Source organism: Orcinus orca, chromosome 10 (assembly GCF_937001465.1).
Source record: "Orcinus orca chromosome 10, mOrcOrc1.1, whole genome shotgun sequence".
Classification (NCBI taxonomy): Eukaryota; Metazoa; Chordata; class Mammalia; order Artiodactyla; family Delphinidae; genus Orcinus; species Orcinus orca.
Window position 1 is genome coordinate 67,758,314 of NC_064568.1, and position 576,716 is coordinate 68,335,029.

At 43.8% G+C, this 576,716-nt stretch overlaps 15 protein-coding genes, 1 long non-coding RNA gene and 2 pseudogenes across 56 annotated transcripts; 9 read left to right on the forward strand and 9 right to left on the reverse strand.

Annotated features, from left to right (window-relative positions):
* The first annotated feature begins 14,695 nt into the window (after positions 1–14,695).
* On the forward strand, positions 14,696–29,140 carry ARMC12 (armadillo repeat containing 12). 3 transcript variants are annotated; one of them, XM_049715995.1, is made up of 7 exons: positions 14,696–19,797; positions 20,203–20,455; positions 21,160–21,305; positions 21,522–21,656; positions 26,664–26,837; positions 26,972–27,043; positions 28,476–29,140. In XM_049715995.1, the coding sequence occupies exons 2-7, from the start codon at positions 20,326–20,328 to the stop codon at positions 28,803–28,805; spliced, it is 987 nt and encodes a 328-aa protein (XP_049571952.1). In that variant the 5' UTR covers positions 14,696–19,797; positions 20,203–20,325; the 3' UTR covers positions 28,806–29,140. The 3 variants fall into 3 exon arrangements, with proteins under 3 accessions (XP_049571952.1, XP_049571954.1, XP_049571953.1); XM_049715996.1 differs by lacking the exon at positions 14,696–19,797 and having other exon boundaries at positions 20,246–20,455; positions 21,125–21,305; XM_049715997.1 differs by lacking the exon at positions 26,664–26,837 and having other exon boundaries at positions 14,696–20,455.
* Positions 29,141–45,383: 16,243 nt separating this feature from the next.
* On the forward strand, positions 45,384–47,431 carry CLPSL2 (colipase like 2). The gene is given in 4 exon segments (XM_004286752.1): positions 45,384–45,467; positions 46,065–46,134; positions 46,137–46,186; positions 47,336–47,431. Coding segments are annotated over 4 exon segments (300 nt in total).
* A 10,692-nt stretch (positions 47,432–58,123) lies between these two features.
* CLPS (colipase) lies at positions 58,124–60,343 on the reverse strand. 2 transcript variants are annotated; one of them, XM_004267679.2, is made up of 3 exons: positions 60,205–60,343; positions 58,834–58,956; positions 58,124–58,387 (listed from the first exon to the last, which is right to left on the reverse strand). In XM_004267679.2, the coding sequence occupies exons 1-3, from the start codon at positions 60,286–60,288 to the stop codon at positions 58,256–58,258; spliced, it is 339 nt and encodes a 112-aa protein (XP_004267727.1). In that variant the 5' UTR covers positions 60,289–60,343; the 3' UTR covers positions 58,124–58,255. The 2 variants fall into 2 exon arrangements, with proteins under 2 accessions (XP_004267727.1, XP_004267728.1); XM_004267680.3 differs by lacking the exon at positions 58,834–58,956 and having other exon boundaries at positions 58,244–58,387; positions 60,205–60,288.
* A 9,060-nt stretch (positions 60,344–69,403) lies between these two features.
* Positions 69,404–86,913, forward strand: LHFPL5 (LHFPL tetraspan subfamily member 5). Of its 2 annotated transcripts, XM_033424164.2 has the most exons (4): positions 69,404–70,447; positions 75,110–75,346; positions 78,992–79,018; positions 80,472–86,913. In XM_033424164.2, the coding sequence occupies exons 1-3, from the start codon at positions 70,036–70,038 to the stop codon at positions 79,000–79,002; spliced, it is 660 nt and encodes a 219-aa protein (XP_033280055.1). In that variant the 5' UTR covers positions 69,404–70,035; the 3' UTR covers positions 79,003–79,018; positions 80,472–86,913. The 2 variants fall into 2 exon arrangements, with proteins under 2 accessions (XP_033280055.1, XP_033280054.1); XM_033424163.2 differs by lacking the exon at positions 78,992–79,018.
* Positions 85,726–167,714, reverse strand: SRPK1 (SRSF protein kinase 1). Its single transcript, XM_004267677.3, is given in 16 exon segments — positions 85,726–88,207; positions 89,709–89,801; positions 94,344–94,413; positions 98,934–99,041; positions 106,457–106,557; positions 107,523–107,942; positions 108,331–108,544; positions 108,972–108,997; positions 110,342–110,507; positions 111,485–111,591; positions 121,533–121,620; positions 122,687–122,774; positions 123,693–123,801; positions 124,840–124,958; positions 167,135–167,585; positions 167,588–167,714. Coding segments are annotated over 16 exon segments (2,472 nt in total). The 3' UTR covers positions 85,726–88,022.
* On the forward strand, positions 156,844–330,962 carry MAPK14 (mitogen-activated protein kinase 14). Of its 8 annotated transcripts, XM_033424157.2 has the most exons (13): positions 255,393–255,528; positions 257,170–257,338; positions 279,524–279,653; positions 286,784–286,842; positions 300,435–300,546; positions 301,268–301,297; positions 301,951–301,998; positions 303,161–303,275; positions 304,072–304,143; positions 315,471–315,550; positions 322,207–322,285; positions 327,162–327,335; positions 328,143–330,503. In XM_033424157.2, exons 2-13 carry the CDS (start codon positions 257,295–257,297, stop codon positions 328,208–328,210), a joined length of 1,011 nt encoding a protein of 336 aa, XP_033280048.1. In that variant the 5' UTR covers positions 255,393–255,528; positions 257,170–257,294; the 3' UTR covers positions 328,211–330,503. The 8 variants fall into 8 exon arrangements, with proteins under 8 accessions (XP_049571950.1, XP_033280048.1, XP_049571951.1 ...); XM_049715994.1 differs by lacking the exon at positions 257,170–257,338 and having other exon boundaries at positions 255,415–255,528; XM_004267675.3 differs by lacking the exons at positions 255,393–255,528; positions 257,170–257,338; positions 315,471–315,550 and adding exons at positions 258,021–258,612; positions 319,391–319,470 and having other exon boundaries at positions 328,143–330,962.
* On the forward strand, positions 175,783–177,620 carry LOC101270026 (suppressor of cytokine signaling 5-like; annotated as a pseudogene).
* On the reverse strand, positions 182,976–255,360 carry SLC26A8 (solute carrier family 26 member 8). 7 transcript variants are annotated; one of them, XM_004267806.3, is made up of 20 exons: positions 255,229–255,360; positions 249,681–249,867; positions 244,068–244,207; positions 232,880–232,996; positions 230,862–231,043; positions 221,602–221,766; positions 220,761–220,910; positions 211,862–211,944; positions 207,586–207,733; positions 205,937–206,050; positions 200,549–200,626; positions 194,296–194,391; positions 192,793–192,899; positions 192,642–192,711; positions 192,163–192,255; positions 191,922–192,053; positions 188,266–188,634; positions 184,923–184,977; positions 184,638–184,822; positions 182,976–183,776 (listed from the first exon to the last, which is right to left on the reverse strand). In XM_004267806.3, exons 2-20 carry the CDS (start codon positions 249,863–249,865, stop codon positions 183,492–183,494), a joined length of 2,754 nt encoding a protein of 917 aa, XP_004267854.2. In that variant the 5' UTR covers positions 249,866–249,867; positions 255,229–255,360; the 3' UTR covers positions 182,976–183,491. The 7 variants fall into 7 exon arrangements, with proteins under 7 accessions (XP_004267854.2, XP_033280040.1, XP_033280041.1 ...); XM_033424149.2 differs by lacking the exon at positions 232,880–232,996; XM_033424150.2 differs by lacking the exon at positions 221,602–221,766.
* On the reverse strand, positions 194,391–197,088 carry LOC105747884 (Holliday junction recognition protein-like). Its single transcript, XM_012532193.3, has one exon. It carries the CDS (start codon positions 197,086–197,088, stop codon positions 194,905–194,907), a length of 2,184 nt encoding a protein of 727 aa, XP_012387647.2. The 3' UTR covers positions 194,391–194,904.
* Positions 330,397–344,824, reverse strand: LOC125965620 (caskin-1-like). 4 transcript variants are annotated; one of them, XR_007479715.1, is made up of 2 exons: positions 344,569–344,683; positions 330,397–331,637 (listed from the first exon to the last, which is right to left on the reverse strand). XR_007479715.1 is itself a non-coding variant. In XM_049716000.1 (2 exons), exons 1-2 carry the CDS (start codon positions 344,822–344,824, stop codon positions 331,391–331,393), a joined length of 450 nt encoding a protein of 149 aa, XP_049571957.1. In that variant the 3' UTR covers positions 330,397–331,390. The 4 variants fall into 4 exon arrangements, 2 of the variants coding, with proteins under 2 accessions (XP_049571957.1, XP_049571958.1); XM_049716000.1 differs by having other exon boundaries at positions 330,397–331,584; positions 344,569–344,824; XR_007479716.1 differs by lacking the exon at positions 330,397–331,637 and adding an exon at positions 334,490–337,517 and having other exon boundaries at positions 344,569–344,669.
* Positions 344,825–344,834: 10 nt separating this feature from the next.
* Positions 344,835–356,204, forward strand: MAPK13 (mitogen-activated protein kinase 13). 10 transcript variants are annotated; one of them, XM_049715988.1, is made up of 14 exons: positions 344,835–344,975; positions 345,819–345,948; positions 347,243–347,301; positions 347,555–347,632; positions 350,511–350,619; positions 350,810–350,839; positions 351,243–351,290; positions 351,416–351,530; positions 351,685–351,756; positions 352,343–352,422; positions 352,647–352,743; positions 352,821–352,997; positions 353,268–353,394; positions 355,059–356,204. In XM_049715988.1, exons 1-13 carry the CDS (start codon positions 344,857–344,859, stop codon positions 353,348–353,350), a joined length of 1,197 nt encoding a protein of 398 aa, XP_049571945.1. In that variant the 5' UTR covers positions 344,835–344,856; the 3' UTR covers positions 353,351–353,394; positions 355,059–356,204. The 10 variants fall into 10 exon arrangements, 9 of the variants coding, with proteins under 9 accessions (XP_049571945.1, XP_049571944.1, XP_049571940.1 ...); XR_007479714.1 differs by having other exon boundaries at positions 352,821–353,394; XM_049715987.1 differs by lacking the exon at positions 355,059–356,204 and having other exon boundaries at positions 353,268–353,604.
* Positions 354,772–396,365, reverse strand: LOC117200620 (translation initiation factor IF-2-like). 4 transcript variants are annotated; one of them, XR_004482236.2, is made up of 4 exons: positions 395,168–395,709; positions 362,480–362,588; positions 359,041–359,207; positions 354,772–357,468 (listed from the first exon to the last, which is right to left on the reverse strand). XR_004482236.2 is itself a non-coding variant. In XM_033424159.2 (2 exons), the coding sequence occupies exon 1, from the start codon at positions 396,322–396,324 to the stop codon at positions 395,503–395,505; it is 822 nt and encodes a 273-aa protein (XP_033280050.1). In that variant the 5' UTR covers positions 396,325–396,365; the 3' UTR covers positions 354,772–359,207; positions 395,168–395,502. The 4 variants fall into 4 exon arrangements, 2 of the variants coding, with proteins under 2 accessions (XP_033280050.1, XP_033280051.1); XR_004482235.2 differs by having other exon boundaries at positions 354,772–359,207; XM_033424159.2 differs by lacking the exon at positions 362,480–362,588 and having other exon boundaries at positions 354,772–359,207; positions 395,168–396,365.
* BRPF3 (bromodomain and PHD finger containing 3) lies at positions 395,979–432,723 on the forward strand. 8 transcript variants are annotated; one of them, XR_004482233.2, is made up of 14 exons: positions 395,979–396,105; positions 399,113–400,589; positions 403,939–404,095; positions 406,449–406,580; positions 408,918–409,046; positions 409,340–409,652; positions 410,393–410,695; positions 412,521–413,030; positions 415,901–415,994; positions 419,531–419,628; positions 422,456–422,553; positions 426,632–426,786; positions 427,628–427,923; positions 428,107–428,217. XR_004482233.2 is itself a non-coding variant. In XM_033424142.2 (13 exons), the coding sequence occupies exons 2-13, from the start codon at positions 399,139–399,141 to the stop codon at positions 432,223–432,225; spliced, it is 3,513 nt and encodes a 1,170-aa protein (XP_033280033.1). In that variant the 5' UTR covers positions 395,979–396,105; positions 399,113–399,138; the 3' UTR covers positions 432,226–432,723. The 8 variants fall into 8 exon arrangements, 6 of the variants coding, with proteins under 6 accessions (XP_033280033.1, XP_004267720.1, XP_033280034.1 ...); XM_033424142.2 differs by lacking the exons at positions 427,628–427,923; positions 428,107–428,217 and adding an exon at positions 432,153–432,723; XM_004267672.4 differs by lacking the exon at positions 427,628–427,923 and having other exon boundaries at positions 428,107–430,444.
* On the reverse strand, positions 417,473–456,509 carry LOC125965622 (uncharacterized). Its single transcript, XR_007479718.1, has 3 exons — positions 456,436–456,509; positions 436,986–437,107; positions 417,473–417,754 (listed from the first exon to the last, which is right to left on the reverse strand). It is a non-coding gene; the product is annotated as an uncharacterized LOC125965622 (long non-coding RNA).
* A 2,143-nt stretch (positions 456,510–458,652) lies between these two features.
* PNPLA1 (patatin like phospholipase domain containing 1) lies at positions 458,653–502,778 on the forward strand. 2 transcript variants are annotated; one of them, XM_033424141.2, is made up of 7 exons: positions 458,653–459,308; positions 483,680–483,912; positions 485,425–485,490; positions 486,436–486,645; positions 487,509–487,569; positions 494,060–494,629; positions 497,170–501,515. In XM_033424141.2, the coding sequence occupies exons 1-7, from the start codon at positions 458,966–458,968 to the stop codon at positions 497,367–497,369; spliced, it is 1,683 nt and encodes a 560-aa protein (XP_033280032.2). In that variant the 5' UTR covers positions 458,653–458,965; the 3' UTR covers positions 497,370–501,515. The 2 variants fall into 2 exon arrangements, with proteins under 2 accessions (XP_033280032.2, XP_033280031.1); XM_033424140.2 differs by lacking the exon at positions 497,170–501,515 and adding an exon at positions 501,678–502,778 and having other exon boundaries at positions 458,668–459,308.
* A 5,512-nt stretch (positions 502,779–508,290) lies between these two features.
* Positions 508,291–528,740, reverse strand: BNIP5 (BCL2 interacting protein 5). The gene is made up of 12 exons (XM_049716151.1): positions 528,009–528,740; positions 519,546–520,174; positions 518,054–518,192; positions 516,288–516,370; positions 515,622–516,194; positions 514,471–514,602; positions 513,889–513,891; positions 513,228–513,286; positions 512,662–512,902; positions 511,662–511,793; positions 510,698–510,762; positions 508,291–509,296 (listed from the first exon to the last, which is right to left on the reverse strand). The coding sequence occupies exons 1-12, from the start codon at positions 528,077–528,079 to the stop codon at positions 509,030–509,032; spliced, it is 2,394 nt and encodes a 797-aa protein (XP_049572108.1). The 5' UTR covers positions 528,080–528,740; the 3' UTR covers positions 508,291–509,029.
* Positions 528,741–532,339: 3,599 nt separating this feature from the next.
* Positions 532,340–532,981, forward strand: LOC101290029 (60S ribosomal protein L9-like; annotated as a pseudogene).
* A 27,357-nt stretch (positions 532,982–560,338) lies between these two features.
* On the reverse strand, positions 560,339–568,140 carry ETV7 (ETS variant transcription factor 7). Its single transcript, XM_033424350.2, is given in 8 exon segments — positions 560,339–560,472; positions 560,585–560,685; positions 563,290–563,432; positions 565,210–565,413; positions 566,849–566,974; positions 567,176–567,332; positions 567,422–567,610; positions 567,970–568,140. Coding segments are annotated over 8 exon segments (1,209 nt in total). The 3' UTR covers positions 560,339–560,354.
* Between the last annotated feature and the right edge of the window lie 8,576 nt (positions 568,141–576,716).

Genomic DNA, 576,716 nt, shown 5'->3' on the forward strand with positions numbered 1-576,716 from the left:
CACAGGATGGGGGGCAGATTGGATACGGTAAGAGAGGGAAGATCTGGAGCAGCTCCCAGGTGTTGCCCTGGGCCACCATGTGGCCTTAGTAAATCAAAATAGGAAATATAGCAGGAGGATCAGGCAGATGTTGTGTTTGTGATGCTCTGGGGAGGGGCGGGCAGAGGTGATGGCTTCAGTGTGGAGCACATTGTGTTTAAGTTCCCCTCCCAGGGGTTGTTCTGCCTGTGTGGTGTTTCCTGGGCCCCCACCCAACACACATACACACACACACACACACACTCTCTCTCTCTCTCTCTCTAAGAAGACAGTTACTGTGTCTTACTCATTTCTGTATCCACCCCCTATCCTCCCCACCCACCCCAACACCACGCCTAGCACACACTGTGTGCTCTGTGACTGCAGCTAAATTGGGTTTAATGGAATCCAAGCTTGCTCCCTACCCAACACTCTAGATTGGATAATGATGTTACAAACACAACCATTCCACCTCCCATTCTCTGGATTACTGCTGTGCTGCCCTGGAGGAGTCCAAGAGAAGCTCCCTTCCATTTGAGGGGGCAGCCTGCCTGGGACACTGCTGTCAGCCTCAGAGCTGCCACATCAACCTTGCGACTGGACCCTCTTCAAAGCCTTCCCCCCACTCCCCCACAGGAAGAGAACAAGGACCTGAGGCCTATGAATGGATGGAATGGAGTGAAGAGAGTGACAGTGAAAGCAAAGAGATCAGCCTCACAAAACGACAATGACGGCTCCTTGGAGACATTGCTCCCAGGAGTGACAGAATCCTCCCCCCACCCCTGCCCTGGTCCCCCATGTAAGGTGAGGCCCTGGAGTGAGCCCACAGCTCTTGGGGCTTTCCCTGCTTCCCATAGGGCCATCAGTAAGGAAAATGAAGACAAAAGACCCTAGTTTGATACAAATCCAAAGACAGCCAGACCCCAACTATGGAGCACTCTCCTCATTCCAAGTATGAGCTGGGCCCCCTCATCTGAGAGCTGAGGGTGGAGAGGAGAGTGTGTGTATATGTGTACCCTTGTGTGCAAACATGTATGCCTGTGTGCCCACGTGTGCACGCATGTGAGAGTGTGTGCCCCCAAGGTGCACGTGGGCATGACTGTTGCCCATGATGCACCCATGCATATGCACTTGTGTCCGTTTGTATGTTGCCCATGTGTGTGTCTGTGTGTGCCCGTGTGTATATGTGTGATGATTGCATATGTGTGTGTAATGCCTGTCTGGGGGAGGGGCGGGGGGAGCAGTGGGGTATTTGTTTACAAAGTTACTGGTCTGTTTGTGGGCAGGTAAGTAGGCGTGGGTGTGTTTATGGGAGTAGGAGCCGTATGTTTATTGTAAGGGAAGATTTCTGCCCAGGTGTTTGTGAATAAGGAGGGACAGGTGAGGCGGGGCAGCCATCCTTCTGCCTGAGACTCTGCCTGTCCTTCTACCCTTCCAGGGCTCACCTCCTAGGGCAGCCACCTTTGCCAAAACGGCCCCAGTTTGATGCCCCAGTTTCAGCTGGCCTGCCCAGCAGAAAGGTGCAATATCTTGCAGGCCCTGAGGAAGGATGAGCTCATTCTCTGCAAGTTGAAAGGGGCACACAGAAGTGTGGGATGAGAGCAAAAATTCATTTCAACTCCTCCAGGGTGGCTGACAAAACAAATACCTTTCCCACGGGAGGACCTGCCCCGGGATGGGAGGGGTACAAAATGAGGGAGGCTCTGTCGGTTCTGGCGGTGGAGACCTAGGGGACACCCCTCAACAGATCCCCCAGACTGTGGGGGCCTCGGGGGGTAGCACTGGAATTAGATAGCAGATGATTGGGAGGCTGTCAGAGGAAGGAAATGGGAGGGAAAGGGGCTTTCAGTAAGAGAAAAACCTGAGCAAAGGCCCTGAGGCAGGAAAATGCCCAGTACGCTTGAAAGCGTTAGAGCGAAGGGAACCTTAAAGCCCCTCTGGAGGCGGCCTCCTTCACGTACATGGGAGAAAACCTGGGAGGAAACTGAAGCCCAGAGAGAGGATGTTTTTCTGATACCCAGCAGCAAAAGCGAGGGCTCCTGCCCTCCAGGTCAGGGCTCTTTCTGCTGCTGGGGTATCAGACTGTTTGGTTTTGCCTCCTTTGCTTTCTTATCCCCAGCTAGGCAGGCTGCGTCAAGGTCCCCGTTCTCGGCCTCCCTCTGCCAGCAGCCAGCTGTGTGATACTGACCAAGTCACTTTACCTCTCTGAGCCCCTCATCTCCATTATGAAGGTAGCATAAGGCCTTGCCTCACCTGGGAATGCTACCTTTGACTCCCTAGGGAGCTAAAATTTCTCTTAGTCGTCCTATCCCCAGCACTAGCAGAAGCTACAGCACAATGTAGGTGCTCAAGTAAGTGTTTTTATTTTTATTGATTAAAATACATGTTTTAAAAATCTTTTGGCCATGCCACATGGGACCTTAGTTCCCCGAACAGGTATAGAACCCATGCCCCCTGCAATGGCAGCACAGAGTCTTAACCACTGGACCACCAGGGAAGTCCCTTAAGTGTTTTTAAATGAGGGAAAGAAGGAATGATGAGCTCCTTGACTCTTCCTCTACCACCCTCCTTTGAGAGCCTCAGCCTCTCCCCCACCCCCCACCCCACCCCCCGAGGCGGGACATAGGGTGAAGGAGGCCCAGAATCAAAAAGACCTTGAAAGGGAAGGCAGGAAAGATAAATAACCTAACCGCACAGAGGCCCTGACTTCTCCCTGTCTCTGGGCAGATGCCCTTGAGAGCGCCCTTCCTGGCAGCCTTGGCCTTGCTGAAAACTGCTTTGGTGAGGGGGCTGGAGGAAGGGCCTAGATCTCTAGCAGAACATGGGGGCAACTGGACCTAGGAGGAGCCCTGGCAGGCCTCTCCTCACTCACTGCCACTCGGCTCAGAGAAGTATCCCAAGCGTCCTGTCCCAGTCCTGAGGGGTTGGCTCTGGAATCTTCCGTTTCCCATTGCAATGATTCCTTAGCTTTATCAAACTCCAATTACCCTCCTTTTTTGAGGCCCCCTTCTCACGTTAAATTTTTTATTGCCTATTTCATTCTTCATGATAGCAGCTGTATTTCTTTTAACCTTGTAACACACACACACACAGGAAACTAATCTATGGTGAGAGAAATCAGATCTTGGTTACCTCTGGGGTGGGGACTGACTGGGAGGGGGCACGAGGGAACTTAGGCATGCTGAAGATGTTCCGAGTCTCTATCTAGGTGATAGTCACATGTGTATACATATTTGTCAAAATTCATTGAGCTGTGCCGTTAAGGTTTATGTATTTTACTGTATGTAGAGTATACCTCAATAAAGTACTGCTAGCATAAGAGACACACATACAGAGAAATACATAGAACAGACACGATCAGTTTAATGAATTATAAAGCAAGTACCTGCATAAACACCACCCAGAATGCCTGATGCCCCCATGCGGTCCACAGTGCTGGCTCCCCTTGGACCCCAACACCCACACACTGGGCATCACAGGCCCCAGGCACCTCCTGTTCCCCAGATTTACAAGGACTCGGAGACCAGGGATGAGGGCAGCACACTGGCTTTGGAACCTCACATTTCCCATCAGTGTAACCCCAGGCTTGACTGCAACTCCTGTTCTGATGAGTTGAAGGAACAGAAAACACACGCGTTTCCCCTTTCTGAGACGGGGGTTTCCGTACCAGACTCCCCCGGCCGAGTCTTGGCTGGGGGGTGAGGGGTGTCCCCAGCGAACGTCCAGGAGAAATGTGCCTTCCCTGCATCCCTGCTAAAAATAACCTCAAGCAGCACTGCTGCCACTGAGCAGCAGGAAGGACGGAATCGTGTTTTGCTTTAAACCTCGAAGCAGCTCAGCAGTTGGGGGCGAGGGAGGGGTGGGAGAGAGAGGCTAGGGATCTGAGAGCCCTGGCAGCACTCTCCCCACCCCCACCCTCAGCTGCAACTGGTCCTCTCAGGGGTGCCTGGGAGGAGTGTTGGTCGGGGGGAGGGATGACAGCGCTTCCCAGCAGAGCAGAAAGCCCGGGAACGTTGGGGATGGGTGGGGAGGGTCTCTGTCCTGCTAACTGGAGCGTGCAGGCTGGAGGGGCAGGAGTCACGTACTCCACGGGGTCCCCACCTCCTCTGAGAAGGACTCTGTCCCAGCAGCCCACGCCAGGCTCCCTCTGCCGCCCCTGCCCTCCTGCAACGTGGCCGCCTGCCCCCGGGGGCTCGTGGCACACACAGGGCTGAGGACTGTCATTTCACGTTCCCGGCTCTGCCTGGCTTCCGCTCTGCCCAAAGAGATCGGGAGGTCCTCAAGGGCGGGTGCGGTCCAGCGCGAGGAATTTCCCTGGAAACGGGAAGTACAAGATGTGTCAGTGTGGGATCCCAGCGCGAGGAGCTGAGGAGTGGCTGAGTAAAGGGAAGGGGCCCTCCTGGCCTCTCGCTCCTGCTCTCTCCTCCCGCAGCTACCCTGCCCGGCTCACGCATCAGAGGCGTCACGTGGTGGCAGGACCGTTCTGCAGTCGACCCCAGTTTTAAGAACTACCATGGGTTGAATGTGTGCCACGTTCCAGGCACTGTACTGACCTTACATGGATTACCTCATTTAATCCTCTCTGCAAACCTATGACACTGGAATTCTTACTCTCCCTATTTACAGATGATGAAACTGAGGCTTAGGGTGATGAAATACTCATCCTAGGCTGCCGCTAGTAGAATGTGACAGAGACAGGGCTTGAAGTCATGATTTGGGACACAGAGAACCTCCAGGATGAATCTCCAGAGAACAGTGAGACAGAATTTTGGAAACTGGACCTTCCTAAATAATTTAGGACACTGGTTGCTGTGCATGATACTCTGGTAGAAAAAGAGCTGTGGATTTAGGCCAAAATTTGTACTACCAGTTAGGATATTGGCCAAGGAACTTAACCATTCTGAGCCTCAGTTTCCATCTCTACAAAAGGGATACAATAATCCTTACGTAGAGTCGCTGGGGAGTAATGAATTTGAACCCAACATTTTTTCTAAACCTGAAAAACACCAAGCTCCATCCTGCCTCAGGGCCTTTGCATGTGATTTTTCCTTGGCCTAGAACCCTAAGTCCCCAGATGTTCACGTACTGGTTTGTTCTTGTCATCTAGGTCTCAGCTCATACATAACTGTCCTTAGAGCAGTCCACCCCATTACTTGCGACTGCATCTCTGTGTTTTATTTTCCTTTGAGCTTAGCATGATCTGAAATTATCTTTTTGATTTATTTATTTTGTTTTGTTTGTTTGTTTATGGCCTATCCTCCCTCCGCAACTGCCAAGGAGGTAAAGTTTCTTGAGAGCTGGGACCTCCATGGGGTTCAATGACCCATTCCCAATGCTCAGAGCAGCACCTGGCAAACATCAGAGCTTGCTAAACATTTATGAATGAATGAATGATTATGTTTTAGAAACAGCATTACATTGAAGTGTCTGACTCTCCCTCTGGCCTTGCTGAGCCAAAGGACAGTAAATGTGGGTTAATGGGGACTCGAGAGAGTGTTTCAGTCCTGGCCCAGGCCCAGCCCTGGGGCTCCTAGGCTGTAGGGAGCCATAAGGCTGCTTGGGTTTCTGGCTGCTCCAGGACAAAGGTCAACTCTTTTGCTGGAACAGGAGGTTCTGTACCATCTGGGGCTGCCTGCCTCTGGCCACATCTGCCCAGGTTCCCCAACCTGCACTCCAGGTCCAGGCCAGACCAAACAACTCAAAGTGCCCGCCAGAGAACCCAGGGCTGCTTCGTGCCTGTGTGCCTTTATACACACTGTTCCTTTTACCTGGCACGCCCTGCACCCTTGCTCTGCTTGGCTAGCTCCTCTCAGACTTGAAGACTGGCCTCCTCAGAGGAACCCTCCCGGAGCCCTCTGGCCACACCAAGTCCCTGACTTCCCAGGGCATTATAGTGATCTGTTTTTGTGAGTCTTCCCAAGTAGCCGGGAGGTCTCTCTTTTTTCTTTAATTAAAAAAAAAATTTTGTTTATTTTTTGGCCACGCTGCGTGGCTCGTGGGATGTTAGTTCCCCGACCAGGGGTCGAACCCAGGCCCTCGGCAGTGTAAACCTGGAGTCCTAACCACTGGACCACCAGGGAATTCCCAGCCCAGAGACCTCTTGAGGACAATGACTAGCTTTTGCGCCCCCAAGTTGAAGCACAATGCCTGGTGCACACAGTAGGTACTTAATAGATGCTCCAGCACAGCTTTTGGACTTTGGATTCCCCAGGCATTAACACAGTTTCTGAGGCACACGGTAGGCACTCATGAAGAGCACACTGAACGCATGAACCAGAGCAATCTGACCTGTCTTCTAAAGTTGGAGGTGAGGTAAGGAGTGGGGGTGGGGGTAGGAGTGGAAGATGCTTCCTGGCAAACAAGATGGTGTCAGAGGGCAGAAGGCAGAGGGGACCTTAGGAAACTTCCCAGGAGAAGGGGCATACAAACAGCAAAGGTGAAAAGCAAACACAGATGGATGGAGGCATATAAACAGGGCTCTCAGTGAGCAAGGAGAGAAAAAGAGAGAAGGAAGGATAAAAGAGGAAGAAAGAACTGGGCTCAGAGGGGACAAAATGTGCCTGTGAGAGCCACAAAGGAAAGGAAGCCAGAGACTTGGCCAGGCCAACTAACTACAGGATGTCTGGTGCCCTTGCTTCAGCCCTGGGAGTAGATAAGGGTGGCATGGGCAGTGTGGTGCTGCGGTCCCTTCCTAGGGTGATAGGGCTGGATGAAAGGTCACGTCACCATGTTTGGGGACATCTTGGGAAACTCTTCCTCTCTTAGCTCAGGAGAGGCCCTATGTTATGAAACAAAGCACCTCAGATATCACAGTCACAAATTTAGTTTCTTGCCCTTGGGTGAGCAACTTAGCTTCTCTTGCCTCAGTTTGCCCAACAAGAAAGTGGGTACTGTTCTCCTTACTTTAGATCTCCTTACATTAAGATTGTACTGAGTTAGGACATATAAGTGAAATGTATACGCCCTGATATGGCCAGGGGTTGACATAATGGTGGTGATTTCTGCCAAAACCCTGCTGTGAATGGGTCCTAAGAGAGGCCATGCCACCGTGTCACTGGGTGCCACAGACAGTCCTGAGTTTAGAGACCTGGAACCCAGGTTCAGCCCCTGGTTTTTAGTTCCCAGTGCTGGAGCAGTACAGTGAGGCAAAGTTTACTCCCAGGTGAGGGGCTGAGTGGCGGCAGGCATGCCAGTCGGCCGAGAGACGACTGAGGCCACACACAGCCAGCAGGCCTGACCACCCACCGCCCTCACTGAGTGTCCTCTGGGGCCTCTGCATTTCAGCCTGTCAAATGGGCTGAAAATGGTTTTCTGGCTGTCATATCATACCTCAAGGCATGCATGGGCTCTAAGGAGGCAGAGTTCCTGGAATCATTTGAAGAGAGGAGGGAATAAGACGCTGAGGCTTGAGAAATGGAAGGTTTGTGATTTAGGTACTTGATCTAAGCCATCTAGCAGGACACTGCGAAGTGCTGGCTTTGCTGCCAGACAGACCTAAATGTGAATCCCAGCTCTGTCACTTCTCTGAGCCTCAGTTACCTTAACTGTCAAAGGGGGCTCACAGTAGCATCCGCCTCCTAGAGTCACTGTGAAGAGTAAATGAGCTTGTGTATATCAAGCCCTGAGCCCAATGCCTGGTCCCTAGGAGGCAACTGATATGAGCTATTATTGTGAATAATAATATCACATGCTCCTGGGGGAGGAAAGCCAGATCACAAACTTATCGATCTCTGGATATCAAAGCCACTTTGAGGAGATGAAAGTGGTCACCACTCAAAAATCATTATGTCACCAAGTGTCAAATTCCATTTTGCAGCTTCTGTTAGTAATGTGTGACTCCTGGGGTGGCGGGTGGTAGGATACCCCTCCCCCACCTCCCACCTCCTCCGTGTTCTCTGTGACCAGTGGGGGAGGATCAAGGATTAACAGGTCTGCCAAGCTTTTGGGGTGGGTGTGGGGGGCAACTTCAAAAGAGCCTTCAGCTCACTTCTCTAGCTGGGCTCAGGTATAACTGCTGAAGTGCTCGGGAAAACAGGGTGGCAAGGAGCCTCAGAGGCCCAGAGGATCTTCGGACCCAACTTGGAGTGTCCATGGCCTTGGAGGCTGTTTCGGGCTGGCTGATGGGAGAGAGAGAAGGGGACTGGAGGCTTCAACCTTCCCGAGTCCAACTTCTCTCCTCCAGGGCTCATTCTGCCCCCCACCCTCACCTCCCAGAAGACTATAGATCCCAAGGTCTGACCCATGGTGGGTGCGGGAGCCCAGGTGGGAGGTAGGCAGATGAGAGCAGGGGTGACAGGCAGCAGGATGCCACGGCTGAAGAAGGAAGTATAAATATAAAGCAGCCAGTGTAGGACTGGACAGAGGCCATATGAAACACACGGTACATTCCGGCCCCAGCGTAACAAACTGTACCAGCCTTTTTCAGAGCTGGGAGCACTGAGGGGAGGGAAGAGAGCAGAGGTTCCTTCGAGGTTGGCCCTGCCTCCTCCTCCCCCACTTCTCCCACAGCAGGGAAAGTCCCGATGTTCCTTTTGCAACCACAGGAAACCTACTATCCCTGCTCACACTCTGTACCCAGTGTTCCTCTCAGCAGCTCCAGACTGGGAGGGAGCAAGGGGGTGGGGAGGGGGGAGGGGAGGTGTCGGGGAGGGGAGAGGCACAGCAGCCCAGGTCACATCAGGGAAGGTGGCAAGCATCACTTGGACACTGACTTAGAATCACAGGCTGTAAGTGCTGTAACGGAGGTACAGATGACAGGGAGGTGTAGGAAAGGAAGTGCCTTGCCCAAGGTCACACAGCCAGTTGTTCACCAGGGTGGGACCAGAGTGCATCCAGAGCTGGGCAGTGCTGGGCAGCTGTCTTGGGTGTAGTAGGTAGGAGTGGCAGGCCAGGGAACAGGCAGTGCCCGGGGAGTGAGGGTGGGGTGCTGCCAGACCCAAGGCTGCCTCTACACTCTGACTGGCTCTGGGCAGGTCTGGCTCGGGTACTGTCCCCTCCACTCTTCCCAAACCTACCCCCCTCCCTTAAATATTAGAGACAATGTATGTGAAGTGCCTGACATGGAGGCTGGTTTGTGGTGACGTCAACCAGACTGAGTCACCTCCACGCCTTTTCTCTCCTCCTCCACACACAGAGCTCAAGGCCTAGAACCTCCTGGGATCTTTCTCCCATATCACCACCTCCTTCCTATTGAGTCCCTATAGCTCTTAACACATTTGGTACTCACCACCTGCTGGCTTGGGTTATTATTTAACCTCACATGCCATGTGTTTGTCTCTTCAACTGGTCTGCAAACTGCCCAAGGGCAGGAAATCATTTCAATACACCCAACATTTATTGAACATCAACTCCAGTGCCAAGCTTGGCCTGTGGGGGATGAGCTCAAGCCATGGGGGGAGGCCTCAAAGAAGCAGACTTTGTTTCTACCTCAAGGACTTTCTAATCTGGTTAAAAGAACAGTATTAGTAAACAGATCACTAGAATATGAGACAGGCCACATGCTGTGTCCTGAGAAAGGTACAGACTGAGTGTGCTGGGCTTTCAGAGCAGAGAGGAATCAGATTTGGCTGGCGCTGTTCCAAGCAGGCTTTATGAGCTAGAGCTTGAGAGATGGGTAGACATGGAGGACAGGCCCTCCTGGCATGGGAAGTGGCACAGGAAACTGGAGTTTGGAAGGAGGGAGAAGAAACGACTTTAGGAACTGTGTCATAAACTTCTTGATAACATCCTTAGCATGACCTAACAGAGCCTTCCCTATGGTAGGGGCTCAGTATGTAAGTCCTTTGTCCCCTCCTTGGTTCAGAGATGGTGGAACCTTCAGGACCAGCGTTCAGGGACGTCTTTCTGCAGAAGGATGGGTAAGGAGAAGACGTGGCCCTGAATAAATCCGGGTTTGGGCTGGACAAAGGGAGGGGTCTGGCTCGGGTTTGGGGTCGTCTTCCTCCACCCTGCCGCCCCCTCCCACTCGCTAGTGTCCAGGCTCTTCCTACCCCTGGCATCCTGCCAGGGGGTTCCCAAGCTATCCAAAAGAGCTGGGCTTCGTTTGCCAGCCCCTGGGGATCCCTGGAGTCTCCAGGCTTGTGTGAAGAAAGGATCAATCAGGGAAGGGGTCGGAGGAACAGGGAGGCTCCTCGGGGATATGGCTTGAATCGGCCCCCTCTAGCGGGCTTCCGTTGTCACGTGACTGCATCCCAGGTCTCCCAAGTCTGGGGCTGACGCACTCCCTGCTATCCTCCTCCAGACTCCTGGACTGAGCGCTGGTGGGGCTTGGGCGGCAGTCTGGGCGGCTCCTTCTCTTGCATGGAGCTACCAACCAACACCTGCCCCCACCCCTTCCCGACTGTGCTGCCCCGGGCCCCCCACACGCCTGGGGATCCAAGTCGGGGCTCAGGTGGGAGATGGAGTGGTCTGGTTGCGCCAAGGCCGGTGACCGGTCAGGGCCGCGCGTCCGAGGCGCGTCCGAGGGGGTGCGCACCAGCCCCTGGCCGTCCCGGGTGCTCGCGCCTGGCCCGGCCCCAGCGCGCGCTCGCAGGGCTGCGGCGGCGGCGGCGGGGAAGCTGCGCGCCGAGCGCAAGCCGCGAGCACAAACAGGGCGAGGAGGCTGGTGTGAACGCCTGGGCCCGGTGCCAGCGCGCCGGGGCTGGAACACAATGTCCCGAGCGGGCGGGCGAGCGAGCGGGGAGCGAGAACAGCCTGACTCAGCAGCTGGGTAAGTGGGTGTGCTCGCTCACCAGATCAACCGCTCTTGCAGCCTGCGGTCAGCGACGACCCGACTCTCGGAGGCTCCCTCGAGCGGGAGGGGCGAGCGCACCGCCCGCTTCCCGGCTCCCGCCCTGCCTGTCGCTCGGGACCTCCACGTGGCTGGTTTGCGCATCCCTCTGCCTTCTCGCCCCTCCATTAAAGCTTTTCGCCGCCCCTAGCCCGAGCAGAGCGGGCTCCGCCCACTTGGGAGGGGCACTCTCCTCACCCCACCCGGCAGGTGTGACCCACCAGACAGCTGCTGGGTACGCGTTGTCGCATTCCCCCACCACTCTGGGATGCTTCTCTAGGTCTTGGCGTGGGGGATGTAACCCTTAGTTGCAGATGGAGGTAGAAATTTGGTCTAGGGTGGTGGGGAGCAGAGGAAGAGGATGCTGGGAGAAATAGGATTATAGGGCAAGAAGATCTTCCCCATCTCCGTGCTCAGTTGACCCAGAGTTCAGAGTCTCTTCCTGTCCCCTCCCCTCAAAACCGCTAGGCCCCTGAAGATTTCCTCAGAGGGAAGGAGAAGCAGGTGGGGAGGTGCTTTGAAGCCTGAGACCCTGCTTTTCTGCCTTACCCACCCTCCCACCCAAAGCCACAACAAAGACCCACGAAGCCTGCCACCCAGCCCCAAAGCTTCTCCTTCCTTCTCTGCGCCGTATGTCTCCTGCCCTCTGGTGGGGCCATTGTGAGGATGACAGCCCCAGGGCGGGGAGCTCGGATGTCAGCCCAGAGCAGGACTCTTCCTGCGAGGGTGGGGACCTGTCCCATGCCCCAGTCTCCTGGGGTGTCTGCAAGGTGCCCCTGGGGACACCGTGTGCCTGGAGTGTGCCAGAGCAGGCAGGGAGGGGCTCCCTCGTCTGCCAAGTTCCAGGAAAGGCCTGGCAGGCAGCACAGTCCTGGGCTCCAGGGCCTCCCAAGGTGGAGCTGGGGGAGGGATCCCAGGCTGCTGAAGTGCCTCACCTGGGCCTCAGCCCCCGTTTCCCAGGCATCACTGGCCCCTTCTTTAGCCAAAATCGAGGAGACAGTTGCCAACCTTCTTCCCACACATCCAGGCATACTTCCCACACATGTGCTCACCCAGCCAACGCTCATCAAATCCCTCAGGCAGAAGGCACTTTCACTGTTGTTGACTCCAACTTTCTACCTGATGTATGAAATCTGTCCACAATATCCCAGGCCAGTGTTCTGAAGCTGTTTGCATACCCATAGTGACAGGGACACTTTTATACAAGGCGGCCACTACCCTTCAGGTCTTCCCTGTCTCCAAGTCCAGTCACCTACAGGATACCTGCCCTCACATGGCCTAGGAGTGACTGATCTCACCCTCAGGTCCCTCATACCAGCTCCACCCCCTTTCCCACGGTGACCCTCCCACCCCTCAAACCCACCATGAAGGAGGATTAATTCTTAACTATTTTCCCTCCTTCACCATCCTATATCTGATCTATTACCAAATTCTTCTCTTTCTTGCTTTTATTACAACATGTATTATTTGTTACTTTCTTCACTTACCCTTCCTTTCCAACCCCGTAGATTCCACCTTTGGCCCAAATTCCCACAGTCACTGCCACACTGTCCTTTCTGACCCAGGTTTTTCCTTCCTCCTACACACCCTGCTGGAATTATCTTTCTCAAACACTGTTTATTGTGTGTGTTATCAACTTCAGACTCCTCAACCAAGCACACTGGGTACACCAGCTGCTAACCTGTGTGTTCCATATGAAGGGGCCCACACTCATTCATGGTGTACCCAGACCCCAGAGTCCAGCACGGGCCTGATGCATAGCAGGAGGGGAGCCAATGTTCATCAAGTGTCCGATCCATTTGGTTGTGCTCCTTGCTCTCCGCCCAGTTCTCTTTCCTGGCTTGGTGTCCCCATTCTCATGAAGCCTATTGGCTTCCTGATACTTACGCAGGCCCTTTTGTTTTGAACAGCCCCAGTTTTTGTTTTTGGCCACACCGCGCAGCATGCGGGATCTTAGTTTCCCGACCGGGATCGGATGGAACTTGCGCCCCCTGCAGTGGAAGCACTGAGTCTTAACCACTGGACCACCAGGGAAGTCCCAGCTCTGGTTTTAAAATTTCCCATAATCTTCAGAGAGGGGTGGGGAAGAGAGAAGCTGACGTCCAAATTAACATCGGGGTTTGTGCCAAACACTAACTGCAAAGACCTTGCGTGTCAAGTGGAATGAGGGTAGCTGCCTGCTGGGAACCAGCAAGAAACAGAACACCACCGAGGAGGGTGGAGGGCAGAGAAGAGTGGGTGCAACCAGTGGCTTTGGGGTTTACAGAGGGATCTTGTTACTGGAGATTCCAGCCTGCCTAGCTCTGGGTCGCTACTCTGATGCCCTTAGGTTGTTCTTTTTTGGCACCACATCTCACACACTCACACACTCTCACACACACACACACACACACACACACGCCCAGTGATCCTGGCCCCATCACACCTCATAACCCAGCTCAAAGTCTGATAATCTCCACCCCACTTGGATCGTGTTGTCATCAACTTCCCTCTGAGCCTCATGAGCTGCCTTCATTCTTTCCTATATTTTATTGCTTCATTATGTCCTGTAGTATTTTCATCCCCAAAGATTATAAGCTCCTTCATGGCAGGGACAGTGTTATTTATTTACTTACTTAATATCATCTGTTTTGAGAAGGAAGAATAAGATAGGGCACTTGGATTTTGGAAGCCACATAGACTTGGGTCTGGATCCTGGTTCCAGCACTTAGCTGTTTGGTCTTGGGCAAGTCTCAACTTTTTGGAGCCAGTTTCTCCACCTGTAAGAGGTGCTAGAGATACTTACCTTGCGGAATGAGAGGCAAAGATTACAGAGACTACAAAAGTGCCCGTTGCAAAGTGAGCAGACAATAGCTTGTCTTCCTTACCTGCGCCGTGGGAGCTTTCCTTGAATTGGGGGACAGGGTTCCTTAACTACCCCCCCCACCACTAAGACATTTCTAAGCGAGTAAAAGGACACTATTAACACTTACACCAGTTCCACGGACGTAACCCGGAATGCATGGCCACCCTACACTAACTCACAATAACCGGTGAGTGCAGGGTTCGGATCCAGCGCCGCCAGAACCCAGTGCCTAAGCATGGCGCCAAGCATAGTTCAAGCTGAATGAACGTCTGTCGAATGAACGAGTGAACGGAACCTGTCCTGCCCTTAGCTTCTTGGTGCATCAGCGAGTGAAGAAGCACAGATTGACAAGGCCGCCCACGCCGCCTCCCCACCCGCACCCCTGTCACAAAGTCTCTAGCAGCCTCCTTTCGCTAAGGTCTCGCCTTCTCCAGCCCGCGTTCCCGCCCCTGGTTGCCTTGGAAACAGTGACGTATACGTGAGGGGCGTGACCTCTCGCCATCCTCTCGCGGAGACCCGGGCCCCTTCTTACCCCAACCCGGGGGGAGGATGAGGTTGGGGTCCTCGACCCTGCTGATCCACTCCGGGCCTGGAACTAACCCTGTCCATCTGGTCCCCATCTCGGGCGCGGGACTCGCCGGATTGCGGGCACCCAATCCCCAGCCCACCCGGCACCGGTGAGCTGGCGGGGTCCGGAGAACGCCGGCTTCAGTTCCTGGGATCACTCTTCACCCCTTCACCCCCGACAGGCCAGTGGATCCGGAGAACCGAGGCCCAGCGCTCAGCCTAGGCCCGCTTCTTCCCAGGCAGCCCTCGGGCGTGCTGCGTGTCCTGGGGGTGGGCGGGAAGGGTGGGACCCCAGGGCGCGCCGAGCCCCGCGGAGCGCGGGAGAGAAGGAGTTAAACAAGGTGCAGGCGCCGGGCGCGGCGGGAGTGGGGGATGGGAGCGAAGGGAAAGTGAGAGCGGGGGCGGGGGCGGGGGGGACCGGAGCGAAAGAACATCCTGTGCCCGCCGCCGGATGCGCCGGGGGGGGAGGGGCGGGGGGCGGGGAGTAGTCCGGGGAGGGAAGGCAAGATGGGGGGAGGCTCGGGGCGGGGAAAGGCGCGGCCTCCGCCCCACACTCGGAAATCCTTCTGTGAGGGCGCCGCCCCCTCCGCTCCCCGGGTTTGCCGCGTTTCTTCCAGTCCCCACTCTTTCGCTGGAGTCACGAGCTACCGAGAGGCCCCCCAGTCTGGTCCTGGGCAAGCACGAGTTGGGGAGGGCACGGTCCCGGAGAGCGTGGGATCCCTGTCAGGGCACGGGCTGTCCTCCAGACTTTCATCTCTCGGCTTTCTGGCTTTCTGCTGGGGCAGCTCGCACGTGCTGCGCTTCCGCTGTTCACCGAGAGTCACAACGTACATTCTCTCATTCAGTTCTGACAGCGCACTTCCGTGTAGTAGGCAGGTTTTCCGGAGGAGTAAACTGAGACTCAGATCATGGAACTTGCCCAAACCCAAGCTCGTCGGACTCCAACGGGCTTTTCATTCGAGAGTAGGCTAATTTACCCTTAGCTTCTCCTGTGCATGCAAGCGCCGGGCCCCTCCGGGGTCCCCCTCCTTAACGGCCTGCTTGCACACTAGGTCCCCAATAGCGTGTTAGGCTCCTCTAATTAACTAGGCTGAAACACCCATCACCAGAGTCCTGATAGAATAAGCAGGTAGTCTGAGGGTTTTACAGGTGGGAGGATGGTTTGTAGGAACAAAGTAGCTCAGGGGAACGGGCTGGATCCCCGTAGCGCTCCTGGTTTAGGAATTTGGTGGGGGAGGGGGGTTCAAAGAGGGCTCCAGAGTTGTTCAAGGCAAGTAAATGGGTTACAGGAGTTGAGATTGATTAGCTTGAAGACGACCAGAGTGGGAGGGGTAGAGGGTGAATGGAAGGGGCTGAATAATGTGCCTTTCAGGCCTCACAGAGGCCCACCATCTGTGTGCTCACTGCCTTGCCATGCCCAACATTTTTGTCCAGGTGAAACCTGCTTATAATAGTAATTATTGTCGCGTTTGGTGAGCTCTGTGTGCTGGGCACTGTTTCAAGTACTTAATCCTCTCAAACCCAAGAAGTAGGTATTATTATTCCCATTTTACAGGTGGGGAAAATGAGGCACAAAAAGATTACAAAGCTAGGTCAGTAGCTGAGCTGGTTTTGAACCCTGGCAGTCTGGGTTGAGCCCACACTCTCACTCACTAAATAAACTGCACCTAACATGATGGCAACATTAGCCTTAAAGGTAGAAAAGCTGGTGCGGATGGCAGAGAGGTGTGTACTAGGGCAGCCCGTGTCCTTTTGCCTTGGTGAGGGCGGGTAAGAAACTTAGGGTTGGCTGTGTGTATATGGAATCTGACTTCTCTTGAGCCAATATTCCAAATTTTTGAATATGACAAAAAAACAAGAAAAACAAAATCCAAGTTCTCACAAAGAGCTGCAGCCTTCATTTATGCTCCCTAAGAACATTCACTATCATCTGTTGTCACCATCATTTCACAAAAGCAAGTACATTTTAATTCTCCTCAAAAGAAAACAGACATCATCTGAATCAAAAGCGGATACTCCTGGGAGCTTCCCTGGTGGTGCAGTGGTTAAGAATCTGCCTGCCATTGCAGGGGACACGGGTTCGAGCCCTGGGCCGGGAAGATCCCATATGCCGCGGAGCAACTAAGCCCGTGGGCATGATTACTGAGCCTGCGCTCTAGAGCCTGCGAGCCACAACTACTGAAGCCTGCGTGCCTAGAGCCTGTGCTCTGCAATAAGAAGCAATAAGAAGCCACCGCAATGGGAAGCCCGCGCACCACAATGAAGAGTAGCCCCCAGTCACCTCAACTAGAGAAGCCCGCACCCGCACAGCCAAAAATAAGTTTAAAACAAAAACCAAAAGCAGTTACTCCCAAGAAAGGACAGTCCTTGACTTTCCACCAATGAATACACATTCCTCTTTTTTTAAAATCGTGCTGTGGACTAGCAGAAATGTCACACTGGGGATGCCTCTGCTTCTAATGCATCCAAAACATTTGAAGGCAGAACCCAAAGGAATGGGCTTAGGTGTATATAGCAGGAGGGAGTTAGGTTAGAGCCAAGAAAGAACTCTCCTTCTTTGGAGATCTTTAAAGAGCAGGTGAGTACTGCATTTGCTTAGAATGTGAGGGTTGCAGGATCAGCTACATGGACTGGGGAGGCCAGTAGCTCTGGGTTCCACCTCAGAAAAGGACCAATCCTCAGATCTACCAGGGGAGCTGGAACCTAAAACAGTCCCTTCAGGCAGCCATTTCCTGCCTGGAGTTCATGGAGCTTGATAGGTGGTCCCATGGTAGTGGGGGGGGGGGGCTCCAGGGGCCTCTGTCACCCTTCACTACAGGGAGTCCGTGTAGTCACCCACTGTTGGGCTGCACCCTGCAGGCCTGTAAGCCTTATAGTTGCCCAGCCTTAGACTGAAGAAAGAGCCCGGAACAGCAACAGAGACATTCATGGTGCCGAATTCATGCCAGCGAGGCGGTATAAGAACAGCCCACAGGGTTAATATAATGGTGCCTTTCTCCAGTGGGAGCCTGGATTAATTACCTTAGTAGTCTTAGGTGGAGCCGGGTATAAACCAGGTGAAATCTGTAAATCCCTTTCCAATCCTATTCCCCATGGGACAGCAAACGCAAACCACCAGAGACTTACCTGCCAGTCCCAGGACCATTTGAGAGTGTGTTCCTCTGGGGTAGATCCTGTAGCGAAGGTAGCGAAGGCAAGAGTGAGTTACTGTCCTGAGAGATAGTTGGCAGCGGTCTTTCGGTGGTCAACAGTTGAATTTGGATTGTATTGACTAGTTGCCTCTGGGTTAACATGGCCCTGGGATGATTGCTCCTGGGGTGTTCAGCTACAGTTCATAGAGCTTGAGTGAACCTCTGGTCCACCTGTTGAGAGAGCGGGTTTTCGTCTCAATTGTTAAGTAATCCTTTCATCCTTTCCATTAGCCCGGCAGCAGTGGGGTCGTAAGGCAGGTGGAAGTGCCAGTGTGTGTCATTTTTAGCCGCCCATTCCTAAACTTCATGACTGGTACAGTGGATTCCTTTGTCACTATTGATGTCCGTGGGGTCCTGTATATCACACACAGCTGTACTAGACCCCAGATAGTGGTTTTTTGCATTGCTAGATGACTCGGGTGGGCCTTTTGTAATGTCTTCCACCTGTTGTCAGCTGCATATCGCTGTTGTTCCATCATGCTGTATATCATTGCTCTGCCCGCTTCCATAGCAGGGGTCAGAAGCCCAAGGGTACTCTTATTTTGTTGTAGCACAGGCCCCAACCAAACTTTTCCAGGTAACTGGCCATGTCCAATTCACAAGACTGTCCCTGAATTAATATCCTCAAAAGCCTGTGTCTAATTGTTTAGGGGTAAGAGGCTGGGGGTACGCTTGTCTTTTGTAGATAATCCAGGTCCTTGCGTTTGGTCTGTATTCACCAGCCATCCCCGTGCAGTCAGATGAACCACCAGCATAGGGCTGCTACTTTTAAACTGCAAAGAGGCTCTGAAGTTAACAGAGTAGAAGAGAATCAATATAATGGAAGAGAAAGACACCTCTCATGGTAGTCAGCTGCCACAGGGCCCCACAGGCTAGTGGACGGCCACCTCAGGATGACCCCTGCAACCTTCCATTCCCTGTCCTTACTTCGCGACATCTCGGTAGCTTCTTCGGCCTCCTGGCTGGCTCCCCAGTCGTTGGGCTGCACTGTGCGGTCCTGAAAGCCTTGTAGTTGCCCAGCCTCAAGATTGAAGAGTCTGGAGACAGCAACAAAGACATCAGTGGTTTATTGGACAGGGGTGTCTTAAGCAAAAGGTTAAGACCCACCAATCATGGCAACACCCCACCGATTATGGCAGGCAGGCAGACCATGGCAGCAATCTTTGCTACTCGGGGAGAGGAGACTACTATTTATAGGGAGAATTGACGTCAGGTTGACTTATCAGTTACCAGGGAAACCAGCTGGGGCACATCCGTCACAGCCCCTCAGATTAATGACTATCACGAGGGCAGATGTTTCCCTTTAATAAATTAGCAGGTAGAGCAGGGATTAGATCAGTCACTAGCTGGGGCGGGGGGCAAACATGTTCACGTGAGTAGGGCACAGGTGGAACGGACTGGTCGAGCAGAGGATGTACAAAGAGCAAGAGAACAGCCATCTTGAATGGCCTGACCATACATCCACCTTAGGACTGTGTAGAGTGCCAGGAATGACCCTTGAGGGGGGCCGGGGATGGGAGGGAAGAAAGGAAGAGAATGGCCCCCTGGGAGTGTTGCCTGCAGCCTAGGGTGACACGGACGAAGGCTCTGAGTGGACAGACCTGGCTGGCTGCAGCATCCTTGGGGATGCCGTTTCCCTATTTCCCCACCTCCTGCAAACCCAGGTGCAGTCCAGGGCCCAGAGCCATCCAACAGGAGCTCAAGACCAGGCAGCTGAAGCCCTGTTCTGGTACATCTCTGCTCAGTGCTGGCTCTAGGTCTGAGCCTGGCTTGGGTTCCTCCCTGTTCTGTACCGGAAGGTGAGACCAGAGGGTGTGGGGACACTGGGGGTGGGGGAAGGAGAAGAAGGGAAGGGTCTGGTCTCACCTGCCCCATCCTGGTGGTGGAGGTGGTGGAGACTGAGGCCTCCAAAGTTGGGTTCTTATCCTCCAAGGTGGTGGCATTTTCTGACTCCAGAGGAGGCCTCAAAGCCCATCCCACCCTGTGTGTATGTTGTGGGGCATAGGGTGTGATACTCCCAGATTTAGGCCTCCATGGTTTAATGGCACAGACCTACCCCAGGTTTAACCCTGGAGATTTAGAATGCTAAACCTGGATCCCCTCAGGTTACAAATACAGAAACTGAGGCCAAGGCAAGGGCAGTCCCCTTCTCCTCCAGAGTCACACTGGTTAAATGGGCCTGGAGCCCCCGTATCCAGATTCTCTGACGTGTTCTCTCCTCAAGTCCTCAAACAATGACAGAAGTCATAACTTGAGCATCTACTAAGTGCAGGACTCTGCTGGATGTTGGAGACGCAGAGACAACTGCCCTCAGGAGCTTTTGGTCCACAGGTAAATATACACAGAGAGGAACAAGCAGATGCTGGAAAATGATGGATTGGCCTCGAGACTCTGCAGAACTTTGTAAGGTACTTGCCTCCTCTTCGTCCTGTGATGGAAGTGGGGGGCCCTGCCTGCAGAAACGCCCCAAGGCTCAGAAGTGGATCTGTGGTGAAGAGATCAAAGATGGGGGGACCAGGGAAGTGAGGGAACAGGGCTGCCAGTGGGCACACCCCAACGCCCCCCAAAAAACTTCTAAAGGCCCCCGTCCATAAATTGGGCCTCTGCTGCCATCTAATGGAAGAAAGGTAGCCTCTGGAGCTGCCTGCTGGGGCCCCACCAACCTGGCTCCCCTAAAAAAGAGGGATGTGAAGGACCTTCCTGCCCACAGACCTTTTATTCCTCTGGGGTCTTAAGCTTTGTTTCCTGCAGCCTCTGAAGCTCCCTGGCTGCCCCGTTTCCGACCACCACCCTCCATCCCACTGTTTCCCCAGTTTCCTTTGTTGCCCAGGTTCTGATTCTGGTGCCCTGGTTCCTGGCCCTGCTAGAGTTCTGGTTCCAGAAGGCCTTTGCTAGGTGCCTCGGGCATGTGCTGCATCCCCCAGTGCCGGGGGTAAATGGACATCTGGAAAGGTGTAGTGAGCCTGGCCACAGCCGCTGGGGCCATCTGCCTGCTCTACAAGGCCATCAGGGCGGGCATAAAATGTCAACCACCGCGCTGCTCTGCCTCACCCATCTGCGTCGCCCGTGAGTGTCCCCACCCTGAGGAGAGGGCTCGGCCCCAGGGGGTACCTACTCCCCAGGTCTCCCGTGTGGGAGGGCCCCAAGGGGGCTCCTCCACGTTCCTTTCTCCTTCCCCTTTCTCACCTCCATCTCCCTCAGAGCCACCCTAGAGATGCTAGCGCAGGCTCCCCAGGTAGTGGGTGGCACTCAAGTGCCTCCTCGGGAGTCATCTGGCAGGTTTCTAAATTCTACATTCACTCTGGCATCCAGGAGCCACTGCTTGGAAACTTTGCATCAGCAGTTCTCCCCAAGGGAAGATTGGGGGACCTACATTCTCAGAGCCTCCACTAGTCCCTATGACAACTTTGTGCAAAGTAGAGAAAGGAACCCCTTCTGCAAGACTTTGTATTGCCATCTGCTGGAATATCATTGCCATATACCAATTATGATGAAATACTACATATTACTGCCATATGCCAGAAAGTTGTTATAGTAAACATACAAAATTTTTTTGTTTACGATATGAACAATACAGCCTTAGATGTGGTGCCCTTGTGCAATACACACCCTGTTCAACTGTACATGGTGGTCCTGCATATAGCAAGAAATCTTTTCTTCAGAAAAGGCAAGGCAGCCTTGTCCCCAGGTCTCTCTCCCATGGCTTCCCAAACCCCGTCTTTCCTCCCTTCTGAGTCCACAGCCTGAACTGGGCTGGGGTGGCTGTCTAGGCCTGGCAGTTGAGCGAGAGCAGCACGGGCGGGACTCAGGTGAGCTCCGGAGGCTCCTCAACTCTTTGGAGTGCAAACAGGATGAGTACGCCAAGAGCATGATCCTGCACAGTATCACGCGCTGTGTGTACTTGCTGGAGTCCGAGGTGAGGGAAGGGAAGCAGGAGGTCCTTCCCAGCCAGCCTGGCCCCTGGGGGCTACATCTGTCCTCCTTCCCCCTTGAGTAGCCAGACTGTGTCCTGGGACCTCTCTCTGGCTGATGGCGGGAGGGGTTGTGTTGAGGGGTTTTGGTGACATGGGGGGGTAGGGGGACCAGGACACCCGCTTCTCCCGCCTCTTCTGCCTCTCCTGGCACACTCTAGGCCTCTGCATGTACTAATGATGACATCACGTTGGTGGGCTCCATGCTGGATGACAAGGACAACAGTGTCAAAATCCAAGCTCTGAACACACTTAAAGCTTTCTCTGGCATCAGAAAATTCAGGCTGAAAATCCAGGTGAGCCCAGCGACAAGTATGGGGCAGAGCACATAGATGTCCATAAGCCATGGGCCGTTTAGTGGGCATAGGATGAATGGTCATGTTCCAGAAGTTTGTTTGGGTCTGAATTTGTAACCCAGAAATATGTTTTTCCTTGGAAGTAGGTGGGAAAATGGTGATCAGATTCCCAGTAGGGTCATAAATGTCTGGATCTCGGGATAAAACTGTGCTAGGTCCCTAGGAGTATCTCTGAACCCCAAACAGCAGAAATTCCCCAAGTTCTTTCTGACAACAGCCAACTCTCTTGACGGCAACTGGGTGTCCTACAATTCAATTCTGACACTATCTGCCTGGAGTTAGTACAGACCCCACAGCTTAGGGCTGAGTCCTGTAAGACTGCCCCCCACTTCTGATTGACCAGCTGTAGATTTGGAGGTTCCCATGCCCCCTCTCCTCAGGCTTGATAATTCACTAGAGCGAGTCACAGAACTCGGGAAAATGCTTTACTTACACTTACCAGTTTATTATAAAAGATATAACTGAGGAGCAGCCAAATGGAAGAGGTGCATAGGGCAGAGTATGGGGGAAGGGCTTCCATGACTTCTCCAGGTGTGTCACCCTCCTAGCACCTCGATGTGTTCACCAACCCGGAAGTTCTCCAAACCCTGTCCTGTAGGGGTATTTATGGAGGTTTCATTATGTAGGCGTAATTGATTAATCATTGGCCATTGGTGATTGAACTCAATCTCTGGTTCCACTCTTCTCCGCAGAGGTCAGGTATGGGGCTGAAAGTTGCCTTGAGTTGCCTCATTTGCATAAACTCAGGGATCATGGAAAGGGGCTCATTATGAATAACAAAAACCACTCCTATCAGGAAATTGCAAGGATTTTAGGAACCCTGTGCGTGGAATCAGGGACAAAGACCAGATATATTATCATACCACACCACCACGCTGTGTTGGTCTGAGGCTGGTGGCTGGGCCACTGATGTCTTCACTACCACCACGCAGAGAAAATATAAGCCACCAAATGTCAGTTCCCCCAGCTTCCTGCTACTAGGCCTCCAGGCTTACCTGTTACTCATCCATTCCTGCTTTCCTGCTGGTGCCATGAAAAAATGGCTTTCTTCCTGTCTGTGTTCAATGTTAGTCTCAGTCCTGGATCCCATCCGCTTCCCTGAGGGCCTCTCTCCTTGATTAAACTCTGTCTGATATGGCCTCCCCCCCGCTCCTTCCCAGTAGTGTTCAACAAGCTCTATTCTTTCCCATCTTAAAAGGCAAAACCAAAAAAACATCTTCCTTGACCTCCAAGTCTCTCTCTAGCAAATGATCTCTCTCCCAAAATATTTTACTTAAAAATAAGTGGTGCACACTGGTGGCGCAGTGGTTGAGAGTCCACCTGCTGATGCAGGGGACACGGGTTCGTGCCCCGGTCCGGGAAGATCCCACATGCCGCGGAGCGGTTAGGCCCGTGAGCCACGGCCGCTGAGCCTGTGCGTCCGGAGCCTGTGCTCCGCAACGGGAGAGGCCACAACAGTGACAGGCCCACGTACCGCAAAAAAAAAAAAAAAAAAAAAAAAATTAAAATATTCAGAACTTGCAAACATTTTATGCATGTATGGTAGAAGAATAAGAATAAAACAAAACACACGTAACCAGAACCCAGGCTAAGAAATAGAACATGACCAGTTGGTTAGATGCCCCAGATGCCCCTCCTTAATCCCCGCCTCCTCCCCCACCAGAGGCAATCATTCCTATGTATTTTGTTCATCAATTTCTTGATTTTCTTTGTAGTTTTACCATATACACATGTGTCATCATTTTCTAGCAGGGCACGGCAGACAAAAATAGGTAACATAGTTAGAATGTTTTTAAGCTTCATGGATCTGGAAGTATGCAGTTTTGTATTCTGCGGTTTGCCTTTTCCCTCCAACATGGAAAGATTCGTCCTTATTGATGTGAACTGGTCTGTTTCCTTCTTTTGCACTGCTCTGTAGTGTTCTAGTTCATGAATACCCTGCAGTCTTATTCATCCAGCTGCCCATGAGTAGGCATTTGAGTTGTTTGCACATTGTGCCATGAGCATTCTTTACACATCTCCCTCGTGGACATGTATGCAGGAGTGGGATGGTCGGGTGAAAGGTATGCCCAGCTTTTCAAGAAGGGCTGTATCACTTTACACCCTCCACCAGCCCCGCATGAGTGTTTCTGGTGCATCATTTCTTCCCTGACACTTGGTATTTTCGCACTTTAAATTTTTTGCATCAAACTTTTTTGGGGAAAAAAAAGGTCTCTAGGTCTCCACTTGCTGGCTGCCTCTACTTTATCCCTCGACCCTCTCAGTTGCCCTAAGGCTGTGATTCTCAAGCATATCAGAATTGCCTGGAAAGCTGGTTAACAAATGAAGATTTCAGGGCATTACATCCAGAGGGTCCAGTTCAACAGGGAAGCTGTGTTTTTCACAAGCCCCCAGAAGATTCTGATGCACGTGGCCTGGGCACCACTGTTCCTTCTTTCCCAGGGTCTGTATCCTGAGGACCTGACCCCTGTTCTCCTCTCTCTGGGTGAATGCAGCCACTCCCTACTGAGGGGTGGGGGCAGGGAGGAGCAGGGTACTAATGGGAATGCTGTGCTCCCCACTCCAGGCTTCTGGCATCCTTCTTACGTGGCTCACAAAGGTACAGCTTGTAAGAGTATCTGCCTTTGGTAATAAGGCCCAAGCATCTTGCAGCTCAGAAGCCAAAATTCCTTTTTTCTTTCAACAAATGTATATTGAGCACGTACTTTGTGTCCAAGCACTATGCTAGGCACTGGAGACACAGCAGTGAACAGAGTGGGAAAGATCTCTGCCCAGTGGAACTTATATTGCCTGCAAGGCAGGCAATACACAAATAAGTGTAATATATGGTGTTTCACGGGGCAAGTGCTATGGAGAAAAATCAAGAAGGGTGGTAAGGAAGGCTGGCAAGGGGGTGCTGTTGCAAGGGGGTGCTGTTGCAAGGGGGTGCTGTTGCAAGGGGGTGCTGTTGCAAGGGGGTGCTGTTGCAAGGGGGTGCTGTTGCAATTTCAAAGGAGAGAATCTTTGGGACCTAGGGCTTGATAAAGAGGTCATAGAAATGACACCAAAAGCACAATCTATAAAAGAAAAAAATTGATAAACTGGACTTTATCAAAATTAAAAAAAAACATTTGCTTTGTGAAAGACCCTGTTAAGAAGATGAAAAGACAAACTGCAGATTGGAAGAAAATATTTGCAAACCACATTATCTGACAAAGGACTCATATCTAGATTATATAAAGAACTCCCCAAACTCAACGTCAAAAACAATAATAATCCAGGCTTCCCTGGTGGCGCAGTGGTTGAAAGTCCGCCTGCCGATGCAGGGGACGCGGGTTCGTGCCCCAGTCTGGGAAGATCCCACGTGCTGCGGAGTGGCTGTGCCCGTGAGCCGTGGCCGCTGAGCCTGCACGTCCGGAGCCTGTGCTCCGCAACGGGAGAGGCCACAACAGTGAGAGGCCCGCGTACCGCAAAAAAAAAAAAAAAAAAAAAAAGGACAAAATTAGAGAGATGGAAAACAGATTAGTGGTTGCCGCTGGTTAGGGCTGGTTTTGATGGGCGGGGCTAACTGTGACTAATAAGGGACCCACAAGGGAGATCTATGGTGATTCTGATGGAATAATCTATTAATTGCAGTGGTGGTTACATGAAGCTACATATGTGATAAAATGACATGGAACTATACATACACATGGTGCTAATACCATTTTCCTGGTTTTGAAAATATACTGTAATTAAGATGTAGCTATTGAGGGAAAACTGGGTGGAGGGCACATGGGACCTCTCTGTACTGTTCTTGCAACTTCCCATGAATTTATAATTATTTGAAAATAGAAAGTTTAAAAACAAAAAGTGTGTGCATATTGACAGTGCTATGGGGGAAAATAAAGGTGGGGATAAGGGAGGCAGGGATGGGAGTGGTGCTGCCGTCTTAAAGGAGCGGGTGGTTAGGGAAGACCTCCCTGAGAAGGTGACATTAAAGCAAAGTCTTGAAGGAAGTAAGAGTGAGCTGTGAATAGCTGAGGAGGGAGAGAATTCTAAGCAGAGGGAACACCATGTGCAAAGACCTAAGATAGGTGTGTACCTGGCATGTTCAGGGAATAGCTAAGGCCATTGTGATGGAAACCATGGGAGCAAAGGAGAGAATAGGAGATGAGGCCAAAGAAATAATGGGGGGGAGAGGGACAGATCATGTCAGACCTTGTAAGCCACTGTAAGGACTTTAGCTCCTACCCTGAATGAACTAGGGACTCGAGCAGTCCAGCCTGCTGTTCTGAGAATAGATGCAGGGGACAAGGATGGAAGCAGGGAGAAGGAGGCTATCGCAGAAACCCGGGGGAGAGGTGATGGTGGCTTGGAACAGGGTGGTAGAGGGGGGTGGTGAGAAGTGTCTTGATTGTTGGTAGATTTTGAAGGTAGAGCCAACAGGATTTTCTGAAAGATTGGAAAAGGGTGTGAGGGAAAGAAGAGTCAAGGAAGAACATAGATTTTTGGTCTGAGTAATTGGAAGGCAGGTGTAACGAACAGCTGAGATAGGAAGGGTAGTGGAAGGAGCAGGTTTGGGAGTGGGAATGTGTTGACTCAGAGGTTTAGTGAGATTCTCGGAAGTGGAACTGGCACTTGCATATATGAGTCTGGAGTTTAGGGAGAGGTCTGGGCTGGAGATAGCAACTTGAAAGTCATCAGCACTGAGTCTGTATCACTAAGGGAGCGATGAAGACAGAGGAGGCGGTTGGGCAGAAGAACTGGGAAAGAAACGTGACAGAGAAGCCAAGTGAAGAAAGAGTTTCAAGGGGGTGAGAGGGGTCAACTAGGTCAAATAATGTTGAGAGTTAAAGTGGGGAACTGTGTGTGGGGTTGGCTCAGTTTTTGTGGGCAGGGGCAGTGAAGAGTGAAGGCAGAGGCAGGGCTAATGTTGAGGATTATCATATAAAAGTAGAAAACCCTTCTCCTCTCCCCCCTCCCTAGGAACACTCCATCAAGGTGCTGGAACTGATCTCCACCATCTGGGACTCGCAGCTGCACATTGCGGGCCTCAGACTCCTCAACAACCTCCCACTGCCTGACTTTGCACATCCACAGCTGCGAAGGGTGATGCCTGCCTTGATGGAGATCCTGCAGTCAGACTACATCCTGGCACAGGTGCCTAGGACCAGAGCCCAGGCCCTGCCCTCCTGACCAGCCCTGGCACAGCACCTAGAGGGAGGAGCCGAGATTTGTGTCTTCCCTGCTCAGGCCCACCTGTCTTCTCATTCTTTACCCTTTCCTTTATTCAGGTGCAAGCCGCGCGATTGCTGAGCAACCTGGCGCAGAAGAACGACCTTCTCTATGATATTCTCAACTGCCAGGTGAGAAAAGAACTGAAAGACGGGCTAATGGATGTGAACTCAGATATTGTGAAAGGAAGAATCGTGGATTCTTCAGACAGACTTAGCCCTCACAAAATCATCTTGTTCCTCTTTCTGCCTCTGCACTAGATACATTGCAAAGCACCCCCTCTTTTGTCTTCCCAATACAATCAGATTTTCCTTTGCGGGACTTTCTACACTCTGAGAGTCAGGAACACAGGTGACAGAAGTTAATGTAGGTATTTTAACATTAGGGGAAAATTACTTATAACAAAAATAATTATTAGGAATAGACAGGGTCACTACATAATAATTGTTCAGAAGGATAAAGCAACTCTAAACTTATATGAACTTAGTAACAATCTCAAAATATGTATATGGCAAAACTTGATAGAATTATAAGGAAATCGTTTTTTCAGTTTTATTGAGGTATAATTGACAGATAAATTTGTAAGATATTTAAAGCATATGTAGTAAATCAACTATACCCCAATAAAAACTAAATATATATATATATATATATAAAACTTAATTATACTAAAAAAAAGTGTATGTTATGGTGACTTGGTATACGTTGTGAAAAGATTCCCACCATCTAGTTAATTAACACATCCGTCACCTCACATTTTGTTTGTTTTTGGTGAGAACATTTAAATTCTACTCTCGTAGCAAATTTCAATTATATAATAGTGTTATCAACAGTACTCACCATGTTTGCATTAGACCCTTGGATCTTATTCATCTTTTAGCTGAAAGCATGTACCCTTTTACCAACCTCTCCCTATTTCCCCCACACCCCACCCCAACCCCTGGCAACCACTTTTCTACTGTTTCTGTGAGTTTGACTTAAAAAAACTTCCACATTTAAGTGATACCATGCAGTATTTGTATTTCTCTTTCTGGCTTATCTCACTTAGCATAATGTCCTCTGGGTCCATCCATATTGTCACAAATGGCAGGATTTCATTCCTACAGCTGACTAATTGGAAAGAAAAATGGACATACCTATCACCACAGTGGAAGATTTGGAAGATTTTAACTATTCTTTCAGAAATTAATACATAAATACCTAAACCTAGTAAGGTTCTACTTGCTGCAAATAACACAAATAAGCTTGAGCCATTAGACATATCCAGAACACTCTACAATTAGTAAATGCACATTCCGCTCAAGTACACAAAATATTTACAAAAATTAACCACATGCTAAGCTTTATAAGTTTATCTCAACAAATTTCCCTGAATCAATATTATCGTATCACTCATGTTTTATGACCACAATGAAATTATGTTAAAGAATGATAATGAAAACTAAAAAATTCCTATACAGTTGGATCTGAAACTTAGGTATATTGGGGAGTTGAGGCAATAGGAGGATGGAGGAACTTTAGAATTTACCTTGGACTTCATTCCTCTCTCCATCCCACTCACAGGTACACTCCAACTTCCTGAACCTGTTCCAGTCCACACAGCCCGGGAGTCTGCTGCTTGAAGTACTGGTGTTTGCAGAGCGGCTGAGTGAGGGCCGGAGTTCACCCCACTACCGTGCTGTGAAGTGGCATTACAATGAACAGTCTGTGCACGAAGCTGTCTTTGGGGATGACTCACGACTGGCAGACCGGCTGCTTGCCCTGGTCATCCACCCCGAGGAGGATGTTCAGATCCAGGCCTGCAAAGTCATAGTCAGCCTGCAGTGCCCCCAGGATGTGGAAGTCTGGCCCTCCTGCCTGTCCAGTCATTCCTGCTTTAATAATGCGGAATAAAATTATGGAGAGCCAATAAATGAGTATGGGAGAGAAGCTTGAGGGGCAGTGTCTGTCCAGGGCCTTCCAGGGTGGGTGTAGATTTCAGCCAGCGTAACTTCCTGTCAAAGTGTGGGCCTGTCTCCCCAAACGCATTCCCTGTTTAGAGGACAGACTCCCTTCTCTTGCTGCTTTTATTTATTTTGTTGAGTGATAATTTTTATTGGAGCATAGCTGATTTATAATTTTGTGTTAGTTTCTGCTGTACAGCAAAGTGAATCAGTTATACATATACCTACTCTTTTTTAGATTCTATTTCCATATAGGTCATTACAGAATACTATGCTATACAGTGCTATACAGTAGGTTCTTTTAATTATCTATTTTATATATACTAGTGTGTATATATATGTCAATCCCAATCCCAATCCAATTTATCCCTCCCCCTCTCTTGCTGCTTTTAAATTTGAATGGGGAGCCAGTGCTTTCAGGGAGTTTCAGGGAGAAGGCAGGTTTGGGGACTAAGGCCAAAGATAATCAACAGGGGACAGTATATAGCACTGGATTACTCAAGATGGGCTGGGCTATGCCACAGTAACAATAACCTCCAAATCTTAGTAGATGACCAGGGTTATTTTTTTTTCACACTACATGCTCCTGGCAGGTCAGTTGGGGGTAGAGGGGCAGGAAAAGTGACTTGCCTAAGGTCACATGACTGGTCTGGGGCAGAAGTAGGATGAGAACCTCCTAATTTTTACTGGGCTTTTTACTTTCATAGTCCTTGGCTCAAGCCCTTTGGGAGTGGACCATAGATTCTAAGCCAGAATCTGTGACAGTTGAGAAAGACCTCAGTGCTTCCAGATTTTAGGGGCCAGTTTAGGACTGAACTACGAGGAAATCTGTCCCTACTGTATCCCTGACCCAGGACCCCATCACTTGAGTGGGTGGGTGGTGGGTGGGGGGGTGTTGTTAGAATGTGCTGATCAGAGAGCCAGTTCTTACTAAGGGATCCTTATCACTATTTCCCAGAGTTTGATTTGTCACCTCTGAGTGGACAGTCACTACTAGATCTGAATCATCAGCTCTCAGCTTTCTCCTGAGCTCAGGACTGGGGCTACTCCTTCCTGCTACTTGGATACAATGCAGTCAACCCAATGGAACTTGTCAAAAGCCAACATCATCCTACCCACCCCTCCACAAGCTATCCATGTTCCCATGTCACCAGCAAGGTATGGGGAGTCACCTTAACTTCTCCTCCCCACATCCACCCAGTCCTCCGATTCCCACGGCTACACTATCCCCCATGGCAGGACTTCTGGGAAGTCATTCTCCTACTTATGATCTCCATCCTCTCCAGCCCTACACGCTGCAAACTAATCTTAGAACCCCACACTGGGACTTCCCTGGCCGTCCACTGGTTAAGACTCCGCACTTTGGGACTTCCCTGTTGGCGCAGTGGTTAATAATCCACCTGCCAATGCAGGGGGCACAGGTGTGAGCCCTGGTCTGGTAAGATCCCACATGCCACGGAGCAACTAAGCCCATGCGCCACAACTACTGAGCCTGCACTCGTGGAGCCCACGAGCCACAACTACTGAGCCCACATACCACAACTACTGAAGCCCACGCACCTAGAGCCCGTGCTCCACGATAAGAGAAGCCACCTCAATGAGAAGCCCGTGCACTGCAAAGAAGAGTAGCCCCCCACTCGCCACAGCTAGAGAAAGCCTGCGCACAGCAAAGACCCAACGCAGCCATAAATAAATAAATAAAAATTTATTAAAAAAAAAAGACTCAGCACTTCCACTGCAGGGGTCGCGGGTTCGATCCCTGGTCAGGAAACTAAGATCCTGCATGCCTCACGGCGCAGCCAAAAAATTAAAAAAAAAAAAAGAACCCCACATTGCACCATCCTCAAAAATCTTCATAGTTTCCCCACTGTCAAAGTGAACTTTTCTCAGCCCCAAATCTAGGTCACATGATCTGACAAGTATAAGAGTAACTACATCAGGGCTTCCCTGGTGGCGCAGTGGTTGAGAGTCCGCCTGCCGATGCAGGGGACACGGGTTCGTGCCCCAGTCCGGGAAGATCCCACATGCCGCGGAGCGGCTGGGCCCATGAGCCATGGCCGCTGGGCCTGCGCATCCGGAGCCTGTGCTCTGCAACGGGAGAGGCCACAACAGTGAGAGGCCCGCGTACCGCAAAAAAAAAAAAAGAGTAACTACATCAAAAGCAAATAGGATTTTGTCCTGGAAGGTATGGTCACTGGAGCCCTTTTTTCACATAATAGCACCAAATGAATTCACTTTGCATTTAAGACCCTTCACCATCTGTTCATCTTGCCGGCCACTAACCTAGCAGTTCAACACTCTTCTCCAACCAAACTAGAGCAAACAAGTCACGGCTCTCCTAATCCTACCATGTTTGGTCTTGCCCCCAAGGTTTTGATACAAACTTCTCCCTGCCTACAGGGCCCTTCTTTCTCTTTTCCCGTGGGCTGTGCCCCCGTGCCCTGCTGTGGTCTAGAGTTTTCTTCACCTATACCAGCTTTGGCACTTCTGGCAGCACTTCTCATCTGAGCCTCTCATTTGGCATTTAGCAAATTAAAGCTTGGGTTTTATAAACTTTGTTCTTTTTGCAGCAGGTCCTATCTGACTGCTAATAAAAGCCTTGAAGGAAGAGCCTGCTCTGGACAGGCACGTGATAACAATTGGCTGATGATAATGAAAGGAGAGCCGGCAGTGGACAATGAGATGGGGAGGGGTATATTGGTTATTGGTGGCTGTGTAACAAATTCTGACAAAACTTAGTTTATCAGTCTGGGTCCAATCAAGAGAGAGAAACCACACAGTCATTTGAAGAGGGAGATTTAAAAATAATTTTTACTCCAATCCCCTGTTGTAAATAATAAAGAATTGGTTAGTAAGGAGTAAAGGGAACTCCAGCAGTTGAATAGCAGACATAGAAGCAGCCCTTCCTTACCCCCAGGACTGAGGCTGAAACAGAGCTCCCAGGGAAGAGATATCCACCCCCTACCTCAAGGCTGAAATCCAGACTTTGTTGAGGAGAACACAGCCTGTGGCTCGCTGTATGGCAGAAAAGTCACTGCAGCGTCATACCAGTGGAACGTGCAGAAATCTGCCTTCTTAGATGCCAGGGGAAGTTCTTCATGGGGAGGTGTCGAGCCAAAGGCACTCCACGACAAAACCACCTGAGCAGGGTACAGGAGCTTCCACGTACTGCAGGATCCTGGGGCTGGAGAAACCGTGAGTGCCGCAGGGGCATCCTTGCCGGAGAAGCCACATGCACAGCAGGTGCTGGCTGCTGGAGAAGCTGCAGGAGGTGGGGGCACTCTGCTGACACTGCTGCCCAAGGGGTAGCGCCAGGAGGATCTGCTGGCTGCTGGATGTTGCTGGCCACTCCAGGAGCTGGGCACTGGTGAAGCTGTTTGCACTGCAGAAGCCTGCCAGTCAAGCACACTAGAACAGGGAAGCAGAAAACTTTTCCTCCTGCCATGTCTCTCCAGCTCCTTTCCTCTTAACAGTTTAAAACATCAATGAGCCCTTGCTCTCTCTCATAGGAATTCGGGAGCGTCTTGGCATGGTGGTTCTGATTCAGTCAAGTTGTGCTTGCAATCTAGCTATACTGGCCAGGATTGCAGTCATCTGGAGCCTCGACTGGGGCTGGAGGATCACTTCCAAGATGGCACACTCATGTGGCCAGCAAGTTGGTGCTGGCAGCTGGCAGGAAGCCTCAGGCTTTCTACATATAGGCATCTTCACAGGGATAGTTGAGCGTACTTGTGACACAGTAGCTGGCTTCTCCTAGAGTGGATCATCCCAGAGAGAGCAGGGCAAAAGCTGCTGTACCTTTTCTGACCTAACTTCAGAAGTCATACATTATCACTTGCCCCGCATTCTATCTGTTAGACGTGAGTCACTAGGTCCAGTCCACCTTCAAGACAAGGGGAATTAGGCTCTACCTTTCCAAGAGGAGAGTGTCAATTTGTGACCATTTAAAAACCACCACAGGTGGCATCAAGCAACAAGCACTACGGAATTCCCTGGCGGTCCAGTGGTTAGGACGTGACGCTTTCACTGCCATGGCCCGGGTTCAGTCCCTGGTCGGGGAACTAAGATCCCGCAAGCTGCACAGCGTGGCCGAAGAAAGCAAAACAAACAAAAAATCAACAAGGACTAATGTGTACTCAGCAGCTAGATGCATCTGTCTCCCGCCTGGGAGGTTCTCTGCTAAGGAGAAGAGAAAGTTCATAACCAATAGTTGCCACCCTATCTATCCCACCCCTCGGTCTGCCCTCCAGCTGGTTAGCTTGTTTTCTTTCCTGCAGACTTCTTTTACCTTCAGGCAATTATATTTCCAAAGAAACATCTCTTTCCATCTTTTCAGTTGATTCTAAGAAGGCTTCATAGAAGAGATGGGCTTGAATTGGATCTTGAGAGAGGGAAGAGCTTTCCAGGGTGGGAAACTACTTTACAAAAAGGGAAATAAGAGTTTCCCTCTGATGGGATTACGAGAGGGGCTGGGGTGCTGGTAGATGGTATTTGGCCAGGGAGACTGCCAGTTACTCCTGTAACTGATTTCCTGAAGGAGACGTGTGAGGGACAGAGGTGAGGGAACACCACTGGACGGTTCCAGCAGGACCTCAACACAGGGTCTCAAGCAGACGGGGCTGGAGTCCCCAGCTTCGTCTTAAGACTTAAAGCAGGGTCTCTCCTCTCTAAACGCACATGTTACCACTTCTCCTGTGTAATATGCCCCCCTTGAATGTGAGCTGGGCCTAGTGACTTGCTTCTTACCAATAGAATATGGCTGTTGGGCTACACCTCTCAGGCCTGAAAGCCTTGTAACTGCCCAGCCTCAAGACTGAAGAAAGAGCTCGGAGTCAGCAATAGAGAGATAGGGGATCTTACATGTCTGAAACAAAAGGTCCTGGAGTGACATCCTACCATATTCCGCAGACGGCAGGAAGGACATGACAGCAATCTTCGCTACTTGGGGGAGAAAGAGGCTACCATTTATAGGGGGAATTGACGTCAGGTTGGCTCATCAGTTACCCGGGAAACCAGCTGGAGTACGACCCTCACAGCCCCTCAGATTAATGACCATCACGAGGGCAGATGTTTCCTTTTAACAACTGGCAGGTAGAGCAGGGATTAGATCAGTCACTAGCTGGAGCAGGGGACAAACACGTTCACGTGAATAGGTGCAGGTGAATCAGGGACCTGTTGAGCAGCGGATATACAAAGAGCAAGAGAACAGCCATCTTGAGTGGCCTGACCATGCAATGGCCAAGCAAGGGAATGTTACCTTAAAGATTAGATTACAAAACACTGTGACTTCCATCTTGCTTCCATTCTCCCTTGTCCTTCACTGTCTTGTGCTGATGAAGCCAATGCCACGTTGGGAGCTGTCCTATGGAGAGGGCTCAGCCAACAGCCTGTGAAGAACTGAAGCTGTTGGTCCAACAGCCTGTAACGAGCTGAAGTCTGCCTACCACCACCTGAGTAAACTTGGAAGCAGATCCACCCCCAGTCAAGCCTGAAGGTGACTGCAGCCCCAGCCGACACCTTGACTGCAGCCCGTGAGAGACCCAGAGCCAGAGGACCCAACCAAGTTGTGACTGCACTCCTGACACACAGAAACTATGAAGTAATAAATGATGAGTTAAGACACTGAGCTTTGGGGTAATTCATTATGTAACGAATGTAACACGTGACTCTTTCAAGGGTCTAGTCACTGGGTCAGTTCTTCCACTCAAGGACGAGAACAGAAATCACCAATACTGGGACTTCCCTGGTGGTGCAGTGGTTAAGAATCCGCCTGCCAATGCAGGGGACACGGGTTTGATCCCTGGTCCGGGAAGATCCCACAAGCCGCGAAGCAACTAAGCCTGTGTGCCACAACTACTGAGCCTGCCTTCTAGAGCCCACAAGCCACAACTACTGAGCCCACGTGCCACAGCTACTGAAGCCCGTGCTCCTAGAGCCCGTGCTCCACAACAAGAAAAGCGACCACAATGAGAAGCCCGCACACTGCAACAAAGAGTAGCCCCCGCTTGCCACAACTAGAGAAAGCCCGCAGGCAGCAAGAAGACCCAACGGAGCCAAAAAATAAATGACTAAATAAAATTTTTAAAAAAATCACCAGTGCCACACTCAAGTGTGGGACCTTTAATGCCCATGACCCCTGCCCATAAGTAACTATGGCCATTCGAATGTCCGGGAACACAACGTGGATTTCTTTGAGACAAACAAGAAGTGGGTGGAGAGAGCCTTTTCCCTCCAGGACACCTGCTTCCACAGAGCCAAACGATGAACCAAAACCCCACCCTGGAAGATCCTCTCGTTCCTCTCAACTGTCTTCCCTTCCTCCAAACCAGCTCCTTACCCCAGAGATTCTCAGTCACTGCCACCTTAGAACACCTCTTTTCCTTGAGCTGGACAGAGGACTACCATAGTCAAAACTAAGTAAGGCTTGTCTTTCTTTAAGTGGTAGGGAGAAATGAATAAGTATTTTTTGCCTAAACGTTTGGCACCTGCTACAGCTTATCTGCTGATGAGTAACATTTCAAAATGAATGAGCAAGGAGCAAACAAATAATAATAGAAAAACATAGAAATGTGATTTCTTAAAATAGTTTATGGGTTATTGTTCGAGATGCTGTGACCTAGATACATACAATAGAGTAAAAAGAGGGAAGGAAAGCAGAGAAAGAGAGCTGAGTTCATGAGCTTGGATTCCATCTCTGGCCATTTCCTGGTGTTCTACAGAGAGCACCGGAGGGTCCAGGCTGCCAGAGCAAGTGTGAGAACCTCAGCTACTTCCTAGGCAGTGAGCTGGTTCCCAAGATTTGACCTCTAGATGGAACCTCAGGGAAAATACCCCGAGGCTGGAGGTACCATCAATGGAAAAGGGGCAGGAGGTGCTATGTAACAGATCCTGTCTCCTACACTGGAAACCATCAAGGTTAACTGCCCAGCTCAGTGTCATACTCTGGGCACACGGTTGGCAATTTTTTTTTTTATTTCCAAGGAATGTATGTAAATTGTGGGCTACTGTGGCCCAGTCTGGACTGAGAGAGAATGACAAAGGGAAATGAATCCTTACTGTAAGGCCTCTCCATTCTCATATCACCCTGGATACTTGTATTCGGGGGTGGGGGGGATGCTGGAGTCAAATATCAGAGACAGAACATGGACTGGCAATTGCACGGTTAAGGAGATTAGAGACGGGACTCTTGGGCATGTGTGTGAGTATAACTTGTGGAATTAGAAAGCATACAACCTGGCAAATACACACACACACACACACACACACACACACACACACACACATACCTTAGACTGCTAGATCATCTGGGCACATGGCTGCCTAAAATAGACCCTGTATTTCCCAGTTTTTCTTGCAGCTAGGGTTAGTCATGTGACTATGACTGACCGACGGAGTGGAGAATATTAAAGCAAGCAGTCAGGCCCTCCCCTCCCTCATCCCCATCCTTCATTCCACAACCTGAAATATGAAAAGGTTATAAGACAATCTTTGACCAGGCTGATGAAGGCAATACCTATAGATGCCAGAGCAATGAAACTCCAGCAGCCTGGACCGCTGAGACTGTGGAGATCCCATATCAGCCCTGGACTGCATATCCTTGGAATGCTATGTGAAAGAGAAACAAACTTCTATCTTACATTAATCCATTTGTTCTGTGATTTTTTTTTACTGCAGCCAAACCTGTTTGTATAATCTACAGCCCTGTCTTGGTCAATGAAATTCTACTATTAGTGATTTACTTGTTTCATAATTTACTTGTTAGACAAATATTTATCAAGCTTTGAGTGCTCTTTTTTTATCCTCTTAAATAGGAGCTGGCAGGTGAGCACAGAGCTGGGTACCAGAGAAGGGAGTGACTTGAGTCCATCAAAGGACTCAGAAAGGGGAGGTGAGCTCATCTATCTGCCCATCTTTCCCAGGACCATCTTTTGCCTTGGCTTCCACAAATGGCAGTTATCATCTTCTGTCTGTGAAGCAACTGTTTTTAGAGAGGGGAACTATGACTGCCATGAAAATCTAGAAGGGGGTGAGGGACTTCCCTGGCAGTCCAATAGTTAGGACTCTGTGCTTCCACTGCAGGGGGCACGGGTTCGATCTCTGCTCGGGGAACTAAGATCCCACATGCCTCGCAGCATGGCCAAAAAAAAATTTTTTAATAAAATAAAATAATTAATTAAAAGTTAGACGGGGATGAACAAGTTCAAGTTACCAATGACTGAAAGAGGACAGGGCTCTGTATCAGCAGCTCCTGGACCCTGGGCATTTGTCCAGCAAAGATTGACGATGGCACAGAGCCGAGGGAGCATTCTCTCTGGATTGTTGCTAGAAGGAAGTGACAAGGGAATAGTTGCGTGGAAACTCACCTTCCAGAGAGTGGACCAGGGTGGGTGTGTAAGTGCAGTGCAGTTGGAAGGGGAAGGTTGCAGAGGATGGGACTTCCCCACCAAATTCCCAGGGGAGGACAAAAGCCTGACGATTGGAAATGTGATTTTTAAAAAACCAACATGTTAAATATATATGAAAGAGAAGCATAGAAATAAAAAGCATAGGTTGACAGTCAAAGTGATCTAGCTGTAAACACTGAAAAGTTTTCAGGTACGAGAGAGGAACCTACCTCCAACCCATTCAAGGAACCCGTGCCACTTCCAGACGTTTTGTCCCTGAGGTGTCTCCTATAGATTGGCCTTTGCTCCACCTCCTCCCGGTGTGCCTTCCTGGACCTTAGGGCTGGAAATGTGGAAGACGTTCTTTTTCTTTTTCTGGCCACAGCAGACAGAGCAGACAAAGGCCGTACTTTTTGATGGCAGCTTCCTGATTCTGAGACCACAGCTAAGGCGTGTGTTTCCTGGGGCCAACAGCTGCAGTGATGGCCTCCTGACTGTCATCCTCCTAATGGTGGCAGGGTTGGTAGCTTCCTTGGCAGCTCAGTTCTACAGTGGGTGTTTTGAAAAATTTTATTCCTGGAGGTTCAGTCTCTATGCTACCCCTCAAGCCCTTTCAAAGACTTTGTAAGCCCTCAATTACTATGTTACATCTCTTTCTGCTTAAAATAGGTACAGTGGTATCTGTTATCTGCAACTGAACCCTGATGATAAAAATGCCTGACATAGGGACTTCCCTGGTGGTACAGTGGTTGAGAGTCCACCTGCCAATGCAGCGGACATGGGTTTGAGCCCTGGTCCGGGAAGATCCCACATGCCACGGAGCAGCTGAGCCCCTGCACCACAACTGCTGAGCCTGAGCTCTAGAGCCCATGAGCTACAACTGCTGAGCCCACGTGCCGCAACTGCTGAAGCCCACGTGCCTGGAGCCCATGATCTGCGGCGAGAGAGACCATTGTGGTGAGGGGCCTGTGCACCGCGTTGAGGAGTGGTCCCCACTCGCCATGGCTGGAGGGGTCTGCGTGCAGCTCAAAATAAATAAATAAATAAATTTATTTTATAAAAATGCCTGACATAGAGTAGGTGGTGCCAAATGTTTGTTGAATAAATGAATGAATGGGCAAATGGAGACTGCCAAGATGTCTACAGTCGGTTGGGCAAACTAGTTGGACTCAAGAGAGTGCTCAGAGCAATCAATGGACATAAGTGGACAGTGAAATCAATTTGGGATTCTAACCGACATTTTAAAAAAGATGAAATAGAATAGAAAATTGCAGAGCAGATCACATATAGTAAATGTAAGTATTGTTTTGTGAAACTTTAGCTTCATCCACACATACACATTTTATGTATATGTGTGTACATACACACACATTTGCAGCGATAATAATGCAAATATTCAACAACCAGCATGACAGACATAAGTCAATTGGAATGGATGCCAACAGTATCTACTGGTTGTCTGAATACCAGTATAAAAAAAATCTTTGTAGTAAAAAAAAAACAAGTGATTGAAACCCATTGGTCTACGGAATGTAGTTTAAGGCTTTTGGGGAGGAGGGATGGGAGGTAGTGGGCACATGTTTCTGAGGACCTTTCCTTAGGCATTGTCCCTGGCTAGAGGAACATAACCTTGACACGTTCCTGCCTTTGGGGGAGGAGCAATCCCCCTGTGTTGCAGAAACTTGTGTTTCTGCCCACCGGCATTCATTCCCATCCCAACCCCCATCTCCCTGCCTTTGGAAACCTGCCCTGCCCAGGCTTCATGAGGTTCTGCCAGTAACAGTCCCTGGCCCCCACTGGCCAGACCGATTGGCCCAACTTAGGCCAGTCAATTCTTCTAGGGTTTTGTATAATGGGTGCTGAAGGGAGGGGCTTGGGGCTTTATACAGATTTGCCCACTCCCTCCCACTGTCCAGAGGGGCAGCCTCCCTCCCAGAGACAGAGAGACTGAAGTCCCCACAAAGGTTGAAGCTGAGTAGGAGACACCTAACACCAGCAACTGTGTCCCTGGACCCCTGAGGCCAGCCTCACACAGCTATTGGCCCAACGCTGTTCCTTTGGTTTTTATTTTTAAAACAAGTTAGTTAGTCTTGGGTTTCTTTCAGTTGCAGCTAAAGGAGTTGTGATTACTTCATAGCTCCTCGAAGTGGTCAGGGGCCCTCATTGCCCAAGTGACTGAGTACTGATGTGGCTCAGAGACTCCCTGAGCCGGGAAGAACAAAACTCCCGTCTACACAGGCACCCTACGCGTAGGCAGTGTGGGCAGGGCACCAGGTCAGGCCATCCCTCTGTTACCCGAAGATGCATGGAGACCTCTGGGGACCTTCTTCATTTCACCTGAATGCAGAGGTTGTGGGGAGCACTTTATGGCCCCTCTGAGGAAGCCCCGTCATAGGCTAACCTGTCTGGAGATGCTCAATCCACTCCCGTGGGTGGAGGGCAATGGAGTAGCACACTGGCCACCAGGTGTGACTACCCACTTCTGTCCTCCAGGTAGAAGCCCCGGGTCTAAGGCCTGGCTACGTCTGGGGGAGGCTGCGGTCAGCTCTGTCCTCTTCCTCCAGGCCTGTCTTCCTCCCCGGCTGAGCTGACAGCCCCTCCCCAGGACCAGCCTGTCCTGGGAAGAAATAAGATGGGAGCTGTGTGTTCTGAGCCCTGCCCATGTGTGTGTGTGTGTGTGTGTGTGTGTGTGTGTGTCTGTGTGTGAAATGACCTGAGGTTGGGCATGAGGTGACCTCCCTCAAGACATGCTGGGCCGGGACAAAGTGAGAGAGTGGCATGGACATATATACACTACCAAATGTAAAATAGATAGCTAGTGGGAAGCAGCTGCATAGCACAGGGAGACCAGCTCGGTGCTTTGTGACCACCTGGAGGGGTGGGATAGGGAGGGTGGGAGGGAGACACAAGAGGGAGGAGATACAGGGATATATGTATACATATAGCTGATTCACTTTGTTCTAAGCAGAAACTAACACACCATTGTAAAGCACTTAAAGATGTTAAAAAAAAAAAAAAAAGACATGGTGGGCCTCTTCCTTGCTCAGGAGACCCTACCCATCCTCACAGAGCAGGGAACCCCCCTACCCCACCAAACCCCCGGAACCCAGGCTAAGTCTGGGACCCACCCTGACTCCAGCACGGCCACCAACAGCCCAACTTTCCACTGAGGAACCACTTCAACTGGGGTTACTCCCATGGTCCCCCAAGGTCCCTGGAGTACTGACCACTCCAACTTCATCTGCATCCTCCACAAGCAGAGAGCCTGTCCTCTACTCATTCTCACCTCCAAACCTTTGTTCCTCTGGACCTCTGCTTGGAAGGCCTTTACTCTCGGCTTGCCTAAATCCTAGTCCCCCTTCAAGGCTTCACAAAAGAGCACCACCCCCTCCTGTGGGCATCCAGGCCTGTCCTGGGCATCCTATGTAGGCCTCGGTTCTCCCCCTCTGTACCTGCAAACACTTCTCACTGCCTGTCCTCTTCTTGAGGAAGCTTTTGCTGCCCTCTCTCCACATCTCAGACTCTTTCGGGCAACTGTTCATCATTCTCCCCAGACTACCTTGAGAGTTCCTTCAGGAATGAGTTGAGTGATGGGTGATTTTCACAAGGGCAGTTTTCTCCAGAATTCTATTTTGGATTTTCCAGACTGATTAAAAATTCCAAAAAATTTGAGGAACTGACAGAATTTGTGTGTATATATCTAATATATTGGCAAAGAAACAACATGGAAAACTGAACAAAACTACTACTGTCTTATTTTCCATTGTTTCATAAAAACACATTTGAAGGCCAAAAAAGTAGGAAGGATGTAATTTCAGAGTAGAGAATTGTTCTTCAGGACTTCCCTGGTGGTCCGGTGGTTAAGACTCCGTGCTTCCACTGCAGGGGGTATGGGTTGGATCCCTGTTCGGGGAAGTTCTGCATGCCCCACGGTGCAGCCAAAAAGAAAAACTGGTTCTTTAAATACGTTTATCTTTATTTATTTTTTAAAATAAATTTATTTAGGCTGCTTTGGGTCTTCGTTGCTGCACATGGGCTTTCTCTAGTTGTCGCGAGCGGGGGCTACTCTTCGTTGCAGTGTGCGGGCTTTTCATTGCGGTGGCTTCTCTTGTTGCGGAGCACGGGCTCTAGGTGCGCAGGCTTCAGTAGTTGTGGCTCACGGGCTCTACAGCTCAGGCTCAGTAGTTGTGGCGCATGGGCTTAGTTGCTCTGCAGCATGCGGGATCTTCCCGGACCAGGACTCGAACCCGTGTCCCCTGCATTAGCAGGCGGCTTCTTAACCACTGTGTCACCAGGGAAGTCCCCTAAACGATAAACTCTTTAACAAAAAAAGCTCTTATTTTTTTCATTTTGCTGTAGACCAGTGAGAATATTGTCATGGAAACCAGCAGATGGATGCAGGAAAGAAGGCACTGGAGGATGTCCGCCCAGCCAGGCGCTTCCTGCCCCTTTCTCCTCAGACGAGACTGGGCTGGCCACGTTTGGGTCCCAGCCAAAGGGCAGAGCCAGGGCCGCGCTCACAGGTCAGGTGGGTCAGTGACCACCCACCCACAGGCCCTGGGGACCCTAGTGATCTGGCTCCCACCCCCTCACACAGCACAGGTGTCCTGGATTTGTGCTTGTGACCAGCGCCAGCTGGATTTGGGGAACTGGTACAGGAAGAAGAGGACTTGGAGTCAGGAGCCTGGGGTCCAGACCTGGCTCTGTTCAGTCACCTGGGGAAGTCCCTTCCTTCTCTGGGCTTCAGTTTCCTGACCTTAAAATGAAGGCTCTATCAACTAGACTTCAACAAGATTTTTTTAAAAAGGAAAAAAAATGAAGGTTTTGAACTAGTCTCTGAGGCTAATGTAGCCCTCTGTCCTCAAAAAAAAAAGAAAAAGGGTATTTTGCATAGAATTTAGAATTTCAGGGGCCCACCACCCACTCAGGGCCTTCAACAAACCTCCCTGGGGCCCCTGGTCCTCAAATCAAGAATCTCAACCTGCCAATCTTGACACACAGCCATTGGCCTCTTGCCCCACACCTGCCCCTTTCCTGAGCAGTCTTAGACACTATTTACCAATTATCTACCCCTCACAAATACCTCAGGGAAGTACATTACTCTGCACAAAGAATTATTATCCCCTGGGGTTCCTGTCCAGTTCACAATGAGCTTTGCGGATGGGAAACTAATGACTATAGAAATCCCTTTAGGGGACAAAGCCTTCTGGCCACCCACAGCAGTGCGGGGCAGGGGCAGTGGAAGAGCTTGGGCTCAGGAGCTAGAATGCCCTGGGTTTATATCTGGCTCTGCGACTTACTTGTGTTATTTGGGCAAGTTATTTTACCTTGAGTCTTCAGGTTCCTCAGCTGTAACATGGGCAGCAGAAACGATAGTATGCACTAAATATTCCTGGACTTGAATCTCCCAGCTTCCCTTGCAGAAGGTTGAGGTCACATGATTAGTTGCAGCCAATGGTCTCTGAGTGGAAGAGGCATGTGTCAGGCCTGGCTGAGGCATTTAGGGATCCATGTGCTTCCTTCATCTCTCTCTCCCATCTTCCACAAGGACCTTGGAGGCCACTCTTCCAGATGGTGAGGCTATGAGATGGGAGAAGGGTCTCCTGCCCTGCATCAAAATTTACATGACTGGTAAATAAAGCACTATGGTACCAAGCCACTGAAATTTCAAGAGTTCTCTGTTGTGACAGCCTTTGTTAATTACCCTAACACAGGGAGGGCTAACAGAGCTCATGGACACAAAACCCTCTGAGCTCAGTGGGAGCTGTTATCTTAGAGAAAAGACCTAAGCCCCCTATATCAGTCAGCTCATGCTGCCATAAGAAAACACCATAGGCTGGGTGGCCTAAACGACACAAATTTACCTCTCACACCTCTGGAGGCTGGAAATCCAAGATAAGGGTGCCAGCATGGTCTGGTTCTGGTGAGAACCCTTTTTCTGGCTTGCAGACAGCTGCCGTCTCTCTGTGTCCTTACACAGCAGAGAGGAAGAGACAGCAAGCTCTCTGGTGTCCCTTCTTATGATGGTGCTAATCCCATCATGAGGGGACCCTCAGGACTTCATCTAAACCTAATTACCTCCCAAAGGCCCCATCTCCAAATCTCATCTCACTGGGGGATCTGGCATCAACATATGAATTTGGGGAAGGGGGGAAACAATTCAGTCTATAGCACCCCCTTCAAGTCAGGGCCCCTCAGATATTTTCTTATGAGCAATTTTTTTTTTTAATTATTGGAGTATAGTTGCTTTACAATGTTGTGTTAGTTTCTGCTCTACAGCAAAGTGAATCAGTTATACGTATACATATATCCCCTCCTTTTTGGATTTCTTTCCCATTTAGGTCATCACAGAGCATTGAGTAGAGTTCCCTGTGCTATACAGTAGGTTCTCATTAGTTATCTATTTTATATATAGTAGTGTATATACGTCAATCCCAATCTCCCAAGTCACCCCCCCCCGTTTCCCCCCTTGGTGTCCATATGTTTGTTCTCTACATCTGTGTCTCTGCTTGGCAAATAGGTTCATCTGTACTATTTTTCTAGATTCCAAATATATGCATTAATATACGATATTTGTTTTTCTCTTTCTGACTTACTTCACTCTGCATGACAGTCTCTCAACAATAAATGCTGGAGAGGGTATGGAAAAAAAGGAACCCTCCTACACTGTTGGTGGAAATGTAAATTGATACAGCCACTGTGGAAAACAGTATGGAGGTTCCTTAAAAAACTAAAAACAGAACAACCATATGACCCAGCACTCCTGGGTCATATACCTGGAGAAAACCATAATTCAAAAAGACACGCCAATGTTCATAGCAGCACTATTTACCATGGCCAGGACATGGAAGCAACCTAAATGTCCATCAACAGAGGAATGGATAAAGAAGATGTGGTCCACATATACAATGGCATATTAGCCATAAGAAGGAACGAAATTGTGTCATTTGCAGAGACGTGGATGGACCTAGAGACTGTCATACAGAGTGATCTCACTAGCAAAATTTTAAAAGCAGAAGCATCCAAGGGTGGGGTGAGGTGCGAGTTTCATCCAGAGGGAAATGGTGCGGAAGGCCTGCCTCCCCCAGTTCCACTGAGGGCTACCTGCAGCTCTCCCTGAACCCTCTTCCTTCCCAGTCTTCCTCTCCTCGCCCCCTCCATCTCGCCCCCATTCTAAGGTGGGTGAATTATATACAATTTACAAATTCTTTGACAGTTAATTGACTCCTTAAACCTGGAAGACGTCTAGGTCTTAGAGGTCATCTGGCCTTACCTCCTGGCTGTTTTATTTTGTGGTACGCGGGCCTCTCACTGTTGTGGCCTCTCCCGTTGCGGAGCACAGGCTCTGGACGCGCAGCCTCAGCGGCCATGGCTCACGGGCCCAGCCGCTCCGCGGCACGTGGGATCCTCCCGGACCGGGGCACGAACCCGCGTCCCCCGCACCGGCAGGCGGACTCCCAACCACTGCGCCACCAGGGAAGCCCTGGTTTTTTTTTCTTTTTTTTTTGGCCGCAGCCCAAGGCTTGTGGGATCTCAGTTCTCCCACCGGAGATTGAACCCAGCGGCCCCGAGTTTTAATCACTGGACCGCCAGGGAATTCCCATTGCCTCCTGATTCTTACAGAGGACGTGTCTGGGCCTGTGAGGGTATGAAAAACACCAGAGGGCGGGGCTGGCTTGTCCAAAAGGTCAGGGTGGGTGGGGTGGTGGGCAATTTGGTGCAGCGAAGGGCAGAGAGAGTCAGAACATCAAGAAGCAAGATGTTTCATTTCAGCATATAAATTTTGCATAATTTTTGAAAATAAAGTTTTAGTTTACAGTTTTAAGTTTTAATTTGCAAGTAATACATACTTATGGCCCTAGGGCCCCTAAAATCGATCATCTGGCCGGTCCACGCCTGAGTCAGGGTCTCATAGGAGCGCCTTTCCTAATTCCATCCTTTTGCCGGGGCCTGGGAGCCTCCTGGGCGCTAGAAAGGGCTTCTGCTGGTTTGGGCCTCCGCTCTGGAGTGGCCTGTGACCATTAACTCCCTCACCCTCCGCCCCCAGCCCAGGGCGGGCGCTGGGGGCGCCGGGTCACGTGGCAGCGGGAAGGTTTATCCCCGCAGCCTCTGGGAGCCCGACGGGACTTCTGCTTCCCAAGCGCATGGCCTCGGCTCTCGCGATACTCGCGGCGATGCTGCTCCCCTGCTGGGACGCGTTCCCGCAATTTAAAAAGGGGTCTACAAAGGTGAGCCAGGAGAGCTTTTGGAACCTTCCACTCTAGCAGAGGGCGGTGGTCGAGGTATCATCGTCTAGCCAGAAGGTGCCAGTTGGGTTTTGAGAGAGAAGAGGGGGATGGGGGGAACCACCCCATATTGGCGATTTCTTCTCAGGCTGGAAGCTTGATAGGTTCCCAAAGGACTTCAAAGCCCTGCTTCACCTCCCCGGTGGCTCTGGAGGGGAAAGAAAGTGGTCTTATAACCAGCACCATCCCCTCCCTCCCAACACCCGCTCCCGGACACTCGGTCCTGCCCGCCCCACTAAAGTGTGATCTGGGAGTATTTTCTCCCCCCAACAAAGGTCACCCTTTGGGACCCACAGAGCTGAAGGAGGCCCCCAGGAGAGGAGAAGCAGAGGGAAAAGTACTAAACTGCCACCCTTCCTCTCCCCCTGCTCCTCTGAGTACTGCTGGAGGGGTGCCGGGGGTGGGTGGGAGGTGGGGTGACCATCTCAGGGCTACTCTTTCTGGACTCCTGGGGCTTTGGCAATGTCAGGGACCCCCCCCCCCCGACCCCTACACACAAACGCTGCCAGAGAGCTGGTGACTTAGGGCGGGTCCCCACAGACGAACGGGGCTAGGTGTTCCCACCACTCGGAGTGCTACAGCGACTGCTGTCTCATCAACTTGGACCACGGTGTGCCTTCTGTGTCCCTAGGGCCAGAATAACCATGATGTGCTTGCCCCAGGTGAGACTCGGGTGGGGCAGCCCCTTCTGGTATGTAGGGTGGGGATGGGTTAAAAAACCCATGTGGCTGCACCTGCTTTTTTTACCCTTTCCTTGGAGCAGCCTTTCCCCCTTCTCCACCTGGCAAACTCCTAATCGTCCTGCAATAACAACTCCAGCCACCTCCTCTGAGAAGACTTCCCTCCTTGGAGCTCTGACACCCTTGGGACCCAGACCCTCAGCAGAGCATGTATCTTCCTGACTTCCCTGCCTTCCATCTGCCTCCGCCACTGGGCAGAGCTCTGCAAGGGAAGGATTAAGGCATATTCACTTTTGAACCCCTACCCACCCAGCTTAATGCCTGCACACAGTAGTACTCAACAAATGTTTGTTGCATGAATGAATATCTCTACCCTAACATCACTGCAGCAAAGCGGGTGGGAAAAGACCTCCCAACCCATCCCTACCTCCCTGCTGCTATGACCTAATTTCTTGAGCGGAGCTGCCGTGGCAGGCTCACAGTTTTGGGATTGGACCTGAGTTTAAACCCTGGCTTTTCCAGCCCCTGTCTTTGTGACCTCAGACAGATCACTTCTGCTCTCTGAGCTTAGTTTCCTCATCTGAAAAATGGGGTTAAAGTACCCACCCCACCATGTCGTTGGGAAGAGTATATGGTCATGGCAGTGACAGTGCTCAATGGAGCATGGTTGTTATTAGCTGGTGGAAATGCAGGGAGCAGAATGCATTGTACATCTTGTTCTTGCTTGCCTTTTCTCTGGCCCTGGGCCCAAATCTTTCTACGGAGGATGGGCTCAGCCTCCCTCTCCCTGTCTGGGGAGCTGCCATTGCCCAGGGAGCCAGTCAGGCCGCTCCTGTGGCCTAAGTCTACAGCTGAAGTGGCCAGAGGATCTTTTCATCATGGGCACTTGATCTACTTTATTTTGTCTATTTTCTCAAAATAACAAATGGGGTTACTATTATTATCCCCATTTGACGGATGCAGAAACTAAGACAAAGAAGCCTAAGGTCACAAAGTTATCAGCTGTAGAGCTGACAGCTCACGTCTGTCTCACTCCATCACTTATGATCTTGCTTCTGCTCCCTAAGGAGTTTAAACCCCCTTCTTTCCTGCACCTTGGTAACTCTCAACTCTCTTACCTGTTTTCCGCAGACCAAGGGCGCCATGAACATCATATGCCCCGGCCAAGTAGGCTTAAGTTGCATACACAAGGACCCAGTCTGTACCCGCCGGTGCCATTTGATTTAGAGGATGCAGGCTGGTCACTGCCACCCCTCCCTCCCTCTCCTCCTTGCGGCGGGGGGGGGGCCCATCTTGCTCAAAAGACATTAAAGTCACTTCCTGGCTCTGGCTTCTGTCTGCACTTCCTGGGAGAGGGGACTGGATAGGGATTGCTCCAGTCTGGGGGTAGCTGAAAGGGGAGACAGGAGGCATGATAGAGCTTCCCATGGGGTTTGGCCCTGTCTGGAGGCCTGGTGGCCTCAGGGCGGATCTGCAGGAGGGAACTGGGGTGTAGGGGTGAGAAGAGGCTGCATCCAGGAAGGGCCAAGCCTTGGGAAGGAGGGCTATGTGGGAGGGGCACGGTTGAGGAATGTGCCTCGAGGGAGTATGTTGAGGTGCTCATGGATGGGTATGTGGTAGGGGGGACTGAGAGGGGGATCTGAATGCTTTTCAAGGGGAACACGAGGGTGGAGATCATTGAGAGAGTGTTTATGAGAATGCGTGTGAAGCATAAATGCAAAAATGTCCATGCCTGTGGTGAGAAAGTGACCTGGTGCATTGATCTCTCCACGTTCTCTAATATCATCAGTTCCATTTTATGGATAAAGAAACTAGCTCACACAACTCAATAACAAAAAAGCAAACAACCCAATCGAAAAATGGGCAGAAGACCTAAATAGGCATTTCTCCAAAGAAGACATACGGATGGCCAACAGGCACATGAAAAGATGCTCAGCATCACTAATTATTAGAGAAATGCAAATCAAAACTACAGTGAGGTACCACCTCACACGGGTCAGAATGGCCATCATTAAAAAGTCCACAAATAACAAATGCTGCAGAGGGTGTGGAGAAAATGGAACCCTCCTACACTGTTGGTGGGGATGTAAATTGGTGCAGCCACTATGGAAAACAGTATGGAGGTTCCTCAAAAAACTAAAAGTAGAGTTGCCATATGATCCTGCAATCCCACTCCTGGGCATTTATCTAGAGAAAACTATAATTTGAAAAGATACATGCTGTTCACTGCAGCACTATTTACAATAGCCAAGACATGGAAAAAACCTAAATGTCCATGGACAAATGAATGGATAAAGAAGATGTAGTACATATATACAATGGAATACTACTCAGCCATAAAAAGAATGAAGTAATGCCATTTGCAGCAACATGGATAGACCTAGAGATTATCATACTAAGCAAAGTAAGTCAGAAAGAGAAAGACAAATACCATATGATATCACTTATATGTGAAATATAAAATATGACACAAATGAACTTATCTATGAAACAGAAACAGATTCATAGACATAGAGAACAGACTTGTGGTTGCCAAGGGGGGACAGTGGGTAGGGGATGGATTGGGATTTGGGGATAAACAGATGCAAACTGTTATATATAGAATGGATAAACAACAAGGTCGTACTGTATAGCACAAGGAACTATAATCAATATCCTGTGATAAAACATAATGGAAAAGAATATGAAAAAAGAATGTATATATATGTATAACTGCATCACTTTGCTGTATGGTAGAAATTAACATTGTAAATCAACTATACTAAAATGAAATACATTTTTTTTTTTTGCACGGGCCTCTCACTGTTGTGGCCCCTCCCGTTGCGGAGCACAGGCTCCGGATGCGCAGGCTCAGCGGCCATGGCTCACGGGCCCAGCCGCTCCGCGGCCTGTGGGATCTTCCCGGACTGGGGCACGAACCCGTGTCCCCCTGCATCAGCAGGCGGACTCTCAACCACTGTGCCACCAGGGAAGCCCTGAAATACATTTTAAAAAAATAAAATAAAGATAAAGAAACTGAGGCTCAGAGAGCTACATGACTTGCCCAAGGTCTCACCATGGATTATCACCATGGGGTATTTTCTGCTGCGGTTATCCAAAAAACCAACCCAAACTGGTCTAGATGCTGAGGGAATTCACTGGGGGTCGGAACTAGAAGTACAGTAGCAGCCTGTCCTCAGGTCTGGCTGAATCCAGTAGCTCCATGGCCCTCAGGCTGGATTCCTTCCCGGTAGCTGCAAAAGTTCCAGGTGTCACATAATAATAACAGCTAAGATTTATTGAGCACTTATTATGTTCCAGACACTGAGCAAAGTGCTTTTTTATCTGTATCAACTCCTCTTATTCTCACAACAGTTATAGTAGGTACTATAAATATCCCTATTTTACAAATATGGTATTGAGGCTCAAAGTACCCTTCTCAAAGGTTCAGAGTAGGGGTGAGGCTGGGATTTGAATCCAGGCTGTCTTGTTCCACAGGGCAGGCTCTTAACCACAAATCCACCTCACATATGCCAATCATGCCTCCCAGAGAAAGGAAACATCTGTCTCAAAATTCTCAGCAAACGTGCTAAGATCGATTCTGATTGGATTTGCTTAGTCGGCATGCTCAACCCTGAACCAATCATTGCGGTGGAATTAGCCGATTGACTTAGCCTGGCTTATGTGGGAGGGTGCAAAGGTGGAGTCAGCCTCTCTGGGACTATTCCGATGGGGGTGGGTGCAGGTTTTACCTGGTGTCTCCCCAGCCAAGAGGTCACCAACACAGTCAGGACTCAGAATACCATCGCCTTTCCTGGCCAGATCCTGAGGAAGATGCGTGGCCTCAGCTCTGATGTCTGGACCCACTCTCCTGGGTCAGACTGGAACACTGAGACTCTGCACTGAGACTGGAACACCGAGACTCTACCCCCAGTCCAGTCTGTCCTGGGGGTTACCTTGCCCTGGACCCACCCACCACTCCTCATTTGACATAACCACAGTGTAACTCAGAGATCCTTTGCCTCACGCAGAAATCAGAAATTGCTTTTTCTCCTGTCTCATTAGATATCAATCATTTCCCTCATGTCACCAAAGTACTTTTTCAAACAGTAATGACTGCCTAATTTTATTATATATGTGGACCCATATTTACTTAACTATTTCCCTATGAGTAGACAGTAAGATCATTTCCAAGTCCAAACCATCTATGTTCTTTAGGATACAACTTTACAGTTGCAGAAGCAAAAACCTATCCTAATGATGGCTTAAGCAAGGTAGATGCTTTCTCTCTCATCTGGTAGTTGGGGGAGGCTGGCTGGAGGCTCATGCTGGGTGAGATTGTCCACGCCTCCACCTCCTTCCACCCTCTTGCTCAGCCATCTGCTGCACTGTTTCCTTTTCTTTTTTTTTTTCCCTTAATTTTTTACAACGCGGCACACACAGAAACATCATATGGGTATAGTACCTTGGGGTAAGAGTAGAAGGGCCTTGGGGCCTTAAAGAGGCTCTCCTGAGGGCAGAAGGCATCCACATTTCCAAACACACTAGTCAAGAAGCTCTGCCCCAGGATGTCAAAGACGATGCATCACCATAACTGCTGTGTCCACATTCCAGTTAGAAGAAAGCGGGTAGAGGGACAGCAAGTACCTCAGTCTTCCTAAAAGGGCATGACCAAGAGGCCACAGGAATTGTTTTCACTTACATCTGATTGGGCAAAACTTAGTCACATGGCTGCAGATAGCTGCAAGGGAGACTGGGAAGTGTAGTTTTCATGTGGGCATCTGTGTGCCCAGCTAAAGCTTGGGGGGTTCTATTATTAAAGGACAAAAGGAGAATGTACCGGGCTTCCCTGGTGGCGCAGTGGTTGAGAGTCCGCCTGCCAATGCAGGGGACACGGGTTCGTGCCCCGGTCTGGGAGGATCCCACATGCCGCATAGCGGCTGGGCCCATGAGCCTGGCCATTGAGCCTGCACATCCAGAGCCTGGGCTCCACAGCGGGAGAGGCCACAACAGTGAGAGGCCCACGTACCGCAAAAAAAATAAAAAACATAACAACAACAAAAAAAAGGAGAATGTACTGTGGGAGCAATTCACTGCCACAAAACCTTTTATTATTATTTTAACAAGCCAGGGGAACTTGGCTCCCAGGACCTAGAGCTATCGATGTACTGGTAGGCAGCTCGAATCGGGTAGTTTGTTTTGTTGTTGTTGATTTGTATGAGTTTTTTTTTTTTTTTAATTTTTACTGGAGTATAGTTGATTTAAAATGTTGTGTTAGTTTCAGGTGTACAGCAAAGTGAATCAGTTATACATATACATATATCCACTCTATTTTAGATTCTTTTCCCATGCAGGCTATTACAGAGTATTGAGTAGAGTTCCCTGTGCTGTACGGTAGGTCCTTATTAGTTTATATGAGTTCTTTATATATCTTGGGCATTAACACCTTATTGGATATATCATTTGCAATATCTTCTCCCATTTGTTTATTTTTGCTTTTGTTTCCCTTTGCCTGAGGAATCACATTTAGAAATATACAGCTAAGACCGATGCAAAGACTTGCCTACGCTTAGGTAGGAAGACTCCCTTTTTTTTTTCTTTTTTTTTTGGCGATGCCAGGCAGCTTGCAGGATCTTAGTTCCCCAACCAGGGATGGAACCCGTGCCCCCTGCAGTGGAAGCTCAGAGCCCTAACCGTTGCACCGCCAGGGAATTCCCAAGGAAGTCTCCATTTTTGATGATTGGCCAATGACAGCTTTCAAGCTCTCACTCCCTTTTTGCCCCACATCTAGGCCAGCTGCTAAAAGCACTTGCTTCCTCCCTTGGTGCTGGTGGGAGGTGCAAACCACACAAATCCCAGCCTGCTCAGGGAACCCTCACCCTGGCCCCAACTCCCAGCCGCAGTAAAAGTCAAAGCCACCCACCCCTTCATCCTTGCCACTCACACCTCCTTGCACCTGCGCTGCTGTCCCCAGAAAGTTCCATTATTCTAGTAATAAACATTTCCATATTGTCTGGGTATGTGTGGCATCATCCATTCCAACATCCAAACCAATTTTGGGTAAGGGGGTGATTTCACCCTCTGTGAGGCACCCAGAAAACCTGTGAGTTCTCCAATTCTCTTTCCCTGCAATGGCTGGGTGACAAGGTGAGGATCTATTGCTGGGAGATGCCTGGATTGCTAAGTCACCACAGGGAGGACAGTGGCCCCGGAGAGCGTCCTGACTCACAGCAAGAAATCCACTTGTGTTGTGTTAAGCCTCTGTGATTCCTGGACAGTTTGTTCCCACAGCATTTCCGTACCTACTGTGACTAATATGTGTAAAAATGTCTCTTGCTGCTCTGCCCGCAGCATTATCACCCGCTCCCACTCCCAAGACCTAGGCACTTTGTTCTGATCATCCGCTGCCAAAACCCACTCACCATTTGTGTTTTGTACGTCCTGGGCTTGTAACTCTTGTGCTCGCCAAGAAGGCCTACAGAAATGAGTTTTGGCGCACTGCATTTTCTCAAAAGAGGGAGTTACTGAAATTCTAATTGAAAGCCTCTGGAGAAAGGGAGTGGAAAGATGAAAACCAGAGTCTAATCTTCCGTTACTTGATAGCTTTGTGACTTTGGGGAGGTTTGGCAGCTTCTCTGGGCCTTAGTCACCTCATCTGCAAAACAAATATTCACAGTGCTGTTTGTTACTAATAATACACAATTGGATTGGATGAGAGAGTCTTTTGAGATCCTTCTAACTGTAAAGCTAATAACAGCTTCTATTTATTGGGTGCCTACTCCATGCAGAGCAAAATATCTACTATTTAATTTAAGCATTGCATCATCCCTGTGATGTACTCTTATTAGGCCCCATCTTGCAGAAGGGAAAACCGAGGCTCAAAGAGGTTAAGAAGGCTGCCCAAGATCACACAGCCAGTAGGTAGCAGAGCTGGGATTGAACCCAGATCTTGCCGGTGCCAGAGTCCAATCACACAGACTAGATACTCTGCCGGCAGCAAGATGAGCACAGCAAACGGTCCAGGAAGCAGCAGTGGTTCTTGGGAAACATCAGCTTTATCCCCATTGCTTGCTCCTCTGTCCCTTTGGTCTGGGAACTGGCACTGCGGGCATCTCCCTGTCGACCCCAGGACTGGGCAATCACACGTCATTACCCACCCTCCAATCCTCAGTCACATGGCACTCACATTGCAGATGCAGGGTATGTAGCTGGACCTTAGAGGCACGGCCACCACCTCTGGTCCCTGACATGGCGGTAGTGCTCCTGGTCATCTTCTTCCTCCTCTCTTTTTTCTTGCTCCTCACTGGGGGCTCATTTTTCCAGGGAGAAGTCAAAAGTTTGGTAAGGAATGTAGAGGGCACACCATCTGCCACCATCCTAAGACTTTGTTTGGGGAGGGTTGTTTGGGGAGGGTGGGTGGGCACAGAGCCTCATGTGGGTGAAAACTGGAAGTGGGGGACAGCAGGGAGTGCTGGGTGGAGGATGTCTGGGGGGACAAAGAAAGCGCACCGGAGTCATGGGAGCTGTGCCGGGGTGCTGCCGGGTGCTGTCACTGCAGAGATGAACACAACACAGCACTCCCATCCCAGGCTCGCTCACATCTGGTAAGAGAGACAGACATTCATTCCTCCACACGTTTTATTGAGCACCTACTATATGTAAGTGATTTTTCTAGGTGCTAGTGATGGGGCTGTGAACAAGACACAAAAATCCTTGCCCTGGGAGAGCTGAGATTCTATTGTAGGAGGCAAATAAGTAAAATATTAATGTAATTCCAGGTGATCAACACCTGAGGACAAAGAAAATAAGGAAGGAGCTTCAGGAGTTGTGGTGTGAGGAGAGGGTGCTCAGGGAAGACCTTACTGACAATGGGAATTTAAGCAAAGACCTAAAGGGTGTGAGGTCTTTCCTAAAGGGAACCAGGCAGGCAGTGGAAAGAGCAGTCCAGGTGGAGTAACAGTCAGGGCAAAGGTCTAGAGGAGGGACCTTGCCTGGCATATTCAAGGAATAGAAAATAGGAGTGAGAGAGAATGGAAATAATAGGAGATGAGGTCAGAGAGATCAAAGGAACATTACAATATTCTCCTTTGTTCAGCAGTTTTGCATTCAGCACCCACTGTGTGTGAGGACTTTAGTCCTAGCATCTAAGAAATACAGCAGTGAACAAGAGAGCAAAACTCCCTGCCCTCCTGGAGTTGAGGGAGAGATAGAAAAATTTTAAAACAAGATAAAGAAGATAATTTCAGAGAGTCAGATGTGTTGTGAACATGGTAAACCCAGGTGATGGGACTGCTCTGGCTAGGTGTCCAGGAAGGCCGCAGCCGGGACGGGAGAGGGAAGCAGGCAGGTGGAGCTAACGGGGCCTGGCGTGCTGAGCAGGGCAGGCATTTGTTGGTTTTGTTCCCAGCTGTATCTCCAGGGCCTGGACACAGTAGGTGCTCAGTATTTGCTTGTTGAAAGACTATTGAAAATGTCTGATGGAGGGATGATGGGTGGCGTCATAAGCCCCAGCATTAGGGGCCGTTGATGTGTGTGAGTGTGTGTGTGTTTAGGGGGGTGTAGGTGACAATCAAACTCAGCTGAAAGGGTAAGTCAGAGTTTGCAGGAGAGCAGCTTGTGCAGTGGCAGACAGGAAGGTCTGGCTCACCCAGAGGAGACGTAACCTATTCTGGGGACACTAAGGGCAAACCTTCCAAAACTGTTTAGTTCCCTCCAGGCACAAGTCAGGTCCTGCGGGTGCCTTCTGTCCGCCCACCACCGCCCCCCCCCCAGCTGCAGAGATGCCCCGGGGCCCCGTCCAGAGACTGCCCAGCCCGGCGGGTGGAGGGGAAGTGAGGGTGCCATGTGGGAGGAGGCAGGCGGGGGCCCGCGGTGGAGCCGTCTCCCCGCAGGACACTGGGGAGATTTGCCTTCCCGGGCAAGTGCACGAGTGGATGCTGCCGCTGGGTGGCAGAGAACTGCCAGTCGCATAGCTCCTTAAAAGGGCCTGAGGGCGGCACGTGTCACACGGAGGTGGGTGTCGGTGCCTGGTGGAGCTGAGGGGGAGGAACCCACGGAAGGTGGAGCCTGGGCACACCCAGAGGCCAGGGAAGGCCGGGGGGCTGGGGGGGGCGGCAGAAATGACCCGGGAATTCTCTGCTGGGGAAGCCTTTGGACAGACCCAATGTGGGTCCCCACTCCAGGGGCTTGGAATCCTGGATGGGGGGCCATGGGGCATGGCGATGCTTCTTTCTCTAATATGGGTTCCCTTTCTTCAGGGGTCATCTTAGCAAACCCTGAAAGTAGCACTGTAAATGGGCACAGTTAGGTCTGGCCCTCACCCTTTCTACCTCTGCCTTAACCACCGTCCTTCCAAGCCCCAGGAGTTCTGCCGTGGCCTCCTGGGGGGAGGTGGGCTGAGGCAGCCTCTGAACTGAGTGTGCAGGAGAGGGGAGTTGACTTACCTATGAAAGGATTTAAGGAGCTGAGATGGGGCTCCCTCTCAGTGTTCATCCACTTAGGACTGGCAGATGGGTTAACAAGGGAAAGGTGATGCCGGGGATGGAGTGAAGAGAACACTTAGCAACCCTAGGGGTCAGCCTGGAGGAGGTGACCAGAGACTCTGAGCAGCTGGGTGTGGAGGTCTTTATGCCCAGCCTCCTCTGTTGTGCACAAGCAGATGGGCCCCAGAGCTGGGCTGTGGTGAAAGTGGGGGCTGGCCCTCGGGGCTGAGGGCAGAGCAACCCCCAAGATCGAGGTCAAAGTCTCGCCTTTCCCAGACATTCCTCGGCCTGTATAACGAATGTCCCTGCCAGCAGGGCCTGACTCGTATATTTCCAAAGAATGAGAAATCCTTTAAAATCATCTACGGCCATTGTAAGAAAATTGAAAAAAAAAGAAGCCAGTTAAGGAAACTTTCTTTTAATGATCTTTCTTCCTTGCCTCCCCCCACTTCTCCTCCACCCACTCCTGTGCCTACCCAGAACTGTGTGTTCCTGTCCCTGGTCCCCAGAGCCTCCCCCAACAGGGGAGGAACAAGGAGGGAGGGGTGATGCACAGTCATTGCAATAAAGAACTTTCAATGTTTGCTGGCAGCCATTGCCCCGCTTCCTTGCTGAACCCCAATATTGTTTGGGCAGTAATGTGCCCAGCCCTGGAGAGGGATCATAATTAGTATAAGCCAGTCAAGGCAATCCCATTCCCTTTGCTTTCCCAGACTCCCTTGCAGCTAGAGGTGGTCAGGTGACCCAGTTGTAGCCATGGAGATGTGGAGACGTCAGCCCAGAGGCATTAGGGCAAGATAAGAAGGTACCCCAGGAGAAGCACTCTGCCCTCACCCCTCCCCAACCCAGCCTCTACCCAAGGCTTCCTAGCACATGGTGAGAGGATCTGACGTTGGGAGCTGCTGTGAAGGCATTTGCTGAGAGGAGGTGAAGAGACCTGCAGGTCTGCCAGTACCCAAACAAATGCCGGCACGTCCATCTCTAGGCTTCTTCATGCCTGAGAAATATTGGGCTGGCCAAAAAGTTTGTTCGTATTTTTTCTGTAAGATGTTATGGAAAACCCCGAATGAATTTTTGGCCAACCCAACATATGCCCCCTTTGTTTAAATCGTAATTACTTGGGTTTTTGTTGTTGTTGTTGTTACTTACAGCTGAATCCAGTCTTAACTCATAAACCTAATGGTTACTCTAAGGATTCATTATCCCAGAACTACAGAATCCTGGGGCTGGGAGAGCATCTCAATTTCATTATCACTCTCCCTCATTTATGTGAATCTCCTCTCCAGCATCCCCACCGAGGGGTCAGTGACCCTCCACTTGCACATCTCAGTGACCGGCACCTCAGGACTGCCTAAGGAAACCCAGGTTTGATGGCTCCAGGGGGTATAAAATTTTTGTATTAAGTCAAAACTAAATTCCTTACAATGCCACCCATCTGTCTTAGTATGTATAATTAGGAAAGAACAGGGAATTGTAGAAAGCGTAGGAGGTGGAGTTGGATGGGTTTAGTGGCAACTTTTTCTAATTACATGACATTGGGCAAGTTACTTAACCTCTCTGATCCTTAGTTTCTTTTATCTATAAAGTGGAGACAATGAATTCTCCTTCCCAAGGTCATTGTGAGAATTTGCTAGCACAGAGTAAGCCTATAGCAATTGTTTGTGGTCTGACCCCTTAACACACAGATTGTGTCAGCTAGCTGTCACATCTGAAAGTCTGGCCCAGAAAAGAGGTGAGAGCCCAGGAGAGGGGACTGGTAAGTTTTGATGCAGGGCAAAGAAGATGGGCCATTATAACTCCCCACCAGAGATGTGTGTGTGTGTGTGCCTGTCTGCTTGAGAACTTGAGGGGCAATGAGGGCCTCCCAGGGAGGTGTGATTGTTCCTCAGAAATGGAAACATAGGTCTTCCCTGGTGGTGCAGTGGTTAAGAATCCACCTGCCAATGCAGGGGACACGGGTTCGAGCCCTGGTCCGGGAAGATCCCACATGCCACGGAGCAACTGAGCCCTTGCACCACAACTACTGAGCCTGTGCTCTGGAGCCCACGAGGCACAACTATTGAGCCTGTGTGCCACAACTACTGAAGCCCATGCACCTAGAGCCCGTGCTCCGCAACAAGAGAAGTCACCGCAGTGAGAAGCCCGCGCACCACAACGGAGAGTAGCCCCCCCACTCACCGCAACTAGAGAAAGCCCTCATGCAGCAACAGACCCAATGCAGCCGAAACTAAAATAAATTAAATAAATTTAAAAAAAAAAAAAGAAGACGACGAAGAAATGGAAACATTCCCAGCCTGGCTGGGCCTGTTGCACAACTTTGTCTCCAGTCTGTCAGCCTCATCCTGCCTGGCCCCAGACCCATTCCTCCTTCTCGGAGGACACTTGCCCTGATGGGGCGAAAAGCTTGACGTAACATCAAGGAAGGCACTGATTCAGCAAGAACATCCAGGAGCCTGGGGAAGGTTTGCAAGAGGGGCTTTAATTACCAAGAATCCAATTAGAAGACGGAGGTGTCGGTCTAGGGGCGGCCAGCCAGGGAAAGGTGGTGGAGGACGAGCGCCCTGTGGCGTGCCAGCCTGGGTGAGTGTCCTCACTTTCTGGAGTGGCCAGCATCGAGGCAGACGCCAAAGTTGGTGTTGGTGATGGAGCCCACGATGGTCTTGTCCACCTCACAGGTCAGACCGCGCTCACAGGGACACTTGTAGTAAACCCCATAGAGGGTCTGCAGAGATACGGAGCCAGTGGAGTCACAGGCTGTGGGAGCCACTTTGGGCATCGCCTGCCCTGCCTCTTTCAGATGGTGCTTTTCCTGACTGCCTCCCCAGGGGCCGCTGTGGGCCTGGAGGACTTGGGTTCTGGTCTCTGCTGTGTGGCTCGCTTGCTCTTACTAACTTGCTCTCTCTGGGAAGCCTCTAGCTACCCATCCATGAAACAGGGATAACAGATGGCTGCCCCACCCATCTCACTGGTCCGCGGTGAGGGTCAAGAGAGGGGATGGGATGGGAAAGGGCTTTGAAGCCTGCTGACCTCCGTCTCATCTCAACGTTCCGTGTCCAGACGGAGCCCCCTCCCTGATTCCCCCCCCCCCCCCGCCCCCCAAGCCTCGAGGGCCCTCCGCCTCGGAGCTGTCCTTCCTGCCGCCACCCCGCCCCGGCACTCGGCACTCACAAAGGCGGAGCACTCGCTGCTCTCTCTGGCCTTGGGTGCGCAGCGGGCCAGGCTCAGGCCGGTATCGCGGTGGCAGCACTTGCTCCGGCACTGGGCACTGTTCAGGCAGAGTTCGCCCTCTTCCTGCCAGGGGAAACCCATCAGCCCAAACCCACCTCCATTTGATCCCTTCTCCACCCAGAGCCCCACCTCGCCACACACTACCCGGTTGGGGGAGGCATGTGTGAAGGAATCCAACCCCTGGGGCTGGCGGCCTCTCCTCCCACTCCGACCGCCCATCCACCCACGTGAGAAGCGGGCAGTGTGGTGCCAGAGAAGCAGCCCCGGGCCGGGGACAGGACACCTGGCTTCCAGGACTGGCTGTGCTACCAACTCCCTGGGTGACCCTGGGCAAGTCACTGGCCCACCCTATGCCTCAGAGTTCCCATCTGGAATGGCCACTTGTGGCCCGCAAACAGGGTCTCCAAACCTCTGTGTCCCCCAATCCCTCGAGGAGCCTGTGAAGGTTGAGGACCCTCTCTCCCTGGAAAACTCCTCCCTCCCTCCCCCCACAGACTCTTACAAATAAATCTCAGGGGCATCCCGGACCCTCCGAGTCCATGCATGGCCCTGAGTTAAGAACCTGTGAACTGAGTTCTTAACCCAAAGGGCTTTTGCAATTGTGCCCTTGGTGGAGAGGCAGCATGGGCAGTGGTGAGAGCCTGGCTCTGGAGCCTGCCAGCCCGGGCGCCAACCCCTGCTCAAGACTTTCCAGCTGTGTGACCTCAGGCAGGTGACTGAATCTTCCCCTGTGTCAGCTTTCCATCTGGAAATGGGGTTGATCAGAATAGTACCTATCTCACGTGGCTCTTATGAGGACTAAATACGGAAGTATTCCTGAGGCATTTGGAGCTGGTCTGGTCAGGCTAGGTCAGAAGCCAGAATCACTGGGGAAGCTTTTTAAACTACTGAACCTTCTGAGCCAGAGTTTCTGGGGCAGGAGCCCAGGGCTCTGGATTTTTTTTTTTTTTTTTTGGCCGCGCCACGGCTTGCAGGATCTTAGTTCCCTAACCCGGGATGGAACCGTGGCAGTGAAAGCGCTGAGTCCTAACCACTGGACTGCAAGGGAATTCCGCTCTGGAATTTTATAAAGTGCTCTCAGCCAGGTTGAACCGCTGCTCTGAGCATGCTCCATGCCGATCAACCTTCTCTGGGGCCCCTGGGGAAGGGGCGTGGGACAGGAATGGGCAGTAAAGGAAGAGACGCCTTACCTCCCAGCCCTTGGGTAGCCCCACGTGGGGACAACTTGACCCACCCAGAGGTCAAGATCCAAGCTTAAAAAGAATTCCCACCTCGGGGTTCAGATGACTCCTGCCCTGAAGACCCTCTTACCAGGTTGATAATGATTCCCCGGGGGTCGGGGACCGCATAGGCTACCGCGAGGGCAAGGAGTAGGAGGACGAGGACCTTCTCCATGATGAGTGGGCACAGCTGGCGTAGGTAGTGGCCGGCAGGTCAGGTGGCAAAAGACAGAGCGAGAGGGGGTGGTGGGGCTATAAAAGGGGCCTCACCCACACGTGACCCACCTTCCCAGTCCCACAGGGCCTGCCGTGGGCAGAGACCCAGCTGTGGCCAATCTGCTGGAGTGGGTCCTGATAAGGTAGCTGGGCACCACCTGGCACCTGGTGCCGTGTGTGTGTGTGTGTGTGTGTGTGTGTGTGTGTGTGTGTGTGTGTGTGTGTGTGTGTGTTGGGCGGGGGGTGCTGATACGGCAGCATTGTTAAGAGTGGGAACTCTGGGACACTTTTACCTGTACGAGTTATTAGCTGGGCAAGTTATCTGTTCTGAATCTGTCCCCTTATCTGTCAACTGATAAGAGGTGCGAGAGTTGAGTGAATTAACATATGTTGTATACATAAGACACATAGCCTGGGACAGGGCTCGGCACGTGAGCAGTACACGTTAGCTGCCATCACTGCTGTATTCACCTCTGGCGCCCTGAGCTCTGTGGCAGGGCTGGGACTAGGGTGAGGCAACTGAGACACCTAGAGTGTGAGCATGTCCTTAAATTTTGCATCCTAGACACCTCTCTTGCCTCACCCCAGTCTGGGCCCTGCTTTTGACCTCACCCAAACCCAGGTATGTGGCAGTATCAGGCTCGCGTGAGGAGGGGGCCCAGTTTCCCCACCCTCAACCTTCCCAGGCCCCCTCGGGGATTTTCAGGTGGGGCCGGGGCCCTGGGCCTGCGACCAGCCCTGCGACCCCTGGCCGAGGGGTGTGTGTTCTCCCTCCAGGTGTACCGCCCTCCCACCCTCCCACCGGGGGTGACTGCAGGAGTGATTTAGGGGCGCTTAGGAAGTCCTTCTCCAGCGACTCTCTCCCGTTCCTTTCCACTTCATTTAACATGTGCAATTCCAGCATTAAAGACTCACCACTTTAGTTAATGCTCCACTCACCCCGTCCCCCACCCCAGGCCACGTGTGGGCGCGAGCCGTCGTTAGTCCTGGCTGAGGTTGAGGGTCTCGTGAGCCTCTGATGGCCTGGGCTGAAGGCTGGGAAGGGCACAGCTGCCTGAGTGTGCTCAGCTGTGGGACCAGAGCAGCTTTCCCTGAAGGACTGTTCATTGTAGCAAAGCACCCCTTCCCCAACCCAGAGGTGGAAGACGGCCCCGCTGGGGAGGCCCCAGACTGGGTTGCCTTTATCCTGGCTTCAAAACTCACCATAACTAGCTACATGACCTTGGACAAGTTATTTGAATTTGTAATCTCTGTGAGCCTAAGTTTTTTTATCGAGGCAAAGAGGTTGATAGCTCTTAGTAAAATGAGGATTGAATAAGACAGTGTATGTGAAACCCCATAGAAGTGCCTGGCACACAGTAGGTGCTCAGCCTGTGTAGCCACCCCCTGTCACTCCCCCTTATAGCACTGAGGGTGGCGTAGAGAGAAGCAGCTGGAGGAACCAGCCAGGAGACCCTCAAAATGAGAGAAACCCACCCAATTCCAGAGACATGGAAATGCCATTGATTAAAGGAGCGCTATCTTCTCTTATTTTTAGGGAACTCAGTGTTTAAAACCACTTTCCCCCATGAGCTCATCCTGACCCCTCCTTCTCTCCCCACCCTTCTGTTCCCTTCTCACAAGTCAAGACTAGGGGGCCTGGGAAGAAACTGGAACCGAGGAGCTGTTTCTATCTGTGATTGAAGCTATGAAACTGCATCAGTCCTAGTATTGCCAGCAGCTCATGGCCACCTTCCCAGAGGACAAAGAATGGAGATTTTTCCATTACAAATGAAGAATATAGCAAAGAGAACTTTGGCAACGTTTGTGCTTCCAAAATGTAAGCAAGATGTAATTAAGGACTTTTTGGACCAAAACCTCATATGGTCTAACCACCCTTTCTCCAATGTAAAGAGTGTTTTGCTTTGGGTTTTTCACCCTCAAAAAAGAACCAGTTTTACTGTATGTAATGTAGATACTGCATCTCAATTAAAAAACAAACAGGGACTTCCCTGGCGGTCCGGTGGTTAAGGCTCCACGCTTCCACAGCAGGGGGGATGGGTTCCATCCCTGGTCTGGGTACTAAGATCCGGCAAGCCACGTGGCACGGCCAAAACCAACAAACAAACAAATAAAAGGGGACAAAATTCTCCCTGGTCAAGTCCTACCACCTGGGATGGTGGGAGATGGGTGTTGTCATGCCTCCTGGTCAGTGGGGTTGGGCCACAGTGGCTGTAGACCCAGAGATGTGGCAAACTCCTCTCGGGTGTCACCCAGTCTTCGTTCGCCAAGATCCACCCCAGACACACAAGGACGGGCCTCTGGCAGCCACGTTAGTAAATGAGACTGTCTTTGCACCCCACCACTGGACAGACTAGACAGGGAATGGACATCTGACCCAAGGCCCTCTCCTGGGATGTAGGCCTGTGCCCACCAGCTCGCCTTCAAGCTGATCTGAAACATGGAACTAGGGAAGCCCAGGAAGGCAGTTTTCTGACATGCTGATGAAGACGTGGAGAAAGCTGGACTGCAGAGGGGAGGAAGAATGGATTCACCATTTGGGAAGAAGCAGCGTCAGCCGTGCCCTGACTTGCTGATGGATTTCCAGGTCCTGGTTACACATACTTGCACACACACACACACACACCCTTCCCATGGCTGCTGCATTCCTGCCCCTATGGGACCTGAAACTCCCCTATAACACATTCCCTTTACATAAGCCACAAACACAGGCAACGCAGTTCTGGGAAGGGGCTCACAGCTCTGGATCAAGGTCAGATGTGCGACAGCCCTGGAGTCAGCTTGTGGAGCAGACAGGGAATCCACTCAAGATTCAAATTCCCAATCAAGAGACTCAGGTTGACTTAGTTTGGGTCCTCCAGACCCCTACTCATGATCTGCACTGGGCAGAGTCCTGAGGGGGATGGAAAGGGGAGGAGCAGTTCTCCAAATAGAGAGTGAGTTTTTGTTACCAAAGAAAGGGGAAAGGGGCTTCCCTGGTGGCGCAGTGATTGAGAGTCCGCCTGCCGATGCAGGGGACACAGGTTCGTGCCCCGGTCCGGGAAGATCCCACATGCCGCGGAGCGGCTGGGCCTGTGAGCCATGGCCACTGAGCCTGCGCGTCCGGATCCTGTGCTCCGCAACGGGAGAGGCCGCAACAGTGAGAGGCCCGTGTACTGCAAAAAAAAAAAAAAAAAAAAAAGAAAGGGGAAGGATTATTTCTGGGATGTGCAATAATTTTAGCTTTTAAATTTACATTGACCATCCAGTCTCCATTTTGTTTAGGTGAGGGTAGGAAATGAGACATTCAGTGACTTTCAGGTTACCAGTCTTTAATTCAATACTCAGCCTTTAGGGTTCCCCTCACCACCCCATTCTCCTGGCCAAGATCGGATTGAGTGTGGAGTGAAGCTTATGTGGCTTCAGGAATTAGGGGAAGGGGTCCTTTTGATCCTCTGGGCCCTCAATGGCTGCTGTGAAGATGTCCCTTGTCCCACCTCAGCCTTCTGGTCCTGCTGAAATCTGTGCTCTGTTCTCTTAGCACGGCCCCTCCCTTCGCTGGTCAACAAACACATGAACTCTTTTTTTCCCATAATTTATAATGCTCACTCCTTGCTAGTGTTCCCTTCAAACACATCACAACCATCCTCTGAAGAAAGCTAGGGAGACGGCCCAAAGTGTCATCAGTCATTACTCCAGCGCTAGGTCCAGGACGTCTGTGTTATGTCACCCCTCTTTTAGTTTGGTCACAATCACATCTCAGTATTCTACAGCTCAGGGACTAAATATTAAAGTTAGCCATCATCAAAGAAGAGAGAGTTAGTAGGGTATATAAATATACACATGACACATCAAGAATGAAAATCTGGGTAGACAGTAGAGTCCTCTTTTTTTTTTTAATTGTTGGCTGCGCCGCACAGCATGCGGTATCTTAGTTCCCCAACCAGGGATGGAACCCATGCCCCCTGCAGTGGAAGCATGGAGTCTCAACCACTGGACCACAGGGAAGTCTCTAGAGTCCTCCTTTCTTCAGGCACCATGTGTCTGTAGACAGTGCTTGTGACTTTCATCCTCCATCTCCCATCCTGTTCCTTTTGCTCTCAGCCAGCATCTCTGCTGATCAGGGTTCTTTATGCTGTACAGTGACCCAGACCTTCTAGCCCTGAGATATCTGGGCCCTTGATGGGCCTGACCCTGTGTTGGGTTACTGAAGCCTTCGTTAATTTGTTTCTTCCTTCCATTCATTTTTTTATACTGGACACGGTAATAATAGGAGGCAGCCCATGCATATGTTCCACACATACCTCTCTGTTCCCTTTGTGTAACAGCACACTCTCTCCCCTGGACAGTCAGGATTTGGTACCCTACCAACATGAGTAACCCCCCCTTTTAAAAAATTAAAGTATAATTGACACAGAAAATCCACCCTTTATAATATACAGTTCCATGAGTTTTGACAAACGCATACATCATGGAACCAACACCCCAATCAAGATACAGAACACTTCCATCACCTAAAACAAAATTCCCTTGTATGATTCCTTTATAATCAACCCCACCACCAGATCCTGGCAACCACAAATCTGTTTTATTTCCCTATAGTTTTGCCTTTTCTGTATGTAATATAGATGAAATCACACAGTTCGTATATATTTCTCTTGGGGGGTGGTGTCTCGCTTCTTTTACTTGACACCTTTGAGATTCAGGCATGCTGTTGCAGGTTGCAGTAGCTACTTACTTTTTATTGCTGAGTAGTAGTCCATTGTCTGGGTGGAAGTCCATTGTCTGGAAGTAGTCCATTGTCATTTCCCATCTGAAAGACATTTGGTTTATTTCTGAAAAGTTTTGGGCAATTATGGATAAAGCTGCTACACATATTCATGTTTTTGTGTGTGTGTGAACACAAGTTTTCATTTCTCTGAGAAAAACACCCAGGACTGAGATGGCTGAGTCTCACGGCAAATGTTTGTTTCCATTTCTGAGAGACGTCAAACTGTTTTCCAAAGTGGCTGAACAAATATGCATTCCCACCAGCAACATACAAAAGTTCCAGTTGCTCCACATCCTTGCCAGTACTTGACATTGTCAGTTTTGGGGGGTTTTGTTTTTAATTGAGCCTTTCTCACTGGTGTATAATGGTATGTGCGGTTTAATTTGCGTTCGCCTACTGACTAATGATGTTGAGTGCTTTTTCATGTGCTTAATTGCCATCCATATATCTTCTTTGAAAGAAGTATTTGTGTGAATCTTTTGCCATCCAATCTTTAAATGGGTTGCTTGTTTTCTTATTACTGAGTTTTGAGAGTTATAGATGTCATACCAGGAGCTCAAAGTTTGTTGATATTGTTGGGGGCCAGTAGTGACTGGCTGTATTGGCTTTGATGGAAGATTCATCCACAGTTTCCATCTGTCCCACCGTGGACACATTGCTAGGGGTCTTTGAGCCAGTGCACGGTGGGATTGGAATGGGGGTGCTGAGGAAGGAGGCTGGCTAGCATTCACAGAGTGAATCATTCTGTCCAACCGATGTTAAAAGACTCTGTAGTAGCAGGCCTCTGGAGTACATTCCCATTGAACCCAAATACTCTCTAGTTTGTGCCCCTATTCTGAAGGCTCCCTTTCCCCAAACTTTTACTTAACTCTCCAAACTTACTCTAAGATAATGACCATATGACCGGTCCATTATCTGCTGCCCACAAAGTGGTGTTCATCTGTACCTTAGGCCCTCTCCCCTTACAGGAGAGTTGGTACATTTCCTGAGGTGCCGTAACAAATTACTACAAACTAGGTGGCTTAAAACAACACATGTGTTCACTTATAATTCTGGAGGCCAGAAGTGGAAATCAAGGAGTCAGCAGGGCTGCACTCCCTGCAGAGGCTCTAGGGAAGGATCCACTCCCCACCCCTTCTAGCTTCTGGTGGTTGCCAGCTTCCCTGGCTGTGGCTGCATCGTTCCAGTCCCTGCCTCCATAGGCATGTCGCCTTTTCTTCTTTGTCTTCTTGTCTGTGTCTCTTAGAAGGACACTTGTCATTGGATTTAGGACCCCCCCCTCGAGATAATCTGATAGGATCTCCTTATCTCAAAATCCTCCATTTAATTATATCTGCAAAGAACCCTCTTCCAAATAATGTAACCTTCATAGGTTCTGGGGATTAGGATGTATTGATAGATCTTTTGGGGATAGATAGTTACAGCACTTGAAGTTCTACCTTCCATGAATATTTCCCTTCCCTGCTGTCCTCAGGACCTTCCCATGGAGGGTGGGATGTCATGCCACAGCAATCCATGGTTACCTGGTGCCAGCATGCTCTCTCTAGAGCAGGCCGAGGAAGGGGCTTCAATTCCACAGTGAGAGAAGAGGCTCAACATCCCCCCGCAGGACACACACAGCAGGGTATCACCCGCACATAGGAAGGAGGTTAGGAGGCTGGTCAGCCAAAACCAAAAACAATATGACAAAAGTCCACTAGAGACAGGAGCCACCACCCCTGCACCTTTCCAGGCATTGATAGTGACTGATTTCTACAGCTCCCACGGGCACATAATACTGTTTTTGATTTATTATTTGGAGAATGAGAGGGAGCACCAGGGGCATTGGTTTAGCTCTTCCTAGTATATTACCCTTTAGCTCAAGGGTCAGGGGGCCAAGGTGAGGATTCTACCAGTTCCTGAGGTGATCTGGTCTAACCATGCAGGAGCATGGGGTGGGTTAAAGGCCTTGCAGTTCAGTCCTTTCATACACCTGAATCTTATTTTAAGGGTCCTATGCCCTCTAGCAACAAGACTTAATGAATTCTTTGAGCACATAAAGGTCTTGCAATTCATTTTATTCCTTGAATCAATAATCTAGACAACTGGGCTTGTCTCGCTTGACATTATTCATTGCCTTTATAAGCAGTCACCCTACTCTGTGTTCCTGATTTCTTCATTACCTTTCAATCTGTCTGTGGCCAAAGCTACTCAGTTCCCCAGAACTTGACCCCCAGAGGGCACATGATCCCTATTTTTTGCAGCTGATAATTTGATTAGCTGCTTCTCCTCTCCGTATCATGGGCTGCGGTTTTCCCAACTCCAGACATAAACAGGAATATCAGAGTCTTTTGTCTGAAGCCTGGGCCTGAAACTCCCTTTCTGGTGCTAATATTTGGATCAGGTTAGGGTTCTTTTTTTATTCGGCCTCACAGCTTGCAGGATCTTAGTTCCCTGACCAGAGATTGAACCCGTGCCCTTGCAGTGAAAGTGCTGAGTCCTAACCACTGGACTGCCAGGGAATTTCCCAGATTAGGGCTCTTTGATGCCAATAGCGAAAACCTACTCTAGCTAATGAAAGCAAAAAAGAAGGAAATGGAAAGATAGTGGGTGAGTCACAGAGCTGAAGATGGAACAGAGCCACCTGTCTTGGGTGGGGCAGGAATCAAGGTGGCTCTAAAGCTCCTAGTAGCAGGAGTTTATGGATTATCTCTTGAGGATGTTGCCAAGCCCTGACTAAACAATACCTTTTTTTCCTCATGTCAATCCACCACCAATTCAGATTCCCTAGAGAGAGACTGATGGCCTAGCTTGGGTCACACACCCAGACCTGTCTCTAGGGTCTGTGTGCCCTGTGATTGGCTATCCCACCAGAACCTCAGAAAGCAAGAGAGCCTTCTCTCAGAGGCAGGGGAAGTTCTGCTGGTCAGGCCAAACAAAGAATGTCCATCAGCTCCTAAGAGCTTGGCCCCAGGTTAGGGCCTTTTCTGAATGGGGGAACATACAGCCCCTGCTCTGGGGAAGCTCCCAGTCTGATGGTGGAGACACAGGCCATGCCTTGATGAACTTCCAGTCTGATGGCAAAGACTGGTCACAAAACCAGAGATTTAAGAGGAAGAGGAAACATAGGTAACAGCACAAATATGTTTAATGCAAGGTTCTTTTTAATAGTGAAAAATTGGAAACTGTCAAAATACCCCCAAAGGGGAGAATAATTAAACAATTATTACATAAAGACTAAAATCATGTTTTTGAAAAACTAGTAATGTGAGAAAAAAATCGGATGCTAAATACGTGTACATTATTATCCAACTGTGTAAAGCAGTATGTCCAGGAGGAGGGAAATACACCAATATGTTAACAGAGGTAATAATAATAACAATAGTAATAGTAATAGTAATAATACTAAAAAACATTTCTGAGCACTTTTATATGTGAGGCCCTGGGCTAAACATTTTACATATGTTATTTTACCTAACCGTTATGTGACAGATACTATTATCATCCCCATCTTATAGATGAATAAACTGAGGCTTGGGAAAGTTACATCCTTAGCTAACAAGTGGCTGACTCAAATCCAGACCTGCCTAAAGCTCCCAGTTTGGGGTTATGAGTGATTTTTATTCTCTTATGTAACTTTCTTGAATTTTTCTATATACTAATCATGTATTTACCTATAAATTCAGGAAAAATATAGATATTTTGAAAAAGAGGGGAAAAAAGGAAATATGCAGGGGGGTGAGGGAGGGATGGACTGGGAGTTTGGGGTTAGTAGATGCAAACTATTACATATAGAATGGATCAGCAACAAGGTCCTACTGTATAGCACAGGGAACTATATTCAATGTCCTGGGATAAAACATAATGGAAAAGAATTAAAAAAGAATGTGTATATGTGTATAACCGGGTCACTTTTGCTGTACAGCAGAAATTAACACAACATTGTAAATCAACTATACTTCAATAAAAAATAAATTTAAAAAAAGAAATAGGTAACAAAAATATAAACAAGAGGAGAAAGACATTGTATTGAACAAAAAGCATATGTTAAGGTCTGAGAAGGCTCATAAGAACTGTTCTTTACTTTGTAGCTTCTATTATCACCCTATCGGTCTGCATTGCAAATACACATATATTTACATATATGTAAATACCTCACGGTCCTTGAGAGCAGGGGCTCTGTCCTTTTTATTCTATGGTTCTTGCTGAGGGAAGACATCCTCCAACATAGGGCGTAGTACACAATAGGCTCTTAGTAATTGTCGATTGAGTGATAGGGACGAGAAACCAGTGACCCGGAAGGCGTTGCTGGCCTCCGGGGTATTGGAGGTTCCGGGAGGATGACTAGGGAGCCAGGGAGCGGTGGGATGGGATACGGACTGCGCTCAAGAATCGCTTTTGCGGCTGGAAACCAAGCGAGAGGAATGTGGCAACCGCAGCCTCACGCCTTCAATTCTTGCCTTCCCTGCTCAGGAGGGTGAAGGGGGGCCTTGATTCCCAGTGGCGGGGGTGTGCAGTGAGTAGGTCGGCCGCTCTGCACCTATCTCTGCCCGGAGTCCCGAGGCGCTGGCCACGGTGCTGAAAGCAGTGCTCTCGGAGGAGGGAGGGAGGAGGAGCCGGGCCGCGCGAAGGGGGCGGAGCTCTCTGGTGCTCTCAGCTGGCATTGGGGGCGGGGCAGGGCGGCGCCAGCAGGCCCGAGACCACGGCGGGTTTGAGAGGAGGTAGGAGACAGGAGACAGCCCGGCTAGAGCAAGAGGGGACACAGGCACCTGGACAAGCTTCCCCTGAAGAGGCCAAGGTCATCTCCCCTGTCCTATTAGTCCTCTTTTTTCTACCTTGGAGGGAGCCTTACCTTGTGCCCTGACCTCCGCCTTCTCTCCAAACCTGGCTGAGGGGTGACCCACTTCCGGGCCTCCATCCATCCGCAAAGCCACTTCCAGCCCACAAGTCCCCAGCCCAGGACCCAGTGCCCTCACCATGGTGAAGTTGCTGCCTGCCCAGGAGGCAGCCAGGATCTACCATACCAACTATGTGCGGAACTCGAGGGCCGTAGGTGTGATGTGGGGCACACTCACCATCTGCTTCTCCGTGCTGGTCATGGCGCTCTTCATCCAGCCCTACTGGATAGGTGACAGCGTCAGCACACCCCAGGCAGGCTACTTTGGCCTTTTCTCCTACTGCGTGGGCAACGTGCTGTCGTCTGAGCTTATCTGCAAGGGTGGCCCGCTGGACTTCTCCTCCATCCCCTCTAGAGCCTTCAAGACTGCCATGTTCTTTGTGGCCTTGGCCATGTTCCTCATCATCGGCTCCATCATCTGCTTCAGCCTGTTCTTTGTCTGCAACACGGCCACTGTCTACAAGATCTGCGCATGGATGCAGCTGGCTGCGGGTGAGCAGGAATAGCAGGAGGGATAGCGGGAGGGCAGGCAGGGGCCCACCTTCTGTGGAGTCTCTGAGCCTCCTATTCAGCTGTCCTCCTTTATAGCGCAGCCATACTCAGTGCCCTGCAGATACCTTGGAAGAGTAATTAGAGAGTCTTAGGATGGCTGAGACCAGAAAGGCCTTAGAGATCAAATTGTTCAACCTCCTCTTCCTGTAGATGAGGAACTGAGGTCAAGAGAGGGGAAATGATTTTCCCAGGAGCAAGTCACTTATGGTAGAGTGAAGGTCTTTGTTCCCTAATTATAGGATTCCATACTTGATGCAGCAATTGTGAGCATTTGAGGCAGCAAGTGGAAGTGATATTTTGTGATGGGGGAGGGGAATAGGGTCTTTTAGAACTATGTGGGGTAGGTGGCTACTGGTGGTGTTCAGAGGCAAGGCCTTCCCTGTCCTCCTTTTCCTGCTTCTGGCCCCAGGCAGGCCACTGGGTCCTTGGGCCAGCTGGTCCTGCTCTCCTCTAGAGCCCAGAAAGGGATGCCTAAGACCTTGTCCTGCAGCCCTTGGTCCCTCCAAGGACCACACGCAGACTGTCCATACTAGGGAAACGTCCAGGAGCCTTGTTAGGGACTGAAGACTAGAGTGAAATCATCTTGACATCATTGGTTAGAATGAGAAGCAGTGTTAACAGGGAGAATGGAATAGGGATCAGAATCCCATACAACCAAACATGTAGACTCAAGACTGTCAGAGTTGGAGGGGACCCTAGAGAGCTATAGCATCCTCCCCCCAACTATAGATGAGGAATCTGGGACTGAGAGAGAAGATAAGACTTAGCCAAGGCTACAGCAGATCATCTGGCAACAAAGGCAATAGAATAAAGGCAGTGAGTCCCAAGAACTAGCTGTATTCCAAAGACATTTTTTATTGAGGCACACATTTACATAAGTGTAATGATTTGTAAAGTACTTTCACATGTATCATCTGGAGGAGCCTCATCATGACACAGTGAGGTGGGTTTTCCTCCTGTTTTACAGAAGAGGCTCTTAGCCGGTAACTTGTCTTTTAGCACACAGGTAGTGAGGGACAGAACCTTCGACTCTGAATCGTGTACTCAGGCTACTTACCTGGTTCCAGAGCTGCCTCCCCAATCCCCCTGCCATCTCTCTCTCTCTGTACTCCGTCTATATGATGAGGGAGAGGCTGGGGCAGGGATGAGGCAAGTCTCAGTGGACAGTGGGGAGGAAGAAGGGAGAATGAAGGTTTAGCAGTTCTGTGACAAAGAGGAGTAGAATGGACCCTGGCACGCTTGCCAGCTGGTCCTCCATATCAGAGCTATGGGATGCTGGAAACACAACCCTCCCTCTCCCATTCTCTCCACTGTCCCACTCCCCCAACCTCCTGCAACAGGTGCCATTTGCTGAACAGGCAGTGCTGGGAGGGCCTGGGTAGGGGAGGGGTCACCAGGCCATTTGAGTCAGACCCTGACTGGGTCATGCAGCTGAAGACACCGATAGCAGAGTGGCCAGGTGCCATCCCATGAAACATTTAAGCTGGGGGAGAGCAAAGGTGGTGTCATGTTCCATTCTTCCGTGCTGGGGAAGGGAAGATGAGCCAAAGGGAGGGGTGAGGAGGAGGTATGCCCCACAGCCAGCAGCTGGGAGATTCCTCCATTTGAAGAGACCTAAACCAGTTGGCTTAACCTTGCCAAGAAGCCTGGGGCCAGGGAAGGGAGCAGCAGAAGGGATGGAGAACTGATGAACGGGGCAGGGTGGGGCTGTAACTTGACAAAGGGAAGGAGGACTGATGAACGGGGCAGGGTGGGGCTGTAGCTTAACAAAGCTAATTGAGCTTCTGGATGCCAGGTGTAGGCAGAATGTGGTCCCAGATCCTGAAAACACAGGTAGGGCAATTTGCTTGTCTGAGTTCTGTCAAACTCATCTGTAGAAGGTAGCAACAGTACCCCCATCACAGGGTTCTTGCGAGGATGGGATGTTGTAATGCATGGAAAACACCTTGCACGGTGCCTAACACATGGGAGGTGCTCAGTAAACATGAAAAACACAAAACAACTTTATCAGTCAGGATGGATGGGGTGATGCCACAGTAACAGACAACTCCCAAATCTTAGTGGCTTATGACAAAGGTTTATTTCTTGATAATGGTACATGCTCACTGAGGATCAGTGGAGGGCTCTGCTCTCACTGGGCTCTTCCAGAGCCCAGGCTGATGGAGCATCAGCTGTCATCTGGCTGTCATCATTGCGAAGGGAAAGGGAGCTCTGGAAAGTCTCCATCAGCAGTTAAATGCTCTGGCCTGGAAAAGCACACGGCATTTCTGCTCACGTTTTATTGGCTGAAGGAATTTTTATGAACTTGCCTAACTTCAAGGGAGAGAGGCGAGGAAGTATAATCCTACTATGTACCTGAAATACTTGTAAATAGCTCTAATGACAGCCACATCCATCGAGGTTGCTTCCATCTGACTTCAGTGCCAATAATAATAGCAACAACTAACATTAATTGGCCACTTACCATGTACCAGACACTGCAGTAAGCACTTTCTATACATGGTCACGCGTAACCCTCATAACCCTGTTCCGAGTCAGGTATTATTATCCTTATTTTACAGATGAGAGACTGGAAGTCAGAGAGGGTAAGTAAACTTGCCTGAGAATACCCTGCTGGCCTCTATTTAGAGCCCTGAGACACCACGACGGGATGGACCCCCGCTGTGCCCAGGTAGATGGGTGGGGTGCTCCTAGAGGGCTGTGGCACCCATAGTAACAACCATTTTCCAAGTCGGAGGCCCTGGGATCTTTTCTGAACCCCTGTAGGGAGGTGCTATAGAAGGAGAAGGGGGCCATGCCAGGTACCAGAGGACTTGTCACACACCACGTGGGGAAGAGCACAGGTTTTACCAAAGAGCTCTGGGAGGGTCCCCCTCCTCCATCCTAAGGATCTTCCTGTTTGTCACTAAGTCTAAAATGTCACCACTAAATACATTCGGCTCTTTGGAGAGATGTCAGTCTGGGAGGCTGGGGGAATTAACTTTGAAGTAAAGAAAGTCAGGAGCCATGATAGCAGGTCTTGGCTCTGCCCTCGCTAAATGACTGGGCAACTAACTTAGTTTCTGAGACCTCAGTCTTTTAATCTGAAGATGGGATATTAATACATGGCCTACTTCACAGAACTGTGGTAAGGGTCGAGAGAAAAATGGTACATGAAGTATTTTGTAATCTATAAGAGAAGTATGTAAATGAGCTCCTCCTAGAAAAAAACAAGGACGGTTGATACATTTAGGTGGGGAGGTGGGATCCTTGATCTTTACACTTTGTTGTACTTTTGTTTGATCTGCTAACCTTCCTTGCAAGAGCAAGCAGAGCCCCAGGTTGGTGACTTTGGGTCCTGCGAGGTGCTTCTCCATGGGGCTCCCAGGTAGGGCACAGCTTTGGCACTAAAGAGCCTCCAGGCCTGTGAAAGGAGGGCCAGGGGTGGGAAAGTGGCACAGACAAGGGAAGGAAGGCACCCCCTGCCTGCCTGGCGGTTGTCCTTGGGTTGCCACAGTCACATCCCAGGAATATGTACCTGTCTGGGCAGCTAAGTTGGGGTGGAAATTTGGTGGGCGGGTGTGGGAGTAGTGGAGGGAAGGCGGGGAAGATGAAAATTTTGGCTGTCAATGCTAAATCAATGAAAGCACAGTGTGGCATACTAGCTAACACTCAGGAAATGCCAACTATGTGTCAGGCAAGCTTCTGAGCACTTTTCCAATATTAACTCATTGTAACCTCGCTGCAATCCAAACAGCTAGATACTATTATTATTCGCATTTTACAGATGAGGAAACTGAGGCAAGAAAACTTAAGTAGCTTGCTCTGAGTCACACAGCTAGTTAGTAAAGAGCTGGGCTTGAGATCCAGGCAGCCTTCCCTAGTGTTTCCCAGCTTTTCCTGTTGAGAGAATCACCCAGAAGAGTGCTTTTAAAGACAGGGATTCCTGAACCCAACCCTGACCTGGGAATCAGCATTTTAAACACATTCAGGGAAGTGTGGACAACTGCACTGTTCCGTAGTGGGTAATAGTGTGGAGACCTGTTTGAATGGAAGGTTCATGAAGGAAGCAGCCAGAGATGGGGCTGGAAAACTTCCTGTATTCATTCAATCTAAGATACCTGAGTTGTAGGACACACCATTATTCTATGTGCTGTAAAAAGGAAAAATACTTCTAATCAAATTGTAGCCTAAAGCTTTATTACACTTATTTCAGAGATGTTGGAGTATGAACAAATGTACGTCTGAGGAGTGATGAGTTCTCTGGGCTGGGACCAGATTTTGGGAGGACTTTGAAGCCAGGTGCCTCGTCAAGTCCAAAGTGAGGGGTACAGCTGAGGGCCTGGTAGAACCACCTGGTGCTGTGGCAGAACCTCCCAGGGCTGCGGAGCTCTGCTCTCAGCCTCTACCCCTGACCACTGGCCCCCAGGGGCAAGTAGCTTTAGCTCTTGGAGCCTCAGTTTTCTCCCCCGTGTTCTACAAGAAGGATGGCAGGAGCTGCCCCTTGTGCCTCTCAAGGCTGTTAATAAGAAGGGAGGTGACACGATGACAGCAGTGCAAGGTGGGAGGCAGCAGACGAGCACACCCAGCTTGACACCATCTGTACCCCTCCTGCCCCCTCAGCCACAGGCCTGATGATTGGCTGCCTGGTCTACCCAGATGGTTGGGACTCAAGTGAGGTACGGCGCATGTGCGGGGAGCAGACCGGCAAATACACACTGGGCCACTGCACCATCCGCTGGGCCTTCATGCTGGCCATCCTCAGCATTGGAGACGCCCTCATCCTCTCCTTCCTGGCCTTTGTGCTGGGCTACCGCCAGGACAAGCTGCTCCCTGACGACTATAAGGCCGATGGACAAGGTAATTCTCTCTACCCCAGGGAGGTGAGGCTTCCTCTCTGCCAGGTGCCTGAGGTTTGGCCACTGGCCAAGGGTGAGGACACCAAGACTGATCAAACACAGCCCTTGTCGCAGACGCCAAGGGCCAGTGGAGGGTTGCAGGCTGGCATGCGATAAGGCATTGACAGACCTATGTGGCAGAGGCTGTCTGTGATAAAAGCGTGTCCCCCTGTCCCCCTGTACTCGCAGGGCCTACAGGGCAGAGAGCCCTGGTCCAGCTTGGGGAGCTAGGTGTGGCCTCCCATAGGTGGCACTGAGGCTGGGTCTTGAAGTAACAGGGGAGTTTGCTAGATGGAGAGAGGAACAACAGGGGAGCAAAGGGGATGATGATTTTTTGGGGAAGGAGGAAAGGCAGGTTAGGGCAGAGATGTGACAGCTCCTGGACTGCAGATGGTGGGAGCCTAGCCCCCTTGGGTTAGAGTAGCTTGGGGGTTCTCCGCATATCCATTTTCTGATCTGAGCCTCATTTCCCCTCATTAGAGGGTAGGAGGCAGGTTTTTCCTCATTTTTAAAAAATACCTACTTCACAAGATTGTACTCAGGAACAAGATAAGGATGTCTGCTCTTGTCGCTTCTATTGAAGATTGTATTGGAGGTTACAGCCAGGAAACTTAGTTAAGAAAAAGAAATAAAAGACATCTACTTTGGAGAAGAAGAAGAAAAACTATCTCTATTAGCAGATGACATGATTTTGTATATGGAAAGTCCTAAATAAGCCACTAAAAAACTATTAAAGCTAACATACAACTTCAGCAAGGCTGCAGAATATAAGAACAATATACAAAAATGTATTTGTATACACTAACAATGAACAATCTGAAAATGACATTAAAAAGTTTCTTTTGCAATAGCAACAAAAAGAATAAAATACTTAGGAATAAATTTAACAAAAAAGTAAATGAAAGGTACATGAAAATTAAAAAACATTGTTTAAAGAAAAGGCCTAAGTAAATGGAAACATCCCTGTTCATGGATCAGGAGACTTAATATTGCTGACATGTCAATACTCCCCAAACTGATCTACAGATTTAATGCAATTTCTATCAAAATCCCAGCTGGCTTTTTGATTTTAGGATCGGCTTGTCAATTGGAAATGCAAGAGACCCAGAATAGCCAAAACAATCTTGAAGAAGAACAAAGTTGGAGGACACACATGTCCTGATTTCAAAACTTACTAGAGGGGCTTCCCTGGTGGCGCAGTGGTTGAGAGTCTGCCTGTCGATGCAGGGGACACGGGTTTGTGCCCCGGTCCGGGAGGACCCCACATGCCACGGAGTGGCTATGCCCGTGAGCCATGGCCGCTGAGCCTGCGCGTCTGGAGCCTGTGCTCCGCAACGGGAGAGGCCACAACAGTGAGAGGCCCGCGTACCGCAAAAACAAAAACAAAAACAAAAAAAACACAAAAAACTTACTAGAAAGATACAATAATCAAGACGGTGTGGTACTGACATACGGATAGACATACAGATCAATGGAATAAAATAGAAATAAAACCAAACATCTACGACCGACTGATTTCAGCAAGGGTGCCCAAGACCATTCAATGGGGAAAAGAATAGTCTTTTCAATAAATGGTGCTGGGACAACCAGATATCTATATGCAAAAGAATGAAGTTGGGCCACCTACCACACATCATATACAAAAATTAACTCAAAATGGATCAAAGACCTAAATGTAAGATATAAAATTATAAAACTCTTAGATCTTGGATTAGGCAATGGTTTCCTAGATTTGACACCTAATACACAAGTACCAAAGAAAAAAATAAACTAGATTTCATCAAAATTGAAAACTTTTTTTTTTTTTCCCCCCGTACGCGGGCCTCTCACTGTTGTGGCCTCTCCAATTGCGGAGCACAGGCTCTGGACACGCAGGCTCAGCGGCCATGGCTCACGGGCCTAGCTGCTCCGTGGCACATGGGATCTTCCCAGACCGGGGCACGAACCCGTGTCCCTTGCATCGGCAGGCGGACTCTCGACCACTGCGCCACCAGGGAAGCCCAAAACTGAAAACTTTGTGCTTCGAAGTACACCATCATGAAAGTGATGACAACCCATAGATTGGGAGAAAATATTTGCAAATCATAATCATAATGCTAGTATCCAGAGTATATTAAGAACTCCTACAACTCAACAATAATAAAAAATAACCCAATTTTTTAAATGGGCAAAGGATTTTTTTTTTTAAGTATACAGTTTTAATTTATTTATTTGGCTGCGCCGGGTCTTCGTTGCAGCACGCGGGATCTTCGTTGCCGTGTGCAGGATTTTAGTTGTGGCATGCAGGCTCTTAGTTGCAGCATGTGGGATCTAGTTCCCTGACCAGGGATCCAACCTGGGCCCCCTGCATTGGGAGCATGGAGTATTAACCACTGCACCACTGGGGAAGTCCCAAATGGGCAAAGGATTTGAATAGACTTTTCTTCAAAGAAGATATACAAATGGCCAAAAAGCACATGAGAAGATACTCAACATCATTAGTCATTATGAAAATGCAAATCAAAACCACAATGAGATATCACTTCACACCCACTAGGATGGCTGTAACAAAAAAGATGAACAATAACGAGTACTGATGAGCATGTGGAGAAATTGGAATCCTCGTACGTTGCTATAGAAAATGTAAAATTGTGCAGTTGCTGTAGAAAACAGAATGGCAGTTCTTCAAATGATTAAACAGAGTTACCACGTGACCCAGCAATTCCACTCCTAGGTATATACACAAGAAAATTGAAAACATATGTTCACACAAAAACTTGTACACATGTTCATAGTAGCATAACAGTCATGCATCTGATGACTGAATGAACATAATGTGTATATCCATACAATGAGTTATTATTCAGCCATAAAAAGGAATGAAGTACTGGTAATTGCTATAGTGTGGAAGAAAACATTGAAGCCAGATACAAAAGACCAGATACTGTATGACCCCATTTATATGAAATGTTCAGAACTGGCAAATCCACAGAGACAGGAAGTAAATTTTAGTATTTCCCCGGGGCTGGGAAGAGGGGGGAATTGGGAGTGATTGCTAAAGTTCACAGGGTTTTTTGGGGGTGATGAAAATGTTCTAGAAGCAGATAGTAGTGATGTACATTGCACAATGTAGTGAATACACTAAAAACCACTGAGTTGTATACTTTAAAGGAGTAAATTTTATGTTAGTAAATTATACTTCAATAAAAAAATAAAAGATTGTGCTGAGGATTAGTGTATATAAAGCACCAACAATACCTGCATATTTTAGGTGATGAATAAATGTTAGTTCTCTCCACCTTCTGTCTTTCCAGTACCTCCACTCTTTATATCATCCATCTGCCCAGCCAATAATAGGACCTGTGCTCCAGGTGCCCACTGACACCTTTAGGTCCAGGGGGGACAGTGAGGGAGGAAGTCTACATTTGGACCTTAAGTCTAGTAAGGGAGACAATCATGCAAGATGGAATCACAAGCTGATAAACATTATGAACAAAAAGTGCACGCTTTCTTGAGAGTGAATAAGAGGAATTTGAACTAGTTTGGAGAGGGAATAGTGTGCAGGGAATTATCCTGAAAACAAGGCTTGGTTGTAAACACATACTGTTCTCTTTTTTTTTTATCGCAGAGGAAGCCTGAAGCAACAGGAGTGTTGGTGCGTAATTTGATTGGAGAGTGGTCTGTGTTCCTTTGGAAGTGCTGTGGCCTCGCAGAATGACTCAGGAAGCTGGGCTGTAGAGCCTAGGGGGAGAGGGGGTAGGGGGGTGGCTGTGGGGTGGGAGGGGGCAGGAGCTGGCTGGCATCTGAGACCTTCACTGAGGGGCAAACAGGAACCCTTTAACTTTACTTGTGTCTTGAGAAGTGGTAAAAGCACAGGGAGAGAAGAAATAATTTAAAACAGGCAGGTGGTTTCATAAACTCATCTTTTTGTGGAGCCTGGCAAACAAGAACAGACTGTTTTTAGAAGTCATTATTGTCATTTGGACCCTTATTTTCAGAAAGAAGTTTACGTGATTTTAAGAGACATAGTGGAAAACCTAATAAAATAGAAAATAAAAGTCATAGAGAAGAAAACAAATATTACAGAAAGCTAGGCTAACAGAATTAGTGTATTGAGTATTAAATTTAGCTCCCTGCTCCCTGATAGCTGAAGCAAAAAGCAAAACACGAATTTAACCAATTTTTATGTCTGGTTGAAAACGAAACACATGTTAATTTCCTTATTGTCATTTCAGTTTCTAAAATGTGATTTAACAAGGACATGAAGGAACACCTTTAAAAAGAAAGAAAGGGTGGAGGAGGAGGGAGGGATGGAGGAAGGAAGAGAAGGAATAGCCCACAACAGTATCACCTCCCTGATAGCTGTCATTTATTGAGGACTTACAGCAGGCCAGGTACTGTGTGTGGGTCGCAGGGATTATCTCCATTTGAACTATTTTATTGATCATTTTTGCTAAGCACCTTCCCATCCTTGACCACAAAGACATACTTTTTTGAATAATGATAAATTAGCATCGTCCCCCCCCCCACACTTATGATTCTTAAACATTAATGTGCATAGCTCACCTGGGGATCTTGTTAAAATTCAGACTGATTCAGTTGGAGTGGTGCCAAGCACTGCATTTCTAACCAGCTCCCCAGCTCCACTGCTGGGTAGGGGTCACACTTCGAGTAGTAAACAGAGTATAAACGTTTTCTCATGTTTTTGCCATGTTCCTTACTGAAGTTTTTAAAAGCCACAAACTCCACAGCACTGGTGTACCATTTCATTGCTAAACGAGACCTTAGTTAGGCATCTAGCACTGCTATCATAGATAACTTTTTGCTCCTGTTGATAAATTCTGGAGTGGAATTACTGAATCAAAGCTAACTACAGCTGTCTGCTTTTTTTTCTTGCACTACATTTATTTACATCTTAAAAGACATTTATGAGTTTTTACTTGAGGGACACTAATACTATCTTATATACTAGTGAGGAAGTTTGCATGTCTGGAGTAGAACTGAATCAAAATGTGAGCATACGTGGGGAAGTTTTGTGTTTTTATTGGCTTAAAAAATGTCAAATTCTATAATCTTGCAATCTTTTTTTTTTTTTTTTAATACCACAGGTCATCTATTTCCCTGACAATGGAAAATGAGGGAATCAAATTCTTCAGAAACAGAAACTTGTTCCTTCCATGCTTCCCTGTATCTGCTGCTCTAGGCCTGAAATCCTGAAGCCTTTCATTATAGGATGCCAATCTCCTGAGACAAGACCTCTTACTGTATCGGGAAAACTCCAGCAAGGAAGAACTACAGTGACCACATACAAGATATTCAGAGACACGTGTTTAACTCTCCTGACTGGGGACCCACTTTCTCTTCCTATCCTTTCACACCAGCAAATTGCTTTACCCTCTTGAGGCCTCTCCGTAAAATGAGAGCAGGATGAGTCTATGTCTAGGGGCCTCCCAGGTGAGTCCCTAACAGTCTAATTCACTGAGGATACTTGTTTGAAAGCACCCAGAAATTAACACCCAGCTCTGAGAGGGCGATGAAGAAGAGGTGGCTGTAAGCATGCTGGATCATTTCAGGTTGAGGTTTAGGGAGTCCTTTGCTTTTTTCTTTTCAGGTTGTTTTCTTATTGATGCTCAGAGATGGGTAAGGAACAGAAAGGTCACCGGAACCTGAGTCCATCAGGATTGGGTGACTTTAGGATCTAAAAACTTTCGAGACTAAATTCTTTTTTCCCTTTGGAACCCAAAATCACATTTTTTCAGTGTCCACACTGACCCAATCAGAATGGGTTACCAGTTTTGGAAAGTTGTTACTTGTGGCCAGGTAATTTGTTAGAGTAATAGATGAACTCTCCTGTAAAAAAAACAACTTTGGACTTGGTACATTAAATGGGGAATCTTTTACCAGTCTCTAGAGGGGAACTCAGTTTAGGTAATACCTCACTGTAGCAAATGCCAAGACAAAGATTAGATTCTTTAGGCGGTTCCCTGCCCTAAGGATGGTATGTATTGCAATAGAAACAGGGTTTTGTTGATTATCTGCAGTGAATGATCCAGGAAGAACAGTGCTTTTTTCTGGTCTTTTGCCTGTTTGCTCAGTAAAGAGAAAACGTGGGTGCTGTTTTCTCACAGGTAGAAAGTGGGTAAATGTCGAACAAAACCATAATGGATCTTGTTGCTTGATCAACCAGCAGTGACACGGAAAACAGGCTTCTTATTCTGGGCTGCAGGGATTATTCAGAGTGCACTGGTTTAAAAGATGCCTTTTAACCAGTGCACTCTTGACAACCTGCCCAGTCAGTGCAGTGTTTCTTCTCCAGTTCAGATAGGCTAGGTATGAGTATCCCAGCATTGTCCCAGTTGATGAGGGGGACTATTAGAATGGGATTTAAGAATGATCACTTTCATGTTTTCTTGTGCTGATAAAATTATTTCATTGTCAGGCATCTACTTTATGCAAGCTTTTATTTTTTATTTTTATTTTTGGTTGCGCGGCTTGTGGGATCTTAGTTCCATGACCAGGGATCAAACCTGGGCCGACGGCAGTAAAAGAGGTCTTAACCACTGGACCGCCAGGGAATTCCCTATGCAAGCTTGATGAACGGATGAGTGACAGAATTTGGCCAATTCTGTAGCTTTGTGACTTTTCTAGATAGATTTGTTCAGTTATTTCTTGTAATTTTACTTTTTATAAAAGGCAAAAGAAAAATTTCTAAAAGCCTCCCTAACTTCAAAATATTTCTCACTGAAATGGCAACCATGGTGGTCCACAGAAGTTTCTGGGGGGCTTAAGGTGCATCTGCCAATAGCCTACACTTTGCTCTCAAGAACAGTGAGTTTCACCAAAGCAGGAGTGTATGTTTACTAATGACCTGTGCTGGGGACAATCTTAAATCTGTTTGAGTCACAGGACTCAGCGTTTCACCTTTTGCTTTATCTTCAAGGAAACTCAGAATTCAACCTCTCCAATAAAGTAATGATTTTGGCTGACACTTAACAACTGCTTATCAGCCCTTTTCAAGTGGCTTTACCTTTAAATTCTTAAAGATGCTTCAAATATCATCTTGGAAAGTATACAGAAAAATTAATACAACCAGCACTCCTCTAAACCAAGTTGAGTTACTCTACTCCTTCCTCTGCCTTGTGCTGGAGCACAGGAATGGTTGTGATGCCCAAGCTTTACCAGTGACTAGCACTGAGCAGGTCAAGAGAGGTAAGAAGGCCTTATCATTTACATCTGAAATGTGAACCAGAAGGGTGTCTTTCCTAAATGCTTTCATTATCTTGCATCTCTGTATTAGTTACCTGTTGCTGCATAACAAATTACCCCTCGACTCAGTGGCTTAAAACATTTCAGTTTCTGTGGGTTAGGAATCAGCAAGGCTTAGCTAGGTGTCTCTGCCTCAGCTAGGTGTCTCTGCCCCAAGGCTTCTCACAGGGCTGCAATTAAGGTGTTGGATCTGCTTCCAAGCTCAGTGGTTGTCTGCAGGACTCAACTTCTCACAGGTTGTTGGGCCGAAGGCCTGAGTTCCTTGCTGGCTGAGGGCCTCTCCAAAGGGCTATTCACCTGGCAACTTGCTTCCCCAGAGCAAGTCTTCCAAGACAGAGCAAGAGCAGGTGCACAGACGGAAGCACCCTTTGTAACCAAATCTAAGTGACATCCTGCTACTTTTGCCTTAATCTGATTGTTAGAACCACCACAAAGTCCAGCCCACGTTAAAGGTGAGGGAATTGCACAAGTGTGTGAATACCAGGAGGTGAGAATCATTGGAGTATTTTAAAAAGTTGTTTCTCATAGTTATTTGTAATTAATTTTCTGCTTAAATGGGCATTTACTAGAATGCTTTACTGGAACAAAGATTAGATTCTAGTAACCGTACATGCTGATGGATACATGTTTGTTTTGTAACAAATTGCTGAAGATGAAGGGCCCTAACCCTCAAACTCACCCCACTTTTGCTATCTAACTTCAAGTATTTATAGTAGGGTCCACTAATTTCCAACACTGACCATACTTTCCTCTATATTTAGTAAATCCAAAGCAACCAATGAAATGTCGTAAGGGCACAACTTCTATGAACATAGCTCAAATTGCAGGCAGCTGATACACTGATACCAACCCAGTTCTGCCAAATGGGAGGGCAAGGCTTGTTACTGTATTATAATGGGCAACAACTAGATATGAATTAAGGACAAAAGAGAAGATTATAAAAAATTGAACCTGGGAGGATATAAAATCAGATTGATCATCTATGTAGTGAAAACCCTCATCCCTTTACAAGGAGTGGTACAGTCAGTAACAGAGTAGGTACTAATGTAAACTTACTTAGTTAAAACTTCTAAACACAAAATGATCTCAAATATTGTTTTTTTTTTAACTGAGATATTTCTGATATCATAAGGACTTGGTGTGGATAAATATTTGCACAAGGACTTAAAAGACAAATGCTTATCACTTGTTTTAAAATTCCACCTTTTAAAAACAAGACTAAAGTGACATAAAAACAAACTTCCTCCTCAGTAGGTCTCAAGATTCATATATATTATCTTTATATAAGTTTAGATATTATCTTTTCATATTGCTTTGAAGACTGAGAAAGAGCTGTAAATTATCAATGCTTTGCTAACTCCAACGGCACCAAATTGGTGGGCAAAACACAAAGGACTGTTGAAACTTCTCTGGTGTCCTAAGACCTTATTTACAGAGTAAATATAAGTTCAGATTCTATTATCAATAAATCATCAATTTTTTGTGATACTCTAAGAGCAAATCACTTTCCTTATAAGGCCAAACTGGAAGACTCTACAGGCGTCAAAAATAAAACAATGAGCAGTGATGAAGTCGATTTGTAACCTGGGCAGGCTCTGGAGCAGCTAAATGGTCTCCCTGTGGACACTCAGGGCTGTAACTCCACCTCAGTTTGACAGTTATTTTGAGATAGCTACAAGCTCCCTTAGAACTTAAGTTTTCCAAAACCCTCAGAGTTCAAGGTCCATACATTTAACACAAAGCTTAGAGAAACTGCCTAAGTTCATCAGTCTGATGAACATACTGGTTTGATGAATTCCAATTTAATTTTTTTTGGTTGTCTTTTTAAACAGGTTACATTCTAGTCAACACTACAGTATGAACACACTACATATGTCTTAAGCATGGCTCAATTAAAACAAACAGAAAAAAACCAGTTTATGTAGTTCAGGGCTGGAGGACTTTTTATGAATAACATTAAAAATACCATAAATAGGAACTTCCCTGGTGGCACAGTGGTTGAGAGTTTGCCTGCCAATGCAGGGGACATGGGTTCGATCCCTGGTCCGGGAAGATCCCACATGCCACGGAGCAACTGAGCCTGTGCTCTAGAGCCTGCAAGCCACAACTACTGAGCCCGTGCACCACAACTACTGAAGCCCATGCGCCCTAGAGCCCACACACAACTACTTAAGCCCACACGCTCTAGGGCCCACATGCCACAACTACTGAGCCCGCGCACCTAGAGCTCGTGCTCCGCAACGAGAAGCCTGCACACAGCAACTAGAGAAATGCCTGTGTGCAGCAACAAAGACCCAGCACAGCCCAGAAATACCACAGATAAAAATGAAAGGCAAATTAAAAACTGGAAAATGTGATGGAAAAATGACAAAGATGTTACCAAATCATCAAACAGGGAAGCATGCCAAAAGAAAGCTGGGTAATTGTAGGCTAATAACCCAAAACTACAAATGGCCAATAAAACCCAAGAAACAAGCTTTTGACTTCACTAGTCATCTAATATGCAAATTAAAACAAGAGATTCCCCTTTTGGGGCAATCAAACTGGCTATTAGGAATAAAATGAGTGAGATTACAATAGGCCCATTCAAATACTGTTGGTCATAGCAAAACAGTTCAACTGTTCTCCACGTAAGTTAGGGAACATTTATTAAAAGCCTTAAAAACGTGCTTACTCTCTGCCCCAGCCATTCCATTTCTAAGAATTTATACTGAGGGGTGAATGAGACAAGTATATGAAAACTTGTGTATAATAGTGGTCATCAGTCCAGTGCCTTTGAGTTCACAAAACTTTTGACATTTTGCACTTTGTGATCTGTGGGGGAAAACCCCCCACAAATACTGCAAAAATGGTATCAAATGTAGGGAATAACAATTTTCTTAGAATTTACCAAAATGTACTTTGTTAAATCCCACCCCATGCCCAATTTAAAGATAGAAGCAAAGCTACAAACCCCCCAAAATGGCATGTGTTTAAGTTACACAGTTTCATGGCATATTTAAATTCAAAAAGCAACTCAACCAATCCTTTCCTCCATTCTGAAGCTAGGTCAGATCAACTTGGGCAACAAATAAACAGAAATCTCCTGGAAACATGTAGGTTATTAAATAATTTGTTTATTGTACTGCATTTACAAAGAAAACAGACAATGCAACCAGTAGAAAGAATAAAAATGTGTTTGGGGTTTTATTTTTTACTGACAGCAAATAGAAATCCTTTAGTGAGATCCTGGCAATTTGACATTATGATTGAGTTCAGGAAAGGTAGATGGGGTGCTTGGAAGATCAAATTCTACAGCTGCCTCTTTCTACGGCTTTTAATTCATCTGGCTCCTTAAGTGATAGAGGAAAAGCCCTTGTTTGGTGGGAAAACATTTCCAAAAAGTTACAGGTTCTCTCTTATTAAAATTTCTCTTCATGTCAGTTGTTAAAACAGGGCCTTCTATTTGTGTGTGTTTGGTTAGTTCACCTTAATGTCATCACCAGAATCCCTGTAATTCCACAATTGTGATTTTACAGCATAGAAAAGAATTCAGTTCTAGTCTGGTATTGCTTTAGATGTATATATCGCTGAAAACCCAAAGTGGATTAGAATTGCTGAAGGATTTTCCCTGCCGTTGTTTGATACAATCTATTTTCTTTATTCTTGATAGGTGCATAGAACAGCCTCACTTCAAATTCTTTCTACAGGAACATGTCTGATTTCAGAACTATCCATCAAGGATCGATGAATGGCTGGCCAGTTATTCAGGGTAATATGTTTACGAGTTAAATGGATTGCATAATTGCACCACTTTTTCCTTTGCCTTTGTTGGTAGATAAATGACAGAATCTAGATTCCAATCTCCTGTAAAGGAAGTTGGCTACCTAACAGTCTCATCGGTGCTTTGCTAGTAGAGCCTCAAGTTGCACCTCCTCGGCTTTCTGTAAATCAGAGTCCTGTAGCCGCTTCTGGAGAATGCTGTAATCCCCAAGGCCCACTTGGTCCGTGCAGAACAAGCAGCTGTGACCCCAATCCTGTCCCTCTTTTGCTTTTCAATATGACCCGAGGAATATATGTAATGTCTAGGGCAAGTCTAGGAGAGGCCCATCCTAAAATAATATTCACAACGCCTTTTCTCATTTAAAAAAAAAAAAAAAAGCCTCAAGTACATTTCAATCATCTCAAAATTTAAAACTTACATTATACAAAGGAATAGCAGCAGAGAATGGCTAACCTTAAACCAAACAAAAAGAGAAAAAAACCCCTACAACCCTCAAAATAAACAATAAAAAAAAAGTGCCATCCCACCCCCCTCCCCTTGGTTCTTGTATCCTGGGATTTCATTTAAGACCTGAATGAAGCCTCTGAGAAAATGAGAAAGGCAAAGCCGTAGGGGGAAACTGCTTTAAGGCTGAATTCTGGACAAGGTAAAGAAAAAGCTGTAAATAAAAGTTGGGGACTGTTTGTAAAAGAACCGAGAACTCTAGGACAGTTGCTTCTCAGATGGGAAATCTCTGAAATCCAGTTTTCCTTTCTAGAGTCATCCTGAATTCTTTAGTTATGGGGCAATAAACTCAAGTGCAATGAGTAAAGTGCCAGCCAGGGATTAAAAAACAAAACAAACAGCCAATCAAAGTAACTCTGCTGGCAGGGTACAGAAGAGACATAGGAAAGGACAGTTTGCAGAATATATGTGGTTCTGAAGAAACTACTAGTCAGTGGTTCCATTTTTGTTTCCATCAAAAATCAGACTGAAGATTCGAGGATCTTAGAGTTATTAAAGGATGAAAGGAATTTGACAGTGCTTTGAACAGTGATAAAATGGTACCCAAATACGGTGTTTATACAGCTCATTTAAAAAGATAGCAGTTTAAAAGTCGCAGAAAAAAATGTGAACATAGAAAACAACAGAAACAATCCAGGAAGATGATGCAGCCTGGATACAGCAAGTTTAATATCTCTGCTGTACACAGAAGTAATACCTTTCCCCTTCTCATCCTTATGCTGGCAATAGGATATGCACTAGAAAATTTGACTCTTAGAGTCAGTGAATAAAAGGATGAGCTCATACATCTTCATAGCTCTTTTTAAAAGGATGCTTATAATTTAAAGGATGTCCTAATGGAAAGACAAGGGTACAGGGGTGAGAGGCTGTTTCACATTTTAGTCCATTAGTCTTTGGCTGAGCCCAATCAAGGCCAAATTCACCTAGGATGCCCAATGGCTGTGGGGGGATCTCCACAGGGTCAAATAAGCAAACCCAAATGAACATGTTGGATTCAACAAAAACCAAAAAACACCCTAGAAACCCTTGAAGGAAGAGCTTCACCCTGAAAAGGGAAGAGGGAAATGGTTGGAGGGGAGGGGCAGAGGGCCAGCGTGTGATCTCTGCTGCAGTGCTGGGCTGGGGCTTAGGAGTTGAGCCAAGGGTGCCGGAGACAATCAGCGGCAGTGGCCCTCTTCTCGGGGATCAACTCCAACATGGGCAGTAAGAAATCTGTGAAACCAGCTGCCTCTTCCTGAGACCATTCATACTTCTCCACCAGAACCTCAAAAAGCCCCCAGGGTTTCAGCTTCGTGATGTGTTTCAGGTCACCTAAGGTAAAGAGAGTACAAAAGAAACTGACCAACACTGACAAGTGACAAGATCCTTTTGTGGAAATGCAGGAACTAATCCAGATAGTCTATGAAGAATCAAATTTTGCCATCAGAATCTAATCCTTCTCCATTCACAAAGCACATCTCTTCTCTAATGCATTCCTTGGAAAGAAGAGTCTCCATTTTTCACGAGGGCCTAAAAATTTTAAATAATTTTTTTCTCCACCATTCCAGGATTTTTTGTCCCAATCAAACTGGGCAGGCCTATCAGGAACTAGGTATTCACTAAAATGAATATTAAATGCCTATATACTCAGCATGGTCTCATACAGTGTTCAGAGGCAATTTATCACCACATACCAAGAATAATTTGCTTGTACTCTTTTTTTGGCTCAATAGTTTAGCAAATGTTGCTTCGAAATAAGGCAGTAATTAAAAAACAAAGAGCTAAAACTATGTCAAATGTGTAAAAGTAACAAAACTAAAAGAACAAATAAACTTTCAGATACAGCTGCATCACACTCTGTACTATTCTGGAACATTACTTTTTGCCTCCTTGAAACAATGTTTTTTTAAAAAGACAGTCAATGATTAGTGACTTGTTAAGGTAAATGCTGCTTTAAATTTCTTTTCTTACATGACACGTATTTGAAGTCTCTTCTGTGGGCAGTGAGTGCCTAATTACCTACTTGGTATATGCCATTAATTTGACTTTGCACACAAGGAAGAAACTATGAAGCACTTCATTTTCCTGCCTCAAAGAAAAACATTAAGAAATGTTTCTGAGGATGCCTGCTGTCAAGTGTTGAGAAAGATGGTTTTTCTCAGCACTAGTGTAGAGGTTGTGAGGAAAAAGGGAACCATGGAAAAAAGTCCAGACAGTTTTCTAGTCCCTTCTAGGTCAGGGTTTCATACTTAAGCTTTTAAATATATTTAGAATGCATAAGAAATTCGTATTTAAATACGCCAACATATATTATCTAGGCAAAAATTTGAGGTGAGAGTTTTATCTTGTGTTTTCTTCACTAATAAGTGATAACATAACTTACGCAATTCAAAGTATAAAGTTAATTCATATGACTGATGTGTTGAAGTGACTGTGTTAGGTATCACGGACTACAAGGTGAGATGTAGTCCTGCCCTTAAAAAGCTGAAACTACTTGCCCTTTGATAGAACTGCCTCAGCAAAATCTGCCCATTTTTCAGAAGTCCTGTAGTAGGAGTAATCAACCATGTGCCAGCTACTATACACATAGTAACGAATTTAATATGAAGTAATCTCCATTTATAAAGCAGCAAACTGAGGTTGTGTCAAAGGCCACATAAGCAGTGGAGCAGCTGGGCAGTCTAGCTCCAGGGTCTGCTAAGTCACAGCTCAGCATTCAAGGTAGGACCATCCTTCTGTATGTGTTGGGAACACGTACCCAAGCTGTACTTACCTCTTCATTGTTAAACACTTTTGTCCCCTTAATGTCTGGGAACAAACACATTTATTTTACCTTTTTTGGTGAAAAATTCCTTGGAATATTTTCCTGCCACAATGAGCTTGCGAGGCACCTTCCCCAGAAGTTCTATGATCAATGCAATGTGATCTGTATGTTTCAAACATTTCAAGAGGGGGAAAAAAGATATACATAACAGGGGTAACAAATGCAGTTCTAGATATTGGCAGAAAGAGTAGCATGCACACCTCTTTATAAAGCATTTCAGCTTGCTTTCTGTCCTAAATGGGAAGAAGAGGACTCTATCCATCTAATGGAGAATCCAGAAAACCATTAAAAATCAGGTACCCACTCCAGTGGGACTTGAGTGATAAGTAAAAACAATCTTGGTGTGAATGCTCTGCTTCCTGAAGTTGCATCCCTGGGGCCTAGATGAAAACTCATGTTAACAATACTACCTCTGCGATTGAAGAAGTCCTGTGAATATTTCCCACTGAGGGCAAACCGTCTTGGAATTCTGCCTATCAGCTCTATAATGTGCGCAATGTGGTCTAAAATAGAAGGGTAAGAAGAACAGGATCAAGGACAAGCTGTAAAAGAGGTTTTTCTATGAATAGCTTTTTCAAGAACTAGCTGTTTAAAAGTAAGTACAAATAAAACCGAGGATACTCAAGGGAAGCCTGGGAAGGCCAAGAATTATTTCCGGTGGTTTGTCACTTGATAGTAGTTGGCAAGTCCCATTCTGGAGTTTGGAGGCTTATCTATAATATTTTATTTCTATTTTGTCTATATCTAGGTCCAGGTGGGTTTTTCAGCTAAGCTACAAGAGTGTAGCAATATGCTTTACACATTCTAGGACAGACATTTATTTATAATAGTGCTCTGGGCTTCACAGAGTAATAATATCACTTTAAGAATGTTCATGACAAAGCACTCACATATGATCGAGTTTTCACAATTACCCTGTAAAACAGGCCAAAATTTAATACCCCATTTTAAAGGTGAAAAGTGGAACCTCTGGGAGAACGGCATACTTGAAGCCACAAGGCCAATAAGAGCTAGAACTCAAATGAAAACCCCTATCGTATCATGTCTAGTCCAGATGTTTTTTCGTTTTGTTTTTTAATTTAAAAAATCACATTATTAAAGAAAAAATGAGCACAAACATTTAAAGTATAGCTACTTGACTATCTTTGGCCACTAAAATGTTTACATCATGTAGTGTCTTGTAACTGTCACAGCAGGCATATGGACTGTGAGCACTGCCAGGGAGGTGGGCAGTCTGCCACCAGCAGACGAGCTTGGGACCAGCCAGCATCCACACCTACAGACAGGTCTATTACCTTTTTCTGCAGGTGACAAAAAGTAAAAATATGAAGAGGCTTTAAAAAGTGATGGCTCCTAGCCACAAAACAGCTTTAAAAATGACTTTAATCCTGTAGTTACAGAATCCAGGTCAAAAGCAATCACTTAAAACTTCCAATAATGTATCTTAGGGTAAAATCATATGCTAGAGACATACACTTATCTGGGAATTTGTGAAGGTTTCAGGTCACATCTATTTCTCATGTAAAGGACTCAGTGGTGTCATTTTAGAAGAACTTTATGAATTCACTATAACTTTTGGGCAGTTTTTACTGAATTTATGGTTTGGTAACAAGTATTTGGCTGCCAAAAAATTTCTGCCAATTTTAGGCAGGATCTGCAAGTAAATATCTTTGTATAAATTAATTATAAATGAGACTATAATTTGTCTTCCTGTAAACTTCCAAGTAAAGTATTGGTTCTTTTAATATTTTTCCTACCAAGGAATTATTTTTCCCTTAAAATTGTTATATTACTTTAAATTCCAGCAACCTATCTCTGGCTTATCAATTAATCATAGGATTAATATATCTGACAGGCAAAATTATCAACTATTATTCCAAGATTTAGGGTTGTGGAATGTCCCAAATAACAGAGGACATGCTACTTAGGCCCCAGTCTTACCAGGACTTGTAACACTATGCATATACTAGCCAGGGGATAGGGTTTGCTTTTTCCTGCTCCTATGGGCCAAACAGTAGTAATCTGAGGTTTTATCTAAGGGCTGGAATAGGAGGGAATAAATTAGGATATAAATATCTAGGGTAACTGGTTCTCCCTTTTCCCTTACTTGAGTCTTTTCATATACATTTCAATTTTCAGGTTTGGTAGCATAAGATCCTGTACAATGTAATTCTAGCCACTATATGAGTCTGTACCACACACTATTTATAGGGAATCCAGGGAAATAAAGAGAAAAAAGTTAATTACCCTTGCAAACAGATTTGATAGGGCATTTCTAAAACGATGTTAAGTCTACAGCCCCAAACTTATAACCCAGAAAAAAGCAAGCAGATAACAGGGAAAAATCAAGTGTGTACACAGGTAGTAATTACAGTCAAAGGGGCTTATATACAGAAAACGTCCAAACTGTACCCACTAAAACAGGCATATGGCTATGGTGATGAGTTAGCAGAGCATTTTTCAAACGGTACTTATTAGGAATATCAGCAGGCCTTACTAACATTGCCTTTTGACATCCCAGGGGACCAGTTTGAGAAATAGCACTGTTGGTTCCATAAAGCAGAACCTGATTTCCCCAAGAATCAAGGAAAGCACAGAAAGTAAAAGATATATTTTCTGCATCGGGAGGGTACACTGGTAGTGCTCTCTCAAAGTAATCCCCATTAATCCTGAAAACAAAAGCGCCAAAACTGTATAATAAAGAAGGTAAAACATTCCTTTAATAAAGTTTTCTTATTCACATTATTATTTCATCTAGTTACTTGAATGCCACTATGATTTTTAAAAAATCATCACACATTTAGTTGTCTGCTTTCACAGCCTCTCAGAACATCTGACGCCTTGGGCTTTTCCCACTGGTATTGCAAAATATAAACCAATAATATTTTGTTTTAAAATGGAATCCAAATGTTAGTATCATTTAAAAAGAAAAATACAGCTTTAATTTTCAGAAAGGAGCAAAAAGAATGCTGAATGTTGTACAATTTATATAGACAAATAGGATATATTCTCTGCATTCAAGTAGTGTGTATCTGATAAAATCGACTTCCAAATAAAGTTGCAAGCATAACTGGGCAACAAGTTGATGAACAGGCAGATCCAAACTGGGTAAAGAATGAATCACTGATTTACACAGGAAGGAAAATGACTAGATGTTTTATAAGAAACCTGGCAAATATTGGTTTGGCCAAAAGGTTCCTTCGGGTTATGACGTAAGAGGGCTCTAGTAGCACTTACGTGTCTTTAACTTCATTCAAAACAATTTTGTTAGATTGTATGTGACAGCTTGTCTTATCAGTGTGTGTTTTAAAAAAAGACTTATCAAAATTGGTGAATTTTTGTGAAAAAAGCAACATTTTCGGCATATTATGCTTTATTATTTCAAGAAAGGTTAAAAACACAACTGAAACGCAAAAAAAGATTTGTGCAGTGTATGCAGAAGGTACTGTGACTGACAAATGTGTCAAAAGTGGTTTGCAAAGTTTCATGTTGGAGATTTCTCGCTGGATAATGCTCCACGGTCGGGTAGACCAGTTGAAGTTGATAACGATCAATCGAAACACTGAGAACAATCAATGTTATACCACGCAGGAGACAGGTGACATACTCAAAATATCCAAACCAAGCGCTGAAAATCATTTGCACCAGCTAGGTTATGTTAATCGCTTTGATGTTTGGGTTCCACGTAAGTTAAGCGAAAAAAACCTTCTTGACCGTATTTCTGCATGCGATTTTTCTACTTAAATGTAATGAAAATGTTCCATTTTTAAAACAAATTGTGACGGGCGATGAAAAGTGGATACTGTACAATAATGTGGAACAGAAGAGATCGTGGGGCAAGTGAAATGAACCACCACCAATCACACCAAAGGCTGGTCTTCATCCAAAGACGGTAATGTTGTGTACATGGTGGGATTGGAAGGGTGTCCTCTATTATGAGCTCCTTCCAGAAAACGAAACGATTAATTTCAACAAGTACTGCTCCCAATTAGACCAACTGAAAGCAGCACTTGATGAAAAATGTCCAGAATTAGTCAACAGAAAATGTATAATCTTCCATCAAGATAACGCAAGACCACATGTTTCTCTGATGACCAGGCAAAAAATGTTACAGTTTGGCTGGGAAGTTCTGATTCAACTGCCGTATTCACCAGACATTGCACCTTCAGATTTCCATTTATTTCAATCTTTACAAAATTCTCCTAATGGAAAAAATTTCAATCCCCTGGAAGACACCTGGAACAGTTCTTTACTCAAAAAGATAAAAGTTTTGGGAAAATGGAATTATGAAGTTGCCTGAAAAATGGCAGAAGGTAGTGGAACAAAAGGGTGAGTACGTTGTTCAATAAAGTTCTTGGTGAAAATGAGTCTTTTATTTTTACTTAAAAACTCAAGGCACTTTTTGGCCAACCCAATACAAGTTTTAGTTTAACCAACTGTGGCCTTTTCTCTAATTCTTATATAGAATTCTTTAATATCTATTATAAAATATCTAGGATACCTAATATTTAACATAAAATATCTTATATTTCTATCTTTTCTGGGACTTATATATACTTAGCACACTAAGAAGACTAAGGCTCTTCAGTACTAGCAAATTACATTAGCCACCGTGCACAGACATCCTTGGTTGAGGGGACTTACCTTCATCTCGAGTGTACTCTTCCCCTGAATGAGGTTCAAATAAATAGTCGCCTGTGGCCAGTTCAAAGGCCTAAGAAAAAGAGGAAAGCTTATGAAAGCATAAAAAAGAAAGACGTTTGGGAAATTTACTGCTATTTGGCTCAATTTTAAGTAATTTTTTCTTCTTGGAAAACCTGCAAATGATTATTTAAAAAATTCTCTAAGATTATTCCTAAAAAGCTTTCCTTTCACACCTGTACCTTAATAAAATGGAGCAGGAAAACTGCAAAAACTCAGTTAATATCAATATGTGGATTATTCCAAGCCCTGTACACCCCAATCCTTCAATCAGTAATTCAGCTCTCTTAAGTTTCTCTTTTTGCTCAGAGAGGGGCATATCTAAGGTGATTCTAAGTTATTAAATTATTAATGAGATAAACATGAATAACTTATAACTTCACATGGCTAGAAATTAACATTCTGTATCTAAAATCAAAACCAAAAAAATTCAGACATTTTTCTACCTATGACTCTTCAGTGTTTGCTAAAAAGTACATTTTTAAAGTTTTGCTTTGGAAAAGCACTGTCCCAGATAGAGAGTCCCCAATTCCTAGGTCTACAGAAAAAGATTAAGTATAAATGGAGTCAGGAGCTACTCATATTGACCAGCAGGTTAGCATCCACCAACCAGGAAAAGGCACAAGTCCCCTATAACAAGAAAACGTCTTGTAAACAGTGTTTGAGAGGGACTGAAAAAGTGATTTCCTCAGGAATAAGTGTCAACCAGTACAGAAGGACAGCGTGTGAGTGACGGGGTTGTATTAATTTTTCACTGACTAAAATTAAACCAAGTAATTTAACAGCAGCTTTAAAAAGGACCTTATTGATATAAAAAGTATAGTTATAAGTCAACTGCTAGCCATGGGTCAGTTTTGGTTGACTCAATGGTACTAACCAGCCCAGACAATCTCAAGAACTGTGGAGTGGATTTAGTTGGGGCACATTCTCAATTCAGACCCATGTCTATCTAGGTCTTGGTGGTTTGCCAGTGTTACGATAGAATAGTCTTTCTCAAAAAATGTATAACTTGGGCTGTACCACTACCCAGAGCAAGGCCACAAAAGCAGAAGTTTCAGGATTGTCTCTAAAATGTCAGAGATGCTGTGGCTTCTTGCTAGGCATAGCTTGTTTTACATGCTAGCAGTTTGTTATGAAACTGAACTACACTGATAGAACAGATACCTGTTTCACCCTCTAATTATCCTGAGGTTTACGGTCTCAAAGCAGAACAGAAACAATTTGTGATTCTTATTCATCAAAGTCTGTCAGTCTCTTCTGAAACCAGTACTTTAATTTTTCCATCTCATAGTAGGGGATTCAGTGAAGATATTAAAGCTAAAAAAAAAAAGTAGATAGTTTTCTAAAAGTTTAAAATATTCTAAAATTTTCCACCTAGATACTTACAACTCGTTACCTAAAGTTCTCTAAAAGAACTTTATTTTTGGAACATAAGGTAGTTGCTAGTAGTTACAATTTTATAAATAAGATAACAGTAAAAAAACCAAACCAAACCGAAAGATCACAACATCAGAAATGAAAACTAGTAGAAACTCTAGATTACAAAACACCTAGTTAAACATCTTTCCTTTACAGATGAGAAAACTGACCAGAACAGAAAGGCCAAGTCCATCCTAGAATCCACGGCTCCTGGTGCCCACTCCTGTGCTTGTCTCACACTGACCACAGGGCCTATTTTACGTCAGTCAGGGTCATGCTAACAGACAGAGGCAAAATCAGGGAAGGTATGATAAATCCAGTGTGCTGGTACATCCAGATAATGGAATATTATTCAGTGACAAAAAGGAATGAGCTATCAAGTCATAAAAAGACATGGAGGAACCATAAATGATATTACAAAGTGAAAAAAAGCTAAACTGAATTATACTGTATGATTCTAACTATGACATTCTGGAAAAGGCAAAACTATAGAGACAATAAAAACATCAGTGGTGGCCAGGGGTTGGCAGGGGGTGCAGATGGATGAAGAGACAGAGCACAGAGGATTCTTAGGGCAGTGAAACTATGCTGTATGATACTATGGTAGTAGATACATGTCATTACAAACTTGTCAAAATCCATAGAACGTTTGGAGAATTTTAAAACATCTATTCTTTATTAATTCTTAATGCTCTTCACAGAGCATTCCCTTCTTATAACTTTCCTTCTAACTTTGTAGTCTCAATCACTGAAGTGGCAGGCAATCTCTCAACTTGCCTTTTTACCTCAGAAAGGGTCCCAATCTTTCCATCAATTAATTGTACTAGATGAAGGATGATCCATCTCTCCAGGCACTTCTGATATTCCAAGATTTATTTTTATTCTCTGAGTATGGTGAAATTTAAAGCACGTTTTCTACATCTATTAGCAAAATGAGAGAAATTTGGGGGAACAAATGGGCCTCAAGTTTTCATGATATTGTCTCAAGTCAGGTAAGTGCTTTCCCTCCTTTGGTCAAAAAAATTCCTGCACATGAGCTGGTCCAAAGAGGGGCCAAGGTTAATCCACCCCCCTTTCATCTTTTTTGCCTGTTTGCCTTCTTAAGCCTGACACTGTACATACTATGTTACATAGCAAGCAGGACCTACTGCCCTCAATTAACCCACTACTAAGAACCACATCATAATAAATCAGATGCCACCTACAAACTAGCTGTATTTTGTATGGCGGCATCTCTATCAATTATTTCCTCTACCAACTCAATCCAAATCAGATTCCTCAACACAAAGCTTTAAAGTATGGCAAGAAAGAAGATTTTCTTCCAATGTTCTTTCATCTTGTGCACACAATACCAAATCATCTTCAATTTAGACAGCCCTCCCCCTTAAAAGACCACAGACATGCCATAACAAAATAATTTAGAAGGTCATGCCATATTGACAACATGGTTTAAACTTTATTATCTTTGGAAGACAAAGGTTTTCAGGAATGTGGGCGTCAAAGAAATCTATGACACAAAACAGGTTGGGGCTTCTAGTCTGTCCTTTCTCTTTTAAGTTTTCCCCAAAGTTGATTATAAATACTAAATGTTAATTGAAATGACAGTTTAATATGTTTCTGATTTAGTTCACTCATTTGATGGTCCACAAACATTTATTAAGTATTATTGTATACTAAAGAATTTGTTTGATCTTGTTCCTGTTTCCCGGGAGGAAGCCTCTCAACTCTTGGGCTTTCCAAGTGATAAACGCGCCTTTTGTTATTCATGGTGGGCCCCTTCGGACCACACTTAAGTTTATACTGATGAGGTGACTCATAGTGGGCCCCTAGACACAGTTTCAAGAGGGGGGTTGGATATGCCACCAAGTTGGACAAGACCAACTGTGCAATTAGAGGGTTGAGGTTTTGGGCTGAGTGTTGTCAAAACTGACCTCCCAACCTCTCAGGAAGGGAAGGGGGCTGGAGACTGAGTTCAACCACATGACCAATGATTCAATAAATCATGCCCAAGTAACGAAATCTCAGTAAAAACTTTGGGCACCTAAAGCTTGGGTGAACTTCCCTGGTTGGTGATACACACTGACGTACCAGGAAACTGATGTGTCCTAAGAACACAGAAGCTTAACCTTTGGTCCACTCTCAGACCTCACTGTATGCATGTCTTCATTTGGCTGGTCCTGATTTGTAACCTTTATATCAAAACTGAAATGTTTTAGAACTTCCCTGAGTTGTGTGAGTCATTCTAGCAAACTACTGAATCTGAAAGGACAATGGAAACTCCCAATTTGTAGCCAGATGGTCAGGAGGTGCAGGTGGCCTGTGGACCCCAGAGCTTGCAGCTGGTGTCTGAAGTGAGGGTAGTCTTGTGGAAAACTATGCCTTTAATCTGTGAAGTCTGTGATAACTCCAGGAAGTTAGCATTAGCAGTGCATTGCACCCCCTCAAAATGTCCCAGGCCCTGCACCAGACACTTAGCTATACATTATAGACATGGTTCCTGCCAGTACTTAAAATGAGTGGAAGAGAAAAAAGTAAATCCACAATTACAAATTGAAGAGTACACTCCACTTCAGGAAACAATATAATATGTTCCAACATGAGGCTATCTGTGGGAAGTCATTTAATATCAACTAAGTCTGACTACTTGAGTAGTTGCCTGACAAGGTCAAAGCAGCAACTTATGAATCCATGGATGACTGAGCTTCATATCCTGTGAGGTGCAAAGACGGCTGAGTGACTGCTAAACTGTACAGAATGAAGCAGTTTCCAGGGTTTTCCCTAATCTGAAAATAGATCAGAGCTGAGGGCAAGGGTAAGAGTAACTTCTCCTCATCAAAAGCAGCACCGTGTCTGAGCAGTTGTTTTTAGCCGCCCCGCAACCCCAATCTGTAGTAGGAAACATTTGGTTCCTTCACCTAACAGGAATTTGGCAGGAACCGAACGGAATGTCAGATGTTTGTAACTAAGCTTTTAAATTCAGACCTCTCCAGACACAGGATTCAGAGTGCCAGTGATGAGTCAGAAAAAAAATCCTTTTCTGTTTGTTAATCCACTGGTCTACTGAAATTAGCGAATTACCACGTAACAAGTTAAAGTCAATGGAAAAAACATTACCATGCACGCTGTGCTCCAAATATCAGCAGGGGTATTATAGCCAGATCCTATCAGAACTTCCAAGGAGCGATACTGCCTTGTCTGAATATCTTCAGTGAAATGTTTGTGCTGAGTAAATGAAGAAAGAAACAGTATTTAAAAATTCCTTTATTCTAAAAAGTAACAAGTCATGACTGCTTAATGATGGAGATTAAAATAAGTTCACCGAAGCTTTCCCCAAACCAAAGTTCCCATGTGGCTAATTTCTTAAGTATCATTTAGACGTTATTAGCTCCAAACAGCACTTTTCTTTATATGCTGTCTACTCCAAATTATTTCTCTAAACATGAGTCTGAACTTAATATAGATACACAGGTTAGGGAATAACAATCGCTTTTTAAGAAATGGAAAACTATTACCCCAAACAAAAATTAAGTTGTTCATTTGTCTAAAATTAATAACTTGTATTTCAACAAATAAATGATACAAATTTAGGTTCAGTTCAAACTCTTCTTGCTGTGTGCTCATTATAGGAAAATAAAAGATGTAAGTTTCAAGTTTTAAGAACCTTATAAACACCACCTATAAAGACTTCTTGCTCTCATTCTCTTTTGCCTCCCTTACTCCTCCAAAAATATCAAATACGAATCTTGGGGAAACAGAGACCATGTTAAGCACCATGGGGATGCAATCAGCAAAACGTTTCTTTAACACATGTATGGGAAAGAAAGGGAAAACCTCTATATAAAAGCAACTTAAAAGACACAGTACCCAGTCTGGCATTCATGGATTTTATTTGGATCTTGTTCTAAACCAACAAAATTAGAGGAATGTTTATGAGATAACTGGCAAAACTGACTTAATATTTGATATTAGTTAACTGTCAACCTTTTTAGGTGTTAACAATGGTGTCATGGTTACCTAAAAGAATCATTTTTTATTTTTTTTTTATTATTATTTTTTTTTTTTGCGGTGTGCGGGCCTCTCACTGTTGTGGCCTCTCCCGTTGCAGAGCACAGGCTCCGGACGCGCAGGCTCAGTGGCCATGGCTCACGGGCCCAGCCGCTCCGCGGCATGTGGGATCTTCCCAGACCGGGGCACGAACCCGTGTCCCCTGCATCGGCAGGCGGACTCTCAACCACTGCGCCACCAGGGAAGCCCAAGAATCATTTTTTAGAAAGCCATATTTACAAATGAAAATAAGATGCCTGGGATATACTTCAAAATGATCTCGAGTGGGTGTCAGGGTGGGGATATAGGTGAAAAACAGGCAATGAGTTGATAATTGCTGGGTGACACTAGTATAACAGCAGGGGAGATCATTCCACTCTTTACTTTTGTATAGGTTTGAAATTTTCCGTAATAAAAAATAATACAGAAAAAAGAAGCTTCAAATGAGTCATACACAGGAAACAAAATTCAGAAAATATTAAAACATGTAGTGTGAAAGATGATTTTCTAATCCTATTAAAATTTTAAAAAACAAACAAACAAAAAAACAAGGAACAGCATTTGTGAACAGGAGAAATTAGGCAGAGAAACCTTCAGGTAGAAAAACCAGCATTGACCAGAGCTCCACAGGGTACTGGACTAAGTTTGCAAAAGAGCAAAAAGTACTTCAGGTGGAGGGAACATCATAAATAAAGGCACAGAAAGACATTTGCTAAAGCCAAACATAGCTAACTGCTAGGTTGAAGAGTTTCAATTTCATTTGGCAGACAAGAGAACACCACTGCACGTTAGTAAACAGGACAGTGTACTGTAAGAAGACTGATAGGACCTCTGAGAACACCATTCCAGTAATCTTCTGGTTTGTGGCCAGATCTAGGCTTAGTAATGAACATCTGAACAATGGCTGTGGAAATAGGGAAGGAAGAGTTAAAACCAAGGACATTCACAGAAAGAATGAGCACAATTTAAAAATTCAATTCAAGTGGGAGACAAGGAGGAAGAGTCAAAAAGAACTCTGGTAGAGGCTGTCGACAAAAACACGGATGGAGAGACTTAGAGAGGGAAGTGGTTTTACAGGAAAACAATGGGTTCAGATACTGAGTTTGAAATGGAAATGTACTGCAGGTGATACAGTTAGAAAAATGAACATGCTGTTCAAGGGAGTTGTCTTTACTCATCATGCCTCACTACTGCCTTACAAATACACTGTAGATGAGGTCAAGAATCAGCAAAAGTAAAGAAGGTGGATTGGAAACATACACATCCACTCACTCCTGAAACTCCACTTTTGTAGCGAATCCAGCATTAATTTTTTTTTTTTTTTTTTTTGCGGTACGCGGACCTCTCACTGTTGTGGCCTCTCCCGTTGCAGAGCACAGGCTCCGGACGCGCAGGCTCAGCGGCCATGGCTCACGGGCCCAGCCGCTCCACGGCATGTGGGATCTTCCCGGACCAGGGCACGAACCCGTGTCCCCTGCATCGGCAGGCGAACTCTCAACCACTGCGCCACCAGGGAAGCCCCAGCGTTATTTTTTTCTTTTCTTTTTTTTTTTTTTTGCAGTACGCGGGCCTCTCACCGCTGTGGCCTCTCCCACCGCGGAGCACAGGCTCTGGACACACAGGCCCAGCGGCCACGGCCCACGGTCCCAGCCACTCCGTGGCACGCGGGATCCTCCCAGACCGGGGCACGAACCCGTGTCCCCTGCATCGGCAGACGGACTCCCAACCACTGCGCCACCAGGGAAGCCCCCCAGCGTTAATTTTTAAAGCATAAACTGACAAAGAGAAGACAAAGGAGTCAGAGCAATACTATTTAGAAGCTGGAAAGCAGAGAGATCACTGGCAAGTGTCTTAATGGATCCAGGAAAGCTGAATAATAAGCCACTGGTGAAAGCGGAGAAGCAGTGTGAGGTATTCCACAGTAGTCCTCCCAAGGCTCAGGATTCGGTGGTATCAGGTATCTCTGGAAGTAGCGGGGAGGGTACTCCAGAAATCTGCTTTAGAATATCTTTTAAAGAAAGAGAGCTCCAGAACACAGGGCATGATGCAGTATAACAGCCTTTCCCTGGCCTGACAGACACTTAGAGGGTTTCTCTGGAGTGGGTAAGACAGTTTCTGGAGGATGCTCGGCATGGTTGAGGGGAGAGTACTATCCTGAAAACAGGGAAATTAAGTGACTACATGTAAATTGCATGTTGAACCCCAGTTTTCTTGCTTAACTCAGTTTCCAAAACACTAGCAGCCAGGCATTCACTCCCCAGGTAAGAGATCTGAGGAAGACTGTAAATTTTCTGCAGGAAGTATGACCAATCCAAGACCCTGACATCTGAGGATGAAATGAAATAGCTCACACAAATCATTTTATAGTGAATGACAGTCAACAAGAACCACCCAGGCACAAAGCTTCCAAACAGCTTTCTGGCACTCCATTCATATGGTCAGTTTTTTGTTTAATGATCCTGAACAAAGAAGGCAAGAGACACTATGTAAAGAAGTAGAGGACTTCCCTGGTGGCGCAGTGGTTAAGTATCCACTTGCCGATGCAGGCGACATGGGTTCAATCCCTGGTCTGGGAATATCCCACATGCCGTGGAGCAACTAAGCCTGTGCGCCACAACTACCGAGCCTGTGCTCTAGAGCCCGTGAGCCACAACTACTGAGCCTACGTGCCTCAACTACTGAAGCCCACACGCCTAGAGCCTGTGCTCTGCAACAAGAGAAGCCACTGCACCACAACAAAGAGTAGCCCCTGTTCACCGCAACTAGACAAAGCCTGCATGCAGCAACGAAGACCCAATTCAGACCAAAAAAAAAATCAGACACTTGTGAATTACAGGTTGATAAAATGAATATTTAAAAAAAAAAAGAAGAAGAAAATGTCAAAAATGAAAAAATAATCAATATCCTCTCAGAGATAATCAGGGAACCAAAGAACTCTTGGAAAGTAAGGATATAATAGGAGAAATAAGAAAAAATAAGGCTTAAAAGAACAAGCTGAGAAATCTCCCAGAAAATAAGCAAAAAGAAAAATCTAGAAAATAGGAGAGAAAGAAAATGAGAGAACCTGCATAAATCTAACATTTGAATAATGAGATGTCAGAGCTAGAGAATTAAAAAAGAGAAAAAAAATCAAGAAAGAATCAAAACCAAAGAACCAGAGTTTCAATACTGAAAGTGCACACTGGGTCCCTTAGCTAATCGATGAAAACAGACCTCATGAGGCACATCGCTGTGAAATGATCCTGCAGACTTTCACAGGGGAAAAGGCTTCATACAAAGGTCCAAGAATCAGAATGACTTTGGTCTTTTAGCAGCAATAAGACAGGAAACTAGAAAACAATGGAGCAATGACAAACATTCTGAGGGAAAATGATTTTCAACCTAGAATTTTACATGCAGCCAACTGAGTGTAAAAACAGAATAAAGACATTATTAGACATACAAGCATGCCCACTCCCTCAATCACACACACCCTTTCTGAGGAAGCTACTAGAAGTTGTATATACTTCAAACAAACAAACAAACAAAATAGGGAGGGTAGGAGATGCAAGAGGGAGGAGATATGGGGATATATGTATAGGTATAGCTGATTCACTTTGATATAAAGCAGAAACTAATACACCATTGTAAAGCAATTATATTCCAATAAAGATATTAAAACAAGCAAACAAACAACAAACAAACAAAAACCATGATGGAGTAAACCAAGAAAGAAGATCAGAGAGACAGGAAACGGGATATAAAAATAATCTCCAGGACATTTATGAAAGGAAATCCCAAGTGTCAGTGATGCAGCAAGCTACAGGGCAACCCAAGAGATGAACACAAATTAGCAGAGCACAGGTTCCAGGATAGAGCTCTTTAGGAAGAAAAAGTTGAAACAATACCCAAGGTATCCATGTGTATTAAAGTGTAATCATAGCACTGGATCAAAGTGTGGGGTGGAATTAAGTGATAAGTAATACAAAGACAACTAAGCAAATGAAACACAGTGTTAGGCAGAAAGGGAAAAGGAATCATACCACAATATATGCTTAGTTCAGCTGAAGACAGCGTTAGAGTCCTAATAATGTAAACATGGAGTCATTTAGCCAAGTCATATTAAATTGACAAGATAGGGGATGGTTGTAGTGGTAGATAAGTCCTACTTTCGAAAAGGCAGAAATACCTAAAACTGAAAAAAAGAATTGGAAGCAATATACCCAATTTATTTATTAGCAATGCGAAGGTAAATACCCTCACGTGGGGAGTGACAAATTGGCAAAGGGAGGGGGGACAGACTTTTGAATCAAAATCTATGTAAGTGTCCCTAAACTATATATGCATGTGCATAACTGATGAGCAAAAGTATAATATTTGAAAAAATCAAACTCTTTGAAAATCATGTAAAATTCCATTACCAAATACCACATGCTGCTGTGCTTAAGAGACCAACAAGATGTGAGATTAGACCAAGATCCAGCAGGACAAGGCACCCATGTCCAGTTCACCACTGTCCTAGTGCCCAGGTCAGAATATGTACCAATATATTTGCTGAATGAATAAATGGATGAGAAGAATGTAAAGTCATTTTAGCACAGAGACCCATTAAAAAATGTATATAATAGTTGAAGAGAGAGAGATTAATTCTGTTGTAGTAAAAATGACAGGAAAGACTGCACCCAAATAAAGCAGAGTATGCCAAATGCATACGCAGGCATGAAGGAAGGTGTTCCAAACACAAAGGCAAAGGAGGTTGAAACATGATGTGAGCAGAAAACTGACAAACGTTTGAAGTTTATACTATGTGATATTTGTTACAGAGGCAATATTTTCCTCTGTAATTGTTTTACTTGAATATTTAATGAGCACCTCCTATATATCAGGCACTGATCTAAGTACCATAGATACAGCAGTGAATGAAAAAAATCTCTGCTGTGATGGGACATACATTATAGCGAGAGGGATATTAAACAAACAAATATCTAGTATCAGATTGGGTTAAGTGTTGTGGAGAAAAAAGAATTGAGGGAGGAGAGGAAGAAAAAGAAAATGGGTGTAAAGAGTGGTGGTTTGCTAATTACTGTATGTTAGGTGTTCAGGGGAAGATCTCCCTGGGTAAGATGACATCTCAATAGGAACTTGAAGAAAATGAAGGAGTGAATTATACACATTATCTTGGGAAGAGAATTCCAGGCAGAAGAAATAATAAGTGTTTTTTGCTTGGTGGTGTGTGGGCCATGGTAGGGACTTTGGCACTCATTCTGAAGGAAGCCACCACAAGGTTTTAAGAATATATGACGTGACTTGCATTTAAAAGGATCACTCTGAGAGCTATGTTGAGAACAGTCAGTAAGAGGGAAGGACAACAGAAGAGAGAAGTGAGGAGGCTAATGTAACTCACCCAGGTGAAAATATATGGTGGCCTGGACTGTCTGGTGGCGTGGTGAAATAATTCTAATTCCTTGAAAAGCTTTTCTACATTTCTATCAGTCAGTGCTAAGCACTGACTTCAGTTTTTCCACAAAGTTATCACAATATTCTAGAATCGATATTGAAAGTGAGATCCTTCTAGGTTATGAACCACTAGATATAGGATGTCATGTGGAATAGGGAATTTGAAGTACAAAAGTAAACCTAAGACCTATTAAAGTGGATTTTGCCTCAAACTGTCTCCAATATCCCTGTTTACAAAGCATACAGCTCTTTGAATAGTATCATTTATGTGCAAATCATTCTATTGTAGATTTTTTAAAGATATTCATTAAAAATAACACAAAAGGGCTTCCCTGGTGGTGCAGTGGTTGAGAGTCTGCCTGCCGATGCAGGGGACACGGGTTCGTGCCCCGGTCCGGGAGGATCCCACATGCTGCGGAGCGGCTGGGCCCGTGAGCCATGGCCGCTGAGCCTGCACGTCCGGAGCCTGTGCTTCACAACGGGAGAGGCCACAACAGTGAGAGGCCCGCGTACCGCAAAACAAACAAACAAACAAAAAAACCACAAAAAGCATTCTTAACTAGGTAAACAACAGTATTAATATGACACTATATGTCAAAAACCTCCTTTAAAAAAAGTACCCAACTTCTGACTTAGTAATTTCATGTCTAGTACATCCTAAGGTCAACTTCAAAAGACTCATGAGCAAAGATGTTCATCACAAAGAACTGTCAAGAGTATGTAAAGGTTATAGTATACTGGCAAATATCACATAACCAACTGAATTTGATGTAAATTTCTGGTTGACAAAAGTGTTCGAAATATATTAAATGAATTAAAAGGTTACAATTAATAAGTTAGATGCTGATTTTAAAAATAGGGGAAAGTATGAACGTGGGTATTGAGAGTATGAAAGTCAATGAGGATATAGATAAAACAAAACCGGCCAGGAGTTGACATTACTGAATCTGGGTGACAGGTACCTGGAATAGGGGCAGGATCATACCATTCTCTCTACTCGTGTAAATGGTTAAAAGAAAAAGTAAAAAAAAGTTCACTAAAATGTTAACTGGCAATTTGGGTATAGAACTGCAGATGTTTTCTTCTTTTAGCACAACTAAGTCCAACTTCTCATCTATCCCCAGTCACTTCAAAAGACTGAGACAAGTTTCACTTACCACCCAACAGGCATTTCCAAGATCAGCAATCTTCACTTGGAGCTTTTCTGCATTTTTTGGCTCAAGGGGATTAACAAGAAAATTTCCAGCAGTGGATTTTCCTATAGACAACAGGTATCATCAATAAGACTGTTCAATGAACACAGAAATCACCAAAGGTTAATGAAACTCTACGAAGTAATTCACCCAGGTCCCCAACTGGCAACCTACAATAAATTTTCTAAAATAAACCAAGTAAAGCAACACCCTGACTTCCCAGAATTAAAACCTCTGCCTTCACAGCAACAAGTAAAATGCTGTATACTCACTGTTTAACCAATAAAAATCAAACTGACCTACACATTTACACATTGAAGGTGACTTGGACACCTGCTGTAAAGCTATATTTATAACAACAATGGTACTTTTAGTTTAGAAATTCATGAAAAATTTTTTTCTATGTGGTGAATTTTTTTTTTTTTTTTTTTTTTTTGCGGTACGCGGGCCTCTCACTGTTGCGGCCTCTCCCGTTGCGAAGCACAGGCTCAGCGGCCATGGCTCACGGGCCCAGCCGCTACGCGGCATGTGAGATCTTCCCGGACCGGGGCACGAACCCGTGTCCCCTGCACCGGCAGGCGGACTCTCAACCACTAGCGCCACCAGGGAAGCCCCCTATGTGGTGAATTTTAAAAAATTGTATAGCTGATTTACAACATATTAGTTTCAGGTATAAAACACAGCAACTCAGAATTTTTATAGATTATAATCCATTTAAAGTCACCAAAAAGTAATGCTATATTTCCCTGTGCTGTACAATATATCCCTGTAGCCTATCTGTTTTATTATATATGGTAGCTTGTTCCTCTCAATCCCCTACTCCCACCCCTCCTTTCCCTTCCTCCCTCTCCACACTGGTAACCACCTATCATTCTCTATATCTGTGAGTCTGTTTCTGTTTTGCTGAATTCATCTGTTTTATTTTTTAGGTTCCACAGATAAGTGATAACATACATTATTTGTCTTTGTCTGTCTGACTTATTAGAAATTCATGAACATGTTATGCAGGGAAGGAGTACTAGGGAAGTACCTTTGTTGTCTAGTGGTCCATTATGTTCTTGCTCTTGCTCATCTTCACAGGGTATCTCTGCTCGAATGCTTTCTTGAAGTTGGCTAATGTCCTGTGCACTGAATGACCGGTCTACATTTGATGAAGACTGGCACATCATGGTATCTGACACCTCAGAGGTTACAGGTGTACAGGAGTCTGTTTCTTGAGATGTGCTGCTGTCTCCATTTTGGGAACTTAGAAAACTAGGTTCCTGCTTCAAATTTTGGACATCACAGCCATTAGCATTATGTAGATCCTCTTTAAGCCTCAATGTTTCTTTATTATTGTTCTCAGTATAATTAACGACTTCAATTACTCCATTGCAATTTATTTCTGCTGCACCACCCTCTACACCATGTTCCGTAAGTGTTTGATCCTGGTGAATGGTACTTGACTCTTCTAAGGAACAAAGACAAAAAGGATGTACGTGTATGCATATGCGTGAAAGAACACAAAAAAAATCTCTCCACAAGATTAAAACGTTTTCTAGAACTTATACAGGGTGACATAAAAACATGACTGCACATCTAAAATCTATTTATGAAAGGACAAAGATCTTCTTATTCTTACCCAATTGCTAAATGAGGTCTACGTTGCATATCCTGAGAAAAGTTAGAAATTACATTTGAATATTACCTACCTAACATTTATGACAAATTCTGTATTCTTACTGTATAACGACACCCCCAGAGATGTTGTATATGCATGAAACCACTATATTATAAAACAATGATAAATTAATGTTAAAGTTTGCTATAAAGTAATTTTTGTGATGCTCTATTTATACCAAGTTTTTCTTGGGTCATTTTATTAGGTGGGTTCTCTTTCAAGGGTCTTTCAACAGGACTCTCTGATTCTTCTTGCTTGTTTGGTCTTTTTTGTCCAGGGCCCGACTCTTTCTCCATTTCCTCAATTTCCTGCATTCGCTTCTCTAGTAATTCTGCCTGGCGCTTCTGCTTCTTCTTCAATTTCTTCTTCTTATTCTTTGACATTTTGTCAGCCTGGGTGGAGATTACAAACAGATAAAGCCTTCAGGTGGCTAATCCATTATCCCCAGTTGGAGATAACTGTTAATTTTAATTACTTCCTAGTTAAATTCCACTCTTGTCCTAACATAGCACTTAAGCTTTTCATTAATTTAAAAAATGCAGATACTCTCAAGAAACCAAATTAAAACAAAATTAACAACAAATCTTGGTCCTCTGAACAGTCTGTGGGGCTGGTCCACTCTCATGCTCAAATTTATGGAAACCTCACCAGTACAAACTTGCTGAAGATGCACAGGAATTTATTGGAGAAAATTATAGAAGTGCAGGAATATATTTTTTTTTTGGTTTCCAAACTCTAAATAAACTGTGATCCATAACAGAAGAATCCCTGCCCATTGCCCATAGATCAGAATTAAATATAGAAACACCTTATACTTACTGGTTTAGGCTGGGGTGCAGTACTGACTGAAAAGAAAAGAAAACCAAGTAAGAATCCTTGCATTCAGCAGGCAATATAAACTAAGACACCCTACCAGAATGAAAAGTCTTTCTTGTACAGTTTATATTGTAGAGAGAACTACTGTTTTTAAGCAATTTTGGTAGAAGCAACATTATTTTTTTTAAAAGAACAAACAATGCATACAAAAGTCAACAAACTTAAAATAAATTTTAATAAATTCTTCTCCAGATAGCATCAATATATGCAAAGAACCAAGTCCTCCTTTCTGATTTACATCATTAATGCTGCTAAAAACTCATTCCCATGTACTGCTTAAAACAGAAAAGGATAGGCAACAACCCTCTCATCCCCACCCAGGACTAATTCTTCCCTGTGACACTTGTCAGTTTTAAAAGGAGAGTGGCATCAAAAGCTACAGTAATTTATTACATAGCATGTTATGGATATTAGTTTAGCTTAGGTGGGAGGTAGAATCTTCAGTCTTCCTTAAAAAAAAAAAAAATTTTTTTTTTAAATTGTGGTAAGAAACTTGTAATATACAATTTCCCTCTTAACCATCCTTAAGCATACAGTTCAGTAGTGTTAATTTCACACAGTGTAACATTTCTAGAACTTTTTCATTGTGCAAAAATGAAACTATTCCCATTGAACAACTGCCCCTTGCCCCCTTTGTAGGTCTTCTTTTTCAAAGGAAGTCTCTGGATAATTGATATTTCAACTTGAGGATCAAGAGAGTTCCTCAAATATAATTAAACTACTAAAATTAAAATCTGTACCACAAATGGAAAAAAATCATCATAATCATAGTAGCCATCATTTATTTAACGCATAATACTGTGTGGCATACTACTAACTGCTTTAACATGAAATTTAATCCGAGTAACTCCTGCATGAGAAAAAAGAAGTCAAGTCATGTGCCCAAGGTCATTAAATGAATGAAGCAAGGAGTCAAAATAGGTATGTCCACTCCAGTGCTTAAACCCAAGCTCTTACTAGCAATGTTATCTTGCCCCTGCACAGGGATCACTGATTCACATAGGTGAGCATGTATGAACATCAAAAAAGACCATCAAATCACAAGAGAAAACATTTTAACAACAACATGAATCAGCTTTTACAATACACAACATATCTGGACCTAAAAGGCACAGTCTTCTTCTCCTATGGGAATAATACTGAGTATAAAAAGTCCTTTGAAGGCTGGAACTACTTCTTATGTAAGTACTTATTGTATCTTACTGTTAAATGAATTAGTGGTGCTTTACTTTTACTTAACTGTCAGGTAATAGAATAAAAACAAGAACTTCTCTTAACTTCTAATGAAAGTGAAGTCCCCAAAGAAAATATACCTGCAGATCCAGAAGGTGGAGGAGCTCCAGATCGCTGCCATTCTGTTGCTTCTGCAGCCAGCCTCCGGATGTACTGTTCATTCACTGACAACAAGATGTTTTCTGGTTTAATGTCAGTGTGGATGATACGGCACTTGGTGTGTAAATAATCCAGACCCTGTAACACCTGAATGGGAATAGAGCAGTAGACTTGCAAACACAAAATACAAGTCTTTCTGGAGAAGGAAAAAATCACAATGCAACATTTTGAAAAAATAAAAATGATATGGTAGTTTTCTACAAAGAAAGCATTTTTTTTAAAGCACAACAAACTTCCCCAGAAAGATTAATTGTAAACTATGAACAAAGGCAAGAGTTTATTTACAATAAAAAGTTCTTCCAAGTTTTACAAAGCTAATTCTATTTGGAGATATTTATTGATACATTACAGAGACGAAGAATAAACAGTTGACATTGTCCTTTAACTACTGAAATGTAGGTCATGAAAGAGATTTAGGTATCTTTAAATTCAAATTTCCTTGTTGATGAAGAACTGAGGTCTCTTGCTTTCCAGTTTGGAGCTCTGTCCAACAAAACACATTATCTAAACAAACTGTTTGCCCTCTGAAGTATTACCACTTTCCTGATGACAAACTTCTTCACTATATATTGAAAGCTGTTTAGAATATGAGAAAATGCTCATGAATAATGTTATATAAAGAGACGGTAATAATCTGACAATTTTCTATTAATATATAATCAATTTTTGCAACCAGAACTTCTAGATAAGGGCTCCAAATTTCTAAAATCAGGCATTACACTCAGCTCCCCATCTAATAATTATTACAGAAGATGAACCTGGGGGAAAATGATTACACTAAAACATTTAAAAACAGAATAAACACAATAAATAGGGGCTGAATAAATAATTTCAGCAATTAAAAAAACCTAGCTTTAAAAATAAAAATTCTATTGGAAATAGGAAACTCCTGACACTTTAAGAATCTAAAAAAATTACCACATACAAACTATTATGTATAAAATAAATAAGCTACAAGGATATACTGCACAACACAAGGAATATAAGCCAATATTTTATAATAACTATAAATGGAGTATAACCTTAAAAAAAACCCACCACATAGAAAATATTAAGATACATACTTGCTGAATAATTTTTTTGACACAAGGCAAAGGAAGCCCTTGATAATTGGACTTGATGATCCACTTGAGCAGATGATGCCCCAAAACTTCAAACACCATGCAGATATCTAGGAGTTTGTTAAGGAGGAAAAGGGTGACAGAAGAGAAGAAAGGGGGCAAGACAAGCTGTGTTCCACCTCAATGAAATTATTATTGTATTCTTTCAGTATAAAGAATTATAGAGCTTGACTAAAAAAGAAAATGTAGCTGTCAATATTCTGACATTCTAAAGGTTAATTAATGCTTTAGTCACAGAAAATACCCAAAATATGGAAAACTCTGGGGTGCTGGTTTATTAATAAAACTATGCACATTAAAACACTCAGTGATAAAAATAAAAGTGAAACATATACATAAAGTTAGTGAAAGCACTAGGCTTACGGTGTTGATTAGTCTCTTCCCTGATGTCGAAACTAACGTCCAGAGTAACAACGCCTACTCTCATAGTATCAAAGCAAGGAAAAATAAATTTGGCTTTAGCGAAAGAAGACAATGTACCAAAACGAGATAAAAAATGTAAATGTCAACATTTAAAAAAAATAGGAAACTGACTTGCTTTATGCTCTTTACTTTACAACACTAATCTTGATTCTACTGCCACCATGTGTTCTCTTATGTATGAACACCCTAATCACGCCTCATAACAGGAATACTCTTTGGGCATGGTAGTGCCAGGGCTAGGGCACTGCAGGGATTTTAGTCTGAAGATGTTGGTATTTTCGACCTCTAGAAGCTTCTACATAAATTGGAAAGTCAAGACATACATATGTAATAATGATCTAGTGCTCAGACTTTTGTTTTTTTGTTTTTGTTTTTGTTTTGCGGTATGCAGGCCTCTCACTGCTGTGGCCTCTCCTGTTGTGGAGCACAGGTTCCAGACGCGCAGGCTCAGCGGCCATGGCTCACAGGCCCAGCCGCTCTGCGGCATGTGGGATCTTCCCGGACCGGGGCATGAACCCCTGTCCCCTGCATCGGCAGGCGGACTCTCAACCACTGTGCCACCAGGGAAGCCCCAGACTTTTGTTTTAAATAAGATTCTATAAGGAAAACCTGTACTCCTTAAAGAAATGGCCAAATCCAGGGAAAACCTGGAATACCTTGCTGTGCCAACAGTAAGGGAACACATCAGGAGGAAACAGCAACCAGCTTGAAGAAGCCACTGGCTGGTTAAGAATCCGCCTGCCAATGCAGGGGACATGGGTTCGAGCCCTGGTCCGGAAAGATCCCACATGCCACAGAGCATCTGGGCCCGTGCACCACAACTACTAAGCCTGTGCTCCTAGAGCCCGTGCTCCACAACAAGAGAAGCCACCGCACCTCAACGAGCAACTATTACCGTTGCTTGCCGCAACTAGAGAAAGCCTGTGCACAGCAACGAAGACCCAACGCAACCAATAAATAAATAAAATAAATCTATTTTTTTAAAAAAGAAGCCACTGGCCAAAGTTGACATTTTAAAGAGTGAAGTTATGAATTAGCTTATAAATTAAAAACAGAATGAATCCAAATGGGATACTAAAGTAAGTGTGTGTTCGGGGGAGGAAAATGTCTTCTTCAGAGAAAAAGTCAACTAATAAATATATAAAGTATGACAGAAATAAAAAATTACCATTTTATCATCATTATAGTAATAACTGAACTGATTCAGATAAGAACCAATGAATACTAAAACTACTAAGTGAAGATTGCTAGGGGAAAAAGAATTCTCACAGTGTCACACTATCACCCCATAGGTTGCTTATTAATTATAAAAGGAAAAAGATACTTTTAAACAGGGAAATCGAGCAGACACTGCCTTAACCATGTAATCAAACATATCATCACCAATGATAAGCACAAATTCACATTATGTGCCCTCTGATGTGATACACTGAGAAAAATAAAACATCATCCATGTAGTATACTTGACAAAAATGATTAATGAACTCAATCATGAGGAAATAATCAGACAAATCCAAATTAAGGAACAATACAACTGGCCTGGATTCTCTGGCCGGTGGCGGGTGGGGGTGGGTGGGGGGTGAGTGAATGCCATGAAAGGAACCGTTCTTTTTTATTTATTTATTTTTTTTTTGCGGTACACGGGCCTCTCACTGCTGTGGCCTCTCCCGTTGCGGAGCACAGGCTCCAGACGGGCAGGTTCAGCGGCCACGGCTCACAGGCCTAGCTGCTCCACGGCATATGGGATCTTCCCAGACCGGGGCACGAACCCATGTCCCCTGCATCAGCAGGCGGACTCTCAACCACTGCGCCACCAGGGAAGCCCAGGAACCGTTCTTAATTAAAGAAGATTAAAAACGGGACATGACTACCTCAGAAAATACAAATCAAAATTACAGGATGATACTATTTCAAACTCAACAGAATAACTAAAATAAAAAGACTAACATGACCAAATGTAGATGAGCATATGGAGCAATTAGAACTCCCATATTATGCTAACAGAAGTATAAAATGGTACAACTACTTTGGAAAACTGGTTGGTAATTTCTTAGAGTTAAACATACATCTAGGAACTTCTGCTGCAGTCAAGATGGAGTAACAGGGACTGGCTTAACCCTCTTGCTTTAAGCGACAACAACAAAATCAGACAAAATACATAAAACAACAGATTTAAAGACCCTGGACAAAGAAGATCTCCCTGAGAGATCACTGTCTTCTTACTGTCTTGAGACTCTCCAAGCAAACCCCTTGAGTTAAACAGACGGAGCTGAGAGTCCTGGGAGATCAAGGCAGCAGCTATGGTTCACAGAACAATACTAGCGAGGAGAGAGCTGCAGAGAAAGAGTACCCTGGAGATCTAAAAAGGGATCCCCCTCAAGTATTCAGTAGAGTAGTAATCAGCATAGGTATATGAGGAAACTACTAGAGGGGAAAAAAATCATCTGAAAGGATTAGAGGGAATAGTGCCCAGCATTCTCACAGAGCTCCAACAGTATCTGCTCTCATCAAAAGGACTAGAAAAATTCAGTTATAGTCATAGGCCAGAAATAAATCCACACATATATGGTCAATTAATTTATAACAAAGGAGCCAAGAACTTACAATGGGGACAGTAATTTCAATAAATCATGGGGGTACATGACTCTTTTTGAATTATGGTTTTCTCAGGGTATATGCCCAGTAGTGGGATTGCTGGGTCATATGGTAGTTCTATTTGTAGTTTTTTAAGGAACCTCCATACTGTTCTCCATAGTGGCTGTACCAATTCACATTCCCACCAGCAGTGCAAGAGTGTTCCCTTTTCTCCACACCCTCTCCAGCATTTATTGTTTCTAGATTTTTTGATGACGGCCATTCTGACTGGTGTGAGATGATATCTCACTGTAGTTTTGATTTGCATTTCTCTAATGATTAATGATGTTGAGCATTCTTTCATGTGTTTGTTGGCAGTCTGTATATCTTCTTTGGAGAAATATCTATTTAGGGCTTCTGCCCATTTTTGGATTGGGCTGTGAAAACCATAATTCAAAAAGAGTCATGTACCAAAATGTTCATTGCAGCTCTATTTACAATAGCCCGGAGATGGAAACAACCTAAGTGTCCATCATCGGATGAATGGATAAAGAAGATGTGGCACATATATACAATGGAATATTACTCAGCCATAAAAAGAAACGAATTTGAGTTATTTGTAGTGAGGTGGATGGACCTAGAGTCTGTCATACAGAGTGAAGTAAGTCAGAAAGAGAAAGACAAATACCGTATGCTAACACATATATATGGAATTTAAGAAAAAAAAAATGTCATGAAGAACCTAGGGGTAAAACAGGAATAAAGACACAGACCTACTAGACAATGGACTTGAGTACATAGGGAGGGGGAAGGGTAAGCTGTGACAAAGCGAGAGAGTGGCATGGACATATATACACTACCAAACGTAAAATAGATAGCTAGTGGGAAGCAGCCGCATAGCACAGGGAGATCAGCTCGGTGCTTTGTGACCACCTAGAGGGGTGGGATAAGGAGGGTGGGAGGGATGGAGACGCAAGAGGGAAGAGATATGGGAACATATGTATATGTATAACTGATTCACTTTGTTATAAAGCAGAAACTAACACACCATTGTAAAGCAATTATACTCCAATAAAGATGTAAATAAAAATAATAATAAATCATGGGGGGAAACCTGAACAGCTACATGCAAAAGAATGAAACTAGACCATTATCTTACACTAGACCCCAGAATCAACTCAAAATGGATTAAAGACTTGAACATAAGACCTGACACCATAAAACTCCTAGAAGAAAACACAGGTTGTAAGCTCCTTGACATTGGTCTTGGCAATATTTTGGATCTGACACCAAAAACAAAGTCAACAAAAGCAAAAATGAAGAAGTGGACTACATCAAACTAAAAATCTTCTGCAGAGCAAAGGAAACAAAATGAAAATGAAAAGGCAACCTATGGAATGGGAAAAAATATTTGCAAATCAAAGATCTGATAAGGGGTTAATATCAAAAATATATAAAGAACACATATAACTCAATAGGGGAAAAAAAACAAATCTGATTAAAAAATGAACCAAGAATCTGAACACATATTTTTCCAGACAAGACATACAGATGGCCAACAGGTACATGAAAAAGTGTTCAACATCACTAATCACCAGGGAAATGCAAATCAAAACCACAATGAGATACCACCTCACAGCTGTTAGAATGGCTATTATAAAAAAGACAAGCGATAACAAGTGTTGGTGAGGATGTGCAGAAAAAGGAGCCCTTGTGCACTGTTGGGGGGAATGTAAACTGGTACAGCCACTATGGAAAACAGTACGGAGGTTCCTCAAAAAAACTAAAAAGAGAATTACCATACATTCCAGCAATTCCACTTTTGGGTATTTATCCGAAGAAAACAAAATCACTAACTTAAAAAGATGTGCACCCCCATGTTCACTGCAGCATTATTTACAATAGCCAAGACATGGAAGCAACCCTAGTGTCCACTGATGGATGAATGGATAAAGAAAATATGGTCTACATACACAATGGAATATTATTTAGCCATATGAGGAAGGAAATCTTGCCATTTGTGATAACATGGATGGACCTTGAGGATGTTATGCTAAGTGAAATAAAACAGAAAGACAAATACTATATGATCTCACTTATATGTGGAATCTAAAAACAAAACAAAACAACAAACTCATAGATACAGAAAACAGACTAGTGGTTGCCAAAGGTGGGGGGTGGGGGAAATGGGTGACGTTGGTCAAAAGTTACAAACTTCCAGTCATAAGATGAATAAGTCTGGGACTTCTCTGGGGGCACAGTGGTTAAGAATCCGCCTGCCAATGCAGGGGACACGGGTTCGAGCCCTGATCCAGGAAGATCCCACATGCTGCGGAGCAACAAAGCCCGTGCGCCACAACTACTGAGCCTGTGCTCTGGAGCCCGTGAGCCACAACTACTGAGCCCACACGCCACAACTACTGAAGCCCGTGCGCCTAAAGCCCGTGCTCCCCGGTAAGAGAAGCCACCGCAAGGAGAAGCCCGTGCACCACAACGAAGAGTAGCCCCACCTCGCCACAACTAGAGAAAGCCCGCGCGTAGCAACAAAGACCCAACACAGCCAAGAAAAAATAAATAAATGAATTTATTTAAAAAAAAAAAAAAAGATGAGTAAGTCCTGGGTGTGTAATGTACAGCATGGTGACTATTGTTAATAATACTATATTGTGTATTTGAGAGTTGCTAAGACAGTAAATCTTAAAGTTCTCATCACAAGAAAAAAACTGTAAGTATGTGGTGATGGATGTTAACTAAACTTACTATGGTAATCATTTTGCAATGTACACAGCTATCAAATCATTATGTTGTACACCCAAAACTAATACAATGTTATATGTCAATTATATCTCAATTAAGGAAAAAAACTAGAAAAATTCATAGTCCTGGGGCATTGGGTAGATTATTCAGAAGACCTTGCCTCAGTAGAAGGAATGATTAGCCCTAGACTGAACACTGCTCTGGAGCCATCTAACAAATGATAAAAGTAAAATCTGAAAAGGGTCAAACTGCTTACAAGTAACAACTGCATCCCAGAACAAAGCTCAAGATTTATAGCTATACAACATATCCAGCAGCCAACAAGGTAAAACTCAGTGTCTCAATCAAAGACTACCAGGCAACAAAGGTGAAGGAAAATTTATCTGAAAATTAGATACAGTAATAAATCAATCATTTGAAATTGACCCAGAACTGACCCAGACGTCAGAATTAGCAGACAAGGAAATTAAACAGTTATAGCAGTATTCCATATGTTGAAAAGAGATACAGAAGATATATATAGAAAAAAAGAGATGCAAAGATGATGTGGTGTATATATATTAATGGAATGTGACTCAGCCATAAAAAAGAATGAAACCTCGCCATTTGTGACATGGATGGTTGAGATGAGTGAGACAGAGAAAGACAAAACTGTACGATTTCACTTAATAATGTGGAATATAAAAGACAAAACAAATGAACAAACATAACAGAAAGATACAGAGAACAAACAGGTGGTTGCCAGAGGGGAGAAAGGTGGGAGGAGGAAAGAAATAGGTGAGAGAGGTTAAGTAGTACAAAACTCCAGTTGCAAAATAGGTGAGTCATGGGTGTGAAATGTACAGTGTGGGGAATATAGTCATTAACTATGTAATATCTTTGTATAGTAATATAAACTAAGTAGACTTATCACAGTGATCATTTTGAAATGTACAGAAATATCAAATCACCACATCGTGCACCAGAACTAACGTAGTGTTATAGGTCAATTATACTTCAAAAATAAATAAACAAACTCAAAAGAAAAAGATCAAATCTGTGGTTACCAGAGGTGGTGGTTAGGGGAGGGGAAACTGGATGAAGGCAGTCAAAAGGTATAAATTTCCAGTTATAAGTACTAGGGATATAATGTACAATACAATAAATATAATTAACAATGCTATACGTTATATATGTAAGTTATTGGGAGTAAAGTCTAAGAGTTCTCACCACAAAGAAAAATATATTTTTTTCTATTTAATTTTGTTATTTTATGAGATGAATTATTGTGTGATAATCATTTAATGATGTATGTAAGTTAATTCATTATGCTGTATTCCTTATACACTGCTGTATGTCAATTGTACCTCAATAAGACTGGAAGAAAAAAAAAGAGAACCCAAATTGAACTTCTGAGATGAAAAGCAGAAAAATACCCTGGATGGGATAAATGGCAGATTAAGCACTGCAGAATGAGATTAGTGAACTCAAAGGTATAGCAATAGAAACTATCCAAAATCAAATACACAAAGAAAAAATAATACAAATGAACAAATAAACCCACCCACCCACAAAAGTAAGGGGCAACTTCAAGTGACCCAAAAAAAGGAAGCGGGGGAAAGGAATGAAGGTATTTGCTCTTTGCAATGGATCAAGAAATCATAAAAGTGATGGCAATAATTAACCCAGTAGCAAAGTGTATACCTAGTGCCTCGATTGTGTTCCCCATTTCCCACTCATAGGAATTAGGGCTTTTTAAAGAAATGGTTGACCCCAGGTTTGGGACAGGAAATGCACAAAATGAGCCTGGAACATTCTGATGTGCCAAATCATAAAGGAACTGTCAAAAACCTTGTGGCTCCTGACTGAAATTAAGAATAAAAAAACTAAAAGAAAAAAAAAGTATGAGACATTTGGAGAGACTGAAACACTGACTAGAAAAAAGGACTTAAGAAACTGATCCCCAATTTTTTAGGAATAATAACTGTGTTGGGGTTATATTTTCAACTTTTTAGGAATAATAACTGTGTTGGGGTTATATTTTAAGTCTTTGTCTTTTGGAGATACATTCTAAAATAATTACGGATGAAAAAATATCTTTAAGATTGGTCACAAAATTATCAGGAGATACAGACAAAACAAGACTGATTATGAGTTGATAACTTCTGAAATGGGTAATGGATCTATGAGGATTCATCAAACTATTCTACTTCTGTATATACGAAATATATCAAAATAAGGTATTTTAGAATGCAGATTGATTAAACAAACAAATCAGAACACAGAACTGTTTCAGTTATTTTCATGTTCCTAGCTTTAATATTAACTTTCATTTGTTGAGATTACAATTTGACAACAATGTTATTTTAATTTGTAAGCAGTGATATAAAAATGACCAGACATTCAGTAGCTTAAAAAACAAGAAGAGGGCTTCCCTGGTGGCGCAGTGGTTGAGAGTCCGCCTGCCGATGCAGGGGACACGGGTTCGTGCCCCAGTCCGGGAAGATCCCACATGCCGCAGAGCGGCTGGGCCCGTGAGCCATGGCCGTTGAGCCTGCACGTCGGAGCCTGTGCTCTGCAATGGGAGAGGCCACAACAGTGAGAGGCCCGCGTACCGCAAAAAAAACAAAAAAGAAAGAAAAAAAAAGCCTTCTTGCTTACGGTCAAATAAAGGTACTCAGCATTACTGAGGAGACTATTTAGAATATTTCTACAGTTTTACTATAATATTACCAAATTAATAGGAAAATGTGGCACAGTGAGAAACATTACAAGATCAAGAAATAGGGAAACAGAACCTAATGGCCATCATGACATCCTGTATGGTTTTATTTCATGGTTAGCCTTCCTCTTAATTCTTTGAAAACATGCATACCACACACACACACAGAGTAAGCCATCTATGAAATGACCACAACAGACGTAAAATGATGATTCACATGGAATGCTTCTTGTACCAGTTTCCTTAGAGATTTGGGGAAGGGGGGGATTTGATTTATATTTCTCCAAGGAAGTAAGTAACTGAAAACTAACTTCAGAATGATAGATAAAATCTTTATGTTATCACCTGTTCTCTCTCCTTTCTCATCCTCTCTCCTTGCTTCTCTGTTCAAATCTCTAACCATATAGTCCACATGATTAGAGATGGGCCCTATGTAGCCCATCTCCTTAAAAAAGGATCATCACTGGCAATTAAAAATGTGTGCTAAGAGAAGCTAAACATGCAGGGAAAGTAGAATGATATATGCAATGTCTTTCCTTATACATTTTAAAATAGTTTATAAACAGGTTTCAGACTCTCCAATCCAAGTGAGATTCTTCTTCATCTTTCATTCTGAAAAATGTGATAGGCCTTTACAAGCATAGCTGTTGCAACAACCTTTCAATTATTTCCGTGCATGTCACTCTGATATTAACCTGTGGGGAAAAGAATAGCTAACATTCCTTCCAACTTTAAAATTCTAAAATTCCGGATCAAAACATAAAACAAGTCAGTTTTTCCATTATGACAGAATGTGAACAAGTATACCTGTTTAGATTTTAAGCATACATGTACAGCCTCTTAAATACTGAGATAAAATGCATTAAATTCTTGTTTACCCAGTATTTCTTTCTTTCTTTTAAATTTTAATTAATTAATTAATTTTTGGCTGCACTGGATCTTCATTGCTGTGCGTGGGCTTTCTCTAGTTGCGGTGAGGTGCAGGGGCTTCTCACTGCGGTGGCTTCTCTTGTGGAGCACGGGCCCTAGAGCGCACGGGCTTCAGCAGTTGCAGCTCGCGGGCTCTAGAGCATGGGCTCAGTAGTTGTGGAGCACAGGCTTGGTTGCTCTGCGGATCTTCCTGGACCAGGGATCGAACCCATGTCCCCTACATTGGCAGGCAGATTCTTAACCACTGGACCACCAGGGAAGTCCTTTACCCAGTATTTCTCATTAACTTCATTAAAATTTCTGCGCTAATTGATAAAAATCATAGAAACTACTTACTAGTACAAGGTTCTTTTCTTAAAAAGTTTCTTTGGGGTTTGGTTTTAATTTGCCTGAAAAAAGGAAAAAAGTGTAAAGCCAATAGCCTAAAAAATCACAACATACGAAGAGAGACCTGATTCATATCTGTGTTCAAAAGTTGACAATAAAGTAATTTGATTATAGTTTGTTTTGAGAGAAGAGACCAATGCTACCTGTACAAATCTTGTTCCTTTCTTTGGGATAAAGTTATTTCATGATTTGTTTTCAAATAGGTTTTAAAAAGGATACGTGTTCCATTAACTCCTGATATTTTAAAGTCATCTAGTAGTTGAACAACCATTTCTCTATTTGGATCATTAGGATCTGAATTGCGAACCTATAATAGGGAAGAAACAATGCTTAGCAAAAGGGAAACCATAGAAATAAACCAAATGGTGGTGGGGGAGGGGATACCTGCAGCAAATATAATAAAGGATTACTCCAAGAAAGAGCTCATACAAATCTATGAGACACACATAAAATTTTAATAGCTCAAACAAAGAACGTAATATAAGCAGTTCACAAAAGAAAACACAATCAACAAAGACTATTGTTTAATTATACCACTTTGCTACTCCCAAATTAACTGCTAGTTACCAGGCCAGGAGGAATTCAGGAGCTTTTGCAGGATGCAATCAACCATAGCACTAACCATACTGTTTATTCAGCCTTCATTTTTTTTCATAGAAAAACTTTCTGAGGGAAGGAAGCAGTACACTGATTTACTTTGGGGCATGAGCTCCTTATCTCATCACAGACTGGCACTTTGAAAAGTACTTCCTTGGAGCTCTCCTGGTCTAGCTTCCTCACTTTACGAATGAAAAACCTAAGGCTCAGAAGAAATAAAAAGATGAGTTGAAGGATATATTTGGATAGAGCTGGCCCTAAAACTCATGTTTTCTAACTCTGAGTTTAAGCTCCTTCTACTACACTGACATTTACTAATTTGTAACAAAACTGAAAATAAATTTTGATAATATTTACCTAAGTTTCCAGGTAATAAAGGGAATTAGTAAATATAGTGCTTATTTTTATATATTTGTATAAGATTTTAAAACAAAAATATATTTATTCACACAACTCTTCTTTTAACCATAGCAGGAAAGAAAAACATTCTTTGTGCTATCTGGCACAGAAAACATACTCAATAAACATTTTTGTTTATTTGCAAGGTTTTTTCCCATTGTATATGTAGGGAGAATTCCCATCACAGCATATTCCACCAGTTCCCTACCACATACACAGGATGTGTAAATACTGTCTTCCTCTACCTCTTTAAGGATACTAGAACTTTACAGTAAAAATGAGCCATGCCAAAGAGTATACACTTGGTATATCTTAACTGAATAAAACTTTATTTATTTATAATGCTCTGCAGCTCACACATACAATCTAATACTTACTGATTTCAGCAACCGGATTTCATCAAGTGCTGTTTCGGTATAATGTTCAGCACTTTTAACTACTTTCATTGCCACAAACTTCTTCCCCCTAAGAAACAAACAGGCAATTAAGACTAAATGCTCTACCTCTACGTTAGGAAGCTAAGATTTAACTATAACTGGGAGACAGCAACAGAAGTACAAATATTGATTTCATATTTCCCTGTACTCAAACACGAACTACTACTATGGGATCACCTGTACCTCTTAATAGCTCTAACTGGCCAAATTTAACTTATGAGAAGAAGAAAATCTGTTCCTGGGTAATGTCAGTCACCAAACATTTCCTCTAAGTTAAAATCTACTTTCTGAATGCTCCGTGAATCCAAGTAAAACCATGAAGTGGGGATAAATAAGGGGGAAAGCTCCACCAAATCAGAAGTATTCTGTATATCTGTATAGCAAAACCGAAAAGCTTAAAAGCTATAATACTTTCCTCTAAGAAGCCAGAAGAAATACTTGGGTGAAAAACTGATAAAAAATTAAGCACAAAGATAGCAACTGCTATCTCACCAAAGATAGATGGTACACTTTTAGGTAAACATCCAATGTTAATTGCCTATGATTTTTATGTAGAGAAGTTTTACACTGTATGGCTGAACAAATCTGTTATCAAAACAAAATACAAAAAAATAAGTAATTTCACAAAGATTGGTCTACGGCATCATCTAAAAATTTAGCTCTACTAATGAGAAAACCTATGAACTTACATACTACACTTTCTTTGGGTATTTGTAATGTTTTGAATTTGGGAGTTTCAAGCGCCTTACTGATACTAATTTAATCAATCTTGTGTCTCCTCTAAACTGACTCTTCATCCGAGAAAAGTCATTTGCCCAAGAACATAAAGATCCTCAGTAATAAGATTCTTATCAAAAAATCAGTCTAGAGCTTAGACTAAAAGTGGAAAATCAGACACAAACATTTAGGAATCACCTAATTCTCTTGCAGGATCGCTAAAACTTACTGAATATCCCATGATAACCACACTGTTGAAAAGTGTCCCCAGCCCAACTTTCGGATCACATGATATCTCCCATTGAATAGATCTCCGATTTTCACAAGATGATAACCTCCTGGAAGAAACAACAGGAAGCAAATAGTCACTTAAGTAGTAGGAAAAGGTATCTCACACCACGTTTTTCAACATCTATACACCTTTTAGCAAATAAAAATGGTTTTTTCTAACACAACCAACTCAACAAAAGAAAATGTCAAGTCAGCAACACAGTATTATTGAGCTCATGTTACAAAAAATATCTTAAAGAATAAGAGTAATGATTTAGAGTGAGCAAGTGATGCTTTGTGGAACAACCAATAATTACTTAAAAAAATAAGTCATCCTCAAACAAAAATAAGGTTATGTTTCACAACATTCTTGCCCCTCAGTAATCCAAGATTTATCTAAACATATAAATCTATTTTCAGACTAGTTGTAGTCTCAGGATGTTTTTTAGGAGAGAGATGAATGAATTCCTTTTATTTAACTTTAAAGAAAGAAATTGCTTTTCTAAAACATAAAAACAGGAAGGCCTGAAAAGGCTGCCAACAGTGGCAGGAATCAAGGGATTTAAACATGCATCTCTGCCTACTGAGAAGAACCAGGTTCTCCTCAATGGTTAAGAGATATTCTGTTATAAAATCCTACCCAAGAATCCTGCAAAGTTTCATAAAAGAAACAGAAAAGATAACAGGCAACCTTATGACACAGTTTAAGTATATATAATTCCAGTTTAATGTATCTTAGCAATCATCACTTTGAGAAAAGAGTAGTGAAAGGTGTTTTTCAAAAGTCTACATACCAAATCTTACCACTGGCTACTTCTGGGTGACAGCATTACAGATGGCTTTTGTTTTCTTTTTGTTTAACATATTTCTGAAATTTTCTAAGGTAAATATGCACTATCTTTTTTAAGGAATAGAAACAAGTTTAATTTAAACTAAGCTTTAATTAAGTCAAAGTAAAAGGAAATACTAATTCCTATACTTAGAGAAAAGGATGCAATAAGCAGAAAGCATCAATACTGTTTACGCTGATAGACCAAATATTCACATGAAAAACTGCATATACATGGATCACATCTTACTTAGTATCTCCTCACAGAAAATCTTACCTTTACAATAATCATTGGGATCTTCCTGCTCATCATCATCAGATCCCAGAATCTCCTCTTCCTGCTCTGGGAGATCACTCTCAGAGTGGGGAGCAGAGCCTCGGTGCTGAGTTTCAGATCTAAGAAATAATACAAACATGTTCATTCCATATGGACAGAAGAAAACAGGACCAATTAATAGATACTACAAACAGAATGTTATGTAGTGGCAGCCTAAGAAAACATTACCTATCACTTTACCTCATGTTAGGAAAATATTCGTTTTTAAAAAGTCAGTACATGATTAAATAAAATCTGGAAAATATATAAAAGTACAAAGGGAAAAAAATTACTTGAATCTCAATATCCAAACAAAATTGCTGATAAAACTACTAGACCTTCTTCCAGTTATTTGCTGTATTTTTATAAAAATATATATCGGTAATCACATGCTTTATAAACAAATTTGTATCCGGCTTTGCCTATTATACTGTAAACTTTCCCCCTCATACCTATGCAATCTATTAAGTCTTACATATTTCCCTTAGAAGTATCACTATTTACTCTGGTACATTCTGCTCAGCTGGACATTTGTTTCTAATTTTTCACTACTAAAAAATAAAGCTGTTGAGTATTTTTAGATAATCTTTATTCTGTATTTAGAATTATTTCCCTAAAGTTAAACTACCAAATAAAGATAGAAACATTTACCCTATTTATAAAAATAACATGTTAGGACATCCCTGGTTGTGCAGTGGTTAAGAATCCGCCTGCCAATGCAGGGGACACGGGTTCGATCTCTGGTCTGGGAAGATCCCACATGCCGCAAAGCAACTAAGCCTGTTCGCCACAACTACTGAAGCCTGCACCCTAGAGCCCACGTGCCACAACTACTGAGCCCATGCACCGCAACTACTGAAGCCCATGTGCTCTAGTGCCCGTGTACCACAACTACTGAGGCCATGTGCCACAACTACTGAAGCCCACGTGCCTAGAGCCCATGCTCTGCAACAAAAGAAGCCACCGCAAGGAGAAGCCTGCGCACAACAGTGAAGACCCACTGCAGCCAAAAATAAATTTAAAAAAAAATGTTAAATGTAGGAAATTTGGAAAATAATTATTTTGTTAGATCTCTACTCTGAACATATGGACTATTTCCTTCCAGTCTGTGGCCATGAACAGTTTTTAGGATTATTACATAGTATGACTTTTCTGATAGGGTTGTAGTGAAATACATCTCCAGCTACATATGGGCTTCCAGTATTTAAGTATTACTAAGTTCAGAAAACTTAGCTTATTTAAACAGGTAAAAACATGATCTCGTTTTATAATGTATTAAACACTTTCAAATTGATTCCTTTCTCTACATGCTGTCTATTAGCTGTATCAAAATTTTTGAGCACTGAGTAGTAGTTCGGGAGGCAGAAAGACTTGGAACTGCATTCAGGCTCTGACACTTATAAGCTGCCTGCTTCGTAAAGCTTTAAGCAAAAGAAACAGTGTCCAAAGCACTCTTTTCAGTAGTTGTAGGAAAAGGAATTTTAATTCCCATTTTCCAGTATTTTATTTGTGTTTTCAAACCTGTTTCATCAGATTGTTTTTTCAAAAGATTCAATTTAACAGAAAATTATAACAGCAGAATCAGTTACATGGGCTGTTGAGACATAAGAAATACCTTGGCAAGCATGACTAGATTTAGATTTCTGGTGGCCATTCCAACCTGCCTCAATTCTTGGTACTTTTTTGTCCCCCAGAGGATACAAAAGTAGTTATAAAACTGCATGATTCAATGTGTTCATTCTCAGTGAAAACATGTCTTTGGGAAATTTATTCAGCATGGAACTACCTGGCTTACTTTCCTAAGTGGAAATAATGAGTCTGAATGAACATTTCCAAATGTTTACTTCAATAAAATAAATTACTTCAATAAAATAAATTTAAAAAAATAAATTAAAAAGAAAAGCCTCTGCCAGAAAAAGACAAAAACCAAAAACAAAAAGAGAAAATTTGAGAAAACAGAGATAGTTACTATTAGATAATGAGTATAAGACGATGACGAGTAAAGAGCTCAAAATCACTATAACTTTGATTGATGGTTGTTATAAGAAAATAGTATAAAAAATCTGAAGAAATACTACAGAAAGAAATTTCAGCTTATTAACATTCGAAACTGAAAACAATTCTTCCTAGAACAAAAAAGGAGAGTTCTAAAATAGTTTCAATCTGTGATTTTAAACTCTTCATATCTATTTTCATGCCTCAAGTATTTGCTATTCATATTCAGAAGACAAAAACTGTATCAGTACTTTAAAGCTCTCAAAGCATATAAAAGTTAACCCAGTACATCTATAAAATCTCTAATATAAACTGAAATGGACAACAGATCAAATTTTAATAGCAGTATGCTTCCAAAGGAGTCAATTTATAACCTGATCAAAACACGAAAATGTTAGAAATAGGAATATATCTGGCTGTGGTACAGAATAGAGCCAAGGCAAAAATCTGGGAGAAAGGCAGAAAGTAGCGGAAAAGCTTGACAGATTTGACACAGAAACTCTGGAGCGTGAACAAAGAGATGATAAAAGCCAAATTAGAGTGTTTTCTCTTATTTCCAAATATCCTTTCAAGATTCCATTTCTGGTATAATCATCACTAATCACCCAAGTAAATAGTAAAACCAAAGTACCAAACAAAAATTTACTGAATTTTTTGCAGCCAAATATTATATATTCATAACTATCATAAATATGCTATTTATGAGTTTTCACTTAAACATTTCATGAATTTATATACTCAAACTAGCCACGTGAGCGCCACACTCCCCTGTTTTCTAAAGAATAAATGAAGAAATTCTTATAGCTCAAAACAAAAACACCCTGCAAACTCTATTCTAACTCACTAAAATTGGTTTATAACCTACTAGTGGGTTGGGTTTGAAAAATACTGTCCTAGAAATTATCTTTCACTTCTTTTTTTTTGTTTTGTTTTGTTTTTTTGTTTTTTTTGCAGTACGCGGGCCTCTCACTGTTGTGGCCTCTCCCGTTGCGGAGCACAGGCTCCGGACGCGCAGGCTCAGCGGACATGGCTCATGGGCCCAGCCGCTCCGCGGCATGTGGGATCTTCCCGGACCGGGGCACGAACCCGTGTCCCCTGCATCGGCAGGTGGACTCTCAACCACTGTGCCACCAGGGAAGCCCATCTTTCACTTCTTTAGTAAGATATAATTTACATGCCATAAGTTCACCAATCTAAAGTGTACAGTTCAGTGGTTTTAGTATATTCAGAGTTGTGCAATATCACCACAAACTAAATTTAGAACATTTTCATTCCCCACCCCCACCCCAAAAGCCCCAAACCCATTAACAATCACTCACCATTACACTCTTTCCCCAGACTCTGGGAAACACAAGTCTACTTTCTGTCTCTATGAATTTGCTTATTCTGCATATTTTATATAAACGGAATCACATATTATGCAGTCTTTTGTGACTGACTTCTTTCACAACATGTTTTCAAGGTTTATCCATGTTGTAGGATGTATCAGTACTTCACTACTTTTTATGGCTGAATAATATTCCATTATATGGATAGACCACATTTTAATTTATCCATTAATCAGTTGATGAACATTTGGGTTGTTTCTACTCTTTAGCTATTATGAATCTTGCTGCTATGAACATCCTAGAAGAAGCACATACAATCGTGTTCACAGCAGCACTGTTTGTAATAACAAAAAGCAGGAAACAACTAAATGTCCATCAAGAGGAGAATGGGTAAGTTATAGTATTTTGATATAATAAAATATTATACCCAACAGTGAAAATGAATAAGCTACATGCGTCAGCTTGAATAAACTGCACAAACATAAGATGGAATGCAAACAGCAAGCTGCAGAATAAATACAATGCATCACCTTCAATCAAATTTTTAAAACATACAAAACAGCCAATATATAGTTAAAATATAAAGAATTACACAACTGCAACTAGTAGGTAAATAATTCCTAGAGATCTAATACACAGTACAGTGATTATAGACAATAAAACTGTATTACAAACATAAAACTTTCTAAGAGACTAGATCTTAACTGTTCCCACCACTGGAAGAAATAATAATTATGAAATGTAACAGAGGTATTAGCTAATACTACAATGGCAATCATAATGTGATATAAATCCATCAATGTGATATAAATCCATCAAATCAATAGGTTGTACACTTTAAACTTACACAATATGTCAATTATATCTCAGTTTTTAAAAAGCTGAGAAAAAAGAATGAAAAAAGAAACAACACAAAAGAAATACAGGACAAAAAAAAAAAAAAAAGAAATACAGGACAAATTCAGGATAGCTATTAATTCCACAAGTGAACTATAATATAGAGATATGATCAAGGAGGAGTACACGTGGGCATCACCTGTACAGTAATGAGATTTTCTTAAGCTGGGTAGGAGCTACCATTTTATTATTTCTTCTTTTCTTCTTTTTTCTTTTTTTGTATATCTCAAATATTTTGTTTAAAAAATATTGGCTCTGATTGCTTTCAAGTTCAAGTATGAATCTAACATATGGTTGGCTTATTGAGATTTTGCTAAAACATTATCATACACTTGGGAATCTTATTGACCTTATCCATCAAGTTACCCCAAAAAGTGACTTTATTTTGCCTCTCTCAGGTTAATCACAGCTTTATCACAAAATACAAATGATGGCAAAGGGGAAAGGGGAGAGATTCAACTGCATGCCTAATTCATGAAAAAACTTATACCTGCACAAAAATTTTCTATAGTTAACTTAGATTCTCCTGTTTGTTTTATGAATAAACAATTCAAATAAATGAAAAGTATACAGAGAGAATTTAAATAACAAACAAGTTTGATCTAAATTGATATATTCGTATATGTAACTTTATATCCATTCTTTCCAAACACTGAAAAAAATTGGCATACTGTAGAATAAAATGAAAATATCTTGGCAGATCTTGATTTAAAGAGGAAATGAAATTTAAAATTTCGAAGTATTTAGGTATAAGTGCATTACATGTTAAAATCTATGACATACTCAGCTTTACTCAAAGAGAACAATTTATAACCATGAGTATACCAATTAGAAAACAAGAAAAGCTGTTGTTAACTGAATAAAGAGCTAGAAATAAAAGGAGTAAAATTTTAACTCTAAATTGAAAGTTAATTATTTGAAAAAGATTAATAAGATAGATAAGCCTCAGGCAAAACTAATTAAAAAAAAAAACCCCACAGGGATATAACAATCATGGGGACTGAAAAATTGAAGAGTCACCCCTAAAAGGCAACAAGGTCAGTTGGTCAGACAGTAAGGTCAAGTGCTACTACATTTTCAACGAAGAATACCAGTTAATAAAGTATACCAGTGCATCTCTAAGAGTTGGAAAAGCTTTCCAGTTAATTTGAGAGCACTAGCATAACTCTGACATCCAAAGCAGAAGAGAATAACACACATGCATGCATGTGTGCGTGCGTGCGTGTGCACACACACACACACACAAACCTACTGGTCAGTTTCACCAGTGAACTTCATATACAACTACTAAATATTGTAATATTCACAAGCAGACATAAAAGGATAATTCAAACAGGAAACTTACTGTTATTCACTATTTAATGTATGTACAGAAGAAAATTCTTAGAAAAATTATGAAGACATCTGACAAAATTCAAGATGCATTTGAGACTGAAACACTTCGTAATCTAGGAATGAAGTGGAGAGAAACTTACTCAACTCAAAGTTATCTATTAGAAAATCACAGAAACATTATAGGAGCATTCCTACAAAAGACAAATGTTCATCACAATTACACAGTTTAATGGCTACTTTTCAAAGTTGTACTTGCAGTCACAGATAAATTTAAGGCAAGAAAAAGAACCAGAACTGTCACCATTACAAAGTGGCTATTTACCTAGAAAATTGGAGAAAAATAACCGAAAAATTAGTACAACCAATACAGGGTTTTAGGCAAGGAAGAAACAACTACCATACAAATTACAAAAACAAAAGTATTTCTACATAATGGCAATAACCAATAAAAAAATGTAATAGATAAAAAGCAATAAATTTGCAACAGCAACAGCTCTAAAATCTAGAAACACACACATCTGAAGGGTATATGATGCTTTAACAAACTAACAAAAGCAAGCTATAGAATACTCCTAGATGGGAAGAATCAAACCTTTAAGTGTCAATTTTCTAGGAAGTAACTCATAAATTCAAAACAATCTCAACTGAAAGCAACATGGTATTTTGTAGAACCTGACCAGTAAAATCTTGGAAAAGGAAATTAGCAAAAACAGCCAAAAATTTTTCAAACAAGAGAAATAATTGGGAATTTGGCCCCCAGATAGCAAAATATAACACTATAGTAATTAAAACTGTAGTCCTGGTACTGGATCAGAATGAAATCTAGCCACAGACTCAAGTAAATATGAGAATTTAGTATTAAATAAAATTGCATTTCAAAACAACGAGAAAAACTGAAGTTGTTTGGGAAAGGGGTCCTTCTAAGAGGGAAGCAGGAAGGTCAGAGTGAGATATGATGACAATACAAGGAAGGGGCCATGAGCCAAGGAATGCAGGCAACTCAACCTCTAGAAGTTGGAAAAGACAAGGAAATGGATTCTTCCCTAGAGCCTACAGAAGAAACAATGCGCTGCTGACCCATTTTAGACTTCTTATTCCCAGAACTGTAAGATAATAACTTTGTGTTGCTTTAAGCTACTAAATTTATAGCAGCCATAGGAACCTAATACAGCAGCCTAGCATTACTCAATCTAATAACATGCCAGTTCAAGAAAACATTCAAATGTTCTATAAATGCATGAAAAGATCTCAAATCAATAGTAACAGAGAAAAAAATTAAAACAAAGATCATTTTTTTGCCCAGTGACTTGGGAGAAATCAAAAAGCAATAATTTCATATATTGACAAGGACTTGGAGGGAGTGGGTAGGCACTCTTTTATGCTGTTGATGGGAATAAAATTGGTGAAGTCTTTGTGAAAGGTAATTTGGCAGTTTGATGCTCTCTGTCTTGTTCCAGCTCACCAGTATCTTACAGAAGAGAACTTATATACTCATCTAGTGCCCTGATTTCTGCAACTGTTACTCAGGGGACACCACCAGACTGCCTGGCCAGCAGGGTTTACACCTGCAGTTCCATAGAACTGTATAAATTTACATACTTTTAAAAGCTGCCTGAGAGTCAAGCTTCCAAACAGCCTGAATCTAGGTGCTGAGATCCTCCCCTTAGGGACAGTGACAGATCTCGGCACCTCCTCAACAACTAGGAGCTATTAAAAATATAATAGCCTGCTGGACTTTCCTGGCGGTCCAATGGTTAAGACTCCACATTTCCACTGCTGGGGGCGTGGGTTCGATCCCTGGTCAGAGAACTAAGATCCTGCATGCTGCACAGTGCAGCCAAAATAAAAAATAGTAACAGCCTGCTTGAACAAGCACAAAGGTTTGAGAGAAGACAAAGAGTTGGGGAAGGGTTGAAAGACAAGGTTCAGCTCCTGCATGAGTCCACTCCTCAAGACTTGGAGAGGTAGCTGTTTCCAACCAGTCAACGTGGAGAATGAAGCAGAATGAAGAAACAGAGTAACGTATTCCAAATGAAAGAACAAAATAAAACCTCAGAAAAAAGCCTTAATGAAATGAACATAAGTAATTTACCTGATAAAAAGTTCAAAGTAATGGTCATAAAGATACTCAATGACCTGGGAAAAGGAAAAGATGAACACAGTGGAACCTTCAACAAAGAGATGGAAAAAATAAGAAAGTATATCAAATAAAAGTCACAGAGCTAAAGAATAAAATAGTTCACTGAAAAATACACTAGAGGGGTTCAACAGCAGACTAGATGAAGCAGAATAATCAGTCAATTCAAAGACAGATACTGTAACTCACCCAATCAGAGCAGCAAAAAGAAAACAGAATGAAAAAAACTGTAGATGATTTAAGGGACAACATCAAACAGACTAACATTCGCATTAAAGGAATACCAGAAGAAGAGAGAAAGAGGCAGAAATCTTGTTTGAAGAAATAATGGCTGAAAACTTCCCTAATTTGGGGAGGAAACAGACACCCAGATCCAAGAATCCCAGAAGGTTCCAAAGAAGAAACCCAAAGAGATGCACACCAAGACACATTATAACTGAAATCTCAAAAGTTAAAGAGAGGGAGATGCAAGAGGGAAGAGATATGGGAACATATGTATTTGTATAACTGATTCACTTTGTTATAAAGCAGAAACTAACACACCATTGTAAAGCAATTATACTCTAATAAAGATGTAAAAAAAAAAAGTTAAAGACAAGGAGAGAATATTAAAAGCAGGAAGAGAAAAACAACTTGTTACACGCAAGGGAACTCCCATAAGATTATCAGCAGATTCTTCAGCAAAAACTTTGCAGGCTAGAAGGAAGCAGCTGATATACTCAAAGTGCTGAAAGAAAAGAACTAACCAAGAATACTCCACCCAGCAAAGTTATCATTCAGAATTCAAGGAGAGATAGTTTTCCATACAAACAGAATCTAAAACTGTTCATCACTACCAAACTGGCCTTAACAAGAAATGTTAAAGGGATTTCTTTAAGCTGGAAAGAAAGAGTGCTAATTGATAAGAAAACATATCAAAGAACAAATTTCACTGGGAAGGTAAAAATATACTAAAGTGGACTAAACACTATTATAGCTAGTATGAGGATTAAAAGACAAAAGTAGTAAAAATAATTATGGTTACAATATTTTTTAATTAGTTAATTAATTAATTAATTTTTGGTTGTGTTAGGTCTTCACTGCTACGCATGGGCTATCTCTAGTTGCGGTGAGCAGGGGCTGCTCTTCGTTGTGGTATGCAGGCTTCTCATTGTGGTGGCTTCTCTTGTTGCAGAGCCTGGGCTCTAGGTGCATGGGATTCAGTAGTTGTGGCACGCGGGCTTCCGTAGTTGTGGCTTGCAGGCTCTAGAGCGCAGGCTCAGTAGTTGTGGCACATGGGCTTAGTTGCTCTGCAGCACATGGAATCTTCCCAGACTAAGGCTCAAACCCATGTCCCCTGCATTGGCAGGAGGATTCTTAACCACTGCGCCACCAGGAAAGTCCCCTTGTTGAGTCTTTAGTAGTTAGAATTTTTCAGAAGTTGAGAGAGATGAACTGAATTGTATAATATCACATATAAAATTGTACGCATCTTAGGTCTTTTTGGCTCCAAGTCTATTTCTAGTCACATTTTTCTTGATCCAGAGCTCTATTATTTGAAAGTTTGCTAACCCTTGTTATTGGGTAAATGCTGTGATAGATTCTACGTAAGATGTAAAAACAGGCATCTGCAGTGGCAGGCGGATTCTTAATCACTGCACCACCAGGGAAGTCCACAATAATTAATTAAGGGATACACAAGTAAAATGTGACATCAAAAACATAAAATGAGGGGAGGGGAAGGAAAGAGTAAAAATGCTGAGATTTAGAACAGGATCAAACTTAGTTGTTATCAACTTAAAATAGACTGTTACAGATCTAAGTTGCCATATGTAAGCCTCACTGTAACCACAAAGCAAAAACCTATAGAAAATTCAAAAAAGATAAAGAAATATAAATAAACCATTAAGGGAAATCATCAAACCACAAAGGAAGAGAGCAAGAGAAGAAAGGAAGAGAGAGGCACTACAAAACCAGCCAGTAAACAATTAACAAAATGGCAATAAGCATATACCTGCCAATAATTACTTTAAATGTAAACAGATTAAATTCTCCAATCAAAAGACACAGAATGGCTGAGTGGATAAAAAGAACAAGATCCACCTATACGCTACCTACAAGTGACTCACTTCAGATGAAAGGATACATACAGACTGAAAGTGAAGGGTTTCCATCCAAATGGAAAGCAAAAGAAAGCTAGAGTACATATACCTATATCAGATAAAACAGAGTTTAAAACAAAGACTGTAATAAACAGACAAATATGGGTATTACATAATGAGAAAGAGGTCAATCCAACATGGGAATATAACATTTGTAAATATTTATGCACCCAACAAAGGAACACCTATTGATAAATATATACAGCAAATATATTAACAGACCTAAAGGGAGAAACAGACAGCAATACAATAGTAGTAGGGGATATATCATCCAGACAGAAAATCAATTAGGAAAAATACACATTAAATGGTCCACTAGATCACATGGACTTAACAGATACATACAGAACATTCCATCCAAAACCAAAAGAAAACACATTCTTCTCCAGTATACATGGAACATTTTCCAGGATAGATCACACGTTAGGCCCCAAAACAAGTCTTAATTTAAAAGGACTGAAATCTTATCAAGCATCTTTTCTGACCACAATGGTATGAAATTAGAAATTAATTACATGGAGAAAACTGGAAAATTCACAAATATGTGGAGGTAAAACAACATGCTACTGAACAACCAAAGGGTTAAAGAAGAAATCAAAAGAGAAATAAAAAAATACCTTGAGACAAATGAAAGTGGAAAAGTAACATATCAAAATTTGTGGGATGCGGCAAAGGCAGTTTTAGAGAGAAATTCATAGTGATAAATGCCTACCTGAAGAAATAAAAAAAGTCTCAAACAACCTACCTTTACACCTCAAGAAATTAGAAAAAGAAGAAAAAACAAAGCCCAAAATTACTAGAAGAAAGGAAATAATGATGAGAGCAGAAATAAATGAAATAGAGATCAAAAAGACAATAGAGAAGATCAATGGAACTAAGTGCTAGTTCTTTGAAAAGGTAAACAAAACTGCCAAGCCTTTAGCTAGACTCACCAAGAAAAAAAGAAAGACTCAAATAAATAAAATCAGAAATGAAAGAGATGTTACAGCTGATGCAACAGAAATACAAAGGATCATAACTGATCATATTATGAACAATTGCATGCCAACAGATTGACAACCTATAAGAAATGGATAAATTTCTAGAAACATACAACTTACCAATACTGAATCATGGTGAAAGAGACAATCTGAACATAGACTGATTACTACTAGTAAGAAGACTAAATCAATAACCAAAAATCTCTTAACAAACAAGGGCCAGGATCAGTCAGCTTCACTGGTGAATTCTAATAAATATTCAAATAAGAATTAATACCAATCCTTCATAAATTCTTCCAAGAACAGTAGAGAAGGGAACTCTTCCAAATTCATTTTATGAGGCTAGCATCTCCCTGATCCCAAAACTAGACAAGCATGCCACAAGAAAATTACAGGCCAGTATCACTGATGAACACAGATGCAAAAATCCTCAACAAAACATTAGCAAACCAAATTCAATAATACAGTAAAAGGATCATAAACCATGATCAAGTGAGATTTACTCCAAGGGTGCAAGAATGGTTCAACAGCTGCAAATCAGTCAATGTGATACACCACATTAACAAAATGAAGGATAGAAATCGTATGATCTCAATAGATGCAGAAAAAGCATTTGACAAAACTCAGCATCCATTTATGATTAAAAACTCTCAACAAAGTGGATACAAAGGAAATATATCTCAACATCATTAAGGCCATCTATGACAAGCCCACAATGACCATCATACTCAGGGGCAAAAAACTAAAAGCTTTTCCTCTAAGATCAGGAACAAGACAAAGATGCCCGCTCTCACCATTTGTACTTAACATAGTACTGAAGTCCTAGTCATCACAATTAGGCAAGAAAAATAAATAAAAGGCATCCAAATTGGAAAGGAAGAAGTAGAACTTTTACTATTTGCAGATGACATGACATTCTATATAGAAAAGCCTAAAAACGCCATCAAAAAACTGTTTGGGCTAATAAATCTAGTAAAGTTGTAGGATACAAAATCAATACACAAAAATCTGTTGGATATATATAGGGTATATATATACCCTAATAATGAACTATCAGAGAAATTAAGAAAACTATACTATTTATTCATCAAAAAGAGTAAAATACCTAGGAATAAACTTAACCAAGGAGGTGAAAGACCTGTATAGTGAAAGCTACAAAACAGTAATGAAAGAAATTGAAGAACACACCAATAAATGGATATTCCATGTTCACAGATTAGAAGACTCAATATTGTTAACATGTACATATTATCCAAAGCAAGCTACAGATTCAATGTAACCCCTATCAAATTCCAACAGCATTTTTCTAAAAATAGAATACTCCTAAAATTTGTATGAAACCATAGAAAACCCTGAAGAGCCAGAGCTATCCTGAGAAAGAAGAACAAAGCTGGAGGCATCATGCTTCATGATTTCAAACTACATTACAAAGCTACAGTAACCAAAACAGTATGGTACTGGCATAAAAAGACACATAACACAATGGAACAGAAGAGAGAGCCCTTATATAAACCCACACAAATATGGTCAATTAATTTAAGACAGGAAATATGCCAGGATATACAATGGGGAAAAGACAGTCTCTTCAATAAATGGTGCTAGGAAAACTGTAGAGCCACATGCAAAAAAATGAAACTGAACCCCACCTTACACCATACACAGAAATAAACTCAAAATGGATTAAAGACTTGAACGTAAGACGTGAAACCATAAAATTCCTAAAAGAAAACATGGACAGTAAGCTCCTTGACATAGATCTTGGCAGTGATTTTTTGAATCTGACATCAAAAGCAAAGGCAGCAAAAGTAAACAAGTGGGATTACATCAAATTTAAATGCTTCTGGACTTCCCTGGTGGCACAGTGGATAAGACCGCGCACTCCCAATGCAGGGAGCCCAGGTTCAATCCCTGGTCAGGGAACTAGATCCCACATGCATGCCACAATTAAGAGTTTGCATACCACAACTAAGAAGCCCTCGTGTCGCGACTAAGGAGCCCTGGAGCCATGACTAAGGAGCCTGCCTGCTGCAACTAAGGAGCCCATGTGCCACAACTAAGGAGCTGGCGAGCCGCAACTAAGGAGCCAGTGAGCCACAACGGAGGAGCCTGCTTGCCGCAACTAAGAGCCGGAGCAACCAAATAAATATTTTAAAAAAAACACTGTTTAAAAATAAAATGCTTCTGCACAACAAAGGAAACCATCAAAAAAATGATAAGGCTACCTATGGAATGCGAAAAAATATTTACAAACCAAAGATCTGATAAGGTGTTACACAGGGACTTCCCTGGTGGTGCAGTGGTTAGGAATCTGCCTGCCAATACAGGGGACATGGGTTCAATCCCTGGTCCAGGAAGATCCTACATGCCACGGAGCAACTAAGCCCATGAGCCACAACTACTGAGCCCACAGGCCGCAACTAGTGAAGCCCATGCTCCACAACAAAAGAAGCCCGCACACTGCAACGAAGAGTGACCCTGCTCGCTGCAACTAGAGAAGGCCTGCGTGCATCAACGAAGACCCAACGCAGCCAAAAATAAATTAATTAATTAAAAAATATATATAATGAACTCATACAACTCAATGGCAAAAAACCAAGCAATCCAATTAAAAAATGGGCAGGGCTTCCCTGGTGGCGCAGTGGTTGGGAGTCCGCCTGCCGATGCGGGGGACACGGGTTCGTGCCCCGGTCCAGGAGGATCCCGCGTGCCGCGGAGCAGCTGTGCCCGTGGGCCATGGCCGCTGAGCCTGCGTGTCCGGAGCCTGTTGCTCCGCGACGGGAGAGGCCACAGCAGTGAGAGGCCCGCGTACTGCAAAAACAAAAACAAAACAACAACAAAAAAATGGGCAGAAGACATAAATAGATTTTTTTTTTTAAAGAAGACATACAGATGGCCAACAGGTACATGAGAAAATGCTCCACATCACTAATCATCGGGGAAATGCAAATCAAAACCACAATGAGATATCACCTCACTAATCATCAGGGAAATGCAAATCAAAACCACAATGAGATGTCACCTCACATCTGTTAGGATGGGTTATTACAAAAAAGACAACAGATTGTTGACAAGGTTGTAGAGAGAAGAGAACCCTGTGCATTACTGGTGAGAATGTATTGGTGCAGCCACTACTGAATACAGTATGAAGGTTCCTCAAAAAATTAAAAAGAGAACTACCATATGACACAGCAATTCCACTTTTGGGTATTTATCTGAAGAAAACAAAAACACTAAGTTGAAAAAATATACAGATCCCCATGTTCACTGCATTATTTACAATAGCTAAGACATGGAAACAACCTAAGTTTCCATGGATGGATGAATGGATAAAGAAACTGTGGTATACACACACAATGGAATATTATTCAGCCATAAGAAAAAACAAAATCTTCTCACGGACAGACCTCACGGGTATTACGTTAAGTGAAATAAGTCAAAGAAAGACAAATACTGTAAGATCTCTCTTACATGTGGACACTTAAAAAAAGAAAAAAAAAAGGAAAAAACCCCAAAAATAAAAACGAAACAGAACAACTCACAGATACTGGTGGTTGCCAGATGTGGGTGGTGGAGGGTGGGAGAAATGGGTGAAGGGGGTATAAATTTTAAAAGCGTAAAAAAAAAAGCTTAACATGGAACAAGCTCAACAAAATCCTTTTGAATCTGAAAAAATATCTGAATTATCTGCATAAAATCATAAAAGTAATAACCTATACATGTATGATTACTTGCAGCATAGAAATCTGTAGATTCTCTCACTTTTAACAATGTTGAGACTCATGCCCTTTAAATTGGGCAAACAGAATCAGAGAGGTAGAAAACTTTCCAAAGGTCATAGAGCTAAAGAATGGTAGACTTCGCACTCTAAATCCAATAATCTCCTTCAATCTTAGAAACTTCTTTTCAGAAGTAAATTTGCAAATTCGGTCTTAATCAGCAAACTACAGAATGGCACAGAATGATTCATGCTCTACAACCACCCATTTTAGGAAGGATCAGCTCTTTTTAAAAAGCAACATGCTTTTTAATTATCTACACAGCTCATTGAGCAGTTAGGGGAGTGACACTAATAGAGACAAGCCTAACAATAAGCTGAATTTGATAAAAATTCTTTTAGATAATCTTGCAGAAGTTTGGGGATCTGGGAAATACCAACTATAATCTGCTGATCAAGTTCCTATTTTAGTTTTAAAGTCTACGTATTTTGTGTGAAATATGCATGTGCTTTATGCAATGAATGGAGTCCTAAAAATTGTGTGAAATAAGTTTATAAAATGAATTATTACATGCATACATTGAGGATGCTTATTTCTTCATAGAATCAGTGAATCTTAGAACTAGCAAAGTCCTGAACTCTAAACAGAGCCCTATTTTACAGATGAATACTCAAACCCAGAAGTTAGGGAACTGTACCAGGTATAGGTAGTGACGGACTAGAACCTAAGTGTGTTGCATTCCAGCCAAATGCTTTTTTCATTGTGCTACCAAGAAAACAAATAAATACTTATGGTGAAAAAACAAAACATAAAATAATTATTGTTACAGAGAAGAATGTAAGGTAATCACCCTAAGATGGTAAAGACAGAATTTAGGGGCAGAGGTGGGAAGGATAGGAGAGGTGTAGATCCACCAAAATTCCATTTTACAAAGTGGGAAATTAAAGTCTGCCTAAAGGGATATGGGGATATATGTATACACATAGCTGATTCACTTTGTTGTGCAGCAGAAAGTAACACAACATGGTAAAGCAATTATACTCTAATAAAGATATTAAATTTAAAAAAAAATAAAGTTTGCCTAGAGTGGATGAAACCAAAAATAAAGGTTGAGGCACATTAAAGTTATGAAGTAATCAAAAGTGGATCTAGGCAGACAGTAACAAGTGAGGATGTGGAGAAATTGGAACCCTCATGTATTGCTGGTGGAAATGCAAAATGGTACAACTACTTTGGAAAACCGTTGTCAGTTCTTCAAAATTTTAAACATCAGAATTACTATATGGGGACTTCCCTGGTGGTCCAGTGGTTAAGACTCCATGCTCCCAATGCCAAGGGGCATGGGTTCAATCCCTGGTTGGGGAACTGAGATCCCACATGCCATGACCAAAAAAAAAAACAAAAATTACTATATGGCCCAGCAATTCTACTTCTAGGTATATTTCCAAGAGAAATGAAAACATGTGCCCACACAAGAAACTGCACATAGATGTTCACAACAGCATTATTCATAATAGCCAAAGTGAAAACAACCCAAATATCCATCAACTAATGAATGGCATCCAAGTGGTGTACTTGCCCCAAAACGCGTCATCTCTAATTCAGCCTCTAGGTCATGGTACTCTATGGAAAGAACTGTCAATGCTATGGAAGAGAACCCCAATAAAGAAAACATTATGAAAGTCTGGAAGGATTAGACAACTGAAGATACCATCACTGTTATTTAAAAAGCCGTGAAAGAAATCAAGCCTGAAACAATAAATTCCTGCTGGAGAAAACTGTGTCAAGGTGTTGTGCCTGACTTCACAGGATTTATGAAAGAGCCAATCAAGGAAATCGTGAAAGAGATTGTGGACATGACAGAAAAGGGGGGGGGGTTAAAGTGTTTCAAGATATGGATCTTGGAGAAATTCAAGAACTAAGAGACACAACAGAGGAATTAACAAAAGAAGATTTGATGGAGATGAGTGCTTCCAAATCAGTGACAGGTAAGGAAGAAGACATAGAAGAAGCAGTGTCAGAAAACAAACTGACATTATACAGTTTGGAAGAAGGATTCTGATTATTCAAGACTGCTTTTGGCTTCTTTTATGACATGGACCCTTCTATGTATCACTGAAACTGAAACTAAAGCAAATGGTGGAAAGAGGATTGGTACAATATAGAAACACATTTAGAGAAATGAAAAAGCAAAAAATTTCAGACAGAAATTTCCATGTACTTCCATAAAGCTACACCAAGTGTGCATACCTCTCCTGCCTCCTCTTGCCACATCCTCCACCTCTGCCACCTCTGCGAAAACAAGACCAACCCCTCCTCCTCCTCCTCACCCTACTCAACATGAAGACAAAGATGAAGATCTTTATAATCCACTTCCGCTTAGTAAATAATCACCACACAGTACAGTTAACAAACTTATCTGTTGTGTATGTGTATGTCTTTGTGAAAATCTAATAATTGTAGAGCAAGAACTGTATGAAATGTTTTTTGCGTCATCATCATCGCCTAAGAATGCATCGTGTAGAACACTGTGTGCAAGACTCGTATTGAAGTGGCTAGCCTATCCTTACATAGGCATAAGAATTACATTACTGTATTCAGTATGTCCCCACCTCTTAATTGGAGAAACTGCATATCAGCCTATCATTACAAGTAAATGTTTTTTTAAAAAAGTAATAATGTTTCCAATACTGCGTTATGAATATCACTATAATATGTAATACTATATGCCATTAAAATTTTACAACAATTCATTCACTAACATATAGGCCAGGCTACCGGAAAGCAACTGTATCAATCCACTAGGAAAAACAACTGTATCAATCCACTAGGATACCATAAAGCAATCATATTGCTGTTTTACTGTCAATGCATGAATCACTGTACCTGTAAATAAACATGAATTTTATTTTCACATTATTTTTTCATTTTGATATCTAGTGTTAGTGATATGTGTAACATCTACAGTGTTTTATACTATGTAAGACAATACTGATGTAGGTATGACAATTTATCTTATGAATAGGTGATGTAAATTTACAGTATCGATAAATATAATACAGTACTATAAATGTATTTTCTCTTCCTTATGATTTTCTTAGTATCATTTTCTCTCTCAGTAACATTTTTCGTTTCTCTTTGCTTATTTTATTGTAAGAACACATCAGGTAACAAATATAACATACAAAATACGCGTTAATCGACTGTTTATGTTATCAATAAGGCTTCCAATCAACAGCAGGCTATTAGTAGAAAAGTTTTGGGAGAGTCAAAGGTTACATGCATCTTATACACTAACAATGAAAAATCCGAAAAATAAATTAAGGAAACACTCCCATTTACCACTGCAACAAAAAGAATAAAATACCCAGGCATAAACCTACCTAAGGAGCAAAAGACCTGTACACAGAAAACTATAAGACACTGATGGAAGAAATCAAAGATTATACAAACAGATGGAGAGATACCATGTTCCTGGATTGGAAGAATCAACATTGTGAAAATGACTCTACTACCCAAAGCAATCTACAGATTCAGTGCAATCCCTATCAAATTAACAATGGCATTTTTCACAGAACTAGAACAAGAAATTTTACAATTTGTATGGAAACACAAAAGACCCCGAATAGCCAAAGCAATCTTGAGAAAGAAAAACAGAGCTGGAGGAATCAGGCCCCCTGATCAGGATATACTACAAAGCTACAGCAAAGGAAACCATAAACAAGACGAAAAGACAACCCTCAGAATGGGAGAAAATATATGCAAACGAAGCAACTGACAAAGGATTAATCTCCAAAATATACAAGCATCTCAATATCAAAAAAATAAACACCCAACCCAAAAATGGGCAGAAGACCTAAACAGACATTTCTCCAAAGAAAACATACGGACTGCCAACACACACATGAAAAGATGCTCAACATCACTAATCATTAGAGAAATGCAAATCAAAATCACAATGAGGTATCAGCTCACACGGGTCATAATGGCCATCATCAAAAAATCTAGAAACAGTAAATGCTGAAGAGGGTGTGGAGAAAAGGGAACCCTCTTGCACTGTTGGTGGGAATGTAAATTGATACAGCCACTATGGAGAACAGTATGGAGGTTCCTTAAAAAACTACAAATAGAACTACCATATGACCCAGCAATCCCACTACTGGGCATATACCCTGAGAAAACCATAATTCAAAAAGGTACATGTGGGCTTCCCTGGTGGCGCAGTGGTTGAGAGTCCGCCTGCCGATGCAGGGGACACGGGTTCGTGCCCCGGTCCGGGAAGACCCCACATGCCGCAGAGCGGCTGGGCCGGTGGGCCATGGCTGCGGAGACTGCGCATCCGGAGCCTGTGCTCCGCAACAGGAGAGGCCACAACGGTGAGAGGCCCGCGTACCAAAAAAAAAAAAAAAAAAAAACCAGATACATGTACCACAATGTTCACTGCAGCACAATTTACAATAGCCAGGACATGGAAGCAACCTAAATGTCCATCAACAGATGAATGGATAAAGAAGATGTGGCACATATATACAATGGAATATTACTCAACCATAAAAAGGAAAGAAATTGGGTCATTTGTAGACACGTGGATGAACCTAGAGACTATCATATGGAGTGCAGTAAGTCCGAAAGAGAAAAACAAATATTGTATATTAATGCATACATGTGGAATCTAGAAAAACGGTACAGATGAACTGGTTTGCAAGGTGGAAATAGAGACACAGATTTAGAGAACAAACATATGGGCACCAAGGGGGGAAAGTGGGTGGAGGTTGGTGGTGGTAGGATGAACTGGGAGATTGGGATTGACATATATACACTAATATGTATAAAATAGATAACTAATAAGAACGTGCTGTATAATAAAATAAAATAAGATAAAGAGTCTTAAAAAAATAAAAAATAAAAATATTTATCACTAAGGATCATTGTAAAAGTGAGTCAACTTTTAGGTACAGTTTTAGAGGTAGTGTTGCTTCATCTTAAATTACAAAAGAAAATAAACTAAAATTCAGAATGAAAAAAGAAGAAAGAAAGTAAAAAACCGGTACTGATGAACCTAGTGGCAGGGCAGGAATAAAGATGCAGACGTAGTAGAGAACTTGAGGACTTGAGGACACAGCAGGGGAAAGGGAAGCTGGGACGAAGTGAGAGAGTAGCACTGACATATACACTACCAAATGTAAAATGGATGGCTAGTGGGAAGCTGCTGCACAGCACAGGGAGATCAACTCGATGCTTTGTGACAACCTAGAGAGGTGGGATAGGGAGGGTGGGAGGGAGGAGATATGCAGATATATGTATACATATAGCTGATTCACTTTGTTATACAAGAGAAACTAACACAACATTGTAAAGCAATTATACTCCAATAAAGATGTGAAAAAAAAGTTACATGCAAATTTTCAACTGGTGGGGAGATAGGTGCCCCTAACCCCCACAGTGTTCAAGGGTCAACTGTACTTAGAAAGCACACAATGCCTGTTAGCCAATCTGTGGTTTCAAGGGAGTGTGGATGGGGTTGAAGACTTTAAAAAATCTTATATAATTCTCTGTATTTTATGGGGAAAAAAACAAAACAGTACTCCCCTCTTGCCTCAGAACTAAATGTGAGTATTTTCACACCCCTAGTGTAGGCAAAGATTTCCTAAAACACAAAAAAAACACACTGATAGAAGAAAAAAAAATTGGATAAACTGGACTTTGTCTAAATCAAAAACCTCTGTAATACAATACAAATCTAAGTACAGTACAAATAAATACTAAACAAAATGAGAAACCTCTGTAAATACAATACAAACTGATAAAGGACTTGTTTCCATAATATAAAAAAAACTTTTACAACACAATAACAAGACAAACAACTCAATAAAATATGCGCAAGAAATTTGATAACTTCAGTGAAGACAACATACAAATAACTGCGTTTTGTAGCCAGACTTATCAAGAAAAAAAGAGGGTCAAATCAGAAATGAAAAAGAGGGTCAAATCAGAAATGAAAAAGGAGGAGTTACAACCAACACCACAGAAATACAAAGAATCATAAGAGATTACTGCAAACAACTACATGCCAATAAAATGGACAACCTAGCAGAAATGGACAAGCTCCTAGAAATGTACAATCTTCCAAGGCTGAGTCAGGAAGAAATAGAAAATATAAATAGACCAATCACCGGTAATGAAACCAAATCAGTAATAATAAATAAATTAAAAAAGACCTCCCAACAAACAAAAGTCCAGGACCAGATGGCTTCACGGGTGAATTCTACCGAACATTTACAGAAGGGCTAATACTTATCCTTCTCAAACCATTCCAAAAAACTACAGAGGAAGGAATGCTTCTGAACTCATTCTAGGAGGCCAGCATCAAGCTGATACCAGAACAAGAAGATATCACAAAAAAAGTAAATTACAGGCCAATCTCACTGATGAACATACGTGGAAAAATTCTCAATAAAATATTAGCAAACTGAATTCAACGATACATTGAAAGGATCATACACCATGATCAAGTGGGATTTATCCCATGGATGCAAGAATAGTTCAATATCCACAAGTCAGTCAATGATATACCACGTTAACAAGCTGAAGAATAAAAATCTTATGATCACAACAGATGCAGACAAAGCTTTTAACAAAATTCAACATCCATTTATGATAAAAATTCTCCACAAAGTGGTTACAGAGGGAGCATACCTCAACATAATAAAGGCCATATATAAGCCCACCAATAATGTCATACTCAACTGTGAAAAGCTGAAAGCATTTCCTCTAAGATCAGGAACAAGACAAGGATGCCCACTCTCACCATTTTTATTCAACACAGTATTTGAAGTCCTAGCTACAGCAATCAGACATTACTTTAAAAATAAGAGGAGTCCAAATTGGAAAGGAAGAATTAAACTGTTTTTGTCTGCAAATAACATGATACTATACATAGAAAATCCTAAAGACAACACCAAAAAAACTACTTGGAGCTCATCAATGAACTCAGTAAAGTTTCAGGATACAATTAATATACAAAAACCTGTTGCATTTCTATACACTAATAACAAACTATCAGAAAGAGAAATTTTAGAGGGAGGGAGACGCAAGAGGGAAGAGATATGGGAACATATGTATATGTATAATTGATTCACTTTGTTATAAAGCAGAAACTAACACACACCATTGTAAAGCAATTATACCCCAATAAAGATGTTAAAAAATAAAAAAAATAAAAAAAAAGAAAGAGAAATTTAAAAACAATTCAATTTACCATCGCATCTAAAAGAATAAAATACCTAGGAATAAATCTAACTCAGGAAGAAGAACTATACTCAGAAAACTGTAATACACTGATGAAAGAAACTGAAGACAACACAGATGGAAAGATACACTGTGTTTATGGATTCAAATAATTAATATTGTTAAAATGACCATACTACTCAAGTCAATCTACAGATTCAATGCAATTCCTATTAAAAGACCAATGGCATTTTTCACAGAATTAGCAATTCTAAAATTTGTATGGAAACACAAAAGATCCTGAATAACCAAAACAATCTTGAGGAAGAATAACAGAGCTGGAGGTATCACGCTCCCTGATTTTAAACTATACTACAAAGCTACAGTAATCAAAACAGTATGGTAACAGACACAGATAAATGGAACAGAACTGCGGGCCCAGAAATAAACCCATGCACTTACATTAACCTATGACAAAGGAGGCAAGAATACACAATGGGGAAAAAGACAGCCTCTTCAATAAGTGGTGCTGAAAAAACTGGACAGCTACATGTAAAAAGAATTAAATTAGAACATTTTCTCACACCATATTTAAAAAAACCCTCAAAATGGATTACACTTCTCTGGAAATTTTTTGGGTTATTCTTATGTTTGTATTTTCCATAAAGTTTGGAACTGGTGTCACAGAATGCTGTTACAGGAATAGGAAATTTATATTAATTTAGGAAGAACTAATTATTATTTAAATCTGAGTCTTCCAAACCAATATATCTCTTCATGTATTCAGTATTTTAGATTACTTAATAACCACACATGGAAATATGGAGCTTCAAATACAACATTAATTATCATTGCTCCAGTAGCCTACTCAGCGTAAGGCAATGTCAAAGAACGGGCCCAAAAATAATTATCACAGATTTGTCACCTAAGTTTTCCACCAGAAATAAAGAACTGTGATATCACAGAAACCTACCATGCTAACATATTTTCTGACACAAAATTTTTAAGAACTTAAAGTCACACCCAAATCTTGGTTTCTAAATACCAATCCTTACTAAAAGGAACCAGGGCTCCTCAGAGAAATGATTGATTTCAGGGTTGGGGCAGGAAAAGTACAAGATGAACATGGAATATCTTGGGCCAGAGAATAGAGAAATGCTCAAAGAATAAAGGAGACATGTCAAAGAACAAGAAGCCAGCTTGAAGGGGCTCCCAATGGCCAAATATGAAAGAATTTGAGCATCATAATAATGAGTGTAATGGATTAAAACTCACTGAATAAAAGAATACTCCATAAATTCATGCTAATGTTGATGACTATGATGATAAATAAATGAATGGGGAAAAGGGAAAGTTTTCTACTAACAGAATGCTGACCAATAACTATAGAAGGAAATAGTAGAATTAGATAATTACCATTTTGTAACCATCACATTAATAACTGATTTAGGTGAGAATCAACAGTGAATGCTAAAACAGTGAGATTTTGATGAGGAAAGTTATTTACATAGGTCAAAGTATCTTCCCACAAATAACTTATGAATTGCAAAGGGGAAAATCGTAATTTTATGGCAGAGAAACTTGGAAGTCACTACCTTATCTCATCAGTCAAAGGTAACATCACCAGTACTGGCAAGGATATCATGTGTCTCCTGATGTGATACACCAAGAAAGATACATTTCACTTAGGTAGTGCCAGCATGCATAAGCTGAATCACAAGGAAACATAAAAACGCAAACTGAGAGACATTCTAGAAAATAAATGGCCTATATTCTTTAAAAATATCAATGTCAGGAAACACAAAGGCAGGCAAAGAACTGTTCTAGATTTAGGAGACACAAAAACTAAATGCAATGCATGATCATGGGTTAGATACTAGACCAGAAAAAAACCTTTTTTCTATAAAGGACATTGGGACAACTGACAAAAGTTGAATAAGATCTACATTAAATACTGTATTAACATTTTATTTCCTATTTTGATAATTATATTGTGATTATGTAAGCGAATGTCCTTGTTCTAAGGGAATATGTCAAGTATTTAGGGATAAAAGGGCACAATATATGCAACTTACTCTCACAGTTCATATATGAAGGTTTTTTTTTTTCAGACATCCACACTTTGCACTGATATGATTAAGCTAGCAACACAAACTTCTGTAGAGCCTGCGTATTTTCTGGAAGGCTTACCCACATTTATGATAAACAGCCACTAGATGAACAGCCACTATGATAAACAGCCACTAGATGGCACTAGATCACTAGATGTGATCTCCTAACCCCAGCAGCCTAGGATTCTGCAGGGAGCATTTCAGACTCAATTATACTTAAAAAAACAAAAACAGAAAACAACTGGTGACCTTTAATAAAGCCCTATTATATAATAACATATTATTATGTATTAGGCAACCACTACACTCAAAATAGATGTTATCACAATGGCCTATACAGGGCTTACATGATCTTTTCATTGCTCGCCCTTGCCCCCCCAACCCATCTCTCTGACCTTATCTCTTTAGGTCCATGTTAAAGTGTTGCCTTTTCAGAAAACTTCCTTGACCCGCCTGTATAGAACAGCAGTTAGAGGCATGCCCTCCCCTGCCCTCTGACCTTGCTTCATTTTTCTTCAGCACTTGCCATTTCTTCCTACTCACACTCCCAGAACGTAAGTTTCATGAAAACAGACTTTATTTTGCTAACTGCCTGTAAAACAGAAATACCCAGAAAAGGTATATGTATCAGACAAGTATCTTCTTTTTATTTTTAGCTGTTACTCATCATTCTTCAGTTGAAGACCATTACATTCCACCCCACCTCCAACCAATCCCCTAATGGAACAAGACTGTGAAGAATATGAAATGTCAAGTGTTGAAGTGTATTATGTAGAAGGAAATCATCAAGAAATTTAAGCAGAAGTAGTGCTTTAGAAAAATTCTTCTGACAAGAAGGTGGTAAAAATGTAGGAGGACTGGAAAGCAAAGATGCAGGAGACATAGCCACGGTCTTTGGTGTCAGGAGTTAGGTTTGATCCTGGTTCCATAGTCTACCAGAGCGCCATGACTTTGGATGAACTGCCAATTCAAGAAGCTCTCTGTGCTTCAGTTGCCCAGTATGTAAAACGAGGGCAGAAAAACATCTACCTCGTGGGGAACACAGAGGTTATGTTTATTCTATATCAGTACCTGATACATAAATTTTAGCATTGCATGTAGGAAATAACGGAAAAGAAACAAGCAAACATCTATTTACTTATTTAACTTATTTTTACCGAGTGCCTATAGGTATGTCAGATACCTTTCCAGGCACTGGAAATGCAGCTGTGAGGGGGAAAAAAAAAAAAAAAAGAGTCCCTGGTCTTCATCATACTAGCACAAGGTGACAAAAAAATAGCCCTAATTTATCTGAATCTATCCGGGTTTTGAGTTTCTGCTGGTGAATAGCTAAAGTTGGGACAGCAAGTCCCATCAAAGTCCTCTCTCAACGTCTCTCAAGGAGACAGATGTTCTATAATGTCAGGCTATGAGAGGGGCTATAAAGAAAAATTTAAAAAGGTAAGGGGACAGAGTATGCTGACATTTTAAATAGGGTTGTGACGTTTTAGTAAAGAGGTAAGAAATGCTAGAGTTTTATCTGGAACGATTCAAAAATAAAACTGAGGGGCTTCCCTGGTGGCGCAGTGGTTGAGAATCTGCCTGCCAATGTAGGGGACACAGGTTCGAGCCCTGGTCTGGGAAGATTCCACGTGCCACGGAGCAACTGGGTTCGTGAGCCACAACTACTGAGCCTGCGCATCTGGAGCCTGTGCCCCACAGCAAGAGAGGCTGCGACAGTAAGAGGTCCGCGCACCACGATGAAGAGTGGCCCCTGCTTGCTGCAACTAGAGAAAGCCCTCACACAGTAACGAAGACCAAACACAGCCAAATAAATAAATAAATAAAATAAAACTGAAACTCAGGAGGAATAACTGATTTGAAGATGATGTGTTTGGGTCTTAGAAATGATTTGGCTTCAAAAGACAAACTAAAAGCTGACTGGAGGAACTTTCCTAATGGTCCAGTGGCTAAGACTCTGCACTCCCAATGCAGGGGGCCTGGGTTCCATCCCTGGTCAGGCAACTAGATCCCGCATGCCACAACTAAGAGTTCACATGCCTCAACTGAAGATCCCACACACTGCAACAAAGATCCCGTGTGCTGCGACTAAGGCCCGGCACAGCCAAATAAATAAATAAGTTAACAACAAAAAAAAAGCTGACTGGAAAAAGCACCTTAGAAACTCTAGTTTACTTACATGTAAATTTCAGTCTTCTATTTCTTCCTGCCTTGGGGAATGAATAATTGTAGGATCTCCTAATGCAGAGAACTATCTTCTACGGACTGTGTTATGGGTTCAACTGTGTCCCCCCAAAAAGACACATTGGAGTCCTAACTTCCAGTTTCTCAGAATGTGACTATTTGGAGATAGGATCTTCATAGAAGTGATCAAGGTAAAATGAGGTCTAGGATGAGTCCTGATCCAATATGACTAGTGTCCTTATAAAAAGAGGAAATTTGGACACAGACTAAAACACATAGAGGGAAGATGATGCACAGATACAAGGAGAAGATGGCCATCTTCAACCCTGCTGACAACTTCATTTCAGACTTCTATGCTCCAGAAGTGTGAGACAATAAATTTCTGTTGTCTAAGCCACCCAGATTGTGGTACTTTGTTCAGTAACCAGAGCAAACTAATAGAGACTAGAAGAAAATCATATTTGTGTACTTATCTCCCTTAAGAAATCCCCTTGAGGAGAAGGCTTAACTCTGTTTATTTTTTTAATTAATTAATTTATTTATTTTTGGCTGCATTGGGTCTTCGTTGCTGCACACGGGTTTTCTCTAGTTGCGCAAACGGAGGCTACTCTTCGTTGCGCTGTGCGGGTTTCTCATTGCAGTGGCATCTCTTGTTGCGGAGCACAGGCTCCAGGCACGCGGGCTTCAGTAGTTGTGGCGCACAGGTTCAGTAGTTGTGGCTCTCAGGCTCTAGAGTGCAAGCTCAGTAGTTGTGATGCACGGGCTTAGTTGCTCTGCAGCATGTGGGACCTTCCTGGACCAGGGATCGAACCTGTGTCCCCTGCACTGGCAGGCAAATTCTTAATGACTGCACCACCAGGGAAGTCCCCTTCACTCTAAGTCATTTTTGTATTCCTTCTGGAGTACCTAACCTGATGCAAAAATTTAATTAGATACTATTTTAAGTTGCAGGACCTACACACAGTGGAGCTCAATAAATGCTAAATTTCTCCCACAACCTTTTCCATATATATCTTTCCTGACAGATAATTTCTTTCTTTTGCAAACTGACAAACTGAATTTAATTTCTGAGGCATACTCAAGTAGCAATCTCAACTCAGTAATCCTAGGAGCTAGGGTTTGGCAGCATTGAAACAAAAATTTGAGTGCTTAAATTTATCAGATGATATATACACATAATTAAATATAAACTATCCCTGATCTTTAGGGACTCTAACCCAAACTAGACCTGATACATATGTATAGGAAATACCAACAGGTGAGTTAAAACCATTAGTTCAACACATCAATAGTAATAAGAAGTGTTACATAAAAGTCAAGGGTAAACCCATTTTAGCTAAGGAAGGAAGCATGAGCATGGGAGTAGTCACCAAAGCACTATACTCCTAGCTGAGTACTGAGCTAGGCATGCACGTACAATTTCAGCATCAGAATCTCGCCATCTGCAGATAAGGCAACTCAGACTCAAGGAAGTCAAATGATATTGTCCAAGTTCATCCAACAACCATGTTGGAGGCAAGCTGGAACCTGGGACTGTGTGATTCAAGAAAACAAGCTCTTTTTTAATAAACAGTATTTGAGCATATACCTATTCTATCCTTCCACCTACAACATGAGCTAAGTTAGCTAATTTATCTCATTATATTCTATTTTTTTTTAATTTATTTTATTTATTTATTTTTGGCTGCATTGGGTCTTCATTCTGTGCACGGACTTTCTCTAGTTATGGCGAGCGGGGACTCTTCTTCGTTGCGGTGCGCAGGCTTCTCATTGCAGTGGCTTCTCTTGTTGCGGAGCATGGGCTCTAGGCACACGGGCTTCAGTAGTTGTAGCACATGGGCTCAGTGGTTGTGGCTCGCAGGCTTCTAGAGCACAGGCTCAGTAGTTGTGGTGTATGGGCTTAGTTGCTCTGCAGCATGGGGGATCTTCCCAGACCAGGGATCGAACCCGTGTCCCCGGCACTGGCAGGCGGATACTTAACCACTGTGCCACCTGGGAAGCCCTCTCCTTATATTCCTAATACTAGCAAGAAATATGCAACATACAATTCCTGCAAAATCTATTCTCAAAGGCATAGGTAGTCATAGGAGTATCAAGGGAGCTTGCCACCAAGCTCACGTATAGACAGAACCTGACATCTGTGGTCAAACTGCTTGGCTTAAAGGACATTCAAGGTCCTTCACAGGCTGAAGGGCAGCACCACAATCAAGAACAAAGTGAATGAGAAGATACAGTTGCCCATAAATTACCTTTATATTAATTACAACATAAGGCCACCTTAGTATTTCAGGAAACAAAAGTTCACAAAGACCACCCCCAAAAGAATGGGTAGCATTGTTTAAAATGCCTAATCACTCAGAACAAAGAAGTTAGAATTTGAGTAAATTAAATAATATATAAAGGTCATCAACATGACTCATGGTACCAACACCAAACTTCAGGCCGTTGATGACAACTCTTATACTGGTGACAATTCTTATATAGTGGCTAAAATATATATCAAATGTTCTCAAACTTTTTGATAAGCAATCTTTAAATACCTATTATGCAAAGCATGTAAGCCACCAAGGAATTTATTACTCAATAGCAATGAATTATACCTGGCCTTAACCTTCATCTATATAACCAAAGGCTTCATCATGGTACAAATGAATATGATTTTTATTTATCTAGCTCCTGCCAACTAACTTTTGTGTCCAGTGCTACTATACTTCTCTGAAAATGAACAAAGTATAGTTAACTTATTTTGTGGTTTCTGACAACTTTCTGAAAGCATTCCTTGTTAAAGTAGTTGAAAAACTAGATACTCTGGTCTTCACAGCTAATCGCATGGATCTTTTTGAAATTCCCAAAGTTAATCTTCCAGGAAGAGGTACACAGAACCACAGATCTCTTCCACAACTGTGTTTACTATAACTTTAAGGGGAAGGGCTAGAGATAGTATTAGACCTAATAATTAGGCCAATTAGTAACTAACTCTCACCCTGAAGATTCTACAGCAGAGATTACAAACTGTAGGCTGTAAAATCCTGCCCCTAAACTTCTGTTTATAATGGTTAAAAAAAAAAAAAATCAAAATAGTTGTTGAGAAGCACATAAAAACCAAGATTTCCAGGGTCTCTCAAAAAATCGAAAGATCTGGTAACACAACTCATCTTCTCACAGGACAGATGAGAAAGCCCACTCCATACATTCTAATAACCACCATTCCCTTTTGGCTTACTGATAGCATGCTTCAGAAGCCATATACTAAAAATAAATCAACACAATCACAAATTACTATATTTTCAATATTCATTTTAAACTAAGAACACAGATGACCCAAATTCTTCAAGATTTAAAAAAGCCAAAGATGTAAAATGAAAGCAAAAGTTAAACAAATGAATCTGTGTACCAGGTGGTAACATAATCACACAGCAAGGAACTAGCTCACATAACTTTAAAATTCAGTAATTTGACTCTACATCCCTATTGAAATACTATGCCCTAAGAAGAACAATAAGAAGAAATCATTAGCTTTCTTCAGTAATCATACTATTGGTTGTAGTGTTGACATTGTCATTCTCAGACTATTCTGTATTTATACTGTGGGAAAAGAAAATGAATAATCATGTTGGTGCTGTTAAGAACTGGGGTTTTCAACGTGGGAGAAAGGAGATAGAGATGTAAAATCAAAGAAGATAAGGAAAGTCCCTGGGTCATTTAATTTGATTTTTAAGTATAACTTGAACTCATGATTTTTTTTTTTTTTTTTAAAGAGAAAAAACAGGGCTTCCCTGGTGGCGCAGTGGTTGAGAATACGCCTGCCGATGCAGGGGACACAGGTTCGTGCCTGGGTCTGGGAGGATCCCGCGTGCCGCGGAGCAGCTGGGCCTGTGAGCCATGGCCGCTGAGCCTGCGTGTCCGGAGCCTGTGCTCCGCAGCGGGAGAGGCCACAGTGGTGAGAGGCCCGCGTACCGCAAAAAAAAAAAAAAAAGAGAAAAAACACAACTTCAACTTATTTCCTAATTAACCACAAAAAAGGCCTAGAAACAATGACTAACTCAGTAGAAATAAGCACCTTAAGTGCCCAGATTGTGATCTCCAAATGTCATTTCCCACTAAAAGGCTTCTTAGAGAAAGGTCTATTTCTTTGACTGGGGCAGAAAATGTACAAGTCTGGACAAACTGTCACACCAGATAGCAAAAAGCTATCAAAGATGTCTCAGGCTGAGACAAATGACTCAAGGGTAGGACAATCAATAAAAATAACAACTATACATGCTACAAAATGCATGAGCATTAAAAACATGTTAAGTAAAAGAAGCCAGTCATAACAGATCACGTATTGTACGATTCCATTTATATGAAATATCCAGCCTAAGCAAATCCATAGAGACAGAAAGTAGATTGGTGGTTGCCTATGGTTGGAGGTCAGGTAGCATGGGGGGTAACGAGGACTGACTGCAAACGGGTACAGCGTTTCTTGCTGAGGTGATGGATATATTTCAAACCTACTAGATCATGGTGAAGGTTGCATGACTCTGTGAACATACTGAAAATCACTCAATTATACACTTTAAACAGGTGAGTTTTATGGTATATAAACTATACCTCCATAAAGCTGTACAAAACAAAAACAAAACTACAATGGACTGAACCACAAATATGTTTAAATCTGTGTGTTCATAATCAAATAAATCTTATTGGTCATTTTGGAGGATGCTAGGAACCCAGCTCATTATTTTTAAAACTGGAAAGTATAAAGTATTTATCCAGTCTGTCATACACATGAACTCTCTCCCTAGATAAGCAAACAGAAGAGATAAAGTTTCTGTTTACACAAGTATTACAATTAATAAATTAAAGAATAATAGAATACTATCATTTTGCAACCCCAAATCAAATCAGGGATCTAGGCAATAATCAAAGGCCACTAACATCACAAATAAAGAGTCAACCAAACAGTAGGTGCCATTTGATAGAAGTATACAACACCACCAATGAAGCTGTCTAGCAAAAAATCTGCAGGGACTTCCCCGGTGGCACAGTTGTTAAGAATCCGCCTGCCAATGCAGGGGACATGGGTTTGATCCCTGGTCTGGGAAGATGCCATATGCCACAGAGCAACTAAGCCCATGCGCCACAACTTCTGAGCCTGAGCTCTACAGCCCGTGAGTCACAGCTACTGAGTCCACGTGCCACAACTACTGAAGCCCGTTCTCCACAGCAAGAGAAGCCGCCGCAATGAGAAGTCTGCGCACCGCAAGGAAGATTAGCCCCCCTTCGCCGCAACGACAGAAAGCCCCCACGCAGCAATGAAGACCCAACGCAGCCAAAAAGAAATAAATTAATTTTAAAAAGTTTGCAAAGAAAGAAGAAACAAAAACTATGCAGAACCTATAGATAAAAAGACTAGAGAGACTTTTAAAACAATGGCAAAGTTGGATATTTGATATCAACTTGTGTTAAAAAATTTTAGGTGTCATAATAGTACTGTAGTTATGTTTTTAAAAATTAAGAGTCCCTATCTTACAAAATGATAATGTCTAGGGTTTGCTTTAAAATAAGATGGAGGGGAGTAGGAGAAGATGTTATCAATAGATGAAACAACATCAGCCATAGCTGATAACTGTTGGAAGTTAAGGTGGATATATGCAAGTTTATTTTGCCATTTTCTCTCATTTCATACATATTTGAAAATTTCCACAACAAAGCTTTTAAAAAGACAATCACAGGCTTCCCTGGTGGCGCAGTGGTTGAGAGTCCGCCTGCTGATGCAGGGGACACGGGTTCGTGCCCCGGTCCGGGAAGATCCCACATGCCGCGGAGCAGCTGGGCCTGTGAGCCATGGCCACTAAGCCTGCACGTCCGGAGCCTGTGCTCCGCAACGGGAGAGGCCACAACAGTGAGAGGTCCCCGTACCGCAAAAAAAAAAAAAAAGACAATCATGCTGTCAATTCTGCACAACCTTGGAATTACTGCATTTCACAAACTCAAACATGAAAATGTCTCCCACCATTTTACATCTCTGAATGGTGAATTCAGAGATGGTGAATTAAAAAACCAACAGCATCTTAAATTCGATGAAAAAACTGTAAGATTACAAATATATTTAGATATCTATTTCTCTTTAACTAAATTATTACTTGCATTGCACCTGGAAAGGAAGACTTAAAAAAAAAAAAACTCCTAGCTTTCTGAATTTTCTTATTTGCTTGGGATTAATTCAGTTACAGTGAGAGAACCATTAAAATGCTTCAGCCAATATAAAAATGAACTTAGTCCCCAAACCAGCATTAGTGGTAGACAGGACCTGGGGAACACTAGGCAAAAGTCTATCTAAGGTGGGTAAAAAACAAAAAAGCTTGCTGCAGTTATCCTACCAGATCTAAAAACTTGAGTAAAAATAGATTTTAGTTGACCAGCCTGTCTTTTCATTTTTAAGGAAAAAAACCTTTTTTTAATACAGCAGGTTCTTACTAGTTATCCATTTTATACATATTAGTGTCTATATGTCAATCCCAATCTCCCAATTCGTCACACTCCCACTCCCACCCCCACCCCCTGCTGCTTTCCCCCCATGGTGTCCATACTTTGTTCTCTGCATCTGTGTCTCAATTTCTGCCCTGCAAACCAGTTCATCTGTACCATTTTTCTACGTTCCACATATATACGTTAACATATGATATTTCTTTTTCTCTTTCTGACTTACTTCACTCTGTATGACAGTCTCTAGGTTCATCCACGTCTCTATACATGACCCAATTTCATTCCTTTTTATGGCTAATATTCCATTGTATATATGTACCACATCTTCTTTATCCATTCCTCTGTCAATGGGCATAGAGGTTGCTTTCATGACCTGCCTACTGTAATGACCTGCCTATTAGCTGCAATGAATATTGGGGTGCATGTGCCTTTCTGAATTATGGTTTTCTCTGGGTATATGCCCAGTAGTGGGACTGCTGGGTCATATGGTAATTCTATTTTTAGTTTTTTAAGGAACCTCCATACTGTTCTCCATAGTAACTGTATCAATTTACATTTCTACCAACACTGCAAGAGGGTTCCCTTTTCTCCACACCCTCTCCTGCATCTGTTGTTTGTAGATTTTTTGATGATGCCCATTCTAACTGCTTTGAGGTGATACCTCACTGTAGTTTTGATTTGTATTCCTCTAATAATTAGTGATGTTGAGCAGCTTTTCATGTGCTTCTTGGCCATCTGTATGTCTCCTTTGGAGAAATGTCTATTTAGGTCTTCTGCCCATTTTTGGATTGGGTTGTTTGTTTTTTTAATATTGAGCTGCATGAGCTGTTTATATATTTTGGAGATTAATACTTTGTCCGTTGATTTGTTTGCAAATATTTTCGCCCATTCTGAGGGTTGTCTTTTCGTCGTTTGTAGTTTCCTTTGCTTTACAAAAGCTTTTAAGTTTCATTAGATCCCATTTGTTTATTTTTGTTTTTATTTTCATTACTCTAGGAGGTGGATCAAAAAAGATCTTGCTGTGATTTATGTCAGAGAGTGTTCTTCCTATGTTTTCCTCTAAGAGTTTTGTAGTGTCCAGCCTTACATTTAGGTCTCTAATCCATTTTCAGTTTATTTTTGTGTATGGTGTTAGGGAGTGTTCTAATTTCATTCTTTTACATGTAGCTGTCCAGTTTTTCCAGCACCACTTATTGAAGACACTGTCTTTTCTCCATTGTATATGTTTGCCTCCTTTGTCATAGATTAGTTGACCATAGGTGCGTCAGTTTATATCTGGGCTTTCTATGTTGTTCCATTGATCTATATTTCTGTTTTTGTGCCAGTACCATATTGTCTTGGTTACTGTAGCTCTGTAGTATAGTCTGAAGTCAGGGAGTCTGATTCATCCAGCTCCGTTTTTTTCCCTCAAGATTGCTTTTGCTATTCGGGGTCTTTTGTGTCTCCATACGAATTTTAAGATTTTTTGTTCTAGTTCCATAAAAAATGCCATTGGTAATTTGATAGGGATTGCATTGAATCTATAGATTGCTTTGGGTAGTAGAGTCATTTTCACAATATTGATTCTTCCAATCCAAGAACATGGTATATCTCTCCATCTGTTGGCATCATCCTTAATTTCTTTCATCAGTGTCTTATAGTTTTCTGCGTACAGGTCTTTTGTCTCCCTAGGTAGGTTTATTCCTAGGCATTTTATTCTTTTTGTTGCAATGGTAAATGGGAGAGTTTCCTTAATTTCTCTTTCAGATTTTTCATCATTAGTGTACAGGAATGCAAGAGACTTCTGTGCATTAATTTTGTATCCTGCAACTTTACCAAATTCATTGATTAGCTCTAGTAGTTTTCTGGTGGCATCTTTAGGATTCTCTATGTATAGTATCATGTCATCTTCCAACAGTGACAGTTTTATCTTCTCTTTTCCGATTTGGATTCCCTTTATTTCTTTTTCTTCTCTGATTGCCGTGACTAGGACTTCCAAAACTATGTTGAATAGTAGTGGCAAGAGTGGACATCCTTGTCTTGTTCCTGATCTTAGAGGAAATGCTCTCAGTTTTTCACCATTGAGAATGATGTTTGCTGTGGTTTTGTCATATATGGCCTTTATTATCTTGAGGTAGATTCCCTCTATGCCCACTTTCTGGAGAGTTTTTATCATAAATGGGTGTTGAATTTTGTCAAAAGCTTTTTCTGCATCTATTGAGATGATCATATGGGTTTTCTTCAATTTGTTAATATGATGTACCACACTGATTGATTTGCGTATATTGAAGAATCCTTGCATCCCCGGGATAAATCCCATTTGATCATGGTGTATGATCCTTTTAACGTGTTGTTGGATTCTGTTTGCTAGTATTTTGTTGAGGATTTTTGCATCTATATTGGTCTGTAATTTTCTTTTTTTGTTGTATCTTTGTCTGGTTTTGGTATCAGGGCCTCATAGAATGAGTTTGGTAGGGTTCTTTCCTCTGCAATTTTTTGGAAGAGTTTGAGAAGGATGGGTGTTAGCTCTTCCCTATATGTTTGATAGAATTCACCTGTGAAGCCATCTGGTCCTGGACTTTTGTTTGCTGGAAGATTTTTAATCACAGTTTCAATTTCGTTACTTGTGATTGGTCTGTTTATATCTTCTATTTCTTCCTGGTTCAGTCTTGGAAGATTTTACCTTTCTGAGAATTTATCCATTTCTTCCATGTTGTCCATTTTATTGGCACAGAGTTGCTTCTAGTAGTCTCTCAGGATGCTTTGTATTTCTGCAGTGTATGTTGTAACTTCTCCTTTTTCATTTCTAATTTTATTGATTTGAGCCCTCTCCCTCTTTTTTCTTGATGAGTCTGGCTAATGGTTTATCAATTTTGTTTATCTTCTCAAAGAACCAGCTTTTAGTTTTATAGATCTTTGCTACTGTTTTCTTTGTTTCTACTCTGATCTTTATGATTTCTTTCCTTCTGCTAACTTTGGCTTTTGTTTTTTCTTCTTTCCCTAGTTCCTTTAGGTGTAAGGTTACATTCTTTGAGATTTTTCTTGTTTCTTGACGTAGGCTTGTATTACTATAAACTTCCCTCTTAGAACTGCTTTTGCTGCATCCCATAGGTTTTGGATCGTTGTGTTTTCATTGTCATTTGTCTCTAGGTATTTTCTGATTTCCTCTTTGATTTCTTCACAGTGATCTCTTAGTTATTTAGTAACATATTGTTTAGCCTCCATGTGTTTGTGTTTTTTACGTTTTTTCCCCTGTAATCGATTTCTAATCTCATAGCGTTGTGGTCAGAAAAGATGCTTGATTTAAATTTTCTTAAATTTACTGAGGCTTGATTTGTGACCCAAGATGTGATCTGTCCTGGAGAATGTTCCATGTGCACTTGTGAAGAAAGTGTAATCTGCTGTTTTTGGATGGAATGTCCTATAAATATCAATTAAATCTATCTGGTCTATTGTATCATTTAAAGCTTGTGCTTCCTCATTAATTTTCTGTTTGGATGATCTGTCCACTGGTAAGTGAGGTGTTAAAGTTCCCCACTATTATTGTGTTACTGTTGATTTCCTTTTTTATAGCTGTTAGCAGTTGCCTTACGTATTCAGGTGCTCCTGTGCTGGGTGCATATATATTTATAATTGTTGTATCTTCTTCTTGGATTCATCCCTTGATCATTATGTAGTGTCCTTCCTTGTCTCTTGTAACATTCTTTACCTGAAAGTCTTTTTTATCTGATATGAGTATTGCTACTCCAGCTTTCTTTTCATTTCCATCTGCATGGAATATCTTTTTCCATCCCCTCACTTTCAGTCTGAATGTGTCCCTAGGTCTGAAGTGGGTCTCTTGTAGATAGGATATATATGGGTCTTGTTTTTGTATCCATTCAGCAAGCCTATGTCTTTGGTTGTAGCATTTAATCCATTCACATTTAAGGTAATTATTGATGTGTATGTTCCCATGACCATCTTCTTAATTGTTTTGGGTTTGTTTTTGTAGGTCCTTTTCTTCTCTTGTGTTTCCCACTTAGAGAAGTTCCTTTAGCATTTGTTGTAGAGCTGGTTTGGTGGTGCTGAATTCTGTTAGCTTTTGCTTCTCTGTAAAGCTTTTGATTTCTCCATCGAATCTGAATGAGATCCTTGCCGGGTAGAGTAATGTTGGTTGTAGGTTCTTCCCTTTCATCACTTTAAGAATATCATGCCACTCCCTTCTGGCTTGCAGAGTTTCTGCTGAGAAATCAGCTGTTAATCTCATGGGAGTTCCCTTGTATGTTATTTGTCATTTTTCCCTTGCTGCTTTCAATAATTTTTCTTTGTCTTTAATTTTTGCCAATTTGATTACTATGTGTCTCGGCACGTTTCTCCTTGGGTTAATCCTGTATGGGACTTGTTGCACTTCCTGGACTTGTGTGGCTATCTCCTTTCCCACGTTAGGGAAGTTTTCAACTATAATCTCTTCAAATATTTTATCGGGTCCTTTCTCTCTCTCTTCTCCTTCTATAATGCGAATGTTGTTGCATTTAACGTTGTCCCAGAGGTCTCTTAGGCTATCTTCATTTCTTTTCATTCTTTTTTCTTTATTCTGTTCCACAGCAGTGAATTCCACCATTCTGTCTTCCAGGTCACTTATCCGTTCTTCTGCCTCAGTTATTCTGCTACTGATTCCTTCTAGTGTATTTTTCATTTCAGTTATTGTACTGTTCATCTCTGTTTGTTCGTTCTTTAATTCTTCTAGGTCTTTGTTAAACATTTCTTGCATCTTCTCGATCTTTGCCTCCGTTCTTTTTCCGAGGTCCTGGATCATCTTCACTATCATTATTCTGAATTCTCTTTCTGGAAGGTTGCCTATCTCCACTTCATTTAGTTGTTTTTCCTGGGGTTTTATCTTGTTCCTTCATCTGGTACATAGCCCTCTGCCTTTTCAACTTGTCTATCCTTCTGTGAACTGTCTTTTCACTTTTAATATAGGAGTTCCTAAACACCCACCACTTTTAGCACTTCAACAAGTTGCTGGTTTCAAGTAGTAATCTAAAGAAACATGGTAAACTGGCAAGCCTCTGGGCCTCACTGTAGAAGAAACACTAATGCAAATAAAATTTACTAACGTACATAAACTTACTGAGAAAGAAAAGAAGACAAGAAAATATTTCTAAGAGCAATTCTAAAATGCAATTCTAGCAGTACATAATTTTGAAAGTACATACTTTAATGGAATCACACAAAGTTAAAAATGCAACTTTTTTTAAAGATAGGAAAGTTGACATCAAAAATTTCAAAGGTAAAAAGCAAAGAAACAGATTAGCTACATATAAAAAAATTAATTTATGTCAAAAACACACTATAAATGTAATTTGAAAGGCTAACAAGCTGAGAAGTACAAATCTGTCACATAACAAAAGGTATATTCTTTTTTTTTTTTTTTTTTGCGGTATGTGGGCCTCTCACTGCTGTGGCCTCTCCCGTTGCGGAGCACAGGCTCCGGACACGCAGGCTCAGCGGCCATGGCTCACGGGCCCAGCCGCTCCGCAGCATGTGGGATCTTCCCGGACCAGGGCACGAACCCGTGTCCCCTGCCTCAGCAGGCGGACTCTCAACCACTGCGCCACCAGGGAAGCCCCAAAAGGTATATTCTTAATAAATAGCTCTTAATATCAAGAAAATGATCAACAATCCAACATAAAAATGGACAAAAGATAGTAGCAGGTCAATAAATATATCCTCCAAATGGTCAACCTTTTAGTAATAAAAGAAATTAAAACAAGATACCTTATAGATTACCGTCTTTGGGAAGCTTTTTCAAGTAATACTGTCCAGTTCTGGTGGCTAAGCAGGAGCTAGAAGAATATTCCCACTCCTAATATTCTGGCTAGAGCAGCCCTTCATTTACCTCCTTCAAATGTCACCTTATCAATGTGTCCTCCATCACCCTATTTAAAACTGCACCCCCATTTCCCACTTCTCAATCCCTTTATCTCAGTAAAATTATTAGATATGAAATCCATTCTGGGATTATATTCCATAGAAACAATTTTGAAAGCAGACATAGGGACCTCCCTGGTGGTCCAGTGGTAGAGAATTCACCTAACAATGCAGGGGATGTGGGTTCGATCCCCAGTCAGGGAACTAAGATCCCACATGCCAGGGGGCAACTAAGCCCGCATGCCACAACTACTGAGCTCACGTGCCTCAACTAGAGAGCCTGCATGCCACAGACTACAGAGCCCACCCACCCTGGAGCCTGTGCGCCACAATTAGAGAGAAGCCCGCACACCTCAACGAAGATCCCACATCCTGCAACTAAGACCCAATGCAGCCAAAAATAAATAAAATAAATAAATCATCTTAAAAAAAAAAAATACATAAATTGTCTTAAATTATAAAAACCTATGACAAACAGATGAAGGCACACAGCTCTTGATATACACATTGAAAACTGAATGCTCAAAGGGAGATATAACGTTGTACCCTTTAAGAGACATACCCAATGGGCCATGAAAGTGTACCTGAACACCCATGCATCCTGAGGTCCCTTATTCACAAGCCTCTGTTCACTCAGCCTCTATTCTTATTTGTCCTCAGATACACCAAAAGGAATTGTCACTTGGAGACAGCAATGGTTAGTATCCAGGGCTTTGGGGTATGTCAGATCTGGGTTAGAAACCTAGCTTTAAATTTTCTAGGGGAGTAATCTGGCAAATCTCAATTGCCTTATCCGTAAGGTAAAATAGAGATTATCACCAACTAGTTAATGTTAGTAAACAAGAGTACAGTGTCGGAAAAACTGAAATGGAGAAGGAATTCTTCAAATAAAACTACTAAAGACAACTAAAAATCCCCAAAGTCAGATCTTTCAGCACAGTAAAAGAACCCAAAGGAAACAAATCCTAAAGAGCACTGAGCTGGAAGGCAGGAGCCCTGGATTCCAGTTTTGACACTGCTACAAACTGGTTCAGCTCCATGGGAATATTATTTAAAGTATGTAGATTCTAGTTTTAAGATCTACAAAATCAGGGGACTGAAAATCCCTTCCACCTGTTCCACACCATGACTAAATTACTAGGATGTTATTTACTGTTGTACATCCATAATTTCTAAAATTTTTCATTTAAATGTTTGGTTTTTTTAAACTTCAAGTCCTGATGAGTTTTCATTATGACTGAGCTACCAGTCATAACATATAAGACTGTTTCCTTAACTAAGTAATCCAAGGTCAGATTGCTAAAACGCGGCAAAATCAGAATTCAAACCAGATCTGACTCACTCCAAAGACCAAACTATCGCACCCTTCTCCCTCAGACTTTCTCCCAGACTAATCTCCTGGTAACTAGCAGCTTGCCTTTGCAAAATGACTAGAAGTCAGAAGTGCAGTCAAGAGTCAAGGAATAAAGTCAAGTTACCTGAGACAAGTGGGGCTTGAACTTCTGACACAGTACTCTAACCAAGTTAATTAGTTAGACATTTCAAGTACTTAAAAGGCCGCTGGAGAAACCAAAAAAAAAAAGTAATATTATCAAGAAAAACTATTAATTGAAGACAAAATAAAAAATTAAGCACCTCTGAAACTATAAGTAAATGGGGGTGGTTCAAGGAGTCAAGTTGTACAAGATGAAATATTCAGTAAAATAACTAATTATCTGTACTACTCGCTTGCTTTTGTGCAAGTGACTCTAGGTTACCCACAGTAGTGAATGGAGGAGTAACAGATAATCCAAAGTACGTATATTCAGCTTTACAAATAAAGCATATGGTCTAAACAGATAATCCACGGGGCTTCCCTGTGGCATAGTGGTTAAGAATCCGCCTGCCAATGCAGGGGACACAGGTTAGAGCCCTGGTCCAGGAAGATCCCACATGCCTTGGAGCAACTAAGCCCGTGCGCCACAACTACTGAGTCTGCGCTCTAGAGCCCGAGAGCCAAATACTAAAGCCCACGTGCCTAGAGCCCGTACTCTGCTGCAACAAGAGAAGCCACCGCAATGAGAAGCCTGTACACCACAACGAAGAGTAGCCCCCACGCGCTGCAACTAGAGAAACCCCACGCACAGCAACAAAGACCCAATGCAGCCAAAAATAAATGAACAAACTTATTATAAATAAATAGATAATCCAAAGTACTGAATATCTGGTGTTAAAAATAAAGTATATGATCACCCATACATATTTATCTCCCAAATTATAGGCTGATTCAGGCTAATATCAAGGTTAATTTCCAAGTGGAGAAACCAGGACAGATGAAATCTAAATAATACAGTGAATAATAAAATCACCACCTCCTTACATCAGCAGAAAACATATGGTTTTATAACACATTCACATCAGCTCCACAGAGAGTAACAAAACTAAGGCTGTGCATGCACGCTCGTGCACGCACACACACAGAGTAACATTTAAATTCCCACTGCACGGGAGAACCAGGTTAGCTCCTGGCTGTTTCCATTAAACCAATCTGGGAGTAAAAACTGGTTTTTGAATCATCCACACGTGGATAATCAAGAGGCAAATTAAATACACACACAAACATATATAAACTCACATTTAAATGCACTGGTTACCAAGCACTTCAGAAAATAAAAAATTTCATAGGACAGTTGATAGAAATGAAGCAAGAGGTGAGGTCACCTACCACTTTAGCTCTATTGATAGAAGTCATCATTTGCTCTCCTGAAACATTAGGCAGCTGCCGAAAACAATACACAAACATACACACATGCACACATGCCCGGATCTTGTATCATCATTCAGAAAGAAAACCTAGGAAAGCCTCTGAAATGAGTTTTATCAACTCAGAAACACTTAGATGGTGTACAACTCCACGTAGATCCAAGGAAATGGAAGTGTCATGAAAATAATGCATTTTTTTTCTGAGTACAAGTGTCTAAAAAACAATTTCCAAGGCCCTCTGCAATTAAATGTGAGTACAAAAGTTCTTCAGACTAAGCCTCACTTGCAGAAGCCCTCTACTGGGCGTTTCTATGACGTTCTGACCAACTTTTGTGTTTCCCACAATAGCGCTAAACCACGATTATGCATCCTGCTGATAAAAACCGGCAAGTGGCACTTAACACACCAAGCCAAAATCAGCAACAGCGTTGGCTAAAGAACTTCCCCGTCACCACTGTGATGCCCACTCCAGAAGGTATCTGCATTCAGTGCGAGGACTTGAGGTTCCGCGAAAAGAGAAGCAGCAACAGAAACCGGCTGCATACCCCAGAGGGCTGCCTGCAGACTGCAAGGAAGGCCAGGTGCCTGCAGGCTCAGGAAGTTGCCTAACCCAGGGGAAAGCTCCATGCCCTCCTCTATAAAAGGGAGCGTGTGGCTGGCAGACCAAAATACAGAAAATTCATTCAAGAATTCCAGGCCGCCTATCCTGCAGAAGGAGGAGGCAAATTAAGACGCTGGGAAGCAGGTATGGAAAGAGAGCAGGGTTCACAAACTGATAGTGATCTACCAGCTCCGTGGGGAGGCTCAAACTCGGGAAGCTTGTGCCTCCTCTCTGGAGTTGGGAAGGTAAGGTACCGGTCGAGCTACGGTCCTCTCCCAACAGCCCTTTCCAGAAGGCGCGGGGCTGCTAAGACGCAGACCTGGCCTCCAGCAACAGAAGCTCCCGCCCACATGGTTCACGGGGCGCGACCCTCCTTGGCCGCCCCGAGGCCATGTGGCTGCGGCCGCCGGGTGTCCAAACCCGGTGCACGTTCAAGGCGTGAAACCAGAGACGAGGTGCGGGGGCAAATCCAAAGAAAGGGATGTTGGGGGGTGAGACTCACTTCTTCTGGGCTTTGTCCTTCTTGGCCTTGGTCCTTTTCTTTCGGGCCTGGAGCGCAAGCACTGCAGGAGAGAGGGATGGATGAAGGGCGAATGGGGAGGAAAGGGAGAGACCAAGGTGAGGGTGGAGACCCAGCAGGGGCGCGAGGCCCGGGTGCGGGGCCTGCCTGAGGGGCGGCTCCGGGGCAAGCGCCGCGGCGTCGGCCAGGCGGCCGCTCAGGGGTCTGGCGGCCCACGGAGCGCAGAGCAGCGCCCAGGCGGGGCACGCCGGAAGGGGCTCAGGCCGGGTCAGGAGGCTGGCGCGCCGGGGTCGGCCTCGCCTGCCGAGGGCCGGGCCCTGGAGTGGCCCCAAGGGGCGGGCCGGCCTGGCGGGGCAAGAGAGGCGATGACTGCCGGCGCGGAAGGACGCCGGAGCTCCGGGGCGCGGACCGGCTGCCCAGAGGCGGGGGGTGAGGGGCGCCGCACGCCCGGGGACCGGACGGCGGCGCTTAGGCTAAGCTCCTGGCGTTGACCCGGGCCTTGCCCCGGCGGCCGTTGCCCCTCGTGGCGGAGGCCGCTCCACCGCTCACCTTTCCGCTCCATGGCGAAACCGGTAACTGCCTGGCGCTTGCGCACTCCACTGGCGGTGACTCCAGCTCCCGCCGCGGCCCAAAACCAAGCCCGCGCACACCCCGCCCCCCAGTTCCCGCCCCGCCCACGACGGCGCGCGTCTGCGCGTTGAGCGCGGAGCCTACCACCTGTTCCCGAGAAGGGGGGGGCAGTAAAGAATTGGGGGAAGAGGGGTGAAGGAAATAAAGCCGAGGATATACACGCAAGGGGTGTTTGAGGACCGAGCTCGGAAGCCTCGCAGGGTCAGCTTTGTTCTATTTGCCCGGCGGTTGCCCCTGAGGAATGGCGAAGAGCGTGGCACTGAGGGTTCCCTGTGTGCTGAGTCAGAGCTGCGCAGCCAACTGTAATCTGCCTTGTTTTCCTGGTCTGTAAAATGGAATAATCAGGTGTGTCCCAGTGCCTCCGCTGAGTTATTGTGAGGGCCAATTGAGAAACTATATAAAGAAAATGGAGGGGGGGCGGGAATTACAAGTGAGAAAGAAAAGGAGGTGGGAGCAACACGAAAGACTGGAAGGAAGGAACCTGTGACCCTATCGTCACTTAAAAAATAAAAACTTTCTCTTAAAATTTCAAATTCAACAGAATACTGTTAAACGAAGGAAGCAGGAGAATAAAAACTTAGTGTTTTCTTATTTTACCACTTTATCTTTTTAGTACAGATAAACACAGTTGTCTTTATAGAATATTTTTATACTTTTCTAAGTGCATTATCTCATTTGATGTTCATGACAGCTTAAAGGCAAGACAGTTATTACTTCCAATACACAAATAAACTAAAACTCGGAGGGGATATGTACTGAGAACCTTGGTGTCCTGACACAGTGATCAGTCATCAAATCCTTCTTGTAAAGCAGGGTTAGAAAAGTTTTTCTGTAAAGGGCCATATAGTAAACCCCAAGAGATCTTGGGGGCCATAAGATCTCTTAACTATTAAGCTCTGCCACTAGAGCTCAAAAGCAGTCATAGAAAATAGGGGCTCTCAGTGTTCAAAAAAAGTCTTATTTATGGTCCCTGAAATTTGAATTTCATGTAATTTTCATGTATCATGAAATATTATTCTTCTGTTGTTCTTTTTTCCACTATTTCAACCATTCTTTGCTCAGGCCTTAGTTTGCCGACCCCTTTGTAAAGTACTGCAGCTGGACTGGGTGGAAGCCTGCAGACCTTTGCCCTTAAAGAAGTTAGACTCCAGTGAGGAAGACAGACAAGTAATTAATTGAGAAGGGAAGATGAAAGTACAATGGTGCTGCACAGGTCAAGCATGGGGCTTGGGTGGGATTTTATTGAGCAAAGTAGGTCATTAAGTCCAGCCAGGGAGGAGGCAGCTTTTGAGTTGGGTCTTGGGAAATGTGTAGGATTTCCAGAGGTGGAGGAGATGTCAGGCTCCTGAATGAGAAAATCAATTGAGCAAAAAGGCACAGACTTGGAAACTTACAGGCAGGGACTGGGGCTGGTAATGACTGAAGAGATGAAGTGGAACATGAGGCTGGAAATGTAGGTTTGCCAAATTTGAAATTGAGTTAATTAATATCTGTTGCATGGAACCCGAATGATAGCATTTCTGGGCATATTGCAAAAGAGGACAGCACCTGTTGGCCAAGGAAAACTGCAACCCAGTTTCTTCCCAATTCTATCCTGGAAAACAAAAGGTGAGTTGGGGCAGACAGTCAAGCCCTGGAGTATGTGGATTCTGCCAGCTCAGGAAAACCACATGGGGTTTAGAAAAGACAGGAGAGAGCTGGTGGCTGAGGGAAAGTCCCAGAATGGGGAAATTAGTGCCTAGCACTTACCAGGTGCTCAAATATTTGTCTAATCAAAGAATAAATGATGTGCAGTTTATGAGAAATGTCTAGATGAGGGAGAGAAAACGCTGAGAGGGACAACAGGAGAGCTGTGCTAAAACCCAAATGGGTTAGTGCAGATCCATCAAAAAGGAAATACATCTCTGAGTGACTGTTGATTCTCTCTCTAAGAGCTCACCAGCCATCTGTTTAACAACATTTGAGAATTTTTCCAGAGTCAGTGTCAAGTTCACTGGACTGAGTTCCCAGAATTGACTATTTCTCCTTTTTCTTTCATCTGTTTTTCCCCAGTCTCCCAGCATGCTTCAGTTCTTCACACCTTTTCTGTAATTTCTATAATTGTTCATATAAGCTGGTTTGTTTTTTTCCCGTATTCTAAAGCCTATACCTTTTTCTGTGTTTCTCGCTTTAAATGTAACTTTAAAAATCACTTCCCCCCACCCCCTATTTTCACAGGACTTATCCTATTTTGGATTTTCCCCTTCCAGAAGTTATTCTTAAAAGTGGTGGCCATTCTTTGGTATTCATTTTCAATTACATACATACGCCTCTCCCACAACTGTTTTTCTGCAAGTTCTTTTAAAAGTAGGATTATTCAGAGAACATGAGTCGTCATGTTTTTGCTGCTCATGGGCAGTGTCAGAATTTAATTTCTGCAAGATCCCATTCCTTTTGAGCTAACTTATTTTTTCAGGCTGTCCTAGGGTCTTACCTAATGCTTCTTTGGAATTTTTGAAATATGAGCACCTGAAGTGTAGGATACATGTTTCATCACACCCAATTCCCTGCCTTGATTACCACAAACTCTCATAATTTTGATCTGAATTAAGTCCAAAGTATCACTTCCCCTCATAGCTTCCTCTGTGTCCTGCAAGATGAAATAGGCAACAGAAGAAGAAAGTGAAGATATATTGAATAAGATTCCCAGTAGATGTCTGCATAATTGGAGAACCCCAATAGAACTTTCTCTTGCCTTTGTGATTGTTTTGTGAAGTATATTGGGAAAATATAATTATATTTTAGACTTGAGTCTCAGTAAACATGGCACAGTCAACAGAATAATTGAAGAGAATTGAATAAAGAGATTGAGGTGTGGACAGGATTAAGGGAAACCAACTAGGGATGGTGAAGACTAGCAACAGTGGGAGTCTTTACCACCCTGTAGGCCTGAAGACACAAGGGGTGGAGGTGTTACCAGACCCAATGAGAGTTTGTGTTAGTCTGCTAGGGTTGCTTTAACAAAGTACCACAAACTGGGTGGCTTAAACAATAGAAATGTATTGTCGCAGCCCTGGAGGCTAGAAGTCTGAAACCAAGGCATCAGCAGGGTTGGTTCCTTCTGAGGACTCTGAGGGAAGGATTTGTCCTCTTTGCTTGGCTTGTAGGTGACCGCCTTCTCCATGACTCTTCAGATCATCTTCCCTGTATGTGTGCCTCAATCTATGTTCAAATTTCCCCTTTTCATAAGGACATCAGCCATATTGGATTAGGGCTCATCCTCAAGAGCTCATTTTAACTTGATTACCTCTGTAAAGACCCTATCTCCAAAAGGTCACCTTCTGAGGTTCTGGGGGTTAGGACTCCAGTATATCTTTTGAGGACAGGGATACAATTCAACCCATAACAGAGCTGTAGCAATAAGAAAGGACTGCCTGAATACAGGTGTGCCCTTTGATAGAGGGATATAACCATGGCGCAGCAGGGAAATAAATGCCCAACCTCTTTCTCCAGTCATCCTCTCCGGCTAGTGCCTCCCATTGACAAAACTCAACTGGAAGTTAGAAGGCAAAGGTGCCTGGGTGATGCAGTCCATGCAGGCCAGCCTCCCAGGGCACAGAGCAGGGTGGAGAGGTGGAGGGTGAATCTGGAGGGCAAACAAAAGATCCAGCACGGCCTGTCTGGGCAGTCTGTAGGATACACCCAAAGCAGCCAGCACTTTCCAAGCAAGAAGTCAGCCTCTTGGGCTCCCTGATCCCAGGAGAGGCTTGATAACAGGAGTTGCTTGGAGATAAACCGCTTTCTGGCTTTGTTCTATAAAAGCTTATACTTCACAAGGAAATTGTGCTGGAGTGAAGGGTTGAGGGGTGTAGGTGGAGGAGATATAAGAATAAAAGCCTTGGGACTTCCCTGGTGGTCCAGTGGTGAAGAATCCACCTTACAGTGCAGGGGACGTGGGTTCGATCCCTGGACAGGGAACTAAGATCCCACATACCGCGGGACCACTAAGCCCGCGCGCCACAACTGCTGAGCTCGTGCGCCTCAACTAGAGAGCCTGTGTGCTGCAAAAGTACAGAGCCCACGCACCCTGGAGCCTGCACGCCACAACTAGAGAGAGAAAACCGGCACGCCACAACTAGCGAGAAGCCCGTGCACCGCAACGAAAGGGCCCGCGTGCTGCAACAAAATGATTCCGCATGCCTCAACGAAGATGCCAAGTGCTGCCACTAAGACCCGACCCAGACAAAGATAAATAAAATAAAAAAATAAATAATAAATAAATCTTTAAAAAAATAAAAGAATAAAAGCCTTGGCTTGGTAGGGTGGGAAACTACGCATCATTTTGGATGCTCTGGCCACAGCGTGAAGGTTGGAGGAGGGGAGGAGATTCTCTAGCAATGAGGAGGTTACAGAGATTGATGGTTCTGGAGGCAGGTAGAGCCCTTGCTCTGCTCCCTGGAGGTGCTCTGGGGAGGCAGCAGGGTGTTGCAAACTGACCTGCGCTGATCGTGTCCAACTCTTAGTTCTTCTACCTGGGTAAAGAACTTCTACCAGAGAAGTGTATAGTAATGAGGATTTGTCCGCACCACATCCTCACTCCCGGGATATAAAGAAAACAAGTTTTGACTAAAATCTGCCACACACATTTGTTAACATTCATTAGCAGGCAGGCACAGCACAGCTCTTGTGACTTGTGTATATTCTCTGAGGTCACTCTGTCCTCTTGGAACCTCTGGCCCCAGGTTTAATTTCTCCAGTTTGGCAATCTCGGGGCCAGAGTGAAGACTGTTTAGGAAATACATAAAAATGCGCAACATGGTTTAGACATTTGAGTTCTGATTTCTACCTGCTATGCAATGTCAAATTCATATTTCTTTTCCTTCTTTCAGATACTTTCCACCAGGCCCACCCTCATGACAAACATGTATCAAGTACCCACTGCAGCCCGGGCAGGAGACTAAGGGCTTGGAGGAGTAGAGAAGAAGAAAACATAGCCCTTGCCCTGTAGGACTTAATAGCTAATTCTTTTTTTTTTTTTAATTTTTATTGGGGTATAGTTGATTTACAGTGTTGTGATTCAGGTGTGCAGCAAAGTGAATCATTTATACATACACACATATTCGCTAATTCTTACATAGTAATGACTATTTGCTGGATACTGTTACCCCTCATCCCTCAAACAACTCTATGAGATCAGTACCATTATTATCACCTGTGTTTGACAGATGAAGAAGCTGAGGTACAACCAAAGTCACACAAACTAGTAAGAGGCAGAATTTTGAATCTGGGCAGCCGGGCTCTCAAATTCATACCCTTAACCACACACCCTATCATCTGTCTAATTTAGTGGGGGATTATAAATACAGTAGATGCACAAAGTACCACAGGAGCACAAAAAAAGAGGCCCGCTCAGCTCAGGATTTGAGAAGAGCTGAGGAGAGAGGCATCTCCTGAATGAGATGACACGGGGGCAGCATTGGAACACATCAAATAGGTGTCAGCTGGGAACAGAAGGGAGGGACGGAACCTGCGGTCAGAGAAGACAGCATGGTATGTGGGGGAACCATAAACAGTGTAGCATCACTGGAGTATAAAATGCAACGGGGAAGGAGGGAGATAGTTTGCTCCACAAATGCTGATTGGGCCCCTTTCATACGGAGGCACTGTGCTTGTTGTTGGGGGTATGGCAGGGACAGAGTTTCTAAGGAAATTGAACTTGAGTTTTCAAACATTTTGCTTCCTTATTCACTAAAATAACTTTTTGAAACTACCCCCATGCAAAACATGCAACAAACTAGGAATAGAAGGGAATTTCCTCAACCTGATAAAGGCTGAGGAAAAACACTCAGCTGTCATTATATTTAATGGTGAAAGAGTGAAAGCTTTCTCCCTAAGATCAGGAACAAGAAAAGGATGTCCACTCTCTCACCACTTCTGTTCAGTCTTGTATTGGATTTTCTAGATAGGGTCACTAGGCAAGAAAATTACATAAAAGCCATACAGATTGCAAAGGAAATTGACACTTTAAAAGTGTTAACATCCCAGTTTTGAATGCCATCCAATGGAATTTAAATACAATAGCAATGTGATACCCACCATCATTCATTTTTATATGTAAAAAATAAAAATCACTTTAAGAAATTTTACATTACCCGCTTTTCTCCCTGAACTTGTATTTCTATTTCATTTTACTCTCACAGAAGTTTATCCTCAGGTAATACAATTTTATGCTTAAAAGTCTTGTATTGATCATCCTATCATACTTCTCCACCATACAAATGTGCGTTTATGTTGTAATTTAATTTGTAAAAATGTTTCCTGAGGTCATGATCCTCTAAAAGCTTTCTTACCTATCATTATGAGTATTATTATTGCATGATTAATCAAGATAACATATAGGATCATTTTGTGATAGATGAAATTTTATTGCAAATATACCTCAGTGCAAAGGTAGGTGATTTTTCTCAATAAGCCCTGCCTCATTCTATTCATGTTTGTTTGGTAATAGCTACGAAAACTTGGTCACATAAAATAAGTACATGGGAATGGAAAGGGTTTGGCACAGGAGTATCATTGTTTTTTTTAAACTCCTTCCAAATGTGCCAAAAATCACGTAGTAATCATCATCAAAATTTATATTAATGACCGTCAACTGACAACTCCAAGAGGTCCTTATTCAGTTTTGTTGAAGGCAGATAACTGGAAACCATCTGACTTGCAAAAAGTCATTAAAGTTACTTACTCTCTCAATCCAAACACCAGTATTTCAATATGTTCCTTTGTTTGGACCTTTGAGAGGTTTATACACCCTCTGGCAGTGAACCTGAGAATGACTTTTTGGGGAGGGAAAGGCCTTTTTTGTTTATTTGCTTTGATTGCCCCACTACTCCTTGGAATGACAGTGACTTTTGTTTACTGCTGTATCTCCAGGGCCTACAAGAAAAGTGTCAGATACGTAGTAAGTGCTCAGTGAATTATCTGGGATGTTATGAAAGAATGTAGAAATCATGGGTGGCTGGGTGTATGGGGGGGAAGGGACCAGGGCAGGAGGCAGAGACACAGAGGCACTCAGTGCACTGATTTGAGTTTCTCATGTCAAAGGCACCAAGAAGCCACCTTTCCCCAAATTGAAGCAGCACTGAGTAGAGAAAAGGCCTAATCTTTGGCATCTCACCTGGGTTTGAGTTTTGACATTGACACTGAATAGTGGTGACTTTTGGCAAACTCTTGGTCTTAAGAGTCCTACCCTGGGTAAAAAGAATAACTGTCCCTCTCTCAACGAGAGGCTTTGGAGCAAGTAACAAATATGATCATGCCTGTGAAGTACCTGCACCATCGCATGCACTCAGTAAATAGGAATTGTCCTTCATTTGAACCTGCTTTTCCTTTTGGTGACACACCTTTCCCTCTACTAGGCCAGAAATTTGCACTATTGGACTTATTCTGAACGTTCACTGGCACAGATACTAAGCAGTAGACAAGATGGTAGAGTTAGGGGCCTCAGGGGGAATCCAGGGCAGTGGGACCTCCTGTACCTCAGTTTCCTCATCTAGGAAATGGGAGTAATAACAGCCCTACCTCGCAGGGTTGTTGTGCAGAATAATGTGTTAGCTTTTGTGAAGTGCTTAGAACAGAACCTGATATACAGTAAAGGGTTAATAAGTGAGGGCTACCTGGGAGAGAAGGAGCACGCCAGGGTAATAGCGGAGTGGGAGAGTGGGGATCATCTGAGCTGCTGTGTCTCCCACACACCATTTATAAGATGCATCAGGATGTCGCAGGGAGTCAGGCTCTATGGAGGAACGAACACCACTGGGCAAGTTTCAGTGAGTGTAGCAGGTTAAGGGCACCATGCGTATCTGTGGCCAGAAGAACAACATATTTCCTTCACGGCTCCTGCCCCTCCAAAGCCCTGCCTGCTATTGGTCATGAGCTTATAATCAACCGATAAAGTGGGGAAAATATGGAATAACTTCCAATACAGGTGTCAGAATCTCTTCAGCCATGAAGGAGGAAGCTGTAGTGAAAATGCAGGCATGAACTCCAACAGATGTTTTGTCTGTCAAAGAGAAAAAATCAGTATAGGAGACAGCTCCTCAGCAACAGAGCAGTCCCTGAAGAGGAAATGTTGCCTTATGACTGGGATTAAGCTCTTCAAAGAATTCTTCAAGGAGAAACCAAAACTGTGCCACTGAAACTCCTCAGATAGTTGAAATAAGCATTGAAATGGATAATAATTCATGTGTCACCCCAGGGACAAGACTTGCAAGAAGAGGTTTCTACTATTGACATGCTCCGTGGGGTAGGAAGAAAAAACATTCCTGTTCTGCAGAGACACAAAGTTCACTGGATACTGGTAAAAAGCTTGGTGGAGGGAATTCCCTGGTGGTCCAGTGGTTAGGGCTTGGCGCTCCCACTGCCAGGGGCCTGGGTTTGATCCCTGGTTGGGGAACTAAGATCCCACAAGCCGCACAGCCAAAAAAAAAGTTTGGTGGAACTCGAAGTGGACTTCAAAGGAGAGAGAGGCGAAATGGCATAAGCTCTGTACATGACATGAACATCATTTCCAGCAGCACTGTAGGAGACAGAGATTGCAGGATACTGTAGGCTTGTGTTTTCCCATGAGAACTTAAACAAGCGGTCAAAGCTCCTCTTTTCTAATAAAAGAAAAACACGCCTTTCTGAATTAATGCTTGAGAAATGTTCTTTCCCTGCTGTCTCAGATTTAGCCCCTAAATGGCCTTTGATTAAACAGCATATTCCTGTGAGCCCACATTCAACATTTTTTGATACGTTTGATCTATCCTTGGCTTCTACAGAAGCTGAAGAGGATAAGCTTAGAGAGAGAAGGCAGCTTGGTGTTGAAAAAGAGGTTGATCCCCTTCCCGATGCACAAACACATACGTCTGAAGACACTGTACCGGTTAATTTTTTATATAAACTGGAACCAAAGTCAGCTCCTAGAATGACTGAAATAAATCAGAACAATTCTGCAATTTCACAAGCTAATTGTGACTCAGAAGAGGACACAACCCCCCAGTGTTTGCAATCACGCAGGCAAGGGCAACGTCAGGTACCCGGAGACAGCCATGCCCATGTTAGTAGATGGAGAGCTTGGGAAGTCCATAAACAGATTGATTACATACACTGCCTCATGCCCAATTTGCTTCAGATTACAGGCAATCCCTGTCACTGGTGAGTGATGAACCATTACGAAGAAGAGCCGTTCTTTTTTTTTTTTTTGCGGTACGCGGGCCTCTCACTGTTGTGGCCTCTCCCATTGCAGAGCACAGGCTCCGGACGCGCAGGCTCAGCGGCCATGGCTCACGGGCCCAGCCGCTCCGCGGCATGTGGGATCTTCCTGGACCGGGGCACGAACCCGTGTCCCCTGCATCGGCAGGCGGACTCTCAACCACTGCTCCACCAGGGAAGCTCAGCAGAGCTGTTCTTGAAGAGAAACCTGAAGGCCCATTTTTGATCAGGGACTCTGCAAAGAGTCCTCTTTTCCGTGATCTTCCGACGTGACAACAGATCCCTGCCTGCCCAAATTGAACAGTGGAATCATAACCTTAGTTTTAATACTCATGACCCTTAGACAATTCATTCTTCCACTGTAACAGGACATTTGTGGAACGCTTTAAAGATCCCAGCTCTTGCATGTTTTTTGGACCATTGCTTACTATATCACTAAATAGGACATTTAGGCCGCAATATAACTGCCATGCAGTCATCTGTAGGTGCACCACATATGATGGTGGTGGGCTCCCTTCCCATCAATGTTACAGGATTTTTTAAAAGAGTGTCATTAAAAACAAAAAGAGTTCGCTGGTTAGAATGAGAACCAGTCAAGGCAAAGTAAACTCTCCCATCCCCAAAGGACATTACCTAGATCTGCTTTTATGTGCGTCAGAGAGTACACCTATAGCAAGCACACATATCAGTGTTAAGCTTCTTCAGTACAGTACGTAAGCTTAGTGTTAGTATCTGTCAGATGTGATCTACTGTTACTTAGATAAACGTGGTGCCTATTGAGACAACAGAGGATAGAGCTACAGGTGTTCAGTAAGGCTACAAAAACATTTAGTTGATTTAGTTAATGGGTTTTTAATGGCTGTAGTAATTGAGTGAGGCAACTCTGGGGCATTTGCTGTGAAGAATTCTATTTCTTACTGAAGAATAAATAATTATTGGATGAGTGTTACAACAGTGTGACTAATGTTTGAAATTACCATTTTTCTAAAAATGTTTTCTATAAACTTTCAAAAGTAGCAATGTTTGTAGTTACTATAAATCAAGCTTTGGAAGTCCCCAAAATAAAGACTGCTTTCCTTTAAGGAAAAAAAAATTGCAATTTTCTGACATGAGGGCATAGTGCATTTCACTTAAGCATTGCTATAGTTTATACTCAGTCTCCTTGTCTGTTTCGTGAAAAGTACTGTTAAGTAAACTGGATTTCTGTCAACTCCCTGGCATTTCCCTTAAATTTATTAAATCTGAAGAAAGGATACTGGAAATAAAGTTGTAGGCCTGGTGCTTCCTAGAGGGCTGAGGCCAGGTGTGGGCATCCAGCAGGGTTCCCAGGTTGTTTATCTCAGTCCTTAAGAACAAGAAATGCATGTTGGGATGGTGGTATTTTAGATTTAATCAAAGCACCCTCTAATTTACTAAAGAAAAAGTACTATAACTTTGGGAGGTAAGAATCCTTCATTACTAAGACAAAGCCCATGCTTTCTAGTAAAACAAAAGAAACACCCCAGAATGTTAACAGAATTTCTCTAGGGAATGGAAGTACAGGAGATTTCTTTTTTTTCCACCCCACTTTTCTGTATTTTATAATTTTCATTAAAGAGCAAGTATTATTCTTACAATGAGAAGCTGTATTTTAACAAATTTATAAGATAACACAAAATTAATTAAAGCATGAGTCTCCTTTGATTATATTAAGTCCAATATTCAGAGCATTAGATAGAGTTTTTAGAAAGACTTTGTCTCAATTTGGGGGAATAATTAGCCCTATACTAAATGGTGCTCTAGTCTCACCTAACAAAGCATAAAAGTCATACCTGAAGTGATCAAACTGTTTCCAAGTAATTTAACCATTTCCCAGAACAAAACTCAAGATTTTTCTTGGTGCTTACTCAGATGGACACTTGATCCACAGTAGCTGTGGCTCCTCTACTCATCCTTGGTCCGTTGGGAGACTCGTGTTTATCCCACTTAATCTCAATGCCCAGCTCAAATGTCATTTCTTCTCAGTAGTTTTCCCTGACCCACATTCTTTCTAACCCTTCCTGTCATCTGTATTTCTATAGCACTTTACCTCTCATTATTATCACCTTTTCGTTTAGTAGGCATGACACTCTCTCCCCGCATGTTTGTAGCTTGGGAGCTCCTTGAGGGCAGATATCATATTCTATTCATTCTTTTATCATAGTGTGGTGGATTAAAAATGGCCATAAATTATTTTCTCTTCAAGAAGTGGAGTGTATTTGCCCTCACATTGAATCATGGCTGGCCTTGTCACGTACTTTGATCTGTGGAATGTGGCAGGTGACATGCTGCCTTGAGCTGCTGTGTGCAGTCCAGGTACCCTCCCAGAGAGACTGTGTGGAGAGAGATGGCTGCCTGGCCAGCCTCCAGTCCTTGCAGCCATCCCAGCTGAGATGTCGAGACTTGTGAGTAAACCCATCTTCAATTTCTAGCCCCAGGTGAATCTCTAGATGACTGCGGCCTCATGAATGGGCCTAGCTAAACCCAGCCCAGATTGCAGAATAATGAACAAATGCATGACTATTGTTTTAAGCCACTAAATTTTGGGTGGATTGTCCTGCAGTAATAGATTATGGAAACACAGAGTATCTGGGGTATGGTGAGTCTTCCAATAAGTGTTTAATGAATTAAATTTATTTTTGTATTTATTTATTTATTTTGGCTGCACCATGCGGCATGCAGGATCTTAGTTCCCCTAATAGGGATTGAACCTTTGTCTCCTGAATTGGCAGTGTGGGGTCTTAACCACTGGACCACCAGGGAAGTCCCAAATTAAATTTAATTGTAAGAGACTGGATGGGTAAAATTGGTCCAGATGACCCTCATGGTCCTTTTTAGCACTGAGATTCTATAATCTCAAGACCCTTAATGACCTTGGATTATGCCATTACTTCCTTTATTTCTACCTATAAATGAGAGTTGAATCTAGATACAATACAGTTAAGTCCTTGGGCATCTTAGTCCATTTGGGCTGCTATAACAAAATACCATAGACTGGGTGGCTTATAAACAATAGAAATTTATTTCTTACAGTTCTGGAGGCTGGGAAGTCCAAGATCAAAGCGCTGGCAGATTAGATGTCTGGTGAGAACCCACTTTCTGGTTCATAGATGGCTGTCTCCTTGCTGTGTCCTCATATAGTGGAAGGGAGGAGGTTTCTCTCTGAGGCCTCTTTTTTTTTTTTTTGCAGTACGTGGGCCTCTCACTGTTGTGGCCTCTCCCATTGCGGAGCACAGGCTCCGGATGCGCAGGCTCAGTGGCCATGGCTCACAGGCCCAGCCGCTCCGCGGCATGTGGGATCTTCCCGGACCGGGGCACGAACCCGTGTCCCCTGCTTCGGCAGGCGGACTCTCAACCACTGTGCCACCAGGGAAGCCCTCTGAGGCTTCTTTTATAAGGGTACTGATCCCACTAATAATTGTAAGAGTGACCTAATCACCTCCCAAAGGCCCCATCTCCTAATACCATTATCTTGGGGATTAGGATTTCAACATGTGAATTTTGGGTGACACAAATATTTAGACCATAATATTCCATCTCTGGTTCCCCAAACTTCATGTCCTTCTCACATATCATCAACTCAAAGGTCTAAGTCCAAACTCTCATCTAACTGTCATCTAAATCAGATATGGGTAAGATCAAGTTACAATCCATTGGGCTTTGTGACATTTAATGTGTTAATATTTAGAGACAGCACCTAGGGTCACCTATTTTGACCAATCTCTTTTCCAAACCCAGTTTTCTGCAGTTGTATTGACTTCACGTAATTTCTTATATGTGAAAATCATGCCCCATAACCCATTTACTGTAGAACATAAACTACTTTGAGATTTTTTCAGTAATGGAGAAAAATACTCTTTCAGATCTGGCCTATACTAGTTTTTTAGTCTTTAAAATTTTTCTCCAATTTCTTATTAGAGATATAAAATCTGCAATGATGACCACGCAATGAAAAGTGAGCTAACCAATCCAAACCATGGCATTTTGTAAAGTTTGAAACGTCTTAGAATTTCAGGCAATCTGCATTTTGGAAGAAGACTCAGCCTTTCTTTAATGCTGAACTGTTTACAATCAATTGACCATTTTTCTTCATCTTATTATTTCAGGAGGGGATGGATGCTATGGATTTATGAAGAATATGCTTTAAAGATAGGCTATAGTCCAAGCATCAGGTTGGTCTTTCTGAGGTCATGCATGAAAATCAAGATTTAGCTATGTTGCAGTTGTAACAGAAAGGTCCAAAGTCTAAACTCTACCAGACTCTCAGAAGCCATTGGTTCTGTGTTTAAATACCTTCCTCTGATGGAAATGTGGGAATGGAAGGGAGCTGGAGTGAGAGGGCGGCAGCCCACAGAAACGGCTCTCTGTGCACTTCCTAGTCTCCTGTTTTAAATGTGAAATGTTTTCTTGGTTTTGAAACACTTCTGTGCTTGTTCCTGCCACCCTGACAGCCTGGTTTGAACCAGTTTCTGGTTGAGACCTTGGTGCCATGGTAATCACCCTTAGGCTCCATCTGGCTGTGTCCCTGGGTGCCCAGCTTCTGTACTTACCCATGGTTACCACTCTTGGTCCCCCGTTTTGTTCTGCCCTCCTAGCAGTCATTGGAACCTACTTTCAGTCTAGCTCTTTCTCATCCTTCAGATGCAAGGTCATTGTCATTACCATAGGAAGAGTTTCCTTGACACCCAAGATAGGTTCAGGTCCTCCTGATGTATGCCCTCTTTGTTTCCTGTATTTTACCGTCAAGGTACTTATCACAATTTATAATTATCTTTGTCATCTATTCTGCTTATTTTTGTGTCTTCAGCACCTGGGACAGTGGCTGGCACATAGTAGGAGTTCAATAAATGTGTTGAGTAAACATGAACAAATGAAGCTTGTAACTTGGGCCCCCCACCTCTTTTAGGGTACAATTGTATATGACCTTGGGCTAGTTACAAAACTTATGTCTCACTTTATGCATGTGTAAAGTAGGGAGGGATAATATTGTTTTATTTACCCCACAGTTTGGGGTGCTGTGTATATAGCAGATGCTTAGTAAATGTTTGTAGAATGAATAAATGCACCTGTTATCTCTGTGATAAGAGACACTTATTTTAAGAAGTATTTCTTTCATCTAACAGGTGAGAGAAGTTGATTTTCTAAGCAAGGGGAATCTTGTTTACTGAGTGGGAAATAAAATTCAGTATTCCCAATGCCTTTGCCCAGGGGTTTATATTTCTCTTCAGGTTGTACCTTAATACTAGATTTTTTTTAATGGAGGAGGGGAAATTTTTTTAAATTTTTAAAACTTTTTTTAAATGTGGACCAAACTAGTGATTTGATTGACTTTTCCAATTCCTAAGGGGTTGGTGTCTGTCACAGATTTTAACTGTTTGGTCCACCAAGAGTACAGATCCTAGATTGCCTGGATCTTAAAAACCTATAAGAAAGAAGCAACAGTGAATATGAATGTGAAGACCAGGGGGAGTTCTATAGAGCTAACATTCTCATTGGATGGTACAGCTTATTGGCCTTCTGAAACACTGTCAGGATAAGATCCTGACCTTGGAGTGACGGCAAAAGTGCTTTTAGCCTAACAGTTCTTTGTATTACAAGCCTTCACAGGCTGGCCTAACTTTTTTTTTTTTTTTGCCGCACTGCACGACATTTGGGATCTCAGTTCCCCGACCAGGGATCAAACCCGCACCCCCTGCACTGGAAGCGCAAAGTCTTAACCACTGGACCACCAGGGAAGTCCCAGCCTGGCCTAACTTAACCTATTTACCCCCTATTTCCCACTGCAGCAGTGCAGTGAAGATAACATATAAAGTACAAATGCTACGCAGTTTTTCTTTTTCATGCTCATCTCTTCCCCACTGTATCTACCTACTTCTGGGATTTCTTCCACCTGACAGTTCCTTCGGCATACAGAATACAGAAAAGGTAGAAGATGCAGGAAGGGTCCAAATGTAACTAGAGTTATGTATTTTATTTGAGCCTCATCTCTTTAGAGAAAGGGGAACACAGATGAGAGGAATAAGTTAGAGATGGTCTTAAAAAAAAAAAAAGCACAGAGGTGAGGGGTGTGAAGAAGGAAATCCTTCAGTGGAACATCTGCTGAAGGTGAAACGAAGTGAACCTGGATAAGGAATTCAGAGATAATTCTTGGTGTTTAGTATTGTGATCTGGGAGTGTGATCCCAGCGCTGAGGAAGGAGGAAGGCCAACAGATGGAGGAGTTCCAAAGCAAGTACTGCTAGTTTGTAACTAGCCTGCATCTCCAGACCAAGTGGCCCCATTTGGGTGGGGAGGATTTGCTGAGGGAATCTGACCCCTTATTCCTAGCTCATCTACAAGGTATCCTCACTGGCGTTGCTCTGGGATGTAAGTGAATTCATAAGCTGATGCCTACTCTCTACTGACTGTGTCCTAGGCTGAGTCTGAGGTGGGGACTGGGGAGTTATAAACTGATACAGAGGCTAGTACTGCTGCTGAGAGCTTGGCCTGGATGTGGACTCAGGCTTGGTCTCTGTCTCTGGATCCAGCTCAGATTCAGGCTCCAGCTCTGACTCAGGCTCCATCTCGTGATCCAGGTCTAGGTCTGGATCTAGCCCAGTCTCTTGTTCTGACTCCTGCATGGGATACAGATCAAAGTCTAGCTCTGATTCCTCCTCTGTTATTGGGTCCTGGAGTATGAAGGCTGGACTTTTACTTCTGGGGGCTTCTATAAGACGGCTACTCATTTTATGTTTTGATTCTTCTTTCTGAAATACACACAATTAGATGGGTTAAAACTTCCCAATTAGATTTAATTTTTGAACAGTCAAGGAATTTCAGAATACAGTAGGACTTAAGGTACCAGAAAGCATGGGTTCCTGGCAAAGTAGAAAATATTTCTGGCCTAAATTTGCTTTTCATCTTCTTTGCACCCTCTGGTTCCTCAGTTACTTACCATGCTTCAGGCTCAATCAATCCATAACTTCCAATTTCTCTAGTTTTTGTAGCCAGCCTGGATTTCATGGTCAACCATTTAAATAACAATGGTCTGGTCAGCATTCCTGGACATATTGTCTTCTTGATTTTACTTGTCTTTCCAACCCCCTAATGTAATCCTCAGCAGGCCCTTCGTGACCTGGCCTCCTGCTATCTTCTTTAGCTTTATCTCTGTCTATAGTCCCCACCTTTTGCTCTAGCCATAGAGTTAGACTGGCAGATCTTTACGTCTGCTAGTTCATCACTTTTATTATCCATCCCAAGGATGGTGGTGGAGGGGGATTCTAAAGGGATAGCTAAGGGAGATATTTAAAATATTTATTAATTGGTATGGCACTGGCACTAACCAAGCCTGCTGTAAAAAGATCCTTGAGTCCTCTGCTGGGTTGGGTAACCCCTCTTCAGTTGGGAAAGGATCCTGAATGACACCCAGATGCCATGGCAGTGTGGGAACCTGGGACTCAGGTTTATTGCTATTTACCAACTGGTAAGGGAACCTTTCAACATTTCAAATTCTGGGACAGCCACACTCAAAAACCTTTCCTGGACGTTGCTCATCTCTATCTGATTAGGTGTCTCCTCCCACCTCACCACCATACCACTCCCCACCCCGATGCTTCACATCATCCAACCTTGTCTGTTTCTGAGTAGGCTCCTTGTATCACTGTCTCCAATTCGTCCACATTTAACTCGGAGGACTCTGGCAACCTCCTTGACAAAGCAAATAGCACAGCATCATGGAGGGTGAGGAACAGCTGGGCCTTGGTGATGCCAGTGTCAAAGAAATCATTCTTCTCAAGTGCCCTGATCACAGAAGCTACAAACCAAACCGGGAACACACACAGGGTCAGACATCTGGGGAGGAGAGGATCCAGGATACAAAACACAGCCCTCTTCATAAGATGAAAGATACTCACAGTGACACCCTGCAATGAGCACCAAGATGTTTGCGTTTTGGAAAGCACTGAACATCTGTGGGGAGAGAGTAAGCCAGTTTTAGAGATCTTCACGCTCATTAGAGGAAAGGGCCTTTTAATTAGCTGAGTTTTAAAACTGCTTTGGTCATTCACTTGTCTGGGGTATATGTACCTTTGCATCCCCACCCCATTCAGCTCTGTAAACATTTGATGAGTGAACTGCTTTATGCCAGGAAATGCCTAAAGTGCCAGAATACAAAAGAGAATCAGATGGTCTTGGGTGGGGAGTGAGAGGGAGGGTTGCCCATGGCCTTAAGTGGGGAAACAGTTCACATAAAGAGATAAATGTTCACATGAGGACAGTGCTAGGATAGACACAGGCACAGGTGTGATGGGGACACACTGGACAGGCCTCATGAACAATTATACCTTGGTATTATTGCTTAGTGTTTGCACGTGACCTCCTTCTCTCTGGAGTCCACTAAGCAGAGGTGGCAAAATGTGGCCCAGAGATGGTCAAGTGATATAGTTGGGAAAGGTATTCAGGAACCCTGAGGATCATATTCAGTGCTGCTCTGCAGAGTTGTATTTGAATTTAGTAAAACATCAGACACTGACCCCAAGTATATACTTCAGCCTATATATATATATATATATATATCATATATATATATTATATATATATATATCATATATATATATATATATATATGATATATATATATATATATATATGCTCTGGAGCTATAAATCTTAACGTTCAATTCAAAAGAAGTCACCATTCACCTTAATACTCTAAGACTCAACAGGTTCCAAACCTGGGCACTAAGTTGGAGTGTCAAAAGAAACAAAACAGACAGACTCTACTTCTTTCACTACCAAGGGGAAACAAGAAAGTCATTCTTGATCATACAGTAAATCATAACGTTATTTGGTAAAGAGCCACTATAGACACACTCTAAATGACAAGCAATGGGAGATTGAAATATCGTGAATTAAGAAGAAGCTTAAATGGAGTGGTTGTCTCTAATAAGAACAACTACTGGGATTTTTCTTAGTGGGTTCAAGTTTTCAATTATAAAGTACACAAAACATAATGACTTCCTCCAACAAGGCGGGATACAACAAAGCAAACAGCACGGCGTCGTGGAGGGTGAGGAACAGCTGGGCCTTGGTGATGCCGGTGTCAAAGAAATCATTCTTCTCAAATGCTTTGGCCACAGAAGCTACAAACCAAACCCGAACACACACAGAGCCAGACACCTGGGGGGAAACCTGCCTTTTTAAAGTGTGAGGGTGTACCGTGGATCTCTGAAGCCTGCAAAGTTAAGGTGCCGGACATTGCCTCAATGATGGGGCTGGAGCAGAAAGTCATCAACGTAGGCCAGGTTGATGGAAGGGTTATGCCACAGACCAGAACATATGGTGCCTCCAAAAAATGGAAGACGAGAGGAGAGAGGAAAGGATGGCCCAATTATACTACAGAGCAGGGGGAAGAGTGATATAATGTCAGAGGCTTTAAGTTCCAGTGCCGGGCAGGCCCCTTCCTAGCTGCGAGCACAGGACTCTTAGGGGGAAATATGGCTTGTCTCTCGGGGCTGTTGTGAGAACTAAATGAGATAGTGTATATAAATGTGCTCAACTCAGTCTGGCATGTAAGAGGCATTTGATAGTGTAGTCAATGAAATCTAAAACTACAGCTACAGTGTAAGACTGGGAGAAGAGAACACAGCCCAGTAGTACAACCTAAGATGGAAAAGTCCCAAAGATAAGACATTATCAAGTATATTTGAGCCTGCAAATGGAGAGGGGGTGGGGTGTTGGTGGGGAGAGGGTCTCATGGATGGGAAAGACCTTAATGTAAATCTCTTCTAAGCCTCTCATTTTATAGATGAGGAAACCAAGTGCAATTTATTAAGTTACCTCGGGTCTGATGGACAGTGAGTGGTAGTAAAGCCAGGACAAAGCACACATCCACAGACCACCAATCAGAGTTCTTTCTGCTATGACAAGCTTCCTATTGCCTTAGACCAAAGAGGAGCTGGACTCACTTAAGACAGAATCATATTCACTTAGGAATAAGACATAGGATAAAATATTTATAAATATTTTGTTAAAATGGAATCTGAGGATACAAGAAGGAAAGTCAGCCAAAGGAGCATACCTCAAAAAAAGGTGGGGGGGTGGGGGACGGACAGTGGTTAAGAATCACCTGCCAATGCAGGGGACATGGGTTCAAGCCCTGGTCCGGGAAGATCCCACATGCCACTGAGCAACTAAGGCCGTGCGCCGTAACTACTGGGCCTGCGCTCTAGAGCCTGTGCCACAACTACTGAAGCCCGCGCGCCTAGAGCCCGTGCTCCGCAACAAGAGAAGCCACTGCAATGAGAAGCCCACGCACCACAACGAAGAGTAGCCCCTGCTCACCGCAGCTAGAGAAAGCCCGCACGCAGCAACAAAGACCCAACACCATCAAAAATAAATTAATTAAATAAATTAAAAAAAAAATGTGGGTGCAGTTAGAGCCAGGAAGCGAGTGGGTTCAGGATGTGTAAACCTGAGCCATCGCCAACAGGAGCAAGAGTGAGATAGAGGACTAAAAACTGAGATAAGCTGGCTCGAAAAAAAAGACACTGAGATATTAAATATGTCTTTAATGTCTCATACTTATGAGACATTAAACAATAAAGCCAATATGGTTAGTTGTGCACCTAAACTTCCATATTGTACAAGAAGGAGAGAAATGAAATCTGTCTGAGAAACCAGAAAGTGGGAGAGAAGCCAGGACTTAGGGAACATAGCTTTGAAGGAAAAATCTTTCCTGCCCTTTTCACCCAAAGATGCAGGCAATGAAGAAGGAACTGGGGAAGATCCTTACAGGTACCGGACCAGGCAGCCCCATGCTTGAGGTGTCATTTCATCACAACTTCTTCAAACCTGAGTGCCTTTTAGAGCAGCTGAATAGTGGAGAATTCCTTGTGAACTTTCTTCTGTAGCATTTGAACCTATTCCTTGACATTTTTTGTAGCTAACGCCCAGGATACGCTGGGAGTTGCTGGGTGTGGCACAGATTGCTGTTTCAATGGTGTTAAGAGTTTCTTATCTTTCAGTCCTTGAGAAATAATATGCCATGGTTAGGGAACCAACCCTAGTTTAGTAAATCAGAGTTGCTTCATTTTCTTTTTATTCTGGTTGACCTTAAACTGTCTTTGGTGCTCAAGTTCCTAGTGGCCTAGGAGTCACAGAGCAGCTAACCAGTGACTAACAGGATTCAATCAGGATCAGGGCTGGGATGGTGGTGGGAGGGGATCAGGGTTCTTGTGAAAACCTCCTTAGTAGTTACCTGTCTTAGTACGACCAAAGCCTGTGTATCCACAAGATGTACCATGGAGAAGTCCAGGATGATGGTGTGGATGCTGGGTAGAAGAGATGAAGTCGAGTAAGGCAGGAGTGTTCTACCCCCAACCTGAGTTTCAGAAGCATCAGGGAGTGTGATCGACATGCTCCTAGAGGGGTCATCAGAAAGCCAAACTTTCTCCACCTCCTTGTAGTTTGGATTTCTCTGGGATGTGGAAGATGTTATGTACGGTACTTGGTCATCGGACATAGTCTGGCTTGTGTCCATGATTTTGAAACGTGAGCAGCGGACCAGGTTAATGGAGGACGACGAGTCGAGGTCCCCTTTACTTTCAAATCGTTCTGTGTAAACAACCTGGGATGACAGAGTTAGGGGAGGACTATGATAAGACTCAAACAAGTCTGGAAGCATTTGCAACTATGCTGTTTCTATCTACTAACTCACTTCCCTCTCTCTTGGAAAACTCCGCAGACTATGCATTATACCTTTTTTCCTTAGATATCTCACCGTCGCTTCCAGCTTGTGACTAAAACCACGTTCATCTTTCCTGATCCTCACCACTCAGAGCCACCCCTCCCAACTTCCCCACGAGCGTCAGTGACATTATCATTGTCTTAGTGAGCCAGACTTTAAATCGTCTTTGATTTATTCCTTTCCCTCATCCCTGGATTCTAATTAGTCTCCCGCACCTACTAGAACTTTGAAGTATTTCTTCCATCAGTCCCTTTTCTCAACACCTCCTTCTTTTATCAATGAAACTGTCTTCTGTCACATTTCCTTAAGGAGACAAAAGGTACTTGAGTGTGGCTGTCTTTACCTTTCACTCCTTTCATGCTCCTAATAGGCCTATGTCGCTTAAGGACAGGACCAAGCACCGGGAATACAATGGCATGAAAGATGTGAATGCTGACTCTGCAGTCACAGGGACCAGATTCTACCTGGGGAGAGGGCACGTGTCCATTTAAAGGATGAATAACAACCTAAATGGACAAGAACTGTAAGGCATGTGGGAAAATGAAGAGTTCATTTGCTAGAGTGGTATACTTTGGGGTGATGTTTCTTTAAGAAAAATCTGTTGTTCTAATAATGTTGCTTGTGAACAACAAGCAACATTGTTGCTTGTTGCTTTTCTATTTAAAAATAGAAAAAAAAAGTAAAGATTAAAACTAACAAGGTAGTATATATTGTATTGCTAAAAAAAAAGTGGTGTGGACAAATGATAATATTACAGTTCAAAGGAGAGAGGTGCTCCCCAAGCCTTGACAGTCACTGAGGCCAGGCCTTTGGGGGACAGCTGAGCACTGGCTCAGTGTTGGGGAGATACAAGGTCCTTCAGGCAGAAGAAACCTCTGAGAGCCTCCCCTTTCTCTCTGTCTACTCTATACTCTTTCAAGAGCTTTCACAATCCACTCCCGCCGGGTCTGCCTGAACTTACTGCCCAGGCCAAGCCTCTTACTCTGAGGATCCCATGCTTATTTCTATCTCAGTGTCTTTGTCCAAGCCTATTCATGGACTGGGAGTCCTTCTTTTTCCTACCTGACGTAAATCCAAATTTCTCTCTCCTGCCCAGCTTAAGTCCATTACTACCGTGAAGTTTCCCTGCCTTTTTGAGTTCATGCCAATCTCTTTAACTGAAGTCTTAGAGTGGTTAGAATATAAACACACGATTTAGAACATAACAATACTGCATGGTATGGTTTACCATCTTATTTCATCAGTTTTAAGATGCACCATTACTTTTTGTACTGTCAAGAAACAAACAAAACACTGCAAATTAAACTATAATAATGCCATCAATTGTACAATGCATCTAAATTTCAGAGATGTGAAAAAAATGTATATTTTTGGGTGGATAAATACAATAATAGCCTTAAATGTCACATTAATAGAGAGCTGTTTCCCCAGTTTGATTTTTCTTTTTTTTTTTTTTTTGGCCGCACTGCACAGCTTGTGGGATCTTAGTTCCCTGACCAGGGATTGAACCCAGGCCCACAGCAGTGAAAGCACCAAGTCTTAACCACTGGACTGCCAGAAAATCCTCCCCAGTTTGAATTAAAATTCCATAAATTGCTTCAAAATAATCCTGTGATTTTGAGGGGCTGTAAGTGGGTAGGGATATAGATGAAATAAGATTGAATACGAGGTGATAAATCTTAAAGTAGATGGTGAGTACATAGAGGCTCATTATACTTGTCTCTACTCTTGTATATGTTCAAATTTTTCCATGAAAAAATTAAAAAAAAAAAGAACAACCTGGATGAACCTTGAGGATATTATGCTATGTGAAGTAAGCCAATTGCAAAAAGACAAATACTGTATGATTCCACTTATATGAGGCATCTGGAAGAGTCAAAGTCACAGAAACAGAAAGTATAATAGTGGTTGCCGGGGGCTGGGAGGAGGAGGAAATGGGGAGTTGTTTAATGGGTCAGAGTTCCAGTTTTGCGAGATAAAAAAGTTCTGGAGGTAGATGGTCGTAATGATTGCACGACAATGTGAATATATTTAACACTATTGAACTGTACACTTAAAAATGGTTAAGATGATAGATTTTATGTTATGCATTTTATACCACAATTAAAGAGAAAAAGAAAAAAGAACTACCTGGAGACAGAGGCCCCTAAAAATGTATTTTCCTTTTTCATAGTGTCATAGTTCTGGGCACACAGTATGAGATCAATAAATATTACATCATATTATACTCTAAAATGTATTTTCTGATGTCCTGTAAATACTCTCTACAATATTCAGTGCAGTGTGGATACAAAATAAAAATTAGAGATAGTGTTAGTTCTAGTAGTAGAGCAGTCCTCTTGGCAGGGAAGTTGGTATTTTCCAGGAGCTCAGTAGAGCCTATGCTCCATTCGGGTGTATGGCAATAAGAGTGGGTGCTTGGTATTGTAGGTGATGAGGGGGATGGGAGGTGTTCTTGTGTGTGTGTGTAGATAGAGCTGCTCCTCCAGGGTGTTTGTGTGGATGAAAGGCCTTGAAGCTGGAAATGAACAGCCCTGCCCTGGGGAAAGGAAATATTTAGACCAAATCTGAGTTGGAAATTAATGAGCGCTACAACTCATCTGCTAAAATAATCTTCAGACGCTGTAAAATCCCCATGTCTGCTTATCTGCCCTCCACCCCACATCATCATTTCCCGGGTCACAGGCAGACATCAGGAGACTCTGACAGATCCTTGGGAACCCCAGCCACCTTGACCCTGCCTGCCCTTGACCCTGCTGCAGTTAGAAAACAATCTTTAAGTCACTTGTTTTCAGAAATAGATAGCCAGGGAGCTAAGATAAAAGTCAAGGAAACAGGGACAACCAGTGAACTACTGACAACGTCAACAGGCAGACTGTACTCTGTGCTCAGATAAGTTGCTGACCATTGAGAAGGGAATCAGGAGTCAGGACATCTCCCCCTGCCTCCTACTTTCAGGGCAAGATCTGAACCTGAAAGGGAACCCGTGTCTCCATTTCTGAGTAGAAATCTTTGATTTCCAATTACTCATGGTTCGTCTAAGAGTTAAAATCCCTGAGGGGGTTTAGATTTTCTTTTCTTTTCTTCCTTTTTTTTAAAAAACTACTAGTGCACTTCTTTTTTATAAAATGTGGAGAAAAATGCAGAAAAGAAGACATGTTTCTAACCCTGGGCGGTGGCTCCGGTTCATCACAGTTGCAGAAACACCAACAAAGCTTTCCTTGCTGGGGGCCATCTTCATTTTGATTAAACAGGCTGTAAATTTCTTCTTCTGTAAGAGGCACCTTTACCATTTCAACCTGAAAGACATATGAGGGGGTCTCATACGGATGGTGAGTGGGGGAGGGGAGAATACTCGGGGAAGGGGAGGGGAGCAGGTAGAGAGAGGCTGGGGAGGAAAGCCTTCACCCCCTCTAACAGCTTGCGCTTTAGGTAGTGAACATTGACAAATGTAATGGAGTTGCAGCACTGGAAGATCTTCACCCCTGGAATGTTTGTAACCTGCAAGACAAATAAATGTAAACTTGAGGGAAATATTTCAGCTCTTTTATGGAGTAAGAAAAAATAATCCTTAGAACCTCCTGGAGAATCTGTATTCTTTATAAGAAGCAAGATCTAGCAAATTCCTTCCTCCCATTTTCATCATGTGCTTTTCCTGCTTTCTTCTTTTCCCCTCCATTTCCTCATACCTCTCTTTTCCTTGGCCTTCCTCCCCCAAAGTACATTTTAAAATTATCCTTAACTGGCTGCATCTCTTTCCCCACCTTTGTAAATGCATATCTGCAGTGCAGCAGACAGGAGCAAAGGGGTTTTGTAGGAAAACTAGGCAGCAGGCCTGGTCCACCCCATCCTTTGGGCAAAGGAGTGGGACTGATCTGGATTCTTACCTCCTGATAGTCATGGAAGCTTCTATAAATATTGGTGTTAGGGATCTGACCCAGGAGGAGAATCTTAGTTCTGAAAGTAAATGCATTTGCCTTTAGGTCACAGTTGCCTTACCTTGCCATGGCCCACCTCCTATTACCTGAGACAAAGTACCTGTGTGACTGAACAGTGATGATGAAGAAGGTAAAAGCTACTGAAACAAGTAATCCCATGTCCAGTCCCAGTAAAATTGCAGATATGAACGTCACCATCCAAATGAGCTTATGGAAAAGAGGAAGAAGGGAAAAGGAAGACCGTGATAACAAGCAGAATTGAGAAAATCACAAGTCCTCTTTCTCAACTCACCTTTACCCTTTCTCTCCCAACACCTAGGATTTAGAGAACAAATTCCACAGCCATATGAACTGATACCATCACAAATGATTGGGTCCCAGGGCTACCTAGCAATTCTTTTATGCATCCTTGGTCACTTCTCTCTTTAATTCTCTCTTAAAACTTCAGTTTCCTCATGTGAAAAACAGGAATAATAGTATCTGATTTATAGAATTTATTGAGATTAGAAATATTATTTGTAAAGCAACCCAGAACACTCACCAAATTAGTGGTTGCTATTTTAAGAGCTATGATAGTTATTGGGAATCTATTCAAGCTCCTATCCCACCACCTTCTCCATCACTCTCAGCAGGTGATGTTGACTTTATTTTCACAAAGAAGATAGGCTGAGGGGGGAGGGATAAATTGGAAGACTGGGATTGACATATACACACTACTATATACAAAATAGATAACTAATAAGAACCTGCTGTAGCACAGGGAACTCTACTCAATACTCTGTAATGGCCTATACGGGAGAAGAATCTTAAAAAGAGTGGATATATGTATAACTGATTCACTTTGCTGTATACCTGAAACTAACACAACATTGTAAATCAATAATACTCTAATAAAAATTAAAAAAAGAAGATAGGCTGAAACTCCCTTAAGTATTTACTTCCCCCTCCACCTGCCACTTGTTAGTATCTGCACTCAACCTTCCCCCGTTCTCTCCAGGTCTCTTGGAAGGGCTATCCCTCCTCCTAAGACTAGAAGCTCTACCTGTGCACTGGACCACATTCCCCTCTTAACTTTTCAGGGACCTGCATTCCAAAATGATCCCTCTTCCCATCTCTTTGCCTCTTCTGGGTGCTTCTCCTCTCATTGTATCATATCCCCCATCTTTTATTTCTTGCTGTCTCCCCTTTATGTCCTCTAGTTTTGTGCTCTAGAGAGAAGGAGAGTGCTCCATCAGTTACTCTTCCTGGAAAGACACCTCCTTCTCTTGTTAGAATTTGTGTCTCCCATCCTGGAATGTATTTCTATTAACTGGATTAAAAGTCATTCAAATACGTGATGTATGATAAACCCTTTTTACTAGATCTGTATGTAACTGCAGCTACTTAATTAATTGCATTTTATTTAACTTTGCATAGTTGGAACGGGTTTTTCCATGCACCAATAACCTTGACTCCCTGTTTAAAGCAAAAGTAGAGTACTAGGCATCAGAGAGTACTAGGCATCTGCCAGTGCCTTCCGGTTGATCTCTTTCGTTTGTTCTCTTCCCCTCTCTGCAGGCTTCCCCTCCGTCCTTCCCACCCCACCCAGGACATCTACACTCACACAGTCATATTGGTTCTGCCTCCACAGATTGGGTAAGTTGTAAATGGTTTCAAGGTAGGGTAGGACATTGCTCAGAATAATACCAGCCAGCACAGCCTGTGGGGAAAAGATAAACACTACTTCATTTTCCTTTCTGGGGTAAAACTCCCAAATTTCCACAAAGGTACCACAGAGAGTTAGGCAGCCTTGCCACTCAGAGATATTATGCACTGATATTTCATAAAAATACCAGGTCCATGCTTTGACTCATTGTCTAATCAAATAAGTTTTCTCCACGTTTTTCTCTGCTCACCTCCATAATTTGTCAAACGCACAAAACAAGGCAAGGCCAGGTCACTCATTTGGCTGGTACAGCTACCACAAGTCCCTTTTATTTTTTATTTATTTTTTAAATTGGTCAACTTTATTCAAATAATTTCCAAGAACCCAGAGAGTCATCTCAATGGAACCAATTTCATAGAAATTTGTTTTGAAGGGCAGATAAGCAAAGCAAGTTGTCACATATTCTTGAGAATTTAAAAAAAATACACAAAAATCAGAGAAGCAAGAGGGAATGCTTCAGAATAACTTGGCAATAGATTTTCAGCTTTGAGGTTTTCTAACACGAAATCACTTTTCTCTTCCATCCTGAAAGATGTGTTGTTCTTTCCACTTCTCTTCCCAGGTGACCTGTAAAGAGCCAGCCTCTTCCCCAGGCCTCGGGATGGCTCTGCCCACAGGTGAGAAATCCCAGGGTCCAGCCCACCGTCTGCACACCTGAGGGTCTGATAATCGGCGTCGTTTTGTGGGGACTTGATGGCCCCAGCTGGCATCGAGAGCAAAACCTGTAGATGGAGGGGCCCTAATTGTTTTTGAGCCGAGGGGACTTTTAATGCTCTGCTGGGGTGACGATGACAAGTTCAGGGGGCCCTGGGAGCCAGAGTCTGGATGGAATTTTCCTGAGAAGTCTTCTTTTTGATACCAAACTCCCACACTTGCTTTATCTGGAGATGCTCTGGTACATAAAGGCACCTGCGTCTGCTGAAGCGATTTTTGGCAATACTTTTGATGAAGCTTGTCAAATTTTTCTTTAATGTCATCGTAACGATCCCTGGCACAGGCTGGAGGTTGTACCCTGGGTACTGAAATGGCTTTGTTGAGTGATACTGACTTCCTAAATCCTCCCAGATCATTTCCTTGACAAGCAAGGTCAGAGGTCTGCTCCGAGCGGCCCGGGCTACATGTGGAGGTGGTCTTTGAAAGCGAAGGGAAGGAATCACTCTTTGGTGGGCAGCTACCCTCTCTGATAGATCCCTTGCCCAGGCTTTCAAAAGCCTCACTCAACCTCTTAGCTTTTGCTCTGCGGAGAGGGCTACTCGGCCTGTGGGCTTCTACGCCCTGGGGGCTACCAGGGCTTGCTGGACCACCTCTGTACACATCCACAGCCGAGGAGCCGGGAAGGTAAGTCAGGCAGGGCTGCTTCCTAAGATTCGAGCAATATTCCTGATGAAGCTCGTCAAATCTGATTTCCATCTCCCTATAATGATTCCCTCCCTCACCCGGCGGTACTCTGGGTCTAGAACCTATTTTTACAGGAGAAATCAACCACTTTAATGTCATGAATCTATTTTCCTGATCAAGATGATACACTGCATTGGAGTCTAAGTAAGTCAATGAAGAATGATCCTTCTGAGGCGTTCTCGGAAGCTCCTTCCAATGTGAAGCGAATGCGTGGATCTGGGGTTTGTTTACTTCAAAAAAAGCCCTTCCCAATTTTAAACCCATCTTATGGCCAGAAACATCGAGTACGTTCTCGCGATCTCTTAACACTGCCACGTCCTTCGCAGGTTCGGAGCCGGGTGGACGTTTCTCCTGGGGGCTCCTCCGAGAGCGCCTGCCTCCTCTGCAGCTCGTTCTGTCCATTCTGCTCTTACACCTGGGCCTCCGCTTGGAGCTCCAGTTCTGGTGGATGAACGTCTTGGTGGAGATGACGCAGGAGGGCCTCACACCCAGCAGGCAGCTCATGGAGTGTAGCATGCCCACATACAGATCGCTGAGTGTTGCATTGCAGACGTCCTCAGCCTCAGAGCATGCGCTGCTTGAGAAGCTTCTGCCACCGGTCCCTCCCTGTAAGGAGATGCCATCACCCCTCGGCACCAGGGCCAGGCCTGCTGAGCAAGAGTGCAAAGCATCACCCTCTCTGGGCAATGAGGTTGGCTGAAATGGGCCACCGGGGCTCTCTTCAGAGATGCCACCATAGTATCCTCGGGCAGGGCTGGCGGGTGAGGCCAATGAAGGGACCAGGGTCACACGGGTGTCCTTTCCCTCTCCGTAACTGGCACACTCCAAACACCCTTCATCCTGCAGCAGGATATCCACTTGTGTCAAGTACTTCCTCCTTAGCTCATTTTTCAATGGGCTCCAAGGCACTGCAGGCATCAAGTTACCAGCAACCACATCTTCTTGGAATAAAGTTGTATCAGTATCACTGCTTATTGAATCCTCACCTTGTGTGCAGGGCAAGGGAAGCTCGTGACCTCCAGCTGGGATTCGCATGGGTCCATCTGTCCTGTTGTCCGTCTTCACCGGGGAGCCCTGGATTTGTCCTGTATTTCTTTCCTTTATTAATCTTCCTCCCCAAATTCGCAATCCCTGGGGTGTCTCGTAGGTCAGCGTGGACATCTGCACCACAGGGGCGTCCTCGGAGGGCTGGTTGTACTTCTCTATCAGCTGCTGCATGCGCCTCTGGAAGCGGCGGCGGCTGTCCCTGAGCTTCCGCAGCAGCGCATCCTCTCCCAGGACCTCGCCGTCCATGGTGCTCGGACAGCCAAAATCCACAAGCCCCTTTTAGATTCAGGTCACTGATTACTTACCCTGACAGTGAGAGGAAGAGTACCCGCAGGTTATGATCATCTAGCCCCTTCTGCTTCCATGTTGTCACTTTGGTGTCTGAGGCAAGCCCTCAGGGAGGCTGGCACCTTTGGCCATTTTTCTTATCTTTGCCTACTTGGCCTTGCTTTGTCTAGTTTGCTTGACATAATCTATGTTACCGATGTTGCTTAGAAACCATTCTCAGAAGGGATGACAAATTAAGAGAATTTCCACTCACAGGAATGCTGAAATAGTTTCAGTTGGGCTTTTTTCAAGTCTAATCATGATGTACTACAATTATTTCAACGATGAGATACCAATTTTTGTCCATCAAATTAAATTAGCAAATTTAAAACATTGAGGACATCCCATAAAAATGGGTGTTGAGTATTGCCCTTTTGGAAAATAATTTGGCAATATATCAAGAAATGCTAATATGCTTTCACACAGAAATTTTGTTTTACTCTTAGAAATCTATCTTAAATATAGAAAAGGGTAGATGTACAAAATTGCTCACTGTTGTGTTATTTATAATAACAAAAATTCAGATAACCTAATTTAAGATGATTAAGTTATAGTATGGAGTATCATGCTACATATTAAATTAAAACAAGAATACCAGATTGTACAGTTAGATCACAATTATGCAAAGTACTATTTATAGAGAATAATATTGGTTAGACATATGCCAAAATGTTAATAGTGGTTTATTTGTGACTATGGCTTCAGAGACTGCCACCTCAGTGTGTAACCAGTCTATCTAAAAAATAGATTTTTATCTATTGTGAATTTTCCAAAGTTTTAAAAGTAAGCACGTCTCCCTTTCTAAGGGAAAGAAAGTGTCTTAAATGTAAGAAAATGAAGATGGATACTCATAGGGATGTAAAATCATCGGGGCCTCAAAGTAGAATCGAACCTACTTTAAGAAACATTTCTCATCCTTTTCCTAGCTATCCTCTCTTCTATATACTCTGCCTGGGAATTAGAACTGATCCTATCATCAGGAATGGATTGGATCCAAGCTTACTCTTATTTTCTGAGGTTACTCAGTGACCACTTGGTCTTAACAGGTCAGTAGAGGAGGGAAGAACAAAGATGAAGTCAGCAGAAATTACTTGTTTCCCATCTTCATCTTCTTTCCAGTCAAGAATCTCCCAAAATTTCCACAATTTGCAGGGAGATGTGGTAGGAAAGATAAGAAATTCAACTTCATAGGGCTTTTACCAGGTTTTTGGCTTGAGGTATGGAGTATGAAGAGGAAACAAATCTTTTCATGACATAATATACAATAACATTTTTACCTTTCTTTTTTTTTTTTTCTGGTACGCGGGCCTCTCACTGTTGTGGCCTCTCCCCTTGCAGAGCACAGGCTCCGGACGTGCAGGCTCAGCGGCCATGGCTCATGGGCCCAGCCGCACCGCGGCGTGTGGGATCTTCCCGGATCGGGGTATGAACCCGCGTCCCCTGCATCGGCAGGCGGACTCTCAACCACTGCGCTACCAGGGAAGCCCTTACCTTTCTTAATATTAAGATAAAACGTGCTCATGTGTAAAGAAGAATTGAATTTATATATAATTTCCATCATACAAGAGATAACCATTGTTAACATTTTGGTATAGCCTATGTATTTTTTCACACAAAATTGGAACAATATTGAATATACTATTTGCATTATGGTTTTTTTAAAGTTTTTTTTGATGAGGACTATTTTTAAAAAATTTTTACTGAATTTGTTATAATATTTTATTCTGTTTTATGTTTTGGTTTTTTGGCCATGAGGCACGTGGGATCTTAGCTCTCTGACCAGGGATCGAACCCGTACCCCGGGCACTGGAAGACGAAGTCCTAACAACTGGACTGCCAGGGAAGTCCCTGTATTACGTTTTTAAAAAATTTATGTTGGTTCTGTTGCTAACTAGTTGAGATCCTAGCCAGGATGTTCCACCAATTACTCTCCTAAGGATTTTGCAACAAGCTATCCACAGTCGTTCAAAGAAGGAAGGAATCATTTGTAGTTTAATACTCATAAAGTCCCAGTGTTATAGAAATTCAGATATTCCACTGATCAGATTGTATTCACATTTTCTCACCCAGAAACATCCTAACTAGATGATATAAAAATAACATGCCATAACATGGTTGGCCAAAAGCAAGGGCTGTTCTATCCCCAACATATTTATAGTAAGGGAGGGCTTACCTACTTTTATCACTACCCTTTAGTGAATTCTGACAGATTTTTATTTGAGATTTTTAAAAATTCTGACTCTTCTAGAATGGAAAAATATCATTGTTCAAAGTAAATTAGTGAGTGGCCCTCTGAAAATAGACTCCCAAGAGTTATAGCACCAAAGGTGCTATATAAACTAAATTCTGTAGATGGCTTCTGCTGGGAATCAGAGGACAGCTTGTGTGATAAACAGAAGCTTAATCCCACCCACCATGCATATATTCCATGGCTGGTTTCCAAGGTCCCTGAATCACAAGAGCAGAAGGCAGCAACAGCCTTGAGATGGTCCTGCTCTACTGAAACCTGATATTTACCAGGTGGAATAAACGCATTCAAAAGGATGGGCATAATATTTACAACCACACCAGCTTAGGGACTGCCACCTCAGTGTGTAACCAGGCTGCTGCACCAGGAATAAAATCTCCTCCCCACTCCCTTAGTACTATCTAAAAATGGCTAAAGGGAACATTAAGGAAATTTAAAAGGAAATTATGATGACTGGGCATTGATCTGTATTGTCACTTTGAACAAATCAATTATAGCTAGTAATTAATGCACCTGGCATCTCTAAATGTAAGGTCATCCGTCTCACACAAAGGGAAGAAATGGCACATAAGTATATAGAGGCATCCTAGCTGAACACAGAGTTAAAACTCAATTTTTAGATGCTGCCTTTAGTGTTCTGAACTGACCAAGAGGCAGTGTGGCAGCAGTAGGGGGATTGAGTTCACATGAATGCAGAACAAGGACTTCTGGAAACTATTTAGGAAAACAGATGGCATGAATGCACAATGAGCTTCCAAGTCTGTGGTGGTATTGGGTGTTCTGGCATCAGAAGTCTATTTTGGTCATGTTTAACTGAATCCTTACTTCCAATGCTTACTTTATAGCTTAAGCAAAAAAAAAAAAAAAAAGATTAACGGGAACGAGAAGAATAACAATTGTTTGAGTGCTTATTACTAGCTTAAAACCATTCTCTCTATATTATACATATTATTTTATTTAACTCCCAATCCTGTGAGGCAGTGGCTATTATTTTAAAGAAAAGGAACTAGAAATAGGCTGGGACCACCACTGGGGATCAGTTGAATGCAGTTCTCCTCAGAGATGCCCCACCAAGATGTAATCTGGAGATCCATTCTTTCTTGACTTAGCTATTTGATTAGTTCTACTTACATTTGGCAGTTTGTAGAAAAAGCGTCCCACCTTCACCATCAGGAGCAGCATCACAACTGCGCCTACCAGAGATGCAAACTGAGGAGACAGAGCCAGTTGGAGAGAGACCATCAGGAATGTATTTGTCCCTGTCTGCAACTGAGGCCTTCTGCTTGGTGAGAAGCATGTCATTTTTTTCTTAAAAGGGGTTGAGTATAACCATCCAGCATAAGTGCATTTTTGGTGAACTGACATTTTCAGGTCCTGCCAAAGTGCTAAACACATACTAGGTACTCAATAAATTCTTGTTGATTGGACGTATGGAGGCTTTCTGAAAAGTCCCAGATTGTCTTGGATATCTGAATCTTTCTTGCCATAGCTTTGTGCTATGACTCTGAAGTCTCCTAAAATCCAGCCTGCATTTCATCCTAAATTTAACCCTTCTTTGAACAGTTTAGAAAAGCCCTGGTAGACTCATCACTGTCAGCCCTAAAATCCCAACCGTTCCACCTCGCTCTTTTGGAGCCTGGATAACTTGCCATCTAACAGCTTCAGTGGTGCTTCATCTTAAAAACACCATGATATTCACTTCTGATTTCCCTACTTCAGTTTCCCTCTGCCTCACTGCCATCAAAAAAGGTTATGCACATGAGCCAGGGCTGTATATAGGAGCTCTGGGTCCTATCCCACCTGGGTTGACTACTCTGGGCTCAGTACTACTTGGTAAGCAGTGATTCAGATTGGCAAATACAGGTAGAAAGCTAAGAAACATAGTTCCCTTTATAATCTCAAGGCTCTCTGGACATAATCTTGAACTCATTATATCCTCTATTGATAAATTTCCATTGTTTAAGCCCCTACTAAGAAAAAATAATATAAAGCAGCATAATTGCCCACTGTGATGGGGGTGGAGGGGGAATAAAACTGTATGTAACCACAAATCAAAACAATGGCATATACAAGCAAGAACAAGCAACCTTAAATCTAAACCATTAAATAACCACTCAGCAATGATTCTCTAACTTTTTTTCTCTTTTTTTATTAGGTGTGAAAAAAATAACTTCCTACTGGATTCCCTCTCACTACTCACTGCTATTTGCCATATAAATGTATCGCTGAAAATAATCGCAATGAAATCAACATCCTACTTCCTTCTTTCCCCATCCCAGCTGATGCACAGCTAATGGGACCAAGCCAACATGGAAAAGTTGAACCTTGAGAGAAGAGTGAAGGGAGAAGGATTCAGGAGAATGGTTCACTGTAACTGAACCTCAGGAAGTTCTCATGGCAAACATTTTATACACTGTGGAACTAAAAAAAAGTAACTGAAGCCATAAGTTCCTCCAGCCAATGTACATATCAACCTGTTGCTGCGTCGAGTTTTAGAGTCTAGCTTCAGGCAGTCTTGCACTATAAGAAGAAACTGCTTTGATTAGCACAGGAAAATATATCAGGACTTTTCCTTCCTTCTACTCCTTTCTCCAAAATTCTTCTGATTATTTTTAAGGAAGCGAAGACATACAGACACCAAAATTAGCTGTATAAACCTAGTTTAAAATGAGCACAAACCAGACACTGAATCCCATAAAACTTGCTGCTCAGGGAGGCCTGCCAATAATTGTGTGTCCCCCATGGCTGCACACGCAAAGGGGTGGGCTTTGGGATCAGGGGGCCATCCTTGGTGGCATTGTGCCTTAAGAGGATGCTTGATGGCTCTCAGAATCCCAGACTCAGTGCCTGAACAGGGTCTAGAGACAACGAGCGTGTACAACTTTACATCTCATGCATGTTTTGCTTTTCTGCTCTGATTTTCCATCACTTTTCCAGGCTTTCTTGAACAAAGATTGACTCTACCTTCTTTCTGGGCATTCAAGGCAATGTGAGGTCACATAAAACACAGCCACTACTGACATGCAGAACCTCAGACACCAAATGCTCCATAAGCAGCGGAGAGTACATTACGATGGACCAGCCAGGGCACTAGGGACCTGGGGTGGAAGCTCTGATATTTGAACATCTTAAGTGACACGCACTATGGTGGGCCCTATTGTCATCCAGTTTAATTCTCACAACTGAAAGGTTATCCTTATCCCCATTTTACAGGTAAGGACTAGAGCCTCAGAAAGTGAAAGTAACTTGCCCAGGGTCACACATCTAGAATTACTGAGTCAGGTTTCAATCCACCTGACCAGTTCACTCCAAAATCCAGGCTCTCTCCACTGCCCTATCTTCTTCCTCTAAAAAGAACACAGCTCATTTCTCTCTTTGATAATTTTTTTCTTTTCTTTTTTAAAATAATAACTCTTTTTTTTTTGCCGTACGCGGGCCTCTCACTGTTGTGGTCTCTCCTGTTGCAGTCTCTCCTGTTGCAGAGCACAGGCTCCGGACGCGCAGGCTCAGCGGCCATGGCTCACGGGCCCAGCCGCTCCGCGGCATGTGGGAATCTTCCCAGACCGGGGCACGAACCCGCGTCCCCTGCATCGGCAGGCGGACTCTCAACCACTGCGCCACCAGGGAAGCCCAATAACTCATTTTTAAAAGCAGTTCTGGGAGCCTGGGGACAAGGCAAGAAGGCTGGTCCTTGGAAAGCAGAGAACAAGGAAAAGAACCCAATCATAGAGAAGAGGGAAGCATAGTGGTCAGAACTGGATGAGCAGGCCCAGGCCATGGCTGGAAGGGCTGATAGGTTTTGCTACAACCAGTAAAGACAAGTGGGTTCTAGACAGGAAGAAATTAAAGTGAAATCCAGACACATTTTATACAGTTTGTATTTATGTCAGACATACATCCATATACACATACATACATACACACATACATAATACATATATATATAAGTGGCTCCTGGTGACAAGTCATGTCGGAGAGGTTCAGAGCCAGCCCCCTAGCCTCTCTTTCCTGCAGTCCTGAGGAGATTTGAAAAAGTAGGGGTGTTCTCAGGCAGAGTGAATCAAAAGTCCCCAGAGAAAAAGGGTGGCGAGAATAACCCCTGCTATGGGATGAAGAAGGCTGAATGAGTCCAGATCAGAAACTTACTGGAGGTGGGGTAGCTCCAATGTGGAGGGCCAGGGTCAGGGGCATTCTCTACTTGAACAAGCAATTTGCCCTGGGCAAGTCAGGGTCTTGGGGAAGGACTTATCAGTATCCCTGGGGACATACTTCCCTTTGAAGGGTCACTGTACCACAAAGAGAGATGTCATTGGTAGGGGAGAACAATGCCATAGCAGAAAACAGAATGAGAGCCATCGGCAACCTTTGAAGCAGGCACTTTGTCCAACAGGCTAAAGGCAACTCTGAGGCTGAACTGAAGCCCTTCTTCCCTCCCTCCATCTATACATATCCTAACCCTCTTGCAATGATCCATGAAAGTCTCACTTTATCCCTCATTCTCCTTCTTGCAATATTTACGGCATTTTAAAATTTATTCTGCACTTAATTTTACCTGCACCGTGATTTAGTTTTTTCCAACCACATGCATCTTTTCTCCCCAAATTGGTTATGCTGGTATATTAAATAAACAAAGTGTGTGGTCACAAGTCAGTGGGAACTATTGTCCAGAAATTCCATTTTTTCTTACCATAAAATCCTCTCATTTTGACTTCAAAATTTTTTCAGACTTGCATAGAACATCCTTCTTTTTAACGTAACTCATCTTGCTTCTTTTGGTCAAATAGTAGTGCAAAACAGCTACATACACCTTAAAGGCCAATGTGTCTGGCAGAAGCTCTATGACAAAAAAACTCAGTCCATATAAAATCATGTGGTATGGGCTTACTCTAGACCCATGTTCTCACCCCTGCCCAATCTTCTGACTTTTATTAGCTTTCACCTTATATTTCACTTATATTTACCCATGGACTGTGACACTTTACCTTTCCCCATTCAAATTCAGTGTCCATTCTTCTGACACTTTACTTTTTGACCATGGCTATACCTCCCTACTGTGCTGCTGTGGCCTAAGCTTGTCTTTGACTTCTGTCACTGTTTCTGTGCCTCCTGATCCCCGGACTCATTCCATGGGCTTACTCCAGGTTCAATTCTGATAGTTCTTTGACACTTAATCATGCTATATAACTGAGATGGGACACCTCTCATGTTGTCAAGTTGTAACTTTTATCTAGTCAGTTTAAAACTCATGAACATTGGACTTAAAAACTCTCTTGCCGGGGCTTCCCTGGTGGCGCAGTAGTTGAGAGTCCGCCTGCCGATGCAGGAGACACGGGTTCGTGCCCCGGTCCGGGAAGATCCCACATGCCGCGGAGCAGCTGGGTCCGTGAGCCATGGCCACTGAGCCTGCGCGTCCGGAGCCTGTGCTCCGCAACAGGAGAGGCCACAACAGTGAGAGGCCCACGTACGGCAAAAAAAAAAAAAAAAAAAAAAAATTAATTAAAAAAAAAAAAAAAAAAAAACTCTCTTGCCGGGCTTCCCTGGTGGCTCAGTGTTTAAGAATCTGCCTGCCAATGCAGGGGACACAGGTTCGAGCCCTAGTCCAGGAAGATGCCACATGCCGTGGAGCAACTAAGCCCGTGTGCCACAACTATTGAGCCTGCGCTCTAGAGCCCGCGAGCCACAACTACTGAGCCCACACACCTGGAGCCCGTGCTCTGCTACACCAGAAGCCACTGCAATGAGAAGCCCGCGCACTACAACGAAGAGTAGCCCCTGCTCGCCGCAACTAGAGAAAGCCCGCGCGCAGCAACGAAGACCCAACACAGTCAAAAATAAATAAATGAAATAAATAAATTAAAAAAAAATCTTACCTACAATTAGAGAGCTTGCCTTTAGAGCCTTCTCTGCCAACATTTTCCCTTTCCTTCTTCCCTTCCATACCCTATATATTTAGTTTACTAATTCAGGATACCTGAAGAGGGTCTGACCTAGATAATTTTCTCTTACACAAAGGTAGAATGGTCATAAATTCCCTAAGCTCACCTAGACAAAGACTTTATTCTCTATCATGAAAGCCTCTTGTCATGCCCTTTGAGGAAGCCAGGAAAGTTTCTAGTTCTGCTGTCAGGAAGGAGAGAGTTATATTATTATTTTCCCAGACTAGGGCTGAGAATATATCTCCCCATAGAAAAAAATGTTAATAGGTGATGGTTGGTTTATCTGAAATATTATCTTTTAGGTATGTTACACGGAAAGTAGCTTTTTGTGGGCTAATATATAGAAGCCTTTAACAGAACAGTATTTTTATAGAAAATGACTTTCAAGTTCCACATTGACAGATAGCTTTTAAGACAAAATCTAATCAAAAAATAAGCCAAGCATGAAATCCAAATTTTTCCCAAACAAGCATCACATTAAAACAGTAACATAGTTAAACTAATATAATCTCCTTCTGTGAATATACATATGAATAGACCTAAGTGTCTTTCTATATTAGAGATCAAATTCTATTTCACATACCTGTTGTCTTCCTCCAGTTTTATCCTGGATAATAGTCCTGACAACAGCACCAGTAAACACATAAGATCTGAAAAATGAACTGACGACATTGCAAAGGCCAATGGCTATTAAATCCTGTAAAGAAATGGCAAATACTTTAGGCCCACTGTTTGTCAAAGAAGGCTGATTTGAGTTTGAACTAAAGGTATACTGTTATTTCTTATGCATGAAGATAGGGTTGTGTACATCACTTCAAATAACACTGAAATATTATTGGAAAGAAGTGAAGGATGGTAAATCTGATTTCTTCATTTTAGCTAGAGATCATAAGGAAAGTTCTTTTTCAAACTGAGTAAATGAGACATTTGCCTTGTTATTCTCTTCCGCATGATTGCTGGGAATTAGGATGACAGGGAGAAATATAGTACAGTTTTTCTTGCTTCCTTCTATACTATCCTAAAGTCAACGCGGGACACCGATTGAACCCGGGCCAGGCAGTGAAAGCCTGGAATCCTAACCATTAGGCCACCAGGCCGTGCCAAGTGGCTTGCAGGATCTTAGTTCCCCGACCAGGGATTGAACCTTGGGGCCACAGCAGTGAAAGCACCGAGTTCTAATCACTGGACCTCCAGGGAAGTCCCCATATTCCCTTTTTAATTTCTAGGGAAAAAGCCAAACTCAAAATGGTCGGAGACTAAAAAAAAGAAAATGAGAAGGACTATTTCTGGGAGGCCAACTTAATTGTTTTATTATCCTAGTTTTGATATTCCACTGCATTTCTTTTTTAAAAATATTTATTTATTTATTTGGCTGCACTGGGTCTTCGTTGTGGAATGCGGGATCTCTTTAGTTGTGGCATGCGAACTCTTAGCTGTGGCACGTGGGTTCTAGTTCCCTGGTCAGAGATGGAACCCGGAGCCCCCTGCATTGGGAGAGCGGAGTCAGTTACTGGACCACAAGGGAAGTCCCTCCACTGCATTTCTTATTGTGCTTTGGCATGTGGTTGACTTTTAAGGACTTGGTGGAAAGGAAGATAAAAGGAGAGGAGAGGAACTCTGCTAGCTTTACAACATGATGTCATACATTACCTTCTTGCCTCCCTACACCATATCTGTTCTAGAGTAACCACACACATTAATTCAAGTGGCTTCAGAGTTAAGTATGCCACACTTCTCAAAAATCCTTTGGTAAGACTTCCCTGGTGGCGCAGTGGTTAAGAATCCGCCTGCCAATGCAGGGGACACAGGTTTGAGCCCTGGTCTGGGAAGATCCCACAGGCCGTGGAACAACTAAGCCCGAGTGCCATAACTACTGAGCCTCTGCTCTAGAGCCCACGTGCCACAACTACTGAAGCCTGCGTGCCTAGAACCTGTGCTCCGCAACAAAAGAAGCCACCATGGTGAGAAGCCCACGCACCACAACGAAGAGTAGCCCCCACTCGCCTCAACTAGAGAAAGCCCCCACACAGCAACGAAGACCCAATGCAGCCAAAAATAAGTAAATAATTAAAAATAATTTTTTACAACATCCTTTGGTAATTGTAATTCAAATCATGGTCCAAGTGACTCTCTGGTTACAGAAGAATCCAGTCTTCATTTTAACTGCAGGCTAAGGTTAGAGAACAAAGATTAAAGGGTCACAGAAAGTAATAGAAAGGCCTGTCCTCTCACCTGGTTGGAATTGACATCATAGTTATGGAAACTGGCAATCTTCCTGCCCAGAAATATGAGCAGAGAGGAGCTCACTAAAGCTAAGGAGAACGCTTCTAAAAGCACTTCAGTAAGATTGCTCATATCTGGCGTTACAGGAAACAGGAAGCTGGAATAAAATGGTGGAATTATTCCTAGATAGCAGGAATCATTTATTGGCATCTCCCCCACTCCAACCTTATCGTACTTTATCATCCATTTCAAAAGGTCTGACCCTTTTAAAAAAAAATAAAAATAAGAGATAAGAAGAGCAACTCAGGCAGCAGCTTGCCAAAACTGCCAGCAACTCAAGCCAGGTTACAAAAGCCATTAAGAGAACATGCTCTGCTATCTTCTAGTTCAAGGTTTCTGCCATGTACCAATGGCAACAGATAGGACAGGCAAAACTACAAAAATCAATGAAAAATAGTTTATTTACACTGTTTGAGACCATACCAGTGGGTAAGCAATAGGCATATATCATACCTAAGAGGGTTTAGAGCTAAAAAGCTCCAGGTATTCCCTTCTAGTCAAACTCAAATCTTTTAGGGTATAATTTTAGTCATTGTCCTTTGTAAAAATTGCTTCTGATTCTTATCCACACCTTTTTTTCCCAATTATTTTAATTGGGTAAAAGACACATAACATGATTTACCATCTTAGCCATTTTTAAATGTACTGTTCAGTGGTATTAAATACATTCATAATGGGCAACCATCACCACCATCTACTCCATAACTCCTTCATCTTGTAAAACTGAAACTCTATAACTATTAATCAATAACTCTCCATTTCTCCCTCCCCCCAGCTCTGACAACCACCATTTTACTTTCTGTCTTGGTGATTTTGACTACTAAGTACCTCAGATAAGTGGAATCACACAGTATTTGTCTTTCTCTGACTGGCTTATTTCACTTAGCATAACGTCCTCAAGGTTCACCTATGTTGTAGTATATGTCAGAATTTCCTTCCTTTTTAAGGCTGAATAATATTCTATTGTATGAGGGGAGTTGAATGCTAAAATATTTGGATTTTCAGTGCCCAAATTAAGCACATTCCAGAACTGTTATGAAGCCTTCAGTCTCTCTCTCCCACTTCACAATTAATACTGAATTCCAATCAAATCTTAGACAATTTCAGCTAAGCCACTGGGGCTAGTCACAAACAGGAAAAGTCCAGCCTTAACATGCTGCCATTGTGAGTTCATAGGCACTAGGGAGCCATTGAAGGTTCTTAAGCAGCAGAAGAATCGTGTGTTAGGAGTATCTGTCTATAGGAAAAAAAAAAAAAAAAGTGCTCCAGTTGGGGCATTGTTGCGAGATAAATACAGCTTTGTTTAAAGTTTATCTTTCCCTCACACCTGCCATGCTGTGAAGGAGAGTCTGTTTGGTGTTTGTTTTGTCTGATTCACCACCCACTGAATTATTCTGTCACGAGTGTAGCAGCTTCAAGAGTTAGGGTAAAGGCACAGACTAGAGTGAGTTCCAGATTCTATGTGACCTCGACCAACTCAGTCTGAGCTGTTTAATTTGTATTCAAGAGATGTGACAAGGTTCTGTTTTTTAAAGGTGACAATGGGTCACCTAGTATTCTAGACTCAATGTGAATAAACTGTAAAAATTCACTTCCATATCTTTGTGTCTAAGGTGTTTTGTGTGTAAAATACTTGTGTGGTATATTCCTTTTATTAATTCTATAAATAAAACTATATTCTTACTGTCAAAAAATGTTCTATTGTATGTTTATAACACATTTTGCTTATCCATTCATCCATCGATGGACACTTACTGTTTCTTCCACATTTCAGCTATTGTGAGTAATGCTGCTATGAACATAGGTGCACAAATATCTCTTCAAGACACTTCTTTTAACTTTGGGCGGTATATATCCAGAAGTAGAATTGCTGGATCATTTGGCAATTCTATTTTTAATCTTTTGAGGAATCAGCATACTACTTTCCACAGTGGCTGTACATTTTACATTCCCACTAACAGTGCACAAGATTTCCATTTTCTCCACATCCTCACCAACACTTGTTATTTTCGTCTTTTTTAAAAAAAAATAGTAGTCACACTAATGAGTGTGAGGTGGTATCTATTGAATTATTGTAGTTTTGATTTGCATTTCCCAAATGATTAGTGATGTTGAGCATGTTATGTGTTTATTGGCCATTTGTGTATCATCCTTGGAAAAATGTCTATTCAAGTCCTTTCTCCACTTTTTGAGTCAGGTTGTTGGTTTTTTGTTGTTGCGTTTTAGGAGTTCTCTATGTATTTTGGATGTTAATCCCTTAGCATATATGATTTGCAAATATTTTCTCCTATTCTGTGAGTTGTCTTTTTTCTCTGTTGATAGTGTCTTTTGATGCACAAAAGATTTTAATTTTCATGAATTTATTGCCCAAATCTATGTTAGTAAACCCTAAATATTTAGTATGATAATAGCATAAACTACTGTTTCTTTCCTTCCTGATGTTTTCTGTAACATTCAATTCTTTGTCAGCAATTTAGTTAAAAGGGGACATGGACATGGAAGGAACTAACCTAAATTGTTCAGTTTTTCTAGTCCCTAGCAACCGTGGATAAACAGGTAATTAAAAAGGGAGTTCAAAGCAATACCTAAAATTAGATTTTTGAAATGTTTGTTTCTCTACCTATACCCTTGAATCTTATGATGAAATATAAGCAAAGGTTAATTGTATGCTTTTTAAGTCATTAATAACAGAAGCATATTAAGTAAGTATAATAGAGGGGTTATTATACTAGATTTTGGAATTAAATAGAAATGGGTTCAAATAGTAGCTCTGACACTGACCAGCTGTGTGAGCTTGGATAAGTAATTTAAACTTGGTAACCCTTAGTTTCCTGAGCCATAAAAAGAAGATAATATCTTCCTTATAGTATTACTGTGAGGAACAAATGACATAAAATAATTATGTAAAGCATCAATCCCATTGTTGCCCTTGTCATTTTTTTTCCTGAGGGCAGAGACCAAGTCTTATTTACCATTGTATTCCCTGGTACCTAGGTTGCCTGCTCACAGTTTAAGAAAAGTGAACAGAATTTCAAATGTATTTAATCATCATTAGATTTCACTGAGAACTGGTAGGATATGAGATTAATTCAATCTGGTTGCATCAAAGTAGCCTCTGTTTTGTATGCTGGGGGCTAGCCAATATCATTGACTCTTTGCTGTACTCCCTATTGAAGAACATGAGGAAATAAACAATGCTCTTCAAAAGCCTTCTCATGAGCCAAGAAACTGTGGTATGCGGCCTTTCTTAGCTAAAGTGATTCATCTGGTCAAGGTTTAAAGAAACTATAATTCCCTAACAGAAGCAAGAGTGATGCCCCATAGTCACTGGTAGGAATCATAATGTCAATTAATTGCAAGTCCTTAAGAACTCCATATGCCAGACTACTTGAAGAAGGCTTTCTACTCAGAGTGATGAAGTAATGTTGCTCAAGGACACCCATTCAGTCTAAGTAGGTGAAGACAGAAGGAATGCTCACCTCCTGAGCACTGAAGCCCAGAGAGAGGCTAGGAAAAGAGGTATCTCTTGTCCCATCCTTGAGGGTTAATCAGATAGGTATGGAGGTTGAGAAGGTTCATAATGTGCTGTGAGAAAGATGCATGAGTCTCTCTGGTATTCAGTGCATCCAAGCAGTTTACTTGGGTAAGGGGATTGGCTCAACCATGGGAAGAGAGTCAAAGGCTGACCAGAGAAGAACGGAGTTGTCCTAGCCCTTGTCCTTTAGAACCTCTGTGTTCTAAAATGAACTTGAGCCCATGACCCAGATTTGGCTGTGGCCAGAGACTGTTAGCAGAGAATATTGTTTAAAAAAAAATTAATAAACAGAAAATAATTAAGTAGAGTTGGGAGACCAAAAGGGGGAGTTCTCAAACCCTGTGACCATTGCAGAGCCCAAAAGGAAGAAGAAAGACTCCTCTTCTTTCCTGGCAAAGGACTCAGCCAATGAAAAGTCATAGACTTTTTGTTTACCATAGCTCCCCCCACTCCAATTTTATGTTTTCCTTTATAAAAACTTCTTCCCTTGCTGTGTGAGGACTTGCATGTGACTCGCCATGGTTGCAGACCCCAAATTGCAATTCTTTGCTGATCCCGAATAAACCCATCCTGGCTGGAGAACTAACTGGCACTCTGTTTTGGTCAATGATACCAAACAGGCTATGTAGTCAGAGGCTAAGAGGAGTTAACAGGAAGGGAAAAGTAGTCTTGAAAAGTGGAATTACCAACCTATAAGGAATCATATCAATAAGCATCTTGCTGTTTTCTGTGTCCACGTTTACCTTGTTTGCAAATGCAGCGAACCCAAGAATCTGTAGGGGTTTAAAAAGAAAAGGCATGTGATCATCTAAATATTATGCATTGCTTCCAAGAGCAGAGGTGCCCATAGCCTCTGGCAGCACAGGGAATGCAATACGTGGCAGTCCCTATACATGAAGGTTGGAGAAAGAGGCAGTGCCAATTCAGTGGAACAACAAAGGCAGAAGTCCTCCCCAACACTTTTGGTTCCCTGAACTCTTTTTAGCACTGTAACCAGAATGAAAAACAACTTCAGGCTTGGTCTCTGACATAGTAATAGGAAAAAATGGTTGCCCTAGACTTCTCTTTCCTCACCAACTTTAAATATCTGGATCAAGTATAAACATGTTTTCAGATAATAGCTGTAACCAAGGCCTCAGTTTTAAAAGTTTTAAAATCTAGGTACACTGTCCCAATACAAGTAAGCCCTCTGGGGGATTGTTGAGGTATATTGATAATCATTAATAATCATTAATAAGATGGAGCAGCATTTGATAGCACACACGAAAAATTGCTTTAGCAAAGCAATTACTTGCTTTCTTTTTTCTGCTTTCATTTCCTTCTGAAATACCAAGTCTCCCTTCCATTTCTAATGTCTGTTAGAGGGAAAATAGACAAGCTAGCAGCTGTTACACCTTATAAAGACCTCACACCAAAGCAAATTAAAGCAGAGACAAGAGAACTCAATGCCCATTTAAAAATAATAATATATAGTTGCTTTACCCCATTATCCCTACTAACACATAAATCTTTTCCCAGCATCTACTCTAAGAGCTCAGCTAGACACTGAGCAGGATAGCAGTTGGTTTACCTGTGATGCTGTGTTCAGATGACGACCCCTAGGAAGCCTACAGATCAGAATGGAAGGAAGATCTGGATCAACAGAAAAGTTGTGATCTTTATATAGTTAAGGGACAGGAAGTGTGGCAAGTGGCCAAGAAACTCTTTCATTTCCAGTATAAAGGTTACACTTGTTCATTAAGGAAAATAGAGAAAATATGAAAAATTTAAAAGCAGAAATAAGTCACCCAAAGATAACTACTATTGATGCTTTTTTTTGGTGTTTGCTATATGGCTTAAATATACACATATACAAATACACACATACACATACATTAATTATGAACGTACAGTATGTACAATTTCTTATATCTATGAAACTCTTGAATTATTTGTCAGATTATTTTACCTGGATCCCAAATATTGCCTTGAAATTTTCCCTTAATATTTGAGACTACCATCTAAAGGATAGACTGCTGGGTATGTGCAGTTTCCTCCAGCACAACCTTTTTTTTTGGCTGCATTGGGTCTTTGTTGCTGCACACAGGCTTTCTCTAGTTGCGGCGAGCGGGGGCTACTCTTTGTTGTGGTGCGCAGTCTTCTTATTGTGGTGGCTTCTCTTGTGTGGAGCACGGGCTTTAGGCACGCAGGCTTCAGTAGTTGTGGCATGCGGGCTCAGTAGTTGTGGCTCGCGGGCTCTAGAGCACAGGCTCAGTAGTTGTGGTGCACGGGCTTAGTTGCTCCACAGCATGTGGGACCTTCCCCGACCAGGGCTTGAACCCATGTCCCCTGCATTGGCAGGCGGATTCTTAAGCACTGTGCCACCAGGGAAGCCCATCTCCAGCACATCTTAGTTTCACAGTAGTTTCTTATGGGGTGTTGTGAAAAGCTTTTCACCCGCTACACCATAGCAGCTCTCATCCTCCCTCTCCTACTTTCCTCATTTCCAAGGGAAACATGGAGGTCTTTTTCCAATTCTAAACTACATCTCTAATCCCTTGCTATATAGTAGAAAATGTTCCCAATCACTTGACTTGACATGTGTATAAGTAATGTATTGCAGGCTTCAATAACCTTTGAGGATAAATCAGGTCACAAAAAAGTTTAATGTCTAATTTGCAATAATTCTAAGTCTCCACCTACATTTGTTGCTGGACCTCAGTTTATTTCTCCACTTCACTTCATGGTGCATCCTAATTATTTATAGCATTCCCCAAAGGAATGTCTTAACTATGGCTCACAAACCAATCTGTCAGCCACAGTCAACCCACAGCATCCTCTATACTCTTACTCCTCTCCTTTCCTAATAACCCAGGTTAATGTTATTGCCTTTGAGGTTGCTTAAAGGAACATCACTATGATCCCTGCTGCTGATGTCTCTTAAAAGAGGGTTGATTTGTGACAACATGGATGGACCTTGAGGGCATTATGCTAAGTGAAATAAGCTAGACAGAGAAGACAAATACTGCGTGGTATCACTTATACGTGGAATCTAAAACAGAAAAGAAAACAGTCACGCTCATAGAAACAGAGAGTAGAAAAGTGGTTGCCAGGGACTGAGGGATGGGGGAATTGAGAAAGGTTGGTAAAACAGTGCAACCTTTCAGCTACAAGATGAATAAGGTCTGAGGATCTAACGTAAAACATGGTGACTATAGTTGATCACATTTTATCATATACTTAAAAATTGCTAAGGGAGTAGAACTTAAATGTTCTCACCAAAAAAAAAAAAAAAAAGATAAATGTATGGGGTATGGATGTGTTAATTAACTAGATGGGGGAAATCCTTTCACAATATATATCTGTATCAAATCATCATGATGCACACTTTAAATATCTTATAATTTTATACCTGAGTAAAGCTGGAATCAAAGAGAGACACAGAAACAGAGATAGAAACAGAGAGAGCGCGCTGATGTCTGTGTCACAGATGCCATCTGCTGGTGACTCCAAAGCCTCAGCCTCTTAAAAGCCAGAGTTGTACTTGGTTCCAAGAGAAGGAGAGGTTGCCTCTGACTCCACTCCCCAAACTCCATATGCACGTTGTTCCCTGGGCTCTAGGGCCCCACTATTTGTATACAGTGTTTTGGAAGGTCTTTTGTAAAAGCAGCCATTCAGCTTTTGGCCTTTATGAATTGATAGCTTTTTAACTACTCCAAGGAAGAAAGGATATGCACCTCCACAAGAAGTAGACAACAGTTATAAGACAGAGCTTGGTCTCAGTTCCCAAAGCAATTCCTATACTCTTTCAATCATGAAGAGTATGGACCTGGATTAGTTAGCATAGAATATGTTATACTGTGGCAATATACAAACCATGAGATCTTAGTGTCCTAGCACTTGAAAGTTATTTTTTTACCCACACAAAGTCCACTGTGGGTCAGTGTCTCTGCAGGACAGCTTTTTTGCAAATAGTGCCTTGGGGATCCAGGCTAATTCTTCCTGGAGACTCTATCACCTCAACATATAGCCCCTATGATTACTACAGCAGGGGAAGAAGGAACATTGGGAATTCATGCCTATTCGCCTATGCTTTAGCCCCAAAGTTGCATGGTCCTGCCTAACTACAAGGGCAGCTGGGAAATATAGGGGTGCACACAGTGAACTATAATTATCTCCATCACAGAACACTTCTTAAAGGGAAAGTAATGCTCATGGACACCCAAAGATTTATTGATCCTTGTAAGAGAAATGCTGACTCCAAAAACCTGAGCTTTATTTATGAAAATCTCTTTAGTATTGTAAAAATGTTAACTGCAAAAGATAAATTTTATCAGATTTCTTTTTCTTTTTCTTTTTTGGCCGCGCCGCGTGGCTTGTGGGATCTTAGTTCCCTGGACCAGGGATTGAACCCACGCCCTCCTCAGTGACAGCGTGGAGTCCTAATCAGTGGACCACCAGGGAATTCCCCCAGATTTCTTAAAACAAACAAGAAATGTCATCTTTAGACAACATTTTTTTAATATTCTTGAAAAGAAAGAAAACAATTGTATTTATTTAAACATTTCCCCTGATCTAAAGAAAGAGATGTTAAAAAAACCTAGGACATATACATGAACACACACCTTCCCCAGCAGCCCCTCCTCCCCAAACCCAGCTCTGCCACTTAGTGACATGGATTAGTTTTCATTTAACATCTCATCTCCCTCAATTTCTTTACTGTAGCATAGGGAGAATGAAAGGAGGCTGAATAACAGTGTGGTTGTTGCTATACTAAAATAGAAATGAAACCTCTACATAAAAGAATACAGAAATTCATCAACACTGAGCATAGGCCTGTCATGTATTTGTTTGAAAGAGGAAAGGTGAGAATAACTGAAGGTACAGGAATATCAATTGTAGTTGACTTTGGATAGTGCAGCTATAGGAATTTCTTTTCCTCCTTCTTTTTTTTTCTTTCTGTTTTTCAAAATTGCTAGAATTCCCTGGCGGTCCAGTGGTTAGGACGCCATGCTTCCATTGCTGGGGACCTGGGTTTGATTCCTAGTCAGGGAACTAAGATCCCACAAGCCACTTGGCATGGCCAAAAAAAAATTGCTAGAATGAGCCTGTATTACTGTCATAATGGAAAAAAAAAACACCCTATTTTTCAAATAGTATGAAAAAGAGGCAGTAGATAAAAGTCCTTTGAAAAATAAGCATGTTTAAAAAAATATAAGCTAACTAAATGTATGTATTCAGCTTTGTCACAATTCAACATATATTTTTTTTTTTGCGGTATGCAGGCCTCTCACTGTTGCGGCCTCTCCCGTTGTGGAGCACAGGCTCCGGACGCGCAGGCTCAGCGGCCATGGCTCACGGGCCCAGATGCTCCGCAGCACGTGGGATCTTCCCGGACCAGGGCACGAACTCATGTCCCCTACATCGGCAGGCGGACTCTCAACCACTGCGCCACCAGGGAAGCCCTCAACATACATTTTAAAAATATTATTTTTACAATTCTCCTATGAATATTTCCCTTCTGACGTTACTTGCTTTTAATTTAATTAAAAAAATACATATTTTAAATGATCTGAACCATGAATTTGGAGTATCAAAACACTTACCAGAAACATCCCACTTACACCAAAAGACAGATCATCCAGACAGAAAATTAATAAGGAAACAAAAGCCTTAAATGACACATTAGACCAGACAGACTTAATTGATATTTATAGAACATTCCATCCAAAAGCAGCAGAATACACTTTCTTCTCAAGTGTACATGGAACATTCTCTAGGATAGATCACATCTTCGCTCACAAATCAAGCCTCAGTAAATTTAAGAAAATTGAAATCATATCAACCATCTTTTCCAGCCACAACGCTACGAGATTAGAAATCAATTATGGAAAAGAACTGTAAAGAACACAAACACATGGAGGCTAAACAATATGCTACTAAATAACCAATGGATCATGGAAGAAATCAAAGAGGAAATCAAAAAATACCGAGAAAAAAATAACAATGAAAACACGATGACCCAAAACATATGGGATGCAGCAAAAGAGATTCTAAGAGGGAAGTTTATAGTAATACAATACTACCTCAATAAACAAAAAGCTCAAATAAACAATCTAACCCTACACCTAAAGGAATTAGAGAAAGAGGAACAAACAAAACCCAAAGTTAGTAGAAGGAAAGAAATCATAAAGATCAGAGGAGAAATAAATGAAATAGAAATGAAGAAAAGAATAGCAAAGATCAATGAAACTAAAATCTGGTTCTGGGCTTCCCTAGTGGCGCAGTGGTTGAGAGTCCGCCTGCCGATGCAGGGGACACGGGTTCGTGCCCCAGGCCGGGATGATCCCACATGCCATGGAGCGGCTGGGCCCGTGAGCCATGGCTGAGCCATGGCCACTAAGCCTGCGTGTCCGGAGACTGTGCTCCGCAGTGGGAGAGGCCACAACAGTGAGAGGCCCGCATACCGCAAAAAAAAAAAAAAAAAAAAAAAAGCTGGTTCTTTGAGAAGATCAACCAAACTGATAAACCATTAGCCAGACTCATCAAGAAAAAAAGGGAGAGGACTCAAATCAATAAAAATTAGAAATGAAAAAGGAAAAGTAACAACTGACACTGCAGAAATACAAAGGATCATAAGAGACTACTACAAGCAACTCTATGCCAATAAAATGGACAACCTGGAAGAAATGGACAAATTCTTAGAAAGGTACAACCTTCCAAGACTGAACCAGGAAGAAATAGAAAATATGAACAGACCAATCACAAGTAACGAAATTGAAACTGTGATTAAAAATCTTCCAACAAATAAAAGTCCAGGACCGGATGGCTTCACAGGTGAATTCTATCAAGCATTTAGAGAAAAGCTAACACCTATCCTTCTCAAACTTTTCCAAAAAATTGAAGAGGGAGGAACACTCCCAAGCTCATTCTATGAGGCCATCATCACCCTAATACCAAAACCAGACAAAGATATCACAAAAAAAGAAAATTACAGGCCAATATCACTGATGAACATAGATGCAAAAATCTTCAACAAAATACAAGCAAACAGAATCCAACAACACATTAAAAGGATCATACACCATGATCAAGTCAGATTTATCCCAGGGATGTAAGGATTCTTCAATATACACAAATCAATCAATGTGATACACCACATTAACAAACTGAAGAATAAAAACCATGTGATTATCTCAATAGATGCAGAAAAAGCTTTTGACAAAATTCAACACCCATTTATGATAAAAACTCTCCAGAAAGTGGGCATAGAGGGAACCTACCTCAACATAATAAAGGCCATGTATGACAAGTACACAGCTAACAACACTCTCAATGGTGAAAAACTGAAAGCATTTCCTCTAAGATCAGGAACAAGACAAGGATGTCCACTCTCGCCACTATTATTCAACATAGTTTTGGAAGTCCTGGCCATGGCAATCAGAGAAGAAAAAGAAATAAAAGGAATCCAAATGGGAAAAGAAGAAGTAAAACTGTCACTGTTTGCAGATGACTTGATACTATACACAGAAAATCCTCAAGAGGCCACCAGAAAACTACTAGAGCTTATCAGTGAATCTGGTAAAGTTGTAGGATACAAAATCAATACACAGAAATCTCTTGCATTCCTATATACTAACAATGAAAGGTCAGAAAGAGAAATTAAGGAAACATCTCATTTATCACCACAACAAAAAGAATAATACCTAGGAATAAACCTACCTAAGGAGACAAAAGACCTATATTCAGAAAACTATAGGATACTGATTAAAGAAATCAAAGACAACACTAACAGATGGAGAAACATACTATGTTCTTGGATTGGAAGGATCAATACTGTGAAAATGACTATACTACCCAAAGCAATCTACACGTTCAATGCAATCCCTATCAAATTACCAATAGCAATTTTCCAGAATTAGAACAAAAATTTTTACAATTTGTATGGAAACACTAAAGACCCCAAATAGCCAAAGCAATCTTGAGGGAAAAAATCGGAGCTGGAGGAATCAGACTCCCTGACTTCAGACTATACTACAAAGCTACAGTAATCAAGACAATATAGTACTGGCACAAAAACAGAAATATAGATCAATGGAACAGGATAGAAAGCCCAGAGATAAACCCATGCACCTTCGGTCACCTAATCTATGACAAAGCAGGCAAGAATATACAATAGAGAAAAGGCAGTCTCTTCAATAAGTGGTGCTGGGAAAACTGGACAGCTACATGTAAAAGAATGACATTAGAATACTCCCTAACACCATACACAAAAATAAACTCAAAATGGATTAAAGACCTAAATGTAAGGCTGGACACTATAAAACTCTTAGAGGAAAATATAGGCAGAACACTCTCTGACGTATTTGTCAAATGTCAAATTATGTCAAAACACAATTTGACATAAATTGCTGCAAGATTTTTTGACCCACCTCCTAGAGTAATGAAAATAAAAACAAAAATAAACAAATGGGACCTAATGAAACTTAAAAGCTTTTGCACAGCAAAGGAAATGATAAATAAAACAAAAAGATATCCAAGAGGATGGGAGAAAATATTTGCAAACAAAGCAACCATCAAGGGATTAATCTCCAAAATATACAAACAGCTCATGCAGCTCAATATCAAAAAAAACAACTCAATGAACAAATGGGCAGAAGACCTAAATAGACATTTCTCCAAAGAAGACATACAAATGGCCAAAAAACACATGAAAACATGCTCAACATCACTAATCATTAGAGAAATGCAAATCAAAACTACAGTGAGGTATCACCTCACACTGGTCAGAATGGCCATCATCAAAAAATCTATAAATGATAAATGCAGGAGAGGATGTGGAGAAAAGGGAACCCTCCTACACTGTTGGTGGGAATGTAAACTGGTACAACCACTATGGAGAACAGTATGGAGGTTCCTCAAAAAACTAAAACTAGAATTACCATATGACCCAGCAATCCCACTCCTGGGCATATACTGGGAGAAAACCATAATTCAAAAAGATACATGTACCCCAATGTTCATTGCAGCACTATTTACAATAGCCAGGACATGGAAGCAACCTAAATGTCCATCCACAGAGGAATGGATAAAGAAGATGTGGTACCTATATACAATGGAATATTACTCAGCCATAAAAAGGAATGAAATAATGCCATTTGCAGAGACGTGGATAGACCTAGAGACTGTCATACAGAGTGAAGTAAGTCAGAAAGAGAAAAACAAATATGGTATATTAACACGTATATGTGGAATGTAGAAAAATGATACAGATGAACCAGTTTTCAAAGCAGAAATAGACACTGATGTAGAGAAAAAACTTATGGATACCAACGGGGGAAGGGGGATGGGATGAATTGGGAGATTGGGATTGACTTATATACACTATTATGTATAAAATAGACAAGTAATGAAAACCTACTGTATAGCACAGGGAACTCTACTCAGTGCTCTGTGGTGACCTAAATGGGAAGGAAATCTAAAAAAGAGGGGATATATGTATACATATAACTGATTCACTTTGCTGTACAGCAGAAACTAACACAACATTGTAAAGCAACTATACTCCAATAAAAAGCAAAACAAAACAAAACAAAATGAAAACACCTACCAGAAAAATTTCCATGGGAAACTTGATGGGGTACTGATTGTAGGAAATTCTGATACATTTGTTGATTCTCAGAGCAACAATAGCAGTTAGAAATAGTAAGATGCTGGTGGAATTAGCTTTGGGGAGACCTATACAGTAGTTAATTATGTTCTGAAAGAAAACAAAATTACAGAGGCTTAGAAAGGGATGTGATAATTGCCTAAATCTAGAAAATGACACTCTTTCTAAATTAGTTGAAAAGGAAGTCCCTAGGCAGTGTTGCTGGGCACAGAGGTCTTTATGAGCATTACTAGAACAGTGAGAGCAAGTAGGTGGATACATATTTTTTAATTGAAAACAATATATTAAAAGACTATAATGTCCAGTAAGAAGATAATACACTTTCTATGTTTCAGTGTAGTGGAAAGGACCCAGGAGTTCTGTTTATTAGCCTATTCTTTATCAATTTTCCCAGACCATGTATGTTTAGCTTGGCTCCTAGGACATGCTTGCATTCAGGGACTACTTTGCATTTTATATTCTGTATATATTATGTTTTAGGATATATGTCTTTCAGGAGGCATGTAACGGGAAGAAGTATGATAATACAGTATCTCAAAGACCAAATTTTAATATAACTCACATTGGTTTAAAAGGCTGGGGTGAAATGGTTAATGCAACTGGGAACATGGTCCAACTGGCATCTGCAATTAATCAAGACTGTAAATCTAGAAGAGGTGAAATTATTTCTAGGACTCTCTTGACCCAGCTGCCTATGCAGGAGTCTCTCCACTTGGGTCTACTTTTTTGGAGGCAAGGGGAGGAGCATTTGTAAGTCTAGGTGAGGGTAGAAATTACTCACATAGAAGAAGGAGATGGGACCAGAATGGAAACTAATCATAATCCCGAAGATGCAGGTCAACTGGGACAGCATAATGTGTAGTGCCGTGGCAGCCAGGTAAGCACTGATTGCAGCCTCCGGAATGTAAGTGATAATGAAGCCAAAACCTAACATGCCCATTGATAGCTGTAGGGGGTTCAGATGGAAAAGAAAACCAGAGTGAGGAGGAATGTCATCAAACCAGCAATGTCACCAATTAGGCAAACTCCAGAGGGGTTCCAAAAAAAAAGTTAAGTTAGGCCCCTTTGATAACTCTTGTTCCTCTTTCCCTAATCAACTGAAATTGATGAGCTAAGGTAGGTCCTTGGTGTTGATTCAGAGGTTTCCTACAGACATAAGACCACACTCCTTTCTTCACGAGTTCATAAGCTTAAGTTCTTACTCTAGAATCTACTGACCTTGTTGATGTGGGGTTAACAGTGACAAAGTGATCAGAACAAGACCTTGCCTTTTCAAAGCCCTTTTCACTAGAAGCTTTGATAGCCCTCTTCATGAGAGGTTAATATCCCTGTGAGGAATGCAGCTTTTCGCAAAGGAAAATATTAAAACAAACTGGGAGGCTTCCCTGGTGGCGCAGTGGTTGAGAGTCCACCTGCCGATGCAGGGGACACGGGTTCGTGCCCCGGTCCGGGAAGATCCCACATGCCACGGAGCGGCTGGGCCCGTGAGCCATGGCTGCTGAGCCTGTGCGTCCGGAGCCTGTGCTCCACAACGGGAGAGGCCACAACAGTGAGAGGCCCGCGTACCGCAAATAAAAAAAAAAAAAAAAAAAAAAAAAAACTGGGTTCCAGCTTAAACTTTCTGGCCTTTGACGCTTATCTTTACGAAGAATGATTAAGCTGAATTTATGTCTTCAGAATTATACATAAATACATGTATGATATAGCATTTTACATGTACACATGCATATACATGTAAATATATTTTTAAAATGTTATGTAATAAACAAGCAAAGCATCTAAAAGGATAGATGCCAAACTATTAACAGAAGTTACCTTTGGGGAATGGGATTAAAAGTTTGGGGCAATATTTGTAATTTATACACTTTTTTATTATTTGAGATTTTTTGCAATATACATGTTCATCTTTTATAATAAAAAAAAATTGTAAAATTATGGGTAGGGGGTGAGCCCCAACCCTCTTAAGAGGGTAGGTTAAGAAAAATGACACAGCCCAATGAAGAAGATGGGGAAAGAAAAACAAAAGTCGTGAAGTCTTCTATTGTCACTGCTTCATCTTCCACTGCACTAGGAACTCTCAGAAAACAAACTTGGAAGAATAAATCTATTAGCTTTAAAAGCTTTTTGTTTCAAAGCTTTCAGTTAGCTGGGCAGTTGGTCTCCCTTAATGTCCTGTCATTACTGCCCAATATGCTCCTTTACTCTAGTCAGGCCAGTCTGCTTCCTGTCATTAGTGTGGCTGGCTGATTTTTACTTCTGTGCTTATGCCCAAACCCCTCTGCCATCTCTTTGCCACCATGTTTATCATCTCTTTCAAAAGCTCGATGAAACTTCTCTTCTTCAGGAGGTGTGGTGCAAACAGCATGATTCCTGGGGATGGAGAACTTGGCTTCAATGCTGGCTCTACCTCTCACTGCCTGAGTGAGTTTGGGCAAGTTTATTAAACTCTCCAAACCTCAGTCTCCTCACCTATAGAATGAATAATACCCAACATGCAGTGTTTTGTATGGATTACACTACATAATTCACGTAAAACACTTAGCTCAAATCTGAAAATAGTGACAGATGCAAATATGTACCATTCTTTCTTCATGCCATCCCTTCCTTCCACCTTGTAAATGGAAAATATCTATAACTAACCACAGAACTCTTCCTTACCCAGCTGTGATGTGGCATCAGAATCTGATGTTAATGTAATTTTCTAGGCATCAATTGTCAGTCAGAATTGGTCTGTGACATGAAACCTATCTGCCATCCTTATTGAAAACAAGTACAGACAGTTCCCAAATTACAATGGTTCTAACATTTTTTTCAACTTTACGATGGTGCAAAAGCATATGCATTCAGTAGAAACCGTACTTTGAATTTTGATTTTTTTTTTCTGGGCTAGCCATATGCTGTATGATACTCTGTTGTAATGCCGGGCAGTGGCAGTGAGCGACAGCTCTTAGTCAGCCAAACAATCATGAGGGTAAACCACTGATACACTTATAACTATTCTGTACTCAGACAGCCATTCTGTTTTTCACCTTTAGTACAGTATTCAACAAATTACATGAGATATTCAGCACTTTATTATAAAATAGATAATGTGTTAGATGATTTTGCCCAAGTGTAGTCTAATGTAAGTGTTCTGAGCACGTTTAAGGTAGGCCAGGCTAAGCTATGATGTTTGGTAAACTAGGTGTATTAAATGTATTTTCGACTTACAGTATTTTCAACTTACCATGGGTTTATCAGTATGTAACTCCATCATAAGCTGAGGAAGTTCTGTACTAAATGTTTGATGAATGAAGGAAAGGCTCAATAAATGGTTGTTTCCTTCCCAGACAACTCCATCCCAGCTAAAAGTTATTCTTTCACTTCATATTCTTTTTTTTTGGCTACACTGCGCATCATGCGGGATCTTAATTCCCCAGCCAGAGATCGAACCCATGCCCTCTGCAGTGGACGTGTGGACTCTTAACCACTGGACTGCCAGGGAAGTTCCCACTTCATATTCTTTTGACAACAAACTCTTCACTTTTATTAACACTAGTTTTCACTTTAAGATTATCTAGTGCACAGATTCTAGAGGTAGACAAACTGAGCCTGAATCCCAGTTTTGAATCGTACTGGTTATGTGACCTTGGGCAATTCACTTAACCTCTTTATACCTTTATTTCTTTAAAATAAGTACCAGAATAATACCTACCCTCATACAGGGGGGTGTTGTGAGGATCAAATGAGATAAAACATGTAAAGTGCTTTGAATATTGACAGCACATAGCAATAAATGTTAGATATTAATATCTAGTTCAGACTTTTTTTTTAATTTAAACTTTTTATTTTAAATAATTGTAGATTGACATGAAATTGTAGAAAAGCAACACACAGAGATCCGTTTTACCCAGTTACCCCAATGATAACATCTTGCACAACTATAGTATTGATACAATGCCACAATTAGGATACTGACATCAATACAACCAAGTTACAAAATAATTCCATCAGCACAAAGATCCCTCCTGTTGTCCTTTGATAGCCTCTTACCTCTCATCTCTACCTCCAATCTCCATCCTCTGACCTCTACCCATCTTTAATCCCTGGCGACAACTAATCTATTCTTCATTTCTATAATTTTGTCACTTCAAGAATTTTACATAAATGGAATCATCAGTATGTAAACTTTCCAATTTCATTCATTTTTGCTCTTTATTATTTCCTTCCTTCTGCTTATTTTGGGTTTAATTTGCTCTTATTTTTCTAGGTTTTGAAGAGGGAGCTTTTATTATTAATTTGAGACATTTTCTTTATTCTACTCTATGCATTTTAGTGCTATAAATTTCCTTTTCAGCACTGCTTTAGCTGTGTTCCAAAAATTTTGGTATGTTTTATTTTCATTTACTTCAAGGTATTTTTTTTAAGATTTAATTTTATTTATTTTTGGCTGCGTTGGGTCTTTGTTGCTGCATGCGGGCTTTCTCTAGTTGTGGCGAGTGGGGGCTATTCTTCATTGTGGTGCACGGGCTTCTCATTGCGGCGGCTTTTCTTGTTACGGAGCATGGGTTCTAGGCGCGTGGGCTTCAGTAGTTGCAGCACGTGGGCTCAGTAGTTGTGGCTCGCCAGCCCTAGAGCACAGGCTCAGTAGTTGTGGCACATGGTTTAGTTGCTCCGCAGCACGTGGGATCTTCCTGGACCAGGGATTGAACCCGTGTCCCCTGCAATGGCAGGCAGATTCTTACCCACTGTGCCACTAGGGAAGTCCCTACATCAATGTGTTTTTTAAAAACTTCCCTTGAGATTTCCTACCTGACTTATGGATTATTTAGAAGTATGCTGTTTAGTAGTATCCAGATATTTGGAGACTTTCCTGTTAACTTTTTATTATTGAGTTCTAGTTTGATTCCACTGTGGTCAGAGAACATACTGTTTGATTTCAATTCTTTTAAATTTATTGAGGTTTGTTTTATAGCTCAGGATACAGTCTATCTTGCTGTATGTTCCATGGGTTGTTGAAAAGAATGTGTATTCTGCTGTTATTGGTGGGAGTATTCTGTAAATGTCTCAAATCCTATTGGTGTTGTTGATATTTTGAATTTTATTATATGCTTGCTGATTTTCTGTCTAGTCGTCCAATCAATTGTTGAGCGAGGGGTGTTGAAGTCTCCAACTGTAATTGTGGATTTGTCTATTTCTCCTTTCCAGTTATTTCAGTTTTTGCTTCACATATTTTGTAGCTCTGTTGTTTGGTGCATACCTTTGTAGGATTGCTATGTCTTCTTGGTAGACTGATACTTTTATCATTATATAATGTCCCTGTCTACCTCTGGTGATTTTCTTGGCTCTGAAGTCTACTTTATCTGATATTAATATAGCCAATCCTGTTTCCTTTGATTAATATTTGCATGATCTATCTTTCCATTTTTTTACTTTCAACCTGTCTATATTATTATATTTGATGTTTCTTGTAGACAGCATATTTCTAAATATGTCAGTCTCTAACTTTAATGTAAATGTCAATACATTAGGGCTTACGTCTGCCATTTTCCTGTTTGTTTTCTCTGTTTTTCAACTCTTTATTTTTCCTGATTTCATTGGTTACTTGAACATTTTTTAGAATTTCATTTTGATTTATCTATAGTGTTTTTGAGTGTATCTCTTTGTATAGATTTTAAGTGGTTGTCCTAGGTATTACATTATATATGCATAACTTATCACAGTCTACCGGTGTAAACATTTTACCAGTTTGAGCAAATTATAGAAACTTTACCTCCCTTTATGTTTTTTATAAAAGAATTGTTTTAAGTATTTCTTCCATATTCATTTTGAACCACATCAGACAGTGTTATAATTTTGTTTCAACCATTGAACATAATTTAGAAAACCCAACAAGCAAGGAAAACTACCATATTTATCCATATTTTTCCTTTTCCATTGTTCTTTCTTCCTTCTTGATGTTCCAAGATGCCTTCTTTTATCATTTCCTTTCTGTTTAGAGAAATTCCATTAGCCATTCTTTTAGGGTAGGTCTTGCTGGTGACAAATTCTCTTAGTTTTGCTTCATCTGAGAACGTCTTGGTATCTCCTTCATTCTTTTTTTTTTTAATTAATGTATTTATTTTTGGCTGTGTTGGGTCGTCATTGCTGCATGTAGGCTTTCTCTAGTTGTGGCGAGCGGGGGCTACTCTTTGTTGCGGTATGTGGGCTTCTCATTGCGGTGGCTTCTCTTTGTTGTGGAGCATGGCCTCTAGACATGCAGGCTTCAGTAGTTGTGGCATGTGGGCTCAGTAGTTGTGGCTCGCAGGCTCTAGAGCACAGGCTCAGTAGTTGTGTTGCATGGGCTTAGTAGCTCTGCAGCATGTGGGATCTTCCCGGACCAGGGCTCGAACCTGTGTCGCCTGTATTGGCAGGCGGATTCTTAACCACTGCACCACCAGGGAAATCCCTCTTCTTCATTCTTGAAGGATATTTTCACTGAGGCTATGATTTTGGATTGACAGTTCTTTCAGCAAACAAAAAATATTGTGCAATTTCCTTCTGGTCTCCATGGTTTCTAACAAGAAATCTGCTATCATTTAAATTATTTTCCTCCTGTAGTGAAGTGTTTCTCTCACTGCTTTCAAGATTTTTTTTTCATTGTTTTTAGTTTTCAGAAGTTGACTGTGGGGACTTCCCTGGTGGTGCAGTGGTTAAGAATCCACTTGCCAATGCAGGGGACATGGGTTCAAGCCCTGGTCAGAGAAGATCCCACATGCCACGGAGGAACTGAGCCCATGCACCACAACTACTGAGCCTGCACTCTAGAGCTCGCAAGCCACAACTATTGAGCTCATGTGGCACAACTGCTGAGCCCACACATCGCAACTACTGAAGCCCACATGCCTAGAGCTCGTGCTCCGCAACAAGAGAAGCCACCGCAATGAGAAGCCTGTGCACCGCAATGAAGAATGGGCCCCACTCGCCACAACTAGAGAAAGCCTGAGCATGGCAACAAAGACCCAATGCAGCCAAAAATTAAAAAAACAAAACAAAACATGATTTGTCTTGATGTGGATTTCTATGGATTTATCTTCTTTGGGTTTTTCCAAGCTTCTTAAATCCGTAGGATTATATTTTTTGCCAAATTTGGGGAGTTTTCAGCTATTATTTCTTCAAATAACTCAGCCCCATCTTTTTTGTCCTCCCTTTCTGGGATGCTTATGACACAAATTTTAGAGCTTTTTTTATAGTCCCATTTGTCCCTGAGGCTCTGTTAATTTTTTTTTCCGTCTATTTTCTCTCTGTTGTTCGGACTGGGTAATTTCTATTGTTCTGTCTTCAAGTTCATTGATTTTTTCCTCTGTCTCCTCCATTTTGCTGTTGAGCCCATCCTTTGAATTTTTAATTTTGGTTACTGTATATTTCAGCTCCAAAATTTTCATTTGGTTCTTCTTTACATCTTCTATTTATTTTTTAAGACTTTCTATTTTTTCACTTGTTTCAAGCATGTTCATAATTGGTTGCTGAAGCGTTTTTAGGATGGCTGCTTTATAATTTATCCCAGATAATTCTGATATCTCTATCAACTCAGTGCTGGCATCTTTTTCTTGTCTTTCTTCATTTAAGTTGAAATGTTCTCAGTTCTTGATATGACAAGTTATTTTCAGTTTAATTGTTGACATTTTGTGTACTATGCTATAAGACTCTGGATCTTATTTAAACCTTCTGTTTTAGCCAGCTTATTTTGATAAAGTGCTGGCAGGGGAAGGGGAAGGTGCCACCTTGTTACTGTCTGGTAAGGCAGAAGTCCAGGTTCTCCTCTCAAAATCCTCTAAAAATCCACTGACACTTGAGGCAATAGGGACTCTTCATTTTTGCTGGGAAGGGATGGAAGTTCTGGCTCCCCACTAGGCCTCCCATCCTGGCTGGGAGAGACAGAAATGCCTTTATTTCTCCCTACATCGCCTCCATTGACACTGCTGAAGAGGGGGTTGTCATCATTAATGCTGTGTTGGGTGAAAGATCTGACCCTTCACTAGGCTTTCTCTGACACACCCCAGCAAGGATTAGGAAGGGTGTCTCATTACTGCCCCGTGGAGATGAAAGTCTTGACTCCTTGACTCCCAGGCCTTCTCTGACAATACCCCAGGTGGCTACCTCATTACAGCTGGGTGAGTGTGGAAGTCTGGGCTCCCTGCTTGGTCTTTGCTGGCATGAGTGGGGATGACACCACAGGTTGGGTTTTTTTTGTTTTGTTTTGTTTTTTTTGGTGTTTGTCTGGAGTAGAGCAGTTATTGGGTAAAAGTTTTCAGTCTTGCTAGTCTTTCCTGGTCCTGTGGCTATAAAGAGCAGACTTTTGTTGGGGCTTTTTTTGGTCTGCCCGTATTGGCATTTTGGGTTTCTGGCTTCTTCAGCACCAAGTCTGAGATATATGAGGCAAAGAAGAAAACCCAAGGAACTCACCACTGTGTTGTTCCTTGGGTCTGAGCCAGTTTGTCTTCTTCCCTTCACCTTCCAGAGTCATTTTACGTTTGTTTTGTATATAATTTTCCAAGGTTTTTAGTTTTCTTAGCAGGAGGAATAGGCAAAAGTACATATATTCCATCTTCCTGTAAATGGAATATCTCCTCCTTTATTACATGAAAAAAAAATGACACTCAAACAAGGGGAAAGAACTTGCCAAGGCCACTTAGATAATTAATAGGTTGCTGACTTACTGCCTGTTATTTTGTCTTCACCTACAAGATTGAATATTTTAAACACAGGTATTATATCTTTTTATTTTTTTAATACATTTATTTATTTTATTTATTTATTTTTGGCTGCACTGGGTCTTCGTTGCTGCTTGCGGGCTTTCTCTAGTTGCAGCAAGCGGGGGCTACTCTTCGTTGTGGTGCACGGGCTTCTCATTGCAGTGGCTTCTCTTGTTGCAGAGCACGGGCTCTGGGCATGTGGGCTTCCGTAATTGTGGCACGTGGGCTCAGTAGTTGTGGCTCACAGGCTCCAGAGCACAGGCTTAGCAGCTGTGGCACACGAGCCTAGCTGCTCCGCGGCATGTGGGATCTTCCCGGACCAGGGCTCGAACCCACGTCCCCTGCATTGGCCGGCGGCTTCTCAATCACTGCGCCATCAGGGAAGCCTGGTATTATATCTTTTTAAAAAAAATTTTTGGTCTCTATTAAAGTACAAATTTCATTTCTCTATACTTGGTAATTATAATTTATTAACGCTTACTATGTGACAGGCTCTGGGCTGAATGCTTTGCATGCATTTTCTCACTTAATTCTCACAAGAACTCTGCAATACAAATATTATTTTTCCCATTTTAAACATGAAGAAACTGAGGCCCACGAAGGTAAGATAACTTAAGTAAGTCACATAGCTGGTAAGTGTCAGGGCTGGGGTCAGCCTACCATAATAGCCTGCCTTTGTAGGCTTCCAATAAGTCCTTGCCTAATAAAAGATGGCCCCAGGGGAAATCAGTGAAAATTAGCTATAGAGCAGGTTAGCTGAGAAGAAAGAGAAATAAAACTGAAATATGTGACTTTAGTTCAGTGGGTGACACTTCAGATGGTAGACTCACAGAAGAAATTAAAAATAAGCCCAAAATAAGGTTTGATATTTTAATAAGTCATTGATATTGCCCATTAGCTGAGTCCCGTCATTGCAGAAAAAGGATTTCAGGTCTGACTCTAATGGTCACTAACCAAAAATATAGTATGTGATTCCCATGGATGCTATTCTTGTTGAAAGAATAGAAAGAAATTTTTTAAAATGTGAAATCATGAGTAGAACTCTAGGCCACAGTCCCTGGGACACTTCTTTAGTCTTAGAGTATCAGGGACTGATGAGAATATTGAGTATCTCATCCTAAACCAATGTGGTAGACTTCAGAGGAGGGAGAAGTTTTGTTACTGAGGAGATAGCCTATCCACAAGACCCGTAAGTTTTTGAAAACTTAAATCACTTAAGTTCCAGATATATCACAATGGGTAACAGGAGCAATTAAAGGAAGGGGTCCACGTGCAGACCCTTTATTTATTTATTGCTTTTTTAGGGGTTCAGAGACTCAGGTCCTACCTGAATAATCCCAGTCAGCAACGTTGTGGATGCCATCACACTCAAGGATTTGTTATAGTTCTCAAAGAAGGAGAGGTTAGAAAAGTCATCCTTGATGAAAGTTCCCAGTATTACGTGGCCACCGTTGAATGGGTACGTCCTCAGGACATTGATCGTCAGAGCACTCACAAGGAAGAATGTACCTATGAAAGAAAATGTTCAGGCAGAAGGTGAGGTTTTAAGTCCAGGTAAACTGACAGATATTGACAAAAGCAAGGCATGGTCTGATGTTTTGCTCTTGATCTGACAAACTTTTCTTATTTGAAAGTGGCCACCAAGAAATAAGAAAGAGCAGGGAAAAGAACTCTGGCTCCACGTACTGTAACGAACTCACAAGTTTTAGATTTTGGTGGTCTAGGTATTAACCTCTTTGCATCATGGGCATATGGAGTAGGATTAAAGAGAAATTGACTAGAAATGTATATCAGGCTCAGCCACTGTGCCTGTTCTTAGAAACGGTAAAACATGAGATGGTGGTGAAAGGATCAGAAAACAAAGCTAATCAATAATAATAAGAAGAAAAATAATACCTAACACTTATGAAGGATTTAATAGGTGCAAAATGACATGGAGCTAAACCTATTTCAAATATAATTTCATTTACTTCTACTATCAGCATAAGGGAGGCAAAGGCAAATCTTACCTTTAAAATACCTAACAGAAACAAAACTCTAGTAGCCCTTGTTATCAGTATTTGGAAATGATTGTAATGTGCTCTGGGAACTTGGAAAAATGGGAATAAAATAGTTCTCTTAGTGTTCAAATGTAAAATCAACACATAATAGATTTTAGGAAAGATATGGAATATTGTCCTTAAAAAAGGCAAAGGAGCACTCAACAGAATGGGATGGGAACTGGACTGAATATACAAACACACCTGGAGAAAAACTGACAGTCAGAATGGTCATTGTTGGTTGCTTGGTCAGTTACACAGTGTGGAAGCTCAGAAAAAGGCACTTTACTGAGTGAATGTTGGCGATGCCCTTCTGAGACTCTCAGGGCATTTTGTGATTTGATTTCTGTATGGGTTCACCTAGGGGAAGTAATTGTGCTAATTATATGAACTTCAGCTAGTCTGGTCTCTGTAACAGTCATTTCCAATTATAAATTAGTAGATGGGCTTTTGACTCAGGGAAGAAAAGTGCTTATCCTGTGGGTTTGAGTGCTTTGATTACTATGACAGCATTTTCTCAATGTAAATTAATAATCTGACATGATTATTGTTTTTTTTAATATAAATTTATTTTATTTATTTATTTATTTTTGGCCACATTGGGGCTTCATTGCTGCACGCAGGCTATCTCTAGTTGTGGTGAGCAACGGCTACTCTTTGCTGCGGTGCACAGGCTTCTCATTGCGGTGGTTTCTCATGTTGCGGAGCACAGGCTCTAGGCGCGTGGGCTTCAGTAGTTGTGGCACACAGGCTCAGTAGTTGTGGCTCACGGGCTGTAGAGTGCAGGCTCGGTAGTTGTGGCACAGGGGCTTTGTTGCTTTGCGGCATGTGGGATCTTCCCGGACCAGGGCTCGAACCCGTGTCTCCGGCAGCAGGCGGATTCCTAACCACTGTGCCACCAAGGAAGCCCTGACATGATTATTATAAATCAGGTCCACAGATTTTGGTTATTAGGGGTACAGCTGAAAAGTGGATCCACTCTAGGAGTTTGGGCAAAATCATTTCTGGATCTTCCAGGTTGAGGATAGTCAGATTCCAACGTGGTAATTTCACCAAGAAAAGTACCTCTTGTCCTATAAGTCCTTTAATAGCTTGCTGGCCTGTTTGTCTGGTGGTGACATTAATAATATCACAAAAGAAGTGTTCAATTTCTAAAATCTGAACACTAATGCTATGGATAGAATATCCATCTTCTGCCTCCTTTCTTTCTACCTTAAACATAGCTTTAGCTTGGGTTCCTTAGCAATAAGCAAATGACTGAGATGGAGACTTCATCCACCTCCTGTGGTTCCGGCACTGAACTCACCAATGGACATTTGATGACATGATCCCAAAATTCCATAAATTATTGAAGCACAGAAAGCTGCATAAGAGATATTGAGAGGAGGAACCAGTTGCCTTGCCAGCAAACCAAACGTCAGGCCTGAAAAGCAAGATACTTTAAGTAAGCAAAGGTAGCCTGGCTTTTAAAAGTCACCTGAAATAAAAGCTGTAAAGAATATTTAAAATAAAAATGACCCATGTATACAGCTGACTATGGTAACAGAATCCCTTGGCATACAGCCCTTAATTAGTACTTTTTATTATCTCCTTTGATTTCTAACTTCTATTTTTTTTTTTTTTTTTTTTTTGCTGTACATGGGCGTCTCACTGCTGTGGCCTCTCCCGTTGCGGAGCACAGGCTCCCAACGCGCAGGCTCAGAGGCCATGGCTCAGGGGCCCAGCTGCTCCGCGGCATGTGGGATCTTCCTGGACCGGGGCACAAACCCGCGTCCCCTGCATCGGCAGGCGGACTCTCAACCACTGCGCCACCAGGGAAGCCCTGGCTCTTCCTATTTTATCACAAGCTCTTACACATCAATTCTAAATCATAGGCTTAAACACCTTTCACTGTGAGGCCTTCATGCAAATCATGGAAAGCAAACATCACAGCAATAAGACCTTTAATTCCAACAGCTCAGAAGAGCCCCATTCTTACCCCCAGTCTAGTACAAGAAGGCCCTAGGAATCCTCCAGGGCTGGAGAAAAAGCTGGAGAACAGGTAAGGATTGTCACACTTAACTGACGTGACTCCAAGTTGGTATGTGTTGTCTCTCTTGCATATGCCAACCACTCCAGTCTCTTCCTTCAGCTCCTTCTTCAATACTTACTTTCTTTTCTAAGAAGCACCATGAGAATTTGGAAATTTTGAGGCAAATGGATTAACATTCATGGTGTCATCCTTCGACGTCTCAAGTCCACAGCTCCTGCCCTGAGGGACTCTCTTCAATTTACATCATAGCAGTGTGCTCATCAGAAATCAGTTATGAATCCGGTGAGCCAATTTATTGCCTTAAACGAGCAAGGCTTTTTTTAATGGAAAAGTTTAAACTTATTGAAAAATAGAGTATAATGAACCCCCAAGTACCGATCACCCACTTCAACAATGGTCAACTCATGGCCAATCTTGTTTCATCAATGCCCCCATTCCTCTCCCATCCCATATTATTTTGAGGCAAATCCAAAACACTAAATCATTTCACCTGTAGATATTTTCAGTATATATCTTTTTTAAAAACACCCTCTTTTGAGTACAATACCATCATCACACCTAAGAAATTATGAATGGTTCTTTAACATCATCAAATATCCAGTCAATGTTCAAATTTCCCTGATTTCTCATACATGGTTGTACTGGTAGACCACCTCTAAGATGATCTACAATGGCTAATTGGTATTCATGCCCTTTTTTGAGCTCCACCCCTAAAGCATGAAATAACTTACTTCTAATAAATAGGCTACAACAAAAATGATGTCACTTTTGAGATTAGGTTGCAAGACTGTGGCTCCTGTCTTGGTTGCTCTCTGGCTCTCTCTTTCATTCAGGTCATCAGCTGCCAGAGTTGACTTCAAGGGTGTGTGACCTATGCAATCACACAGTGCCCTGGGCTTAGAAAGCCTCCACACTTGGCTTAATGCTCTACTCTGACCATCTTGAAATTCTGGATAATTTCTGAACTAGGGACTCTGGATTTTCACCTTGCACTGGGCCCCATACACGGTCCTACCAGCAGTCGTGTTGTGAGGACACTCAAGCAGCCCATGTAGAGGCCCACATGGCGAGAAACCCAGGCCTGCCAGCAAACACGGGTGAGCCTGGAAGCTGATCCTCCAGCCTCAGTAGAGCCTTGAGATAACTGACAACTTGACTGCCACCTCCTGAGAGACCTTGAACCAGAGGTATGGTGGGTTTGGGGGTGATCTTTTAAAAAAGTTATTTGCTATTATATGTTGTGTTTTGTTTTGTTGATGTTGTTGTTGTTGTGCTTTCTTTCACAATCTTTGTGTTTATATCAAATTAGGTCCTCACATTAGTAGATATATCTCTTGAGTCTTTTGTAATTTATAGGTTCCCCTTCCACGTATTTTCCCTAAGCAAGCCTCAGTTGACTGCAAGTAACAGAAGACCTGCTCAAATCAGCTTGAGCAAAAGAGAAGAATTTTTTTTGACTGTACCGCCCAGCTTGCGGGATCTTAGTTCCTCAACCCAGGCTTGACCCCGGGCCCTGGCAGTGCAAGCACTGAGTCCTAACCACTGGACCACCAAGGAATTCCCCAAATAGGAAATTTATTAAAAGAGGACAAAGGTCAGTTGGGCCTCATCAGAGACTGGAAACAAAACTAAAAAGCCATCAGGGTCCAGGCAGCTATCTCCCCATTCTCTTTGTCTCCAGGCTTACATAGTCTCCTGTCTTTGTTTCCAGTTTGGGGGCCATTATGAACAATACTGCTATGAATATTCTTGTACATGATTCCAGGTGCACAGATGTATAAATTCCTCAAGATGATATACCCTGAAGCATAACTGCTGGGGCATTTACCAGAATATGCCAAACTGTTTTCCAAATGGTTGTACAATTTACATTCCCACCAACACCGTAGGACAATTCCCATTATCTACATCTGTATTAGCACATGATACTGTCAGAATTTTTATTTTAGTGTGTATGAGTTAGTTAATTTCCACTTCTACTTCATTGATTACCAATAATGTTGATCAGTTTTACTTAGCAGTGCCTTACACATATGTAGGAATATATATATTATAGATTTAAGTCCTTTGTTGGGTATTCCATGGTTTGCTTTTCAACCTTCATCATGTCTTTGAATAAACAGAAGTTCTTAATTTTTATTTAATTCAACTTAACAGTCATTTCCTTTTAGACTAGTGCTTTTTGTGTCTTGTTTAAGAAACATTTTCTACCTCATGACCATGAAGATATTCTCCTATATTATACCAAAAACATCTTTATAGTTTTATCTTTCATATTTGGGTCTTTAATCTAAAAGGAATAGATTTTTGTATATGCTGTGAGGTAGAGGTCTACAAATTGATTTTTTTCATGTAAGTATTCAATTGTTTCACATCATTTTTTAAAAGTCTGTTTCTATAGTGACACATCTGATACAAACCATGCAACATATAAATGTGTGACCCTTTTCTGTTCCACTGGCCTAATTGTCTAAGTCTGTAATACCACACTGTTTTGTTTGTTTTGTTTTTATATAAATTTATTTATTTATTTATTTTTGTCTGTGTTGGGTCTTCATTGCAGCATGCAGTCTTTCTCTAGTTGTGGCGAGCAGGGGCTACTCTGTTGCGCTGCATGGACTTCTCATTGCAGTGGCTTCTCTTGTTGCAGAACACAGGCTCTAGGCACGCAGGCTTCAGTAGTCGTGGCACGTGGGCTCAGTAGTTGTGACTCACGGGCTCTAGAGTGCAGGCTCAGTAGTTGTGGCGCACGGGCTTAGCTTCTCCGTGGCATGTGGGATCTTCCCGGACCAGGGCTCGAACCCGTGTCCCCTACATTGGCAGGCGGATTCTTAACCACTGCACCACCAGGGAAGTCCACCACACTGTTTAATTACTTTTTTTAGTAATTAGTCTAGTAATAGTTTTGTAATAAATTTAGCAATCCCCATTTTTATTGTGAAATATATAAATAGAAAGTTCATTAGAATAGATGTTGAGCTTAATAAATATTTATAAAACAAACACCCATGTTATCCCCACCCAGATCTTTAATCACAACTCCATCCCTCCCCACAGAGGTATTCATTATTTTGACTTTTGTGATAATAATTTCTTTGTTTTTCTTTATAGTTTTACCACTGGTATACATATCCCTAAACAGTGTAGTTTAGTTTGTCCACTTTTGAACTTTATATTAATGGAATTACACTGTATACAATTTTTATTTCTGCTTATTTTTCTTATTATTATGTATATAAGCATCTTCCATGTTGCTGTGAGTTGCTTGAGAGTGCTCATTTTCCTTCTGTGTATTCCAATATATGTATATATGAATGCTTATTTATTCTTTCTACTTTTGATGGACATTATCTTAAACATTATAACTTTACATTCAGTCTTGATAGCTGGAGAAGCAAATCCTCCCATGTTGCTCTTCAAAATAATTTGCCTATTCTGGGAAAATGCTATCTTTCAATTAATTTAGGTCCTTATTAATATTTCTCAATAAAGTTGCATATTTTCTCTATAGAGGTCTTGTACATCATTTCTTAGTTTCATTACAACTTACTTCATATTTACTATGCTTTGGTAAATGGTATTTAAATTTTTTTTTTCACTTTCTGTTTCCTGCAGGTATAAAGGAATGTAATTGATTTTTATTTACTCATCTTATATCCAGCAACTTTGATAAAATCTTATTAATTCTATTAATTTATCTGTAGATTCTTTTGAATTTTCTACATTAAAAAATACATCTCTATGGGCTTCCGTGGTGGCGCAGTGGTTGAGAGTCCGCCTGCCGATGCAGGGGACACGGGTTCGTGCCCCGGTCCGGGAGGATCCCACATGCCGTGGTGCGGCTGGGCCCGTGCACCATGGCCGCTGAGCCTGTGCGTCCAGAGCCTGTGCTCCGCAACAGGAGAGGCCACAGCAGTGAGAGGTCCGCATACCGCAAAAAAAAAAAAAAAAAAAAATCTATGAATGAAGTATTATTTCTTGCTTTGCAATTCTTTACCCTTATATTTTTTTTCCTTGCTTTAATACACTGCCTGTGAATTCCAGTATAATACCGAATAGCCCTATTTACTCTTTTTTTTATTGGCTGCATTGGGTCTTTGTTGCTTCAGGCAGGCTTTCTCTAGTTGCGGTGAGCAGGGACTACTCTTCGTTGTGGTGCATGGGCTTCTCATTGCGGTGGCTTCTCTTGTTGCAGAGCACAGGCTCTAGGCGCACGGGCTTCAGTAGTTGTGGCATGTGGGCTCAGTAGTTGCGGCTCGCGGGCTCTGGAGCACATGCTCAGTAGTTGTGGCACACGTGCTTAGTTGCTCCACATCATGTGGGATCTTCTCGGATCAGGGCTCAAACCCGTGTCCCCTGCATTGGCAGGCAGATTCGTAACCACTGCGCCACGAGAGAAGTCCCTGAATAGCTCTATTTACTCTTGATAAGCAACATGTAGCGTGAGGAGAAAGTCCTTTGAAATGTAGGGTTTCAAATAATCCACCAATGCAGGGAAGGTAAGAGAATTACTTGGTAACGGCCTGAGAACTAAGTGGTCTAAGTCTCAGTTAAGCTTAGGCCATGGAGAAACAGAGAGAAACCAAGTCTCCAGACTTTCTAAAACCTTAAAAATTTTTTTAATTTTGAACTAATTTTAGACTTATAGAAAAGCTACAAAAATAATAGAGCATTTCCATATATACCTTACCTAGATTCCTCTAATGTTAACATTGTCATAATCATAGTATAATTATTGGGATCAGGAAATTAACATTAGAAATTTAACTAAATACTTTACTTGAATTTCAACAGTTTTTCCCCTAATTTCCTTTTTCTGTTCCAGGATTCTATCCACAGTTCCCTACTCCATTTAGTTGTTATTTCTCCTTAGTCCTAAAATCTGTTATAGTTCCTCAGTCTTTAATTGTCTTTCTTGACTTTGACACTTTGGAAGAGTATTAATAGATGAGCTATTTTGCCAAATGCCCCTCAGTTTGGGGTTGCTTAGGTTCCTTATGATCATGCTAAGGTTATACATTTTTGATGTGCATACTACAGAAATGGTATTGTGTCCTTTTTAGTGCATCATATCACAAGATTCGTGATCTCCGTATGTCTTACTATTGGTGGTGATAGCATTGATCACTTGTTTAAGGTAGTTTCTCCCAGGTTCTCTACTGTAAATTAGTGGAGTAGTTGATAAATATCTTGAGGAAGATACTTTGAAACTATGCAAATCCTGTTACATAGATTGCAAACTTTTACCCACTAATTTTAACCTCTGTTAGTGGATTTTATCTCCAATAAGTATTACTGTAGTTTTTCACTAATGGTGATTTTCTATTTTCTTTCACATTTGTAAATTGGGATTCTACTGTAAGGAAGAGCCAGCATCTTTTTAATAAGGTTTTCATCATGCAGTATTTTTGTTTCATCTGAAGAAAATTATTAAGTCGTTAGGTCCTACCTGTTTAAATATAAGTAAAACTTTTGAATTATTTACACTACAAATTATTTCATTATTTACACTACTTAAAACAACACACATTCCCTTAGTCAGTCAGCAGAGTTGCTTGGATTCATTCATTCACACAGTTATGTAATCATTATTCAACAAATATCTTGAGTACCTACTATGTGCCAAATACTGTGCTGGATGCTAGGTATACTTATACATCATAATGTCATTCTTATTTTGGTATGAAATTATACTGATGACTTGGAAATTTAGCAAAGAAATGTCCTCAAACTTTGACCATAAACGAAGGATGTTTGATAAGTGGTGTCAGTAGAGGACTCACAGGCAAAGCATCAGTGCCAAGAGTTCAGGTCTCTCATTTCAGCACCACACGAATGCTCTAGAGACTTTCTGATACTTACCTGGAAGTGAATATACACATACAAATGGATCATTTTGGTTTGTATCTGCCATATGAAAAATTTAAAAGGTACTCCTTTATTCTGGGAATACAAGGCTAGTTCAATATTTTAAAATCAATTCATGTAATCCAGTCTAAAGGGAAAACTTTGACAAAATACAACATTCACTTATGATAAAAATTCTCAGCAAACTAGAAAAGATACAAACTTTCTCCACCTAATAAAGGGCACCTACAAAAACTCTACAGCTAACATCATACTTAATGTTGAACGATTGAATGATTTTCCCCTGAGATCACGAACAAAGCAAAAATGTCTATTCTCACCACTCGTATTTAACATATACTCGAAGTCTTAGCTAGTACAATAAGCAAGAAAAAGTTATAAAAGCCATTCATATTAGAAGGACGAAAACATAACTGTCTCTACTCACAGATGATATGACTATCCATGTAGTGAGTCCCAGGGAATCTACAAAAGATTCTTAGAACTAATAAGTGAGTTGCAGGATACAAGGTAAACACACAAAATTCAATTGTATTTCTATATGCAAACAATGCACAACTGGAAACCAAAAATGTTTTTAATTACCATATACAATATCTCTTCCAAAATGAAATACTTAGATATAAATCTAACAAAATATATACAGAATCTGTATGCTGCAAACTACAAATGCCGATGAAAGAAATTAAAGCAACACCTAAATAAATGAAGAGACTTATTGTGACCATGGAGTGGAAACTCAACATAATAAGATATCAATTCTCCTCAAACTAACCTATGAATTTAATCAATGGCTATCAAAATCTCAGAAGGATTTTTTGTAGATATTGACAAGCTGATTCTAAAATTTGTATGAAAGAATAGTTAAAACAATTTCGAAAAAGAACAAAATTGGAGGAATCACACTACCCAATTTTAAGACTCACTAAAAAGATACAATAATTGACACATGATATTGGGAAAGGGGTACACATGTACATCAATGGAAGAGAATAGAGTCCAGAAATAGTCCCACAAAAATATGGCTATTTGATCTCTGACAAAAGTTCAAAAACAATTCATTGGAGAATAGTCTTCTTTAAAAATGCAGCAAAAAATACACCTTGACCTAAACTTCACAACTTATTTAAAGATTAACTCAAAATGGATCAGTTCTAAAAGTAAAGCATAAAATGTAAGACTTTTGGAAGAAAACATAGGAGAAAATCTTTGTGACCTGATGGTTAAGTGAAGAGTTTTTATGTATGATAAGAAAAGTACAATCCATAAAAGGAAAAAAAAATTGATAGATTAGACTTTATCAAAATTAAAACCTTTTGTTCTGCCAGAGATACTGTCAAGAGAATGAAGAGATAAGCTACAGACTGAGAGAAAATATTTGAAAATCACATATCTGACAAAGGACTTGTACTCAGAATATAAAAAGAATTATCAAAAATTAACAATAAGACTGGGCTTCCCTGGTGGCGCAGTGGTTGAGAGTCCGCCTGCCGATGCAGGGGATGCGGGTTCGTGCCCCAGTCCGGGAAGATCCCACATGCTGCAGAGCAGCTGGGCTCGTGAGCCATGGCCGCCGAGCCTGTGCGCCCAAAGCCTGTGCTCCGCAACGGGAGAGACCACGGCAGTGAGAGGCCCACGTACTGCAAAAAAAAAAAAAAAAAAAAAAAATTAACAATAAGAAAAAAATTCCAATTAAAAAATAGGCAAAAAACTTGAACAGGCATTTTGCCAAAGGGGATCAAAGGACAGCAAATAAAAACATGAAAAGATGTTCAACTTCATTAACCATTAGGGAAATGCAAATTAAAAACACAATGAGATACCACTACATATCTCTTAGAATGGCTAAAATAACAGATACCAAAAAGTAGACCTCATCAAAGTTAGTAATTTTGCTCTGTAAATACTCTGTTAAGAGAATTAAAAGGAAAGTTACAGACTGGGAGAACATATTTGCCAAACACAAAAGACAAAGGACTAGTACCTAGAATATATAAATAACTCTCAAAACTCAAAAGTAAAAATGCAAACAGTCCAGTTAGGATATGAGCAAAAGACAAGAAGAGCCATTTCATTAAAATGTATAGATGGAGAATTAGCGTATGAAACGATATTAAACATCATTAACCGTTAGGGAAATGCAAACTGAAACCACAATGAGATCTCACTACACACCTATCAGAATGGCTAAAGTAAAAACTAGTGACTACACCAAATGGTAGTGAGGATGCAGAGCAATGGTATCACTCACACATTGACAATAGGAATGTAAAATGATACAACCACTCTAGAAAATAGCTTGGCAGTTTCTTAGAAAATTAAACATGCCAACTACTATACAATCCAACAATTGCACTCCTGGACATTTATCCCAGAGAAATGAAGACTATGTTCACTAACCTACATACAGATGTTCATAATAGTTATATTTGTAATAGCCCAAAACTACAAACAATCCAGATGTCTTTCAAGGGTGAAATTTTAAGCAAACTGTGGTATATCCATACCATGGAATACTACTCAGAAATAAAAAGGAATCAACTATTGGTATACACAACAACCTAGATGAATCTCCAGAGAATTATGATGAGTGAAAAAAGCCAATACCAAATGGTTACACACTGTATGACTCCATTTATGTAATTTCTTAAAATGATAACATTATAGAAATGAAGAAAAGATTAGTGATTGCTAGAGATTAAGGAGGGGATGGGGGCAGAGAGCAAGTGGGGGTGACTATAAAAGGGCAATATGAGGGATCCTTGTGGTGGTATAAATGTTCTGTATCTTGACTGCATTAATGTTAACATCCTGATTGTGAGACTGATCTATAGTTTTGCAAGATTTACTACTGACGAAAGTGGGTAAGGGATACAAGGGACTTCTCTGTGTTTTCTTACAAATTCATGTGAATCTATAGTTAACTCAAAATAGAAAGCTTAATTTAAAAATACTGACAATATCAAGTGCTGACAAGGGTGTGGAGGAACTAGAATTCTCATACATTGCTGGTGGAAATGTAAAATGGTAGGTACAGCCACTCTGGAAAAACAGTGTGGCAGTTTCTTACAAAGTTAAACATACACTTCCCATATAACCAACAATATCACTTATTTACCTTAGAGAAACGAAAAATATTTTCAAACGAAAACCTGTGCATGAATGTTCACAGCAACTCTGTGATGGCCCAAAACTGGAAACAAAATGTTCGTCAATAAGTGAATGATGGACAAAAAACTGTGATATAGCCATATAATGGAATATTGTTCTACAATAAAAAGGAATAAACTATCAATGCACATAACAATTTGCATTAATTTCAAAGGCATAAAGCTGAATTAAAGAAGCCACCCTTCAGAAGTTACATACTGTATGAGTCCATTTACATGACATTTTCGAAAAGACAGAACTATGGTGATGGAGAAGAGATCTGTGGTTGCCGGGGGTTAGAAGTTAGTGGAGGATGTGACTAAAAAGTGATGGCACAAGAGAGTTTTGGGGCTGACGCAACTGTTATGTAACTTGACTGTGGCGTGGTTATACAACCCTATACCTGTGTTTAAATTAATAGAACTGTATGAAAGAGGTAAATTTTACTGTATGATAATTAATTAATTATTTTAAAGGGATCCCTTTTCTCCAACGAACAGCCCTATGCCAGAGTTGGATTTCAGCTACCACTGGCCCCTTTGGTTGGCTTCATTTGTGCTTTACAATCACAAGTTTCAACACTGCTTGGTTTGCCCCAGAAGAATAGAGAAACAGAGGTGTTTAAAGACTACGTAGGGAATCGTGAACTACTCTGAGTAACGGATTAACACAAAATCCTTTCTCTTTCTCTGATCAAGTTGACCTTGGGTTAACCTTCTAGCTCTGTTTCTTTGGAAACCTGATAATGGTGGAATGTCAGCTGTGTTACCAGCCAACATTAGTTACGGTAAAAGGAGCCTGATTAGTATATTCTACCTGGACCAAGGGGACTATGAATTAAAGATTAATATCTTGTGGGAAGCCTTAGTTTTGAGCTTCTCAGAGCACAATGACTCTTGTAACTGGGCATGTCGCTGTGGGACCCATGGAGGCATCAGTTATGGGAATTACAAGAGATGTTGGTTTCTATTTGGGAAATGGGGCTTCTAAAGCCCGGATAGCTCCCGTTCCTATCTGTGTGATCTTGTTGTGTCATATCTGAACTGCCGTTTGTACGACCAAAGAATAACCCCTGAACTGCTGTGTGTGTAACTTGCTGAAGGGAAGCTAGCATGCTGTGTTTCCTATCCTTCACCTTTTTAAGTAAAACCAATGCTAAGTGAGATCTATTGGAGTGAGCATAAAATGACTGGTTGAGCAAAAAATGACCATGAGCAGGCATTACAAATACTCTAGAAAGTATCAGGGGTCTAAACTAAACTGAGACTTTTGGAACTACCCTAGAAGAGTTAGAAATTTGGTAGGTAAGGAAACAAATGGTAATGATGTGAATGGAATTCACATTTTTTTTCTATTCATCTAGCACAAGTAATTTGTTTACTCTGGGCAAGTGACCAGGTCTGGTGTATTGTCTGTGGGTGAAAAATCTTCGTATCTTTCTTACCTTGGGGAACTTGCAGGAGGCCAACACTTATCCCAGCAAGTAAGTCTCCAAGAAGCCAATCCTTGAATCGATAAAAACACATCCACTCTAGGAAGGGAAAGATTGTAAGCATGCATCTTCGAAACTTGTACCATGAGCAGCTGTGAGAAAGAACAGAGACTTGATTAGGTTCTCCAAAGAAAAAGCCCACATGGCCAAGAAAAGGCATAGTGAGTACCTTCTTCTTCCCCTACAACAGAGTTTCTTTCAACACTACTGATATTTGGACATATTGGACTGGATAAGTCTTTGTTGTGAGGCTGTCCTGTGCATTGTAGGATGTTTAGCAGCATCTCCGATCTCTACCCATTAGATGCCAGTAGCATCCCCTCCCCTAGTTGTGACAATGAAAAATGTCTCCAGGCACTGCTAAATGTTCCCTGGGGGACAGTATCACCTTCAACTGAGATCCGGTGCCATATGTATGACAAGAACTAGGCCTTGTAAGTCCAGCATACGAATCAGGCCTGTGGTTTTACAGAATGTTTGAAAAGAATTCAACCTACCAAAATTTTCCAGTAGAAAAATGGACTGTTATGGCTTTCTCTTGGTAAGGACAATGTTTTGAGATGTGCTATTGGTGGGTGGCAGAGAATTAACACATTCACATCATTCCTGTATACTAAAATTTTTACCAAGCATTAACTCTACATGGCTTTGACCTGTAACATGCAGAAATTTACAGAAAATATAGAATATGGAGTCTTGTGCTTATGGCATTAGCCATGGAAAGAAAAGGGAATAAAATAAGGCCTTATTATCTTTTAACCCCGTGGATAACGACCAGAAGCAATTTTGTTCCCTAAGGGACATCTGGTAATGTCTGGAGACATTTTTGATTGTCACGACTCGCATCTAGAGGGTAGAGGCCAGGGATGCCACCAAACATCCTACAATGCACAGGACAGCCCTCCACAAGAAATGATTTCACAGTCCGAAACGTCAACAGTACTGAGATTGAGAAAACCTACTTAAACCTTTAGATCACCAAAGCAGCAGAATCATTGTAAACCAATCAATCAATCTGTTAATCAATTAATCCATTAGTAAAGCTAATATGGTTTTAAATTGCTTTTTGCTATTTATATCTCATTATGGGCTGAAAACAAAGAGTATGGAGATTTTTCATGTATGAGCTATCTCTGAATAATTGCGATTTGACTGTAGCAACAAATATAACTTCAGTGTATGCAAGGCTAAAATGTGTGCTCAGAAAAGAAGTAATTTCAATATGCTTGACTCTAACAACTATGAGCATTACAGTCCCTAAGGTAATTAAGGCCAAAGAAGTGTAAATGTCTTTGCCAAGGTCACAGTAACAAGTGTGGGCAGAACTGGGGCTAGAATCCAGATTTCGTGATTTTTAGTTCAGTGTTCTATCCAGTCTATTACCATCACAGTTCCTATTGACAGCTGTTGAATTCTGCTCAGGAGCCAGAAGCAAGACCATAGCTTTAGAAAGAACAACACATTGCTATTTTTATGAGAATCCCTGGGTGTGGAGAGTGTGCTGTCTCCAATTACGGCCCTCTATGGGGGAGAATACAGCATGGCATTGGGACAATTTGTTTCTGCATCTGGTCCAGTGTCCCTTCCTCTCCATGTGCCACCCTGGAAGACCAGCGACCCTAGGGAGAGTCATCAAAGCTCTCTGACATGGCAAAAAAATAAAATGGACATGGAATAATGAGGACCTAAGACTGACAGGGATCAAGGAAGGAGTTAGAGGAACAGAAACTGAAGCTGGTGGTGGAAGAGTTATAAGCACTTCAACATGAATCTGGATCATAGTTAAAGCATCTTAAAAGTGAGGAATGTAAGAATTGATGTGAAAGCACAGGGGAGATTTTTTTAAAGAGAGGGAGTATTGCAGTTGGGTAACTAAAAGGGAGAAAATGAAGGAAGATATGAGGTTTTCTGCAGAAAGGAAGAGATGAAATTAAAAGATTATTATTATTATTTTACTATTTGCTAGGTGCTTTACAAATATTCTTTAAATCCTCACAATTACCTTATAAAGTAGGTGCTTTTATCATCCCCATTTTATAGATGAGGCTACTGAAGCACAGTAGGCATGGATAGCTTACCTAAGGTCACACAGTTGGAAAGCAGCAGAACTGGGATTCAGAACCAGGCAATCTGGCTTCTGAGTCTTGCTCTTAACCACAGTGCTGTGCTACCTTTCAGGTTAAAATTTAGAAGTGGATATAACTGTTTGTTTTAGAAGGAGGGAATAAGCACTGCTATAAGAACCCATGGGAGGCAGTGTGGGTCAGATTTAAGGGTCTAAGGATAGGGCAACTGGAGGGGAATAAGGCTGAAATTCCTTTGGTAGTACCTGTTTATGATGAGGTATAAGTCAGGAAAAGATTATCCTTTTGTAGAGACAAAACCAATGTGGCCCCCAAATGCTCTTTTTGATATATGACCTCTGACCCTTCCTGGAGCAGAAAAAAATGAGAGTTGTGATATAGGACAGGGGAGTGACATCCAAAACCACAACTTGCAAAAGGCAGGATATGGGCAAAGGAGAAGGCTCAGAGGGAGGAAGGTCTGCAATAGGGCTGCGTGGAGGCCTTCGTCACTTGTCACCTAACTCATGCCAATTATGAGTGATAAATCAAGGAACAAGAGGGACTAATAAATCTGGAGTGTGAGTGAGGACAGGTTGAGTAGTTAGGGTTAATATCATGATGTAGGTCACAAAGGGTTTTTAACCTGAGGTCCATGGATGATCAAGGTGTCTCTAGATAGAATTCATGGGGATATGTGACTTTAGGAAAAATTATATCTTTATTTTCACTAACCTCCTAACTGAAATGTAGCATTTCCTTCAGTTATGAACATTGACAACAAACCACAGTAGTATCAGCAGAGCTTGACTTCTTCACCAATAGAATCACAAATATCTTCATATTACATTAAAATTGCTGCAGATACCTTAAAATAGCACTTATATTCATCATTACTTAGAAAGTATGGTAGTTATTAGACCCACAATCATTAAATATAATTTTTGGATATTTTCATATTTTGATAACTATATTTCAATATAACTGGTTTCCTTTATAATACTATGTATTTTATGCATTTAAAAATATTCTGGCCAAGACCATTCAATGGAGAAAGAATAGACTCTTCAACATATAGTGCTGGGAAAATGGGATAGCTACGTGGAAAAAAATGAAGCCAGACTCTTACTCTATACCGTATATAAAATTAACTCAGAATGGATCAAGGATCTAAATTTAAGAGCTAAAACTATAAAAGTCTTAGAAGAAAACAGGGGAAAATCTTCATTACCTTGGATTTCACAATAGTTTCTTAAATATGACACAAAAATCACAAGCAACAAAAGAAAAAAATAGATAAATAGCATTTCATTAAAATGAAAACTGTGTACACAGGACACTATCAACAGACAACCTACAGAATGGGAGAAAATATTTGCAAATCATATATCTGATAAGGGTTTAATATCCAGAATATATAAAGAACTCCTATAATTCAACAACAAAAAGATAAACAACCTAATTTTTAAAAGGGCAAAGGAAGTAAATAGACATTTCTTCAAAAAAGATTCACGAGTGACCAATAAGCACATGAAAAGATGCTCATCATATTTAGTTATTAGGGAAATGCAAAAAAAAAAAAAAAAGCAACACACAATGTGATACCATTTTACACCTACTAGTATGGCTATAATTAAAAAAATGGAAAATAACAAATGTTGGAGAGGATATGGAGAAATTGGAACACTTGCTGATGTGAATGCACAATGCTGCAGCTGCTGTGAAAAAAAAATTCCTCAAAAAGTTAAACAGGGGCTTCCCTGGTGGCACAGTGGTTGAGAGTGTGCCTGCCGATGCAGGGGACACAGGTTCGTGCCCCAGTCCAGGAAGATCCCACATGCCGCGGAGCGGCTGCGCCCGTGAGCCATGGCCGCTGAGCTTGCGCGTCCGGAGCCTGTGCTCCGCAACGGGAGAGGCCACAACAGTGACAGGCCCGCGTACCGCAAAAAAAAAAAAAAAAAAAAAAAAAAAGTTAAATATATAATCCAACAAGTCCACTCTTAGGTGTATACCTAAAAGAATTGTAAACAGGGACTTGAACAGATACTCCTATGCCAATATTCATGGTAGCATTATTCACGATAGACAAAAATTGGAAACAACCTAAGTGTCCATTAACAGATGAATGGATAAACAAAATGTGGTACATACATACAATGGAGTATCATCAGCCATAAAATGAAATGAAGCACTGATCCACGCTACACCATTGTGCTAAGTGAAATAAACCAGACATGAAAGACAAATATTGTCTGATTCCATTTAAATGAAATATTTAGAATACACAATCCATAGAGACAGAAAGTAGAAGAGAGGTTACCAGGGGCTGGAGGAGGGGGAAATGGGGAGTTATTGCCTAATGGGTACAGAGTTTCTGTTTGGGGTGATGAAAAAGTTTTGGAAATAGATAGTGGTGATGGTTGCACAACAACGTGAATGTCATTAATGCTGCTAATTTGTACACTTTAAAATGGTTAAAACCACAAATTTTATATTATATATATTTTACCACAATTTAAAAAAGTAAAAAAAAAATTATTCTGAAGGGATGTTCATTAGCTCTGATAGACTGCTAAAAGGTTCACAGCACAAAAACAGGTTACGAGCTCCTGAACTATAGGGTTTACATAGTCATTCTGCTATCATTAATTATTTCACCATGGTTGCTTTTGTTGTTGTTGTTAGGAGACTGGCAATGGTGGTTAATCAAACAATGTATTTATTAAATACCATCCCTAGATGCTGTGGGGGACAGCCAAGGTCTTCATGTCCATGAAGTTTATAATCAACAAGGTGCTAGAAGGGACTTCCCTGGTGGTGCAGTGGTTAAGAATCTGCCTGCCAATGCAGGGAACACGGGTTTGATCCCTGGTCTGGGAAGATCCCACATGCCACGGAGTGACTAAGCCTGTGTGCCACAATTACTGAGCCCACATGCCACAACTGCTGAGCCCATGCACCACAACTACCGAAGCCTGCACACCTAGAGCCCGTGCTCCGTAACAAGAGAAGCCACCGTGATGAGGAGCCCGCGCAGCAACGAGAAAGCCAGTGTGCAGCAACAAAGACCCAACACAGCCAAAAATAAAATAAAATTTTAAAAAGTAAAAAAAAAAAAAGAAGGGGGCTTCCCTGGTGGTGCAGTGGTTGGGAGTCCGCCTGCCGATGCAGTGGACACGGGTTCGTGCCCCAGTCCGGGAAGATCCCACATGCCGTGGAGCAGCTAGGCCCGTGAGCCATGGCCGCTGAGCCTGCGCATCCAGAGCCTGTGCTCCGCAACGGAAGAGGCCACAACAGTGAGAGGCCCGCATACCGCAAAAAAAAAAAAAAAAAGAAGGTGCTACAAGACAAACCACAAAAAAACTGTAGAGGAATTATGCAATAAGCTAAGGGTTCTGATGACAGGAATTCAGAGGAGGAAAACAGAAGTAGGCACCAAAGGTGTCAAGTAGAGTTTTAGGGCTGCCAGCTTGGTGGCAGCTGAATGATCGCACACACGCACCGGCACTGGACATGGTGACTGACGGTGCTGATGTCGATGTCCAACTTCCCAGAGAAAGCGGTCTTCCTTCTGTACTCCTGTTGAAAGTTCTCCTCATTGTACACATCTCGCTTCACATCATACATGAAAGAGTTTTGCCTGTATCTAGAGCCCAAACTCTGGAAGCTCCTCTCTGGTTGCATCATTCCTGGATAAGTGGAAAGAAGTTAAACAAAAGAGTTTTTAAAAAGTCTAGATCCTTGGCACATTTTTATGGAAATAAGCATTCCATTTATTGTATAATTTTATACTTAAAACAACCCTATAAAGAAAGCAAGGTATATATTATTTTCATTTTCAAAATGGAGAAACCAAAGCCCAGAAGTTTAAACAACCTTGGTTTTTGAATAATTAGAGTCAGGACTAGAACCCAGGTGTCCAGCTAGAAAGCCTAGTTTTCTTTATATTCAATTATGTTGCTATGTTGCAGGGGAAAAGATTAAGAGGTAAAAGTATAATCACCAATTTTCACTGAAAATGCTAAGGGTTAAAGGGTCAACATAGTGTCTTTTAACTCCTTTTCTCTCTAAAATAGCATCCATCATTATCCCTTTACCCTTTTCCTTTCTTCATAGAACTAACCAGTACCTGATTCAATATTTGTCTATTTGTTCATTGTCTGTTTCCCACACTAAAATGTAAATCCAAGAGGCAGGACTTTGTTCATGTCTGTATCCCCAGAGCCCAGGATAATGCCTGACGCTTAGCAGGCCCTCAACAAGTATTTCTTGAATTATGGTCAAGTATCCAGTTAGTGGCATCATGATGTAGCAGAAAAAGCACTGCACAGGATATCAGGATTCTGGAGTTCTAGCCCTGGCTGTTTTTCTAACTAGCTGTATGACTGGGGGCAAGTTTCTTAGAAAGTGAATTTCAGTTTCCTTGTCCATAAAATGACATGGTTTGACAATATGATCTCTAAGGTCACTTTAAGCTTTAAAAATCTGTAGTATCATCCTGCTGTTTTAAAGAGAATGAGAAGAAAGAGTTAATGAGGATGGATATAGATCCATCTCTGGGAGAAGGTATAACTGTTCTTGATCATCTGTGTTTTTGAATAATAAAAACAGCATGAACTCTAATATTCTTCCACACAAATGTGTAAAAAGTATACATATATATATTTTGCATAGTTATAAAATATATAGGTAAACACTCAAATTATGCAGATTGCACAAGTAGTTCTTGTATAGGTGAGGCTGCAAACAAGTTCAATGTATCAGCAACATTTGTTTTCCATCAGAATTATCCTGTATCTTCAGCAGCAGAAACATTATCAACACCAACATTTGTAGAGCACTTATTATATACCAAGGATTGCACTAGATTTTTTTCATGAGTTATTTCTTTTAATTCCAACAACAATCCTAGTACTACTATTATCCTCATTTTATAGGTGATAAAACTGAGGTTTTGGAAAAGTTAGGTAACTTGACCATAGTTATATAATGTATGTTTACTCTCAAAGCATTGGGTAGCAGGGGTGAGCTGTATAACACTTATGAACTAATGATCACAAATTCAATAAAGTGAGTGTGGTTAGGGAATACAGAAGAGGATGGAAGAGGTATTTTACAATGTATTAAGAGAATCAGTACTTCGTGTCTTACAGAAAAAAAAAGCAGAACTGGACACTAAAACATAAGTAATATTTTTCCCTTTCTTTCCTCCACCCATAGGAATATTGATCCAGTCTTCCTTACTTTTCCTATGTAATCTTACAATAAACTTCTATGACTAGAATATATCTGTTCCTGGCAACTGAAAAGAGCCTAATTAACTTGCTTATTATATTGAGATTATAAAAATTGCCATCCTGGGTTAGATGCAGTGTCTAGAATCCAGCATTTTGTTTCTGAAAGTAGCACGAAGCAGGCATGAAGCAGGCAACATATGAACATCAAGCATAGTGGAAACAGTGGGCCTGGGACAGGTAGCTGCAGCTACTCAACTGCAGCAATTGTTGCCATGGGTCATGTGGGGTCCAGCATGGCCAGATCTGATCTTTTCCCAGAGAAGTCATAATTCCAGATTTTTATGTGAAATCTTCTGACTTTTAAATGTTGTTGATTACCTTACATATTTTTAAAAACACAGTACACCTCTAACAAAACATCTCTGCAGGCTAGATTCCTCCCATCACAAATTATAGTTTATACCCCAAGAATTTCTCTCTCTTTCAAAGCTAAAGCATTTATGTTTTCTGTTGTCGCACCCTTAGGAGGTATTATATCTCATCAGTTCACTTATGGAAAGAAGGATTTCATTTTATTGTCTTCAGTCTACATCATTTATATTTCAAGAGGTGGCCACCATCTACTAGACCAGGATTTGGTGGGGTTGTCTGCTTTCATTTTCACAATCTTGTGAATTTCTACCATATGCATTCTTGGTCTTCATTTATTTCTGACTGACGAATGCTATTTCACCTGTGGTCGATTAATTCAGTGTTCCACAAACATTTGCTGAATGCTAGGTGCTCTGAGGATACAAAAGGACAAAGACTTGGGACTTCCCTGGCAGTCCTGTGGTTAAGACTCTGTGCTTCCAAAGCAGGGGGCACAGGTTCAATCCCTGGTCAGGGAACCTCAGACAAAAAAAAAAAAAAAAAAAGGACAAAGACTCTACAATTTAGTAGAATAAAAATACCAACATATGGTGCTATAAGACTTTAGAGGTGGGAAAGACAGGAATTAACATTTATTGCTGGCCTGCCATATGCCAGCTTCTTCACACACATCATCTCAAAAGATAGGTATTATTTTCCTGATAATGATTATACTCATTTCACTTGTGAGTTTAGCGGGTTCCTCAGAATCATATAACTATTAAACAGCAGAGCCAGAATCTGAACCTGGTCTTTCTGATTCTAAAATAGATGTCACATCTAATGCCACATGATCTCCTATAGAGTGGGATTAATAACCCCAACCTAGAAGGATGAGGAAGTCCTCCTAGGGGAGATATCGTTTGAACTCTGCTCTGGCTAAGCTGGGGGCAGGGAGGAGAATAAGGTATTTCAGAAAGAGAACAGGATAAAATTACAGAGATAATATAAGGCAAGTAATTCAATAGGCCTGAGTAAAGTCAGTGTCAAACCCAAAAAAGTAGGTTGAGGCCTACTTCTGGAGGGTCTTGAATGTTGGGCTGAACCTGGACTTTTTAGCTATTTAAAATGTTCGAGAAGGAGTAGTAATATGCACAGAGATGTGCTTTGGGAAGATGAATCATATCAGTGGTATAGTCTAGAGCTGTGCTGCCCAGTACGGTAGCCACTGGCTACCTGTGGCTATTTAAATTAAATAAAATTAAAATTAAATGAGGGACTTCCCTGTTGGTCCAGTGGTTAAGACTCCACGCTTCACTGCAGGGGGCACGGGTTTGATCCCTGGTCAGGGAACTAAGGTCCCACATGCCGCGTGGCACGGCCTAAAGATTATAAATAAATAAAATGAAAAATTCAGCTCCTTAGTCACACTAGCTACATTTCAAGTGCTCAACAGCCATGTGTGGCAGGGGCTACTGTACCGGACAGGGCAGGTATAAAACACTTCCATCATCACAGAAAGTTCTATTGGACAGCACTGGAGATAGGAGAGACTGAGGCAAAAAGACCAGTGGGAGCCCATTACTACCATGGTAGTCTAAGGGAGAGGCAATCAAGTCACAACTCATGGGACCACAGTCAGGATGGCTAGGAGGGGCAGGTAGAAAGCTGTCTTTAAAGGACTTATCATATGACTGGATAAAGGCAGCAAGGGAAAACACATAATTTCCTTATTGTTTTGTTTTTAGTAGTCATCTCTGAAATTTCTTCAGTTCCATTATGTCTTTCTTGACTTCACAGAAGCCCTACTGGCTTGTTTTTATGCACTAGCAGGACCCTTCCCTATAAGGTATGATGATCAGAAGCTGTTACTGACAAGTGGCAAATGTACTTTAACGTGGAAAAGATGATGCATTTCCGAAGAAAGTAATCCCAACTATACTGATGGGATAATGACCTTTCAGCTGAGACACAACACAAGAGGGAATCTCGGTTACTGACTCCTACAATTCCCTGATGCTTCCTGCCATCAGACAAAATATTTAGGTGGGTGGGCCATGGTCTGAACAACTTAAGGTTTTATTTTCATATTCTACAAATGTGACATAGTTTGGGACATCTGGATTCACTACTAACTAATAGAAATTAATCTCTGTAGCCCACACTTGGTCCCACAAACAACATCAGCAGCATCTGGCAACTTGTTGAAAATGCAAATTCTCAGGCCCAACTAGCAAGACAAAATTAATCAGAAATTCTGAGGATGTGGCAGCAGTCTATTTTAAGAAGCCCTCCAGATGATTCTGATACACAATGAAATATGAAGACCACTGTAAATATAGCTAATTATCTTTATTCAGTCATTCAGTGCTAGTTTTGGGCATACTGTTAACATGGGTACTTTTGACCTAGCTCTTTCCCCCATACTACCCCTATCCATCCAGCCATCGATTGATTCTTTTACATAATGTGTTGAAAGTACTTTAAAAGCCAAGAATAAAATATTTAAATACAGCCCAGTTTTCTGACTATTAACCCAACAGATGTGAAATCCTGAACCTTAGTTTAGTTTCAAGACTATCCTCTCATATGGTCATCTTTCATATGTGCTCTACAATCATGGGAAGGTAAAATTCACTTCCAGAATTTCAAAAAAAATATTTGTAATTCCATCAGAAACAACAGCCCTTTGCCCGTTATGCTTTTATGTTATGCTTTTAAGGGGGAATGTATGTGGAAAAAGAAAAGGCACAAGCAAAGAGCATTGCTTTCAGTATCTTTCAGTCACTCGGTCTAGTGGCTGGGGATGGTGGGAACACACCGACAACTACCTTTAATGTGAACTGGTGAGAGTATTAGTAAAGGGCTGTGCTGGAGAGAAACTCATTATTGGGGTGGGGATGTTGGAGAAGGCTTCGCAGAGGGACACATACATAAACAGAACTTAACAGGAAAAGAAAGGGGCCAAGAGAGGTGGAAGTGGGGGCTCAGTCAGAAGGAACAAGATGAACAAAAGCAGTGAAGTATTAAAGGAGGAAGAGCGTCTGGGCAGTCAGGCCTCAGGAGGAGGCGGATGGGGGAGTCAGGTGAGGCTCATGGAGTAGACCAGTTCTGGCGCTTCTGACAACTGAGACCCACGAGTGTGTAAGGATTCAACTTGCCAAACGCACACACCATCTCTCCTCACTGCTGTTCCACGCGGCCTTTCACAAGTAGAGCCGACACGTAAGAGAGAGAAGCTCCCAGGGACGGCCGTCACTCATTCATTCCCCAAACACTGACTGAGCGGCCGCGACGTGCCTAGCCCTGCGGCGACGGCCGCGGGCCCCGCCCAGGGACTTCCGAGTGTAACGAGGGGCTGGTCCTTCGCACCCGACGCCCGGGCCGGGGCACCGCCGCCACCACCTGCAGCCCGCGGCCCCGGGCGGCTCCGGCAGCGGCTCCCCTCCTTCCTCGGCTCACCTGGTTCCCGGGCTGCGGCGGGAGGGCGGGCGCTGGAGCCGGAAGCAGCTCCGGCCAGGCGGGCGGCGCTGTGGACGCGGACGCCGGCGGTTCCCGAGCCGTTGCGTCCGAACCCGCGGGCGTTCTGGCGGGCGGGGGACAAGAGCGGGGCGAGGAAGCGGAGCCTGGGCAGCCGGGGTGGGGAGCGGGGAGAGGCCCAGCTGCGCCGCGGTTACCTGTGTCACCCAGCCCTCCGCTCTCGACGACTCTTGATTGAGGGCCTCCTTGATGCCAGGCCTCGCGCCCCGCACTTCACGTACAGTAATTCACTTGAGTCTCCCGACGACCCTGTGGGAAGAGAAGACGCGGGAGGAAACTGGAGGCTAGAGGGTCACCGAGGTCTCCAACCTTAATTCTCAGCCCCACAAGCTTGGCTTCTTCCACTGAAGGACACTCTGCTGCCCAGGTCTCCTGCTCTGCTCCCCGCCCCTAATCCCCCTTAACCTCCTTGTGAGGCTCAATACCAATCACTGCCTCTCACTGTGCCTTGTATTCCTGCTTGGCTCAGTTGCAGTTTTACACTTGCTTGATTCCTGTATTAGTGTCTAATATATTGTTCACTTTACCTATCCCTTTTTGTAATTTGTCTCATCCCCAAAAGGGCAGGGATTTTTCTCTTTCATTAACTGCTGTATCATTGGTGCCTAAAGCAATGTGATAGACCTAGTAAGTGCACAATAAATTTGTGTTGAATAATTGAATGATTGCCCTGCTGTTCACTGTAAGCTCCACATAGGCAGCAACTCTCTGCTTTTTAATCACTTTTCCATCAGAAGTGCCGGGTACCTAGGATGCATTCAATACATATTTGTTGAATGAGTGAATGTATTGCTCATCTTTACCCTTTTGGTCACTCTCACTTCATCATTCCAATTTGTTGGATAAATATATGAATTTCTTAGAATTCCTACTTCCAGGTTTCCTCCCTTGTATCCTTGCACTCATCACCTTGATTCCCCACTCCCACCCCTCATATCTTTACAGTTGCATTTTTGCTCTCACTTCCTCCTTCAACCTCTGATACTTCTTAGAAAGCTCCCTACCCTGCAGGTTGAATTGGAACATTTTTATTAATTTATTTCTTTATTTTTATTTTTGGGTGTGTTGGGTCTTTGCTGCTGTGCGCGGGCTTTCTCTAGTTGCAGCGAGTGGGGACTACCCTTTGATGCGGAGCACGGGCTCTAGGTGTGCAGCTTCTCATTGTGGTGGCTTCTCTTCTTGCGGAGCATGGCTCTAGGAGCACAGGCTTCCGTAGTTGTGGCTCTCAGGCCTTAGAGCGTGGGCCCAGTAGTTGTGGCACATGGGCTTAGTTGCTCCGCGGCATGTGGGATCTTCCCGGACCAGGGCTCAAACCCGTCTCCCCTGCATTGGCAGGCGGATTAACCTGCCTGTGTCACCAGGGAAGTCCCTTGGAACATTTTTAAGCAACATGTCTTCGTAGGCAAGAGTCACATTCCAGGCTAAGTCACATTGAATCCAAAGAAAGCTTTCCACAAATCACCCATGACCCTGGTTTGGGGTTTTATTTCGGTTTTCTTTGAGGAGAACTGAGAATCCTGCACCGCCTCCTAAATTGAGATCATGGTCATTGTTCATAATTTGTTCAACAAATATTTATGAAGTACCTTTTATGTTCTAGGCACTGTGCTAGATGCTGGAACAAGATAGGCAAAGTCTGAGCACTCCAAGGGATGCATACACAAAAGAGAATAATCATGGATAGTGATGAGAATTGTCCTGGCTTGAATCTAGTTATTTCTAAAATAAATGACTAAGAATAAGATAGGGTCCAATTCTGCCTATTGTTACAAGCTTTAGCGTAGGAATAGGTTAACAGTGGTGGCAAGGTATGGGGTTAGAATACCTTGCCCATTCACATTTATTATCTTGTTCACCTTTCAGGTGGGAATGTGGGGCAGGAATTCTCTTTGCATAAACTGGAACTAAGGTCTGAGAAATGTCAATTGACTTGCCCAATATGACACTGCCGGAAGACTACTCTCTGCACTGTTCTTACTCTGAGAGGCATGATTAAAATTCTTAAAATCCTCTTCACTGGAAGCTCTTCAAGGTAGGAATCAGTTTCAAACCTTCAGGGTAATGGTTTAAAAATACTTCTCAAAGGGAGATACCAGGGACTTTCCTGAATCTGAATTACCTGGGGCGTATTGTAAAAATACACGTTCTTGGTGCGCATCACGGACCTCTCCAACTAAACTCACTGTGGATCCTGGGAATATGCATTTTTAAACTCTCAAGGTGATTCTTCTACACATAAAAGTTTGAGAACTACTAGAAGAGTTTGGGTGGAAAACCTCAACCTTAATGCAGGGCTAATATTTACCTTTGGGACAGATTTCGTCAGAATTCCGAAGAGTAAGCCGTGTATGTCCTTGAGCAGATGGGACTGCAACGGCTTTCTGGCCGGAACCTTCCTTTTTATTATGCAAGTATTTCTTGGAAATTGGGGGTTCTGCTGAGCAGGTGCTCGGCTGGCTGCTGGTGACTACCCGCAGTTCAAAGGTCTTTTGGCTCTTTTCCCGACACCTTGTTTGTCAATGTCGCTTTCCACCTGGGAGCCAGGCGTTTGCCCCGCCGACCACGGCGGGGCGCACGCGGCATGTGTTGTCTGCTTATCCCCTCCTTCTCGGGTCCGCCTTGGCGCCCTTAAGAAGAGCAGTGCCTGGGAGTTCCTACCTCTGGTGGCCAGCTGTTGTTCTCTTCTCGCGAGAATTGCTCCTCCCATCCTCTCCTCTCATCAACCCCCTCCCTTGGGCAGGTTCCATATTGGGTAAAATCTCGGCTCGCAGAGAGGCCTCGGAGCTGTTCTCGCGAGAGTACGGCGGGAGGCTCCTGTTCGCAGGCTGTGGAACGGCGACCACTGGAACCTCCGCGGTCGCTGCAGCTGGAGCCGTAGTCCCGCGGTGCAGCCGGGAGTCGGCCTGGTCTGGAGAGGGTGCAGCGAGAACCTGGCGGGCGCAGCCTTGAGGCCCTGAGCGTGCCCCTGCCCTTAGCAGGGCTCACCCCCGTCGCGGAGGAGCGTCCAGCCGCTGCGGCTGACAGGGGCCGCGCGCGCGGGAGTCGTCTGGCTCGCGGCACTCACACCTGCGCGGGCGGCCAGCGCAGGGTCCCCCGCCCGTCCGGCCGGGCGACGAGGTCGGGGAAGCGGGTGCGGGCGCAGGCGGGGCCCCGCAGGGCCACCTCCTCGCCCCGCGGCCACCGCTGGAAGATGTCTCAGGAGAGGCCCACGTTCTACCGGCAGGAGCTGAACAAGACAATCTGGGAGGTGCCCGAGCGTTACCAAAACCTGTCCCCGGTGGGCTCCGGCGCCTATGGCTCCGTGTGGTGAGTGTCACCGGGCTCGGGGCCTCGGTGGGCTGGGTGACCCTTTATGCCCCAGAGCCAGGCCTGCCCCCACGGCTCAGCAATGCACCAAGCGGTAGGAATTTTCCTTGGGGGAGGGCATCCTTGCCCCTTCTCTCCCTGTCCTTCTCTCCCTGTACCCCTTGCACCCCTCACCCTGCACACCCACATAGGTGGTCAGCTGTGTGTAGGACGCAGGTCCACGATGGGCGGTGGGTGATGGTGTTGGAGCCCGGCCCTGGCTCGCACCCTGCGCATTCCCTTCTTGGGGGGTTGCTGCTTTGGGGACAGGAACAGGAGGGCCCTCTTTGGGGGTCTCCCAGCTGGCATCGAGCAGAAGGACTCTCTCCCGAGATGTGCCCACCTTGGGCGCCGGAGCCTGCCCTCGGAGCAGACAAGCCCGGGGAGCTGCCTGGAGAAACAGAAGGGCAAAGCTCGACCGGGAGACTGCCGTCATCTGAACAAAACTGAGGACGAAGGGCGTTCAGTGCGGGCTTTTTTGCAAACCTCTGTCGAAATCCCATTTTGAGAAGCGTTCTTTTTGAATTCGCACTTGAATTAGTAGCTATCCATAGAGCTTAAAATACCGACTTTATCTCGGTGAGTCCTGTGCCAGCTTTAGTGTGGTGTGTTTCCGATTCAGTTGAAAGCGTATTTCCTTTTCGCAGAGTGGGGGGTGGGTGGTAGTGCCTGCAAACACACTGCAGCTTGAGAAACTGGCGGCCTCACTGATTAGTCACATACCACTGCTCGTTTAAGTATTGTTTGACAAAACAGTTTTCTCCTTTGGAGCAAGTGAGATTCAGATCCGATGCACGCCCTCAAGATCAAAAAGTTATTAACAATGCTGGGAGGTATTGTAAATATTTTTTAATTGCGATAATTCTTGTGAAATACTGTGTTTTTAAAGTCCCTTTGAGAGTTTGCAGGGAACTTATCTACACTTAGAGCCTGAGGTACACGATATGGATATGGAATATATAGCAAAGGAAGGAAGAGACACTTTGCAGCTTTAATTCACACTGTGAATGTGTTTTCAATTAAATGATACTGTAAAATGTTCAGACCTGAAATATTTCACTAAACTTTTCTAACTTTCAAGGCTTTAAACACTATATTTTAGATGTACCGAAATTTGAGACCTCCTGATCTGAAGCTAATTCATGTAATTCCTGTGCATGCATCATTTGAAGAGAGGTCTACAAAATTATTTTCTTGTTTCGCCACAAATTCCAGGCTTTTGGACTTGTTAATCTTCAAATATAATTCCTGTGTTTCTTAAAGCCCCAGCATGAATTTCCGGTTTATAGAATCTTCTGGGTAATTGAGATTGTGCAATTGTGTCCAGCAACAGATCATATTGCATTTTCTGGTTCAGGCTGTTTGAGTTATGTTGCTGATGGCACTATGCTTGACATCTTTTTTCCATTTTTATAGTGTGCTGTTGATTTGCTAATTTTCGAAGATGTGTTTGGATCATTGCTCCTTTAATAGCTCATTAGTTTACCTCCATTTTTCATTCTTGAATTGACACATTAATTTTTGTGGTACCGAGTTTTTGTTTCCAATAATGTTTAAACCTTAAGGAGTGATACAGCAGAACAGCTCAACTATGGGGAGTTTAGTGAACTTGAAAAGAATTCCTTGCAAGGTTTCCCTACGTTGGTGTGAATAGCTCTGCCTTAGCTCTGGAGATCCAGATTTACATTGAAGTGCCATTAAAATGAACTCCATGTTTTTTTAGTACTGTACTTTTCTGGCTTTTAGAAACCATCAATATCTGACACTTGGAAGTAATTTTGTTAAACAGGTTTTTAAAAGTAGGTGATACATTCACATTGTATAAAATTCAGAAGGTATAAAAAGATAGCGAAAAGTTGCCTTTCCTTTCTTGTTCTCCAATTGTGCTATTCCTTTCCTCAGAGACAACCACTGTTAAGTTTCTTGTGTGTCTTTCCATGGAGGCAGTTCTGCTAAGGGTATTTAAGATGTAACCTATAGCATATTGGTGGAGAAAAATAACTGATATTATGTGACAGTTGACCATAAACAAATGTAACTGATTTTGGATTGAAAGTATCAGAATTTAGATGTACAAGTGTTATCTCATTCAGAGTAGTTATTTGAAGTTGTTCTTTCAATTAGCAACTTTCAGGTGTGGCAGAAAACTTTTTTTTTAACTTCTCTTAGAATCCACTTTGGAGCCTGTGTTATTTTTCACTATCTTCATTTTCTTGAGAGCAGATTTAATTTTAGGAAATAACAAAATCAAATTGAATCTGAAATAATTTAGAAAATTGGACTGAAGTCTGGTGAAAAAGATTAGGTAGCCAGGTTGATGATACTGTTTTAGGTCAGATAGAAGTTGTAACCATAAAGTAATGACACAGAATTTCCTGTGTGACTTGTAGAACTAGATCTGAAGTCTGTTCCAAAAAAGAATCTCTGAAAGTATTTCAAGGAATGCAATGTCACTGAAATAATCTGTGTCAGTTTCCTAATTTGATTGCTCTGAAGTGTGATACACTTTGATGTGGAACTTAAAAAAAATTTTTTTAAATATTAAGCCAATTTTCAGTATTTTAATTTGTACTGAGTATATATAGTAAAGCAAGTATGTAGCAACCTGAGTGATAACCAACCGTGAATTAAAGATCAAGGAATCAGACTAGAAATTTGGGAATTGATAGGGTTTTACAAATATGCCTTTCCTTTTTAAGGGGTAAAAGGAACTAAACTAAGTCTTGCAATTTTAAGGAACTTTGTTGTCTGTGAGGGGAAATGAAGCAAGATTTTTGAAGAATACATTGTTGCACAGCATTGATTTTGTGGTTTGGGGACAGAAGGAGGGGGAGGAGCTTTGTGGTGAGTTTAAGGAAATATAAACAGGAACTTAAATGCCTTTCCTCTGGTGTATGGGTTTTCCAGACACTTGCCTCTGATTACAGGAGGTGGGGCACTGGTACCATAAAATAGGTGAGTGTTGAGAATTATTCTTAAATCATATTCAATCATTTATTAAACAATATTTATTGAGTACCAGCTATGGACCAGATAGCAGGCTAGGTTTCTTGAGCTAGAGTGTTAAGCAAGACAGACTAAGACAGTCCATTCCCTGATAGGGTTTATAGCCTGATGCAAATAATAACTACATTTATGGATTGTGTTCTATGTTCCAGGCATTGTGCTGTGCATTTTATGTTTATCATCAGTATATAAAGTGTATAACAAAACTTTTGATAAAAGGATGGCAAAATTTACTAAGAAATCAAATCCAACTTCCTAAATGCTTTGTGGAACAAGATTGTGTGTAAATAACTAATAAAAATAAGTGAAGGACTTCCCTGGTGGCGCAGTGGTTAAGACTCCGCCTGCCAATGCAGGAGACATGGGTTCGAGCCCTGGTTCAGGAAGATCCCACATGCCACGGAGCAACTAAGCCCTTGCACCACAACTACTGAGCCTGCGCTCTAGAGCCCGTGAGCCACAACTACGGAGCCCGCGTGCTACAACTACTGAAGCCCGTGCACCTAGAGCCCATGTTCCACAACAAGAGAAGCCACCGCAATGAGAAGCCCGCGCACTGCAACAAAGAGTAGCCTCCACTCACTGCAACTAGAGAAAGCCTGTGCGCAGCAACGAAGACCCAACATAGCCAAAAATAAATAGTAAAAGAAAAATTTATTAGAAAAAAAAGTGAAGCTAAATTTTTTTAGTATTAATGGCCCTTCACCATTTTAAATCTTTTCCTTTTTTTAGCATGAGCCAGGGCACGAATAAATAAAAGCATGTCATTATTGAGTATGCAAAGGTGACTTTCTTGGCTCCTAATGAGTGAGAGGGGTGTGCCGTTTATTTTCCTAGTGGTGATAATAGGCCCATGCTGATCTTGCTTCCCATTTGCTTTCCTTTGTAACCAAAAGCAAGGTGATTGTCTGCATGTTACCAGTGCCAACAAATAAATAGTTAAACACAATGGCAAATATTTGTATTATTGATACAGACTTTTAAGAAAGTTCAATCAGGTTGGCTATAAAGTCATCCTTTATTTATCGGATTCCATTTTCCACTGAAACCTTTCCACTGGCTCCCATTTTAAAATAAGGATATCCTGAACCTCTGGCTTTTCAGTTCTGCCAGTTTAATTTCTTAATACTGAGGACTATGCTTTTGATTTCCCTCTAAATCAGCCTCAGAGATGATCTGCATTGACTTTGCCTTTCATGGGCAATAGTGCAGATGGTGCTGAGACCCTGGGGCTTAGGATTCAAAGGTGGAAGAAGTCACTGTGCTAGATCCCTCTCACTTTAGTATTAACTGACATTTTTATGGGATTTTACACTTCATAATGTATTTGCATTTCAAAGCATTGTTATTCAGTTTTCACTGGCTCTGTGAAGGCTGGTATTATTAACCCAGTTGTATAGATGAGGAGCTGGACTCCTTAAAGGAATGGCATACTTGTCAGTGCTACTTTGGATTTGGTTCTGGGGTTTCAACACTTTAGAATTCTTTCCTGTACTTGTAGACTGCTAAGATTGTGTGGTGGCACCTTCTCTTGTGCTGTTTGCCTCTCCCCTCCCTCCTTTTGTGAAGAAAGGGGTTGCTGGGTCACTTGAAATAGTAGAACTATGACTAACCAATCCCACCAATGTCAGCCTAGCTAATCTGAGGTAATGACTTATTAAAGTCATATCTCTTCCTCAGAATTGATAGACCAAAAATGGACTTATTGCCCAGATTACATTTTTTCCCAAAGGATCATCAGTGCAACTAGTTAATTCCTGAATTTATGAATCCCCTTGGCTTGAAATTCTTCTGTGCACATTTTGGAAAGTTGAGATTCTCTGTATGTGCTTCTGTTATGTAAGTATAGTATAGGATATAAATAGAAATAACTGCCTCTCTAGGCCTTTGAAAATACACTGGACTTTTGCTCTTTACTGTGAAATTTGGTATTGATTTGTTTCTATCCAAGAGATATAATTACTATAGAGCTCAAAAAAACCTCATTATAAAGTGGCTTCCCCTGACTCTGGAACCTAGGAATATCATTTCATGGTTGCCATGTACTTGGAAGTGATGCACGGGTTTCTTCAGGACAAATAAAACCTCTTTAAACTTGAAAAAAAATTTTTTTAAATAAATGAAGCTTTTAGTATTAGAAGTAGTTGTCTTTGCATAGTCCTTCTGTAAGTTCAGTACATGTCTGTTAAGGATTTATAAAATTAACCAGTTTCCCAGCATTTTAGCCTTTTAATAATTTATTCTAGGGAGGAAGTAGATGGTGGCCTGTAAATTCTGCACTTTTGACAAATGGATTCTGGGCTTGGCTCCTAGGCTGAACGTGGGGGAGAAAGTACAGAAGAGAGAGGGGTGTAGAATGATCCCTAAGTTTTGGCCTTGGACAAATGGATATATCTAACTTTGGAGTCTTACAGGGCACAGGATCTAACTTTGGAGTCTTATAGGGAGAAGAGGATGGGTTCATGCTAATCTCCTTGAGGCCAGGACTTTGTTATACCGATACTTTGAGCACCTGTTATGCGTGGGTCACTCTTTAGGTGCTAGAGTATGAGCAAAACAGACAAAAATTTCTGCCCATAAGAAACTATATTCTGGGCTTCCCTGGTGGCGCAGTGGTTGAGAGTCCACCTGCCGATGCAGGGGACACGGGTTCGTGCCCCGGTCTGGGAGGATCCCACATGCCACGGAGTGGCTAGGCCCGTGAGCCATGGCCGCTGAGCCTGCGCGTCCAGAGCCTGTGCTCTGCAACGGGAGAGGCCACAACAGTGAGAGGCCTGCGTACTGCACAAAAAAAAAAAACCCCAAAAAACTATATTCTAAGGGCAGGGGAATAAAAGTAGACAATAAACAAAAAATTAAAACTTATAACGTGTCAGGTGATAAATACTATGGGGGAATAAAGTAAGGAAAAGAGAGGGAATACTGGGATGGCTGTGTTGCACTTTTAAGCAGGGTAGACCTCAGTGATAAAGTGACAATTGAGCAACGACCTGAAGGAAGTGATGTAGTACACTGGTTGGGCCTGAATGGGGAGGGAAGAACAATTCCGTGTTGAGGGATCAGCACATGCCCTGAGGCAAAGGCCTCATTCTCTAGCATAGCTGGAAGACCAGTATGGCTCGAACTGAATGAACCAGGGGCCAAATAGTAGTAGGGGAAGCGAGTGGAGGGGCTACAGAGGTGCTGGGATCATAAAGGGTCTTATTTGCCTTTGTAAGAATTGTGCCTTTTACTCTGAGACGGGAGACCATGGAGGGTTATAACCAGAGGGGAGACATGATCTAACGTGTGTTTTAACAGATCACTCTGCTCTGGGGTCCCTGTTTTTTCATTTCTGTTCCTCACCCATTTAGAGGTGCTAACTGTAGTTTAGGGTAGAGTCAGATGAATTGGTGTACAGCCCTGATGTGTATTCAACAACTCTCATTCCAGGAAGGCTCAGTGTACCAGAGCCAGTACTTTTGGTGGGCCCTAGAAATGCAGGGTATTCCAGTCCAGCTCTTTAAATAACATGTGGAGCTTAACTTCACTTTTCAGGTTTCTGTTGCCAAAAGGGAGGGAGCAAAGAGATTAGCTCTAGACTTCTGACAAAAGAAGATTAGCCTGCTGGCAGGTTGAATGTTTTCTAACTTCTTTGGGCTTCTAGGTTTTTTCTTACTATTGGATTATTTTTAAAAAGTCATTTTTACCTTCTTTCAACTTTTAAGATCTCATTTATTTTCTGTTTTATTTGGCCCTGTATCTACTTTACATTCCTCTGCCTTGCCCCCATCACAATAATTTTAGTAGAGGTTGGATTATTGTTACCTGTTAATAATGTTTTGGCTAGGAGCCCCCAATGGCTTCTCTGTTAACTTGAATAAATCTTATAGATTGACAGATTCCACACATGTCACTGTATAAAAACCCATAGGATTTATTTACTTTTCTGCCTTTATAGATACAGGTTTCTCTCTTTTATGAAAGCCATCCCCCTTTTACTGCTCTATCATCTAGTTGCAGAAAATAAGTGTTCCTAAACACAGATTCCCATGACAACAAAACAAAAAGGTAATAGAACAAGTGTTTATTTTGTCTAGGCCTGCTGTCTGAGTAACTTTATACCCTGAACATTTTGACTTCTGTTACCTTGAATGATGTTTCAGATTTCCTTGTTTTCCTCAAAACCTTCTCCTCTTAGGCCTTGGTGGCATTGTCACTACGCCTGTGACACGACGGAAGGTATGTGAGTGTGTGTGTCTTACTGTCAGTCTACCTGCAAGTATGCATCGGTTGCTTTACCAAGCTTAAGGTCCAGAGTGTAGGCATCACACATCATTATGCAAAAAAAAAATCTGAACCAATTTCTTCTTTGTTTTCTTAAATTCATTAATTCAGCATGGCCAGTGCTAGGCACTGTAGTAGGTATTCTGTTTATAAAGACTGAAAAAACAAAAAAGCAGGAAGGGTTCCTGCTTTTGAAAATATCAGTCTGGAAGGGACACATTTATGTTGCTTTCTCAGAGATTGCTTTGTAAGTCCTCAGTAGCTTTTCTTTTCTGCATTCTTTCAGCTTAAGTTGCCATCTCAAATCTACCTTTATATTTCTAATGTGTCCCTTGAAATCTTCTTTTAGGTTTTTCTGTGTCTCTCTTGAATCTAGTGACGTACTGGTCACTTTTTACATCTAGGGCAACTTTTTGCAAGGATGTGTGTTTGAAATCTGTGTCAGAGAGACCTTTCCATCTGATTCAGAACTAGAAAGCGATGACATCAGCATGTGCCCGCAAGAGGTCAGAACTTCTACTTTTGATCTGCCAAGGGCTCAGGGAGGCTGTGGTTTAGGGGAGGAAAGGGGCAATGAGAGTAAGTGTCCTGTAGATCATTAACGCAGCCCTATAATTCCACATGGGGTAGTGTCTCTGCTGTGACCGTCTTCTCACCTGCAAATTATGTGCCCCTAACAATCATGCCTTTAGTCCGTCCTGTGACACTGAACTTGAGGTGTCTGGTTTACCCAAGTATTTTCTGAACTCTTCATTCTTGTATTTCCTTATCCCTGTAATAGATATAACTTTATTCCTAGAAATAAATGCTTTATTCTTTTGTTTTTTTTTTTTTTTTAGCGATACGCGGGCCTCTCACTGCTGTGGCCTCTCCCGTTGCGGAGCACAGGCTCCGGACGCACAGGCTCAGCAGCCATGGCTCACGGGCCCAGCCGCTCCGCGGCATGTGGGATCCTCCCGGACCGGGGCACGAACCCGTGTCCCCTGCGTCGGCAGGGGGACTCTCAACCACTGCGCCACCAGGGAAGCCCTAAATGCTTTATTCTTAATCCCCAGTAGCTATTTCTTTTTTCCCCCTTCATCACATCCTGCATCTAGGGCTTTAGGTAGCTTGAACCTTCTTGAACTTAGACTTTTGAATACTAGTTTCTATTTATGTTTTCTTCCCTAGGCTACCAAATACTTGTAAAAATCTTAGTTATCTTTCTCACTTGGTATAATAAAACATGACTCCTTCATGATTTTAGTATTAAATTGAAGTGAAATTTTGATGTTGGCATCTTACACTGATATGCTTTTAATAATTTCCTCATCTGACATTATAAGTTTGGCTTGGTTCATTTTCTGATACCTAGGTTAGTGGCCTAAATGCCTTATGCTTTGAATGATCTGCTTTGAAATTAGCAGTCTCAGTGATATTGATGCTAAAGGGAGCAAAAGGGAAAAAATAGCAAATTAAGAGAACATGCAGTAAGTATTATGAGCATCTATCAAGCCGTGCTTACATTCCCAAATATAGTATAACACTAGGGTTACTCCTCCTGTTGACATCTTGGGTTGATAATTTTTTTTGTTGTGAGGACTATCTTGTGCATTGTAGGATATTTAGCAGCAACCCCGTACCCTACCCACTAGATGCCAGTTGCAGCCTCCAGTTGTGACAACCAAAAATGTCTCTAGACATTGCCACATGTCCTCTGGGGCAAAATCACCTTTGGTTGAGAACTGCTTATATAACCCTATATATTTGGATTGATTGGCCCTGAGTAAAAACTAGGTAGGATAACTTGAACCTTCCACCTGCAAAAAGAAACACTATATTTTCTGTGCATATTCCCTTTGAATTCATTGTCTGATACAGTCTCAACAGTGTCTTGTTCATATACTATACATTCAAATTTATACTTCCAAACCTAATATCAAGAAAGTCTAACTCTGGATTTCAAGTCTATTGAAAGGTAATGTTTCATGCTTTCCCTTGATTATTTTTCTACATACTTCTTGAGGACAATCTCAGAGATGTAGCACTAACTACCCTAGGATTAGATTCATGTTATAAACTTGTATGGTTCAGCCTTAGATATGTGGAACTGATATTTGAAGGAAGCTTATCACTAGCACTAATGAGTGACAGTGGTCATGAAAATTACAATCAGGGAATAAGCCAATTGCCTGAAGATTTCTATAACTAGGTATTAAAGCAACATAATTTTGAAAGTTTGTAATGTATGTATTTTTATATTTATGTTTTAGATTTGCTGTAGTGAAAGAAATCTGTTGGTCATCCATCTGATAGTGTTAAATGTCCACCAGTGTCTAAAAGAAAGACATAAAATATTAGTGAACTATGTATATATATATATAAAGGTATTGATGTATACAGAGATGTGAGGGCCCTGTGGGCTATAGTAGTTGGCATGTTTCAAGAAGGAAGGATTTGAAGATTGTTTGTTTGGTTTTTTTTTAAATAAATTTATTTATTTATTGGCTGTGTTGAGTCTTCTTTGCTGCACTCGAGCTTTCTCTAGTTGTGGCGAGCGGGGGCTACTCTTCGTTGTGGTGCACGAGCTTCTCATTGCAGTGGCTTCTCTTGTTGCAGAGCATGGGCTCTAGGCGCGCAGGCTTCAGTAGTTGTGGCTCACAGGCTCTAGAGCGCAGGCTCAGTAGTTGTGGCACACGGGCTTAGTTGCTCCGCAGCATGTGGGATCTTCCCAGACCAGGGCTCAAACCTGTGTCCCCTGCATTGGCAGGCGGATTCTTAACCACTGTGCCACCAGGGAAGCCCTGAAGGTTGTTTTGAAGGATGGGTAGTATTTGGAGCATTTCTAGAAAGGGAACTTTTTAGATAACAGGAGAAAACATAATTAAGAGAATTAGATATGAGATGGACTGCCCTGACAAGGGTAGTATCTCAGATAGGGTGAACCCAATTGTGGTTTTCATTCTGGTTGTGTTTCAGAATCACTTGTGGAGCTTTTAAACATATAGATGCTTGGGTCCTACCCCCAGAAATTAAGAATTAGGTCTGGAGTAAGGTTAAGGCAACTGCAGTTTTCTAGGCAATAGAGAGCTAGTTACAGTTTCTTGAGTTGTAAAGTAGGGAGGGAAAGTATTTTAAAATTGGTTTGATTGGAGTGTTACAGAATGGATTGGAGAAAGCAAATATATTGCTTTGTAAAAGTCTCTAGTAATTTATGTGTGTATCTGTTTAATCTGACTCCCCAGCTAGGTTTCTCAGTTCCTTGAGGTCAGGAACTATCTGCTTCGGTATGTATTTACTAATCTTGCATTATGTTCCTGAAGATAAACAGATAAATAAACTATAGCTTCTGCTCTCCTTCAAAGTCTAAATTGGGAAACAAATATATATAGGAATACCTTTTTTTTCAGTTTAGTGTCTAAAGAATTGGCTACATTATGTTTCTGATTGTAGTAGTTCCTAGATCCTATCCATTAACTGCTGAATAAATGTGCATTTTAACTTGAAAGAAAACGATATTTTAGTTTTCCGTAACATGACAACAAATGATCAAGGATTTGGGTCCTTGGTTATATTTTAATAACCTGCCCTATCTTACTGTTATTTCAGAAATATACTCAACCTCAAATTTGAGAGTAAGAGATCTAAAAATATATGTTGAGAATTTACTATGTGATAAACCCCATGCTGGAAGCTGATCATGAAAGTATTATATAATAGCACGTTCATTTCCACTTGGAACATTTACTACTTGTCTTTTATAGTTCATAAAGTACTTATACATAATTATCTTATGTGAGCCTCAAAACAGCATTGTAAGATAAGCAGAGCTAGTGACACCCCCATTTTATTGATCTGGAAACAGGCTCGTAGAAGCTTTGGCCAAGATCACTTGCTAGGAAGTTCCAGAACCAAAGCTAGAACTGAAATCTTTTGACTACTGGTTTACTTTTTTCTATGTCAGACTGCCTATGTTTATGCTTAACAGAATTTTTTGAGATCAGATCATCGAAATACTGCAAACAGAGACCATTCACTAGGATGTAAAAGTAGCTTTGTTAAGTGGAATTTCAGAGGTTTTTTTTCTAGAGCAATAAAAAAGTACTTATCTAGTGTTACCAAAAGTAAGCAAGATATTTTCCAGTGTTTTGACTTTTAAAAATCAAGTTGCTAAAAATAATGATATGAAAATTATTTGATACTCCTCCCTTAAAGAGGTGGTGTTTTAATTCTCCTCCCCTTGAGTGAAGACTATTTAGTAGCTCACTTCTCTAAAGTATAGACTGTGGCAGGAATGATGGAGTATGACTTCTGCGGGTAGGTCATAAAAGACATTGTGACTCCTGCTTTGGTCTTTCTCTGAGATCATCTGCTCTAGGGCAGTTTCTCAGCCTCGGTACTATTGGCATTTGGGGCCAGAGAATTCTTTGTTTTGAAGGATATTTAGCAGTAACCTTGGCCTTTACCCACCATTTCCACTAGCAACACTCCCTCCATCGCCACCACACACTCCCAGTTGTCTTAGACCTTGTCAGATGTCCTCTGAGGAGTAAAATTGCCCTGTGTTGAGAACCATAGGGCTGCTACATTGAGAAGACACTGAAGCAGCCCTATGGAGAGGTACACATTTCAAAGAACTGAGGCCTGCCAACACCGAGTGAGTGAACCATTTTAGAAGTGGATCCTGCAGCCTCAGTCAAGCCTTCAGATGACTCTAGCTTGACCAACATCTTGACTGCAACTTCAGGAAAAACCATGAGCCAGAACCACCCAGCTAGGCTGCTCCTGAATTCCTGACCCACAGAAACTGAGATACTAAATCTTGTTTAAGGCACCAAATTTGAGGGTAATTTATTATCTAGTGCTAGATAATTAATACTCTTAAGTGTTACTATAAAAATATATATATATGTGTGTTTGTGTATATATATATGTGTGTGTATGTCTATATATATAGATAAATAGATAGATATGTCATATAAGATGGAGAGTCACAGACATAGCAAAACCCAAAAGTTGTGAAGTCATGTCAATGCCTGTTATGTACATCTCTAGTCATGATCATAGCATATATTTGTAGGGTGCTTTTCTGGATATGAAGGCTATGAACACTATTACTGTACAAGACTTTTTTTTTTTTTTTTTTTTGCGGTATGCAGGCCTCTCACCGTTGTGGCCTCTCCTGTTGCGGAGCACAGGCTCTGGACATGTAGGCTCAGTGGCCATGGCTCACGGGCCTAGCCGCTCCACAGCATGTGGGATCCTCCCGGACCGGGGCACGAACCCGTGTCCCCTGCATCGGCAGGCAGACTCTCAACCACTGTGCCACCAGGGAAGCCCTGTACAAGACTTTTAATTGTAGCAGCAAGGCAAAGTTGATTGATGGTAATACTAAATAGTTACAATGTAATATATATGTTTAGTCTGTTCAGTATTTCAGATTTGCTTGAAAGGAGTTAAAATTATTTAATGATAACTTCCAAAACATTTGTTATTGAAATTTTCAAACACATAAAAGTAGAGAAGATATAAACCCGTGGTGGGAACATTCTAATGAGGCTTTGGAAAGTAATCCCCTTTAAAAGAAATGAAATAATCCATGTGTAATATTTTTGCATTCAATATGGGATAACTGTTGCTCTTGATGCAGATACATCACATTTGCAATCAAAGATATATGTTAACTGACACCACTGCAGCTTTTAAAGCTTCAGTGAAGAAATTATTACAAAATAATTTCTACAAATTTCTATAAATTTCTGCAAATCTTACAAAATTATTCTTACTTCAGACGGAGCTTTCAGCAAATGAAGATTAAGTGCATTTTAATCGCAAATGGTTTGGGATTTTTAGATTGTATGCCTAAGTGAATTTCTACATTGTTTGAATGTTAGTTTCCATCAGCCTAGTAAAAATGGAAGCAGTTTGTGAAAAACATTTTTGTTCCAGTAGTTTAGAAGCTTTTGCAGCAGGAATTGGATCAGATTAGTTAGGAATGGCAAGTATTAGCATATATGTTGCCATTCCCTGAGTGCCAGCCCCATGGCTAATGTCCCTAATAAATCCTATCACAAATACATTTTTCTATCTGAATGAGATTTTCATGAAAATACTGAATTTGCCTAAAAGTTCTTGAACTGTAAGTTTCTGCAAGGCAAGGTAAGTGATCAATTAAATGACTCTTTTTTCCATTCCAGGCTGCTTCTCTATTGGTAAGGTTTTTCATGTGTCATTTGTGTTTTTTTTAACCTCTGAGAAGAATTTTTAGAAACTGAAAAGCTGGGGATTGGTCATATTGCACGTACTTGTAACAACTGTATTAATAACATCTGATTTTCTTCCTATCAATATGAAAGTGTTATTGTAAGAAATTGAATTCCATTTTAAAATACTATATATAGTGGAAGTAGATCATTTTGTGATTTATTTTAAAAATGAAAGTGTAAGGTAGACATTCAAACAAGATATTTGAGAGTTAGTAAAAGGTATTTAAAGAGAGCTAACAATGTTTCAAATGGTAAGAGTTTTTAAAGTCACCTTTAAGTCCCTTGCTACTCTAAAGAATATTTCTGAAGTTCTCAAATTAAAACTTGAGTTATTGTTTTTGCATAAAGTTGCCTTTATTTTCATGACATTGTTTCCAAAATGGAGGGGCAGAGCATAAGCATCAAAAGTACAGTGGTACTTGCACATTTGTCTGAATTTAGAAGAAAGAAAAAGTAGGTTTCTGTAGTAGAGAGAGATGTGCTGAAAAATATTTCCAGTATGGTATTTGCTAATATTTTTGTCAAGTTGTTATAGGTAAAGAGAAAGTTCAAAGTTAGTCATCTGAATTACTTAGTTATTTAGAAACTCTTGAAAACTGTTATCAATTAACCTGAATTCAATTGGAAAAAAGCCTCAAATTATATGGGGAAGAGGTGTCATCTCTTTGCAAATTATTTATCTCCATGTAGATATTTTAATGAATTCAATGTATTAATGACAATTTGTTAATTCAGTGTAACTACGGATTTTAATATATTTAAATATTTCCATTGGGACTTCCCTGGTGGCACAGTGGTTAAGAATCTGCCTGCCAATGCAGGGGACATGGGTTCAAGCCCTACTCTGGGAAGCTCCCACATGCCACGGAGGAACTAAGCCTGTGCACCACAACTGCTGAGCCTGCGTGCCACAACTAATGAAGCCCACGTGCCTAGAGCCCGTGCTCTCCAACAAGAGAAGCCACTGCAATGAGAAGCCCGCTCACTGCATCTAGAGAAAACCCACATGCAGCAGCAAAGACCCAAGGCGGCCAAAAATTTAAATAAATAAATAAATAAAGTTTTTTTAAAAAATGTTTCCATTAATTTCCAAAAATACGTAAAATTGTGTTGTCTTCTTAACCATTATTGACCGTTCATTTTTTCCTTAACATCATTCAAGGATTAGAGAAGTTGTCTGTGACCATTAAAAGAAATTATAAAATCGTTTATGATTCCCACAAATTACTCAGATACTTGCCAGGTGATTGCTCATTCTTCATTTTGTTGGGGAAAACCCAAATTGTTTTTTGAGGAAAATCCTAATGCAGGCATTTATACTCTGATGCTCTGTGGACGTGGGCAGTTGTCCTGGTTAGGCAGCATCTCACTTTTCTTAAGACGTTGTCTCTCTTCCTTTGCTCACTCAGCATGTTGATCTGCCTTTGCCTTGCAACACAGACACTCTCCAAGCCAGGTTCCAGTCATGGAGCATAAATACAAAGTCCCTGTGTCTCTATCTATCAAAAGTTCAGTTGATGGAAATCATCTTTGGAGGATTGTCTGAGGAATATGGAGCTTATTATCTATTTTTCTAGAAACACTTAAGATTTCCTCTTGGATTAAGTAAGTCTGTCAGAGAGCAGTGTGCTGTGCTGTTTTGTCCTCTCCTCCCTGCCTTTGATAATGAACTGTATTTTGGCCTTATGAAACGGTCTCCACTGATGGATGCTCTAAGTAAAGAACCATCTGAAACCCACTATTATAATTGTGTGAGGATGTTGATTAGGACATTTTTACCACATTATACAGTGTCTCCTTCATAAACATACACAGGACGAACTCTTCTCAGGTGTTATTACAAGAATAATTATGCCTCTCTTCAGTTCTCTGAGTACCTGGTTTGTTTTTATTATATGGTTCCTATGATTCATGTCTTAACTGGTTGTATTCTCTTTGTGATGGCTTTAGTGGGCTCAGAGCCAAATTTGGGGCCCACCTCTTAACAGGTATTTAGAAAGGACCTCACAATAAACATTTGCACTAACCTCACCCATACATAATTTCTTATTTATCTTGTTTATTTTTCCCCTAGTCATTTATTCTTATGTCAAGTTGTATGTATATAGTTCTAGGCTACTTTAAATCCATTGTGAAATAAAGTAGGGTATATGTAAGTAAATTTAGAATTAAACAAAATTAGGATATTAAGAACCTAGTAAGCCACTATTTTTTCAGGGAGAGGGGAGGCAGGTATGAATGTATAACAAAACATTTAATTTTATTTAATGAATATTATTTTGTCCTAGGCACTGCATTCACAGTCAACAGTAGATACATGATGATGACAGTCTAATATTATAATATGTTTTTAATGAATTTTATATTTCTCCCTTTAATTTTTTTCTACCATAGCAATGTTTTTTGTAAAGTATGAATTAATTTTAGAACTCTATGAGTTTACAATTGGGAGAAAAACTTATTGAGCAGTGTGTCCTGGATTTTATTCAATTGTTTGGAGAACCTGATTTTCATAAAGGTAATTCCATGTTATGATGTTGCTCATGAAAACACAGTTTTATTTGTAGTTACAGTTTTTTAAATGTGATTAAGAGGAATCTTCCCAACTGTAGTACTAGTAAGTGTAATAATAAAGGCAAGCCAGTAGCTGGGGTTGTCCTTATCTCAGGCTGCTTGGCATCCTGGAAATAGAGCCCTGAAATTAGACAGATCTGAGTCTGAATCCCACTGCATATGAGTTATATGCCATTCAGTGAGTTGTTAATGTTTCTGACCATTAGTTTCTTATTTTGGAAAGTAAATATAACTATCTCACAAAGTTATGAGGATTGAATGAAATGTTTCCCAAATAATATGTGGTATGATTAGGTATTCAATAACTTGAATTTCTTCTCTGAGTATTCAGTTGGTTTTATCAGATGATCTTTAAAAAATTATTAGGAATTTCTGCTTTGGGTAATTACAATGTTCAATTTAGGATGAAATATGTGGTTTCCTCTTTCTCCAAATATTGCTTTGATTAGTGATAGAACAGGTTAGGTCAGAGTTAAATGCTTAAAGAGGTGGGGGAGGGGATGGATCATATATTCTTTGCTTCAGCAACTTTTGCCATAAGGATTACTAACTAACAGCAGTTTCTCTGAACAATTCCTGTTTGCTCTCTTCTGTAAGTAAAGTATATTTTAAAAGGTGGGAATATGTGTCCTTTGAAGTAGAAATTATTAGTCTCTTCTAAGGAAGTCATGCAATTATGGAAGAAGCAATGTGAGTGAAGATGTCCATTGTAGTAGTGTTTGTATTATTTGTGTATGTGAATGAATGGAATAGCTTATAAGGCCCATCAATAAGAGAATGAGTAGTTTGTGGTTCAGATATTTTTGAAATTGTTGTGAATGATTGTTTAGTAAAATAGAAAATTCTTATGGCTTAGGTAAGGTGGGTAAAATTTATTTATATACTTTGAGTATAGCTATGTAAGGATCATTCGAAGGAAATATACCTGTCAGTAGTGGTTTTATGAAAGTTAGAAAGCATGCCTCTTTTTGTTTGTTTTAGGGTAACAGAAAAGCACAGACGATTTATGCTTCTGACTTTACTAATAACCTTGTTAAAAGATATAAGCTCATTTTTTAAAAAAGTCAGGGGATAGAAAAATATACATTAAAAAGCAAAAGTGTTAAAAGTCCTGAGTATATTAGACATTTATTCTCTGCTTATGTGTATATATCTGAATGAGTGTACATATTTTTCCCCCACAGATGGGGATAATTCTTTACTTCTGAAACTTGTTCTCTTTCCCATCAGCAGTATAACAAGTACATATTAGTATGTGGAGGGTCTTGTTAATGGCTGCAGTATACGGTACATGAGAATGTACCATAGTTTAAACTCTGCTGTATTGGATATTAAGGTAGTTTCTAGTTTTGTTCTTGTGAACTGGCTGCAATGAACATTTATGTATTTTGAACCCAACTTATATATTTTTATATTTTTAAACCCAACTTACATATTTTTGAACCCAACTTTTTAAAAAGTGTAATAGTTGCACTGTATTATTGGGCATTCTTTGCTTTCATGTATGTTTCATCATCCCAGTTAGATGGTTAAGTTCTTTGATATCAGGTACTATGTTTAATGTTTCTTTTGTATCCACAAAGAATCTCATGAAGGAGATTTTTCAGTAAATGCTTAGGAAGTGATATTTTGGTATTTGTGAGTTATTACATCATTGACTCCTTTATAATGTTTTAGAGTCATAGTATAACTTTAGGGATTAAAAACTCCCCCTTGATAAAGTAATGTATATTGAGTGAAAGTTATTTCTTATGAAATACTTTTCATTAATATTATCCTGAGTTCAATGTAAGATCACAGGAAAAACTTTCCTTATGAAATGCAATTAATTATAGTGGGACGCATTTTAGAAAAGAAAGAGTCCATACGATTAGAATATATTTAAAATGGACTGAACTGGTGGCTAGGTTGAACTTGCTTTTCTGTTATGGTTAAAGAGTTCATGTTTGAAACACATCACTTGGATTTGAATCCCAGCTCTGCCATTTTCTGTCTGTGTGGGCACATTAGTTAACCTCTCGGTGCCTCAGTTCTCTCATCTGTAAAATGGGAATAATAATAATGTCTTCTTATAAAGTTGTGATAAAGATGTTCATTCATGTAAAGATTAAAACCAATGCCTAACAATAATAAACACTCAACACACATGTAAGTTTTTAACATTAATATCAGTTTTTTGTTGGATGCTATTGAATTTATAAGAATTGAGGGCCAAATGATAAAGTTGAAGTTTTTCTTTCATACTTCATTTTATACTTTTGTAAAGCAGTTATTGAGAATGGGCCACGTGCCAGGCATTAAGCTAAGTCCTATGGAATACAGTACTGAATAAAACAGAAGACGCTTCCTGCCCTCAAGGTGCTTATGATGAGTGGAAAACGAGATATTATTATGTCTAATATTTGAGCTTTACCATGGCCAGGCCCTTTGCTAAACCTACTGCAAAAATTATCACATTTAATCCTAACAAACATCGGACAGATTAGATATAAACGTTATCCTCATTTTATATATGAGGCCGAGAGGATTTAATTAACCTCCTCAAGGTTATATAACTACTAACTGGCAGAACTGGAATTAAAATCCAGAGCCTAATACCAAAGCCCCAGTCCTTATTTAACCACTCTGCTGGGTGGTAAATAAACATATAATAATAAATTGTGATTATTGGGGTCTGTAGGGTACTGATTAATCCTAGCTTGCCTTTTGCTTAATAGATACAGGAGTCAAATAGAGATAAAAATATGTACTTTACTACTGGAAAGCTAGCGCGGAGAATGACTTGGACAGGTGGCTCAAGTGGGCGTCTTCTTTCTTCTCCACTGAATTGAACTTGCACACTCAGTTGCAGGCATGTCAGCTAGAAACCCGATGGCATTCCTTGCTCCAAGAGGCCCCAACAGGCTTCCCAGCAGAGGAGAGGGGAAAATACTCAGCCTGCGGGTAGGCAGGCAGACTCTGAGGTGAAGAGCTGAAGAGGATGGGTCACACAGGAGGCCAGGAAATTGGACGTGCCCTCCACCTGGATGCTGAAGTTGCCAGGAATGATGACAGAAGTTGGGAGGGGCGAGAGACTTTAAGATAGGACTTTAAGATGGAAAATTCCAGGTCAGTGGATAACAGCAACAGAGGGAGAGATGTTCGTGAGCAGGAGCTTGTGTAAATCAAAGGGAAAGTTATGGTCTGGAAGTGGAAACAGTTGGCAAGGAGGACATCTACGCCACCTGCTAGTCGTGAGGTACGTGGGATATGAGAGTGAGAATCCACTCTAATGGCATAGCTATAAGAGAAGTAGTGTCTTCAAGGTACAGCCTGGTTTCAATTAAAGCAAGGAGATGGGGGAAAGTTCAGAAGTGAAGATTTACAGGAGTTTATTACAAATTGGGAGTTGAAGAGCAAGGACATAAGGTAAGGATTTGGGAGCGAAGGGAGGGGAACTTATGGAGCCAGAGTCATATGGGAAAGAGGTTTTGGTGAGAATAGGTGATCCGAAAGCCTTGGATGTACCCATTAGAGACTGGAGATAAACAGGAGGATGAGACATGATAGAATTAACCCAAACAGTCTCTAAAAATAATTAGAATACACATCATTTCTTGCTGTAGATGTCCTGTATGATCTGGCCTCTGCCTGTATCTCTAACCTCATTCTTTTCCTCGCTCCCTTTGCTCCTCGTTTCTTTTGTCACTCCAGCATACCATATTTTTTCTACCTCTGTTTTATTTTTCCTTTGTTTGCACTTGCTTTTCTGAGAGGCAGCATAGGAAAATAGTTAATAGTGTGAGCTCTGGATCCAGACTTCCTGCACTGTCACTCTTTAGCTTTGTGACTGTGGGCAAGTTATTTATACTCTCTTGTGCTTCAGTTTCCTTATCTGTCAACTGGGGAATGATAATAAAGACTCACTAAATGTTAATAATATTATTTTTTCTTCTGCTTGAGGCTCTTTTCCACTATATCTTTACATGGTTGCTACTTTCTTATCATTCACTTCCTTCAGCTCAAATGTACTTCCTCAGACATCCTAGCTAATGTAGCATAACTCCACCAGCTTTCTGTCGCTCTTTATCCCGTTATTCTATTTTACTTATTCATAGCATTCATCACTGTGTGAAATTTATTTTATTATTCTGCTCTTCCCCTCTCCCCCCATCCCCTGAGGTCAGGGATATGTTGACTTATTCCCGACTGTATCTCAGCTTCTAGAAAGTGACAAATACTTTGTAGGTGCTCAAGAAATTTTTTTGCCAACTCATTGTCCTGAAAACATGGTGGTTTCCAAGGCCTCTGATCAGGCAGCATTTGGTGGCAAGGTGACACTGAGGCCTAGGCCAAGAAGACAGAATCCAGCTCTTTGTGTACCAATCTGTTGGCTCATCTAGATCAAGTGGCTGCTTCTTTTGTGTTATTGGGACATAGCTACATTCATTTAAAAATTTACTATCTGCTGCATTCCAGTTCCAAGCACAGAGTTGAGTAGTTGAGACAGAGACCCTAAGCCTCACAAAGTCTAAAATACTTACTACACAGCCCTTCACGGAAAAAGTTTGCTGATCCTTGATTTAGATGCATAGAAAAAAAGACAAGAAGGAAACACCAAAAATAATTAATAGATTACTTTGGATAGTGGGATTATATGTCATTTTAATTTTTATCTTTATACTTTTAAAATTTGTTAGAGACCCATTTAATTTGGAAATGAAATAGCCTTATAAATACTGATTTTAATATATTTAGAGAACATTTAATGATGAGCTTTTTATGTTTCTTTTTTCCCTTAGTGCTGCTTTTGACACAAAAACTGGGTTACGTGTTGCAGTGAAGAAGCTATCCAGACCATTTCAGTCCATTATTCATGCCAAAAGGACCTACAGAGAACTGCGGTTACTTAAACATATGAAACATGAAAATGTAAGTTAATAATTCAAGGCAGGATAAATTCTGCTGTTTAATAGACTGGAAAAAAATTGTGTTTTAATTACTGCGAATGGAAATGCATTAGAGTACATCAAACTTTGGACCGTCCTTGTACTGGGGTGTTAGTGACCACTGCATTATGTCAGGTAGATACTCAAAGCCTTGGGATGAAATCGGTGCATCTTCCTGGAGTTTCAGTTTTACTTAAAGATTTTTAGAGGGAAAGCATATAAAATTTTTTTTAATAAAAATGAATATTGTGGGCTTCCCTGGTGGCGCAGTGGTTGAGAGTCCACCTGCCGATGCAGGGGACACGGGTTCATGCCCCGGTCTGGGAAGATCCTATGTGTCGCGGAGCGGCTGGGCCCGTGAGCCATGGCCGCTGAGCCTGCGCGTCCAGAGCCTGTGCTCCGCAACGAGAGAGGCCACAACAGTGAGAGGCCCGCGTACTGAAAATAAATAAATAAATAAAAGAATATTGTGAGATAAAACACAACTCACAAGGATTTTTAACAGAAAATATTACAAAGAAGTTTCGTATTCTCTACTTGGTTTACTTAAGACTATATTATCAGAATATGGGAATCCATGGTATTTTGTGTTGTTATGGGTTTCTTCAGTGGAGAAGTTTGAGGAAGAGTGCCTTAGGTTCACTGAATGTCCTATCAGAGATGGGTATTATTTTCTGAATAATTTAATATTATAATTTTTTCTTTTAATTTTTAAAAGACAGCTTTTCTAGATTCAGGGATTTTAACAAATGTGACAAAGACATTGTTTAAGTTAAATATAACATTTTCTTGTCTATAAGTTTGGACATTTGAGAGCAATGCTGTCCTGCAAAGGAGTGCTTAAAAATCCTAATAGCATAAATAAATGGATGCAGTTGGAATATTAACTGAAAGTGAAAAAACAATTGACTGAGCACACTTATTTTCCTGAGTTTCAAAATCAAGTTAGATTGCTGTATGAAAGGAACTGTAAAATTTGTAGCATTGTAGAAACAATGGCCATAGAGATTTTAGAACTATTTGACCCTATTGGTGGTTACTGTGTAGAAAAAAAATTCAATTTTTCAGTTTATTACTTGGCTATTCAGATATTTTTCTGTTTCAGTAATTGAACTTTTTTTTCTGCATCGTGAGAAAAAAATGTATTAAAATACATTTGTTTCACAAAGTACAAATTTCTTCTAAATTGAGAGCATTGTGACTTAAATTTGGAATTTAAGCTGTTGTAATCACAGCTGCAGCTTATTTATTTTCATGTTTTAATTGCATACTATTGAGAACGTCCTGTTTTCCACAGATTATCTCCATTCCTAGGTATAATTTTTATATGAGCATCCATGTGCAAACTTGAGTTTTTAAAAAGTTCAGTGCAGAGCTGCAGCCTTCCTAATCAGTGACATGTTTATAAGAAGTTGAGATATGTGGAGAAAGCTGACAGGAGAATCTTTATTCCGAAGTCTGCATAAAATCAAGGTGGTCTGGCAACTTAACTGATGGGTTTACATTTGGCTTTTAACACAGTTGAGTGTGTATGCTGTTTTTCATTACACGTTAATAAATGTGACAAAGATACTGTCATAGCTTTTTAAGAATACTTTGAAAATGGAATGCAAGCCAAACATTTATGGAACCCCAAAGCACCTCCAGGAGGCCCCAGGATCCCACTGATGTTGTCTGTGCTAATTTAAGAACATCTACTGTAGAAGATTACCAGCACTGTAATTTATTGTTCTGCTTTATTTCATAGTCAATTTAAGCCAGTGTTTAGGGCAAAAATTATTTTGGGTTATCTGAATCCATGCCTTGGCTTTTCTAGTGATCATTGCAACAACCTTATTTAGTATGCTATATTTTAATTTTCCGTAATGAGATACTTTGAAATATGTCTTACATGACATTGGGCTGGTTGCATTTGAGCCATTCTGTATTTGTAGACGTGAAGAGGCCACAGAGATGGGATACAATTGTTTTAATTTAGGAAAGGCTATGCGACTTTAAAGAGGACTGACCGTATTAGGAAAACAGGATTTTAATTTATCTAAATTGTTTTATAAGCAGTTTGCTTAATAGCAGTCTTTTTTATATTAAAATGTTTAGGTTTTCACTGTATCGATGTAGAGGGTCACCTGTATTTAGATGGTGATTTGTTGTTTGAACAAAAGGAGGCAGATGGCTGAATGTTCATAGTTCTCCATTCTGTTGGCAAATGTTTGAAGAGGGACTGGGAAGGGGCCAAAAGACTTTGACTAAATGTAGAAAAATTCCGGAATTTCAGTCTATTCTACAAACGCTTTTTAGGTATGTACAGTGTAAAAGTATTTTTACCAGGTGAAGAACCAAGACTTCCAAGGAAGTTTAATCGAGGATTTTAAGAGGAATTCCTCTCCTTTATCTTCTCTTCCTCTCTTTCTTTCTTTCTCTTTAATGACTGTTTTGGGCCACTGTCTAACTTTTAGCTAACTGCCTTGACTCCAAAGACAGCAGCAGCAGCAACTTAAAACTCGTGAAAAACTTAAGTAAGGATTGGTAGCAAATAGAATTTTTAGGTGCCAGAATGCATATGTGATCTTTTACACAAAAATGCCTCTGACTTACAATCCGTAGTTCATTTTCTTTATTTTATTAGTGATAATGAATGACAGATATGTAATTTTCATATGGGTTATAGGAGCTAGGGGATGTTACTCTCTGAACAAATTTACCTGGCCCATTCCTGACTGAATTTTTGACCTTGATCTCATTGACACCTGGTCTAAGGAAAGATTAAAAGGAAGCAACTGGCTAGCTGCATCCTTTTGCTGTCTGAGTAGGTACTGTACAGTTAAGGGCCTGGAGAGCTATACATTAAAAAAAACTTTTAATGATTAAGGGACTCCTTTCATAAATTTTATTTGGGAGCCTTAGAGTTAATCTTACCATGATAGAACAAGTGGTTGTTTTGGTGTGCTTGTGTTAAATACATTAAATATTGTCTTTGACTGGTTACTGACTTAAAGTGTTTTGTGAGTGTGTACCAATTTAATAAAGATATATTACTTCTGTTTGTCATTGTAGGACAGTCATCAGAGATATTTGCTGATTATTTATACTATAACCGCCTTTTCTAAATATTTAATTCCTGGGTTACTTTCTAAAGCGTCTGAAATCATAATGGCAGAAGGAGTAAGGAAATAGGCTAAAATATGACAAATTAAAAATAAATTTCCATTTAAGAAATGAGAAATGAATCGATTATGGAATGTTCCCCAAATCTATTTTAATGCTGGGAAACTTTTGTTTTACAGTATTTTCCTTATGATTAATACTCCATAAATAGGATTAATAGAGAAGGGATATTTGTAAAAGCCCACAAAAAATTAAAAATACTTTGATGTAACATGAGTGGCTTTAATGTCATAAAATGTGTCCCTTTTAAGGAAATTAAAACTTGATAGAGTATTTGCTAATATGCTTTGTTCTATTATTTTTTTCCAAATTAGTCATTGTGCTTCTTGCAGCCATACTTTTTAATCATTTGAATAATTGAATTTAGCTTTATATGTCATGTTTTGTTACTGGAAGTAGCTGCTTCAAATAGTTTGTTTCTGTGATTTGTATTTTACAATTCATTATAAAACTCTGAAGTTTCTGGTCACGATTTATTTTGGTAATCCACAGCAGGTCAGTCTACATAATCTTCCCCAAAATACTATGAAAATAAGCAATGATATACACGTGTCTTTCATCTGAGGAAAATGAGGCTCAGAGAAGATACTTTTATTTATGTAACAAATATTAATTGAACTGCTGTGTGCCCGGCAACATCCCATGTTTTGGGGTTATTGGAATGTAAAAGAAAGAAGCTCCTGGGTCTAAGAAGTCACAGATTGATTGGGGGTTCAAATTTACAGCTGTTTGATTCTAAATACCTATTGTGTTTTCAGATTGAAATGGGAGTTTTTATTTAAAATGCTTGGACTTGTTTCACTTTAGTGTGTTTGAGATAACCCTTGCATGAATAATCCTGTGTAAATTGGATCTCTAGTAGTTTAATTTTATTTTGATCTGAGGATATTTTCAAAGCCACAATTCAAATAATGTAAAACAATGTAAATTGTTTTTAAGTTTTCTTGTTGAGAAGATGGGGCATCTCAAATAACAAGAATCAGTGATTAGAAAATATTGGAGCAGGTGAATAAAATTGGCTTCTAGCTCTCAGCTATCAGAAGTACAAGAGGGTATAGGGGGTAGTAATCAAAAGACCAGAGGTTGGGACTTCCCTGGTGGCGCAGTGGTTAAGAATCCGCCTGCCAATGCAGGGGACACTGGTTCGAGCCCTGGTCCAGGAAGATCCCACATGCCACGGAGCAACTAAGCCCGTGCGCCACAACTGCTGAGCCCACGTGCCACAACTACTGAAGCCCGTGTGCCTAGAGCCCATGCTTCGCAACAAGAGAAGTCACTGCAATGAGAAGCCCGCGCACCGCAACAAAGAGTAGCCCCCACTCACTGCAACTAGAGAAAGTCTGCACAGCAGTGAGGACCCAATGCAGCCAAAAATTAATTAATTAATTAATTTTTAAAAAGACCAGAGGTCTTAAGCCAGGACTGTATCAAACTCAAGGAGAACAATTATGATTTAGATGGGAAAGGAAAAAGAAAATGATTTGACTTAATTTAAAGCACTATTCAGAGCTATTATAAGGTCATAGATAACACTATTGGTGGGGATGTAAGTTGGCCTCATCTTTATGGAGGACAGTTTGACAATATTAAGATCCTTAAGCATATTGATGTCCTTTGATCTTGTAATTCTATTTCTTGAAATTTATTCTCTGGAAGAAAATACAAGATGTATATATGCACGCATGCACGCATATGCACATATACTTGCAGTGTTCCTTAAATGTCCAAAGATAGGAACTTGGTTTTATTATGGTGTATACAAATGGTAGAACATATTATTGAAAAACATTTGAGGACATGAGAAGAGTCATTATTTGTTAAGTGACAAGACAGGATATAAAACTGTATGCATAGTATAACCCTGATTTAATTTATGTACATCAGAAAAATCAAAGAAAGTATCTCAAAATGTTAATGATAGTTATAACCAGTAGTACAATTAGAGGTAATTTTTGTTTTCTTGTGTACGGTTGCCTGGATAAGGAGATGATGGATAACTGTACCTTTCCTTTGCAATAAGATGCAAAGACTTGAAAAGCTATTCTTCTTGAATTCCAAGGTCTTTTTTTAGTTTGTTTCCCTCTCACTGTTGTGGCCTCTCCCGTTGCGGAGGACAGGCTCTGGACGCTCAGGCTCAGCGGCCATGGCTCACGGGCCCAGCCGCTCTGCGGCATGCGGGATCCTCCCAGACCGGGGCACGAACCCGTGTCCTCTGCATCAGCAGGCGGACTCTCAACCACTGCGCCACCAGGGAAGCCCTGAAATTGCTTTTAGAAGTTGATATTTGTGTGGGGGTTTTTTGGGTTTTTTTTTTTTTTGTCTTATAAATTTATTTATTTATTTATGGCTGAGTTGGGTCTTTGTTGCTGCATGCGGGCTTTCTCTAGTTGCGGCGAGTGGGGGCTACTCTTTGTTGTGGAGCACAGGCTCTAGGCGTGTGGGCTTCAGTAGTTGTGGCACATGGGCTCAGTAGTTGTGGCGCACGGGCTTAGTTGCTCCAAGGCATGTGGGATCTTCCTGGACCAGGGCTCGAACTCATGTCCCCTGTGTTGGCAGGTGGATTCTTAACCACTGTGGCACCAAGGAAGCCAAAAGTTGATATTTGGATGAGTGGTGTAACATTCTAATTAAAAGTGCTCTTTTGGGCTTTCCTGGTGGTGCAGTGGTTGAGAGTCTGCCTGCCAATGCAGGGGACGTGGGTTCGTGCCCCGGTCCGGGAGGATCCCACATGCCACGGAGCGGCTGGGCCCGTGAGCCATGGCCGCTGAGCCTGTGCGTCCAGAGCCTGTGCTCCGCGGCAGGGGAGGCCACAAGCAGTGAGAGGCCCATGTACTGCAAAAAAAAAGTGCTCTTTTTCATGATAATATTTTGAGTGTTGGTATATTTTACTGAGTCCACGGTCATGGGTCAGTTTTCATGAAGCCCATTTAGCTTTTGTTTTTTCCATTTCCAGTTTCCCTTAAATCTTGCTGAACATATTACACATGAATTATATGTCTTGTTTGCCTTCTTAGTGCCTAGCTTTGTGGAAATGGGTGGTCTGGATTTTAGGAGGAACTGGGGAAGGGGGGGATGTTAAGTTAATCAGTGTAAAGTCATAACCAGAAAAACTGCTCAAAGACCATGGATTACTGAGTATTAAGTAGCTCTTTGCTTTACCCTTGTATAAAGATAGATTTTTTTTTCATTTTTATAGTCTGATCTAAATACCTGATAGTGATTAATAATCTTAATATTAAGAATATTATAAGAATAATACCAAGAATATACTGAGAAGATATATTGGGGCTTTAAAAATGTCAGTTTTGAAGACTATATAGTAATTTTTATTGAATAATAATATATTTTAAAAAGAAAAATGATACTGTAACAACAGCTGTAGAAGTATGACTTTTTTCTGTTTGTTAATCATTAGACTATCAGTGCATGTGTAAGGTCAAGAGTCCTAAATCTTTTTGCTTCCTGATAAGCTAATGGTTATATGTGACCAAATTCTAAAGACATGAAGATTTTAGTAGTAAAATGAGTTATTATGAAAAGTGACATTTAACAAGTAAAAAACAAAAGCATAATTTGGGTAAAAAATAAGTTGGAGTTATTAAGTATATGATAATGTAATGTTATTGAACTGAGAGCAGGATTTGGAATTAGTTCCTATTAAAATGACTAAGACCTGGGCTTCCCTGGTGGCGCAGTGGTTGAGAGTCCGCCTGCCGATGCAGGGGACGCGGGTTCGTGCCCCGGTCTGGGGAGATCCCACATGCCGCGGAGCGGCTGGGCCCGTGAGCCATGGCCACTGAGTCTGCGCGTCTGGAGTCTGTGCTCCGCAACGGGAGAGGCCACAGCAGTGAGAGGCCCGCGTACCACAAAAAAAAAAAAAAAAATGACTAAGACCTGATGGATAAGTTCAGTATTTATTTACTGTTTGATTTTTATGTTTTCTTATAGGTGATTGGTCTGTTGGATGTTTTCACACCTGCTAGGTCTCTGGAGGAATTCAATGATGTGTGAGTAAATCCTCTGTGTTTGCCTTCCTCCGCTAGAGGTTAAAGATTAGCAGCCCATTTCTAATCCTGAACCACTTAGCACTATCAGACTTAGATTCTTTATTCCTGTCATCCAGCTCTTCTGCGGAATGGGGAATGGATACAGAAGATGTATATTTTGGGGGGTATAAGTTCGTATTTTCATCATCTCAGGCACATTGTGCCCTATTTGGAGACACAGTGGTGGGTCCTGGCAACAGTTCCATGGAGAAGAGTATAGGGAGTTTTGACCATGATTTTTATTCTCAAATTGTCTGTCCCAGCTTTCAAAGGGACATGTTTATATCAAGAAATGTAGTGGTGGGCTTCCCTGGTGGCACAGTGGTTAAGAATCCGCCTGCCAATGCAGGGGATATGGGTTCGAGCCCTGGTCTGGGAAGATCCCACATGCCACGGAGCAGCTCAGCCCGTGTGCCACAACTACTGAGCTTGCGCTCTAGAGCCCGTGAGCCACAACTACTGAGCCTGTGTGCCATAACTACTGAAGCCCGTCTGCCTAGAGCCCATGCTCCGCAACAAGAGAAGCCGCTGCAATGAGAAGCCCATGCACCGCAATAAAGAGTAGCCCCCGCTCGCCACAACTAGAGAAAGCCCATGCAGCAACGAAGACCCAGCGCAGCCAAAAATAAATAAAATTATTTAAAAAAAAAAAAAAGAAAGAAATGTAGTGGAGTCCTGGTTCCATATAGATTCTTCCATTTCTTTTATCCTGCTTGTGTGTGGGAAATGCATGCTGATCTTTAAAGTATTGAATTTCTGTACTGGGACAAATGGTGAGCCTCATGTGTTTAGAAAGCTGATTCTCCCAGTTTTGTGACCATCTCTATTGTTTTAGCCTGGGGAACCCCCCCTAGAAAGAGGGCCTGAGATTCTCAGGAACCAGTAGTTGAGGGCTAGGGAAAAGGAAACAGAGAGGAAAAGAAAGTTGCTACGAGGATATGTTATTAAGTCAGTCACCATTTTGTGCAACTGGGCTGAAAACTGCCAGGGTCTTCAGTTTTCCAAAAGTTGTGTAGAATGCACCTCAGATGGGAGCATTTACCCACTGGCTTCTGACTCCATTGTCAAGTGTTGCCCCATGGGGCAGTAATGCCCTCACCTGCCCAGGTTGCACCTGTATGAGTACAAGATAGATTCCAGCAAGTGTTGTGGATGTTGTGCAGGTGTTGTGTATGTGTGAGTGCTCTACTGTAGCTTTCCCAATATCTGAATTAACATAACCTCCCATCCCCAATTCACAAGTATACTATACCATAAGAGAGAAGGAACACCTTAAATTTAGGGTTATACATTTTGTCCTGGTGAAATTTTGGCGTTCCTAAGTGGACAGGAGGACTATTGTGAAAATCCAAATAAAATTGCAGATCTTGGCCTCTCTTCCTTAACCTCTACTCTCCACTGTCCCCAGTGCTGAACTTAACCCCACCCTTATCCTGGGCTCAGTTTCTTCTACCCTTATCCTAGGCCAAGTGCAAGCACCATTTGCTCATTTCCCAAAGAACAAGTGGGAGGGAGTGGAGGAGATGTTTGAGATTGTGTGTTCTGTCTAATGAAAGGGGAAAAAAAAATTAAAAAGAAATGTGGAATATTAAATGGAAAGAGAAAGAGGAAGGTAGCAAAAAAATCTCCCACCACTTGAACTTAGTTGGAACATGATATGACTGTGAGTCGAAGATGAAAGAAGGAGAATCTAGTCTAAGTGCAAGAACTCCCACCCACTTTAACCTTGATCCTGCTAATGAAAGTCTAAGAAAAAACTTTGAACTTCCTTCAAGCAAAGGGGAAAAAAAAGGCAGTAACTAAGAACAGCTGTGCTTCCTGAGCCCTGCGTGTCTCTAGAATGTGGAGGCTTCTGAAGCCTCCTTACTGGATGCCCCAGGCAGAAGCATGTGTGTTGCAAGTTGTTGAGCCCTGCTGTAGGCTATGTTTGGAAAAGAGAATATTGCCATGATGTTTTTTTTTCTTTAACATTAATTCATTAATTTTTACTTTTTTGAGGATTTTTTTTTTTTAAGAGTAGCTTTAGGTTTACAACAAAATTGAGGGGAAGGTGCAGAGGTTTCCTGCTTACCCTCCTGCCCCTGTACATGCATAGCTTCCCTCATTATCACCAGAATGGTATATTTTTCACCAAGAATGGACCTATATTGACACATCATAATTACCCAAAGTCCATAGTTTATCATAGGATTCACTCTTAATGTTGAAAAGTTTATGGATTTAGACAAATATATAATGACATATCATTATAATATCATACAGTGTATTTTCACTGCCCTAAGAATGATGGGTTTTGATATTCTGTCTAAATGTGGAAAAAATGCTGAAGTAATATGTTTGTGAATTACTTTAGAAAACATTTGAATCAGGATTGAGCTGTAGCCCAAAATTTCAGGTGTGACGAGGATTGATTTTTTTTTTTTTTAAGAAAGGAATTGATAATTCGCTCACCTAGGCTAATGCTGTATTTTGCCTTAATCAGGCATATGGAACTGGATTATGAGCCTGTTTTTCCTATGTCAAAGACCTTATTTAAGGCTAGTGTCTTTGGGAGGTTAAGTTTTATCCATTGTGGTGCCTGTTGGCTCCTTTATCCATTTGAAGGCTCACTGACTTACAAGCATACCCACTGAACTGAAATTGCATTTATTTCTTCATTCATTCATTCAACAGATACCATGGCTACTGAGCAGGAATCTATTCTTTCTGTGTAACTGTAGCTGGGTTCTATTTGCTTATTTATTTCCAGCTTTACTGAGATATAACTGACATACAACATTGTGTAATTTAGGTTTTGATTGTTTATAAATAAGAACTTAGTTCACCGTTTGGGAGCAAATCTCAGTACTACTTGTTGAATACTTGCTGAGCAGAGTGTTAGAACAAGGCTCAGGATAATCAGAAACACTAGTCTTTCCCTTGATGAAATAAAAATCTTGTTAGGGGAAATAAATTCAAAACACTTTTGTAGGGGCTTCCCTGGTGGCACAGTGGTTAAGAATCTGCCTGCCAATGCAGGGGACACGGGTTCGAGCGCTGGTCCGGGAAGACCCCACATGTCACAGAGCAACGAAGCCCATGTGCCACAACTACTGAGCCTGCGCTCTAGAGCCCACAAGCCACAACTACTGAAGCCTGCGTGCCTAGAGCCTGTGCTCCGCAACAAGAGATGCCACTGCAATGAGAAGCCCGCGTACCACAACGAAGAGTAGCCCCAGCTCACCACAGCTAGAGAAAGCCCGCGTGCAGCAACGAAGACCCAACACAGCCAAAAAGTAATAAATAAATAAAATAAGTAAATTTAAAAAAACAAAAACAACACTTTTGTAACCAAGTTATCCATTGACTGTAAGACCTTGGACGAGTCACTTTTCCTCTCTGGGTCCCAGTTAACTTCCGTGTAAAATGATGAAAATTGGGATGGTTCACTTCTGAAGTGTTTTCAATCCCAGAGAATCTCTGAAAATAGAATGATGAACCTAAGGATACCTTTTGGAAAAATGTTTCATTGTTTACTTTTTTATGATTTATGTATCACTGAGAAAAAATTAGTACTTGTCCAGGACTATGGTTATTTCAGTGTTTTCCAAAGTCATTTCAGAATTTGCATAAGAGATCAAACATCTTCACCTACAATTACAGGTTGTGCAAATTTAAATACCTTTAGGGCCAGACAAATAACATAAACTAGGCTCAGTGCTATACAGAATACCTGCACTTCCTAAACGCATTCAAATTTACATTAAAACAAAATAAACAGACAAAGACCCACTGTTCTGGCCAAATCAAACAAACTGAAGACTAGAGTGGTTCTACAGGCTGCCAGGTTTAGAGCAAACAGTAATTTTGTTTTTGTTTAAAATATTTATTTATTCTTTTTTGGGGGGGGGTTGTTTGCTTCTTTTAATTTATTTTTTTTAATTTTTGTTTGTGTTGGGTCTTTGTTGCTGTGTGTAGGCTTTCTCTAGTTGTGGCGAGCAGGGGCTACTCTTCATTGCAGTGCACAGGCTTCTCATTGTGGTGGCTTCTTTTGTTACAGAGCATGGGCTCTAGGTGCATGGGCTTCAGTAGTTGTGGCACATGGGCTCAGTAGTGGTGGCACGCAGGCTCTAGAGCGCAGGCTCAGCAGTTGTGGCGCACAGGCTTAGTTGCTCCACGGCATGTGGGATCTTCCCGGACCAGGGCTCGAACCCATGTTCTTAACCACTGCACCACCAGGGAAGCCCCAAACAGTAATTTTGAACATTAATTTTCTGTGCTAATTAACAAAATCTCTAATTACTTTTCATAGTTATAGTTGGCTTTTAATCATGTGTTATGTGTATTTGTGCCTTTATATTTCAGTTAGCACTTTCCATTTATCATACAATTCAAGCTTTTACTGAATTTTAAATTTCTTAGTTAATAGGCATCCTACATAATTCATTAGTAAGACTATACTTTTGAGAAAGGAATAATAGGTAGTGAGTTTTGATCATTAGAAACAATGTGCAGTTACTGAATATAACAGAGCTGGTGTTTGGAAAATGTGGAGTTAAAAGATGAGAATACAGTACCAAGTTGTTCTTGACTGCGATATGATGTGGTTGTACAGTTGGCAAAATTTTATAAAATATATCTAGATCTTTTTAGTGATTGGATATCATTTGGACATTTCTGTTTGCTTCTTTTTTTTATTTTGTTAAATTTTTGTCTGTGTTGGGTCTTCATTGCTGCGCGAGGGCTTTCTCTAGTTGTGGCGAATGGGGGCTACTCTTCATTGCGGTGAGCGCGCTTCTCATTGTGGTGGCTTCTCTTGTTTCAGAGCTTGAGCTCTAGGCCTGTGGGCTTCAGTAGTTGTGGCATGAGGGCTCAGTAGGTGTGGCTCGTGGGCTCTAGAACTCAGGCTCAGTAGTTGTGGTGAATGGCCCCAGTTGCTCTGCATGTGGCATGTGGGATCCTCCTGGACCAGGGATCAAACCCATGTCCCCTGCACCAGCAGGCAGATTCTTAAACCACTGTGCCACCAGGGAAGTCCCGGGAAAGTAGATCCTTAACGATACAGTCAGGTCCTCACACACACACCAAGATGTAGAGCTTAGTGAAGCAGGAACCCACTAGGCAGCTCCATCATTGACTGCTTTGACGTAATCCATACTCCTGCTAGTGTTGGAGGGTTTCCTGCAGAGGCGTGGGGTGGCCGCAGCTCACCGGGGGGACAAGGTCACTGGCAGCAGAAGTCGTGGGAAGCACTCCTTGGCGTGAGCCCTCCCAGAGTCCGCCACCAACCCCACCAAAGAGCCGGGTAGGCTGTCTCTTTGCTTCTTGATGGTAATATTTGTCAGGAGGTGGCATATATGTGCCATATGCATGCTGCAAATATTTAGTTACCAATAGGAATCCAAAATCTTGAAATAGCCAGTATTAGAACCTAACCCTAGAGTAAGCTGCAACTTCATGCTACTACAACATTGCCTTTTCTTAACTGTAGTGGTTCTCTGATCAAGCTTAGTAGACAATGAAGAGTTTTTGGACTCAGTGCAAACAACTTCCTCAAATTTCAGGAAAGCTGAATTGCCATTTTCCCCCTTATTTTATAACTTCCCATTCCAGGTTTCTTATACCCAAGTTCCTTATCTTTGCTTGGTTCTTGAAGAGGGATGTGGAAGTGGGGTTTTAGATTCTGCCGTGATCTAGAAGAAGACCTACAACAGGGTCAGTCAGCAGCCATTGTTTTAGTGAAAGCCAATGGGCAGATAATCACCTAGCTTATTTAGCCATCCACTAACTAAAAATGATTGTTCAGCCGCTAAGTGTAGCCTTTTTTATCAGTGTAAAAGCTGCTGAATGTACCAAATAGGTAAAGGAAGTTTCTAGATTTATATTTTAACCTGATTTAATTCATAAATATTTAAATACCCATCCTGTGTTAAGCATAGTACTAGTCTCTGGGGAATATAACAAATTATATAAACATGGTCCCTGATGATAGATTGAGACTCTTTAATTGGAGAGAAGAACAATTTAAATGACCAAACAAAATACAGTGTGATAGGTTCTGGAAGATCCTACATGATTTTTATTACTGTTCACTCTCTGACCTCATCAATACTTTTCCCACTCACTCTCTCCATTCCAGCCACTCTGGCCTCTTTATTCTTCCTTGAATACAGACATCCACATTCCCAGTAGAACCTTTGTACTGGTTTCTAATGTTGGCCTGGAACATTCTCCCCACATATCCACATGACTGATTCCTTCATTTCCTTCAAGACCCTACCGAAAGGTCATTTCATCAGAAGCTTTTTTTTCCCTCTCCACCATAGCTGAAATACTACCCCCACTGTCAGGGTCTACTCCTTACTCTACTTTCTTCTTAGCAAATTTTATCATCATATATTTATTGTTGTCTGTCTTCTCCCTGTAGCTTGTAAGCTCTGTTAGAGCAGGGAGTTTATTTTCTTCCTTGTTGAGTCTTCTTTATTTGGCTGTGTTGGGTCTTCGTTGCTGCGTGTGGGCTTTCTTTTCTCTAGTTGCAGAGAGCAGGAGCTGCTCTTCATTGCGGTGTGTGGGCTTCTCATTGTGGTGGCTTCTCTTGTTGCAGAGCATGGGCTCTAGGCTCGCGGGCTTCAGTAGTTGTGGCACGCAGGCTCAGTAGTTGTGGCTCTCAGGCTCTAGAGCGCAGACTCAGTAGTTGTGGCACATGGGCTTAGTTGCTCCACAAGCACGTGGGATCTTCCCGGACCAGGGATCGAACCCATGTGCCCTGCATTGGCAGGCAGATTCTTAACCACTACGCCACCAGGGAAGCCCCCTTGTTGAGTCTTTAGTAGTTAGAAATTCTCAGAAGTTGAGTGATGAACTGAATTGTATAATACCACATATAATATTGTACACATTGGGCTTCCCTGGTGGCGCAGTGGTTGAGAGTCCACCTGCCGATGCAGGGGACACGGCCTCGTGCCCCGGTCCGGGAAGATCCCACATGCCGCGGAGTGGCTAGGCCCGTGAGCCATGGCCGCTGAGCCTGCGCATCCAGAGCCTGTGCTCCGCAGCAGGAGAGGCCACAACAGTGAGAGACCCGTGTACCACAAAAAAAAAAAAAATTGTACACATCTTAGGTCTTTTTGGCTCTAAGTCTATTTCTAGTCACATTTTTCTTGATCCAGAGCTCTATTATTTGAAAGTTTGCTAACCCTTCTCATTGGGTAAATGCTGTGATAGGTTATATGTAAGATGTCAAAACTAAAGGCCTTCAGTTGCATGTGGTCTCATTAATGAGATGAAGCATAAATGCTTACCTAAAACGACTTAAAGGACCAAGTCAAATTTGCAGTGTCAAAGCAACATACAGGGTATTAAGTGATCTCAGAATATGAGAGAAACTTAGTGGAGGAAAGCCTCTAAAGAAGGTAATAACTGGATCTGAAGAAGCAGATAAATAAGGATTGGGTGTAGAGGTCGAAATATATTCCAGATAGTCAAAGAAATGAAGGAAATGTATAAAGTATACAAAAAAGGAGATTTGTGTGGAATGGAGACTGTTAAAGGAGTAGATAACCGTTGATTTTTCTTTTGTACTTGGATAAAAATTGTGTTTTGGTAAATTATGAATTTTTTTTTTTTGGTGGCGGAGGAGATTTGTTTTCATAATTTAGCTAAGAGGCATTATGTGCTTGGAAATAATGCTTTCCTCTATCACTGAAAGAAATTCCCAGCCCAGTTGTTTGGACTTACAGAAATATTCTTCTTCCTTGAAAATAAGTTGAGTGCTCAAGATTGGTAATACAGAAAGAGAAGCAGTCTGGGAGAAAGATGAATGAGTTAACTGTATTAACAGTTATATTTGCAATTTATTTCCATATCAGAGAGGTCTGCTAAAATGAGGATGGAGAGTTGGTAAAGCATGTAGGTGTCGTCACTGACTCACATTTGAAATCTAAACAAATTACACATCCTTTAAGAAAACACCATTCAGTTTTTGTCTGACGTGATCAGTAAGATGCCCCCTTTTTCTCAGATTAGCTGTTGTAAAAAGGTAAAGAAGCTTCAAGGTATAGTTTTGAGTTTGATTCTCTCAAGAAATTTTCCTGTAATTAACTGCTTCCTAAGTCTGGATTGGTGCCCTCCCCTGTGTGTTCTCCAGCACCTTGATGTACACTTTTATAACTCTAATTATGCTCTATTATGAGTATATACCTTCCTCTCATCTAAATTCTGTATCTTTCTTTTCCACTGTTGTACTCCCAGTGCTCAACAATAAATATTTGTTGATGGAGTGACTGAATGAATGAATAACCTTGTGCTTTCTTGTTTATAACTGGTTGGCAATCTAGTTGTCTGATAGCATGCCCAGTGCATTCTCTTCTGACTAACTTTTTTGTTTTTATCTTGGAGTATAGACCATATGGTAGAATATTGAATCTGGTTTATTTGATGCAGGTAATGTAGAGGGCACCTTTCAGTAATCTTTACTTCAAATGAGGAGAATAGTTTGTTGTGAAATAAGCTGGCTAAGCTGCCTACCTGGCTGCTGAATGGTGCTTTTACCCCTTACATTGGAACAGTCTGGTCTGCTTACCAGATAAGATCTTTGGCATGAGTATTCCAATAAGATATGCCCTTGCCTGGTCTTACTAGTAATACTATATGAGTTGTCCTGGGTCATTCAATTAAATTCAGTGGTAATTGAGTGCCTGATATCTGCTACACAATGTTTTTAGGTACTTTAGATACTACAGAGGACAAAAAAGAAGCCTGTCCTCCTTGAACATTGTACAGATAGATAGCAATAAACAATGAGCATATAAAAGAGGAAATTAGCATGTTAGCAAGCAGTAATGCTATGGACAGGAGGAAAAAGATAGAGCAGGGAAGTGTGAGGGTTGGGGGAGAGATGCAATTTTAAATGGGGTGGTAAGGATAGGCCTCATTGAAAAGGTGAATTTTGAGCAAAAATTTGAAGAAGTAGAAGAATTAGACTTGTGGATATCTGGAGGAAGAGCATTCCAGGCAGAAGGAACAGCCAGTGCAAAAGTCCTGAGGCAGAAGACTGCATGCTGTATTGGAATTGCAGCAAGGGGGCCTGTGTGGCTGCAGTAAGAAGGCCAGTGTGGAGCTAAGTGAGAGCAGGGGAGAGAAGTAGATGAAGAAATGAGAGAGAGAATTGGGGACAGGATGCTGGATTATGTACAGCTTTATCTGCTGCTGAAGGGATTTTTGTCTTTAAGTGAAATGGGAAGCCTTTTGAGAGGAGTGACATGGTCTGTTTTTCATTTTTACAGAATCACTCTGCTGTTTTCAGAATAGGCTGTAGTGAGTCCCAAGGATCATTGGGTGTATTTCAGAAGCATGTGGTTACGAATTGTCAATCCCTATGATTATTTTAAATACTTTGTTTTAATATGGAAATGTTTTTTGCCCTTTTTGATAATTATTTTATCAAATAGGGCTGACGGTAGTAGAGATGCCAAGCTATAGATATAGAAGAGATTTTTTTCTACATAGGTTCTTTCTGATTGTATTATGCTTCAAAAAAAGAAAAGGCAGTAGAGTAGGAGTCTTTGACAATTGGGTGTTATCCAAGAAGCGCTTAATAAATGAAGCTCTAAATGGGGTGCTGTCTTGAGTACTGAAAACCACGTATTGTAGACTTCTGCCTTTTTGCTGGTACAGTACATTTTACTTTGAGAAATGATGGTTTATGCTCTTTAAGTTTAAAGGAAACCATCCTCACAAGAAAAGTGGAAAACAAGATTTGTATCATCAGGCTGTGAAATCATATTTTCAGCCCTCTACCTAATAAAGCCCTACTTATTTAATTCCTTTTTAAAGATGGGGGAACTAGGTAGCTTTCCAGCTGTTGGTCAGATTTAATTATTTGAGGTGTTCTGAACACTGACAGTAATAGGCATGTCTTTACTAAAATGTAATTAATTAAGCAATTAAATGTAATTGCTTTGTAGAGACTAATACTATAGAAATTATGTGGCATCTGTTTTTTTTTAATTTATTAAATTTATTTTTGGCTGCATTGGGTCCTCGTTGCTGTGCAGATTTCTCTAGTTGCAGTGAGCGGGGGCCACTCTTCGTTGCGGTGCACAGGCTTCTCATTTCAGTGGCTTCTCTTGTTGCAGAGCACAGGCTTTAGGTGCATGGGCTTCAGTAGTTGTGGCTCACGGGCTCTAGAGCTCAGCCTCAGTAGTTGTGGTATGCGGGTTTAGTTGCTCCACGGCATGTGGGATCTTCCTGGATCAGGGCTCGAACCCGTGTACCCTGCATTGGCAGGCAGATTCTTAACAACTGCGCCACAAGGGAAGCCCCTATGTGGCATCTATTAATGCTCCTTTTGGGACTGGCTTATTTAAAATGTGCCCATCGACATTTTCCTCCCACTTCCTTGTTCACTACTTTTAGAAATTGTTATGTCTTCCATAAGCATTCAGGAACTTTGCACAACACTTGCTTTTGTCCACTGTTGCAAAATTTATTTCAAAAACCTTTCTATATGTGATGAGTTGGAATTTGACAATTGGTTTTCATGGATTGGTCTTTTGGGCTTCGTGGAAACAACATATAGTGATTAGGTTAGTTCCTGCCAGACACATCTGCCATGAATAATGTGGTTCAGCTGATTTGATTGGAGCCTAGCAGCAACGTTTGAGAGTTATCACTATATAGACTGATTAACCTTATGTACTTATATAATGTCTTGACAGTCTCTCCCGGTGTCTGGAAATTTTAGTGATAAAATGAATGTGGTCTCTGATGGGGAGGGGACTTAAAGGGAATTACACAGTGGTAGAATATTCTTTTTTCTTTTTTAAAAAATAAATTTATTTTATTTATTTATTTTTTGGCTGAGTTGGGTCTTCGTTGCTGTGTGCGAACTTTCTCTAGTTGTGGCGAGTGGGGGCTCCTCTTCGTTGCAGTGCATGGGCTTCTCATTGCAGTGGCTTCTCTTGTTGCGGAGCACGGGCTCTAGGCGCGCAGGCTTCAGTAGTTGTGGCACGTGGGTTCAGTAGTTGTGGCTCACGGGCTGTAGAGCGCAGGCTCAGTAGTTGTGGCGCACAGGCTTAGTTGCTCCGCGGCATGTGGGATCTTCCTGGACCAGGGCTCAAACCCATGTCCCCTGCATTGGCAGGCGGATTCTTAATCACTGTGCCACCAGGGAAGCCCAGTGGTGGAATATTCTAACTAAAAGCATGCTCGCTCTCTCAGGCTGTGCAGTTAGTGGTCTTCTGTCTGTATAGGGTTTTTTAAGTTATTGGTAACCATTTAAACCCAATACTCAGACTTGAAATTACTATGTTTGCTTTGGTAATACTGCTTAACACCTTTGTGAACTAGCGCAGACATTAGAGAGTTAAGATTTTTAGGTTTTATTTCAAGACAAATTAAGGTAGATTTCTAGGTAGAATCATGCAGAACAGTGTTTCCTTTTTTTACCTTTTCTCCTTAAAAATATTTTTGAAAGTTGAAAGAATAATCCTCTTACTATTCAATGTCATAAAATGTAATTATTTGCAAAACAGTCTTATAAAACAAAAATTGGATTCCCTCTTCCTCAACCTGAGCCTTGCAAATTGTCATAATTGGTATTATGGATATGGCAACCATTATCCCAGGTTTTCTGGGGGAAGTTCTGATTTCACAATATTAACCAGTTATTCACAACATTCTCGTATTTGTCGGATTTTGTATCAATTTGGGGTTAAAAAAATACAGTGACTGTGATTAGGATGGAATATTGCAACATTTATAAAACTTAAAAGAAGTCATTCTCTTGACTTAAATTCTCTGTCAACTGGAAGAATTTGGAGGCAGTATGGGCTGTGATTTAAGATCATATTTTCTGAGATCAAACAGTTTTGGATTCAGCCCCTGACATTACCACTCTTTTAACCTTGAGCAGGTTATATATACTTGTTCTGTCTTGTGTTTCCTCCTCAGCGAAATGGGAATACTAATGGAACTTACCTTACAGCTTTGTTGGGAAGAGTGTATGAGACACGGGCATAATAAATAGTGCTTGGCACAGAATAAGCACGAATGCCTTTGATTATGTTATGTTGAGCTTGGAGCATCTCTTAAATCAGAGCAACCTTTGTGAAAATATTTCCAAAAATCCAATATAGTCTTTAAGTGACAGAGTATACTCTTTCCTCAAGGCAATATAAACTTGCAAGTTTTAAAAATATGAAGGGCTAAAAAATCTAACTTAAGGTTACATCTATGCTAAGTCCTATTGCTCTTCATCAAATTGGGAACTGACCATAGCAGCCCAACAGGGAAATTAGGAAACAGAAAAAAAAAAATTTTAATTCTTCTTTGAGGAAAGAAAGTAATAAATGTGGTGGGGTGTGTGTGTGTGTGTGTGTGTGTGTGTGTGTAAAGAGAGGTTATACACATATATAGTCATGTAAGACGTTAATAGTATATTTAAATTTACTGACCTGGTTTCTTTTCTTCCAAATTTATCAAAAATAAAAATTGAAATGAAATGAAATCAGCATTTTTTTATAGCTCAACTGATATACATTATTATTCAGCCTCAGGAATGGGTAATCATTCTCATACTAGATAAAACCTAACTGAATTTTTAAAAACTCCACTTCTTTAGTACTGATTGTGGTTGTTATGTTCCCGTAGCAGTGTGATACAGTAATGAGTGAGTAAGGCATTGCGTCTAGAATATCTGTGGTGAACCTGTTGGACTTGAATGTAATCATTCCCTAATCTTACGATGTAAGGACAGGATACGTATCCAGCACCACACCTGTGGGGAGAAGTTCTAGAATGCCTCATCTTGCTTGCAGATAAATTGTGTTCCTCCTTCCTTTAAAGTAAATGCAGGAATATTGTCAGTGAACAATATCCTTTTACCAGTCATTCCTGAAAAAGGAGAGGAATAATTTGAAAATTTAAAGATACTCCTATTTTATTTATTTATTTTTAAATTGAGGTATAGTTGATTTACAATGTTGTGTTAGTTTCTGGTGTACAGCAGAATACTGTACAGCAGTATTCTGTTTATTTATATACATATATTTCTGAATCACTAATCCAAAACTCCTAATTTATCCCTCCCCCCTATGGTAATCATAAATTTGTTTTCTATGTCTGTGAGTCTGCTTCTGTTTTGTAAATAAGTTCATTTGAAGATACTCCTATTTTAGACCCTACAGGATATATAATGAGGTGAGAAATGTAATGGCGGATTTAAAAATATGGCCATGCATTTAGTTATACTGTGTATTTCTCATGCAGTAATATCATTTTTAAGAAAAATTATACTAACACATATATCATTCTAATCTCCATTTTTGTTTTTTTTCTTTTCTTTAGAGAACCTAGGAAAAGATGTCAAGTAGGAACTAGTATAAAAATTTTCAGAAAAATAGACGACAGGTAGTAAAGTTAGAATAGTGATGTTGCAAACAAGCCGCGCGTGAGTAGCTACTAAGCTTTTAGGTGTCACTGTGGTACTTACTGAGTGGACTTCTAACAGTCTTATGAAGATCAGAGCTTTCTTAGGGTTCTGGATTATTGTGTAACTGTCCATTAATTTCTAGGTACCTGGTGACCCATCTCATGGGGGCAGATCTGAACAACATTGTGAAATGTCAGAAGCTTACGGATGACCACGTTCAGTTCCTTATCTACCAGATTCTCCGAGGTCTCAAGGTACAGACAGTATTAGTAATAATTTTGTGGAATGAATTCTCTCTCTCCCTCTCTCCCTTCTATTTAGGGCTTAAGGGAAAACAAACAAAACTTTTCTTATGGAAAATTTCAAATACAGAAATCACAAGTACAATCATAGTATAATGAACCCCTGTGTTTACTCAGCGACCACAATTACCAACATATGGTTAATCTTGTTTCTTTTGTATTCCCCCAAACCCTGGATTATTTTAAGGCAAGTCTAGACATCATATCACTCCACCCATCAATACTTCTGTTGGCATGTCTGAGAGTTAAAGACTCTTCATTATTACATCTAAACAATAATAATAATTTCTTGATGTAATCTAATATCTGGTCAGTGTCATGTTGAAACTTTGAAAACATCCTCAAGAAGGCTAATTTATTTGTGGCAGGGGCAGTTTTTAAATTAAACCACCTTTAATATTTAGCATCTTTGAGTCCTTATTGTGCTCCAGAGCACCCACCAGGAAACAGGTTGAAAGCTCTATTTCTCTCATACTCCAGCTCTGTGAACAGAGTTGGTGGTATGGAAATCATAGTTATGATAAATGTACAGACTACTGATAATTACTTGCTCTGATTTCTAATCCTGCTGTTAATACTAGCATTTCTTATTGACTCATAAAAATGTACTTCAGATATGTCATATGACAGTAGGAGGCTGGACATAACTAACTGATTTTTTGCTTTTTCACAGTATATACATTCAGCCGACATAATTCACAGGGTAGGTATTGTCTTTTGATTAAGTTATTGGGGTGCTGGTGGGTGGGGAGATTGGCAAGATCCTAATCTAAGCTTATTTTACCCATTGAAATATTGAGTGATTGCAACTTTGCTCTAGGTTTAACTAAAGAACGAAGATGTATAGTTTTTACCTATTTAAGGCTAATGAGGACTAGATAATGACTGTAGAATGGAGATTGTTTATAGCTAGATGAAGTCTTTTTTTTTTTTAATTTATTTGTTTATTTTTGGCTGCGTTGGGTCTTCGTTGCTGCACGCGGGCTTTCTCTAGTTGTGGTGAGCAGGGGCTACTCTTTGTTGTGGTGCATGGGCTTCTCATTGTGGAGCACAGGCTCTAGGCGTGTGGGCTTCAGTAGTTGTGGCATGTGGGGTCAGTAGTTGTGCCTCGCCGGCTCTAGAACGCAGGCTCAGTAGTTGTGGCGCACAGGCTTAGTTGCTCCGCGGCATGTGGGATCTTCCTGGACCAGGGCTCGAACCCATGTCCCCTGCATTGGCAGGCGGATTCTTAACCACCGCGCCACCAGGGAAGCCCTAGATGAAGTCTTTTATGTTTAGCTCTCCATCATTACCCTTAGGGAGAGAATTTACCATGTGTCATAAAGTTGATCCTGTTCTTTCTTACTTGCTTCCTAGGACCTAAAACCTAGTAATCTAGCTGTGAATGAAGACTGTGAGCTGAAGGTAGGATGAAGTGACAGTGGTAATTGTTTCACCTTGTAACTATATGTTTAACTAACCAGGCAAATTTATATAGGGAATGTGTTTATAAAGCCATGACTCTTAATCTGAAAATTCTTATTGTCCTTAAGAATATCATTAGACTTTGAAATTTAAACCAGAGATTTAGTAAGCATTAGTTTAAGTGATATTGAAGGTAGTATCAGGTGTCTTGTTTTCATTCTAAAATAAAGTTAAATTGAAATTTAATATATTAGTTATAATAAAGGAGAATTATAGTGTGACTATCAAGTAAGCAGTCCTCTTGAAGAGTAATTATTAGATTTTATGGGTTTCTAAGAGAAAAAAATGGCAGAAACACACTTATTCAAAATAATTCAAATGACATAAATAATCTATAAAGAGCAAGCAACTCTGGAATTTTTTGTTTCATTTCTTTTTTTACTCAATTTTTTGGAAACATAATTTACAATAAAATGCAACACTTTAAGTGTACATTTGACAAACTTATATAGCTATGTAACTACCAACACAGTTATGATAAAGAACATGTCCATCACTCCAGAAAGTTCCCTTGTGCCCCCTTCCTAGCCAGTCCCCACACCTCTACCCCTAACCCTGGCTTCAGACAACAACCGATCTGCTTTCTGACACTATAGAGTAGATTTGTCTCTTCTGGAGTTTCTTACAAGTGGAATCATACAGTATTTTTCTATGTGTGTCTGACTTTTGCTTAGTATAATATTATTGAGATCCATCTGTATTGTGTGTATCAGTAGTTCATTCCTTTTTGTTGCTGAGTAGATCCATTTTATGATTATACCACAATTTATTTATCCATCCACCTATTGATAGACATGTGCTTCAATTCCATTTCAGGGCTGTGTAAAGCTGCTATGAATATTCATGTGCAAGCCTTTCTGTGGCACATATATTTTCGTTGCTCTTGGATAAATGCCTAGCAGTGGCATTTTTGTTTTGCTTTTTGTGATTTCATTTTTTTTAAGTTCTTGCTGTGTTCCCCATGCATTCTAAGCATGGACCAGGAAATATGTTTATGAAAGTACTATATTCTCGCTTTTTATGAGGCACTGGAGTTTTTTCCCTCCTGCTTTACAAGCCTTAGGAGTTTGTTCCAGTGCCTGATTTCTCTTCTCTCCCTTAGATCTTGGATTTTGGACTGGCTCGACATACAGATGATGAAATGACAGGCTATGTAGCCACTAGGTGGTACAGGGCTCCTGAGATCATGCTGAACTGGATGCATTACAACCAGACAGGTACTACTTGCACTTGTATAGGGCCTTATTAATACTATGTTGTGTGTATTTGGGGTTCTCAGAAGTGGAGATGGCAGGAGTAGGAAGAAACATTTTTTTTCTTCCCTCAGTGATCATTTTAAGTCCACGAATAGAAAAATATTTCAGTTGCTCAGATAAAGTGGGTTTTTTCAAACTTTGTGATTTAACAATTGGCTTTTTATTTATTTATTTATTTTGCGGTACGCGGGCCTCTCACTGTTGTTGCCTCTCACTGTTGTGGCCTCTCCCGTTGCGGAGCACAGGCTCCGGACGCGCAGGCTCAGCGGCCATGGCTCACGGGCGTAGCCGCTCCGCGGCATGTGGGATCTTCCCGGACCGGGGCACAAACCCGTGTCCCCTGCATCGGCAGGTGGACTCTCAACCACTGTGCCACCAGGGAAGCCCTGGCTTTTTACTTATTTATATTTTCAGCATATTCTCTGAGTACTCCTGCCTGAAGACATTGGGTTTATAATATTAACCTCTCAATATTACTTGGGAGAATCCATCATTTCTACCAGTAAGAAACCTTTGCCCTTTTGTGAACAGCTTATTTCTCTTACCATAACTATGTTTTGACTTAGCCCACCCATGAAGCCCTTTAATGTGGTAAGGGTCTTAGCTTATTTATTTCTATAAAAATGAGTGTGATTGTTGAACCTCGGATGTCTTAAATATTAATTTCAGTATTTCACCCCTTAACTATAGTTCCATTTGTAGCCAAGTATGATAATAGTGACATTATATTACTTTTATTTCTCTTTAATTTTGCCAGTTGATATTTGGTCAGTGGGATGCATAATGGCCGAGCTGTTGACTGGAAGAACACTGTTTCCTGGTACAGACCGTATCCTTTAAAAAGTTTTGGGTTCTTGTATCTTGTCTGTATTTTGGTGTCCATGGTAGTATATTACTTTTACCTATCTCTAGGAAGGGCCTTCAGTTACTTGCTTTTATAGTCCAGATGTGCATTGTGAGATCTGCCCTCTTGCTGAGTATCTTGCCTTGTCAAGAAAGAGGCTTCAGTTTATTTTGAGAGTTGCAAAAATTCCTCATAATCTGGAACGCCCTTTAAATCTTTCATATGTCATCTTTTTTGCAACAAGTTCCTTATTAATCTTCCCACAGCCCTTCTGCCACCTGAGTGTATTGGTGAGAAGTTCTAGATCTCAATGACTAGTTTAGTCTTCATTGCACCAGCGCTCAATGAACACAAGATAACCATTTATAAATCGGGGATATCTTGCTTGTATGTTTGATTTACATATTAAAAAGGCTGTATTTGGTCCTTGTAATGATACACCTGCTGACTCGTTTTGTTTGTTGTCTAACAACAAATAATAAAAGCAAGGAGATAAGGTCACCCTGTCTTGTGCCTTTTTTTCCCCTCAGCATGACTTTATTTTTATCCCAGATTGTAGCCAAACCTTAATTTACTTCCAGAGTTATTGTCTAGTTTATGGTTTATCATGGCCCCTTTATTTTAGCCCCTTTCCTGTCTGCTGCATGCCCATTTCACAGTTTAGTAATAATATCATCAAAATGTGATTTGTTGTAACTCCCATCAGTTCCACTTGAGGAAGATGTTTAGGCAAGAAAGAATTTTGAAATATATGTCTAGAATTAGGTTTGAAGGTTTTCGTAAAATTCATTTGACCAGCCTTCTGTGGGTTTGGTTGAGAGATGCTGCAATTGCCTGTGTTCTGTCATGGTTAGAGACCTAAAAGCTGTTTTAGCACCTCACCTAAGCAAACTCACTGAGTTTGTAAACCAGATTGTCAGTTCACTGGCTTACAGTTGGGATAATACTTCTATGGTGACTGTGATGTTCATGTTATCGATCCACATATTCTATCTTCTGCTAGAGTGTTCTTTCCTAATGAACTGAAAAACCTCTTCCCTCAGCCATTTATTTCCCTCTGAATATTACTGGATTGATACAGAGTATAGTCTCCTTATATAGCTCACCTTATTCCTCCTCATCCCCAGATTCTAATTTTAATACCTAGTGTTTCTCCTTTGTCCTTTGCTTCATTTACCTTATACTTGTTTCTTAGAAATTTGATATATGCATTATAGTCCAAGCTAAGAGAATTAGGGAAAATTTGTAATTTTCCTTTTCCTCAGGCACGTACCTTAGGTCCCATTCTTTAGTCTGTCCTCCCAAGCACACTGCTCTGATGCTCTCCTCTGTTCCCCCTCTTCTTCCTCTTCTTTGTATCTGTATCTCCATCTACAGTCAGTCGTGGACACTCATACCTACATAGGCACACAAAGTGGTAGAGAGAGACAGACAGTAGAGCATACTGGTTAAGAGCACATGCTCTGGAATCAGACTTACAGGGTTGAGATCTTACTTAGCTCTTATTTACTCCCAGCTCTGTGACTTTGAGCAAGTTGTCTAACCTCTGTCTCTCAGTTTCCTTAACTATAAAATACTGATAATAGTACATACCTCATAAGGTGGTTGTGAGAATTTAGTGAGATGAAATCTGGAACATACTTAGAACAGAGCCTGCCAACAGATAATTAGCCATCATCTTCATCAGTGATCTTTGGGAAGCAGTTTCTCCCTTCATCTTCCCACTTTATTGTCTAATTGTGAATCATTTAAAGGCTAGTTTTTTGTTTTATTTAAATTCTGTAACAGGTAGTAAAGGATGGATCCCCTTGGCAGGCTACTGGTAGAAAGGTTTCAAAGCAGTTGTGTGTGTCCTATGGTCCTATCTGCAGGACAGCTGCCTACTGATGGCTTGACCCTTTTAAAATGCGAACTTTCAGCCTCTAAGAAGTCTTCTCTTTTTGTTTTCAATAAATTTTATTTATTTATTTTTGGCTGCACTGGGTCTTCGTTACTGCGCGTGGACTTTCTCTAGTGCGGTGAGCAGGGGGGCTACTCTTCGTTGCAGTGAGAGGGCTTCTCACTGCAGTGGCTTCTCTTGTTTTGGAGCATGGGCTCTAGGCGTGTGGGCTTCAGTAGTTGTGGCTCGTGGGCTCGAGCGCAGGCCCAGTAGTTGTGGCGTACAGGCTTAGTTGCTCCGCAGCATGTGGGATCCTCCTGGACCAGGGCTCAAACCCGTGTCCCCTGCACTGGTAGGTGGATTCTTAACCACTGCACCACCAGGGAAGCCCTAGAAGTCTTCCCTTTTATGCATACTTCTTTTCCTTCTATGAACTTTAGGTAGAAAATCTAGCATTTAAACTTTTTACTAGGAGATTCTCTGTTTTTTCTTTTTGCGGTACGCGGGCCTCTCACTGTTGTGGCCTCTCCCGTTGCGGAGCACAGGCTTCGGACGCGCAGGCCCAGCGGCCATGGCTCACGGGCCCAGCCGCTCCCCGGCATGTGGGATCCGCCCGGACCAGGGCACGAACCCGTGTCCCCTGCGTCAGCAGGTGGACTCCCAACCACTGTGCCACCAGGGAAGCCCAGGAGATTATCTTTTTAATATATGAGAATTCATTTCAAAATTCTTATTTTAGTAATTCACTGTTTCTTTCCTACTTGGCTCCTTCAGACAGATGTTCTCCTGGATCGGAACATTCAGATTCAGAGGACTGTATTTGTAATATACATTCAGATTCAGAGGATTGTATTAGTAATATACATAACTCCCTTCTTGTCAGTTGCAATCTGTGTGGATATAGCTTTGGTTGCCTGACAAAGGGAGAGGAAAGTGTTTTCTATTACTTTTTAAAATTCCCAGTTGATTCTCGTGTGCAGCCAGTGTTGAGTACAACTAGAGTTTACCCTGGTTGGATTTTAGTTTTAATCTTTCAGGCTGACCCTGAAAAAGTTACTTAGTTAGCAGTTTTTCCTCATTTTTTTTTAAGGTACCAATGAGATCAGAAAAATTAAGAATCTAGAATTATCCACTTGGGGACCTAGAAAGATGTTAGAAAACATCTAGTTGAATCCTCTGTTTTTATAGATAAGGAAACTAAGAACCCAGAAAAAGATAGATACAAACCTCTGATCTGACTCAGGTATTAGTTTCTTTCCAATATTCTACTTGTTGCCTGTTCTCCTAATTTCTGAAACTCATTTTCTTAAAACCTTTGCAGAATGTGCTGGCCCCACACACTCTTCTGTTGCCCAGAAAAGCATGCATCTACTGCTTATTTATGATTTGAAGATGCAGCTGAATGCTGAGGCAACCTCTAGACTATGCTCTTTATTTGAGTACACAGTTTTCTCCCTGTTTTCCTCAATTATTATTTATCTTGCATTTGGAACTGACGGTTTTAGCTTCTAGATAAGAACTATCTAATAGAACTTTCTGTAGGCTTGCAAATGGTTTATGTATGTACTGTCCAATAGGGCTGTTGATAGCTACCAGCCACATGTGGATATTGAGCACTTAAAATGTGGCCAGTGAAACTTAGAAACTGAATTAAAAATATTTTTGTGGTTAAGCATATAAACATGAAATTTGCCATTTTAACTTTTTTTTATTGTGGTAAAATAAACATAACATGAAATTTACCATTTTAACCCTTTTAAAGTGTACAGTCCAGTGGCACTAATTATATTCATAAAATTGTGCACCCACCACCACTATGTCCAAAACATTTTCATCACCCCAACAGAAATTGTACCCATTAAACAAAAACTCCCCATTCTTCCCTCCCACAGCCTGTGGGAGCCTCTCTTCTACTTTCTGTCTCTATGAATTTGCTTATTCTAAATATTTAATATTAAGTGGAACCACACAATCTTTGTCCTTTTTTGTCTGAATTATTTCACTTAGCATGTTTTCAAGGTTCATCCATATTGTAGCATGGATCATAACTTCATTTTTATGGCTGAATACTACTCCATTGTAGAGCTATACCGTATTTTATTTATCCATTCATCTGTTCATAGACACTTGGGTTGTTTCCACCTTTTGGCTATTATGAATAGTGCTTCAGTGAACACTGACATACAAGTATCTCTTTGAGTCCTTGCTTTCACTTCTGTTGGATATATATCTAGGAGTGGAATTGTTGAGTCATATAGTAATTCTGTATTTAACTTTTTGAGGAGCAGTCATTGTTTCCCAAGCAGTTTCACCGTTTTACATGCCCACCAGTGATGTATGAGCAATTTCTCCACATCTTCACCAACATTTCTTCCTTCCTTTCTCCTTCCCTCCCTCCCTTCCATCCTTCCATCCTTCCTTCCTCCCATCCTTCTTCTTTTTTAAATTATAGCCATCCTAGTGGGTATGAAGTGGTATCTTTTTGTGGTTTTGATTTGCATTTCGTAATGACTAATAATGTTGAGTATCTCCCTGTGTTTACAGGCCGTTTGTATGTCTTCTTTGTAGAAATATCTGTTTGAAACGTTTACCCATCTTTTAATTGGGTTGTCTTTTTGTTGTTGAGTTTTAGGAGTTCTTTATATATTTTGGATATTGAGCCTTCACCAGATATATGATTTGCAGATATTTTCTCCCATCTGTGGGCTGTCTATTCACTTTTTTGATAATGTCCTTTGATTTACATAAGTTTTAATTTTGATGAAGTTCCAATTTATCTATTTTTTTCTTTTGTTGTTCATGCTTTTAGTGTCATTTCTAAGAATGTATTACCAAATTCAAGATTATGAAGATTTACTGTATTTTCTACTAAGAGTTTTATGGGTGTACCTCTTATACTTAGGTCTGTGATCCATTTTGAGTTAATTTTTGTATATGATGTGAGGTAGGGGTCCAACTTTATACTTTTGCATGTGGAAATTCAGTTGTCCTAAGTACCATTTATTGAAGAGACTGTCCTCTCCCACAGAATGGGTTTGGTACTTCTGTCAAAGATCAGTTCTATTCCATTGGTCTATATGTCTATCCTTATAGCAGTACCACACTGTTTTGATTACTCTAGCTTTATAGTAAGTTTTGAAATCAAGAAGTGTTAAGTCTTTCAACTTTGCTCTCATTTTCAAGATTTTTTTTTTTCTCTTTGGGCTCCCTTATAATTCCATATGAAATTGAGGATTGGCTTTTCCATTTCTGCAAAGAAGGCTGTTGCAGTTTTGCTCACGACTGTGTTGTATTTTTAGATCACTTTTGGTAATATTGACATCTTAGCAATATTAAGTCTTCCTATTCATGAATATGAGATGTCATTCCACTTATTTAGGTCTCCTTTCATTTCTTTCAGCAATGTTTTATAATTTTCAGTGGACAGGTTTTTCACTTTCTTGGTTAAAGTTATTCTTAGGTATTTTCCTAGCATCTTTAGGATGCTATTTTAAATAGAATTACTTTCTGAATTTCCTTTTTGGTTTGTTCATTGTTGGTGTGTAGAAACACAACTGATTTTTGTTTGTTGATCTTGTAGCCTGCACCTTTGCATAGCTGAAAGCTGAGAGCTCTAGTAGCTTTCTTGTGGATTCTTTGGTATTTTCTATATGTAGGATCATGGCATCTGCAAATAGAGATAGTTTTACTTCTTCCTTTCCAATTTAGATGCTTTTATTTTTTTCTCGTTTCTAATTGCTCTGACTAGAACTTCCAGTATAGTGTTGAATAGCAGTGGTGAAAGTGGGCAGCTTTCTCTTGCTCTTATCTTCAGCCTTGAGTATAATTTAGCTCTGCATTTTTCATAAATACTCTTTATCATGGCAAGGAGTTCTCTTCTGAATAGTTTTATAGTTTCATAAAACTCATAGTTTTATGAGTGTATTTATCTGAATTTTAAATTTTATTAAATTTTCTTTAGATTACATTTAAATTTAATCACATGTGATTATTGGTATTGTATTGGACTGTGCAGTTTTAGATCTTGACAAATCATCTTCCTATAATACCTTTTTCTCATTTTTTTTGCGATTAGTCTTCTTGAGAGAATCTTTTGTTACTAGTTGTTAATAATCCCTGGAGTTCCCCTAAAGATATAAGATATACTAATTTTTGTCTTAAAGCTAATTATGTTTTTAGGTTAGAAATTATTCTCATTTGTGGCTTTGCAAAACCCTCCCAACTAGCTCAAAAATAGTACTTTTTTTTTTTTTTTTTTTTTTAAAGAATGGAGCCTTTCCTCATAAGTCTAGTTGACTGGGTATATATATATATATCAAGTGGACACACCTGAGAGAACTGTCTATTAGAAAGAGAGTGGGGACACAGAATGTGTCTTCAGGTATGGTGCTAACTTATTTCAAAAACCATTGGTTCTGAAAAGAGTAAGCCAATTAGAAAATATTGCTACTAATGATTGACAGTCTGCAGCCTAAGGAAGAGAGACAATGAGTTTCCTAGCCCTGTTGCACGTCAAATACTGTTTTCTTCCAGACATCTCAGCCTTGGCTTACTATTGTTTTCCTTCGCTAGGTAATCAAATGAATTTTGTTCATGTGTAAAACTTTTCTTTCCTTCTTTCATTTTAATAGAAATGGTAACTAGACATTAACTAGACATTATCATTAACTTCGACATTAACTAGAAGATAATGAGGCTCCTGCCATCAGCTTGCTGCCCTACTTTATATGACTTTTATTAGTGTTTACTGGCTCCTTATTTCTTCTTTTGATTTTTTTCAAACATTTTATGAACTACTTCACACATACAAAAAGACAGGGAATAATAAATGAACACCTATGTTTATATGACCCAGATTATGAGATAAAACATTGCCAGTAGAGTTAAAACTTCTGGTATACCCCTTCCTGTCACATCTACCCCTTTCTTTCAGACATTGGTTTCAAACAGTCTCTCATTTTAAAAAAACAGTTGTACTTCAGACACTAAAAGCAAGTGTCCTAATAAATGTTGAAGAAGAAAACTATTTTATTAGGTTATTTGCCTTTTCTTCTCTAATTTAAGAATATATTTCCCCCTTTGAAAAGGCTAGAACTCTCAGGCTTGTCCACAAATCTAAAGTACCTTAAAAATTTTTCCTTGTATGACAGTGAAAATGCCTATTTTGATGACCAAGAAGAGAAGGAAGTAAGCTAAGTCCCATTCTAGTCCACCTGTCTGTCACCAGGGAATTTCCACAGGTCTTTATTCCAGCTTTGCCTCATATGGATTTTTTTTTTTTTTTGAAAACTGCAGCTCATAAGCAGCAGTAGTCACATGTAGGTTCTGCAAATGGTCCTCTTATTCATCTTCAACTCTCCAGCCTGCAGAGGTTTCCTAGGAGTTTCCTAGAACACTTAGAAGTGAATAGAATATCCCTCTTTTACTTTCCCTCTAAATACCCCATTACCCTTAAGTTTTTTTTCCTTGCCTTTTCATTCTGGCTACCTTTTACTTTTGTTACAGAGGACCTAGTCTAAAGAGTAACCTTAAGCCTAAGTTGTTTTAGGAAAAATCAGGAGATTTATGATTTAAATTTTGACATTGTGATTATTACAATTAAAACACATTTTTGATTAACAGTAAAAATATCTGCTATCTAGGGAAAAATGGGTTAAACCTGTTAAGAAGGATGGCTTGCTGTGGAAATAATTGTCATAATGTGGTAAATTTTGCTTTGCTCTGCTTATATAGCTACTTGAAGCTCCTTCTGGCCTTAACTGCCTGGACAAATTGTAGTGGCCTTACAGTAGCTGGTATTATTGGAAGACTGACCTGTATTTCAATGGATTTGCCAGCTCTTGGAGAACCTATGGTGATTTCCTATGAGGTTTGCATGCTTTGACTTCCTTCATGCAAGTGCTTTTAGCTACTAAGTAGATTTTTATTTTGCATTGTGTGTTTACTAATCTCCTAAGTATTGGCTGTCATGCTGTACCAGCTCTTTGTCCATACCCCTTACACACTCATTGCACTGTATTTGTATACTCTTTATGGTGTAAACACTTCAGATGGGGCGTTTGCATATGAAATGAAGCAACTTTTCTTGACTTCTTTTTTGTATATAGACTTTCCATTAGAGTATGGTCATTCTAGATTTCTCAGGGCAAGACAGAGGGGTGGAGCTGAGTTGGAAAGTATATTACAGGAAGTCTTTTCAAGTTAATACTTATTGAGCTACTCAGTGGAAAGTGCTGGAGGTAAGATGGTACCTGTCCTCCAAACCAGAGTGATCATACTCAGCAGAAAGTGAGCTATAGGAGTCACTTGAACAATTGTCTGCTCTCTGCTTATAAAACAAGGTGTAGTGATAAGAATACTATAATAGAGGTATAAATAAGTTACTGAGAAGAAGCAGAAATTAATTCAAACTCAGGATGTCCAGGAAGACTTCATGGCAGAGTTCTTGTTTGAGCAGGACTTTGAAGAGTAAATAGGGAAAGAAAAGGTTTGGTAGGAGGGGAGGATGGAGGGTATTCCTCTTTATGACTTGGAGAAATAAGAAGTTGGAAGCTTAAAAGTGCCTGGAATATTTGGTGTGAGTTGAAGCATTGAGTGCATTAAGGAATAATAGTTTGAGGGAGAGTCAGAAAAGAGTCTTGATGCCACATCAGGGAAGGCCGTGAATTTGAGGCTGAGGAATTGGGGCTTTATTCCTCAGGCCTGAGGTTGTTTCATACTGGCTGAGGCAGGAGAACGACATGGAGTCCCCCAAGTCATTGTTGTCATAACCACTGTGACCAATGGAAGTGGCATACTTTTCAGGTATGTTGGGGTGAAGTTAAGACACTTGAGAAACTGCCCAGAGTCTTCCTCAGAGGGAGTATAAAACTTGATTCTCATTTTCATTAGTCAGAAGTCTTTTATATAAGAGTGTCAATCTCACTAGTATTATTTCTAGAGATCAGTTTTGATGCATTTTTTGTAAAACTACCTGTTTGAGAATTCAAGTAGTCCAGTTTTTTTCTCATATGTGATATACTTTATCTTGTGCGATAGCTACCCTGTTAAATTTGTTCCTTAAGAATGTGAGGGAACTAAATTTTTGTAAACTGAATCATTTCAAATGAGCAAAGAGGATCCTATACTAAATTCTGTTGTAATACAGTTAATTTGATTATTTTAGAGCAAGATGGTATCTGTCCCCACTGCTTGCTCCATCCCCATTAATGTATGCTTTAAAATTGTTTTCTTAACAACACCTTGAATTAAGAAATCAGTATTGAAATTTTAGCCTCCAGAACACATTGATTTTTGCCATTTGCAGAGGACAAAATTTTCTACTATTCTTTTTTAAATTTTTAATTTTTTTTTTTTTTTTTTCCTGCGGTACACGGGCCTCTCACTGCTGCGGCCCCTCCCACTGCGGAGCACAGGCTCCGGACGCGCAGGCCCAGCGGCCATGGCTCACGGGCCCAGCCGCTCCGCGGCACGTGGGATCTTCCCGGACCAGGGCACGAACCCGCGTCCCCTGCATCGGCAGGCGGACTCTCAACCGCTGTGCCACCAGGGAAGCCCTAAATTTTTATTTTATATTGGAGTATAGTTGATTTACAGTGTTATTCTCTACTATTCTTAATTCAGAAGTAACTTCTGTGAGGGGACTTGCTTTTAATTTATTTTGTATAGAACATAAATTGTTTGAGTCTACGATGGGGTTCTGCAAACCTTTTCTTAAAGGGCCACATAGTAAATATTTTAGGCTTTGGGAACCGTACGGTTTCTGTTGTAACCACTCAATTCTGCTGTGTAAGTTGAAAGCAGCCATAGACAATACATAAACAATGAGCATGGCTGTGTTCCAGTACAACTTTATTTTCAAAACAGACAGCAGATTGGGGTTTGCTGACTCCTGTCTAGAATTTTGTTGTGTTTAAGCCAATTCCATATCTGGAGAAAAAAAAAAATGGGGCAGGATATTATTGCGTAACCAATTCCTGTAACTCAGGCAACTCTGGCTTGCAGAGGCCATTATTTTCAAGTTACACTGTACTGCCTTCATATGTATAATCATAAACAGAAATAGTTTCTTGCATTCTCTCTCCTCTCCATCCTGCCGTACCTCCTTAAATATTTTGAGTGCCCACCACGTAGCAGATGTTAGACTAAGCACTGGGGATAAGTGGTGAACAGGCAGAGCAGCCCCTCTCCTCATAGATCAGTAGAGGTGACAGACAATAAGCAAACTAAGCAATTATAGATTGTGACGAGCACTGTGACGTTATCAAGCACTGTGCTGAGGTGGAGAATAACAGGGAGGGCAGTGCTTCTTCCATAGAGTGTTGGGGGAAGCCTCTCTGAGGAGGTGAAGTTCAAGCCGACACCTGAAGTTGAGAAGGATCTAATCATGCAAAAAACCTGACAGGGTTTTTTTTGACAGGAATCAGAAGATAGTCATCCTCTCCTCCTTTTCCCTCTGAATGTCAATATAGACATGGATAAGCTATTCAAATTTTCATAGAGAATATTGAAAGCTATTTTATAAGATTTTTTTTCTCTCCTTTTAGCTTTTTAAGCAAGGCTAAAAGCAGTAAGAACAAATGGAAAGTTTCTGTCTTCTGGTCAATACATGTACATACATAGTGAATATGCACAGAAGAGTTGGCTGCCACAATAAAGGTCTGGGCCTTGTGGCCTATTATTTAGAGCTCTGGGGATGCGTGAGGTTTGTTAATGCATTTATAAAGTTGAAGCCTCATATGCTCTATGTTATGGCGCTCCAGAAGGCTGTGCAGATGCAGTGAGGTGGTGGGGCCCCCTGCTGGCTGACTATCGCTCACAAATGCTTCTCTGCTTACCATAGTCAGTGTGGACAGAGAGGTTTTCTGGAGGACATCTCAAGTGGTTAGGCCCCGGGAGGTTCCCAGGCCCCTGTCGTATTACAGGCTCCTTAGATCAAGCCTTAGGGGAATATTCACAGGTAGGCTTGTACATCCCTAGCTCCTATGCTCTCTGCTTCTTTCTTCTCTGTGGCCTTCTGCTGACCGGTGCTCTTTGCTTGACTGGCTACTGGTGCTTTGGTGGAAGGTAAGGAGGTAGGTGTGGGCTGAGCATATGGACTGAGTGATGCTTTTGTGTTTTCACATGCTGTCTTTGGCATCTAAGTACCCAGCTATAGTCGCTTCACTTTACTGATAGGGGATGTTGACAGAAGCATAAAATGAATATGAGTTGGATATGTGTGTGGTCGCATTTTGAATCTTTGTACAGGAGGAGCATGTTCTACTTGAAGTGACCATCCTACAGAAGGCTTGACCTAGATGAATTCACCATTTTGGCTTGGTTTGGGGTTTTTAATTTTTGTTATTGGGGTATTTTGTTTGTTTTGTTTTGTTTGTTGTTTGTTTTTCATTTTTATTTTGTCCCAACATTTTCCTTTATAGTCCACCATTAGATATTGATCAGTTGAAGCTCATTTTAAGACTCGTTGGAACCCCAGGGGCTGAGCTTTTGAAGAAAATCTCCTCAGAGTCTGTGAGTTGTTGCTTTGATTGTAATAATCTGCCCTGTTGGGAGCCTCTGCCACTTCCCTTCTGTCAGTCTGTACTTTGACCCGGGTATGTTTGTAAGCACATATGCCCTTTGTGTGCTGACTTCCGAGATGAAGGGTGTGTGTGTGTGTGTGTGTGTGTGTGTGTGTCTGTGTGTACCTGCCTGCTCACATGCATGGGTGTGTTTTGTTTTCTCTCTATCTGGGTATGTAATACTAGAGCATAGGAGCTTGTATTGGGCAGTAGTATGCCAGTAAATGAGATGTGAGATTCTAATTCATTCCAAGAGATTAATGGAAAACTTGTTGTCTCCACTCTCCAGCCCTGACTTCATCTTTCTCAGTTTCACATATACTCAAGGGCTCCTTTCACTTTTGGGTTAGTGTTTATCCTCACAGCATGAGCCTCACCATGTATTAGTCTAGCTTTATCACTAAAAGAATGAAATGTGCATTATCTGCAGTCTCTTGCCCTTTTCCAGAAGTTACTTTCTTTTTATTATTTTAGAATAGACAATTCGCACATCTTGTGTAAGGTGTCTATCCCCCACAGGGGTCCCTCTCTACCCAGTCTCCAGACCATCAGAGGTAACAGCCCCACTCCTGACACCTCAGATAACACAGGAGTAGGGTTGTAAATCCTTCTCCCACAGCCTGCCTTTGTAATTACAAGTTTGAGTAACCTGAGAAAAAGCTTTGGAGCTAATGCCTTCCTGCTTCTAAGCAGGCATTTAGAGAGAAGCCATGGGAATATGACTCTGGCTTACTTTGGCTCTCATTTCCTGCTGTTGGTCAGTTTCTTGGGCCAGACGCGTGAGAGAAATCATGAAAGCCCAGTCTTTCTCCCCTTTCCCTTCTGTCTGCTGCCAGGCAGTTGGATAAAAGGGAAAAAGAGCTGTGGAGCCAAGTTCCAGTTGTGCCTTTCTGGATTCTCCTCCCAGCGTTTCTGACTGAAGGGGTCCCTTTGCCCAATTGGAAAGACTGCTGGGTAGCCAGAGGCAGGCTTTTAATTTGTTTCATTTAAGATGAGGAAGCAAAAGCATAGAAAGACTGTGACTTGCCCAAGTCACGCACTGAGTCACTTGACAGAGCTGAGCATACGTCCCAGATGTTCTGATAATGTGTTCTAAACTTTAATCTCATGATTGCACACTGTTTTGAAAGTCATTGTCAGAGTTATCAACCACAGTGTCAGCCTGAAGGAGTGTTTCCTTTTGCTTTATGAAATGCAGAAAGCTGGGTTGGAGTGAATCAAAGATATGGGATGATGTTTAGAGAGGATGGTGCTTTTTTGTCTTAAATGCATTTGCTTAGAAAGATTGGCTAATAGAGAGGACATGGGGCAAGGGAGTGGGGTTGGGGAGGAACTCCGTTTATTAATGAATAGTGCTCATGAGACTGAGATAGCAAATGCATTCCCTGTCTGGGGGTGGCCACTAGCAGCTCTTTCTCAAGTCTTCTCGCCCACCCTCAGCCATCTGCCCTATAGGTACGTGCTGTTAGTCACAAGAATTTCTAAAAGAAAAAGTGTGGGTAAAATGATCATGTTTACCTGTCATTAATCCATCTTTTTTTTTTTTAAGAAAGAAACAACACTAAGTGCCTGACCTAATAATGAAATGTCTTTATCTTATGTGATATAGGGCACATCATACATTTCAACAGCTCTAGTATAGAGTTTGGCATAATAAAATTGAGTATCAGAATACAGAACTTAAGTAATATTGTATTGAGTATAGAAATAAGAAAATGGTGTTTTTTTCTCCTGCATAGTTACGACTAGTGCATAAAAGTAATTTAAACATTGAAAAGGGTAGACAAGATTAATTTGATGTTAGTGATACTGCTCAAGTACTAAGTTTATCTTAGAAGCACATGATTTGTGGAACATATGATGCATAAATAACAAAGCCAGGTGAATAAAATGGTTTAAAGCTTTTCAAAGTGAAAAGAAAAATTCATTAGTGGAGGAATGTAGTAAACAGAGAAAGCCAATGGCTATTTTCGTTACTCCTGAAAAGTAGTGAAGAAGTGATGCCATTATTTATTGATTGATGGAATTCAGTCAATAAATAATAGGACATTCTGAGTAAGAGAGTGCAGTGATAGATGGGCTGACTGAGAACGAGTTAGCATGTGCCATGAGAAAGGGGATAAATGGGTCACGATGGATGTAAGGAGAGGGAATTTTTTTTGTTGGTGACCCACTACCTGTAGTAATCAGTGAAAGGACAAAAAAAAAAACCATATTAAGAAAGCAAAAGCCCTTTCACTGACTCACTCTCACATTTTTCTCTGGAAATATTTTCTTCCTAACTTCCTGACAAAAAGGGGATACAATAACCTATTTGACTAAAGGAGACAAAAAAAAGAAACAGAAAATGTGCAGGCCAAGTTATTGTTCACAAGAAAGAAGAGAGAGGTGACAGGATTTTAACATTTAAAACCCAGCTGGTATTCCTATTGCTGGTTTACTTATTGACCCCCTTTTGTTCTTTCTCTTGGCATGAAAAGTAGTTTGTTATGTAATTTATTTAGAGGTAAATCTAAACTTTATTGAGAATGTTAAAAGAACTTCATACCACCTTTTGAATTTGCTGGCTTCTGTCTTTGGGCCAGGGAGCATGAACGGCAGGGTGGAGCTCATGGCCCCAGCTCTTTCCTAATAGCCAGCCTTGAACATGTGTTTGTAGTAATCTGACCACTAGGGAATCTGAGTTCAGAGGATGAGCTAAAGTGGAAAAATCATTGAGGGAAGCCACAAAGAAGTGAAATTACTTGATTCAGGTACTTATTGAAAATTATGCTACAACAGAAGGAGAGAATTAATAGATAACAGCAAAGGGAATATGAAAAGGCTTTTATTGAATTGTGTTGAGGATTTTAAAAATCCCATCACTCTACTTTAATTAGCAACACATGATAAACTAACAGTTCTTGTAGTGTTTGTGTTAAAATTGATGGGACAGCTAAATGAGAGAAGTTTAGAGTACAACTTACCTACGTGCGCATACGTTTGGAAGGCCTCATAGTTCTGCCTTTGTCAGATACTTGCAGAGTGTTTTGCCAACTTCCTCCAGGATGTTTTTAAGCAAAAGTCAGTCTGTTCACCTGTTAAAGAGACTTGTGGGAGAAATCATTGTGGCATGCTGTAATACTGTCAGCAGCTTGTGACTTCTGTTTTGTCTCTGCCATTAGCTTCTAACTCCCCCCCCATCTCCCTGTCACTTCCCATTGTGTGTTTGTGGCATGTATTTTAAATGTATCACTAACTACTGTCTTTGAAACTTGGCACTGCTTATCAACCCACATACCACCTTGGTCTTACCTTAGGAGGGGTGGTATTTTGGAGAATCACCTGAACCTGTGCCACAAAAATTTAATCTCTACCTTAAATGGATATATTGGACATTTTATTATATCCAAAGTTGAGTCAAACTTTTCTGAATCCTCTCCATTTACCCCACAAGCAAACACGTTTTGGCCATCAGTACTTGAAAACAGTTCTCTGGCTGGCATCCTGGATCCAAGGGGCAGTCTCTTTCCAGGGAGCCTAAATATTTAATGTTAAAGATGATGCTTAAACCAAAAGAAAGTTTTTCTTCTCCACATGGCCGGTCACGGCCACATGCCTACTAACTCTCATGCCATTCACAGAAGCATGATTTCACGTGCAGCCTTGGGCTCTGGCCTGGGGTGGGTGGGATGGGTGGAAGTAGGCTATTTGTTTGTTTGGGGGTGGCTTTTTGGCCTTTTTTAAAACTTGAGTTGAAAGTTATTTCTCGCATTGTATGCTTAACAATGCCCTTGACTAGGCATCTAAGATATTAACCAGCTTCAGCAGATTATGCGTCTGACGGGGACTCCCCCTGCTTATCTCATTAACAGGATGCCAAGCCATGAGGTGAGAACAAATAGACTGTGCAGGGATATCTAATTCAGAGGGCCACATTCTCATTTTATTGCCACTGTATAACCAACACAGTTTTCAATGTCACTGAATGCTTGCATGTGCCTTGAGGGCTACTAAGGCAAAGACTGCCTATGTGCTATTACAGAATGTTGACATTTGGGATAAAACGTCACCCAATCCTGTGAACTGAGAATATAATTTACAGGCTTGTACTTAGAAAATGATGTTACTTTTATATTTGAGTTTTATGAATTGAGTGCTCAAGAGGAAGTTCGTGTTTTCCTAGGATTCTATGCCTACAGTCAGGGTATGCTACCATCTAATGATTTTCAGCTGGAGGTGTATTAACTGAAGGCCATTAACATCCTTTCCTATTCATCCATTTTTTTAATGACCAAAAGAAGAGTCTTCATTTAAAAAGAAAAAACAAACAAACCTAAAAAATGTCTAATGCTAGTAAGGACTATATTTAAAAGAAGATATGCAAATAATATAAAATAAATTTGAACACTTAGATAGGGTTAGGTGCCTTTTTTACCAATGCTACTTAATCTAACTCTGGCTTTATCATCAGAGATGATTGGGGCACTTCTTTCTAAGGTGCCCTTAATCTTTTTGGGAATCAGGTTGGCAACACAGCTTTATTCAGGTAGTCTTTTTATTTAGCTTATTATAGGGAAGATTGTTCTATGCATGAGACAGGTCTCTTAACTCTGTTTTCCCTTCATTCTTTTATCTACGTGCTCAAGTAGGAAGGGATAACAGGCATGTCGATAATTCAATTCCTAGAGCTTTCTTTTCAAATCAGAAAGATTCTCAGCTGCTTTTCAAAAAGTGGGCCTCTCCTGCTTGCTCTGCATACAATGACTAAGAATGTGAAGTTATTAAGAGGTACAAACTACCATGTATAAAATAAATAAGCTACAAGGATAGGTTATACAGCACAGGAAATATAGCCAATATTTTATAAATAACTCTAAAAGGAATATAATCTATAAAAATTTGAATCACTGTTATATACCTGAAAATAACATAATATTGTATTATATGTATTAATATTATAGATATAATTTATATATATATATATATATATATATATATAAATTTTAAAAAGGTGAAGTTGCCCTAGCAGCTAGAACTTTTCCTCACCTTGTATGTGTGTGTATATACGTACATACATAACTATAATGCATACCTTTAAAGAAGTTTTACCTCAGCTACTCAGATGGACTGATAGTGGGATTTATTCTTTGAAACAGGGAAGGTCATAAACTTACTTTAGTACCTAATATCTGAAGCACACATTTATGAGTTACATTTGTGTTTATATGATTATTCTCAAGACCAGTGTTTGGCTTTGCCTTGATTAGAGCTGTCAGTCCTTGAAAGTATTTATTAGCACCTTAAGTTCCTTAGAATGAAGTCCAGAAATTGTCAGGCTTTCCTTTCTAAAGGCAACAGTGATAGCAGCTAATGTTTAATTTGAGCTCTCCCTCTGAACCAAGTACCACGCTGAGGAGGTACTGCTTTGTTATCGCTAGTCCTCACTCCAGCCCTGTGAGGTAGGCACTGTTATTAACCCTGTTTTATAGATGAAGAACTGAAGACTTAAAAGAGAATAAGTAATTTACCCAAAGTGGTAAAGTCAAGATTCAAACTCAGGCCTGTCCCACCCCAAGGATCAAACTTATAAAACCTATATTGGTATATAAATTTTTGTGTGTCAAAATTTTAGTTGGAAGCTCTCATGAGTTTTATCTTGCTTGAGTATCACAATAACCATATGGTATAGGCAAGGCAAATACTAATATCTAATAGTAATACTAATATTTTACAGATGAGGTTATTGATATGCTAGTTAAGACTTGCCCAAGAAGATGTATCTTATAGGTGGTAGGGGAAGGATTTCTGCCTAGGCTGTGTAACTTATCCACTATTCTTTATCACTCTTATTAAATTGGTTTAGTATTTTTAAAATGTGTTTGAACCTCTTAGAATAATATATATAACGCTTATGGTTACTTTCTTGTCACCATGAATATTTTGTTAGCAAGGCTTAATACTGATACCCTTTTCATATACTAAGAGTACCTGCTGAGATCAGCACCATCAAAAGACAGTTGATCCTAGACTTTCCTTGGGAATACCAATCCCTATGCCAACTGCAGCTTTTTTAGGAAGGCTGTCTCAGAAAGGTCTACTTCTTAGGTATCTTTTTTTTTTTTTTTGTGGTACGCGAGCCTCTCACTGCTGTGGCCTCTCCCGTTGCGGAGCACAGGCTCCGGACGTGCAGGCTCAGCGGCCATGGCTGATGGGCCCAGCCGCTCCGCAGCATGTGGGATCTTCCCAGACCGGGTCACAAACCAGCATCCCCTGCATCGGCAGGCGGACTCTCAACCACTGCGCCACCAGGGAAGCCCTTAGATATCTTTTTAAACTTCTGATCCTGTGACTAGAATGCTAATGAAAGGGAACTTAACTGGTTCGCATTTTTGTTCACTTGAAATTTAACTGTGAGTGATAGCAGGAGTAAATAAAGGTGCTGATCGTAAATAAGGAGGTTAGGTTGGCAGTAAGAGATAAGTATTTAAAGAGTGTCAGTGATATTCATAAACATTGAAGCTAGCAGACCCTGTCAGTTAACACTCGTTCTTTGACAGGACCCAGACTCTTTGAGAGCAGCAACAATACTGAACAAAGCCATTTTGAAAACCCTCTGTTTTACAGGCAAGAAACTACATTCAGTCTTTGACCCAGATGCCAAAGATGAACTTTGCAAATGTATTTATTGGTGCCAATCCCTTGGGTAAGTTGACCATATCCTCATCTAATGGATTCAATATCAATATATTCAATATTGGTTATGACATAAGTTAGGTATTTGCAGAAGAGTTTTTCCTTTTGACTAAATACCATTAATTAAATCTTGGAAGGAGGTAAATAATGCCATTTATTATCTGTGTTTGTATTATCAGGTTTTTTTTTTCAGTCTCATGACATGCTTATATATTTATATGATCACAGAATTTGAATGGGGAAATAGGCTGGGACAGTGAGGAAAGGAGAGGAAGTAATGGGAACGCTAGGAGAACAGATTGAGGGATACAGGAAGAAAGAGGAACAGAGAAAAGCCTGTGAGTCGTTCACCACTGCTGTTGGGTTTTTTTTTTTTAATAGATTTATTTATGTATTTATTTATTTAATTTATTTTGGCTGCGTTGGGTCTTCGTTGCTGTACGCGGGCTTTCTCTAGTTGCAGCGAGCGGGGGCTGCTCTTCGTTGCAGAGTGCAGGCTGCTCATTGCGATGGCCTCTCCTATTGTGGAGCATGAGCTCTAGGCCCGCAGGCTTCAGTAGTTGTGGCATGCAGCCTCAGTAGTTGTGGCACGTGGGCTCAGTAGTTGTGGCGCATGGGCTTAGTTGCTCCACGGCATGTGGGATCTTCCCGGACCAGGGCTCGAACCCGTGTCCCCTGCATTGGCAGGCGGATTCTTAACCACTGCACCACCAGGGAAGCCCACTGCTGTTGTTCTGCGGTGTCCCTCACTGAGGGAGAAAACAACCAAAGCACAGATGGTGGTTAGTAGACCCACCCAGGCGCTCCCTGCATTGTGCCCTGCTCTACCTACAGGTCCCATCATCCTCAGGTACTTTTCCCTCCCCCCTTCTTTTTTTGCCCTTAGAGACTTAACCATTCTCTCTTTGCGAAGCTAATTTGCCACCACAGACTTTAAGGAATGGCTCCATATTCCTTCCTGCCACCATCACTTCCAGGATCTTTGGCAAAGGGACGTAACAGTGGCAGCTGCAGGATGTGTACTGCCTTGGCTAAAAAAAAAGAGTTGCTTTGTTCCTTAAAACCGGGGGCTGATGTGTACTTTTTTTGGTCCCCAAAAGTGTTATTGCCTGAGACTCTAATTCCCTGACTGTAGGAGAAGACGGAGGACAGTGCTATTTAATGACAGACACAGAAAAATCAGACCAGGGCCTCTCTATGACAGGAGGGGACCAATGCTGTGATAATAGTACAATCAACCTTCTTACTTTTCTGAAGATTGTATCTTAGTAGTATGTTTTTTGGTGGTTGTTGTTTTTAAATTTTATTTATTTATTTATTTTTGGCTGTGTTGGGTCTTCGTTGCTGCGTGCTTGCTTTCTCTAGTGGCGAGCGGGGGCTACTCTTTTTTTTTTTTTTTTTTGGGGGGGGCTACTCTTTGTTGTGGTGCATGGGCTTCTCATTGTGGTGGCTTCTCCTGTTGCAGAGCACGGGCTCTAGGCGCGCAGGCTTCAGTAGTTGCGGCGCACAGGCTCAGTAGTAGCAGCTCGCGGGCTCTAGAACACAGGCTCAGTAGTTGTGGTGCACGGGCTTAGTTGCTCCGCGGCATGTGGGATCTTCCCGGGCCAGGGCTTGAACCCGTGTCCCCTGCATTGGCAGGCGGATTCTTCTTAACCACTGCGCCACCAGGGAAGTCCCTTAGTAGTATGTTTTCAAATCTCAGTTTTGGTCATCCCTCTGCTTAAGGGTCCCAGCAACCGGGCTTCAGGTTTAGTTTTATCCTTCTGAGAGCTGACACCCATAACAGCCTCTTTAGAAGTTGGAGTGAAGGCTAAGTGGCTTTACTTTTTTAAGTACTTCATCCACGGTGATTGTTTGAGAGCAGTTTAGTGTTACTGTGATAATTCTTACAATAGCAGAGATGCTCGCACTCTTTCAAGTGTTAGGCAGCTATAGATGAGTCCATGTCGGCCTTTGAGACGGAGAGTATGTCAGATCTCAGCTGGATCACTCTCACATCGAAGAAAAAATCCACAAACTCATCAGGGGTATACAGAACTCTGCCGGGGTTGGCTTGGGTTTGCATCTGCCCTGGTATGCTGTGGTTGGCTTTGTATGATTTGTTTATACTGTGTTATCTAGTTCAAGGGTCTGTGAGAAGCTCTCTTTGAGTCATAGTACTGTAGGATGTTGGGAAATTATGTTGTATGCTGGTCGCTCCCCTGTCTGTCATTCTGTTATGAGTTTTTTCATCATATCAGCTCACATTTTGACATGGCAATGCTTACTGTTTTGACTTCCTGAAGGCTGACTCAAAGAGATTTGTTAATTCATTTTTCCGAGGAAGGGGGAATATGTGTGTGTCCCAGCAGCTTATTTGGGTCACATCTATCCTGATAGGTGTCCCCCTTCTCTGGAATCATGACATTTAAGCATTCAAAAGAACTGGATACCACTTAGTACTGCAGGCTGCTAGTGAGTTGAAGGAGGCTTTGAGCCATCTGCTGCTCAGCACTGCAGTTCTCAAAATTTAAACAGACCTATCAGTCCACTGCCCAGTGATGTCATATGGAGTCTCTTGCAGGCAGAGCATGGTGTTACTGACCAGGAACTTGTGCCCAGCATGTTAACCGAGAAGGAATATACTAACAGTGTAAATATTGACAGCTCTGTTTTGTCCATTACTGACTTCAGGTTTCACCATTAGCCTCAAAACATGAAGTAAAACTTAAATTGCCCTTTGATGGAGTGTGTGTATTTGTGTCTGTCAAGATCTTAGAGGAATCTTTTTCTTAACCTTGATCTTATTTTTTATCAAGGTATTGGTTATAAGGACATGGTTCTTTTTACCCTGGGGGTGGCAAAGACTCATCATATGACCCAAACAACACCTGATAAGATTATTCTTTCTAAGTAGAGAAGAAGAATATATATCTAGGCAATTTTCCCAATGCTTTAAAGTGTAAACTTATGAACTTGACACATAAATATTCACTTTGTTCCTGTAGTCCTCTGAAACCCACATTTCTCCTTTGGATTACTCTGGAATTGAGGCTGCAGGACAGGGGTCTTTTACATCCTCCAGTGTATGCAGCATGGATCTCTTCAGGAAACAGTCCTCCCCTTCACTACCCATCCCTGCCCCCTTCCACGTTTAAGGAGACATCGATAATTTGCAAAGCTTCAAATGCCTTTGTTACACCAAAGTGATAACTGTCAAAATGTCACTGTTTGTCCTCCCAAGTGCCACCGTTCTGAAACTCAAAACATCCTCATTTGTAAGAATTAGAAAACAAACAAACAAACAAAAAAACCCCACTGTTTTGTGACCCCCTAATGAATTAGTTGCTGGGAAGGAAAAATCAATGGATGCTGAAAGCTGTAAGTGAAAGAAACTGATATTTACCTGGTGTGTCCCACTGGGTACTTTCTTGGGGCAAAAAAGAAACATTTTAACCCAGTGATCAAATTTTAGCATCATTATTAACGGGACAAATGGCTTTAATGTACCATTAAGTACATAGCATCACCTATGAAATATTCTTTCCAAAAATATTTATAACCCAATTCTTACCAAATTTTCAGATCTAACAGGGTTCAGGAAATACAGGGAATAGAGGAAAACAAGGGTGTAAGTACATGATAGCACAAGACAACTGGGGGTGGGTATTTTCAGGTCAAAGTTAGGAAAAAATAGGGGTTACAAGTGGGGGGATTATTTCGAGACTAAGGAAACTCAATCTAATGCATTGCATGGCCCTTAATTGGATCCTGGTTTGAACAAACTAGGTATAAAAAACAACTTTAGGGTAATTGAAATTTTAACATGTACTGGATTTTAGATGATATTTGGGAATTATATATTTGTCATATGTTATAACAGTTTTATGATTGTGTAGGAAGCTATCTGTATGCTGAAATATTTAGAGGTAAAGTTTCATGTCTCTAATTTTATTTTAAAATGGTTTGGCAAAAAATATATGTATATATAGATAAAGAAATACAGAAGGTTAATTGTTGGTGGTGGGCATATGACTATTCACTGTCCTATTATTTTGTATACTGAAATTGCTCATAATGATTTTATCCAAATACCACGTCTCATCCACACACCCATAAAAAATCCTCAATTTGTTCATTAGATCCATTAGATGAATATTCACTTGCCTTATGTAAATAAACAGAAGGGACAAAACAGTAAGAAACCGGCCCTACTTAACCTCTTGTAGATTACTTTAGTTATGGACTTTCATTCTGACATTTTGACCATAGTGGTAGCAGTTTGACACTGACATTCCACAGAAGCTTGTTCAAACACAATCTGTTACTTTTTAAAATTCTTCTTTACTCATATATTCTCTAGTTTTGGGGGGGGTTATTTATTTATTTTTGGCTGCACTGGGTCTTCATTGCCACACGTGGGCTTTCTCTAGTTGCAGCGTGCGGGCTTCTCATTGCAGTGGCTTCTCTTGTTGTGGAGAACGGGTTCTAGGCACGCGGGCTTCAGTAGTTGTGGCTCGAGGGCTCTAGAGCGCAGGCTCAGTAGTTTTGGTGCATGGGCTTAGTTGCTCCGTGGCATGTGGGATCTTCCTGGACCAGGGCTCGAACCCATGTCCCCTGCATTGGCAGTTGGATTCTTAACCACTGCGCCACCATGGAAGTCCCAGTAATATATTCTTAAAAAATACAAAATCCACCCACACATCCATACACGCATGCAAGCATGCACACACATGTATGTGTTTAAAGGAGGAAAGGAGTAATATATCCTAGATCAGATACTTCGGAGAATTCTTTGTTTGGGTATGAAGGGTCAAAACTGTGTGTTTGCTTATTTAATAAGGCATAAATTTTTGGTAACGTGTTAAAAACTCTTCTTTTTTCCTTCCAATCTGTGGTACTGATAGCTGTCGACTTGCTGGAGAAGATGCTTGTATTGGACTCAGATAAGAGAATTACAGCAGCGCAAGCCCTTGCACATGCCTACTTTGCCCAGTACCACGATCCTGACGATGAACCAGTGGCTGATCCTTACGATCAGTCTTTCGAAAGCAGGGACCTCCTTATAGATGAATGGAAAAGTAAGTCATAGCAGGATGAACATCTAGCTTGAGAACTTAGATTTAAAAATCTTTCCTAGGTGAACCACTATCCAAAAGCTGTGTGGGGGTGGTGGTGGAATTTTTTCTGGTTATATCCAACTCGTTAAAACTTGTAATGAGGGTCTCTAATGCAGAATGAGTATGTTCCTCTGATGGAAACTGTCTGTTGTAGATGACGACACTCTGGACCTTTGAGATGCTTCTGTCTGGTCTGATTTTGTGCACAGCCCCTCACGTCTGCATAGAGCTTTGAGGTTCTCAGAATTTCTGCATTTATACCATCTCTCTGAGCTAAGTAGGGAATAGGGAATTTTTACAAGTGATAGAATTGGGGCGAAGAGAGTTTATATCATATCTCTTACCTTAGACATAGTTAGGGATGCAGCCAGAAATGGAACCCAGGTCTCCCATGCCCAATCTCATATTCTCTCCATAAAACACAAATTCAGAACTCGAGTTAAATCCCAAAAGCAAGGATTATCTGTTGCTGTAGCGTGTGGGATTGCTTTGCTACTCTTGAGCATCTTCTCCAGAGCTTTAAAGAGGAGGCACTAGATGATGAAAGAAACAAGAAAAATGGTTCTTTTATATGTATCCTTGAACTTCTGTGTAATCACACGTTCCATTAGGATATTACACACAAGCAATGAGGCAATTATTTGAAGTAGCCCATCGCACCAGCGGCCTGAACAGGGAAGAAGGATCTTGAGCTTAGAAGTTAGGGTGCTTGCCAGCAAAGTGCATAGTCTAAACTCTCACGTCGTACTTTTCCTTCCCAATTTCTAGGCCTGACCTACGATGAAGTCATCAGCTTTGTGCCACCACCCCTTGACCAAGAAGAGATGGAGTCTTGAGTATCTGGTTTCTGTTCCGTTGATCCCACTTCACTGTGAGGGGAAGGCCTTTTCATGGGAACTCTCCAAATATCATTCAAGTGCCTCTTGTTGCAAAGATTTCCTCCATGGTGGAAGGGGTGTGTGTGTGTGTTATGTGTGTCTGACTTTGTGGAGGGTAAGAGATTATGAGCAAACTATCACAGTGACTTTACGTGGAGTGACAGATGCTCTGTGGCAGCCTCTGCTTGCTCTTGTTCGTGAGAGTCAGCTAGGCGGGCAAGAGCTGCCATCTTGTAGGGTTTGTTAAATGCAAAGTGAAAAATATTAAACATCCCAGACCCCAGTCATGCTTTTGCCATTTTGGCCTCTCCTGTGGCCCCACCTTGACGGTGGAGGTTAGACTTGACCACATCCCACAGTGGCATAGAGAGAAGGCTCACACCTTCTGGTTGCTTCACACCTGGAGCTGTCCCTCAGCGATGCATCAGCCAAAAAGGACCAACTGGCTTCTGTGCACTAGTCTGTGATGAACTTGCTTAGTGTGATTCTCAGAACTCAACAGCTGTACCTGAAACTATAAATATGTCTGTGCCTTAAAAGGAGAGAAGAAAGTGTAGTTGGTTAGGAGAGTGCAGCGGATGAAGTTCTGAGCCAGGCAAGTAGTCAGGTTGTTGGACGGCCACTTGTGAACCCGAAGTGGCCAGGGAGCCTTCAGAGGCACCATGTGTGAGCATGCGTATATGTGCTTCTCTCTTTTCCTCCCTCACGCCCACACCCCCACCCAGGTGTCGTTGCCATTTCTCTGCATACCCACCACCTTCAGTGCAGAGGTTTCTTAAGTACTGGCCCCAGTAGTCAGAAGCTGGTTCTTGCTCTCAGTGTACTTCCTGCGTGCTCTTTATTCCTAGCAGAGTGATGATGTGTTTTGCACGTCTTGCTATTTGAGCATGCACGGTTGCTCGTCCTGTTCTCTTCCGGAGGCCCTGGTGCCAGGCAAGTTTGCCAGTGAAGACCTTGTGGGTAGTTCAGAATCCACGTCACCTCAGCTGATGCTATGGGCAAGTGATGTCATCCTCTCTTCAGCCCCCAGTGCTATTTTGTGTTGAACACAAGTGATACTCCAGGTGCTTTTGATGTGAAAACTATGAAGAAATGGAACAGATGGATGTATAGCATTTCCATTCTTGCCATCTGGTTTTCAACAGACTATTTTGGGGGAGCTGTCAACCAGGAAAGATCAGGGCTTGTCCCAGGAATATCTCAGACTTTGGAGAACAAGTCATTCTCTTCACTCCCAATAACCAATGCTAAGAAATGCTGAAAATCAAAGTGAAAAATAAAAGCTCATGAGGCCAGAAACTCCTTTTGCTATCTTTGTCTAAATATGGTTATTTTTTTTAAAAAAGTAACGAGGTGTCTTTTCCACCCTTTGGAAAAGGGGCTTCTCGGCAGCTTAACATTGACTTCTTGGTCTTGGTTCGTGGAGAAATAAATTTTGTTTCAGAATTTTCTATATTGCAGGAATCCATTGAGAATATGATTCCTTTTGATGGGGAGAAAGGGCAAATTATTTTAATATTTTGTATTTTCAACTTTATAAAGATGAAATATCCTCAGGGGTGGAGAAGAGTTGTTTTCATAATTTTCTGAATTTCAGGCATCTTGTGCTACATAAGGGCCCATACATTTAAACCTTTTGTGAAAGAAGAAGGCGTAGAGCCACTTCCGGTGTTGGCTGTGTGACAGAATCTTGTATTGGGGCCAAGGTGTTTCCATTTCTCTGTCACAGTGCAGTGATACCTGCACTCCAGAGGGACAGGGTAGGACTCCCACGTGAACTGGAGCGAGAAGGAAGGAGGCAGCTGATGGTGATCACACCTCACCCGGGATTCGCCCCCTCTTTAAAGGAAAATGAACGCAGAGGCCTCATCTCCTTTATATGCAGTTCAAATCCTCGTGATCCACAGCAGGATGAATTTTATCAGCCATGTTTTGTTGTAAATGCTAGTGTGATTTCCTACAGAAATACTGCTCTGAATATTTTTTTCATAAAGGTCTTTGCACATGAGACCATATACGTGTTAAGAGGCTGAACGCGCCAGGAGCCTGGACTCAGCTGGAGCCTGTGGAAGAGCTCCTTGGTCTCTGAGCATAATGCTCCCATCTCCTGACTTCTCTGAACAGAAAACGAAAGAGAGAATGAGGGAAAATTCTATTTTATTTGTACTCATGAACTTGGCTGTATTCATTTATGCCATATAGGATGTCATACAATACCACTGGTTAAAATAAAGCCTATTTTTCAAATTTAGTGAGTTTCTCAAATTTATTATATTTTTTCTCTTGATTTTATTTAATACACAATATAGCATTCTATCAATTGTCTTGCAACTGTGGCCTGGCATATGTTTCTGACAGACCTTAATATTACTCCTAAAATGTAGAAAACATTTATAGAGCTCCTTGCTTGTACATTTTATGGTTAAGCAGGTCAGAGTCTTTGATGTGGATGGCCAAAGCAAAGAGCAAATAAACAAGGTATAACACTACAGGCTACACTTGGGTGTCAGAGTGGCCTAGGACAGGGGTCAGCATACTATGGCCCGGGGACCAAATCCAGTCTCCCACCTGTTTGTGTAGCCCACTAAAAGGGGTTTTTAGCTTTTTAAATGCTTGAAGTCAAAAGAAGAACAGTATTTTTGTAGCATGTGAAAAATAATGTAAAACTCAAATTTCAGTGCCCATAAATAAATGTTGAATCGGAACACAACCACACGTTGTTTATGTATCGTCTGTGACTGCTTTTGTGCTACAACAGAGTTGAATAGTTACGACAGAGACCATATGGCCTACAGTCTGAACTATTTACTCTCTGACCCTTTACAGAAAAAGTTTGCCGACCCCTGGCCTAGGATTTCAGATTCCTCATCTGAAACATGAAGTTTGTTTAAATATGCTTGAGTTCTTTTCAGCTTTGACATTCCAAGACTATCTGTAGAAAGTTATGCTTTTATTTTAAAATTGTAGGCAGAAGGTTGTATGTGTACATTGTTTATAGACTTTTGAGCAAATGTATTTGATGACTCGTCATATGGCCCTTGACAACAATATTCTTCAAAACTACTGGATTGCATCACAAGATTAGAGTCACGAGGTCTCACAGCTGTTCTCAGGGCCTGTGCTGGTGTGCTTCCTTCCTCAGTGGCCCCGGAATGCCGACTGACAGGGGTCCCAGGGTGGGTTGTGAGGCCTAGCCTGTGAGGATGTTGAGACTGTGCAGCTGGGGGTTTTGTCCTGTGCTGTCTGGTCCCTGGCTGGCAGCTGGGAATGATGGCAGGGATAGAAGGCAAACCAAGCACAGGCTCTTGTCTTCATTCTGTCCTCAGTGACTTCTTAAGGAGGTAAGAGAAAAGAGACCCAGTTGTGACATGTGATACATCAGCCCCTGTAAGGATCAGACAATGGTAGGAAACATTTTGCCTTCCCATACCAGAATCGGCACCGTGACACAACCTTCCTCCCAGGCTGCTGAGAGCAAAGGGCCTGTTTAGCTCAGGGAAAGGGTTGACACCAGAAAAAGCTCACCTAAAAGTGAATCCACTTAAAATGGGGACCAGAATTTCATTGTATATGGTGGGGATTCGGGGAGAGAGGAAGTCTAATGGGGACTTTCATCATGAAAACCGAATGAAATTATAAAAGCTTGTAATTTAAAAAAATTCTTATAAAAGAAAGAATCAAGTGTTTGTTTTTCGAGTGAAGCCATGTTTAGTATCCTACATATTTCCACCTGATTTTTACAGCATAATCATAGAGGGAATTTTTTCAAAACTATTTGAGATCTGGGACTTCCCTGGCGGTCCAGTGGTTAAAAGTCCGAGCGCCCACTGTAGGGGGCACAGGTTCGATCACTGGTCGGGGAACTAAGATTCCACATGCCACTCAGTGGCAAAAAAAAAAAAAAAAAATTGAGATCTTCCTGTTTTCCTGTGGACCTCAATCTCTTGATATTCACATTGTCCTTTTTTATAAGTGATCACCTTGGTGATCACCTTATCACCTCTCCCTTTATTGTCATCCTCTGAGTCTGCCAGATCCACATTTTTCAGTGGCTTTGCTTGAGATTTGAGCAGTTTTCTAGCATTATTTGTCAAGTTCATCAAATCCACTCTTTTGCAAGATTTGCAGTTATTGCAATTAATCTGCATTATATTTGTGTCATTTGTCATATTGCTTACCATATAATCAATTGGAGACTGAGAAGACTAGAACGGGTAGGATAGGCACTTGGCGCCTTATCTCGTGCAGCACACGCTGGGCCTCACCCAGGTCCCAGCCCCCCTCCACTGCTTCCTTATCATCTGGTATAGAAACACACCTCCACCCTCCGGAGAGAAGCAGGCCAACGAAGGGCTACAGCAGCTACCTTCTTCCCTCCCTCAGCCTCTCTTCAGCGCCTCTCTCCGTAGCTTCATGTCACTTCCTCTCCTTCTCTGTGGCACTGCTCTAAATGCACACTGCTTTCTCTGTCTCCTGGTTCTTGTGCGTGATATTCCCTCTGCCTAGGACCCCCTGCCTTCTCCTGCCTCACTCCTCTGGGCCAACTTTCCCTGTCACTCCCTCTAAATCTTCCCTGAGCATCCCCAAGCTTGCATTAGGTGTGGCTTCTGTGTGCTTTTTTTTTTTGGTACTCATCTACATTGATCAGTGGTAGCACTTGTCACATTGCTTTGTCATTGCCTGGTGTCTGTATCACTTGCTCAAGAGAAAAAACATGAAGCTTAAGGACACAGACTCTGGAACCAGTCTGCCTGAGTTCAAATCCCAGCCTCTCCATCTCCTATTGGTATAATCTTGGGCAAATTATTTTTCTCTCTGAACTTATCTCACAGGTTCACAGTCCTCGTTGTGAAGATTAAATGAGTCAAGATATGTAAAGCCCTTGGCATACAGTAAGTGCTCAATAAAAGTTAGCTCAGGGCTGTATGTCCTTGAGGGCACAAACTCTCTTGTGCACTACAGTGTCCCCATCACCTAGCATGGTACCTGACACACAGTAGGCATCTCATCTTTATTGACTGAGTCAGTGAATAACTCATCTTTTAATCACTTGCAAATCATCTTGTCCTGTTTCCTGTTTTTACAATCCACAGTCTGCAGTAGCAAAGAACATCCAAAGAAAGAAACCAAATATGTAAAGATTATCTGCCCTAAGAAACCTTGCCATGTGCAAGTTCCCAGTTTAAGAAGAGACAAGTGTTAGAATTAGTTTCTGATTCTCTTGGCTGCATCTTGCCGTGTAATTCAAGTTGGATGCACAGCAATTTAATGAATTGGAACAAGAATCAAAAGATTATTGAAGATGGCTAAGGGCCATGATCTAGATAATTTGTTTCCCCATCCATCTGCCACTTTAAAGTGAAAATATCAGGGAAAAAGAAGGGGAATTGGAAGTCATTAGGGTACCTTGCACCCTCATTCAGCCATTCCACAAAGAGCTATTGGGTAACTTTGATGTGTCAGGCATGAGAACATGGGGGAAAAAATAAAGGTTAGATTCCTGCCCTCCTGCAGCTGACGTTCCAATGGGGGAACAGTCGTAAACAATGACTGTACCATTTCCCTGGCACCATAGAACAGAACCTCTGGGCGTCTTTTGCTGGTGGCCATTTCTGGGCCAGATGCACCTTTGATTTCACCTCCATGGCACTCAGCAGACAGGGAGTGGGATTTTCTACTGGGAGTCCTGGGCCTGTGTGTCCTCCTGGGTGTTACCGTGACCTGATCAGCTGGCTCCACTTGCAGGGCAGCCGACGCAGCCGTCTGTTGCCGGTTGTGAGGTGACGTCATTGTCTGTGCCAGTGCACGAAGGCCCATTTCAGCCCCACCATTGCTCAGGCGTGACCCAACTCGAAGCCACAGCTCTGCCTGGTGACAGAGGCATTGCCTATCTGATAATAGCTGCTGACAAAGTGTTTGTGGTAGGGAGTATCCCCATCTGGAAGCTGTTCTCTCCCCTGACAAATCCTACCCTGCTCCACACCCCACCCAGCCTCTCCCCAGCCTCCATGGGAGTCAGGTAGCCACTCCACGTGTTTCCGTAACTTGCACCAAGCTGACTAGTGTCAAAGCACCTACCACTGTACTTTTTCTAACTACATATTATTCTTTCACGACACACGTAAAACATGTTTATTGCTGAAAATTTTTGAATGTAGCTAGGTAACCTCTGTTACCTCACTACCGGGAAATAAGAGCTGTTGGCAGGTTGGTGTAACTCCTAAAAAATTTCCTAAATCTGTAAAGATATATAACTTTTATAAACACAGATGCATATAATTCAGTCATCTGCGTCAATAAATGGTGTTGAAACAACTGGACACCTCCTCCCTTCCTCCCTTTAGCTACAATCACTTGCAGGCAAATCAAAGATTTAAATGGAGAAAGGCGTTTGAAGCATGTCACAAAGCCCAGAAGCCACAAGAGGAAGGCTCGTGATCTTGACGACACAAAAACTGTAAAACTTTCATACGCTGGAAGCAGTTTGGCAGGATTTAGTAAAAGTGGAAGCTACACATCCCTATGACCCTGTGTTTTACTTCTAGGTAATTATTCTAGAAAAACTTTCCCATATGGGCTCAAGGAAATGAGTATGGGGACTTTTCACTCAGCATTATCTGTAATAGCAGAGAAAAAAAAAAAGCCTGGAACAATCTTCAAAGTCCATCAATAGGAGAATAGGAAAGGGAATTCCCTAGTGGTCCAGTGGTTTGGACTCCGTGCTTCCACTGCAGGGGGCATGGGTTCGATTCCTGGTTGGGGAACCACGATCCTGCGAGCCCCACGGCATGGCCAAAAAACAGAATAGAAAAATAAATTGTAGTGCATTCATGTGACGAAAGAGTACACAGCAGTGAGAACAAATGAACTAGCGTGACTTTGCCTTCTGCTCTCCCCTGCTACCCGACCCCACCCCAGATTTCGTCTGTGTCCCAGGAACAACTGGCAATGTCTGGAGACATTTCTGTTGGTCACAGCTGGGGAGTGGAGGGTGAGCTACGGGCATCTAGTGGGCAGAGGCCAGGGACGCTGCTCTGATGCACAGGGCAGCCCCTCACCCCCGCCACACAAAGAATTATTGGGCCCCAAATGTAAATGTCACTGGTGCCAAGGCTGAGAAGTCTAAGCTAGATTAAATCAACATGGGTGGATCTCGCCAACAATCTTGAGTGAAAAAGGAAATTGCAGAATTATCTAGCTTGATATTTTTATAGATACATGCATATATAGCACAAGTAAAAAGCACATATGGGAACGATGTGCACCAGCTTTCCAAATCTGGAACAATCCATCCAGGCATTTTTTTTCTTTATTCTTTTCTCACAATGCTGGAAACGTCTCTTTATTGATACAAGATAAACAATACAGTAATAGTGTGTGACCCCTTGCCAGCTTTATGTAGACTAAATCCATCCATAATGGAATTATCAGGAAAAATGAGGTGCACATTTTCACCCTTTTAAGAGCAAATGGCCAACCAGTTCTAACGCTGGTACCAATTTACGCTCCTACCTGCAGGTGACAGTGTGTTGTCATTCCCTTTTTTGCTCTGCCTCCCTCACTAGGGTATGAGCTTCCTGAGGACAGGATACATGACATCCATCCACGTCTCCTCCATGTCTTGATAGGTGCTCATTGGTGGAATGGATTAAGGCTTTACAACACATTGCTGAGTATGTACAGAGAACAGAGAAAACTAAGACACTCATACCCTCAAGAAACTTACAGTTTAGTTTTGTTTGAAAGTTAACTGACAGTTCAAGTCTAGGCCTGCTGAGCCATGATCCTACAGGAGTCAGAGGAGGGAGAGCGCCCGTGGGCAGGAGCAGCCTGGCAAAGCCAGCCCCAGGAGGTGCTACTGAGCCAGGTCTTGAGGCATGAGGGTCAGCCCCATCTTGGGCAAAGCAGAGAAATGGCATTCCAGGCGGACAACAGCTCAAGCCAAGGTGTGGTGACAGAGGTGGGTAAGGCATGTTTGTGAGATACTTAGAATAGAGGTTGTTTGTGCACAGATGCCGTGGAGGATCTGATTAGCAAGGCAGGGCCCAGATGAGGGCAATCCTTGTCCAGCAGTCTAAGAAGTTTAAACTTTATCCCAAAGGCAATTGGGAGCTAACAGGGTAGGGAGTGACGAGGAGGCAATGCTGCTCTAACCAGGAAGATTAGTCACAGCTGGCTCGCCTGTCACACCTGCTCAGCCTGGCTCTCAAGCCGCCCAACTGGTGCACCCTCTCCAGGTGACCAGAGCTGGAGCCCCAGCCCCCTGCATGTTAGGAAGGGCAGCCTCAGGGAAGTGTGAGGGAGGGGAGGCCTGACAGGGCCTGTGAGGCAGGGCCAGGGGGTCCAGCTGGTGGTTTGTACCTGAGGAGTCCCTTACTCGTCCCTGTTGCCACACCTTTGCTTGGGCTGACAGGGGTGCACTGGAGCTGCTCATGGTGGTTCTTGGGGGCTGATTTTATGTACCTCTTCTCAATTCTGTGTTCACTGATGTCAGGTTGGTAGCGTGAACTTGGCCATGGTGGGGGTATTTATACCACAGAGATCGACAAACACTAGGCATCCCCCAGCGCTGGTTGTCCCACATACCACTGGCTGTTTCCTTCTGAAAGTCACGGGGATTCAGTTATTAGATTTGAAGAATGGCAGGAAAGGAGTTTTTTTTGGCCACACTGCACAGCAGGCAGGATCTTAGTTCCCCGACCAGGGATTGAACCTGTGACCCCTGCAGTGGAAGTGCGAACTCCTAACCACTGGACCGCCAGGGAACTCCCGGGAGATTCTTGTTTAGGGAAGCCAAATGGAGCCTTTAGGAAAATGAGTGTCTGCCAAATAATGGAGGCACCATCAGGAGAATAAATTCAGATTCCAAACAGGTAAAGGCTGGCCCTTCACAGGCACCATCCAGTGCAGCTGAGCATAGTGGTTACCAGCACTGACTCTGCGGCGAGACTCCTGGGCTTGAATCCTGGCTCTGCTATTTATTTACTAGCTGTGTGACCTTGAGAAAGTCACATCACCTCTCTGTGCCTCATGTTTGTCGTCTGTAAAATGAAGGGTATTTTGTGGGTTTTTTTGCGGTACGCGGGCCTGTCACTGCTGTGGCCTCTCCTGTTGCGGAGCACAGCCTCCGGACGCGCAGGCTCAGCGGCCATGGCTCACGGGCCCAGCCGCTCTGCGGCACGTGGGATCCTCCCGGACCGGGGCACGAACCTGTGTCCCCTGCATCGGCAGGCGGACCCTCAACCACTGCGCCACCAGGGAAGCCCTGTCGTATGTAAAATGAAGGGTATTATTAACCCATTTCATAGGGTTCTTGAGAGAAATGAGTTACATGTACATAAGCTCTTTGAGCCATTTTTGGCAAGTAATTAGTGCTCTGTCAATATTTGTTAGATACATAAAATAGAAAACTAAGTATTCAGAGAGGCACTGTGACTTACTTAAGGTCACACAGCAAGTTAGAGGCAGAGTTGGAATCATCCCTACTAGTCTTGTCTGGATTTCTTTGACCCTGACAAGTGTTGTGGGGATGATCCATGTGTCTCAGCGTTGGATTTTTACATAGAAAGGGTGGAGCAGGCAGACCCAGTGGCCTCTGCCCCAGAAGAGCAGGCTGTTGAGGTGTCCTCCGGGTACACAGCCTCCTCTTCCTGGGGCAGGTCACACAGGAGCCCAGGCAGCACAGCGACCCTATTACCGAAGTTCGTTCATAAGGTCATTCAAGCCAGGACTGCCCCCCAGGCATGAAGGTGAGTTCGGCCAACCTATCAGTTGCAAACAAATAAGACAGAGATGTATGATAATAACAGTAGCTCCTGTTTATAAAGCCCCTACTACGTACCCGCCATTCAGTCAGTCAATGTATGCCAGGCATAGCTCTAGGAACCTGGGATTCAGCAACAAACAAAATAGACAAAACGCCTACCCTCGTAGGCCTGACACATAGAAGGGTATATATAAAATAAATAAAGGCTTGAAGGAAACTGAGGCCGGGAAAGGCAGGTGGGGCATGGCTTGTGATGGGTCAGGGAGGACTAACTCTCAGAGGAGGTGACATATGGCAGTCCTGAAGGACAGAAGGGAGCACCACACACAAGGCCTGCAACCTTGCAATCCACAGTCTCATTAAATCCTCCTTGCCAGGTGGGTGTCGCTCTCCCATTGTACTGATGAGGAAGCTCAGAGACATGCACTCACTTGCTCAAGGTCACACAGCTCTATGTGTTGGCATGAGATTCAAACCCAGCTCTGCTTCCCAGTCCTTGGCTACTCTCCACTGGTTCAGAAGAGTACGAGCCCACCCAAGAGCGTGGATGTCACAAAGCCTGGGGGTGCGTGGTGGGGAGCAGCTGGGGTCATCGGGTCGGCAGGGTGTGTACAGGGGTCCTGGGGTGAGCAGGTCTGCGGTTCACTCGGGAACACCTCTTTGAAGAGGTGAGTTTAGAGCCGAACTTTAAAGACCAGGAAGGAAGGGCAATTCCAAAGGGTGGAGGGTCTGTCTTATCTAGAACCTCAGTGGGAGCAGTGAGGGCTGTAGACAGGGAAAGGCCTGCTTTGGAATCAAGTTTGGTGCAAATTCTTGGGGAGAGAAGAGGTTCCCAAGTTTGGGCTGTGCACCCTGGTTTTTAATTAAGAGCTTTTTACCACCACACAGAGGTCCAGCCTTGCACACACAGCATAACCTGCACGGGCCTTGCCTCAGGAAACAAGGAGAGAACAGTGAAAGCCAAATTTCCAGGACAGAAGGTGCCCAACTGACAGAGACCGCTCCCCAGATGCCTCACAGTAGACGGATGCCAAGCACCTTCCCCTACTGTTGCTCCCTCAGGTCCACCGTTTGGGTCCTCAAACCACATCCCCTCACTGCCTCTTGTACCCACAAGAGACACAAAAATCTTTGGTTCATTCCTTCTCTAAGTTTTTACTGAGCACCTACTGTGGGCCAGCATGGTGCTGGGGGCTCAGCAGTGACCAAGACACTGTCCTTGCCCTCATGGAGCCATTTTTCCATTTGTGGAGACGGACACCTCACAGAGGACAATGCAGATTAATTAAAAGTGTGGTGAATGCTACAAAGGACAATGCAGAGATCAGAGGGAGCGGAGGCCTCGACATTGCTGGAATATTCCACCAGACGGACCCCAGGCCATGTCTTCACAGGACTGGGTCAAGGACAGGAGGGCCCGTCCAGTAGGCTGGGTGAAGGGAGGTGGCTCTTGGGTGGAGGAGAGGGGGTGTGAAGGACAGCGCGGTGTACGGTGTGAAGAGGGGAGGTGTGCTTTCTGGGAGCTGCCCCTCTAGCAGCGCTGTCCCTACCCCCATCCTCCACCAGGGGGTGCTAGCGCTGAGGCAGGGAGAGAGGACCAGGTCAAGGCAAGGGGTGGGGAGGCTGAGAGAACAGCTCTGAAATGGAGGGGCGCCTGTGAGCAGGGCATGGCTGATGTTCTGTTCTTGGGATGGATGTTCTGTTCTGGCCCTGAGTCCCTAGAAGGGGAAGAGGTACTGCGGGAAGATGGCCCAGTAAGCCAGAGGCCAGTAAGCTGCCCCAGGTGTACTGAGCTGGAGGACTTACCAGAGACTTTTGGAGTGGGGGGGAGGGCATAGGAGGAATGAGGCTGGAGGGCAGGTCCGATGTGGGAACAGAGCGGAAACGTTTGGAAGGCAGCCACCTGCTCCCCCCGCAGAGATCTGCCTGGCTCGCTCCCTTGTTCATTCAGGTGCTGCTCCAATGTCACCTCTTCATACAGACCTTCTCTGCCTCTCCCCCTCCTCCCACATCTAAAATCAGTACTCACAGCCCTTCTTTATATCCTTAGTTGGCAATATTTTCTTCACAGCACTTACTGTTACCTGGCATTACATTTGACTGAGCCATATAAAATTGTCAAATATCAGGGCTTCCCTGGTGGCGCAGTGGTTGAGAGTCCCCCTGCCGATGCAGAGGACGCGGGTTCTTGCCCCGGTCTGGGAGGATCCCACATGCCACGGAGCGGCTGGGCCCGTGAGCCATGGCCGCTGAGCCTGCGCGTCCGGAGCCTGTGCTCCGCGATGGGAGGGGCCGCAACAGTGAGAGGCCCGCGTACCGCAAAAAAAAAAAAAAAAATTGTCAAATATCAGCAATGTCATATGGTTCAACCCAATACTGTATATTTGTTCACTGGTCTTTCATCTGCCTCCCCCACCAGAATGTCAGGTCCACCCGGTAGGGATTATTATCTGTTGCATTGCTTTTTTTTTTTTTTTTGGCCACGCTGTGTGGCACGTGGAATCTTAGTTCCCCGCCCAGGGATCGAACCTCGGCCCCCTTCAGTGGAAGCGCAGAGCCCTAACCACTGGACCGCCAGGCAAGTCCTATCTGTTGCATTTCTGCTACATCCTCAGCACCTAGATCAGTCCCTGGCACACAGTAAATGTTGAATGAATGGGTGTATGAATCCTTGGGCTGGGTGTTTGGCAAAAAAACTTGATAAAGGAGTTGGACGTGAGTTGGAGCTGACTAGGGAGTTGCTTCTGCAGCTGGGACTGAACAGCAAAAGGGCAGAGCAGCCGGGTACCTGGGCCAGGGAGGCAAAGCTGGACAGCACTGGGGAAGGAGCATCTGGCGAGCACCTACTATGTGCCAGGCACTGAATTAGACACTTCTGTCATCTCTTTTAGTCCTCGTGACAGCCCCATGAGATGGGTATTGTCACTTACTCTCCCATTATACAGATGAGGAAACTAAGGTTTAGCGAGGCTAACTAATTTGTCTGAGGCTCACTAGCTAACTTAACAAGCCACAGAGTAGCCCCCACGTGCAGGGGGCCTTCCCTCTGCATCTCCTCACCTCCTTGCAATTTTGATTGTTTCGTGGAGTTTCAAAAGCCCCTAAGGAGCATGGGACCCTCTCAGATTTGGGGCCAGAGCTCTCAGGCTGCCTTGCTGTTTCACGCTTGCGAGACCCCAGGTAGGTCATAATTTCTCTTTTTGTAGAGGCTTCATGGCCAACCATGGTGAGAATTTGAGTAGCTGGCCCTGCTGTTTGGGACCACGAGGACTGTAGTGTTGGAGGAGCTGCCATATTTCTGAGTCAAGATGCAGTCTGGGAGGCCAGGATGGGCACCCAACCTCATAATCATGTGGGGCTTTTGTCTCAGTTTCTAAGACGTCAGTCCGCAACCCCAAAACCATGTCCCTGCCCTCCAGAGGCTCACAGCCTCGCTAGGAAGACAGCACCACAAGAACAGGCACTTGCTGGGCACCAGGCAGCCTGACTGGTGGTTAGGCGTATAGACTCTGGAGCAGGACACCAGGTTTGAAGACCACGTCCACCACCTTCTTGGTCATGCGTGGCTTTGGGCAAATTACTTAATGCCTCTGGGCCTCAGTTTCTCCATCTGTACTAGGGAAATAATGGTATCCTGACACCTGGGAGCTGCCCAGTCCCATCAGCCAGGCCCTGGCATTGCTCGGAGCTGGCCTAGCACAGCTCATCTTGATGTGCTCCCGTTGAATGCAGACAAGGCCATCTGTGACCACAATGGATCAAGACAAAAGCAAGACACTCTATAATCACAGAGAAAACACGAGTATTGTCCAAACCACAAACGTGACCAAACACCCCCATCTAGCTACCCTGAGTGAAGGTTGCTGCTTTACCAGTTACGGCTCTCTCCTCATTCTAGTTGGCCGTCCTTCCAGATAAGATTTCTTAAGACACCTAATCACGGAATCACCTCCACTTCCTGATGGCAACTCATCTGGACCAAAGTCCGGCTTCCTTATACCCTCTACCAAATTACCTAACGCAAGCCCAAACCTTACAATAAGTCCTTTCCAACACCCTCTTACTGAGACACAGACCCCGCTCCCCCGCCCCCGGTTCCCACGTGCATGTTCCCGCCTCAATGCAGTGAGTGACAAGCCCAGCTTGTTCACCCACAGGTGTGTTTCTGGGTATCTTTGGCTAGAGGCATTGACAGTCCCTACCTCATCGGGTTGTTGTTTTACTGCACTTGGAATGAAGCATTCCCAGGACCCTTTAAATATACTTATCATGTTTTAATATCATTTCCATTTTACAAGGAGGACACTGAAACTCAGAGAGGGGAAGGAACTTTGCCCAAGGTCACATAGCTGGTAGTGCAGAGGCAGGATGGAAACGCAGGTCTCCATTCCAAAGTTGGTTTCCTCACCCCCCGCCTCGACGTTGACAGGGCAAAAACCGACCACGCTGGGCCGGTGTCTGGGAGGAGGAGAGCAGAGGGGCCTCGGAGCTCAAAGAGAAGAGAGCACCGGGACTGTGGGAGGGGACACCCAGGAGGTCCTCAGTGACCCCTCCTCTTCCTCTCCCATTCATGACTTCCCAGACAGGATCGCCCAAGGCCATCTCTCCAAGGCTGCGGAGGCCCGAGGTGGGGGTCAGTGTCAGCAGAGTCTGAGGCCTGAGTCACTTCCTGACCATTGCTTAAGAGGCATTCAGAGCCACAACCTGAGTGGCCAGCTCATGCCCTTGCAGGATTGCACCCACTTGGGCAATGAGCGCTTCCCTGGTATTCCTTACCTTTCTGGGCTCACCTCTGCCACACTCAGGTTTTCGAGACACACAGCACAGAGGCTCAAGGCCCATCCCTACCCTGGAGAACTGGATCCTCAATCCAGAAGGAAACCTGAGTCTCCCGGACGACTCTCTCTTGCCTGTGTCCAGCCCTAGACTCTGCCTTCCAGAATCCTGCCCCAACTTCAGAATCAGAGTGCCTTCCACTGGCGCCACCGACCCCCAAGACCCAAAACTCCTGCAGCCCTCCCAGGCTCGTAGCCCCTCACCTTCTCCTCCTATAGTGTCTCAGGGCTGGAGTAGGGGGTGGGGCAGGGGAGAGGGTGGGGAGTATGTCAGATTTCTAGGGCAGGATGTATGAGGGAGACATGGTTTGATCAGTAGACATGTCCTTATGATGGGTGAGGTAGATGATTTGAAACACAAGCCGTCTCCTTTAAGAAGCAATGCCTCTCAACCCAGAGACAATGCATAGCCTTGGAGTCTCAAACCAGATGGTCTTAGCTTCTTCAACCCTGCTCTGTCCCTTACCAGCTGTGTGACCTTGGGCGAGCTACTTAACCTTTCTGTACCTCAGGTTCCTCATCTCTAAAACGAGGATAATACTACAACTGACTCATAGGACTCTTACCGGGATTAAGGGAGGTGTGTGTGTAAAACACTTAGAATAATGACTGGTACGTGGCAAACCATTAAATAAATATTTTTTCACTTTTAATGGACTGACTCTTCCATTCATTCTCCATATAGTTTTACTCATCCTACTGTGTGCCAGATATGCATAAGACAGATTCCCCGTCTGCAATGCCTGTTGGGCATTTCTGTGGGATCCCTGCATCTCCCTCCCCCAAACCCCCAATCGTCTGGGCTGTGCCCGACGCTGCAGGACTGCATGGGAGGGGCTGTGGCATAGGGTTTGGGTTCAGAAGACTCTCTAAGGGAGGACCCCCAGCTTTCTGCAGGCCACGAGCAAGTTCCTTTCCTTCTTCTCTACTGTTGACAAAGTGAAGCAAGTGGTCCCCATCCCTTCCACAATCCCCTTCCCAGGCCAGGCATCTGGACCCCTTATAGCCATTCTCCACACCTGACCCTGTTCCTGGGCATTCTCGGTAATTTAATTTGAGCACGGAATCTTCTCCAGGATGCACAAGCCACCAGACACAGGTGGCAGAAGGCCTTGGCTTGTCATTGCCCTCATGAGGCATTAGGAAACCAGCAAAAACTACATTCAAAACTGGAAATTTGAACCTAGACTGGATAGTTGTTATTACAGGATTACTATTATTAATTTTAGGTGTAAAAATGTGACTAGGAGTTGATGTAGTTGTTGAAGCTGTGGGACTGGGGCCATGCAGGGTCATTAGAACCTCCCTATCAAAGTGTGGTCCAGAGATCTTCGGAGCCTAGGAGCTAGTTAGAAATGCAGAATCGACTCCACCCCAGATCTACTGAATCAGAATCTGTATTTAATAAAATATAATTCCCAGGGGATTCGTGTGCACATTCAAATGTGAGAAGCACTGAGCTAGTCTGTCTACTTTTGTATACGTTTGAAACTTTCCATAATCAAAAGACGTGGGGTTTTGTTTTGCTTTGTTTTTTCCCAAAATTGTCTTCAGAATCTCCGGGGAGATCCTCCTACAGAGTCCCGCGCTGGAGGAATCTGGGAGGCTGTATCTTCCCGCCGTCCGCCATCCGTGGGAGCCCCTCGGGTCTATCGGGCCCCCAGCCCCACCCCAGCACACGACGGGACGCACCCTTTCCCTGCAGGGCAGCTCACCTGCCGCTTCTAGCTGGTCTGTGGTCCGGGCGCCAAACTCCGGGGCTGGCGGAAATCGGGCTCCCCAGGTTGCCGTCTGGCAGGCCTGGGCGTGGCTGCGGGGCGCACCTGGGCGAGCCGGCAAGTGGGACGCGGGGCCGGCCGGGGCCCCCGCCCTCGCACAGGGTGGGGAGGAGCGGGCGGCGCGGGGCGGGCACCGCGGGGACCGCGGGCGGGGGCGGGTGCTGGGAGCCTGGCGGGCCGCGAACGTACCCATCGCGCTGGGGCCGCCGAGATTGAGTGCCCAGGATGAACTTCACCTGGAAAAAGGGCTTCTACAAGCAGGACGTCAACAAGACCGCCTGGGAGCTGCCCAAGACCTACGTGTCCCTGACGCACGTAGGCAGCGGGGCCTACGGCGCCGTGTGGTGAGACCCCCGGGCCTGTGCGCCGGCGTGGGGGCACGGGTGGGGGGCGGTGTGTGCCTGGGGCATCGGGGTGGAACTATGGTGGGCGCCCAGGCACCGGGACACCCGCCCAGGCGGGTGGAGCCTCCGGAAGAGCCGGGGCCCAGCCAATGCCCCCTTCCCGGACCCGCCTCCGGTGTCGCCTCTCCTGCTGGCGCTCGAGGCTGTGCGCCCACCACCTTGATGGAGGACCCCAAGGCCCGGAGCCCTGCGGGCTTGGAATAACTTCGCGGGTGCCTTTCCGGGGCAGAGGCCTGGAGCTGGGAGGAAGCGGCAAGCTGGGCAGTGAAGTAGAGCAGCAGCAGGAGCTTCAGGCTCTGGAGGCTGGCCTAGGGCCAATCCAGGCGCCATCTCTCTTTTCTTACCGGCTTGGTGGGAGTTTCTGTGGGTTGAATTAGGACTGGATCTGTTTCTCCAGGACTTGAACCTTACAGAGGACCCCAGAGTTCATCCAGGCGAATCCCCATTGTTACAAATGGGTACACTGAGGCCCAAACAAGAAGTGACTTGCCAAGTTGCTCAGGATCCTGTTGGCATTAACCTGTGTCTGACCCAGGGGCAGTGCACCTCTCTCAGATTCTGCCTGCTGTCTCCCCCTTCTCCCAGCTCCACTGTGCTGTCAGCTGCTCACTCACATTCCAGGTGGTGGGCATCAGTTCCTCCCAGCTTAGACTGCTGGCCAAGAGGGATTGGGGTGAGGATGGCCATAGCTTCCTAGATGGCCTGGGAGTGACCACCCAGGATCTGGAGTCCCAGGGTTGTGATGGGGAGCCACTGGCTGCTGACCTGCCTTTGACCCTACAGCTCAGCCATCGAGAAGCAGTCAGGGGAGAAGGTGGCCATCAAGAAACTGAGCCGGCCCTTCCAGTCTGAGATCTTTGCCAAGCGGGCCTATCGCGAGCTGCTGCTGCTGAAGCACATGCAGCATGAGAACGTAGGCTGGGCCTGGGGGCTGCTTCTGGGAGGCAGGGAGTGGAGGGCAGCCCCACAGAGGGTCCTGACCAGGCCCCTGCACGCGTGTGTGTGTGTGTGTGTGTGTGTGTGTGTGTGTGTGTGGCACACACAGGAGATGGCCCACAAGGGTGCAGGGAACTCATAACAGGGCCAGCAGAAGGGGAATCTCCTCCCTGCTCCTTTGATCCTTGTTCCTCACCTAATTATTAAAATCAGGTGCCAGGACCCACCCTGCCTACTTCCCAGGAAGGGTGCAAAGGGCATTTTTGGCAGTGGAGCAGAACAAACTCCGTGAGGTGCGAACTTACTGTCTCACTGTTATGAGGAAATAGGCACAGAGGAACTTCGTAGTTGTTCTAGATCTAAGAGGTGGTGCCCAGAATCCTGGTTAGTGTTGTTTCCACATAATAACAACAAGAATAATCGATACTTACGAGCGCTTATTATGTGTCAGGCACAGTTCTAAGAAATTTGCATAAACTAACTTGTTTAATCCTCACAATATCACATAAGTACTATTACCCCCATATACAGATGGGGAAACTGAGGCACAGAAAGACTCACAGGTTAAATGGTTAGTCGGTGGCAGAGCTAGAATTTGACCCTACCCAACCTGGCTCCAGGCCCCAGGGCCTGACCTCTAGACTACCCTGTCTAGGAAGACTAATGACCCAGTGCTGGGCCTGGAGCCCAGGCTTTTCTGCAGGATACCTAGATTGGAAGGTAAGCATTTAACATAATGATTTCAAAATATTGTTCACGTTTTAAGCCCCATTCCTCTTCAGCAAACCCCTCCCCATGGCCTCCAGCCAGGGTAATCTTGCCCCCAGCTCTGAACCAGTCCTCTGGCAGGTAAGGTTGGATGTGGTGAGAGACCCAAGGTCAAGGGCAGGGAGCCTGCTGGCTGGAAGACCCCTTCTCTGTTTCCTCCTTGATTCCCTTCACCACTTGTGGTTCCCTGCTTGAGTTGAGAGTGGGTTTGTGCTGCTTGTCCGGAACACCAGACTTGGGGTCAGTGAGCACAGGAGTGTCCACCTCCCCTTCCCCCAAGCCTGACTCTCCATCACTGTGCACTGCAAACTCCCTCCCAATTAGAGGAATTCCTCTTCCACCTCTGCCCCTTTTACTGCTTCCCAGAAGGCTGGGAACCTGCCTCCTGCTGGAGATGGTGTTTTAGGAAAGGGCAGGTGGTCCTGTGCAGGCCTGGGGCCCCAGAGGAGGGGAGCAGAGGGCTGCAGCGGCTGCCCAGTCCTCACTGGCAACCTTCTCCCCAGGTCATCGGACTCCTGGATGTCTTCACCCCAGCCTCTTCCCTGCGCAACTTTCATGATTTGTGAGTCGGGCTGCGCTGGGTTCCAGGACATTTGCAGGCCTTACTTGACACTGGGGAGCAAGTAAGGGGAGGGTCCAGATTCTCTCTTCTGGGTAGGGGAGCTTCCTGCCCCAGGAGTCCCTGTGCCTCTGGGCTGTGGAGAGATTCTTTCAGCCAAGGGTGGAGAGAAAGGCCGGCAGGAAGAGGTGGGAGGGGCTTTATATGGACCTTGCCTGACACAGAGCTGTCTGCTCATCTGCATTGCTTTACCCAGCTTTACCACCAAAGAGACATCGTTGCCAGTCCCCACAGGGTTTGCATCAACCTACCTCACCATTTCCTGGGGACGCAGGTGTGGATCTGGACCTTGGGGCTCTTCCTAGCATGAAGCGAGGATCAGGAAGCCTTGGCTACCTCTAGCTGATGGGATGTTTATCAGAGTCACATAAAACGAGAAAATTTAGTTGCTAAATGCACGGCTTTGCTAGCGCAGTACCTGGTGTAAAATATAGGAAGCTTTGGGAAGGTGGATTTTTTTTTCAGTCCTGTTTCAAATGCAGCTGCAGGTCTCTTTGTTAGGATGCTTTCGTTTTCAATTTAATGCAGTGATTTTGAATGGGTTTTTTTCCCTATAATGCCAGCTGCTGGGCTTAGCATTGGGAATTTTTTTTTTTTAATAAATTCATTTATTTATTTTTGGCTGCATCGGGTCTTTGTTGCCACGAACAGCAGCTACTCTTTGTTGCGGTGAGCGGGCTTCTCATTGTGGTGGCTTCTCTTGTGGAGCACGGGCTCTAGGCATGCGGGCTTCAATAGTTGTGGCACATGGGCTCAGTAGTTGTGGCTCGTGGGCTCTAGAGCGCAGGCTCAGTAGTTGTGGCGCACGGGCTTAGTTGCTCTGCGGCATGTGGGATCTTCCCGGACCAGGGCTCGAACCCGAGTCCCCTGCATTGGCAGGCGGATTCTTAACCACTGAGCCACCAGGGAAGCCCAAGCATTGGGAGTTTAAAGTGGACCTCGGGGGCTGACAGTAGTGAATACTGACAGTGGTGGTCAGTACTCTAGGTCTGGATAGAGAGCCAGAAATTGCAAGCTGCCTCAGTGGGCTTCACAGAGGAGAAAACTTTGAACTCAGTCCTGAAGGATAAGTTGACATTTGCCTGAGGTAGAAGGGGCTGAAGGGAGCCCAGGTAGAAGGAACTGCATGGGCAAAGGCCATGATGCCTGAAAGAGGCTGGGCCGTTTGGGCAGTATTGACAAGTGCAGTGTGGCTAGTGGAGACCAGAGGCTGGTTTGGTCAGGCTGAGACCAGAATTGATCCTACAGGCATCCTCAGGTCTGTAGAGGTTTTGAGCAGGGAGATGCTGTGATGTGGTCAGATCAGATTTTGGGGATACCCTCTGGCGGCAGCAAGAAAGGAGCAGGGAGCAACTCTGGGAGGTAGGAAACCTGGAGGGTAGTGTTCAAGACCCCGACCTTGATCCAAATAAAGTAGAGGTGATGGGGTCCTGAGAGCAGACTTGACACCCATCGAGAGGCAGGACTGTCAGAATGTTGTACCCCTTGTGATGCAGTGGCTGGGAGAGGTGGCATATGTCAGGGGGTGCCAGGTTCCTGCTCAGAATACAAGGTGGAGGAAAAACAGATCTTGGGAGAAAGATAGTGAGCTCCATTTTGGACACTTCACTTTTGAAGAGCCTATGAACATTCCAGTGTTTAATCAGCAGCTGCAAATAAACCTGGAGTTCAGGAAGGTCTGGGCTAGGGATGTGGATTTGGACCAGAATAATCACCAGTGGATGATAGCCAGAGCCCAGGGACAGGCTAGTGTAGAACATGATTCGATACTGTTCATTAAGGTATCAACACTAAAGGGACTTCCCTGGTGGTCCAGTGGCTAAGACTCTGCACTTCCAGTGCAGGGGGCCTGGGTTCGATCCCTGTTTGGGGAACTAGATCCTGCATGCATGCCGCAACTAAGAGCCTGCATGCTGCAACTAAGCCCGCATGCCGTAACTAAGATCCCGCGCGCTGTAACGAAGATCCTGTGTGCCGAGACTAAGACCCGGAGCAGCCAAAAAAAAAGGTATCAACACTAAAGAAAAGGTATAAGAGGATGAACAGACAGAGCCTGACTAGAGGTAGAAGCAGCAGAGAATTTTGAGGGAGTGTCAGGCTTTGCAAAACTTTGAATATAAAGAACCGGAGCCATGGGCGTTATGTGTTGGGCTGGTGGGGTGGGAGCAGATGCCAAGTTATCAGGGGACTGGATGTTAAGGCAGTGGGATCAAGAGGTGAGGACCGCTCGTTCTAGAAGTTTGATCGGGAGGGAAAGAGAGAGAAGGGGTGGTTACTTGAAGAAACAAGGTTAAGCAAGGGAAGGTGGTTGTATCACAGAGAGACTTCAGCAAGTTTGTCAGCTGAGAAGAAAGAATCAGGGTCCACGCAGAGGTGAAACACAAAGGTGGGGAAGGGTCTGTGCATGGAGCAGGGTCCCCGTGCTGGGGGGGTGGAGGCGGGAAGCGGGGGTGCGGTCAGGTGGGGGGAGACTTCAAAAGTCACAGGCTCAGGGAGATGGCTTCCACATCCTTTTTTTTTTTTTTTTTTAATTCCTTCCTAAATCTTTATCCTTTTTTGTTCTGGACTTTGCTATCACTGCCTTGAGTAACAGTTACATTTTGCTGACTTCCACCTGTTTTGCAATCCCATTAAGAGGGTGTGTTGGCTCAGCTACCTCCTTCTTCCTTCTTCACCCTCCTGGAAACTTTAATTGTTTCCTTCTTGGAAGGAGGACATTTTTGTATGTTTGAGGAGCCATGTTGGCGGGGCATGACCCTCTGGGGGAGGAAATATTTGTACAGAAGCAGAAGGAAACACCGGCAAATGTTTCTAACTCACAGCAGTGGCTTTCTGTGGGGCGTGGAGGAGGGCAAGCAGAGGGCACCTTTGAAGAGAGGGAGCACTGCTCCATTTGTTTTCCCTGAGCACAGCTCCAGCTGAAATACGTACCCTGAGCTCTGCCAACAGGGCAGCCACCAGGGCCAGGCTGGGAGCCAGGAGTCAGGAGGCCCACTGCATGGGGGTCTGGCTGGCTGTGGTGGGGCTGGTTCTTTCTGCACATGAAGGTCATCCCTAAGGCCTCTGTTCTGCCCAGCCCCTTGCCCTCCTCTGAGCTCAGACCTGGAGCTGGGTGGGGCTGGGGATGTTCAAGAAGTCCTCATGACTTGCAGCTACCTGGTGATGCCCTTCATGCAGATGGACCTGCAGAAGATCATGGGAATGGAGTTCGGTGAGGACAAGATCCAGTACCTGGTGTATCAGATGCTCAAAGGTCTTAAGGTGGGTGGGAGCCTGCAAGATGGCAGGGGAGGGGGGCTTGGTGTTGAGACCTGGGGTTTGGGGGAGGCTAGACCTTGAAGGCTGGGAGAGCACACCATGACAAGGCAGAGGAGATCTCTGAGCCAGCCTGCAACACCTGGTGCAAAAGCCGGGCACTGGATTTACCCTTCTTCTTCTCTCCCCAACACAGTACATCCACTCAGCTGGGGTCATCCACAGGGTGAGTGCTTTCTCTGCTACATCCCCAGAGGCCCCGCCCACCCCTGGGGGCTAGGGTTAGGGTTAGGGGGTTCCAGGAGGTGGAGGAAGCAGGGAAAGTGGATTTTTCAGATCTAGGCTTGGCCCAGGAAGACCTGCTCAGAAGAATTGCTGTGTTCTGGGGAACTTTCTGGGAAATTTTTGCCAACAAAGCAAGCCCTGAGCTGGGTGTTTCAGGCTCCGAGAGGCATTTTAGAGCTGGATGGGCCCTAGAGGACACCTAGTCCAACCCTCATTCTGCACAGGAGACCAGAACCCAGAGAGAGGGGCAGGGGCCTGGCCAAGGTCACACGCTGGCTGGCAGCCGAGTGGGGACAGCGCCCACCTCTGCCTCTGCCCAGTGCTCCATCTCTTGTCTCATCTAGGACCTGAAGCCAGGCAACCTTGCTGTCAATGAGGATTGTGAGCTGAAGGTGAGTGGGCCCAGGCAGGGTCAGCCTGTGGTTGGGGTGGGCCCCTCTCCAATAGGAGCCCCCAGAAGCTGCTCGGGGAGCCTCTCTTAAGCGAACTCCTTTTTCCTATGTGCCCCGAGCCATAGATTTTGGATTTTGGGTTGGCACGGCAAGCAGATGCAGAGATGACCGGCTATGTGGTGACCCGCTGGTACCGGGCCCCTGAGGTGATCCTCAGCTGGATGCACTACAACCAGACTGGTCAGTGGTCCGCTGCCCGGGGGAGGGGGATGGGGCTGGGGTTCTTCTCTGACAGCTTCCTCAAGGCTGTCTTGGTGACTCGGGGTTGACTCTTGGTGACTGCCGGGTCTTGGTCAGCTGGTCCAGGTGACACTTCCTCCCCCTCCCTCTGCAGTGGACATCTGGTCTGTGGGCTGTATCATGGCGGAGATGCTGACGGGGAAAACTCTGTTCAAGGGGAAAGATTGTATCCTTTGCTGGAAAAGGCAAACTGCATCCAGGGATTCATTCCTTCAACAGACACTTTATTATTTAAATCTCTCTTTTTTTCTTAATGTGAAAGTGATACATGCTCCCTGTGGAACAACTTTAAAGTACAGAGAAGCAAAGTGATGAAAACTAGTCACCTGTCATTCCAACACATAAATGCAGAAAATGCTTGACGTTTTGGCACCACACACCTGAAACTGGGCACCTGTGTGTGCTGTGCAGGGATTAAGGAGAAGATGTGGGTCTCCCTGCCAAACTCAGAGTGCGAGGGTGTGGGGGGGAGTACACAGAGAAATGGATGGAGGTGACTGAGCGGGATGAGGCCAGGAAGGTGGCACATGCAGGAGCATTTGTAGGGAGGGACCCTTTACCCAGCCTGGCAGGTAGGAAGCCTTCCAGAGACCTGAGTCCTGAAGGATGAACCTCCCCTCCTAAAAGCAGGAGGAGGTGAGTGTCTGGAACCTGGATGGTCCACAGTGCTGGGTGGGCCTGATGGAGGGGCAGCAGGAAGGGCAGCTTCAGACCCACCCACAGGGAGTAAGGCTGAGCCTTAACCTGCCAAGACCTGGACCAGCTGACGCAGATCCTGAAAGTGACGGGGGTGCCGGACGCTGAGTTTGTGCAGAAGTTGAATGACAAAGCGGTGAGTGGCAGATGGGCCCAGGCTGGCCAGGGCTGTGCGCTTGGCTGACCAGGCCCAGGTGGGCTGCAGGCTGCGCCTCGCCTCTGCCCTGGCAAGGGCTCTTGCCTTCATCTCACTTTGGATTCGGACCTGAGCCTTCAGCCCCGCTCAGGGGCTTTTCTGGGGTCCCTGCTCTATACCCCATGGCCTAAGCCCTGAGGGGCTGACAACTGGGGATTATTCAGTGCTTTTCTGTCTTCCAGGCCAAATCCTACATCCAGTCCCTGCCACAAACCCCCAAGAAGGATTTCTCTCAGCTCTTCCAGCATGCCAGCCCCCAGGGTGAGTCTTGGGACCTGCAGTCTGTCTCAGCGGGTGGGCTCTCCATGGCGTGTGAGGCTCACACTCTGTGACCGCAGCTGCAGACCTGCTGGAGAAGATGCTGGAGCTGGACATGGACAAGCGCCTGACCGCCTCTCAGGCCCTCACCCACCCCTTCTTTGAATCCTGCCGGGACCCTGAGGAGGAAACAGAGGCCCAGCAGCCATTTGATGATTTCTTAGAACAGGAGAAACTCACAGTGGATGAATGGAAGCGTAAGGGCTCGGGGCCTCGGGCTGCTTCCTCTCTCTGCCTGCAGCACCCCTCTCCTCTGCCTGCTTCGTTTTCCTGCCTGCCCTCAGCCGGTCCCAACCCCCTCCTGGAGACTATCACCTCTTTCTCTCTGAGCGAATATCGTCTCCTGTGTGCACTTCTTTCTCCCTGCGCTGAGCTGACTTTCTGCTCCACACTATGTCTGTTGGGAGAGGGGGGCTCTCTCTTGCCCTCAGCACCCCATACCCCTTGAACCACCCTGTCTTTCTCAGACCACATTTACAAGGAGATTGTGAACTTCAGCCCCATCGCCCGGAAGGACTCTAGGCGCCGGAGTGGCATGAAGCTCCAGTGACCCGTCTAGCCCGACCCTCGGCTGAGCCCAGGAATGGCCACATGGTACCACCCGCCAGGCACTGCCCCTGGGACCAATATTTATTTATTGAAGCTTTAACCCATCTTGGATTATATAGCCTTCCAAGCAGAGGACAGAGGACCCTTGTCCTTGTGTAGGAAACAGGCCTAGGAGATGCAGAATTCAGAGGTGTTGGTTGGGAGAAAATAGCTATGATCATAACTGGCCATATTAAAGCGCCCATCTGGAGAATCGCCTGTGTGTGGGGTCCTTACCTTCATGGCTGTAGTGGGGCTGAACTGGGGCAGGAGTCTATGGCAGTGATGGTGTATTAGTTTGCTAGGGCTGCTGTAACAAATTATCACAAACTGGGTGGCTTAAAATGATAGAAATTTATTCTCACAGTTCTGGAGGCTGGTAGTCTGAAATCAAGGTGTTGGCAGGGCCATGTTCCCTTTGAAGGTTCTAGGGAAGAATCCCTCCTGGCCTCTTTTCAGCTTCTGGTGGCTCTTGGAATCTTTGGTGTTCTTTGGCTTATGGCTGCATCACCCCTGTCTCTGCCTCTGTCTTCACGGGGCCTTCTCTGCTCTGTGTATCTCTGTCTTTGGCTGATATTCTAAGAACATCAGTCACTGAATTTAGGACCCACCCTGATCCAGTGTGATCTCATCTTAATCCTTAGTAATTACATCTGCAAATATCTCATTTTCAAATAGAGTCACATTCTGAGGTTCTGGTGGGCATGAATTTTGGGGGCACATTTTTCAACCCACTACAGATGGCCATGAGGGAGGGGCCCCATCCCAGAGCCCCTTTGTTGTGGAGCCAAACGTGTTTGGCTGCTAAATTAAGGGAGTTGCAGAGAGAGCTGCAGCTGGTGAGACATCGCATGCAGGTTATTTTGGGTGAGTGATCAGCAGTCAAGATATGAAGCAGCAGGCTTGTTGACTGGGAGCTGCGGAAGGCAGAAATGGGCTTTTTCCAGGAAAACGGTTCTACTCCTTCCCCCTTTTGGGAATTGTACATCTCTCCTGAGCTTTAACCTGACAACGGATTGGATCCTTCTGTTCAGTAACTCTGTTCAGGTCTCAAACTTCCCTATGCACCAGGGCCTGGTGAATGTGCAGATTCCTGGGCCCAGCCCCTGGGATTTTGATTTAGCAGGTCTGGGGTTGAGACCCTAGAACGTTTGAATGAGGACCCCTTCACCTCAACCCAAGCCCAGTGATTCTGATGGATATCTGACCACATTTAGAGAAACATTTAGTTGATTTCAGTACCACTTAATTTGTCAAAAGGCCTAAATTAGAAACCTACAATGGGAGACTGGGGGGCTTTAGATGACTTTCACACTCTCATTTTAGAGATGTTAAAACTGAGGCTCAGTCAGGGCATTTTTAGGGCAGTGAAACTATTTTGAATGATGTCATTGTAGATACACGACATTATGCATTTGTCAAAACTAGTGGAACTGTACAACACAGTGAGTGAACCCTCAAGTAAACTATGGACTTTCTTTAATAATAATGTACCAATATTGATTCATCAGTTGTAATAAATGTACCACATTAATGTAAGATGTTAATATTTAACATTAGGGGAAACCATGGGGGTGGGAGGGAGAGAGTATATGGAACCTTCTGTACTTTTGGCACAATTTTTCTGTAAACCTAAACCTGCGCTAAAAGATAATGTCTACTTTTAAAAGGAAAAAGAAAAAGCTTGAGGCTCCAGAGAGATACCCACAGTGAGAAAGTGGTAAAGCCAGGATTTGAACCACAGCAGCCTCGAACACTGTGCCAAAGGCCGTCAACCCAAGGCTGGAATCAAGGGTTGCCAGCTTCCCCGCCCTTCTAGCCTGTCTCTGAGCTTCTTCACTGCTGCCTGTGTCCAAGGACCCTGTTTTCTCTCCCAAGGAGTGGCCCTCCTATCCAGGAGGGAGGAGTGGATCGAGGGAGGGGCTCTGACCTTGCTGCTGACTAAACTGCCACCGGTCCCCTTAGTCTAAATCCTTCAGTGAATTGTCTTCTGAGACTCCTCAATAGCCCCAAGGAAAGTCTAGCCTTCTTGGCCTGGTATTCAAAGTCCCCTGCATTCTCTAAACTCATCTACTCCTACTGCCTCCCGTTTTCCCTATGCCAGCATGGCCTGCCAAGGAACACCAGCCCTGGGATACAACACCATGAGGCTCATTAACAGGTTGAAGGTTCTGACAAGTCCTACAGTGAGGAGAACTGTTCAACATTGTTTAATCCAGAACTTGCCAAGTGTGCTTAGCCGCAGGACCCCCTTTCTCCTGACGGCCAGCATGCACAGAAGCCTCTTTGCCTAGTGCAGCCCAGTATGCAGGTCCCAATACTGCTTTTCCCCAAGCAGGCCTGGAGCTTGGGCTTCTTTCAAAGCCTCTGTGGAGAAGTCCCTCCCTCCTTCTCCTCCTTATTCCCTCAAGACTTTGCCTCAGGCCTCCCTCCAGGAAGTCACTCTCCATCACCCTCCATCAGAGAATGGGCAGCTTCCTCCCTCTGCCCCTGGCCCTCTATGAACAGCATTTACAGCGTGTACGGTTCTGCTTTCCCTCCCCATTGCCCACTGTGAGCCCCTGATTGGAACAAACATCTATGAATGAATGATGTTCCAAGGGCCTGTTGGTCATTTCTCTGCCCAGATCAGACCAGCATGGTATCCAGGGCAGCAGAGAATCCAGCAGGAAGCAGAAGTGGGTGCCTTGGCCTGTACCTTAAGAGTTTTTCCCCTGAAAATCTCAGGCTCTCAGACTCCCAGGCCTCTCCCCATCATCCCTCAGTGTCCTCCAGTCCATCCCCCACCCAGAATTAAACTTGTGTGTGTCACCTCAGCCTCTTCTCTACAATTATCTCAAACTTGGTAAGTTTCTCCAGAGGGAGGTGAAGGTGCTGAGCAGTGTGAAGGGGTTCGTGGGTTCTGCCTTACCCTGTGAGCACCTGGCCAGAGTGACAGGAAATGAGTCCATTCTCAGGCTGGGTGGGGGAAAGGGGCTGAGCTTGGGGTTCTGGGCTCAGTTACTCTCACAGTTGGCCTGCAGGTCTTTTGCCCCTGGCCCTTGGTGGACAGGGTTGAGCTTTGCCCTGTGGCCAGTGGGGCAGCTCAAAAGGTCTTGACAGAGATAAGGAAGCCAGACTCAGGAACTGGAGAGAGGTAACAGCGATCGTGCCCTTGATTCCCTCCTTTGTGAAATGAAGGGTGTCTTTGCACAAAGGCACAGCTCCTCTCCCAAGGCAGCCTGGACCTATCGCTGGGGCCTGGCAATTTGTGTCACTTGCGGAAGGGCTAGCCTGGCATGAAATGGGGGTGGCACTGCTCCCAGTGAAGGGCAGCACATGGAAAGGCAGAGATGGAGGAACTGCCCTTGCAAAGAGAGCCCGGTGTGCTGAGATGTCCCAGTGCCTGCAAGGGTGGAGGCTTGCTTGAAAGAGGGCTTGGCTCAACTTGCACCTGGCACATTGAAATAGCTTTTGTTCTCCAGGAGGGTGTGGGACAGTCATGTCCCTGAGCTGAGATACAACCACAGCTGGGGAGGGAGGAATCTCTTCCTCTTTTCCCCACATTTTCTGTCCTCATTCTCCCTAAACCCCCTGTAATTTAAGGTAAGAGGATGGTGATTTTCCCCTTATTCACAATGGGCAGCAGAGGCACAAGGCTACTCTACCAAGCTAAAGAAGATGTCGCTGTCATGCCTCACACCCCTACCCCAAGATTTCCTGGAGCTGGAGCAGTGCCCGCTGGGATTCTGACCTGGTTCCTCCTGCGCGAGCCTGTGCTCAGCGGGGCAGCCGTGCTAACTCTGGGCCAGAGTGTCAACAAGGCCCCACTCCGCCCTGTCTGGGGGCTCCTGACCTTTTTTGTGCCGTGGATCCCTTCTCAAAATATTTTCCTGTGCATAAAATAAAATACACAGGATCACAAAGGAAGCTAGTTATGTTGAAATACAGTTGTGAAAATATTTAAGGGTGTGATGTTTGGTGTACATGGGTTTCTTTATTAACACATTAAATAACAGGATCAAGGGGGTGAACCCAACACACTACTGCAAACCTGAAGTAGAAATGAGTTTAAACGATGTTTCAAGATATCTGCAGCAACTGTAAAGGGAAATGAAAAGTACTGCTTTCTACTGGCCCAGCTAATGCAACTGTAGTTTGCTGCCTTTAAAAGTTGTAATATTTTCCAATCCAAATTCATGGACCTCTGAATTCCAGTGTACAGTCTATGGTTTGTGGACCCCGGTTAAAAACGCTTGTCCCAGATACTAAAATGTGACTTTTGGAATCCTCTGCTACGTCTTAGCCAACCCCCGTATTGTACCGCCGTCTGTGCCCCCACCCCCCACCTTGCATGATCATGGAGCCAGGCTGGAAATGCTCAGATCTGCACCTGGATGCCTAGAACACATACTAACCACCATTCCCCTGTGTTTCCCAACCTTACTGTCCAGGTAGGAATGGGTCTGACTGGGGCATTTCGCTAGGGAATTTGCTGAGGCCTCTATATCTAGTTTTCAACTAGGTGGAATCCTCCCATCCCCACCCCACAGCATTCCTTCTAAACAATTTTACTGATGAAGACATTTGGGCCCAGAGTAGAGACTGGGGCCCAGGTCTCCTATTTACCACTGCACCGTTCTTTCCACTGCAACGGTGGCACAAGCACACACTGAGGTCAATGCGTGCTCTTCTCTCCCTGCATTACTGTCCCTGTTCCCCCCAACCATCACGGACACAAAAGTAGCAGGGCTTTGAGACAGGTTTGTGTTAACTGGCCAAGGGAAGAAACTCCCAGAAGCACACTTGTTTCTCTCTGTTTTCTTAAAGGTCTCACCCTTGAGAATATTTTGGTAGGACTCTGGGAGGGGAAAAGGTGAGGGAGTGAGGAAGGGAAGTGCATTTGAGAAGCGATGTGGCTTAGCTAGGCAGTTTCTCCTGACCGGAAGGAGGTAGAGGCCCATTAATACTCACATTCTTTTGGACTATGTCCAGTTCCCTGTTAACACCCTGGCAAAACTCACGAGGAAGCTGCTGAGTACACTCAGGGAGGATGGACTGTAAGCAAATTCTCCTGGTCTTGGCTGAAATTACTCAGGGTTTCTCCTATGGATAGCCCACCATTCTTAATTGATGCAGCAGCTCAGTATTTTTAAGTACAGACTGATGATCAGAGGAACTCTCCTCGTATTGTGGGGTCCATAAGATCCCAGAACTTTTGTATAATTCCAAGGAGGAACCCCAGTAAAGACTGTGGGTGGATTTCCTCCAGCCAAGCAGGATACAGCCTTGGCTTTAGAAACTCTAGCTTAATCCAGCCTCGCCTTTTTATCTTCTGTCAGAAGAGTGGCACCTCTGTCTTACCCTCTTCTTTCCCTATGTGGTTTACTAAGGTGGTTAAGTGTTGAGCTCTGGAGGCATACTGCCTCCTGCTCTACCACTTACCAGCCATGTGACCTTGGGCCTCAGTTTCCTCATCTATAAGGATAATAATACTAAAGAAATTAACATAAGGGAAGCACTCAGAAGAGTACCTGGCACATGGGAAGGGCTCACCAAGCATTAACTATTATTTTTCATTATTTTCTCCACCACATCCTCTTCCCTCCCCGATTACCCCATCTTCCAGACATTGTCATTTCCTCCTTCTCAACAGCAGTTTTCTCCACTCACCTGGTCTCCTTCATGTTAAATCTTCCCTCATAGGTCCTCAAGAGACCTGGCCCCAGTCACTTATACTACAGCTTATTTTATGACCCTGGTATCTGCAGCTTCTCATGCAGGGTCTGGGAGGCAGCAGAGTGTGGAGTTGAGAATGTGAGCTTTCCATCTGAAAAGACCTGGGGTTGAGAGAGAAGGGGGATGGATTTAAGGAACTGGCTCAGTGACTGGGTGGGGAGTGGTTGGCAAGTCTGAAATCTGTAGGGCAGGCTAGTAAGCTGAAAATTCAGGCAGAATTTCCATACCTATGACAATCTTGAGGCAGATTCCTTCTTTTCTAAGAAACCTCAGTTTTTGCTCTTAAGGCCTTCAACTAATTGGATGAGGTCCACTTACATTATAGAGGGTGATCTGCTTTACTTAAAGTCAACTGATTGTAAATGTTAATCACATCTACAAAATTTCTTTCCAGCATCATCTAGACTAGTGTTTAAGGATACAACTGGGCACACAGCCTATCCAAATTGACACATAAAGCTAACCATCACACCATGTGTTTGAGGGCAGGGTATTTACTTCTCTGAGCTTCATTTTCTTTCTCTAAAATGGAGTAATAGAAGGGTCTGCCTCACAGGACTGGTGAGGGTAAGTGCATACAGAGTGCACAGTAAATGTTAGTTCTTGTACCAGGAGGTGCTCAAAAACACACTGATGATGGCAATCCTCTTGGAAGTACCGGGAAATATACGCCATGGCCCATGGCCGCTGCTCTCGAGCTTTTGGCTGAGTCATGTAGGTATGCACTGTGCTTTCTCCCATCTGCTCCCACCCAACAGACTGGCTCAGAACCTTTAGTTCATGTGAAAAACTCCCAAAGAAATGAACCTTCACTCTCTTTTTTATGGGGAGAGGAGGAAAGTTTCTCCACTGGGTTTCTTTATCTTTGAGACAGTGGAGGGCTTGGAGCAATACGTCACAAAGAATTAAATTTCACTTCTTCAGCAGCCATTTCACATTTTGTGAGAACTGCATATTCATGTCGGTAAAGCGCCAAGTAGGAACCAGATGACAGCTCAGTTTTCCTGGAAATCAGGAAATCAATCAAGCTGCCAAAATGAGATGACTGCATTGTGAAATACTGCTAACATTCCAGAAAGTTGTTTTAAGATGAATTTTTTAAAATGGAAATTCTGTTTCTCTTCCTCTTTCTCTTCCTCCCTCCCTCCTACTCTCCCTCCTATCCCTTCTCCCTCCCTTCCTTTTCTTCCCTTTCTCCCTCTCTCTCTTCCTTCCCCCCTCCCTCCCTCCCTTCCTTCCTTCTTACCTACCTACCTTCTTTTCACTCCTTTTTTTAAGCCAGTGCTCAACTACTTCTTCTAATACGTTCAGCCTAGGTATGAGTTTTCAAAAATAGGTGAGATGATATATGGGTCTCTTTGCCTGTCTCTGAGACCTTTCCATTGTTCCAATGGCACCCTTCTCTACCTGTCCAGGAGTCTGCTTGCCTTTATCCACACCTGTCTCTCCTGTTTCTTATCCTTTTTTTTTTTTAATTTATTTATTTGGCTGTGTCAGGGTCTTAGTTGCAGCACATGGGATCTTCATTGTGGCACGCGGGATCTTTCATTGCAGCACACAGCCTCTTCAATGCAGTGCATGGGCTACTCTCTAGTTGTGGGACTTGGGCTCCAGACCACATGGGCTCTCTAGTTGCGGCGTGTGGTCTCTCTAGTTGTGGCGCATGAGCTCAGTAGTTGCGGTGTGTGGACTCAGTAGTTGAGGCGCACGGGCTCAGTAGTTGTGGTGCACGGGCTCTCTAGTTGTGGCACGCAGGCTCAGTAGCTGCGGCACGTGGGCTCAGTAGCTGTGGCACATGGGCTTAGTTGCCCCTCGGCAAGTGGGATCTTAGTTTCCCAACCAGGGATGGAACCCACGTTCCCTGCATTGGAAGGAGGATTCTTAACCACTAGACCACCAGGGAAGTCCCTGTTTCCTATCCTTTTTTACAGTGAAACCATGACTTCAGCCACCTCCTTAAGAATTAGGAATAAAATGATTCCAAAAAACCTTATCTGTGTCTAGTGTCAAGCTGAACCTTAAAATTTATTTGTTTAAATATATAAAATAAACTTTTAGTTTTAGAATAGTTTTATAGAAAAGCTGTAAAGAAAAAACAGAGAATTTCCATGTACTCCACACCCAGTTTCCCTATTATTAATATCTAACATTAGTATGCTACCTTTATCACAACTAATAAATCAATATTGATATATTATTAACTAAAATCCAAACTTCCATATTTCCTTAATTTTTACCTATTCTTTGCTGTTCCAGGATCCCATCCAGGATGCCACATGTCTTCTTAGGCTCCTCTTGGCTGTGACAGTTTCTAAGACTTTCCTTATTTTCAGTAACTTTAACAATTTTGAAGAGTTACTGGTCAGGTATTTTGTAAAATGTCTCTCACTTAGGGTTTGTCTGATGTTTTCTCATGATAAGACTGGGATAATGTGTTTTGTGGACTAAGACCACATGAGTAAAATGACATTCTGATCACGTTGTATCAAGAGTATATAGCATCAGGGACTTCCCTGGTGGCACAGTGGTTAAGAATCCACCTGCCAATGCAGGGGACACGAGTTTGAGCCCTGGTCTGGGAATATCCCACATGCCATGGAGCAACTAAGCCCGTGCACCACAACTACTGAGCTTGCCCTCTAGAGCCCGTGAGCCACAACTACTGAAGCCCACATGTTCTACAGCCCGCGCGCTGCAACTACTGAAACCCGCACGCCTAGAGCCCATGCTCCGCAACAAGGGAGCCACCGTAATGAGAAGCCCGCGCACCACAACGAAGAGTAGCCCCCGCTTGCCACAACTAGAGAAAGCCTGCGCGCAGCAACGAAGACCCGAAGACCCAATGCAACCAAAAAAAAAAAGAGTATATAGTATCAAAATGATTTATCAGGGCTTCCCTGGTGGCGCAGTGGTTGAGAGTCCGCCTGCCGATGCAGGGGACACAGGCTCGTGCCCCGGTCTGGGAAGATCCCACATGCCGCGGAGCGGCTGGGCCCGTGAGCCATGGCCACTGAGCCTGCGCATCCGGAGCCTGTGCTCCGCAACGGGAGAGGCCACAACAGTGAGAGGCCCGCGTACCGGGAAAAAAAAAAAAAAAAAAAAGATTTATCACTGTCAGTGTTAACCTTGATTACCTAGGTAAGGTTGTGTTAGCCAGATTTCTCCACTATAAAGTTACTTCTTCCCCCTTTTCATTCCCCATTTTCACTGCCATTCCTTGAGAAGGGAATATCTACAAAAATTATTTGGAGTTCTCCTGTATGGGAGATTTATTCAGCAATTTATACCAGAATGGACTCATGGATATTTATTTTATACTTCGGGTTATAATCTAATAAATAAAAGAATAAAATAAAAATAATAAAAGCTTTACCTTTTGACTTGATCTGTAGGTTTTCTTCCTTTTGTGTAGATTGAGCCCATATCCCTGAAAGGACCTGGAGGTACTGCCCACAGCCAGACGGAGAGTCCACTCATCAATCCTGCAGACACACAGGGTCCTAGGGGTAGTGGGAAACAGTTTCCACTTCTCCCATTTGGATGCTGGTCAATCCAGAGTCCACTTTGGATAATCATCCTAAAGGCCCTTCCCTCTCTTGTCTGTCTTTTTCCTTATTGATCCTCTCCGTCTTTTCCACCCCTATGTCCACCTACTCCTGGTAAGGAATTTGGGGGAAACTTCATTCTATTTGCATGAAATAATAAAGCTAAATACAACAAATAAAACATTTATAGGCATTATAGCTATCGTCTAGTTGCATGTTTCCTAGGTGCACTGCTTTGGGTACTTTACATATATTGTTTCTAATCCTCACGCTAATGACAAAGTAATTGCTATTCCCATTTTACAGATGTGGAAACTGGGACTCTTGAGAGTTTAAAAAATTCACCCAAGGTTTTTCTGCTATTGTACAGTTTGCTTCTTCTCAATAGTCTCCTTCCCTCCTTCTTCTTCTTATCCACCTCCTATGTGACTACCGGCAAACCACTTCCGTCTGAGCCTTAATTTCTTGTCTGGTGATACTGTTGGATGAATTCAATGAGAAATGCATAGAATGCATAGAAAGTCTTCTGCACAGTGGACTTTCCTGGTGGCGCAGTGGTTAAGAATCCACCTGCCAATGCAGGGGACACGGGTTCGATCCCTGGTCTGGGAAGATCCCACGTGCCGCGGAGCAACTAAGCCCGTGTGCCACAACTACTGAAGCCCGTGCGCCTAGAGCCTGTGCTCCACAACAAGAGAAGCCACCGCAGTGAGAAGCCCGCACACCACAACGAAGAGTAGTCCCAGCTCGCCTCAACCAGAGAAAGCCTGTGCACAGCAACGAAGACCCAACGCAGCCAAAAATAAATAAATTAAAAATTCTTAAAAGATAAAAAAAAGTCTTCTGCATAGGATTCAATAAATAGCATGTGTTATTACTTTTAATTTCATGAGGATTAAATTAATTTTAAAAAACCTCTATTCTTGTTTCCTTTTCCTATTTATGCTCACCTCTTAATGGTCTCACCTATTCTCATGGCTTTAAGTACCATCTATCTATAGGTCAATGCATACCAAATGTATATATCTACCTTGGATCTTTCCTTTAAATTTCAGACAAGTCAACATCTTCACTTGAGTGTTTTGAAACAAAAGTAGGAGGTTCTGCTTCTAGTAGTGACGGAGTAGCCTGTATTGTATTATAATAATAATGGACTCTGGATAAAATAAAAGAATACAATGATTTGAAGGGACTGGAGAGAATAAAAGCAGGAAGAAACTGGAAGGGAGTCAACCATTGATAGAAGGGAGGTGCAGTGGATACGACTTGTGATTATAAGGATTTTTGCCTGAAGGCACTACCCAGAAAACATAGCATAGAATGGCCAGAATTCAACTGTAAAGTTGCTAGTTTGACAAGTCAGAGAATCAAGTTTAGAAAGGAAATCCAAGAAAGGAAGAAGGCACAGAGGCTTCTTAAAAATGCATATAAAATTTGACCAACTCCTTGGCTGACTCTTGACCTGTGCATGTGCAGGGGATACTCCAAGGAGCCCAGCAGAAAACAATGAGAAAAAGACAACTGGAAAATAAATGAACTGAGCAGAAACTTTAGCTGCTGCCTATCTCAAGGGACACAGAATTTGGAATTTTATGCCTGCCAAGTTAACTGCCTAATAAAAATAAATAGTCTCTAGAGGAACATAACAGAATCTAGATTTTCTACAATGTATCTGCTACAATGCCCTGTATTAAAAGATTTTTGTTTAATGCTGAACTTGCACATAAGCACGGAAATGTGAACCATAGCCAAAAGAAAGGTAGTCAATAAAAATCAATTCTGAAATAACTCAGATATTTAATTAGGGGGTGAAGATTTCAAAGTGGCTATAATAAATATGTTCAAGAACCTTTAAAAAATGTACTCATAATGAATAAGCAAGTGGGCAAATTCATCAGAGAACTAGAAACTATAAAAAAAAAGTGGCAATTCTAGAATTAAAAACCATACATGAAAAATTGACTAGATAGGCTTAATACAGTAATACATGATCCGTGGCGGGCTGAGGCCGTGGAGGCAGAGCCGTGGATACTAAGCAACTGCGCATATGGAGGGCTGACTATAAGTTATACGCAGATTTTTGACGGCACAGAGGGTCTGTGCCCCAACCCCTGCGTTGTTCAAAGGTCAACTGTATATTCTCCTCATAGTTTCGTTAAAAGAGATGAATATTTAAAGTGAAGAATATACCACTACATTGTAGAGTTTATAATATATGCATATTTAATAAATATGAAGACAAGAGCACAAAAGATAAGTTGGGGGAAATGGAACTTTACTGTTGTAAGATTCTTACATTTCATGTGATGTAAGACAATATAAAATCCAAGTAGAGGACTTCCCTGGCAGTCCAGTGGTTAAGACTCCATGCTTACACTGCAGGGGGCACAGGTTCAATCACCGGTTGGGGAACTAAGATCCCACATGCTGCATGGCATGGCCAAAAAACTTAAAAGAAAAAATTAATATTTTTCTGCGATAAGTTTAGGACGCATGCTGTAATCCCTAGAGCAACCACTGAAAAATAATGCAAAACAAGAATTAAAACAAAATGAGTAAAACATTCAATTAACCCAAACAAAGGCAAGAAAAAAGCAGATGAACAAACAGAAGTAACAAATAGTAGACTTAAATCCTACCATATTTATGGTTCCATTAATGCAAATGACCTAAACACTTCAAATGAAAAGCAGAGATTGTCAGAAAGGATAAAAAAGTAAGACCCAACAACATGCTGTCTACATGAGAAGTACTTTAAATATAAAGACACTGGTAGATTGAAAGTAAAAGAATGAAAAATCATAGACTATGAAAACACTAAGCAGAAGACAGCTTGAGTGGCTACAGTATAGCAGACAAAAAAGATTTCAGGACAAAGTTATTGGAGACAAAGAGGGACATTTATAAAATGAAAAGGTCAGTTTTCATCAGTAAGACATAACAATCATAAACGTGTGTGTGCCTAATAACAGAGCTTCAAAATGCATGCATACTGACAGAACATGCCCAATATATCTATTTCATTATTTTGTGTTTCATATCACTAACATCTTCCCTTAGCTTTTTTTTTTTTTTTTTTGCGGTACGCGGGCCTCTCACTGTTGTGGCCTCTCCCGTTGCGGGGCACAGGCTCCGGACGCGCAGGCTCAGCGGCCATGGCTCACGGGCCTAGCCGCCCCGTGGCATGTGGGATCTTCCCGGACCGGGGCACGAACCTGTGTCCCCTGTATCGGCAGGTGGACTCTCAACCAGTGTGCCACCAGGGAAGCCCTTCCCTTAGCTATTTTAATGTCTATTATGCTTGTTCTAAACTTTTGGTTCATCTGTTTGAATACCTCTACTTCTGAAGGTAGTTCTCTTTGCGATGTCTTTTTATTTTGGCTCCTCTGTCTAATAATGAGCACTGGGGAAGGGCAGAGGTTATACCTAGTCTGTACAACAATAAGATAGTGGTCAACCTTGCCTTGTTTCAAAGGAAGTGCTTCTAAAATACTTAATGTTGTGATTAAGTATGAATGTTTACTGGGTTTTGGTGGATACATTTAATCAGGTTAAGGAAGTTGACTTTTTTCTAATTTGCTAGTGTTTTAAAAAAAGTTGCATGACTGTTAAATTGTACTGAATGCCTTTTCTATAACAATGATCATGTTTTCCCCTTTAAATCTCTTTATATAATGAATCTACTAATAGATTTTCTAATGTTAAACTATCCTTAGATTCCAATGGTAAATCCTTCTTGGTTATAATACATAGGCACACATCTATTATTAACATCTTGTGGTACATTGGTTACAATCTATGAATCAATACTGATATACTCATGAACTAAAGTTCATAGTTTACATTAGGGTTCACTCTGTGTGTTGTATAGTTGTTATAGCTTTGATAAATGCACAATGTCATGTATCCACAATTACAGTATCATACAGAATAACTTCACTGCCCTGAGTGCTCTATTAATCCCACCCCCACCCCCTGCCTGCTGCAGCCCTGGCAACCAGTAATCTTTTTACTGTTTCTATAGTCTTGCCTTTTCCAGAATGTCATATAGTTGGACTCATAGAGTATGTAGCCTTTTCACATCGTTTTTTTCATTTAGCAATATGCATTTAAAGTTCCTCCATGTCTTTTCGTGACTTGATAACATAACACTTCTTTTTCTCACTGAATAGCATTCCATTGTCTGGATGCACCACAATTTATTCATCCATTCACCTCTTGAAGGATATCTTGGTGGCTTCCAGTTTGGGGCAGTCATGAATAAAGCTGCTATAAATACGTGTGCAGGTTTTTGTGCGAGCATACGTTTTTTAACTCAGTTCAGTAAATACCTAAGAGCACAATTGCTGGATTGCACGGTAAGCCTTTGTTCAACCTCATAAGAAACTTCCAAACTGTTTTCCAAAGTGGCTGCATCATTTTGCATTCCCGCCAGCCAAGAATGAGAGTTCCTGTTGCTCCACATCCTCATCAGCCTTTAGTGTTGTATTTTGGATTTTAGCCAATCCAATAGTTGTGTAGTGGTATCTCATTGTTGTTTTAATTTGTAATTCTCTAATGACATATTCTGTTGATCATCTTTTCATGTGCTTATTTCCCATCTGGACATCTTTGGTGAGGTGACTGTTCAGATTTTTTTTCCCATTTGAAAACATTAGGTTGTTTGGGGAATTCCCTGGTGGTCCAGTGGTTAAGACTTCACACTTTCACTGCTGAGGTCCCGGGTTCAATCCCTGGTCTGGGAACTAAGACTCCGCAAGCCGTGCGGTGCAAGCCAAAAAAAAAAAAATTAGGTTGTTCGTTTTCTTATTGTTGAATTTTGAGTTCTTTGTATATTTTAGATACATGTCCTCTATCAGATACATGCTTTGCAAATATTTTCTCCCAGTCTGTGACTTATCTTTTCATTCTCCCAACAGTATCTTCTGCAGAGCAGAAGTTTTCAATTTTAATGTAATTCAACTTATGTATCTATTCTTTGATGGATCACGCTTTTGGTGTTGTATCTAAAAACTCATCACTAAACCCAAGGTCACCTAGATTTTCTCCTATATTATATACTCACCTGACTTGAAATGTTTGGCTTTTTCATTCTTCTTCACAGTACAACCCTCTTCTGACTTCATCTCAGAAGTTTTTGTGCTATTTTCTAGTTTTCCCTATTTCAGCAGTCACATTTCTGAATCCTTTATTTCTCAGATACTAGTTTTCTTCCCTCTTGGGCAATCATCTCCCCGAGTCAGTAAAAGCCAATTACTTTTTCAGTTTTCTAGCGTCTCTGGTCTCATAGCTGTGTTCTTTGACTTTTGGACAACCATCACTGCACTGTTTAATCCTCAAAACACTGCCATAGAGGTCTAAAAGGAAAGAAAGCAAATGATATGGAGGTAGCGTTTGCTAGTTCCCAGAACCAATCTCAGGAGATGAAAGAGCAAACACTTCCCAAACTTTGTAATTCCAGCCTGTTTGATCTAAATTCATATCCAGTGCTCACGTGTTAATTAACAGCCTTCTTTGTTGATTTTCCTCGCACACTTAGCAAGGAAAACTCTATAAGAAAAAATTTCAGTTACAGAATTTAAACTGACAATATCTTTTATATCAAAAAGGAAAAACAAATTGGTTTCTTCCCATTTGTCTTTTCTTTTTGTAATTGAGTAATTTAAGTCCCTAAAGGTTCTAACAATCATATTTTATTTGATTAGAAAACAATAGCAGTAAGAAATGTGTTTGATGGACTTGTTAGGTAATTTTTGTAAATGACTGCTCTTTCTGATTAAGTATGCGTTTACAAAGATAAACCACTAAATCATTCACATAATTTCTGTCTGACATGTTTAACTTAAACAAGCTGAGGCAGAGAGTGTGTATCAGTTTCCTAGGGCTGTTGTAACAAACTTCCACAAACCGGGTGACTAAACGATAGAAATTTATTCTCTCACAGTTCTGGAGGCCAGAAGTCTGAAATCAAGATGTTGGCAGGGCCATGCTCCCTCTGAAGGCTTTAGGGAGAAGAAGACTCCTTCCTGGCCTCTTTCTAGCTTCTAGTGGTTACCGGCAATCCTTGTCATTCCTTGGCTTATAGCTACATCACTCCAGCTTCCACTTCCGTCTTCACATGACCATCTTCCCTTTGTGTGTTTGTGTCTCCAAATCTCCATCTTCCTTATAAGGACACCAGTCATTGGATTTAGGGTCCACCCTATTCCAGCATGACATCATCTCACTAACTACATCTGCAAAGACCCTCTTCCAAATAAGGTCACAGTCACAGGTATCAGGGGTTAGGACTTCAACATATCATTTTGGGGAACATGAGAGTGCATGCTAGAGGCCTAAGGTATCAAATTCAAAGTTGATATGCTAAAGAAAGAAAAACACAGGACAAAATGTGCTTTAGGAAGAATAAATGGGGTGGTGGTGGTGTGGTATGTGGTTATAGCTGTGAAGAAGGGCTGCTTCAGGAGAGAGTGCCTATTCTAAACCTTCAAAGAGAAGCAGGGTCTAAATATGCTTGTCTTCAGTCCCTGCAAAAGAATGAGGAAAACAAAGATCCCAATTCCCCAATATTAACTAAAGGAAATTGTCAAAGTGACTCAGTAAAAGTTAAAAGCAAGATAATCACAGCTGAACGTGAGCAGGATGTATTGGACTAGGTCTCACAATTGGTCACCAGCCAAGTTATAGAAGGCAACGCACTCGCTATACCTTTAAATTTTGCTTCTTTTTTTGTTTGTTTTGCTTCGTTATTGGCTAATCAAGTGTCTGGTAAACATTTCTCTTCTATATTATCAATTGGCATTTCCCTCAACCATTTGCTCAAATCTCAAAAAGCACTGGCTGTTCTATCGTGTCACATAAGAGTCCTGGGAGTCCAAGGGGGGAAAGACCTCAGAGTCCCTTGAGTCTCTCTGGAGGGAGAGAGTGAGCCGCTGGGCTGCGAATCTTTTCCTCGAGCTCAGGGACACTTGAGGAAAGTTTGACCCTGAGTGGAACTTATACTAGGCAAGTGAAGTGATGTACCCATTAGAGAGAAATGAGGCTTTTGTTGGGGTGGCCACGTACTGGCTACTGATCTGAGGATGTCCTAGGAATGCTCTCCCCGCTTGTTGGAATTGCTTTATATCTAAAATCCTTTAAAAAATCTTTTTCTGCACTTTATCTCAAAATTCTCATTCTTTTCACTTTGTATTTCTCTTAAGGTATCATCTGTTGTGTTTTCCCACTCTTGTGCTTCTTTTACTTAGGTCTTCATTTATGGAATGATCTTTAATTTCTAATTACTTTCTGAATTCTGTCACCTCAGAATTTCTAATTCTGATTTAGGGTTATTTTTCATGCCATGTATTATTTTATTTTAATGCCTTTTAGCTTGTTTTAAAATAATAGGTTACAGCTTTGATCTACTGTTTGAGCTTGTCCTGGCATGTGTTCATTAGCTGAAGGAATGTTATTCTGTATATTATTCCTTTTTATTATAATAATTTTGTATAGGATTAATACTGACATTTTTCTGTTGCTCCTTTTTATCCATTTTTTTTAAAAATTATGGTAAAATACACACTAAACGATGACTGTCCATTCCCTCCGGACCCTGGCAACTTTCTATCTCTATGGTTTTGACTACTCTAAGTACCTCATACAAATGGAATCATACAGTAGTCGTCTTTTTGTGACTGGCTTATTTTGCTTACCATAATGTCCTCAAGGTTCTTCCATGTTGTAGCATATTGCAGAATTCCTTTTAAAATCTGAATATCATGTATGTACCACATTTTGCTTATCCATTCATCTACTGATGGACACTTGGGTTGCTTCCACATTTTAGCTACTGTGAATAATGCCGCTATGCATATATGGGTGCACAAATATCACTCTGAGACCCTGTTTTCAATTATTTTCAGTATATACCCAGACTTGGAATTGCTGAATCATATGGTAATTTTATTTTTTATGTTTTGAGGAATTACCATAATACTTTCCCCAGAGGCTATAGCATTTTATACTGCGACCAACAGTGCACAAGGATTCCATTTTCTCCACATCCTCACCAACACTTGTTGCTTTGTTTTTTTTTGATAGTGCCCATCCTAATGGGTGTGAAGTGATATCTCATACTTTCTCCATGCCTCAACCAGCAGCTTGCCTTATAGCACAGCAGAGTGGCCTATTGAGGATCCAGGTGAACCTCTAATTGAGACAACACCTATGAGGTGTTGGATGCTGGCCTGCAGGATGTACTATATGCTTGAAATCATGAACCAATGTATCTGCACACAGTGCTTCTCCTAATGGCAGGTATGGAAACGATGAGGTGGAAGTGGAATAGCGCCTTTCAATATTAAGTGAAATGACTTGCCAAATAATTGCTTCTTATCTCCATGACTTGGGACTCTGCTGATTTGGGATTGGGGATACAAGAGCTTACTCAAGGGGAAAAAACAATGTTTCCATTGTTGGTCATTTTGGACTTTTATACCACAAATAATTAGGCAAAAGAGGGGTCATGGTGTTAACTGGGGTGACTGATCCTGAATAATATTGACAATCAAGATAGAAATGTTGCAGCTTCAAAGTGGGCATGAGAGAATCTTAACTCAGATCTGTTGTTCTAGAGCAGGTCTTTTATTACCACATCCAATGGAAAAAGTTAATGGAAGACCACTACACCCCCAAAGGACAGAATTATCAAGGGCTAGATCCCTTGTGAAGGTAAATATACTAAGAAACCCCAGCTCACTGAGTGCCTGTGTGAAGGCAAAGGGAATGTGGCATAAATTACAGAAGGGGAAAGTCATACATACCAACTGCATCCTCATAAGCAATTACAGAATAAAGACTGTCACCTCTAGCCATATTTCTTTCATTGTTGTGTATATATTTATATATTTTAATGAATGTTTTTCTTCCTCTTCCCCACTTCCACTATTTGTATCTGGCATGTAAGTTGTGGTTAATTATACAATTTTTAAAAATCAGGTTTATTAAGGTATAATTTAGTATAGTAAAATTCATCCTTTTTAGATGTACAGCTCAATGAATTTTGACAGGTGTACAGTCATATAACCACCACCACAATCAAGATACAAAATATTTCCTTTACCTCCAAAACTCCCTCATGCCCCTTTGAAGTCAATTTGCTCCCCCCAGTTCCCAGTTGTCGGCAACCACTGATCTGAATTTTGACCCTATGCTTTAGCCTTTTACAGAATGTCATTTATATGGACTTGTACACTATGTACCCCTTTGTGTCTGGCATCTTTCGCTTGGCATAGAATCTTTTTATTTATTTAAAAATTTTTTTTAAATTTATTTATTTTAATTAATTTATTTTTGGCTGTGTTGGGTCTTCGTTGCTGTGCATGGGCTTTCTCTAGTTGCAGCGAGCGGGGGCTACTCTTCGTTGTGCGCAGGCTTCTCATTGCAGGGGCTTCTCTTGTTGCGGAGCACGGGCTCTAAGCACGCGGGCTTCAGTAGTTGCAGCGTGCGGGCTCAGTAGTTGTGGCTCACAGGCTCTAGAGCGCAGGCTCAATAGTTGTGGCACACGGGCTTAGTTGCTCCATGGCACGTAGGATCTTCCCGGATCAGGGCTTGAACCCACGTCCCCTGCATTGGCAGGCAGATTCTTAACCACTGTGCCACCAGGGAAGACCTTGAATCTTTTTAAATGTATGAAATGCTTAAAGAAATAAAAATGCCATCATACTATGAGTGAAAAAACAAGACCCAAATTGGAATACAAAGAGGCAAGAAGGTGAAAAGCTCTGAAAGAGGGTTTAAGGGATATGGAGGATAGAACGAGAAGGTCTAATGTAATCTAATCAGTCACAGCAGAAGAAAACAAAGAGACTGGAGAGAAGCAATGTCTGGGATAGCAATTACTGAGAATTTTCCAGACTTGAATCCTCTGATAAGAATGCGGAGTGTATACCAAGCAAGATAAAAAAAGAACCACATCTAAGCACAATATAGTAAAACTCAGGACATCAAAGACAAAGAGTAGGCTTCAAAAGCAGCTAAAGAAAATAGGCAGATCACCTACAAAGGAAGAACAAACTGACTAACAGCATACTTCTCAACAGCAACAGTAAATTCTAGACTACTGGAAAATTGCCCCAAGTGCTGAGAGAAAATAGCTATCAACCTAAACTTACAACCAGAAAATTATCTTTCAAGAAAAATTATGAACTAAAGATATTTTCAGATAAACAAAAACCAACTAGCCTTCTTTGAGAATTTCTAAAGGATACAATTCAGATAGAGGGAAAAAGATACCAGTCAGAAGGTTTGAGATGCAAGAAAGAAAGGAAGGCTAAAAAAAAAAAAAACAGTAGAAATGTAGGCAAATCTGAACAAACATTTTGTCAAGTGATAATGAAAATATCTAATATGTATAGTTAATAAAAGGTCAAGGCTTGTGGTAAAAAGGGGTTGGTGAGAACAATTTCTCTTCTTAAAGTTTTGTCTTGCAAAAACTGCAAGAAATATGGGGGATTAAAAACCAGTTAACTCTATTTTCAGGAAAACTGAGTGACAGGTATCATCTGTATACTTAAAAATGCATTAAGTGCTGCCAAAAGCATCACAGACGCCGCATAGGGATCAAGTAGATACCACAGGGATTAAGTGAACAGAAAGAGGCCAGAGGTGACAGATCTCAGAAAATATTAGTAAAACTACATTTCCTGTGGGTAAAGGGCTCACCCTGAAGTGAGCAACCTACATCCTTTACACACCACAAGAGTTGAGAGAGCTGGAAATCACCAGGCAGAAGGCAACTGGTCAGAAGCTATGTGGATGGAAGTACAAGAAAGATAAAGGGAGAATAGAGAAATGACCCAGAGGTGGCAGATCTTGGAAAATGCCCATGTAATACAATCACTGAAGGAACCTCTTACAAATGGCTGGGTCAGAAAAATCCAACTCATTGAGTAAAGAGTAATAAAAAAGGAAGTGGCACATCATCATTACAAAGATACTATAAGACAAAAGGTGGGAAGGAACACCAAAAGTTAAGAGATGAAGAACCAGACAAGAAACAGATTAAAAATCTAACCACAAGTTAACTATAAACAGAACAAAACAAGCAACTACCTCAATGAAGAAAGGCTTCATAGCAGAAATGCAAGAAGTCAAGGAAGAGATGGCAAGAAAACAGGAGATGGAATATGGAAAAAAAAAGTAAAAGCAGAAATTAATAAGTTAGAAAACAAGAAGGAAAGAACCAATAAATAAATGGAAAAGGTGTGGGGAAGAAAAAAATCCTAACTTAAACTAATGAAGAAAAGATGGAAGAAAGCACAAATACACAAAAATAAGAAATAACCATAGAAACAAAAATAGTTTACAGAATCATTTAAAAATTACTTTGCTGTGAATTCCCTGGCCGTCCAGTTGTTAGGACTCCGTGATTTCACTGCCGAGGGCCCAGGTTCAATCAATCCCTGGTCGGGGAACTAAGATCCCACAAGCTGTGTGAACAAACATAAATAAATAAAATAAAAATACTTTGTTTAACCCTATGCAAGCAATTTTGAAAACCTGTATGAAGTACATCACTTTTGAGGAATTATATAATTTATCAAAACAAACTCCCAGGGCTTCCCTGGTGGCGCAGTGGTTGAGAATCCGCCTGCCGATGCAGGGGACACAGGTTTGTGCCCCGGTCCGGGAAGATCCCACATGCCGCGGAGCGGCTGCGCCCCTGAGCCATGGCCGCTGGGCCTGCGCGTCCGGAGCCTGTGCTCCGCAACGGGAGAGGCCACCACAGTGAGAGGCCCATGTACCGCAAAAAAAACCCAAAACAACAAACAAAAAAAACAAACTCCCAAATAAGAAGAAAATCAAAATGCGATAGTTTTTAAAGAATACCCCTACCAAAAAAATCAGTCCCAGGTCTCACAAGGAAGTTCTACCAGGCCTTTAAGAAACAGACAACCGTCCAATGCTTATTTCCCAAATGTTTTTTAAACTATGTCAAGGGATTGAAAATGAAGAAAACTTCCAAGTTATTTCTACAAGGCAGGTATCACATTAGTACCAAAATATGACAAGGAAAGAAGGAAATTACAGACCAATCTCACTTCTGGGTATTGATGCAAAAATACTATTAGTTGTCTATTGCTGTGTGATAAATTACCACAAATACAGCAGCTTAAAACAATATACATTTATTATCTCACAGTTCCCATGGATTAAGGAGTCTGAACACAGCTTAGTTGGGCCCTCTTTTCAGAGTCTCACAGGGTAACAATCAAGGTGTCAGCTAGGCTGCACTCTCATCCGGGGCTCACATCCTTTTTCAAGCTCACGTCCTTTTTCAAGCTCACATGGTTGTTTGCAGAATTCATTTCTTTGTGGCTGTAAACTCAGGACAGTTGACATCTTCAAAGCCAGCAGGATAGCTTCTCTGAGTTCAGAGAAGGCCCTAAACTCTCTTTTAAAGGGTTTACTTGATCAGGTAAGGCTCATCCAAAGTAATCTCCCTTTCATTAACTCAAAGTCAACAGATTAGGGACCTAATTATATCAGCAAAATCCCTTCACCTTTGCCACATAATATAATCACGGGAGTGATATACCCTATTATATTTCATAGGACCTGCCTACCTTCTTCAAGGGAAGGGGATCATACAAGGGTACAAAATACTGCCTAAGTACACTAAGTAAAATATAGCAAACAAAAACCAGGAATACATTAAAGACAACACATTATGATCGAGTAAGATTATTTTAAAAATACAAAGATAGTTCAATATAAGGATATAACTTTCACAGATATTAAGAAAGCTTTGATAAAGTTCAACAAACATCCTTGATTTAAAAACCCTCTAAAGGGGCTTTCCTGGTGGCACAGTGGTTAAGAATCCGCCTGCCAATGTAGGGGACATGGGTTCAATCCCTGGTCTGGGAAGATCCCACATACCATGGAGCAACGAAACCCGTGCGTCACAACTACTGAGCCTGCGCTCTAGAACCCTCGAGCCACAACTACTGTAGCCTGTGCACCTAGAGCCCGTGCTCCGCAAGAAGAGAAGCCACCGCAATGAGAAGCCCATGCACCGCGAGGAAGAGTAACCCCCTCTCACTGTAGCTAGAGAACGCCTGCGTGCAGCAACGAAGACCCAATGCAGCCAAAACTAAAAAAATAAATAAATAAATAAAATAAATTTTAAAAATAAAATAAAAACCCTCTAAAGGACTTCCCTGGTGGCGCAGTGGTTAAGAATCTGCCTGCCAATGCAGGGGACACAGTTTCAAGCCCTGGTCCAGGAAGATCCCACATGCCGTGGAGCAGCTAAGCCTGTGCGCCACAACTACTGAACCCGTGTGCCTAGAGCCCATGCTCCGCAACAGGAGAAGCCACCTCAATGAAAAGTCTGTGCACCGCAACGAAGAGTAGCCCCTGCTCGCCACAACTAGAGAAAGCCCGTGCACATAAGTGAAGACCCAATGAAGACAAAAATAAATAAATTAAAACAAAAACCCTCTAAAAAGGAGGAATAGATTCTTCTTTAACATTGTAAAATATATTAATTTTATCCCCAAAATGAATATGATGCTTAATGAGGAAACAGTAGGAGCATTTTCAATGGAATCAGGAAAAGACTGTCTATTACCCTGACTGTTATTAACATTATACTAGAGATACTACCAACACAATTGGTGAAGACTAAAAAAAATTCAGAAGTATAGAAACTGGAAAGGAGGGGGTAAAGTTATTACTATTTGCATAATGTGACTATACACATGCAAAATGCAAGATAATCAACTGAAAACTACTACAAACAATAATAAAATCCAGTACAGTAAAATATAAAAAATTAATATATGAACATAAGTAATTTTTGCATATGCAAGCAATAATCAGAAGATACACTGAAAGGAAAGGTCCCATTCATTACAGCAACAAAAATATAAAATACTCAGGAATTACCTTAACCAGAAATGTGTAAGACCTAGCATGGGTTGGGGTGGGGGGGCGGGGGAGCCTAAAACATTATTGAAGCACACAAAAGACTCAAGCAAAAAGAAGACCTATTGTTGAATAGTAAGACAATATCAAAGCGGTTTCAATTTTCCCTTTAAAAATATGAAATGACTTCTTTTAAAAAATATATCTTTCTTGGGACTTCCCTGGCGGTCCAGTGGTTAACACTGGACCTTCCAATGCAGGGGGTGCAGGTTGGAGCCCTGGTCGTGGAGTTAAGATCAAACATGCCTCCCAGCCAAAAAAAACCGAAACATAAAACAGAAGCAATATTGTAACTAATTCAATAAAGACTTAAAAAATGGTCCACATCAAAAAAATCTTTAAAAAAAGAATCTTTCTTTTTTAAACCAATTTCATCCTAAAATAGGTATGGAAAAACAAGAATAGCCAGCAAAAGATCATCTATATGATCATTAAAAGACAGAAAATACTTTAGGGTAATTTAATAAAAATGCACAAAACCCTTGCACTGAAATCTATAAAACATTTCTGAGTGAAATTAAAGACATGCATTCATGGAAAAAATATTCTATTAATGGACTATAATACTCATACTGTTAAGCTACTCCCCCCAGATTGATATACTCAATGCAATTCCAATGAAAATCTCCAGCAAGCTTTATTATGGAAATTGATAAGCTGATTCTAAAATTTATGTGGAACTGCAAAGGACATAGAATACTCAAAATGACCTTAGAAAAGGAAAGCAGTAAATTTGGAGGAATTATTCTACATGCCTTCAAAGCTTATTATAAAGCAAAGAAAATCAAGACAGTGTGACACTGGCAAAAGAACAAATAGATCAATGTTATAGAATAGAGTCAAGAAATAGACCCACGTATATCGGTCAAATTATTTTTGACAAAGTCATTAAATAGAGAAATAAAAATCTTTTTGAAAAATGATACTAGAAGTATAATTTACATACAGTGAAATGCACAGATTTAAACTGCACAGTTCCACCAGTTTTAACAAATGTATATATAAATGCATTCTTACTCTTGTCAGTTCCCAGGGTAATGGCTTTAAACATATGAAAGAATGCTCAGACTCTCATAATAATAGAAATTCAAGTTAAAACTACATCAAAATATCATTTTTTTCACCTATCAGATTGGCAAGAACTCTGAAAGTCTGCCAACACATTCCACTGATGAAGCTGTGGGAAAGCAGGCACTCTCACACATGGCTTATATGAGCATAACTGGCACAGTCCTTACGGAGAGCTATCACGCTTCCACATGTGATAGTCTTTGACACAGGAATTCTACTTTGGGTGATTTATCCCACAGACATACTTCCATATGTATGAAACAATATGTGTATACAGTTATTCTTTCCAGAATTGCTTGCAATAACAGGGCTTGAAACAACCCAAATTTCATCTGTATGGGACTGGTAACTAAATTATAGTAATCCATATGATGAAATATGGATAGCTATTTAAAAAAATAATAATCTCAATGCACTGATTAGATCTCAATGCACTGATATAGAAAGGTCTCCAAGATATACTAAGTGAAAAAGAGTAAGACGCTGAGCAGTTAATGCAGCACGTTACCTTTTTTATTAAAAAGGAGAGGTAAAGTACGAAAAATCTATGTTACTTTGTGTTTGTGCATAATAAAATTCTGGAAGGTTACATAAACTAAGAACAGCAATTTCCTATGAGAGAGAACTGAACGGATGCGGGACAAATATGCGATGGGACTTTTTGCTATATACCATTTTATATTTCTCGCTTTTGAACCTTATGAATTTATTACTTAGCCACAAAAATTAAATTCAAAAGAACAGTTCTAAAATACTAGAAAATTATATTATGTAACCAGAAGGCCAGGTACTTGGAGTAAGAGAGTTCTAAGTTTCTTATATTGTTCAGGAAGACTTATCCACATACCAGTCACTGCTTGCCTGTACCTTCTACCTGATTTCATGGATAACTATGTGCCACTGGCTTAGTCCTGTTAACACAAGGAAAACGCTTTTTTTAAAAAAATTGAGATATAATTGACATATAACATTATATTAGTTTCAGGTGTACAATATAATGATTCGATACCTGTATATACTGCAAAATGATCACCAAATAAGTCCAGTCAACATCCATCACGATACAGTTACAAAATTTTTTTTTCTTATGGTGAGAACTTTTAAGTTCTACTCTCTTAGCAACTTCCAAATATACAATACAGTATTATTAACTGTAGTCCTCATGCTGTACATTATAGTCCCAGGACTTATTTATAACTGGAAGTTTGTACCTTTTGACCCCCTTAACCCATTCTGCCTACCCCAACCCCCACCTCTGGCAACCATTGATCTATTCTCTGTATCTGTGAGTTTGTTTGTTTGAGATTCCACATATAATTGATATCATACAATATTTGTCTTTCTGTCTTATTTCACTTACTATAATGCCCTCGAGGTTCATCCATGTTGTCCCAAATGGCAGGGTTTCCTTCTTTTTTTATGGCTGAATAATATTCATAAATATACAGCTGACTTATACAGCACATCTTCTTTATCCATTCACCAGTCAATGGACACTTAGGTTGTTTCCACGTCTTGGCTACTGCAAATAATTCTGCAATGAACATAAGGATGCAAATATCTTTTCAAGTTAGTAATTTCATTTCCTTTGGATAAATACCCAGAGGTGGAACTACTGGATCATTTGGTCGTTCTATTTTTAATTTTTTGAGGAACGTCCATACTGTTTTCAATAATGGCTGTACCAATTTACATTCCCATGAACAGTGCAGCAGGGTTCCCTTTTCTCCATGTCCTCACCAATACTAGTTACTTCTTGTCTTTTTGATAATAACCATTCTAACAGGTGTGAAGTGATATTTCATTGTGCTTTTGATTTGTAGTTCCCTAATGATAGTGATGTTGAGCACCTTTTCATGTACCTGTTGGCTTCTTGTATGTCTTCTTTGGAAAAATATCCATTCAGATCCTTTGCCCATTTAAAAACTGGATTGTTTTGTCTTTTGCTATTGAGTTGTATGAGTTGTTTATATATTTTGGATATTAACCCCTTGTCAGATCTATGCTTTGCAAATATTTTCTCCCATTCAGTAGTTTGCCTTTTCATTTTGTTGATGGTTTCCTTTGTTGTGCAGAAGCTTTTCACTTTATTCATTTACCTTTGCTTTTGCTTTTGGTGTCAAATCCAAAAAATCATTGCCAAGATTGATGTCAAGGAGCTTACTGCCTATGTTTTCTTCCAGGAGTTTTAGAGTTTCAAGTCTTTAATCCATTTTGAGTTAATTTTTGTGTATGGTATAAGATAGTGGTCCAGTTTTGTTCTTTTGCAGGTGGATGTCCAGTTTTCCCAACTGGACATTTACTGAAGAGACTGTCCTTTCCTCATTGTATATTCTTGGCTCTCTGTCATAAGTTAATTAGTCATATATGCATTGTTTATTTCTGGGCTCTCTATTCTGTTCCATTGATCCATGTGTCTGTTTTTATGCCAATACTGTACTTTTTTGATTACTATAGCTTTGAAATCAGCTTTTGATTAATATAGTTTGAAAACAGGAAGCATAATTACTCCAGTTTGTTCTTCTTTCTCAAGATTGCTTTGGTTATTTGGGCTTCTTATGTGGTTCCATACAGATTTTAGGATCATTTGTTCTACTTCTGTGAAAAATACCATTGGAATTTTGATAGAGACTGCATTGAATCTGTAGATTGCTTTGGGCAGTGTACACATTTTAACAATATTAATTCTTCCAATCCATGATCATGGAGTATTTTTCCATTTTTTATGTCTTCTAGATTGGTAGTTTACTAAAAACACTGAAAGGACTTCCCTGGCGGCAAAGTGGTTAAGAATCTGCCTGCTGATGCAGGGGACACAGGTTGAATCCCTGGTCCGGGAAGATCCCACATGCCGCGGTGCAAGTAAGCCCGCACGCCACAACTACAGAGCCTGCGCTCTAGAGCCCGCGAGCCACAACTACTGAAGCCTGCGTGCCTAGAGCCTGTGCTCTGCAACAAGAGAAGCCACCGCAATGAGAAGCCCGTGTACCTCAACGAAGAGTAGCCCCCACTCACTGCAACTAGAGAAAAGTCCGCGCGCAGCAACAAAGACCCAACACAGCCAAAAATAAATAAATTAATTAAAAAATAAAAACACTGAACATGCAATTACCATATGACTCAGCAATTGCACTCCTGGGCTTCTAACTCAGAGAGAATCTTATGTTCACATAATAACGTGTACGTGAATGTTCAGAGCAGCTTTATCCATAAAAGCCTCAAACTGGAAATAGCTCAGATGTCCTTTAATGGGTAAATGGTTAAACAAACGGTGGTATACTCATATCATGGATTATTACTTAGCAATAATATGGAACAAATTATTCATAAAGGCAACAATCTGGATGAATCTCCAAAGAATTATATTTAGTGAAAAAAACCAATCTAAAAGGTTATATACTATATGATTCCAATTATATAACATTCTAGAGATATCAAAATTATAAAACAGAGAACAGATTAGTGGTTGCCAGGACTTAAGAGGGCTACAGGAAGGAAACAGATGTGGCTATAAAAGGACAACATAAGAGATCCTTGTGGTGCTGGAATTGTTTTTATTTTGACTGTATCAATGTCAAAATGATAGGAGACCCTTCCAAAATGGCAGAGCAAGGACCTTAGAAAACTGCTCCTTATAAAAGCAATGAAAGCACTGGCAAAGTTGCCAAAATCAACATTGTCCGAACTCTGAAAATTAACCAAAGGCTCAGAACAGTCTGAAGAGTATTTATTACAAAAAATGGCTGAATCTCAGTAAACAAAGAACTTTGTAGCATTTTAATTTGCCCTATTCACGTCTTCTCTCTACTTCCATGGTGGCCTTGGAAACCAACAGCCCTGCAGACATGGCAGCCATGAAGACTAGCAGCCTAGCAGTCACTGGAGAGGTCAAAATAGGCTTGGAGCTTTTCAAAGGCTCCATCCCCAAATAACTGTCATTATTTGACCTGTCTGGCAGTTCCCTGTAAACCACCACTCTCAGGGTTTGTGTTTATTTGAACTGACTCAGAGCTCATTCACTGTGAATACCCTTTTCCCTGGAGCATTTATTGAAAATAACCAGGGGCAATTGTTTAACATCACAGGTGACTTAGGCGATAACAATTGTGTGGGGCAAGGAAGAAGCTGACAAAAAGCTTAAAAGGAAAAACTTTGGAATAAGGTATCTATAGGAGCCTTTGAAAAGTTCCAACATATTCTTGGATATCTAGAAGACCACATGTATGTGCTGGGCCGTGTGCATGCCCAGGAAAGGTCTGAGAAGACCCTAATCTCACTCACTGCTGGGAGACCTTTAGGCTCTGCACAAGCAGGAAGTAAAGACTAAAGCAGAGTTGTCCACAGTGTGTTGGAGTCTTGAAGATATACCCTAACACCACACGCATGTGCGCGCACACACACACACCTGGCAAAGGCCAGGAGACATTAATTCAAGGCATGTAATGAGATAGCTGTCCATTCATTACCTGGTCACTAAACTAACCAAGCAGAGACTATCAGTGCCATGCATGACAAAGAATACAGACTTTACAGAATTAGTTCAGGGAAGTCACTAAAAAAACAGAAGCAAAAAAAAAAAAAAAAAAAAAAAACAGAAGCAGCAGCAGCAACAACAAACAGCAACCCCAATAAACCCTGGGAAGAGAGGGGAATGTGATATGCAGAGTTGCCACATTGTATTATTTAAAATGTCTAGTTTTCAAAAAACATATGAGACATACAAAGAAAGGGGAAAACAGGACATACACAAGGTGGGGGGGAAGAAGCAATGAATAGAAACTGTCTCTCAGAAAGCTCAGATGGACAGACTTCACCAGACAAAGAATTTAAATCATCTATTATAAATACGTTTAAAGAACTAAAGGAAATCATATCTAAAGAACTAAAGGAAAGTATGAGAATGTCTCACCAAATAGAGACTATCAGTAAAGAGAAAGAATTATAAAAAAAGAATCAATATAAATACCAATATAAAAAGAGAACTTCAGGGGAATTCCCTGGCAATCCAATAGTTAGGAATTGGCGCCCTCACTGCTGTGGCCTCGGTTCGATCCCTGGTCGGGGAACTGGGATCCCGCATGCCGCGCAACGAGGCCAAAAAAAAAAAGAAAGAACTTCAGTACAATAACTGAAATGAAATTTTTTACTAGAGGAGCATGGCTGTAGATTCCAGCTGGCAGAAAGAAGAATCAGAAAACTTGAAGACAGGTCAGTTGAGATTCTCCAGTCTGAGGAAAAGAGAGAAAAAAAAGAATAAAGAAAAATGAACACAGCCAGAGCTTCAGATACCTGTGAAACACCATGAAGTGTACCAACATGTGCATAAGGAGGTCCCAGAAGGAGAGGAGAGAAGGGAACAAAAAAAAAATTTGGCCCAAAATGTCCCAAATTGGGTGAAAATCATGAATCTACACATTCAAGAAGCTCAACACACTCTAAGATAAACAGATCCATATCTAGACATATCAGAATCAAACTGTCAAAAGCCAAGGACAAAGAGAATCTTGAAAGCAGCAAGACAGATATGATTCATCACATATAAGGGATCCTCAGTAAGATTAACAGCTGAATTCTCATCAGTGTCAATATTCTGGATGTGATATTTTCTATAGTTTTGCAAGATATTACTGTTGGAGGAAACTGGATAAAGTGTACATGGAATCCTTCTGTATTATTTCTTATAACTGCTTGTGAAACTAAAATTATCTCAAAATTAAAAATTTAACATACACACACTTCAAAACAACACTTGGATCTGAGATAAAATCATAAGAGAAGTGTAAAGATATTTATAATTGAGCAATAATGAAAATACTATGTATCAAGACTTGAGAAACATACAAACAAACAACAGTGGTAATTCGAGGTAAACTTATAGTCTTGAATGCTTATATTAGAAATGAAGAAAGTCTGAAAATTTAAAAAACTAGGCACCCAAACTTTTAGAAAAGTAACAGAATAAAGTGGAAGGAAGCAGATTAAAATAGTTAGAGCAACAATCAAAAAAATGGGGGGCTTCCCTGGTGGCACAGTGGTTGAGAGTCCGCCTGTCAATGCAGGGGACATGGGTTCATGCCCCGGTCTGGGAAAATCCTACATGCCGCGGAGTGGCTGGGCCCGTGAGCCATGGCCGCTGAGGCTGTGTGTCCGGAGCCTGTGCTCTGCAACGGGAAAGGCCACAGCAGTGAGAGGCCCGCGTACCGCAAAAAAAAAAAAAAAAAAAAAAGACTAAGGATGATCAACAAAGCCAAAAGCTAGCTATCTGGGGTAAAAAAATTAATAAAATTGATTGGGGGTGGGGGTAAAGAGGAGAGAAAAGAAGAAAAAAATATTAGTAATGCAAAGGGGAACATAACTATAGATGTAGCAGAGATTCAAAAGAAAACATTTTGCAAAACTCAGATGAACAAACCCTAGAAAAAATATTCCAACCTTCCAAGAAACAGTTCATTTCAATCATATACAAACTCTTCCATAAAACTGAAAAAGAGGAAATATTTCCAATTCATACTATGAGATTAATAAAACTTAATTCCCAAAGCTATCAAATTACAGTAATCTCACTTGTGAACCTAGATGCAAATATATTAAAGTATTAGCAAACCAAAGCAGTGATATATAAAAGAGGTAATAAATCATGACAAAGTCAGGCTAATTTCAGAGATACAAGAATGGTTTAATATTAGAGAACCAATTCTTCACATTAACAGTAAAGGAGAAAACCGATTATCATCTTAATAGATGCAGAAAGTGCATTTGATAAAATTCAACACTCATCATGATGAAACAACTTTTAGCAAAGTGAGAATAGAAATGATCTTTCTGAATCTGTTAAAGGGTATCTCACATAACACCGAAAGCAAACATCATTCTTAGTAGGGAAATGTCAGAAGCATTTCCTTATAACTGAGTAACAAGTCAGGGATGTCTATTGCTTCTATCTAACATTGTGCTGAAGGTCAGTAAGGAGGAGAGAAAGGGGGGGTGGGGGGGGAAGGAAGGAAGGAAAGAAGGAAGGAAGGAAGGGAGGAAGGAATGTTTGAAAAGGGAAGATCAAAACTATTATTTACAAATAATATAATTATCTATAGAGAAAACCCTTAAGAACCAACCAAATTATTCGAAATAATAAGTTTAGCAAGGTGGCTAAATATAAGATGAACAGGCAACAATAAACTGTATTTCCAATACTAGTAAGTAAAAGAAGAAATATTAAATTTCTACTTACAGTATAGGCAGTGGTGGCAATGTCCTAGCTAGATTATATTTGATTTCTAGCTTGCTCCTTCAGTCTTTCAATTCTGTCAGCCCCACTTCAACCCTTCCAATAAATTCTGTTTTTTCCTGAGACAGCTAGAATTGGGTTTTATTGCTTGCAAACATGCATCCTGTAATTACACTATTATTTTAATGGGTATTTGAAGTAAAATGTGTGTCTGGGGTCCTCAAAACCACCCCCAAATTCAGTGATTCAATAGGAAGAATCAGGATTCAGCATGCAGCTGTATGTATGGCTACAATTTATTATAGAGAAAGGATACAGAGCAAAATCAGTAAAATCAGCAAAGAGAAAAGGAAGGCACATGGGGTGGAGTCTGGAGGAAACCAGGACCAAGCTTCCAAGAGTCCTCTCTCACACAGGATGCACTTAATTCCCTCAACAATGAGTTGTAACAACACATGTCAAATGTTGTTTACCAGGGAAGCTCATTAGAGACTGTCCAGAGTTTTTACTGGGGGCTGGTTACAAAGGCACCCTCTGCCTGGTGGCATGTACTCCAGAAGGAAAGCAGCTGTCTAGCGTAAACCATATTGTTTACACAAATAGTTTAAGCACAGTGAACCACTCTTATCAGTGAGGGTGGTGAGAACCTTCCTGAAATCCAGGAAGTTCCCAGATGCCACCCATGTAAGCAGGCATTTCAAAGGACAGCAGTCAGGCCTGCTATGTTAACTCTCTTCCGTATGATGCACACTCTTTCTGCCATACTGAATTGGACAGCTAATTTATTACAGCCACTTTTCAATCCATTCACTTACTTTTGAAATTATATCATTTAATTTTAAGTATATTTCATATCAACGTCTACGAAATTACACAGTTTTTAAAAGTCAGGGCTTCCCTGGTGGTGCAGTTGTTAAGAATCCACCTGCCAATGCAGGGGACACGGGTTTGAGCCCTGGTCCGGGAAGATCCCACATGCCGCAGAGCAACTAAGCCCATGTGCCACAACTACTGAGCCTGTGCTCTAGAGCCCGCGAGCCACAAATACTGAGCCCGCATGCCACAACTACTGAGCCCATGTGCCACAACTACTGAAGCCCGCACGCCTAGAGCCCGTGCTCCGCAACAAGAGAAGCCACCGCAATGAGAAGCCTGCGCACCGCAACGAAGAGTAGCCCCCACTTGCTGCTACTAGAGAAAGCCCACATGCAGAAACGAAGACCCAACACAGCCAAAAATAAATAAATAAATAAATAAATAAATAAATATTTAAAAAAATAAAAACTCAAATAATTCTGAGGCTTAAAAATAAAACCAGAGATTTCTGCTTCACCCCAATTCCTGCTCTCCTAATCCATAAGCAACGCTTTCAAACTCTTTTGTAGTTTCTTCCAGTATTTATCTTTCATTTCTAAATAACTCGCATTTACTGTTACTTCTTGATTTTTCAACTTTACACATTATCTATTACCTTTCAACTATAGACAATGAGGATTTAACTTTCTTATATCTCCTACCACTCACCTCATATTCTCAAAACAGTTTTATCATAATTTTTAGTTAAATCTCTATTCTGTTTTTCATTATGATTATATAAATGTTTGCAAATGAGTCACAGGCTTATAGAAATTATATTGTGAAATATATAGAAATTATATTTTTTTCACATGAGTTGTCTTTCCTGGAATTAATAATAGCCTGTTTAAAATTTTTAATTATCTATATACATATCATTAAATCCATCTCTAAACTCTCTATCAGTACTGAAAACCTCCTCTCATACGGTCAAATGTATATGGTAAATTATCCATTCCAATTGTTTCTGGAGTCCTCCAACTCCAATGGTTGCACCCTAAGCCTGCCACACAACTCTTCCTGGGATTTCCCTTCATCATAACTGGGGATGCCTTTTGCTTCTTTCTTGTATTGGATCCCATTTCATGGACCCTGTGACTTCTATTTTTCTTGATTTTTTTCTCCATCATTTGGTGGAAAATGTCATCCAGTTGCTTCCTGAGAAAGAATAGATAAATGAGACCTTGCAAGTTGGAAAATGTCTTTATACTATTCCCACACTTGATACTTAGGCAAGGCATAGACTTGAATATTGAAAACAACATTCTCTCAGCATTTGATGGGATTATTCTGATGTCTTCTAATTTGGTATCATTCTGATTCGTAATCTTTTCTATGTGACCTGCTTTTTTCTCTCTAGAAGCTTTTAGGATCCTCCCTTTTTCTATCACTAGTGTTCTTAGATTAGATCTTTTTGCATTCATTGTACCAGGGCACTGGTGGAGTCTTTCATTCTGGAAACTCAAGACCTTCATTCCTGGGAAAATTTATCATTTCTCTTTCTAGAATTACTATAGATGGGATGTTGAGTGTCCTGAATTGATCCTCAAGTTCTCTTTTCTCTTCTCTGTACTTTCCTATTTTCCCTCTACTCTCTGGGAGACTTCAACTTCACCTTCCAAATCTTCCATTGTATCTTTTTAAAATCTTTCATACTTTCTTATTTTTAATTTTCAAGAGCTTTTAATCTTTTGACTGCGTCTTTTCATTCTCCCTCCTTCCCTCCCTTCCTTCTTTTCTAATATTATCACGGTCCCATTTCATGGATGCTACTCTTTTTTTTTTTTTTTGGATGCTACTCTTTGAGGCTGAGATTTTTGTTTGTTAAAACTTCTGTGGTTCTCTACATTAACTGTTTCCACTCTGTTCCTTTGTTTTGGGCTATGACGTTCGTGAGACTTTCCTTATATATCTCTTGGTTCTTGACTGTCTACTCAATTTTGAGTGAGGTAATAAAAAGTTGTTTAAAATTGTGTGTGTTGGGGCAAAGGGAGGGGGTATTTTGGTATCTGGTAGGCTTCAATATAAGGCAAAAGGTGGCAAACTGAAATTTTTTTGTTTTTACTGGGGATGTTCCTCCATAAATATTTGTAAATAGGACTTTACTTTCAGAGAGGAATCCTGGAATTCTCTAATATCCTTTAATCCACTGCTTCTCAAATTTTAACATGCAAAACATGCACTGGTGGTGCACTGATTGAGAATTCTCCTGTCAATGCAGGGGACATGGGTTCAATCCCTGGTCCGGGAAGATTCCACATGCCACGGAGCAACTAAGCCCGTGCGCCACCACTACTGAGCCTGCACCTCTAGAGCCTGTGCTCCGCTACAAGAGTAGCCCCCGCTCGCCACAACTAGAGAAAGCTGGCGTGCAGCAACGAAGACCCAACGCAGCCAAAAATAAAAAAATAAAATAAATCTATTAAAAAAAAAGTTAATTATTAAAAAAAATAAATAAATCACCTGGGGGAATCTTGTTAAAATGCAGATTTTGGTTTGGAAGGTCTGGAGTGGGGCCTGAGAGTCAGCATTTCTAACCTCCTCCCAGGGCATGCCAATACCTGGTGTTCTAAAATGTGAGATGGAGGAAGAGGCTGGGCCACTGAGGATTTTGATATCAAGAAAACATTTTTTTCAATTCCCCACTTGAAAGGATAAGCTGGCTAAAAATATTTTCGTGGGATTTTTTTCTCAGGCCCCTCCTGGACCACCAGATCCCATCAATTTGTACCAGCTTCTCCCTTCCTCTTTATCAGCACTGAGAAGGGAAATGAGGTGGGGATGGAGTGTCTCACCATTCAGTATGTAGAGTTTCATTCTAATTGCCATTTTCAGAATGGCACTTTGTCCCTGCCTTCATTGGTGACTGCCTGGAATCTCCAAGTCCAGATCTCTTTAGTTCAATTTCTTGAGATGGCAAATCTCCAAGGAGTAGTGGGGAGATCTGATGGCATCTAACCACCCTTTTAACAGGTTTTTCAGCCAATCCTACTTTCAGGCCTACTCTCCAAGCCACTGCCACCCCCTCACCACCACCCCCTGCCCCCCAGCACACACATTTCTTCAGAAGTACCTGCAGTCTCCTACTTCTAAGCCTTTCTAGTGGTCTAATGTGAATCAGCTGATTTTTACCGGCTCTTCTTGCAGACTTTTAACTTTCTCTGATTTGTTCACCCATCTACTTCCATTCTCCAAAATTTTATTGACAGTTCTCAACTGCTGTTGTTTCTTCCCCCCATTCTCTGTTCTTGTGGATTTTATTATCTTGCAGGGTTTTTTTTTTAATCCTTTATTAACATATTAAGTAAAGTTTGGGGAATAAGTGCATGTGCTCAATCCACACATTTTAACCGTCTATCGTTGAACTTTCCCAAAAATGTCCCTCTCATTGTACACTGTTCATTCTACCGTTTAGACTGTAGATTGAGTTTATATCTGCCATCATCTTATTGCTTATTTTTCTTCTTATTGCTTATTTGTGTTCCTTTTTCCTTGTCTTCTTTTTGATTGGTTGAATATTTATTATTTCTTTTTTCCTCTCTACTAGTTTGTGAGTTATATACTCTTTTTTTCATTCTTTTAATGATTAGTCTAAAAATTACAACAGGTATTCTTTTTTTAATCAACTTAATTGTGGTACAATTTATGTAAAATACATGACGGCTATCCCAGTATTTCGATAACTTCTGACAAATGTTTCTCTACCACCACAATCAACTTATGGAATGTTTCCATCACTCCCAAAAGTTCCCACATGCCCCTTTATAGTCAGTACTCTCCTCTACCTCCAGGCAGCCACCAATCTGCTTTCTGTTACTATAGATTAGTTTGCATTTTCAAGAATTTCAAATAAATGGAATCATACATTACAACAGGTATTCTTGACTAATCAAAGGCAAATATTAATTCTTGAGTTTTACCCTTTTCCCAGACAATGCAAGGACCTTAAAACACTTTAATCCTGGAATTGTCTAATATCCTCTAATCCACTGCTTCTCAACTTTAATATGCACATTGTATTAGTCAGGGTTCTGCAGAGAAACAGAATAAATAGATATTATAGGAATTGGTTCAAGCAATTATGGAGGCCAAGAAGTCCCATGATCTGTCATCTGCAAGCTGGAGAACCAGGATGGCTGCTGGTATAACTTAGCCAAGTCCAAAGGCGTGGGAGCCAGGACCAAGGGCAGGAGAAGGTAATGTCCCAGCTCAACCAGAGAGCGAATTCAACCTTCCTCTACCTTTTTGTCCTAGTCAGGCCCTCAACAGATTGGATGATGCCCATCCGCACTATTAGGGGTTATCTTCTTTACTCAGTCTACCGATTAAAATGCTAATCTCTTCCAGAAACACCTTCACAGACACTCAGTAATAATGTTTTACCAGCTATCCCTTAGCCTGGTCAACTTCACACATAAAATTAACCATCACACATATGAATCACCTAGGGGGATTTTGTTAAAATGCAGGTTCTGGTTTGGTAGATGCTATTATTATTATTTTTTAGGTGCTATTATTTTTGTTCATTTTCTCTCTTTAGTAAAATTATACCAAGTAGGTGGCTACTTGCAGAGTCAGTTCTTTTGTTAAAATATGGAAATAACATATTTTATGGTGTCCTGACTTCACGCATGATTAAAAGTTTAGGACTTAACAGAAATGCTAATTAAAGGTTGAAATGAAAGGACATTAAATCAGGTTGAACAATTTACACTTGCCACATGCTATTTACTTTTAGGTTTGTGGTTTAACATTTCACTAAGAATATGGTAAAATGTTCTAGCCAGAATTCAAGTCCAAAGAGGATAATGTAAGCCATACTAGGTGGATAATTTAAAACATACTGTACCATACTCTCTTGCCTGACTGGATCTTCAAGCATGAATTATTCAAGCCATTTCCTTGTTCTAAAAATCATGAGGAACTACCGCCCCTTCACATCCAGTTCCCTATAAAACAGACTCCATGCTCGGACTTTATCTTTCCAGTCTTTTCTCGCACATCTCCCATTTTTGGTCAAACGGGATAACCCACTGTCCCCTGAATCAATATTATGGTGTCCCACCTTTCTCTACTCATGGTGCTCAGCCTGGACCACACTCCCCCATCCTCCTAGTTAACACTCAACCCAAGCTTTAAGGTGGAGCTCAATTGGCACCTTCTTCGTGGAGCCTTCCCCTCTTCTCTTTCATTTCTAACTCTCATGCCACTCTGCTTGCATCTCTCTTGAGGTGCTTATACGCCATTGCATGTTCTGGTTACTAATATACTTGCTTTATTCCTGTGATTAGATTTTAAGTGACTTCAAGTGTGACAGCATAGCCTTTTCACCTTTGTGGTCTTCACAGGCATAAAATATAACCTTACCTGCAGCTCACAGATAATTATTGAATGAATATGTGTTTTAGTGTGACTAAAAGGGGCTCCAGAGAACTTGGGCTGACTTATCATTTCCTCAATCCTCAGGCCCTCAGACCCAAAAGGAGCTCCAGAGTAACACTTTGCCACCTCTTAATTTGCAATGACCATACTAGCATGGTCAAAACCTCCTAAGTTTGAGCTTAGATTCATCTTTGATTTTCTCTTTTGTTCCTATGTCCAATCACTCATAAAACTGTTGATCTGTCTTCTGATTTGACCCTTCCTTTCCTTTTTCTCTACAGTCTCTTCCACCATTCTGGTTAATGTCCTTTTATTTTCACAACAAATACTATAAATTCTTCCTGGTTTACCTAATACTGTTCCTGCTCTAGTTTATCCTATGCATAATGGGGACCATAATAATAATTTCACAGAGCTACAAATTGATAAATGAGATATAGCATGCATATTGGACCTACTTTGTACAAGTGCCCACTATATCTTTGGAGAATCATCTCCTGCCCGTGTCCTCTGGTTCTGGTAGTGAACAATGACCACACCTCATTAGAGTATCATGTCTTTCTGGCCACAGCTATTAGTTCGGGATGGCTGAGAGACTGCAAGAAACTATGTCCTGATGACGTAATCTGAATCTCTTGACTTGACCTTACCTAAAACCAGATGCACCCCTGGACCTTCTGGTTATGAGAATCAATAGATTTCCTTTATTAATTAAACTAGTTTGTTTTCTAAGTGCAACAAAGATTTTTAATAAATACAGTAGGTAAAGCACTGAGCACAGTACCTTGTAAATAAGTGTTAGGTATTATTTTTATTATTCCTATACCCTTGCCATATCCAATTCAACTTTTTCTTTCTTAACAACTTCCCATACAGACCAGCTAGGGTAATTTCCTTATTATTCCCTGCATGTTTTCCCTTTGCCTGGGCTGCCCTGTCACCAACCTAATAATGTCATTCCACACTCTTTTCGCCAATTCACATCCATCACTATTTAGAACCAGGCTAAAAGAAGTCTCCTATCCTCCATTTGAATAGCGGTGGCTCTACACTGTTCACTGCCTTATCTGATTTCTCCTACATGTATTTTCTAGTTATTTCTAGCTTGCTTCTTGATTGTACACTACTCAAGGCAAAGAAAAATATATTCTACATTTACATATGATCACTGTAACCTACGTTGAGATTTTGTCATTATTTTCCAAAGCAACTTGAACAGTGTTGGACACACAGATGTTCGATAAATGTGTTACAGGAATAAATGAATGCAATTAAATTTAGAGGGTGTGGTATTCGATTTAAAGCCTGTTGTTAGCATAAATTTTTTCCTTTTTCTAAGTAAACTATATTCTTACAGCATTTTCATTACAGCATAAAAATATCACAATGATTTCAAACTCCCATATTCTTCCTATGTATGGTTTAGAATTCTTTTATCCAAAGTCTAAGCAAGGAATATTCTACTAAAAATAATTCAACAGGGCTTCCCTGGTGGCTCAGTGGTTGAGAGTCTGCCTGACGATGCAGGGGACATGGGTTCGTGCCCCGGGGTCCGGGAAGATCCCACATGCCGCCGAGCGGCTAGGCCCGTGAGCCATGGCTGCTGAGCCTGCATGTCCGGAGCCTGTGCTCTGCAACAGGAGAGGCCACAGCAGTGAGAGGCCTGCGTACAGCAGGGAAAAAAAAAAAATTCAACAATTACTCAAAGTCTATTTCCTTTTCATTACACATATTTTTATTAATCCAGTGGGTATTGCATCTGACCCTTCAGAGGTTTCTTGCTTTGGTAAACTAATGATAACAGTAAATTGTTGACAAAGATATCCTAAGATGCTGAAAAAAAATTGAGGGGGAAACTTTTTGTACTCACGTTTCCTTTTCTGGGTTTAAGTAGTAAAATAGTCTCCTACTTCAAATTAAGTTAGTGTCTACTTAGAAATGGAGGATTTTTAAAACTACTGTTGGGAATCAAAGGTCTGTGCCTCTGTCTGTTGAACTGAACTGCTGTATGGTTTAATGGAAAGGCCAAGGGCTGGTGAATTTAAACTATTTAAAATAGCTAAAGATTAAAGAGAATTAAATTTAGTGCCTCTGGGATTTTTGATACATGTTTCAAATTTGTTTTTTAAAAAGTAAATATATTTATTTACTTTTGGCTGCGTTGGGTCTTCGTTGCTGTGCACGGGCCTTCTCTAGTTGTGGCGCACGGGCCTTTCCTATTTGCGGCGAGCTGGGGCTACTCTGTTGTGGTGCATGAGCTTCTCGTTGTGGTGGCTTCTCTTGTGGCAGAGCACGGGATCTAGGCGCACAGGCTTCAGCAGTTGTAGCACGCGGGCTCAGTAGTTGTGGCTCGCGGGCTCTGGAGCGCATGCTCAGTAGTTGTGGTGCACGAGCTTAGCTGCTCCGCGGCATGTGGGATCTTCCCGGACCAGGGCTTGAATGTGTGTCCCCTGCATTGGTAGGCAGATTCTTAACCACTGCACCACCAGGGAAGCCCTCAAATTTGTTTTTAATGACATAATTGTCCCATGTTACATTTAAGATTACATCATAGTGAACTGGCTATGTGTGCAGTTATACAAACAGAAACCAATTCCAAATATCAAAAATAGAAGCGAGGACAACTGTAAAGTTACCATTAAGAAAGTGGAAGTTGAAAATGGAAGAAAAACATTTAGGCTGAATAAGGTCTTCTATGAAAGCTTTGAATAGAAAAACCTGGAAATCATATGTATCAGGTTAACAATGCATTTTCAACAGCATTTAAATAATTATTTTACTTACTGTTACAAATGGAAACCAATACCTTTCCTCAAAGTATTTATTCTTTAACTTTGGTGGAAAAAGCTCCCAATCACACAAATGGGAATTGTACTAAATAAATTTTGAGAACATCCCTCAAGAAATAAAAGTTACTAGTTATATGTAGAAATGGTTATATTTCACATTTTAAAAGAACAAGAAATGAAATTCAGTGTTCTTGTTTCTATTAGTCTCCTTTTTTTTTTTTCTTTAACTAAAAGTAATTGTAATATTCTCTTGCCTCTGGGGCTTTCCCTTCCACAATTAATCATCTTTTCTTCTACACCTTCCCTCCAAATGATTATTCTCCCTAGCCTTTTGACATTAATTCATACTATTTCACCTTCACAGCTTTCAAAACAATGCCCTGTCCTTGTTTAGCTTCACAAGCCAGTCCTTTTCTCTTAAAAAAAAAATTGGTTAATGAAGTATTTTTGCTATCATTTTGCCAGAAGGTGCTACCATGTAATCAGGAAAACATCTCTGTCATACAAATTAGCTTCCTTACTTTTATCAAACTTTCAAATCCAAAACACAATATGTTTAAATTCCTTAGGATAATGAACATCTATACTTCAAAAGTAGCAGTTCGTTAAGTTTAAGCATTTGTAAGACTTGGATCCTAAGCTTTTATCCTTCATCCTCTGACTCTACAATCTCTGTCATTAATGATCAGAACCAAGCAAGAAATTGTGAGTCTTACCAAGCTACACCACCAGCGCGGGGAGAGGAAACGCTTTCAAAACATGTCATTCATGTTCACATTTAAAGGCAGTCTATCCATACATCCTTTATAAACATCGTTAAATACTGGTGCTTAAGACTTCAGTCATATGAGGTAAGCTTTCCAATTTATAGGCAAAAGAGGGGTGACAAAGGAGCCCTTTTCTCTTCTTAAATTTATTTACCAAAGCAAAAGCCAGGCTGATTATATCTGAAAGTCTGAAGTTGCCATTTGTCAAACATCTATTATAAAGCGGCTTTTGCATTAAATTAACCAACTCCTAGCCAAATAAGGTTTAAGGAGACAGTGTTTCCCATGTCTATGGTGACAAGCGAGTTACCAGACGTCCTTAAGTAGACCGTCAAACTTTTATGTTTACCCTTTTATGTTTACTCTTTTTAAACACAGAAGGGAGAGGATGGCACACAACGAAAAGTCAAGTCTGTTTCTTAAGAAAGATGTCTCGTGGGGAATGAGGCTCACCTTTACACAACAGAGGCAGGTCTTCCCCGGCTGTCCTCACTGGGGAAGGGTATGGACATCGATAGACCTTTGTCCTCCGGACTGGAGCACGGGGGGAAGGGGGCGACTTTCTGGGAGTACTGCAGGCACCTGCACCCCAAGAAACTACAGAACGGTTTTGTCTTCAATGACTGCTCTTGACTTGGCCTTTGGAGGGACCTTCTAGCTCAGGGAGGGGGGTTGTTGCTCCAAACCTTAGCCACCTCCCCCGCAGGGCTGGGGGAGGGGATAAATAACCACTCTAAGGAGTTATGGACCCCGTCTTTCCCAGCTGGACCATAACGCCCCCCAGCTCTCTAGTCGGACTCTCCCCGTGGCGAGGCAGGTCGGCGTGAGCCGGGGCCGCGGCGAGCGCAGATCCCGCCTTTGCTCCGCGCCCCTGCCGTGTCCGCACCGCCACCGTGAGGCCGAGCAGGGGACGGTGCCCTGTGGCGGCAGCGGCTCCGCGCTCCTCTCCGCGCCGCCCCGGCCGCCGCCGCGCCGGGTACGGGCGGGGGGATTTTTTTCTTGTTTCCCCTCTCTTTCGCGCTCTCGCTCCTGTTCAGCGGGAGAGCCCGCGGAGCCAGAGAGGGAGCGAGGGAAGGGGTGGAGGTGGCGGGGGGAGGGGGGGAGGCCGGAGGGGCGGATCCTGCCTGGGGGCTGATCCCTCCCTCCCCTCGGCCGGGCTCCGTGGCGGCAGCGGCGGCGGCGGCGGCGGCGGTTCCATTCCCCCTCCTCCCCCGGGAGCGGCGGCGGCCGGGCCGGGGCCCCAGCGCGGGCCGGGAGGGGGCACGGCGGTGGCCACGGAGGTCAGCGCGGGAGGAGGCCGCGCTCCGCTCCCCGGGCCGCGCCGACCTGCTAGGCGGCCGGCCCGCCCGCGCCCAGGAGCCCCGAACGGTGGGGACGGGCCGGCTGCTGAGGTAATGGGGGCGGCAGCGGGGCCGGACGGAACGGGGGCGGGAGCAGCGGGGCCTACGGGGACCAGGGACTGCACGGGATGGGGGAGGGAAGCGAGGGGCTTCCCGAGCGGGGCGGGGGTGGCGCGAAAGCTCTTTCCTGGAGCCAGGGTGGCAGCGGAGAAGGAAAAGGCGGGTGAGGGGGGGAGCTGAAAAGCGAGGACCCCCTCCCGCAGCCGCCATCTTGCTTCCCCCCTGGCCCTGGAAGCCGAGCCGCCGAGCCCCGCCCCCGCCACGCTCTCCAATTGGTCGGGTCAGAGGAGAGTTCCACCCCCTGAGCGTCCCTTGGCCCCCGGTTCCTCCAGACGGGCAGGTGAGGCGGCCAATGGGCGCTTGCCTCTGTGACCCGCTTGTTCGCAGGCGCTAGCTTTCTCTGTCTGAGGGTCGGACTCCGCGTCTGTCTCAGGCACGCTCCCTCCCTCCCCTCTGGTGAGGAGATGTTATTTCCCTCCTTTCCTCTCCGAAGGGTCAGGATTCTTCTGGAAGAGGTGCCCCTTTAAAGGGGCGGGAGTCTTGGCTGGGGTCCTTATTTGTCTCATGAGTATCTCGTGTGGGGTGCAGGGGAAACAGTTTAATTGCAGAAACTCCTTATTCTTCGCGGACCTGGGTGGGGTGGGCGAGTGGGGGCTCAGGGGATGCCGGGTAGACCTCTGGGGGTGTTGGAGGTATTTGGAGCTGTGTATGTGGGAAGGGCTGTGTGGGATGAGAAACTCCCGCCAAAAAACTAGACTGTAAGCTCCTTGAGGGCGAAACTCATTTCGTTTTTCCTCAGCAGCAGCCCTTCCCCCTCTGGAGTTGGCCCCCCAGTGTCTAGAGGCTTGGGTAGGACAACAGAGGCCTCTGTAGATACTTGCTGCTTGATTGAGAGATACTCTAGGAGGTAGCGGGTAGGGAGGAGGAATATATCGTGGCTTTGACAAAGGAAGAGCTACATCCCCTTTCTGAAGCATTTCAAGTTACTGTTGAGATAGATTTTCACACCTCTGCAAGGGTCTGCATGCCCTTGACAGGGTGGGGATAATAAAGCAGGTCTGTTGGCCCGGGCCGCCCCCAGGGAGTTGGCATTTGTCAGGCATGTAGTGGCCAAGGGTCTCTGGAACCTGGACAGAATTTCTGCGAATGATTCTCTTTCCTTTGGTTCCAAATAGGGTTTGTGCCTGCCTGGCACTGTGCCTCAGCCAAGTTGTTTTTTGTTTGTTTCTTTCAGTCAGACTTTGGGATTGGAAGCCTTTTAAAATAAGGATGTTAAGAATACCTTATTACAAATAGCAACCCTTAAGAAATAAATTTTATTAATTTCATTTTACTGATGGAGTGTGCGGGCACAGAACGTTTCAGTGACTTTCTCTGGGTCACACAGGGCCAAGATTAGTACCTGGATTGCCTCAGAGCCTCTTTTTGTACCAGACCGTGGCATCTCTGTGGTGTTCTTATGTCCTAGTGAGATGGCTTGAGCAGATCAGAAGATCTGGGTTTGAATTGTAGCTCTGTCACTTACCAGCTTTAGGGGGAGTGACACCTTTCTGAGCTTCTGTGTCTTCATCTGTAAAATGGAGATGAGGATATCTATTCTCCCTTCCAAGGTAGTTGTGAAAAATATTAAAAGTAAAAGGGCTTTGTAGTTTGTGAAAGTGTGCTACATTATCATCACCATCTCCACTTTATAAAGATGGTAGATCCTGCAAGCAAGGTGACAAATTCTGTTTTTCTCCTTGAAATCGTCTCCCTGTTCATACCCTTCCAAGCCTCTGCCCGCACCTCAGGGCACCATATCCCCAGAGGTCTTTCTTAGTATTGATGGCCTCAGTAACTGTGACCACAGCTCCTTGTGAGCTTGTCATAATTCCCTCCATCCCAGTGAACAATGGGAGAAATTTAGAGCTTTCTCTTTGTTGCACAAGGGTGGACTGGATGTATTTTGGGAGAGAGGGGCTTTTGAAGTAACAGATGCATTGAGAGTTTACCCCAGATATTGCCCCAGTTACCTTGGCCTTAGGTCCAGTGAGGGTACCAAATAGGCCACTTGGGGCCACACCCAGAGCTTCCAGGGTTTCTGCTTAGAGATGTACTAGCCAATGCATCCTGAATGCTGCCTTTTGCAGAGAATACCCTGCACATTGTAGTTTGAAGTCCTTAGACCACATGCGATAGACATTTCACGTGCCTTACCCCTTCACCCCTGGGCATGGTCGGGGGTAGTGTTTCTGATCATGGATCATGGTAAGATGGGTTGGGAGAGGGCTCTAGACCTGTGGATTTTTGATCCCCCATGGGGCCACAGGTCATGTGTAGAGCTTGTAAGTGGATGCTGTTCTTGTTTACTCCTTTCCTAAGCCTTAACCACCACCCCCTTTTCCATAGTTAGCTGTCCCACAGCCTTAAATACCCCATTAGAACATTAGCTCTCTCCCCATGTTGCATTGATCTGTAGTGATCTGTTGTGTTTACTTTTCTGTCCCTTCAATCAGACAGCGCTCCTTGAGGGCAGGGATCATGAGTGTTTGATTTCTCATTTCATTCAGCTAACACTTATAGAATGCTTACTTAGAGGAGTCAGGCACCATTCCAGGTGCTGGAGATACAGCAGTGAACAAGACAGGCAAAAATCCCTCCCTTCATGGGCCTTACATTCTAGAGGAAGGAAACAAATATACATGATAAATATATAAATTACATAGCACAGTAAAAATTGGTGAGTGTTATAGTGAAATATAAAGCAGGATGAAAGATTGCTGGTGGGGGAAAGGGATTTGCAATTTTGGATAGAATGGTCATAGGTCTCACTGAGAAACACTGTTTATGGAAAGACTTGGAGGAGGTGAAAGAGCAAGCCATGTGGATACCTGAGGGGCAGGATGTTCAGACAGAGGGAATAGCCAGTTTGCTCAGTGGCCACTTGATCAGATGGAAGGGTAAATGAATGCATGCATGCCTGAACGTCTGGCTCACAGTCTCCTGGCCTCCTCTTTAGGCCTGTCTCATTGGTTCCCGGGTGCCATGAGGAAGCCTCGCCGGAAGTCACGGCAGAATGCCGAGGGCCGGCGCTCCCCATCCCCCTATAGTCTGAAGTGCTCACCCACTCGGGAGACCCTGACATATGCCCAGGCCCAACGGATCGTCGAGGTGGACATTGATGGACGTCTGCATCGTATTAGCATCTATGACCCGCTCAAGATCATCACAGAGGATGAGTTGACTGCCCAGGATATCACCGAATGCAATAGTAACAAGGAAAACAGTGAGCAGCCTCAGTTCCCTGTCAAGTCCAAAAAACCCTCATCCAAGGGCAAGAAGAAGGAGTCCTGCTCCAAGCATGCATCCGGCACTTCCTTCCACCTCCCACAACCCAGCTTCCGCATGGTGGACTCAGGCAGTCAACCAGAAGCACCCCCGCTGCCTGCTGCCTACTACCGCTACATTGAGAAGCCACCTGAAGACCTGGATGCAGAAGTAGAATACGACATGGATGAGGAGGACCTTGCCTGGCTGGACATGGTAAATGAGAAGCGGCGAGTAGATGGGCACAGTTTGGTGTCGGCAGATACCTTTGAGCTGCTGGTGGATCGGCTTGAGAAGGAGTCATACTTGGAGAGTCGAAGCAGTGGGGCCCAACAGTCACTCATTGATGAAGATGCTTTCTGCTGTGTATGCCTGGATGACGAATGCCACAACAGCAACGTCATTCTCTTCTGTGACATCTGCAACCTGGCTGTACACCAGGAGTGCTATGGCGTCCCTTACATCCCCGAGGGCCAGTGGCTATGCCGCTGCTGTCTACAGTCTCCCTCCCGGCCTGTGGATTGCGTCCTCTGCCCCAACAAGGGTGGCGCCTTCAAACAGACCAGTGATGGGCACTGGGCCCACGTGGTGTGTGCCATCTGGATCCCTGAAGTCTGCTTTGCTAACACCGTGTTCCTGGAGCCTATTGAGGGCATCGACAACATCCCACCTGCCCGCTGGAAACTAACCTGCTATATCTGCAAGCAGAAGGGGCTGGGTGCAGCCATCCAGTGCCATAAGGTGAACTGCTACACGGCCTTCCATGTGACGTGTGCACAGCGGGCTGGGCTCTTCATGAAGATTGAGCCTATGCGTGAGACCAGCCTCAATGGCACCATCTTCACAGTGCGCAAGACCGCCTACTGTGAAGCCCACTCGCCGCCAGGTGCCGCCACTGCTAGGAGGAAGGGCGACTCCCCAGGAAGTCTCAGTGAGGCTGGGGACGAAGAAGGGCTGAAGGAAGGCTGTGGGGAGGAAGAAGAGAAGGAAGAGGTAGAAGAGGAGGAGGAAGATGAAGGCCAAGGTGGGGTAGGTGGCCCCCTCAAGGGAGTGTCCAAGAAGAACAAGATGACTTTGAAGCAAAGGATCAAGAAGGAGCCAGAGGAAGTGGGCCGAGACACACCCTCCACTGTCCCCATGGTCACTGTCCCACAGATACCCTCTTACAGGTGAGCCTGCCCAGGAGGGCTCCCTAGGGACTCATGATTTCTTCTCAGGCTGGTGTTGGCCCTGAGCCAGGCTTCTGAGCCAGGCTTCTTTCCCCAAGGTTGGTGAATACCTCTTCTCTTCTGTGCTCTCAAATTTAGACTTCTCCTTTAGACCCTGGGCTCACCTGGACTGGTTTGTGGTTTTGATTGTGCCCTTCAAAGCAATGTATTTCCTTTGATTCAAGGTGAGACAGACACTTAAGTTGCTTAGAAAGCCAGGTGACAGGATGTCTAAGGTAATATTTTTCAACAGGGCACAAGTGGCATTTTGGACAGGAGGTAATTCATTATTAAGGCTGTCCCGTACATTTCTCGATGTTTAGCATCCCTGGTCTTTGTCTGTAAGTGCCATTTGCATCCCCTCCCTCATTGCCTGGTCTTTGTGACAACCTCAGATGCTCCCTACTTATATTTCTAGTAACCTTATGGGGCTAGAACTACTTCCAGTTGAGAACCACTGTTTCAAGGGGTCAGTATAGGTACCTGCTGTCCAGAAAGCTCTGTCCTGGGAATGATGCGGACTTTGTGTAAGGGGGTGGTCATGTGGGGAAGATATGTTATGTCTCCTGAGAAGCTTTTAGATTTAGCGGAAAGAAGATCACTCAGCTCTGCTGTGTAACTAAGCCGCCTTGGCCCCCACCGAGTCTGTAGAGAAACCATTGTGCCTGTTTTAAACCATCAGAGAGATAGCTGGCACTGTTGGAGGGATGGGAGCTTGGCAGACAAGCAAGAGACAGGGAAGATTTTCCAGCGGAGGCCCATCTCATTGGTGATGTTCACTAAAAAGACTACAGTGTTAGAGCAGGAAGGAATCTTGGAGATTATTCATCTAACATAGTCCTTGCACCTTCTCCCACACCCCCAGATGAAGAAACTGCGGCCACGGGAGGTAAAGTTGTTCACTCCATTATTCATTCAATGAGATGTTTATTGAGCACTTACTATATGCCAAGTCCTGTTCTAAGGGCTGGAAGGAACCAGGGGTAAAGCGACAGACCCTGGACAAGCTGGGGCTTGTGATGCCTCTAGGTTCTGTTCCTGCTGTCTGTCTCTCTTGGTGTAAGGGATAGGGAGAAAGGAGTACTGGAGGGCAGTGGGGAGTGAGTTGTATGAGGGAAATAGGCAACCAGACTTGTTGGTCTGGAAGGAAGACACAAGAGCTGACAAGATCCAGAGGGAGAGGCTCTTGTGAGCCATGGCTGGAGTTAGATTCAGTCAACTGGAAATGGGCCTTCTAGTCACAGAGCTGTTCTAGGCTCCCCTCCTCCCTTAGGTGAGGTCCATGCTTAGTCTCCATCTGTAGGGTGGTTATGCCCTGGGGCTAGACTTTTTGGTTGTCAGGTCTGCTCTTGTAGGTGGTCTCTTGCAGGGGCCAGCACAGCATGCTGGCTAAGAACCAGACAGACCTGTGTTTGAATCTTGCTTCTGTCACTAACTACCTGTGTGATCTTTGGCAAGTCACTTAACTTCTTTCAGCCTTAGTTTATTTATTTGTAAGTGAAACTACCTCACAGGGTTGTTGGGAGAAATAGATGAGATAATACAAGTAAAGCACAGTGCCTGGCAAATAGTAAGTGCTCAATAAATGATGGCTGCTGCTGCTACTGCTATTTTATTATTATTCTTTTCCCCACCTGCACAAATGCCGTTGGGACCCTCCATGGCCAAGAGGTTGTAGAGGGAGGGGGCTACCTGCATCTGGGCAGGTGTGCTTGGCATGGGTGTTGGTGGGGGATCTGTCCTTTGGGGAAAGGCCTGGGTCTTGATTTTGTAAGCTTGGCTTTGGGGCAGGAATGTCTGACCATGGAAAGGCACAAGGCCTGGGTGAGCAATATCTAGCCCAACATGAACATCCTTCTTAGATTCCACCTTCTTGTTTAGCCACAATTGTCTTCCTTTCAGTGGAGTAAGAGGAAGAGAAGAAGCAGAGGAAACGCCACAGGAGCACTGAGGCCTTGCTTAACCAATTTCGGAACACAGATGTTGTAGCAGAGAGATCATGAGTTCAAATCCTGCCCAGCTTCACCATCTTTTTAGCTGCATTAGTGACTTTGACAATGTTCCTAAGCTGCCTTTCCATCTTTTGTAACATGGGAATAATGTGACCCACGTTGAAATTTGGGCATTATGGTAGAGACTGTGGGAGCTCATTAATTCCCTTCCCACTCCTCCCCCGCCACGTGTTTTTGGCTTGAACGCTGACCTCCAGACTTCTCTTTTGGCGCAGTTTAGCCAGCTAAATTTAAAAAATTTTTTTTAATTTTCATACAATTTTTAAAGCTTACTTTCTATTTGCAGTTATTACAAAATACTGACTATATTCCCTGTGTTGTACAATACATCCTTGAACCTATCTTACACCCAATAGTTTGTACTTCCCACTCCCCCAGCCCTGTATTGCCTCCCACCCCCCTGCCACACACTGGTAACCACTCGTTTGTTCTCTATATCTATGAGTCTGCTTCTTTTATGTTTTATTCACTAGCTTGTTGTTTTATTTATTTATTTATTTTGGCCACGCCACACGGCTTGTGGGATCTTAGTTCCCTGACCAGGGGTTGAACCTGGGCCCTTGCAGTGAAAGCACCGAGTCCTAACCACTGGACCGCCAGGGAATTCCCCTGTTGTCTTTTTTAGATTCCACATATAAACGTTATCATACAGTACTTATCTCTCTTTGTCTAGCCAGCTGACTTTTCAGATTCTCCATCCTCTTACATCTTTAGATCCATTTTTTTTTTCATTTGGTTCAAAATTAGACATTTTTAGGCTACTGAGATTTTTAATGAAAAACCAGAGGTCAGACAACTCCAAAGGGTTGTATTTGGGTTCAGAAGGCAGTAGCCTGCTATATTCCTACTAATTTTCCTTCCAGCTTGGCTGTGGACTACTCCCTGGTCTGGTGGGACCCTTAACTACAGGGGGCAGGAAACAGTGACCGCTTTGCCCACAGCTTATGCAAGTTCCTGTTCTCTTTTGCTGCCTTTATCAAGAGAAGAGTGGGGGTGTTGGGGCACAGACCTGTGTCTCAGGAGTCCAGGACTATAGGGTCAGGGTTCCTGGGGGAGGGTTCTTTTGGAGAATCAGGACTGCAAGGCAGGAGGTGGAAAATCAAGTGAAATATCCCATGCTGAATCTGAGCTGCTTAACTTTGCTGTCCTTTTCAAGGCTTTCTCTGAGGTGAGGCTTTGGCTACTTTATTCTGTCTTCCTCTATAAGGTTCAGAAATGAACCAGGGGTTCTGAATAGGAGGCTGTAATCTGGGCTGCCCACTGACCCTGTCTTTCACTTCCCTCTGCCTCTACTCAAGGTTGAACAAGATCTGTAGTGGTCTCTCCTTTCAGAGGAAAAACCAGTTCATGCAGCGGCTTCACAACTACTGGCTGTTGAAGCGGCAGGCACGGAATGGTGTCCCCCTCATACGGCGCCTGCACTCCCACCTGCAGTCCCAAAGGAATGCTGAGCAGGTAGGTGAAGTAGTTATTTGAGGGCAGTGGAGGGAGGTGGAGAGTGACGAAGGAGAGATGGTTGGGGCAACTCTCCCTGAGCCCTCTGTGGGGCCTTTGCCTATAGCCATCACCTCTCTAGGTGGTCCATCCGAGGAGTGACCTCCAGGACTGTAGAGCTCTTCAGACCAGACAGCAGCCCTTCTAGATGAGAGAGGCTTGGCTTGGAGCAAATTCTAGGGGAGAGTGGAAAGCAAGCCCAGCTTTCCCTCTACGTGGGGAAAACCCTTTAGATATGGTAGAAAGGAAGAAGTGGGCTGAGTGAGGGTCAGGTGACCATGTTGTATAAGTTAGGAAGGCATACTTTCCTTAAGACACTATACTGCCATCTGCCTAAAAATGTTCCATAAAAAATACACTAACCATCTAGGTTGTAGCGCACAGCCTGCCCAGTTGGGGTGATCTTTTAGACATTAGCAACTGGAGTTGCTGCATGTTTAGTGTTTTCCGAGATGGTGGAGGCCTCCTGAGAGACTTTTAAAAAACATATTTAGTTCTCTCTGCCTCTTCACTTGTTCCATTACTTCTGCCTTGAAATATTCCCACACCATTACTCCAGAGACAAGGCAAGCCTTCCCATGACTCTGGTGCCCTCTGTTCTGTCTGATTTTACTTTTGCCTTTTGTAACTGAAGTCCTGAAGGGGAAGTGTATATCCAATCTCTCCTTGAAATGGTCTGCTTGCTCCCCTGTAGCTTCTTCTAGAACATCAGTGACCCCTTCCAGCCCAGCAAGTCTTTCCTCAGATTCTCACCTTATAGACTGTTGGACTGCATTTGACACCACGATCACTTTGTCTTACAGCTTCTCTGTGACACCATTTCCCATCCCCTCTACCCCACTAACTGTACCCTGTGCTGATCCTAATTCTTACCCCTTAATGGTAACACTCCCAGGGGCTCTGTTGCCTCCCTGTTGGCTTGGAGAGCTTGTCCACACTCATAGTTGTCAATAACTGTGTAGCAGTAGCTCCAGGTTTCTTGTCTTGTCCCCTCCCTTTTTTCTGCCCTCAGTCCCTCTGGGGCAGACGAACTATAGATGTCCTTGTAGATGTTATTTCCTGAACTCAGATATTGGAAACTGAATTCATTATCTTCCTTCATCTCCGTAAATGTATTTCCCCATTACTGTTATGGAAGCTTCTTCCTCCTGACCTCAGATGTTGCCCACCTTGGAGTTACTTTTGGCTCTTTCCTCTATAAGGAGCTGCAGTTAATCATCCCCTGATCTGTTTTGGGGATTTATCAGTATATGGCCCTTTAGCTCCATTCCACAGCTACCCTGCTCATCCATGCCCCTTTAATTTCAGTAGTAGCTTTCTAGGTGGTCTCCAGCCTCTAATTCTTTCTTTGCTTTACAGCTGGTACTGTCTTACACACTTAACCATTTTCCATCCTGTCATTTCCTTTTCCGGAATAAATTCCCCCTCGCCAGGCAGGCCACGTCCAGGCTTTTTTGCCTGCCATTTGAAGCTTCTTGCCAGCTGGATCCTGGGTCTTCCTTGGCTTTTGTGGTTCTCCAGTTTCTCTGCTCTGGCCAGCCCGTTTTTCTCAACAAGCAAAGAATCACTAATTCTGCCTTCATACTTCTGCTTTGTGGTCCCTTCAGTTCCAAAAGAGGCCTTTCTTACTGCTTTCTTCATCCACATGCATCATTACATGTGAAACCCTAGTAAGATTGCTCGCCCCAGGAATCCCTGACCTAACCCCAGTCCACTGAGATCTTCTCTATTTTATGTCCTCTTAGCATTTTATATTCAGTTTATCCAATCAGTTTTTGTTGTCTTTATGCTGCTGTGCCCTTGCGTATCAAACCCTGGGCCTCTTTCTTCCCTCAACTACACTGTAACCACTTTTAGGGCAGGAATCACGTTTTTGGTGGTGGTGGTGGTGTTTTAAAGTATGTTCAAGTCAGTAAGCACAAGCTCGTAGTAAAAACTTCGCTTTGTTTTCTAGCCAAGTCGAAGCTCTAGGGTGAAATTCTTTCCACCCTGAGGTGTCTATTAGTTTCCTTCTGAAATTCTTTCCAGCCCTGAGGATGCACAGCTGCTCTCTGGTGTCCCTGGGGGTAGGGAGAAGCAGTCCCAGCTCTCACCCCAGCAATGGTTATTGTGCTATAGTGAAGAAACATTGTTATAAGGCTGGGGAAGCACTGGAGGAAGGGTTGTAGAGGGGGTGGAAGGGCTCTCCGGGACCATGGGTCCAGGAAGGGGATGGGGCTCTTACCTGCTGAGGCCCCAGAGGCTTGAGCAGGGAGAGGACTTTGGGCAGGAAGGAGGCCCACAGTTCCTCTATCCTTTCCCTTCCCTCCTGCAGCGGGAGCAGGACGAGAAGACAAATGCAGTGAAGGAAGAGCTGAAATACTGGCAGAAGCTCCGGCACGACTTGGAGCGGGCACGGCTGCTGATTGAGCTGATTCGGAAAAGAGAAAAGCTCAAGCGGGAGCAGGTGAGGAGGAGCCCCCAGGGCTCTTGTTCAAGATCTTTTTCTCCTACTGTCAGTATGGCTTCAGGAGACCCAGGAGCCCCTGCCTGGTGTCAGCTTTCTTACCTTCCTGCCCAGCACTGTGGGCTCCAAGACCTGCCTACTCTGCGTTGGGTGTGGTGCTGCTGATGGCTTCGAACTTAGGGAGTTTAGCTCCTGGTGGCCTCAGGCATAAGCTTAATATCCTATGCCTGGGCCCATCCCTGGAGTTTCTCATTCAGGATATGGGGGGTGGGGGGTGGGCGGAGCCTGGCCTTCTGTTTTGGAGAGCTTCTCAAGCCATTCTTATGGGTATCACCTTTGACCTGGGAGCTTCTGGGGTTTCTCACTTGGCCTTTAAACACTTATAGTCTTGAATCATTTAAATTTTCCAACCTCTGTTCAAAGAGATTCTAAGCCTCTGAGCATGGAGAATGTTGAGGTAGGTAGTGTAGCCTAGGAATTAGGAATATGAGCTATGGCATCAGGCAGCTTGCGTGTTTTGTTTTTTTTTTTAACATCTTTATTGGAGTATAATTGCCTTACAATGTTGTGTTAGTTTCTGCTGTACAATGAAGTGAATCAGCTATATATATACCTATATCCCCATATCCCCTCCCTCTTGCTTCTCCCTCCCACCCTCCCTATCCCACCCCTCCAGGTGGTCAAAAGCACTGAGCTGATCTCCCTGTGCTATGCGGCTGCTTCCCACTAGCTATCTATTTTCCATTTGGTAGTGTATAGAAGTACATGCCACTCTCTCACTTCGTCCCAGCTTACCCTTCCCCCTTCCCCATCCTCAAGTCCATTCTCTACATCTGCATCTTCATTCAGACAGCCTGCATTTATATCCTGGCTCTGCCACTTACTACTTGTATGACATTAAGTTGCTTAATCTCCTTATACCTCGAGTTTCCTTGACAATAAAATGGGGGTAATAATAGAACCCATCTCATAAGGTTGTGAGGATTAGATAACTTAGTGTATATAAAGAGCTTAGAACAGTGCCTGGCACATAGTAAGGCTATAGAAGTGTCAGCTGCTATCATCATCATCATTATTGATACTCTTTGCCTCCCTGAAGTGTCTACGGCAGCACTCTGCACATGACAGTGAGCAAAAACTATTAATTGAATGCCAAAACTGTTCTCTCTGGTCCAGGAATAGCAGCTGTTACTCTCATGCTTCAGAGGCCTGGGTTAAAGATGTTCTTTCTCTCTTTCTCCGAACTCTGCTTCACTGTTCAGCCCCAGCACAAGCCCTTCTCTCACGGTCCTGTAGCCCGAGTTTCCACCACTGAGACTGGGCAGCTCTTGCCATACTTAGCACAGGTGGGCATGGAGGACATCTCAGGACCTTGTCTATGGATTCAAACTGTCTGTGCCGTCCCAGGCCTGGCCCCACAGCTGAGCTTCTCTTCCCATTTCTGGTCCAGAGAAATGTAAGGGAAAAGGAAGCAGGCAGGGGATGCAGGCAGGCATTTGTTTTGATGTAGCCAAGAGGCAGGAACTTGTAGTCTAATACATGGCTTCCCAACCTTTTTACATTAGGGCACACATGGAAAATAACATTTGTATAGCACACTGCTGCAAATATGTCAGGCTACTTGCCACCCAAGGGGGTGAGCCTCGAGGCCTTGGTCACCCTAGGCCGACCTAGGTGGTCCAAGGGCCAATTAGGTGGGAATCCTGGCCCAAGGGACATTTTATATCATCAGTGTGCCTCTTGGACTAAGTCATACCTAGGTATAAGTCCGTCTCTGTTCTTTCCTAGCCAGGTGACCTTGGGTTAGTAACTCCTCATCATACTCTTTTCAAACCTCAGATTCCATATTTGTAAAATGGAGATAATTACAGTTTCTCCTTCGAGGTTATTGTGATGATTAACTGAGGTAATATAAGTAGAAAGGCAGTGTGGCATAGTAGTCAAAAGCACACACTGTGAATCCCAATCTGTCCCTTATTAGCTGTGTGACCTTGGGCCAGTCACTTACTTAGTCCTTCCGTGCCTCAGTTTCCTCTTTGTAAAATACCTCATTTGTACCTATTTTGAACATTACTTGACACTTAGTAAGGACTATAAAGGTATTAACTATTATTACTGTAAGTTTTGATATAGCCTGAATGCATAGGAAATGTTCACAAAGTGGCAGCTGTTGGTATGATTATTTCTAGGCTAAAAGTTCAGTGGTAACTCCTCAAATAGTGGTCAGCTTAATATCTTGTGAAAATTTGTCTTACACAACTGGTGAAAGTCAAGTTATCAAGCAAAAGTTCGGTGCCTCTTGGGGGGTGTCCTGATTTCTCTCCACCTCCCCCACAGGTCAAGGTCCAGCAGGCCGCCATGGAGCTGGAGCTTATGCCGTTCAACGTTCTGCTGAGGACAACACTGGACTTGCTGCAGGAGAAGGATCCCGCACACATCTTTGCCGAGCCTGTCAACCTGAGTGAGGCAAGTTCCCCCACTACTTCCTGAGCAGTGAGCCCTGCCTGAAATGGAAATAGGGTCTGAGTAGGCTAGGAAGGGGTTGGGCCACAGGGTGTACAAAACCTGGGGGTGTCTGGCAAGGCTAGTAGACTTGCCCACGGTGAGGGCTCAGCAGGCCAAGGTGGGCCAGAGCCCTGGGGCTGTGAGTGAGCCTGGCATGGCCAAGCCAGAAAATGGGGTGGCAAGAGTGCCGCTGAAGGGTGCGCCTGTTTGGCTAGTAAATGGTTGTTGTAATTGTACAGGTTTTATATGTTTAGGTTCCAGATTACCTGGAATTCATATCCAAGCCAATGGATTTTTCTACTATGAGGCGGAAGCTGGAGTCCCACCTGTACGGCACCTTGGAGGAGTTTGAGGAGGACTTTAACCTTATAGTTACCAACTGCATGAAGTATAATGCTAAAGACACAATTTTCCACCGAGCAGCTGTCCGCCTGCGGGACCTGGGAGGGGCCATCCTGCGGCACGCCCGGCGGCAGGCAGAGAACATCGGCTATGACCCCGAGAGGGGCACCCACCTGCCCGAGTCACCCAAATTGGAGGACTTTTACCGCTTCTCCTGGGAAGACGGTGAGAAGCCTGGACGGGCAGGGAGGAGAGGGGCCAGGAGGAGGCGCAGGGATAGAGCCCAGAGAGCCAGGGATCAGGATGGGCCTTGGGGCTATAGGGTGGACTCCAGGAGCAAAGCTGGGGATAGGCACAGGCTGGGGTACATGTGCTTGTGGCTGGAATAGTTCCGAGGGTTAAAGTTAATTCCCTGAGCACTTCTTGAATAGTAGGATAAGGAGAATAAGGTACTAGCTGTCTGTCTGAAAGCTAAAGATTCACCAAGGGTCTTTCTTTCCTGGACTCCCTCTGTGTGGCGTTGGAGCATGGGCAGCAGGAGCGCAGTGCTGATGTATGTCTGGCTCATTCAGAAGAGTGCAGGTAGAGCATCAGAAAAATGGAATTGCCTCTGTAATTCCCTACTCTGCCTGCCCCTGCTCTCTGCTTCTCGATGGCAGCAGCCAAACAGTCACTCAGGCCGGGGGATTGCCAAGCTGCCTCGTGCCTGCTCCACGGAGCCCATAATCGTGACTGTGAACTGCTTCCTGCAGGTGTTTCCCAGATTCTGACCTTGTCCCTGTGGCTGCTCTCCTGGGAGCAGTGTTGCCAGGGCCAAGGCCCCACAGTGACGCTGCTGGAAGCCACTGGCCCAGGCACTCCAGGAGAATATTTTGCATCCGAAGGAATTGGCCCCTGCCCTTCCCTTTGCCCTGGGCTGGTCAGGTCCTTCAGCCCCTTCTTCTGTCCTCCCTTCTCCCTGGCAGTGGACAACATCCTCATCCCAGAGAACCGGGCCCACTTGTCCCCAGAGGTGCAGCTGAAGGAGCTGCTGGAAAAACTGGACCTGGTGAGTGCCATGCGGTCCAGTGGGGCCCGGACCCGCCGTGTCCGCCTGCTACGCCGGGAGATCAATGCCCTTCGGCAGAAGCTGGCGCAGCCGCCACCACCGCAGCTGGCATCGCTAAACAAGACTGTGTCCAATGGGGAGCTGCCATCAGGGCCCCGGGGGGATGTGGCTGTGCTGGAGCAGGCCCCGCAGGAGGAGCCAGAAGACGATGGGGACAGAGGTGAGAGACAGTCACGGGCAGGCCGGGGGCTGCGGGCCAGGGTAAGGGAGGGTTAAGCTGAAATCCCGTAGTGGGAACATCCTTCCCCAACTCTAGGTGTGACCCTCATGGGCAAGTAAAAGCCCTGGGAGGGGTCACACTTTCATGCATACCCAGGGATGATACTCAAAATATTTAACAATACGTAGAGACCAAAATTCATCCGTCAGAGTAGATGTTGGCTTTTATATTGGAGGGGGCTCCTGAGGGCCTCTGATGCAGATATTTAGTTGTTGGATTGTGAGTGGGTTCAGGGAGTTTCAGATGCTGGGGCCCAGTAGCTGTTTACTAACTTGTAAAGAAGTATTTCAATATTTTGCACCTGGTATGGCCATATTGCACATACCAGTTAAATATTAGTTCAACTTATACCATCATATAGAGAGGCTCTTAGAGCAGGTTAGGTTGTGGTGTGGGGGAACAGAAAAGAAAGAAAGACCCTAAGGATGGTCTGGGCTCATGGCTTTGACCCCAGCTGGCCAAGTCTACAGTAGGCCCACCCCAAGCAGAAAAGCCCAGAACTGCAAAAGACAGCTGGGGGAAGTGATTCTCAGAGATCCAGGTGCCTTACCTGAGTTGCTTTCCATCCTCTCCGCTTCTTTGGGGACAGAATTGTCTCCCTGTTACCAGCCCTTGGATCTGAGCCTGTAGCTCAGGAGGGCCTGTCATCCACACAATCAAGAAGGTTGGGAATTATCTCCAGGGGAAAAGGGGCCAAATTGCAGGGAATGGCCCATTTTATTTTAGGTTGGGGGAGAGCGGGGATGTGGCGGAGAGGTCAGGTTTATCATTAGAGGGCTTCGTGTCCATTGTGACCCTTCCCAGCTTCCCATGTGGCAGTCAGCATGCCACTCGTATCCATCCCCACTCCTGGGCTAAGGCAGTGCAGAGTCATGCCCAGTGGACCGGCTGCAGCAGCTTCTAGAGGTTTCAAAAAATTTCTAGGCTTCATCTCCCAGAAATTCAGATTAGGGAAATCTGAGCTCTGTTTTGAGCGTCTTTTTTTTTTTTTGTGGTACGCGGGCCTCTCACTGCTGTGGCCTCTCCTGTTGCGGAGCACAGGCTCTGGACGCGCAGGCTCAGCGGCCATGGCTCACGGGCCCAGCCGCTCCGCGGCATGTGGGATCTTCCCAGACCAGGGCACGAACCCCGGCATCAACAGGCGGACTCTCAACCACTGCGCCACCAGGGAAGCCCCGAAACTGTCATTTTCTCAGGTGGAGGTTGAATAGACAAGTTCAGGAACCACTGATTTAACTTCCTTGCTTTCATTTTTTCATATCTGTAAGCTGCTTCTTTCTGCTTGTCCTTCTTGCTTCACTTGTGATATGAAACAAAATACATTGACAGATGGGAAAACACCTGGGTCTAAAGAGAGTTGTAGACCCCTAATCTGTGAGGCTGAGATTTACTTAATTATTGATTAAGCGGGGGGCTTTGGGCTTTCTGGGTGTAGGGCAGTGGTTTATAACCCTGACTTCATCAAACTCACCTGGTAAGCTTTAAAAAAAAAAAATCCATCGTTAGCTATTTGGTTTCATTTTGTCTGGGGTGGGACCTCAGCATTGGAATTTTTAAGAAACTGAGTAACTAATACATAGCCAGGGTTTAGAACTACTAGTGTAGACACAACTTAGTCCTACCTTCTCTTCACCTTAGACCTGAGACACGTCTCAAACCTTCTAATAGCCTATGCTCTTGGTTCTTAGTTATCAGTGTCATTATCTGGCTTGTAGGGGCAGACTTTTTCTAAAATGTTCAAGCAGGTTCTCTTTTTCTCTAACAGATGACTCCAAAATGCCTCCCCCACCAACCCTGGAGCCTACTGGGCCTGCGCCTTCCTTGTCTGAGCAAGAATCCCCTCCGGATCCCCCCACTCTGAAACCCATCAATGATAGCAAACCTCCAAGCCGATTCCCAAAGCCAAGAAAAGTGGAAGAAGATGAGCTTTTGGAAAAATCACCTCTGCAGCTAGGGAGCGAGCCCTTGCAACGCCTGCTCAGTGACAATGGCATTAATAGAGTGTCCCTCATGACCCCCGATACATCCCCCGCAGGTGCCCCACTCAGTGGCGTGGGCCGTCGCACATCAGTCCTCTTCAAGAAGGCCAAGAACGGGGTTAAACTACAGAGGAGCCCAGACAGGGCCCTGGAGAACGGCGAGGACCATGGCGCAGTGGGCTCTCCTGCGTCTCCCACCAGCATCGAGGATGAACAGCACTCCCGGAAGCGGCCGAGGAGCAGGAGCTGTAGTGAGAGCGAAGGGGAGAGGTCCCCCCAGCAGGGGGAAGAGACAGGTGACCTCGCCTGTGACTTCTCTCGCTACTTCTCATCTGCTTTCCTGCTTTGCCTTGCCAGCCGGCACCTTCCCCAGTCAGCTGCCTCCCCTGTGGATGGCCCCTGTGGATGCCAGTAGTAGCACTGAGGGCTCCGTAGTGCACAGTTGGGCCTGGTACATGAGTAGTGGCCTGGGGAAATAGGCTTTGAGCAAGTGTTTTGAGAGGGCCAGCTTGTGTCTGGGGCTCTCTTTGGCCCTGAGCAGCGTATAAAGCTATATATGATAAAATGGTTCCTACTTTCATTTTAGTTCATTTATTCATCAGATATTTATATCAGGCATTATTGTAGGCACTAAAGTGTAGGGGGAAAAATCAATAAATAAAACAGACAAGTCTCCTCTCTTGTAGGGGAGGTAGACTAAAAGCAAATAAATAAATTGTATCGCATATTAGAAGCTGTGGAGAAAAGTCCCGCAGGGAAGGTGGGGAGAGGGGATGCTGAGGTGATATTAAAGAGGGTGGCCAGGGGAGGCTTTCTGAGTAAAGATCTGAAGGAGCTGAGGGTGTGAGCTCTTTGGGTATCTGGGGAAAAGACATTCCAAAAAGATGGACTAGCAAGTGCACAGGCCATGGGGGTGGAAACATGCTTGCATGTCTGAGGAACAGTGAGGGGACCTATGTGGCCACAGCAGAGTGAGCCAAGGGATCATAGGAGATGCGGTCTCAGAGGTAGTAATAGGGGCTTGTCACTAAAGAGTCCTTACTGCATGTCCAACACAAGCTGGTCACTGGGGAGCAGTAAATCAGACCCAGGTCCAAATTACCATCCAGTGGGGAGACTAGATGGTGTCCTGAGGTGTAGAGATACCCCAGTGCTGGACAGTCTGTGGTTATGTGTCAGGTGACAGCACTGCTAGAGGTTCAGGGAATAGGAACTGGGGGAGTTGGGAAGGCTTCATGAGTAGACAGTGCCTAAGCTGGCCCAAGGGATGAGGACAGACTAGAAAGGAACAAAGGGCTCAGGCCCAGGTGTGTAGAAACAAGGTCAGAGTCCCTGTGAGGGACAGTTTGGAGAGGGGCTTCCCTCTCCAAAGCGAAGAGGGGCATCAGGAGCCAATGCTGTGGGCAAGGTGGACCTGGACATGCAGGGCCCCCATCACCAGACAGTTGTTTAGTCTTGGTGGGATATGGAAGGCCAGCTCACTTGGCAGGGAGGGGCCTGCTCTTGGCTTTTGCTCCTCATGTCCTGTTACATGGTGGCTTTGGGCTGTGTGGTCAGCACATGCTTTTCTCTGCTTTTCTGTCTTCCTACCTAATACTTTGTTTCCAGCAGTACCTTCCTTTCCTGTCTGGTCCAAGCTTCCCTGTATTAGGGCAGTAGGGTGTTTATATAGAGTCAAGAGCTTGAGGCAGACTTGAATTCAAATCCCATCTTCTTACTAGCTGTGTATCCTGGGGCGTATGAATTAACCTCTGTGAGCCTATTCCTTATTTCTAATATGGGGCTAGTGACACCTTCCTTGTGTGGCTCTAAGGATTGGAAGTAGCCTATATAAAGCACTTGGTATATAGCAGTAGTTGGTAGCAGTTATTGTTGTCATCCTGTCAGTTATATCAGGCACAGCCAAACAGCACTGAGCACTAAAAATGAAAAATCCTGCTGTTGGGAAATAGGTCTAGACATCAGGCTCATCCAACCTGAGGGGGCCCACCGCTTGGGGGCTAGAATCTGTTTCTCCTCCACCATCCCAGCTACCTGGTACCCAGGAATATTTTTGCACAACTTTAGTGGGTTCTCTTAAAAGCAGGTGTTGATCCTTTATAGATGAGGCACAGTAGGCTTTGGTGATTTAAATTGAGGTCATGATGTTAGAGGCAGAGCCAGGTTAGGGTCCAGATATGTTGGCTCAGACACCTGCTCTTACAGGTGTGACTTGCCTCACAGTTTTCTGGCTAAGGTATATGTGACTTAGAGCTCTTGGCTCAGCTGTCAGACTTGTGGGATTCTGGATGGTGGTTGGGAATTGGGTAGATAGAGAGGAGAGTTGAAGCTTTGATGGCAGGTGAGAGTCTTGTCCCTGGGATGACCAGACAGTCTTCATTTGCCTCTGAAGGGCTCCCTGCTGTAAACAGACCTTCTCTCATTCATACTTAATAGCATCCTCCATAAGTAAGAAGGTATTACCTTCACTTCACGAAAGTAGAAGCCAAGGCTGAAAGAGGAAAAGGGACCCATATTTCAGAGCCCAGTCTAGAACCCAGGGAATCTGACTCCCCATCATCCCAGGAAGGTCTGGTCTGCCTTAGATCTGCTGAAAAGTTCCCCCCATCCTCAACTTTAACTAGCTCTGCTAGATATCTCAGGGTGTGGTTGACACAGTCCTTATCCGGCTCCAGCCTCCCCTGACACCATCCCAAAAGAATGAAGCTAGCTATTGCCAGCTGTGTGATGGATAGGGTGTGTGAGTGTTTATCTGAAGAGGCAAGGTGGGTGGGCTTCCCAAGAGGCAGAGGAGACTCCCTGATAATTGAGGCTTGAAATTAGAAGCAGATCCAGGGACTTGTGAACAAGCCGGAATGAGGAAGTCTTGGTATTTCCCATTGTAGTCAAATGACAGTAACTGGAATGAGCTATAGGCTATTTTCCTTCAAGTAAACCCAGAAGGATGGGACGGTAAATGCAGTGTCTGTTCACTGCCCTAGCCAACATTTCCCCCAAACCTTTATCAGGTTCTCTCCACCACCCAAGACCCATTTCCCAAGAGGAGGGACCAGCCATCCTCTCCATCCCTCCCTGCTGAGCCCTCCCAAGGTGGCTGCCTCACACTGCAGCATGTGTCGGGGAAGGGGGTTTCTACACTCAGGCTCACTTTGTGTGTTCTTGGCAGGTGTGACCAACGGCTTTGGAAAACACACTGAAAGCGGGTCTGACTCAGAATGTAGTTTGGGTCTCAGTGGTGGACTGGCATTTGAAGCTTGCAGGTAAGAACACTTGTCCCAAAGCCGTGTTTGCAGCTCTGCCACCTCTCCATTTATTTTCCTTTCAGCTGCAGATTGAACCTCGTCCTGCTTATCTCAGTTTTTTTCTTCCCGCACCCCTGTTATTTCCTGAAGCCTCTCATCTGTGACTCTGGTAGCTCCTAGGAAACGTTGTGACCCTTGACTGTCAGGCCTGATCTGACTAGGGGGGAGTAGTGCTGATGCTTTATAGGGTTTGTAGACCTGAATTTGGCTCCAGAGGGTGGGGACACCCTCTGTATTGCCCAGTGAAGTTAACATTTGAGCCAATCCCCACCCACCCCCTGGCCCATTTAGATAACCCAGTTATAGACATGGTTTCACCCTTTGCCTTTCAGGGCATCATAGCAGTGGTGTAGGAATAAGAAATGGACAGATAGGAAATTTGGAATTGCCTTTTAGTCTGACAAAGGCCCCAGCTCTTCTACCATCTTTGAGCTGGGAAGGGATGGGTTTCTTTTCCCATTCTTTCACCTGAAGGGAGGATTTCCGAGGCCAGAACCTTCAACTTTCTTCCACGACTAAGAGTTTATTGAATCTCTCTGCTCTGTGTTGTATGCTCTGCAAGACACGAGGGAGTGTGGGACTCTTGGAAATGGGAGACCTTCAGTGCCACAGAAGAAGAATGACTTGTCCTGAAGGCTGACCTCATGGTCCCTCCACATGGCTACTGGATGGATTCTGGGTTCAGAGCAGGGGAGGAGAGGTCCCAGGGCAGCACCAAAATACTATGTGTCTGTGTTTGAAGTGCTTCAAAGGCAGGCTGGGTGTAGGTTCTATTGGGTTCTCACTCTACACTGGTGCTGGGCTCTTGGAGGCCCCCAGATGCCCCCTTGGGCCTGGACTGCTCCCGCGCTGTAGCAGGGCCCAGCTTTCAGTGGCTCCTTAGAGATATTCTTCCCCACCAAGCCTCAGAAATGTCCTAGCTGTCTCCCTCCATGTTACAGCTCTAGAGATATAGGAGGAGTGGATGGGAAAACACAGTTACCAGGCATAGAGAAGAGGTAGAGATTTCAAAATCATACAGGATGCTTCTAGCCCGGTCCCGGGTTGGAGTTCCTGACTCCCTTCAAAGATAAGGTGCCTGGAAACCCAGTTCACTGGGGTGGGGTAGGAGTGGGGTTATCAAACTGTCCCCTCTTAGTCCTTGACTAAAGGTAGAAGGTATGTTCGGCCCCTCCCTCCACAAAGGGTGCTCTTCCCAGCTGTGAGCCGCAAGGAGCAAGCCAGGCCAGGCTCTGGTTAGCCTGCCCGTTCAGACTGCTTGCCTTTCTGCGGAACATGCCAAAGCCACCAGTTTCTCTGGGGCCCTGCTCAGTGTGGGAACAATGCCCTTGGAAGGCGTTTCCTCTTTAGCTCAGTGGTTCTCAGTAGAATTTTGCGGTTTACAACAGGAGATTCAGGCCTTCAACTACAGGGATTTTTTTCTTTTTCTTTCTTTTCTTTTTTCCTACATTGTGGGGGTAAGTACATAAAGGAAGATCTTATTAATTAGACTAGAATCATATAATCGCAGAATAAAGAACCTTGAAAGAATTTCTGGTCACTAATCCCATCCCCTTCCCATCCTGTCCCTGGGTTTATCTTTTCTAATGATTTTCTGAGCAGTTTGGAGCTGCACCCTCTTCTTTGGGTCACTCATTCAATTATTAATTAAGCACTTACCGTGAGCCAGGTACTGTTCTAAGCCCTGATAAGGTGTCTGTTCTCAAGGAGCTTATCATCTAGAAGGGAGAGATAAATGTTAAGCCAGTAAGCAAAATAATTATAGATTGGGCTGTCTGCTTAGACCTGGGTAACTTAGAGAGAGGGCTGAAATGCAGGCCATGATCGAGTCACTTGTGCGTTTTTCTATGAAACAGGAACATATGGACCTAGTTTTGGTGTTGCATCCTGTCTCATTGAGCTCAACCTTCTCAGAGCTCATCATCTGATAGTATAACATTGGTAGTTTATAATATTCAAGTGAGACTTTAAAATTTACTGCCGTTTATATTATAATATTTACTATATAACTTCTATTTATTGAATACTTGGTGTGTTCTGTACTGAGTGCTTGCTGTGTATTAATCCATTAAATCCTCACAGCAACACATGGGGAACACAAGCCTCAGAGAGGTTAACTTGCTCAGGGTCACAGAATGAACGAGTAGCACAGAGTGAGGTTCTGAACCCAGGTAGTCTGGCTCCAGAGTTTCTCTCTTAACTGCTTGGTTGTGCCCTCCTATGTTGTATTTGGAGATGTCTCCCCAGATCCATGATGTGAACTTGGAGAGGCTTTCATAATAGAACTACCAGTACCTTACATTTTTATAAGGACTCAGATTCTTTAAGTCCAGTGACAGATTTTTGTAGGGTGCATGGGAACTGAATTCTGAATGTGAACTGGGTGTTGTTTTTTCCCCAACAGGTCCTAATTTTGACTAGCAGGAAGAAAGCTCCCAACCTACTACTAACTGAAGGATTATGATTCATCAGGTTCTCATTGTGCCAGGTTTTCTGTATAAGACCATGATAAAGTCAGTTATGATTCAGTAACGCAGGAGTACCCTACTCTCCAACCAGTCTTAACCCTGGCCTCTTCGTATCCCATTAGGGGCTTCTTAAGCATTTTTGCTCTACTGCAAGTTGTTGACTTGTCTTTTAAGCAATTTTTTTTGTTGAAATAATTATACAGCAGTAATATTTTTTAAAGTTTGAATGGGAAAAAACCATAGCCACATCATTCTTGCCCAGAGCTTCTAACTGTGATTGTACATTAGAATTGCTTTGGGAGCAACTTAAAAATACTGATGCCTGGGTGGGTTCCAGTTATACCATTATTCTTGTATTACTGTTCTCATTTTTGCCTATTACCTTCTAGTCTTTGTCTACTATATATTTTTTATCTCTTTGCAGTAGCCATATTTTAAAAAAACTGGTCTGCTTGGTAGTTTAAAAAAATCCATCTCTGTCTAAGAAAAACGTCACACACATAAAGTAGAAGTGAGAAGCGGATTGTTTTTCCAATTTAAAAAGTCTTTTCTAATTAAGGAAGTAAGGCATGTCCATTATAGAAAATTTGGGAAAGAGGCAGATTTTTGTACCTCAAAAATAAATTGGTTTCTAGAGAAGCAATGTGAACCAGAGAGTTAAGAATTCTGGGCAGATGTGAGACAGGCCCTCCTCATGGCCAGGCTGCTTAGACTCTGGAAGGATTGACAAGTGCCTGGGTGACCTTCCCTCTGGATGAAATCCAGTGTCCCTGGGCAGGGGAGCAGGCCTCTCTTTCCAAGTTCAGTCCTTCCACATGGATGAAATGTTTCCTTAAGCCTCGTGGGAACATTCTGGTCAGAAGTATATCACAGGTTAATATGAGTTTTTAGGGGAAGGTGAGAAACCATTCTCCTTGAAGGGTTTTTGCAGCTCTGCTCCTAGCAGAGATGGGAGAGCAGGAGTGGATGTGTTACTCATTGAAATTGTTCATTTCGCTCCTCTCTCCCTCCCTGCTCTATATGCAGTGGTCTGACACCCCCCAAACGCAGCCGAGGGAAGCCAGCCCTGTCTCGAGTGCCCTTCCTGGAAGGTGTGAATGGAGACTCTGACTACAACGGCTCAGGTGAGGAGTGCTGTACAGGTGCATCTTGGGGGACCAGGCCTTCCAGAGAACCAGTTCTGCGGGCTGCAGCCAGACCCTGAGCTCCTCCGAACCTGGGGGCACTCGTCAGGGAAATGGCCCTTCCTCCCAGGTCATTCATACTCCTTTTACTTTTTTTTTAATTCATCTTATTTTGAATAAGTAACACATACCATGGTGACAAAAATCAGAAATGTACAAAAGGGTGCATAATGAAAAGCCAGTTCTCCCCTCCCTAGAATAGCCATTGTTAGCGGTTTCTTTTGTGTCTTTCCAGATGTAATCCATACGTACACAAACCAAAAACTTGTGTGTATATTTAAAAGAGTGAGCAGAGAAGCCTAACATGCACATTCCTCTAAACTATGCCTTTTTTCAGTTAATAATATATCTTGGAGATTCTTTTGTGCTTTTTATTGGCTGCCTAATATCCCATTACATAGGTGTGCTATCATTTACTTAGCTGGCCCTCTGCAGATGGACGTTTAAATTGTTTTTGTTTAATTGTCATAGTCAATGTTGCAGTGGGCAACCTTGTACAAAGATCATTTTGTATCCCTGGGGAGTATATCTATAGATATACTCTATTGCTGTATTGGAGGAAGTATGCATTTGTAATTTTGATAGATATTTCCAGTCTGCCCTCACAGGAGTAATATGATATCCTGTGTCACTGAATTTCACACATAACCCTGTAATTTCATGTGATCCAATGCTTCTACTCCCTACTGGGGTAAAATGGAGACATTCTACTCCAGCAGGTCCAAACAGTAAAACACATGGATCTTATCTCCTCTGACTGAAGGAATAAAGGACAGGGCAGAGCCAAAGGAGAGGACTGGGTGGTGCTTAGGTGGAACAGGTGCAGGGCTGGCTGTTCTCTGAGCACACCTCTGTCCAGCCCTCCTATGGGGGGTGTGCACTCTGGATGCCCTGTCTTTGAAGCTTCCATCTAACACTCAGCCTTCAGGGCTTCTCTTCCCCTCTTTCCTTTTCCCAACTGCTTTATTTTCCCTTAGCATCAGTTTCTTTTTCATATGTGTGTTGATGAATGCATGCCTGCATGTTTCATTACTGTCTGACTGTCAGTGCCCAGAAGGCAGGGCTTATGTCTAGGTTAATTTGTACAGCATCTAGTGCAGAACTGGGAGCGGATTGGCACGTACTTTGTGCTTCTGGTGGTGACATTTTATTCTTATTTTTAAAACCACGTAATTATTAAAATGATGCCAAAGGAAATTTAAAAAGGAAACTGACCTTCCACTGTTCCATCACCTTAACACAATTGCCTTCATTTCTCTATGTTGCCTTCTATTTATTTCAGGCACGTTTTTCACAAAATGCTAATCCAAAACACATGCTCTTTCATATTCTGCTTTTTTCAATGTTATCTTCCAATCAATGCATTATAATTTACTTGTTTCATTGTTAGAATTTGGTTATTTTCAAATTTTAACATTATACATAAGGTAGTGAACCCATATTTTTGTTCAAAAGCCTCTTATTCGTTTTAAAAGTTATTTTTCTAAGAACAAATTCCCAGGGAAGGAATTTACTGGAGTAGATTGTTCATACTTTTTTTAAAATGGCTCTTGAGACTTACTGCCAAATTATATTCTGAAAGGATTAGACTGGTCTGCAATTTCCTCAGCAGTATATGATTGCACCAGTTTCCCCACAGCCTGCCTCTTCAGTAATGGATTTTGTCTTTTTGTTGTTATTGCTATTGATTTAATAGACAGAAAACAAGACCTCATTATCAGGAATATACTTTATAAAAAAATTATATATGTAGATGGTAATGTTTCCTTAGGAACATGATTTCTACTCTGTGGAATTGGATCTTTTCCTTAGTTGAGTGTGGTCACCTCCCTGTTGCCAGCTTATAGACTGGGGAGGGGAAGGGACGTTCCTCTGTGTATTCAGAGACATTTGTGAAGTACCCATCCACGTGTGCTAATGCATTAGGTGCAGAACAAAGTAAACCGAAGAGATGTGGTGCCTGCCCCAGGCAGGACACCCTGTGTAAGGTTCTGACAAAACTGGCAAGAAAAGAATCTGCAGACCTGCTTGGCTCTGCTGAGTGCTGTGCAGCCAGGTGTCCTGGATAGCCAGGTATGGCCCTGTCAGAAAAGAACTCATTTAGCAAATAGTTTTACTGGGATATCCATCCCAGGCATCTTTTTCCATGAAGCCTCCATCATGAGGCCCACCAGTCAGGGAGGCCCAGAGAGCAGTTTGTGGCTTTGCCAAGATGCATTATAGTTCTTCTTCCTGGTGTCCTGGTGATGAAGCAGTTATATTTTTCCAAGGAACATCAACCTAGGGTTCTAGTTCAGAGGTCAGCAAACTGTAACCTGTTGCCTTTTTTTGTAGGGCCCACGAGCTAAGAACGTTTTTTACATTTTCAAATGATTGAAAATCAAGCGAAGAATGACATTTTGTAACACGTAAAAATTACACAAAATTCAGATTTCAGTGTCCAGAAATAAAGTTTTATGGGGATACAGCAGTGCTTGTTCATTTACCAATCGTCTATGGCTGCTTTCATGCTACAATAGTAGAGTTGAGTAGTTGCAATGGAGACTGCAAAACCTAAAATACTTACTATTTGGCCTTTTAAAGAACAAGTTTGCCGTCTCCTGATCTAGTCTTAAGAACTAAGGAGAGGGTAGGGAAGAGGAAGGGTGGAGGGGATGTTGCTGACTCATTCCTGGGCTGCCCCAGTCAAATGGAGGCCCCGGGCAGGCCTCCTGGGCACCATTCCATGCCCCCTTGGGCACTGTCTCCTCCCCTCCCCCACCCCCAGGCAGAAGCCTCCTGATGCCCTTTGAAGACCGTGGAGACCTGGAGCCCCTGGAGCTGGTGTGGGCCAAGTGCCGAGGTTATCCCTCCTACCCCGCCTTGGTGAGTCTGCCTGATCCTCCTCCCTCCTATGGGTGGTCTGGCCCCTGCCTTGCCTTGGGGGCTTATCTGATTGGATCAAGCCAGGAGAGTGTGATTGGGAGTCAGGGTACCTTTAGCTGCAGAAGGGAGGGAGGTTTTATCCCAGCCTGGGTGGGTCACACCAGCTAGACTCCCTGCTTAGGGCTCTTAAAATAGGTTAAAGTTTGCAGACAGAAGTTAGGGCTCTTAGTGATTTAATAGCATATATTTATTTGCTAAATAAAAAAAATTATCTATTATTCATAAAAGTAAAATGTGCTCATTGTAGAAAATTGTAAAAGCTGTTAATAATGCTTAGGTGTTTTACTAAATGTCTGTCATGCTAAGTTCTTGAAATGCTGAGGAAGGTATGGTTATTCTCATTTTACAGGGGAAAAAACTGAAGATCTATTTGCTACCATGGTCATCTAGCTATTAAGTGGCAGGGTTGGAATTTGAGCCCAGGGCTCAAAGTGTGTGATGTCAAAGCCTGTGTTCTGAGCCACTGAGTTCAAAATCACCCACAGTGCCATCTATTCAGAGATTACCTCTTGATGTATATCCTCAGCCCTTTTTTTTCTGTTTAATGCATAAATGTGCATAAATATGAGACCGTACTCTGTTTAACCTCCCCTTCACTTAACAGTACACCATGAGCATGCATGTCTTATGCCATTAAACATTCTTCATCAGCAACACTTTCATTACTGCATCATCTTCAGGCGTATGCGTGTACCTTATTTTAACCATTCCCTAGTTGGTCATTTAGATCATTTTGAATTTTTCACTATGATAAACAGCCAGCAGTAAGCATCATTGTAGCTTAACATTTGTGCACATCCATGGTTATTTCTTCACAGTGAAGAAGTCTTAGGAATGCCTTCTTGGGGCATCTATGTAAAATTCTGATGCAAATTGCCAAGTTGCCCCTTAGAACATTAGTTCTGGTTTATACTCCCACCAGCAGTAGCTAAAATTTCCATTTTTTCCATAGTGGCAGTAGCTAAAAATTCTAATTTTTACCACCCTGATTGTTATGTCTTAGGGCTCTTTCTATATTAGGGAGGTAATATCCATCTGGCCCTGAAAATACTGATTCTAACCTTTGGGGCATGTCACAATCATCTGGGGGAATTTTTTAAACAATGTAGATCCTGGGGCCCCATCTCAGATCAACTGTATTAGACTCTCTAAAGCCAGACCAAGGCATGAATATTTTTGTTTCTTTTTTTTAATGACTATTTTTTTTAACACTCCCCAGATGATCTATAGTGGGTGTTGAGAACCGCCCTGCCAGCCTATGCGTGCACACAGAGCTCTGAGCCTCTCCCAGCTCATTTTTGTCTATGGCTCTTTTCATAGACAGCAGCCTCTTTAGGTGAAGAGTGCAGGAACTCTGATCCTTTTTAGACAGGTGAGGAAACTGTAGCTCCAAGAGGTTATATGACTTTCTGGAGTCATATTGGAACCCATGCTACCTGCCTCACCCCCTGCTTAGCAGTGGCAGGTGGGAGATCCACATTGTGATCCAGCGCTGAGGAGGTTGGACCTGGGGCTGCCTTCACAGGCTCCATGCCCAGCTGTCAGTGAGACCCCCAGCTTAGTTGTTGAAGAATTGATTAAGACTGTGCAGGTTTAGTTTTGTTTTTTTTAATCTCACAATACAAAGAAAGCCAGTCTAAAACTAGTCTCTTTTTTTTTTCTTTTTTTTTAAAATAAATTTATTTATTTATTTTTTGGCTGTGTTGGGTCTTCGTTGCTCTGCACGGGCTTTCTCTAGTTTCGGTGAGCAGGGGCTACTCTTCGTTGGGGTGTGCGAGCTTCTCATTGTCGTGGCTTCTCTTGTTGTGGAGCATGGGCTCTAGCTGCGTGGGCTTCAGTAGTTGTGGCATGTGGGCTCAGTAGTTGTGGCTTACGGGCTCTAGAGCGCAGGCTCAGTAGTTGTGGCGCACGGGCTTAGTTGCTCCACAGCATGTGGAGTCTTCCCGGACCAGGGATCGAACCCGTGTCCCCTGCATTGGCAGGCGGATTCTTAACCACTGCACCACCAAGGAAGCCCCTCTTTTTTTCCTTTTTAATTATCTTCTTAATCATACATTTTCTTTTGTGATAAAGAAATTCAGCCACCACCTGAAAAAACCTACCACCTGAATACAACCTGTGTTTTCATTTTGGTTTATGCTCTCCCAGTCATTTTCCTCTGCATACTTAAATATGTACTTGCACATATAGTGACTATACGGTTTTTAAATTTCTGAGGCTCTTGTTCTTTAAAAAAATGTTTTTTGTTTTTATGTAAAAATTATGTATCTACATTGCAGAAGCTTTGGAAAAAGGGAAAATCAACACAAATCGCAGCATTATGACATCATCTATAAGCATTTTGTATTGTTGCTTCTATTTATCGTTTATATATTATAGCCGTAACAATGGTGTGTGTACGCATTTGTTATGTAATGTGTTAAATGTTATTGCAGACTTTATTTCCATGTTTTACATCTGCATGACATTTGAGTGAATGGACCATTATTTATTATTTGGGGATACATTTGCCTCTGTCTTTTTTAAAAAGGGAGGCGAGCTCCCCTTAAGAGGCAGACTTGCCCATCTTGCTTCTGCCCTTGGGGGGACACTTTTCACAGTCTGCCCCACTTTCCAAGCCAGGCACTATCCCCACTGTTGATAATCGAGGAAGTTCAGGAGGGCTTGTCTGGTGGTTCTCATTAGGACCCTTAGCTTCAGTCCCAGGAGGGACAGACAGGCTGGGAGTTAGAGTTTTTACCAAATCACACAGCTGGGGGCAGGGTAGTGGTGGTTCTTCCTTAGAGTAAACTCTTAACTAGAGGACCTGCTTTTAGCTGCTTATCTTGAGAAGGATGTAGGGAAGCTGGCAAACACCCAGAAGTAAATAGAGCAATTTATTATTATAAGAGACCCCCTGGGACAGGGTATAGGAATTAAGATTGCTCCATCTCTGGAGAAAGCTGCCTCCTCCGTAAGTTTCCAAGTCTCCCTGGCCTTGGTGCACAGAGATTATCAGCCAGCTGCTCTGGAAGCAGGGGCTGTGTAGGAGGCAGTGGGCAGCAGAGGCCCAAGCCTTGTCCAGGCGCCTGGTTTTAGTCCCAGCCAGCTACATCCTTCTGTGCTTGGCATTCTCCTCTGTCAGCTAGTACTTGTCAGCAGACTTCTCAGCATCAGCAAGAGGATGAAATAAGATGATGTGTGAATAATTAGGAGCTTTGGTAACTTTGTCAGTGCTCCACAGCGCTGGAGAATTATTATGTTGATGCCACCAGGCATTTTGCTGAGCCCTTGCCCTTGTGGAGCCTGTAGCCTCAAGGACTCATTCTTCCAGTGGCCCTTGTTTCCGACCACATCATTCTCCCCTCTTCAGCAACCCTCCACACTCAGTCTTTTGCCTTCTCTCTGATTTTACCGTGGAGGTGCTAAAATTGTATCTGGTCTGTGCACCAGGAAGGATTATAGTCAGACAGGAAGGTGGTGGGTAACCAGGAGATCTGTTTAGGTAGAACCAAAGGGATGGGCCCTCTGGCCGATTCAGGACCTTCTTCACAGCCATGGTGTCTAGGAAGCCCCTGAGATTTTGAAATGAATTGCACAGGTTCTAAAGGTAAATTGGCAGGGGAAAAAAATGGCCTCCATTCCTTTCCCCTAAGGGACATTGGGAGGAAGGCGTTTGTCTATCTGGCCTGGACGTCAGAGATGCTCCACTCACTTCTGAAAACCCCCCACCCTGGCTTCCCAGTACTCCTCTTTCAGCTCTGGGGCCTGACAGTTGATGGAGCAAGCTCCCTTGTCGGAAGGTCTGATTGGAAAGGGCCAAAGGATTAGGACAATACCTGGGGAAACAGGGTCAGAATTTCTGTTTGGGGTACTGAGGGTCATTGGAAGAGGTCAGCTCCTCCATCACTGCATTGTGGGCCGAGCCAATCCCCTGCATAGCTTTGGTGTACGGTGGTTCAGTGGTTAGTCCTACAGCAGGATGCACTGGTCACCCCGTCCACCCCCCGCTGAATGCTGTCTCCTTTCCTGCTTCCAGATCATCGATCCCAAGATGCCCCGGGAGGGCCTTCTGCACAATGGCGTCCCCATCCCCGTCCCCCCACTGGATGTGCTGAAGCTGGGAGAGCAGAAACAGGCCGAGGCTGGAGAGAAGCTCTTCCTTGTCCTCTTCTTTGACAATAAACGCACCTGGTGAGTGGGTGCTGCTGCTGGGAGGGTGCACCAGGATGCAGGCCGAGGGGCCCAACCAGGTGGCTGTTCTAATGCTGACGTGCCGGAGAGGTACACAGAGGGGCTGTGGACTCGGCCACCCTGCCTCCACCCAGGTGAAGGTGAATGGTTACCTGCCAGCAGCCGGTCTGCATTTGCCATGTTAACAGTAACCTGGTGTTACTAATAACACTGATTAAATGGTGTTAATAGTAACTGAGGGGTATTGCAGATTAGATTCCTTGTGAAACACTCTGAGATGGAGATTTGTATTCGGAGTCATTGGGAAGAGCTGTGAGGGTGAGGGGGCGCAGCACTGGGCAGAGGAAAAAGTTGAACTGCAGTGCACTTGCTGCAGAGGCCTCAGCTCATCCTGTTTGGAGCTCTGGAGCTGGGTGGCTCATTAGAGATGTCAGGGATTGGGGCTGTGCCTTTGTACCCCCATGTCAACCAGTCATTGAATGCTGGCTGCCCCTGGGGAGGGGGGTGACATTGATGGGGGTTGATTCCTGGAGCGGGACTCACTTGAGAGCCTGTAATCTGCCAACACTCCCAGCGGCTGCAGGGAAGCATGTCTCAGTCCTGGGCGGAGAATTCTGGGCAGTGCAGGATCCACCGCAAGGGGCTTGTCTGCTCATGGCTTACAAACACCAGCAGGAGGATTCTTTCACCTCTGCTTCTGTAGAGTGAGGAGGTAGGACTAGCTAATAGCTATCATTTATTGAGCATTTACTCCATTTCTTTATGCAAATTGCTTTACGTGTATGATTTCATTTGGTCCTCATTTAAATCTTCATTAATCCCCTCCCAATCCATTTTACAGATGAGGAAGCTGAGGCTCAGAAAGCCAAGAATCCATAGCCAGAACTGGGATACAAACCAAGATCTGGCTCCAAAGGCTGGGCTCTTAGCCACATGTTATATTCACTCAGGGACCTTTTAAAAAACACCAGGTGCAGGCCCCACCAGAGATCATTTCATCGATTCCTGACATCAGCTCCACTTCCTAGCTGTAGCTCCCTGACTCCGCAAGGCAGGGTGAGGCTCAGAGCCCTCCAGATGACTCAGCTAGTCTCCCTGGGGGCACATGGGCTTCCCTCTGGCAACCGTCTAAGCTGAGTGAGTGTCCTGGGCCCAGCTGCAAAATAAGTCCCTTGGTAGTTTCCTGCCTGTGGCATCCCAGCCTGCCTCCCTCTGCCCTGTCCCCTCCCCCTGGCTTTGCTGGTCCTGGGCAAGTGGGTCCAGAAGAGCCTCCTTTGGGACCCACCATGGTCCAGCCTTCTTACTGTGCTTGTATTTTAGGCAGTGGCTTCCGAGGGACAAAGTCCTGCCCCTGGGTGTGGAAGACACTGTGGACAAGCTCAAGATGCTGGAAGGCCGCAAGACCAGCATCCGCAAGTCAGTGCAGGTGGCCTACGACCGTGCGATGATCCACCTGAGCCGAGTGCGGGGACCCCACTCCTTTGTCACCTCCAGCTACCTGTAAGGGCAGGGCCTGGCCTGCATCTGCCTGCCCTGCCTCCGTCCTGTGGGGCACAGAGAAGCCTCTTCCTGCCCCAGCCAGACGTACGGCTGGCAGCTTGCCCCTTCCATGGCAGGCCAGGGACTGGGCTGTATCCTCCCCAAGGACAAGGCCCCAGTTTGGACTAAACTGCATGGTTCCCCTGGTGGGCCTGCTGTGTGCCAAAAACTCCCACCTGAGCTCCCTCAGGGGCTTGTCCACTGAAGAACCAGTTAGAAATAGAAACAGCTGTGAGGCTTGGGCCCAGCCGAGGAGATAGACCTGGCCCCAGAAAGCAAGAGGTCTTGGGCTTTCTCAAGGGTGTGCCTGGCCCCTCCAACCCATTCCCAACTAACTACACCTCAGGGTGAGCGAGGCTCTGACACTGACCCCAGAGGTGCTGTGGATACACTAGGGTCCCACGGGGAATCTCACGGAGCTCACCCTCTCTCTCTATCACCTGTCCTCATACCTCTTCCCTGCCCCATCTTCTGCACCTCTGCCCAGTCTCTCTTTTTCCCTTGTTCCTTTCCCGACTTCCTCTTGTGCCAAACTGACAGAAACCATCACCAAACTGAGCTTTTTCTTTTTATGGCTCATTCCCTTTGAGGCCAGCTGCTAGCCTACCACTTGGGTGACCCCTTCACCAGCACACCTCCCCACCCCCTTACATGTGCTACAGACAAACAGCTGAGGCCAGCCTGTGAGAACTTGCCCGCTTAGATTGAGGCAGGGTCCCTCCAGCCCTCTTCTGTCTTGCAGAGAGGTGGGCTCAGGCTGGACGGGCTCCTGTCAGCAGACCAGGCTGCTTGTGCCAGTGTCCATCTGTCCATGTGGATTCGAGGGTTGTTGGGTGAAGCTGTGCCCTTTGGCTGGGTCTGCCCTTTCACTCCTCCTAGCGTCTCCTCGTGGGCTTTTCCTTTTCTGCACCTGCAGCCTCTAGCCTCTCTCTCTACCACTAGGGATGGCGTGGGGCCTGCAGTCCAGCATCTTCCTGTCCTGCACTCTGCCCTGCCTAGCCTCTGCTGCTCTGAACTCCAGGGAACACAGTCTTTTATTTCAAACCCTCTGTCCCTTTCCCTCTTTTCCTTCAACCCCCTCTCCACCTTTACCTTCTCAAAACCAGAAGGGAAAAAAAACTGTGAAACGGGAATGCTGACTGACAAACCAACACAACTTTCAGAGGCTTCGATGTCTGTTCTCTGGATGTTTCTTTTCACCTCTTAAGCACCAAAGTTGCAGGGCCAGGTTGCAGGCCACTGATTGCCATGTTGATTTTTAACCTGACGTTCTTTTTAATTGTTTTAAATTTTTCATAGGGGAGTTTTGGACAAAACAAAGTCACTGGGGAGATCACTGCCATTTTTACACACTTTTTAAAAATACAACCAACCAACCGCCACGACTTCTTATACGTTTGGGACATGAGCCAGAGTTTAAAAGGGAACCAACAAAACTCTCTATAACATAAAGGATGGGGTTTTGGATTTTGTACAATAATAAAACTACAATACAGCCTATGGCTAGGGAAGGACATAGTGTATATAATTGTAAAATACTGTTCTAAATTATTCAGGCCTATAGTTTCCATTACTGGAGTCCTCCATTGTGTGGCTGAGTATTTTAAATGCACACAGTGTGGTTTATTTAAAGGAGCCAATGCGTCCCCCCTCCCCAGGTAGTCGGTCGGCTGTGGACTATGTGACCTTCGTCTCAACCTGTGTTGTAAGATCTCGGGGCTTTCTCTCTCTCTCTTTCTGTGTCTGTCTCTTCCCCCCAATACTTTCTCTTTCTTAGTCTCTTTCTCCCTTTTTTTTTTTTCAGTCTCTTTGAATCTTTCAGTCTCTCTCTGAGTCTCATTTTTAAAACTGCTCTTTTAGAACGGGAAACGGCTCAGATCCTGCTGTGGCATGGGGCCTATGTGTCTCAGTCGCGTCTGCTGTGAAGCACACGATGCTCTATTTATTGTAGAAAGTGACTTTATTTGCTTTCTAGAATTGTTTATAACAGATGGTATAAGAGAGGTAATAAACAGAGAAAAATCTATGCTTGTAAAGAATACAAAAGTTAATTTTACCTACTGTAATATGACTGTCTTAAACTTATTTTCTCTCTGAGAAATAAATGTTCTAATGGGCAGCAGTTGCTGTGTGTGTTTGATGTCGTCAGTGGGGCCTGCCCTTCTCCTCCTAATCTCTGCAGCCCTCCCCCTCTTCAAGACACCAGGGCCTATTAAGAATGGGGTTGTCTAGCTGTTGCAGACTCCCAGCTGGACAGGGCTCTGTCTCTCTGTCTGTCTGCCTGCCCGTCTGTCTCTTGGACCCCTGGGAGGGGTGCAAGAATGATTTCTGACATTTTCCTCCCCAACAGCACTGCCTTTTGGGAGTTGTGGAAGGTCCAGCCTACTTCCCACGCCTTGGCTGCTCTGTAGCCCCATTCCTTTAGGAGCATCTGCTCCTTGTTCAGTGGGAGAAGTGGCCCGTTGGACATCTCGGGCACCTGTTCACCAAGCTTGCAGAATTGGAGTGTCTAGGCTGCTCCCACCTCCTTTGACATTATTGCCGTCCCCATTCTATAGAGAGGGAGGGAGCCAGGACACACAGAGAGTCAGAACATGAGCCTGACTCCTTTTAGAGCTGGAAGCGAGCCTTTAACTTACCTGGTCTTCATTCTGCAGATGTGGAAACAGACCAGCAAGATTAAAAAACTTGGCCAAGGTCAGCCAGCCAAGACATGGTGGCAGAATTGTGGGACGACGATCTGGCCAAGGCTTTTTTTGTGGGCTCCATAGCATTTCAAGGCTATGCTGGCCTGTTCTGTACCTCCCTCCCCTCTCTGTGGCTCTGGCTCCAACATTTCTGGAAAGGGATATCTTGAGCAGAAGCAGGAGTATTCCCTGAGACAAACTGTTTGTTGGGCCTAGGATAGCTTTTCCTTGACCCATTCTCTCTGGTTCTGCCTGGCTCCTGTGCTTGGCTGGGAGTTTTGTATTTCAGTGTGTGGCTGGAGGACACAGGAGTCTCCTGATCACCTCCTCCACAGGGCCTTTGAAATTCTTATTGAAGTCACTGAAGTGTAAAGGCTGTCAATCTGGTATAACATTAACAAAGTATCTCTAATGTACTGATAGTCCTTATATTATGTGTTAGAGTGCAAAGCTACACACTCCTAATCCCACGAAGCTAACAACCTGATTTATAAGACACATTGCAGACAACTCTGAAAAAGCTTCCAGAAGAATGAAGCAGTTAATTCAAGTGGGGTTAAAAATACCTATATATGAATTTATATTTTGAATTACAAAAGCAATTTAGAGCGAAATTACAAGCTCGCCCTGTAGAACATTTTGCAAATAAAGGAAAAATGACCAGATGAGTAGGATTTTAGTAGAGAAGGTTAAAAAGAAGTCATTGTAAATAGATGAAGCAGCTTAAACAAAGGGCAGCCTCTGGGAGGTATGGTGTGTATTCCAACTCCAGTGACCAACTGCCATCCCCTTTGACTGGAAACAATTTAGGGAGTGAGGCAGTGTGTTGGGATTAACAGCCCTGTCACTCACTTGCTGTGTGACCTCAAGCATGGTACTGGAACTCTCTGAGCCTCTCTCAGACTGATTTAATAGAGGACCCCAAAGCCAGGGTGAGGCATTAGTACATGGTAGGTGGCAGCATCTATTGAAGGATTTGAATAGGGAAGAAACGTGATTGCAGCTTGGCAACTAATTAGACATCAGAGTCAAAAAGGAGTGTTATGGCAGGGTCACTGTGTGGCTGGAGGGACCAGCAGTGGGTTTGCCGGTGAGGAGGGAGGAAGAGTTTAGTTCCTGATGAGTTTATGTTGCCTACAGGACATCTGAGAAAACCCCCCAGCAAGCAGATGGAACAGGACCTGCAGTTCCAGAGGAAGGTAGGAGCAGATGACAGAAATGTGGAGCCACTGAAGCCCATCAGTGTAGTTAGGAGAATGGCCAAGGGGAGAGAGGGGCAAGGGCAGTGCTGAGGAAAGCCCCTTATGTTTAGAGGATGGGGCTGGGGGACAGAGGATGGAGACAGCGCCTTCAGAGGTATCTGGTCCCCAGGGAGGGCCTGACACAATGTCAAACCCTAAGGATCATCTAGCCACCAACCCACCCCCCCACCAACTCATTTCGCACAGAGTGGCAGGTCAGGTGTGCTCAGCATCACAGAGCAGGAAGAGGCAGTGCTGGATCAGAATCCAGAACCCAGCACTTTCTACTCTCTCCATACGCACATATTCAGAGCCCTAGAAGTGAGTAGACGTTTCCTTAATTAATTTTATCACTGTTGTTATTAAAATTCATGGCCTCAATTCTGAAATATGATACTGGAGCATGTAGAGGCACTCTGACCAGGAAAAGAAAATCTCACTTTCCTAGCAAGTTAAAAAATATCATTAAAAGCATTTGCCAAAACCCTGGTCAGCTTGACCACTTTCATTAATGTAATAGTTGCTATTAACACTTGAGTGTGAATTTGCTTTTCAGATAGACTCTTCTGACCTGGCCAGGCTGTGAGCTTTGAGAGAAGAGGGGGTGAATGGTAGGACTGCTAGGCTCTGGGACGGGTGCTGAAGGGAGATTGAGTATGGGAGCCTTGTCTGCCCCTGGCTCTGCAGGCTCTCCACGGTATCTGTAGGGCAAGGAGTGTGAACATCTGGTCCTGCCAACTGCAGACAGTCTGGCCTTTACCAGGAAGAAAGGAGGGAGGTCTTTGAAGGAGGAAAATAGTTTCTTCAAAAGATGGGGAAGAAGTTTCTGCCTGACTGTGTGGTGGAGAAGAGGGGCCAGGGAGGTGTGTGTCTGAGCCAGAGCTGGAGGGGAACTCTGACTTGACCTTGGCACTTGGGGGTTCCCTTCTGCTTGTCCTTTCCCTTAAAGGGTGGAAAGAAAAAGATAAAGATGTATTTGTATTTACTTATATTTTGCATGCTATATTATATATATTGCAATATAATTACATATATGTTAGTATTCTCTACAATTTTAATATTCTTAAGAGGGCTAGGACTCACAGGCTACATGGAGTAGAAAAAGCTAATTGTCCCCAAACTTCAGAAGGGTTGTTGTGTTGTTATTTCAAAGAACACTGTGTGTCCTTTGCTTGGCACCTGTAAGGCTGGTTGGAAGTGGAGGGTTTCAGTCTAACTCCCCTCATTTCTGAAGCAGTGTCTGAGTTCCTTCCTCTTTCTTTCTGCTTTGTATTGGCCTCTTTTGGGGCCATAAAGATAGTTGGGGGGATGAAATGTTGATGGTTCCTGGTGGGCAAGAGTGCAGGATGCATAGGGGTCCAGAGGAGGGCCTCCCCACCCACCCCAGCTTCACAGTCCAGAAGACTGCCGAAGGATTTTATCTGAGCTGGTCACAAAAGAATATAAAATTTGTTATTTGCTATCTAATTTGGGAAAAGAAAATTTTTTATGTGCAAAGGAGAAAGTAAGACTATTTTAACTACTTAGAAATAACCATTTCCACTATTTTAATGTAATTCCTTACTGTCTCATTTTTTCTAGGTAGAGCATGCATGTATTTTAGTTTCTCGTACTGGGTTGCTGGGAAATCAGCTGATAGCTGTCTGCAGTCACTGCAGAAGTTCTCAGCATGACTGGAACACAAGGCCCAACAGCTCTTCTGCCCAAGTTTAACTTTTCCTCACTTGCTAAGTATCATGAACTGGCCTGTGCCAACCATTGCCTGTTATTGTTTGCTTGTTCCCGTTATTTTGCTAAGATATTGGTAGACTCTAACAGTTGAAATTGAATAAGAGCTATAGTTCTCCATCCTAAGAACTTTTGCTATTGGGAGTATATTTCCATGGAAATAAGCCTTGGACCAAATTCCACCCCATGTTCAAACACCTGTGAGCGAGATGGCCCCCAAGAGGCCATATACATTCTTCTTCAGCTTGAGAAGTTCTTGCTCTCTGCCCTCTGGTACAGCACCAGCACCTGGCATGAAAGGTCATTCCAAGGTGGACACAACACTCTTTTGAGTGCAAAACCAGCTGCTGAGTAGGCCCATCGGGGGCCAGAGCAACAGAGCTTTAGACCAAGAAACAAATTTTGTTGTTTTTGATATAACTTTACATACAGTAATTAAGATACACAACCTTGAATCTCTGTGAAATTTTACATTTGTAACCATCCATGAAACCACCACCCAGATCAAAATACAGAACATTTCCAGTGCCCCAGAAAGTTCCTCATGTTCCATCCTAGTCAATATCTACTCCCCCCATCCCCCAAGGGTAACTACTATCCAGGATTCTATGACCATAGATCCATGTTGCCTGTTCTTGAACTTCATATGAATGGAATCAGACAGTGTGTGTACGTTTTTGTCTGGCTTCTCTCATTCAATATCATGTCTCTGGGCTCCATTCCTGTTATGCACATAGCTGTAGCTTGTTTTGAGTAGTATTCTATTGTACAAATATACCATAGTGTGTTTATTCTCCTGCTGGTGGACATTAGGTTGTTTCCATGTTGAGCTGCCATAGTAACACTGCTATGAACATTCTTGTACATGTCATTTGGTGGACACAATGCTCATTTCTCTTCAGAAAATCCCCAGGAGTGGAATTGCTAGGTCACTGGTTGGGTGTGTGTTTAGCTTTAGTAGTTCTACCAAACAGTTTTCCATTGGTTGGATGATTTACACTCTTGTAGCCGTGTACGGCAGTCCAGGTGTTCCACATCCTTGCCAGCACTTAGTGTTGTCAGCCCATGACGTTTGCTCTAGACCTGCTTGTTGAACGACTTCCACTAAGAGCCATCATACAGCAAGGCTTCTTTCTTCCTGTACAACACTACCTTGCTCCCAAGGGAGAGTTATGAACTGCCAAGGTGTTTTCAACTAGGGAACCCCCCATTGAGGGGATGGGTGAGGTGGGAGAACTGATCCTGTCCTGTGTGGCTCAGCCTTCTCTTAGCACCTACCTCTGTACTATGGTGCCACCCAGATCCTGCTTTGACTCTTTGGGGAATAAGGAACTTCTTAGTTCAGAGTAACACAATCCTCCCTGGCCCCCTCCTCCTCACCCCTGGCCATTGGACTCTGGGGGACTGAGCCCAGCTTCAGGGGCTTCCTTTCTCATACAGACCCACACTGCCAATACTTCACTACTCTGGCATCCTGGGTACAAGCAGGGCAGAAGGCACCCCCTGCACATTGTGTCCAAATCCTTCCTCGCCCACTGGCTGGTATCTGAAATTCCATTAGCACTTCATGCCTTTACCTCTCAAGGCCATGATCCTTGGGGACATGCCTGTGGCCCTGGTTTCCTTTGAATTATTGTTATCCCAGCGTGATAAAGAATGTGCAAGCAGGTCTTGATGAGGCAGTAGAGCAAAGGACACCGGGTCCTTGAGGGGAGGATTAAAGAGGGGATGAAAAGGGCCTATTTGCTTTTGGCTGACCTTGGTGACACAGACACACATTTCAGAGCCATCAAGGATGACGGCTCACTAAATCGACTTCAGAGGAATTGTTCAGATCACAGGTGGGCGAAGGTCTGAGATAAGACCATAGGGTCAGGGGAAGAGATCCAGAGAGGGAGTCTTGTTTGGGAACAAAGCTCTGGAAACAAAAGATTGCAGAGCCCGAATTGATGTGGGCAATCGTGTGAAGCCAGCCCTGTCCTTAGGTGCAAGAACGTGTTGGGGTCTAGGCCAAGCTGTGGGATGAGGACACAGGCTTCCCTGGGCTGTCCAGTGGGGCTTCTTCTTATGATTCCACTTATGATTTTGGACACATTCCCAATATTTTGGAAGGTTTTGGCAGCCAGAGCCCTGCCATTCCCCCTCCTCCTGCTCCTGTCCCTCCCTCCTCCCTTCCTCACACCCTCCCTTCCCTTTCTCCCTCCCCTCTGTGTCTCCCTCTCTCAGTCTCTCTTCAAATTTTATTATTCTTTATTATTTTTAACTCCAATTGATTTAAGTGATTTAGAAAATTTAAATATTCAGGAAAGTCTCCCTCCTTGTCCCCAGCCTCCTAGTTCCCCTCCCAGAGGCAACCGATTTTTCCAGTTGCATATGTAACTTTCCAGAGGTAGTTTAATATCAGCGTATATGTACACATGCGCACATGTGTGTCTATGGGTGTATGTGTCCCTTTTTTTATACAAATGGTAGCACACTGTTCACATTGGTCTAGCCCTCATTTTTTTTTTTTTTTTTTTGCGGTACGCGGGCCTCTCACTGTTGTGGCCTCTCCCATTGCGGAGCACAGGCTCCGGACGCGCAGGCTGAGCGGCCATGGCTCATGGGCCCAGCCGCTCCGCGGCATGTGGAATCTTTCCAGACCAGGGCACGAACCCGTGTCCCCTGCATCGGCAGGCGGACTCTCAACCGCTGCGCCACCAGGGAAGCCCTAGCCCTCATTTTTTTAAATTGTTTTTATTAAATATTGATTAGTTATAAAAATAGTAGTTATACAATATATACCTATTAAAAAAAAAACATGATACAATAAGCCACCTGGTCCCTACCACCTCTCCTAGACAAAGAAACAGGGCCTTTAAAATCCTCTTTGTGGCCCTTCCCAGCCTCACCTTTTCTTCCCCTAAATACTGTCCTAAATGTGATGCTTATCATGCCCTTTTTTCCTTTATAGTCCTGCCATATGTTCATGTCACCACACAATATGTATGGGGTAGTGTCTCACCTTTTTGGATTTTGAAGAGAAGGAAGTGTACTGCCTGCAGTCTTCTACAGCTTGCTTGTATCCCAGCCACGATTAGATTAAGGGTCTTGAGGTTCAGTTGAGTGATGCCAATCATTTTCACTCTGGTATGGAATTCCATCGTATGAAGACACCACAATTAAGTTTTCATTGCACTATTTGAGGACATTTGGGTTGCTTCTAATTTTTTGCTGCTAGGATCAGTGCTTGTGTGAATGTTCTTAATTGTTTCTCCTGGTGTGTATGTATGTTTGGGGAGTTGGTTGGGGTAAGGATTTCCGTGGGGCATTTGCAGGGGCCTAGGGAACACACATTATTGTCAACTTCAGTTGATAAGGGCAAACTGTTTCCCAGAGTGGTTGTGTCAGTTCACATACTTGCCAGCTCTTTGAGAGTTCCCTTTGCTTCACTCCCTCGCCGATGCTTGGAATTATCAGTTTTTAAAATGTTACAGGCTGATACATGTGGGATCATAACTCATTGTGGTTTAAATTTTTTATTTCCCTGATTATGCACTTCGAATTTTTTTACTTAAAATATATTTTGGCAATTGTCCTATATCAGAGCGGTAAGGACTTCCTCCTCCTTTCTTGGACTGGAGAGTGTTCCATCATGTGGAAATCTGACTATTTAACCAGTTCCTTATTGATAGACATTGAGTTGGCTCCATTGTTTTACAGTCAATTCTGCAATGAATAGCTTTGTATAGAGATGGTAAAGTGTGTCTGTACCTGAGGGAGTCTATATGTAGGTTTCTTACATAGGGACCTTCGGAGACGTTTAGATGAAAATGGAAGATGGTTTTTGCTCCCCTCTGGCCCACCACCTGTCCACTTCCGGCAAATTCCCTGAATTCCCCAAGTTCCCAAGATGGGAACTGTATCTGTCCTGTCTTGTTTCACCACCACACCTTTTCTCTCAGATGGTAATGCTCATCTTCCCCCCTTCCCTCTGAACCAACCCAGAACCAACTTGTTCACCCCTACACTCCACCCCCCCCACACACACACAGATTCCTTAGGGACCGTCCTACCCCGGCATCTCCTTCTTAGGACCATCCCCATCTTAAGAATTAATATTTCCTAAGGGGGTGGACTTTGCCTGGCCCTGAAGGAGAGGATAAGAAAACTGACCGCAGCCCTTACAGAATGAATAGTCTCAAAGGGGGCGGAGCAACAGATATATAAAACAACCAGGAAGTCAGTTGTAGGACAAATCCCAGCCCAGCATCTATTGGCTGTGCTGCCCTGGCAAACCTGGGCCTCATTTTCTTTATAGAAAGAGGACAGTAACCCTTCTCTGGGGCTTGGGGCCCAGTGGGGCCTGTGTTCACACACTTGCAGGTCATAGCTTTCCTTGTTATCAAGGACACTTCTAATTCAAGGAGCCCATGAAAATGACTATGGTAGACACAAGTTCAGGGTCTGAGAGCATCCGGAGGAAGGGGAAGGAAGCCCAAATTGACATGTCGGTTCACAAAGAACTTTTCCTTATTCTGCTATAGAGCCCACATATTCTCTCTTTGGTGGGTGTTTTAGGGGGCTCTGAACTTATGCAGCTATAAAGCATGCTACAGTGAACAGCCTTGACCTCAGGTCATCTGGCATGAGCAGGTACATGTGCTGGATGAGGCTCTAGAAGGGGAGCTGCTGAGTGCACTGGGCACCATTCAGTACATCCTCCCTGAATCTGCTCATAAGACTCAACCATAAAGATACTTCTTCCTTCCGTAATCAGACTCCCTTAGCACTTTCACCCATAGACTCTGGCTGTCTGGGTACATGTCCTGTCTTCTGGGCACTTGTTTAGGGAGAGAGCAGGCCTAATTTCATTCTCCTGTGCTCAGCACACAGTAGGTGGGCACTCAACACAGGTGAACTGAGTTACCATTAACCTTCATGGAACATTTTCTCATTTGGTCCTCAAAACGACCTTGTGTGTGGGCCTGGCAGAATGATCATCCCCATTTTACAGGTGGGTAAGCTGAGGGTCAGAGACACCCTGTCTTGCCCTTGGCCATACTTGATCTTGGCCTCAGGCTGAGGAGGAACGGAAACCCAGGGCTTCTGACTCCCAGCACAGATTCACTACCCCTGGGCCACACTGCCTCCCAGGGGCTGTTGAAATGCAATTAGCTGAGGTAGGACCCTTGTCTCAGCCTTACTCTCTGGCTGTTTTTCCCTACACAGAACTAATGGCCAGGGCCTTCAAAGCCTTATTTTCTTGTTTATTTGCCAACAAAGATTAGAAAGATCAAAATATCTAACCAACATTTTTTGAGTCCTCACACACTCCAGGCAACCTCTCAGCTCATTTACTTTTCAGAAGCTGAGACATTATTATCCCCCTCATACAGATGAGGTTAAATGAGTGGTAAGTAGCAGAGCCGGGATTTAAACCCAAGCGGAGTCCACTTTCTTAACTTTTCTATACCACTGGCTCTCAGTCAATGGCTTTTAGTATATGACACTAATGAATTATCATTCTATTCTTTCAAGCCTCTGTTGAAATGGTGGCTCTCTGCTTGGTATTTTAAGGATGACAGGAAGGTCCTTGGGGGAATTCCCTGGTGGTCCAGTGGTTAGGACTTCACGCTTTCATTGCCGAGGGCATGGGTTCGATCCCTGGTTGGGGAACTAAGATCCCACAAGCTGTGCGGCATGACTCCCCCAAAAAAATTTTAAAAAAATAAATAACGTGCTCATTTTACAAAATAAAATAAAATAACAAACAAAAAAGGAAGGTCCTTCACCCATAAAAATCTAAATACCTTCCCACCAGTTTAGAGCTGCTTATGATTGCACAAGTAGAGCTATATCCCTTAGGCTGACAGCTTTGATCCTTCATGAAATGAGATACTCCCAGGTCTTTTGTCAACTTTTTAATGCTCAGTCCTGCTTTTCATGCCATGAACAGCTTTCTCCTTCTCTATAGTTCTTACAATAAAACAAAAGAGGTTTTACTCAAATGTAACATTAAATCACACTATTAAATATGACTTTACAAATTCCTCCTCTCACCACTGCCACTATTTACGAATTATCTGAAGGTCCTATCTCCTGTTACAGAAACTGGATTTGGATCCGCTTGCCTGACACACAGCAAAGCCAATCTACTGACCCCAGGTTGTGGTGAAGAAAAGTACAGTGTTTATTGAAGGCACTGAGCAAGGAGAGTGGGCAGCTCATGCTCAAAAGACCCAAACTCCCCAGTGGCTTTCAGGGAAGGGTTTTAAAAGGCAATGTTAGTGCTGTGGGTTGCATTCTTCTGGCTGGTTGGTAGTGAGGTAACAGGGTGAGGTTTTGGGAATCAACATCATCAACCTTCTGGTCCCAACCGGCCTGGGGGTCTATGTGCTTGTGGACAGCAGTTTTCCTGGTTGGAAGCAGGAGAAGTCTGGTTTGTGTAAAAACAGTTTAGGAATGTGTGTCAGACCTCGTTATCTATATCTTTCAGGGAACTGGGAATTCAGTGACTCTGCTATGTAACTGATTTATAGTCTAAATTGTTATGTTTCCTAGCCCAACAGCTATTCTTTGTTTCTGTGTGTTCGAATTTCCTAATATTTAACTCTTGAGCCAGACTTTTGAAACTGAGGGGGAGCCTGAAGCAAAGCCTTTTACCTCAAGAGATGGGGAACATGGGAGGGGTGGCTTGTACACCCGAGAGGTCCTAAAGTGTCCCACACAGTTTCACTCCCACCTCACTGTCCTCTGTCCCACTCATCCTGCCACTACGCTCAGTGCTTTCACCATCCATTTGCCCAATCCACCGATGCTTTGGCCTCCCTGCTCCATGGCCTCCTCTCCCCCAGTGATCTTATCTTCCCTGGCTCACTACTCAGCCCCACACTCAAGCCCTAGGCCCTCTGAAGATCCCATGTTCAAAGCTCTTCCTAGCTCTTCTCTTCAAGCCTTTACTCCCGTGGGCCCCATGGTCCACTGATCTCACTACCTTTCACTGTCCCCTTCAAATCCCTTTTCCCCTCCTTTCCCTGCCTCAACTCCATCGTTAGTGATTACAACTCTTCTCTTGTCTACAGCCTCCCCTCCCGTACCTCAAGCTTTCTAGATTGTACTCACTTGGCAAAACTCCAGCCCAGTTAAATCCAGCTCTCGGCCGGCTCCACCTGCTCCACTGTATATTTTACTTGTTTACTTTGCTTGCCTCTGTCTGCCCCTCTAGTACGTCAGCCCCAGGAGGGCAGGGACCGTGCCTCAGTCCACTGCTCTGTGTCTCAGTCCATACACAGAGCAGTGGACTGAGGCACGGTCCCTGCCCTCGTGGGGCTGACAAAGTAAATGTGCATGTTTGCTGAGTGCATTTCTTTCAGATGGTGGAAAAGGGTCTGAGAACTTGTTTATGGTGGTATCTGGGGGCAAAGTGGAGGATGGAAGTCACATTGTGTCCAAGGAGGAACAGAGGAGGGGGTGAAGGGTGAGGAGGACAAGCAGGGGACTCCTCAAGTTTGCCCAAGGAAAATGCTGCTGTTCCTTCCTAACTGACTCTTCTTGTTCTGGGAGAAGACCTTGAAAGAGTTCTTCATTCTCGAGCCCAAATTACAGAATTCTAAACCTTTACCAAATTGTTGTTTCCTGATAGTCTTGGTCACTTAAGGCTTCCAAGAAGACATTTGAATAGCCGTGATTAGCAGAGAATTGAAGCCCAGAGAATAGAAGGACACATGGGCACTGGTGGCAGAGCCAGGACTTGAACCCAGTATCCCGCTTGCAGTCCTGAGTTCTCTCCAACTGTCTGCTATGCTGCCCTGCTGTGCTGTCATTTGCCCAATTGTCCTTATCCTTAAAAGAAGGAGAGAAAATGTTTTGTCTAACCCACACTGAACACTCTTGAAAAACACTGTGGAAGAGATTTGTTACCAGTTCGGGTCCTTGGACTCTTTAATCCATAGAAATTGATAAGAGGCCAGATGAGGAATTCAGGCAAGGCTTTATTGGGAGCAAAAACAAATAATGGGTTCCCTTGTTCGCTCTCCTAGGAGGGTGGGCTGGTCCCTTACATGGGGTGATGGTAGGGGCGGATTGGTAGGTCGGGCCAGAGGGGTAGCTTAGGTGGTCTGCCCACCCCCTCAGTGGGGCTGTGTGCAGGAGTCATGCACAGGGCTCACCCTGTTTTTATCCTAGCACCTCAGAAATAGCAGTAGGTTTATGGCCTTTTTATGTCTTATTCTTCATAATTGCCCCAACTGTGCATGTATATAGTTATTTTTAGTCCCTTATAGTTTCTTTGTACTGTGTCGCTCTGGTAGCAGGTCCTAGGTCCCAGCCTATCTTAGATTGAAGGATCCAACAAGGCTCCGGCAAACCCGTATGACATGCTTACAGAGTGACACACATTCCCTTATCTAATCCCCACGGCAGCCCCCTGAGGTTGGTACTGTTATTACCTCCATTGTGTGGAGAAGGAAACGGAGACACAAGGAGGTTACACAACTACACACACAGGAAGTGACGGAGCCTCTGTGTGATTCAGGAGCCTATGCTTATAACCTTGATGCTCTAGGGTCGTAAATGCAACACAAAAATGACTTCTCAATTTAAGCAAAATTTTTCCCCCGAAAGGTTTGAGTCCTGTCAACAAAAGGGACTCTGACCCTCTGAAACAGAAAGCAGTGTGGGAAGGCAGGCACTCCTTGTTAAATTGTGTGCTAGAGATATTTCAGCCCCAAGTCTGAAGGGGAAGCGCCGGAGGACAGGGGAAGGGGAAATGACACTTGGTTTGTTCCATTTTGTGCCAGCTGCTGTCTGTACATTAGCTCCCCGCAAGTCTCACAGTGGGCCTAGGTCATGTGTTCCCGCAGCTAGTTGGTGGTAGAAGTGGGATTCAAAACGTACACATTTTACTCTATCAAGAGGCTTCCCAAGGCAGTGTTACATAGGACGTGTTTAAACACCACAAATAAGGCATTTCTGGGTCATGAGCTTGGAATTCAAAGTAATCTTGGTTAAGCCCCAGCTGAGGCTCTGATCATTGCATTCTTTCCTTCCTCTTTATCACTTGAGAACTGAAAAATTTTGTACAGACTAGACTTTCCACTGAGATGGATAGAAGAGTTTGAACCAACTAATCGCTAAGTTTCGACTCCAAAAAAGGAAACAACTTGTTCTAATTTGCCAAAACTTAGGTCAAATACATTTTTTTAAAAAACTGAATTGTCCACAGGATCCCATTTGGCATTTTTGTCTTTTTAAAGATCAGTGAACTAACGTGAGGTTTCTAAAGAGAGCCAGCCCAGAGTGATAGAACCGTGGCCTGGGGGTCAGGACTCCTGGGTCCTGGGCCTGGCTCTGGCTTGGGCTTGCTGTGTGACCTTGAGCAGGTTACCTCCCATCCTGGGCTTCAGCACTATGAAATAAAGGGCTTGTGTCTGATGAGCTCTCTGTTCACCTCTAGACCTCAAGTTCTAGGATAGGATCATGGGCTCTGGACCCAAGACACTGGAATTCAAACCCCTGTGTCATCATTTACTAGTTGGTAAGTGAGCATGTTGAACAAGCTGCTTAACTACTCTGGGATTCAGTTTCTTCATATGTAAAATAGATGGATAATAACTCTGTCACGGGGTTGCAAAGACTGAATGAGAAAATTCCATAGTTCCCAGCACGAACAGAAGATGCATTCAATACTGGTTAGACACAGCAGTGATGAGGGTTCTTTATATGTTATTAAAAATCAATAAAGAACCAGATCATAAAAATCTAAGCTTCCACCAATAAGTACTTATTGAGCACTTATTCTTCATTTGTGGTGAAACTTTCGGTTGGCTGCCCAAACCATCCCCAGCCCCTTCTTGGCCATCTCCAACCACAGAGACTGGAAATCCCGATATTCTCTTTCCCAGCCTTGCTCGAAGCTTGAGGTGGCCATGTGATCCATGTTTTGGCCATGAGACATAAGCTACTGGGTGTCTTCTAGGAAAGTTTCTGTTCCCTGCTATAAGGGACAGTTACCAGTGGACAGCCCCCTGCTGCTGCCCCTTCTGTTTTTTTCCTGCCTTAAAAATATATTATGTGGAGCAGTGGCAGCTGTCTTATGATCACGAAGCACAATCACAGGGAGGAAAAGCCAACAAGCCAAGTGTATCAAAGTGTAAGGCTGGAAAGAGTCTGGGTCCTGGATGACATTGTTGAACAGAGAAATCAGCCCCAGCAGCTGCTGGCTGTTAGACTTCTCACTAAATGTTAAAATACAAACCCTGTTTGTTTAAGCCACTGTCATCTGGGCTTCCTGTTCCGTAGCTGAGCCCATCCTATCTCATACATCATTCAACGAACATTAAGTTTCTACTAGTTCTAGGCACAATTCTAGGTATGAGGTTTACAAGAAGGGATAAGACATCTTTGAGGTTTTACAACCTATTCAGGAAGACAGCCAAGCTTTTTTTTTTAATGCAATGAAAATGTAAGTGGTGGTACAATTGAAGTCTCAAATGTTAGCCTGAGCACATAACGGAAGGGGTAGACTATTGCTTCTAGACTGTAAAAGCTTTCAGAACAGATACTTTGTTTTTCTTACCAATACATCTCTAGCACGTCTCTTTGCATATAGCCAACACTCAATAAATATTTGTTGGATTTGGTAACTGTTCGTGCGGCTTACCCTGCATGAAGGATGATCTCACTTCTGTGCCCTTTTGAAGTTAAATGTGGCCACAGGACTTGTTTTAGCCAATGAAATGAAAGCAGAATCGAAAAGGGAACCTTCATGCACTGTTGGTGGGAATGTAAATGAATACAACCACTAAGGAAAAGAATATGGAGATTCCTCAAAAAATTAAAAATATAACTACCATATGAACCAGGAATTCTACTTCTGAGTGTTTATCCAAAGAAAACAAACCCACTAATTTAGAAAGATACATGCACCCCTGTGTTCACTGCAGCATAATTTACAACAGCCAAGATATGGAAGCAACCTAAGTGTCCATCAATAGATGAATGGATAAAAAAGAATGAAGTCTTGCCATTTGTGATAACATAGATGGACCTAGAGGGTATTATGCTAAATGAAGTAAGTCAAACAGAGAAAGACAAATACCATATGATTTCACTTATATGTGGACTCTAAAAACAAAACAAACAAACATAATGAAACAGAAACAGATTCATAGATACAGAGAACAGACTAATGGTTGTGGGGAGGGGGGTTGGGGGATGATGGGTGAAACAGGTCCATTTTAGGCGGAAGCAGGTAAAAGCCGGTGCCAATCTCTGTGCTCTCTCTTCTCCCTTGCTGTTTGTTGCTGGAACATAAACTAGCCAAACCTGACTAATACAGTGAATGAATAATTGAGTGAATTATTTGAATATAATATTCAAATAATATGAATGAGTGAATTAATAGTGGCAGTGTTGGTAATGGATTAAAGGGGTGGGGACACCCAAGGCAGGAAGTTTGGGACTGACACTATTGGTTCCCTACCCTCTTCACGCTCTTCTCATTCCTGCTGGCAGAGCCTGCATCCCACTATTGAGATTGAAACTGCCAAATGATGGCTTTCCCAGCCTCCCCTGCAGCTAAAGCATGAATGTGTGACACAGTGCTGGCTAGTGGACCCTGAGGGAGAGTCTTCTGGGGGGCTTTCTGGAAAGGGCTTTTCTCTCAAATAGAAAGGACAGAGCTTCCTCATTGTGTAAGCTATTCCACAATGACTTTTCTGTTACTTGCAGCCTAAAGCACCATAACTGATACAGTATTGATTGCTACAATGTGGCAGGAGCCCATGTGAGAGATGAGGCTTAGTTGAAAGGATAGAGAGGAAAAGATAGAGCTGAGGAAAGCTTGGAAGTAAAATCAATAGGACTCGTGACTGATTGGGTGCAGGGGTTGAGCTGTGTGCTGTGCAGAATAAAAGAGGTTTAAAACCCAGTCACTGATGTCAAGGATCCCAGTGAGAGAGATACATACTGAATGAAAACACCAACTGCACGAGGTAGCCTATCACGGGCCAATGTGTACTGTAGGAGCTGTGAGGAGGGAGGGATGAGGAGGCAGCACAGGACTTGAAGAATGGCTGGACTTTGGGTTTGGATGGATAAAGAAGATGATGATAGTCTGGGCAGACCCTTCCTAATATATTTTAGACCAAATTTTATAGCTAGTATGTTACAAATAGTCTTTGTCTTAAAACTTCCATTTTTAACTTTGTTTCAACCATTTTCACATAGTAGATGAAAGGCAATAGAGGCACAATCCAGTTCAATACCAGATGTACTTCAAATGTAAGCATCATTTAAAATATGGCTACTTAATACATCATTAGGTAGATACGCTGTAGGTCATTTACCTATTTGCTTGCTCTCAGATGCTATGGGTTTTCAATGCTTGAATACCTAAAATAGTGCTCTCGTGGGACTTCCCTGGTGGTCCAGTGGTTAAGATGCTGTGCTTCCATTGCAGGGGGCGCAGGTTCGATCCCTGGTCGGGGAACTAAGATCCCGCATGCTGCCACACAGCATGGCCAAAAAATAGAAAAAATAAAATAAAATAGTGCTGTGGTGAGCTCTTTTGGCTAGAGTTTTTCTACGCCTTAGATTATTTCCTGAGGATAAATTTTCAGGAATGGAATAACTCATTCAAAGAAATATTGAAAGCAGTGAGCCTCACCCAAGACACAGCTGCTATAATTCTTGATAAATAGCCAAATTGCCCTCCAAAATGCTTCTATCATTGCACATGAGATTTTTGTTTAACATGAAAAATGAAAAACTGGATCACCTGACTCAGGAAGAACTTAGTATGTATTATGGCTATTTTCACCTTGTGAGCTTCGCCCTCAGGACTCTCTTTTTCATCTCAGGTTCCTAATCGTCAGGGTGGGCTGCTCCTGTTCTGAGCTCATATGGTCTGAATACATGGCTTAAGTTGGAGATATAGTTAACTGAGCTAGAAAGCAATATGCTTCCTCATCTTTTCTTGAAACAGAACTCCAACCCTTCATCAAAGAGCTAAACAAAGTAACCATTAAATAGCCAAGTAAATAATTCGACGTGATGACTTGTTTTTAAAAAGTAAACTCTTAGGTTTAAATAATAATTAGGTTTCTTGAGAAATAAATGTTTCTATTCTTTTCTCACTAATCCTGAATTATTTTCAAGCACAGCCTAATCTCATCCTGATCTTGGTCCTCTGATTAGAATGGGCCATACTAATTGGAGTTAGAATTAAAAAGTCCTTGCAGGGCTGATGTAAGGACCTATCTGGCTTCCCAGACCAGCAACCTGTTATACTGGCTGTTGAGTCTACTTAACTCTCAGCCTTGGGCTCAGACCCCCTTACCCGCCTTCCCCCCACACACAGAGGCTGAGACCACTTTGGGCCCCAGATAGGCAGACAAGAGGGGCTAGCCACGTGAACTAGACTGTCATCTGTCTCCTCCTGAGGGAGAGGACGGTCCTGGGCATTGAGAGAGAAGCACAATCCTAGCAGAGACTGGAAAAGGATGTTCAAAGGGATGGCAGGAGCCTACCTCCCATTTGTAGCCTTTTTTTTTTAGATTCCACATATAAGTGATATCATATATGTCTTTCTCTGTCTGACTTACTTCACTCAGTATGACAATCTCTAGGTCCATCCATGTTGCTGCAAATGGCATTATTTCATCTTTTTTATGGCTGAGTAATATTCCATTGTATCTATGTACCACATCTTCTTTATCCATTCTTCCGTTGATGGACATTTAGGTTGCTTCCATGTCCTGGCTATTGTAAATAGTGCTTCAATGAACATTGGGGTGTATGTATCTTTTGGAATTATGGTTTTCTCTGGATATATGTCCAGGAGTGGGATTGCTGGATCATATGGTAGCTCTATTTTTAGTTTTCTAAGGAATCTCCATACTGTTCTCCATAGTAGCTGTACCAGTTTACATTCCCACCAACAGTGCAGGAGGGTTTCCTTTTCTCCACACCCTCTCCAGCATTTATTGTTTACCTCCCAGTTTGGCTAGACATCAAATATCTGCATCATTGAAAAATCACAAGAGTACCTGAACAATGAATTGGCAACCTTTTTCCTAACTACAGGACTAATCAAAACTCAATATAATAAGTTTCCCTTTACTTCTCTGAATCTCATTTCCTCTTCTATAAACCGAGGTTTAAAAACTCTAAAACTCTGGGGCTTACCTGGTGGCACAGTGGTTAAGAATCCTCCTGCCAATGCAGGAGACACAGGTTCGAGCTCTGGTCCGGGAAGATCCCACATGCCGCGGAGCAACTAAGCCAGTGCGCCACAACTACTGAGCCTGCGCTCTAGAGCCCGCGAGCCACAACTACTGAAGCCGGCGCGCCTAGAGCCCGTGCTCCACAACAAGAGAAGCCACCACAATGAGAAGCACCCGCACCGCAACGAAGAGCAGCCCTTGCTCGCTGCAACTAAAGAAAGCCCCGCGCAGTGACAAAGACCCAATGCAGCCAAAAAAAAACCCCCAAAACAAAAAAACCTTCTAACTCTTAGCATTGCTATAAAAACCAAATGAGGTGATAACGTGAGGGTCTCTGAAAACAGATTAAGAAATTATTATTATTCACTTTTTTTTTAATTAATAATAATGCAGCTAACATCTATATTGCAATTTACAGTTTACAGTAGTTCTTCTCAAACTCTAATGTGCATATGAATCACTTGGGAGTCTTGTTAAAATGTGGGTCTTAGGTTCAGCAGGTCTGGGACATGAGATTCTGCTGGTGCTGGTTCACACACCACACTCTGAGTAACAAGGGTCTGCAGCAATTTGCAAACATGAAATTTACTAATAGTCGATTCCTGACAGACTTCAAGTCATCAGTATGGAGCGTTGTTAGTGTATCCCACATGTTATATGATCAAAGCTCAAGGTCTGAACCGATTGCTGAATTAGACACCCATGGTGGCCAAGGAAGTGTTGTCTCAGGTTTGACAAACTGTTCCTGGAAGGTGAGTATCTCAGGAAAAATCCAAGGACAATGGGTCTCTCCTTGTAACCATAGCTTAAGTTAGGGCCCAGAGCTTTGCTCTGATAATTATTTAAACTAAGTTGAGGAAGTGGTGATTTTCATGGGTTTACTGCTTGGCAGGTTCTCTATACCCCAGTGCTGGGGGATGCTTCCCTCTAAAAACATTTATTCTCTCCTGAAAACAGTTTAAAATATGTTTTTTAAAAACTATTGCAAAGATGATGTAAAATTACCAGTAAGGACCATTTTGAGAAAGGAAGATCCCCACGATCCCACCACGCAATGGTTTTATTGTTATAGTTCCTTTCTAGATGACACATCTTTCTGTACTATATTTCCTTGGTTCTAAAATACCATCAAGTTTAAGCCTCAGCATTAATTTAGTAAAAGCTTTTTAGGGGGAAAAAAAAAACCACCACAAGAACCTATTAAGAATGCCCAATTGATTGAGATATATTCTGATAACGGAAACTTTAAAATGTGCGTTAGAATTGTGCCTTAGAGTTGAGGAATATAGTAGGAAAAAAGATATCAATCTATTTTACTTTGCTATATACCAGGAAGTGTTTTAAATTATTTGATTTTTTGAATCAGAAACACGCTCGCCTGGTTCAACATTCAGAGGGTAGAAAAGTTGTCAGTGACTTGTTCCCAAATGTCCACCTCTCTGTCCCCTCCCTAGAGGCCCAGGTGTTTTCAGTCACTTGTTGGCTGGGCAGAGGTATTTTGTGCTTAGAGCTGCAAGTGAAGTCTTCTATTTTTTGCCCTTTTTACATGAATGGCATCATCTCATACTCTTTTTCCAGGATCTTGCTTTTTCACTTAACAAAATATCAAGATTGAGCCACATCATGCCAAGACCATTCTGATTTCTTCTGTTTTGCTAAGATTACATCACAAGCATTTCTCTGTCTTTTTATACAATTGCTATAATTATCCTACTTGATGACTGTTTGGTTTTGTGGGGTGACTGGGCCACAATTTAATAACAACTCCCTGTTGTTGGGCGTTTAGGTTGTTTCCAGTGTTTGGTTATGACACGGAACACGTGATGACCATTTAGTCATTCAGCAAGTATTTATTTGACAACCATGAGTTGCCATCCTCCAGCGTACCAAAGTGCCCTCCCCCATGGGGCTGACAGTCACACAGCGGGAGTAGCCAGAGAAATGAATAAGAGCACAGAAGTGTCCCCAATCCCCCAAGGGGCCTCTGAGTATAGTCGGGGATCCCACATGGGGAAAAGAGAGATCAAGGTGGCGACAGATCCGCCTACAAGCACTGGCCGGTGTGAATGAATGAGTTGGTTACAGCTTATTCATCAGGCTTGTGAGCTTGGTTAACATGCATCTACCTCAGATACAGATCCAACCCCCAGTGCCGACAATGTCACTGCCCAGGATGCCAGTTACAGTTGTGAATTTACAGAGGTGTTAAATAAAGAATTACAATGGTTAATACTTTGTAAGCACTTACCATATACTAGGACCACCCTGTAGGAGGTATTATTTTCCCATACATAAGAAAACTAAGGCACTGAGATGTTAAGTAACTTGGAATCAACATAGCTATGATTTAAACCCAGACCACCCAGGTCCCTGACCACCTACACTGTACTGTCCTGAGGAAGGTCATTGGACTCAACCCTGGGGTACAATTTGTCTTTGTTCTGTGAATGCCGGCCCAATCCCTCTCCCTTCTTAAATCTCAACAAGGATAAACTCGGGGTGCCTTTAATTCCCATTTATCGGATGAGCATTTTCCTAGGTTGAGCCTGGCTTTTCTTCCTCTCCGGAGAATTGCCTACCAGTACCTTTGAGGTGGGAGCTCTCCTCCTCCACTGGGGGAGGGGGTGCAGAGCCTCTTCCTACCCTGCAGCCAGACAGTGCAAGGGGACTCAGAGCCTACGGTGGCGCAGACCGCAAGACTCAGACAGCAGGGACCTAGGCGAATCCAATTGGCTCAGACCTGCCCCAACCTTCCATCCCTCTTCCCTCTCATTCCCTGCTTCTCCCAACCACTTCCCCTTGGTTCCCAGACAACTGCCCGCTCCCCCAGACAAAGGCAAGCCTGGATCTCATCAACCAGCACGTTGCTGCAAGCACTGCACCTTATGCTTTCAGACCCAGCTGCAGAACACATGTAATCAAACTGTCCCAATGATGCCCAGTCTCCTGCCCCATTTCTAATAATTCAATTTCTTCTCCTCTTCACCTCAGAATATTTCAAATGCCAAAACAAATAGCAACTTGCAGCAATGGGGACCACCTACAGCAATTCTTCTTTGTTTACTGTAATGGAAGTAACAAGGAAAACAGGAAAGATTGGCAATGAAAAATGGGTTTCCCTCACACCCTCAAACCCTGGTCCTCGTCAGAAGTAGCCACCGTGAGTAGTTTTGTTTCTGAAATTTTACGTGCATACACATAGGGATTTTTTTTTCATTTTTGACATAAATGGTAGCATATTTATTCTTTGGATCCTTGGGTTTTTTTTTTTAATTTTTATTTTTCCCATTTACCAATATATCTTGGAGAACTTTCCATATGAACACATCCAGATCTCCCTTATTCTTTTCTATGGCTGCAGAGAATTACATTATGTGGTAAAGGAATATATACCAGAATTAATTTAACTAACTTTCCACTGAGAGATACTTAGGTTACTTCTAGATTTTTGCTATTACAACTGGTGCTGTATTTAACAACCCTGTGCATATATTGGGGTTCTGGGGGGACTCCTGTGGGTAGTTCTGCAGGATAAATTCCTACAAGCATTTATTTTAAAACAGATGGTGCCAAACAGCCCACCAGACTGCAGTTTTTCACTAGAGACTGAACAAATAGCTTAGGCTTGATGGTTAAATCATTTAAAATAACCAAGACTCTATTTTATATGAGAGGGCATCTTTATGACTTAAACACACAAGCATATAAACCATAAAGGAAAAGAATGATACATTTCACTACATTAAAATTTTAAACTGCTGTACCATAGAGACATCATAGAAAGGTTAAAAGACAAGCCACAAACTGGGAGAGGATATTTGCAATGCATTCAATGGAGCTATTATTAGTATCAATGTCTACACATTAATAACAGAAGGCAAACGCTGTCCTCACCCCAATGGGGAAAGGCTAAGAATAAGCAATTCAGAGAAGAGGAAGGACAATGAACATATGAAATGACACCTAGCCTCATAAATAATCAGGAAAACATCAGTGAAACAACAATAAGATGGTGTCCACACCCTTCCGATTGGCAACATTTAAAAAATCTGGTAATACCAAGAGAAGGGAAGCAATTAGATCTCTTATTGTCTGGGAGTGTAAAATGGCACAACCACTCCAGAGAGCAATTTGGCAACAACTGGTCAAATTGAAGAAGTGCCCTATTTTCCTATTGTGTGTATTCTTGATGGTCTGGCATTTGGCCTCCCTGACTGGGGAGAGACCACCCCTCCCAGGGTTAACCAATTCTTAGTGATAGCAAAGGGCTCAAAGCACACCTTTCATAGCAAAGAAACCAATCCAGAGCCCTGACTCTGAACCACCTCCTTTATCTGGCTGTTATACTCCAGGAAGCAATATTCCTCTGCCCTAATCACCCAGGGCTAGGTTCCAGACAACTTGAGACCACCTCTATAGTCCAGAGCCTGCTGACACTGTTTAAATCAGCCAGTCCTAAGCTGTTTCTCTGCCCTGCCTTGCCTTTCTTGCAGAAAACACAAACAAGTTTCTGGACCATGCTTTCCCCTCATCCCGTCTGCCTCCTGACCAAACCTGGTGCTTCCCCATATAGCCCTGCATGGCATGGCAAGCCCTCGTGAATCAGGGTGTAAATAATAAAAATTTTCTTTCATTGGCATTAGCTTCTCCATGTCACCACTCAGTTACCTCCATAAATTAAAATCCCGTGGCTACAACTGGTATATCCACATTGTGACCTTGAGAAATTCCCATATGATTTAAAGGGAGATGTATAAAAGGGTTCTCACTGTAGCATTGTTGGTTATAGTAAAACAATGGAAACAACCTGAATGTCCATCAGTAAGAGAATAATGAATATGTTGCCCATGGTCTCATAATAGGTTACCAAAGCAGTAACATGGAAAAGACCAGAGCCATGTATCCCAACGCTGAATGAAAACAGCAAATTGCAGAATAAGTCAATGTGTTTGCTTATGTGAAATTTAAAATATTTATAAAACAATACTATATATTGTTTATAAAACATATTCATGTAATAAAAATATAAAAACATGGAAGGGAAAGACTCTCTCCAATCTGGGACATGGTTTTCCCATGGGAGGGAGAGTGGGGGTAAAATTAGGAAAGAGTTTGAAGGAGGTTTCACCTCTACCTATGATGTTTCATTTCTTTAAAACCAAGCAAGTATTTGTCCAAGATGTGATGAAATGTTAAGGTTAGTTCAATCTGTCAGGTAGGTACGTGGTTGTTTGCTATTCTATTTTCAGTACTTTACTGTATGATTAAGCTGTTTCATAATGAGAATAAGATGTGATTTAGGCTGCATGAATGATCTCAAGGTCATGTAAAAGGACAACATGACAGGGTGCTAGCAAGCTCTGTCCCCATCTCAAGAGTGTCAAATTTTCTCCTCTCGCCTTGTCTTTTTTTTTTTTAATTACTGACTTTTTAGAAAAGGTGTAAACACTTGCACCCCACAGAGGATATACATATATGTTGATCAAGTATTCAAAAATTAAGTCACAGACCTCAAAAGTCAAGTGCTATATTAGAGAGCTGTTCAATTAATGAGTAGGACCTCACTTGTTTTCCAGGAGGAATAAAGAAGAGAAAAATATTCTATTCTGACAAAAGTAATAGTTGGTAAACAATTTCTAAAAGGTATAATAAAATTCTTCTGAAATTTTCAGATTGAATTTTTCAGAATTTTTATGAATCAGATTTCAGCTATAATAAACTATACCTTAAACTATTTCTTTTATTTTTCCTAAAAACAAAGAACTAGTTTTTATTTGTTCATCTCAAGATGATAATTCTACATTTTACTAAAAATACTGAATAGTCCTTGCATTAGTCCTGAGGTTTTCAGCAGCAAATATCAAATGCACAGTGGCTTCAACAATAAAGGCATTCAATTATCTGATATAACAGGAAGGGTACAAATGGTTTGGGGGTTGGTACAGTCACTCAACAATCTCCTCAAGGACCCAGACTCTTTCTTTCTCTCTCTTCTGCTATCCTCAGTGAAGTAGCCAGCCTCCAAATTGTCCCTTAAGAATCCCCACTTTCTGGTCACATAGACCAACCCTAGCAAAATGTAGGAGGGGTGTGAATATGGCAGAAGGGATGGTTATCACTTCTCACAGTGTTATAAAAAGACTATGGCTTCCACTGGGGGTTCACACTCTCTATCTCTCTTATTCTCTCTCACTCCCTTGCACATCTCACTCTGGGAAAAGCAAGCTGTCATCTTGTGAGCAGCCCAGTGGAGAGGACCATGTGGTGAGGCACTGAAGCTTTCTATCAATAGCCAGCTAAGAACTGATGCCTACCAGCAACCATGAGAGTGTGTTTGGAAGTGGACTGTTCCACCCCAATGACCCTCGAGATGATTGCAACCCTAGCTGTCAGCTTGACTACAACCTAATGAGAGACCCCGAGCCTGGAATTAATCCATTTCTGGATACCTAATGCTTGGAAACTGTGTAAGATCATAAACATTTGTTATTTGAAGGAACTGAATTTTGAGGTAATTTGTGACACGGCCATAGATAACTAATACACTCAGTGTGGCTGCCTGTTTCCCCTGATGGGTACAAGATGGCTGCCGTAGCACCATCCTCCATGTTCTCACAGGATAGCATCTCAGGCAGGAAGAAAGGGGGATGGGGTGAAAGGGGCTCCCCTTAGGTACCTTTCTCCTTTTATCAAGGAGGAAAACCTTTGTTGGGAGCCACCCAGCAGATGCACCCTTACTTCTCATTGGCCAAAACTGGGTCTTATGATGGACTCTAGCTGCAAGGGAGACTTGGAAATCGAGTATCTAACCTTTCAGCTGCTCTGTAGGGAAGTGGGCAGGGAACGGTGGGCCGGGAAGGGCTGCTGTGTAGTAACAAGTTATCTACCAGCCCTTCTCCCAGTTTCACTTTGTTTTTGTTTCCGATTCTTTTTTTTTTGGCCACGAGGCACAGCATGCAGCATCATGGTTCCCCGACCAGGGATCGAATCTGCAACCCCTGCTTTGGGAGTGCAGAGTCTTAACCACTGGACCGCCAGGAAAGTCCTGTCTTTGTTTTCACCTGGCATCATTTAATTTGCTCCTTCATACTCTGTATTCACAGTAACTGGAAGTTAGGCCTCCCTTAGATTCAGGTTAAACACTATTGGCAAGATTACTCATGGGCGGTGCTGTGACCTTCATACTCTCTCACATCGAGAAACAACCACGTTCTTCACTCAATAAACATTTTACAAGATTTAAGTAAAGCGGGGTGCACCATCAATGAAAAGCTAACCCAGAATCTCAATGCCGTCTTTTTCCCTGTGAGATGTGTCCTGAGTGGTCTCACTTATGTTATATTTAGGGAAACTCTAGGTTCTTCTATAAGTTCCTTTTGGGTTGTCTTGTTGGAATTGTGTGTGATAAGCAGCCTCAGTTTCTTGCATGTGATTTCCTCAGAGGCTGATGAGTCAGATGAGTAGCATTAACTTAGTGTAAAACACCTGAAAGGATTATGAGCCGACTTTAAAAATCAAATGCAGAAATGTCAGAATGTGATCCTTTCTTTCTTTCTTTCTTTCTTTTTTTTTTTTGCGGTACGCGGGCCTCTCACTGTTGCGGCCCCTCCCATCGCGGAGCACAGGCCCCGGACGTGCAGGCGCAGCGGCCATGGCTCACGGGCCCAGCCGCTCCGCGGCACGTGGGATCTTCCCGGACCGGGGCACGAACCCGCATCCGCTGCATCGGCAGGCGGACTCCCAACCACTGCACCACCAGGGAAGCCCCGTGATCCTTTCTTGAAGGCATCCACTTGGAGTTCTTAGGGCTGTGAGCATAATGTCAGGAACAATAGGAAATGAGACGAACCTTCTCAATCACTTAACACCAAGGAACTGAATGGGCGAGTCCTGCGGCCCGCCCCCAGCCCTCCTCAGAGGTGTAGAATACTCCACCAGGGTCAGCGTGTGGGAACATGTTAACAGTTCCAATGGGGCCTTCCTAAGTGCAATCGTGAATTTCTAGTTTGCTTGTGGCCTAATCCAACAGCCAGGCCTGAAGAGCAAGGTGCCAGGGACCGAGTCAGGACACAGTGCTGTCTTTGAAAGGGTGGTGGGTCCCCAGCCTCCTCGAGGCCCTGCAGTCCATGTAGAACAAGTGGCCTTGCCTCCTATTTCACTGGGAATAGCAAGATGACCGGGAAGGAGCATACCTGTCCAAGGTTGTCTTCCTTCAACATGACCCTGTGCCCACCTCCAACTACTCACCCTTCTCTGCTACTCAATGGCAGGGGTCTCTGTCCCTGTCTCTGGAGCCTTCCCTGCCTCTCCTCCAAAACTCCAGTGTCCTGCTGTCATCTCAGACATGTCCTAAAGTAAACTCATACTCTATCCAGTTTCCCCAGCTCTGTCCCAGTTTTCCCAAAACTGCCAAAGGCAGCCCCACCCCTCCCAGCACCCAGGCTAAAAATGAGGCATCAGCCATGACTCATCCTGCCCATCCAACCCATCCCCAGGTCTTGAGAGTCTCTGAAGCAATGGCTTCATTAACTTTATCTTTTGTCAGCCGCCACCCCGGCTTGGCCACCAACATCCATAGGAGGATAGAGCACTATCCTCCTTCCTCATCCTCCAGCCTGTCTCATTGCCCTTCCAAGACTCTCCTGCCTGAGAACTCTCCTAGCTCCCCCTGCATGTTGCAAATGCAAATGCATCTGCTGACCCCATCTTTCTACTCCACCTTTTCTCCCAGGTCCATCTGTTCCAGAAGCCTTGGCCCTTTCTGACCTTTGATAATGAGACACACCACGTGCCAGGCATTTTACAGCTATATTTTAAATTTTACAGTTCCTGTACAGCATAGGCATTATTGTCCCTTTTATAGATGAGGGAAACTGAGGCCTGGAGCAGTTACCACATGTCACACTGCCTATAAATAGCAGAGATGGGCTTCAACCTACGTCTGTCTGTTCCAAGGCCCTTCATCCTGTGTAACTGGCTGCCATCACACCCCTTCCCTCTCTGTCAGGACCTCATGCTGCTCTTGCCACAATACCCTCCCTCCTCCTTCCACCTTCTTCAAACACCCCAACCCAGAGCTCTACCACATAGCTTCTCTGATGGTTCCAGCCCACACCACTCACACTCATCTCTTAACTTTTCTGGCAGGAATCTCAGCCCTGCACAGTTTGGTACTTAATTATAGACTGCCTTGTATGGGTCTCTGGCTATTTCTCATTTGTCTATCTTGTTCCCAATAAGTGTAGGCGTCTGAGTTCGGGGATGGGTCTTCCACTCCCTCCCATCTCCCAGGACCCCCAGCTCAGAGCTGGACAGGCCAACCGGATTTCCCAGGAAGGAGGCAGGGTCTCAATGTTGCAAAAGCTGATTGGACTCCACCCAGCCCCACCCCACCCTTCACCCCAGCCAGTCGGTTGCCTCAGATCTTTGTGAACATACGTGAGCCTGCCCCGTGTGCGCATGCGCACACGTACACGCAAGCACAGAGACACGGGCGGGCGCGCGTTTTCTCTGTTGCAGACACATTTAGTTAGGAGTTCCCTTCTCAAACAGAGGTAATATACTTGGAAGTACCTACCTGAGATAGAAAACCCCCTCCTGACCGATCACTGGGTGCTGCCCCCAATGTGAAATTCCAATACGGATCAGTAAGGCGGACAGAGTTGGTGGGAGCTCCCCAGGGCGGGTTCAGCATGGCTATCACATCCTAACAGAGTCTGGAGCTGGACTGGGGATTGGGCAGGGGACTTTGTGTGTCGATTTCAATTCTGATCCTGCCTCTAGGTGGCCTGGGCGGGTGTTGAAGGGAGAGACGTGATCTTGCCACTTTGCCGCTTTGCGACCTCCTCAGGCAGTGAAATCTGCCGATTGTAAGGAAGGCCCTCCTTGCCAGGGCCACGTTGCACAGCTCCAGAGGAGCATGACCAGTGCTCCCTGGAGCTAACCCTGGTCCCCCCGCCACCTCCCTTTGGGCTCCAAATCATCTCTCTTCCCTGACCCAGATGCCCCCATACCTGGCGTCCCAAGCTGTTCATCCTTGGGGTTAAATACTGGCATCTCAGACTTCTCATTTCAAAGTGAGAACAGTGCACAGTATGAAGCCCAAGCAGAATGATCGAGATTCCAGATTGATTTCTTCTGGGACATTTAGGATACAGCATAAAGATTCAGGACTTGGAGAGAGGGCACTGACTAAGAGTTAGTGTGTCAGTAAAGGGCCAAGGAGAAAAGAAGGTGGGAGCTGGAGAGGCGGTGGTGGGTGGTGCCCCTGAAGCCAAAACTCTTTTCTTTACAACTTTGCTGGTGGCCAGTCCTAACATGTGAATAAAAAAGTGAATAAGCAAAGGGGCACTTATGTAAGAAGAACAAATAAAAATAATTGTGTAACACATCACACAAAGCCTGGAGAAGGATCCCAGGGAAGGGCATCGCTGTGGAGGCATGGGTGCTGTGAGCCGTGTTTCCCTCTGAAACCAGAGCCAACTTGGCATCCCTGCCCCTGCGGGAAGGGGATACCGTCCTCCTGGTGGGAGGTCAGTTCCTTTACTGCAGTGTGCTGGGGAGGAAGGCGCCATCCCATAACCATCGTTGGAGGTTTTGCAACCAGATGAGTAAACCCTTCAGGGCTGAAGGCTGAGCAGCGCACATGCAGGGCCAGGGTGCTGCTCACCCATCAGCGCTTCCTGCACCTCGTCCTGGGCCTGGGCCCTTTACCAGGCTTTGGGGATGACTACTGACGGAGCTCAACAGGCCCAGGCAGCTGCTGCCTGAGCCACCCATGGGTGTCCCAACCGCCTGGGGAGAGACGGCCACATTCCAGGCTCCGGGCTGGCTGGGAGGCTTGGCAGCGAGTTCCGACAGGAGGGCGGCCCGCGCTTGGGTGGGCCAGCACCCCGGGAGGCCCCAGGCTGGGGAGATGGAAGAACAGGTGTTCAAGGGGGACCCAGATACCCCTCATTCCATCTCCTTCTCGGGCAGTGGATTCCTCTCCTTCTACCAGGCCGGGGTGGTGGACGCCTTTCGGGACCTGGCTCCCCGGCTGCTGGAAACGGCCCATCGCTTTGCTGGGACGTCGGCAGGTGCGGTGATTGCAGCCTTGGCCGTCTGTGGGATTGAAATGGGTAAGGTCTTTGTTCTAGGTTCCCTGGGGAGCCTCTGGAGGGATTCCACAAAGCAGAGCCTGAGGATGGCTTGGGGGTGCTTTGGGGAGCAAAGTCAGGCCCTCTGAGTGGCAGGAAAGGTGGGTCAAGTGGGACAGCATTTGAGGTTGGGGTCTGCTGGGTCCCAGTCTCTGACCCACTGGATAAGCTTGGAACCGTTTCTCCCTCTCCCTCAACACCCTTACCTGCCATGCCCTTTCCCCCAAGGTCTGGGAGAGGGAAAAGCGGTATCTCTCTCAAACATCCTGGGCTGGGAAGTTATTCCATGACACAGTCATACATTAGGGTGAAGAGCTGCTCCTGCATGGCCTCGTTTAAAATGCAAATATCCTTGCAAAGGACAAACTGGCATGTTCATCATCTTGGTGGGGATGGATTCGTCAGACCAGCTTCCAGGTGGCTAGAGGTGCAAGCCCTGGGACTGGAGGGATGGCCAGAGGGGCCAGCGGAGGAGGGAAACTGGGAAGGAATATGGGAGATCTCACTTTGCCTCCTGCCCCACTAGTCCAGGGGGCCCAGAGGGAAGGATGGGACCACACACCCAGAGGCAGAAGCACCATCCCGTGTAAGGGGAGTGGGCACATTCCAAGCAGCCCCACACAGCAGGCCCAGACCTGGTCCCAGGGCAGCCCTGGGCTGCCTTGGCTTGGGGAGGGGGTGAGCATTTATTCATTGGCTGCACTACCATTCTGTGCCAGCCTCTGTTCCAGGCACTGGGGACAAAGTCCCTGCCCTCATGGAACAGAAATTCTAGAGAGAGGAGACACATAATAAGCATCCAAAAAGTAGTCTCATGATGTCATATCAGGAAGTGATAAGATCTATGAATAAAATTACAGCAGAAAAGGGTCAGAGAATAAAGTGAGGACTATTTTAGAAAGGGGGTCAGGGAGGCCATTTGGGAGGAGGTGACATTCAAGCAGAGACCTGAGTGAAACGAGAGAACAAGCCATTAGAAGATCAGTAAGGAAAGACTGTTCTAGGTGGAGGACCAGCTGGAGAGCCTGTGGGGTTGAGGAGTGGTAGACGACGAGGAGGGAGGTGGTGGATAAGGCTGGAGGGGCAGGCAGGGGCTAGGTCATGTGGGGCCTCGTAGCCGGAGTATGAGCTCTGATTTCACTCTGGGAGAGTGGGGAGCACAGGCTGCTGGGAGGGAGGCAAAGTGGGGAGGCAGCTAAGAGCACGTGATCCACAGGGATTGGATCTCAGTGCTGGCCCTTCATGATGTGGACCTGGCGCAAATTACTGGATGCCTCAGCTTCTGCATCTCTCCAGCTGAGATTCTACTAGTATCTCATTCCCGGGGTTGTTAAAGGGTTAATGGAGCAAGTGAGTGAACTGCTTATCACAGTGCCTGGCACATGGCAAGCACTTGGTACATGTCAACTGCCTGGTTTGGGTTTTTAAGGAACCCCGGCCCGCCGGGAGTAGTGAGATGGAGGAGACAAGGGAGAAACAAGGAGAGCAGTAGGGGAAGGTTGTAGGTTGAGACGAGGGATGGGCAGGGCAGGTGCCTGGGCAGTGAGGGTGGTGAGAGGCGGTTGGATTTAGGATACACTTTGAAGGTAGAGCCAGTGAGACTTGCTGAAGGGCCAGCTGCAGTGTGTGAAGAAGGGTGCGAGCAGGGCCCCTTCCTGCCTGGGGATCTGCGCTGGGTGGGAAGTCTTTGTCTCTGTTTTAAAGAATAATTGTAATGCCCATTCCCTGAGTACCTCTTTTGTGCAAGATATTTTTTTTTCTAATAATTCACAAGTAACAAATTCTTTCTTACTGTACAGAATTCTCAAACAATGCAGAAGTATCTAGAGTTTTTTAAAAAAGCCTCTACTCACCTCCTCCTTGTCCCCAATCCCACTTTCCCTCTTGTAGCAGTGGAAGGGCTCTGCTTGGATCTTTCTAGATCTTTTTTTTTTTTTTTTTTTTTTGCCAAGACATCTGTGAATGCAGCAGTTAATGTTTCAGTCACACCATGGACCCCACTCCCTGGTCCTGGAGTCACAGAACCCTACCCTTGGAGACACCTGCCTCTGGGAGTCTCTCTCTTTCCGGATACCTGTGTTGCTCACCTGCTCCATCGCTGCCACCCTCCTCATGTCTTTAGTTCAACTTCTTAAAATACACCATCGTCTTAATCCTCAGGCATTCGAGGACTTTCAGAATTAATTCAAGTCAATCGATTCAATAAATACTGCCCAAAACTGACTTGGCCAGGCTGTGACCGATGTGGACAGCAGGAGAGAGGAGCTCAGACCCATGAGAAGGACACCTGATGGCCATGTAACCAAGGGCTGGTCCATGTGCTGGGCCACATGCGTGCAATTGGGAGGGAAGGGTGACATGTGTGTGGGACTTGCTCTTTTCACTCAGCAGCATGTTTATAGATTGATCCACGTCACTCCAGTGTACTTCATTCCTTTTAACTGCCATGCAATTTACTACAAACCAGCACTTTCTCTGTATCAGGCACTGTTCTAACTCTTTGGTGTATTAATTCATTCAGTCCTCACAACAACCCTCTGAGGTGAAAACTATTATTATCTCCATTTACAGAGGAGGAAACTGAGTCACAGAAAGCTTAAATAACTTGCCTAAGGTGATACAAACAGTACTTGGTAAAGCTGGTGTTTGAACCTAGCCCGGCCTTTAAGCCACTCTGCTTCTTGACAAAGCAGTGTCAGGGGGCGTGGACGCTAGTTGTATGGATACCAGGGTCAGGGAAGCTTCTCTGAGCAGGTGGAATTTGCACACAGACCTGAAGGAGGGGAGGAAGTGAGCCACAAGAATATCTGGGGAGAGGGCTTCCCTGGTGGCGCAGTGGTTGAGAGTCCGCCTGCCGATGCAGGGGACACAGGTTCGTGTCCCGGTCCGGGAAGATCCCACATGCCATGGAGCAGCTGGGCCCGTGAGCCATGGCCGCTGAGCCTGCGCGTCCAGAGCCAGTGCTCCACAACGGGAGAGGCCACAACAGTGAGAGGCCAGCATACTGCAAAAAAAATAAAATAAATTAAAAAAAAAAAAAAGAATATCTGGGGAGAGCATTCAATGAAGAGGGACACGTGACTTGTATAACATCCTGTCATCAGTTAGAAGCAGAACAAGAACGAGGACTTGGTCTCCTGACTTCCTTCAATCCTCTTTATCTCTTTTACCTCTTTCAGTGTTTATTTCATCAAGACTGTATCACGGTTCATTTAGTCATTCTGTTGATGGACACGGCCAAGTTTTTGTTGTTATAAACAACACTGCAAAGGGTATCCTTGTTTGTGTCTCCCAGGCCCACATGGAATGTTTCCCTAGGGTACACGTCACATGAAATTAACCAGACTTGGCTAAATTACTCTCCAAAGTGGTTGTACCAATTTAACCACTAGCAGCATATATGAGTTCTAATTTCCCCACAATGTCATCAACCTTGGTACTATCAGACTGCAGAGTTTTTTTGTTTTTGTTTTTTTTGGCCGTGCTGCGCAGCTTACAGGATCTCAGTACCCCAGCAAGGGATTAAGCCCAGGCCATGGCAGTGAAAGCCCAGAATCCTAACCACTAGGCCACTGGGGAACTCCCAAGACCACAGAGTTTTAAGTCAATCTGATCAATGTGAAATTATATCTCATTTTATTTTGTTATTTAATCTGTACCTCCTGATAATTAGTGATATTAAGCATCTCTATGTATTTACCGACCACTTGTGTTTCCTCTTCTGTAACTTACCTGCTCATGACCTTTTCCTGTTTTTTCTACCATTATCCTTTTCTCTTCAACTTGTAGATGTTCTTTATATAGTCTGTACATGAGTCATTTGTCAGTTATGGACATTGCAGCTATCTTATCCCATTCCATGACTTGCCTTTTTATTTGACCATGTCTGTTGTTATTCATAAAATTTCAATTTTGATGCAGTCAGGTGTATCAATAAATCTTTTCCACTTACAATTTGTGTTTTTTAAAATCTTTCTTTGTTACAATGACTTCTTCTATATTTTCTTTCAAAAGTTTTAAAGTTTTGCCTTTTCATATTTAAGTTCATCCATCTGAAATTTATTTTGTGGCTAGTTTGAGGTAGAAATAGAAGTTTTTAATTGTGATAACGAATTACCCCACACTATTTATAGGCAGCCCTTTCCACACTTGTTTGAAATGTTGCCTCTGGCTTATTCAAGTTCCTAGAATCCCAAGAGTCTGTCTCCGGAGTCTCTCTTCTCTTCTTTTGGTGAATTTGTCTATTTCTGCACCAAATCACACTGTTTTGATCACTATAGGCTTATAATAAGGGGTACATCATATATGGCAGTCATCTCCTCCTTTTTCAGTTTCTTCTTCAAATATTGACTATCATTCTTAACCCTCTTTTTCCCCCATGTGAAAAGCTCTATTAGAATTTTGATTAAATTATATCTTCCCATTTATAATATAGTCTATCTATCTCTCTATTTCTTCTGGCCTTTTTTTTTTTTTTTTTTTGCCCTTCAGTAAAGATCTTGTGTGTCTTTTCTTAGATTTATTAGTTTTTGTTGCTATGGGGAATGGGATTTCTTTTTTCTTTTTTTTTTTTGGCTGCGTTGGGTCTTCGTTTCTGCACGCGCGCTTTCTCTAGTAGTGGCGAGCGGGGGCTTCTCTTCATTGCAGTGGCTCCTCTCGTGGAGCATGGGCTCTAGGCGTGCAGGCTTCAGTAGTTGTGGCACGTGGGCTCAGTAGTTGTGGCGCACGACCTTAGTTGCTCCACGGCATGTGGGATCTTCCCAGACCAGGGATCGAACCCTTGTCCCCTGCATGGCGCCACCAGGGAAGTCCCGGGATGTCTTTTTCTATGGCATTTTCTAATGTAATTGACTATTGCTGACATAAAGGGATGTGGATGGTTTTTGCTAAATGATATTGTTTTGAGCAACCTCATGAACATTCTTAATAGTTCTAAAAGTTTCTTGGTAGATTATCTCATACTTTATGTGTAAACAATCATACTATCTGCATATAACTAGAGGTTTGTCTCTTTAAAAAAAAATTCTTGAGCTTCCCTGGTGGTGCCGTGGTTAAGAATCCGCCTGCTAATGCCGGGTACATGGGTTCGAGCCCTGGTCCGGGAAGATCCCACATGCTGTGGAGCAAATAAGCCCGTGCGCCACAACTACTGAGCCCTCGTGCCACAGCTACTGAAGCCTGCATGCTTAAAGCCCACGCTCCACAACAAAAGAAGCCACCGCAATGAGAAGCCTGCGCACTGCAACGAAGAGTAGCCCCTGCTCGCCGCAACTAGAGAAAGCCCGAGCGCAGCAACGAAGACCCAATGCAGACAAAAATAAATAAATTAAATTAATAAATTAAAAAAAAATTCTTCAACATGTGGCCCGCAGGCCACTCTCCTCCAGGCCATGCCCCCTCCTCTTGTTCCCAGTCTGGGCTTTCTGTCCTGAGATTGTGTTTTGTTCTGTGGAAGCTTAGACAGCAGTGGGTCCATCTTCTGGCCATATGTGCCTTAGTTCTGTGATAGGGCCAATTTGGGGGCATGTGAAAATGTTTATAAAACACTTAACCCAGTGCCTGGTTTTCATTAAAGATGTGTTAGAGAATGAATGTTTGTTCACTCATTTATTCAGCTGAGGAGAGATGGTCTCCTTGACAACCAGCGCAGAGATTCATGATTTCCAATTTGGGGCTAGGAACTTGCCTCAAAACTGCATTTGCATAACTTTGAAAGATAATTTTGTCTTACCAGAGAATGGGCATTCGGTGGACTTAAAACCCCATCCCCACTTAAGCTACTACTTGGCACCTTCCCCCCTATAAAAACTTCACGGCAAGCCAATTATTCATTCATTCATTCATTCAACGAGTGTTCTTTGAGCATATACTGGGTGCTGCAGAGGATACAGAGATATAATACAAGATGAAACTCCACCCATGCCCTCAAGGAGCTTACAGTCTACTCAAACCCCAAGGTAGTAACCAAGTCGTTACAATACAAAGAGTTCCAACTGAATGTTAGAAAATTAAAAGGCAGAGGAGTGCAGGCGGAGGGAGCAGACAGCTCCCATCGTGGAAGGCCTCATGGAAGTGACATTTGAGCTAGTGCTTGAAAGGTGAGTAGAAATTTGACGGGTAGAGACAGTTTGAACAGGAGCCTCAGCTTCTAGCCAGGACGCTGCATAACGACAGGACAAAGTCATGTGGTGGGGAAATGTGATGCCTCCAGGGAGTGGTGAAGAGTGCAGGTCCCCTGGTGTCAGGGGTTGACGCGAAAGTTTCAGAAAGGCAGCTTTTGACTCGGCAAGCGTTGTCCAAAGTGGGAAAGGGCTATTTTAGAAGCAGGGGAGCACCTGCCCTCCGAGAGGCCCATGGAGAGACTGGGAAACACCTGATTGCTTCTGGTGAATCCCCTTCATTTAGCTCGGTGACTGACAGGACCTGTCAACCTGACGTCTCCAGCCTCCCAGACTGAAACCTACAGTGAGAAGTATTTTTTGTATTGAGATCCAGGGTGAACATAAATCTAAAAGAGAAGTTTCATGATAGAAACTTTACCATACTCTATGCTACAATTTTGATATTTTCTTCTAGTCATTGAAGAATTCTTCACTTAGTCAATGGTTCTCAATCTTGCACGTTTGAATCACCTGGGAGCTTTTAAAATGTCCACTGCCCAAGCTTCTCCCCCAAACTAATTAAATCAGGATCTCTGGGGATGGAACCCGGCACCAGTGTTTATTCAACTCCCAGGTGATCCCGGTGTGCAGCCACAGTTAAGCCCCAGTGCACTTTGCAAAACTAAGATGTGCTACCTTCCTGAGACGCCAGGACTGTATGACCAGGCAGTGGAAACGGGTCAGGCATTGCTTATGGAAATCTTTAAAATGCCCACCATAGTCCTGGACTAATGAAAATTCCGTATCTGATTATTAGTGGGATATGTATTTTTCCAGGATAGAGAGAAACAGTTTTCCTACAGTGGCTTTAGACTGGACTAGATTCTGTGAATTCCTCTGGCTGGGTCACAGATGAGGAAGACGGACCTTGGTTCAGGGGCTGGTCCATCCCTTGCCCTTAGCCCAAGTCCACATCCAGTCTGCTTTTCTGAGAAGCCTGTGGAGACCCATGGCTCAGAGCTTCTACTGGCTGTTTTTCTTTTTCTATGGCTTTTAGTATATTCACAAAGTTGTGCATCCAACATCACAATCAGTTATACAACATTTTAATTATCCCCCCGAAGAAACCCCATACCCCTTAGCTGTTAACTTTCAATACCGCCATTCAAGCGCCTGACAGCCATTAATCTACTTTGTGTCTCTATAGATTTGCCTATTCTGGACAGTTAATATACATGGAATCGTACAATATTTGTCCTTTTGTGTCTGGCTTCTTTCATCTAGCATAATATTTTCTAAACTCATCCGTTGTAGCATGGGTCAGTACTTCACTCCTTTTTATTGTCGAATAATACTACCTTGTGTGGGTATAATACATTTTTAAAATCCATTCATCAGGGAATGTACATTTGGGTTGTTTTTACTTTGGGCTATTATAAATAATGTCATTATGAACATTCATGTACATTTTAAAAACTTTTAAATAACTTTTTTTTCTTTTTGGCCACACCACGCGGCCTGCGAGATATTAGTTCCCCAACCAGGGATTGAATCCACGCCCCCTGCAGTGGAAGCGCAGAGTTCTAACCACTGGACCACCAGGGATGTCCTTAAATAACTTTTGAAAACGGAAAAATTTCAAACATCTTGGAGAGAATAATATAATGAATCTATTATTCTAATGAATCCTCAAGAACGCATCATCTAACTTTAACACTTACCAACTAGGTTTCATCTGTATACTCACAACCCTGCTTTGTTTTGTTTTTTTATATTATTTTGAAATAATTTTAAAGCTGCATAGAAGTTGCATGTAGGCTTTGTTTTCTTGCGGGAACATTTTGCAACATGTATCTCTGCAGATAAGGACTGTGAGCCTGAGGAGAAGCCCAGGAGGGTGAGGCTGGTTGGTCTCACGGCACAGAATGGTGCTGGGAAGTACCAGCCTCAGTGGCTGTTCCCCTGCTGAGTGCGGGTGGGACAGGGGACTGAGCTGACTTTTAGCTGAGCTCATCAGGTGACTTTGTTTTGGCCTCTAAAATTAATTGTTTTCCAATACCTCTTATGCTGCCTGCTCAAAAAAGCCAACCCACCAAACTCCCAAACTGCTAAATAAAGTATTAAAAGGGTGGGCCTGATGATGAGGACTGGGATTGAGAGCTCTTCATGTCCAGGATAGTCTCAGGGTGTGTCATATCTCTGTGCCTTTGCTCACGCTGTTCCCTCTCCCTGGGATGCCATCCCCTTTCTTCTCTCCCTGTGTTGCATCTCCCCATCCTCCAAGGCCCACCGCAGATGTCACCTCCTCTGAGAGTCTCTCGTCATTCCTGTCAGGCACTAAGTCCTTGGTGTTCCCACAGCTCGCTCTCGGAGAGCACTTGACTCAGAGACCAGGATCCCCCTGGGAAAGAGCACTTGTCTAGGAAGCAGGCTCTCTGCATTCTGAGAGCAAAAGTGTCTACAGTCAGATTGTGAGCCTAGCTTGCCACACACATTATTTTCGCATGGTCTTTCAGAGTAGGGTTTAGTAAGCAGGGAGGTGGTCTTCTAACCAAAGTTGGTCTGACCCCAATGTCCAAACTCTGTCCACCTTCCCTTTCCTCTTGCCCCAGGAATCCATTCAGCAGTGAGTGGCCTTGGACAGGCCACCCTGAGCCTCAGCTCAGCTACTGAGCAGTGGGAGGGAATAATGCCTGCTGAGCCCTCCCGACAGCTGGCTCTGGGGTCAGCAGTGGGGTCGGCAGTGGTCCCTGGGAACAAGCTTTGCAAACTCGGATTGATACTGCAGTTGCACTGGTTGGGATAGCAGTGACTCAGCAAGACCCGAGAGCATTGCTCGCTCATGTGGCCTTTGCACTCCAGCCCTCCAAGCCTGGTGTGGTGGCTCCACAGAATTAGGACCCAGGTTCCTTCCATCATGTTGGTCACAGCCCAAGAGGGCTCCCCACCATGTCTGCATTCCAGCTAGTTGGGGAAGGAAAAGGGGGGCACACTTCTTCCCTCTAAGGGCAGACCCTGAAGGTGACACACATCACGTCACCTCACATCCTATGGATCAGAACTTAGTTACATGACCACACCTGACTGCAAGGGAGGCTGGGAAATGTAGACTTTATTGTGGGAGGCCATGTGTCCAGCTAAAAATTGGAGGTTCAACTGCTAAGGAAGAAGGGGAGAATAGATACTGGGGACAATTAGCAGTCATTGTCACAATAGCTGTAATTGGATATATGATGATGATGGAAAAACTCTGTCCCTGCTTGGGACCCAGACCTTGACTCCATAACCACCAGGTCAAGTCCAGTGTGTTGGCTGGGAAAGGGCTCAGCTCTGAACCATCAGCAGACTGCCTTCCTGGCGGCTGGCATGTGAGTGCTCCAGTCTTGCTAGGGGTCCTGGGCAGTGCCTCACAGCACCTGCTGTGTCCCCTACCTAGAATGACCAGAGATAACACCTCTTCCCGACATATCCTCCCATTTTACCCCACTGGATCTCTTTCCATGATTTCGAGTTTACCTATAGAATCTGTCCACCTACTCTAGCACTTGACAGTATCCTGTCTTAATTGTTTCAGATGCTGTGTCTCATCCCATCATCTAGATTGGTTGAGCAATCTAACACCTTACAGGTTCCGTGGCTCCCACAAACTTCTGGTCCAACAAGAACTGCCTGATAGACTCCTGACAATTGCTGGCCATTGGCAAGTGTGACACTGAATGTGTCTTTGCAGTTTTTACTTTGGGGTTTACCTGATACAACGAGTAATAGTAGAATGTCATAGAAGGAAGGTCAGCGAGTCCAACTCCTCCACTTTATGGATGACTGTGTTTAGACTTTGGAAGAGGAAGTGACTGGTTGGAAGTGGACCTCACTTAGGCCAGTGGTTTCCAAACTGTGTTCTGAGGAACCCCAGGGTTCCATGGGGGCCAAGGTGGGGTTAGGAAGGCTGGAACAGGGGAGCAGGGAAAGGACACACATTGAAGTCCTGGACCCTTACCCCAGCTTCAACGAGTACAACCCTGCTATTGTCCACTCTTTATAAAATTTCTCTTAAAGGAAGTGTTCCAATGATTTTTTTTTTCTGTGCCTCTCCTGATCTCCAATGATTTTATTTTTTTTCTTTTTAAGTTTGAAAGCCACTGTTTGAGTCTAATCTACTTAGTGTGAAGACAGAGAAGTTGAGGACCGGATTCTGGCTGAATTTACAATGATAAAATAGACCATTTGTCCAGTCACTCATTCTAGGTCGTAGGGATCTAGCAGTGAACAAAACAGTCTGCCCTCATGAAGCTGACACTCTTTTCTTGAAATCAAGCCATAAATAACTAAACATGCAGAAAAATATCAGTATGCATGCTCAAAGAAGAAAATAAAGCAGGCGAAGGGTGTGATGAATGATCAAAGGGCAAAATTTCAGGTGGGCTGGGTGGCGAGGCCCACTCTGAGGCGGATGGAAGGGTGGGAGGGCCACGAACTCTGAGAGGAGAGTGTTCCAGGCTGTGAGCTCAGCGGGTGCAACAGCCCTGCACACAGATGTGCTTGCATTTTCAGAAGGAAGACAAGCTGTCTTTCCGGGCAGGAAGTGAGTTCCAAAAGGACCTTGCAAAGCACCTGAGCAGGCCAGACGACAAGTGGGGGCGCCCACCCCACAAATGTGGGCACAGCCGGACCCAGCACGACTCCTCCCGTGGAGGCAGGGGATGCTACAGGTGTTTTGGTCTGCCTCCCATGCCTGGTCCAGTGCTGCCTTGGGCAGCTCCTGCCACCCCTCCTGAGGCCCCGGAGCCAAGTGTGGCTGAAGTTATTGTCATTGGCAGGTGGCTCAGGTGTGTTCTGGGTAGTGGACCCACTGGGGCCTCAGGGGCGGATGCTGGGAGGACAACACTGCCTCTTGTGAGAACCTTGACTTTGGTGACTTCTTTCCTCAGTCACCCATGTGCCTGTCTTTGTCACTCAGTTGAGGGACAAGACACCCCAGGGTTGATGGAGAACTCATATCCCAGGAAGGAGGGGGACTGGGCTGGTGTTCCAGCTCTGCCACTAATCACTGTGGCTCCTCCGCCCACCAGTGACCTGCCTCCCCCTCAGTTTTCCTATCTGTAATTTGGGAGTGGGGACATATCCCTTGGACGTTACGGTGAGGGACAAAAGAAGTCATGGATGTGCCTGGCAGAGTGCCTAGCAAATATTCATCACAAAATATCTTTGATGAGTGAATGTTGAATAAATGGATCAACAAGTGAAAAGAAAATGATCTTGAAATAGAAAAGCATAGGTAATGCAGCAGTTTTCAAACTTAACTGAAGGACATCCTAGAGAAGTCATTAAACTTATTAAAACAGATTACTGGGCTCCAACCTGGTCTGGTTAATTTTTTTTTTTTTTTGTGGTACGCGGGCCTCTCACTGTTGTGGCCTCTCCCGTTGCGGAGCACAGGCTCCGGACGCGCAGGCTCAGCAGCCATGGCTCACGGGCCCAGCCACTCCACGGCATGTGGGATCTTCCCGGACCGGGGCACGAACCCGCGTCCCCTGCATCGGCAGGCGGACTCTCAACCACTGCGCCACCAGGGAAGCCCTGGTTAATATTTTTTAATACTTTAATTGTGAGCTCATCTGCACAAGGACTTGGTTTTTCTATGGGAATTCTGTGTGGCTTCGGCGGTGGAAGGACCATCTGAGCTGGTTTGCTTTGGCCCTGGCCAGGCACCCAGGGTTATCAGCAACTCAGGACCAATTTTCATGGTAATCACCCTGTAGGTTGTGTCAGTTCAAGCTCTAAACCACAGGTGATACAGGCTTGGGACTTTGCATTTTTATGGGAGACTTTGTGTTGTTTCACCCAGAGCCCTGCTCAGAGACAAGCCATTGGCACGTTTCATTGGCCCAGCAGCTGTTGGAGGGTCCCAGCTTTAAGCAGCATCTCAGTTCAACTGCCCCTCACACAGCCCAGAATGACAGGCCCTGTGGCTGCCAGTTTCTGGTCTAATAATCACAGCATCAGCTTTCTCTCTCATGGCACTGGCTTTCAGTTCCTTCTTCATTTCTGCTCTTTCTTTCTGTGAAGTCAACCATGTCTCATGATTTTATTTTATATCGTGCTCTTTGTTCGGGTTGTTGTTGTTGATGATGATGATGATGATGATGTTCCTAAAGCTGGAGAAGTTCCTTTTTAGCTTAACACTCTATTACCTGAGCTAGAAGTCTCTCCAAAGTTCTTTAAGACATGAGTAGAACCACCAGTTTTTTCCTGTTGCAGGCGCGTGCGCACGCGCGTGTGTGTTGCCCAGACATAACCTGAAGTTCAGGGCAGGCTGCTAGGTGCACTTTCAGAATCAAAATGTCCTCATCAAAAATCATTCCCGGACTTCTTTATCTGCCTGAGATAACAGCGTTTTCTGTAGAATGAACTCTGCTCTGATTCACATCTTAGTGTCACACTAATAATGCTATTTATCAGGCACTTGAAATGTGCCAGGTACTATGCCCAAAGCTTTGCATAAACCATTTACTTTTATCTTCTCACAATTCTATCAATTAGATACTCTATTTATACCTCTTTTACAAAGTGGGAAACAGGTGTTCAGAGAGATTAGCTAACACGATGAGCCAAGACTGGAATCTTTCTTAATTTCTACATTTCTATATCCTCTCTAATCATGATTTCAGAATTGCTTTGCAAGCAACACCCCAACTTTCCTACCAGACTCCATGGGCCAAGCAATCATTTGCACATTGGTTAAGAAAGTGAGATCAAATGACATGATGTATGCAAAAAAAAAAAAAACTTTTCGTAAAATGTACAGAAATGACATTGCTGGGTGGTGGTGGCTGTACCTCCTACTACTGTGATGGAATCAGTATCTTTCAGTTCACTGAAAGTAACTTGTGTTTTACATGTTTAACCTCTGAAACCAAATGGATAAAAATTTATTTTACCCAAATGATTCTTTGGACTCAAGTAGAAGACAACTGAATGGAAAATCGGGTGATACTCTGAATGTGTTGGTTACACATTAGAAACATCTAACTATTTGGAAAGCAAGTCATGCAGGTGACCTATGTTGATTCATTCCTCTTAAAGCAGTATGTGTTAACTGAGCCCCTGCTGAGTGTCTAACAGCCTTGGTCGATCTATGTTTTTTTTTCACTTTTCTTTTTTGGCCACATGGCATATGGGATCCTAGTTCCCCGACCAGGGATCAAACCTGTGCCCCGTGCAGGGGAAGCACGGAGTCCTAACCACTGGACTGCCAGGGAATTCCCTGTTTTTTCTTTCTTTCTTTTTTTTTTTCTTACTTTAATAATAATTAACTTGTTATTCTGGAATAATGATAGATTTACAGAAAAGTTGCTGAGATAATACAGATAGCTCCATACATCCTTCACCCAGTTTCCCCTAATGTTACCATCGTATATAACAACAGTACATTTGCCAACCTTCAGACATTAATATTGGTACCTTAGTATTAACTATAGGTTTCACCAATTTTTCTACTGATGTCCTTTTTCTGTCCCAGGATCCAATCCAGCATCCCACACTACATTTGGTGGATCCATTTTTAGTCCAGCTCACTTAGAGAGTATTAAAATAGCGATGTTTTCTTTGCTTCTCTTTGGGATCAAATTCTAATTCCATTTCTAATTCTACAGGGAAAAGAAGCAGACAAATGATAAACAAATCTCCAGGCTGGTTTGACTCTCATTTGAATTAGGAGTTGACTCACCAATCCTGAGGGTAACTCACCTCTGTCCTCCTGAGATCAACATGTAAAGAAAAAGCTCCTCTTCAGCCCCGGCTCAGGGTCTCGTGTCCATTAATGGGGGGCAAGAGTTAGGACCAGGCTTGACAGAGCAAACTGCTCGGTCAAGCCCCAAGTCCGGCTGAGTCCCTGAAGAATTCCACCTTCCTGACCACCAGCTGGGAAGAGTCCCAGCAGTCCAATAGAGAAGATACTCTTTGATCTCCTCCTTCAGTTCATTCATTCTTTACCATTCATTATTAATTTATTCAGCAAACATTTATTAAGTCCCTACAGTGTGCCAGGTACTGAATTAAGTGCTGGGGATATGACAGGAGCAAAACAGAAATATGGAACATTAAATAGTTCTTTAATTTATTCTTGAATACCTACTAAGTGTTCAACACAGAGCTAGGTTTGGCCACCCCTCGAGGCATCTTAGTTCCCCGACCAGGGATCGAACCCATGCCCCCTGCAGTGGAAACACGGAGTCTTAACTACTGGACTGCCAGGAAAGTCCCAGGAGAAGGGTGTTCTTGATGCAGGTCCTGTCCTCAAGGAATGCGCTAGCCAGAGAGACAGGACAAACCACTGAAGGCAGCCTGAGATAAATGGTGCAGATGGTACGGGGAAAGAGAGAGCTAACAGCAAGGGTGATCAGGGAAGGCTTTAAGGAGAAAGCCCAGATCTTAAGCTGGGCTTTATGGTGAAGTCTGCATAGATAGTAAAAAATAAATAAGTAAATAGAAGTTGTGTAGCAGGAAGAAAAGCAGGATTGTGCACTTTGTGTATACTGATGAGAGAAGAGATTGGCCTGGCTTGGGACGGGTCTCTGGGTGTGCAGACAGAGGAGCATATGTTTGAAGATGTGATTTGAGTTCTGTTGCTCTAAAGAGAGTCTTCCTGTCTCCCAGGGACATCTGAGCCCTTAGGAGATATGCCTAAACTAAATCCTAGAAAGGCAGATCCCAAGAGCCTTTGCAGAGCCACCCTGCTCCCCCTACCTCACTGTGAGAACTGGAGGCTCTGAAGTTGAAGGGCGTGTCCCTGGTGGAGGCAGTGAGCTGTGGTGGAAAGAACACTGGCTTTGGGGCCCTCAGGGGTTGGAGGCCTAGCTCTGCTGTTTTCCAGTGTGTGACCGTAGCCAAGCTACTGGCTGAGCTTCTGTTTCCTCATCTGTAAAGAGGAGATAGCCACAGTACCTACCTCAAAGGGGTGTCATGAAGATTACATGAAACTATGAGGCCTCAGAACCTGGCACAGCACCTGGCACCAAGGAGGTACCAAAGAGTGGTAGCCAGTAAGAGCAGTAAACAGCTGGTGGGACCAAAACCTGTGGTTCCATGAGAACTTCAAGACTCATGTAACATAGGCGGAGGTCTATGTAGGTAGGTAGGTAGGTAACAGACCCCTCCAACTGAAGTCTTGGACAGCTGGGGCAGTGAATACTGCCAGTCAGCAGAAATGAACTTCAACTCTCAGTGGTTCTGAAAGAGGGAGGCATGGGCATTCCTCTGTAGTGGTGCATTAATTTGGGCAAATCTCAAATGAGGAGATGCTCTGAGATGGTCTTTTCTCTTTATAGCAGAGGCTCACCTGGAGGTCCCCTGACCACATACACACAAACACACACACACATATACACTAAGACTGTAGGGTGACTAGTTCACAACATTTGCATTATCCCAGTGTCCCCTCAGTAGTTCAGGGAGAGTCTGTACGGTAGGACAGGTTACAGCCTGGAGGCGCGCAGTATTGGTTTATACCTTGGAGCAGAATCCCGAATGGACTTCTGGGTCCACCAAAGAAAACAGAGAGAGAAGAGCAGGGGCAATGGTCCTGAGAACTTTGTGAGGTTCCAGAGAACTTTCTAGATACATTCTCTCTGCCTGTTTCATCTCAAGGTAATCAGTAGATCCTTCAGTGGAAAGTTGTGGAGATTGTGTCTAGATTCTGGGGGAGAGGCACATGGGGGCTGAGTGAGGCCCCAGGCCCTGAGAAAAAGCTCCGAGGGCACCTTGACAGGAATCCAGGTGAGGAACCAGTGGCAGGCACTGCTGTTTCCATGGCAACCTGATGTAAGATGATTTGAACGTTTTACACCAATTTTTTGGTAAACTCTTATGGTTAGAAAAAGGTCTCTCTGGAATATTGTTATTATCCATAAGAAGTTTTGTTTTTTTCTTTTTGGTTTTTTAAGTGCTTACTAAGTCAGAGTTGTTTTGCTTTTGGCTAAAGCCAATAATGCATTCAGAACAGAGAAGGAAAATGTGAGTTTTGTCATATATTCTAGTTCCAGTTTCTGCTACCATAGAGAGCATGACCTAGGGTATATCCGGCCTTTATTCATTTCTCCATTTAGCCAGCTAGGCAGTCACCCATTCAGCCATATTTATTGAGCTCAACCTTTATCCTGAGCTGGGTTTCTTACCTATAAAATGAGAGAATTAGTCTGGTTTAGTATTTTTGACCTAGGCTCCTAGATCCTTAGGAGTTTCAGGGCTGCGCTTTCAGGGCCTACTTTCCTAGGGTTGGCTGGGGCGATTGGGCCTGAGATCCCACTTCCCTTCAACCCAGAACAGCCCTGTTTTTAGTTGTTTTGTAATACACATTAGGTTTTCACTTGTGATTTCTTTTTTTTTTTTTTAACGTCTTTATTGGAGTATAATTGCTTTACAATGGTGTGTTAGTTTCTGCTTTATAACAAAGTGAATCAGTTATACATATACATATGTTCCCATATCTCTTCCTTCTTGCATCTCCCTCCCTCCCACCCTCCCTATCCCACCCCTCCAGGCTGTCACAAAGCACGGAGCTGATCTCCCTGTGCTATGCGGCTGCTTCCCACTAGCTATCTACCTTACGTTTGGTAGTGTATATATGTCCATGCCTCTCTCTCGCTTTGTCACAGCTTACCCTTCCCCCTCTCAATATCCTCAAGTCCGTTCTCTAGTAGGTCTGTGTCTTTATTCCTGTCTTACCCCTAGGTTCTTCATGACATTTTTTTCCTTAAATTCCATATATATGTGTTAGCATACAGTATTTGTCTTTCTCTTTCTGACTTACTTCACTCTGTATGACAGACTCTAGGTCCATCCACCTCATTACAAATGGCTCAATTTCATTTCTTTTTATGGCTGAGTAATATTCCATTGTATATATGTGCCACATCTTCTTTATCCATTCATCCAATGATGGACACTTAGGTTGTCTCCATCTCCTGGTTATTGTAAATAGAGCTTCAATGAACATTTTGGTACGTGACTCTTTTGGAATTATGGTTTTCTCAGGGTATATGCCCAGTAGTGGGATTGCTGGGTCATATGGTAGCTCTATTTGTAGTTTTTTAAGGAACCTCCATACTGTTCTCCATAATGGCTGTACCAATTCACATTCCCACCAACAGTGCAAGAGTGTTCCCTTTTCTCCACACCCTCTCCAGCATTTATTGTTTCTAGATTTTTTGATGATGGCCATTCTGACTGGTGGGAGATGATATCTCATTGTAGTTTTGATTTGCATTTCCCTAATGATTAATGATGTTGAGCATTCTTTCATGTGTTTGTTGGCAGTCTGTATATCTTCTTCGGAGAAATGTCTATTTAGGTCTTCTGCCCATTTTTGGATTGGGTTGTTTGTTTTTTTGTTATTGAGCTGCATGAGCTGCTTGTAAATTTTGGTGATTAATCCTTTGCCAGTTGCTTCTTTTGCAAATATTTTCTCCCATTCTGAGGGCTGTCTTTTGGTCTTGTTTATGGTTTCCTTTGCTGTGCAAAAGCTTTGCAGTTTCATTAGGTCCCATTTGTTTATTTTTGTTTTTATTTCCATATCTCTAGGAGGTGGGTCAAAAAGGATCTTGCTGTGATTTATGTCATAGAGTGTTCTGCCTATGTTTTCCTCTAAGAGTTTGATAGTTTCTGGCCTTACATTTAGGTCTTTAATCCATTTTGAGCTTATTTTTGTGTATGGTGTTAGGGAGTGATCTAATCTCATACTTTTACATGTACCTGTCCAGTTTTCCCAGCACCACTTATTGAAGAGGCTGTCCTTTCTCCACTGTACATTCCTGCCTCCTTTATCAAAGATAAGGTGACCATATGTGCATGGGCTTATCTCTGGGCTTTCTATCCTGTTCCATTGATCTATCTTTCTGTTTTTGTGCCAGTACCACACTGTCTTGATTACTGTAGCTTTGTAGTATAGTCTGAAGTCAGGGAGCTTGATTCCTCCAGCTCCGTTTTTCTTTCTCAAGATTGCTTTGGCTATTCGGGGTCTTTGATGTTTCCATACAAATTGTGAAATTTTTTGTTCTAGTTCTGTGAAAAATGCCAGTGGTAGTTTGATAGGGATTGCATTGAATCTGTAGATTGCTTTGGGTAGTAGAGTCATTTTCACAATGTTGATTCTTCCAATCCAAGAACATGGTATATCTCTCCATCTATTTGTATTACCTTTAATTTCTTTCATCAGTGTCTTATAATTTTCTGCATACAGGTCTTTTGTCTCCTTAGGTAGGTTTATTCCTAGATATTTTATTCTGTTTGTTGCAATGGTAAATGGGAGTGTTTTCTTGATTTCACTTTCAGATTTTTCATCATTAGTGTATAGGAATGCCAGAGATTTCTGTGCATCAATTTTGTATCCTGCTACTTTACCAAATTCGTTGATTAGCTCTAGTAGTTTTCTGGTAGCATCTTTAGGATTCTCTATGTATAGTATCATGTCATCTGCAAACAGTGACAGCTTTACTTCTTCTTTTCCGATTTGGATTCCTTTTATTTCCTTTTCTTCGAACGGAGGCTCCTTGGCTGAAAAATCGCTGCCCTGGAGGGTCTCTATGGACCGTCCAGTGGTGCAGTGGTAACACTGCAGCTTCAAGCCAATTTTTTTTCCAATCAGTGCCCTTGCAGTGTAGGATTTAGAAATAAAATGATGAATAAATCACTTCCCCACCCCCCTCCCGCTCAGGGGCTTGCTGTCTCTGTGAGGATAAACTGAGATTACAAGTGTGAAAACCTGCTTGGGTAAACGACTGTTGTTAAGATAATACTAATAATAATGATCATAGTGGAGTCGGGCAGTCAAGATATACCCACAGGGAAATACAGCCTATAATTCAGCCTACAAGTAGGGATCAGGTAAAAGCAGTTGACTCCCAGGGTCTCCACACAGGGACTCGGAGAATTGCATGGCTTTCCTGGGAACGCGACTCTGCTCGCCAACGCCTCCACAGAGGCTGCCGAGCCCCCTGATTCCCCGGTGCCCACCGCTCCCGCAGGTGGGGGAGCAGGGCCGCAGCGAGAGGGGCCTCACGGTGATTGGCTGAACTGGAAGTTGTTGCTAGGCTACCAGTCCGAGGCAGACTGGGGCCTCTAGTCCCATCCTCCACTGCAGATTCATCCTGCACAGCCAATTTAATTCGGGCACCCTGTGAACGAGATCCCCAGCAGTTTAAATTGTCAGCTGCCAAGTGCCCATCTTTCTAGGATTTAACACTTAGCAAGAGGCTACGTGAGGGAGGGAAAGAGAAGCCCTGTTTTTACACTCTGGGTCACGTTGAATAGCTTCTTCTCTCTCTGGGCTGCAGTGTCCTCCCTTGATTTCTGGTTTCATTCATTTATTCATTATTCATGCATGCATCTATGTTTATTAAGTGCCTGCCATGTTCCATGCACTATATCAAGTGCTAGGGACAAAGGGATGAATGAGATGGAGACCATCCTTGCCCTCATGAAGGGGAAAACATTACGCACTTAAGCATATAAGTGAGATAAACACATATCTATTTCTTTCCTTCCTCGTCAATGATTTTACTAAGCCCCCCTTTTCCCCTACTAAATCTGTAGGGTCCCCCAAGTTGACAGGGTAAGGAGTGCTGCTGTCAACCATGCCTAAACTACGTTACCCCTCACCCATACCCTTACCACTCCCTAAAACCGGGTACATCCTCTTACCTCCACAGTGCTTTTACTTTGTTGTCTTGAACCCACAAGTGAGCCTGAGTGCACCTTTTTTTAAAAAAAAAAAATTTATTTATTTATTTTTATTTTTGGCTGCGTTGGGTCTTCGTTGCTGTGCATGGGTTTCTCTCTAGTTGCAGTGAGCGGGGGCTTCTCTTCGTTGCGGAGCACGGGTTCTAGGCGCGCGGGCTTCAGTAGTTGTGGCACATGGGCTCAGTAGTTGTGGCTCACGGGCTCTAGAGCGCAGGCTCAGTAGTTGTGGCACACGGGCTTATTTACTCCGTGGCATGTGGGATCTTCCGGGACCAGGGCTTGAACCCATGTCCCCTGCATTGGCAGGCAGATTCTCAACCACTGCGCCACCAGGGAAGCCCTGAGTGCACCTTGATAAAGATATGGGGCGGAGATCATTGTCCCCTGTTCAAATGAGAAAGCTGAAAGGCCAGAAACATCAAGAAACCCTGTCCATGGTCACATGGAGAATTACTGGCATAACCAGTATTGAGCACTTACTATGTGCCGGCTCTTAAAAACTATCTTCCTCATAACAACCCAGTAAGGTAAGTATTATTATTATTCCCATTTTATAGGTGGCAAAATTGAGGCTGGAAGAAGTTATTTGACTTGCCAGTGGTGACCCAGATAGTATGTGGCAAAGCTAGGATTTGAACCAAATCTCCCTGGCTCCAAAGCCTGAGCTTTTTCCAAGAAATGGGTCTGGTCACAGAAAAGAGTCTCTGAGTGGCTGACACTGGAGTGGCTTCCACATGCCCTTCAAAACCTCCCGGTCCCAGGATCTTATTTAATTTCCTGCTGAAGTTCTTGGCACGCATTTATCAATATAGTTAACTCTGTTATCTATCTATCTATCTGTGATGATCTTGTCTTCAAGTTTTTATTGGGTAATTAAGTCAAGTAACTCTTCCCTGTAAGCATCTCCATCGCCTGCTTTGTTGGGTTTGTATTTTCCTTTGTTCACATACTGAACAAACACCAAGCACCCACCAAGTGTTGTGGGAGGCTTAGTGGGTGTAGGTGAATGGGGCCCATCCCTCCCCTTGAGGAGTTCCCAGCTTAGAGCAAAGTTTCTGAAGGGTCTTCCATGGGCAAAGTGCAGTGATAGGCCATGGAGAGAGGAGGACCACAAACACCTGCCCTCAGAGAATCTCCTGGTTTTGGGAAACAGACCTGCAATTAGATAATAGAAAGGTGTGAAAGGAGGTGGGAGGGAGCAGAAGTGGATGTGGTAAGTGTGGGCTGGGGGTGGGAGCAGCCCGCCTTGAGTTCCCAGTGCTGCTTTTAAATCCCGACTTGCTCTGGCCACTGTGGGACACTGTGTCTCAGAGCCCAGCAGCCTGCAGCTTGGAAGGAGGCCTTTAAACGGGAGAAGGTGCTGGAAAGAACAGAGTTGCGTAAAGAAACAAGCTAAATCTATCCCTCCTGGTAGACCCCCAGCAATTGCTATGCTTAACACCTGACTTTCTATCAACAGAGACTTGTTTAACCAGAAGGTTAGTTGTTTTTCTCTGAGAAAGAGACAGAGAGAGAGGGGAAGAGAGAGAGAGAGAGAGAGAGAAAGAGATAGAGACTCTGAAGACAGAGATGCACAGAGAGACACCTGAGGAGAAGGAGAGACAGAGGTAAAGGCATCCTTTGGTACACAGCCCCGGTGAGCAGCAGGGAAGAATACTAAACTGGGCACCTGAGTGGGAGAAATCAGGCAATCTCCCACCCCCTTCCTCCCTGTCTACCTTGCTAATTTCCAGATAGCACCATTTTTCAGATGTAAGTATATAGGAGATGTCTGTGTTATCTTGGCCACTGCTTTGTCCCTGTCACCCGCCACCATCCCTATATAGCTGAGAGTTGACTGTAAGTGGATAATATACAAAAGCAATGATTTAAGTAAGTTTTATAAGACTAAATATGCATGCCTTTGACCTAACATTCCCACCTCCAGGAATTTATCCTACAGAAAGTAATTAAGGACACAGGCAAAGAATTTAGCAAGAGACTATTCATTGCAGCATTGTTTAGAAAAGCAAGGAAACTAAATAGCCAACCCTGTTGGGGACCTGCTCAATAAATAATGGTATAACCTTACAATAGCTGTCCATACTGCCCGTAAATTGGGTTGTAAATGGTTACTTATTGATGTGGAAAGACATGATTTATTAGGTGTAAAAAGCAAGTTACAAAATAGTGTATACAGCATGACTCCATATAAGTATTCTTATAAGTAAGAATAAATACAAAATATATAATCTAGGAAGACATATACCGAATGTTAATCTCTAGGTGGAGGGATTCTAAGACATTAAAATTTTTTTCTTTTTGCTTATCTGCATTAAAAAAAATTTTTTTTTCCACCATGAACATGTATTTCTTGTGCAATGAGAAGAAATTTCCTTCCAGTCGTCCCAGCAAGCGCCTCCTGCTGGGAGTCCAGGAGTGTACGGGCAAGCTGAATCAGGTGCTCCTGGCTCTGAGGCATTGTGGGAAAGGCCACCAACCCTTGTGAGGCCACTTCAAGCTGCTCATTAAGAATTTCCAAAACAGCGAGTCCCCACCCTGTTTCCACTCCCCATCCTGACTGGTCTTGCGGGCAAGAACTCAATGACCCAACACCTTGGTATCAAAATGCTCAGTTGCTTCATAACCTACTGGGGGGTTGGCTGCCGCCCTCCCTTGAAGCAAAACAGTTTGTACAAGTTGGTGCTTGGTAAAGCTAACCTTGCTAAAACTGCAGGGCCTTCCCAGTTAGCCAGGAGCACCCTCCCCTGTAAGGGAGTGATGGCTAAGATGCTGTGTTGATCAGGTCTACTGCCTCTACTACACAGAGGCAGTTGTGATTCTGAATGTTGGAGAGAAAAAGCCGTCACCATGGCAACCCAGGCTGCTCAGCCTCTGGGATCAGTCCAACACTCAGGGAAAGAAGGTGGAGTCTGGAGTCAGAACAAATACTGCCTGGCTGTCTGACCTCGGGTAGGACACTTAGCTTTTCTCTGCCTCAGCTTCTACATCTATAAAATGATACTAAAGTTCCTTATCCTACCCGCTCCCCGGATTAATGAGGAATAATCTGTAAATGGTAAAATGCAAGAGGAGTAGAGCCTCCCTAGCTTTGGTTTGTCCCCAGATTGCTGTGTGTGACCTTGGGCAAATCACTTAAACAGTTCTGTGCTTCAGATGCTCTGTTTGTAAACAGGAAAGTAACGTGCACTGTGATGGCTTCTCAGATTCATTGTCAGGTGCCCATGAGAATCCCAGAATCTCAAGGTTGGAAGGAATCTTAGCCCTTACCACCCATGCAGGAATCCCTTTGATAAGTTCTCTGACCGAGGTACTTGTCCTGCCTCTGCTTGGTTACCTCCAGTGGCAAAGAGATCATGACTGCACAACTTCCCAGGTAGCTCTCACTGCATGACACTAATTGTAAGAAAGTTCTTCTGTATATGATGTTTTACAATTAAATATTTGTTTAAAAAATTAGCAGTTCTTTTCAGAGCTATTTCTGCTCCTGATTTTCCCAGTGGGTTTGCACAAGGTAGAAATTAGCAGCAATTGGCCAGAGGCAGGTACAGTCCCAGCTCTGAAAGCTTTTAGCTTACTGTAACAGAAGGAGTATGGGTTCCGGGGTCACACACTCTAGGTTAAAATCCCACTTTGTACACTTACTAGATGGTTGACCTTGGGCAACTTATATTAGCTCTCAGAACCTTAGTTTCCTGATCAGTAAGATGAGGATAGAAATACCTACCTCACAGTATTGCTGTGATAGCACTTCTTACTAAGCTTACAACTCTAACTTCCCTGGTAGAATTCTGGGGAATGTGGGGGGCAGGTGGGTTACACCTTCCTCTGCCAGCCCCTGGACAACGCATCTGCCCTCCAAGCCCCATCTGGCACGTGTAGGCCCTCATGTGCCCAGGCTGTGCTCCTCTCAGAAGGAGACAGAAGGTTCACCTCGCCCTCCTGGGAACCCCTGCAGCACAGCCTTGGGTCTGTAATTTAGGGCCTTCTCCCTCTCAGGCCTGTACCAGGGGCCATAAAAGGAAGATGATGCAATGGCTTCAAGACCAAGTTCACCACTCCCTGTAACTCCCCTGCCTCAAGGTCAGCAGCCCCACAGACTTTGCCAGCACTAAGCAAGCATCCCAGGGTGTCACTTGGTGAAGGCTTTCAGCCATATTTAATGGGAATCTCATATGGGGCCAAAAGCCTCTAAGACTTGAAAGAATGCAGTCTGGTGGTGGACTTCAGGCATGGTGATAGGGAAAGCTATCTGGGGTAGAAAAGTGGTCCTCTGCCCTCAACAGGAAGGAGTCAGGACGCCTGACTAGCTGTGGGCTCTCTGGAGCCAGTGACTTCATTCCTCCGTGCCTTGCTTTCCTTGTGTGCAGAATGACAGGTTGATGCCTGAGACCTTCCCTGCGTCAGAATTATAGGTTTCCCCATTTGTTGGATGCAGGATGAGATGGCGAAATCGCCCTTGACCTCTTTTTGCCACGGGGGCCGCTGAGCTCCCACTCCTCTCTGCTTCCTCCACAGATGAGTACCTCCGAGTCCTCAGTGTGGGTGTGGCCGAGGTGAAGAAATCCTTCTTGGGGCCCTTGTCCCCGTCCTGTAAGGTGGTGCAGATGATGAGGCAGTTTCTGTACCGGGTCCTGCCTGAGGACTCCTACAAGGTCGCCACGGGGAAGCTCCATGTGAGCCTCACCCGGTTCACGGATGGAGAGAGTGTTGTGGTTTCAGAATATACATCCAAGGAAGAGCTCATCGAGGCAAGGGGGCGGGACCTGGGAATAAGGGAGGGGGCGGGGCTAGGAATAAGGGCGGGGCCAGGGAGTGGGGGCAGAGCCCAGGGAGTTGGGACAGGAAAGGAGAGGCTGGCCCTGCTTCTCTTGACGGGCCTCTGGGATGGTCCACTTGTCTGCCTCACTTCCTTCCTTCTGCTTTCTGTCCCCCTAGTTTTTCCCTCCCTTCACCCTCCTGGCATCTATCTCTCTATGTCAGGCACGCTGTTAGACAAGATGGACACAGAGAAGCCAAAAACTAATCAGACTTGCTCACCATCCTACATTTCAGCACTCAGAGTCTGCCTCCTTTTGCCTCTGTCTTGCCCTCTGCTCTAATCCTGCAGCTTCTCAGAGGCCCATTTGTATTACCAACAGAGGTCCCATGGCTCCTCTAGGGCCTGGACTTCAGTGTTTCCCCACTAAATTACTCCCAGTTTGTGGGAACAGCTTCCCTCCGCCCCCTCCCTTCCACTGGTCCTTGATAAAAAGGACTGTTATCACTAAACGGGTTAACACTTAGGAAAGGGGATTCTGACAGTGCATTGTTCTAAGCTCACTAATATACATTTTAGTTATGACTTATTATTGCTGGAGAGTGCTGTGGTTATGTCCAGTTTTCTTTCAGGGCAAGAGTTGAGCTGCATGACCCTCCACCCATATTTCCAATCCCCTCCCCTCCTCTGAATACAAGACCCTCGCCACCCATCCTCACATCCCCACACTGGCATGGCCTTGACCCTGGGGGTTGGGGATGAATAGGCAGGGACATGGATACCTCCTCCAGCTACCTCATGTCCCCTGGGTTTATTAGCACCCAGCTCTTCAAGACTTTTCTCTCCCCAGCCCTCTCCCACCACCTCCCACTCTTACCCATGCCAACCAGAGCAAATCACACAAAGCAGGCCTCTGTGTCTGCACCTGCCGTGCCTCCTGCCTCGTGCCGGATGCCCTTCCCTCCTTCCCACCCCACTTCACCTGCTTGGTGAGACTCCAGTCACTCCTGCCAGGGAACTTTCCTTCATCACCTGCCTGCCTTGCAACCCCTGGGTTGGGTGCTTCTTCTTTGGGACCACGATGCCCATGCTTACCTCCATCACAGCACCTGTCACCCCATGTACTGTCACCTAATTGCTTGGTCCCCCTCTGAGCATTCCCAAGGGTGGGCATCTCACCCTCCTTTGATTCCAGGCCCAGGCCAGACACACATTAATGGTTTTTGAATCCCATTGGATTCATGGAAATTTGGTGCTAGAAGGAGCCCTGCAGATCATTGAGGCCACTCTCTCCCTTTAAAACTGAGACATCCGGCCCAGCCTGACCAAGTAGGTTACCAAGGATCCAGCCAGGAGCTGAACCTGGGGCTCCACTTCCCAGGGCAGTGACTCCACCTTGGGTTTAAGAAGGGCCAGGCTGATGGTGTCCCAGATGCCCGCAGGTGATCCCTCCCCACCCAGCCCCCAGGCCTTGGGCATCTCAACCCTGTCCTCTCCCCCACAGGCCCTGTACTGCAGCTGCTTTGTCCCTGTGTACTGTGGCCTCATTCCTCCAACTTACCGCAGCGTGGTAAGTACCTCAGTGTGGGAAGGCAGGTGAGCTGGGATCCAGGGGTGCCTCAGGGCCCCTGTGACCCACATTTGGGAGGAATGGTCTCAGAATTCAGTGGGAAGACCAAGAATTGAAAAGGTCCTTGTGGTTTCCTACTCAGAATTCCCAGCGTAGATAGATTTCTGGGGCTTTAAGAAGACCTTCTCCCCCTAAGTTGGGCTTCTCTCTGGACCCACCAACACATTACTGAACCCAGCAAGTCAAGCTTCCACAGGTTTGCCAGATTTCCCCAGTAGGAAAATTCGGTAGGTCTGAGACTCTGTACCTCTAATCAACTTCAGCTGACGCCAGTGCTGCTGGTCCACGGACAGCACTCTGAATAGGAAGATTTAACCCGTGCCCTCTCCTCATTTTATGTGTAGAGAAAATGAGATCCAGAGATTACGAATCAGCTAGTAGATGGACCCCCGTATTGCATGTCATTCATTTAATTCGCAGGCATCCAGAGGGTTAGAGCCTCAGTATCTGTGATCCTTTGTTCACAGCTGAGGAAACAGAAGCCTCAAGAGGGGAAGGGACTTGAGGGTGGACACAGGGTGGTCAGGGGTGCTCTGGAGGGTGTTGAGGGTGTCTGACCTCAACAGAGGGAGGCAGCTTGGACCCAGGGCAGTCTGGAGGAGGGATGTTTCACAACCCCTCAGACCCACCACATGTGCACCTTCTCAAAAGGCCCTGTGGATGAGCTCCTTTCCCCGGCCCTGCCCTCAGCTGTTAAGGGACTCCACGAGGGGTAACGTGACAGGGAAGCATTCGTTCCTGCTTCATCCAGGGTATGGATGCCCCCGGACCTTGGCGTCAAAGCTTCTCCCAAGGGACCTATTTCTTTGCTCTCCCTGAGTGGGGGAGAGGACCTATGACCCCAGATGAGCATTTCTCACTCTGCCTCCCCCCTCCGCCCTGCAGCGGTACATCGACGGGGCCTTCTCGGGCATGCAGCCCTGCTCCTTCTGGACGGACTCCATCACCATCTCCACCTTCAGTGGTCAGCAGGACATCTGCCCGCGGGACTGCCCCGCCAACTTCTGTGACTTCCGCATATTCAACTGCTCTTTCCAGTTCTCCCTGGAGAACATTGCCAGGATGATCCATGCCCTGTTCCCCCCAGACCTGGTAGTAAGAGACAGGAGGGACCTGGGGGGTGGGCAAGGAGAGCCGGAAAGGGTGATGGGGTCTGGAGTGGGATGGGGGAGCCAATGAGGCCCATTCGGTCCATCTCAAACGATCCCTTAAACTTCCTCCTAAAGCTGTATCCCGGCCTTGCTGCCAGCTGGGTATGTGAGCTTGAACAAGGGCCCTAAGTGCTCCCAACCTCAATTTTCTCCCCTGTAAAGTGAGATGATCTCAGAACCACCGATAGCAATGTTGTCTGAACTCTCCCATTTTGACATACAATGTGGGTTCAACAAACTATGGCCCAGGGGCCAAATCCAGCATATGACTTGTTTTTATACAGCCTGTGAGCTAAGAATGGACTTTCTATTTTTAAAGCATTGTTTAAAAAAAAAAAAACAAGAAGAAGAAGAAGTGACAGAGACTATATGTGGCCTACGAAGCCCCAAATATTTACTGTTTGGCCTTTTACAGGAAAGGCATTGTGGGCAGTATCTGGTGTAATCCTCCAGCATCCTCTGTGATAGATACTGTTTTATTCCCATTTTACAAGTGAAGAAACTGAGGCTGTGAGAGGTTACATTCACCCAGCCACCCAGCCAGTAAGTGGCAGCACTGGGATTTGAACCCAGTCTCCAAATGCTGCTCTTTATACTGTCCAAATGCACCTTCTCTGGGCCGCACCCTCTCCGGCCCAGGGGAAGCTGATGATCGGCTGTTCTTAGCAGGTACTGAAGGATGGGCACATTTTGAAAAGCTCATCATATAAAGCTTAAGAGCAATGAAAGCAACTGCTTTGGAAGAGGGGACTATGGGTCTCTCTGTTGCTACAGCCTTAGTTATTTTCCTGGTGCCCCTCCTTGCAGATCCTGCACGATTATTACTACAGAGGGTACGAAGATGCTGTTTCGTACTTGAGGCGGCTGAGTAAGTACTATGTGGTGCCCCGAGGAAGAGGAGGAAAGTGGGGCAAAGACAGGAAGTAGAAGGGCTGGATAGAGGAGCATCTCCGCCCAATTTGTGAACTGGAGGTGCTCTTCACCCAGGAGAGCTGGAAATGGGCAGAGGGACCTGACAGCCTTCATTGTCCAGATGTTACTGTGGCCAGAAATTAGGACCACTGTGGAAAAGGGGCTTTAGGTTAACTGATGGGACAGTGTCTAGGGCTTTTGTACAAATGTATTTCTGAATTTAAAAACTATGCTTAGGAAATACATAGCTCATATCTCCCTGGAGCATTCCATTCTCATATCATTACATTTTCTTGCATTTTATTCTCTTTCCAATGAAACAGTATTGTTAATGTAGAACTAGATGTGACTAGTTTATGTTTGTGTGAGACTTTTGAGTGACATATTGATCAACAAATGAGAGAGAAGAGCCCTTGCCCTAAGTTGGTTTGGAAAGCATGGTCCCACCCCTGTGTATCCTCTGTGTATTATCTGGGTGGGAGGAAGATTCCAAAGGCATATACTACACACACTAACTCCATGAAGGCCATGCAAACATCTTTGTTAAAAGGAAAGAAAAAATGCTTTTCTATATTTAGAATTAATTCCATAGAGCATATTTCCAGAAAAAGGGGATTTCTGGATCAAAGGGTTTACCTAATGTTATATAATAAATTTTTTTCCATGTTGCCATATGGTCTTTGTAACTGGCTTTTGGGCACCTGTTTAATATTCCATCACAGTTGTACAGAATACTTTGATCATTCTTGGGTTTCCAAGTGTTCACTATTATAAACAATGCTGTGGTGAACTTTTTGTGTATGTAGTTTAAAAAATATACTTAAGGAGTGAGATTAAGGGGTTGAACGAGGTTTTTCTCATAGGATATGTACACTTTTTTTCTCCAAAATTGCTTCCTGCTGGGACTTCCCTGGCAGTCCAGCGATTAAGACTCCGTGCTTCCACTGCAGGGGGTGCAGTTTCAATCCCTGGTTGAGGAACTAAGATCCTGCATGCTGCGTGGTACAGCCAAAAAATTGCTTCCTGCTTTCCTAAGCTCCGCTGTCCTAACTCTTTACTTTCTCCTGGGTCCATTCTCCCGACTAGTGGGGTAGGGAGCAGGAGCACAGGATGGAGAGAATGTGGCTCTGGAGGCAAGGAGCCCTGGGCCAGGATCCCCATCCCCCAAGCTGTGTGAGCTCCAGGAAATCACTCTCCCTCTCTGAGTCTTAGTTCCAAATCTGTAAAAAGGGTTTAGATCCTGGTTTTTGACACACCAACTATGTGACCTTGAGCAAGTAATTCATCTCCTGGGGCCTGTTTTCTCATCTGTACAAGGTGGCTGATGGTGGAACCTACCTCTGAGTTTTATTCCTAGCCATGGTCAATCCAGTCCACTGCCCCCTCTGACCTCTCTGCAGACAGACTCCTCCTAACCCTGACTGTCCTCTGACAACTGCCCCATCTTCCACATTTTCACAGGCGACAGCTGTGAAGCCGAGCCCCCAGTGTCCAAAAGGAGGACGACCTGAGGGGGGTGGTGGTGGTGGAGATGAGGTCTCACCTACAGAGCTTAGGGAATAGGAGGGTCTGGCTAGGGCCTGTGGTCCTTTCTGCCCCAGGTGGGGAGCCCCTCCATCCTTTCCTCAGTGATGTGTATATCGAGGGCTTGAGGTTTGGGGAGCCCCTGATTTGGTTCTTGGATCTCGGAGCAGACACCAATTCCCTGCCCCAGGAAATCCCGTTACACCTCAGATTGCATCCTGGCTACCTGGCTGCCTCCATACCTGTCTCTCGCCTAGAACTTTTCCTTTCTCTTCCTCTCAGGGCAAGCCCTGGGAAGACTTACAAAGTGGGCTGTTAAGCATCTCTAGTCTTCCCCATTTCTCAGTAGCCCCTTACCCTCTCACCCTCCCCGCTTCCACCCTTAGCTGGTGTGGACATTTTCACAGGTATGAACGGCAGTCTTAAACCCAAGGATGAAACTCTAGTAGTAGCATTGCAGGCATCCACTCCTGAATTGGGGCAGTATATGGAGGATGGCAGGTTTTCCCCAATGGCCCTGGAATCACTCCAAGTAGGAACAGACACAACTCATAAGGGAGAAAAAAACTCGTGCTGGCTGCCAGCTGTTTTTGCTTCCTCTCCCAATTTGCAAATGTGTGTGTGGCTTTCTCAGTGCAAGTTTCAGCTCCAGCACCTAAATCCTCTTGGGTTTGGTGGGCCTGGAGTTTTCTCCCGGCACCAGATGCAAGCAGGAAATACTGACATAGCCTGAGAAATCCCCACCTACCATCTGGGAACGGAAAACGGAAGTCTGCTCCAGCCTCCTGCCTGCTTTCTGAAAGGGGGTCAGCTCAGGTAGGAAGCCACACCTGCAAGGTGTCACCCTCAACTCCTCAGCTCACATCCTGGCATCCTCTTTCTCCTCCCTCCTAAGGGTTCACATCTACCTAATTATTCCTGCCACCAGGTGAGCCTCCCTCTCCACCCTTGGCCTCCCCTGACAGCAGCCTTCTACCAAAGGGAAGGACACTGCTTGCTGGCATCCTTGAAGATCCACATTCCCCACACAGACACGTGTACATGGTGAGGTTGGAGCTCAGACGATGCCATGTCTGAAATATCCATCCCATATCCAGCCATGCCCGACCAAACTGACCTTCCTCCCTCCCTTCCTCCCACTCACAATTGGGTGAGTTTTGACACAGACACAGACACACACACCTGCGAAACCAGCACCACAATCAAGATAGGGAACAATCCATCATGCCTGAAGTTTCCTCATGCCCCTTTGGGATCCCTCCCACCTTCCCTCATCCCACCATCCCCAAGCAAACCCTGATGTCTTTCTGTCATTATAGATTAATTTGCATTTTTAGAGTTTTTGATAGATGAACTCTTATAGTATGAACTCTTTTTTGTCTGCATTCTTTCACTCAGCATAATTATTCTGAGATTCACCCATGTCATTGCATGGTATAAATAGTTCATTCCTTTTTTGCGTTCCAATCCACTGTATGAATGAATATACCACAGTTCATTTATCCATTCACCTGTTAATGGGCATTTTAGTTGTATCCAATTTGGGGCTGTTATGAATAAAGCTGCTATGTACATTCATGCATGAATTTCTGTATGGACAAATTCTTTCATTTCTCTTCGGTAAATACCCAGGAATGGAATGACCCGATCATATGGTGGATGCATGTTTAATATGTAATGTGTATATGTCTACAAATATATGTATAACATATAATATTTTAATATAAAATGTAATGTATTTAATTGTAGTAAAACACAATAATATAAAAGTTACCATCTTAGCCATTTTAAGCGTACAATTCAGTAGTGTTAAACATACACTGGTGTGCAACCAATCTCCTGAACTTTTCCATCTTGCAAAAATGAAACTCTATACCCATTAACCAACTCTCCTTTTCCGCCACCCCCTAGACCCTGGCAACCACCATTCTATTTCTATGCGTTTGAATACTTTAGGTACCTCATGTAAGTGGAATCATAACAGTATTTGTCTTTTTGTGACTGGTTTATTTCATGTATAACGTCCTCAAGATTCATGCATGTTGTAACATCTGACGGGATTTCCTTCCTTAAGGCTAAATAATATTCCATCGTGCATATAGAGCAGATTTTCTTTATCTATTCATTCGTCAGTGGACATTTGGGTTGCTTCCACCTCTTGGCTATTGAGAATAATACTGCAATGAACATGGGTGTGCAGATATCTCTTCGAGATCCTATTTTCAATACTTTTGGATATGTACGGACTGAGAAACATACCCAGAATGTATGTCTAACTTTTTAAGAAGTTACCAAATTGTTTTCTAGAGTGGTTGTACCATTTTACATTCCCAACAGTGAATGAGAATTCCAGCTTCCCCACATTCTCACCAACACTTGGTATGGTCAGTCTTTTTAATATTAACCATTCTAATAGGTATGTGGTAGTATCTTATTGTGGTTTTAATTTGCATTTCCCTAATGACTAATGATGCTGAGCATCTTTTCCTTGGCTTATTCGTTGTTCAAATATATTCTTTGGTGAAGTGTCTGTTCAACTCTTTTGCCCATTTTCCCCTAGACCTTGAATATGCTTTATTTTTTAGAATCATTTTAGATTTACAGAAAAACTCTGAAAATAGTACAGAGAGTTTCCATAGACCCCGCATCTAGGTTTCCCTCTTGTTTTAGGTCTCACACTTGTTAGATGTTATAGCATGGTACACACATCATTTGGTGCATAGTATGGTATATTGTTTACAGTTAGTGAACCAATGTTGATAAATCGTTACGAACTAAAGTCCATACTTTATTCAGATTGCCTTAGTTTTTACTTAATGTCCTTCTTCTGACCCAGGATCCCATTCAGGATCCCTCATCACATTTAGTTGTGTTGTCTCCTTAGGCTCCTCTTGTCTGTCACAGTTGCTCAGACTCTCCTTGTTTTTAATGACCTACTGGCCAGGTAGTTTGTAGAATGTCCCTCGGTTGGAATTTGCTTGGTGTTTTTCTCATGATTAGACTGGGGTTGTGGGTTTGCGGGGGAAAGACCACAGAGGCAAAGTGCCATTCTCATCACGTTGTATCAAGGGTACATGCTGTGAGGTGGTGTTTGTCGGGTTTTTCCACTGTAAATCTACTCTTCCTTTCCATACTGTGCTCTTTGGAAGGAAGTCACTAAGAAGTAGGGAGTTATTCTCCACTTCCTTAAGGGCCAAGTATCTACAGAAATTATTGGGAATTCTTCATCATGAGAGATGTGTCTCTTTCTCTGCCTATTCAATCATTTGTTTACCTATTCAATCATTTGTTTATATTAGTATGGACTCGTTGATACTTATTTTATTCTGTGGGTTATTACTCAGTCCTACTTTATTTATTTTCTTACTCAAAGTGTTCCACCTTTGGCCATTGGGAGCCCTTTCAATTGACTCTTTTGCCCATTTATTTTTATTTTTATTTTTTTTGGCTGCACTGCACACAGCTTATGGGAGCTTGTGGGATCTTAGTTCCCCAACCAAGGATAGAACCTGGTCCCTCAGCAATGAAAGCATAGAGTGCTAACCACTGGACTGCCAGGGAATTCCCATCTTTTGCCCATTTAAAAAATGGAATTATTTGTTTTCTTATTAAGAGCTTTTATGTATTCTAGATAAATGCCCTTTATCAGAAATATGATTTGCAAATAATATTTTCCCCCAGTCTGTGATTTCTCTTTTCAACTCCTTAACAGTGTCTTCTGAAAAGGAGAAGTTTTTTTTCCTCCTCTCCCGCTGCGGAGCACAGGCTCCGGACTTGCAGGCTCAGAGGCCATGGCTCACAGGCCCAGCCACTCTGCAGCATGTGGGATCTTCCTGGACCGGGGCATGAACCCGTGTCCCCTGCATCGGCAGGTGGACTCTCAACCACTGCGCCACAAGGGAAGCCCAAACCAAGGGTCTTTGATGCCGCCTGTAAGCTCTTGCATGGTCTGGCCCCTGTGGTCTCCTCAGCCTCATGTCCCATCACAAGTATGCCCACCCCTGTTCCACCTACACTGACCTCGCAGGGCCTTGGCTTCCTGCTGCTCTCCCGAACCTGTGACCCTTGTGTGTGCTGTTCGCTCTGCCTGGAATGCTCCTCCTCGTCCCACCCTGACTACCCCCTGGACCCCTCCCCTGTCACGTCTCAGCTCAAACGTCACTCCCTCTGGGAAGCCCTCCCTGCTCCCGTCTCTCCTAGTACCACATTCTTCACTTCCTAGCACTTGTCTTGGTTAAAACTTGAGGTTATTGGCGTGGTTAGTGCCTGCTCCCAGGCTAGACTGTGAGCTCCAAGAGGCCTATTTTTGTCTCCTTCAACTCCTCAGTGCCTGGTATAATGCCTGGCACATATTAGCTGCTCAATAAGTATCCATTGAATAAGTGGATCAAAACACAATCAGAAGGCTTCCCTGGTGGCGCAGTGGTTGAGAGTCCGCCTGCTGATGCAGAGGACATGGGTTCGTGCCCCGGTCCAGGAAGATCCCACATGCCGTGGAGCGGCTGGGCCCGTGAGCCATGGCCACTGGGCCTCTGCGTCCGGAGCCTGTGCTCTGCAACGGGAGAGGCCACAACAGTGAGAGGCCCGCGTACCGCAAAAAAAACCAAAAACCAAAAAACAAAAACACAATCAGATATTCAATATAAGTTCAAGTAAGTAAAGAAAGGCCATTGAAAAGCACTAATCCAGGAGTCTCTGGTGGCCTAGTGGTTAGAATTCTAGGCTTTCGCTGCTGGGGTTCAATCCCTAATTGGGGAACTGAGATCCTGCAAGTTGTGCAGCACAGCAAAAACAGAACAAAAACAATGAAAAGCACTAATCTTGTTTATGAGAATAATTTGGGAAACCATTTTTTGCAAATACTGTGCTGATGCCAGGGGTTAGTAATGCCACCTGTGACCCCATGCTATTGTTTTTCCTAGATGCTGCTTACCTTAATTCTCCTTCCAAGAGAGTGATCTTCCCCTGGGTAGAAGTGTACTGCCAGATAGAACTCGCCCTTGGCAATGAGTGCCCTGAACACTGTCAACCAAGCCTCCAAACAGAGCGGGCCAGTCCAGAAGAATCCAGACAACTTCATACACAATGGGCTCCCAAAGGGGAAAGAAAAGGTAGCCGTGATCCACCTCTGTCCCCACCTGTGCAGACACCTGAATCCACATGTGAGTGGCCTGTGGCGTCACCTGTTTCACCACCTGCATCGCCACTGGCCTCATCACCATCACATTCTCCAACTGACTTGCCACCTGTATCACTCCCAGCTGTGCACTTCCTCCCCAGCTCAACACCTGGGCTGTCACCCGTATCACCATCACAGCAGGTACAACTGACTGGATCACCACCCAGATCCCCACCCCCCCAGTCATCTATGTCATCCAGGACGTCCCTGGGGCCTTCCGCTGTGGGCACATCTCCAACATTGCCCCAATGTTCTTCTTCAGCATCACCTGCACAGCCACCTGTGGAGGAACTGGGCCCAGAACAGCCCCAAGGTATGGACCCTTCTGGCTTCTCACAGCTTCCTCATGTCTGGATCCCATTGGCAAGTGTGTAACGACATGGTTGCTGATAACATTTGCTTTAGAGGGATGCATTGGTGAAGTTAGCCCGTAACTTTAGCGGCTCTACTTGCTATGAGGACAGACCACCACGAGAGGGCAGTGTACTTGACATTTGTTTTTTTTCTTCTTTAGTCCAGTGATTCTCAAAGTGTGCTCCCCAGCTAGCAGCAATAGCACCACCTGAGAACTTGTTAGAAATGAAAATTCTCAGGCCCTACCACATACCTACTAAACCACAAATTCTAGGGGTGGGACCCAGCTGTCTGCATTTTTTACAAGCCCTCCACATTTGAGAGCAGCTGTTCTAGTAGATTTTTTATTGTGAAAGCTGCTGTGCCAGGGCAATGCTACTCAAGAAGGGGTCTGTGGACCAGTGCCAGTCCCTGAATTATTTGTTACTAGTTCACAATGAAATGAGTACAGAAAGTGAGAGCAAGCGTTTAGAAATGTTTATAGCAATACAGTAGAGCTATGACATCCAAGAGCTTGGTCATTTTCCTACTAATTCATTTATATTGTATTTCACAAAAGCGCTAGTCCATTATGGATTGTAAATATTATTTTAAAAAACTGGTTCTTTACTACAGGTGAAGCACCCCTCTGGGGGCTGCAAAGATGAACTGCTCTTTGCAGAGGGAATGGCATGGATACCAACCTCAAAAACGCAAAAGGAATTCTTAAGTACTATATAACTAACAAAAACTGTGTTGAGGGTATTAATAGAGAATAAGATCACATCTCTTTGGGGAGATAAGGAAGGCTTCTTGGAGGTGACATGTGATTTGAAATGGGCAAGATTTTGACAATTGTGGTTTGTGGGATCCGACAGAGTAGAAAGAACATTTCAGATTTTGTTTATTCCAGAGGCTCAGGTGCAGAGAAGGGAAGTGCAAGGTACATTCAGGATGAAGAGGATACCTGTTTGGCCACTGTGGGTGGTCTGTGTGGGGACCAAGGGAGAGGGGCCCGAATGATGGACTGAAGCCAGGTTGTAGGGTCCTCATGGTCCACCAGCCAAGCTTCCATAGTTATTACGATAAACAGTAGCACAGGTTAGCAAGGTTGCCTTCTTTGTGGATCTGCCCTGAGTCAGGGGTGACCCCCCCCCTTTCTCTGGAATAGGTTCACTTTGTCTTTGTTTTTCTTTTCTTTTCTTTCTTTTTTTTTTTGAATAGGTTCACTTTGATTCTTTTAACAATGAGACAAAACTATCAGAACATTAAGAGTCAGAAAGTGGTTCAAAGTCTTTCACCTGCTGTCTTCTTCCCTGTTACATGAAATGCATTTATTTTATGTTATCGCACCTGTGCTTAAAGGCAGTCATCTTCAGGGGCCTGAGAACTCCTGGACCCAGAGCTGGCGTTCCTCACTCATATTGGGGGTGGACAGAGGGTGTGGATAGCCCAGTGGTTCGCGACTGCAGGCCGTATGACCCCCCAGGAGACATTTGGCAACATCTGGAGACATTTTTGGTTGTCACCAAGTGGGTAACGTCTAGTTGGGAGAGGCCAGGGATGCTCTTAAACATCCTGCAATGCTCAACCCCTATAACAAAGAATTGCCTGGCCCTTAGCGTCGGTAGTGCTGAGGCTGAGGCAATCCTGTTGGAGCCTCCAGCTGGTCTCAGCAGTGACACCCTAGGCCGCCTGTAGGAACTGGTTAGAGTGGAGCCCCAGGGGTTCACGTTAGCAGTCGTTTGGCAGTGGCCATGTTGTTGTTGGGGGCGGCAGGTGCTGCAGAAAGTCCCAGGAAAATTCATAAACAAAGGAGCCACAAATAGATTTGGGGGAGTGAGGGATATCCAGCAGGTCCCCAAATGAAAGAAGTTCAGAAGAGGAAGTTATTAATTTATGCTATACTATTTTTATTTACATGTATTACATAATTGCATATTAATATTCATGTGTTATATATCCCCCTACTCATCAGAAACATGCAAAGAGCTTACTTAAGGGAATTCCCTGGTGGTCCGCTGGTTAGCATGCAGGCTTTCACTGCCGTGGGCCCAGGTTCAATCCCTGGTTGGGGAACTAAGATCCCGCAAGCCAAAAAAACCCAAAAAACAAAAGAAAAGGGAGCTTACTTAAGAACAATGGTCATGAAACTATTGGTATTTCCTATTCCAGCAAAAAAGACAAAAGCATTACATAAAGCAGATGCTAGAAGGTTTAGACCCCTGTGGGGGATTTTCTTGAAAACTTTCCCTGACACAACTGGCTGCTTTTTATGAGGGAATTGCTGATAATATTATATCAAGGGTTAGCTTCAGACCTTCTGCAGATGTCACTGCCCTGGATCTCAGTCAAATCCAACAACATGATTCTGGTCCCAAATACGAGAATTTGAGAGTAAAAGTTCTTTACTGTTTCTGAACATTTCACTTACTTCCTATTGTTATTTCAAAAATGACTAAGTACTCCTCCCCAACCCCATCTCACTCATGTCTCCTATATTTTCATTTTTGGCTGCAGCTCCCTGTGCTTCTTCAAATTCCAAACACACTGTGCCTCTGGCTAATGTGAAGGAAACCATGAGCAAGCCTTATGCAATACAAGTGTCTCCTCAATTGGGAACATGTTCTTTCATTTGGTCAGGGGAGAGGGCCCAGCTAAGTGATATTTTCCATCTCTTTAGGTGCCCAAGGAGCACTGGGTTCCTTTTCTGGATGTGATTTCAGTCCATCCCCTTACCGTTCGCAAACCACCACTCCCTCTTCTCTCTTCCTCAGTGAAGGCAACGTGTGGGATATGAGCCTATTCATACTGACAGTGTCATTCCCCCCAGTCCCTGCTGGGCACACTGGGGAATGTACCTTCTCTAAATGCAGTGGGAGAGTGTGTACCCCTCCTCATAACTGACTCTCTGTTGATGTCTCCGTTCAAAAGAGCTGGCAGGCATGTTACATTCTAGCCTTTGGTGGATCCTGCACAGTATAAGTTAAGAGACTCTACCAAAAATTTCCCTTAATCCAAATTATTTTCTATCAGAATAAAAAGAGGGCTAATATTCCTGTGTTATAGATTGTCCCCAGAAAATCTTTTTCCATAATGCGCACCAACTGTCTGGGTTGCTGGGTTGTTTAACATGTACTCCATTATTGTCTTTGCAGTGACTGGGAGAGGGCCTGGGGAGCTGTTTCTTGTTTGTTTGTTTTGTTTGTTTGTTTTTTCCTCTCCGGGAACCGCAATACCCAGACTCCTTTGCTGACTGAATGCCAGTGGGCTTAGCCAGTGGAATGCAGCAGCAGGAGATCAGAGGGTGAATCAAGGGTATTTCTGCCCCCCAACCTCATCCCTTCCTGCCTTGGGGTAGCTCTGGCAGTGGCTGAGTTTTTCTATGGCCACAGTTGCAGAGAACAGGGCCTGAGGCACAACTAGAGAGAAGCCCACACACAGAAACGAAAGATCCCACACGCCTCAACAAAGATCCCGCGTGCTGCAACTAAGACCTGACGCAGCCAAATAAATAAATAAATATTAAACAAACAAACAGGTGGGTGCTCATGTGACTCAACAGGTAGCGTTCCTGACTGTTGCCAAACTACAGCTAACGGTCCTGACCAATGTAGGCCTGCTCCTTATATAGCTTTTGACTATACTAGACTGTTGTTGATTTAATCAGTCAACCTTCACTGAGCACCTACTAAGTGCCAAGCACTCTTCTGGGTTCTGGGGATATCAAAGATGAATTCAACTTGATCCCAAACTTTCAAGAATTTACCCCAAAGTTGAACTTTAGACCAAAGACAAGAGTAAAACCAACTAATTTGCCAAACTGTGAGCCCCATATAAACCAAGTCTTAATTTTTTTACTGAACCATAAAATTGTTTTTAAAGGCACATGCATATATACATACACACTCACAAATTCAAAATGCCAGCCTCAAACCCAAATCAAGCCGGGTATCATCTACAGTTATTTCACAGGATTATTGAAGTATTCTCTGAATGGAACAGACCTTGCTATTTAATTTGCTTCAAGCCTTAATTGGTTGGAAACATTTCTAACTCTTTCTATGAGACATCCAGTCCTGGGTGGGAGTCCCTGGGTAGGCACAGGGATGTATCAGGTAGATGAGGGTCAGAGGCTCACCCTGGCAGCCATAGGCCCACTGCAAAATCTGGGCAAGTAGGTACTTGGTAGGTGGTAGGAAGCAGTATGGTGGGGAGGAACTTCAGAGCTTCTGCAGGAAGTAGGGCAGATCTACGTGCCACTTTCTGGATTAAAGGATGGACAGCAAGGGTGTAGGACCCAGAGGGCAGTTGGTGGTTTCTGGGGTTTGTAGGATCACTGCTGCCTGGGATTAGTCTCACTCAATTCCTTGGTCTCCATCCCCAAAACTTCCCTGAACTTTGAGTCTGTCTCTAGAAGCTCAGGGTCAGATTTGGTCATGAGGATGTAGGCAGGTCTGCCATGGGTGTGGGGAAGCTTCCCTGCAGCTAGGAGTGCCCTCTGGAAGCCAGGTCCAGACTCGGGTCTTTGATTCCAGAGCCAGGCCTCTTCCCATACATCAGAGCATTGGGAACTGTGCAGTTCAGCCAGAGCTACCTTGGTTGATAACCTTCTAGGAGTCAAGGTGCTTTATAAAGAAGCAGGCTGTGATAAAAAACAAGCAAAACAACATTCATAAGCTGTGGAAAACACTGTTGTCAGTGGGTCACACATCCTGTGTGTGGTGCTCCTTTATAGAACAGGTTATGAAACTGCTTGGGGGCAATTTACCAATTGATTTTAAGCAATTCCATGCTTTGAGTTCAAATACAAGGTTAGTGGGCAGGGAAAAAAGGCTTAAAAATATTAGGCATAGAGAGGTAGGAGTGGTCCAGGAAGAGGAAAGGTCTGTTCCAAAACTATAATCACAAGAGACATTGTCACATCCACAGGCTAGTCCTGTGTAAATTCCTGGTCCCCAGCTGATCTCTCTCCCAGCAGAGGAAAGAGTCTAGAATAAAAGCTCAGTGTAAATCTCCCATACATTAATATGTGTGTGTGTGTGTGTGTGTGTGTGTGTGTGTGTGTGTGTGTGTTTTAAATTAGAAGTTCAAATCCATACCCTGGTGTGGGTTGTATTAGTCAGTTATTGCTGCTATGATAATGCTGTATAACAAATGACCCTCTTCCCCCAAGATCTCAGTGGATTACAAAACAAACTTTTTTTTTTTTTCCTCTTTCATAGGGCTATGAGTTGGCTGGGATAGCTCTGCTTAGGCTACAGGTTGGGGTCAAGTCTGCTCCCTGTCCCTTTTATTTCCAGGACCAGCAGTAATACCAGATATGCCCTTCTCCTGGAGCATGGCTAGATATATATATCAGCCTAGCTTTCCTCTGCTAGTCTTATCTCTTCTTAGTGGTCATTGGACTCAGGTTGTGTAATTGACCTCAAAGTAGAGAGACAGATTGAGAAGTTGAGAGACTGCCTACAGGCTACAAATGGAAAAGGAGGAGGTCCACCTTGCTGATTGCTACCCACATCCTTCTAATTGCTGCCAAGTCTGTCAGACTCCCCAAATTTCCACCATTAAAGAGCCCCTCCTTTGAGTTACTATGGAATTAGTAACTTATTAAAAGTTACTAATTCAAAGGTGAATTTAATAATGGTTAAAACTTATAGAGTAGTTATTATGTTCCAAGCACTGTGGCACAGAGAGGTTAAGTAACATGCCCAAAGTCACACAGTTGGTAGATGGCAGAGCCAGGATCTGAATCCAGATCGTCTGTCACCAGAATCTTGATGTTGACCAAGTGGTACAGTCTCCTGGGGTAGAAGGAGCACTGGAGTGAGAATCAGAAGTCACAGAGTCTAGTCTAGTTCCTCCGTTTGGGCAGGAGAGGCCTGGAGGTGCACTTGGAAACATGGCAGGGGGTAGTTCAGGCTGGCTTATGTGCCATGCTAATGAGATTGAACTTCACCTTTGTTACTGGGGAGTCATCATAGGATTTAAACAACACAATGACACAGTCAGATTTGAAAATTATCCAAGAATGTGCAAGTCCACATCCCAACATTTCTCCAAGATGAGCTCTTCAGGTGTCTTCCTGCAGTTTCCCAGAGGGCGCAAGTGACTTGTCCAGGGTCACACAGCAGGTGGAGGAGGGCTTGGAAATCAGGGCTTCCAATTGCTCCTTTTTGTCTCATTTCCCCTCACATGTGCTTAACCTCAACTTCTCGCATCCAGGTCTGCTCCCTGCCCACTTGACTTCTCTCTGCTCTCCACTTCCGAGACAGTTTGGGTCACCTACAGACCTCATCCCAGCCGGATCAAGGAATACAGCTGCCCTGAGGTGTAGAACTCCCCAGTGTGTCCCTGGAGACCAGACACTGCCTGTTCTGTCCCAGGATACTGTGGTGACCTCTGAGCCCTGTTGCCCCAGCTTCCTTTCTACCCCCACCTGCTTCTTCCTAGTCACGGTCAGGGCCAACACTAGCCCATATAATGCCTTGTACACTGAGAAAACAGCACCCCTTCCTTCAGAACTTGACTGCCAGCTGCTTGAATGTTGTCATAATACACTGATTTCGTTTGAACAATTGACTGCCAACTGCTAGAAAGCTGTATGAATGACATGTATGTATGTCTGTGAAGTGCTTACCCTTTTGTATTGGCAGTGTACCCTTGGGCAGTGTGCAGTCTGAACAACTGTCCTCCGCACTCTGGAGGCCACTCCACTTCTTCCCTCTTCCTGCAAAACCAAATACCAACCAGACTTTGGCAAGTCGAATAGTATTTCAAACACTCTTTTATCAACTCCTGCTCTGCAAATGGAATCCTTCTTTTGCAAAAGACCCTTGTATAATAAAGTGAACCCTCGAACTGGCTTTTGGTATAAATTGAGTTTTCCAATTTCCACGTATTAGCCTGGCTACTTGCTCAGGATGCCCAAGGCATATAAATCTGTGAGGAGTGTTCTCAGTGGAAATAAGGGGAGGGAAGTCCTCGATTCGGGTCTTAGAAATGATGAATTTGTGTCCTTTATCTAGGAAACTGTGAGCCGAGAGAGAAAACTTGAGCTGGAACGGGAAAGAACCTGACGGCCGCAAGGCCAAGGCTTCTCCCCGCTGCTCTCAGACGCCCTCCTCTCACCCCAGGCCTTTCGGGGACCTGCGTGCCACCCACTACCATGCCTGTTGGTGTAGAGGGTCCTGCTTCCCCCAGGCAAGAGCCTTTTGTTCTAAACATCCTCCCAGCTTCCCTGCAGTCCTTCCACTACTCTGCTCTGGACAGACAGATGGACGTCAGCGCAGATGGGCACTGAAGAGCGAGCAGCACAGCCTCCTCCCAGCTGGCTGGGCTCTGGGCCTTCCTCCCAACCTAGCCTGAGTTCACACTTCTTCAAGATCCTAGCCCCACAAGATCTCATCCACAGGGCAAAACTGTTGCCGGTCAGGCAGAGCTGAGCCATGGACACACTTTCCTGTTTCCTGTGGTGTCAAGAGACCACATCTTCTTCTGTTGCTTGTTTTTTGTTCACAAAGCGTGCAAAAGGCTTGACTTGGAACCAGTGGGCTCCACCTCAGCCACTCATGGAAGTCCCCAGGTGGGGTTCATCTGGCATGCAGCCTTTACAAGCTCCCAAGGGATTATGTGGTGCAGCTGGGTGGAGTGGGCAGCCCTGGCCTTCATGAAGTCCTCCCATGGTTGTAGAGGAAACGGGAAGCTTTATGTCCCCTTCCCTCCCCTTTCCCAGCCCAAATGAGGGCAGACTCTGTCGGCTCTTCACACCCAAGTGAAAATGGTCCACAAGAAAGATATCTTTGGGACTTCCCTGGTGGCGCAGTGATTAAGAATCTGCTTGCCAATGCAGGGGACTTGGGTTCAAGCCCTAGTCTGGGAAGATCCCACATGCCATGGAGCAACTAAGCCCGTGAGTCACAACTACTGAGCCTGTGTGCTACAACTACTGAAACCCATGCACCTAGAGCCTGTGCCCTGCAACAAGAGAAGCCACTGCAATGAGAAGCCCACACGCCGCAACGAACAGTAGCCCCTGCTCGCTGCAACTAGACAAAGCCCTCATGCAGCAACGAAGACCCAACGCAGCCAAATATAAATAAATAAATAAATTTATTTTAAAAAAAAAAGACGTCTTTAACCTCAATTTTCCCAGCCTGTCCAGAAAGGAAAAAAAAAAAAAATGTGTTTCCCTGGTGGCGCAGTGGTTGAGAGTCTGCCTGCCGATGCAGTGGACATGGGTTCGTGCCCCGGTCCGGGAAGATCCCACATGCCGCGGAGCGGCTGGGCCCGTGAGCCATGGCAGCTGAGCCTGCGCATCTGGAGCCTGTGCTTCGCAACGGGGGAGGCTGCGGCAGTGGGAGGCCCGCATACCGCAAAAAATAAAAAATAAATAAATAAATAAATTTATTAAAAAAAAAAAGAGAGACGTCTTTAACCTCAATTTTTCCAGCCTGTCCAGAAAAGAAAAAAAAAAAAAAAAGAAAGGGGTTCCCTGGTGGCGCAGTGGTTGAGAGTCCGCCTGCCGATGCAGGGGGCATGGGTTCGTGCCCCGGTCTGGGAGGATCCCGCATGCTGTGGAGCGGCTGGGCCCATGAACCATGGCCGCTGAGCCTGCGTGTCCGGAGTCTGTGCTCCGCAATGGGAGAGGCCACAACAGTGAGAGGCCCACATACAGCAAAATAAATAAATAATAATAATAATAATAACTCACTGCTTCCCAGAGTGTGGATAACCTCTAGCTCCAGCCGAACCCAGTAAGGGAGCCTGGGCTGCCCACAGGCCTCAGATGCATTTGCTTAACAAATCCTAGAATGCTAACCCTGGTGGACTGGGTGGAAGACAGCCCTGAACTGTGGCCCTTGAGAAGGACACATGCAAATTTAACCCATGGTGGGTGGGAGGCTATGGCACAGAGGCCTGGGTGGAAACTACATTTAACAGGATCATGTCAGGGAACAAGAGTCCACACAAGCCCCCTTCAGATGGTTCTACCTGGAGGAACCTAAGTGTACCTTTGAGAAGCCTGAGAAGAATCAGATCTCAGGTGTTCTTGTACCCTCTGCCTTCTCCAATTCTGCGGCCCAGACCAGTCAAGGGAAGCACCAGGGAGTTACGTGGAGCAGCCCTACTGGCTGCAGTCCTTTTCCCCAGGAAGGTCTTGCTGTTTGCAGGTGACTATGTGCCCAGAGGCCCTGAGACATGTGAGCCAGGGGAGGGAGGATTTCAACCTTGTACAACTCAGGAACACTTATTCCCTGGTGTGCAAGGGAGGATTGAATATAATGTTAACTATTGTTTTAACTCAAAGCCTGTATTTAGGGCCCAGATGCTCTGAGGTAATTAGTGAATTGTTCTTGCATTAGTTCCAGGGTTGCCATAAAAAGTACAGGATACCCTGTTAAATTTGAATTTTAGATAAACAGCGAATAATGAACTAGTGTAAGTGTGCCCCCAGCATTGCAATTATTTGTTGTGTATCTGAAATTCAAATTTAACTGGGCCACCCACATTTTTCTTTGCTAAATTTGGCAACTCTAATAGTTCCTTTCTCCTTTTTATGCCTTAAAAACAACAACAACAATAACAACAACAACAACACTAATGAGTTGTTTTTTGATGCGCCAGTCACTGTGCTTTGAAATCAGGAGGTGTCCCTGAGGCCAGAACACTTCCTGGTCTTCCAAACAAGCATATCTGAATGACACCTACAGTGCAGCCAACTGAATAAATTATGTGTTAAACATAGACGCCCATCTGTTAAGTGAGAGATTAAACAAAAATTTATTTTTAAAACTAGGACATTTAAAACCAACATCTGAAGAAAGTATCAACAGGCCTTCTACATGACGTAGGCATATTTTCAGCCCTGGTGGATCAAGAAAACACATGATAAAAAAAATAAGGGCACATAAGTTGGCACTACACACTGGGGTTGACCCCAGAATGCAAAGGCCTTGATTCCCGGTCCAGTGCTCTGGACCAGTGCCTGCTGAGGTAGCTCCCCCATTTCCTCCCTAGCTCCCAGTTTAGAGATAGAACCACTGGTTGCACAATTCCAGTTGAGGACCAAGGCCTCCCAGAGAATGCCTGGCAAAATTGCCTAGATCTCAGGAGCTCCCCCCATTCATTCATTTGGTCAGTACTTAAAGATTGACTCCAGCTCTGTGGGGTGGGTATATTTAGCCACAGAGTGAAAGCACTTACTACCTCTCTTTAGAGAGACTTCAGCATAATAGAGCCAGAAGAGATCTGATGGGTCACTAATCCAGCCCAGAATCCAAGGTCTGGCGAGGAGAGGGAACATGGGATGTGGACAGGGTCTTTTTTTTTTTTTTTTTTTTTTTTTTAGGGAAATTCTGCTTTTTATTCCACACAGGTACCTTTTTGTCAGCATTCCTGAGATATAGAAAACTGAGAAATTACAGGGAAATTAAAAATAGCACAAACACTTATTCTCACACATGCATGCCTCACAAGCACACATGGAAAACACATTTGTTTTGTGTGACACAGTTAATGGGAGTAGGGACAATAAATAAGAATGTTTTTTTTTTTTTTTAACATCTTTATTGGGGTATAATTGCTTTACAACGGTGTGTTAGTTTCTGCTTTATAACAAAGTGAATCAGTTATACATATACATATGTTCCCATATCTCTTCCCTCTTGCGTCTCCCTCCCTCCCACCCTCCCTATCCCACCCCCCCAGGCGGTCACAAAGCACCGAGCCAATATCCCTGTGCCATGTGGCTGCTTCCCACTAGCCGTCTACCTTACTACGTTTGTTAGTGTGTATATGCCCATGACTCTCTCTCGCCCTGTCACAGCTCACCCTTCCCCCTCCCCATAACCTCAAGTCCGTTCTCTAGTAGGTCTGCATCTTTATTCCTGCCTTACCCCTAGGTTCTTCATGACATTTTTTTTTCTTAAATTCCATATATATGTGTTAGCATACGGTATTTGTCTTTTTCTTTCTGACTTACTTCACTCTGTATGACAGACTCTAGGTCTATCCACCTCATTACAAATAGCTCAATTTCGTTTCTTTTTATGGCTGAGTAATATTCCATTGTATATAGGTGCCACATCTTTATCCATTCATCCGATGATGGACACTTAGGTTGTTTCCATCTCCGGGCTATTGTAAATAGAGCTGCAATGAATATTTTGGTACATGACTCTTTTTGAATTTTGGTTTTCTCAGGGTATATGCCCAGTAGTGGGATTGCTGGGTCATATGGTAGTTCTATTTGTAGTTTTTTAAGGAACCTCCATACTGTTCTCCATAATGGCTGTACCAATTCACATTCCCACCAACAGTGCAAGAGTGTTCCCTTTTCTCCACACCCTCTCCAGCATTTATTGTTTCTAGATTTTTTGATGATGGCCATTCTGACTGGTGGGAGATGATATCTCATTGTAGTTTTGATTTGCATTTCCCTAATGATTAATGATGTTGAGCATTCTTTCATGTGTTTGTTGGCAGTCTGTATATCTTCTTTGGAGAAATGTCTATTTAGGTCTTCTGCCCATTTTTGGATTGGGTTGTTTGGTTTTTTGTTATTGAGCTGCATGAGCTGCTTGTAAATTTTGGAGATGAATCCTTTGTCGGTTGCTTCATTTGCAAATATTTTCTCCCATTCTGAGGGTTGTCTTTTGGTCTTGTTTATGGTTTCCTTTTCTGTGCAAAAGCTTTGAAGTTTCATTAGGTCCCATTTGTTTATTTTTGTTTTTATTTCCATTACTCTAGGAGGTGGGTCAGAGAGGATTTTGCTGTGATTTATGTCATAGAGTGTTCTGCCTATGTTTTCCTCTACGAGTTTGATAGTTTCTGGCCTTACATTTAGGTCTTTAATCCATTTTGAGCTTATTTTTGTGTATGGTGTTAGGGAGTGATCTAATCTCATACTTTTACATGTACCTGTCCAGTTTTCCCAGCACCACTTATTGAAGAGGCTGTCCTTTCTCCACTGTACATTCCTGCCACCTTTATCAAAGATAAGGTGGTGGACAGGGTCTTGCAGCAAGTTTGGGGCAGGTGAGCAGGGGGAGTCCTGGTCTCCTAACTCCCAGTCCAGTGCTATTGCCCCCCATGGCCTCTGCCTCCAGCTTTGTGGAGGAACATTTCTGCGTTCTCCCCTGAGATAAGCTCACGACGGTGCAAGGATGCAGAATGGCTGCCCACTCTTGTCTTCAGTCATGCCTGTGAAGCACTGGATTGGGACATCTTCAGGGTCTTCTGGCTAAAGCCGCTGATGTTTGGATAATTCAGGGAACTTGAGTGCAAAGCATAGCTTTCAATCTGGACTCTGGCTCTGAGGATTTGTGTCATTCTGGGAGGAGAAAAAGAACACAGGTCTTAGCCATAGCCCAATTATGTATGGGTCCCACGCTGATAACAACAGACTTCTCATTAACCCACTAGCTCCCACCTCTGGGTCTTTGCTCACACAGTATCTCCTGCCTGCAGTGTCCTACTGGTCCTTTCTCCCCATCTATAGCTTCTCCATCCTCAAAGGTCAAAATCAATGCCTGCTACTTCCTGGAAGGCTCCTGGAACCAACTTGCTTTATTGACCTCAGTTAGTGCTAATTTGGCATTTAATTGATATTTAATTTTGTCATCAGTAAACATTCTATCCTCTTCCACTAGCAGAACCTTCCACAGGCTCTCATAGCATCTTGCACAGTTAGGCTCATAGGAAGCTCTGAATATCTACTGGTTGAATAAATAAATGAATGAATGGCTAGTAAAACCAGAAGATGGAGTTAGGGCTACTGAGGATGTCAGAATTGATGTTTCTATAATATCTTTCACAAAGAACTCAGATCACTCCATCAGCTATTACCTAACCCAGTTTAGAGGGCAAATGATCCCTATTCTCCAGGAGAAGACAGTGAGTCTGAGAAAAGAGAGGTCTAAGGTCACGAGGAGTTTCCACTAGGAAAACCATTCGAATGATGAGGTACAAGTATCATGAAATAAGACCAGCTTTCTTGAGAGCCTTATCACATGGCTTCTAAAGGTAATTCCAGGAGGAGAAGACAAAGGGTTCGAATGATGGTGACATCATTGCAGTAAAGGTCTGGTTTCCCAGGGGACAATTTGGATATAGAAGTTCTGGTCCTATGTGTCCAACACCAATAGGACATTTCATTCCTTTAAAATCACAACTTCATTCAGTGGTTTCTGCACTATAGATCTGGTCAAATGTTTGTAAGCAGGTCATCTTAAGAGAATTTGAAAAGAGTGGGGAAATCTCTATTAGAGTCCAACAGAAAATTCAGATTAAAAAAAATGCGTTAAGTTTTATCTCTACAGGAACCATCCTACAGCCTCAGGGAAGGGGGGATTATTAGGAAAAGCATGAAACCAGTCAAAAGAGTGAGTGATGGGGAATCCCCTGGCGGTCCAGTGGTTAGGACTCCAAGCTTCCACTGCAGGGGGCATAGGTTCGATCCCTGGTCGGGGAGCTAAGATCCCCTTATGCCAAAAAAAAAAGGCTGAGTGATGGCAGTGGAGAAGCTATTCTTTTTTTTTTTTAACATCTTTATTGGAGTATAATTGCTTTGCAATGTTGTGTTAGTTTCTGCTGTATCACAAAGTGAATCAGTTATATGTATACATATATCCCCATATCCCCTCCCTCTTGTGCCTCCCTCCCACTCTCCCTATCCCACCCCTCCAGGTGGTCACAAAGCACCGAGCTCATCTCCCTGTGCTATGCTGCTTCCCACTAGCTATCTATTTTACGTTTGGTAGTGTATGTATGTCCATGCCACTCTCTCACTTGTCCCAGCTTACCCTCCCCCCTCCCCATGTCCTCAAGTCCATTCTCTACATCTGCGTCTTTACACCTGTCCTGCACTACTGGGTGTATACCCTGAGAAAACCATAATTCAAAAAAGAGGCTATTCTTAATTAATCAATCAAGGCAAGGTCAGTGAAGAATGGCCTCCAGGAAGCCTTCCAGAACCAAACAGCCCCAGGGATCCTTCTCACCTACCTTATTTGATACGTGATCTTACTTTACTTTGTTCTCTAAATTTTACGACAGTCTCAATTGGAAAGCCAAGCAGCACAACCCATGGAATCATAAGAGGGCGGCTAAGATAGTAGCTGGTCCAACATCCCACACTGATGTCAAGAAGTGTGAAAATGCACATCCAGTGAGAGACCAAATAAAGAAGATGCTGATTAGCTAATGAGCAGGCAAAGAGGGCGTGGTTTGGAAAAGAAAGAGGCTGCTGTGGCGTAGAATTGTCTCAGAAGGCCTTGACAAGGTGGTGGCATTTGAGCTGGATCCCAGAAGTCCTGAAGTAAGCAGGGGAGGGGAGAGGGCTGTAGGCAGATCCTTGTGATTGTGAGTCTGTGGCCCCTCATGCCATATTGCGCTTTCTCACCTGCTGGTCCTCCCTGTATGGGAACTGGCTAAAACTCGGTCGCCTGTAGTGTAGGCCCGTGAGGCTGAGGACGGCTTGGTGATTGCTGCCAGCACATTTGTTAGCCAAGCCAAAGACAAACGGGTAGGGTCTCTTGGGCTCCGTGGAGTGGGCCTCCTGGGGGCGCAGGGTGGCTACGAGATTTCTGAGGGAAGAGTCTGGAAGCTTGTAGAAAAACTTCTTAAAGTTGGGGTGTTGCCTGAACTGGAAGCAGAAATGAAGGCAGGTCGTCAGTGTTGCCAGCAGGGAGCCCCCTCCCCACAGCATCTCCCTCCCCCAACTGGATGCAGCCAGGCTGGGTGCCTCATTGTCCCTGGGACAAGCACCCCTTGTTAAATTCATCTACCATCCCCAGCCTCTCAGAATCTGTTCTGCAAGGTACAACTGTACCAGCAGAACAAAGTGGGGGAAAAAAAAAATGTAGGTCTTTAGATTCAGATAACAGATGCTTAAATAGCCTTTACTAGCTGTGTGACCGCTCATGTGTAAAATGGGGGTAATAATATGTGTCTCCCCAACACTGTCGTTGGGGGGAGGAGATGAAGTGAGATAGTTTAATGTTTTATGCAAAGTGGATGTTGGATGAATTTTAGTTCCCACCCTAAGCCTCCTCCTCTTAATACCTAAATGTCTTAAGTTGAGTTCCCCCCAGAGGCAGATCCTGAGACCGGGACTCGGACACGGCTCACTTATGTGGTAAGTGATCCTGGCAAACACAGATGGGGGAATGGAGACCTGGGGCAAGAATGGGAAGGCATCCCACTCAGGCTGGCAGCTGAGCCTGAGCCCCTCGGGGCACTCTGGGAACCCTCGAAGAACACACACCACAGAGTTATCCCTCCAAAGGATAAGGGAGCTGGGGTATGTGTACACCAGCTCGCATCAGCCAGTGGTTGAGGGCTGCTCCTGGGGAGGTGGAGAGTGCTCATTCTGGCCTAACCTGTGGGTGGTAAATGGCTCTGGGGGCCAGTCCTCAGGCAAAGGGATGCAGGTACTGGCAGTTGGGAGCTGGGCCAGGTGCTCTGTGGTGGTAAGGAGAGGCTCTAACAAGGTCAGCTACACTGATGACTCATCTCTGACTTGTGCTCACACGTAACTCCTCTTCATATGCGATCTGCGTTTGTCTCTCCAAGTAGTCTGTGAGGTTTTCAAAGGCAGGGAACCCTATGTTACACTCTACCTAGCAAGGGAAGAAACTCCAATAAAAGTTTGAAAGAATTGGAGACCTTATAATTACTGAAGTGCGTGCCAAAACAGAGTGAACGGCAGATAGCAGAGGACGAGATCAGCGGGACTCAGGGAAGGAGGTTTCCCGGGAGGTGGCTCATGAACTGAACTTCAAGGAGGATTTGGACTGGGGGAGGTCCCGGCTGGCAGGGGGAGCCACATAGGTTTATATTATTTTTAAGTTAACATTGATCTCATCTGCTATGTGTCTGGCATTTTCTGTAGATGCACTAACCTTGGCAAGTAGGTATTTATCCCCCATTTTGCAAAAGAGAAAACAGAGGCTCATAGAGGTTAAGGGGCCTACCACGGTCACCCAGATGCAAAGATGGGGACTGAACTTGGGTCCAGTCCTTGTGGAGACTGAGCAATCCTCACCTGCTCCCCCAACTGGCCATCCACTTCTTGGAGAAGGGCCACCAGCTTCTGGATGATCAGCTCCTCTAAGGAAAATAAAGAAGGATTGAGGGATTGAGGGATTACATGTTGTTGTGTAATAACCCATCCATCGATTGCAGAAGTATTTTGTCTCTAAAACACAGTACACAGATTAGATATGAAGGGCAAAGAAAAATCTTCCCCTAAACTAGGGCTGGAGCATGTGAGCTTTGTTTTGGTTAGCTGTATAGAAATAGAAGGCAATTCGGCCTGCGGAGCCTCACCTGTCACCACATTCAGCTCCATTCTGACAGATGGGGAAACTGAGACCTTATCCAGGCTACAGAGTAGTCAGGAATGGGAGCTGGGGCCAGGAACAACTCCTCAGAATGTAGGGAGGGCAAATGCCATGGCTACTGATGCAACGGGAATGTACCATCAGCCTGGGCTATAAAAAGCAAGCAAACTCCTGCTTGCACCGAGAGTTAATTGTAAATACTCAGGACATTTGTGGACCTGCTGTTATAAACTGTCAGCAGCTTGAAATTGGCCGTGGTGGGAATTTTATACCACAGAAATCTGCAAATGCTACAAATCAGGGCTTCCCCCAATCCCCCTGCCCTTACCCAGAGTTTGTTTGCCAGTGCGCCACTGGTTATGAGACCCAGAGCAAGACAGGAATTTTATATGAAACATTCAGGCAAAGCAGTGGCATGTGGTGGGGGTGAAATTACATCCCACAGAATGGACAGGTATTCTCTACCTGAAGAAGGTTGTCCACCTGCAACTCTGCCCCACCAGTGCCTGTTCAAAGGCCAACCCTGTCTCCTCTCTGCCCTTCTAGAGCCTCCTGGGGTACTTGTCAGCTGTCTTCCCAGTTCGCTACTAGGATTCAGGCTGTGAAATCCATGCAAAAGGGAAGCCCCGGGGAAGCTGTCCCAGGAGAGAGCAGGGTGGCACGAACTAGATTCATTTGCTCCATGTGGCTGAGGTCCTGCTTCTGGCTTGTGGCTTCTGGCCTGGGAGGGTGCTTCTGAGGATCCAACTGGCCCCCCTTCTGCAGGCGAGGACTCCTGGAACTCCACATCCTCCGGATCTGAGGGCAAAGAGGAGTTGGTGTGAGTGTGTTTGCACCTGTCTCAAATCCACCAGCACATTGCTGAACCCAGGTTCTGACAAGAAGCTGTCCAAAGGCTCTGGCTCGAGAAGGGTCCTGGTTTCCCAGCCTCCTTGGGAACCCCCAGCCCCACTGGACCTGCCTCAGAGGAGTTCACAGTGCTTTTTGCGCCTCCAGAAATCTCATTCTTTCTTCCAACCACCCCCTTTGCCTCCTCATGGTCTGGGAGGAAAACAAGCAGGCCTACCAACAGGTCCCACCCAGTGAGCCCACTTCCCCTTTAACTCTGTGAGCCTTTGCCAAGTCACTTAGCCTGTCTGAACCTCACTTTCTCCATCTGTCAAATGGGAGTAACAGGACTGACCTCACAGGGTTGTGAGTGGGGGTGTTAAATGAGATAATATGTGTGAACGTGGCAGGCAGCGGGCACTCCATAAATGTCAGGAGAATTTGTTGTACACCAGTGGTCCTCATAGTTCGGTGTAGTGAAAAAACGGAAGCCCAGGCCATATCCTACTTCATCTAACCTGGGTTTCTGTTTTTCTATGAGCTTTCCAGGTGATTCTGACGCATGTATCTGAGGAACAGATGCACTGCTCTCATACCACATTTGTTTTTAGGTGTTTATGGTCGGGGGGGAGGGAAGGTGTGTGTCATAGGGGTGGGTCCTGGCAGCAACCGACCCCTTTCTCCTCTCCACAGCCCTCCCACACCTCCCCACTCAGCTCAGAGCAGAGAGTGAAAGTCAAGACTGTACAGGACACCAAGCAGCTGGCCGACCCTACCCTGGAGAAGCCTAGGGGCCAGAGGCAGCCTCTGTTACCATGGCAACCCCAGGCCCGCTCACCAGGGTTGCTGGAGATAGAGTGTCGATGGCCACCAACACACAGGGGCAGAAAGCTGGGCCTCTTTGACGGCCGGGACTCTGGACTGGCAGCACCTGCAGCAGCCCCTCTCTTGGGCTCCTTCAAGCCATGTTTCTTATGAGAAAAGGCTTTTCTGAAACTGGACTTTTTCTCTTGTGATTTCTTTCTGGAGGTTGGGGCCAGGTTTCCTACAGCCACTTGTGCCTCCTGGACTTGAAGTTGCTGTGGGGGAGATAAGAGAAACTGAGTCAGGGTCCCTTACTTTGAGGAGGTTACAAGTGAGTGGAGGAAAGAGACCATCGCCTGAAACAAACAGAGACCCACTATGGACCAGAGGGTGTGGCCGGGGGAGAAGGGTGATTGGTGCTCAGAGCTGGGGAAACAAGTACAGCCTGCAGCGGTCAGAGGAGGCTCTGGGAAGGAGAGACTGGAGCCAGGCTCTGGCAAGATGTAGAATTGGGGGAGGGGCAGGGAAGTTATTGTGCCAGGTAGGGGTAGGGGTGTCCATAGTGAGGGTCAGTGTCTACATGGGGAATGTCTTCCTCACCTTGTCTCCCCCCTGCTCCTCTGCATCTTGGAGTAGGTCCATGATCTCCTGGATAAATTCTAAAAAAGAACAAAGCGGTTGCTCACCCTTGAGTGTTGAGAAAAGCCTTTCTATGGTCAGTCTTCATTTCCTAAGGCCCAATGGCTCCCTGGAGGATTCTCACAGGTCTCCAGGGTGGGGTGCTAATGAGCTTGCCTTTAAGGTTGTCTCAGGCCCAACCCATGGGGACCACAGATTCCTCAGAGGTAACCTGCGGGCAGAGCTGGCTTCACGGGAACACATTCACTTATTCATTTACCACTGAGGAAGGGCCTAGATGTGCCTTGTTAGGTGCAGGAAACAGCCGAGGCCCCTGCCTCCAGGAGAAGGTGTCTCAAGACCATAAGGAAAGGCCTGGCCCCCACAAGTCCCCTCACCCCGCTCTTTCCTCCTCTTCTAGGTAGAACAAGGGCCCTTCTCAATTCTCCTTCAAGGCACATTTTCTGTGAAAAGCAAACAAGGCAGAATGGGGGAGGTAGGGGAAGCAGATCTTCAGACACACAGAACTGACAGTGATTATATGATCTTAGGCTCGGCTCTGCCAATGATAAAATAATAATAATAGTTATGGCAGCTACCACTGGTTCAGCTTCTCTCCTAAGGCCCCTACCCCCTTTCCTACCCTCTTCACTTCTCCTGAGGCTATGCTCTCAAGCTGGGCTACATGACAATAACACTAATAGTCACAGCAAATGGCTGCTGACAACTTATTAGCTGCTCATGGGCACTGCTCTAAATGCATTATCATCATTAATTCATATAGAGCCTCCAACGACTCTAGAGAGTAGGTACTATTATTATCCCCATTTTACAGATGAGGAAACTGAGACCAGAGATGAAGTAGCTTGTCCAAGATCACAAAGCTGGAGAGGTCAGAGCCCAAATTTGAATCCAGGCCCAAAGATCGTACCATCTATCGAGCCCTTGCCATGGGCTGATGCTTTCCTTGTATCGCCTTATGTTGGCCTCACCAAGGAGGATGTTATCACTGTTGTGGTTTTACAGCTGAGACTCAGACAGAGTAACAGCAGCCTGGCTCGGGGCCTGTGCTCTGGACCCTGAGCTGCCTCCCCAGCCTGCTTCACTCAGAGGCAGGTAAGGACAGGTCACTGCCTCTCTCTGGTTCAGTTTCTCTTCTGCAAGTAGAGGGGTCAGACCAGACATCTTCCAAGGGGCCTCTGAGAAAAGGAGAGGGGGTACTGACTGAATTCCGAGGCTCTGTCCAGCTGCAGGTCCTCTTCGGGTCCCCGGCTTCCTGCTGGGTTGGAAAGCTCGAAGGGACTTGGATCCCCACCATCTGTAGACAGAGTCTCTTGGAATTCAGGTTTTTCCACACCTGAGAAGAGGAAATGGTGAGTGAGCTTCATCAGTCTGAGGGTGTTAACTAATGCACAGAAGTCAGCAGAGACTCCAAAGTGCACTCTGTGGCTAGTGCGTGCAAAGGCCTTGCTGGGGTGGCGGGGAGCTGCTGGGCAGGGCCGTGGCTCTGATGTACTGAAGACCAAGCTCCCTCATCCCTTTGCACTTCCATACAGCTGCCTTTCCTGGGCTTTGCTCCCCTCTCCTCCCTCCCCTGGAGACCTCATCCCTCCACCATCTTGACTTGATCCATGAATTGGAGAGTAAATGCCTGATGCCCTGGCGCGAATTAAACTCATCACAGCCAGGATCCCCCTACATGAAAATATCTCCCCTTGTGGCCTGAAATCCCACCACTGGGGATCCACTCTTTGGTGTTAAACATTGCCTTCTCCTTTTTAAAGTATACATTCTTCTGGCCAAGATGACCTGCTGGGCTGTTCCTCCCTGACACCCAGGCTGACCCTTTCTCCCTGTAGCTCTGGCTCCATCACTGATGGGCCATGTGACCACAAACACATTCTTTTACCTCCCTAAGCCTCAGTTCCCTCGTCTGTGAAATGAGGATAATAAGATGTAATTCATAAAATGAGAACTGATTGCATATAGATACACAGCAGGGAAGTGTCTCATTTTACAGGCAAGGAGATTGAGGCACAGAGATGGAGCCCAGAACCCAGGTCTCCTGCCTCCCAGGCTCCAGTTCCTTCCTGCACATGCTACCCCCTGCCAAGGTGCAGAAGCTGAGGCTACGGAGAGAAGAGGATAGTTGGGGGAAATCTCTGAACACAATTTCCACCAGGGGCTTAGCTGGGTTGCCTAGACAGTGAGGCTTCATGCGTGGAGGTATCCCTTTTGCCCTCCCCACACTGCTTAGGGCAGAGCAAAAGTCAGAACTGGGATGGCAGCTCTGAAAATGGCCAATGCAAGCCTTGGGGAAGGTTCCAGCGCAGTAGGCAGCTGCAGTGTTGCCGTGGTAACTGTGAGCCTGCTCACCTGGGCTGCTGGAGCTGGAGGGTCGATGGCCACCAACACACAGGGGCAGAAAGCTGGGCCTCTTGGGCGGCCGGGACTCTGGGCTGGAAACATCTGCAGCCTGTGCTCTCTTGGGCTCCTCAAAACCATGTTTCTTATGAGAAAAGGCTTTCTTGAGGCTAGACTTTCTCTCTTGGGGTTTCTTCCTGAAGCCTGGTGCTGGGTTTTGAGGAGCCACCTCTGGCTGAGAGGCTTGATGCTGCTGTGGGGGAGATGAGAGAAACTGGGTCAAGCCCCTGACCTTGAGGAGAGGGGAAAGCTCCCCAAGAAGCAACTGAGGGGCAACCAAGGGCTTCAGGGCGGCCCCAGGCAAGGGAGGTGACAGAGCCTGGAGCAGGGGAGCGCTGAGGCCCAGAAGGACAGGTGGGCTCGAGCAAGGAGGAGGAGGGGAAGGCAGCAGGCCCCTGGGCATCTGTGCAGACAGTTTGCCCCTCACCTCTTCTTCCCACTGGTCTCCCACTTTTTTGAGAAATCCCGCTATCTTCTGGATGATGGTATCCTCTGGAAGAAAACAAATGCACCCAGTTAATCTTTCTAGATGCACAGAGAATCCTTTCTAATGACTGTCTTGGAGTTCTGAGACCAACTTGGGCCTTCAGGGTCCTCTTAAAACAACTCCTTTAGCACGGAAGGTGGGGTGTGGGAGAAGCACCACATTACAGGGGCTGGTCCTTCTGAGAGAGGCTTGGAAGATCCACAGGCGAAGGGTACTAGACCAAAGCATGAAATTTTATGCAGGAAGTTTCGAGTCAGTCCTTTAAGCATTCAACTTGTGCCCCATGATTTCCTTTGAACATTGCAGATCTGTGCGTATCTACTTGGGGTTTGACAAGCTGTGTGACCTTGGGTAAGTCTCTTAATCTCTCTGGGCCTTCATCTCTTCCTCTGTGAAGTGTGGATCATAATCCCCGTCCTGGTTCCCTCAGAAGGCTGTCAGGCCATCAAATGAGAGACTGTGCTTGGAAATACTTTGCAAGGCTAATGTTGATCCAACCTACAAAATTCCAGCAGGGGAAATGATGGAGACCAGGCCTAACTAAGCTGGACAGAGGCACTCCAGCAGGCATGACACAGGTAGCCTGCCCCGTTGGTGCCCCAACTACACTGCCAAGGGTTTACAGAGAAGCCCAAACAACATAAATGGTTTTCTTTGATATTCCAGTCGACCTACCCAAAGACAATGTGCCCAAAGGAGCCTCTGCTTAGTTGCCAGCTGATCAGATTACACAAAAGAAGGTGCAAACAAGATTCCCTCCTCCCAGGCTATCTGCAGGTTTTTTCACCCCTCTCTTCTCTCTCATTTCTAAATCCGGTTAGGCTTTTGTACTTTGACTCAGTCTACCTGACAACTCCCTCTCATGTGAGAAAACAGTTATCCTGCAAAATAACCAATTAAATGCCTTTTCGCTATTCTTTGACAGATGCATAGCTTCTCCATTTCATATCGTTTAAAATATGCCCATTCTTGGGACTTCGCTGGTGGTGCAGTGGTTAAGAATCCGCCTGCCAATGCAGGGGACAGAGGTTTGAGCCCTGGTCCGGGAAGATCCCACATGCTGCGAAGCAACTAAGCCCGTGAGCCACAACTACTGAGTCTGTGTTCTAGAACCTGTGAGCCACAAGTACTGAGCCCACGTGCCGCAACTACTGAAGCCCGTGCACCTAGAGCCCGTGCTCTGCAACAAGAGAAGCCATCGCAATGAGAAGCCGGCAAACCTCAACAAAGAGTAGCCCCCGCTCGCCGCAACTAGAGGAAGCTCACGCACAGCAACGAAGACCCAACACAGCCAAAAATAAGTAAATAACTTAATTCATTTAAAAAATAAATAAATAAAATATAAAATAAAATATGCCCATTCTTTGTAGGGAATTAGATTAATACAGCATTATTTCTTTTATTAGGGGCAATAACAAGACTATGGTTGTGTATGAGACTGTTCTTATTTCTTGCAGATATGTGCTTAAGATTTAAGGTTGAAGGATCATTTTACTTAAAATGGTTCAGCAACAAAATTATACACACACGAAGCAAATATGGCCAACTGTTAACAATTGTGAGTATATGAGTGTGCATAGAACTACTCTTTCCACTCTTCTCTATATTTAAATATATATGTGTATGTATGTGTATGTATATATATGTATATATTCCTTCTATGAGTTTAAAATGACTAAAAAAAAAAAAAGTCCCATGCTCAACACACAAGGCAGGAGTATTTGCCAGCAGCCAGTCTAATTCCTGAGACTCCCTTCTGTGAAACTCTAATGTAAATGTGACCAGAAGCACCAGAACCAGTGAGATCAGCACACACATTTTGAGAGGTCTAAGCAGGCATCGGGAGCACTTCACCTCGTTTGCCAACAGCTGCCCCAGCTGCAGGCAAAGAGGTCACTAAGAAGATTCTGACTCACTGTCAGGCTTTCCGAGCTCCTCTTCTCCCTGGCGACCTGTGGCTTGGGAAGAAACCTTCCGGACTCCAGCACCTCCACCTTCAAGGAGGGAGAACTGGGGGAGGTCAGAAACTTCCCCTCCTGTAATAAAGATGAAACCAAGTGAGTGGGGCAGTGTGTGGGTGTCAGTGACATTCTTCCAACTTTGTTCATCAACACAATAAAACAGCATAGAATTCACAGCAGGACAGGGACTACTGGAGCAGCTCTAGGCTTAACCAAAAAAAATCAGAAACCCACTGAGATTTCCATTTGAAAAGAGGCTGCCTCTACCCAGACATCCTCCCCCCCACCCCCAAAATATCTTGGATCTTCCTTGTGTCCCTTCTCCCCCATTAAAAACATGGTGAGTTTTGAGTCCTATAGGGCAAAGCTTCATCTTCCTCCAGCAGCCTGTGGAACATTCAACTCCAGGACGCTAAGCGTCAGAAAAGGAAGGCACCTTGGGGAACAGCTCCTTCATTTTACAAACGAGAATCAAAGGTTCCAGAGAGGGACAGCAACTTGCTCAAGGTCACACAGCAAGTTTATTCCTGATGGAGCCAAGTCTAGAACCTGCACCCCAGAAGCAAGCTGTTTCTATTTCCCTGTCACCCACCCCCAGTCCTCACATGTAGACTAGTGTTGGTGGGTAGGGCTTCCCTCCTTGATTCCCCTCTGTCTTCCTATTTCTCCCTGGTCCATGCTCCTCAAACCAGAGTACTTAACAATAACATTTGCCACTTATGAAGCACTTCCCATGTGTCAGCTCTGGGCCATGGCCACCCCCCGAGATAGCAACTGTTATAATCTCCATTGTATCAAGGGGGAAAAAAAATGGAGGCTCAGAGAGGAAAGTCGCCAGCCTCGGGTCACACAGCCAGCGAGTGGTGGAACTGGGGTTTGACCTCAAGTTCTCAGCCACGGTGCTGCTCTGCCTCAGAGAAGTGGTGCTGGACTTCCCTGGTGGCGTGGTGATTAAGAATCCGCCTGCCAATGCAGGGGGACACAGATTCGTGCCCTGGTCCAGGAAGATACCACATGCCGCGGAGCAACTAAGCCCGTGCGCCACAACTACTGAGCCTGCGCTCTAAAGCCCACGTGCCACAACTACTGAAGCCCATGCGCCTAGAGCCCGTGCTCCACAACAAGAGAAGCCACCACAATGAGAAGCCCTCGCACCTCAATGAAGAGTAGCCCCCGCTCACCGCAACTAGAGAAAGCTCTCGCGCAGCAATGAAGACCCGATGCAGCCAAAAATAAATGATAATAAATAAAATACATATTTTTTAAATCTTATAAAAAAAAAAGAAGTGGTGTCGTTCCTGATAGTGGCCCTACCTTCCAAGTCCCCCTCTGTTGAGAGGTTTGAGCAGCCAGCTCAGAGCACCCTAGCCCTTGGGGTGGGGGATGGTGGCTGTGGGGTTACCATAGAAACGGGCATGGTCTGCTCACCCCCAGCTGCTGGGCCCAGATCAGCCTCCTCGCAGCATGAGGCACCAGCCATCTTGGCCTCCTGCCCTTTGGCCTCCTGATCTCGGATGCCCTTGGTTTCCTCAGCACCATGTTTCTTGTGACCGTGTTTCTTGCGGCTGGCCTTCTTGCTGTGGGCTTTCTTCCTGGGAGCTGGCTCGCCCGGTGTCTCGGGGGTTTCTGCAGGCTCGGGGAAGCCCTCCTTCCCCTTGGCCCTCTTGTTGGTCTTTTCCTTGGGCTCCTCAGGGCTCGTCCCAGATACGAAGTTCATCATGGTCTTCAGCCACCCCTGCTGGGCCCGACCCTGGGCCTTGTCCTTCTTGGTGTCCTGCGGAGGCCTGTGCTCACTGGGGAGAAACTTCCTGGTCTCCTCTGGGCTGAGGGCTGCAGCCGTGGTGCGCTGAGCCTCCGCAGACTGAGCTGGGCTCTTGGGACATTTGGCCCCATCGCTGGCCGTCCGGCGCAGCAGCCTTCTGGAGGGGCTGGTGGGCCGGGAAATGCACCAGCAGTCCCGTGACTCTGAATCCTTCTGGGGGTTCTGCAGCCTGTCCAGAGACCTGGCTCTCCTCCCTGACAGAGGCTTCCTTGGGCCCCGCGGCAGCTCCATTGCACTGCAACCAAAACAGACAACTCCCTTAGAAGAGGCCTCGGAGTCTGCCGGGTGGGCTAGCAGCGCTGACCCATGTGCCCAACCAACCTACCCTTAATGTGAGTACTATCAGCTCTCGAAGCTGTTGTCTCATTTAAATGCCTCAGCATCCCTGGGAGGAAGGGCTACCCTTGTCCCATTTCCCAGAGGAGGAAGCTGATCCACAGGGGGTCATGCCCCAGGTCTCACGGCTAGTCCCCCAGAGCCTCCAGGAGGAACACAGCCCTGCCAACACCTTGATTCTAGTCCATTGAGACTGATTTTGGACTTTCTTTTTTTTTGGCTGCACCGCACAGCTTGCAGGATCTTAGTACTCTGACCAGGGATGGAGCCCCGGCCCCCTGCAGTGGAAGTGTGGAGTCCTAACTACCGGATGGCCAGGGAATTCCCTGAATTTGGACTTCTGACCTCCAGAACCATAAGATAATTGATTCATGTTATTCCAAAGCCACAGAGTTTGTGGTATTTTGTGACAGCAACAATAGGAAATGAATACAGCTGGAGCCAGAGGCCACGTCCTGCCCCTTGGGACTGCGGGCAGCTCCTGCAGCTTTTCTGGCCCAGTGTCTTCATCTGAAATGTGTCTGAGACCTACCTGTCTATCTCACAGGCTGTTAAGAATATTTCACCAGACAGCTCAGTAAATGGCAATTCTGTTCTTCCAATTGCTCAGGTCCAACATTTGAAGTCATCCCTAACTCCTTTCTCTCTCTTGCTCCCCACGTCTGATCCATCAGCAGAGACTGTTGGCTCCACTTTCAAAGCACACCTGGGGCTTCCCTGGTGGCACAGTGGTTAAGAATTTGTCTGCCAATGCAGGGGGACACAAGTCCGAGCCCTGGTCCGGGAAGATCCCACATGCTGCGGAGCAACTAAGCCTGTGCGCCACAACTACTGAGCCTGCGCTCTAGAGCCCACAAGCCACAACTACTGAAGCCCGTGTGCCTAGAGCCCGTGCTCTTCCACAAGAGAAGCCACTGCAATGAGAAGCCCGCGCACTGCAACAAAGAGCAGCCCCGGCTCGCCACAACTAGAGAAAGGCCATGCACAGCAACGAAGACCTAACGCAGCCAAAAATAAATAAATTAATTAAATAAATTTTAAAAAAAGCACACCTGGCCTGGAACCACATCTCCTCTCCTCCTCCACCACCATCCGGTCTAGGCCCCATCTCTGCTCACCTGGACTACTGCAGTCACCTCCTAACTGATCTCCCTGCTCTACCCTTGTCCTCCTTACAGTAACTTCTCCCCTCAGCAGCCATGGGAGCTTTTACAAATTAAGTTAGAGCCTGTCACTCTCCTGTCTCCAATGGCTCAAAGTCTAAGTCCTTACAATGGCCAGCAAGGCCCCACTGACCCGGCCCCATCACCTCTCCCGTCCCCTCTTACTCACTCACTCCACTCCCCTCATGCAGCCCTGATTGCTGTCCCTCAGGCCTGCTCCACTTTGGGTCTTCACCCTGGCTGTTCCCTCTTTCTAGACCACCTTACAGTTTGTTCCCTCACTTCCTTCAGGGCTCTGCTCAAATGTCACCTTCCCATAGGGGCCCTCCCATTGCACTCCCATTAGCACACCGTCTCCCCCTTTACTGCACCCCCCGATGTTAGGCAATATCATATCTTTCTGTGTTTAGTGGTTTATTGTCTGAACCTCTCTCCCTCCCCTTTGTCTGTTTTGCTAGGTCTTGTATCCTGAGTACCTAGACCGATGTACTTATTAAACAAAGGAATAAATGTATAACAAACATTTAGTAAACTGAACAATACCTAAGAATGTTTAGTTAACATACAATAAATGAATTTGCACCAGTTCCATCTTAAAGCAGCCCGGGCCCTTCCGTTTTCCATCTAGAATGAAGCAGCTGCCCATGGAAAAGACAAAAGAACCACCTCCTCCTGGGCAGCTTTTTAGTAGGCTGGGGTGTGGGCAGCTCACTTGATTAGTGTGTCTTTAATCTGAAACACCTGGGGCTTTCCAATTTTCCCAGAGTTGCTCAGAAACCCTTTGCCCTTTGGTGGAAGTTAAAAGAAAAATAAAGTATGTTTTGAATCTCAGTCCTGAGCTCCCAGAGATTCCTATGGAGTTTAGATTTATGGATTGCCTACTCTAATCTGTAATTATAGCCTCATCACGCATTTACTATTATTTAGTGTATTAAGTATTTACGTATTATGTATCATGTATCTTCTGTGTTTACCAACTGATTCATTACTTTAAAATGTACTCTATTACTATGTCCCACTTAGAGGCAAAAATAAGAACCTATGATTTCAGATGTGCAGGGATCCATGTGAATGTGAGGAAGATACATAAATAGAGGGAAGAAAAGGCACAGGGACATAACAGAGAGATTTGAAGGTGACAGCAACAGTCAAGGATGCCTTTCTTCCTTCTAACATGGGTCTTGGGAGGAAGGGTAGGGAGGATGGCTAGAGGCCAGTGGGTACCACCGGCACTGTGGAGTGTCCACACATGGACAGTCTTGGAGGAAATGAGAAAACAAAGAAGCAGGCAATTTGGAAGGCCTTATTTGTTGTTTAATGTTCCTTAAAGGAACACTTGAGTTACATGAAAACTTTTAGCAACACACATCTCTAATTTATCTGGAAATTGACTCATGTTCTTGAAAGCCTCAGAGGCTGCCTTACGGTTGTGCTTCCAAAACGTGGCGTTACGTGGGATAAGAAAAGAAATCATAGAAGAAAATATTTTGCTTCCTTCTCATTAATTTCTTTCAACAAACCTTTAACAGGCACCCACTATGTACCGGGAAGTTTGGTCGGTGCTAGGGAGCAAGATGCAGGTTGTGCCCTCAAAGAGAATGTTCAATTCTTCACATGGGTGGGAGTGGAGGTGTTAGTAGGTGGTGATGACAGTAATGCTCTATTTCCCTGATAGCTACTCTCTCTCTTTATTATTTTTTATTTTATTATTATTATTATTTTTGGCCGTGCTCTGTGAGGCATGCAGAATTCACGCCCCCTGCAGTGGAAGGGTGAAATCTTAACCACTGGACCGCCAGGGAAGTCCCTACTTTCTCTCTTTAGTAGCACGTGGTCTTAAGACAAGTTTAGGTCAAAGATCTATTTGATTTTAAGATCCAAGTAAGCTGATCCAGAAATATTCACTAAGGGAATTCCCTGGTGGTCCAGTGGTTAGGGCTCCACGTTTCACAGCCAAGGGCACAGGTTTGATCCCTGGTGGGGGAAGTAAGATCCCACAAGCCCCACAGCTGAAGAAAGAAAAAGAAAAAGAAAAGAAAGAAAGAAAGAGAGAAAGGAAAGAAAGGAAGAGAGAGAGAGAGAAAGAAAGAGAGAGAGAGAGAAAGAAAGAGAGAGAGAAAGAAAAAAAGAAAGAAAGAAAGAAAAAAGGAAAGGAAGGAAGAAAGAAAGAAAGGAAGGAAGGAAGAAAGGAAGGAAGAAAAGAAAAAGAAATATTCACTGAATGGTGTCAGGGTTCTCTTTGCTTGCTCCGTATGTTCCTGTGATCAGGGCAAATTGGATGAGGTTGGCAGAGAAGCTGTTCAGTAAGAGAACCGCCAAACCAGCCCCTTTTCTTCCTGTGCTAACTTGGCTCGAGGGGGCCCACCGCAATGAGGGCACAGCATCCTTCCCCAGCTAATGAGAAAAGAGGTGCAGTCATTCCTTAAAAAACTGTCATTGCTATGGAAACGGTTTTCACCATTGCTGATGGTTGCAGCATCCTCCTACTGCATTCAAAGGACACGTTGCTACTTCTAATCAGAGCATCAGTACAATTCCACCTGGCAATGGTTTTCTTTTGTGATGTTTTTTCAAGAAAACTGCCTTGTTTTGACCACCCCTTCCCTGGAACAACAGTGCCCTGAGCCCAGGGGAAGGTGAAGGAGGAGCAACCCCCAGCCCAGAGGCAAGGAGAGGTGGTGTGTGTGATGCGTGACCTTGGCCATCCAAGAGTGTTTCCCCAGTGAAGAGAAACTTCAGAATCTCCCAAGGCCTCCTACCCTAATCCAGTGACCTCTTCCCATTCCTCATCCTCCCTCAAGGTGCTGCAGTGTTTGATACCTCGTCCTCTTACTTCTTCCTGCCACTCTTTCCTCTCTGGGAGGCTGTGACAGAGCTCAGACCCACTCTCCTCCTACCCCCCTGGCCGCTCCTCCTCTGTAATGTTCCAAAGATTCTGTCTTGCAACACTAAGCACAGGATTGAGAGAGTGCGGCTGACCTAGGAGGGCAAACCTACCCTCCCCCAGGGAGACACCCTGGAAGATCTTCTGTGGGGCAGACGTGTCCTCAGACTTTTAAAGTCTCTAAGCCTGAGAAGATGGTGTTTTCATATTACCCACACACACACACGCCATACATACACATGCATACAAATTCTATGTGTGCTGAAATTAAATCTTTCCAGACTTTCTGATTGTAAAACTCTGCCTATCTAGAATTCATCAAAGCAAGTCTTTCTTTTCCTTCCTCTGTTTTCTTGTTTTGTGTCCCTTCTTTGCCTGGGACTTCACCCAAGTTCTGCCTGCCTGTCAGGAAATCCCACCCTGTCTGGTCCATGCTTCCAGACAGTAACCCTGAGACAGCAGCAGACCATAGCTGCATGGAAACCCAGCTGCTCTTGTAAACTTGCTGATTGCCTTGGCAGAAAGTGGATTTCAGGGCAAAGTCCGAGTCTGCTCAGAAATACCCAAGTGATCTGCAGATCACAGGACTTCTGATAAGACATGACGTATACCGGTGACATGTTTAAAAGTAACAACAGCAAAACACCAGAAAAGTTCACAGAGCTGACCTTAAGTTACTGTGGAGCGGAGAGTTTGCCAGTTTTTCCCAAGCATGCTACTATTTGGGGTTTATTTTCTAAATTATACCCTGACCTCATCTGTACACAGTTCTCTAATTCATGCACCTGTCATGTTACTTTGTAACTGCTCTGGCACCATTTCCTAGAGGAATTTAGCCACTCCCCTTCTCCCCCCCCCCCCGCCCCCGCTGGACTTCACACAATAGATACTCAATAAACAGCTGGTTACTCTGAGGGAGAGTGTGTGTGGACCCAGAGTCAAACCCACAGACACTCATTGCTGTAGACTGAGAATGTTTGTGTCCCTCTCAAATTCATATGTTGAAACCTAATCCCCAGTGTGATGGTAGTAGGAGGTGGGGCCTTTGGGATAATCAAGTCATTTGAGCAGAGCCCTCATGAAAGGAATTAGTGCCCTTATAAAAGAGGCCCCAAAGTGCTCTCTTGCCACTTCCACCGCATGAGGACACCGAGAGACCTGGTCTTTGAACCAGGAAGCTCTCACCAGACACCGAATCTGTCGGTGCCTGAGTCTTGGACTTCCAGCCTCCAGAACTGTGAGAAATAAATTTCTGTTGTTTATAAGACACCCAGTCTATGATAGTTTGTGATTGCAGCCCAAACGGGCTAAGACGGTCATGTGACCCAGCAACATGCTCATGTATACGGTAAACTTACAAGGACTCATAACACCCTGGAATTCCCCTTACTCCAAGTGTAAAGGAAATAATTATCTGAGTATTTATTTGCTGAATGCCCTTCCTGTCTAGATCCACGTTCCACAGAAAGGGCCCAAGCCTGCCTGGTTTCTGCTGTGTCCATACTGCCTAGGAGGCTCTCAGTGTTTGTGGAAAAAATATACAATACACAGATATGTGCTCACCAGCCACATGACACCCAGCACCTCCTTCATCTTCATGATCTCAATTCAACTTGGCCACAGCCCTGGCAACGGGCCAGGCTGGCAGTGGGGGGATTAAGGTTCTGCCGATTAAGAGACTTGACCAGGGTCCTACAGCCTGGAAGGGGAGAGAGTTGGGGCTTGAATCCACTTCTCTGGATTCTAAATTCTTTCTCCCACGCTGAGAGACCTCCCATAAGCACACACACACACACACACATACACAACCACACACACACTTAGAAGTGAGCAAATCTGCTATTTCACACTGACAGAGATAACCCACGTCCACACATGTGCCTGCCGTGACCTGTACCCGTGGAGTCAGACATTCACGTGTGCCCAGGTATTGAAATCTGTGTCCCAGAGGCAAAGATTGTAAACAATCTTTGCGGGGCTCACAGACTCTTGGCTGGAAGCCAGTCAATGGGCTGGAGGGTCAAGGGCTGACCCTGAGCTCACGTTTACTTTTCATCGACACAGGTGAGTGCATGGACACTTTGAACCCCAAGGGTGAGTGCCTGTTCATACTCAAAGCCTTCCATCTGGGCTCCCGAGATGGTGTGCCTCCCATCCACAGGCCACACGCTCCTGGGAGGACACCTCCAACCTCCACTGGCAGGACTCGAGTGGGGGACAAGGTGGTCAACTCTTCCCTCAACACCGGACCCATCCTGCTCCCATGCCCAGCTCCCAGGTGTTAGATGGGAACAATTCAGGTGTTCCTTCTCCTTTGTGGGGTCCTTAGCGGGTTCCTAGAGTTGGAAGGGACCTAAGAAGTATCCAGCCCACCTCCTGCAGGGTAGGACTGCTTTGCAGACTCGCATCCCCTGTTGGAACCCTTCCTGCAATGGGAACTCACCACCCTTCAAGGCAAATCATTCCGCTGTCAGCCGGCAGGAATTAAGGACAGTCCTCCTTAGACTGAGCTGACTCGGCTGGCAGCAGGCCCTCGCGGCCTGAGGAGAGGGCACCTCACCCCGAGTCCTCTCTGTTCCAGCCCATCACCCGATGACCTCAAATCACATTGCTTCTGCACCCATCCCCTGCCTGGGCACCCGTTTCTGGGAACTCCCCAGCTGGTCCTTGTCCACTTCAAAATGTGAGGCCAGGCTGGGACGGAGGGCTCCAGCCACGGGCTGACCACAGCAGGGCCCAGTGGGATTTTGTACAAAGCTTCAGATCACAGAGATATCTGAGCAGCCACGTGGTGCCCCTGTGCTGGTCAGCTCTGCCTGAGCCGACCCACAGCTCAAGGTAAAGAGCTGGACTTGTACCATCTGCCCAATCCGATTGTCACCATCAAACACACATCACCTGGTACCTGTTTTCCAAAATGTTGGGGATTTGCATCTTTTGAGGATATTTCGAAACCCAAAAGATTGAACTCCCTAATGGTGGAACTTCAGGCCCCATGATACAGCAGTGGGGCAGACTTGCAGGGACAGTGGGGTCATCACACACAAAGCTGGAGAGCTCCAAAAACGACTGCGGCTCCCCTCCATCCAGCACATCTGTGCTCTCACCCCGTCTTGTCCTCTATGCAAGACCACAGACCATGCAATGTTATAATCCCCTCTCAAATCCCTGTCAGAGCAGCAGGCCACCAGAACTCTTTTCATAAGATCTCCCTGTCCTTGGGCTAGCTTCCAAGAAACTTAAAATGATAAAATCTTAATCCAGCCATAGGTAATAACAGCGCCCCCATTTATGTGAAGTTTCCCTTTACTATGTGCCTTCACATAAAGCCTATAACTTGACCTCTACAACCTCCATTAGGGAAATGAGCAGGAGAGGTATGTAATGCTGTCCCTGTTCTACAGATGAGGAAACTGAGGCCCAGATAAGTGAAGTTCCCTGCTCAGGATTGCTAAGCTAGGACTTGAGTTCAGCGCTTCTGTGTCCAAGGTAGTTCAGAGCTCTTTGCATGACACCTGGTTGAGATCACATCATTGAATTTTCTATCTTTCTAGAGATGAAGAGACTGAAGCCTTGCAAGCTAGAAGCAGCACTGGGACTAGATTCAGGGTCTACCCTCCTTTCAGGACCCCAAGATACCTACCCACTACTCCAGCCTTCAAAGGGGAGACTATCGTTCAACCAACCTCAGACCATGAAAGTCACTCCTGTCCCAGGGCAATTTTGGTCCGTACCTTCCAACTGGGGGGCTCTGCATTGGGTACTCCCAGCAACGTGTAGGCACCACTCCCTGTCTGCTGTAAGTTGTATCCAATGAGGGGTAGTAGTCCCAGCTCTCTGAGGGAGAATATGCTGCCGGTTTCCAGATTCAGAAGATGCTTTATCATATGTCCCAGGAGGTGAGCTCATGGGCAGCCAATCCAGGGGCCACCCACTACAGCCCCGTCATCCTATCCCAGGGCTGCTCTCCGCTTCTCCACAGATAAGAGGCTTATCTCAGCTACCCTGGAAAAAACAGTTTTGCTTGACAACTTCCTTATTACCCCCAAAGAGAAACCAACGCTCAGAAAACAAACTTAGGCCTGGCTGGAGGAAGGCCAGTCCATGGGATAGAAAAGAAAAACTCTTATGGGAAACACGAGTCAGGGGAAAGGAGGAGGAGGAGGTAGTTTTAGCACCTGCAAACCTTCCTCGGTTCTCTCCAAAGAACTCTGAAGAGGGAATGATCTAGAAAGAAAGGTCATTGTATGTAATATATATTCCTTGACCTGGAGATAAAACTCAGGAGGAGGGGGCTTCCCTGGTGGCGCAGTGGTTGAGAGTCCGCCAGCTGATGCAGGGGACACGGGTTCGTGCCCCGGTCCGGGAAGATCCCACATGCCGCAGAGCGGCTGGGCCCGTGAGCCATGGCCGCTGAGCCTGCGCATCTGAAGCCCGTGCTCTGCAATGGGAAAGGCCCCAACAGTGAGAGGCCCACGTACCGCAAAAAAAAAAAAAAAAAACTCAGAAGGAGGAGTTGATGAGGAGCATGTTTTCCAAATTCTGCTACCCCTGGTAGGGTTACCATGAGTCTTGACAGAACATTCTAAGAAGTCTTAAAAGTTCCCATTTTCACTTTCTGTAGTGCCTGAATTTTTTTTAAAAGCGAATTTATCCATGTTTGTAATCAGAAAAGAAAAACTAGTTTTATTCAAACAAAAGTAAAAAGCTGTCATAAATTCTGTTCTGGTTAATTAAGCCAGGGAGGCAAAGTAAATACTGAAAGCACTGAGCTTTGGAGTCGCCCAGACTGGAACCATCTGTCAGCTGCGTGACCTCTGGCAGGGGACACAATGTCTCTGAATTAGTTTCTCCCTCGAAAACTGAGTGGCCACCTTAGAGGGTGACCGTAGGGTCAAATGTGATAATGCTCGTAAAGAAAAGAAGAAAATATATTGAGTGTCAAATACTAAGTCAAAGAAGAAAATATAGAGTGTCAAATACTAAGTCCTTTCTGAATATTGAGCCCCTAGTAAGTGCTTAATAAAGAGTCAATATTTTATTATTGGTAGCAGAGTTAATGCCTTATTCATTCTGTCAGCAAAGAGGTTTTGGATCCAGCTTTGTGCTGGGTACTGGCTCAACACTGAATTTAGAGAATTTATTAGCCCAAGAATCAGCCCAGATTTCAAACAAGGGTTAAATTATATCCCATATTTTTAATTTATTTAACAAAACTATTTTCTTCCCCATGTCCTCCAGGCCCTGTGTACATCATATATGCTCCTCCTTATTTGAAGGGGAGTAAGCCCCATTGGGCCCTCACGGAGTTCACAGTGTAACTGGGAAGAGAGATAGACAGGAAATAAATCGTAAAAGCAGGTGGAAGGGAATGGGAGTTATTGTTTCATGGGTACAAATTATCTGTTTGAGGAGATGAAAAAGTTCAAGAGGCAGATGGTGGAGATGGTTGTACAACAATGTGAATGTACTTAAATGCCACTGGGCTACAGACTTGAAAATGGTTAAGATGGTCAATTTTTTTTTTTTTTTTTTTTTTGCGGTACATGGGCCTCTCACTGTTGTGGCCTCTCCTGTTGCAGAGCACAGGCTCCGGACACACAGGCTCAGCAGCCATGGCTCACGGGCCCAGCCGCTCCGCGGCATGTGGGATCTTCCCAGACTGGGGCACGAACCCGTGTCCCCTGCATCGGCAGGCGGACTCTCAACCACTGCACCAGCAGGGAAGCCCAAGATGGTCAATTTTATGTTATGTATATTTTACAATTTTTTTTTAAGGCAGATGGAAGCACAGGGACAGAGAGCCATGAGGGGCATTATGCATGAACCTACCTTATGACCCGGTAATTCCATCCGCAGGTAAATACAATCCCAGGTTCTCGCAGGAGGGAGAACCATCCTGGGGCCAAAATGGGCATTTGGCACCTTCCCTGATCAGGCAGAGCGGCAACCTGGCCCTGTCCTCAGTGCCCAGCAGGGACCAAGCCTTACGTGGGGATCTGTGCAGAGACACTGGCAGCTGCCCATGGCCAGGGTGGCTATGTGATGTGTGAGGCTCAGCAAGCAAGCAAAAGGCCCCTTGTTCAAAAAGTATTAAGAATTTCAAGACAAAGATGGCAGAGCATGAAACCAATCAAAGGTTCTTCTGAGTGTAGAACCTGTGCAACTGTACAGGTCACAGGGCCATGAAGGGGACTCTGATGGGGACAGTTCCCAACCACGTGCCATGAGGAAAGATGACAGAGGAAGGGAGAGAAGGAGACTGAGAGAATATTTTTTTGAAGTTTTTATTTAAGTATAACAAACAGAAAAGTGAATGAATCCTGACTATATGGCTTGATGAATTTTCACAAAGGGAGTAAAGTGTAACCAGCACCCAGATTAAGAAGCAGAACGTCACCAGTACCCTAGAAGCCCCCCTCCTGCTTCTCATAGGTCCCACTATCCTGACTTCTAACACCTTAGATTATTTTTGCTTGTTTGGGGCTTTATGTAAGTGGGAATTAGATGGCATGTTTACTTTTATGTCTGGCCTTTTTCACCCTATTTCATGTTTGTGAGAGGCAGCCATGCTCCTGTGTGCAGCTGTAGCTGTAAATTCTCAGACTGGTGATACCAAATGTCAGAGAGGATGTGGGGCGACCTGATCTCTCATGTACTGCTGCTGGTGGTGGGAGTGGACCATGGTACAGCTACTTTGGAAAACTGAGTAGTAACATCTAGTAAAGCTGACCCAGCACCTCTACTCTTAGATACGTGCATAACAGAAATGCAGGCACGTGCTCCCCCAAAACAACATTTATAAGACTGCTTACATCAGCACTATTTGTAATAGCCAAAAACTCAAAAACTTGAAACTACTCAAATGCCCCAGAACAATAAGGTGAGTAAATAAATAAATGGTGGTATAGTCACAAAATGGATATTATTTCCCCCTGAGAGGCTGTATATTTGTTTGTTTAGAAAGATTATTTACCCTCTTGTGTGGCCTGAGTGTGCAACACAGAAGATAAACTTGCTCTTGAGTGAAAATGCAGAGGAGTGGGTTGAAGAGAGGGCCCCAGTCTCAGGAGCCATCGGTAGAGTAGTTCTAAGTGACATATTTAAGAGAAGAAGAATTTTCACAAGAGACACTCACACCTGTCTATGTTTGGAGTCTCAATTCCCAGAAATCTGCCCACAACCTGGCAAGAGACTTTGCGTCATGGAAATGGAGCACACGTGCCTTTGGTGACTCCCAGGAACAAAGAGCAAGCGTGTGAAGCACGCTCCTTCCCAGGGCCACACCCTCTACCAGGAATCAACCAATGCAAGGTCCACCCCCCATCTGTGTTTGGACTCCAACCCTCCAAGTTTCCTGGAGCGATGTCTCCTTCCTTCTCCTTTGTGAGACATACCTGAAAGACTGTGACCTCACTCTTTCCCAAGCCAGGTAAGGACCAAGGACCAAAGTCCCCCGGCCAGAAGGTAGTCTCAGAATAGTCTTTTGGGGGAACTCCCTGGCAGTCCAGTGGTTAGGACTCAGTACTTTCACTGCCAAGGGCCCCAGGGTTCAATCCCTTGTCAGGGAGCTAAGATCCCATAAGCCGTGTGGCGTGGCCAAAAAAAAGTCTTTTGGTTCCTGTGCAAAATAACTGTATTTAGGTCTTGTGCCTAAAGTACTCAATGAATCTCAGTCTGCATTCACACTCGCCTATCTCAATGACTTTTTCTGTCTCCCCAGTGGCTCCCAGAATCTCCCCTCCCTCAGTTGTTTCTGGGTCCCCACTGCAAGTGGGTGACTCAGGCGACTGTGACGATGGCCTGGCTTTGACATTTGCACTGCAGCCCCAGCTCCTTAGCCCCAGTGGGCATACTAAGAAATAGTAGGGACAACAACAGCCATTTGTGAAATGTTTACCACATGTCAGGCCCTTTACATGCATTATTTATTTTTACCGCATAAGAGTGTTTATAAAGTAGATAGTGTTGTTTTACAGATCTGGAAAGTGATGATCAAAATGATAAAATAGCTTTTTGATGTATCTACTGTGAGAATGAAGACCATTCTCAGCAATCAGACTGTCGACATTCCAGAAAATGTCAACATTACTCTGAAGGGATGCACAGTTATTGTGAAGGGCCCCAGAGGTACCCTGCAGAGGGACTTCAATCACATCAATGTAGAACTTAGTCTCCTTGGAAAGAAAAAGAGGCTCCGGTTGACAAATGGTGGGGGATTAGAAAGGAACTGGTGACTGTTTGCACTATCTGTAGCCATGTACAGAGCATGATCAAGGGTGTTACACTGGGCTTCCGTTGCAAGATGAGGTCTGTGTACGCTTACTTCCCCATCAACGTTATTATTCAGGAGAATGCTTCTCTTGTTGAAATCCGGAATTTTTTGGGTGAAAAATATATCCGCAGGGTTCGGATGAGGCCAGGCGTTGCTTGTTCAGTATCTCAAGCCCAGAAAGATGCGTTGATTCTTGAAGGAAACAACACTGAACTTGTGTCAGACTTGGCTGCTTTGATTCAGCAAGCCATAACCGTTAAAAACAAGGATATCAGAAAATTTTGGGATGGTATTTATGTTTCTGAAAAAGAAACAGTTCAGCAGGCTGAAGAATAAGATCTGAGTGATCCAGCTACAGAAACTGCAAGAGGCCAGACTCATTTGTGATATTTTAAAAATGAATAAAAGCTCTTTTGACTTGGGAAACAAACAAACAAACAAAACAAAACAAAATGATAAACTAAGATGCTTAAGGGACAATGCTAAATGGCCGATTAAAAAAACCTGTTAGTCAATCTCCAAAACATGTCATTAACCATGGGACCCCATTGTTCTGCACCTCAGTTTTCACAGCTGTACAATGGGAATGTCAACGAAAAAATTAACCAGTCTAGGGAAGAAATGGAAATTTTTATTTGAGCCAAATTGAGGATTATAACCCGGGCACAGCCACTCAGAAAGCTCTGGGGACTGTTCTGCCCATTAGAGGTCAAAGCACAGTTATATAAGGTTTTGAGACAGAGGGCTGTACATTAAGTGACATATTATTGACAGGTGACACAAAGCGAGTAGTGGGTCATGGGTCATGGTGGCCCCTTACAAGATTAAGAAGGAATGTTAGAGTTTAAGGAGTGGAGAAAGTTGCTCCTTATGGTTGAGCAGGTATTTCTGCTAGTGGGGAGGTTTGGTCGATGCATAATGCAGACATGTAATGCACAGCAGAGAGGAGAGAGGCAGCCAAAGGACAGAGAAAATTATTTATGTTTAAATTTTCCTTGATTTGCCTTAGAATATGAAACTTTATTTCATCAGCAATAAATGATACTGACCATTCAGAATCACTGGGAAATTTTGGGGAGGCGATCCACATGAGCACTTAGCCTGGGGGACAGAGTTGGCACTTGGGTACAGGCAGGGTTAGGTCTAGAGGAGCCCACAGTGGGGTCTCACCTGAGGGACTGGGGTCCACAATTCTCTCATGGAACTTGCTCCAAGCCTAACAGTGTGAGTGAAGCCAGCTGGAATAATTCCCTGCACTCCTCTTTCCTATGTCCTAAGGTAGACATTGCCCCTCCTCCTATCTCCCCCTCCCGTCGCTCTGGCCAGGCTCTCCCACTCCCTGTATCAAAAAAGAAAGCACTTGGTCAATAATGGCTTACACTAGGGTTTCTCACCGTGGCTCTATTGACATTTTGGATAATTATTTGTTGTGTAGACTGTCCTATGCATTGTGGAATGTTTAGCACCATCCCTGGCCTTTACTCACTAGATGCCAGAAGTAACCCCCTTCCCATGGTGAAAACCAAAAATGTCTCCAGACATTGCCAAAGGTCCCCTGGATGTCATCACTTCCAGCTGAGAACTTCTGGCTTACACAATAATAACATGCAATTATCTAATTCAACCAGGAGTCCCTGAAGGTAGGTGTAATTCCAGGTTTGGTGCAGCAGCTCGATGAAGCCAACAGGGACCAGCTTTATGCTGGTGCTCACCACCTCATGATCACAAGGTGGCTGCCACAGAACCCACTGTGCCATCATCACAATTCTATTCAAAGGCAGAGTGGTGGTATCTTTTGTGGCTTCACCTTTAATCTGAAGTTTTCCCAGACACTTCTCAGCAGATCTCTCTTACGTTTTATTGGCCCAAACCGGTTATATGCCCACCCTTAGCTGCACAGGAGGCTGGGAAAATGACTAGGTGGCCAGAGAGAAGCGGGGGTTGGAAATGCGGTGGGCTCTCCATGATACGGCAATATGGGCAGTCCTCGCACCTGCGGAAATTGTTTTTTTGTCTGCTCTCCTCAATAAACTGTGAGCACCTTTAGGACGGAGCCCTCCTCAGGTTTTCCTCTGCGTCCTCAGGACTTAGCCCAGTGCTCAGCACTACAAAGGTGCTCAATCAATTCTTATTGAAAGAATGAATGAATGAATGAATGAGTGGATGAGTGAATCAATCAATCAGTGATAACCCTTCCTTCCTCGCTTCCATCACTAAGAGGCCTATATATCAGTTATTTATTCATATGCAAACTAAACTTGGTTTAACTAGAAATAAGCCTATCATGCAAATGATAATGCAAACATCTCCCTGTTCCTCCAGCAACAAGGTCTGATCCCTCTGGCCATTGGACTTGCTGTTCTCTTACCCAGAACGTTCTTCCTGCCACCTCCCCTCATCCATCTTCACATGGCCAGCTCCCTCTCACTCTGTAGGTCTCTGCTTGGACAGAAACACCTGTGAGAAGCTTTCCCTGAACTCCCCAGTTTGGCTTAGAGGCCTCTACTCTATCCCCCTGGACCTCCCCTTGCGTCCCATCCTAGCACTTGTCACCCTGGGTTGTGACTGTCTCTCTAGCAGGACAGTAAACACCCATGGGGACCAGGACAGCACGTCCTTCACTAGTAGGTTCGCCATAAACTTTTGTTGATTGAATCATTTATACCAGGGGCTGGCAAAAGTCTTATGTAAAGGGACAGATGGTAAATAATTTCAGCTTTGTGGGCCATATTATCTCTGTTGCCACTATTCAACTCTGTGGCTGGAGCAAGAAAGTAGCCATAGGTAACATGAAAACAAATAAGCCTAGCTGTGTTCCAATAAAATGTTATTTATGGGCATTGAATTTGAATTTCATATTAGTTTCACGTCATGAAATATTATTTTTAAATTTTTATTTTATTTAGTTATTTATTTTTATGTAGCACATTCTTATTACTTATCTATTTTATGCATATTAGTGTATACATGTCAATCCCAGTCTCCCAATTTATCACACCACCACCACCACCCCCGCTTTCCCCGCTTGGTATCCACACGTTTGTTCTCTACATCTGCGTCTCTATTTCTGCCTTGCAAACTGGTTCATCTGTACCATTTTTCTAGATTTCACATATATGCATTAATATACGATATTTGTTTTTCTCTTTCTGACTTACTTCACTCTGTATGACAGTCTTTAGGTCCATCCACGTCTCTACAAATGACCCAGTGAAATATTATCCTTAAAAAAGTTTTTTTCAACCATCTGAAAAATGTAACAACCATTCTCAAAGACTCTCAGACCATACAAAAACAGGTGACAAAACATAGTTTACTGACCCTGATTAATACTGAGGGTCACATGCTTTGGGTTTTCCAAATCATTCTAGGGATGCAGCAGGATCACTTAGAGCAATAAATATAACAGTATTTCTTAATATCAAGAAGTAAATTAAACTTGAAAGTACACTAAATGACTTAGCCATCCCATACTTAGACTGTATTTAAGAAATCCAAGATGATTTAAGATTAAGGAATTGTTACTATCAAGGCACCATGTCAATAGGTTTAAACAACTGCTTGACAATTTCTATATGCAATCCTAATGGGAATTTTTAAAACTAGGCATGGAAAGGTATTTCTTTTTTTGTGATAAAAATTAATTATTTATCTTAAAAAATATCCAAAATATTATTTAGATAAATGAAAGTAACCACTGGAAAAACTGAAAACAAACATTGAGACCAGTTGCTTCAGGGATTGGAAGTGAGGGTAGTTTTCCTGCAATGCTAGACTTCTTCAACTGGGTTTCACGTATTACTATGATGTGTTGAATGTTAGTGAGGCTGTAGGGATACAGGAATTCCATGCTCTGCTGGGGGTGGGGGAGCATGTGGACTGGTGCAGCCATTCTGGACAACAATCAGGCAGTATTAGTGAAAACTGGTGTCCACATTCCCCAGGGACTAGCAATTCCACTCCTAGCCATTCTCACACAGCTATTTAAGGGCACCTGAATAAGGGTGTCCATGGCAGCACTATTTGTGTTAGCAGGGAGCTGAAAGATCCTGGGAGAAGGACAGATAAAATGTACTAGATGTACACCCTGGGGAATTATTTACATATTAGAGGCAACTGATTGGATGAACACATAGCAATGCAGAAGTATCCTAGAGATGTAGTGTTTACTGAAAAAAAGTAAGAAACAGAATGAGACGTACCAAATAACATTATGTAAATTAAAAATACAAACAGGCAAAACAACAATGCCAGGTTTGTAAGGACACGTGCAAAAAGATACACATTCAACAATAAACAGGGTTCTTTAGGAAGAGAAAGACATACATGGGATAAACACGTATAGGCGTCCCAAACAGAGTGCAAAAGGGATTGCCTTCCCAGGACCCAGAGCCATTCCCAAAGATAACCAAATAAAAAAAGACTTAGACAGTTGCCCTGAGGGCTGGCCATAGACCCCAACTGCAAATGCAGTGGAATCCACATTTCTGTCTAGCTACATCTAGTCATAAATGGGGTGCAACTGACATTTCTGTCTGGCCATAGTTTGGGATCCCCAACCTGATGATTGTCAAGCCAAGTTCTAAGGACACAAAATGAGACAAACAGAAGGTAAAAGCTATCCCAGGAGAGAAAGGACCAATAACCAGTGGATCTGGGTTTGGAAAGGCAGGGAGAATATGAAATTTTATTTTTCTCCCTCGACTGGGTACTATAGACAGAGATTCAGGAGAGCTGACTCTGGTAAGAATTCTCACCCTTCACTTGGCTTCTGCCAGTTTTTCTAGGATCCAATCTGCAGGCTCCAAAGTGAGTGGGGTTTAAAATACAGTGTAGCTCTGGTATTTACTAAAATTTGGCAAGGTTTTCCATTACTTCTAAATTTAGTTTCTCCTTGGCTATTTAAGGGAATAACCGGTAGTGAAACAGGAGGGAAGGGGGCAGGGCACAACCTCTAAAGTAATGACATAGCCATAGTACATGACAAAAACTAGTGAGAACCAACTAGGTCCAAGATGGCGGAAGATCCGACTTCCAGTAGACCTTGAGCCTCATTATACGCTCATTGTACTATATTAGCATGCTAAATGGCACACCCACCAGCACCATGACAGACCTGAGGCTAACCATAAAAGGCCAAAAGTGGGTGGTGGCCCAACTCCTGGAAATCCCCACCACTTCCCCCAAATAATTGGAATAATCCTCCCACTCATTAGCCTATGAAATTACCAGCCCATAAAAAGTAACCATGCCATATTTTGAGGCTCTCTCACCTTCTGAGATGGCCCACACTCTGTCTGTGGAGTGTGTTACTCTCTTCAAAACATCCACTTTTTATGTATCACTTGTCTGAATTCTCTCGCGACGAAGAAAGAACCTCAAATTCACTGGGAACAGTAGCAGCTTACCAGAATATCCCTCAGAGTCCTGTCAGCTATGGGACAGACCAATATGGGGGCCATTCTTTTGAGGGTAGATATGAGGATAACTAACTTGGTGAATTTGTGTTTGCAGTCATGCAGTCTCTTCAGAGTAGAAAGGCAATTCAGACAGAGGATTAGTATCAATAGAATGAGTACCAAGTAAAGGAGGATAGAGGGGAGCCGTAGGTGCTACATCAGCCTCATAGTCTTCTGTTATATGTACCTTTTATATCTTTAATTTTTCATTAGCCTTTTGCAATGAATCTTTCAACGAAGTCTTCAAATTTTTGGAATTTTGAAGCTTCTTGAGGGTTTCTGCATGCCAATTAAAATAGCTATCCCATTCTGTTTGTTTGATTTGGGAACCCTTGTCTTCAAGTGCACCTCTTAAATGAACGATCTTGTCTAATTGGAACATTCCTCATAATGGCCATTGTAATTCTAGGTTGTCTTCAGTAAGATTGGTCCATGCACATGTGGAGAAACCATAATTTTTTAAACATAAAACTGGCTGGGGTCCCTAAAGAGGGGGCCACCCTTAACGCACTTAAATGACTGGGATCCCATTTTTGGAGTTTTCCCGAGAGTGAAGCAAAACAGTCCTAGAGAGCCAAAGGGATATGCTCAGGGTTGGAACTTGTGTTTTGTTCCACAGCGTGCCTTTCATGGGATACCTCTTTTTTCTGGCAGATGGCCTTTGCCCTATTTGCCCAACCTATGACCAGGTGTCCCTTGTTGCATGGAATTTTCTTGTGAGTGGTAAGAGGAAAACTGGAAAACTTGCTCACCTGTGACCATTTTATCCTTACACAGGAATCTTGTGCTTGGAGGATGGTTGTCTCTCATATACAGGTGGCGAGCACTCTGGCAGCATTTAGGTGCTCAATCTGTGTTCACCAATTTTAGTTTTTGGTTTGCTTTCAGGAAAATCCACTAGTTTAAATCTAAACCAAGTGTATTCTAATTTAGAAACAAAAAGAGCACTCACCAGAAGGACAATCTGTCCTTATCCAAATCCCGAATAAAGTTGGAGAGTTTGACCAAAAGGAGGGAGGTTGAAAGCCAAGAGGAGACTCACCAAGCCAGAAGAAGGTGACTCTAAGGCGCATTGAGCTTAAGGGGCTCAGTGCAGGTACCTCGCTCAGTTCTGAGAGTCACTGTCCCTTCAGGGGTCATCTCCTTTGGAACCCACTTCTGACACCATTGAATGTCAACATAAATAAGGAGGTAAACCGAGGCAAGCTCAAATTACCAGAAACTTGAGTTTATTTGGGAGTAGCAGAAGAATTGCAATTTGGGAAATGCATGTTGTAGCAAGCTACAGTCAATTGAGGGTTTGGGAAGGACTCTATTTATGCGCAAGGAGTACAAAGAGTGGGGAAGTCCAGCTAGAGTCCAAGCAGTAAGTTCATTGGCTTAAGGATGGGGAGAGATTCTTGGCAAATGTTCTTTGGTAAGGAGATAAGCCTCAGTCTTCTGTAAATCAGACATTTAATGGAAATCAGTCTTGCTGTTCTTAAGTACTGTTCTTCTGAGGGCGCACGTGTGAGATTCTCCATTTCATATTTTCATTCATATTAGATTGAAATCCTTTATAGATATGGATATGGATTATACAGATATAGAAAGGCAATATTGTTATCACTTGTAAAAATATAATTATACAGCCAGAAAATTGGAACCTACTGAAAACTTTAAGAATAACACAAAAGAGCCTCTGTGCAAAATAAATACACAAAAAAGTCAAATCTTTCTATTTACTGTTATTTACTGTATTTTCTATTTACTATCTACTGTATTTCTATATAACCACTTAGAAGGTATGATGGCAGAAAATATTCCAGCCACAATAAGCAATTTAAAAATATTCTAATTACCTCTAAGAAGAAATGCATGAGATCCATAAACGATATGAAAGATGTGAGAAAACACAGAAACATCCATATTCTTGAATGGAAAGCTGATGAAAAAAATGTCAACTCTCTATTAATTCCTAGTTCATCACATTTCCAATGAAAATTCAAAAGAATTTGACACAGTTAGAATTTAGAAACTGAGGACTTTCCTGGTGGCGCAGTGGTTAAGAATCTGCCTGCCAATGCAGGGCACACGGGCTCGATCCCTGGTCCAGGAAGATTCCACATGCGGTGGAGCAACTAAGCCTATGCGCCATAACTACTGAGCCTGCGCTGTAGAGCCTGCGAGCCACAACTACTGAGCCTGCGAGCCACATCTACTGAGCCCACGTGCCACAACTACTGAAGGCCACTCGCCTAGAGCCTGTGCTCTGCCAACAACAGAAGCCACCACAGTGAGAAGCCTGCACACACACACCTCCTCCCCCACCAACTTAGAGAAAGCCCCCATGCAGCTACGAAGACTCATCGCAGCCAAAAATAAATTTATTTTAAAAATAAATAGAAATTGACAAAATTTCCCTGGCTATATATTTCACTGGAGAATTAACAGATGAGTTTACTATAAAAATTTTGGAGAACAAAAATAATTGAAAGGAGGAAGGGACATTTTCTCTGCTGGATAGTAAATGTATTATAAACAAAGAAGTAGAACAAGGCTGCATCCACAAGAATTAATGGGCAAATCAATCAGGAAAAAAAAAAACAAAGCTCTGAAGCCATTCAAAATACCATACGAATTTATTGAGAAAGAAAGCTCACAAAGCAAAAAGAAGAGGGAATTTATTATGCAGCAAATGATGTTGGAGAAAGTGGCTGAAAATCAGAGGATCAGTTTAGATCTACACTTTATGCTGTAGTATAAAACACTACTTTCCAGACGAATTAAAGCATTACATATAACAATAACGTCACTTTAAAAAAAACTTAAAAAAAAAGGTAGATAACTAAATTTGGATGAAGGGTTTTGTAAGAATAAAAACAATAATGAGAGGCTCGCCCCGCGCCCCGCACTCAGCGGGCTGGCCTGTGGCGGCGGCAGCGCTGAGGCTGCGCGCGGGAAGAGGGTCCGGACGCGTCCGCGCTCGGGCCCCGCCGCCCTCACCCGAGTCTCCGGGCGCTGAGAAGGGAGCGGTTCGAGCCCCCGGATGCCCAAGCACACCCATGGCTGCTTCCGACACCGCCCTGCTTCGCTTCTCAGCCGCGGGCCTCGCTCGGCGCTAGACTACTCCGAGGGCTGCTGCTCTGTATAGAGAATCCCTGCCGTCAGCCTCGCTCGCCGCCGGGCCCTGCAGGAGCCGCAGGAGCTCGGCGCTCGCCCTTCCTCGAAAATCTCTTGTCAGCGGGTGGGAGCTGCGTCGGCGCGGGAGGCCCCTGGGCTGAGGCGGCGGTAGCTCCTCCGGCTCCCTCACGTCCGCAGGCGGAGACCTCTGGACCCCGCTGAGGAAATTCCGGTCCGCATTCTCGGGGTCTCAGAGCAGTGAGTGCGCGGCTCCCCAGCGCCGCCCCCACTGCGGCCCTGCAGTCCGTGCCCAGCTCCACCCCCCAGCCCTTGCCCGCGATCGCCGACCCCTCTTGGCCACCGGTTCCTCTTCGCCGCTGTCGAGGGTCAGGTTTTCACCTCCCGTCCCCTACTCCGCCGGCTCCTTTCCCGCAGCCCGGCCCTCTCCCGTCCACCTGCCTCCCCGGCCCTCACCCCGCCCAGCCCCAGACTCCAGTGCATCCCTTTCTTCCCGCCGTCGCGTGGTCTCACCAACCCCAGCTCACTTCTTGAGCCCCATCCTGTTCCCTGCTCTCGTCCCAGTAGGTCAGCTCCGTGAGCCCGCCCCCCCACCCCGGGAAGCCCCACTCGAGGGACCGGGCCTCTTCCACCTTGAAAGGAGGGTGGGATCTGGCCGCGCTTTTCCCCAGAGGCCTGGCCCCCAGAAGTGCAGATCTTATGGAAAGTGGGAAGTGGAGGTTCTAGAAGATTCTTGGATTGTTTTCACCTGGATGGGGAATTGGTGTGGGTTATAGAGCATGTCTGGGTCAGAGGCGGCTTGAGGATGGAGTGGTTGGGGAGTGAGGGAGTGGCGGGGGCAGGAGCGATTTTTGTCCCTTGGGTTGGGCTGTGGTTTATTGGAAAACCTCGTTTTCTTCTCTTGACTTCCATCGCTGACAGTTCTTGTGGCAATGTTGATACTTTTCCAATCTGCCAGATGCAACGTCACTGATCGATTTACTTGGAAGTTTTCACACTTCACCTCTCCTTTTTCTCGTTTCAGCAGGAAGCAGTGTGTGATTCTCCTCACAGTGGGGCAAACAGGAGTTGCTGGGGAAATGCTAATTATTGCATTTCTTCTTGAATATTTTCCGATTATATATTTTAGATTCCTGTGAGAGAAGGCTTTAGAATAACAAACATCTCTGTTTTGTAGGATTTCCTTTGGGGTTGGGGAGTAATAGAGAAGGAATAGACTTCATCATCTAATTATCTCAATTAGATTTAAGTATATAATACTATCTTGGCTAAATGATTCTTCTGTGGTTAATATTCCATAGTATCTGATGAGTGAAATTGTTATCTCATTTACCTGATCAGGCTTCTGCTGTGGCTGTACTTTGTATTAGATATAAGGTTCTAATTTTGCGATGGCTGTCTCTAAAATTACTTCTTGTGGTAACTCCAATTTTATGCTGTTATGCAAACTTCACACTCTACAATTTAGAGATTATCATCCTCCGTTGTTTTCCTCACACTTTTCCTGACTATCTTTCAAACTGAGACATTGAGAGATTAGTTCCTCCCAAGTCATCAGACATTGAGTTACCTGCTAGGTGTTTTAAGTTAGGCTATAGAAAACACTTATTTCTTTTGATTGGAAAAAAGATAACCGATATAAATTCAGAGCTTTTATTACTACCTTGAACTATTTATACTAATTTGTATGGCATTAAAGTAGGTTAATAATAGTGGCAAAATTGCTTCCAGTTAGACCAGGAAATCATTTTTCTCCTTTCATACATAATCCTTTCTCCCTGTCCCCCTTACCAAGTCTCCTCTTTGCTTATTTTTCTTGAAGTAAGTATAAACTTGTTTCTTGAAGTAAGCAAAATTTAGTAAGACCTATGAGGTTGATCCTTGTCCAGGCATTTTATGACAATTTCACGACAGTGCCATACATATAGCCTATTGGTCATTATTGTGAAATAGGATCTAAAGTGCTTATTGTGCACTCCAGGGATGTTATTGCCTGCTTATGTTGTGATGCAGAGTTATTTAGTTTGCATGAAAAACCCATTGATCTCTGTCCTAGGAAGACTGTAGTATGAATAGAGATCATAACTTAAGTATCTGCAGGTTTTCTTTGAATTTCTTGAGTTATATTTTAATTTCACATTGCAGAGTTTTATGGCTTCTCATTCTTAATTTCTTTAAGTCTTTACTAACTCCCCTCCCTTCCACTGTAATTCCTGAAGCCATCGTATATGTTTTTTTAAGTATACTTGATTTTTTTAGAACAGTTTAAGATTTACAGAAAAATTAAGATTACGCAGATAGCCCCACCCAGTTTCCCATTATTAACATCTTACATTAGTATGGTACATTTGTTATAATTAGTGAACCAATATTGATACTTTATTAACTGAAATCTGTAGTTTATTCAGACTTCCTTAGTTTTTGTTTTTTTCTGCTTCAGCATTCCATTCAGGATACCACATTACATTTGGTTGTCCTGTCTCCTTAAGCGCCTCTTAAATTTTTTTTTTTTTAGTATCATGTTTACATGATGGAACTGAATGGAACATGGAACTGTGAGGTTAATTATCTTCTAAGGATACTATATTGCCAAGTAATGCCATCCAATAACTTTGACAATGAAAGATTGATCTCTGTTTTCACTGGCAGTGTCTGTAGTTTTCTTATACATTAGCAAAGCTCTGTAGAATCTAGGTCATCTTTTTCTTCCTCCCTCCCTCCCTCCCTCCCTTCCTTCCTTCCCTTTTTTGGCTGCGTTGGGTCTTTGTTGATGCATGCCGGCTTTCTCTAATTGCGGTGAGCGGGGCTACTCTTCGTTGTGGTGCTCGGGCTTCTCATCGCGGTGGCTTCTCTTGTTGCGGATCATGGGCTCTAGGCACGCAGGCTTCAGTAATTGTGGCACGTGGGCTCAGTAGTTGTGGCACATGGCCTTGGTTGCTCAACGGCATGTGAGATCTTACCGGACCAGGGCTCGAACCCATGTCCCCTGCATTGGCAGGCGAATTCTTAACCACTGCATCACCAGGGAAGTCCCAGAATCTATGTCATCCTGATGTAACTCTTCATGAATTTTTTATTTTTAGGTTTTAGGATTCCACAATTCACCTTTCAAAGACTATAGCAAAGCCTTGTTTGTCTCCTTAATAGCATTTACCACACTTACAATTCTTATTTTTTTTGTGTTTGTTTTTCTCTATTTCCCACAGCAGAATGCAAGTCCCATGGTGATTAAAAACTATTATTGGTTTTGTTCATTGTATCCCCAGTGCCTAGAATAGTGCCAGGCTTGTAGTGGGTACTCAGAAAATTTGGTGAATGAATGATGGTTGAATCTAATAGTAACCAAAGCTAGTAGTCATCTTTGCTATAGTGAAGTCTATGTTTTTTCCTTATGCAATTAATAGTTTAACAATAACATTTTATACTTACATTGTTTGTATACAGGGATACTCCAGATCCTCAGGGGGCAGGGAACTCAATAATTTATAGCCTTTACCACATCACTAAAAAAAAATACGACTGACCAGAATTTTATACTGTTTTTTTTTTTGGCTAAAATTGTTTTGTTAAAGTTATTGTTAAATTATTTGCTGTTAGTATAGCACCTAAAATTATGTCAGATGATTATGCAAGACATGTTCATGGAACAGATTTGAAGTTAGGGAGACTGCTTTATTTAGCTTTTCAAAAATTTAAGGTTCTATGCTCTATAATGAAGATGAATTGTTTTCAGTATATGAAGCCTCATGTTGAATTAATGACATCAGTCTTGGTAATCTTCCTGTAAACTCTTATGGTTTCTTTATATTACACTAGTATACATGGTTCAATAAAAGAATGTTGAAATAAAAACAAAAACCAACAATGAGAGGAATCACATAAGAACAGAATGGTAGAATTTACAAGTCAAAGTTATAAACTTTTGCCCATCAAAAACACCATAAAAGGTTAAAAGACAAATAACCAAACTAGAAAAAATTATTTGCAATGAATAATACAGGCAATACTCTCCTTATTTTATAAAGGATGCAAAAATAAATACAAATTTAAAAGTAATCAATAAGCACATAATAAACGTTTAACTTCATTGTCAGTGTTTTACACCACCTCATAAACACAGTTTACTTTCATTTATATATGTTATGACACAACATTAAGTAGAAAAATCAGGATATAAAACTGCATATGCAGAGTAATCCAAATGATGTTAAAACATACACATGAGTTTTTTAGTTTTTGTTTGTTTGTTTTTAAGCCCCATGACAGGGGGCCTCTTAATTTCTTTTTTTTTTTTTTTGACTTGTGGGATCTTAATTCCCTGACCAGGGAGGGATTGGACCCAGGGCCATGGCAGTGAAAGCGCCGAGTCCTAACCACTGGACCATCAGGGAACACCCTACACGTGTGTTTTTTTGGGTTTTTTTTTTGTGGTACGCAGGCCTCTCACTGTTGTGGCCTCTCCCGTTGTGGAGCACAGGCTCCAGACGTGCAGGCTCAGTGGCCATGGCTCACGGGCCTAGCCGCTCCGCGGCATGTGGGATCTTCCCGGACTGGGGCATGAACCCATGTCCCCTGCATCGGCAGGCGGGCTCTCAACCGCTGCGCCACCAGGGAAGCCCATGTGTGTGTGGTTTTTTTTTAATGGAAATACAACCACCTAAATATTTTAGATACCTTTCCTTTGGAATTATAGATGGTTTTTTTTTTATTCTTTGCCACTTTTCTATAGTAAATGTGTATTATTTATGTATCCTGTTATTGACATTTTTTATATTAATTAATTTTTGGCTGCGTTGGATCTTCATCACTGTGCACGCGCTTTCTCTAGTTGCGGCGAGCGGGGGCTACTCTTTGTTGCAGTGTGTGGGTTTCTCATTGCTGTGGCTTCTCTTGTTGCGGAGCACAGGCTCTAGGTGCGCAGGCTTCAGTAGTTGTGGCACACGGGCTCAGTAGTTGTGGCTCACAGGTTCTAGAGCGCAGGCTCAGTAGTTGTGGTGCACGGGCTTAGGTGCTCCGCGACACGTGGGATCGTCCAGGACCAGGGATCGAACGAGTGTCCCCTGCATTGGCAGGCGGATTCCTAACCACTGCACCACCAGGGAAATCCCCTGTTACTGAAAATTAGTTAACAGTATTTCCCTGGCCGGTCCCCACCGGGCAAATTATAGAAATGGCTTGCCCCTTTAGCAAAGAGGGTTTGAAGGGAGGATTCCTGGAGTATCTCCCCCAGTGACAGCTTCCAGTTTGCTATGTCTCACAGGAAGCTTCCTTCCTATCCACATGGGGTCTCAAACATGTCACCCTGAGAAACTCTGGCTGTGAGCTGGGCCCTGTCTGTCACGACCTCCCTCCCAAAGAGAATGCCAAGCAGTGGCTCTGGCTTTCTGGCCACTGAACAAACCCAAATCAAATCTTCCCATCTGGGAGGGTTCATGGGGAGGACAAGGCCTGGGAGTGACAATAAGCAGAGGGGAAGAGAGGAGTTTCAAGAAGGCCCTGTTCCTCAGGAGCTGGCCGCCTGACCCCAGATGCCTGTCTATTTCTCCTTCCATTCAGCATCCCAGTTTCCTTTGCAAATGGGCTTCATTACACCCATCTTCCTGCCAAGTCTAGACTGAAATGATGCAGTTTAGTCCCCAGGATCTGGGACCTCTTTTACAGATAGGAGGTTATGCAAATTATTAGGCAAAGAGAGATTTGCAGCATGCCAGGAATAATTGCAGTAGCTCGAAGGGCAATGAGAGCAGCAACTGTCCTCAGTCCCAGTGGATCCCTCTCTTTAGTGGGTTGAGCAATGACCCCCAAAAGGATATGTCCAAGTCCTAACCCCTGGAATCTGTGAATGTGACCCTATGGGAAAAAGTGTTTGTGGATGTAATTAAGTTAAGGACCTCAAGATGAGAGATCCTGGATTTAGAGTGGGCCCTACATCCAATGACAGGTGTTCTTACAAGAGAAAAGCAGAAGGCTATTTTAGATACACAGAGGGAAGAGGGCCACGTAAAGATGGAGGCAGAAATTGGCGTGAAGCATCTACAAACCAACGGATGCCAAGGATTACCATTAGAATCTAGGAGAAAGGCACGGAATGGAGTTTCTCTCAGAGCCTCCAGAGGGAACCAACCCTGTTGAAACCTTGATTTTGGACCTCTGGTCTCCTGTGAAAGAATAAATTGGTTATTTTAAGCCCCCCAGTTTGTGGCAATTTGTTACGGTAGCTACAGGGAACTAATATACAGTCTTTCACAGACGGCCGTTCAGCAGTCTCCAGGGTCTCCAGGTGCCGGCACCCCTACCCAGCGAACTCTGATCCAGGTTCACGATTCAGCTGCCCATCTCCTTTGAGTCAGGAACCCACTGGGACAGTCCTCTTCCTGCTGGAGGAAGCACTTAGGGGCACTCACTTTAATTGCCTGTCCAGCAGAAGGGGTGTGTGACAGACAGATGACAGTGCCATCCTGCTACTTTCAAAGTGTTCCTTTATGGGCTCTAAAAAATAAGCAAATAAAATGAAATAAAAGAGAAAATAATTCATCTTGAAATAAAAAATGTGAAACCAGTATTGAGGAAACTAAAGCCAAATTTGATCCCTAGAGTGTTACTCACAGCTTTCTTCTGCCCTTAGTGACTTTCATTCTTAGTCAGCGCTGACCTTCCACTTAAGTATGGTGTAGGACCAGGTTTCCACCTGCAGAGGTTGCCCACAAGGTGAGACTTGAGAGCCAGTCTCTTCTGACTGTCCTGAAATTCCCTGGGGAAACTTATCAGATGGTGGGATTTCAGGCACTAGGATCCAACCCAGAAGGAGCTGTGTTTCAAGGAATAGGTGGACCTTCGCATTAGCAGGTGACTGTGCTCTCAATTGATAAGATCACTCTACTTCCACCAGGGAACCAGAAAATGAGCTATCCAGGACAGACTTTGAAAGTCTTATCAAAGCAAGAGCCTTATTGACAGGCAGGCAAGCCTGTTGGGCGAACTTTGCTGAGAGCAGAGCTGTTGCACTGCTATAATAATGCATATCTGTGTATGAGAGTTAAAACACCAGGGTCCCCATAACACCCCGACACGTGGGAGAGAGTCGCTGTTTTGAATATGCTCTTCTGGGATACTTTTAATAGAAAATAGCATAGTCTCATCTATTATTATTATCATCATCATCTTCACAGATGGGCACATTCAATATATACTGTTCCACAACTTGCTTTTTTTTTCCCCTAGATGTTCTTGTGGTGGTGGTTCCACAATAAACATTGTCTTAAGGGAGTTTTTGACCAAAGAGCAGGGAAGACCCCCTTCTCCCTTCCAAGCCCCAGGTAGTTTCTTTTTTTAACTCAGTGTGTGAAAGGGTTCAGAACTCCAAGAAACAGTCAACACTCAGGAGGGGTGTTCAGCAATGTCCCTGTATTTCCCACGCAAGGTGACATGAAGAAAATTTCATTTTACACACACTGGCTCCTCAGCCTTCTGCAGATTAACTTTTCTCCTTGAAATTTTCAAAAGCTGGAGTGGAACTCCCAGCCCCCACTCCCAACTCAACTTAGGCAAGCACGGGGGAGGGGAGGGGACAAGGGGGTGGGCCCGAATCGGCTTGTCCACAGCTAGGTCACCCCTTCCTCTTTTAAACCCAAGGTGGTTGACAGTTCGGACATCCAAGTTCAACTTTTCCTTTTTCACTTGAGGCACTGAGAGGTAAGTAAAATTCTCATTACTTAGTGGAAGACGTGAAGACTAGAGAATATCCCATGCTTTTAGTTTAATTCCTTGATACAGTTTATATAAATTATATAACCAAACCTAAGCCTCGCTGTGCCATGTTCTCTGAATCACGGTTTTACCAATTTCAAACATTCGTAGACAAGGATAGCATCAACATTTGGCAAATGACCAAGAGACCTCCAGCCCTGCACCTGGGGTCCACATGTCCATTCCACGTCACTACTTACAGATCTGCTTTTCTTTACATTAGCTGCATAGTATTTCATTGTATTTATTTATCCAAATCCCACTGCTAGTCATTTGGATTTTTCCAAGCTTTTGTGATTGTAACCCAGTGCTTCGGAGAATCTCTCTTTAGATATATTTTTGTGTTATGTGAGAACATTTCTGAAAGGTATATTCTTAGAAATAGAATGGCTGGGTTAAAAGGGAGACACGTTTAAATCTTTAGCAGACTCTACCGAATTCCCTTCCAAAACTTTGCACCTCTTCACACCTCCAGCTGTGGTTTGTGAATGTGGCTGCTTCTTCCCACTTACGACACCACTGAGCCTGTTCATTGCTGTCAATCCATCAGTCACTCACTCTTGTTTGAATTATTCGATTATTAGTGAAGCTAGGCATCTTCTCAGATGCTTCTTGGACTCTGAGTTTATTCTTGAGTAGCTGGTTCTTTAATTGAAAAAAAATATGCAACTTAATCAAGTTATATTGTTTCCTCCAGGAAGTGCTCATTATTCTCAAGAGAATATAAGGAAGCTCTTGCTTCCCATAACGCACAAGAGTTTCTCACTTCCTGTAGAGAAAGCAATTATTCACTTCAGTGTCAGCCAAATGCAAAGCACTTAGAGTCAGATATGAGCACTTCTCAAAGAAAACCACTTCTCCACATTTCAAGGGCTTGTGTCACAGATAGGGCTTCAGGGGTAAATTTATAGACTTCACAGATGGGAAAAAGTCATTTCACGCTGCAGATACAAATTTTACACAGATACACAAAAAAAGGACCATCAGTTGTTTACCTCAAGTAAGTATTGAGCAAAGTTAAATGTACTTTAATGTATTATATGTTAAATTTATTTAAATTTTATTAAATATTAAAATCTTGTTTGTCCTGATGATTGACCCCATTCACATTCATCCCAACCTCCTCCAAGGGTCTCTTCCTCTACTTCATAGGCTGGAAAACTGAAAAGTACATTTCCCAGATCTTTCTGTGGATTTAGCTGCTGCTGGAACAAGCAAGATTAAGAGAAGCTGTGTACTTTTTAGCAGCAGGATTCCAGCATGTTGCTTTCTGGTGGTGGTGTTCTGGAACATTGCTGGAGGTTCTACCCGGAACCCACCCCTCCAGCCCTTCCAATGACATTGTAAACCTCTGATTCATTTTCTGCTAAAATTAGCTGACATAGTTTCTGTTTTCCTCCAATTGAACCCTGACTGATACTGCTCACAAATTCTTGTCTTGATAGAGCCACGTGAGATATGAGAAAGAAAAGTCTAGACAAATGGCAGTGCAGGCATGAATCACGCTTATTATGATTTTCCTAATAGCACTTTAATCAGATACCTCGTCCCTGTAGGAAATTTGAAAAGTACATAAAGCGTGCAAAGAATGAGATAAAAACCATCTGTTATTCCACAAGAGTCAAATATTGATGAGAAGAAAACATTCAGCCCCTCTGAAATGCTGGTCCTAATCATCAGCTGCTGCTGTTTATTTGAGTGCGGAATGACCAACTCAGCCAAGGGGAACCTGGGCTGATTTTGGTGCTCACGTCTAATTTGAGAATGCAGAGCCGCTCCCAGCCACTTCCCAATAATAAGGGAGAAAAGTTGTGGCAACAGAATGTGATAATAATAACTTATCCAATTTGTCTCCTAGTTCTAACCCAGAGACCTGGCAGTAGTAGTGGGAGGCTGAGTATCTGTACTCTTTCTCTCTTCAGTCATCCTCCCTGGACCCACACTGACCACTCACCATGCCTGGAGAGGGCCCTTCATATGCCTTTAGCCCAAGCTAACCTGAAGTCTGTTTGTCTATTTATTGAAACTGGGCCTCTTCTTCCCATTTTTCATCCAAGGCCAGAGTTTCCTTCCAGAGACCTCCTTCCTCTGTGTCCAATAGAAAATAATAATAAAAATAACTGTCATTTATTGAATACTCTAAGCTACCATGAAGTTAATCCTTATAAGAACCCTACAAAGTAGAGATTATTTTCATTTTACAGATGAGGGACTCACAGTCAATTTCCTAACATTTCACAGTTCAGAAGAGGTGGAAGCAGGATTCAAACTCACAACAATCAGGATTCAAAGTCTGGGTTTTAACCTTTATGCTGTGTCCCACTCCCATATCCCTAGGAAAGTGCCCCTGACCTGCTGCTCTCTTAGAGGAAACTAACACTCTACACAGGGGCTCTATTTGCTCATAAACTGTTTTTCTCTTTATTAACACCTTTATTGAGCTCTAATTCAGATGCCATAAAGTTCACCATTTTAAAGTGTACAATTCAGCAGTTTTTAGTATATTCATACAGTTGTGTGTCAATTGCCACTGTCAAATTCCAGAATGTTTTCATCACTCTGAAAAGAAATTCCATACCCATTAGCTGTCACTTGCCATTTCCTCCTCCCTCCTGCCCCTGGCAGGTACCAATCTACTGTCTATTTCTATGAATTTGCCTCTTCTGGACATTTCATATAAATGGAATCATACAATAGGTAGCCTTTTGTATTTGCCTTCTTTCACTTAGCATAATGTTTTCAAGGTCATCCATGTTATAGCATGTATCAGAACTTTATTCCTTTTCGTGGCCAAATAATATTCCATTGTGTGGATATGCCATGTTTGTTTATTCAGTTGTTTGTTTCTTTGGGTTGGGGTTTTTTGGGGGGGAGGGGCTTTATGAATAATGCTGCTATGAACATTTGTGTGTGTATATATATATATTCATAAATGTTCAATTCTCTTGGTTATATGCTTAGGAATGAGATTCCTGGACCATATGGTAAATCTACTTTAGCTTTTTGAGAAAGTGCTAAACTGTTTTTTCATAGCAGCTGCATGTCTGCAATATATGAGGGTTCCAACTTCTCCACATCCTCTCCAACACTTGTTATTGTCTGTCTTTTTTTTTTTTTTTTTTTTTTTGCAGTACGCGGGCCTCCCACTGCTGTGGCCTCTCTTGTTGCGGAGCACAGGATCCAGACGCGCAGGCTCAGTAGTTGTGGCACACAGGCCTAGTTGCTCTGCGGCATGTGGGATCTCCCCAGACTAGGACTCGAACCCATGTCCCCTGCATTGGCAGGCAGATTCTCAACTGCTGCGCCACCAGGGAAGCTCCTCATTGTGGTTTGATTACATTTTCCTTATGATTAATGATGTTGAGCATCTTTTCATGTGCTTATTGGCCATTTTTATATCTTCTTTGGAAAAACATCTATTTAGGTCTTTTGCCCAATTTTTAATTGGGCTATTTGCCTTTTTTTTTTATTAGGTTGTAAGAATTCTTCCTTTATCCTGGATACAAGTCCCTTGTCAGATTCATGATTTGGAGATGTTTTCTCCAATTTTTGTGTTGCCTTTTTAGTTTCTTGGTGGTATCCTTTGAAGCACAAAAGTTTTAAATTTTAATGAAGTCTAATTTGTCAATTTTTTTTCTTGTGTTGCTTGTGCTTTTACTGTCATATTTAAGGAACTCTTACTTAATCCAAGATAATGAAGATTTACTCCTAATTTTTTTCTGAGTATTATGGTTTTAGCTCTTATATTTATGTCTTTGATACATTCTGAGTTAATTTTTGTATATGGTGTGAAGTAAGGGTACAACTTCATTCTTTTGCATGTGGATATCCATTTCTCTCAACACCATTTGTTGAAGAGACTATTCTTTCCCCACTGAATACTTTTGGCATGCTTATTGAAAATCAGTTGCCATAGATGTATGGGTTTATTTCAGGACTCTCAATTCTTTTATTTATTTTTTTTTTCAGGACTCTCAATTCTATTCCATTGATCTTCATGTCTATCAGTATGCCAGTACCACACTGTTTTGATTACTGTAGCTTTGCAGTAAGTTTTGAAATCAGGAAATGTGGGTCCTCCAACTTTGTTTTTCTTTTCAAGATTGTTTGGGCTATTGGGGGGTCACTTGCAATTCCATATGACTATTAGTATCAGCGTCTCCATTTCTCTAAAAAAAAGGTTGGAATTTTGATAGGGATTGTACTGGATCTATAGGTCAATTTGAGGAGTTCTGCCACCTTAACAATATTAAATCTTCCCATCCATGAAAATGGGATGTTTGCCCATTTTTAAAAATTCATTTTATTTATTTATTTATTTTGGCTGCAACAGATCTTAGTTGCGGCATGTAGGATCTTTTTTAGTTGTGGCATGTGGACTTCTTAGTTGCAGTATGCAGACTTCTTAGTTGCGGCATGCATGCAGGATCTAGTTCCCCGACCAGGAATCCAACCCCGGCCCCTTGCATTGGGAGTGCAGAGTCTTAACTATTGGACACCAGGGAAGTCCCTGCCCATTTATTTTGGTCTTCCTTAATTTCTTTCAACAATACTTTGTAGTTTTCAGAGTATATCTCTAGCACTTTGTTTAAGTTTATTCCTAAATATTTTATTCTTCTTGATACGACTGTAAATAGAATTGCTTTTAAATTTCATTTTCAGATGTTCATTATTAGTTTATAAAAATACAGTTAACTTTTGTAGATTGATCTTGTATCCTGCAACCTTGCTGAGAACCTGATATGCACACCACCCCCATCCCATGCCACAGGTTGAGAACCTAAGCATGTCACTGGCTGGAGTGGGCAATCATCTGACTGAGGGGAAATCCCTTCCTGATCAGAATTACTGGGATTTCAAGGGCCATATTTAGAACCCTGGGGCTTTCCAGCCAGAGCACTGTGAACAATACACAGGGCTTCCTTGAGTTGGGGTGTTTAGAGTAACCTGGAACATTAAGGTCTGTTCAGGAGACTTTATGATCTCATTGGTCTTATCTTGTGGCTCCCCCATGGGCAAAGGAGGGGGATAGAGAGGGATAGTCCTGGGCCATGTTGGTCTTCTCCTCCCGGCCTTCCCGTCTGCATGATTCATACCCATTAGGATTGAGTTTTGTTGCACATAACAGAAACTAACAACATTGACTATATCAGGCGTGACTTTTATGGTGGGAACCATAGGCCAAATACAAGGGATCAGGCAGGGATTTCCCGGGTGGTGCAGTGGTTAAGAATCCGCCTGCCACTGCAGGGGACACGGGTTCGAGCCCTGGTCCGGGAGGATCCCACATGCCACAGAGCAACTAAGCCCGTGCGCCACAACTACTTAGCATGTGCACCTAGAGCCCGTGCTCTGCAACAAGAGAAGCCACCACAATGAGAAGCCCACGCACCACAACGAAGAGTAGCCCCTGCTCACCACAACTAGAGAAAGCCCATGCACAGCAGTGAAGACCCAACACAGCCAAAAATAAATAAATAGCAGACTGCAGGGGGAAAGTTGATGTACGTGACGATGACTTGCTTCTACTTTCACAAGCATTTCACATCTCTGGCAGCTCAATTTAAAACTGGCCCCTTCACTTAACTCTGTCTTACTTTCTTTCATGGTGCTTATCACCACCTGACACCATATGCTGTGTTTATCACTTACTCATCTGTCTTGGTTACCACTGTATTCCCCAGTTTCTAGAACAGTGCCTAGTGTATCGTAGGTGCTTAATAAATATTTGTGAAGTAAATGAATACATTATTTCATTTGAAGTTTCTCAAGAATATGTGCAAGTAGGGCAGAAGATGCTGTTACTCATTTTACAGATGTAGAAACAGGCCCAGGAGGCTGACTTCACTAAAAGCCACCAGGGAACTGAGGGAGCCTCAGTCCTTTTGATTCCAAATCAGTGGCTGAGTGTGTGGGTGAGGGTAGATAGACTTTTGACACACCTCTGGCCTCTGCTCAGAAAGTTGGTAAACTACTCAGGGAAAAGGTGATAAGAAAAGCAGATAAGTTACTCCCAACAAAGAGACTGGGAATCTAGGAATTTCAGAAACCATTGCCCTGCTGGTTGGGAAAGGGTGGGTGACATCACTGAACAAGTAGCTTTTTGGTACCTTCAATTCCACCCTCACTCCTGCTACTAACTCTGCCCAGAGAGGTGGTGAGCTCCCCATCCCTGTATTCAAGCAGGGGCTGGATGTCTCCTTACAGAGCGTGCCTGAGCTGGAGAGTTGTACTCACATCTTAGTAGGAGAGGGCGGGCATGCTCTGTCACAGAACAGACACTCAGCAGAAAGTGGCCCGAACACCAACACAAGAGGCTTTGCGCCACCTGGTGAACATGGTTTTAAACTGCAGGCTCTTCCACGGAGAGAAGCCTGCAGCCTGAGTGTCCCTAGAATCCTAAGCAGTGAAACCAGACTAGACCACAGGGTTTGTGAGAAATCAGGGGGGCACCCTGCACTGGGCCAGGCACCAGCAGGCGTCAGAGAGGTCACTAGTACAGGGAGGAATTATTAACAGGACTCAGGAGTTGCTGAGGCATATCCCTGGATTTGGAGTGAACGCGTCCTTCCCACACTTTATTCCGGATTCCTGGGATGACACACTGGGAAGCTACCTGAGGGCGGGGGAAGGGTGCAGGAGGAGGCTCATTTGTTCATTCCACTCATCTTTGTATTTGGGAGTGACCTTGAATTGTCTTTGCCTAGAAGTAAAAAAACAAAACCAAAAAACCTCCATGTTTTTGCTACATGGGTTTCAGATTCTGATTTTGTCTGCCAAAGTGCATATTTTCATTATGTTTGTCACACTATTATTTGTTTATTATCTTACTGTATCATTTATTATCATCAAAGGCCTCTGTAACTGCCGGTAGAAGCCATGATGAGCTCCATGCATTAGCCTTACCACACGAAGTTCATTTAATGTGAACAGACATGAAAACATCTGAGCGTCAGTGGGCCAGTGCAGCTCCATCTGAGGTGAGTGCTGGATTCTGCTCATCCCTCCTAAAACCCTGAAATGGGCCCCAGCTCCCACCTCAGACTCTGCTCTGGGCAGTGAACCACAGGGCTCAGCTGCCCCTGCGGAGAAGGTGCCCCCATCCCCGGCCAGCTGCTCCTCTCACCATTTCTCCTTCCAGTTTCACTTCATTCCTAAGAAAAGAGCACAGTTTTAATAAACTGTCCATCCCAAGCCTAGATCTGGGTGTCAGAGGCCAGTCGGGCTCCTGTGACATGGTGCACAGGGCCAGCACAGGGCCTGGGACCGCGCTTCCCAGTAAAGTCTGTTGGGTGAACAACTGAATTCTCCCTGTGGACGGGCTTCAAGCAATGTATTATATCCTCATAGCATCAGCTGCCGCATGAAATAAGTTATGCGCAGGTGGTGCTGTTGGGAGTTTCCCCCTGCATTCCTCATGGGTCAGACACAGGATGGCCCCCTCCCTCTTCCTAAAGGCTCTCTCCTCACCCTTTCAGGGTCTCAGCCCCAATCCTGGTCTGCTTCCCTGTCTGAGTGAGCCAGGCTGACCCCAGCATGAACTTCAGGGACCCCCTCTGCCCTCCTGCAGGGATGGGCCTCTGCAGTCTGCCCTGCTCCCATTTGCCCTGCACCCCACATTCTCCCTGACCCCTCATGATCAGAAGGCCCTCCTCCACACTGCACCTCCAGACTTCACCCCTCCAAAAGGGAAGGAGAAAAACAGAGCAGAAGCCTGTGTGATCTCCTTAGGACACTCTCCCTGCCCCTGCCCCCCAAGCAGAATTCACCAGAGCCACTACTTTCTCCACATTCACCTCTCAGTGACCTCCCCCTGGGGACTGCAACAAAGTCTGCCCATCAGCTACTTCTGCTTCCCCCACTGATGTGTGAACTTCCCAAGGGCAGGGCCCAACTCTCCTTTGTATACCACCCCCAGCCCTCCCCATAGGAGCAGTTAATTTACAAGCATTAGGGACTGTAAAAAATTAAGATCACGATTCACATATTTTGAGGACTTCCCCAGCAGTCAGGTGATTAGGACTCCAAGCTGCCACTGCAGGGGGCAGAGGTTCGATCCCTGGTCAGGGAACTAAGATCCCGCATGCTGAGTGGTGCAGCCTAAATAAATAAATAAAATTTTAAAAACTAAAAATATTTTTTAAACATGCACATTCTGATTTCAGGCCAACCCACTTCAAAACTCCCCACCCAAATCTTGGGGCTGTCCCAGGAGGGGCTTAGTTCAGAGGTCATCAAACTGAGTGGTCAAGCCAGTGTGGAGGAGGGGACCAAGGGGACCTGACACCAGCATTGCACAGGGCTCCTCCTGAGCCTGGGCCACCTTCACGTTCACCACCAGACCCCGGATGGCTTGGAGGCATCAGGCCCTTGCTCTGTAAGTGTGTGTGTTTTCTGTGTGTCTCTATAAAACTTAAGAGAACACTTGACTAGAAAATGTAGATTAACACCATAGGGAGGAACCAGAGGAAGAAGCCAAGAAAGGCTGTCACAACTAGGATCCTGCATGAGAAAGACGTTGTGTCACCAGCATCAGCCCAGGCTTCCTGCAGTAAGAGCCTTGAGACGTGGCAGGGCCACTAGGATGGGAGAAAGTGCTGGACATTGTACACCTTAAACTTGCACAACATTATACGTCAATCATGTCTCAGTAAAGCTGGGGGGGAAGTGCTAGATCTGGAGCTTTCTTTCAAGAGAAAAAGACTTTGTTGGCAAGAATCCACATAAGGAGGGACTTCCCTGGTGGTCCAGTGGTTAAGACTTTGCCTTCCAATGCAGGGGGTGCGGGTTTGATCCCTGGTTGGGGAGCTAAGATCCCACGTGCCTCGTGGCCAAAAAACCAAAACATAAAACAGAAGCAGTATTGTAACAAATTCAATAAAGACTTTAAAATGGTCCACATCAAAAAAAATCTTAAAAAAAAAAAAAATCCACATAAGGAGCAGGTGGACGTGATGGAGCCCATGCTCCTGGGTTAGTGCTGTGAATGGCTTGACTGGATGGAGACAGTGACTTGTATCATGACCTTCTTAATACACTCACTTTTTTTTCATAAACTCTTTATTTCCTGTTGACATTAATGTAATCTGGCAAAAAAGGACGTGGCTGGCTACTTTTTCAAACCATGGGACTCTATTTCCTGCTTGTTAAGATGATTTGTGAGGAAGTCCATCTTGATATATGTTGTTTTCAGTGACCCCCCCCCCCCACTTTTCAGGAATTTAATTGTGTAAAAAATGGATAGAAACCCAGAGCTTCCTTTCGTGCCAGGTACACAGGAGGTGCTCAATTAATGTTCATGGAAGGAAAGGCTGAATGAATCCCTTTATTCCTGGCACCCAGGCATCCATCCCAGACCAGGGCCTAAAGTTCCTGGAGAAACGGGGTGCAGCTCAGTCCAGAGCTGAGTGGAGAGTCCAGGGATCTGGGGTCTGGGGTGGTGGACTCTGCTCAAGCCCACTTCTCACTCCTGGCCCCAACGGTCCCAGCGTTGGGTGAGATTTAACACTCCCCCTCCCCCCACCGCCGTAAAGACATAGTCTTTGGGATATGCAGCTGTTGACAACCATTAACACAACAGCAGGCAGATGCCAACATCATAACTGGAAGAAGTGACTTATGACTCCATCCTCTCATTTAAACCTCTACGTCTTGGACCCATGAGATGCGAGACAATTAGAAATGAGGCACCGTGAGGAGGCAGCACGCTGAGCTGGGCTGTATGTCCTTGGGCATGTCACTCCCCCTCTCTGGCCTCAGCTGCCTTGTCTGTAAGAGGAGAGGCTGGACAAGTTGATTTCGATGGTCCCTCCCAGTCCACTTATGTAGTTCTGGGCTGGGGATGATGAGAAAAGCTATGGGGCATGGGTTCATCCTGGAGCAAAGTCAAGGAGATGGAACAGTCTCAGGAAGACTAAAGGGGCCTAGGATTTTCCTGCTAAACCTTTTGGCCAAGGCCCCTGCCTGGCCTCTTCTAGTGTGGAATTGTCCAGGGCCCAAGACGGGACTAAGCCAGGATTTTCCCTGCTTATGAGCAGTCACAGCTTTGAGTCCCAAATCAGCTTCTCGGCTACAGTGACCCAAGGCCAGATCAGGTCCAGCCAGATGGGGGTGGCTGGTGGGGGTGTTTTCCTGACCTGCTGGAGGCAAGAGGCAAAGGTGGTTTCCTCCTTCCAGAAAAGAAGATGCGAATCCAGGAAGTTCTGTTTTCAATGAACTGAAAACACTCCCTTCCCTTTCTCCGCCAGCTTCCCCGGGGTTGCAAGGGCAGAGGCTCTGACCCCATCAGGAGGTACCTGGGGGGCTGGGGAGCATCGAGGAGAAGCTGAACCAATAGCAGAGGCATTTTCATGCTTTAGAGCAGCTTTGCGTTTGCAGAGTTTTCTTAACTCCTTATATGGACGGCAGTCACGTACTTCACAACTACGGTCTTATTCAAGTTTTCTGGGAATCCTGTGATGTCAGGTTAGGAATAGCATCCCCATTTTGCAGATGAGAAACATGAGGCTCCAAAGAGATAGAATAACTTGCCCAAGGTCAATTGGCAGATACGGGTATAGGAGCATAGGAAGCCAGGATGTGGGCGGCGTGGGCGATCTTTACTGGGTCATGATCAGAGTCGCCAAGGACTGAAAACTGAGGACAAGGGAGTTGGGCCAGGTGAAATAAACTGTTTATGAAGATGCTGAGGGCAGAGAGGTAGGGCTATGGCCTCTGCTTGAGAAGTGCCCATCACATTTCGAGGCACTAAAAGAAAACAGGTCACAGCACTGGGTTCGAGGGAAGCATCCCAGCTCTGCAAGCCTCTGCCTCCATTTCCCCATCTTTAAACCTCCGGTGGTTGGTATGTGAATTGAATGAGATAAAATATAGGTAGAACCCTTGGCACAAGGCCTGGCACATGGTAAGCACTTAACTGTCAGGCATCATCATGGTTATCATTACTAAGGTTGACAAAGCAGTAATTCTTTTTTCCATTTCATGCACCAGCCCCCTGAGGGTGGTTTTCATGAGCTTGCCCATTTTGCAGATGAGGAAAACTGAGGCTCAGTGAGGGACTTCTGCTTCCTTCTTCCGTAAATTGAAGGAATTGGGCTGGATGTTCTCTCAGCGACTGGCTTCCTCTCCTGAGCTGGGCAGGTACTAAGGGGCAGGGTAGGGAGAAAGTTCACTCCCTGTGCTCCCACTTAGCAACCAGGGCTGCCCTATCCAAAGAATGCCCCCACAGTGTCCTGGAGGCGAGGCCTGCCGGTTCTCAGCTGTTCCAGGTCCCCAGGCAGCTTTGAGGTCTGAGACACCAGCTCTGATCCGAGAGTGCAAAACCCAGCTGGGGTTCCCTGCTGCCCTGGGAGGAGGGAGGAACAGCTAGCTGCCTTCGTGGGAGACTCAGTCTCTGACCTGTTGGTGCCCGGTGTCTGGAGTCCACGTGTCCTTCACAGAGAGACTTCCAGCATCTCCTCCTTAAAGTCCACTCTGTCCTGCTCCTGGCTCTCCAGAAGCTCCCTGCTGTTGCCCTTGTCCTGATTGATCTTCCTGGGTGTCTTCAGAAATCTGGAATTCAGGCCCCAGCTGCAAATCAGCCCGTGCCCCAGCTGCAGAGGTCTTCCAGGCCACCCCACCCCAGCTCCACTCCACCTGGCATCTTGGCCCCTAGGCCACTCACCTGAACAGGAGTTTCTGCCTGGGTTCCTTCTTAATGATGTTCAGATTATGGTAGGGGCACAAGGCATGTGACATCTTCTCATAGGTCACGTTCACCTGCTTCTGGAAGGAAAAGCAGCCCCACATCACCCCCTACTCCCCACCCTGCTCCTTCCAGGCCTGGGAGGGAGCAGGTTGGACTGGATGGTTTCTTAAGCCCCTCAGCCCAGGGGTCTGTTAGGGAATATGAAAGTTCTCATGCATTGGGAAGGAGAAAGGCAGGGGAAGGCTGGGGTGGGGGGGGGTGTGGGAAGAAACAATGGGATGGTTCTGTCACCTACTTGACTGAGACCCATGGGCCAGGAGTGAATTGCATGTTGCTTTTAAATGGCAAATGTCACGAGTAGTAACAAATTAATATATAGTTAGTAGGAGAGACAGCATGGTCGGGTAGCATGAGGGCCTTGCCACCTAGCTGTGTGACTTTGACCAAGTCAGGTTTTCCTGTCTCTGGGGAGTGGACTGTGCAGAGTAGGGACAAAGAGGCTGGGCTTTGGTGTCAATTTAAGCTCCAGCTCCACCATTTGGCAGCTGTGTGACCTTGGATAAGTTTCTTTACCTCTCTGCATCTGTTGCCCCAGCTATAAAATGAAAATAAAAACATCAATCTCACAGATTTGTTGTGAGCATTAAATTAGTTAATCCATGAGAGCACTTAGCACAGTGCTTAACATGTGGTCTGTGCTCACTAAATGGAATTGCTGCCCTTGGGGCCTCAGTTGCCCTCCCTCCAGATAAGCACACCCAAACTTTAGTCATTTGCATCCTTCCAGCCACCAGCACTACCCAGAGGCCACAAAACAGGGTGGCGCCCAGAACTACATGGTCTGGATTCAGGTCTCTGCTCTGCCACCTACTGGCTGCAAACACTGGGACAAGTTGATACACCTCTCTGTGCCTCAGTTCCCCATCTGATAATATCCACCCCATGAGGTTGTTGTGAGGATTAAATGAGTTAATACAGGCAAAGCCCTCTGAGCAATGCTTGGCAATCAAATGCTGTGCCATTTTAGGAGATGCTATATATTGCAGATGATCATTATTGGTTTTTTGTTTGTTTGTTTTAATTTATTTAACTTATTTATTTATTTTTGGCTGTGTTGGGTCTTTGTTGCTGCGCATGGGCTTTCTCTAATGGCGGCGAGCGGGGGCTACTCTTCGCTGTGGTGCGCGGGGCTTCTCATTGTGGTGGCTTCTCTTGTTGCAGAGCACGGGCTCTAGGCACAAGGGCTTCAGTAGTTGCAGCATGCGGACTTAGTAGTTGTGGCTTGCGGGCTCTAGAGCACAGGCTCAGTAGTTGTGGTGCATTGGCTTAGTTGCTCCACAGCAGGTGGGATCTTTCCGGACCAGGGCTCGAACCCATGTCCCCCGCATTGGCAGGCAGATTCTCAACCACTGCACCACCAGGGAAGCCTGATCATTATTGTTAATAGTTTTCTTTAAAGACTCTTTTTAACCTAAATGAATTTATTTATAGACTAGCACACTGGTTTTATATCACCACTGTCAATCATGAGATTGACAAAGTAGTTAAATTTTGTCATCCTAATGCTTACTAAAATAAATAATGATTAGAATTTGGAGTAAACCACCTAAAATCCCCTGGCAGACACCCATTTAGGTATGGGCGCTCCTCACGTTAGGAATGCTGGCCTCGGTCATCCCCAGGCCTTTCCAGCCCTGACAGCTGATGATTCTGCAGGGCCTGAGACCTGGGTTTTCCCAGCTTCCTCCAGGGTACCAGCTTCCTCACCTGGCTTAACAGCAAATGATGCACAATTCATGTAAGCGTGCTTTGAAAGCCTCAAATGCTAAGGAAAGGTGGAATTAAGCAATTAGAAGGCAAGATTCCTGAGTTCCAGGGACAGTCCCCATCCTCAAGAAGTAACTGCCTGTCCCTCGGAATCTCCCAAAATAAAATGATCCCAACAAGAGCCACTATGGAGAATATATGGAGGTTCCTTAAAAAACTAAAAATACAACTACCATATGACCCAGCAATCCCACTACTGGGCATATACCCAGAGAAAACCATAATTCAAAAAGACACATGCACCCCAATGTTCATTGCAGCACTATTTACAATAGCCAGGTCATGGAAGCAACCTAAATGCCCATCAACAGACGAATGGATAAAGAAGATGTGGTACATATATACAATGGAATGTTACTCAGCCATAAAAGGGAACGAAATTGGGTCATTTATAGAGACGTGGATGAACCGAGAGACTGTCATACAGAGTGAAGTAAGTCAGAAAGGGAAAAACAAATATCGTATATTAACGCATATATGTGGAACCTAGAAAAATGGTACAGATGAACCAGTTTGCAAGGCTTCTGAGACATAGATGTAGAGAACAAACGTATGGACACCAAGGGGGGAAAATGAGGGTGGGGAGTGGGGGGATGAGTTGGGAGATTGGGATTGACATACATACACTAATATGTATAAAATAGATAACTAATAAGAACCTGCTGTATAAAAACTAAATAAATAAAACTTAAAAAAAAAAGAAAAAAATTTAAGAAAAAAATGCTCCCAACACTTCTGGGGCTGCTGGTGAAGCTCCCATCAGTTGAGGCCTGTCCCCTAGTGCTGAGGGGTCCACTGTGGCCCCTGCCCCGTCATGTGTGTTGAGACCATCCTGCCCGCTGGCTGAGGTTCACCTTGTGGTTTCCCCAGAATCTGGCAAGCCCATTTGGATCCACAACTCAGAAGATCTTGGCATTATTGTCTTCCCACTTGATTTAGGGCTGGTACCAGGTGTCAGAGAGCAGCTGATACTTGTAATCCCACAGCAGCTGGCAGTCTGCAGTTGAGCACAGAGGGTGCAGACGGGGCGCCTTCATGGAGCTGTGAGGACGAGCATGAGAAAGGTGCTCTGGGGCTCTCGAAGCCGGGGCCCAGGCGTGCAGCGGGATGGTGAAGACGATGGTACTAACAGAAACAGCCACACGTGGGGCCTCATTACTCATCTCATTCAATCATCCTGACTCTAACAGGTGGAGACCTTTACCCCCAGGAAGGGATGAGGAAATGGGCTCAGAGAGGTATGGACATAACCCAGTCACCAGGCTCCTAAGGAGCAGGCGGAATGGGGAGCCTAACCCAGCTCTTCAGACGCCAAAGCCAACACCCTTCGCCCGGGGGCAGGTGGCGGGGGCACTGGCCAGTGGCTGGCGGCTGGAACCCTGTCTCCAGGTCCCTCTCTGCCCCTGGCCCAGTCACTCAACCTCCCAGATCTCTATTAAATCAGGATTGTAACATCCATCCTATCCAGCCAGCACCCTAACAGGAGGTTCTGGAAAATCGAACGTGCTATCATGAAGGGCAAGTGGCAGAGGGAGCCTGGGCGCAAGCTCTTAAGTCCCACCTGGGCCACCTGGCTCGGGCGTGGGGGGCAGGTTACCGGACTTCTTCTGAGCCATAGTTTCCTCGTGTTGGGTGATGTGAGGATTAAGTGACATAATCGACCAAAAGACCCTTAGCACAGTGCCTGGTACAGAGTAAGTGCTCTAAGAATGTTAAGCATTATATTAAAATCAAATAACTGTGTTTCAGTGACTCCCAGTCACTTTCAACCCAGGAGCTAAGTTTCTGCCCCCTCTGTGGTGTCTTAGGATAAATGTAGTGGCCCCGCCATGACTAGAAAACACACTTTGGGAAGGCAGTCAGCTTATCTGTCAGTCCATCTGGTTACCTGTCTGTTAGTCGGTCCTTTAACAATGAATGTGGAGAAGTATATCACCTGATTAGAGCTCAGGCCCTAGAGTCAGACTGCCTGGATTCACACTTCAATTCTGCCACTTACTGCTGTGTGACCATGCGAAGGTCACTTAACCTCTCTGTGCCTCATTTTCCTTATCTGTAAAATGGGGCTAATAATAATACCAACCTCAGAGGGCTGTTGTGGGGTTAAATAAAAGCCTTAGAACCAAGCCTGGCACATAGTAAACACTCAACTATTTAAAAATAAATAAAGTTTTGGGGCTTCCCTGGTGATGCAGTGGTTAAGAATCCGCCTGCCAATGCAGGGGACACTGGTTCGATCCCTGGTCTGGGAAGATCCCACATGCCGCAGAGCAACTAAGCCCGCGAGTCACAACTACTGAAGCCCACATGCCTAGAGCCCGTGCTCCATAACAAGAGAAGCCACCGCAAAGAGAAGTCCACGCACTGCAACAAAGAGTAGCTCCCGCTCGCCACAACTAGAGAAAGCCCACACGCAGCAACAAAGACCCAAAGCAGCCAAAAATAAATTAATTTTTAAAAATTAATTATAAAAATAAAGTTTTAAAGGGGGAGGGGGCATACCCTAGGCCAGTCTGACTGTCTGAACTATGACTGGTAAATCGTCCCTGGCCTGGACATAGGGTGGGCTTGGCGATCCCGGGCAGCACTTTCTGCCTGCTGTGACCAGACTGTGACCAGCACACAGGAGAATTACTCCACACACCACTGCCAAGCACAGACCCTCTCATTCCCCAGATCAAAATAACCCTCCTCCTTGTCACCCACCCCGCTCTGGGACTTAGCCTCAGCACACCTCCCTCTTGTGTGCCAGGGGAGCACAGCCTCCTACTCACCAGTGATCCTGCCATCAATGGGGGCCTGTGGCATCGTGGGGAAGGAGGAGACTCCCTCAGCCCTGCAGCTGAGCTCCACACAGTGAGATAAACTGAGGGACTCCTGCCTGCTGAGGGGCCAGCTGGCCAGGCCAGGGGCATCCACATGGCTCAAGGAGCTGGCAAGCCCCAGGGCTGGTGGCTGCTGCAGGAGGCCCCGATCCCCTCTGCAAGCAGAGGAGCACCATCGATTCTTTGGGCCCAGAGCCTCCCCCAACCCAGACCCCCTCAGTGACATGTGCGGGAGCCCATGGGGCTGCACTCCTAGTGCTCTCCCCACACCCAGCCCCTGGTTAGAAGGTCAGGGAAGCACTGGAGGGTGTGGGTGAGGGCCAGACAGCCCAGGTGCTAACCCTAGCTCCCAGACAAGTAACTTAGTTTCTCAAACCTGCTCCCTCATCTGTAAAATTGTTCACAATGCCAAGAGGTGACAGAGCCAGGTCCAGAACCCAGGTGCCCTCTTCATCCACCCAATAACTATTGATGGAGGACCTTCAATGAGACAGGCATTGTTCTAAGAATGTTGGGGACACATCACTAAACTGAAAAGAGCTTCTGCCCTCATGGAGCTTTATATTCTAGTGGCATAGGGAGGGGGAGGAAGACAGATGATTAAAATAAAAAAGGAAATAGAAGTAGTATACAATATGGGGGGAAGGGATAAAGCACTACTGTACAAGGCAAATAGGGAATTCTGGGAAATGCCTCACAGACATGATAATATTTGAACAGACACCTAAGGAGGTAGATAAGTGAGCTATGTGGGTATGTAAAGAAGAGATTGCAAGGCAGAGGGAACAGTAAGTGCAAAGGCCCTGAGGCAGGGGTGTCTCTGGCTTGTTCAATGAGCAGGGAGGCTGGTGTGGCTGGAGGAGCATGAACAAGAGGGAGAGGAGTGGGAGAGGACAGCAGAGGGCAGGGAGGTCGTTGTATGGACTGGGGCTTTGACGAGTGAGATGAGAGCCACTGGAAGATTTTGAGCAAAGAAGTAGCATGACCTGACTTATGAATCTCTGGCTACTCTGCTGAGAATAGATCATAGGAGATCAAGGGCAGAAGCAAGGAGACCAGTGAGGAGGTTCTCCAGAGGAGGCAGGGGCTGGACCCTGGGCAGCACTACAGGTGTGTGAAGTGGTTGGATTCTGGGTAGATCTTGAAGGTAGAGCCAGCAGGAGTTGTTGACAGTTGGGATGAGGATGAGAGAGAAAGAAAGTAATCAAAAATGACATCCAGCGTTTTGGCCCGAGCAACTGGAAGGTTGCAGCAGTGAGTAAGGACTGGGAGTGACATGAACAGCCCTGTGTGCAGGTCCCTGGAGACCCTGAGGAGAGCAATTTCCATGGAGAGATCAGGAGGAGAAGAGAGGGATGCCACATAAACAACCCTCTGCTGGAGAGGAGAGCAGAGAAAGGGGGAGATGAGAGGCAAGGCCCCTCGGCTAGAGGACAGTCACAGAGGGCAGCGGTGAGAGTTGGGGAGGCAGGGCAGGGGGAGATGGGGAGCCTGGCCCACAATGCTGCCTCTTTCATCATTTTGCCTGGAAGAAGCTCTGCCCTCTGATGAGGCCAATCTGGGGGAGGGTCTCAGAGAGCCTCCTCACCTTCCAGGCAGCAGGGGAAGGGCTGAGTGGGCACCCTCTGCCTGAAAGCTCTTCCGAAAAAGGGCCCACATGCCACAGCTTGCCGCTGGGTCTTGATGTACTGGAGCAACTCAAACAGAACGTCAGCTGAAGCGGGGGGGCGCGGGAGGGCAGGCTGCTGACCAGGTGTCAGCTGGCATGTCCGTCACAAGATTCGTGCTGATGGAGACGCTACGCAGAGGCCTTAGGATGGAAATGGGGAAGGGAGAGGGAGGGAGCAAGACAGCTCCCCAGCCCCACCCCCGCTCCCCCCGGTTTGCATCAGAGAAGCCAGTGAGTGACCCCGACCTGAAGCCAGGGAGCGGAGTGGGAAGTCGTCCTTGGTGAGGATGCAAAGGGCTCGGCCGTTCGTCTCAAAGTCCTGCTCCCTGGTGTGCTGCAGAGAATACTCCTGCCCAGCCAAGCGCAGCCAGTGCAGCTCGTCCTTGTTGCTGGAGAGCATGGGCTGGATGGGGTTGACGGAACCCCAAGGAGGTGCCCAGAGAGGAGGACTTGGCTACGGGGTGCCTGACTCTCTGGCTCAAATCGCCTCACCTCACAGATGAGACAGAGTTCAGCCTTCAGCATCCGACAAGGCACTTCCAGCCTGGTCGGGTGGCCCAGTGGCCACACAGCCTCACAGGCTGTCTGCAGTCTGACTGCCCTTTGTTTCTCCAGAGGCAGAACTACCTGGCTTGACTCAAGCCGCAGGCCTGCGTGGGTGTTGGCATCTGGAAAACGGGGCTGGTGGTCGAGAACAGTGGAGCGTGTAAAAGCGGCAGTATTTGGGTGAGCAGGCTGTGTTCATCCCTGCCCTTTCTCTTGAGTTCTCCCCAAACTTCCTTTTTCCCTTTCCATCTGAGCCTCTTCCTCCTGTCCCCACACCCCTCCTCCAAGAGAAGGGTCTCACTTATCCGAGTGTTGAACAATCACTGATCTCAGCCTTTCTGCCAGAAGCTATGTTAGGCGCTGGGGTCAACGGGGAAGTTACAACTTTTAAAGTTGCAGGCTGGAGGGGCCAACAGTGACCTGGAGCCCTTTCAGAGACGAAGAGCCGGTTTACATGATTTGAAGGCTGGGCACCTGCCCTAAAGCTAGGGCGCCTGAAATAGGGCCGGGCACGTGACAGTGGGCCAAGCGGCCCCGCCCCCGCCGTCCAGAATGGAGCCCAGGTCTCGCGGAGCTTGAATTCCCGGCTCGGCGTCTCTTCCCTCCACCCTGGCAGAGTGCCCAGCGCCCGAGGGGAGGGCGGCACGAAGCCCGGCCGCGCCCATGGCCGAACTGCCGCCGCAGGCTGGACTGGCCCCGCCAGCTAAGCCCCGTCCGCCCTCCGGGCCGCGCGCCAGGTAAGTTGGGCCCGGCCCCGGCGCCGCGTCCCCGGGCCTTCCCTCCCGGCGAGACCAACTTTTGAGGCACAGGGGTTCGCTTCGAGCCGCCCCTGCTCTTTAGGAAGAGCTGCGCGCAGCATCTTCGTCCAGGGGAACTTCGGCCCCTCATCTCGCCCCTGCCCACCGCCCGGCTTGCTCGGGCCGGCTGGGGTGAGCAAGGGGCCCGACTTGTGCGTCCTGAGGGGACTCGGGGAGGGGGAGGCGCAGAGTCCGGGCTGGAGTCTCAGGGCTCCTCCTCCTGGCTGCTGGGAATCGAGGGGGCGGGGTGGGGGTGGTTCGTCTGCGCTGGGTCCCGGGGCTGGACCCGCTGCGTTGGGACTCAGCCTCTCAGCCTCCTAACCTCCCCTCCCCGCCCCCCTTACAGTAGGTTCCAATAATATTTAATTGCGTCTCGGGCTTAAAACTCATCCGTAGTCTCGCAGGTCCCTTGATTCAGCCAAGTCCCTCCGTGCTCCTTCCTCTATTAGATAAAGTACCAGGGAGGAGGGGGCGGGGGAGGGGACAGGAGGGACCCCTGAAGCTCTGGCCTCGGCCGAAAAGGTGCTTCTGATGTTTTCATTTCCCTTGCTGAGCTGCTGCTTCTGGGTTAAATTCATTTTATTGCCTGTTCATTTTTAAAGAAAGACTGACAGAGTTACTCTAATAGATCAAGGGTCTGAGCTCAGAGTAGGTCAAAGGCACTCACAGGTAGGTAGGTGAATAAAAATAGAAGGAGGGTTGGCAAGTACAGCCAGGACACCTGTGTTCATAGCATACTAATAAAGGCCAGAATCTCCTCATTTATCTCTGGTGGGAAATGCTGATGGTGTCACAGGATCAAACTCAAACCGCATCCAAACCAGGTGATTTCCCCTGAGCATTCAGTGAAAGGAAGTATCTGTCCATGGTAGGAGTGGCTGGGCAGTTTTGAATGGTCGGATGAGAGGAGCTTGCCTAGAATGGAACTAAAGATCTGCTCACGTGTTCCCGTGTGAAGACGCACATGGACATCAAACCTATACCGTTCCTATGAATGCTCAGTCTCATGTTTATTCTTCCAGACACACTCCCGGCATCATTTATTGGGAGCAGGAGCCGTTGGGGTCCAGCGAGCTTCCCAGCATGAGACAGGCACTTTCCTAGAGCTTCCAAACAGTTCTTTAAAAATTGTTACTCTGAGGTTTGTGAGTTGTATTTTCATTGCACTTCAGAGACTTCCTGTTTATCTCCCGGTCTCTGGTAACAACGTAGCATTTTGTTTGAACTCTTGGTTTGTCTTAAGGAGTCCCTGGTTTTGGAGGTTTTGATTAAAAAGTGCCTTGTACTGGACTTCCCTGGTGGCGCAGTGGTTAAGAATCTGCCTGCTAATGTAGGGGACACGGGTTCGAGTCCTGGTCTGGGAAGATCCCACAGGCCGCGGAGCAACTAAGCCCTTGAGGCACAACTACTGAGCCTGCGCTCTGCAACAAGAGAAGCCACGACAATAAGAAGCCCGCGCACCGCGTTGAAGAGTAGCCCCCGCTCGCCGCAACTAGAGAAAGCCCACACACAGAAACGAAAACCCAACACAGCCAAAATTAAATAAATTTATTTTAAAAAAGAAAAGTGCCTTGTACTACAGGGTTTCTTGATCTGCAGTTGGACTTCTGATTTTAAAATACCACATTCCAGTTAGTAGGAAGCAAAGATGTTATCTGTTTCTACAGAAGTTTTATGTAGTATTCCAGGAAATAGAGGCTTTGATTCTTCCCATCATCAGATGATTTGAGCCCATCTTCGTGACCAAACACTTTTACATTATACTGACTAGAAGGAATAATGACAGAGAAAAAAAAATGGGTTGGTGGTGGGATCTTTATTCTCATCTGCATTTGAATCTTTTGGAACCCAACTGAATGTATTTGTATGGTTTGCACCATGCGTTTCTCTGTCTTCTCTTCATGAGTTCCCTCAAAGAGAACACTCTGGACCTCGATGGCCACCTTTATTCACATAAAGGATTTTTCCATTTGGAGGTAAACATGTTGGGAGGTGAGGAGTTAATATTGTGTAGAATCAATGTCCCACATTTCCAGAGGGGTCTCAATCCAGAACAAAGAATGAGAAGAGGACTCTGATGGTACCAGCTCTACCGACTGGGAGAAAGTCTCTCTGCCAGTTGGGAAAATCACTTCATGAGTCTTTGTATTTTTTAATCAGAGATATAACCAGAGGATCTGTATTTTATGCATTTTGAAGAGAAAAGAGGCTGAATTTGGCTTCTATATTTACTTTTTCCATTTTTCTCATGTTAATATTTTTTTTAAAAACCAACAAAAACCCCTTTGGATCCCTGCAATAGCTCAAAGTCATACTGCCTTGGCAACAGTAGCTAGTCCACTGGAGTCTCCAAATATCAAGACAGAAAATTTTAAATGCACTTCCAGGGACTTCCCTGGCTGTCCAGTGGTTAAGACTTTGTGCTTCCACTACAGGGGGCACGGGTTCCATCCCTAGTCAGGAAACTAAGATCCCACATGCTGCATGGCTCGGCCAAAAAAACAAAAACATAAAATGCACTTCCAATAAAATGTCACATTTTTAAAGACATTAGAACTGACCTTCCAGGCTTCCCTGCTGGCACAGTGGTTAAGAATCCACCTGCCAAGGCAGGGGACACGGGTTCGAGCCCTGGCCTGGGAAGATCCCACATGCCGCAGAGCAACTAAGCCCGTGCGCCACAACTACTGAGCCTGCTCTCTACAGCCCGCGAGACACAGCTCCTGAGCCCGTGTGCCACAACTACTGAAGCCCGTGCACCTAGAGCCCATGCTCCACAACAAGAGAAGCCACAGCAGTGAGAAGCCCATGCACCGCAACAAAGAGTAGCCCCCGCTCACCACAACTAGAGAAAGCCTGCACGCAGGAATGAAGACCCAATGCAGCCAAAAATAAATTTAATTAATTAATTATTTAAAAAAAAGATCCTTTGGCTTACAGGATCTTAGTTCTCCAACCAGGGATTGAACCCAGGCCCTCGGCGGTGAAAGTGCCTAGTCCTAACCCCTGGACCACCAGGGAATTCCCTAGTAACTAGTTTTTAAAGCTAATGAATTTGTTCTTTAACCCTACTTATCACTTATCCTCAGTGTGTATAACGTGCTGCTTTCCCCCCACCCCCTCAGGCCGTGTCTCTCTCAGGGCTGATTGCAATTCCTACAAGATGCGTTCACTTTATTTTTTTAACTTTTAATTTTATATTGGGGTATAGCCACTTAACACTGTTGTGATAATTTCAGGTGCACAGCAAAGCAACTCAGCCATACATATACATGTGTCCATTCTCCCCCAAACTCCCCTCCCATCCAGGTTGCCACATAACATTGAGCAGAGTTCTGTGTGCTATACATTAGGTCCTTGTTGGTTATCCATCTTAAATATAGCAGTGTGTACATGTCGATCCCAAACTCCCTGACTATCCCTTCCCCCCTGGTAACCATAAATTCGTCCTCTAAGTTTATGAGGCTGTTTCTGTTTTGTAAATGAGTTCCTTTGTATTATTTCTTTTTAGATTCCGCATATAAGGGATATTGTGATATTTCTCTTTCTCTGTCCGACTTACTTCACTCAGTATGACAGTCTCTAGGTCCATCCATGTTGCTGCAAATGGCATTATTTCATTCTTTTTAATGGCTGAGTAATATTCCATTATGTACATGTAGCACATCTTCCTTTAACCATTCCTCTGTTGCATGGACGTTTAGGTTGCTTCCGTGTCTTGGCTATTGTAAACAGTGCTGCAGTGAACATTGGGGTGCATGTATCCGTTCAGACCATGTTTTTCTCTGGATATATGCCCAGGAGTGGGATTGCAGGGTCATATGGTAGCTCTATTTTTAGTTTTTTAAGGCACCTCCATACTGTTCTCCATAGTGGCTGTACTACTTTACATTCCCACCAACAGTGCAAGAGGGTTCCCTTTTCTCCACACCCTCTCCAGCGTTTATTGTTTGTGGATTTTTTGATGATAGCCATTTTGACTGGTGTGAGGTGATATTGTGGTTTTGATTTGCATTTCTCTAATAATTAGCGATGTTGAACATCTTTTCATGTGCCTCTTGGCCATCTATATATCTTCTTTGGAGAAATGTCTATTTAGGTTTTCTGCCCATTTTTTGATTGGGTTGTTTGTTTTGATGTTATTAAGCCTCATGAGCTGTTTGTAAATTTTGGAGACTAATCCCTTATTGGTCACATCGTTTACAAATATTTTCTCCCAATCTGTGTGTTGTCTTTTCATTTTGTTTATGGTTTCCTTTGCTGTGCAAAAGCTTTTGAGTTTAATTAGGTCCCATTTGTTTATTTTTGTTTTTATTTCCATTGTTCTCGGAGATGGACTGAAAAAGATATTCCTGTGATTTATGTCAGAGAGTGTTTTGCCTGTGTTTTTCTCTAGGAGTTTTATAGTGTCCAGTCTCACATTTAGGTCTTTAATCCATTTTGAGCGTATTTTTGTGTATGGTGTTAAAGAATGATCTAATTTCATTTTTTTGCATGTAGCTGACCAGTTTCCCCAGCACCGTTTGTTGAAAAGACTGTCTTTCCACCATTGTATAGTCTTGCCTCCTTTGTCGTACAGATGCGTTCACTTTAAATCCACCCATTCGCCTGTCTTCTCTTCCAGGTAGCTATAGAGTCCACTGCCTCAAATGGGGACCCCAGGAACAGCTGTTCCCTGCACTACATCTACGCCTAGCAGCCCAGCGAGTACCTGAAGGCCTTGCTGGCCGTGGGGGAGATTTGCCAGGACTATGACAGGTATGAGACTCCCCATCTCTGTGGGTTCGCATGGCCCCTGACTGACCCTGGGCAGAAGAATGGAAATTAAGTCATTGCTGAGGCTCATGAGGGGACAGAATAAAGCCTGGCCCCAGACGTGTCATCTTCTCCACACCTAGAGAAACTGAGTTTACACCAAGCTCACACTGGGCACCAAAAAAATCCTCTTAGCTTTCTTCTCTTACTTGGCTGGCAGGACCACTGGATAGCAATTTTGGTTTCCCTCTTGTAAGGTTTCAGTATGTGCTTTGCTACGCAAAGTTTGGTGCATGGACCAGCAGTGTAAGGTCACCTAGGAACTTAGAGCATCAAGCCCCACTTGAGAATCGGAATCAGCATCTCCAATGTAACACGATTCCCAGATGATTCGTGTGCACTGTGGAGTTGGAGAAGCACCAGTTTAGTGGGCACTGTTCTGTCTGATCCTTACATTAACCCTTCTGTCATGGGTGTTGTTTACCAGCAGAGGAAAACCATGCAGGGAGGTAAAGTGCCCTGTTGCACAGCCAGAAGCAGGATTTAAACCCAGATCCAGCTCATTCCACAGCGTAAGCTCGTAATCATGGATTTCACTGACCTTAAAAGCTATTGGTAACTTTAGCAGAGGGTGTGTGTCTGCCCACGTGCATGTGTGTGTGCCCATACCAGTGTGTGTGTGTTTGTATGTGTGCCTATAGAAAACACGATTTTGAGATCAGATGAGATCAGATCAGTATTATATTTATTTTTACTTGGTGGAAAACATTGACCTTTCCCACTAAGAGAATTCCCTGTAAGAAATGATTTACATAAGTCACATTAAACTGGATTTATTCTGCCTTTCCAGTATTTCCAGACTGAGGTGATGTTGTGCACACTTTTGATCCAGAAGGCTCTTTGAGGGAGAACTAGTGTAAATATAAATATGAGTAAATCTCAGTTGACTGCCTGGCATGATGGTAAAAGAGGGCTAGTTAGTAATGAGCAACAACTAACTGACCTGTTAAACCAGGAAAATAAAGTGACTCTGTCCTCTAGTTTCAGAGAGATTTCATGGGATAGCCTGAATTTCTGTTCTTTCTAGTCTCATAATTGGTGATAATCGTATTAAAAACTTGATACCCCAGCACCATAGGGAGTGACACAACCTAGTGACCAGAAGGTGCAGAGAAACCAACAGGACAGGTAATAGGAAAGTTTCCATCAGTGTCCTTCCCGCTGGTGAGTCTCTGGATTCGGCTTGGTCATTGCCAGTAATTCAGATGGGTTGGAAGCCAGTCGGGGATGAATGAACAGGTCCAATCAAATCAGACAGCTCTAAACACTAGGCTCGTAGTGTTTAGAATGGAATGTGCATGGAACCACACTTCCCCTCTTACACATTTGGAATAAAGGGCAATAATAACATTTTGTGTGTGTGTGTGTGTGTGTGTGTGGCCATGCCATGTGGCTTGTGGGATCTTAGTTCTCTGACCAGGGATTGAACCCACGCCTGCAGCAGTGAAAGCGTGGAGTCCTAACCACTGGACTGCCAGGGAATTCCCAATAATAGCATTTTTAATTATCTTGTTGAAGTAATAGTTATACTTGCGATATTGTCTGTAAAGACAATTGGAATCTCAGCTCTGATTTCTTCAGGCCCCAATTCAGGGAGGATTCTTAGAGAGGCTCATGTCATGGAGATTTCTGCCAAGGAGGGAAAAGATGGACAGATTGCGTCCCCACTGTCAGAAACTCCTCCAAATGTCCCCAAGACACCAACACAGTAATTCTCTCCTTCTATCATGCACACAGTTCATTGAGGGGACAGTCCTTTCCCTGATGTATATTCCTGGCAGCTTTGTCATAAATTAACTGACCTCATATGTGTGGTTTTTTTCCTGGGCTCTCTATTCTATTCCTCTGGCCCGTGTGCTTCTTTTTGTGCCATTTCTACACTGTTTGGTTACTGTACCTTTGTAATATGGTTTCAAGTCAGTGAGTGAGTTTCCTCCAGCTGCTGTTCTTCTTTCTCTGGATCCCCTTGGCTGTTTGGGGTCCTTTGTGGTTCCATGCAAATGTCAGGATTGTTTGTTCAGCCTCTGTGAAAAATTCCATTGGAATTTTGATAGGAATTGCATTGAACGTGCACACTGTTTTGGGTAGAATGGACATTTTAGCACTACTAATTCTTTCCATTCATGAGCACAGGATATCTTTCCATTTATCTGTGTCTTCAGTTTCTTCATCAAATGTCTTAAGGTTTTCAGTGTGCAGCTCTTTCACATCTTGGGTTAAATTTATTCCTAGGTAGTTGGTTCTTTTGATGTTATTGTAAATGGGATTGTTTTCTTGATTTCTCTCTCTCTGATGGTTCATTATTAGTGTAGAAAAACACAACTGATTTTTGTGTATTGATTTTGTATCCTGCAGCTTTACTGAATTCATTTATTGGTTCTAACAGTTTTTTGGTGATTTAATACAGAAAACTGGAATTAGAAATCCCACTGTTTCTACCACATCCAGGTCATACACAACACCCAAGACATAGTGGCTACTAATATAATCTTCCCACAGTGTCCCTTAAAAACGTGTGAAGTCCTACAAGGGTGAATTGCATCATCATTTTGGGTGAGCAGGATCTGGGTAGGGCTTGGTCTCTATAGCAAAGGTTGTTGTCTTCTCTACATTTCTTTCCTTTTATTGACATGACTGTTTTGAAAAGTAATTTATTTACCAGTAATTTCAAACGTATAGAAAATTTAAAATAGCAGTACAAAGTACTCACATTTGCCACTGTACACAAAACACTTCAGTGTCCCAAAATAGGGACACTCTTCCAGGGAACCAGCACGAAACCTCCACATGAGGAAATATTATGGTTTCCACATTATGATGCAATTCACAGGCCCACTTCAACTTTCACCAGCTGCCCCAACTCTAGGGAAATGTCTCTTTTCATTCTGATCCTGTTTTGTTCTTCTGAAATGATGAGTGATACTTTCCCTCATTATCACAACCTTGATGGATTGAAAGTGCATAGGATGAATAAGATCTGGGTGACCTTTTCTGTATTGGAACATGTATCAGTACTTCATTCTTTTTTTTTTTTTTTTTTTGCGGTATGTGGGCCTCTCACTGTTGTGGCTTCTCCCGTTGCGGAGCACAGGCTCCGGACACGCAGGCTCAGCAGCCATGGCTCACGGGCCCAGCCACTCTGCGGCATGTGGGATCTTCCCGGACCAGGGCACAAACCCGTGTCCCCTGCATCGGCAGGCGGACTCTCAACCACTGCGCCACCAGGGAAGCCCTTCATTCATTTTTTATTGTGATTAAATGTACATAACATTTACCATTTAAACCATTTTAAGTACACAGTTCTATGGCATTAACCACACTCATATTGTTGTACAAATATCCTCACCATCCACGTTCAGATCTTTTCCATTTTCACCAATGAAACTCTGTAGCCATTAAACACTAATTCCCTCAGCAACTGCATTCTATTTTCTGCCTTTGAACTTGACTTCTCTGGATACCTCATATAAGTGGAATCATATCATTTTTGTTCTTTTGTGACAGGGCTATTCACTTATCATAATGGATCAAGGTTAATATATGTTGTAGCACGTGTCAGAATTTCCTTAGTTTTTAAGGATGAATTTTCAATGCTTTTTGTGTATACCACATTTAGTTTATCCATTCAT

Coding starts and splice junctions, on each gene's coding strand:
- ARMC12 (XM_049715995.1), top strand. CDS start 20,326: ATGGACATCTGGAAAGGTGTAGTGAGCCTGGCCACAGCCGCTGGGGCC. Junction 20,456..21,159: donor CTCACCCATCTGCGTCGCCC/GTGAGTGTCCCC, acceptor GTGGCTGTCTAG/GCCTGGCAGTTGAGCGAGAG. Junction 26,838..26,971: donor CAGACTACATCCTGGCACAG/GTGCCTAGGACC, acceptor TCCTTTATTCAG/GTGCAAGCCGCGCGATTGCT.
- PNPLA1 (XM_033424141.2), top strand. CDS start 458,966: ATGGGTGTCCCAACCGCCTGGGGAGAGACGGCCACATTCCAGGCTCCG. Junction 459,309..483,679: donor CGTCTGTGGGATTGAAATGG/GTAAGGTCTTTG, acceptor CTTCCTCCACAG/ATGAGTACCTCCGAGTCCTC. Junction 487,570..494,059: donor TTCGTACTTGAGGCGGCTGA/GTAAGTACTATG, acceptor TGTTTTTCCTAG/ATGCTGCTTACCTTAATTCT.
- BRPF3 (XM_004267672.4), top strand. CDS start 399,139: ATGAGGAAGCCTCGCCGGAAGTCACGGCAGAATGCCGAGGGCCGGCGC. Junction 422,554..426,631: donor ATCCCTCCTACCCCGCCTTG/GTGAGTCTGCCT, acceptor TCCTGCTTCCAG/ATCATCGATCCCAAGATGCC. Junction 426,787..428,106: donor TTTGACAATAAACGCACCTG/GTGAGTGGGTGC, acceptor CTTGTATTTTAG/GCAGTGGCTTCCGAGGGACA.
- LOC117200620 (XM_033424159.2), bottom strand. CDS start 396,324: ATGGCGGCTGCGGGAGGGGGTCCTCGCTTTTCAGCTCCCCCCCTCACC.
- LHFPL5 (XM_033424163.2), top strand. CDS start 70,036: ATGGTGAAGTTGCTGCCTGCCCAGGAGGCAGCCAGGATCTACCATACC. Junction 70,448..75,109: donor ATGGATGCAGCTGGCTGCGG/GTGAGCAGGAAT, acceptor CTGCCCCCTCAG/CCACAGGCCTGATGATTGGC.
- MAPK13 (XM_049715983.1), top strand. CDS start 344,857: ATGAACTTCACCTGGAAAAAGGGCTTCTACAAGCAGGACGTCAACAAG. Junction 347,633..350,510: donor ACCATTTCCTGGGGACGCAG/GTGTGGATCTGG, acceptor CATGACTTGCAG/CTACCTGGTGATGCCCTTCA. Junction 352,423..352,646: donor AGAAGTTGAATGACAAAGCG/GTGAGTGGCAGA, acceptor GGGATTATTCAG/TGCTTTTCTGTCTTCCAGGC.
- CLPS (XM_004267679.2), bottom strand. CDS start 60,288: ATGGAGAAGGTCCTCGTCCTCCTACTCCTTGCCCTCGCGGTAGCCTAT. Junction 58,957..60,204: donor GGGGAATCATTATCAACCTG/GTAAGAGGGTCT, acceptor TTCCCCTGGCAG/GAAGAGGGCGAACTCTGCCT. Junction 58,388..58,833: donor GCAGCGAGTGCTCCGCCTTT/GTGAGTGCCGAG, acceptor GTATCTCTGCAG/ACCCTCTATGGGGTTTACTA.
- MAPK14 (XM_004267675.3), top strand. CDS start 258,497: ATGTCTCAGGAGAGGCCCACGTTCTACCGGCAGGAGCTGAACAAGACA. Junction 286,843..300,434: donor CTGGAGGAATTCAATGATGT/GTGAGTAAATCC, acceptor ATTAATTTCTAG/GTACCTGGTGACCCATCTCA. Junction 322,286..327,161: donor TATTGGTGCCAATCCCTTGG/GTAAGTTGACCA, acceptor TGGTACTGATAG/CTGTCGACTTGCTGGAGAAG.
- BNIP5 (XM_049716151.1), bottom strand. CDS start 528,079: ATGCAGAGCCCCCCAGTTGGAAGGTACGGACCAAAATTGCCCTGGGAC. Junction 516,195..516,287: donor TCTCCCACACCCCACCTTCC/GTGCTAAAGGAG, acceptor CTGTGCATCTAG/AAAGATTAACTGGGTGCATT. Junction 512,903..513,227: donor AGGAGCAGGGGGGAGACAAG/GTGAGGAAGACA, acceptor TCTCCCCCACAG/CAACTTCAAGTCCAGGAGGC.
- LOC125965620 (XM_049716000.1), bottom strand. CDS start 344,824: ATGGGTACGTTCGCGGCCCGCCAGGCTCCCAGCACCCGCCCCCGCCCG. Junction 331,585..344,568: donor AGACCAGCTAGAAGCGGCAG/GTGAGCTGCCCT, acceptor TACCTCCTTAAG/AAGTCACTGAGGACAGAATG.
- LOC105747884 (XM_012532193.3), bottom strand. CDS start 197,088: ATGGACGGCGAGGTCCTGGGAGAGGATGCGCTGCTGCGGAAGCTCAGG.
- SLC26A8 (XM_004267806.3), bottom strand. CDS start 249,865: ATGATGCAACCAGAGAGGAGCTTCCAGAGTTTGGGCTCTAGATACAGG. Junction 211,945..220,760: donor TTCCCATGGAAATTTTTCTG/GTAGGTGTTTTC, acceptor AAACCCCTACAG/ATTCTTGGGTTCGCTGCATT. Junction 192,054..192,162: donor AGCGCAAGCTGTTAGAGGGG/GTGAAGGCTTTC, acceptor TATGTCTTTCAG/GTTGAAATGGTAAAGGTGCC.